Source organism: Thamnophis elegans, chromosome 2, assembly GCF_009769535.1.
Source record: "Thamnophis elegans isolate rThaEle1 chromosome 2, rThaEle1.pri, whole genome shotgun sequence".
NCBI classification, from domain to species: Eukaryota; Metazoa; Chordata; class Lepidosauria; order Squamata; family Colubridae; genus Thamnophis; species Thamnophis elegans.
In genome coordinates this window covers 9,778,205-10,210,569 of record NC_045542.1, presented here as the reverse complement: position 1 = coordinate 10,210,569, position 432,365 = coordinate 9,778,205, and the positions used below count along the sequence as shown (strand labels likewise).

At 43.1% G+C, this 432,365-nt stretch overlaps 9 protein-coding genes and 2 long non-coding RNA genes across 35 annotated transcripts; 6 read left to right on the top strand and 5 right to left on the bottom strand.

Moving 5' to 3' along the window:
- Positions 1 to 6,784: 6,784 nt before the first annotated feature.
- On the top strand, positions 6,785 to 29,858 carry TSR2 (TSR2 ribosome maturation factor). The gene is made up of 7 exons (XM_032210789.1): positions 6,785 to 6,877; positions 9,643 to 9,728; positions 10,612 to 10,750; positions 18,248 to 18,338; positions 19,255 to 19,346; positions 27,944 to 28,117; positions 28,526 to 29,858. Exons 1-7 carry the CDS (start codon positions 6,785 to 6,787, stop codon positions 28,637 to 28,639), a joined length of 789 nt encoding a protein of 262 aa, XP_032066680.1. The 3' UTR covers positions 28,640 to 29,858.
- A 1,077-nt stretch (positions 29,859 to 30,935) lies between these two features.
- On the bottom strand, positions 30,936 to 102,591 carry FGD1 (FYVE, RhoGEF and PH domain containing 1). The gene is made up of 18 exons (XM_032210114.1): positions 101,772 to 102,591; positions 57,447 to 57,620; positions 55,570 to 55,744; positions 53,442 to 53,904; positions 51,217 to 51,306; positions 50,075 to 50,223; positions 45,774 to 45,930; positions 45,047 to 45,185; positions 44,291 to 44,349; positions 42,438 to 42,584; positions 42,213 to 42,305; positions 41,369 to 41,448; positions 40,998 to 41,028; positions 39,500 to 39,589; positions 37,858 to 37,983; positions 35,563 to 35,721; positions 33,819 to 33,962; positions 30,936 to 32,531 (listed from the first exon to the last, which is right to left on the bottom strand). The coding sequence occupies exons 1-18, from the start codon at positions 101,899 to 101,901 to the stop codon at positions 32,280 to 32,282; spliced, it is 2,658 nt and encodes an 885-aa protein (XP_032066005.1). The 5' UTR covers positions 101,902 to 102,591; the 3' UTR covers positions 30,936 to 32,279.
- An 880-nt stretch (positions 102,592 to 103,471) lies between these two features.
- LOC116502627 lies at positions 103,472 to 117,828 on the bottom strand. Its single transcript, XR_004254566.1, has 3 exons — positions 117,641 to 117,828; positions 104,704 to 104,845; positions 103,472 to 103,696 (listed from the first exon to the last, which is right to left on the bottom strand). It is a non-coding gene; the product is annotated as an uncharacterized LOC116502627 (long non-coding RNA).
- Positions 117,829 to 118,114: 286 nt separating this feature from the next.
- GNL3L (G protein nucleolar 3 like) lies at positions 118,115 to 145,311 on the top strand. Of its 2 annotated transcripts, XM_032209160.1 has the most exons (17): positions 118,115 to 118,250; positions 121,114 to 121,411; positions 121,971 to 122,068; positions 122,158 to 122,195; positions 122,650 to 122,751; positions 123,744 to 123,860; positions 127,853 to 127,936; positions 128,072 to 128,207; positions 129,956 to 130,059; positions 131,544 to 131,688; positions 132,949 to 133,036; positions 134,201 to 134,378; positions 139,957 to 140,099; positions 141,420 to 141,556; positions 142,369 to 142,508; positions 143,965 to 144,136; positions 144,934 to 145,311. In XM_032209160.1, the coding sequence occupies exons 3-17, from the start codon at positions 122,056 to 122,058 to the stop codon at positions 144,999 to 145,001; spliced, it is 1,665 nt and encodes a 554-aa protein (XP_032065051.1). In that variant the 5' UTR covers positions 118,115 to 118,250; positions 121,114 to 121,411; positions 121,971 to 122,055; the 3' UTR covers positions 145,002 to 145,311. The 2 variants fall into 2 exon arrangements, with proteins under 2 accessions (XP_032065051.1, XP_032065049.1); XM_032209158.1 differs by lacking the exon at positions 121,114 to 121,411.
- On the bottom strand, positions 145,151 to 170,626 carry LOC116503040 (protein GAMETE EXPRESSED 1-like). 3 transcript variants are annotated; one of them, XM_032209162.1, is made up of 11 exons: positions 169,527 to 170,626; positions 164,555 to 164,735; positions 163,051 to 163,224; positions 158,690 to 158,847; positions 155,989 to 156,187; positions 153,849 to 153,945; positions 150,693 to 150,864; positions 149,511 to 149,666; positions 148,676 to 148,753; positions 147,673 to 147,806; positions 145,151 to 145,930 (listed from the first exon to the last, which is right to left on the bottom strand). In XM_032209162.1, the coding sequence occupies exons 1-11, from the start codon at positions 169,561 to 169,563 to the stop codon at positions 145,865 to 145,867; spliced, it is 1,452 nt and encodes a 483-aa protein (XP_032065053.1). In that variant the 5' UTR covers positions 169,564 to 170,626; the 3' UTR covers positions 145,151 to 145,864. The 3 variants fall into 3 exon arrangements, with proteins under 3 accessions (XP_032065053.1, XP_032065054.1, XP_032065052.1); XM_032209163.1 differs by having other exon boundaries at positions 169,641 to 170,626; XM_032209161.1 differs by lacking the exon at positions 169,527 to 170,626 and having other exon boundaries at positions 164,555 to 168,503.
- An 84-nt stretch (positions 170,627 to 170,710) lies between these two features.
- On the top strand, positions 170,711 to 288,278 carry HUWE1 (HECT, UBA and WWE domain containing E3 ubiquitin protein ligase 1). 14 transcript variants are annotated; one of them, XM_032209145.1, is made up of 84 exons: positions 170,711 to 170,811; positions 172,826 to 172,968; positions 202,738 to 202,812; positions 204,527 to 204,625; positions 205,629 to 205,835; positions 206,313 to 206,465; positions 209,739 to 209,801; positions 211,067 to 211,144; positions 211,905 to 211,952; positions 212,041 to 212,109; positions 213,024 to 213,123; positions 214,817 to 214,917; positions 215,521 to 215,671; positions 215,757 to 215,884; positions 218,634 to 218,774; positions 218,975 to 219,089; positions 219,749 to 219,916; positions 220,005 to 220,106; positions 222,045 to 222,125; positions 222,317 to 222,423; positions 223,340 to 223,517; positions 225,314 to 225,405; positions 225,591 to 225,802; positions 232,491 to 232,548; positions 232,870 to 233,082; positions 238,829 to 239,074; positions 239,186 to 239,319; positions 240,003 to 240,103; positions 240,766 to 240,960; positions 241,945 to 242,161; positions 242,332 to 242,454; positions 244,612 to 244,846; positions 245,290 to 245,520; positions 245,687 to 245,809; positions 246,454 to 246,549; positions 246,866 to 247,135; positions 247,979 to 248,131; positions 249,422 to 249,549; positions 249,987 to 250,068; positions 251,667 to 251,843; positions 251,935 to 252,094; positions 252,183 to 252,541; positions 257,636 to 257,831; positions 258,109 to 258,285; positions 258,787 to 258,932; positions 259,096 to 259,162; positions 259,584 to 259,798; positions 260,027 to 260,238; positions 260,677 to 260,859; positions 261,148 to 261,320; positions 262,591 to 262,739; positions 263,368 to 263,443; positions 263,925 to 264,023; positions 264,328 to 264,461; positions 264,769 to 264,940; positions 265,253 to 265,481; positions 265,680 to 265,858; positions 266,431 to 266,520; positions 266,608 to 266,759; positions 267,781 to 267,826; positions 268,574 to 268,855; positions 269,409 to 269,667; positions 269,754 to 269,887; positions 269,986 to 270,206; positions 271,434 to 271,722; positions 271,822 to 271,924; positions 272,487 to 273,033; positions 276,464 to 277,076; positions 278,631 to 278,746; positions 278,854 to 279,010; positions 280,105 to 280,237; positions 280,324 to 280,526; positions 280,670 to 280,797; positions 283,279 to 283,375; positions 283,831 to 283,986; positions 284,081 to 284,326; positions 284,568 to 284,685; positions 285,128 to 285,268; positions 285,527 to 285,814; positions 285,913 to 286,018; positions 286,129 to 286,246; positions 286,483 to 286,664; positions 287,058 to 287,248; positions 287,766 to 288,278. In XM_032209145.1, the coding sequence occupies exons 3-84, from the start codon at positions 202,768 to 202,770 to the stop codon at positions 287,866 to 287,868; spliced, it is 13,365 nt and encodes a 4,454-aa protein (XP_032065036.1). In that variant the 5' UTR covers positions 170,711 to 170,811; positions 172,826 to 172,968; positions 202,738 to 202,767; the 3' UTR covers positions 287,869 to 288,278. The 14 variants fall into 14 exon arrangements, with proteins under 14 accessions (XP_032065036.1, XP_032065035.1, XP_032065042.1 ...); XM_032209144.1 differs by lacking the exon at positions 170,711 to 170,811 and adding an exon at positions 170,821 to 170,927 and having other exon boundaries at positions 202,741 to 202,812; XM_032209151.1 differs by lacking the exon at positions 170,711 to 170,811 and adding an exon at positions 170,821 to 170,927 and having other exon boundaries at positions 232,870 to 233,046; positions 258,118 to 258,285.
- Positions 288,279 to 329,880: 41,602 nt separating this feature from the next.
- On the top strand, positions 329,881 to 365,733 carry LOC116502836 (semaphorin-3F-like). Of its 4 annotated transcripts, XM_032208790.1 has the most exons (18): positions 329,881 to 329,973; positions 331,604 to 331,722; positions 341,469 to 341,629; positions 342,228 to 342,290; positions 342,597 to 342,716; positions 343,562 to 343,655; positions 344,574 to 344,693; positions 345,873 to 346,012; positions 348,989 to 349,103; positions 351,265 to 351,334; positions 351,434 to 351,578; positions 351,776 to 351,998; positions 353,837 to 353,925; positions 354,036 to 354,077; positions 354,621 to 354,778; positions 357,887 to 357,954; positions 362,585 to 362,718; positions 363,061 to 365,733. In XM_032208790.1, the coding sequence occupies exons 2-18, from the start codon at positions 331,620 to 331,622 to the stop codon at positions 363,541 to 363,543; spliced, it is 2,328 nt and encodes a 775-aa protein (XP_032064681.1). In that variant the 5' UTR covers positions 329,881 to 329,973; positions 331,604 to 331,619; the 3' UTR covers positions 363,544 to 365,733. The 4 variants fall into 4 exon arrangements, with proteins under 4 accessions (XP_032064681.1, XP_032064682.1, XP_032064680.1 ...); XM_032208791.1 differs by lacking the exon at positions 329,881 to 329,973 and having other exon boundaries at positions 331,254 to 331,722; positions 362,588 to 362,718; XM_032208789.1 differs by lacking the exon at positions 329,881 to 329,973 and having other exon boundaries at positions 331,254 to 331,722.
- On the bottom strand, positions 363,976 to 391,408 carry KDM5C (lysine demethylase 5C). Of its 5 annotated transcripts, none has more exons than XM_032208784.1 (28): positions 390,544 to 391,408; positions 388,186 to 388,263; positions 386,904 to 387,026; positions 386,477 to 386,647; positions 386,053 to 386,187; positions 381,026 to 381,094; positions 380,470 to 380,593; positions 380,202 to 380,383; positions 379,658 to 379,816; positions 379,304 to 379,423; positions 378,808 to 378,966; positions 378,501 to 378,682; positions 377,403 to 377,565; positions 377,195 to 377,314; positions 376,562 to 376,756; positions 376,292 to 376,473; positions 374,185 to 374,309; positions 373,638 to 373,785; positions 373,248 to 373,344; positions 372,763 to 373,121; positions 372,495 to 372,633; positions 372,224 to 372,403; positions 371,990 to 372,130; positions 371,134 to 371,670; positions 368,997 to 369,054; positions 368,537 to 368,736; positions 366,816 to 367,019; positions 363,976 to 366,704 (listed from the first exon to the last, which is right to left on the bottom strand). In XM_032208784.1, exons 1-28 carry the CDS (start codon positions 391,087 to 391,089, stop codon positions 366,696 to 366,698), a joined length of 4,905 nt encoding a protein of 1,634 aa, XP_032064675.1. In that variant the 5' UTR covers positions 391,090 to 391,408; the 3' UTR covers positions 363,976 to 366,695. The 5 variants fall into 5 exon arrangements, with proteins under 5 accessions (XP_032064675.1, XP_032064677.1, XP_032064676.1 ...); XM_032208786.1 differs by having other exon boundaries at positions 363,976 to 366,701; XM_032208785.1 differs by having other exon boundaries at positions 386,053 to 386,184.
- Positions 391,409 to 404,627: 13,219 nt separating this feature from the next.
- On the top strand, positions 404,628 to 417,515 carry FAM3A (FAM3 metabolism regulating signaling molecule A). Its single transcript, XM_032209424.1, has 10 exons — positions 404,628 to 404,785; positions 406,911 to 407,032; positions 407,275 to 407,388; positions 409,869 to 409,892; positions 412,080 to 412,203; positions 412,321 to 412,379; positions 413,170 to 413,220; positions 414,084 to 414,168; positions 416,276 to 416,402; positions 416,510 to 417,515. The coding sequence occupies exons 2-10, from the start codon at positions 407,020 to 407,022 to the stop codon at positions 416,606 to 416,608; spliced, it is 696 nt and encodes a 231-aa protein (XP_032065315.1). The 5' UTR covers positions 404,628 to 404,785; positions 406,911 to 407,019; the 3' UTR covers positions 416,609 to 417,515.
- Positions 411,484 to 412,148, bottom strand: LOC116503187. Its single transcript, XR_004254669.1, has 2 exons — positions 412,063 to 412,148; positions 411,484 to 411,953 (listed from the first exon to the last, which is right to left on the bottom strand). It is a non-coding gene; the product is annotated as an uncharacterized LOC116503187 (long non-coding RNA).
- A 6,417-nt stretch (positions 417,516 to 423,932) lies between the features above and the next one.
- On the top strand, positions 423,933 to 427,735 carry SLC10A3 (solute carrier family 10 member 3). Of its 2 annotated transcripts, none has more exons than XM_032209421.1 (2): positions 423,933 to 424,037; positions 425,886 to 427,735. In XM_032209421.1, the coding sequence occupies exon 2, from the start codon at positions 426,021 to 426,023 to the stop codon at positions 427,335 to 427,337; it is 1,317 nt and encodes a 438-aa protein (XP_032065312.1). In that variant the 5' UTR covers positions 423,933 to 424,037; positions 425,886 to 426,020; the 3' UTR covers positions 427,338 to 427,735. The 2 variants fall into 2 exon arrangements, with proteins under 2 accessions (XP_032065312.1, XP_032065313.1); XM_032209422.1 differs by lacking the exon at positions 423,933 to 424,037 and adding an exon at positions 424,853 to 424,943.
- Positions 427,736 to 432,365: the final 4,630 nt, after the last annotated feature.

The following is a 432,365-nucleotide window of genomic DNA, read 5'->3' as shown; positions in this document are numbered from 1 at the left end:
TAGTATGTTTTCACAGGGGATGCTTACCTATGGTTACTAAATGTTCTGGTTTTATATAACATATTCAAGCATCAACTATCTATACAAGCTGCAGTCACACAGCATGCTAGACTTAAATGGTAAACTAGTTGGTGGTTTAGCATGCCACAAAGTCAGACTATTGTTTAATTGAGCTATAAATTTAAATCTATAAATACAGGATTCAAGCAACAATACATTGCGCTTGTTTTAGAAATAATTAAAGCTGCAACCAAATACAGATGATAAAACATATAGTAAAGATCTCTGTTAACTACAAAACTAAATACAGGTTTTTGCGGATATTCTCATTTGCTACTAATACTTAGAACTAAATAACAGTTAGAGATGATGATTAATAGTTCCAAAACATGCACAGCTGTGGTGTTTAATATGGTTCACTAAAAGATCCTGTCACCTTAAGAAATCCTGGCCTTTGCCCAACAGCAGCATTTGAGTTCAGCTACATGTCAAAATTTTCTGGTCTGCTGCTAATGGATACACATACAACAGCTGACTTTTAAAAGATACATGGAACTCTAGTGAGTTTTATTTAACCCATACATGTCAACAACAGCCTAAAATAATTGTAATGATTCTGTTTAGTTCCTATTCTATACAGTGCTGCATTATACATGCCCTGCTATTTACAAAGTAACAGCTCTTCAGGGCTGGAGGGGATAAATTTCCTCTGAATGGCTGGCATAAAATCATTATTTTGAAACATACAATATCACTAGAACTTCACAGAATACTAGCATCATCTGTGACACTACATCACAATTTACCCATCATGTTTAAATTCTGCTACGAAGAAACAATTGTTTTCATTTCTTTTCTAAGGGACACCACAGCCACCCCTACCGGTGATTTCAAACTCTGCTAGACATTCTTCCATACTGCTAAAGGTAACAGAGTTTTCTGAATTACTGATTTATGCATTGTACCTTTCTAAAGCAAAAATACCAGTAGCCAGATTTATCTACCATAGTGCACCTGACCCAGATACCAACATCTACAGCTGAGTTCACAAATGATTTCACTAGCAGCAACAGAAACATCATGGAACGCAATATATGTAGCATATATCCCTCAATTCTTTAAATTCTCTTTGTACAATCTCAAGACGTATCTCAAAACTAAGAAATGTGGATCTCTCTGATTGGATCATTTTATATTAAATTACTCACTGTATTTATATATAGCCCAAAGGAATTATCAATCTACTAGGGGTGCAATAATAATTACAGATTTGATAAAGAATTACATGGAATAGTTCTAAATAAAAATTTAAAATGCTACAGAAGACAAATTAACTACGTACTTCATTTTAGAGATCAGCCACAGAGACATTCGCCAGGTAGAAGAGATCATTGTTTATTTGCTAAAATTAAAAACTAGATATACTTAAAAAGCATACTTATATTTACTTAATCATAAAACTCACTGGCCTCAGTACAGCTTATTTCCTAGTAACTGTTCTAGAACTTTAGGCACAGTTATTTTAAAATAAAGATCATTTAAACATATAACATTCTGTGGGAAAAGAACCCCATTGATGAATCTAGTCTGCAAAATTCCTTGGGGTTAAAGAAATACATAGTCACAAGGTATTTTTTTTTTAAAAAAAACCTGCAGCATAGGATCAAAACCACATCAGGGCAGAGTATGTGGAATCAATATTATAAATCATATACAAAGGTACGAAGAAAAGGTAAATGTATATCAGAAGTACAAGTAATTTTTAAAAAGAAAGTTTCCTTCTCTTCTGCTTAGCCCACAGAGATCTCTACACAGCTTTATACACACATTTCCTTCATGCACGGTAAATAAAACACTAGTTCGTTCTGTCTCCCTACCTCATCATCTCTGAAGACGATTCACTCTACAAAGAAATTCCATCCACCCTGACTCACACACACACACACACACCTGTCTTCCCAACACCAAGCATCATTCATAATTGAAATCCTAGAGCTTTTTGTCCATCCCAATTCCCCAACTAATCACCGCCCCCCCCACAAAAATACTTGCTAATACAAAATCTACACATACTTCAGAAGGACTAAGTCCAATTGATCTTATGGAAATTAATGAACAAATTACTGGTACTTAAGATTATAATATAAATCCCAGGCTGAATCCATTTTCTGCTCCAACAACCAGGATTCTAAGCAGCGTTCAGCATGGCAATCCATCCAGACATACTGTAATCACATGCACAAAAGCCGCCCAGGCACCCCTCCTCTTCTTCTTCTTCCGCTCTCTCTCATTGCTACCCACCCGCTTTTAGGAGGGAAGAATCTTTATACTCATTTCTTCTTACCCAAATGTTTAAGGTTTGGGTAAACACCAAGTGGAATGCATCTCTCCATCTCTGTGGACTGCTCTCAAACAAACCCCATGGACGCGGCAAAGAGGAGCTGGAGGATGCTCACTGCATTCAAGGGAGAAAAGACCCCCACCTCCTTATAAGAAAGAACTTCCGGGTAATGGTGAACCTTATAAGCAGGTGAAGAACAATCCTCTCCCTTCCACCTCTCCTCTGGGCTGTACTATTCTAAAGAATTCCCCCCCCCTCTCTCTCTCACACACACACACATTCACAGATGGGGGAGGGGAAGATGGAAGCAGAGCAAGCTCTCTTGGAAAGCTTGATATAGGAACAAAGTCTTACTGAAGCAAACTACTGGGATAAACCATCTAATCTCTGTTAGAGAGGGAGACAGAGATATATTATTACCCGGATGTCAAAGAAATGTGTTCTTTCCAATGCATCACTGTGGATATGATGGCAGTATAGTGGGTCATTTGTACTCACATATCTAATTAATGTAGTATGATTAAAGATTCATTAATACTGTAGGGATATCTGACTACCACAAGTTCAGCAAAAATTTGCATACATATACAAAAAATCTTAAATACTAGCATCTTTATATAAAAGGAGCAATTGAAATATGTAAATTTATCCAGGAACAAAATATATTTGCATCTTGAAAAATTTGGGAACAGAAGGTTCCAGAGAAGTCTGGAATATTCCATTTTCACTCCAAACCATGCCATTACATCAATAAACAACCAATTCAAAGATAGAAAGTGAACAAATGTTTTCACTCTAGGATTTTAAATCTGAAGTAGCATCTTTTCAGCAAAGCATTTTTTTACAATCTTTGCTTGATAAATTTTTAACTAAATTATGTACTTAGACTGAATATAGCTAACTCAATCACAGTTTTCAAAAGGAGTGTAGAAAATTAAGATTTGCAAATCTATTTACTTTCTAGGTAAAGAAAACATTACTGAAGAGAAAATTATTAAATTATACAACACATTGAGTGCTGGGAGCTTAAAGCACTTCCAAGAATAAAGGTATATATGCCTCTATATGAATTATAAGGCTCCAGTTCCTAGTTAAGTATTGATTATGTGCCATCAAGTCATTCTTTTACTCCTACCACATAGATTTATGTCTATTTTATATTTTATTTTAAATTTTATACTAGTTCAATATACTCATGAGCAATTAAACAAATGGTGGAACAGATTATTTTTCAATTACTTTTACTATAGTACATATAAAACTGATTCCTCTTCCTTTTCATGAAATGGAAAAATTCTACCTAGTATAACTATCTCTGAAAATTAATAAAATATACTTCTTTATTTTTATTTTTAATTCTTTTATAATTAATAAAATATATTTTCTTTTTCAAATCTCTTATTCTCTAAATAAGATATTAAAATAGTTCAGACTGGGAAATCACAGTTTAAAACGGTCTTTAATAGAAAATTTACAGAGCAGACAAAGGAGCTATGGAGCAATAGCCCATCTACTTTAACACAGTTTTATATCAGGAGTATAAAAATGGCAATCCTATCATCAGTCTGCAATCAAATCTAGATGGCTCCTTTTGTGTAATACACTAAGATAAAATCCATGATTTATAAAACTGCAGTGGCTATGTTCACACACTCTTGCCAAACTAAAACCACATTCTGGCTTAACATAACTAGTTCTCACAGTACACTATGACAAAATGAAATGAGTTTCACTGTTGCTTGCCATATTGATTTCTTAACCATGGTTTAAGATTTGGCATGTTTTGTGCAATGCATATGAATACTAGGCTTTGAATCCTATCCTTGAAATTACTACAGCATTGAAGAAAGTAATTGGTAATAGAAAATTACTATGTAATCAATTGGGAGAAGATATGTAGAAACAGACTGGGGAGTACTACATATTGCAGGGTTGGGCAGGAGTTACTTTTGACTCCTAACTCTCTGGAGAAGGCTCTAATGCTGGGAAAAAGTAGAAGGAAAGAGGACAACCAGGTACAATCCTGCTTTGAAGATGCAGCAGAAGGGATGAGCTCTGCAGGTAAACTGGCCAGCAGGAAAGTAGACCCTAATGAACAATGTGCCTCAACTCTGCGTATCTGTGGAGACTCAGCATGGCTTAGTGTCCTCAATCCCTGAGAGAAAAAACTGTGAACAACTTTTCAAATCTCAGCTGTTATCTTTATTGTGCTGTGCTTAAAATTCTGGATTAAAGTTCTCTGTTTCTCTTGTCCCTCTCCTTGGACTCATTATTTGTGCATTGGATTCGTGGTTTTGACTTTGCCAAGACTGTAAGCAATGTTGGTGGTGTCATCACTTACATTTTAGTTTTCAGATGCCTTTTTAAACAATTTTATTAGGTCATCTAGTTTTTATTGCTAAGATGTTTTGAGCAATATGTATGGGCCAGAATTCATTCCTTGTCATTGCTTCGTCTTTCCCATACTGTTATTTTCTCTTGCTGACCATGTATAAACAATTCTCAGTTCTTGGCCAGTTGTCAAATATAGTAATGCACAGAACTCAGTAATTAAAAGGGGGATTAGACTGATAATGTAAGATAAAAATAGAAATTTATCAGAGCACTCTGATCACTAGGTGCTTTCACTTCACCATCTTGGCTGCTCTTCCAAGCCTGCCATCTTTTTTAATTTAAAATTTTTGCTGCTTTTAAAATAACAAAAAAAGAAAAAAAGGAACAAAATTCAAAAAGATACTAGTAAAAAGGACTGCTTTAAAAGTTTATCAGGTTTATATAGCTACATATTGCACAAATATGGCGCTCGGTGGTATACAATTAAAAAAGCCTGAACAGTGTAGATCAGCTCCAGCAGAGCGCAAAAGGTGCATCTCAAAAAGACAATGATAACACAGTTACAACTTTCAGCTTCCAAAAGTTCTGCCTGATATTTTATCACTGGACTAAAGCAAGCCTCCAACCTGCTTTCTTGTTGGAGTTTAGTGGCTAATCATTTCAAATAAATAGCAAAATAAATAAATACAGAAAAGTATAGATATATCCCAGCATCTAAAAATCCATTTCAGGACTTTCGTTGCTATTCAAGTGGTAGTCTCTGGAATATTTTTGATTGCCGGCTTCTTTATTGTTGGTTGTTGATTCAAAAAGATATGTTATCCACCACTTCAATATCATCACTGTCAGTTTTGTTAGTTGCAGTAATATTGTCATTATTTTGATGTTAGCCCTAATTATTCTCTTTCCAGTGAATTTGGCCCCATCCGTGTTTGCCTTTGGAAAGCCCTTAAACCTTGGTTTTTCCATCTACTTTGGAGAGGTTCCACCACAAAACCGCGGTAGACTAAAGCGCGCTCGACGAAAGCGCGTACGTGACGTCATCACAGCGTGACGAAAACAGCACGCTGTGAGCGGTAAACTTAAAATTAACGCGAAAACCTTACCCTAACCCCCCCAAACCTAACCCTAAACCTTACCCTAACCCTAACCCTAAACCTAACCCTTAACCTAACCTTAACCCTAACCCTAACGCTTAACGTAACCCTAAACCTAACCCTAACCTTTAACCTAACCCTAACCCTAACCCTTACCTTTACGTGAATCGGCTTGCTTTAAAAGCGCTTTTTAAAGCGGCCTTTTTTCTCCGCGGTCGTATTTGTCGCGCTGCTGATGACGTCACGTACGCGCTTTAATCGGGCGCGCTTTAGTGGACCGCGGTTTTGACGGGTCACGCTTTGGAGATCCCATGGTGAGCCTGTATGATTGTTATATAATGTCAAATGAATGCAGTTCTCTTGCATTCTTCATTTTTTATGTTTGCCTGATTTATGGTTTTAATTGTATGTGCCCAGAGTAACATTTTGAAAGATGGGTGGCTACATATATTAAATTTAAAAAAAATTAATCCAATGGTCACACTTTAACAGACCCAATATAGAAACGAAAAGCTAGCATTTTCTGAGAAGACATGTTATTACATTGATCAAACACGGTAAGTTTTAGGGCATTAAAATTACAATATTAGTACTGACAATATATTTTTCTGCTTTGATAGTAAAATAATAAGTGAACATAACTGACTAAAAATGTGTCTGCCACTGTGAAAACTGTTTTTTTGTAAGCCTGTTGTTAAAAAATCCCCCCCAAAAAATGAGAATGTGCAGAATGTTATCATATTTTGATCAGAGCCTTCAGAAGCTAGTCTATTTCTGGACTTTGGAAATCTGCAAATCCTTTTTCTTTAATATACTGCATTAGATACTTTGTTCTTCCTTTTCTACAGTGTTTTCATCTTTCTCTCTTGCCTAATTTGGGAAGATAACTTGTCTCCCATACAGATTACATGTGTGCTCTATGTGAGACAGACACAAGTATTTGTAAACACTGCTATGGATGACCTTACCAGTCAGCGTGCATTGATTGGCTTATAAGGAGCATTCTCTTGTAATGGTTTGTGGGAATGTCCTTGAGAGGCAAGAGGAAGAAGAGCTGCAGCCAGGGCAACAGTCAAATAAGAGACTTTTCGACCCAGGGAGCATGGTAAGTATCTCAGAAGGACATTCCCTGTTCTGTGGAAAACAAAGCAGCCAAGGAGACTTTCAGACTTGCAATATTCTGTTACTGTAACTTCACAATTATCTAAGCACTCATGGTTTTGGTTTCTTGTCTGGATTATCTCTAAGCGTTTGACACATATGAAAAACTCTTAAATACTGAGGATAAGAAAATAAGATGAGAAACATATGCAAAGAGTAGGTTAGTACCACACATTCTGAAATGTATGAAATGAAAATAAAATGGATATGAAAGTGAAAGTGATATGAAATCCCTTCTATTATAAACTTTATAATGGATTCATCAATTAGCCAACTATACTTTATCCTGATATGCTGTACAAATTCAAGCCTGAATGGATAGTTGATGGTTTTATGTGTTATGCTAATCCAGAACATTGAGCCAAATAAATCATCATTAAGTTTAAATGTACTGTAGAACTCAGGCAATTAGGTCAATAAACTATGGACCAATTTCTCATGGGTTGGCATGTTGTGCAAACCAAATTATTGCTTATTTTATATTACGTGATTATTCTTGGGGGGGGGGAGAAATCTTTGCAGTATCTGAATATCTAAGGCAATACTGTATCGTACATCTTTTATCTGCAATTCTACAAAGAATATGCCAAACATTTTCAATTCTATTATGCTGGGACATTATTTTTTTTAAAAATCCCACAATAAGCTAATGAGGCATGTTGAGATTTAAAAAAAAACACCCTTCTTGCAAGTCTTCTTTTTAAAACAAAGCAATAAATTCTATTATTGAGCAGCAAACATAACACTGTAGATAATAAATGGATGAATGTAGAAATATCTAGACATGATAGCCACTCCAAAAAGGAAAGCAGGGAGTATATTTTTAGCAACCAGCTGCTGTCAAGATGTAAACTGGTACCCTTTAATTGCTCTCTGAGGTAAAAGTAAGTCTTTTCAGTTCATTCACTCATGCCATCTCATAGTTCCAAAGAGGTAAGCCTCAGCTTTCAGGGTCAACTTTGTTTTTGTTTTATTCCTTGGAGCCAACCACTAAAGACTGGAGCATATACCTCTGGAATTTAAGTTATGTTTTATGTACCAAAACTGAACAGAGCTGATAAAAGTACAGCCGTTTCATATAAACCCATAGCTAAGTCTTCCACGCATGTGGCTTGCCTTAGTCTGAAGAGTTCTCCCAAACTTGAATACATGATATCCTTGATATCCATGAAGGCAACCTTTGCTATCTTTTTTTCCCCAGTTTCTGCTGGCCCAAACCATGCTGGTCAGTCCACAGCAAATAATTTCAGGGTAAATTTAAGGGCAAGAGATCTGCCCTTATGCTGTTTATCTGATACTACCTGTAGGTGTACATGCCTTAGCCCAGTGGTAGTCAACCTGGTCCCTACCGCCCACTAGTGGGCGTTCCAGCTTTCATGGTGGGCAGTAGGGGTTTTGTCCAATACTGAAGCACTTTTTTTTTAATTTAATTGACTTTTTAAAAAAAAAATCATAGCATTATTTTAAAACATTTTCATTAGGTTTTCATAAAATCACCATTACTGTGGAACCGGTGGGCGGTTAGAAAATTTTACTACTAACAGAGATACAAAAATGGGCGGTAGGTATAAAAAAGTTGACTACCCCTGCCTTAGCCTATGACCATTTAATTATCAGTCATTTGCCTTTTGGCAGCAGGTCCATCATGCCAAAAAGTTGGATAGGATGGGAAGCATGGGGAAAGAGGTTTTGCAATCTGCCCTTGGGAGATGGAGGAGGAGATGAGAAAATCCCCATTTTTTTTCTTTTTTTCTCCTGCTTCATCTGGTGAAACAAAGGTGTGTGTGTGGGGGGAAAGAGTGGAGAGTGTTGAGACTGATTCTTGGGGGGATGAAAAGGCAGAGAATGATTTGCTCCCATACTAGAGAGCAATTAATGCAGCCATGAGGAAAAAGCCCCTAGCTGGCTTTCTCTCACTTCTATGTCAGTAGTAAAATAGTGAAGAAACAGTGAAGGATATTTGCCTTTTCTTGAGTAACTGGAAACCTGGTTTTGTTGACTAATCCTCTACAAGTAATTTACAGGTCCACCACAAAATACTGACTTCTCTTCTACCTAGTCCTAACATAGTAGTTGTTCATTTTGTATCGTTTCTGCTTCATCCTAATTGTTTTCTCCCCATGTATGACCAGTCATACGGCAACCTATAAAATACCGTAGATTTCGCTGTTCTGCCAGGCGAGGCCTAAAGTTCTCAGAATGACTTATCCATTTCTCAACTCGGTCTACCTCACTGGTTGGCGGCGGGAATAATGGAGTGAAAATTATATCGGTGTTTTTGTTTTTTTAAAGTTTCTCTGGAAAAGCAAGAGTTTGACCTCTTTCCCCCCCCCCCCTTCCTTTCAAAGACTTGAGTTCCTTGGCCCGTATTTGAATCCTGTTTTAAAAGACTCTCTTCCAAATCGTCCTCCTAAGACTGAGCCGTCTCCATTTTAGGTTACTAACCTTTCTCTTTACGGGTAAATGATTTCCCCCTCACTTTGAGACTCATGCTATTTTCCAAATCCCAACTAACTCCCACAGAATCGCACACCGCTGGGAGGGGCGGGGCGAGAGGGAGAGAGGAGAAGCACCGCGCGCCGGGCGAAGCCCAGCGCGTGCCAAAAAAAAAAAAAGAGAAGAAAGGAGCGAAGGGAAACGCCAGCGCGCGTGCGCGACTGCGTACATTAAAAAAAAAAAATCCCTCCTCTCCTCTTCCCCCCACCCCCAACCCCACCTGCCCCGCGGCCGTCGATTCGATTGCTTCGCTGGTCTAATTCCATTGGACTACGTCCGCGCAGAGTTTCTTGGGAATGGTAGTATCCGTCTGGTTTATTTGCGCGGAGAGTCATACCAGTGGTCGGCAATTGAATGTCGACCATTTTGTTGGGTTTGCTTCATTGAGAATTGTTGTGCGTTTATATATAGAGTGCCGCCCAAATTAAACATGTAAATACGTATATATTGCACCAAAACAACATATTAAAATGATTGCAAGGATGAAAGGGTGCAAGGATGAAATAATAGGCTGCAAGGATGAAATAATAGGCTACAATCCCACGTACAGTGACTGGGCCTACCTCCTTTTGAATTCAATGGGATTTCCCCCCCCCCGCCATTAACTAGACCCCCCCCATTAACTAAATAATGCAGCATGAATGTATACCTTGCTGGTTTCATGCATTATAAACCATAGGTTTCCCCCCCCCACGGAGAATACAAACATAAAATGTGTGTGTGAGAGGGGGTTGGACTAGATCAGTGTTTCTCAACCTTGGCAACTTGAAGATGTCCGGACTTCAACTCCCAGAATTCCCCAGCCAGCGAATGCTGGCTGGGGAATTCTGGGAGTTGAAGTCCGGACATCTTCAAGTTGTCAAGGTTGAGAAACACTGGACTAGATGACCTACGAGGTCTCTTCCAACTCTGTTAAATCTGTCAACGTTCAAACGAAGGTTAAAACCCTTCAGTTTCAACTGTTGGGGACACTGGATGAATATTTCAGGAGGGAGAATCTGGCACTTGAGCTCACTTGAAGCCCTTCATGAAACACAGAACGTTTTGTGTTATAAACCGCCAGGTTAAAAGCAAACATTCGAAACGCTTCGATTCGGCGTCTCTCGATGGGAGGACAAACACCCGAAGCTCTTGGCTGACTCTGCAGGCGTTTATTTAGGTCTGCTTCTCTCTTCCGGACAGGTTGATCGATCATTCCGGGATCGACTTCCGGCTGCCTGCCCCTGACATGGCGACGACGCCGAAGGAGGTGGAGGAGGAGGCACGTGGCCTTTTCAGGCAGGGCGTGCAAGCGGTCTTGGACGGCTGGGCCGTGTTGCAGGTTAGGAGCCTTTCCCGGTAACGAGAAAAAAAGGGGTGGGTGGGTAGAGGGAGGAAGAGCTGTCGAATACAAATACGTTGTATTTCTGAGCTTGCAGGTACATGAAAGGAGCATTGGGAAAGCTAGAGCAGTGTTTCCCAACCTTAGCAACTTGAAGATGTCTGGACTTCAACTCCCAGAATTCCCCAGCCAGCATTCGCTGGCTGGGGAATTCTGGGAGTTGAAGTCCAGACATCTTCAAGTTGCTAAGGTTGAGAAACACTGAGCTAGAGAACAACTTGTCCGGAGGGGCGACTTCTCAGCCTCACCCCGACTTGGCAAGCAAAACAAAATGCAAGCGTGATTTCTTTTTTTTTTTAAGATTTTTTTAAATTTTTTTTAACTAAACAAAAACACACACACACAAAAAAAGAATCACCCTTCGTTACATCTTGTAGAAAGCGTATCGATTGGTTACAAATATATCCCGTGCGTTTCTTCCACAGTCCTTACATATACTTCAGATGATATTTTTTTTTATTTTAAACACATAAACACATCAACAAAAACAAAACTTAAAAACAACATAGGAACAATAAGTTCCATCGTATATCATACAGCAGTTCCGAATCGGTTTCTTTGCAGTTAGTGTTTTCTCTTCTATACATTTCTGTCTTGTGTTCATAATCTCCTTATTCGTTATCCATTTTTATGTACATTTCTTTATTTCTTTAAACTTAGCTACTTATGACCAAATATTATTTACCTATATTATGCTTTATATTTTTACTGTCATTTATTCTCTTACATACAGTTATAGATATACATTCACATAATTATTCTTTTTCTTTGCCATTCTTATATTATTATTATTCCATTTGAAAGGTTATAAGGTATAGTTTAAAATGCTTTGTTTACCATCCTTCGCACCTAAGACACCACCTTGTTTTCTCTTTCTTTTCTTTTCTCCCTCCCTTCTCTACTTCCTTCCTTCCTCCTCTCCATCCCCTTCTTCCTTCCCTTACCTCTTCCCTACTCCTACCCTTTTTCTTCTCCTTCCTACCTTCTCTCCTTCTCTTTCTTTCTCTTCCTCCCTCCTCTTCTTCTTTTTCTCTCCCTTCTAGCCACCTTCCCTTACCTCTTTCGTCCTTACATATACTTCATTCAAATCGAGTTGTACATTTTAAGTCAAGAAGGAAAAAAATATGTATTTTACTATCCCTGTACCACAATTCTCATTTAATTACCACTATTTTAAACATGCTTTTATCTAGAATCATTTATATTTAAAGACACAACCACCTACTGGCATTCATTAGGCAAATGTGATTTCTTAATTTTGGGGGTTAGTAGATTATACCAGTGGTTCCCAAACTTGGCAACTTTAAGACTTGTGGACTTCAACTCCCAGAATTCTCCAGCCAGCAGAGCTGTTTGGGAACCACTGCATTGTTTGGGAACAATGGCAGCCAGGTCTGGTAGGCTACTGGGTCTGCCTATAAAACTCCGACGCAGCCCCAGATAATGGCAGCCCCCAATGGTGGTAGCTTAAATATCATAGATTTACCCTGTTGTATAAACACTGCCCCTTACGTTGAGATATGAAGTTCTTCAAATGGAAACGGATTTCGTTGGCGTTAATGTGTATACTTAATTCGTGGATGAGGTTGCTTTTAGAATGGTGCTTATTTAGTGAAATTGTGCACGGAGAACCAGATCTTTTTCTGTGGTTGCTAAAAACTAAGGCTGTTTCCAGAAATCAAGCTTAATTTATTCATGGATTGTGTGGCATCAAGTCGTTTTTGACTCCTTTCTACTTTGACTCATTGCAGCCACCTATTTTCTTCATGACAACTTGTTTTTTCAGGTCTCCCAGTGATACACACCTGGCCATTGTAACTGAATTCATCCACCTTGCTGCTGATAACTTAATTCCCTTTTTGTTTATTTACGGAACTGAAAATAACAACCATATGTATTTTTCTTTAGAGCTTTTACTGCAAAAGAGATATGTTGGTATGTTGTTATGTACCCACAACATCTGAGTCACAAAGCAGCTGATAGAATTTTAGGCTAATGTGTTTTGTGAAGCTCCCATATGTGTCACTTAGTTTATGTTTTACAGCGTCATATGAACCTAAGCAATTTAGTTTAGTTTAACCCTGAATAAACATGTCCATTGGAATTGCATTATCCTTGTCTTGCGTATCTATCTTGATCCTCCCACTTTTATTGTGCGTGCCTTTAAATCAATACTGCTTCTTGCAGACTGCTTTGAAAAGTCCCTTCAGCTTTCTTGGAGAGATTTTCAGAAGTGGTATGCCATTGCCTTCTTCCTAGGGTCAGTGACCAGGGGGGCATTTGCCCAGGTTCGCCTGGTGCACCAATTGCGGCCCTACCTTAACCGGGAGGCCCTCAGAACAGTCACTCACGCCCTTGTGACCTCAAGACTGGACTACTGTAATGCGCTCTACATGGGGCAGCCCTTGAAGAGCATCCGGAGACTTCAGCTTGTCCAGAATGCAGCCGCGTGAGCGATTGTGGGTGCACCCCGGTACACCCACGTTACACCTATCTTCCGCGAGCTGCACTGGCTGCCTATTGGACTCCGGACGCGCTTCAAGGTGCTAGTCGTTACTTTTAAAGCCCTACATGGTATCGGACCTGGGTACTTGAGAGACCGCCTCCTGCCAATTACCTCCCTACGACCAATTAGATCCCACAGATTAGGCCTCCTCCGGATTCCATCAGCTAGCCAATGTCGACTGTCGACCACCCGGAGGAGGGTCTTCTCTGTGGCTGCTCCGGCCCTCTGGAACGATCTCCCCGTGGAGATTTGGACCCTTACCACCCTTCAGGCTTTCCGCAAAGCCGTCAAGACCTGGCTGTTCCGGCAGGCCCGGGGCTGATGAGTTCCCAGCCCCACTCAAATTGCGTGGCTGTTGAGAGTTTTTAATCCGTTTTCTGTATTATTATTTTTTTGTCTTGTTTTGTTTTCTCTATATGGTCCCCATTCCTTTTGGTTTGTTAGCCGCCCTGAGTCCCTCCGGGAATAGGGCGGCATACAAGTTTAATAAAATGATAAATGAACGATAAACGGTGTTATCCAACTGGCTTCATGCTAAAAGCAGGACACAACTCAATTTCTAGTTTGGTGCTTTAATCACTACATCAAAGTGGCTTCCTTTTTCTTTTTCCTCCCTGCTTATTTCTGACATTATTGTGGGGAAATTGTAGGAGGAAGGTGTGTTGGACATGTTCTCCAACTTGAGTTATATATAAAACAGTAAAGGTGGGATACAAATACTATTAAGGCAGCATATTGGGGCTCCTAGCCCTGGGCCATCTAGACCAGTGTTTTTCAACCTTTTTTGTGTAAAGGCACACTTTTTTCATGAAAAAAATCACGAGGCACACCACCATTAGAAAATGTTAAAAAAATTTAACTCTGTGCCTATATTGACTATATATAAAGTAATTCTTCCACGGCACACTTTACACTATGTCACGGCACACTAGTGTGCCGCGGCACAGTGGTTGAAAAACACTGATCTAGACAACCATTATATGGCAATCATTGCTTTTTGATTTTCATTACTACATCTTGCAAATATTAAGCATTTTCAGCTGTCAGAGTAGCATCACTAGGCATTTGATGTTCCTTCCTCCATTTTCAAAGCCATGCTCATCTTTTTCCAATCCATCTTCCTTGGCTGTATAATTTTGCATACAGGTCAAATAGGTAAGAGAAGAGTTATCTTGCATCTTGTCAGCCTGGAGTCAGTTTGTTTAGCTTCACACTGAGACTTCCCAATCTTGCATGGGTTTTGTATGAGGACATTAAGGTGTTTCCAGATTCCAATTTTTTAAAGCACATTCCTCAGCTTGACATGGTCAACTTACTGTAATTGAAGGCTTCTCTATAATCAATGGAGCACATACTGGGTGTTTTTGCTAGTTTGTTTTGTGTGAGGTAGCAATAATGGCTCTTGTGCCTCACCCTTTCTAAAACGATCTGGTTTCTCCTGTCCTGTGTATAAGTCTGTTCTGTGTCAATGTTCCTAAAAGCTATTTTGCTAATATAGGAAATGAAGAATATTGTGTGACAACTGTACACACCTTTAAGTCTCAATTTCCTGAGTAGGAAATTGATCGTTGGGCTAAAAGTGTCCCAATTCCAGTCCATTTCAAGATGCTGACACCAAATACACTATATTGCCAAAAGCATTCGCTCGCCCATCCACATAATCAGACTCAGTTGTGAGCGAATACATTTGGCAATATAATGTATGTCAGTGTGTCATTGATTCATTTCAGTTTTTACTGTGTTGAGCCTTCCCATGCTTCTTGACTTCCATGCTCCCACCATAATTCTGGTTTTCAGCTTCAGATTTTTTTCCCCTTGTATGGCAATATCAGAATATCATCCTAGAAGTTTTAATCTAGCTACCTCATCTCAATACCATTAGTACTCCACAGGATCTTCAGCTTTTCCTCAATAGTGTGTTGAGTGCCATTTGACACGAGGGAGCCATCTTCAGGTACAGCAGTGGTTCCCAAACTTGGCAACTTTAAGACTTGTGGACTTCAACTCCCAGAATTCTCCAGCCAGCTCTGGGAGTTGAAGTCCACAAGTCTTAAAGTTGCCAAGTTTGGGAACCACTGAGGTACAGTAAGGTCAATTATGCACTACAGCAGCAATGGCGAACCTTTTTTGGCTCATGTGCCATAAGCGGGGGGAACACAGGGGGGTCATGCACGGGCATGCCGCACCCATAATGCAATGCGCGACACCCCCCAGCGCGCATGTGTGCATGACAGGCGCGACTCCCCATTTTTTGCATGCTTTTTTCACTCTCCCCAGGCTCCAGAGGCTTTATAGGAGCCTGGGTAGGGTGAAAACTGCCCTCCCCATGCCGTCCAGAGGCTTCAGGAGCTTCCCTGAAAGCTCCGGAGGACAAAAAACCAGCCTACGAGCAAACCGGAAGTCACTTCCTGTTTGCTCATAGGGTCGTTTTTTGTCCTTCGGAGCCTTCAGGGAAGCCTCGGGAAAGCCCCTGAAGGCTCCAGAGGGCTTAAACCGGACCTACGAGCAAACTGGAGGTCCATTCCCGAACTTCCGGTTTGTCCGTAGGGCCGTTTTTTTGCGTTCCGGAGGCTTCAAGGAAGGGAGGAGGCTTCAGCTGGGGGAGGTTGTTTTCGCTCTCCCCAGGCTCCTATAAAGCTTCTGGAGCCTGGGGAGGGCGAAAAATGGCTTTTAAAAGGCTGGACTGAGCTGGCCAGCGCACGCATGCATGTTGACCAGCTGACAGGGCAATGCCTCATATGCCCTGACAAATGGCTCCACGTGCCACAGGTTCGCCATCCCGGCACTAGAGTATCAAAATCAGTTTTTGTCTAGCCATGTGGTTTTCTAGGTAAAATGCAGGAGTGTGGGTAATTCTTGACATTTGACCACAATTGACCACAACCTCGGGAAAGGTTGCCGTGGCCATCACATGACCCCGGAGCAGTGCAATCATCATAAATACATGCCAGTTGCCAAACATCCAAATTTTGACCATGGGGATGCTGTAATGGTCATAGGCGTGAGAATCGGTCATAAGTCACTTTTTTCAGTTCTGTTTCAAGTTCAAACAAATGTGAAATTAAACAAATGGTTGTAATTCAAGAACTACCTGTAATTTACCATTGTCTTTCTGTGCGGTATAAAATGATGTCTTTGCCCTTGTGATTAAAGTAACCGTCCTATATATTGTTCCTGACCAGTGCAGATAGGCACCTGTCTATTTAGCTGGGCAACTACGATGAGGTTTGAATTCTTGGCAGACACCCCCAGTGTTCTTCCCTCATTCCTTCGAGGAACAACAACCCTGCCTGCCACACCGAGGCAGCACAGCAGGACTTGAAAGGAACACATTGTGATAGGCTAAACCAACAATAGCGAACCTTTTGTGGCGCTGAGTGCTGAAAAGGCAGTGTGTTCACGCTGGTCTGGGACCCGACCCCGAAGACGAGGAAACCTATGGCACACGTGCCCAAAGTGATGTGTGGAGCCATGTCGTCGGGCACGCGCAGCATCGCCCATTTCTCTTCTGGTTTCCGCCAGGCTTATGTGCGCTGGCTAGCTAGACGTCAGATTACTGGCGTGCATGTGCGTGCAACGATTAGCTCATGCTGGAAAGCGGAAGAGCAGCTTTTCCAGTTTCCGGCACTACCGCACGCATGAAGGCCAGCTGATCATCATACATGCATGCGCGCCAGAAACTCAGAAGAGGAACAGGGGATGCCGCGCGTGCCAGGCAACATAGCTCTGCGTGCCACTTCAGGCACGCGTGCCGTAGGTTCGCCATCACGGGGTTAAACTATGGGTTGGCTAGCTAATAATGCATGCATTATGGCACGCAAACCTAGCCAGTCTGTTCATATAACAGGATGATAAATATTTAATTCTTCATAATCAACTGAGCAAATGAGAGAATATAATCACCTCCCATACAAATACATTATATAAAATATGTTGTCTGGATAGAAACTAGGAGAGAGGAAGTAACTTTTCTGTTGAGGTGAGGACAGTAAGATGTTAAATTATTTTAACATCTTATGAACTTAGAAGAAATTGTACTACTTTCCACCAATAAATTTGGTTCACCATAGTTATGTAAACCTTGTTCCAGTCTGGTCAAGAATAAAAGCATTTTAGTAAACAAATGCATATTATTATGCAAACTAATAATACCAATATATTCAAAAAGTGAACTTTCCACTTCAAGATGCTTTTTGCTGTTTAGATTTCCCCACTCTGTACATGTGTTACTATGCTATACAAATATGCTCCTTATATGGTAATTTTCTGTTATTCTGAAACTACAGAGCTAAGCTCTGTAGTAAAGGACACAGCTTGTGTGCAGCTAACTAGTGAGGAAGGGCAGTTATCTAGCATGCCCTACTACTTGAGAAAATCATTTAGAAAGCATCTGGAGCTACCTCTCGTACGTAACAGAATTGGAAACCATAGTGATTTAATAAAATCAGACTGACCATGACTAAAAGGGAAATATATATATATAGAAGGTAAAAATCTGAATAAATGTAATAAAAGATCAATTATGCTCCTTTCCTTGTATTGTTAGTTTAGCCGTCAAGCAAATGACACATGTTTATATGAATTTACTTAATCTTATATTTACAAAAAGAAAAAGAATGCTTCAAGATTATCTCAAGGATATGTCTGTTTTGGTAATGCCAATAGACCTTTATTGAAATCCACATTGAAGGGAAAATGTGGCTTTTCCCTAATTCGACTCCTAAATCCAAACAAGCGACATTTGAAGGACAAATTAGTTTTGTTATCAGAGCTCAGCCAAGGACTGGAAGCACTAACTGGCTTAGATAATTCTGTGCTATTAATTTTTCATGATTTAAATCGTGCCAATGATCACCCCAAGCAACCTTTGCTGCGTAAGGGGCCCCGTTGCTGTTTATGAACATTTTTCCTTCCTCTTTTTCCAATTGCAGATAGCAGTGGAAAATGGCTTTGGAGGGGCGCATAGCCAAGAGAAAGCTGAATGGATGGTGGTGGCTGTGGAGCAATACTTTGAAAGCAATGGTGAGTTTCTGTCCTGTTGCTTGAATGGTAGATGGCCCATGATGTGTACCTATTAGATCGCACAGACTAGGCCTCCTTCGGATTCCATCTGCTGGTCAATGTTGGCTGGCCACCCCCTGGGGGAGGGCCTTCTCTGTTGCTGCTCTGGCCCTATGGAACGATCTCCCCGTTGAGATCCGAACCCTTACTACCCTTCTGGCTTTCCGCAAAGCGACCAAGACCTGGCTGTTCTGGCAGGTCTGGGGCTGTTGATTTATCTAGCCCCATCCTAAGTCATGAATGTTGTTGAATTTTTAAATTGTTGTTTTTTATTTTTTATATTCCCCCTTCCCTTTCTATTTGTAAGCCGCCTTGAGTCTTCTGAGAGTGGGCGGCATACAAATTAATTAAATAAAAAAATACCTGGAATTACAATGGTAGAATATTCTGATCCTTTAGTCGTTCATTGCTAGATGAAGAGCCTGAACCTGAATCTGGTCTTACGTACGACACAGAATGGTAGATCTTAAATTTTATATGAAGCCCTTGGGAGTTAGAATCCTCCCTGCCATAAAGAAACCTTTTAAAATGTGACATTTAAAAACTGAAATAACTTCAAATTTATTATAGTTTCAAAAGCATGGACTGGGCTATCACTTTAAGGATAATAATGGCCATCTAGTATACCCGGATCGACATTGCTAGAGGCTCTAGGATCGGAAACCCTATTATATGTTGCTTATTTTAGCAAGTTAGTGAAGCTTAATGAGTACAATTAAAAGGCCTGGAGCTGGCGTGTATGCTTTCTTCATGGAGACTTGGAGGGTTACATGGGATGGAACAATATCCAGTAGTCTAGAAACTGTTTAACCCTAGTCGTCTTTGAAAATTTCCCGTGCAATTCTGTTATTTGACTCTGTGTCCAATCTCTCTACAGCTGACCTTGAACCAGAAGAGATAGAGGACTTCCTTGCTGAATTGATGAACAATGAATTTAACACTATAATAGAAGATGGAAGCTTGGCTCAGGTATTCGTTTGTTACTCTCCAAAGAAAAGAAAAGTGCTGTTTTTCCTCTCCTCCTCTCTTCTCCTCTCCTCGCACATGACTGTCTATGCTTTTCTTCGGTAATGTGCAGTTACAGAAGTGATATGGGGGTTTAATGGCCCCTCACGTAGATAATTTCTCAGTCATTCTGTCTTTGAAAGCTTTCAGACAGATCAAGAGCTTTTTCCAACATTAATTGATGCACTTGTTGAGATGCTTCATAAAACTCTTTGTAAGTTGGCTTAGATAGGTAGGTAGGTGTTCTGACCCCCCTCGTTCCACACCAAAGTACACTCCGAGCCAAAGATAAGTTACGGCATTTAATTAACAGACAGACAGGTCCTTGGCAGCAAACCGGCACAGACAAGCTTGGGCAGCAATAAACACAGATAAGGCTTGGCAGCAATCCAGCCTGCCAAGCTCATAATTCTGTTCTCCGACTTTCGATCCTGCGTTGACTTCTGCAAAGAGGGGCAGGTGCACAAGTAGTCTTTTTATAGTCTGGAGAGGAGCCTAATGACCACCAGCTGAGTGCAATTACCTCCTGTAACTGTGCAACTGTTCCCGACGCCTATTAGCTCTTGGATGCCCTGCATCCAGGAACAACTCACTACTGGCTTCCGGCTCACTCTCCCTTGTCTCCTCCCCACTGGTCCAAGGCTCAGATGCCTCCGGTGGCCAACCAGCCTCTCTGCGCCCTGCTCGGAATCGAAATTCTGTCCAGGGTCCTCCAGAGCCGACTCATAGGGCCCCTCGCTGTTGGAGTCCGGTGGCAGCTCCAACAGCTCCTGCTGGGCCACAACAGGTAAGTAGGTAGGTGGGGGAGAGAGTCCTCAACTTATAACAGTTTATTTAGTGACTGTTCAACGTTACAACGGTACTGAAAAATGTGATTTATGACCGTTTTTCACACAACCATTGCTGCATCCCCATGATCACATGATCAACATTTAGATGCTTGGCAACTGACTCTGCAGTGTCGTAACCCTAACTAATATTTCACTTAGCAACATACATTTTGGCCTAAGTTGTGGTCGTAACTCGAGGATTACTTGTATCACTATATCCTTCCTTCAAGTCTTCAACAGGTGAGGTTTGCCCATACTGCAACTTTATTGCAACTGAGTATTGTTCCTTGCAAAACTGAACAAAATGTAGCCTGCATTTGTGGGAAAGAAAAGTTATACTCGTGCCTTTCTCTCCGTGCCTCTTTTTCTCCAGGAAATGTTATAAGTAAGATTGTGCTGCTTGTTGTTGAAAAAGGGGAGAATGGGAGGATTCGCTATGCCTGTCAAGTACCTCCTTAGAGAAGCTGTGTCTTTTTCCAGTGCTTGCAAGCTTATGCAGTTTCAGCAAAGTACATTTGGGAGTTAAGGTGATAGTGACAGAATATGACAGCCTTGGTTATTTTTAAACACTTACGTACCTGGATTCAACAACAAGATGCTTATTTTATTATGGCCTGTGCAATGTAACAAGGTTGCTAATAAACATCTGTGAAATTACTGTGAAATAATTAATCCATCTGAACTGTCATCAATCGCTTAGCAGCAGCCAATTTTACCCCAACTAAACAGAATATGTTCTGTTGAACTGTGGTGGAGTCTTTGGTGCTCTCTGATCGGTTCCACCACAAAACCGCGAAGCCCTTATCCGCGCCGACATAAGTGCGGAGGGCAAATCCGCGCCATCTGAAGCGCTAAGGAAAAACGCGACCCTACCGCGATGACATAATCGCGGAGGGCAAATCCGCGCCTTCTGAAGCACTCAGCACCCTAAACCTAACCCTAACCCTAACCCTAAAGCAAACACCTAATCCTAACCCTTACCTTAATTTAAATCGGCTTTCTGCCGCCGCGCTGTTTTAAAGCGCCCTTCTGCCGCCGCGCTGTTGTCGCGGCGGTGATGACGCACGGTGATGACGTCGCGGCTTTAGCGACGCGGTTTTATCACCGCTATTTTGACGAGCGCGGTTTTGTCGTGCCACGCTCTGATCTTGGTTTGCTCACTGACAGTTCATTACCCAACTAGATAATTTTAATGCTAGTGACTATGGGATTTGCACACTATTTATAGGCAGTAGGTTGTCCTGCCAATGTTGGTGGATGGTGTGGATTTCTCCTTGGTACTTGACGAGAGTACTGTTTTCTGTATGATGGTCTGGTGTTAATCTAAGTGTTGTGCAGGGGATGTGTAGTAGTCTTTGTTTCCTTCTTTTTATTATCTCTTTTGAATAATCTGTAAACATGGCTTATTTTGACGGGTCTGCTGACGGCAGATTTGTCTAAATGCTAAACTTTCAGGAATTCCATAGTAATTCTAGATTACTATGCTTGTAGTTTCCCCAGTTTAAATTGTGGTTGAGTCTGTCCATGTGTGTTGTGAGATTGAGTTTTCATCATGTCTTTGGTGTACATGGGTACACGCTGCTAGTCTTCTGCCGGTCTGTCTTAGATAGTGGCTTGTTCTATAACGGTGTTTCTCAATCTTGGTGACTTTAAGTCCTGTGGACTTCAACTCCCAGAATTCCCCCAGCCAGCTGGGTGATTCTGGGAGTTGAAGTCCACAGGACTTAAAGTCGCCAAGGTTAAGAAACACTGTTCTATAAGGTTTTTTTTCCCCCTTGGGCTGCTGGGTCTTTTGATTTATTTAAGATATTTTGGAGGGTTTTAATTTGTGTGCTTTAGTGCTGTCACACGGTTATAATAGTGTGTTGATTTATTTTCCTGATAAATTTTTGATGCATGGCAGGGTTCTCCTTTTCCTAGGAGAACACTATGTTGGCTGTGCTATAATGAATGATTAGGCACATTTTAGCAATAGCAATAGCAGTTAGACTTATATACCGCTTCATGGGGCTTTCAGCCCTCTCTAAGAGGTTTACAGAGTCAGCATATTGCCCCCAACAACAATCCGGGTCCTCATTTTACCCACCTCAGAAGGATGGAAGGCTGAGTCAACCCCGAGCCGGTGAGATTTGAACAGCCGAACTGCAGAACTGCAGTCAGCTGAAGTAGCCTGCAGTGCTGCATTTAACCACTGCGCCACTTCGGCTCTATATCAACTTTTGATAAAGTTGTCTGGGTATCCAATCACTAACATTGATGTTATCTAGTTGAGTAATGAAACATCTACAAGTATTACACTGAAGCTCAGAGAGCACCAAGGACTCTACAACGAAGTGTCTGGATTCATGCGTTGCATTAAGGTATAAGTTGCTGACGGAGCTGCAGTTAGTTGGATGAGTGCATCATGCTAAAAATTCCACACAGCACAGTCCTCTGACTTATAACTGGTCTTACAACCCGGTTCCAAAGTTCCGATGGTCGCCCAAAAGTCATTTACAGCAGTTTGTAGTTGCATAACCATGTTTTACAATGTTTTCACCAAGTAAACTGGCATTTACTTTCAAGTTTTCAGCAAAAACATTGTTTGCCCGTAGCAAACAATGGCCTCATTTTGTGACTTCTGCAAAAAAGGTAGTAAAAATGGGTCTCGTCACATGGTGACCTGCTTTATGACTGTCACAACTTACAACTGTAATGAGCAGGCTCCATTACGGCCCTGAGTCCAGGACTACCTATATCCTAGCTGTTGTGGCCCAGCAGGAGCCGTTGGAGCTGCCACCAGACTCCGACAGCGAGGAGCCCTATGAGTCGGCTCTGGAGGATGTGGAGGATCTTGGGCAGGGTTCCGACTCCGAGCAGGGCGCAGAGAGGCTGGTTGGCCACCAGGAGGCGCCTGAGCCTTGGACCAGTGGGAAGGAGACAAGGGAGTGTGGTCGTGATGTCATGCATTGGAGCAGTGGGGAGGAGACAAGGCAGTTGTTCTTGGATGCACGATACCAGAGAGCTAATAGGCGTAAGGAACAGTTACGCAGTTACAGGAGATAATTGCACTCAGCCGGTGGTAATTAGGCTCCTTTTAAGACTATAAAAGGAATGATTGTGCACATGCCCTTTGCAGGAGTCAATGTATTCACTTGAGCTGGAGAACTTTTGGGGCTAGCTTGGCAGGCTGGATTGTTGCCACCGCCTTGTCTGTGCTGGATTGCTGCCAAGGCCTGAACTGTGCTGGATTGCTGCCAAGGGCCTGTATGTGTATCAATAAATCCTGGAAGTATCTTTGTCTCGGCGTGCTAGCCAAACTAGTACTTAGGATTTAAAATGGTTCTTGCTTCTCCAGCTGACCACAGTGGGGCACTATTGCTCCACAAGGAAGAGTGGCAGTTATGAAGCCAGTTGGTGAGCCAAGGGCTTGTGAAATGCTAGGTCATTGATGGTGAACCTTTTCGGCTCCAAATGCCAAAACTGGAACGTACATGCACGGGCGCCGGATCCCCGAAGACTAGGTGGCCAGCACGCGCATGTGCACCGGCCACCTGATCTTCAGGTTTCTGGCGTTCTGGCATGCACGAAGACCAGCTGGCCCGGCACGCATGCGCGCACTGGAAACCAGAGAAGCAGCTGGCAACGGTGCTCGTGCCCACAGAGAGGGCTCTGTGTGCCATCTATGGCACCTATGTGCCATAGGTTCGCCATGCGGTGCTAAGTCATTGTTTTTGCACTGTCGATGACAGTTCCCTGGAGAAGTGTGTGATTCTTAACAAATACTTTAGTGGAGGCACAGAGAACCCACTAAGCAGATTTTTGGCATAACATATTATGCAAATGCAGCTATTGTGGCTTGTGAACTATTTATGGTTTACTTTTGTAATGGTTTTGGCAGATGTGGAGGGAGGAGGACAGTGTTTATGTGAGCTTAGGAGTCTTAAATTATATTTAGTCTCTTTTGGACCTTAATCTCTAAAGCTAATTATCTTGGGTTGCTCAGAATCAATGAAATAGAAAGCTTTGCAAATGAGCTGTCACCGCCACCCCTCCATAAATCAACCTAGCTGTACTTGAAGGTTATTGCCAACATTGATAGGTTTGAGCTTCAAACACTCTCTCTGGAGATTACAACCGAACACAGATTAGGCCCAACAGAGACTTCATTTCCTTAAGAGTCCTGCGAAAAAAATCAGGTGGAACAACGGCTGATGATCTCTTTCTATCGGTCCACCATAGAAAGTGTCCTCACATATTGTATTGCAGTATGGTATGCTGGTTTAACAGCTGCGGACAGGAAGGCACTACAGAGAGTAATCAATTCGGCACAAGAAACCATTGGTTGCCCTCTGACACCACTGGATGACATCTCCAGATCTTGCTGCTTTAGCAGAGTTAAGGAAGATACTCAGAGATGATTCACACCCTGGTCAGTGTCTCTTTGCCTTGCTACCATCAGGCCGAAGACATCAAGGGTATAGCCAGCCGAACAAACAGGTTTAAAGATAGTTTCTATCCTTGGGCTGTGAGACTTTTAAATACAGCCACAATCGCTCCATGCACACGCTAGTTTTTTTTTTCTTTTTCTTTCTTTTTTCGTTTCTGTTATAATTTTGCACCAGTGAGGTTAAAACCACTTTCGTTGTATTTAAATACAATGACAATAAAGATTATACTTATACTTAGAAGGATGTGAAGTTTGCTAGAATAACTAAGAGAGTTTTCATCCAGTAATATTACAAAGGGAGAATCTCTAATTTAAAATTAAAGTCTTTAAAGTAATAGCCACCTCCTTGTAGAACGTCTGCAAATACTTATACTGAAAGATGTTTATAACTGTACTGACGAAGGAAAGACTGAGGCACTAGAAAGGTCCTCATTAAAAACAGCTACAAACAAAAAAGGCAGTGCCCAGTAAGTGAAGATATTGATGTGTATATTAAACCTAAAAAAACAATTAAGGATTACTGCTTTTTCTCCAGAGGTGTAGCCCCAGGAAATACTGGTGACCAGAGCTGTGACATGAAAGAAAACGGAAAGTAAAACAACATGTCATGTGATTGGTCTTTTGGTCCTTATTGCTCTTGGACATATATATTAACAACAATGTAGATAAGAGGACCTGCTATGTTGCAAGGAGGAAATAACTATTGCTAAGACAGCTAAATTCTTCAGACTAGAGCAGAATACAAGGACAATAGCATTCATGTGGTGGAACCATGTACAATAAGAACTCTGTACGGCCATTGTATTTTATTCAACACACAGCTTAGCATATTGTGTACACAGCCACTCACTGGCCATGCATTGGTTTGAATCAGGGGTGTCAATCTCAAGGCCGACGGGCCGGTTCCACCACAAATCCGCGGTAGACTAAAGCGCGCTCGACGAAAGCGCGTACGTGACGTCATCACAGTGCGACGAAAACGGCACGCTGTGAGCGGTAAATTTAAAATTAAAGCGAAAACTTTACCCTAACCCCCCTAAACCTAACCCTAAGCCTAACCCTTAACCTAACCCTAAACCTAACCCTTAACCTAACGCTAACCCTTAACCTAACCCTAACGCTTAACGTAACCCTAAACCTAACCCTTAACCTAACCCTAACCCTAAACCTAACCCTTACCTTTATGTGAATCAGCTTGCTTTAATTTTATTTTTATTTTATTTTAATTTATTTTTAATTTTATTTGTCGCGCTGCTGATGACGTCACGTACGCGCTTTGATCGGGCACGCTTTAGTGGACCGCGGTTTTGACGGGTCACGGACGGGCTAGATCCACCTTAGATCTGGCTCGCGGGCCCAACCTGGAAACAGTGAAGGAGCAGACCGCAGTGCCTCTGCCAGTGAAATGGGAGCTCGGGAGGGCTGTATAAGGCCTCCCCAAGCTCTCTTTTCGCTCACAGAGGGCTGCAGGACTCTATTATAGCTGAAAACAGAGCTTGGGTGGGCTGAAAGCGGAGCCTCGATGAGCGACGTCGAGCTGGCCACACACACCCTGACCATGCCCGCCCCCTGAGGTCAAACACAACCCTGATGAATGAAATTGAGTTTGACACCCCTGCTCTAAACCATAATATGATTTTGCATGGTTTGAAAAATGGTTCCATTTTGGCTTACTCAGTAAACTATGATTTAACTGTCTCATTTGTCTGGAAGGCATTGTTTTGGAGAAAAGCCAAGCTCAAAGCCATTCTCTGCTCCAGAATTAACTTTTATGAGCCAACAATTATCTAGGAGACAAGGGGGAGATGAGCTAGAATGAAAAAGGGGAGGGTAACCGTATTCTAAGCGTTGGTATTTTTGGATCATTTGAGATATATTTAATGCTGATGAGACTTGCTAGAAAGCCTTAATTGCAAAAAATAGCTAAACAACTCCAGATGTTCCTCTGGCTCTGAAGGATTAAAATTAGCCTTTACTTGGAAAGTTGTTTTAACTAATCGGAGCTTTGTAGTTTGCTTAACTAGTGATTCAGTGAGTTGCCTGAATTCAGCCAACGCAGTTACTCAGTGGTACAGGTGGCATGTAAACCAAAGTCATTTAAATTTAATAAACTTGGCTTAACCTGTAGTGTAAATTCAAAGCTGGATATATGTGTCTATATCAGTGTTTCTCAACCTTGTCAACTTGAAGATGTCTGGACTTCAACTCCCAGAATTCCCCAGCCAGCATTCGCTGGCTGGGGAATTCTGGGAGTTGAAGTCCAGACATCTTCAAGTTGACAAGGTTGAGAAACACTGGTCTATATGTAAGGACCAAGAATTCCATTGTTTCGACTTAGCATTGTGAGTAAATGAGGGCATTGTCGTCAGAAAGCCATGGCTGAATCCATCTTATTTTAGTGTTTGAAGCAGTTTCCTTTTTAACTAAGACCCTTCTTAGAGGTTGCTCAAATTTACAAATCCATTACCACGGAGGAATAGGTAAAACTAGTCATAAATTTATCCAATAACTGTACATGTTTAGTCTCTGTTGCCAAAAGAATCGGGAGACATCTGTTTCTGGCACAGAGAAAAGAGACCCAGAGGAAGCTGCTTTTAAGTTAGACACACTTTTCTTCACCGGGGGAAGGGATGCTGGTCAAAGCCTTTGATTGATTTATTGAACAGCCATTTCCATCATGCAATGCTGAGTTGGGCTAGGCAAAGGTGGTGGGGGGGATGGACCAGTTTATGGAGCAACTGTTGCAGAGGTGGGTTCCTACCAGTTCACACCTATTCGGTAGAACTGGTTCGTCAAATCTACCGAACCGGTTAGAAGAGGTTCCACCATTGGACCCAGAAAGCAGGCCACACCTACAGAAGAGGTTCCAAACTTTTTTGAAACCCACCACTGGTCCTTGGATATGATTATTCTACGCTATCATGCTTATATTTATAAAACTCAGTGCCTCTGTGAAAGGTAAGGATGACTACTGCGTTTGTGGTGCAATCAGAACATTGCGTGTGTTGAAGTTGTTTTAACGCAAACCAAAGGTGCCTTTTAAAAAACAAGTTTACATCATATTCTTATGCATGCCAGTGCTGTGTGTGAGGTAATTTAAGGTGGTTCTGACAAGTGTCGTCGGCATCTTCATATCCGGTCACATGGGCGGCAAGCCACTCCCATCCGGTCACATGGGTGGCAAGCCACTCCCACAAAGGAGGCCACACCCACAGAGTAGGTTCGAACCATTTTTGAAACCCACCACTGAACTGTTGGATCTTCCAAGTAATGAGCAATCTTTCCCTCTTCCCACATTATAGGTAAGCCAGCAACTGTGCCTGCTTTTCAGACAGAGCCATCAGAGAGACACAGTAGCAATGCGTGATGCCATTACCCACCTGGCACAGAAGAAACAAGAGGCTAGGAGGGCAGTTGCCAAATCTCAGCCAGCCGCAGAAAGCAGCAGTGAAGAAGAACAAGAAGCAGAAGAAGAGGTATTGAATACATTCTTCTGAAAATTAAGATTGAGCCTGAGGAGCAAAGCTGCACACAAAGTGACTTTGGAAATCCGAACGAAATCTGAAGGGCTTTGGGACACCTTCTGCGGAATGCATTTGCCACGGAAGAATTATAAGATGATTCTGAAGCCAGCCAGTCCTTAAAATTGTGTTTGTGGGATTGTGAGGATTTAGTTTGCCTGGACCAGGCTTCTGCAAGGCTGGCATCATAAGGCTTGGTCACTTGGTATTGAAAATTAACCCAATTTTAAGATAAACTGAAGCTCTTAATGTGTTTGTTTTGAGTAAACTCTCTGTGTCAAATGGCAGGAGCTGATTAGTTTATTAAAAAAAAACCATGAAAAATTTAAGAGATTGATCATCTGTTGTTTCTTCCTCCTTCAGGCCATGGACTGCAGTGCTGGTTCTAGCATGAACGGAATACAAAGCAACCCATCTCCACTGTCAGATAAGACCACTGAAGATGGATGGATGTTGGTGACAAGGAAAAAGAAATGAAGGGGAAAACCTATGGCAGACCTGGACAGATGCAGCAGTGAACTCTTTGTGCTGCCAAGCCTTGAATTTTTCTATAGGACGCATGATAGGTTCCTCCCACCGAAGCCTGGGCGCATTGGAAGCACTTTCTTGACTGTATCTTTGCTCCTGACAAGAGAGGCTGAATGGAATTCAACTTGGCCTAAAGTATTTTTTAAATCTTTACAGTTTTTCCCCCCTCAAAATTGGAAGATGTTCTAACCTTCCTGGAGTTTGACATGAACATTGAACAACCCTGTAGGTTCTTGTGACAGACGGAAGTCCTCTTGGCGTGTCCTGTTCATCGGTCATCTTTTCAAGCCATTGGAAGGGAGGCCACTATTTCCCCTCCTTCCAGGAAGGCAAAATCTCAACCATCCTTAGAACGCAAAGAAAGGACTGCATTCACTCTTAATCAAAGTGGGGGGGAAAGAGCGTAACAGAAAAAAAATCTTGTATTTTAAAAAAAAAGAACAATGAAAAACAAAATACAACAATGAAACGAAAAGTAAAATGGACAATACACAAATCATGATGGTAGGACATGGGAAGTTTTGGTCAATAAAAGCTTCCCTTCCCCTAACCTTCGCAGTGGCCAGCCACTATACAAGAGCAACAATAAAATATTATTTTGGTAAGATTTTGTATATCCCTTAATACTGAGGCCTTTTTTTTTTTTAATATAAAAAGTTACATGCACTAGTTCTACACCACAGGAGGGCGAAGATAAAAGAATTCCATGGGTACCAACAGCAACACCAGCAAACCTACATAAAAAATAAGGCAAGGATTTGTTTTTGTTTCTTTTTAAAATCCCACATACACACACAATCTCCACTCGTTTGTATGTTGAAACAGTACCAGCAAAAATAGGGAGGAAAGGAGAGGGATACCTCAGGGAATTTTAAGAACTTCCAAGATAGTCCAATAAGGCTCGAAAGAGAACTCTAAAATGTTAACCATTTTAAGTGCATTGTGTCAAGGAGAGGAAGCACCTGCATTATTTTCAAGGAAAGGAGTACTTCATCCGTTATTGTAATAACCACACTTTGTATGGAATCTCATATATCTCCCGTTACCTAGATCAGGAGTGATCCATGTTAAGCCAGCTGGGAACTTTACATTATTTGCCAGGGGAATGCATTCATTTCTGTCAAGGACAGTATTTTTCTGGATATTTGATGCTGGAGACTGGCTGTTGAAAAACAGCATGAAGTGTTTCTAAAAACATCATTGCCACTCAATACATCTCTCACTAATAATTTTCCTTTTTTTTTTTAGCAGTATTATGAAAACCAAATAGCAATAACACTTAGACTTATATGCCGCTTCACACCCCTCTAACCGGTTCACAGAGTCAGCATATTGATCCCAACAATCTGGGTCCTCGTTTTACCAAACTTGGAAGAATGGAAGGTTGAGTCAACCTTGAGCCGGTCAGGATTGAACTGCTGGCAGTCGGCAGTTAAAGAGTTCTGCAATACTGCATTCTAACCATTGTGCTACCACGGCTATGAGCAACTCTGTGAGCTATGAATTTGGCTATTGAAGCTTTTGCTTATATACTGTAGGTAGTTCTCAACAGTTCATTTAGTGCAGTGTTTCTCAACCTTGGCGACTTTAAGTCCTGTGGACTTCAACTCCCAGAATCCCCCAGCCAGCTGCTGGCTGGGGGATTCTGGGAGTTGAAGTCCACAGGACGTAAAGTCGCCAAGGTTGAGAAACACTGATTTAGTGTCATTTGAAGTTACAATGGCATCGAAAAAGTAAAATATGAGTTTTTCACACTTGACCACCATTGCAGCATCCCCAGGGTCATGTGATTAAAATTCAGACACTTGGCAATCGACTCATATTTATGACAGTTGCAATGTCCTGGGATTATGTGATCACCTTTTGTGGCCTTCTGAGTCAATGGAGAAGCCAGGTTCCCTTAATCGTGTTTCTACACAACTACAATGATTCACTTAACAACTGTGACAAGAAAGATCATAAAATGGGGCAAAAGTCACTTAAACTGTCTCACTTAGCAATCTGGCTCAATTGTGGTCATAAGGCGAGGACTACGGTATGTGTTAATGGAGTAATTAATACTGCACTAGCACCGTATTCTAATGTTTGTGGGTCTTAAGCCAAGACTTTGGCAGTCTGTTCAGCATTTCACCAACCCTTAAATGAATTCCAAGGCAAAATATATTCTCAATTCTTCCCTCATTCTCTCCCATGGGCCACCTGAGTGGAAGTTGCTGATACATTTGAGAACTTTCTGCATCTTTGCTTTGACCCAAGAAATCTAATCTCCCCAGCCCCATTATTGAGAGTTCACAAGCCACTGGGGGCGCAGACCCGTTCTTAAATAAGTTGGGGTGAAATGCCGACATTGAAATGAATGAGATTTGAAGTCTCTGGTCTCTTCTAAACTCTTAGTTGTATTCCCACTTAATGTATGTAGTCTCTAGCATCTCTACAGTTCACTGTAGTAACTTTCTCCCTTAGCATGTCTATGCTCCGTGATCCTCAGAAAGATGACATTTTATAGATGCTTTTTTTAGATCAGCAGTAGGTGAGATATGACCCTCCAGAGGTTGCAGAACTCTAAACTTCCATCAATTCTTGCCAATATGGCCAAGTGATGAAAAATGACAGGAGATCCGGTCCAACAATACACAAAAGTGCCCACCTGATGATCCATTAATAGTAGCTAATTATAGCTCTCTTTTGCCATTCAATTTGATTGAAAAAAAGGGCCAAATTAGAACAGTGGGCATTATTCAAATGGTTTCCGGAGGATTTTATAGCTTTTGAGTTCAGTGGAACTGAAATCAGTCTTAGGATTCCACAACGTTGTAACGGAGAATTAATAAGGGGATGCAGCCAACGCGTGAGTTCTTGTGATGAGGAAGAACTTCTCCCCGAGAGAAGCTGTACAAAAGTTAAAGGCCATCCTTTTTTTTTCTTCTCTCAATCTAACCCAACCCAGATTTACTCCCCATTTGGCACAAAAATCAAGACTGATAGAATGGCTTCAAGTTATAATGGAAAAAATTGCCTACCTATCGAATCAGCAACAGACTGAAACACCCTACATAATCTCAAGAGATGGGGAATTAGAGGAATAAGTTATCAAACAAAGAGGCAAACAGATAGGTGAGAAAGGACGCTCCCCCATTGTTGTCTTCCCAAATCACTGGAGTTCAGTAAGTGCTAAATAAGCAGTGGGGGAATTGGAAGAACAGATCTTGGTCCAAGAGGTAAAAGAAATGGGGGAAGCACATTCTTAAAGAGATGACTTTCTCAAATCAGTTTTTCCATGCATAGAAGAGAACATGAAAGGAACTTAAGTTGGAGGGGTGTGTGGGTTACTGCATGATATGGTGTGGGAAGAACTGGCCCGGAGCAGATCTCAGTGCATGTGCTTTATCCCTATGGCTGGGGTATGGCAGAGAACATCATGGCTGAGGACAGGTCAGATGGCTATGGCAGATGCTGACAAAAAAAAGAACTGAGAAAGTGCTAAGAGAGGAAGAAGGAGAAATAGTTTCAAGTATACTGGTCAGAGAATAGTGAGCAAGGTCCCCATGTGGGCAGAGTCCATTTTTCCCCAGTTCCTCAGGCCCATGCCTTAGGTTCTCTCTGCTTCTGTATCCTCATCGGCCTCCAAAATTGAAGGTGGCATCTTCGCTTCCTCTCCACGGCCCGCCCTGCTCAGCACTTCCATCCATCGCTGCCGCAGCTCCTCAGTCTCAGGGCTGAAATACCAACACAGATGGCTCTGGCTGATCCGGAAGGCATGGCGCCGGTCCACCCGTTCGCTGGGCTCAGGAAGGTTGACTTCGAACCCAATCAGGGGCATCGAGCGCAGGGCTTTTACATCCTGCAGGATGACAAAAGCAGGAGGCACCATGAGTGCTTATAAACAGCCCTAAAGTGACTTGGTGATCTGAGTTCAATTGCCCTTCTGATTTAGACTTCTCTTGGACCTGGGTACTTGAGAGACCGCCTGCTGCCAATTACTTCCACTAGACCAATCGGATCCCACAGATTAGGCCTCCTCCGAATTCCATCCGCCGGCCAGTGTCGACTGGCGACTACCCGGAGGAGAGCCTTCTCTGTGGCTGCTCCGACCCTCTGGAACGAACTCCCCGTGGAGATTCGTACCCTCACCACCCTCCAGGCCTTCCGCATAGCCCTTAAAACCTGGCTGTTCCGACAGGCCTGGGGCTAAAGATTCGTCGCCCCCTTTCGAATGGTATGATTGTTGCGCTTTTTAACTATGTATTGTTTTGTGTTGTTGTTAAACTATCTGTATCCCCCTTTCCCTTCTTTGAGTTGTGAGCCGCCCTGAGTCCCCTTAGGGAAAAGGGCGGCATACAAATGAAATAAAACTCTAAACTCTCTTTCCCCCCAAAGCAATAGCAGTTAGACTTATATACCGCTTCATAGGGCTTTCAGCCCTCTCTAAGCGGTTTACAGAGTCAGCATATCCCCCCCCCCCCCGTCTGGGTCCTCATTTCACCCACCTTGGAAGGATGGAAGGCTGAGTCAACCTTGAGCCGGTGAGATTTGAACCGCCGAACTGCAGATAGCAGTCAGCTGAAGTGGCCTGCAGTACTGCACTCTAACCACTGCGCCACCTCGGCTCTTATTGGGATTCAAAACTATCTGAGCATTCATATCAGATGAGCCCACTGGTTTTTGATAGCTGATTGCTACCTTTGGGGAGAAGGTGACATGAGACACCCTTGAGGTCAGGAGGAGTGGCCGGAATGGGGTCCTCCAGCCCTTTTTTTTGAAGCCTCGGAGCCCCATTATCATTCAACTGCCTTTCAGTCCCATAATTCCAAGAGGCAGCACTCAAATAATCCATTAGCACAATAGGTGCGCTGGGCCTTTTTCGGTGCCTACCATGCATCCCCAACTGAACCCACAATCTGTGTCATTGCTGTGCACTTAGTGGCTATTAAAAAGAGGAAAAGTGCAACCTTTGAGCGTTGCCCACCTGCACCTTTAAAATGTGTGAGTAGGATTCTTACTCTAAACCCTAGAATGGGGTTGGCATTCTTACCCAAAAGGAGAAGGTGTGTTGATGTCTTCCAGGTTAGGTTAAAGTAAGGAACCAAAAGTAGATGGCAGCGGGGCAGAGAGGCGCCCCCATCCATACCTGTGGAGCTCCGTAGATGTATAACACCAGAGGTTCGTTTTCAGGGATGACAAACCAGCCTTTGTGCCAAGCCTTCCCTCCTTTCTCCATGTAGTGCAAGAAACTGCAGATCACACTATTCTCTGCCACCACGGAGGCCTGTTTCTGCAAGAAGACCGGAAAAGTAAGTATTACCCACCAAGATCTCTGCTTGATGTGCTACACCACAAATGCATGAAATCTAGCAATTGCAGCAGGGGTGGGGAACTATGACTTGTGGACTTCAACTCACAGACTTCTGGGAGTTGCAGTCCACAGGTCATAAAGGGATCATACCGTAGTTCCCCACCCCTGAATTAGAGTACAGATGAGGAATCTGATTTTTCTTCCTCATCTGCTACTGCTGTTGAATTACAGCTCCTGGCTGAGGTGATCGCAACCAGGAAGACCACCTTGAGGATCAGGAATTGAAGGGACACCTCCCTCCGGGGCTCAAAAGGTGCCTCCGTCAGCGACTGGAGCACCGTGGGAAGGTCCCAGGTCGGGAATCGGTGAACAACAGGAGGCCTGAGATTCGCTACCCCCTTGAAAAATTGCCTTAAAACCGGGTGCTGGGACAAAGGTCGGGAGGTCACCCCCCAGGACAGTGGACCTGCCTCTGTGGGGCAACCCCTTCTCTAAGCCCTCCTGGAGGAAGTCCAGGACCTGGGGCATGGAAGCCGAGGATGGGTCTATCCCCGCCTTTCGGCACCAGGTCGCAAAAGCCACCCAGGACGCATTGTAGATGCACGTGGTAGAGCTCCTCCTGGAGGCCTCAATGGTCCTAATGACCTTGGCGGAGAAATGGGTCCCCCTTAGCTGCTCCTGCTCGTGCCAAACGGTCAGATGGAGCCATTCCGGATCTGGGTGCTCCAGAGTCTCCTGGCACAGAGCCCCCTCCCATTGCGGAATCCTCCAATGGGGGGATGTCGACATGTCCACCAGGGGCGACCTGGCCAATGGGGAGCCACCAGAACTACCTCTGCTCTCTCTACTGCTAGCTTCCTCAGAACACCGGGAATGAGGGGAAGGGGAGGGAAGGCATAGAGGAGGCCGGCCAGCCATCTGCAGTGAAGGGCATCTGTGTCCACTGCTCCTTGGGTTGGAAACCTTGATATGAATCTGGGCAGCTGGCTGGATCTCCTTGGAGCACGCAGCTAGGAAAAAACCACACACACCCCCGCAACTGCCCGGCTGCTCGGACGCTTGCGCTAGCACAGCAGCACCGCTTGAGAGCTAGCGACCGGTGAAGCACGAGTGAGGAGAGGTGATCGATAGAATAGCTGAGTTTCTAAAAGGTAGGTCTTCGAAGTGAAGGGAGAGTCAGGAAAGTACTCCTTCTGAGCCGAAGACTGAGGTTAATCTGGGGAAAGTCAGGAGGTGGAGTGGAGGTGTGGCCTCAAGATTTACCTCAGTCTCCGGGCAAAACGGCTGTGTTAATACCCAGTTGTGACTCCTCCCACGCCCCACTTCGGAGACTGCTTTGTACATATGTTCTCTTCCATCCATACACAAGCTTTCATTAAAACTCAGTTACAAAACTGACTATTTTTGTTGTGCAAGCCTAAAAAGAGAGCGGATGTTTGCTGTAGAGTAAGAACCCTGTTTGAAGTAAAATTTGTGGCATGAGGCCTAGAAGGAAGTCTCATCTTAATAAAAACAGGAAGATAAGCAATCATAGCAAAAATACAGTAAAGGAAGCCTTAGGCAGAAGTACTGCTCTTACCTCCAGAATGGATTTTCGGCGTTGGGGTGTGTTGGGGTGGGGCCCAGGGCTGGCCGGGGAGCCATGAAGCATGGAATAACAGTCAGTGCAGACACGGTTCGGCCGGTTGTTGTCATACACCAAGCGGGCCCGGAACTCGGAGCATTTTCCACAAACAACCTGCAGGAGATAACTTGCCATCAGAAGGTGGTAGGCACCCAAGATCATCTAGAGGAAGTTTTAGGGCTCTTCCACACTGGACCCTTCAACTGCTCTTCTCTCCCATACTCAGGCAGGCTGGCAAGAAAGAACTTCAGCCTGTTCTCCAACCTTGGAACAATGCCGATCTCTCCAGACAATGGTTAAGACGGCTACTTGAAGCGGATGCCTGAATTTCCAGCTGCTGCTTCTCTTGTCACCATGCACCGGGACAGGAGTTGGATCAGTCTCCCAGATGGGTTGCCCTCTACAGATTTCAATGAGAGATTTGCCATAGTCTCCCAGTCTAAAACAACTTGGGTCTTGTGGCAAAGGTGTTACTGAGACCATCTGCTCCCTGCCCTGATTATCAGGGCAATCAGCTAATCCCCATTTCTCCTTTCCTGTCTGACACCATTTGTAGGACAAAGTGAAAACATTCTGTTGTGGCCCGGCTGCCACCAGACTCCGACAGCGAGGGCCCTATGAGTCGGCCCTGGAGGATGTGGAGGACCCTGGACAGGGTTCCGACTCCGAGCAGAGCGCAGAGAGACTGGTTGGCCACCAGGTGGCGCCTGAGCCTTGGATCAGTGGGGAGGAGACAAGAGAGAGTAATCCAGAAACGACATGTGAGTTGTTCCGGGATGCACGCTGTCGAAGGGATACTCGGCGTCAAGAACAACTACGTAATTACAGGAGATAATTATGCTCAGCTGATGGTCATTAAGCTCCTCTCCCAGACTATAAAAGAGACTCCATGTGCCACGTCCTTCTTGCAGAAGTCAACGTTTGACTAAAGAGAAACAAACTTGGCAGACTGGATTGCTTCCAGAGTTTGTTTGCATTGCTGCCAAGGTTTGTCGGACTTGCTGCCAAAGTCCTTATCTGTTTGTTTATTTGGCTTTCAGCCACCGAGATTCTGGTCTTGTTATTAAAGGACATTCCATTTAAGCTTGTCTCGGCTTTTGTTACTGGACGGAGGAGGGATCAGAACACATTCTCACTGTCTTCCTTCTGTCGGATAAGAAAACTCACATCGTGTATAGTGTTGCCATATTCTAAATGACAATGAAGATCAACTAAGGGCAAATATATTACACTTTTTTATTGACAGGATATTGTTTTAATCTGTGGTTAATCTTTTAGAATTTAAATTTATTGTTTTTTTTTATCTGTACTGATTACTCAACATTTTCTATTTAATTTCCTTGCAATGAATAGTCCTTGGAGATCTCTGCTTGTGCTTTTATACATCTATGCTGAATATTTGGTGCTTCTGAACATGTTCAAAATAGAACCATAGCCCTTTCCAAAGACCACTGGATAGTGTCTAATCCCATGGGCAGCGATGTACCAAGGGTTCACTCCACATAGAAAAGAATTGTGTCCACTCTTGTTCTGGTTACACCGATTGAAACAGATGAGACACACGTTCAACAGTGCATCAGATCAATAGCTTGGAATGTCTACAGTACTTGTTTAGGTGTTTGTTAGGTTGTTTTATTGTATTTTGCTGTTGTTGTTGTGTGTATCCTAGAAGTCTGCAAGGATTGTGGCGAATGAATGAATGAATGAATGAATGAATGAATGAATGAATGAATGTTGGAGGATCTTCTCTGAGAAGAAAATAAAACATGTGGAACTTCCTGCTCCCCCTTTTTCCTGCTTACTTGGTTTAAGTAGGTGAACACATGTTGAAGTGGTTAGTGAGGACCTGGAGGCTTCAGAGAATGAGGTAAAGAGTGAGGCAACGCTTCATGTTATCACAAAATTGGATAAGTTTTTAAACAGCTCAGAAACTCCAAATTTACTAGGTTGCCCAGAATAATAATCCTGTATAATAAACTTGAGCTATGTGATAGTGGCTGGATCTAGGCCTCCTGCACTATGGCTGAAGTGCACGCCCCCTGATGCTCACATCCCAGAGCAGACAAATCAGACAGAAAGGCTTCATGGTCAGCACTAAAATCGCAAGCATCGTGGGAGGCCAAACCGAAGTAGCTCTTACTAACACAACTTAATTGCAAAGCTGATAGCTGTGCCTTGCCTCTCTCCACAAAGGAAACTGGGAAGAGGGGATTAGGGTGTGGGGAGGGATATGAAGGGAAAAACACTCACATGGCCACAGGCCCGGCAATGGTGTCTCCGTTTGGTGAGAGCGTTGAAGGGCTCTTTGCATTGCATACACAAAGTCACCTCTTTTTCTCGGATTGGCGTGGGTGCCCTTCGGCCCAATTCACAACCCTGAAATACAGGGCAGGGGAAGAGGAGGGAGGGAGGAATTAAAACCTATTCATATTAAGAAAGTGTATGTATATTTCAGTGCTCAGACGAACTAATACTATATTTAAAGTTACAATGGGGAAGGAGCAGCGGTGGGTTCCTACCGGTTTAGACCGGTTCGGCTGAACTGGTAGTGGTTTGGTGGCCTGGGTCGCTAAAACCGGCCAGCCACGCCCCCGAACCATTTCTCCCGTAGACACTGCCATCTTGTTTTTGGCTTCTGCGCATAAGCATTTTTATAGTACTGCACATGCGCGCGAAGCACGACCACCAGCAAACCGGCAGTAGCGGCTGTCGGAACCCACCCCTGGGATGGAGATGTAACACTGGCAAATATTTGTGGCTCAGAGACTAATCCAAATTCTCAGGAAACCTCATTTAAAACAACACAAACTTGCAGTGTCTTAACAACAGCACAAATATTTACTGAAAGAATTTATAGAAACAATACCTGGTAAAATTGCATACGCTAGAGCAGCGTTTCTCAGGTTCTATGCCCAGTACTTCCCAGGCACTGACTGGAGAATTCTGGGAGTTGAAGTCCACTCATCTTAAAAATTGCTGAGATTGAGGAACCCCACTCTAGATTGTTTTACAACCTTGGGAAGTTCCAGTGTTTAGACTTCAACTTCCAGAATCCCACAGCCAGCCTGGCCATTGAAGAAAACCGAGTTGAAGTTCACAAACCTGAAAATTGCCAAGGTTGGAAAACGCCCCCGTAAGAATAACCAAGTCAAATGAGAGATATAAACGAGACTGGAAAAAATGGATTGACTATATACAAAATAAATATGGGACCAAGAAATTCCAGTTAGCCTATGCTTAAGATCAGAAATGATTTAAATTGTTTAAAGTTGGTTCAGCAAGAAGAAGCTAAGGTCAATGTAGAATGTTATTAATTTTTTTATTTCTTTTTTTTTCTCAATAGATTTTAGACTGTGTTTGTTAGAAATCCATACCGTGTGCAGGTTCTGGGAAGTCGGGGGGGGGGGAAGGTGGAGGGGGGTTGGGGGAGAGGGTGGAGGGAGGGAAGGGTATATATTAGGCTAGACAAGAATTTGGTGGTAAACTAGAATTATTTTGATATACAAGAAATTGTACTTCGATGTCTTACTGATTGAGGAATGATGAAATGTTTGCCTTAAGAGAAATAAAACTTTTGAAATAAAAAAAAAAGAATAACCAAGAAAAGTTAGAGCTACTTACGCAAAATTAAGAGAAATCTTGCTGATCAGCAGAAAGAGACACAATACCATTTTTATTTTCACATAATTCTAATGAGCTGCTGCAGATATTATTTTTTTTGGTCTTTTCATTAATTTCATTAATACTGGCTACAGCCAATCCAGCCAGACATCTCTCAGCTGACATACACATTGCGTCGGTAAGTTTTTGCTTGTCTCACCAAAAACGAAGGCGCATGCCCATTCTCTCTCTCACTCTAGCTCTCCCTGACACACACAAAACTGTGACTCACTGGTGAATTAGGCGGCGTTTCATCTTCGCTGGCAATCTGCTTGAACATTTCCAACGTCTGCTCATGTTTCTGAATTGTAGCCTGTATCGCCTATGGATTTAATGATATGTCTTTGATTACAAAATGGACGCAGGGAGAAAGCGCAGACCCGCGAAAAGAAACAACGCCAGCCCTTTTCGGTGAAGCAAGGGTAAAACCGGGTTTAATGAGTTCCTATGTACACAGTGCTCTACCCAGAGTCTGCCTGGCACATCATGGTTTATGGTGAAAGCAACAATATTTCTCTTGTCTCTAATTTTGTCTTCTTGTTGTGAAAAAGGGAACAGACATTGGTGCAGGTCAGTGGTGGGTTGCAGGAGTTACACCCAGGTACGGGTGTATCGGAGCCTGCCTGGAGCACTGGGTACCGTTCTGGTACGGTGCTACAGAGGGCCCACCTGCCCGCCCGAGCTCCTTACCTGTCTTTTAAGTCTTCTGCGCTTCTGCACATGCACACGGCACATACAGTGCCTGCGTGACGCTCCACCGAGCAGCTGGAGCGTCACGGAGGCTCGCGGAGGCGTTGCTGGAGGGTAAGATGCATACGTGCGCTGTGCGTGCATCTATGTGGACAACGCCGGGCCCGTTCCAACCATACCGGTTGGAACGGGATCCGGAACACACCACTGGTACAGGTGTAAGGTTTGTCATGTACTAAGGTGCATGATAACACATGCATGGATACATGCCTAATGCTCTGGATCTGCATGGTCTGAAAGTAGTCTGTACAGTGCCAACACAGACGTTCAAAAAATTAATTTGAGACAGGATTATCCCAACTCCTGTTTGATCAAATATCCTTCCCAATATCTGCTGGACCTAAGAAACTCATCCATTCTAATATAATCTAGATCCGTGTTTCTTAACTTCAGCAACTTTAAGGTGTGTGGACTTCAACTCCCAGAATTTCCAAGATGGTGCAGTGGTTAGAGTGCAGGATTGCAGGCTACTAGCTGCAGTTCAGCAGTTTGAATCTCACCAGGCTCAAGGTTGACTCATCCTTCCATCCTTCCAAGGTTGGTAAAATGAGGACCCAGATTGTTGGGGGCAATAGGCTGACTCTGTAAACCGCTTAGAGAGGACTGTAAAAGCACTATGAAGTGGTATATAAGTCTAAGTGCTATTGCTATTTCTGAGCCAGAATGCTAGTTGGGAAATTCTTAGAATTGAAGTCCACACATGTTAAAATTGTTGAAATGGAGAAACATGTATCTAGAATTATACCCAGTCATGTGCTAATTAAGAGAAATCTCCCTCCCCTTCTTCTAAATTAAAAAAAAAACATGGATTTGAACATTGCAAGAAAGGTGATATAGTTGTAACAATATCTGAACTCTTCCTTTGTTTTCTTACTGGTCCGTACAAATAAGTCACTATGTGTAAATTGGGTAGCTATACAAATGCGTTTAATAAATTACAAACACAGCAATATATAGCTTGAGAAGCAATACTGAATTACCTGGATCCAGTCTCGCTTTTCTTCTTCAGTCCTAAAAGAGAAAGATCATTGTTTTCCCCAAGGCATTTTATTGGGATAGCTGCATCTCCAAAAAAAAAAGAAAAAACTGCAGTGGTGGGATGTATGTGTGTGTGGGTGTGCATTTTGTCCTGTGTTAATGGGAGGATTGCTCAATTTGTCTGATTTGGGATTTGATAGTGAAGGAAGAGCAAGAAGAGCCAAGATGTGAGGATAACAGAATTCTTACGCATGGGATCCAAAGGAAAACAAGCAGAAAAGGAGAATCACTGAGCTACAAAGATGAACTGCTCAATAGGAGGCAATTCGCTTACTTTGAGAAAAGAAAAGAGACTTAAGTTTTCCACCCATACCTGGCTTGAAGCTCTAGGGATCGCTGCTTCCCTGATACAAGGAAGGTCCGAGGCACATTGAGGCTGCTGGTCTCTTTTAGCTACATAGAAGAAAAGAGGCACACGGCTGGTTCACACAGGCAAGTGGCCAGAGGTGGGTTTTTACCAGTTCGCACCTATTCGGTAGAACCGGTTCGTCAAATCTACCAAACCGGTTGGAAGAGGTTCCACCAGTGGACCCGGAAAGCAGGCCACACCTACAGAAGAGGTTCCAAACATTTTTGAAACCCACCACTGCAAGTGTCCCTTCCCTCGGCTGCCTTGCCAAGGGCAACTCTCATTCCCACATGAACATTTGCACGCATGGCATCTAACTTTGTGGCCCTGCTTTAGAAAAACGGTTCCCCCAATCACAATCCATTTATTTACTTAAAATATTTATCTCTCAACTCATTTATTTGCCATTCTAGCCTGTCTTTCCTCTAAGGAACTTGGGGCAATGTAGAGGTAGTCCTCAACTTACGACCACAATTGAGCTCAAAATTTAAGTTGCTAAGAGAGACAGTGGTTTGGTAAATTTTACCCGATTTCACGAATTTTCTTGCCACGGTTATTACAGTATTTTTCAGCGTATAAGAGGCTCCAAAGTATAAGACACACCTAGCTTATTCTGACCCATTTTATAACATTTTGTCTTTTTATTACTGTCCAACATGTTGGCACTTTTAGTGAATCTGCCTCTCTCCGCACTGCATGTGCTAATCAATATTTCCCCAATCTCATTCCAAAAGGGTGGATGTGACTCAAAACAGTTTACTTGTTGTGAATATTTATCTAATTCTCACACGGCTTCTTCTTGCATTACCTCCATTCCTTCCACATCTATGCGAGCACGGACTCCAAACTTCTGGCCTATGAGACGTAGTTTTGGTACACAGTAAAGCAATCGATCATTGAACTGGACCAAAAAAAAAAAAGGAAGAAATAACAGTAAGAAGCAGAGATCTTGCCTGACAAAACTCTCCAAGTTTGATAGCTAAAAACATAAGCCAAAATAATAGTGGGTGGGGATTCCCATCCTGTCTCTCACCAAGATCAGGTAACGGTCCTGAGTGGTACCATTCTTAGCTGAAAGCTTCAGGATGTGCCCTTCCTTGATGAGTTCATTGGTGGGATTGACTATGTCTTCCTCCCCTCCAAGCAGCTCGTACACTTTCAACAGTGAGTGCATTCTTTCCTAGAAGAAAAATTATAGTAAAACATGTGTTCGTAGTTGCTACACAACTCTATTGTGTTCAAAGAAAGAATATAATATGAACAACATATTGTTGAACTATAATTCCCTTCCAGCCCCATATCAGTAATGATCAGTTGTGGTCCACTGAGTGTTATAATAGCAATAGCAATAGCAATAGCAGTTAGACTTATATACCGCTTCCTAGGGCTTTCAGCCCTCTCTAAGCGGTTTACAGAGTCAGCATATTGCCCCCAACAACAATCCAGGTCCTCATTTTACCCACCTCGGAAGGATGGAAGGCTGAGTCAACCCTGAGCCGGTGAGATTTGAACAGCCGAACTGCTGAACTGCAGTCAGCTGAAGTAGCCTGCAGTGCTGCATTTAACCACTGCGCCACCTCAGCTCCTTTAATTAATAATTCTGGACCACCTGGAGGACCAATGGTTCCCCACCTGTGATACACTATGCAACTTGGGTAGGAAATCCAAATCCAAAACAGAACTTGGCCATTGCAGCGAATGGGTGATCTGGAGGTAATAGGCAATTGGTTGAGGTAAAGGCAGGTAAAGGCTTCCCTGTCAGTCGTGTCCCAATCTATAGCATAGTGCTCATCTCTTTTTCTTGGCCAGGGGAAATCAGCGTTGTCCGAAGACAATTTCCTTAGTCATGTGGCCAGTATGGCTATGTGCCAAAGCCGTATCAAATGCTGTTACCTTCCCACCAAAATGGTACCTCTTAATCTACTCGCATTTACATGCTTTCAAACTGCGAGGTGGGACAGGAAAGAGTTCACTTCATTTGCGCGGTGCTCAGGTCTTGAACCTGGGCTGTCAACTGACAAGCTCAGTCAATCAATTGACAAGTTAAAGACATGCCTCAATAGGTATGAACCCATAAAGGAATAAAACCCATAGAAAACACTTGTGCTTTTCAAAGGAATTATTTTATTAATTATAATTGACATAGTATCCATCTTACTTGATGTACCAGTTTGTCAAGGTCTGAATTATAAGGAGGGTTTTTTTTCCCATTAAACAAAGCTGGGTTCACTCCCAGTAACCTTTGTTCATCATATCTCATTCCTCACAGTCTTCTAAAAATAATAAATATCTTGACCAAGGAGAGCAGAATTCTGTAATTCAACACTGCCTGCAGCTGTCAAGTTTTATTTTACTTGTCTGGAAGAAACTTTTCATACTTTCTGCCTGTCTAATTGAAGGCCAGATGACCCATCCTGATCCAAACAATTAAGTAGGATAAATACATTTTAAAACAATGAACGTCAAAAAATTTTTAAAAAGTCCCTAAAACCTTTCACATTCAGGCCCCCTGTGCAAAAAAGCAATTCCTGTGCAATTCCTGATCTTACAATTTAAAAATTGTCCACTGGGAGCAAAAGGTAAGGGATATTTGGTAGCAAGCTGAATATTTATATTCAGTTCTGGTTGTGTTATCAGTCTTGAAATTGAGATAGTAAACTTTCAAGCTGTAAGCTATAACAGACAAGGACACATAGTTTGGGGAAGAATAACATGGTTTAAAAATGTGGATGTGATCCTGAACTGTATTCCACTTTCTGGGGTACTAATAGAGAAAGATACAAGAAGCTGAATCAGTTTGAATCCATTCCCAATACACTCCCACTTCTAAGAAAAAGAAAATCCAGACAGCTGGCCTTTGATAACTATCATTCTACCCACTCTTACCATTTTGCAGATGGCTGCATTGGAGTGTTCTGCAGCAGTCGCAATAAGTTCCAGGGATTCTATGTAAGAGGAGGAGTTAAAAAAAAAGAAAAAGAATGTACGTTATTTTGCTGGCCTTACTCTACAGAGAATTAAACACAGGCCGTACCCCAGTTTATAACCATTTTCAAACAAAAATCATGCATAGTGGGGCCCGATGGATTCCTTTCAAGTGTGCTGACTGTTAGGGTAGATGGCTAGGTTAATAGCTAGAAGCGAAGCCACTCCAGTTTCTAGGAAGCAGTTCCTAACTCCCAGCTGCTGAACCAGAAGCATCCCATGCATATGACAAGTTCCAGTCATCTTTTCCAGCCCCAGGAATCCCCATTAAAAAAACATGCCCAAATCTGAGATTTGGAAACGTCGTGAAATTTATTGATATGTCTTTAATTTCATTGGAGGGGGGAGAAAGAAGGGGCGCCTCTTATGAACGCAGCCTGATGCTCACCACATTGCACAGTCCCAATGGAGTGGAGATCTGCCATTATGACTAGCCAACATTATGACTGATCACTGTTAGTATAATGAATTCTGAACCTGCCTTGCCTTGGTCCGGCACTTCTTTCAATTTTCCAGATGTCACTGATCTCCTAATGACCCAGGAGCCAATCATGCATTATGTCACATTCTATTTTCCCCTCCCGTGCTTGCTGTGGACTAGGATACTGTCCCTTTTCTTCTCCTTACTAATCATCATCCCTTGAGAGCTGCACTCACTTTGGGCATCCTTGCAGTCAGGCGAGTCCTGGGGCAGTTTCAGGAGATAGTCCTTCAGAAGCAGCTCATAGCGAGGGATTCTCTGGACCGGTTCCAGCATATGATGCTGCAGGGTCAAGTTCCCACATATCTCTTCCCGCTGCAACAGAGAGGGATCTCAAGAGAACTGTCTGCCTGGCAGCTCTCCAAGGGCAAAATGCCTGCCCTTGCAGGGAACTGAGACCCAGGCAACTAAAGGCAGAATTCGCATGGGTGAGTCAAACATCCCAGGAGATCCATGAGGATTTGCTCTTTCCCAATAAATCCTTCCAAATGCACAGATTTTGTTTGGATCTCAGGCCACAAAGTGAAACCTGGACTGTCCCATGGAATCCTCATTGCTAAGCAATGGCTTCCCATCTCCCCTTCTTATTTATGCTGTACAATACTCACAGGAAGGTGGATATAGTGAAATAATCATCCACCCATCCACCAAATTTTGCTTCTTTTCTTTGGGGGCACATAAATCAAGCAAAGTTACTCCTCGCCATATAATATTCTTTCAATATTCTGGAGGAGACATGCTGGTTCCATGTTAAAATAGGAACAGGATTGTGTCGATCCCCTATACAGTTTCAGCTATTAGATTATGCTGTTTGTTTGGAGGTGCGGGAGGGGTGGGAAAGTAGGAGGGGCACATTGTTGCCACAAAGTCTAAATAGCCTAAACAAAAACACAGGTGACCAACCTGTATTTCATGGATAATGCCCTTGAACTGTGTTGAGCGCTCCATCCAGGTGTTTACCAGTTCCATGGCACGGTCAAAGTTCTTCACGTACTCGCCATACATCTTGAGAAAGGGAGCCAGTTTTTGCAGGATATCCCCAATTCGTGGGTGTTGGTCCCTGGGAGAAATTGAAATAATGAGGTATAGGAAGGGAAAAGAAACATGAGACTCTTCATTCACAGGTTCCATTGCACATAAACTATGCTGATTTCTTATTGTGCAGTACAACAAATTAAATCACTCCGGTTCGTGAAACCACGGCTTAGGGTATTGTGTAGAACTCTACAAATGACTTGGTTCGGTACTTTCCCATCAAAGGGAAAATTTTACAACAAATTTTAACTGGAAGGTAAATTACAGTAAATAATTATTCATTAGAACTCACGAATACTAACATTAGGGAGATTCAGAATTCTCAAGCCTTCTGACTTCCAAAAATAAAGATGAAAGCCTTCTGGAATGATTTTAATGTAACATTTGTGTTCTGCCCCACAGTTAAACAAATTGTTTCAAAAAGGGAGAACAATCATACTACTAGAGATAAATATGCACAATTAATTGTGGCTAAAAGCATCATGAGATAAAAGATCTATTTACAGCTCTACAAAATGCTAAAATGGAGACAGGTGAATACCGTGAGGAAGGAAGTCCTTCACAGCATTGGGACCATGGCAGACACATCGCAAAAATAAGAAACATAAAATGAACATTTCAATTAAGGTTTAGAATTGCAGATTTACCGAGAACTATGACTCCCTGGAAAATATTTAAGAAAAAGGGAGACATTTGGAAGACATTTGTTCCCACTACAACAGGGGTGTCAAATTCAAAGCCTAAGGGCCACATCTGGGGTGCTTGGATCTGGCCCGCGGGGCCACCCTGGAAACAGTGAATGACACATTCTGCGATACCTCTACCAGTGAAAGTGTAGCTCGGAAGGCGAGCTCTATATGCGGCCCTCCCAGGCTCCGTTTTCACTAGCAGAGGACTGCAGGAGGCCGTCGCAGCCAAAAACAGAGCCCGAGAGAACTGCGTGCGGACTGCAGGATGTTGAGCTGGCCATGCCCACTCCTCCCCCCGCCATGATCAAACACAACCCTCATGCAGCCCTCAATGAAATCGAGTTTGACACACCTGCACTAGAACAAGAAGCAAAGCTAACCAGAAATGGTTTCTTTAGTATATTACCTAATCTGGTACCCTAACTTGGTTTGATTTACTTTTTATTTTGGAGTAAAATTACAATCCTGTTTTCGGAAATGAGTGACTAGTCAGTGATCCTAGAATTGGACAGGTACAGCCAACTCTGTTATTTCCGTTATTCTGTTATTTATATGAATCAGGAGACAAATCCTTTTCTGGCCTGAGGTGCCTCAGTTCCAAACCCCACACAAGCCTATTATCAAACAGCTTTTATTTCCTCTGCTGCAACACTGCCAACAGTACCTACAAAATTACTGGTATCTACCGTGTTTCCCTGAAAATAAGATCCGATCTTATTTTTCCCTCCAAAAGAGGCATTAGGTCTTATTTTGGGAGGATGCCTTCCAGCGTCTCATCTCGCTGCTGCAGGAACTCACGTGGCCACTGCCAGCCCACATGAATAGAAGAAATAGAACAACATTGAAAGAATGCAGAAAGTTCCACAGCAAATATAGCTTGTGAAATGTGAATCCACAACAGGTTACATTTAAGAACTAACAAAAAGTGAAGATTTAGAAATAATGGTTCACCGACAAATGCGCGATAGACATATGCGTGTCGACAAAACCGCGACGGACAAATGAGCGCCATCAAAATCGTTAATTGATTTTTGACAAAATCGCGACGACAAATGCGCGACGACAAAATCGCGTCATCAACAAACTATAGACAGCCCAGTGAGTGTGCTGGGCCTTTAACATAGTGGGACACGTATACGTAAGTTATGACCCTAACCCTAAAAAAATTTCGATTTTATTGTGCTTGTCATCGCGCTTTTGTCGGTGCGATTTTGACATTGCGAATTTGTGGGCGCGGTTTTGACGTCGCGTTTTAATCGGCACTATTTTATCAGTACGCATATGTCTATCGCGCAATTGTCAGGTGGCAGAAATAATCGGTTACACCCGAAATGAGAAAAAAAGAAATATCGATAACGGGAAGCTATAAAAGTGTAATTGTGATTTTAATGTTTGGAAAATGTTGAATAAAACTATTGTTTTATAAAAAAAATAGAAATTAATCAGTTAAAAGATATGTCTAAAAACCCCACCGTGCAATACAAAAAGGTTGACCATGGATTATATGCTGGCAGGTTATTCTGGAAATTACTGGAGGATATGAAGTTTGAAAAGCCGAGGTGGCGCAGTGATTAGGATGCAGTACTGCAGGCCACTTCAGCTGACTGTTATCTGCAGTTCAGCGGTTCTAATCTCACCGTTGACTCAGCCTTCCATCCTTCCGAGGTGGGTGAAATGAGGACCCAGACTGTGGGGGCGATATGCTGACTCTGTAAACCGCTTAGAGAGGGCTGAAAGCCCTATGAAGTGGTATATAAGTCTAACTGCTATTGCTATTGCTAAAAGATGAATTTACCTATAGACAGAACAGGAATTGTCACAAAAGTCAAAGAAGGTGAAGCAGAAACATTAAAAAACAGGGAAAGTCAGGAAGCATCAAGCCCAACAATTTAATACCTTAGAAAAAAGACAATGCAGGGCAGCTGAGGGGCAGGAGACAAGAGAATACTTGAAAGCCTCATTATACAACAATGGAACAAAGGATCCCAATGGAAATATCTGGAACAACTTGTCTTGGGGGATGGTGAACTCTTTTCTTCTGAGTCTAGATTACAGGTGTCAAACTCGCAGCATCATGTTGCCATCACGTGATGTATCGCAAAAGTTTTCCCGTTCACGGAACTGGGGTGGGTGTGGCCTGCACATGACACATATAGTCCGCGGCCCTCCAGTTTGACACCCCTGGTCCAGATAGTCATTTCAGGGGTCTTGTATTACAGGTTCTCCACTGAGCAAGAAGCTGGATTAAATGATCTCTGAAGTCCTTTTTTTTACCTATACAGGAACTTACAGATTTCTAGAATTTCCACTCAAAAGTAGAACTACTTTCGAACTTTTGAAGATGATCAAGAGACTATCCTTTTCTACTGAATTTGTAATACCAATAAGGAGGAGGTTTGTTATTATCATATATGGTGGACTTGTAAAAAGGTAAAAAGCATTTTGGATAAAAATATGATGGATTATGCAAAATGTTCTTAAAAAAAAGGATAAAGTTTACCCCTCAGTTATTCTTTTTAGGTATAACTACTGATTGTACTGTTATAGAGACTAACTTGATTTTGTATTTAATAACGGCAGCAAGACTGTTGGTGGCGCAATACTGGAAGAAGGAAGATTTGCCTACTATTCAAGAATGGACATTAAAAGTAACAAACCTAGCAGAGAGGCTAAAATATCAGCATATCTCAAGGACCACTCAAATGAGAAATATAAACTGGAGTGGAGAAGATGGATTGACTATATTCAAAATAAATACGGGACTAAGAAATTCCAGATAGTTTATGACTGAGGAAACAAGGAATGATATAATCTGTTTAGAGTTAGCCTAGAGGAGTTAAAGCTCAGATGAAAGATGATACTAACTTTCTTTAAGTTCATTTTAGAATATCTTTGTTAAAGATTTATAACCTGTATTTGTTCTGGAAAGTCGCGGGGAGGGGGGGAAGGTTGGGGGAGGGTTCGGGGGGGAGGGCAGGGGGTGGAGGTAAATATTTGCAAAAGTTTTTTTTTTCTAAAAATTTTCAATTAAAAAAAAAAAAAGGAGGAGGTTTGTTATGAAAGCCAAGACTGCTCACAGAGCTACCGCATTTCGAAGAAAGACGGGTTTTACATTGGCTCTGAATCTACCACACTTGAGCCAAAACTAAATGGCCAAGTTCTTGAAAACAGCTGATGCAGCAGATTTACAGAAGTGTGGCGCTGGCAAATAGTCCTGATATAGAAGGTGTGATTGAATCATATAGGATATTTCATATTAGCAATCTAAGATCGCTCAAATAACTGAAGAAAACACTCTTACAGACACACCTCTTTTTCCCCCAAATATAATGCAACACGTCTCTTGGCAAACTGTTGGAATTCTTTCAAAGCAGGCAACGTTTTTACCTCAAGGGCATGTTATGAAAAACTAATCAATATAAACGTATGAAGAAAATTAGAACGGTACTGCCGTACCCCGTCCCAATCCATTTTCCTCACCATTCTTCCATCCTTTTCTCTAATTCCGGGAGCAGGAACTGCTGGTGGAAACAGTAGATGGAACAGATGTTGGAAAAAACGCCCATCACCACATCAGCTGGAAAAGAGTTTCGGCAGCGAGCTTCCTCCATCAGACGGGCACAAAAGACCTATGCAACAGAGCACACATTACTATCTTCTCTCTTGGCGACTTTCTGTATTATCAGAGATTGGCAGAGAATTACCCAAACCTTACCTCATGCTTTATCTTCTAAATATCTATTATATAACCCTTCTTATCAGCTCATAAGATGGAATCTATTATCTGATAGAGACAGAAAGGTACATCCCACACTTCTGGCAATATCTAACCATCCTGTTAATTTCCTCAATAGGCATGACTTGCAGAAATGATACTATGCTTGCCTCAAGTTTCCATTTAAAAACTACACATGCTCTAGTAGTTTTGGCTACTGGACACAGAGGTGGGTTCCTACCAGTTCGCACCTATTCGGTAGAACCGGTTCGTCAAATCTACTGAACCGGTTAGAAGAGGTTCCACCAGTGGACCCGGAAAGCAGGCCACACCTACAGAAGAGGTTCCAAAAATTTTTTGAAACCCACCACTGGTCCTTGGAGATCAGAGGTGGGTTCCTACCAGTTCGCACCTATTCGGTAGAACCGGTTCGTCAAATCTACCGAACCTGTTAGAAGAGGTTCCACCAGTGGACCCAGAAAGCAGGCCACACCTACAGAAGAGCTTCCAAAATTTTTTGAAACCCACCACTGTTGGAGATGATTATTCTATACTATCATGCTCATATTTATAAAAGTCAGTGCCTCTGTGAAAGGTAAGGATGACTACTGCGTTTGTGGTGCAATCAGAACATTGCGTGTGTTGAAGTTGTTTTAACGCAAACCAAAGATGCCTTTTGAAAAACAAGTTTACATCCTATTCTTATGCATGCCAGTGCTGTGTGTGAGGTAATTTAAGGTGGTTCTGACAAGTGTCGTCGGCATCTTCATATCCGGTCACATGGGCAGCAAGCCACTCCCATCCGGTCACATGGGTGGCAAGCCACTCCCACAAATGAGGCCACACCCACTGAGTAGGTTCGAACAATTTTTGAAACCCACCACTGACTGGACATCACTCTTATTACCTGGTCCAGTAGGTACAGACGAGACACGTATGCCTTTTCTGTTTGGAGAAGCTCATTGGCAATTCTGAAGACTTTTTGTGAAACCGTCATCTGTTGAGAGAGAGAGAGAGAGAGAAAAGATCCGCTGAAGGCCACTTGGCTATGGGGAATGAACCAAATTCTTATTTTCTTTTCTTTTTCAGATATCAGGATGTGCTATTAAGTCTAATTAATAACAGCCATTTTGCCTGTTTCTCAGCAGCAGCTGTTCCTCTGCCCCTTGCATTCAAGCAGAATTCCAATGATTACAAATGAACAATGGTTGTACAAAAATATGCTGTACTCATCCTTTTATTCAGTTCTCACTGTCGCCAAAATAGATTATACACACTTTTATATTCTGTGAGTGAATATACAGTAAACCAATAGCAGGCAATCTCTTCAGGCCAGGGATGTGGTGGGAATTGAGAGGGCAGGTTGTGAGCACACTTCTGAAAATGGCTGCTGTGGGAGGACTTGCCTTTTCCTAGAAAGGCAGAAGACAAATTGGTGAGGTTGCGCTCCACCATTGACTCTAACCACTATGCCCCACTCCCAGAATGTTCACTATTGCCACAGTTTCCTTTATTTGGGAAAGGGGACACTTGGAAGAAAGGATGAAGCTACAACAATCCATCACTTTTCCATTTCTGTTTCCTAAGAATACCTGTGGGATTTACACGAGGCCTGAAGCGTTGTTGCGCATGAAGATGTTAAGAGGGATTTTCAGCATGCCATTTAATTTGTTTTTGATGGAAGAGAATATTTTCTTTGAAAGAATTAAAGACGGGGCGGGAAAGATGATGAGGAACAGATGACGTTTTGTGGATCTGATGTGAGGAAATGTAATGAGCCAGGTATTCCCAGGAGAGAGGGGGGATATTCCAGAGGAGTAAGAGACAACTCAGTTCAGATAGTTTGTGTGATATGAAGAGGGGGAAGATATCCCCTCCCTAATAGCAATAGCAGTTAGACTTATATACCGCTTCATAGGGCTTTCAGCCCTCTCTAAGCGGTTTACAGAGCCAGCATATTGCCCCCAACAATCCGGGTCCTCATTTTACCCACCTCGGAAGGATGGAAGGCTGAGTCAACCTTGAGCCGGTGAGATTTGAACAGCCGAACTGCTGAACTGCAGTCAGCTGAAGTAGCCTGCAGTACTGCACTCTAACTACTGCGCCACCTCGGCTCTAATAGTTCCCAGAGTATATTTTTCAAAGAGGTAGTAGTTTGCTTCAGTTTGGCAAGATTCTGCCAATAGTTGTAAAACATAGAAAAGAGAAATCTCCTTGGAAGAATCGTTAGGTGTATTTCTTAGTTTTTGGAGGTACATTTTGGGCCATCTGATTCTGCCCTTAAAAACTGAGCCTATATAATCAAGAAGTGACACAAGCCAAAACATTCACTAGTCATGCCTACAACACGGAACAGAGGTTTGCTATTTCTTTAACAGGTGTCCTTCCCTCTCCATTCTGTTTTTCTTTAAAAAGCATAATCAAAAAGAAAGAATATCACATTAAGCTTGACAGAAAAACACAGGCTCGGGGAGAAGCGATGGAGAAAAGGGCTATCATAGTAACTCCGAGATAGGCCAAAGATCCTAAAAGGAATATGACTGCAGGCCTGACAGGCAGCCTCTCCTCAGAAGAAAAACGTTTCCTGAAAAGAGAAAGGGTCACCCTCGGGGGGCGGGGGGGAAGAGGTGGTTAATTTTGTTATGTTAACTTTTATGTTGTTCTCTTTTCAGGAAATGTTTTTCTTCTGAGGAGAGGCCGCCTGTCAGGCCTGCAGTCATATTCCTTTTAGGATCTTTGGCCTGCCACTCTCTCTCTTATTTTTCTATGCTGTTTCATTAGTGGGGTAATTGGGAGGGGGAATAGTAAGGAGTAAATTGTGTTGTTGTCAAAATAAAACATTCCTTTCTAGAAGCCCAAGGTCATTCTTTGTCTCCGCACCTCTGCACCTGACCGGAACTAGATGGGTGGAAATGCCAGCATGGCAGAGGAAGATTGGACCATGTGATGGACTTGTGGGTGAGGGGGACAAGATCTTGAACTTTCAACTGGGTGGGAACCCCAGGAAGCTTTCAGATTTGGGCTTTTCCACAGATGTACCAACATGTCTCTCTTATTAAATTGGAACTTTGATGAAAGCTATACCTTGAACTCCGATTTAATTATTTGGAACACTGACATCCAGCTCTTTACCTCATCAGAATCCTGCTTCTCGGTCTGTGGAGGTGGAAGGTCAGAGAGCAGCTCAGCCTCATCCCCACTGCCATCATCCATGTCACTGTCCCCCTCAGAATCACGAGCTGAGCTGCACTTGATGATGGTTGGAGGTGCCAGTGGTCCAGCACCCTCTCCTGTACCTTCCTCAGGCCCGAAGCAAATCTCCTCACTGTTAGACGGTGAACTGATGCTGTCAATGCCACTGTCCCGGTTTGCCAGTTTCCCACCATCATGAGGTGGCAAGCAGACAGCATTTCCGACAGTCGCTTGCCCTCCTTCCAAGACCAGGAGGTCCAGGAGCTTGTGAGACAGTTCTGCCGATTCCAATGAAGGTGGACGATCTAACGAGGGTTCCATAGAATTTATTTCTAGGGCTTGGAGGTCTGGGCTGGGACACGGCGAGGGAGTGTGTTCAGATGTCGTCAGAATTATAGGTTCCCTAAAAGGAACACAGCAACCCAATTAGGAAAGCCAAGGTTAGTGAGGAGGAAATGAAGAACAGATGCTGGATTAAGTAGGCAAGATTTGCTGAGGGTTCCACCTCTCCTAGAAAAGTAAGTAGAATCTTCTAGTGAGTTCATGCCCAACGCTACAGGTAGTCCTTGAGTTATGACCATACTCAAATTCAAAACGTGAGTTTTGTCCCATTTTAAGAACTTTCTTGCCACAGTTGTTAAGTGAATCATTGCAGTTGTTAAGCTAGTTACATGGTTGTTAAGTGAGTCTGGCTCCTCCCCCTCCCATTGATTTTGCTTGTCAGAAGGTCGCAAAAGGGGATCATGTGACCCCCGGGGACACAGCAACCATCATCCAAATGAATCACTTGCCAAGAAGCTGAATTTTATCATGAGCCCATGGGAGGCAGCAACAGTCGTAAGTGTGAAAAAAGGTCATAAGTCACTTTTTTCAGTGCCCTTATAACTTTGAACAGTCACTAAATGTCAAGTCAAGGACTATCTGTACTAATAGCATTGGTCTAAAAATAGAATACTTATTTGCACACATGATTAGGCCAACTATTCATCCTTTAAAAAAAATCTTCTGATACAGACAACAGCTAAAAACCTAACATGTATGGCGCCATTAGTAAGTAAGTAAGTAAATCTTTATTATGGTCAAAGACCAGCAATACACATTAGTTTTTACACTATGTTAAAAAATACTGACATTAAGATGTAATTAAAAGGTATTGACGTTAAAAATGGAAAATAACATACATGTTCTCAGATTGTTCGGGTCACTCCCTGGTTTACCTGGGTGCAACGCTGTTACGTATAGGAGTATGGCACCATTATATCATCCATAACAATTCAACCTAAAATAAGATTACCATCCTCCAGATCTTCCTTACATGAACTCGAGACACCTCAAATGTGGTAGAATGCAGAGCGTGTTTACCTTCAAGCTGCTATTGCAACCTCCCATACACCCCAAATTATCTCAGCATGAATCAGGTTCTTCGAATGATGCCACGGAGAGTGGAATCTGCTTACACAGTCCACCCTCATACAATAGTTTGTAGATGAATAAAAAAGAAAGAAAGCCACAAGAGAGAAGCATTTGAATACATGGATGTCAAATCTATTCAAGACTGGAAAGAGAGCAGAAACTTAAAAACTTTTTCTGAATTGTACCACGTGTAAAACCTCCAAGACTGCATGAATCTTCAAGAGTCTTCAATATGGATATTATATCTAACCAATCACGAGTAGAATTAATCCTTACTTTGTCTGTCATTTAACAAAGGCCTTTGTGCTGGTTATCATTTCAATATATCCCAAGTCAGTAGAACTCTCCCATTAATTAATGATGCCAAGCACTACTACTTTACATCTTCAAGAGTACAAATCATGCTTCCTCTACAACAGTGTTTCTCAACCTTGGCAACTTGAAGATGTCCGGACTTCAACTCCCAGAATTCCCCAGCCAGCATTTGCTGGCTGGGGAATTCTGGGAGTTGAAGTCCGGACATCTTCAAGTTGCCAAGGTTGAGAAACACTGCTCTACAGTTAGAGATGTGTGTGCGTGTGTGTGTGTGTGTGTATGTGTTCCAACTCATCTGCAGGAGGAGAAACAGGGTCTCACATACTAGTCAAGCTCGTACCTTTCAAACTTCTCAATGAGGCAGGAGACGGCAGACGAGGAGCCCACTCCATCTTTTGACAGAGGGCTGCGGCCAAGGCGAGGGTCGGCTGGGAGGGGTCGTGATGGGGGTGGGGGGATTGATTCAGGAAACCGCAGGGGCTGGCTATTCTGCAGATAAGCTGGCTTGGGAGGAACTGGAAAAGGAAGTGAGATTGCTCTTTTAAAACAGATTCAATACATTTTACTAACAGAAGCAACCAATAGAAGGACTACTTCCATAAGTTGGCATTTTTATCATCTGGTCCACGCTGCCCATCCCATCCCAGCACTGAAACTCCTAACTCCCCTGTTCCAGAGCAAAGAGCCTGGACTCTGGACTCCATTATATTGAAAAGGACCAGCATGTACCCCAAGTTAGACACTAGCATAAGCAGCTTTTTATGTCAATGCTGGTTGGAAAATCATTGTATTAATTTGACAAGTGGCCATTCCTCTAGAAGGATATGCCAATTGTTTTACAGCCAAGGGCTCCACCAGCTGCCCTTTAATTGGGATGCCAGGGACTGCATTCCAAAAAAAAAAAGTGAGTCCAGGAGGAGGAAATGAGATGGAATCAGAATAAAGATTCGATTTGATCTAAATTAACTTATGTGTAAGTTTTAATTTAAAAAATTTGCAACAATGAAAATTTGTCCTCCTGAGTTTTGTAATTAGGGTGTCTCAGTGGCTAAGATGCTGAGCTGGTCAATCAGAAAGATTGGCAGTTCGGTGGTTTGAATCCCTAGCGCTGCGTAACCGAGTGAGCTCCCGTTACTTGTCTCAGCTTCAGCTAACCTAGCAGTTCAAAAGCATGTAAAAAATGCAAGTAGAAAAATTGGGACTACTTTGGTGGGAAGGTAACAGCATTCCATGCGCTTTGGCGTTTAGTCATGCCACATGACCACGGAGACGTCTTCGAACTTTGTTGGCCTTCGGCTTTGAAATGGAGATGAAGACCGCCCTCTAGAGTCAGGAACGACTAACACACATGTGCAAGGGGAACCTTTACCTTTACCTATCTTGTAATTAATTTTCCCTTTGGTCATCATGTTAAAGTTACTCTTTAGCAGGAACTCTTAGGACATCCTGCAGGCCTGGGCAAAGCCTTGTAGGAGGGATGGTCTACAGCCTCAGAGCATGGCACGACAAAACCGCGTTCCACTAAAGCGCGCCCAATTAAACCGCGTTGCTGACGTCATCAGCAGGGCGACAACAGCAACCACGGAGAAAAAAGGGCGCTTTAAATAGCGCTTTGAAAGCAGCCCGATTCAAGTTAAGGTAAGGGTTAGGTTTAGGGTTAGGTTTAGGGTTAGGTTAAGGATTAGGGTTAGGTTAAGGGTTAGGTTAAGGGTTAAGGTTAGGTTAAGGGTTAGGATTAGGTTTAGCGTTAAGTTAAGGGTTAGGTTTAGGGTTAGGTTTAGGGTTAGGTTAAGGGTTAGGTTTAGGGTTAGGTTTAGGGTTAGGTTTAGGATTAGGTTTAGGGGGGTTAGGTTTAGGTTTAGGGGTTAATTTTAGCTTTAGCGTTTACAGCGTGCTTTTTTCGTCGCGCTGTGATGACGTCAGCTACGCGCTTTAGTCGAACGCGGTTTTGTGGTGGAACCCCTCAGAGAGGTGGATTGTACTCTGGGCTCTAGAGTCCGTGACTGGAAAGGCATCAACAGCCAACTTTCTTCTCCAGCAGCATTGACTGGCAAATTCCATAAGACACAACTTAATCTTGGGCTCAAGGAAGAAGTAGGGAAACCATCCCAACCCCAAAACCTTTTGGATGCACTTGATCTCAGCTCCCATAATTCAAAGCTAGCATGCCAAAGGCAACAGACTTCTGGGAACTGGTTGGGGAAGCCCCGTTTATACCTTGTGGTTTTGGTCCTGGGGGACGCTTGAGTGGTCGAAGTTTGGCAATTTCCTCTTCGTTGTGGTCAGGTCCTGGATCCGAGATGAGTCGTTGAGGGGCTTCTGGTGTGCGATGTTCAGGACTGGGTTCGGAAGAGAGGCTTTTGACCAGGATTCGGTGGGGCTGAACGGGACCTGGAAAGGAAATAGAATTGAGAGACAGTTTATCAAAACCAATTCTTGCGCAATCCGTTCTTATTCAAAGAGGAGAAGCCTGGAATAAAGTCAAAATAAGTTGGGGGGGGGGAAGTATAGAAATAAAATTCTCTAGGTGGCTAACTTTATAAATTGAAAAGCAGAATAATGACTTTATAGCATTAGCTTGCACAACTGAAATATCAGTTGATGACAAAGACTGAAGTGATGGGCCTCCTGAGATTTCCTAGCTCAACTATATCATGGAATTAGCCAGCAATTGCCATACTTCTCACACAGAAACACTACAAATGGTTTAAGAGACAAATATAAATCAGAAGGCACCAGAATCAAACAAGAACAAAACAAAAGAACAACTTTTTTTTTAAAAAAAATCTGCTTAAAAGCAAAATGCATCAAGCAAAAGTAGGATCCTTAAAAGGCAAAACAATTTAACAAACCCTAATCAGAACTACACCAAAGTGAAGTTAAAAATATACCTTATTTTGACCAGAAAGGCTTTAATCTTCCAGAAAAATTCCAAGGAAGTTGAGGACTGGGAAAATTCTCAAGAGAAATGGTTCACAAACTGTACCATTCCCTAAACACCAAGCACAACTACCTTTCAAATCCGTAAATATATTAAATTACAGCACCCATTCCCCAAGGGTGTGCCAGCTTTGGAGGGGCTGCAATAGAGTTTCATCCCAGGGTTCTGAGAGCACTACTTCCCAAAACATACTATCCCCTTCTGTTAAAGATCAACAACCAGAATTAAACTAGAGGATAACAACTAACCATTGCAGGCAATGTCCCATCACACCAACCCTCTTGCCCATGAGTCACACAGGACATTTCTCACTCCACCCAGTTCAGAAGCTGATTGGGGTGGCAAAACAAACACGAAGTAGGCAGACTATCGCCCAGGATGAAGCTACTGGGTGACAATCGGGTTGAACTGCATGCTACAATCTATAGCTCACTAGATACTGATTTCTTCTTAGCTACACTTCACTGCTCATTCTCATGAGTCCTGATTATATTTGCACTTTTTAGTAAGTAGGAGTATGTGGAGAGATTTGGGCACTGTGGGTGACAAGAAGGAAGAAGAAATGTAACTTTCTAGCTAATTTCACACCATATGCTAAGCTGTTACTCATTCGCCATGGTTTGAGCATATTGAAAATGACCCCAGCTGCTTTACAATCTGCAACGTCTACATTCACATAAAATATTAATCCCAAAGAAAACAGATTATGGCTTGATGGGATGCATGAACTCTGCCCATCCCTCTTCCACAGAAAAAGATGTTCTGAAACTATTATGTCCCCTGTGAAGTAAAAATGAATTCAGGCCAATGGGAGTGCCTCACACAATTCAACGAAAAGTTTCTATGAGACATTTTTCCTTGGGCCCAACAGAGAAAAGATCTAATTTTTCTATTATGTTAACTCAGGATTTAATATTGAATAATCCATAACAGCTTGATATGATCAACACATTAAACAAAAGCAAATCGTGTTATGAGTTAACCTGGTCTGTGACTGCAGCCAAAAGGTTAGATCTTCCTACTCCCTATAAATAAAACTCCTAAAATTTTTCCTACCTATCGGATAAGAAGCTGCAGTCTGCTTTAACTCAACTTCAGATCCTGCTGATTTCACGCACATATCCATATGGCTTTTGGGGGGAAAGTTGCTTTCTTGGGAAAAGTAGAGAAGCTATTTGCTACTACCTTCCTCTAGGATTTTTAATATTTTATTTTGCTTCCCAGTCTAAAGTACCACTCTGATACTTCCAGTCTGAGTTGGTTAGAACCTGCTTAGCTTCTCAAACTTTCATTAGTATCACAACAAACTTGCAAGTTTAAATCCATTCCCATCTATTAACCTGCCCCTTTGTTTAATAACAACAACGATACCACTTAGACTTATTATATACTGCTCCAGAATGCCATACAGCACTCTGTAATCCTAACACACAACAGTTGATTTTTTAACACAAAAACCGCCACAAATTTCAATATATTTTACATTACGTATTTTTCAACAAGAAATAGTATTTCAGAAATGACTTCATTATTATGACTTTTTTTAAATGCCTTTGAGGCTTTGTCAACTCATGCCTGGTCTCCGGCAAGATTTTGAAAGTGGTTTGCCATTATCTCTTTCCTAGGGCTGAGAAAAAGTGGCTTGCCCAAAGTCGCTACTAGTTTCTAGCTTGGTGCTTTAACCATGATACCAACTTGGTTTTCTTTATATACCGTAGGAAAAAAAAACAGAGTAAATGCTTGTGTTGCTGGAAATGCAATGAAATTAATGCTTTATTTAAATACACGTTTCTATCATATCCAACAATGGTGCCATTTAGGGTAGAAATTATTCCAGGTATTAACTCAACTTTTAAGATTTAGTATTTTCAGATATTTATGTTTTTGGGAAGTTTATTCCTATCATATGGAAGTTGACATCTGGATAAAGAAAGTGGATTTTCTGTAGTTTACTTACAGCTAAATGACTTAATGTTCAGCTTTGGAAAGACAAATATGTGGCTCCAATTAATTAGTAGTCTGCAGAATTGATGTTACCAGCAATTCATGTATCAATAACTTATCAATGTAATTTATCCACTAACCATTAGAATTATGGTTTCCATTCACTGAAATGTGTAATGAACAACTTTATATATGCATGTAAGTATATGCCTCGGATGTTTTTTTAAACTTTTCTTTTCTTTTATCATTTTGGGTCTTTCTCCCACCCTATTACCTCCAATAGACCGATCAGATCCCACAGATTAGGCCTCCTCTGAATTCCATCCGCCGGCCAATGCCGACTGGCGACTACCCGGAGGAGAGCCTTCTCTGTGGCTGCTCCAACCCTCTGGAACTCCCCGTGGAGATTCGAACCCTCACCACCCTCCAGGCCTTCCGCAAAGCCCTTAAAACCTGGCTATTCCGCCAGGCCTGGTGCTAAAGAACTTCTGCCCCCCTTTTCTCGAATGGTATGGTTGTTGTGTGTTTTAAATTGTGTATTGTTTGTTTGTCTTTTTTATCCCCTGTTTGTACCTCCTTTCCCTTGACTGAGTTGTGAGCCGCCCTGAGTCCCCTTCGGGGAAAAGGGCGGCATATAAATGAAATAAATCCTAATCCTTTGTTTTCTGTAGTTAGTTAATATAAGAATGAAGCGGGGGGGGGGGACTCAAGACAGCTGAAAATGAAGACTGCCTGTTTTCATTGTTTTATCATGTTTTGTAAGAAAGCACACAGTATATACTTTCCTAAGATAAACATAGGAAAATATGCAGCACCATGGAATGAATTTCCAGGAAGAAAAAAAAATCCCTCTGCCCTCAACCTGGCAGGAAAAAGAAAAAGTGTGGGCGGGTATATATAGACTATCTGAAGATGTCTGGGCCAAGTAAGCCTTATGGGACCTGTAAAACAATCTTTCTGTGCTGCAAGGATTCTGAATCCCAGGTAATTAACAAAAAATAATGACAAACAATTTTTCACCTTCACACTCCAGTTAAGAGACATTAAGGTAATTCAGAGCAGATTTTGGGGATGGAAGGACTGTGGTTTACATTCATCTCCGATATACAAAACAAAGTACTGCATTTTCCTCATTTTTGAGGGTGTTTTGCACTGGGGCTCACTTGGTTGGTGGGTCTTGACGTTGTAATCAAAAAGAACTGTTGAACTGACAGCAGTGGTGGGTTTCAAAAATTGTTTGAACCTACTCTGTGGGTGTGGCCTCCTTTGTGGGAGTGGCTTGCCACCCATGTGACCGGATGGGAGTGGCTTGCCACCCATGTGACCGGATATGAAGATGCCGACGACACTTGTCAGAACCACCTTAAATTACCTCACAAACAGCACTGGCCTGCATAAGAATAGGATGTAAACTTGTTTTTTAAAAGGCATCTTTGGTTTGCATTAAAACAACTTCAACACACGCAACATTCTGACTGCACCACAAACGCAGTAGTCGTCCTTACCTTTCACAGAGGCCCTGAGTTTTATAAATAGGAGCATGATAGTGTAGAATAATCCTATCCAAGGACCAGTGGTGGGTTTCAAAAAAGCTTGGAACCTCTTCTGTAGGTGTGGCCTGCTTTCCGGGTCCACTGGTGGAACCTCTTCTAACCGGTTCGGTAGATTTGACGAACCGGTTCTACCGAATAGGTGCGAACTGGTAGGAACCCACCTCTGACTGACAGGGATGGAATTTGGCTACTTCAACATAAAAAGGTCCACATGAATTCCTATCCAGAGGTTCTTAGAAGCAACAAAACCTTCTAGAGAGGTGCATCGCGTTGGATCCAAAGTTGTTTCAAAACAGAGCTGCTGCTCCAGTCAGTACTTCTTTAACTCAAAATGCCTATTTTCTTGCAAGTTTGAAAAAGACTCTTTTAACAGTACACCAGTGGTGGGATTCAAATAATTTTAAAAACGGTTCTCTGCCCCAATGATTTCTTCCAACAACCAGTTCACCAAACTGCTCGGAAAGTTAACAACCGGTTCTCTCGAAGTGGTGCGAACCGGCTGAATTCCCACCACTGCAGTACACTCTAGAAGTGTAGAGTTTGCACACTTGTGCTGGCTCTGCAGCACCTCTTTGGCTTGGCTTATTGTCTAGGTGTCAGAAAGACTGGGTAGCTTTCTTTTTTTTTTTTTTTAATAAATTTTTTTTAATTTTTAATTTAAAACAAATACAACATCCTTCTTTACATGTTATAGAAAGTGTATCAGTTGGTTACAAATAAACTTCTGCGCATCTCTTCCACAGTCAACAAACATAATTCATGTTAACTCGAGCATTTTAACTCAAATATTCATACATGTCACCGTCATCATATATCCATTTTCATTTGACTATAATTGTTATTATTAAAAAATAATAATAATTTTTGTTTCTTAAACAATACATGCCCACACCAGTGGGAAAAGAAAAGAAAAAAAAGAACACAGGTATATATGTATGTATGTATGTATGTATGTATGTATGTATGTATGTATGTTAGATTTTTACAACCCCTGGTAAGCCCCAATTATGGGAGGAAGCTAACTGCTTCCATCATCTGTCAATCGGCTTGTCACAAGAGTCCATCACGACAGAAACCCAATATTTTTACTGTTGCCTTTGTTATATTATAGCACAAAACACACACACACACACACACACACACACACATATATATATATATATATATATATACTTTAAAGTCACAACCCCTGGTATGCCCAAGTATGGGAGGAAGGTCACACTTCCACTCTCTGTCATTAGGCTCGTCACAAGAGACCATCCAGACAGAAACCCAATATTTTTTACTGTTGCCTTTTTTGTTACATTTGTTATATTTATGCTTTATTTATTTATCAGCATAAATATAACATATATATATATATATATATATATATATATATATATATATATATATATATATATGAATTAATGGAAGAGATGCACCAAAACATGTTGTAACCAGCTGATATACTTTTTTTTTTTTTATAATATAGACTGGATAGCTTTCTGTCTCCAGGCTAAGGTGCAATCCAAAGTTAAAAAAAAATAATATTAAAATGGCATTCAACTCCTACGCACATTGGTGGACAAGTTTACATGACATCACACACTGCTCAGCTTTTGTCCATTTAAACAAAACACAGTGCTCAACATAGATGCACATCCTAGTGTATTATGCTGTAGTTTATTTTCCACACCCGCTATTAATTTAGTGAGTAAAACAGTGGTTTCTAAGGCCTCCCATTCACTAAGCAATGGGGGGCATGAAAGGCTTGCAAAAGGATTTGAAGCATCAGAATAGAAAGAAAAGAATCCCAGTCATTAAAAAGCAAAGCTGCTAGGGAAGACAGACTGCCTATAAACTAGCTGTGGGTTCTCACACCATCTCAGTTCAATCCCCACAACAGCCTGGTCCCTCTAAAAGTCAGCAAGATGAGGGCTGTATGAATCTCAGAAGCGATGCTCTTCCAAAAGGACAGGTATGGCGACAGAAAAGGGACCTGTCTCCCATTAAGGACAAATAGAAACAATTAGAGAGAGATGATCCTCTAAGAGCCATTGTGGTGCAGTGCAGTGGTGGGTTTCAAAAAAATTTGGAACCTACTCTGTGGGTGTGGCCTCTGATGTGGGAGTGGCTTGCCAGCCATGTGACCTGGTGGGAGTGGCTTGCCGGCCATGTGTTCTCTCTCTCTCTCTCTCCTTCCTTTTGTCTCTCTGCCCCCTTTTTTTCCTTTCATCTCTCTTTCACTCTTTTTTTTCTTTCTTTCTTTCTTTCTTTCTTTCTCTTTCTCTGTGTGAGTCTGTCTGTCTCTGTGTGTGTGTGTGTGTCTCTTTGCCTCTCTCTCCCTCCCTCCCTCTGTGTCTCTCTATGTGATTCTCTCTCTGTTTCTGTCTCTCTGTGCGTGTGCATTTCTCTCCTCCCGCCATCTGTGTCTGTCTCTCATTCCCTTTCCAGTGGTGGGTTTCAAAAATTTTTGGAACCTCTTTTGTAGGTGTGGCCTGCTTTCTGGGTCCACTGGTGGAACCTTTTCTAACCGGTTCGGTAGATTTGACGAACCGGTTCTACTGAATAGGTGCGAACTGGTAGGAACCCACCTCTGGTGCAGTGGTTAGAGTGCAGTGCTGCAAGCTACTTCTGCTGACTGCCAGCTGACCGCAATCTGGCAGTTCCAATCTCACCAGGCTCAAGATTGACTGAGCCTTCCATCTTTCTGAGGTGGATAAAATGAGGACCCAGATGGTTGGGGGCAATAGGCTGACTCTGTAAACCACTTAGAGAGAGCTCTAGAGCACTGTGAAGCGGTATATAAGTCTAAGTGCTATTGCTATTGCGAAAATAACCAGATCTGCATCAAGTAAAACTTTGGAGGGTTTTACATATGGTATAGATGACCAGCACCACCTTGATTTGTACCCAGATGCATACTGGTAGTCAATGTAGCTCATCCTATAGAAGTGTCACATGAGCATACCAAAGTGCACCAACCACCTGATTTTTGTGCTCCACCCCCTCACTACCATAAAGGAATGGTATTTCCCACTAGTCTGAGGTCTGAAACTTAAAAAACCCATGGAAAACCTTTTTTAAAGAAAGCATTTACCCAAAGAAAAGCAAAGAACAATCTTAACTGTGCACGTACTATACATAATATATCCGACTCACCTTAACATTTCTACTGTACAATTCTTCCACCCATCATCAAAATTAAGTATGATCTCTGGCTAATGAATGGTTGCTTACCCTTGTTTTATAGTATGAAACGACAATTGGATTAAGAGCACCCTACCTATTAATCTATATACAATGTGCACAACCCCAAATAGTGAGTTCGGTACAATGTGATACGCCAGAAAGAAACCAATCCTAAAGTTTAATTCAAATTGTGAGCCTACCTGCAGCTTGAGACTACTTGAGCTAGAGTTGGAGTCAATCCTATAAATTTGGCCAATTTTTCCTAGCAAGAACATTTCCAACACAATTTGAACTGAATCATCCCCATCAGTTGCAGTTTTAAGAGTTCCAATCAAGCCACTGCAGGAGCATGAGTGGATCCTTAAAAAATGAGGAATGTGAACCTGAAAGCATGCTCAAAAATATATGGAGGACAGACGTGTCATAATTTCATTTGTCTCTTACAAATCCCAGAGAATAAGGGAAGGTATTCTAGTTCAGGAGTCTCCAACTTTGGCAACTTTAAGACTTGTGGACTTCAACTCCCAGAGTTCCTCAGGCTTGCTGGATGAGGAATTCTGGGAGTCGAAGTCCACAAGTCTTAAAGTTGCCAAGATTGGAGAGTCCTATTCTAGTCCACATCCCTGTAACTCAATAAGATCAACAACTACTATATAAGCTCAAGCAAGCCTCAGAGGACCTCTAAGTCCACTTTGGAAAGCTCCCAGTTTAGAGAAAGAGACATAGTCCTCTGTAGTCACTTATCAGCCTTTCCCAGCCAGCCAACTTTGGAGCAAGGAATGCTGGAACTTCTTAAAACGCTTCCAGACAATCAGTTCCTACTGCTTTCTATCAAAGGTCACTGATAGAAGAAATTCTTCACTGCTTTTGTGTGTGTGTGTGATAAAAAAGAGAAAAGGGGGAAAACACGAAGGTTGCAAATAGTAGACGAGATCAACTTGATGTTTTTTCAAGATCTTTATGTAAAACAAGCGAACTGTACAATAAGAACGTCCTCTGAAAAACCCTTTATTTCTTAAAAATGAAAGCTTCATTTCTTCTTTTAGAGAGAAGGAATCCATATAAGGGGCATGTAATGTGTACAGATGGATGCGGTGGCTCAGTGGCTAAGACGCCGAGCTTGTCGATCGAAAGGTCAGCAGTTTGGTGGTTTGAATCCCGAGTGCTGCGTAATGGGGTGAGCTCCCGTTACTTGTCCCAGCTTCTGCCAACCTAGCAGTTTGAAAGCATGTAAAAATGCAAGTAGAAAAATAGGAACCACCTTTGGTGGGAAGGTAACAGCATTCTGTGTGCTTAGTCATGCTGGCCACATGACCATGGAGATGCCTTCAGACACTGCTGGCTCTTCGGCTTTGAAACCGCTCCGGCCCTATGGAATGAGCTACCCCCAGAGATCCGGACCCTACCCACTCTCATGGCCTTCCGAAAAGCTATTAAAACCTGGCTATTCCGGCAGGCCTGGGGCTGTTGACCTCTGGATTGAGGTCCAGCCCCGCTTAGATTAGGTGCATGTTGTGTCTTATTAAAATTTGTCGTGTTTTATCTGTTTTTAATCTTTTTTTAATTTCTGTTTCTGTAAGATGCCCGGAGTCCTCCGGGATTAGGCGGCCTATAAATTTAATAAACAGTTAAACAGTTAAACAGAAACAGAGATGAGCACCGTCCCTTAAAGTCGGGAACGACTAGCACGAGGGGAACCTTTACCTAAGGAACTAGTGCGAGGGGAACCTTTACCTAATGTGTACAGGTATTTACTATTCTGTTAAATGAATGTGTAAGTAACTTAACAGCATCAAACCTTACCCAGACAACTGCTCTATTGCATTCTTTGAAAATTAGCATTTAGGATACTGTGAACTCTCTTATTTGAATATACTACACTACCATGAGAAACAAAACTTAATACAAAAATCTTGCAGATACCATCAGTTACAAATTCTGAGTCAAAACAGAAAGCTATCACATCCCAATCTTGTGAAAGTACAATTAAACTAAACAGAACCATTCCTAAGTGATAAAAATATACATCAACCCATTTTATAAATGTTCAGAAAATAATGATTAAGCCCAAGGTCCAAAACAATTTCTTCTCCCCTTACCTCTTACAGCTGGCATGAGCAGCTATTTTCTTGTGGCAATAGATGCATGTATGTAATATATGTGCATGTTTGTGTTTATGTGTGAACATGTGTGCATAGACTGGCCTTCCAAGGCTTCCTAGCACACGACCAGCAATGTTATGATATCACTGGACTGAAAAGCATGAAGGGTTTTCAAGGAAAAAAGAGTTTGACTTAAGACTTGCAGATTTTAAGATTCCCAATTTGCTTGTAACCTGGAACAAGGAAAATTAGTCTGGGTTTTTTGGCAGTGTTTGCAAACAGAGAGATTAAACAGGTAGGGAGATTTATGATGGCCCCTTAAACCCATGTTTCCTCTAAGGGGCAAAACAGAAAGTTCTAGGCCGGGACTGCAAAAAAATAAAAATAAAAAAAGCTAATGGTGGTTATATATTGTCCAAGTGTTGCCTTATCCCTAATATTAATTTCATCAAGCCCCATCAGCCCCAATAACCAGGGGAGAGGAGGCAAATCTTAAACAGGGATAAGGAATTTGCCAAATAATTCACAAAAACTAATGGAGTGGAGCAGTAATAGACGTGGCCCAAGACTAGAAAGATACTACCCCAATTCCCTACACAGTCACCAAAGCCACAAAATAATATTGGATCCAAAACCATTCTCAGCCTAACTTCCTTCTCGGAATCCTTGTAGGGATAGAATGGGGAATTAGACAGATTTGTTCTAGTTTCTTGAAAACAGGATATACAGCAATGGTAACAACCTCTGCTCTTATGAATCTTCCCCAGAACTACCAGAGAAATGAACTTCCTCGGAACTCATTTTTAATGAAGCCTGAAATTATATTAACTACGTGTAGTTCATTCATGTTTATTATGGCTACCTATAAATCAAAACCACTGCTGTTCAAAAGCTGTACAGGTCACCCTCGAGTTACAACCATCCATTTAGTGACTGTTCAAAGTTATAACAGCACTGAAAAAAGTGACTTATGACCAATTGTTGCTGCAGCCCCATGGTCACATAATCAAGATTTGGATGCTTAGAAACTGGCTCACATTTATGACAGTTGCAATCAGTGCCGGATTTAGATGAAAAGAGGCCCTAGGCTATTCCACTTATGAGGCCCTTTCACCTCCCATTTTTAAGTTTGTAAATTACATGAAAGACAATAAAATACATAATTACTGTGATATATATCAATATATATCAATATATATAGCTGGCCTTCCGACGGAGGGTGGCTCTGCTCAGCGGCAAAGGCAGCGAGGCCAGCCGCCTCCCCTGCTGCGCTCAGCTGCCCGGCTCGGCCCCCTCGCCCTCACCTGCCTGGCCGCTGGTGGGCTCCGTGTCGACGGGGTGGCTACTGGGAGCGGCCGCGCCTCTTGCCCGACCGCCGGTGCCGGGAACGTGGGCGGGCTCCCCAACTGCCGCGGCGCTGGAACGATCTTAACCAATACATTTTTATGTTTGTTTATTAGTCATATGCGTAGAATTTCTCCTTATTTTCGGTTCAGTGTTTTAGTGTTCACTATTTTTAGAATAGTGTAATTTTAATTTTGCTAACAATTTGAATGTAGGCCCCTCTTGATCTTGAGGCCCTAGGCTGAAGCCTAGTTAGCCTATAGGAAAATCCCGTGGCACGACAAAACCGCGCCCGTCAAAATAGCGGTGATAAAATCGCCTCGCTAAAGCCGCGACGTCATCACCGCGCGTCATCACCGCCGCGACAACAGCGCGGCAACAGAAGGGTGCTTTAAAACGGCGCCGCAGCAGAAAGCCGATTTCAATTAAGGTAAGGGTTAGGATTAGGTTTAGGGGTTTGTTTTAGGGTTAGGTTTAGGGTTAGGTTCAGGTTTAGGGTTAGGTTTAGGGTTAGGTTTAGTGTTAGGTTTAGGTTTAGGGTTAGGGTTAGGTTTAGGGTACTGAGTGCTTGGGAATGCGCGGATTTGCCCTCCGCGATTATGTCATCGCGGTAGGGTTGTGTTTTTCCTTAGCGCTTCAAACGCCGCGAATTAGTCTTCGCGCTTATGTCTCCGCAGATAAGGGCTTCGCGGATTTGTGGTGGAACCGGAAAATCCGGCCCTGGTTGCAATGTCCTGAGGTCATGTGATCACTTGTTGCAACCTTCTGACAAGCAAAGTCAATGGGAAATCCAGAGTCAATTAACCACCGTGGTACTCACTTAGCAAATGCAACGATTTACTTAACAAGTATGGCAGGAAAGATCATACAATGCGGCAAAATTCACTTAAGAACTGTCTTGCTTGGCAATTGAACTTTTGGGCTCAATCTCTACCTGCCCAGCTAACTCAAAATAGATTAAGAAACCAGACAAACAGTCCAAGATGATGTATACAAGTGTGGTTTCCTTATGTCTTTTACCACTGAAGACACATCCAGGCAATTAGGAAGCCATGTGCCAGGGTATTTCTATGCATTTGGCTTTAATAGTAGCATCTGAAAAGCAGATTAAGAAGAACTAGCGCTGTCAATCATGATAGCTGCATTAAATTTTCTACTCCAGTGACAGCAGTACATTTTTGAATAGCAATTCTTGTGGATAACGACGGAGAATTCTGCGGGACAATAGCAGAACGGGAAGGTCGTGTCTTGCATCTAGTCTTCGCAGAGATTTTCCGTGGTTTTACAGGCTGAATACTGCCAGAAATAGAAAACTGGACTACATTAAGATTTCTTCTCACCCTAGAAAATAAGGTTGTTTGGCGAAAGAGAAGATCCCAGTTCCCTTGGCAGCTGCTGAACAAAGGTGCCTTCCTGCTCCCTCCCTCTCTGCCCTTGGACAGTAAAAAGATTTACACTTTTAGGGCAAAGGAGAGATAGGCTATTCAGAACAATGCCCACATGTCAGAGGAAGTCAGAAGATCCTCAATGTCATTGTATTGTTTTCTTTTATGTAGGCCATCTTGGGGATCTGAGATGGATATCAAATAAGCAAACAAACATTGCCATTAGATACACATTACTATTCGAAAGGTAGATACAGAGAAGAGTTGACAAGGTTTGCAAATATGTACTTTAAATATTTTTTTTTTAAATGTAAGGGGGCGACAAGCATTGCTTAATCAAAAGGACGAAGCAGAGATGTAAAGCAAATCCAGCCACTTCTGTGACTTCCAAGATTACAATGAAAGTGGTGACCTGGTGCAGACAGGAAAGGGATACTGCATTTATGGGGGTAGCTCAATGAAACTATTCAGCCAGGATGCAACAGCTGCAAAATAGAGAAAATTCCATGCCAGAGATTACAAGAAAATACTTGGGCTCAAACTACCTTCATTGGATGCCTTTACACGAATCGCCGAGGAGTCAACACTTGGGGAAATTGTGCAAAATTTTAAAGCTGCACTCAAAACACTATAGCTCTTTTCTTAGGAGGAAAGCTTAAAGCCTACTAGTTTAAGGAAAGGGAGAAATGGATTGGACATGATAAGAGTTATTTCAATATATGCAAGATATGGAGGGGGGAGGGAGATGGTGATAATAGAAGTTTTTTCTCATAGGATTAAAACATAATATCCAACAGAGAAGGTGCAAGACAAAGAACAATCTACTGATGCAGTTCAACCAGTGGTGGGTTTCAAAAAAATTTCGAACCTACTCTGTGGGTGTGGCCTCTTTTGTGGGAGTGAATTGCCGCTCATGTGACCTGGTGGGAGTGGCTTTCCGGCCATGTGTTTTCTCTCTCTCTCTCTCTCCCCCTCTCTCTCTCTCCTTCCTTTTGTCTCTCTGTCCCTTCTCTCTTTTTTTCTTTCATCTCTCTCTCACTTTTTCTTTCTTTTTTTTCTTTCTTCCTTTCTTTCTCTTTCTCTCTCTGTGTGAGTCTGTGTGTGTCTTTGCCTCTCCCTCCATCCCTCCCTCTGTGTCTCTCTATGTCAGTGGTGGGTTTCAAAAATTTTTGGAACCTCTTCTGTAGGTGTGGCCTGCTTTCCGGGTCTACTGGTGGAACCTCTTCTAACCGGTTCGGTAGATTTGACGAACCGGTTCTACCGAATAGGTGCGAACTGGTAGGAACCCACCTCTGAGTTCAACTCTAGACTTTACTGCCATGTGACTAAGCAGTGAACGGCGTGGTCTACTCTGACTTCCCAGGAACTGAGGATGAAGTGCCCCATTACAGATTAGTAACAGATTAACAGAGTTGGAAGGGACCTTGCAGGTCATCTAGGTCACCACCCCCACCCCAAGCAGGAGACCCTACATCTGCCTCTACCTAGGATTGAACTCACAACCTCCTGATTGTGAGGCAAGAGCTCCACCTTTAGGCCACCACTGCTAGTCTTGGGAGCCAATAGGCAATAAATCATCTCAGGGTGACCAAGCCTGCAGGTAAAGGTAAACTCATCACCACGCATAGTATGAGTAGACTCAGATCCTGGCTGGGTGCCTAGCCTGAAACTCTGTAAGCAGCTTCAGAAAACAGAGCAAAGGCAATCCCCCAGTCTCCTCAAAAAGTCAGGACTCCTCCATTAACTGAACCACAACTGCAGCTGAGGCTGCTTCACAGCTTCCCACCAAAGACTGTCCCTCCATTAGATGCAACTCTCCAATGTTTGGCTCTTGTTCCTGCAACCTTGTTTCCTGCTCTGCTCTTTGTCTTCTAGCTATGTCAACCCAATGGCTTGGGGAACTCTCTTGTGTTTGATTCCTGGGCTGTTGCAAGCCATGCTTGCCTCTCTGCTGTTGTCTCATCTCATTTGCCTGACTCTGTGCTCTGACGGGCTGTCCGTCTTCTACGCCCGCCATCCCTGTGATGGACTGAATTCTGCATGCTCATTGTGCCCCATTTATCAAAGCAGGCCTCCCTTGCCCTGCCCTTCAACTCATCATTAAACCAACTGCAACTCACTCTAGTGCCTTTTTGCCAGTGGTGGGATTCCAATAATTTAACAACCGGTTCTCTGCCCTCATGAGCAGCTGGGTAGGCGTGGCTCGGTGGCCATGTGATTGTGTGGGCATGGCCAACTCAATGCCACTCACGTCGATGGGCGCTTCGCCTTAGCTGTTATAATGGAATCAGAGTTAACCAGAGAGGCAGTTTCTGTAAAGCAGGGCAACAAAGATGAGGCTAGAAACAACACCAGAATGTTTCCTCCCTGCCTTCCTTACAGGATTAGCCCTATAAAGTGGGAAAAAACACAAAAGGAGATTTCTTCCAACAACCGGTTCTCCCAACTGCTTGGAAAGTTAACAACCGGTTCTCCTGAATAGGTGCGAACCGGCTAAATCCCAACACTGGCCTTTGCTCAATCTAGGCCAATTTGGATTGCTTCAAAACATGGGTGTACAACCTTCTGGTTTGCCTGGAGAGCCTTGAGTGAAGAGGAACTGTCTTGGGCCACATATAAAATATATAATATAGTTAATGTATACAGGTAGTCTTCAACTTCAATAGTTTGTTTAGTGACGGTTCAAAGTTGCAACAGGACTGAAAAAAGTGACTCATGACTAGTTTTCACACACACAACTGTTGTAGCCTCCCCGTGGTCAATAGAATCCCTTGGAACGACCTCCCCGTGGAGATTCGCACCCTCACCACCGTCCAGACCTTCCGCACAGCTCTTAGGATTTGGCTATCCCGTCAGGCCTGGGGTAAGATTCTAATTCGCCCCACCCGAATGTTGAATGAAAGTTGTGTTTTACTGTTTTATTTTTATTATGCACTGTCTTGTGTTTTTGTTTTGCACCCCCCTTCCCATGTATTGTAAGCCGCCCTGAGTCCCCTCAGGGAAAAGGGCGGCCTATAAATCATAAATAAAATCCTAAAAATCCTAAAAAGTTACACTTTCAGTTTCATGAGAGTTAAGCAAAAATGTCCCCGTCAACCCTGGATTGAACACTCAATGAATCAATTTAAAAAGCAGGGGAATAACTATGGAAATTCTAGTCACCCTTCCACCACAAGAGGACTGAGGGGCAGGCAAAGATGCCAGAGACCAGATTGAAGGGGGGGCAAGTCCAACTAGCAGATTTAGACACAGAGCCATAAGATTGCTGGTATGGAGCACATTATTTCCAATTTATTTTCCAATTTAATAAAATTTGTATGCCGCCCACTCCCTAGGGACTCTGGGCGGCTTACAGACAGATAAAAAACATTTAAAAATTTTAAAATAAAGGTACATAATTAAAATTGCACATCATCCATTCAGTGTAGGTGAGGCTGGACATTGATCAACAGCCCCAGGCCTGCCGGAACAGCCAGGTCTTGGTGGCTTTACGGAAGGCCGGGAGAGTGGTAAGGGTCCGGATCTCTATGGGTAGATCGTTCCACAGGGCCGGCGCAGCTACAGAGAAGGCTCTCCCCCAGGGAGTCGCCAGCCGGCATTGTCCGGTCGACGGCACCCAGAGGAGGCCCAACCTGTGAGATCTAGTTGGTCGTTGGGAGATATGTGGCAGGAGACGGTCTCTCAGGTAGCCAGGTCCTAAACCGTGTAGGGCTATAAAAGTAACGACTAGCACCTTGAAGCGCATTCGGAGACCAATAGGGAGCCAGTGCAGCTCGCGGAGGATGGGTGTAACATGGGTGTATCTAGGTACACCCAATATCGGTCGCGTGGCTGCATTCTGGACCAACTGCAGTCTTTGAACACTCTTCAGGGGCAGCCCCATGTAGAGCACCCCCTTGATGTACAGCAAGGCATCCTACCACAGCATGATCTGGTGGGATAAGGTGGAAAGCAGCACTTCCACGGTGTAGCACCTGAAGCCATCCTTGGTCTCTCTCAAAGACAGACGGACAGACAGACAGGTGTGGAATACTCAGGAAACCCTTCGTAGGCTGTCTTCATGCCAAGCCAAGGAGGCTCAATGGATCTGCCCTTTGTCAAAACAACCAAGAGTTGGAAGAAGTCAAGAGGAAATTGGTAAGAAAAAGCCTAAAACGATGCTGCTGCCTATTTGTCTTTGCCATGTCTATCACGCAGGCTGTTCCTAATTTCCTTGGAAACAATACAGTGTTTGGTTTGGGGTTTTTATTATACTTATTCATATTGATTTTTACATTTTAAATCTATGGGGATTTTTTACATTGTTGCCTTTATCTCATTGCTGTGCACTATACAGTGTTGGTTTTGGCAAGATGAACAATATATAAAAATACTCTTATGAGTTTGATAAACATTTGGACCCAAAAAAGTTCATGAAGCCTTTTCAAAGCCTGAACCATTTCTTTCAGACACTCTTTTGCCTTAAATGCTCCACTACTGAGTGTCAGACAGTATATGATACACAAACCCTAATCCTATAATCCCAGTTAGCAAATATGTATTTTTTGCTGGCAAAAACAGGCGAAGCAACTTTGTTAAGGTTGCTTTATGGATTTTCCCCAATATCTGCTGGGAAAGCATTTGTTTGCAATTAGACTAGGTGTATCATGGCTTTGTATTAGAAAATTGTCACCCTTACTTTCTCCTTTTAGCACAATGGAACACAAAATAAATATTCTGACAGCTGTGTTGGGGGGGCAGAATCTGTAAGATAGCACATAAAGAGAATCCTTGACATACAACCACAATTAAGCCCAAAATTTATGTTGTTAAGCAAGACATTTGTTAAGTGAGTTTTGCCCCATTTTACGACCTTTCTTATTTCAGTTGTTAAGTGAATCACTGCAGTTGATAGGTTAGTCATCTGGTTGTTAAGTGAAACTGGCTTCCCCATCGACTTTGCTTTTCAGAAGGTTGCAAAATAGCAATAGCAATAACACTTAGACTTATATACCGCTTTACATTGCTTTACAGCCCTCTCTAAGCGGTTTACAGAATCAGCATCTTGCCCCCCAACAGTCTGGGTCCTCATGTCACGGACCTGGGAAGGATAGAAAGCTGAGTCAACCATGAGCCAGTGAGAATCGAACTGCCAAACTGCCGGCAGTCAGCCAGCCTGCAGTACTGTATTCTAACCACTGCGCCACTGTGGCTCATAGTCATCACATCACATCTTGGGGACACAGCAACAGTCATAAATATGAACCATTCGCCAAGCATATGAATTTTGATCCCATGTTCATGGGGATGCTGGGAAAGCCCTAACTGTGAAAAACGGTCGCAAGTGACTTTTTTCAATGCTGTCACTAAACAAACTGTTGTAAGTCAAGGACTACCTGTACATCATCGAAACTCAATCCTCATCCTTTTCATGCACGCAACAACATTATGCCTATATAGAAAAGGGATGTGGCATCAGCAGTAAAAGTGCACCAGCTTCCATATTTTGACACCCTCCCCTGTAGATTCTCTACAATGGTAGGACTGGAGCCTGAGAATGGAGCATGCCCATTATGGTCGTAAGTCCGTGATTGTGGTAAACTTGCTCATCATATGACCAACCTGATTTCATTGCTTTTTGTGGAAGTCGTTAAGCAAATGTGGTGGTTTTAAAATGAATGCCATGGTCATTAACGAAAGCAATTGTTTTTGTAACAACAAAAGCACAATCTTTGTAAGCACAATCTTACTGTACGGCTCGGAATCGTGGACTTTACTTAAAAGCGACCTGAACCTATTAGAAGGATTCCAGCTAAGATGCCTGCGCAACATTCTGCACATAACTCTACGGGACCGATGGAAAAACAAAACGGTATTGCAGCTGTGTAAAAACCAAACTACAATAGAACTTTACCTAAGAAGACAACGACTTAGGTGGTTTGGACACGTTTGCCGTATGGACAATAGCCGATTACCTTACCGATCGATTAACTCGCTGCGACCGGATGGGTGGAAAATCGCACGAAATACCCCAAAGAAAACGTGGATATCCCAAGTGGCTCACGATCTTCAACCACTCCATTTTTCGATAACCGATGCCCAACAAGCCGCCCTAAATTGGGGTCAATGGCGTGCTGTAATCCGTGACGTCCTGCCCCTGGCCTTCACAATGCAACGGTCACTGCCTTATGGATGTTGACATTTACGAAGATTAAGTCCAAGATTAAGTCCAATTGTTTTCCATGGGGCATTTTTGCCAAAAACCAGAGACAAATGCCAATTATCACCAGAAGTGCCCAGAATGAAAGGACCAGCAGCTAGAAGTTTGGAACCAGGTCCAAGTATCTTTTGGAGGTCTGTTGCAACTGGTCATAAGTCAAGGACTACCTGTATCTTTGGTCCTTATATCAAGCATTAATAAATTATTTCTTCATTTTAACATTATTAATCATAGCAAAAAAATGGACTAATTGAAGCAAATTTAAAAGACTGTTCCATAACCACTGCCACCCCAGAAAAAGTTCTTTTTTTTAACTTGTTGGCTGGCTTCAGCAATTAAGGGAAGAAATGGACTCTATTTGGTGAATAAGGAAGGAGGGGAACTCTAGTTCTTCACTCTTTTCAAATTCACTTTGACAAGATCCTGCACAAGGCCCCTTATATTCAAATGGGGCAGAACTGATAAGAGACCACTGTTGGCTCAAAACCGCAAATTAAAGAACAATTATGAATGGAGTTCATGGCTCCAAAGTAATTTAGCAGCTTTTAAACAGAATGAGTGGTATTTATATTATCACGTTGATGACACAACCCTAGAAAACAGGATTCAAATTGGTACTAGCACTGGCAGGGACATGAAAAGCACCATGGCAATCTGAACCAACCACACACCACCGCACAAATTAAAGCCAGTTCTCAGTCTGCACTGACCTAGAACAACTTTTTTAGGTGCTGGAGAATGAACCTTGGTTGCTCAATCCAAAATGAAAAACTTGGCAAAACAAGCTCTCTTATTTATTTATTGTTTGTTTGTTTGTTTGTTTATTTATTTGTCTTATATGCCGCCCACTCCCGGAGGACTCCGGGCGGCTCACAAAAGACAAGGGAAAGGGGGGGACGAGACAAAGACAACATATTAAAAACAAAACCAACATTCACAATTTCCGTGGAGGTAGATGCTTCTCAGCTCCCCCCAGCCTGCTGGAACAGCCAGGACTTGGTGGCTTTGCGGAAGGCTGGGAGGGTAGTAAGGGTCCGGATCTCAACAGGGAGCTCGTTCCAGAGGGCCGGAGCTGCAACAGAGAAGGCTCTCCCCCGGGGAGTCGCCAGCCGACATTGGCTGGCAGATGGAATCCGGAGGAGACCTAACCTGTGCGATCTAATTGGTCTGAGAGAGGTAATCAGCAGGAGGCGGTCTCTCAGGTACCCAGGTCCGATGCCATGTAGGGCTTTATAGGTAGCGACCAGCACCTTGAAGCGGATTCGGAGACTAATGGGTAGCCAGTGCAGCTCGCGGAGGATAGGTGTAACGTGGGTGTACCTTGGTGCACCCACAATCGCTCGCGCGGCTGCATTCTGGACTAATTGGAGTCTTCGAACACTCTTCAAGGGCAATTTATTTATTTATTTATTTAAAAATAAATAAATAAAATCAAGTGGTTACCAATATAGGGAAGGCCTTCAGACTTTCTGCTAAGTCATGGTCCAATCTGTTAAATAAACCTCAACTGGCTAGATTAACCCTGCAAACATAGTTCAGCTCTCCTGCTACTGAAGATCTGCCATTAGTAGATTATGAATTTCCCACATTGTTACTCAATCACATTACTACTCGGGGGCCCATTTTTCTCCATTCGTTTTTTCTCAGCCCTTTGAAGCTATTTTCGCCACCCCTCCCTTTTCACCCAACCAAAGCCTCCTATTTTGCAGTTTGCTTGAATGGTACAGCTGCTTTTGATTCTAACTTGCTACCTCTAAATTCCTGCCAAATAAAGCATTATAATGAAGAAGAAGAGGACGAATCTAAACAGGTAAAAAGAAATAGGCAACACGATTTTTTTTTAATAAAGAGGAACTATTGGATTACAAAGAAACAAAATATCCACTAACAATTCTGCAAAACTGCAAATATGATACCCATTTATAGTGGTACCAGCTAACTACTGAAGATCCGTTCTACTTCTCCCCCCTTTTTAAAAAACATTGCAAATGTGCCAGGATGGTGTGTAGGGTGTGCTATTAACTGTTAAATGAAAAATACTCAGGCTTCTTCCAACATAGACAAATAGTTTTGATATACTGTAATTTTACAACCAATAACACTTTTATCTAGACCAGGTGGCTAGGGAATTCTGGGAAACGAAGGCCACGTCTTAAAAGTTGCCGAGGTTCAGAAACACCTTTCTCAGCAGATATCTTCAGTCTGCTGGTAAAACATTAAATAGATGCAACACCCTTCCCCCATCCAAACTCAAGTCTCTTAGGAAAACATTAGGTTTAAACTTCTCTCTGATTGCTAGTTGTGCCCCGAGAGTTTCCTAATAGGAAGGGTGGGCATTCAGAGAACTAATTCTTCCTGGTTTCCTGCAGAAGCACAATCAAGGAAAAATGTATACAGTAATTTGATTCCATTGACTGTACAAATGGACCCTCAGAAATCTTTCCTGTCTAGAAGGGGATAATTTAAACCAGGATACAGAACTTGACATTCTGCAGGAATGACTCAGTTTTAAAAAGAACATATCTTAGGCAATCAAGCGGATTTGTAGCTGAGAGACACCATTCCTGTATTTCGAACCATCGAAAGAAGAGAGTAGAAATGTCATTCGGAGATAATGGATCAGCAGCACAAACTTCCTAGATAAAATAATACAAAGCCATTTCTGTCCATGAATTCTACAGACCAGCTGCTTATAATGTACAACATCAGTCATTGCCATGTATGGTAACTGCTTACCAAACAAAGCTTCTGTTTATGCAGCAAAGCTCCTATAGCGAACAAAATGGAATTGGCACTAACACCTATAGATTTTGGATGGGTTAGGCCCAGAGGTGGGTTCCTACCAGTTCGCACCTATTCGGTAGAACCGGTTCGTCAAATCTACCGAACCGGTTAGAAGAGGTTCCACCAGTGGACCCGGAAAGCAGGCCAAACCTACAGAAGAGACTCCAAAAAATTTTGAAACCCACCACTGGTCCTTGGATATTATTATTCTACACTATCATGCTCATATGTATAAACCTCAGTGCCTCTGTGAAAGGGAAGGATGACTACTGCGTTTGTGGTGCAATCAGAACATTGCGTATGTTGAAGTTGTTTTAACGCAAACCAAAGATGCCTTTTAAGAAACAAGTTTACATCCTATTCTTATGCATGCCAGTGCTGTGTGAGAGGTAATTTAAGGTGGTTCTGACAAGTGTCGTCGGCATCTTCATATCCGATCACATGGGCGGCAAGCCACTCCCATCTGGTCACATGGGTGGCAAGCCACTCCCACAAAGGAGGCCACACCCACAGAGTAGGTTCAAACAATTTTTGAAACCCACCACTGGTTAGGCCTCAACTGAGTCATGCCATCGGGTTTTACTTTGGAAAAAAATCAGAGCAGACAGTATCAACAAAGATAATAAAATGGTACACATACAAGACTTATAAGGACAGGAACTAGGAGCAAAGGCTAATCAAACTGAAAACAAGCAGGAGATAAATGGAGATAACAGCCCACAATTAACTTTAAGGCTCTACAAAAAAAAAAAAGCATTTTCCATTAATATTGAGAGAAGGGAGTAGGCCTAGATTTCTTTTTCAAACCAAACAAAGATGTAGTTAGTTATTGAGAAAAGTCTTCACTGCATTTAGATCCTAAAAAACTGGCCTCTATGTATCCGAATTTACAACCTAAATGCTGGAGATGTGATTGTGCTGATGCTACATACTATCATACAGTGGTGGGTTTCAAAAAATTTTCGAACCTACTCTGTGGGTGTGGCCTCCTTTGTGGGAGTGGCTTGCGGGCCATGTGACCTGGTGGGAGTGGCTTGCCGGCCATGTGTTCTCTCTCTCTCTCATTCTCTCTCTCTCTCTCTCTCTCTTTTGTTTTCTTTCCTTCCTTTTGTCTCTCTGTCCCTTTTTTCTTTCATCTCTCTCCCACTTTTTCTTTCTTTTTTTTCTTTCTTTCTTCCTTTCTTTCTTTCTCTCTCAGTGTGAGTCTGTCTGTCTGTGTGTGTGTGTGTGTGTGTGTGTGTGTGTGGCTGTGGCTCTTTGCCTCTCTCTCCCTCCCTCCCTCCCTCCCTCCCTCTGTGTCTCTCTATGTGATTCTCTCTGTGTCTATTTGTCTATCTGTCTGTCTCTGTCTCTGTCTCTGTCTCTGTCTCTGTCTGTCTGTCTGTCTGTCTGTCTGTCTGTCTGTCTATCTATCTATCTATCTATCTATCTATCTATCTATCTATCTATCTATCTATCTATCTATCTATCTATCTCCTCCAGTGATGGGTTTCAAAAAAATTTTGGAACCTCTTCTGTAGGTGTGGCCTGCTTTCCGGGTCCACTGGTGGAACCTCTTCTAACCGGTTCGGTAGATTTGACGAACCGGTTCTACCGAATAGGTGCGAACTGGTAGGAACCCACCTCTGCTATCATATATGGTGGACTTGTAAAAAGGTTAAAGCATTTTGGATAAAAATATGGTGGATTATGCAAACTGTTCTTTAAAAAGTGGATAAAGTTTACCCCTCAGTTATTTTTGTTAGGTATAATTACTGATTGTACAGTTATAGAGACTAACCGGATTTTGCATTTAATAGCCGCAGCAAGACTGCTGATGGCGCAATACTGGAAGAAGGAAGATTTGCCTACTATTCAAGAATGGACATTAAAAGTAGCAAACCTAGCAGAGATGGCTAAAATATCAGCATATCTCAAGGACCACTCAAATGAGAGATATAAACTGGAGGGGAGAAGATGGATTGACTATATTCAAAATAAATATGGGACTAAGAAATTCCAGATAGTTTATGACTGAAGAAACAAGGAATGATATAATCTGTTTAGAGCTAGCCTAGCAAAGAGGAGTTAAAGCTCAAATGAAAGATGATACTAACTTTTTTTAAAGTTTATCTTAGAATATCTTTGTTAAAGATTTATACCCTGTATTGGTTCTGGGAAGCGGGGGGGGGGGGGGGGGGAGGGGGAAGTTGGGGGGGGTTGGGGGGGAAGGGAGGTAAACATTTGTAAAAGTTTTTTTCTTCAAAATTTTCAATTAAAAAAAAAGTCTTCACTGCCTCAGCACACACAGGCCACGAATAAAGCATATTGGGCAAAGCTGAAACAGTTTTAAGAAGAGGACAAACATTAGAACATCAGGCCAATGGGCTGGCTTGAAGGCAGCTTTCCCATTTCAGCTCTCTTGAACTACCACTTGGGCAAAGAACTTGGCAACTTGCAGACCGGATACATACCGAAGGGACATGAATTGTCACAGGGCAGAAGCTAAAAATTAGGGCTAGGAAATTACAATTGAAGGCTGGCAAAAAACATAAATGCCCAGAGAGGTAGCCTATAAAGTCATTATTTAAACAGGGAGATTAGAGCTGGAGAAATATTTTGGCCAGGTAAGCTTCTATTGTATTGTAGGAAGTTATCACCCAGCCCTCTCCCAGAAAAATAAAATATCCTAGGAAATATTGAAAAGGCAGAATATTTCTCTGGATGTGAAAAGAAACATGTTTTAAAAGACAGAATAGCTGCCTGTAGCTTCCTGCCCATCCCCACTTTGTTAATGGGCCATTAAGAAGGCCTAGCTAGTCCACTTTACAGCTACAGGAAAGCATGATAATATTGGCCCCAACTGACCACATGGCATCTGAGAACTCAACCAAACCTGGATTCAAAATGCAGCCTAGAGAGTTGCCCCTGCATGGCCCCATGGGAGTCTGACAACCAATCAGAATACATTTCTTACGCAGGAACAGGAAACAGAGAGGTGGGACTAAACAGGGTATAAAAAGCCTAGCAAGCCCCTCCCTCAGCCCTTCTCTTCTTCTCCACCAACATTGAAGCATGTGATCACCTTTCCTGTTCAGGGCTCAAGCCATGTGGTCCTGTCCACCAATAAACCATCTTTCCAAGCAGCCTCCATGTCTCCAGTGTCTTTTTCCCCACTTGGAGCCGAACCCAGAAGGACATTTCTTTCATCAGTTGGAAGCAATAAATGGCACTCCCTCTTTCTAAATCTTGATCTATAACAATTTAGAAAGATCTATATTTCCACAGGGGTATCCCTTCTAGTGTAGGCCAATGATGCCATAATATCACCCATCATTGTATATTTTGCTGTGCCCTCTCTGAACTCCAGTTTTGAATCTTAGGGTTTCTATTAAAATTATGAGAGCTGCTTCTCACATTGACCAAAAGGAAAACGGTTTTCAAAATGGAGACGGGGTATATATGGTCCACCTTTACAAATGAGGCAAGCTACCAGCTTGTTATATCAAAAAAGCAAGAGAAGAGTTTTGTTGTCCCTAATGGCCTGAAGAGAGGTGCCTCATTTAAAAGGGGAATATTTCCTGGAATCCTTTAATCCTTCTGAAATATTATCAATCAAAGATATTATTCATCAAAGCTCTTACACGTTCTGCTCCTTGGATTAACGACAGGTAGTCCTCGACCTACGACCATAATGGACCCCCAAATTTGACCCGCTTTATGACCTTTCTTGCCACAGTTGCTAAGCGAATCACTGCACTTGTTAAAATTAGTAACAGGGTTACGTGATTCTGAATTCCCCATTGACTTTTTTTGTCAGAAGGTTGCAAAAGGGGATCCTATTGCAATCGTCATAAGTATGAGTCCGTTGCCAAGCATCTGAATTTTGATCGCAGGACCGTGGGGATACTGCAACGGTTGTAAGAATGAAAAACGGTAATAAGTAACTTCTTTCGAGGATGTTGTAACTTCAAACAATTACTAAATAAGTCAAAGGACATCTTGTACTCCCAAGAGCAGGCTGCAAAGACAGAATTTGACAAGTATAAGCTATGCAGTATATTTATTGGATCTGGAATCTTGAAGTCTGCTCCTATCTGGCTGAGTCAATCACAAGACATTTAAGCAAAGCCTCAAAACTGAACTTTGGCTCCATCAAGGAAATGTCATTTAGGTACAACCCAGTAGTGGGTTTCAAAGATTTTTGGAACCTACTCTGTGGGTGTGGCCTCCTTTGTGGGAGTGGTTTGCCAGCCATGTGTCCAGGTGGGAGTGGCTTGCTGGCCATGTGTTTACTTTCTCTCTCTCTCTCTCTCTCTCTCTCTCTCTCTCTCTCTCCTTCCTTTTGTCTCTCTGTCCCTTTTTTCTTTTTTTCTTTCATCTCTCTCACTCTTTTTCTTTCTTTTTTCTTTTTTTATTTATTTATTTCTTCCTTTCTTTCTCTTTCTCTCTCTCTCTCTCTCTGTGTCAGTCTGTCTGTCTCTCTCTGTGTGTGTGTGTGTGTGTGTGGCAGTGGTGGGTTTCAAAAAATTTTGGAACCTCTTCTAACCTGTTCGGTAGATTTGACGAACCGGTTCTACCGAATAGGTGCGAACTGGTAGGAACCCACCTCTGGTACAACCAGAATTTCTTTTTTATTTATCCCAGGCCGAGCAGAATAAAAGGTTCCACCACAAAACCGCGGTAGACAAAAGCGCGCTCGACGAAAGCGCGTACGTGACGTCATCACAGCACGACTAAAACATCGCGCTGTGAGCGGTAAATTTAAAATTAAAGCGAAAACCTTACCCTAACCCCCCCAAACCTAACCCTTAACCTAACCCTAAACCTAACCCTAACCCTTAACCTAACGCTAAACCTAACGCTAACCCTTAACCTAACGCTAAACCTAACCCTAACGCTTAACGTAACCCTAAACCTAACCCTAACCCTTAACCTAACCCTAACCCTTAACCTAACCCTAACCCTAAACCTAACCCTTACCTTTATGTGAATCGGCTTGCTTTAATTTTATTTTAATTTCAATTTAATTTATTTTTAATTTTTTTCATCGCGCTGCTGATGACGTCAGGTACGCGCTTTCGTCGAGCGAGCTTTTGTCTACCGCGGTTTTGACGGGTCACGGAATAAAATACCTAGGAGAAGATGCTAATGAAGTTGCATTAGGTAGATCAAAACTGTAGCACCATCTTTTGAGATAGTGACATGTATTTCTTTATTGGTATAGCCTGAAACCATTGTAACGCATTACCAAAGTAACAAGACAAGTGGAAATCAATCCCTCCCACCCCAAACAGAATGGTTTCAATCCCATTACAGGTAGTCCTCGACTTGCAACCGTTCACAGTGACCGTTCAAAGTTACAACAGCCCTGAAAAAAAGTGACTTGGGACCATTTTTCAGTCACGGCCTTTGAAGCACCCCCATGATCACGTGATCAAAATCCAGCTGCTTGGCAACTGGTTCACAATTATGACGGTTGTGGCGTTCCAGGATCATGGGGATCACCTATTCTGACCTTCTGACAACTATTCTGACCTTCTGACAAGCAAAGTCAATGGGGAAGCCAGATTCCCTTGAGAACCAGGTTACTAACTTATCAACTGCGGTGATTCACTTAACAACGGTGGCAAGAAAGGTCGTAAAATGGGGCAAAACTCACTTAACAAACCTCTCATTCAACAACAGAAATTCTGGACTCAATCGGGGTTAAGTCGAGGGTTTTCTGTACACTGCCCGAATGAGAGAAACAAGCCAGTGAATCTGGATTCTTGATTTCACTCTAAATAGGGATGGTGTTTAATGCACGCTGGATTTATCTTCTAATAGCTTCATTAGCCTTTCCACATTACCTCCACTTATCAGAGCTTATGTCCTTGGAAGTCTTTTCATGCCAGCTTCTAGCCCAGGGAAACCTGATAATTTTGAGCCAATTTTTTTTTTTAAAAGGACAGTTTATTATTTCCTTCCTCCCAACAAATTCATATTATATATCTGTGCTCAGCACGATTTCTACATTGGTAGGCTCTAAGTCTGAAGCAACTGAAAAATCCTGCTGCATTGCTATAGCATTCAAATCCATCTGGAGGACGTCAAGTTGGTGCACACTGACTTCAAGGATTTAAGGAGCTAGAGAGGCTGCATGCAAAGCTGAATACAGATGTCTGTTAGCACCGGTTGGAGCGGCTCTTGAACATGGAACTACTCAACACAAACACACACACACACACACACACATACACATCATCCCATGATTGTTATACCAACTCACTTACACATCTGCTTTGTAAAAGGAAAAATAACCACTTCAATATGCAGAAGGGGAACACGTTTGACATTGGACTGGTTTGGAAAATAAAATATATTCCTAAATGGTCCTTCCAGGAATATATGAGAAAGTAAGAGAAGCAGAGATGAAAACTCGCAGAAATAACGCCACCTCAGCTACTGTACAGCTCCTGCAGGCCTCACTAGAAAGGGAGAATTGGATATGGACCAAGTCCAAGCAGATTCTTCTAATTTGAGTTAATAATAATAAAAAAATCCCCTTCAATTATTTTATATCTGGCTGCTCAGCCAAAGGATACAATTCACAGCATTATTAAAAGACAATCCAAACCAATAAAGCAAATCTAACAATTAAAAGTGCCAGGAAAAAAAATAGAAATGGAGTATAGATTGCCAAAGATGCTGTAGAAAGGCCTTTACAAAGTTTTGAGAGACATCTTAACGTCAACAATGGATGTGTTTCTGTCAAGTAAAACTGGGAATGTACTGTATTTGAAAGGCTATGCCATCATTATAGAAAAGGCTAGACAAAACCATTTTCATTATTTCCACCTCATCGCTGGCAATAAACATCTTCAAAGATGTTTCAAAGAAAAGGGAATACAAGTATCAAATGGAGTCTTTCAAACTCCAAACCCCCAGCTTTGTTAAGACTGTAAGAGTCAAAACAATGTTTTAACTGAAGTACGGTAAACTCCTAACTAAATGAGATATTAAGCCCCAGTAAGAAGAGTGTTCAAACTAAATCCAAAATCAATTAGCTACATTTAGAACAATAAGTTTCACTGAAATCTGATATTAAAATCAATGATATTTTCCCCTATTAATTTCAATGAGAATTCAAACTATGTTTTTTTCACTGAATTCGACATTTGATCCTTTGAATGTGCATAAAGTAACTTACTTTCACCACCAGGGGTTTGCACACTGTTGTAATCTTCAAGGAACTCTCGTTCAAATTAATATTGTTCGTATTTTTAAAAAGTTATGAATTTTAAATCCCAAGCAGCAAAAAGATCTAATTATTAGATTATTATTCACAATTATTATTCACAATTATTAGACAGGCAGACCATTTGAAAACTATTGTTCCTGAGTTAGTAAATCATGAGTAACTTACATTACAATGAAAGCTAGATTCAAGAACAACGGTGAGAAATAATTCTCCTACTGTTTCCCATTACGGCCCATGCTCCCGGCACCCCATCTCCAAATGTTCATCCAGAGAGTGGGGAAAAAGATCTACTATAGCTGACTTTAAAAAAATATACAGCCTGTGGCATTTATGATGCCTGATATGGAACAGAAAAAATGGCTGCAATGACTAAATCTCTTGTACCAGTTTGCCCTGAAGGAACAAGAGTTTTTGCAATCCCATATTTGTTGCAAAAGGAAATCAAAACCCCAGGCAGATCTGGCTCCTTGAGTCTGATCTTTCTGGATCCAGCAAATAACAGCCAAAGTATTATTTTTATCCATGAGTTATTTTCATTCTCCTCCCTTGCTGAGAGACCCCAGAACCCATTGGTCACTCACCTCTAAGAATATCTATGCAAGCACTGCCTTATTCTCCAGCTACCCCCTTCTCAAGTCTCTTTGTGTCCTGGAAAATATGGGGAAGAAGTTAAAATTCCTCCTCTTGCCTCTGATCCTAGCAACCACCAGGTCAAATAGTTTTGAACAGCGCTGCCCAAACAGGAACCTACCTGCCTCTTTAAGGTAGCAAAATCACCTGGTTAAATACAGACTCTTTTTTTTTCTGATTTCAAGACACTGACCATGGCCTAAAACGGAAACCATAGTTTCCAAGTGCAAGAACTGAGCAATATAAGCCAGGTCTTCCAGCCAGTCCATATATTTATATGACCACATTCACATTAAATTGGTCAGAGATTTGTTTTACTGCAATAAATAGTTTAAAATGTATAAAAGTTTATCGGTCTCAGGGATTTGTCCATTAAATTAACCTCATGTTCATTTCAATGAACCCCAAATTCACACTTCATTTATAAACTTTTAAGCAATCAAAAAGCACACAAGTATTCCTTTAAAACAAAGGAATGCATTTAAAACGACAGAACGTCGTTATTTTTCTAATACAGACTTTAGCTTAACCTATAGAAGAGACAGAGAAGCTGCTGCTCTGAAGCTTCACTTTATAAAGTTTTTAACAAAGATATAGAAAATAATGTGATGATAGCCAAGCACTTCTCTCCATGACAGTCAGTGATGCAAGCTGGAGGTGGAGAAATAACATTTACAATCATTTCACATATTTTGTTTAAGCCACACCATCCCCTACCCTGGTACCTACAATTAATTGAGAATTCTGGGAGCCAATAGTTATGGAAAATGTGAGGGGAAAGAAAGCTAGATATTGTATTCCCACTGAGGAATATTTCTATTTATACAGGCAACTCAGTCTCTGGCAGACATTTCTCAATTTCTCTTTGTGCCAGCCACAATGAGATATATACAGTGTGGGAAAAGGCCCCTAGAATAACACAGACCTTAGGAGAACGGCGCTTTAGCTAAAAGCCAAAAAGGCAGATGTTGCTATAACTAAGTTTGGATTATCTAGCCATTGGGTCTGGTAATGGTTTCCGGCTTTCTTCTGCGCTTTCCAGAAAAGGGATGGTGTTGAATAAAATTACCCAGTGAATCGAACTGTTTTATGGAAGCATTTAAACTACTTTGTCAATTTGGTATGAAAAGGATTCTAACACCCTTCAACATTTCCTTAGTTTAAGACCAGCCCACCCTGAAACTCCAGATGTTCCCCAAACCAAATTCCTCCAAGAGAACCACTTACTCCCTTTCCGCAGTTCTGAAACCGTTGCCAGATCTGAAAGCTAAGAGACCTAAATGTATTTTCAGCATTTTTGGCATCTCATACCAATGAGTTCCGTATCACATAGCACAGTGAACTGCTTACTCTTTATGCTTCTGCACAGACAGTGGAAACATACAAGACAGGGGCAAAAAAAAAAAGGAACCATCCTTCTTCCCAACTCCCGAGAATCCTGGTTCCACCTTAACCCTACCGGTGACCTCACCTGTGGGAAACAGCCCTGCCAGCGAGGGCACGCCCGCTGCACTTCCGTAGCTGGCTTGCCGCACCCGTGTCAGGAGTGAGCCTCGAGGCTGCTCCTAGTTCTCTCTGGGAGGGGCAGGGCATATTTGAACCAGAGTTTCCGAAGCTGGTGAGCTTCCTGCCAACCCTACGGTTCACTGAATTCTGGTACGTGGAAAGGTGAGTGCTTCCCCTTGGCAGATGATTAACCACAACTGACTCCCCATCTCTGGGAGGGAATTTCAGACAGGCTTGGGGGTTAGTCCTCACCTCTCTTGCTTTCACTGCCGTCCAGAAAGATTATTGAAAATGTTGGATTCATCCTTTTATCACCTACCTCCTCCCTTCTTTTCTCCCCCCTCCCCCACTTTGAAAATTAAAGGGACAAGGCTCCTAGCAGGCAGATAAGGAGTCTGATCTCACTGTGATGGTGGTGGCATGCATGGCGGTGGGACAGCATGACAAACACACCATGGGGGATAAAGGAAGATTGTTTCCTTAAATCTGGCCTCGGAGGGGAGAATCCAATGGCAATGCCAAATCTATACTCTCCCCCTGCAATTCTACTTGGCAGGCAGAATTTTTTTTAAAGGAAAACAAAAAATACTCAGCTGCTCTTATCCCCAGCAGGCTACCTGTTCCAGAAACTTGATACCATTTGCATTAAGGACCAAAAGGAACAGATGGTGTGGGGAGGGGAAGGGTTCCTTATCCCCCCAGGGCTTCGGCCCTTTTGCACACCATCCCCACTGCTATCACAGCCTAAGGCTCTGTGTGCTTTTCTTACAGAGCTCTTTCAAATGTCTTCTTCCCCCAACTCATAAACTACCCACCTCCATAACACAAGCCACGCTGACTCAAGCAGATTAATGAGTCTCAAAGCGGGGATTAGACACCAACAGGAATAAGGTGACAGGAGGAGCTGGATCAAGAAAGGAGGGAGGGGGGGTAGGTTTCAAGAGAAGACTGCACAGCCCCACTGCTGATCAGCAAGGCTCCCATCTCCAATCTTCCAGATGAGAGAGGGGTGGGGGGAGAGAGGAAGAGGGAGAAAAAATGCTTAGTACACAGCTGAATTCCATTTTACATTAACTAAACCGGAGGCTAGGTGGTGGTATGCAACACAAACACACACACACACACACACACACACACCCCACCAAGTAAGGAAAAATAAACATTTCCATAATATCTTTAACAGGTACCCCTTGCCAGTAGAAAAGGAGGGGGAGAAGAAGAGAGTCCATTGTCCACTTATATGGTTTTTGATAAGTGGGAGCAGGAAGAGGAAGGCGGGAGCAGACCCTCCCTTCCAGCCTGCCAAGGACTGATAAGGTTACAAGACATTTCACAAGCAGGCCCTCTCCTGGCAATCAAGGCACCAACTGTCTTAGTGATATTTGTGTCAAATCTGTGCAGGAGTCACCTACCTAAAGCTGTTACCTATTAAGACAGGAGGAGGGAGGGAAGGGGGAAACACCTGGCTATCCATAGCTGACGCTCCAGGTAGAACAGAGAATGAATGTCAGGGCTTTGCCAGCAGAGCCAGGGAAAGCAAGATTTTGTTGTTCTAGCCATTATTTCCAGCACACCACGGCAATGGAACACACAGTTGACCCACATCAACAGGCATATTTGAAAAACACACACCTATCAGATCTTGGTTCATTCTTCCTGGCCTTCTCCTGACATTCGTGGACTCATTTACTTTGTTCCACCAATAGGGGACTCCTATACAAATATGTTTAGTAAATCCCATGAGTTCTACTGAGGCTTCCACTCCATTTGGGTACATTTAATTAAAGTAGTTAAGGGAAAGGCGGAAGGGAAAGGGGGAAATGAGATTTAATTCCACAGGATTGGCACTTAGCTCCCCAGGGTTTAATTGTGGGGCTGGAAGCGCTTCCGAGCACATGAAACCATACCAAATGCTGGATTATGAAAAATAGCTTCAGCACTTCCCCCCCCCCCCTTAAAATCACCAGCTATTTTCTCGACTTGGGAGAAATTCCTTGCAAATTCTTCTCCTGGATTATTCTGTCTTTTCCAAAATCCCCATGTTCACAGAAAATTAAGGACCATGGATTTGCCCTTGGTAACTGTATGGAGAAATGCTCGCAATCCTGACCTGTCACGCCATAGCTCCTTGGTTCCATAGCTCCTAGAAGCACAATGCAGTTCTCTTCTTAATTTCACCCATCCATCTTGCCCATTCTCCTGCTCAGTCTTGCCAAACATTGGAGCCTTTGCTAGTCCATGACAAATAAATCAAATACCCAAGCTTCTGCTTGCTGATCACTGCCTCAAGGAAATAGTCCACCTTTATTTGGTCCAGGATCTATTAGTTGGTTGGTCTCCAAATCCAGATGGTGTCTGCCTTCTGTCTTCTTTCTGCAGCTCCTTCTTGGTGCACAGCTGTCACACCTATACACAGCTGTCAAACCCACTGGTTGAATTACTCTGATCTTTGTAGTCCCATACATACACTGGAAGGGACGCGGTGTCTCAGTGGCTAAAACACTGAGCTTGTCGATCAAAAAGGTTGGCAGTTCGGCGGTTCGAATCCCTAGCACCGCATAACGGAGTGAGCTTCTGCCAACCTAGCAGTTTGAAAGCATGTAAAAATGCAAGTAGAAAAACAGGGAACACCTTTGATGGGAAGGTAACAGTGTTCCGTGTGCCTTTGGTGTTTAGCCATGCTGACCACATGACTACGGAGGTCTTCGGGGTTCCACCACAAAACCGCGTTCGACTAAAGGGCGCTCGACGAAACCGCGTAGCTGACGTCATCACAGCGCGACAACAGCGCGGAGAAAAAAGAACGCTGTAAACGCTAAACCTAAAATTAACCCCTAAACCTAAACCTAACCCCCCTAAACCTAATCCTAAACCTAACCCTAAACCTAACCCTAAACCTAACCCTTAACCTAACCCTAAACCTAACCCTAAACCTAACCCTTAACCTAACCCTTAACCTAACGCTAAACTTAATCCTAACCTTTAACCTAACCCTAAACCTAACCCTAAACCTAACCCTAAACCTTAACCTAACCCTAAACCTAACCCTAACCCTTAACCTAACCCTAAACCAAACCCTAAACCTAACCCTTACCTTAACTTGAATCGGCTTGCTTTCAAAGCGCTATTTAAAGCGCCCTTCTTTCTCCGCGCTCGCTGTTGTCGCCCTGTCGATGACGTCAGCGACGCGGTTTAATCGGGCGCGCTTTAGTCGAGCGTGGTTTTGTTGTGCCACGGATCTTCGGACAGCGCTGGCTCTTCGGCTTTGAAATGGAGATGAGCACCGCCTCCTAGAGTCGGGAATGACTAGCACGTACATGCGAGGGGAACCTTTACCTTTACGTATACTGGAAAGACCCACTGTTTGAATTACTCTGATCTTTGTAGTCATTGAAATGCACTCATCCTTCATAGCCTTCTCCGACAGGCCATCCACACAAACATATGCCTGCCTAATGAGCACCGAGGACATATTCTCACATCTATCTAAGAACTACCCTAACACTGAGGCAGGAGGAAGAAGCCAAATCAAGGTGATTTGGCAAGACACGGTGTTTTCCTCTTAAGAAAACACAACAACTTCTGCTCTGTGCGAACTTTCTAGATGCATGAGGAGCCTAAGAGAGTTTGGTGACCTGCAGAGCATCCAGCTGGAGGGCCCTGAACCTTCTTTGGCTGCTGGAGAAAATAGAGTCTTTCCTAGTTGCCAACATTTTCTTGTTTCTGGATTCTAATAGGGATATCAACCTGGTAGAATCCTTGAGATCAGTATTCCTAACAGCGTCTGTGGCTACCTCTGTAAACTACTTTTACCTCTGTACTTGCTTGAGAATGCCAATGATGGCCCTATAGCAGAAGGACAGCAGCAATGTGAAGTAGGAACAGAGATTGGTATGGTGGCAAGACATCCACACTTGGGGGGAGGGGGAGGGGGCCGGCAGCTGAGAAGAGGAAAAAAACCCTTTCTGACTACTCATTCCCCTCACTGAAGGGAGTGGATGTGTTAAAATAAAGAAAAGGGAGAAGACAAGAATAGCGAAGTGGGACAAAAGACTTACCAGGAAGAAACCAGATAATTAGAAACTACTATATGGGAAAATAAAAAGTTAAGATAAACATGATAATAAAATGGAGTTGCTATCTGGCTGAACATGATAATGGAAAGATAACTACATAAAAGCTAAAATATATGGAATATGTATAAATATGAAATTGACATGGGGAACTTGTAAAGCAGAAGCTTGTGATTGACCTTTTTAACACGATAATTAAATTGAGTTGTGAATAGAGTGAATATGACAACAGAAGGACAACTAAGCATGGGTCAAAATCTCTGTAACATGGGCATACATGGGAACTTTAAGATGATGAACAAAAGTGAGGTGTTTACCGCTTATTATTTTATGACTACGCATTCCCCCATAGCCGCAACAGAAACTGGTCCCCGCCCCGTGCAAGGATAGCAATATTGCTGGCCTCATCTTCAAGATATAACAAAAGGACCACTGTCAGGCAGTGGTTTCCTGCTTTCCTTCTGTCTTCAGGATGGGAGGAAAGCCCACTGCCAAGGGTCTGTTGCTGTCTTCTTCCCCACTCTGTTAATGGGGAACATAATCAACCCTTCGTGCTTCAACTACACTGCCACAAATATGGAGTAGAATATTAACACCATCCATTAATATGCAGTTGGAGAATTTCTATTGAACCTTTCAGTAAGCAGATGGTTTAACAGTATTAAGAAGTGTGTTCACAATATAGCCAAAACAGACACATACAGAGAGCCGGCACAATGAGGACGGAAAACATTTTGCAAATGGACCATTCCAAGTATTTGGGCAATAAAGAGTTCACAAATCACAGCTGTTTGTAAGGCATCATTCTGCCAAAATGGAGGTGGTGCAAATCTGGGCCCAAAGATTGAGCTGATTTAAAAAAAAATAGATTTGGAGGCTTTTCTTACTCTTCAAGAGAGCTCAATTCAAGAGAGACAATTCAGAACTGGGCATCAGTCCTTGGCAATCTCTCCTTTTACTTAAAAATCTGAACTGGTTGCAGGCTACCTCCTAACTCCACCCTAAAAGCCTCCCTTTCTCATTTTCTCCCAAACCATGTCCAGCTTGCAGAAAATTAAAGGCCTGTTTCCAAAAAATTATAGAGCAGCGATTTCAAACAGGAACAAGAGACAAGATGGCAATCTGGCTTCCTAAATTCTACTAGCCAGTAAACACATGGGAGCTCTTAGATCTTGGAAAGAAGAAAGCCATGCAGCCCATTCAGTTAAGAGCCAGATCAGGCCACCAGTATCGGCACGGAAATCGGTTAACTCTGCCACGGCTACGCAAACGGCACTTCTGCCCTCTGTTCCCATCCAAAAAGAGTTATCTGAAATCCCTGCTGACCCAGGGGTTCATCCACTCGTAGATGAATTACTACCTAAAATCTTGAGCATGTAAAAAGAATCCTACAATTTACCCTTGATAAGCACGACTTAATGGGGGCAAGCAACAGTCACAATCCGTATTATCGGCTTGCATTGCAGTGTGACCCCCCCCCTCTCCCCTGCTTTCCCCCTTCCTGGCCAGGGTTACAATGCAAAAAAGCAAGAAATGCTGTGAAAGCAGTTTAAGGGAGCTGGAGTGGGTGCTGGTTGAAGCCACGCAGGATTCTTTGGCCTGGCCATCCCACCAACAACTATAGCCCCAGGCCTATCGGAAGCTTCTGTATACCCGATGGGTCCATATGGAAGGCATTAAGAGTTCTGCAAAAGGGGGGGGGGAAGTTGGAAGGAGGGAGGAGAGACCAAATGTGGGTGGTGCAGCAGGATGTATCCTGCCCTCACCCTGCTTGTCTCTCTCTCTCTGTGTATATGTGTTTTTGGAGAGGGAAGTAACCCTTTGCAGTTCAGGGAATACAGTAAGAAGGCAAGAAAAAAATGGCTTAATTAAACATGGATTAAAATATAAGCAATTATTGGAAACAGTGGGAATTCCGGTTTCCTAGCTCACTAGAGAGCAGACGTCTCAGCTGGCCAGTCTGATTGGCTGTGCTTCTGTTTCTTTCAAAGTCACCATTCCTCCCATCGCCTGCCCCAATGCTATATATACAAAATGACTCCCATTTCATTAGCCGAGGTGGCGCAGTGGTTAGGGTGCAGCACTGCAGCCACTTCAGCTGACTGCTAGTTCTGCAGCTCGGCGGTTCAAATCTCACCGGCTCAGGGTTGACTCAGCCTTCCATCCTTCTGAGGTGGGTAAAATGAGGACCCAGATTGTGGGGGCAATATGCCGACTCTGTAAACTGCTTAGAGAGGGCTGAAAGCCCTATGAAGCGGTATATAAGTCTAACTGCTATTGCTATAGCCATCGTTCTTGACTACACTATGAAATGCTATTTTAGGGCTGCAAGGATCAGCATCCCCCCCAAAGGGTGCTTTAGTAGAGTTTACTGATCTCTAATCAGAGCAATATAAGATCTGTGGGGCAGCAAGGCAGAGTAAAACAACAGAAGGAACAGAACAATGGGGAGAGAAGGGTATGAAAAGATGAATGTCGAGAACATGTATGTGTCAAGCACAAGAGTATGTCGACATTCCAGTGGCTGAATGGCTGTAGTATTTGGTAGATGTCCTGCCCCATTGGGGAAACACTAGATATGCTGTGCCATGACCTCCCTAAAATAACAGTGGGGCACTAAAATGAAATGTGGGTGGAACAGGCAACAAGAAGAGTCACACACACCCTAACCTACTTTAATTCTGGTACCACCTGACCCTAGTGATGCCTTAGACACAAAAGTCTCCATTCATTTATCTCAAGGACAGGATCTGTTGTTGCCCTCCACATATACGAAGCCCAGTTACACACTATTAAAGTGCATAATTTGAGTGGCAGAATGGGCAGCATCGAACTCTCTTTTTCTGGCCCCAAGTCACACACACACACACACACACACACACACACCAAGTCAGCTGATCTACATGAGCAATTAGTTGGGAAGGTGAAGGTCAGATTGGGATAATGGGTGGACAGAGAGACCAATCACACTAAGCAAAGGTTTGCTTAACCATGGTGAACTGAATCACAGTTGGCTATGTTTGCACAGCGCATGAAACCAAAAGCAAACAAATCACATAGGGCAATGATGAACCTTTTCGGCACTGAGTGCCCAAACTGGAATGCACCCATATGCGCACATGCGCCAGAGCGCCAAAAACCTGAAGACCAGCTGGCCAGCGTGCATGCACACACCAGAAACCCAAAGACCAGGTGCATGCATGCACCAGCCAGCTGATCTTCGGGTTTCTGAGTTCCGGCACGCATGAAGACCAGCTGGCTGATGCCCATGCACATACCAGAAACCAGAAGAGCAGCTGGAGATGGTGCACGTGCCTACAGAGAGCGCTCTGCGTGCCACCTCTGGCACGCATGCCATAGGTTCACCATCACGGACATAAGGCTTAGCATGATGGATAAAGTCTACCGTTACAGGTGTGCACAATGTAACATTTGATGGCTCAGATTGATATCAGCTAGCCCCATGATGGCGAACCCATGACACCTGTGCCCAAAGTGGCACGCGAAGCTATGTCGCCTGGCAAGCGTGGCCTTGCCTGTTTGTGTTATGGGATTCTGGCGTGCATCTGCATGTGATGATTTGCTGTCCTTTGTGCACATGGCAGTGCCAAAAACCAGTGTGCGCCCATGCACACTGGCCAGCTGATTGTGGGGTGTGCATGTGCACCAGAATCCGGAAGGTCCACTTTTCCAGTGTGTGACCCCTTTGCATACACGGCAGTGCCGAAAACCGGCGTGCGCATGCCCGCCTGCCAGCTGATTGCCAGGCGCACATGCATGCTAGAACCCAGAGGTTTGGCTTTTCTGGAGGGTGGCCCCGACGAGTGCATGCACGTTCGCCCATGACGTTATAGTGCTGAAAAGGTTTGCCACCACTGAGCTAGCTTCTCTTGGGTACAGTTTATTTGCCGCCTGCGATACTTACATGAATCAACTGATGATGCTGTGCCAATTCTTGTTATGTATGGTTGGTACTCTATCCTTTCCTAAACAACTTTCTCTATTCTGTAAGGGAGTTTTATCTCTGCCAAAACCCTGGCTTCTTATCTTCAGCTCTACATCTTGCATTTCTTCCATTTGCCTAGTCTAGTCTTTCCCTCAAAATATCTGAATTATTTTCAAGCTGGATCCTGGAAACAATTATATGGAAACAACCGTTATTATTTCCCATCATTATTTTCCTTCCCCCCCCCATCCCTCGTCCTCATACTGTCCACATCTTTACAGGATCTAGAAGTATAGATTGTACAGTGTTGCATTTTTGTATAGCTTGCAATTAGCTTGTTAATTCTTATTAAACATAGGAGCCTTGTCCAGGAATTGATCAGGGGTCTTTCAGGTGAAGAGAGCAACCATTGAGATGGACTCTGCACGCAAACATCTGAGGCAGTGGCTGCTTCTGAACATTATTTGCCAGTTGCAACAATTTAAATATGCATCTCCTGAATAAGTATTTCTTCTGCCAATTCCTAGCCTTCTGACATCATACAATTTGAAAGGGCTCAGGCAAAGTTATTCCCAACTTCGTGCAACCACATTAGGAGGTGGGATAACGGTCTCTCAGCATAGCTGCAGTGCCAGTGGGATGTTACAGTGACACATCCTGGGCATCACGATTGGTACGTTTTATTTGTTGACGCAGCAATCTTTGGAACTAAACAAGGTGTGCTGTTCCTCAACCATCTTTTCCTTTCAGCTTAGGGAACTTTTCCCCGAGCCTCAGACCGAATTTCCTTCCCTCCCCATGCTGAACCTGGCAGCTGCCGTCGACACAATGAACTACAGCCCCAGAGTTCCCCAGCCCGGCCTCTTTCTAAAAATAGCACTTCTCACCCAGATGCATGGAAAAAATGGTGGGGCCAGCCAGATCAGACTGTAGGCATGGAAAGACAGCAGCAGTTCCCAGAGGTACCCTCTATTTTCTACTCAAGAGTTCCTTAGCGCCCCTCGGCACCCATCTGGACGAGCTCAAGTGCTTTGGCTTTTTAAGGTAGAAAAACACGCATCTCACTAATCCAATCAAAGCAAAGTTCAAAAGGAATTCTCTTGCACCTTCCCCATGGAAGATGGTGGAAGCTCCCATTCATTTCAAGAAAAGTCTATAAATAAAATGTGGTCCATAGGTGAGGCCTGCCTGCTTACTCAATGGTACCCCAAACCCTTCTAGGCATCTCCAAAACAGTCTGACAGACTGGTTTACATATCGCACCAAACCATGATTTGTCTAGTGGTTCATCATTCCAGAAGTAGCTACTTTCTCACAGCACATGAAACGAAGATCGAGCAAACTACATTAGTGGTACTGCTCCCACATCTGGAATGCAGGCTTTTTGGTTCAGCTTATAGCAATAGCAATAGCAGTCAGACTTATATACCGCTTCATAGGGCTTTCAGCCCTCTCTAAACAGTTTACAGAGTCAGCATATTGCCCCCAACAACAATCCGGGTCCTCATTTTACCCACCTCGGAAGGATGGAAGGCTGAGCCAACCCTGAGCTGGTGAGATTTGAACAGCCGAACTGCAGTCAGCTGAAGTAGCCTGCAGTGCTGCATTTAACCACTGCGCCACCTCGGCTCTTACACAATAGTCAATCATAATAATCATGATTAAAGCACCAGTTAGATTCTCAATACTTCAATAAAACCTAGGAACTTACCTCGATCGCTACTTCCCCTAAAGGGACTGCAATATTTAATATGGGTTTATAATTGAGGACGCTCTTAGTTAATCTCTGGGACAGTGGGAGTAACTGGTACTGGTTGTTTATAGCGGGACAAATAATTATAATGCCATACAAGAATAAATATGATTCAGTTCATAAAAATACAAGGCCGTTGCTCATTTAAAAATGGTTCCCTGAATAAACCAGTACTGGCAAGGTTCACACAGCACATCAAGTCAACCTTTGTTTTTCATTGGTTGGGGACTCAGCATATTATGGGAACTCAAATCAAGATTAAAAACAATAGCACTGCATCACAAACCTACTTCCCTCTCTTCAAAAGCAAGCCCTCTTTAACTTACACTCTTCCCAGGTAACTGCAAGACTTCAGCCTTAACGTTATTCAATTAAAATTTAATCCCACATTTCTTGATACACCTCAGTTCACTTACATGAGGCATTAGCTGGGCTGCTGAAACACACATATTTAAGTTTGATTTAAAACTCTTGGGGCGTTCTCATCATCAAAACTATGCATTTTTAAGTAAACATGGGACTATTTTTAGGGCCCCCCCAGCAGGTTTTCTTTTCCCATCGATTTTTGTTTTAATCCGCTTGAAGATCAGAGAAAACATTAGAGGTGAGCAGCAAGGTAAGCATTTTTTCCTCCCCTTTTCTTCTTAGAAAGCTCCTTAGATATATGTCCCTTCCTCTGAGCCAACTGTTCTTCAGGCCACATGCATCTCCACAGCAGGAGCTAGAAGGCCTGGGCCTTTTGGCCTCACCCTAAACCAGGCTCTGGCCCCCAGATAGTCCCCCTGCGGCTTTGCCTGGAGCCAGGATGTGGCTTTGTTTTTATGCCAAGCAAGCAGTTCCTCAAAGCTTTGTAAGAAAGGAGGATAAAGGAGGAGATCAGAAATGCAGCTACTGATACTGGAATTGGGGGTGGGTGGGGGGAAGAGTCGAGTCAGGGGACAAAGATGGTTAGCACCTAATCAGGCCAGTTGCTCCTGCAGGAATGTAAAAAAAAAAGCCTATAAACAATCATTACTGATACAGCCGGCCCTTCCCCTGTTGGAAATTGTCTCCCTACAACTTCATTTGCCAATCCCGTGCAGCAAATGTCCTGTGTCTCTCACAACATTCCCGGTTTTTTTTTTTTGCAGAGTTGACCACCTCCCAAACTGCTCTGCATGTACTAAAGCACTTCAACCAATGCAGCCACTGGGTCTGGGAGAGCAAACACATCTGGAGGGTGCCAAGTTGGGACAATCTGGACTAGCTCCTAAAGAGCACAAGATTTCCGACACACTTCCTGTTAAGCAAGACATTTTGCATCCTAGTCATGCCAGTCAGGCCCCCACCCCCACCCCCCCTTGTAGAAGCCACAAACCAAGGCTTCCTTTGTGGCTGAAAACCCAGACTGAGAAAAGGAACCAATGCACATATGGGCAGAATCTTTTAAGCTGGGGTTCTACTTGAAGTGAACAGACCTGCTTAAGATCTCCTTAATCCCTATCATCATTTAGCCTACCCAAAACAGTGGAGAATGCACCTAGGGTCAATAGCCTGAGGGGTGAAAATGAGGGACAGAAGCACACCAGCAGGCCCCTCTTCTCCCCCAGCTATAAGGGCCCTTCTGTTTGCAACTAGGTAGAACTTACAACCCTACACTGCCAGCCAGCAATTTGGGCCTGGATCACTGAGGGCAACCGACACCACAATCTTATTTATGGCAGCTTTATGTCTTCAGCCCCATTGGTTGCTGAAGGAAAAGAGGTCTACAATTTCAAAGCTCAGAGTGGGGAAAGCTAAGATTCCTGGGTTTTATTTTTGTTCCTCAGCCCCCCAACCCCCTCCCCCCAAAAGAAGAGCCTTGTAGCTAAATCATGATCTGGACGGGATTAAAAAAGAGGGAACGGAGAGAATAGACTAGCTACTAGAGATTGTGTGTTTTGTTAACATTGGAAGGAGCAAACCAGGGCCTTGATCCAAGCTGTGTTGGCTTTCTAGATGAAAAGCTGGCTGAATTTGTATGGTTTCTCTCCACAGTGGCAGGACCCATCCCATTGCCTTTGCAGTCTTGCCAGGTGTTGGTTGAGGGGGGGGGGAAGAGAAAAAGACACAAAGCTTACTGTGGTCTGAATCAACAAAGGAAAGGGGCGGAGATGGAAAAGGTTTGCCCCATCTCAGGGAAAACCAGGGCCAGAAAGGATCCACTGTGTATCCCATTTCATCTCCCCCCCCCCCACCACCACCTTAAGAGTTATGCTCTGAAGCCAACTCTATAGGCCTCCATTCATTTCTAGCCAGGATGAAGTACTTTCTCTGTTAAGGCCCAATGCCTGGTATCATAATCAAGAATGCTTTAAAGCAAGGCTGGTGTAGGTTCCCTACCCCAATTATTAGGAAGAGGGGAGGGGAGAGAGAGAGACAAGATACCTTATTCTCATGTCGCATTTTCTGTACCTGAGATATGCCAATGTGTGTTTCACAGCTTTTCCGCAGGCTACACAATGCTTCTAAGAATATCAGACTTGCAAGGGTGACTCAAAGGTGTCAATTATCTCCTGTGAGATTCTTCACCTTCAATGGAGGTGCGGGGAGAAAAAAAGACACCAACCTGCACATTTGCACCTTGATTGGGAGCAGTTTGGTATCTGACCCAGAAGATACAGCGTAAAAATCCCATTAAGTTAAATACTGTACAGTACATATGATTAATTCTTTCTGTAAGCTTTCAACCTGGTTAAAAGCTCTGGATTTTTCTGCATTTGTTTGCATGGATGCTAATCCACGGTTTACCCGTTTAACCAAGTTTCCTGCATTCGTATGGCTAAACCACAAATTAGCAATACAGTTGTCTTGTCACAATACTTTCACTACACTGCGACTGGCTTTTTGCAGTTCAACACGTCAGTTGAACACAGCCAGAGAACAAAGTGGCAAGGAGTTCCACGGATGCAATTTACGTAATCCCAATATAAATATTCCAGATATAGAAACTTTGGCAACAAGTTGCCTCCAAGATCATTCAATAGTACCACGTTCAATTGTCTGGCTATGGAAGTGGTAGCTAATTGCCTGTGAAAGGGTGGAAGAGGGGAGATAAATGAATTGCATTTGAAATCAAAGCAGTTCTGTTTTCCTCAACGGTGTTAAAAATAATCCTGGGATTAAAGAGTGCTGAAGCTAATATTCCTGCAAACATCTCTTTTGTGAACCTCCTCCATTTCAATTTAACTGCCGTGTCTCTTTGTTCCGAAAGCTGCCTGCAGTTTTAGGGATTTGAAAAGCAAAATGGCAGGGTTGTAAAAAAAAAGAAAGAAAGAAAGAAAGAAAAAAAAACAGGGGAGGGGGAAACTTTCAGAATGAAAGGGTAAACTGACTACCCTAAGAGGAGGTGGAAAATAGGATACAGGAGAAGCAGGAGCCACACTCCTATTGTAAGCGCTTTGGGGCAGGAGCCTAAAACGGAACGTCTCATTTTTTTTAACCCCACTTACCTACAACGATGGAATTATTTTAACCACAGCATTTGCTTTTGCTCCCTCCCCGGCATAAGGAAAGAAAACTCCCCCCCCCGCACCACTTTTCTTTTTAAAATCTACTTTAATTCGAAGCTGCTGCAAATTACGAAAATGAAATTCCACCGCGCTTTTTATCTTTAGCGTTACAGTCGCCCAAATAATCTTCGCCAGATTCCACGTATTTCTTTCCCCCCCCCCCAAAGAAAACAATGTCTTCTTCGATTCATTGCTCTAACACAGGATCCCGCTCGCCCAGCTGCAGAAGAAAACCCCGAGATCCTTCTGGGATAATACAGGCGCTCCCGCCTTTAACCATTAGGCGTTAGTTCCCTTTGCTAAATAGGAGTATCGAACCCAAGCAATTTATTTTATAGTACGACTGTACCCGGCTTCACTCGGCGTCGAGGAGCAATTGCTGCTTTTATTCGTTACCCAAAAGCACATAAGCCCTCGCCCCAAGAAAAAACCCCTTCCCAGTCCTCTGGCGCTTACCAGCTCGGATTTGGGGCGAAGTAGTCGCTCCCCCTTCGATGTGATAGGAGAACCTCATGGCTTTGAATTGCTGGGAATATGATCCACTGGGTTCCGGACTGGGCATCCCCATCACGCTGGCTCTCTGCATGTCTGCACTGCCACCCCCCCTTTCAGTCCCCTCCAAAATCCCCCCGCGATCGTCCCCCAAACGCCAGGCTGCTTGAAGTCTCCATCAAATTGCCCCGACTTCCTTCCAAAAAAAAAAAAAAAAGAAGAAGGGTCTGGATTCGACCTACTAGGACGTCGCTGGAGCCGGGAAGGGGAAGCGATCGGGGTGCGGGGGGGGGGGGAAGGCGCGGGCAGGAGACGAGGAACCCAGTGGATTGATTTCGTTGCTTTCTAAGACAGAGATCTTTGCAACAAGTCGGCACAGCTCTCGCAGGAAGTGTCGCCCTGGCCAGGCAGGAATGTATCAGAAAGCTTGTAGCTTATTATCCACGTTGGAGCGGTCTGCTGAGTCCTCCGCTCTCCCACTCCCCTCGCTTCCTCCTCCTCCTCCTCCTCCTCCTCCCGCTCTCTCCACACCGACTCCTCGCTGAGTGGGTTGGCTTTTTTCGTACTGCAGCGCCAAGGCGTTGAGAGCCGACTGCTTGCAAGCAGATTTCAATCCCAGCTCTTCGGGCTTGGAGCTTTTCTTTCTTAATAACTGGATAGAAATGGGATTTTCCTTAGCCGCACACAGCCATGAATATCTCTTGGCTTTGACCGCCTCCCCGAGGAGGAGAGTATTGGGTTCCCCCCCACCACCACCACCAACCCCTTCCTATCCGCGAGGATATTGACAAAAGTCTGAAAAAGAGGTGTTGGCAATTTATGGAGGGTTGGGCTAACAGCTGCTGTTGGGAGAGAGAGAAATCAGCTCGTTTTGAACTCGGTTTACTTTGATTTGGTTGGTTTTTTTCCCCCTTCCTTTCTCTGTATAGTACCGCCTTTTTTTAAAGCCTTGGGTAGGGCAAAAGGCAAACTTTGATCTCTGATAGCATGTAAAAGAAGTCCACATTTTTAATGTCGTGTGTGTGTCTGCAGAGTATTACTATTATCTGCCAAAATCAACCCACTGCAGGGCGAAGGTCTCTTCATTGTAGGATATGAACCATAATCCACCATGCTGGTCCAGTGGGTTAGTTAGTAGGTTTTCAACTTCCCACTGACTGGCCCAAAGTTACCCAGCCAGCTTCTCTGCCCAAGGGGGCAGGGTGGTGGTGGTGGTAGGACCTGGTCTACCCACTTCTAGCCCAGCACTTGAACCACCATTAAAGCCATTAAAACCTGGCTGTTCCGGCAGGCCTGGGGCTGTTGACCCCAAAATATGGTCCAGCCCCTTTCAGAATGGAGTGCATGACATGTTGTATTTTATATCTATCTTTCTTCCTTGTATCTTACTTTTTTCTTTTTTGATTATTTTTGTACTGTAAGCCGCCTACAGGAGTCCTACGGGATTGGGCGGCATATAAATGTTATTAAACTTATAAACTTATAAACACCATACTGGTGGTTCTGCTTACATACACAACCTATCCCTTTGGATGTATTCATTTATTTCTAACCTCATAGTTGGAATTTGGGAATTTATCCTTCTCTCCTTTTTGGAACTTTCCAGTCTTCTCCAAAGTGTTAAAACCCTTCCTTTATTTCTCAATCTTGAAGCAGTCATGCAGTTTTCATCATACACATGGGTTTTTTGGTTCCTCTTCCAAGTAGGGTTCAAACAAATTGTAAACAAGCCCAGATCGGAGGTTTACTGAGTACTTTTACTTGTGTCCACATCAGGACTGGAATCTCTTGGAATTTTTCTTTCTCAAGTATTTCGACGAAATTTCACAATTCTCAATGTTTTCGACTCCTGTTGTCAGTTTTGATTTGTTTTTCCTCAAACCAGCTCCCTATATTAAACAGAGTAATAACAATGGGTAGCAGAGCTTGATCGGGATTGTATGGCCTTGAAATCATATTTGGGTATGTTTCAAATTAATTTCCCCAACCCGAAGAGGAATAAAAGCCAATGCTTATTTTAAAAACTAGCAAAAAAAAAAAAAAGTAACAAAATGCCTTTACATACACACAAACACACACAAACACACACCGTTTTCTGTTCTACACAGGATGGAGAAAAAAAACTCTGAAATATGCTTGCAAACCACTACAGCTGTGCTCAGTCTAAACAATGTAAAGGCACAGAACATGGTTTTTGCCAAGTCAGGAGCTACATGAGGGAAAGCAGCTTTCCCCCCATCATGATATTAAAGCAGATATCTTGATTTCTTTTGCTGCTGTGTGGAAGATTTTTCTCACCGTCAGAAATCATCCTTCAAAATGGTTTCCTGGTTTGGGTTTTTAGGATTTAGCTATCCCATGATAGCTCTGGTTATGACTATAACAGTGTTTCTCAACCTTGGCAACTTGAAGATGTCCGGACTTCAACTCCCAGAATTCCCCAGCTGGCTAGGGAATTCTGGGAGTTGAAGTCCGGACATCTTCAAGTTGCCAAGGTTGAGAAACACTGGACTATAAGAACACATTAAACCATATACTCATCAACTATATTCTGTGCTTGCATGTTGTTGCACAAACCCAGCCTCTGGGGAATTCTGTTGAGTTTTGCACACTGAACCATTTGCTCACTTACTCCCCTCCGATCCATCCTGCTATCACCTTTAGGTAATTACCATAACTATGGCATTCAATGCCACACAATGTGATGGTGCTAGCCACTAACAAGGTTGGGTTTAAAGGGTTTGGATCAGAGGTGGGTTGCCAATTTTTTTACTACTGGTTCGAGTGTGCTTGCGTGATGCTTCTGCACATGTGCAAAAGTGTCCAGGCGAGTGGGCGGAGCCTCCCACCGCCGCTACTGGTTCGGCTGATACGGGCCGAACCGGGAGCAACCCACCTGGATAAATTCAGAGAAAGGTAGTCAATCGAGCTGCTAGGATGAAGACTCCTTTGAGAGGCGGGGTCTCAGAAGTATGCTTCCAATATCAATTGTAGGGGAACCAAATGTCTTCTACATCACTTGTAAGTGCCCCAGAAACCTATGGGAAACAAAATGGTGGACTAGAATGGGCCTTGGTCTGATCCTGCAACACTGTTATGTTCTTTACACTGTCCCTGGCAAATACTGGCTCAAAAGCACTTCAGAAAGGATGGCACAGCTTATAGTTTACTGATATGGATTGCACAACAAGTCAAGGTATGCCTCATCTAATCATACTTAATTAAATAAACCTTAATCAGTTATCACTATATGCTAAGGAATAGATAATGTTTATTCTGGCCAAGAGCTGTATTGTTTCCCTTCTTTTCCCCAATGTCTCATGAATCCATAAAATCACAAATTGTGAGTAAGGCTGAATTTTTCCATTTCTTCTCTAGTTTGTTTAATAAGCATATTCATGCTACTGTCTTATATGTATCCCTTAACTAAAGTTATTGGCTTACAGTGTTGTATGAATCTACAATGGCCATTCTTGGAAGTTTGGCTAGATGAGATTTACTTGCTAAAAACAAACTCAGGTTATAAAAACTGGTTTGCAGAAACTGGAAACCCATTAACATACTAAAATACTTAAGTGTTTTGTATAAATGCACCTTTATGTTAGGGACTACAGGTCTAGATTGCAAATATTACCCAGCGGTTAGTTGCAAGCTGTGAACTAGAATTTTGTGTTTCTATTTGTGGTATTGCTATTTAGTAGCTTTGCAGTTTAGGAGTCCCATTTTGCACATCTAGATTTACAGTAATATCTAGGTTCACACACTGTGCTAAATTATATTATAATTTACCTGTTTTGATTCCTGTGCACGTGAGACCCTCAATACAATAGTGTTAAAAATATACTTTGTGGCAAACTTTTAAGTTTATGAGCCCTGGTGGCGCAGTGGTTAGAGTGCAGTTCTGCAGCTACTTCTGCTGACTGCAATTTGGGAGCAAATCTCACCAGACTCAAGGTTGACTCAGCCTTCCATCCTTCCAAGGTCGGTAAAATGGGGAGTCAAATTATTGGGAGCAATATGCTGATTCTGTAAACCACTTAGGGCTGTAAAGCACTGTGAAGTGGTATATAAGTCTAAGTGCGATAGCTTATGGCATATTTTGTTGTATAGAACTGATTAAATCTCATTTTGAATAACCCATAGTTAAGCACAGCATTGCTCTTAGTGTGAATCAAATCTCTTGAGTGCTTCTATGATACACTGTACTCTAAAGAATCAACAATCACACACTAACTTATCTCTATCCGATATGACGAATTGACCAGAGATAAAAATTGACCTATAGCCATGTAGGTTTTGTAAGCTGTAGCATCTGGTTCAAATTCCAGTTTCTGCAAAGCAAATTGACAGTACTGACCACTTGTGAGATTCACATAACATACAGGGAATCCTCGACTTTTGGGCACAATTGAGCCCCAAAATTTCTGTTGCTGAGACATTTGTTACATGAATTTTGCCCCATTTCACAACCTTTCTTGCCACAGTTGTTAAGTGAATCACTGCTGTTGTTGAGTTAGTGGCACGGTTGCCAAGGGAATCTGCCTTCCCCATTGACTTTGCTTTCAAAAGGTGACAAAAAGGGGTCACACGAAACCGCAACCGTCATAAATCTGAGTCAGTTGCTCAGTGTCTAAATTTTTTATCATGTCACCATTAGGATGCTGCAATGGTCATAAGTGTGACAAAGTCATAACTCGCTTTTTTCAGTGCCGTTGCAACTCTGGATGGTTGCTGAACGAACTGTCGTTAAGTGGAGAATTGCCTGTTTATAGAGCTTTGTGTGTTTGTGTAACAAAATCCAGACAATTACTCCAAAGAGTTACAGAGAACCAAGCCTTTGCTTGTCATCTAGTGGTCCTCCTGAGTTTTGCAATCCAGATGTGGCACTCATCATCATTTGATACGGGAGGCAAGATGGTGCTGCATACAAAAGCTCTTCCATAATTCGCAATGGTGTGGTGTTGTGGATAACTGTAATGGAGGTTTGTGGAAGTTCAAATCAAAAATATACTTTGGTGTAAAAACCCATGTCTTTTTCTGTTTCTAATTCCGGACATGATACCAGTCATTTAAATTTCTCTGCCGTTTGATGCTTAGATGCTCACATAACAAGGACACATCTCGGTCCAGGGATTCTCAAGCCAGCAAATGTATCTCTGACCATCCTCGCTGTTCCTGTGGCTTTTCTAGATTCCTCTTTTCCCAAATCCATTTGTCTCCCTTCCAAGAGACCCAATTCCAGCATCTCCCTCTCCAATTTTAAGTCATCCGATCTCTCAGAAAAGGGGACAGAAGATGTACTTTGGCTTGCTGGTTTACAGTGGCCAAGGTGGATCTTCAGAAACCACGTTTAATAGAGCTATATATATATATATTTTATCTCTGTAAGAGCTCTTCTCTAGATCTGAGCTGCTGAATTAACTTCCAGCCAGGGAAAGGAATCCAGAGTATTTCCTGTTCTCTCTAAACACATTTAAAATCTTTTTTGATCCTGTGTCTTTTCACAGATTCAATCCTTTGATGGCATAAAAAAAAAAGAGGAGAGCCAGATCTAAAACCAGGCATTTTGGCTAGTTGCATCTCCCATTTTCCCATTTATTCACATCATTGTCTTCTGAGATTGCCCAGTTTTACACATCTTTAAGGTCTACATTGTTAAAAGAGTGAATTTGTTTATTTTTAATCAACATTTATAGAGACAACTCACATCACGTTGTTTTGAGACATTGATTATTGGATTCACACATTGTCTTGTTAGGTTGTTTAATGATAGTTTATGGAATGAAGCACAATTAGTTGGGTTCATATAAAATGCTAGGACATAAATTGAACAGGTTTCATTGACTATATTTTAAATTACATTTTAACTTTTTATGTTTTGTGGATATAGCCAAAAGGTTAGGCTTATGCTACAGCGTCTTACACAAACCAAGGCAACTGGTTTAAGTGAAGATGCCATACTGTGGTTAAATTCACCAAAGAAACACATGTTGGGCAAAGATCGCTATTATGGCTTGGTGCACTGCGCAAAGTCAGTCAACTGTTGCATGGATAAATGTTTCATTTTTAGGAGAGGAAATATTAGCATTGCACCAAGTTACTCTCTTACCATTGTATTAATATTTATTAAAGATCTTTAATGGCACTAGTTACTAAGAAGTTCTCTTGTCACTCACTCACTTAGTCACACCTGCTAAGCCACCTACAAACACTTCTCAAAATTTAGACATCACGAACCACTCAAAAGCTGACATATAAATGCTAATAGCGCACTTCTCTTTTTGCTTCACCACACCCTCCAAAGAACAGACGTATGATTATATCCCAGGCCTGCTTCACGCAATCTCTTCTACAGAATACTTGCAAATCATGTTGATTCCTATAGCCAACACAGAGACAAAATACACCGTTTGGCTATTGTGTGGCTTACTGTGTTACAAACATAGTGAAAGTGATTTGGACATGGCCAGCCTTAGCCAATGGTGGTTTATTCTACAAATCACAAATCAGCTAATCAAGACTTCACAGTTGTGCCATACGGTCATTGTGTTGCTATTATCTTTCCTCCTTCCATCTTTTCTTCCCTGGAAAATACTAATACCGAGGTGGCGCAGTGGTTAGGGTGCAGTACTGCAGGCCACTTCAGCTGACTGCTATCTGCAGTTCAGCAGTTCTAATCTCACCGGCTCAAGGTTGACTCAGCCTTCCATCCTTCCGAGGTGGGTGAAATGAGGACCCAGACTGTGGGGGCGATATGCTGACTCTGTAAACCACTGAAAGCCCTATGAAGTGGCATATAAGTCTAACTCCTATTGCTATTTTAAAAATATGTGAATGAGGCAGAGGGATTGCACAATTAAATCCTGCTTTAGAAATCCCCATTGTGGCCAAAATCCATTAAGAAATGTGATGTTTCCAGATGATGACTCTTGCACTTACTATCTTTCCTTTTAATAAAGATACACAGATCATATTAATTATGCTCAATTACTTGTGTAACTGTCCAACTTCTAACTCCTCTCTGCCTTTCAGTGCTGTGCTACCCAAGCAAATTGGGTTTCATTCACTCAACACACATATAATCACAGAAGAAGATTTGGCTGCCACTGAACACACAGGAATAAAAAACACACCCACAGACACAAAAAGGCTGCTTCCAGCTTACAGTGCTGGTTTCTTCACAGTAGGATAGAAAAATCGTATAAATCCAAATAGAAAAGGGTTAAATTGCCTCTGAATCGTCTCCCAATAACCCTCCAATTCTTGGTAGAAGGGGCTGAGGTCATGTCAGAAGCTTTTTTTTCCAATTGTCAGTCTCGTGGCCTCTTCCACTTCAGCACTCACTTCTATGATGAATCCCTCACATCCTGCTTTGGATTATTTGTTCCCAAGCCAAGAACAGGGGTTGTAGAATAGCCTATCAGAATAGCAGATGACCTGAGCTTCTGATGGCCTCTAATGTCAGCTTGCCAGAGCATGGCGCATATCGAGGGGGAGATAGGAAACTGAATTTGGTTTTCAGAGGGGACTTCTAAGCAGTTCCGGATTTGTTTGTTTGTTTGTTTGTTTGTTTATTTAATTTATAGACCGCCCAATCCCGCAGGACAAAGCGAAAGAAAAAAGAAAAGGGGAAAAAAAGGAAAATAAAAAAATAATTTAAAATTCACAACACACATTCGTTCTAGTCGGGGCTGGACCTTTCAATAAGGTCAACAGCCCCAGGCCTGCCGGAACAGCCAGGTTTTAACAGCCTTCCTGAAGGCCATGAGAGTGGGCAAGGTCCGGACCTCTGGGGGTAGCTGATTCCAAAGGGTCGGAGCAGCCACAGGGAAGGCTCTTCTCCGGGGGCCCACCAGCCGGCACTGACTGGCTGACGGCATCCGAAGGAGGCCCACCCCGTGGGATCTGATCCGACGTTGGGAGGTATGTGGCAGTAGGCGGTCTCGCAGGTACGCTGGTCCTAAGCCATGTAGGGCTTTAAAGGTAATGACCAACACCTTGAATTGCGTCTGGAGACCAATTGGTAGCCAGTGCAGCTCGCGGAGGACAGGTGTAACATGGGTGTACCTCGGTACACCCAATATCGCTCGCGCGGCTGCATTCTGGACTAACTGTAGTCTCCGAATGCTTTTCAAGGGTAGCCTCATGTAGAGCGCATAACCCAATTCTTTGCTACAGTCTTCCTTGTTCACTGGGCAAGTCTTCTGCAGGAAATTACTAGCCAAAACTATCAAGATACTTCCTACCCTTATGTCCGCTTCTTAGAAAAGCATAAAACACCCTGAATGCATCCACTCTTGTTTTTATTATTAACAACTAATTGGCGAGATAGATTAGATTGAAATGTCCACTGATCATCTAGCTGCAGCCTAGGTTTGCAATTTAATTTGTTAACCAAACCTTCCCTCAATTGAACTTCATCTCCTGAATCTATGTCCTCCAGGATTTCTACCTAGAGCCTAGGTGGCGCAGTGGTTAGGGTGCAGTACTGCAGGCCACTTCAGCTGACTGTTATCTGCAGTTCAGTGGTTCTAATCTCACCGGCTCAAGGTTGACTCAGCCTTCCATCCTTCCGAGGTGGGTGAAATGAGGACCCAGACTGTGGGGGCGATATGCTGACTCTGTAAACCGCTTAGAGAGGGCTGAAAGCCCTATGAAGCGGTATATAAGTCTAACTGCTATTGCTATTGCTACTCTGGAGTAATTATGCTTGGAAATTCTGCAAGTTCATGATGTTTGCTGGAGAGTTGAGTAAAATATTGGAAAATGAACTGAAGCCTTTTTGTTTCAAGTCAAGGAGAAAAGAATCGGGAAGGACTGATATACTTGTCTGCGGTAACATCTCTGTAGTGATGGTCAGGGGGAGATATGGTGGGCTACCATCAGGAAAGGTAGCCTTGATATTTAATCTTGAGCCAGTATTCCAACCAATCTAATCATCTAATGATAGATCACTCATTCAGTATCTAGTTGGTATTGGATGTCTTGTTAGTCTATACCAGAGGGGGGTTACTCCCGGTTCGGCCTGGTTCCTGCGAACCAGTAGTGGTGGCGGTGGGGGTAGTGGTGGTGGCGGGAGACTCCGCCCACCTGCCCAGATGCTTCTGCGCATGCGCAAAAGCGTTGCATGAGCAAGCAAACCAGTAGTAAAAAAATGGAAACCCATCACTGGTCTGTACAATAATAAAACTCCCATAATTTGCCATACAGAAACCCAATGGAGGTGGTGGGGACTGCATTCACAGATGTCCCCATTTGGATTTGATGTATGGCATTTGCCACAACTCCTAGGGGCTTCTGTCCTTTCACAAGGCCCTAAAAAGCCAGTGCTTCCTGAACATTGGGCTACACAATGAGATGAGCCAATACAGGCTGTATGACTTGGAGTTTGGAGTTGGAGTTTATTCAATTTGTAGGCCGCCCTATTCCCCGAAGGGACTCAGGGCGGCTGAACAAAAGCCAAGGGAGGGGAAATTACAAAAGTAAGACAAAACAATCAGACAATACGAACAATTTAAAAGCACAACAGACACAGCAAATTCGAGTAGGGGGGGGGGGAACTCAACCCCAGGCTTGCTGGGACAGCCAGGTCTTCACGGCCGTCCGGAAGGCCCGAAGGGTGGAGAGGGTCCGAATCTCCACGGAGAGCTCATTCCAAAGGGCCGGAGCAGCCACAGAGAAGGGCCCTCCTCCAAGTGGTCGCCAGCCGACATTGGCCGGCAGATGGAATACGGAGGAGGCCTAATCTGTGGGATCGAATGGGTCTGTGGGAGGTAATCGGCAGAAGGCGGTGTCTCAAGTACCCAGGTCCAATACCATGTAGGGCTTTATAAGTAATAACTAGCACCCTGAAGCGTATCCGGAGACCAATAGGTAGCCAGTGCAGCTCGCGGAGGATAGATGTAACGTGGGTGTACCGGGGTGCACCCACAATCGCTCGCGCGGCTGCATTCTGGATCAGCTGCAGTCTCCGAACACTCTTCAAGGGCTGCCCCATGTAGACTTAGATAATGGGTTCCTACCAACTGGCCCACAGGAAAAATACATGGAAGGAGAGGGTAGAACCTTGGTGGTAGTTTTAAGGGATAGCACATCCATTTTAAGCTTGCACTAAAAGAATAAAACAAGGGATGAGTAAGACATAAGCTAGTCAGTTGAATGATTCCTTCTCTCTCCCCAGAGCTATTACTGCTAATTTCCTGAAGAAAGACTTCTATACAGAACCGTGTAATTAAAATAAATACCATTTACGTGACCTGTAAGCTATTTATAGAAGCCAGCAATCCTAAAAAGTAGAATATCTGTATTAAAAAATTTGAAACCAATCAATGAGTAACATTTACAGATATAAACAATGAGCCTTTTTAAAAAACTAAATTGATCCAGCGTAGAGTCCCTATTTTATTGTTTTTGCTCCAGAAACTTGTGATCTGCAACAGCATTCTGGCGCTTGTTTTTTTCTTTCTTTCTTTCTTAAAAGTAATCAAAGCTGTCCCATAGCCTTCTTGGAATTGTAACATTTTGGAAGAGGCTCCCATTTTAGCCTACGAGGTTATGATGTGCTGCAATAACATGGGACAGCAGCCATTAAAACAAGCCACATCTGGCAGCTCTCTCGGTAACGCGGAGCAAAGAAAGCTATGTCCCAATTCTGTGGTCTTGCAAAGAGCCCTTTATTCTCCTCCCGAGTTATTTCCATCTATAAGCCTTCACATAAATGCACATTTGGCAGCTTGTCTGAACTTTCTCAATTGGCAGTCTGATTATTCGCTTGCGTTCTATTTTTTCCCTCAAATTATTCTGAGTCACATCCTTATACAGACAGTTGAGATTCTAAATGGTACAACTCATGCTCTAGTCCCACGGGGCAAGGGGGAAAAAAAAATCACATTTCTAGGGTTTGAAATCATGGGGAACAGAACTTTGATTCCTCTCTTTAAATTATCTTTCCAAGTGGTCACAAGCACAAAAAGTCAGATCTGCAGGATTTCTATAGGATACAGGGAGTCCTTGACTTATGGCCATAATTGAGCCCAACATTTCTGTTGCTAAGCGAGGCACTAATTGAGCCCAACATTTCTGTTGCTAAGCGAGGCACTTAAGTGAGTTTTGCCCCATTTTACGACTTCTCTCGCCACAGTTGTTAAGTGAATCACTGCAGTTAAGTTAGTAACGCGATTGTTAAGTGAATCTGGCTTCCCCATTGATTTTGCTTACAAGTAGTTGCAAAAGGGGATCACATGACCCCACTGCAACCGTCATAAAAATGAGTCAATTGAGAATTGAGGAGAACTTAGAACTGAGGAGAAATTTCCTGACAGTTGGAACAATTAATCAGTGGAACAGCTTCCCTCCAGAAGTTGTGAATGCCCCAACACTGGAAGTCTTTAAGAAGAAGTTGGATAGCCATTTGTCTGAAATGGTATAGGGTTTCCTGCCTAGGCAGGGGGTTGGACTAGAAGACCTCAAAGGTCCCTTCCAACTCTGCTATTGTATTTGTATTTGTATAACTGCCAAGTGTCCAAATTTTGATCACTTGACTATGGGAATCCTGCAACTATCATATGTGAAAAATGGTCATAAGTCACTTTTTTCAATGCAGTTGTAACTTTGAACGGTCGCTAAACAAACTGCTGTAAGTCAGGGATGACCTGTACAGTAAGCAGTGGTGGGATTCAAATTTTTTTACTACCAGTTCTGTGGGCGTGGCTTGGTGGGCATGGGCGTGACCCGACAAAAGCGGGCCAATGAAACCGCGGTGAGAAAACCGCAACGTCATAAACGCGCCCACAACAACGCGATTTAAGTTAAGGGAAGGGGTTACGTTAAGGGTTAGGGTTAGGGTTAGGGTTAGGGTTAGGTTTAGGGTTGGGTTTAGGGTTAGGTTTAGGATTAGGGTTATTAGGTTGTTATTACTTGTTTGTTGAAGGCGCGCTTTCGTCGGTGCGCTGTTGTCGGCGCGCTTCTGCGCTCATTCGTTGTCGCAATTTTGAACTTGTGGTTTTCTCGCTGCATTTGTCGGTGAACCGGCGTGGCAGGGGAAGGATACTGTAAAATCTCCATTCCCTCCAGATCAGCTGGGATTTGGGAGGCAGAGAATAGATGGGGCGGGGCCAGTCAGAGGTGGTATTTCCTGGTTCTCCAAAGTACTCCGTTCTCCGGTTCTCCAGAACTGGTCAGAACCTGCCGAATACCACCTCTGACGGTAAGTCTTGTTCATTGCAAAGTGCAGTTCTGGGCCCAAATAGATACACGAAGACGATTCTAGGCAACTGAGGTCTTGAGGTGAGGATAAATTAAAGGAATGTAAACATTTGTCTAAAATGCTTTGGCAGATCCTGCATAGAGCAAGTTTGATCTAGCAGCTAAGACGCCAGGCTAGAAGACTGGAGACTCTGAGTTCTAATCTCCCGCTTTAGGCATGAAAGCCAACTGAGGGACTTTGGGCCAGTCACTCACTCCAAGCCCAACCCAACCCACCTCAAAGGATTCTTGTTGTGGAGAAAATAGGAGGAAGAAGGAGTATTAGGTATGTTCGTCACCTTGAATTACTTTTAAAAATAATGAACGTGGGATTTTAAAAAATCTAAAATAAAAAATTTAGAAAAACATGAATGAGCTGAGGCCCCTTCCATCAGGATGAATTCTCTGATCGTCTTTTTCCCAAGCTATCATCTTACATTTCATACACACAGTATGAGATGGGCCAGCTGGCTCCAAATTGGCAACCTCCCCTCCATCCATCGCTCCTTAAGACAGTTTGTGAGAATGGTAGCGCAGAAAGAGTACAAGCCTCCCACAGTATGAGAATATATTCTGTCGCCAGCGTCCTGGGGCCATGTAGAGCTATTGGGGGATAGCTCCTAGTTTAGTTTAGTTTAGTTTAGTTTAGTTTAGTTTAGTTTAGTTTAGTTTAGTTTTATTGATCTTGTATGCCGCCCACTCCCGAAGGACTCCGGGCGGCTTACAATAAAATAAGGGAAGGGGATAATACCCAAAACAACATATTAAAATACACAACAGTCACAATTTCCGAGGGGCTGGATATCTTGAAAGCCCCCCGGCCTGCAGGAGCAGCCAGGACTTAACGGCTTTGCGGAAGCCGGGAGGGTAGTAAGGGTCCGGATCTCAACAGGGAGCTCGTTCCAGAGGGCCGGAGCTGCGACAGAGAAGGCTCTCCCCCGGGGAGTCGCCAGCCGACATTGGCTGGCAGATGGGATCCGGAGAAGACCTAACCTGTGTGATCTAATCGGCCTATGGGAGGTGATCGGCAGGAGGCGGTCTCTCAGGTCTCTCCTATTATCCCCACCCAGCATCACCATTATCCATGCAGAGTTATGGGATGACTGAAAGGAATAATTTTATTTTATAGTGCAAGAGATGGTCCAGATTATTTGCTCAGAATTGGAAAGGATGCTTATATAAAACAGGGATTTATAATTATCGGATTTGTTTCCAGTTGGGTTTTTTCTCATGGGATTTTTCTGCTTAAATGCCTGCATAGCAAGTCTGTTTCCCCCCACCCAGGCATGCATGTATAGAAAAACATCACCTGTTGAATATTTGCTTGTCAGAAAAATGCCAGAACAGATTACAACAAGGGCCTATTAAACCAGAATCTTATTCTACACTGATAATTTCTTGTCTCCCAGAAAAGGGTATTTGACGGTAAGCTGACTCTGATATATTATGTAAAGCTACCAGAATCACCAATCAGCAAAAAAGTTACTTTCCATAAATTTAAAACCATCTGAATTAGGGCTGCTATATTCTTTTTTGAACTGGTTCAAACGTGACATTAAGTCGTGCTTTTTAAAATTTACATGCAGTATGTACGTATCTGGCCTACGGTGATTTATTCAACAAACATATTTAAGCAAAGTATGACTAAGTGCATTATGCAAATAGTCTCTTTATACTCCTCCCATCTATAAACTATATTTGATGTCCGCAGATCTTTACGCCATACATACCGGTAGGTTTGGTTCACATCACATCCAAAGCTGCGGTGAAGTTTGTTTGGCTTTGGTTTAGCACATTATTTTAATCTGACTATTATTGTTTGTCAGAAATAATTTATGTGTGCCATATGGGAACCAAACTAATTGTGATATACAGTAGTTTATAAATAAGCTACATTTCAATGGGTCCTATAAACACAACGTGATCTTTTTTGTAGATGCTTAAACGATATCTTTTCTGTCTCACAAACATTTTGCAGGCACTGTGTAAATACAGAATGTGAAATGGGGACAGAAAGAAGCCAAGAGGAACGCTAGCTTTTTTCCTACAGTACTACCAGGGGTGAAATTCAGTAGGTTCTGACAGGTTCTAAAGAACCGGTAGCGGAAATTTTGAGTAGTTCGGAGAACCGGCAAATACCACCTCTGGCTGGCCCTAGAGTGGGGAGGGAATGGGGATTTTGCAGTATCCTTCCTCTGCCACACCCACCAAACCATGCCCACAGAGTTGGTAGTAAAAAAAATTGAATTTCACCACTGAGTACTTTTCTGTTGACTCTGATCCTGTCTAGGGCGTTTCAGATGTCAGTTGTTTTTTAACTCTAAGGAATAAAATGCTGCTAGCAGAGAAGTTTATCTGAAATGGTAGAAGGTTTCCTGCCTGAACAGGGGGTTGGACAAGAAGATCTCCAAGGTCTCTTCCAACTCTTTTTATTATTCCAGTCTAGCCTAGTCTAGTCTCTAGTCTAGTCTGTAGTCTTCAGTCTCCAGTCAGAGTTGATCAAAACATCTAATGTTTTGCGTGACTACCATCTTCTTGTATCCCAAAAGGCAAGACTGAATCTAAACTTCCAGGAGTGCATACAGAGCCATCCCATTCTGTACACAAACAATGCACTTATTTCTTCAACTGTCTCGGGCATATTCAACACATCCCTGCCTCCATTCAGGCAGCTGATTGCACAAGAGAGTAAATGATCATTTTTCACCCTTAACACAAATCTCCAGATTTATTCCAAGCCCAAATTCCTGTTTTCCCCTTTGTACATTATACCTTATTTCTTATCCCACTTTTTTTCTCTTTCATTCCTTTATTATTTTATATGTTTTCCATAGGAATACATATACATACATACATATAAATACATACATGTGGGAAGTTATCATCCAGCCCTCTCCCAGAAAAATGAAATATCCAATGAAATATTGAAAAGGCAGAATTTTTCTCTGGATGTGAAAAGAAAGAAACATGTTTTAAAAAACAGAATAGTTGCCTGTAGCTTCCTGCCCATCCCCAGTTAATGGGCCATTGAGATGGCCAGGCTAGCCCACTTTACATAATAAAGACTTCACCAGCAGCTACAGAAAGGCATGATAATATACTCAACTGACCACAAGGCATCTGAGAACTCATCACAGCCTAGAGAGTAGCCCCCTGCATGGCACCATGGGAGTCTGACAACCAATCAGAATACATTTCTTACACAGGAACAGGAAACAGAGAGGTGGGACTAAACAGGGTATAAAAAGCCGAGCAAGCCCCTCCCTCAACCCTTCTCTTCTTCTCCACCAACATTGAAACTTGTGATCACCTTTTCTGTTCAGGGCTCAAGCCATGTGGCCCTGTCCAACAATAAGCCATCTTTCCAAGCAGCCTCCATGTCTCCAGTGTCTTCTTCCCCACTTGGAGCTGAACCCAGAAGGACATTTCTTTCAACATACATATACATACATACATGCATACATTATAATTCTGCATCAGTTTGATCTTTTCCCCATCAAGAGTTAAAAACTCTTAAATAAACGTAGCTGTGGATTATGAATACTTATGAATCTCAAAACACACATTTTAGAATGCATTTCACTACACACCTTGGAATGACAGTAATACTGCATGGGTTTACCAACCAGAGATGGATTCTATATAGTTAAAAGGAGTTTCTCTGCATTCCAGATCCTTTGTTGGCCAGTCCACTAATCTAGCCGCTTCCTTTGTACAAGGCAGGGCATATATAATGAGGATCTATCATGAGATCTGGCAAACCATAACTGCACATTCTCTAGCGCTCATCTGGAAAACGAAGGCATTTCTAAAGGCTGCGTAATTGCGCACACGCGCGCGCGTCATGTGAGATCTGACATTATCTTCGCGCAAGCCCTTCCAAAGGAAAACACAGAAAAACAAAATCCCTCCCCTCGCCAGTCTGCTTTGTTCCGAGCCCTACGAGACAGGGAGAAGGGGGGGGGGAAACCACCAAGCCCACCTTTATGCAAACTCAGCACAGAGGGAGGAGGGGAAAGGGAGCGGGGCGGTCCCCAAGTTCCAGGAAGGCGCAGGCGCGTCAGCTCCAAGCTTTTTGGGCACGCGCAGGAAGCCATGTGTCCCCTTTGCTAAGCTTCCCGACTTCGGCGGAGCTGTTTTCGAGCGAAAGCCTTTTGCCGTTGAAAGACTCCCCCGAGGGGCGGAGGGAACCCTGAACAAGTAAGAGGGTCTGGGTTTTTTTGGGGAGAGCAGAAGTGTGTGTGTGGGGGGGGGGGGAAGAACCCTCGTGATGCTGCCCCGGAATGGCATCGAAAGTGTGATAAGCGGGGTGGCATGTCAAAAGCAAGTTTACTACGAAAAATTCAGCTTTAGCTAGAGGGGAACGGCTACCTGTGCTGTGCGTAAGGGCGGGGGGAATGCAATGCAAATACCTCGCTATTTGGAAATTCTAAATTTATCGGATTTGAACATTCTGATTCTACAAAAAAACCGCCCTACTTGGAACAGCTTATATCCTCCGACGTTACCTTAACAGTTCCTAGGTCCTTCATTAGGACTCGAGCTGTTGAGCTACCAACCAGCCCCAAAGGCTGTGAATCTCACCAAAGATCATCATCATCATAAACAACAACAGCAACAACAACAACATTAATACCGTAATAATTAATAATAATAATAATATTCTGATTCTACAAAAAACCACCCTACTTGGAACAGCTTATATCCTCCGAGGTTACCTTAACAGTTCCTAGGTCCTTGGTTAGGACTCGAGCTGTTGAGCTACCAACCAGCCCCAAAGGCTGTGAATCTCACCAAAGATCATCATCATCATAAACAACAACAGCAACAACAACAACATTAATACCGTAATAATTAATAATAATAATAATATTCTGATTCTACAAAAAACCACCCTACTTGGAACAGCTTATATCCTCCGAGGTTACCTTAACAGTTCCTAGGTCCTTGGTTAGGACTCGAGCTGTTGAGCTACCAACCAGCCCCAAAGGCTGTGAATCTCACCAAAGATCATCATCATCATAAACAACAACAGCAACAACAACAACATTAATACCGTAATAATTAATAATAATAATAATATTCTGATTCTACAAAAAACCACCCTACTTGGAACAGCTTATATCCTCCGAGGTTACCTTAACAGTTCCTAGGTCCTTGGTTAGGACTCGAGCTGTTGAGCTACCAACCAGCCCCAAAGGCTGTGAATCTCACCAAAGATTAACAACAACAACAACAACAATAAATAATAATAATAATTAATAATAACATTCTGATTCTACAAAAAACCGCCCTACTTGGAACAGCTTACATCCTCCGACGTTACCTTAACAGTTCCTAGGTCCTTGGTTAGGACTCGAGCTGTTGAGCTACCAACCAGCCCCAAAGGCTGTGAATCTCACCAAAGATCATCATCATCATAAACAACAACAGCAACAACAACAACATTAATACCGTAATAATTAATAATAATAATAATATTCTGATTCTACAAAAAACCACCCTACTTGGAACAGCTTATATCCTCCGAGGTTACCTTAACAGTTCCTAGGTCCTTGGTTAGGACTCGAGCTGTTGAGCTACCAACCAGCCCCAAAGGCTGTGAATCTCACCAAAGATTAACAACAACAACAACAACAATAAATATTAATAATAATAATTAATAATAACATTCTGATTCTACAAAAAACCGCCCTACTTGGAACAGCTTACATCCTCCGACGTTACCTTAACAGTTCCTAGGTCCTTGGTTAGGACTCGAGCTGTTGAGCTACCAACCAGCCCCAAAGGCTGTGAATCTCATCAAAGATCATCATCATCATAAACAACAACAGCAACAACAACAACATTAATACCGTAATAATTAATAATAATAATATTCTGATTCTACAAAAAACCACCCTACTTGGAACAGCTTATATCCTCCGAGGTTACCTTAACAGTTCCTAGGTCCTTGGTTAGGACTCGAGCTGTTGAGCTACCAGCCAGCCCCAAAGGCTGTGAATCTCACCAAAGATTAACAACAACAACAAGAATAATAAAACGGGATCTTAGTCTAAGGACATTCTCAGTCATCCAGGTAGGTCATGGTTATCCTAAAGGTGCTTTTTTCCGAGAGGCTGAAGAAGCTTCTTGGATGAGAAGAGAAACATCTTCAAAGAAAAACCAGAAAGTCCAGTTGCCTCTTGGGGGGGGGGGGGAAACCACCTTTGGGACAAACGGGATCTTTGTAGACATTAGTGGTCAGGACTGATAGTCCAGCACATGAGTATTATTAGCTGGAAGAATTACCATTTGATCCTCCTTTTATAAGTTGGGTGGAAGATGCCAGAGGTGGGGAGGGGAGGGATTTACTATCTTTGATCATTATGGCTCTTTGAAAATAAGATTTGTGTACTCTACTTGTGCTCTTTATTCTCGCATTCATATCTTGGTTTTTCTCTCTCAGACCTTAAGGCAACAGATACAGATAATAACGTTCTGTAAGGCAAATTGTGGACTGTGATTAAGTGTTACCAGCTGGTGAGCTTACCAACCAAGTGGGAATTTGAATCAGGAAATTTAAATCCTCCATCCATATCTTAACACTCCCATCAAGGTGCCGCTACAGGTAGTCCTCGACTTATGACCACAGTTGAGCCCAAACTTTCCATTGCTAAGCAAGGCAGTTCTTAAGTGAGTTTTGCCCCTTGTTGCGATCTTTCTTGCTACGGTTGTTAAGTGAATCACAGCAGTTGTTATTAAGGTGGTTGTTAAATGAATCCGATTTTCCCAATGACTGCTTGTCAGAAAGTTGCAAAAGGAGATCACACGATCCTGGGACACTGCAGCCTTTATAAATACATGCCAGTTGCGAAGCATCCAAAATTTGATCACATGACCATAGGATTCCTGCAGTGGTCATAAGTAAGAAAAACAGTTGAATGTTACTTTTTTTCAGTGATGTAACTTTGAATGGTTATGAAACAAATGGTTATAAGTTGAGGACTACCTGTAGAGTCTTCTCAATTTTTACCAATGTCCCTCAAAGATCATAGAATGTCTTGGTTTTTTCCCCCTGAAGGTTACATGTGCCAGTATGTTCCACCCATTTCCTTCTGGATGTATTTGGTCAGTAGATTGTCAAGCGTGAAACATGGACAGCTACATGCCTCTTTTTGCAACTTGTCATTAGAGTGATGGAGGGGGATGTGGACTTCCAATGGGTTAATTTGGAGAAACGAAACTCCTGCAGTTCAATGGAAGCTTTTATTTGAATACTCAAGCTGGATGTTGACATAGATTCCATTACTTCATGTGGCAGAGACAATACTGAAGGATTATCACCACTTGAAAACACAGGGTGTGACAAGATAATTTAGGTTTGTAGCCTTACACCATTTGCTGTGTTTCTCATCACACTAAACAATGATTTATGTAGCATAGTGGCTGAATTCTGTGACCCGACAAAAGCGTGAACGTCATAAGCGCGCCGACAAAACCGCAGCGCTAAAACCGTGATGTCAAAAGCGCGTCGACAACAGCGCGCCGACAACAGCGCGCTGACAGAAGCGCGATTTAAGTTAAGGTAAGGGTTAGGTTTAGGGTTAGGTTTAGGGTTACGTTACAGCGCGCTTCTGTCGGCGCGCTGTTGTCGGCGCGCTTCAGGGCTCATTCGTCGCACGGTTTTGTCGGCGCGGCTTTGTCACCGTGGTTTTGTCAGGCGCATTTTTTTCATTCGCGCATTTGTGGTGGAACCGCTGAATTCATGTAATGCATTATGCCAAAATGAAATGTAATTTATTACACTGATATGCTGCCCAATTCTCAGTGATTCTGGGCAGCTTTCAGTTGTTATAATTTAGGATATTGTCAGGAGCAATCTACTCTATTCATTTGATGAGAAAAACGTCATAAACTAACTTTTCTCTTTTTCCCCAGGTCTTGTTAATCAGGAGACAAAAGGTGATTCAAAAACTAATGGGAAGAAAAAGAGATTCCTGCTCCTCTATCTACATTTAGCATCATGACCCGGCACAGTAAATATTTGCTTGAATTGTTCCAATCTAATTGGAATTCTAAATCATGTTTGTTTATCTCTGATTCCCCCCTTTTTTCTCTTTTGCAGAACAGAAAAAATCTAGCAAGAAATCCAAACATAGCAAGGTAAAACAGAATCTTGGGGGGAAAAAGAGTTTTTGTGGTAGAGAAGACAGCAGAATTGATGGAAGAGCAGGGCAAGCCTTTGAATTTGATAGTGGGATGATTGCTGGTTATATTAGTGAAGCAGAATTGTTTTAAATGTAAGGCACAGGATTTGGGTGGTGATTCAAAATGTAACCAATGTCTCTCAGTATGCTTCCGTATGGAATTTTGATCATGCAAGTTGCCAATGATACGTTACCTTCCTCCACCCGTAAGTGTTTTTCCTATCAGAGTATCAATTCTGCTCCGAATACAGCTTTCAGATAAGAAAACATAAGATATTCTTTAGCAAAGGGGAAAGGGTCAAAATAGCATCAGCTAGAAAAGCAAGAATCCATTGTTTTCAGATCTGATGAATATAAGTTGTAACTTTATATCTGCAATCAAAACCAGGGCAGTCTTTTCCCTCTCATAGAAAAAGGACGCAAAATCACATAGGAAAAAAGATTCAGGAGTACCTCAACTGTCACGCTTCAAAGAACATGTCAAAAAGGAACTGGCCCTCAAGCAGAAAAGGGTAAGGTTAACCATGTGGGAAAACAGGGGCAAAGGTGGGATTTTTAGATACCTGGATTAATTTCTCTGCTTAAGGCTATGGAGTTTGGGTTAGCACAGGACTGGTACCCGATACTGGATCTATGAGACCTGTGGAGCAGGGTTGCTAGCACCCCCTTAAGATCATATTCGTCAGTGGTGGGTTTCAAAAATTGTTCGAACCTACTCTGTGGGTATGGCCTCCTTTGTGGGAGTGGCTTGCTGCCCATGTGATCGGATGGGAGTGGCTTGCCACCCATGTGACCGGATATGAAGATGCTGACGACACTTGTCAGAACCACCTTAAATTACCTCACACACAGCACTGGCATGCATAAGAATAGGATGTAAACTTGTTTTTTAAAAAGGCATCTTTGGTTTGCGTTAAAACAACTTCAACACACGCAATGTTCTGATTGCACCACAAACGCAGCAGTCATCCTTACCTTTCACAGAGGCACTGAGTTTTATAAATATGAGCATGATAGTGTAGAATAATCCTATCCAAGGACCAGTGGTGGGTTTCCAAAAATTTTTGGAAGCTCTTCTGTAGGTGTGGCCTGCTTTCCGGGTCCACTGGTGGAACCTCTTCTAACCGGTTCAGTAGATTTGACGAACCGGTTCTACCGAATAGGTGCGAAGTGGTAGGTTTCTCTGTGGCTGCTCCGGCCCTCTGGAACGATCACCCCGTGGAGATTGGGACCCTCACCACCCTTCTAACTTTCCGCAAAGCCGTCCAGACCTGGCTATTCCGGCAGGCCTGGGGCTGATGAGTTCCCAGCCCCACTTGAATTGCTGTGACTGTTGTGTTGTTTTTAATCTGTTTTGTGTATCTTGTTTCTGTCTTGTTTGTTTTTTGTATTTCCCCCTTCCCCACCTGTTTGTTAGCCGCCCTGAGTCCTTCGGGAATAGGGCGGCATACAAGTATAATAAACATCCAAACATCCAACCCACCTCTGATATTTGTCTAACTAGGTGAAAGAAATGCAGGAGCGGCAACAAATGGCACGACAGAAGGAAATCGGTCGATTCCGGAGCCTGGAAGGATTGCAGAAGGATGCTTTGCACAGACAGAAATGCTTTGAGCAGAAGGTAACGAATTTAGGCTGGTAATCTTCCCCATGGCACGTATATCCAATCCAGTTGCAGGAAATGTGGTTTGTCTATGCAGCTTTCATAGAAGTTTGGATTGTCCTCTTCTTCTGGCGGTTCTTATAAGCAGCTCAAATACATTGGTAGAGATATTCTTTATTGGTAGAGATTTCTGTAATTGGTTGGACAAATGCAGGGGGCTGCCCTTGAAGAGCACCCGAAAGCTTCAACTGGTCCAGAATGCGGCTGCGCGGGTTATCATGGGGGCACCTAGGTGCTCCCATGTTACACCCCTTTTAGGCGGCCTGCACTGGTTGCCGGTTGTCTTCCGGGTGCGATTCAAGGTACTAATTATGACCTTTAAAGCACTCCATGGCTTAGGTCCAGGATACCTGCGAGACCACCTACTGCCACCGGTAGCCTCCCACTGTCCAGTGCGATCCCACAGAGTTGGCCTCCTCAGGGCACCGTCGGCCAGACAGTGTCGGCTAGCGACCCCCGAGGGGGAGAGCCTTCTCTGTGGGGAGCGCCCTTCCCTCTGGAATGAGCTGCCCACGGAGCTTTGTATAATCCCCGACCTCCGGTCCTTCCGACACACCCTAAAAAGTTGGCTTTTCCAGCAAGCCAGCCTGGCCTGAACAAAACAAAATAACATTGACCACTGTTAATTTTAATTCGATTTTTTTTTTAAAAAAATGTCAATTTTAATTGGGTTTGGGATATTCCATCTATTTATTTTTTTAACTTTTGTATTATGTGTTTCTTTTAATTGTTGTACGCCGCCATGAGTCCTTGGGAGAAGGGCGGCATATAAATCTAATAAATCTCAATCTCAATCTCTTATTTAAGTAGGAAAGTAACGTATGAAAATAACTATGGGAATCCCAGCTTTAATTCTGGATTGATTTTTAATCATTCATATGGGATTTCTCACAAAGCAGACTATCACTGGTCTATTTGGTGACACGTCCTAACGAGCTCAATCGGATTCAATTCTTGGCGTATTATCAAAGGGTCTCAAGTGATTGAATTGGGTTGCAATTTTCTTCTCATTCATTTTTTTACAAAAAGCCAATACCAATCATTTCTACAAAAAGGCATAAAACAAATCAGTTAGTGAGTTGAAATTTCCCTCTCTATTTGGCTATTCCCCCATCCCCACTCTAAAAAGAACATTTCTCAAGGTATCCGAGGGCTTGCTGTTTTCTAAGTTCCAACAGGCATCATAGGAGGAGACTGTATTGGAGTAGAGTGGCAAAAAATTACTCTGATAATGTCTTTTCCAACTAACAAATGTTTGATTAAAAGGTATCTGCTTTTGTGAACTTCATCAGATGCATAGAGTGACTAGGCATGCCTTTTCATCAAAAGTGGTTAGTCTGAAAGAGTGTCACCAGATTTCTAATTTTAAGTTAGAACATGTCTTCATCCCATTTTAAGCCAGAGGGTGGAATTGGTTTAAAAATGACAATGAGTTATTTTAGTAATGATTCTTAGTCTCTCAGTGACACAGAATGCATAACAATACAATATACTTAACAATTCATAACTACCGTGTTTCCCCGAAAATAAGACAGGGTCTTATTTTCTTTTTACCCGCCCAGTTCTCGCGGCTTGGCACATTTGAAATGGCAGTGAATGGTGCTCTGCATGGCTGGAGAGGGGGGGCTGCGCGAGCGGCTGTTCCGCTCCTGCTCGTGCGCCTCCCAGCCTCACGATGCCCTGGCCCAGCTCTCCCTGCAGAGCCAGAGCACCTCTGTTGCTGCTGCCGCTGCCGCCATCCCAGCATGGCTTTTTCAGCGGCTTCCAAACCGAGTCTTCCGGCAGTGGCCACTCTGGGCGTACACTCTATGGTTGTGGGCCAGCTGCCCAGAGCGTACAACCATAGAGTGTACGCCCAGAGTGGCCACAGATTCGGTTTGGAAGCCGCCGAAAAAGCCATTCTGGGATGGCAGCAGTGGCGGCAGCAGCAAAGGTGCTCTGGCTCTGCAGGGAGAGCTGGGCCAAGGCATCGTGAAGCAGGAGCAGGACAGCCGCTCGTACTTCCCCCCTCTCCAGCCGTGCAGAGCGCCATTCACTGGCTTTTTGAAGGCGCCAAGCCGCGAGAACCGTTTCAGTTTCAGGACAGATCGTATTTTCGGGGAAACACGGTAATGATATTTTAGAATATAGTGACATTTTAAAATTGCTGGTTGATCTATTTGATTCATGTTCCTTTTGTACTTTTTAATCTACATTTTTCAAAGAATTTAATAAAAAAGATATGTAAAAAGGGAAATGATAATGAATGGCTTGCTTATCTGTAAACTTTGTCTAAGAGAGCAGCCTGGAGTTCCAGATCAATAAAAGTTTTTATTAAAAGCAGAGTATCAAGAAAACAGTAGATGGGAAAGCATGATATTTCAAAGAGAGATTGCAAGATTAATAGAGTGCAAAGCACAGGTATATTTTATGGGGGATGATTAAATACATAGCTCTGTTTTCTAAACCAATTTGAAATGATGTTCTTAGAGAACAGTGCTGCATTTTAAAAGGCTCTTATGGAAGTTTTTATTCTGTTTATATACAACTTGAGTAAAAACGCCTCTCCCTAGTAGGAAATGAATTTCTTTTACAGCAGCAATCAAATAATAACTATTTTGTAGGCAGCAGTATAAGTAGAAATGCAGCTATGATGTATTATCTCGCATTGTGAAATTAAGGGTACCATACCGATTCTATTTTCCAGAAGTTGGATAGTATGCAAGTGTGAGTAGATAAATAGGTACCACTTTGGTGCGAAGGTTACAGCGTCCCATGCGCCTTGGCACATATCGTATGTTACGGAGTATAAGACACACATTTTTCCCACAAAAAAGAGGGTGAAAATCTGGGTGCATCTTATATACTGAATACATCATTTTTGGCCTCCCGAAACCCCGCCTCCTTTGCAAAAATAGCCATGCATAGCCTTTAGGAGGCTTCCAGAGTGCTCCTGGGGGCTGGGGAAGGCAAAAATGAGCAGTGAGCTGTTTTTTGCTCATTTTTGCCCCCGCACCCAGCCCCCAGGAGCACTCGACAAGCCTCCTAAAGGCTAAAGGCTATTTTGACAAAAAATGGGCCCGTTTTCACGAAAAATGGGTTGTTTTGGGGAGATCTGCAGAGTGCAAAAACTTTTTTTTTTTTTAATTTGCTTCTTCAAAATCTTGGTGCGTCTTGTACTCCAGTGCGTCTTATATTCCGAAAAATACGGTAGTCATGCCAGGCCACATGACCATGGAAACATCTTCAGATAATGCTGGCTCCTTCGGCTAGGAAACAGAGATGAGCAACGCCCCCTAGAGTCAGACACAACTAAACAGTGGAAACTTCTTACCTTTAACCTTTTCCTGTTTTCTAACTATAAGAACCTATTCTGTGCCATCTGTCTTAGTGGAACTTTAATTCTATCCCTTTGGCCGTGTGTATAATCGGTTCCACCACAAAACCGCGGTAGACTAAAGCGCGCTTGACGAAAGCGCGTACCTGACGTCATCACAGCGCGACGAAAACATCACGCTGTGAGCGGTAAAGTTAAAATTAACGCGAAAACCTTACCCTAACCCACCCCCAAACCTAACCCTAAACCTAACCCTTAACCTAACCCTAAACCTAACCCTTAACCTAACCCTAAACCTAACCCTAACCCTTAACCTAACCCTAAACCTAACCCTAAACCTAACCCTTAACCTAACCCTAAACCTAACCCTAAACCTAACCCTTAACCTAACCCTAAACCTAACCCTAACGCTTAACGTAACCCTAAACCTAACCCTAACCCTTAACCTAAACCTAAACCTAACCCTTACCTTTATGTGAATCGGCTTGCTTTAAAAGCGCCTTTTAAAGCGCCCTTTTTTCTCCGCGGTCATATTTGTCGCGCTGCTGATGACGTCAGGTACACGCTTTAATCGGGCGCACTTTAGTGGACCGTGGTTTTGTCGTGCCATGGTATAATCATCTTCTTCCCACAGGAGATGGATCTGAAGCAATTGGCCAAACATTCCCTGCTGGAAAAAGACAGCTCCTGCAAGGCGTATTACAAAGAGTTCAGGAAGGTCAGTGAAGACGGAAGTGACTTGACGGATGTGATTTAGCACCAAGAAAAATAGAGCTGTAGATGGGGAGGCTTCTGTTGGGGTGGGCTGGATCAGTGTTGGACACCATGGCCTCCAGTTCTTTACTCTCTCCAGGTAATTGAAGCAGCCGATGTGATCCTGGAAGTCCTTGATGCTCGCGATCCCCAAGGTTGCCGATGCCCCCAGGTTGAAGAGGCAGTGGTGCAGGCTGGAACCAACAAGAGATTGGTTTTGGTGTTGAATAAAATAGGTAAGTAGCAATACTAGGTTAGCAATAGCAATAGCAGTTAGACTTATATACCGCTTCATAAGGCTTTCAGCACTCTCTAGGCGGCTTACAGAGTCAGCATATCGCCCCCAACAATCCAGGTCCTCATTTCACCCACCTCGGAAGGATGGAAGGCTGAGTCAACCTTGAGCCGGTGAGATTAGAACCGCTGAACTGCAGATAACAGTCAGCTGAAGTGGCCTGCAGTACTGCACCCTAACCGCTGCGCCACCTCGGCTCTGGTTCTTTGTGGAAAGGAAGTGAGGCTTTGATGTGACTCAAGAATATGAGATCAGACCTACTAAGGGTTTCTCCTTACACATTCAAATTCTGCACCGAGGGAATCCAGAAAATATACTTGAAATAAAGTGTTGAATTACATTGGCTTATTTTGCAGTTGCTTTGCTTTGATTCAGAATCATTGCAATCGTGACTTAATTCAGGGTTTGGGTGGCAGAGAGTAGAATTAAGGGAAAAAGTCAGAGTTTGGCAAAATGCTGCATTTGGCCTCAATTAGCTGTAGATAATTTTTTAATATATTTTTTGTTCATTGCTCATTCATTCACAATGACAGTTGAAGTAGATAGGTGATCAGGTATCAATTTTCTTTCTATGGTTGTTGGATAAGTGAGCTGGATATTCTAATCCATATTAGTAGCATTGACTGTTTAAGTAGAAGGTAGTCAAGGTTATTTTGAAATCAGCTTGTGTCTGGGGAATTGGGGATGTTATTCAGGGACGTGCAGTCACTAGAGGCAGGGGAGGCGTGGCCTCACCAGTCATGAGGAAAAGGAAAGAATTTTAAAGAATTTTTTAAAAATAATTAAAGCCAAGGTAGTTGCTACCAGATTCTAAGTCACAGTGACTTGGAACAGTGCTTAGTGTTAACTATAGGAGGAGGCCAGAGAACTAGGGGCCTCCTGTGCATAAGGAATTTTTCGCCTTTTAAGTGATAACCAAGGGTTAACAAGCAAAAAATTCCTTATGCAAATGAGGCACGTATTCTCTCACCTCCTGTAAAGGGCATTTTTAGAGACTTTTTAGAGTTCTCTGGGAGCAACTAGCTCAGTCTGACAGAGCTCTGGCCTTTCATGAGGGGAGGGCAGGACAGGGCAGGGAGAAGCAGAGTTGAAATCATCTCTGAAACAGCTGGAAAAGGTGCGTGTGTGGGGAGGGGAGAGGAATTCAAAAAGTTTGATCGGAAGGCAGCAGGGGAAGGGGGCGGGTATGGCAGAGGAGCTGCTTTCAAGCCTTTGGAAAATATATCCAATCCAACTTCTGTGTTTGTGTTTGTTTGAGAGTGAGTGAGGAGGGATCCATGTTCTCTGTGTGCGTGTGTCTGTTTGAGAGAGGGGGGAGGGAGGGAGAGAGGGAGGAAGGAGGGGGAGGGAGAAGAAAAAGAATGGGAAAACTTATTTTGCAAGGGGCAAAAATGCTGTCGCTTTAAATCGGAACTGAGCATGCCTGGCTATGGAATTCTGGGAGTTGAAGTCTACAAGTCTAAAAAGCTGCCTCACCAGCCATAAAACTCACCGCACGTCACTGATGTTATTGATTTAGCCTTCTGTCTGGAGACCATAAAAGAGTTATAGTTTTGAAACACACGATTTTAAAAGGTAACTCATGTGCCTTTGGCATACAAGAGAGTAGGTGTTGCCCCAGTGAATTGGCACCAGAATGATTTTTTTTTAAAGTGACTCCTTCACTTTCTCAATCTATTCCTGATTCAGATCTGGTATCCAAAGAGATCGTTGCAAAATGGCTGAAGTATCTGAGGAATGAATTTCCTACCGTGGCCTTCAAATCCTCCACTCAGCAACAGAGCAAAAACCTGGTAGGTGATGGATGGCTGCAGGGGTGAAATACAACAGGTTCTGGAGAACCAGTAGTGGAAATTTTGAGTAGTTTGGAGAACTGGCAAATGCCACCTCTGGCTGGCCCCACCCCCCCTCTATTCTCTGCCTCCCGAATCCCAGCTGATCAGGAGGGAATGGGGATTTTGCAGTAAACTTCCCCTGGAGTGGGGTGGGAATGGGGATTTTGCAGTATCCTTCCCCCGTCATACCCACAGAACCGGTAGTAAAAAGAATTGAATTTCACCATTGGATGGCTGCAATGGATTAATGATATTTTACCTCTAAAAGATTATTATTTTTATTGGAGATCACTTTGAGAACGGGGTGGAGATGGGCAACATCCTACAACATCCCTTGGCAGTGTCCATGCACCCCAAAAATTAAATTAAACACTCCTGGCATATAGCAAGAATGTAAAACTCATGTAATACTGCCAAAACCTAGCAAGATTTCAAGTGAGATAGCATGGTTTAGGATCTTTCATGGTTTAGGAGTCTTGTGAAAATCTGGCGGATAAGAAGTATTTGTTTTATGACATTTATACTGAACAAATATTCATGTATTTTAATGTTATATTTTCTTTTCTTTTGTTAAAGTACTGTATAAGGTGTATTGGTTTGGGCCTTCCTTTGAATGTGATCTATATGTCCCCGTCCCCTTCCGTTTTTAGAGTTTCCTATTATAGAAGAGGTTAAGGGGCTCACCATATTCCAATAGATTAGATTTGGCTGGGGTGGCAGTCCAATACCTGGTGTTTATACATAGGATCTGTTGTGGCCCAGCAGGAGCTGTTGGAGCTGCCACCAGACTCCGACAGCGAGGGGCCCTAGGAGTCGGCTCTGGAGGATGTGGAGGACCCTGGACAGGGTTCCGACTCCGAGCAGGGCGCAGAGAGGCTGGTTGGCCACCAGGAGGCGCCTGAGCCTTGGACCAGTGGGGAGGAGACAAGGGAGTGTGATCCGGAGGTCAGCAGTGGGGAGGAGCCAAGGGAGTTGTTCCTAGATCCCAGCACAGGAGAGCTAATAGGTGTAAGGAACAATTACAGAATTACAGGAGGTAATTGCACTCAGCTGGTGGTAATTAGGCTCCTCTCCAGACTATAAAAGGACTGCTTGTACACACGCCCCTTTTGCAGAAGTCAACGCATTAACTAATGTTGGAGAACAGTATTGTGAGCTTGGCAGGCTGGATTGCTGCCAAGGCTTATCTGTGCCGGTTTGCTGCCAAGGACCTGTCTGTTAATAAATTCCGTAAAGTATCTTTGGCTTGGAGTGCTTTGGTGTGGAACGAGGGGGGTCAGAACAGGATCTAAGTGGCAGAAAGAGACTGTTGGGTTCTGGGAGATGGGAAACACAGATTAAGCACAGAAAAAGACTTTGTAATAGTTGGGGACATTTGAAGATTGGGACATCGAAAGCAAGTGCCAGGGGACATTAAGCAATAATTCCTTTCTCCCTTTTAGCAACGGAGCCATGTCCCCGTAGCCCGAGCATCAAGTGACTTGTTAGGCAGTGCAGCCTGTGTTGGGGCGGATTGCCTCGTGAAGGTGCTTGCAAATTATTGCCGGAATCAGGATGTCAGGACAACTATCACCGTTGGAGTTGTGGGTATGTAGCGTGCCTCTATTTGAGGGGTGGACAAAGTGGAAAAAAAACAGCTTTCCTCAATGTGACACCTTCCAAAATGAGGAAGCTGCAATTCCTGGAATTCCTGCTTAAGATGGGAATTCTATGAATTGTAGTCATAAGATACCTGAAGTGTGTCAAAATGGGGGTAAGTTAGCTTACTGTCTTCCTTACCTTGTCTGTCTCCAGCTGACCCAATAGGGCAAACCGGGAAATGTTCCACATTTTTGCTTTGCGGTAGCTAAATAGAATCCTAGCCGTTATCTTTCCAATGCAGGAGGGTCCTTTGGCCTTGGATGAAAGCCAGGGGCCCTTCTATCATTCTGGGAGTTGAAGCCAGGAGATAGCTGGGTCATAGTTCAAACTGGGAAGAATCCTAGCTGGGGAAGTGATGTGGCCCACAAATAGCACTTAGCACTTAGACTTATATACAGCTTCATAGCGCTTTTCAGTCCTCTCTAAGTGGTCAGCGTATTGCCCCCAACCATCTAGGTCCCCCATTTTACCAACCTTAGAAGGATGGAAATCTGAGACAACCTTGAGCCAGTCAGGATTGAACTCCTGGAAGTGGGCAGAATTAGCCTGCAGTACTTATAAGAGCCGAGGTGGCGCAGTGGGTAGAGTGCAGTACTGCAGGCCACTTCAGCTGACTGCTATCTGCAGTTCAGCGGTTCAAATCTCACCGGCTCAGGGTTGACTCAGCCTTCCATCCTTCCGAGGTGGGTAAAATGACCCAGATTGTGGGGGCGATATGCTGACTCTGTAAACCGCTTAGAGAGGGCTGAAAGCCCTATGAAGCAGTATATAAGTCTAACTGCTATTGCTATTGCTACTGCATTCTAACCACTGCTCCATCACGGCTCTTATCATGAGAGGAAAGGAAGAGGCAGGTAAGGGAAGATTTAGATCCCATGGTCCTCAGCTTCCTTAGAACCCTTGAACCAGCCTTCCCCAACTGCAGAGATTGAGGACTTGGAAGTTTACAGCCTTGGAAGGGCCCATTTTGGGGGAGTTTCTTTCAGGTAGTTGAGGGAGGTTGATATGAACCTTACCAGCTTTTCTTCTGCCTTTTAGTCCAAAGGAAAATGTTGGTGGGAGTTATTGGTTATGCTGTTTTTTCTTGTGTAAAATGCAAAGAAAAGAGTTTAGTGGAAGATAGCAGTGCCTTGTGTGGGAGAAATCACTAGAATGGAAATGTGCTTGCTGATTGATGGCTTGCCTTCTCTATATCCCTGACTGCAGGCTTCCCAAATGTTGGCAAAAGCAGCTTGATCAACAGCTTGAAGAGGACCCGAGCTTGCAGTACGGGTGCCACTCCTGGCATCACCAAGTATGTGCCCAAGCTGAGGTGCTAATTAGAAGTGAGGCATCAGATCGGAAGTGCTGGGTAGTCAACCTCGTAGTTTCGCTTCTTTTCATTTTAAATCAAGGAATGCTGTAGGAGGTCTGTGGTGCTGCTTATGTAAGAGAGATAAAAATTCACGGATTCCCTTATGCTTTATCTCCCAGTCGTAGCAAAGACAGTTTTTCCTTTGATAACATCGTGCAGAATTGGATGTATGGATTGGATGAGTGAAAGCGCTTAGAATTATTTAGTTGGGTTAGCATATAGTTTTGGGCATAGTAGGCCAGAGAAGGTTTGGGATTGTAAAATAAAAACAAAAAGGAATAAAAATTCTGTACAAGTCACAGAGTACTTTGTTCACTACTTTATATCTTGTTCTAATCCATGAGATGATTTAATTCGTCACTGGAAGCTTTCAAGAAGAGACTGGACAGCCATCTGTCAGAAATGGGATAGAGTCGCCTGCTTGAGCAGGGGGTTGGACTAGATGACCTACAAGGTCCCTTTCAACTCTATTATTCCATTCTAATTTGTGTTTATTCAGCATCTACCCTTACCAGCTATAAGTTATTCTTCGTGACTCAGGACATGTGAATTGAACCAGTAGTGGTTGAATAAATAGTAAATCATGATAAAGCAATGGCTAAATTTAGCCACTTTCTGCCCATTAGTTTATTTTACCCACTTTGCCTAGTTTTGAAATGACTTAGATTAACTATAGTTACATTCTCCAAAAAAAGAAAAGGGGAAAAAACCCCACAAGTCTCAAAGCACATATGCCTTTGAAATAATGATTCTTGAAAAGACAGTTGCTGGCCAGCCTTCTTAAAAACATATGTTGACTAAACAGGTTTACCATCTTCCCCTCCCTCCCTTTTTCTCCTGACGCTCAGAGGAGATGCAGATCGATAAAGTTATTGAACATAAACATTCCAGTAGGGAAATGGGATTATATAAGAACTGTGGTGAGAAAGAAATGATCTGCCATCCTAGAAGAAACCTTAACATTTTAATTTCTGATCTGGTTGTTTTAGCTTTGGGACAACAAAGGAATATAAAACAAAGTTTTAGAAAATTAACTTTATAGGCAGGAAGGCTGGCATTTTGAAGTGATTGCTCTCATTTATTTATCTCCCCCCCCCCTTTTAGGTCTCTACAAGAAGTGCAGCTGGACAAGCACATAAAACTCCTAGATTGTCCAGGGATTGTCATGGCTTCTCCTACTTCAGATGCTGCCATGATTCTGCGAAACTGCATCAGGATAGAACAACTGGCAGACCCCGTGAGTCCAGTGGAGGCCATCTTGAAACGATGCAACAAGCAGCAGGTATGGGTGGTCTTGAAAGAATGAACAGAGTATGTGGAGGGGAGAATAATCTGGAAAATTATGAAGGTGGGGCTTGAGAATCCCAAGATCTTTTCAGAGACTACGAAAAGGTGTTAGCAAAAATAATGGTTCTCAGATGGAGAACTGTTGTGGCCCAGCAAGAGCTGTTGGAGCTGCCACCAGACTCCGACAGTGAGGGGCCCTATGAGTCGGCTCTGGAGGATGTGGAGGACCCTGGACAGGGTTCCGACTCCGAGCAGGGCGCAGAGAGGCTGGTTGGCCACCAGGAGGCACCTGAGCCTTGGACCAGTGGGGAGGAGACAAGGGAGAGTGAGCCGGACGCCAGCAGTGAGTTGTTCCTGGATGCCCGGCACTGAAGAGCTAATAGGCGTCAGGAACAGTTGCGCAGTTACAGGAGGTAATTGCACTCAGCTGGTGGTCATTAGGCTCCTCTCCAGACTATAAAAGGACTGCTTGTGCACATGCCCCTCTTGCAGAAGTCAACGCAGGAACTAATGTTGGAGAATATTATTGTGAGCTTGGCAGGCTGGATTGCTGCCCAAGCTTGTCTGTGCCGGTTTGCTGCCAAGGACCAGTCTGTCTGTTAATTAAATGCCATAACTTATCTTTGGCTCGGAGTGTGTTGGTGTGGGACGAGGGGGGTCAGAACAGAGAACTATAAATTTAAAGAATTTTAGTGATGCTAATTTGGATGAAGCTCCTTTTCCCCTTGAAATCACATTGAAAAAAGATGAATATGCTTGCTAAATGACGTGTCTTCAAAAGGACTTTGGTCAAGAATCTTAACTTGGGTTCTTTAAATTGTTGTCCCATGCCTAGATTCACACAACACACTAGACTAGACTAATACATGGTTGTTTGGTTTGTGGTTCAGTATGTTGGGCAATCTCAAGCATTGGGGTTAATTCACTAAACCAACTAGATCTGAATCAACATGTTGGGGGGAACTATTGCTATTGGTGTTACTTTTGCTGCAAAATATGATTTTATTGTATGGAAGGTTTTTTTTAAAAAAAAAAACGCAGTAGGCATTAAGTGGATCATGTTTAATTGAGCAACACTTTTAAAGAATGTACATATTATTGGCATTTTAATACAAAAGATACGTGGCAGATAACAATTTAGCAGAGGCATGCAGTTTTAGGAGGTCATACTGCTGTTGTAGCATGTACACCAGCTAAGTTTTTCTTAACATAGTTTCTTTGATACAGGTGAAACTCAAAAAATTAGAATATCGTGCAAAAGTTCATTTATTTCAGTAATGCAACTTAAAAGGTGAAACTAACATATGAGATAGACTCATTACATGCAAAGCAAGATAGTTCAAGCCGTGATTTGTCATAATTGTGATGATTATGGCTTACAGCTCATGAAACCCCAAATCCACAATCTCAGAAAATTAGAATATTGTGAAAAAGTGTAATATTCTAGGCTCAAAGTGTCCCACTCTAATCAGCTAATTAAGCCATAACACTTGCAAAGGGTTCCTGAGCCTTTAAATGGTCCCTCAGTCTGGTTCAGTAGGAATCACAATCATGGGAAAGACTGTTGACCTGACAGTTGTGCAGAAAACCATCATTGACACCCTCCATAAGGAGGGAAAGCCTCAAAAGGTAATTGCAAAAGAAATTGGATGTTCCCAAAGTGCTGTATCAAAGCACATTAATAGAAAGTTATGTGGAAGGGAAAAGTGTGGAAGAAAAAGGTGCACAAGCAGCAGGGATGACCGCAGCCTGGAGAGGATTGTCAGGAAAAGGCCATTCAAAAGTGTTGGGGACTTTCACAAGGAGTGGACTGAGGCTGGAGTCAGTGCATCAAGAGCCACCACACACAGAGAAGAGGAGCCAACGTCATGACGATATGGACATGCGGTCTCGATGCTCCGAGACTGTAGCCAATACTTTTGCTGCTGGGTGGTCTAATCGGACCTAAACCGTCCCAAAGAGATGGTAAACAGGAAGAATATGTCTTGCTGACCTCAGGGACATTGCAAAGTTCTTGATTGATGCAAGAGAAGTTCTTCAAGCTGGCGACAAAAAATCCAGCCAAGGCTGACGAAGTCTGGGCGGCTCCAAAGGATACGGAAAGAGAAAGTGTTTCCAGCTGGTGAGGAACTTTTACTGTTTTAAAAAAAGACTGCCTATAAAAAACTTAAAATTAATTTAAATTGGAGAACAGAAGAATCAAGCGGCGAAATTAAATTTGGAATGATTTTGGACAGTGGTTATCTTACTTTTTAAATGCTATGTTCATGGATGGAATTTATGCAAGCCTTTTAAAATGAATGGATTAAGTTTTCTTCTTCTATTTTTTCTTTTATTATTCTCTGTAACCTATAGTCTAAAATTTTCCTCTTTCACTACTGTGGGTATTTTTCTAACCATTAAAAAATTGGACTCTTTTTTCTAACTTGAAATAAAAAAGATACAAAAGAAATTAGGAAATTTGCAACAATAACACTGGTACTCGGAGGCTGGAAGATTTGTGTATTGGAGTTTGTGTATTGGAAATGGAACACTTTTTTTTTCTTCACTGATTGTTTTGGCTTGGCACTACAAGGTCTCACTGCTTGGTTATAGAGAGTGATAAGAAGGGAAGCATACAGATCTCCCTTTGAAGTATATCTTTAACCAGAGAAAAGTGAAAACAAAACAGTTCTGTGAATCTATGTTTAATTTTATTAACCTTCCAAGCTAGAGCAGCTGTGTTTGTTAGCTGGAGAGAATGGCACAAGTTCAAAAGCATACAGAAATCTTAAGCTGCAAAAGATATTTTTAGAAATACAGAAATTATCAAATACGTATGAGAGGATAGAGAAGAAGCTGGAAGACTTAGAGCATATAACAGCAAAATATGATGAAGTTGAGGATGTTTATCAAATGCAAAATGTGGTGGTTAAAACTCAAAAAATTGAAGTGGAAAATGAATATAAAGAGATTAAATTTGCTGATATTTATGGTGATTGGTTTGTCTCTGAAAATGGAAAGGGTGGAATACTGAAAGAGGAATTAAATGGAGGGGAAATTTATCCCAGAGGGCAAGATACAGAAGAAGAAAAAACCAAAGAATCTATGGATTTAAAGAGAAATTTTATTAGCAATAGCATTGATAACACTACTGACTATCAAAGAAAAGCTGACTAAGGAAACAGAAGAAGGGCCTCAAGATTACATGAGAGATCTTATAAGTAAGGAGTTGCTAAGAGGAGTCCATGTAAAGTTGATCAAGGAGATGATTAAAGGATTGGGACCACAAATGGCAGAAGATATGAGACTGTTTCGCTATTGGAAAGATACAGGTTGATAGATGGAAGAATATAATTTAAAACTAGTTAAACTTAGTGAAATTTATTGACAATAGATATAGTTTAAATAAATAATTGATAGTTACTAATGTATATAATGTATAGTTTTATGATGAGTATAATTGGATATGAATATTGAATGGTACCCATGTAAGGAAGATTAGAAATCCCTTTGGATTATACATAAAGATTAATAAAAAAAAGAACGAAGTTAGATACAGTTAAAGTTTTGATTAGGGGGAAAATGTTATGATATAGGATATAGTCAAATAAAGGAAGGATAAGAATAATGTATATATAGATATGTGTATAACATAAGGAAACTGGATGTAAATTTTAAACAGTAATTTGGAAAGGAGGATTAGAAAACTTTGTTATTAAATATTATGGATGTTTAGCTAGAATAGGACATAAGGATTTAGTGAAGGATTTTAGAAATAGTAATTAAAAGGCCAATATGTGGGTTATGTATTAAATCTTGGTATATTTTATGATGGACGCTTAAACAATTATAGTCAAATGAAAATGGAGATATGATTATGGTGACATGTATAAATATTTGAGTTAAAATGCTTGAGTTAATATGAATTATGTTTTCTGACTGGAAGAGAGGCACGAAAGTCTTTTTGTAACCAACTGATACACTTTCAACAGCATGTAAATAAGGATGTTGTGTTTATTTTAAATAAAAAAAAGTATTAAAAACAAAGAGCCACCACACATAGACGGATCTTGGACATGGGCTTCAAATGTCGTATTCCTCTTGTCAAGCCACTCCTGAACAACAAACAACGTCAGAAGCGTCTTACCTGGGCTAAAGAAAAACAGACCTGGTCTGTTGCTCAGTGGTCCAAAGTCCTCTTTTCTGATGAGAGCAACTTTTGCATCTCATTTGGAAACCAAGGACCCAGAGTATGGAGGAAGAATGGAGAGGCACACACTGCAAGATGCTTGAAGTTCAGTGTGAAGTTTCCACAGTCTGTGTTGATTTGGGGAGCCATGTCATCTGCTGGTGTTGATCCACTGTGCATCATTAAGTCCAGGGTCAACGCAGCTGTTTACCAGGAGATTTTGGAGCACTTCATGCTTCCTTCCACAGATGAGCTCTTTGGGGATGCTGACTTCATTTTCCAACAGGACTTGGCACCTGCCCACACTGCCAAAAGCACCAAAACCTGGTTCAATGACCGTGGGATTACTGTGCTTGATTGGCCAGCAAACTCGCCTGACCTGAACCCCATAGAGAATCTATGGGGTATTGCCAAGAGAAAGATGAGAGACATGAGACTGAACAATGCAGAAGAGCTGAAGGCCACTATTGAAGCATCCTGGTCTTCCATAACACCTCAGCAGTGCCACAAGCTGATAGCTTCCATGCCACGCTACATTGAGGCAGTAATTGCTGCAAAAGGGGCCCAAACCAAGTACTGAGTACATATGCATGCTTATACTTTTCAGAGGTCCGATATTGTTCTATGTACAATCCTTGTTTTATTGATTGCATGTAATATTCTAATTTTCTGAGATTGTGGATTTGAGGTTTTCATGAGCTGTAAGCCATAATCATCACAATTATGATACATCACAGCTTGAACTATCTTGCTTTGCATGTAATGAGTCTAGCTCATATGTTAGTTTACCTTTTAAATTGCATTACTGAAATAAATGAACTTTTGCACTATATTCTAATTTTTCGAGTTTCACCTGTATGTAGCTTTACAGGTATTTTGGAGGTTTTTAAATGTATCAATCAGGAAAGCTTTTGCCCACCAAAATTTGTACTTGAAATGGATTTTATTCAGTTCTACATGTGTAGAACTACCAGTACTGCACTCCTGGTACTTCTTCCAAAGTAATTAGATTTCTAGAACTGCAGCCTCCATTGATTAGCTCTAGCAAAATGTCAACCGCCCTGATTTTTAAAAAATGATTAGAAAATAATTAAACCCCTTTTTATTTGGGTTGTTTTGGTTCTGGCAGTTTTCAGAAATCACCCATTGAAAGTTTAACATCAGTATCTGAAATGCAATTTCTTTCTGCTTTCTGGGCAGAGGGAAGAAGAGGGTATCATCACATTGTTCCCCTGCCCAGTGTAGTCTTTCCCTGATAAGTAACTAAATAGTAAGTCCAGGTGCTAAAAACCTGACCTCTCTCTGCGATGTAAGTAAATAGAACGGCCGGGTTGGATAAGAAAAGTTTGATTGGCTTCTAGTCCTCATCACTCTCTTCTCCCTAAATTCCCTCTACTTAAAGATTATGCAACATTTCAGCGTGCCAGATTTTCAGAACACCATGGAATTCTTGGCGTATTTGGCCAAGCGACAGGGAAAGCTGAAAAAAGGAGGAATGCCAGACCATGAGAAGGCTGCCAAAACGGTACTAAATGACTGGACGAGGTGAGTGGAAGATAGGATCTTTTTTTAATAAAAAGAACAAAGTTCTTGAGCTTTTCACAGGAACTGTCTTTGATGCAAGCCCCTTTCTTCCTTTCTCTTTGTCTTATTCACCCGGCAGATCTAATTCAAGTGGGGATTGAAATCATGAAAAGAAGAAAATAATAGGAACTACTACAAAAGTGTTTGGGGGGGGTGGTGGTAGTGGTAGTAGGAAGCTTTTCCTTTTCCCCCTTGTGACCTCTAGACTGGACTACTGCAACGTGCTCTACATGGGGCAGCCCTTGAAGAGCATTCGGCGACTCCAGCTTGTCCAGAATGCAGCCGCGCGAGCGATCGTGGGTGCACCTATCCTCCACGAGCTGCACTGGCTGCCTATTGGTCTCCAGATACGCTTCAAGGCGCTAGTCGTCACTTATAAAGCCCTTCATGGTATTGGACCTGGGTACTTGAGAGACCGCCTGCTGCCAATTACCTCCAATAGACCGATTAGATCCCACAGATTAGGCCTCCTAATCTGATGGTGAGCCGAGGTGGCGCAGTGGTTAGGGTGCAGTACTGCAGGCCACTTCAGCTGACTGTTATCTGCAGTTCAGCGGTTCTAATCTCACCGGCTCAAGGTTGACTCAGCCTTCCATCCTTCCGAGGTGGGTGAAATGAGGACCCAGCCTGTGGGGGGCGATATGCTGACTCTGTAAACCGCTTAGAGAGGGCTGAAAGCCCTATGAAGCGGTATATAAGTCTAACTGCTATTGCTATTGCTCCTCCGAATTCCATCCGCCGGCCAATGCCGACTGGCGACTACCCGGAGGAGAGCCTTCTCTGTGGCTGCTCCGACCCTCTGGAACGAACTCCCCGTGGAGATTCGAACCCTTGCCACCCTCCAGGCCTTCCGCAAAGCCCTTAAAACCTGGCTGTTCCGACAGGCCTGGGGCTAAAGAACTGTTTTAAATTATGTATTGTTGCGTGTTGCTTTAATTTTTGTCTGTATCCCCCTCCCTTGGTTGAGTTGTGAGCCACCCTGAGTCCCCTTTGGGGGAAAAGGGCGGCATATAAATAAAATAAACATAAAACAACATAACATAAACATAAAGCTGGGGTGAACAACATGGCCATCCCTTCCCCGTGATGCTGACATTAATTTATGAAGTAGTCACAACCTTGCACAAGATGATGTAACTTGGGACGCTCTCTTGTCTGTCTTCGGTTTGTGGCCTGAAAAGTTATCAATCCTTGCTATAAAACTTACAATCTGTCACTCTATGAGAGAGATGGGCGGTCTAAATACGATAAGTAAATATTGTACTTTTTGTTTTTTTCTAGTGGAAAAATCAGCTATTTCACACATCCCCCCGAGACACACACTCTTCCTACTCACATCAGTGCTGAGATTGTGACGGAGATGGGCAAAGCTTTCGATTTTGAGGCACTGGAGCAGGAGAATGAGAAGGCTTTGGCTAGTAAGTGGTTGGGGAAATGGGACCGCTTTCCACAAGATTTTGCCACCATACGATTCTTCTTTTGCCTCCTATCTATGACCGACAGGAGTTTGACACCCAGCCCAACAGCTGTTTTTACACTGCAGTATATGTCATCCCTTCTGCAAGAGACTGACAAAAAAGGGAGAACATTCTGTAGCTTCCGCTGGTCCCAGATATGTCTGTTCTGCAATTCAGCATAATTCTCCACATTCTTTCAAGAGCAGAGAGTATCTGTCCACTTATGTAATAATGCTGTAGCCATATAATTATAAAAAGCTGCAGGGTGTGAAATATTCTTACACATCTTACATACCAGGATCTTCTTCAAGCAGCTCTTTCTTTCCCATCATTTCTCCTTCCCTTTTGTAAAAGCTGTTGTGCCTTTCTCAGTTCTCTCCTCCTCCTCCTCCTCCTCCTCCTCCTCCTCCTCCTCCTCTTCCTGTTTTTTCTTTGATCTGTTAGAATAGGTATAACTGAACATAGAGTCTTCCACAAAATCCAACATGATATAGTTTTCATTTCTCTTCCCCTTGTCCTACATTTGTGGTCCCACGATAAGTTAAGGGTAACTTAACTAGTTTGTTGAATAAATGATACTAGGCTGGAATGTTAGTTGCTCTGTAAACTATGTTAACTATGATTTACGACTCAGGATGGATTTGTTCATCCAGCTGGCCTAGCATGTGTAGTGTGAAGCAGCAGACTGAATACTGCTCCTTGTTTTAAGCCTCTTTCCATTCAAGGCTGACTATAATTTAAGAACTCTGGTTTGTTTGTTTGTTTTTGGATAGATTTAATCTCTGGTCCTGTGGGAATCTCCTTGGAGGGTTCGGGCCTAACTAGTGGGGCAGAAATTGAAATGGCTGAGGAAGAAGGGCTGCATATTACAGAAGAAGAGGGGACTAAGATGGAAGAAGATGAGGATGATGAGGTATGAGCCCCAGCCTTGGTTGTTCATAGGCTATCATTTTGGCAAGCATCCAGGCTTCTGCGGTTCTAAATAACAGGCACTGAATGTAGAACCATCTAAGGCAGTGTTTCTCAACCTTGGCAACTTGAAGATGTCTGGACTTCAACTCCCAGAATTCCCCAGCCAGCATTTGCGAAACACTGATCTAAGGGGAGAAGTTATCTTAATGTATATAAGTTCTATGTATGTATGTATCTATGTATTTATTCAGCATCAAATTTCAAGGCTGCCTGATTTCTTCATGACTCTGGGTAGGTGATAGATAAAAGAAAAACCATAAATATAAAAAGAGACCATGGATGATCAGAAGAATATCCGACCTAACTAAAATAAGACTGAACTGAACCATCTTTTCCCAGGAGCTAGGATAACAACCAGATTTCAGAGGACAAAAACCCTCTTTCCATAGATGCTGTTTGAAGCATCATAACAAAAAGCCTGTAAAATAATACTAAAGGATTTTTTTCCCTAGATATTCTTTCCAAAGAGTTCTAGTTACCTTCTAGAATCATTTTATAATTCACGCTAACTGGAGATTAGAAGTCTCAGCGATAGCACTTTCCTGAGAAATGTATAATATTTCTACTGATAAGGGGGTTGGGTGGGGAGAGTTGAGGATTTATAAAATGGAGCTAAAAGACTATCAGGATTTGAAACAGGAGAAAAGGGACTGGATATTCTGCAGGAAACATTTCTCAAGATATTCTCGTCCAATTTTTTTCTCAGGTTTGGTAAATTAATCTCAAAATTGTAAAATTCGGTAACCAGATCAACAGGTCTGGAAGTTTACCTCACTGGGATGTCAGTTGTGTAGAAAGCACTCAAGCTTTGCTGTGTTTTGGTGAGCGATATGGGCAAATTGAAAGTGTAAGAGTGAGTCTCAATCCTCACATAAATTGAGACGAGCACTGATGGTTAACAGAATAGAGAATAAGGAGATACAGCAGTGCAAACCATCAGAGCTAAAATTCTTGAGTTCTGAAGAATAAGTTAAGTATTCAACGTCATAAAATAATTTGACAATAAATATATAAATTATCTTGGGCTGCCATCTTTGAACAAATGACTTGGGTTATTAAGACAACAATAGAATGTTATAAACAGACATAAGGCATAAAGCAAATAGCACTAGAAACAATTCAACCCAAACAGCTTCACAAATTCTCCTTTTTTGCCTGAGGCAAAAAAACCCAATAGATCTTCAATGCTTTGCGAAAGCAAGAATTTTGTTTAGATGTGCTGTATTAGTACATTTGATACCATTGAATACTTTCCTTTTTTTTCTATGCTGGTCACTGACAAAAGTTAATACAAATTTACCACTCTTTCACTATCAAGAGAGCAGCTACATAAATAAATGCATTTTGAGTGTCCATTCAAATCAACGAGGCCTTCTTCTTCTTCTTCCCCCCTCTAGCTTGGCCCAATGACTATAGAGCTGAAGTCCAAGAACAAGACTCTAATAGAAGCAGCCAAAGCAGTGCCCAGAGCACCTAATTTAGGGGAGATCTCAGCCTTGGACCCTCTGTACCAAGGGCAAGGCCTCCGGGCGGCAAGCAAGAAACGCAGAAAGCGTCAGAAGCGAGCAGGTGGGGAAGCTGATTTTTTACTTAACCCCCATTGGGATTTCATGCGAGGGGAGTGGGTGTCATTTCTTGGCATCAGCTTGCCAGTCTGATGATACTGTGCTCCTCTTGGGGTTGTATAGCTTAATGACCGTATTTGGGTTTAGAGGGAGGAGGGAATGGAGGAGGAGCTGCTACCAAGGCAGCAGTCAGATAAATGGGGGCCTGAGCCCAGGCCAAAAAAGTAACTTGAGTAGGTGTCTTGAGACAGGCCCCTCCGTAATTTAAACAAAAATAAAGTGAGGGAGAAGGAAAGTTACTCAGACTTGCAAGATTTTGTTACATTAAAAGTAGTATTAATGTATACGGCATTGATTCCTTAGTCTGGTTTACCTTGACGGGCTGACAATGGATCATAATTTCCCCAATGTCGCCTTTTCTCCTGACAGAGAACATAAGGAAATCATGTTCAGGGAAACATCTTGGTTCGTTCATTTCTTTCCCTTTAAAAGGAAAGGTTCATAAACATTGTCATTTGTAATTACTAATTGTTGTGTTTCCTGCCCTCATTTTTATGGAAGTAAGTAATCATAAGGGAGTTTGTCCTAATAATAAAATACTGAAATAAAAGCATGTTGGCTCAACTGTTTTAAGAAGCAGAGAGGTCTGCTTAATTCAAGAGTGATTTCTCCCCGCATATACTTAACTATAGTGGGTTTTTTGTGTTCTTGTAAAAGGCATATTTTACTTGCATATTTTAAAAACTGGATTTTTGCAAAAACAGTTTAGATTCTAATCCCATTTCGCCCATTTTTCCATAGACAAAATTGCAACCAAACTATCTGCAAGCTTGACAGCAGCCATGAATTTCAGCTTGAAGGATGACTGAGGGAAATTGGAGGCTGGGCTGCTATTGATCTACCTCAGGAAGGCTGTTCCATCACGGCACCCATAGGAGAAAGGATGCAAAGCAGTTCCCATCACACCCACGCATCATTGTGGAACAGACCTCTGCAGGCCTATGAAAAACTAATGAGCTGTTTTGACAAGAAAGTTTATTGAAGAGGTTAAAATTAGACTGTTAAAATAAGAGTGCAATTGCATTAACATTGTCTCAGATTTGGCCCTTAATATCACAGCAGACTGACAAAAAAGAAAGTCTCGTTCCAACTCGGTCTCAAGCGTCTCCAGTGCCAAATTTGAATGAACAGAGGTAAAAGCAGATGTAGACTTCGGCTCTTCAAAAAGAGGACAGGAATGCCGAACAGGAATGCCGTTCTTGAGAACAGTGACTCAGGGGGACACTTCAGTTCTAGTCAGAGTTGCAAAAAGGTGGTGGTTACTGGGCCAAATCATGTATGGAGAGAAATTCTAGACTTAATTAAAATTAATTTAAAAAATTCTTTGTAACTGTTGTCCGTCTATTGATCTATTGTCCTGCCAACCAGGGAGTGAAAATCAAAAGCTAGATAAAGAATATGAGGCAGGCCACATCAAACCCAGGCATAATAATATCCAGCTCAACTCTTGCCTGCCCAGGTTCTTTAATATCTTTAGAGATCTTAGGATACTCGGAGAAAAATCAAATAAAAGGAAACATATGTCCCAGATGGATTATTTTCTTACTCAAAAGAAGTGTGATTATTGACCAAAACCTTGCCAAAAGAGATGCTGCTTCCTTTGGCTGCATCGTTACACAGTGGAGTTATTTATACGTCTTTGGCTGCTCTTGCAGACATCTGGGGCTCAGGCCTATCGACTTGTGAAAGAGTCTGGGTCTTGTAGAGACTGGCGGCGCCGAAGGTTGTACCGCGGTGTCTATAACAGGCAAGACAAACATAGTATTTATCTATTATACAGCTGCCCATCACACTAGCGACACTGACCCTGGGCCACTACAATTATGTAAAAGCATAAGTACAAAAGCATTAAACGTGTTAATAATTAAATAAAAAGGTTAATACCAAAAAGCATGGGTGATAGGGGGATGAGCTTTTGTCTCTCGCTCAATTAACCACCCACAGCGAAGCACGTCAAATTTTAAGGCACTTCCAGAAGGCCAGGAGGGTCTTCTGGAGGCAAAGTGTTTCACAATGCAGGAGCCACTGCTCTTCTTGACCTCACTAGCTGAAATTTCTTGACTAGGGGTCCGAAGAAGGCCTCTTCTGCCAGAGTGAATGGCATAGGCCCATTAGAGGAAGAAGGTTCCTCAGATATAGAAAATATCCACAGCCCTGCTTTATTATTAATTCAATTGTAAGCTGCCCAGAGTGACGGATGCAAGATGGGTGGCTATATAAATAAATATTAGTTATTTATCTGGAGACCCGGTCCTTGGGCTATTCATTGATTGTCAGGTAAGAAACAATTGCCCTGTGCTGGGAGAAGACTTTTGTGTATAATGCAGTGTGCTTTTTAAAAGAATGAAAGATTCTATTTCTGCAGAGACACTCAGAAAAAAAAACTTAAGAGAAGCATATTTAGAGAAGCATTTCTGCTGCAGAATAATAGCATAACATGAAAAGTTTGTGAAATCTCAGCACTGTTTCGCTTTTTTCTGTTACATGATCGAAAGCCATGTAATTAGAGCAGGGACACTCTTAATATTTCTAATATACAAGCTATTTCTCAAATATGCATGAGATGGGAAGCCTATTGGTCCCAGACCTGCTGCAATGCGATAAGCCCTTTTCCATCAGTCAGGCTGTTTCTTGGGTCAATTAAAAAAAAAAATCTTCTCCAAAGAGGATTCTAATCAGAAACAGAATTATGCAAATATATTGTGACACACACACAGCATTTGCTATCAATTCAATCCAGGATTTGAAAGGTAAGCAACCACGAGTAAACTAATTACTGAATTTTACAGTGTGGTAGCAGAAAGTAAGTTGGCTAAATGCATGTCACAAAAGTCAGAGAAGGATACAAATCATAAAAGGTGCAAATGTATAGAAAATGTGCAATATCTGCTGAAATGCGAAAGTGAACCAAGGACTGGAATACAGTTCCCAAAACTTGAGAAAGGTGCTGCCATCGTGGATGCTTCATTACCTCTTGCTTTCGTAGTGTAGTTAAGTCAGAATGGAAGACAGCCACCACCCCTCCCCCACTATCTTCCATAATTCAGGACACAAATTTAAATCAGTGAACTGGAACACGGCAGATTTCAGCCCAGCTATAAAACCTTGGTCACAGTGAATTCTTGGAGACCAATTCTTTCCTCTGCAAGGTTATTGCTTCTAAATCATTTCTCCCTACTTTTAGCTTAACTTACCCCATTCCCGTACTCGAAAAAGCATAGCTTGGGAATCGGCCCTGCAACATGAGGGCATTTAGGGCCTATTAGGGAAAACGGAGGATTATTTAACACCACCACCACCCCACTGCCGCCAAATTCTATAGCAAGATAGAGAAGTTCCTTGAACAATATTTCATAAGTTCAAGGTGCCCTCCATGAACATTACACTATAACTCCCAGAATCCCTAGTAGCAGCGTGGTTTTCTTCCGTAGAATAATTTCTTCATCAAATGACGTGGTGTGACACTTGGCTTTAACTCACCCCCTCCACAGGTATAGAGATTGTCAGCAGCTGAGTAGCCACGTTTTGGGATTGCCTATGCCGGCGAGACAATGAACAATGAGTCTGGGAAGATGGCCATCCTCTCTGTCTGGGGCTACTGGTCCGTATCTCATCTGATAGGAGAAAAAAAACCACTGTGTTGAATGACTTTCAAAGATGCTCTTAGGAATGAGTACAAATTCCCTTCTATGAGACTATATACCAGCCTCTGGGAGCCAGACCAATTCTATGAAGGCGCATTTGCTTAAACACTGATCTCACACAAGAATTATTGAGAATGTTGAAGATGGATTCATGTTAGTACACCTTAATGGTCTCCCAAGAGAAAAAATCTTTCTGAGTAGCCAAATCATTATCAGTTGCCTAAAATTCTTCTCATCTGCCCAAACTGGGAAGGTTCATTAGAAGGCTGCTGCTGCTGCTAGTGAAAAGGAACAATTCCTGCCATCTTCAGATAGCAGCCACAGCAGAATCCCAACTGCTGTTGATGATGAGAGAAAGGCTGCTGTTGGATGTGCTTTAGAAGCCCAATGCTGGCTTACCACAAACACTCTGCATGGGCCTTGATATTATCTACACTATATGCAAGGACTCTATGGTCTTCCATGTGCTATTGGATTACTCCTGACAGACCCAATCAATATGCCTAGTACTAACTGAACCCAAAAGGGATTCGGAAAGGGATTTCTTGACACAATTGTAGCTTTAGTCTTTCTTATCCTTCTTCATTGTCTCCTGACAACTGCCTGGACAGGTTCCTGAGTTTTCCTGGCAAGATTTCAGAAGTGATTGACATTGCTTGTGTCTTAGGGCTGAAAGAGTGACTGGCTCAAGGTCTCCCAGAGGCTTTGTGCCCAAGGTGGGACTAGAACTCATAGACCCCTGGTTTCTAGCCCTGGCTTATTACACTGGTTCTCAATAGATTCTTCCCAGAGCTGTAAATAATCTGAGAGCCTACAAACAGCATTTATTGTCCACTTACCAACTGCTTGCAGATTGTGTTTGTAGTTCAACTGCTTTACAGCCCAGCTTTGGTTTTCACAGTCTGCTAGAGAAGGAACTACAACAAAGTTTCACAAAGCATTTGTTAGAGAAGCATATTGACAACAAGCTACTGTCCTTTCCAAATAATTTTTCTAATATTGATCAGGTAGGGTTCTTTCTACCATTAATCAAAAGCTGTCTCTCCCCTTGCCTTTCTGTAGAGTATACTGTATTTGTGAGATTAATAGCACAGAGGAAAGTAGACGGCAGTCATGTTATCTTTTATATGTTGTAAAATACTAAGGTTGTATTGGTAGACATGCTTCCCTATGGAATCCCCATTCTCTGGATTGGTACAAAATACTGAATCATATTCAAGCCAGGTTTGCAAAACAGATTAGATTAAAATGTGATTGACTATTTGTTGCGATTCAGTGCGCAAGCATAGACTGAGTCAGCCAATGTCAGCAATTCCCAGAAAAGGATTCAAACGAAAGTAGTCTGTTCAAGCCTATTTGTTTCATTGTTGTAGGGAATGGGGTGGGGGTGAGTGGGGAAGCATCAGATATGATTTGAAGACACAACTGCAGCTAAGAGCAGCTTCCAAAGTTTAGTTTTTTTCGAGGTTTGCTCTTCCTTCAAAACCAAATTTCAGCATTGTGGCCATTTGGTAAGATAGGTCAGGAAAAGAGAGATCAAGGCAGAATCATCCAACGGAGTTTCACACAGAGGGTGGGAGATTTAACACAGCACTTCCCCTTCTCCAGGATCTGCCCCTTAGCCACTAAATTCTACCTGCTACTTTCCCATTCCTCCACCAAGATGGCACTCACTTCTCTGATATTCAGCCCAATATTCTTTTGCATCCATTTTAGCTCTCTTCTCTGAACAGAACAGCAGCTTTGAGACTCCCATATCAGTCGAAACCTCCTTTTCTGTTCTAGGTTTGGTGTCTTGAAACAGAAGCTCTGGGTTAGCCAACAGCCGCTCTGGAAAAAGAAAAATCCCAGGTAGCACATGATGGATAGAACCTATCAAGACTTAGAAGTCTGACATGCTTGTATTCTATACGGCGAGACAAGATTATATTGTAGTAGGGTTGTTACATCATGTATTATTTTTCTTTTATTTAGGTCTGGAACACTAGAGTAGGGGTCTCCAACCTTGGCAACTTTTAAGACTTGTGGACTTCAACTCCCAGAATTCCTCAACTAGAGTGCAGGCTGAAGCCTGTGGATTTTCTCCTTACATGGTCTTTAGCAACTCCATGTCTCATTTACTTGTAATGCATACAGAGGCACCTACCGTATTTTTCAGACTATAAGATGCATCGGTGTATAAGACGTACCAAGATTTTGAAGAGATAAGTAAGAAAAAAAAGGTTTTGTCCTCCCCAGCCCCTAGGAGCACTCTGCAGGCTTCAGCAGGGCTGGCGGAAAGGGGAAAATGCCCCCATTTTTGTGAAAAATGGCCCATTTTTTACAAAAATGGGATGCAGGGGTGGGACTTTGGGTGGCCAAAAATGACTGTATTCAGTGTATAAGACGCAGCAACATTTCCACTCTCTTTTAGGGGGGGAAAGGTGCATCTTATACTCCAAAAATATGGTATGTCATTCCCCAAAGCACTCACATGCTCTTCTGCTATGCAAAAGGACAAGGGAGATGCTAGCTAGCAATCATTAGGCAATCAGAGCTCTCAAATCTCCTATTGTACATTTCTAAGAAGGAATGATGCATTCATACATATTGCGCAAGCAGCCCAGCCCTTTGAAATAGAATTAGATGAACAACTTGGAGTACTTGTACATGCACAAGCCCTTCCCTATTTTCAGCCAACTGCCTTCCTTACTAAAGATTTTTCCTTTGATTAGCATCCCCAACCTGGAGATAAGCAGAAGCGCCAGAAGCATTCTGTGCATCTTCTATCAAAAGATCTGACACAGAGTGTTGGGCAAAGCAAAGCTATTTCCTCTCCCTCAAGCCCACAACCACACACGGCTCCTCTTTCATTACCTGTTTCTTGTAAAAGTTGCTGAATCTCTTTCCGAGTTTCCTGCAGACTCTGCAGCACCTCTTGGCTCTGTTTGGCTGGGTCCTTGTAGGTCCAAATAAAATAAGCTAGTATAGCTATGCAGAGTCCAGCAAAGGTCCGGCGGGTCAGGCCGACCCAGAAGGAGATGCTTTCCTAAGAGGAAGAAAGGTAGATAAATCAGTCTGACTGTCCCCATTCGGTCACTAAGAGATGGGCAACCACGGGGCTTAGGTACGCTCCCTTAAACTTCAACATAGAAACCCTACCTTCTCTTACTTTAGACTGGGGCATGGAGAATCTCATATCTGATTATGAACAGCAGCAAAGGGTAATTCCCCCATGGGCTTAAATTGAAAATGCAAAGATATGATGATGAAGTTATTGAGTTATTTCCTAGTAGCTACTAAGTCAGGTTGTTTTAAAACAAATTAATTTGATGAGGACAACAGATGTGCCATGATGACTTTCAGCCACCATAGCCAGAGCCGAGGTGGCGCAGTGGTTAGAGTGCAGTACTGCAGGCCACTTCAGCTGACTGCTAACTGCAGTTCGGTGGTTCAAATCTCACCGGCTCAAGGTTGACTCAGCCTTTACCCATCCTTCCGAGGTGGGTAAAATGAGGACCGACTGTGGGGGCGATATGCTGACTCTGTAAACCGCTTAGAGAGGGCTGAAAGCCCTATGAAGCAGTATATAAGTCGAACTGCTATTGCTATTGCTATTGCTAAATGGAACTTCCATAAGTGCGTGAAAAACGAAGGAAAGCTTTCCTTATAAAACCACCAGCTTTTCTGATTGGCCCTGCAGCTGAGACTTCTGGAAGTTAATATTTCAATACCTCAGTAGGAAAGCAGGCTGTTCTATCAAGTATTGTACAAGTCACCTGTCACTGGCGAGAATCAGTCAAGTGCTTATGACAGTTATACAATCATGTCTCAGGGCATATTATTCACAGCATATTACTAAAAAAAAAAGAGGGTTTGTTTAGCTGTAACTACCACAGATCCTTGATCGTCGTCACTGGACTATACTATTCCTTTCCCAATCTTTTCCAAATGGTAGCCAGCACCTTAATACTGACAAAAGAGAATATTTGTAGCTCAGGGTTTGAACTGTGAGGTCTTTGGTGCTGAGCCTAGGGCTAGTTTGTTTGCATACATTTCATTGCCAAACTAAGTAACATCAGCACTGATACCTCTAATGATGTCATCTACTTTAGTAATGAAATGTATACAAGAAAACAACCCAGCTCAGAGAGAACCAAGGAGCCCACACCTCAATAGCGCATAGCTGAAATTATATTGAACTGATGCCTCAAATTTCTGATGCCTTTCAGCATCAGAAATATGTATGAAATACATAACACTTGAATGAAACTCAGGCTGATAACTGAATGAAGTTCAAACAACAAGCTAGATTTAGTCTGCTTGATTTGATTTTTCAAAATTTATCACTTAGGGAAATCTTTCCCAATCAGAATTTCAGCATGAAAAAAGGGGAAAAAACTGGATCACAGTGCAGGGAGAGGATTTTCTGAGAACATCATTACTGTAGGGGAGCAAATGAGTTATTTCTGCACTCTTTTTTTTTTCATTTATCTTCTTTTGGAGTAAATGTAGTACTGTTAATGTACTACTAATGGCTTATTTAAAATCTCTTCAATCATATACAGGTAGTCCTCGACTTACAACCACAATTGAGCCCAAAATTTATGTTGCTAAGTGATAAATTTGCTAAGTGAGTTTGCTCCATTTTATGACTTTTGTCCCCACATTTGTTCGCTGCAGTTCTTAAATTAGTAACCTGGTTGTTAAGTGAATCTGGTTTCCCCATTGACTTTGCTTGTCAGAAGATCGCAAAAGGAGATCACATGACTCCAGGACATTGCAACCATCATAAATGTGAGTCAGTTGCTAAGCATCCAGATGTTAATCACGTGACCGTGGGGATGCTGCAAAGGTCATAAGTGTGAAAAATGGTTGTAAGTCATGTTTTTACTGCTGTTGTAACTTTGAACAGCCACTAAATGTTGTAAGTCAAGAACTACTTGTGTAAATCAGGGCTTGTAACTTCTTGAGGGATGAGGTTGCAATTGTATGCGTAAGAGAAGCACAGTAATGGATAACCGGACTTTAATTAATGCAAAATAAGAGAAACAAAACAAATACCGGTGATGACTAATTTCAACAAAGAAATTAGAATTTTAATTGATCTGGCACTGAAACCCTTGACTATAACTTTTCACACATTTTGTCACTACTTGGGACAGCCCGTCAATGAACCCGGCACTTGGGTTCCAGATTCAGTAATAGCCGTGAACTTAATTCAAATGCTAGAAACCAGTGGTGGGATTCAGCCAGTCCGCACCTATTCGGGAGAACCGGTTCTTAACTTTCTAAGAGGTTCAGAGAACCGGTTGTTGGAAGAAATCTCCTTTTGGTTTTTTTCCACTTTACAGGGCTAATCCTGTAAGGAAGGCAGGAAGGAAACATTCTAGTGTTGTTTCTAGCCTAATCTTTATTACCCTGCTTACAGAAACTGCCTCTCCGGTTAACCCTTATTACATTGTAACAGCTAAGGCAAAGCGCCCATCAACCTGAGTGATCTTGAGTTGGCCAAGCCCACCCAGTCACATGACCACTAAGCCCCACCTACCCACCTGGTCATTAGGACAGTGAACCAGTTGGTAAATTATTTGAATCCCACCACTGCTAGAAACTCAGATTTTATTCCTAAAGTATGGCAAATTTGTGCTTGCATGTATTTTGCTAATAGCAAAACCATCTTCGAGAGTCTTCACTGAATCAAATCAAGGTGAGAATTCAACTGGAGGATGGGAATCCTTCTGCTTCCTCAGAATCATTTAGTTCTGCTTAGCTTCCCCCCCCCAAAAAAAAGCTTGCTTAAATTGCAGCCACTGTCCCTTAACAGGGGTGAGTATGACATCATGACACTGCAGGCAAAGAGCTGGGGACAAAAACACATCAAGTCATCTGTGTTGGAACAGTAAGACAGTTCCTCAGTTGAGATCAGCATCAAAGCATCCCTCCAGGCACGGCCTATTTTTGGTTACCACTCGTCCTCCCCCCCCCCCCCCGCGCCACTCTCCATTTGCTATTGCAGGAGAATGACCCTACCGTCAGATCGTAGCCCTCTTCTGAGCGATCCAGGAGAACATTGCAAACAACACGTTCTAGATAAACATTAGCTCCCACCAAGGTCAGCAAAATGAGCCTGGAGATTAAAAAAAAAAAGGTGGGGGGGGAATAAAGGGCCATTATGAGAAAGTGTAGAATTTCATAGTCTACATGTCCATGGCTTACATTCACAGAAGAATGGATTATTACAGCTTTTGCACAATGACACATTTGGACAATTGCAGCTTCCTTTTGAAAAGCAGCTAATTTTTAGTCCTGATATATATATATGGAAGAGAAATTTTGGCATAGAAATTGAACTGCGGGTTTACCAGGCCTTGACTAGACTGACTGAGGGTGCTACCTCATTGGCAAAAGGTGAGATGCCCACTTTGGGACAGAAGAGAGTTTACATGTGCTAACTGCTGAAAACATGAATAACACTATATAAATAATAACTGCAGTGTTTTGAATACACACAACTTGTCCCTATTTCCCATTTGTTGCAGATAACCCGCTATAGAGCCAAGGTGGCGCAGTGGTTAGGGTGCAGGCCACTTCAGCTGACTGTTATCTGCAGTTCAGCGGTTCTAATCTCACCGGCTCAAGGTTGACTCAGCCTTCCATCCTTCCGAGGTGGGTGAAATGAGGACCCGGACTGTGGGGGCGATATGCTGACTCTGTAAACCGCTTAGAGAGGGCTGAAAGCCCTATGAAGCGGTATATAAGTCTAACTGCTATTTCTATTGCTATTTCCTCATCTGCTGTCATCCACAGAAAGTGTAAAAAACAGAATCTTCATTTTCGTTTGTAGGGTACCTGTATGCAGAAATGTCCAGTCTTACACAGGCTGTCCTCAACCTATGACCAATTGGGACCAGATTTTCCATTTGCTAAGGAAAGTGGTTGTGAATTGCACCCAGTTTTATGACTGTTTTTGCCACACTTAAGTGAATCCCACAGTCATTAAGCAAAATCATCTTTGCTTGTCAGAAGTCATCCGAGAAGATCACAAATGGCAATCATATGACCTCCACTGATATATGCTGGTGGCCAAGAGCCCAAATTTTGATCACGTGACCATGGGGAACCAGTCATAAATCAATTTTTTTTTCAGTGTCATTGCAACTTTGAACAGTTGTTAAACAAATGGTTGTAAGTTGAAGACTACACGTACTAAATGTTCACTTATCACTGCCTGAGGATCTGATTGCTGAGCAATTGTGGGAAAGGCAAGCAATGAAACTGTCTTACACTGAGCTAGATCTTTGGTCTTATTGTCAACCCTAATTGACAGTGGCTTTCCAAACTTTTGGAAACAATTAAATCCTAGCAATTCCTTGTATTCCTTGGAATTAAAACCAGGGATGTTTGGCATAAAAAATAAGATGGTTCTTCTTTCGCAGTGTTATCAATTCTATCAGAAAAAGAACAGTATATTATGTGGTTCCACCACAAAACCGCGCTTGACTAAACCACGCCTGACTAAACCGCGTCGCTGATGTCATCAACAGGGCGACAACAGCGCGGAGACAGAAGCACGCTGTAAACCCTAAACCTAAAATTAACCCCTAAACCTAACCCTAACCCCTCTAAACCTAATCCTAAACCTAAACCTAACTCTAAACCTAATCCTAACCCTTAACCTAACCCTAAACCTAACCCTAACCCTTAACCTAACCCTAAAGCTAACCCTAAACCTAACCCTTACCTTAAGTTGAATCGGCTTGCTTTCAAAGCGCTATTTAAAGCGCCCTTCTTTCTCCGCGCTCACTGTTGTCGCCCTGTTGATGACGTCAGCGATGCGGTTTAATCGGGCGCGGCTTAGTCGAGCGCGGTTTTGACAGGTCACGATTCTATGTGACCAAATTACTTGGGTTGATTATGTCAAAGGCTGTTTGATTTATTGAAAATGTTTAGATAACTGCCCATCTTTGGCAACATAACTCTGGGGCAGCTCACAAATGACAAAAGAAACAATGAAAACACCTTGTGCCACTTGTTGCACCAAGAAATGGATACCTTCAAGGAAAGCTTGAACCCTCCACCTGCATTTGTGTGATCCAGTCATTTTGAGTGGACTAGAAACAACATTAAACAATCAAGGGCATTTTATGTGGCTGTTCCGTTTTTTTCTCACCGAGCTTTTGCAGTTCGCTGGCTAGAGGTCAGCAGCAGGGCAGTAACACCGCTCAAGAGATGGAAGAAGACAGAATAGAGAGCATTGGATTCCCCCACTACAAAGCGGTGCAGGAAGGCCACCCGACTGAAGATCTCTGCAAAAGCCACTCGTTGCTCCATGGCCGAATTCTGCAGTTCTTGGAAGGCCTGGTGGATGCCTGCAGAAGGGAGAGGAAGGACAAGAAGCCATTGCCCTCCCAGACAAACTGAGTGTCTTATTTGGGCCACTTAATACGGGCGTGTGACCATAATAAAATTGATTATTTGGGCCACTTATAGACACTGAATTTGTTATCTGTCTTTCACAAGCGTAAGTACATATAGATGAGGGGGTGTCAGTTTCTCCTAACCTGGTGGCTTCTAGCATGTCTAGTTCCTGTTTCTGTAATGCCTTGAGTAAGATGCTGGCTCTCAGGAGATGGGACCAGAAGACAGGGCTTTTCTGTGGTGGCCCCGACACTTTGGAAAATCTTACCTTCAAAGGTGCACCTTTGCCCTCCCATCACTGACTTTACGTAAGGCTCTGAAAACTATTCACACATGGTCACAGGGCCGGCCTTCATTCTTCCTTTATACTGTATGGTTCCTGTATACTGGGAGTGGTGATGATGGATTTCATGGACTCCAAGAGTAGGAATCTTTGGATGGCAAGAAACGTCTTATACTGATTCAATCTGGTAGTCAGAACTTGAGACTTGTGGTAGCTGTTCAGGATTTCAAGGAAGAGTGTTTCCTATCCTATATGGGAATGGCAGGGAAGAATCTGGAATCTCCTATACAGGAAGACTATTTCTATCATTGAACAAGGCCCCTTGTATAGTTGAGGTTCATTGTCTGTAATACCGAATTATCTCACCTCATCTTGCAACCTTATCATATTTTTTCTTCCCATCCGTTGTGCATTATATGCACACAAGGAAGAATTAGACCAGGCAAACTCAACAGAAAAAGCTAAAACAAGCCTGTTACAATAATAATGCCCAGCTATCAATCTTTCTATCTATCTAAGCCTAGGCACCAGGCTAGAAATCAGGAGACTAAGTTCCAGACCTGCCTTAGACATGAAAGCCAGTGTTTGGGCCAGACACTCTCTGAACAATTGCCATTGTTAAGCAATGAAGTCACATGATATTGTAATTTATGACCTTGTATTTGAGCAGTGGAAATCCCAATTCTAAGGACTACCGATAATCAGTATGAAACAAGTACTAAGCTATCAAATTCCTGGGGAAAGAAAGCTTTGCACACATGGATTTATAAATCCCTTCATAACACATTCGTGCCTTTCTTTGCAATGTTTTTGGATAGCATAATCCAGGCAAAAAAATAAGTAGAGCTTGGAAAACTTTTTCCTGTATGAAATGAAATTTTACACATATGTATCTTAAATAATACATTTCTAAATGTCTCATATTCCAAACATGTGCGTTCTGATTTACTAGAGTCAAAATCTGTCCTGCAACATTCTGAGAAGTGCAAAATCAAAAAGGTCATTGATTTGCAATGCACTAATTAGGCCAGCTGGTCTAATGGATGACGTCTGGCTTGCATTCAGATTCCCCAAATTACCAGTTTCTTAAGTCGCAAACCATAGGTTGCAAGCAATTGAGCAGCTACTTTTAAATAGTCACTACAGCACTTTTTAAAAAAAAGCTGAATAAGGGTATCAAAATTTGCTTCTCTAAACATATTTTTATGAGCTTGAAAGTGGCGGCAGAATTTTTTTGAGTCAATATACTAATGCTGTAGTGTACTCCAGTACTTTTAAGAATTGAAACTCCTGCCATATAATATAACACCAAAGGTTTTTGCAAAGTAACAGAGACAGGTGTATCTGTAGGGATGATCTCTGTAATATAGAATAGAATAACAGAGTTGGAAGGGACCTTGGAGGTCTTCTAGTCCAACCCCATGCTCAAGCAGGAAACCCTATATCCGGGATGGCGAACGTTTGGCATATGTGCCGCAGGTGGCACGCGGAGCCATTTGTCAGGGCACACAAGGCGTCCTGACAGCTGGCCAGCGTGCATGCATGCGCTGGCCAGCTGAATTCAGCCTTTTTTAAAGCCATTTTTCGCCCTCCCCAGGCTCCAGAGGCTTTATAGGAGCTTGGGGAGGGCGAAAACAGCCTCTCCCGTCCCGTCCTCCGAGGCCCTCCGGAGGCTTCAGGAGCTTCCCTAAAGCCTCCGGAGCACAAAAAAATGGCCCTATGGGCAAACCGGAACTTCAGGAACGGACTTCAGGTTTGCTTGTAGGGTCGGTTTAAGCCCCCCGGGAGGCTTCAGGGATGCCTCCTGAAGGTCCCTGAAGCCTCCAGAGGGCCTCCGGGCGAGGGGGAGGCTGTTTGTGTCCTCCCCAGGCTCCTATAAAGCCTCTGGAGCCTGGGGAGGGTGAAAAAAGCCTGCAAAAAAATGGGGGGGGAGCGCCTCTCATGTGCGCATGCACACTGGGGGTTTGCGTGTTGCATTATGGGTGCGGCACGCCCGCGTACGAGACCCCTGCGCTCCCCTCACTTATGGCACGCGAGACCGACGGTTGTCCAATCTTGTCTTACAAACTTCCAGTGTTGGAGAATTCACAACTTCTGGAGGCAGATTGTTCCACGGATAGCATTTCTAGCTATCAGTGCAAACTCTTATGCAGCTTTGCTCTCAGGTCACCTTGGGAGGAGTCACGCAGCGTCTGCCATAGCAGCTCCCCATCGCGCAGGATCTGCTCCTGAGAGCGCAAAGTGGCATTTTGGATCCGAGCAGTCTCTTCTGCAAGCTGGTTGGTAGATTCCAACTGATGGGCCACCGTTTCTGAAGAGGAGATCAGCCTGGTAGACACAGATAAACAAGGAAGTAAATCACTGTGGTCCAAGGGAAGCCATCTACCATATTCTAAAAAGTGTTCCTGCCCAAAAGGGTTCTCATTGACTTGCCTACCCAGAAGTTTATTTTGGCAGTTTGGTGGCAACATGGCACTGTCATGAGATCAGCAAAGGTCCGACTGTGGAAATATTGCAGCCTGCACTAACCACATTCGATACTTTCACAATCACAGAGATAAGCTTCACTCCGGTGACTATCAGGAGTCCAGCCTAATAGGGGTCAAGCCAGCTCCCTTTCCTCCTGTAATGAAGCTCAACTGCACTGACAACCATTACTGAATCCCATTACTATCTTTCCTCCAGCAGGGTCTTTGTGTTCTTTCTTGCTTCCAAATTATGTTCTTGAAAACCGACAAAGGCTTATGTGGAAGAGGAGGAGCGTTTATCCATTACTCAAATCTGAATCTATGCAATGCTAAGCAAAAGGGAAAATATTGAAAATTGGATCAGAACTTTAGAAGTACCTATTGGCATGTTTCATCTCTTCAAAAGAAAAAAAAAAGGATAAAGGGGGATTGCATTTTTTTAAAATATCTGCAATGGAAATAAGGATCAGATTTAACTTTTTCCATACTCTAAAATGAAGTTGGTATTTGTATTGCCCAGTATCTGCTCATGGATTACAGCTAATAAATCCTAATCTGCACTAGGGTTTATAAATTATAAGTATTGGAGTGGAAACCTGTGATCTTCCAAATGTTTCTATGCAGATCCCAGCATTACTATCCGCTGGGCTGATGGAAACTGTGGCCTGCTACACCCAGCCATCTAGGTCTGTTGCCTCTGTTCCATCTACACTTACCCTTTCCTCAATTATCTAAGCCTGAGTTGAGGTGTTAATTTCTTTTCCAGATTGTCATTGCTAATTCTAATTACACGCAAAGGCAGGAACCATAGAGTGCCAATTTCACTGTGCCCCCACCCTCCAAGGTCACAGATTGCTAATTACACCCCAAGTAAAAAGCCGAATTATAGCCTTGCTCACTGAGCTTTTCCCCTCTTTACACAGAGACTTTTTATCTGTTTTCACCAAGTGTCAGCTAGATAAAGAATGATGCAAGCAGAGCTGATGGGGCATGCTTCTCACATTAGATAATCTGTCCTTCAGAAAATAGCCTATAACTGGAAAACTCTGGAATGACATTGTCATTTGAGGGCTTGTTCACTTCTTCTCCCCATGTACTGTAGATGTGGAGCATTACACTGAGTGCTGCCAGTTCCAATGGCTGGAATGAAATTCTGAAGGTTCTACAGACCTGGCAGGGAGAGAGAGTTATCAAGTAAATTACTCAGGTCTGCTGACTTCCAGTTGTTTTAACTCTTTCTCCCCGCAGCAAGATAAAAGCTTGTAATTTGAACAGTGACATGTCCCTAACTAGTATTGAAAAATGAAAACAACCCACCGGCTGTCAAAAGACAAACCCACAGTGCAATTCAATGGACAAAGAACACTGTTTAATCATTTCCTTTTTAAGTACAGTAGTCGCTGCCTGTAGATTGCAAAAACAAGGGGGAAGACGGATGCTCTACTATTGAACAGGTATTTCTTGCAAGCTTAACTCTCCTCTTCTTCAGGGAATCCTATGTGCGTCCCCCTGAGAAAGAACAGCTCCAAAGATGGTTTCTCCTCTTTGCTCCTTTCCAGAAAAAAAAACAAAAACCCTGCACCCTAGGACTGAATGACTGCAGAAAAAAAATAGGAAGAACATTTGAATGTTATTCTAAAAAGATACTTCAGAGCACTTGAGGACACAAATGCTGCACCTGTAACTTTTTAAAGCAGCTGCATCATTTACACAGTATCCACAGAGCAGCTTGCACAATCTGTCACTTAAAGATTATTTATGTTTGTCCATTATTTTAAACCTCCCCAGCCTAACCGACAGGCATACCAACAAGAGTATTTTATCAATTAAAAATTGTTTTTAAGGTAATCCCAATAGCAGAAAACTATTTAAAAATATGCAAAAGATTGCTTTCAGTTAATTTTGTCTATTTTCATTAAGACACTCAAAGCAATTTAAAATTCTAAAACAAACCACTGTTGGCATAGTTTGCCCATGGTTAAGATTTTCTGTATTTTAACAAGCATTTTTCTATTAGAAAGAAATATCTTAATATTCTACCTTCAACTACCAAAAGAATTATTGTCAAATTTCCTTTGGGGCATGGGGCAGCCCTTGAAGAGCATTCGGAGACTTCAGCTCGTCCAGAATGCAGCCGCGCGAGCGATTGTGGGTGCACCTTGGTACAGCCACGTTACACCTATCCTCCGCGAGCTGCACTGGTTACCGAATGGTCTCCGGATACGCTTCAAGGTGCTAGTCGTCACTTATAAAGCCCTTCATGGTATTGGACCTGGGTACTTGAGAGACTGCCTGCTGCCAATTACCTCCCAAAGACCCATTAGATCACACAGATTAGGCCTCCTCCGGGTTCCATCAGCTAGCCAATGTCATCTGGCTACTACCTGGGGGAGGGCTTTCTCTGTGGCGGCTCCGGCCCTTTGGAACGAGCTCCCCGCAGATATTCGGACCCTCACCTCTCTCCAGGCCTTCCGAAAAGCCGTTAAAACCTGGCTGTGTCGGCAGGCCTGGGGTCGATGAGTTCCCTTCCGCTCTCGAATCGTGTGGCTGTTGGTTGTTTTAAATGCCCTGTTATTTTTTGTTGTAGTTTTTGTGTTTCCCTTCCCCTCCCTTGGGTTTGTGCGCCGCCCTGAGTCCCGCCGGGAATAGGGCGGCATATAAATAAAATGAACCTTGAAACTTTGAATCTTCCTATGCGCTGGTGGATTATTTATACATAGAATAGTAAGGTTGGAAGGGACCTTGGAGGTCTTCTAGTCCAGCCCCCTGCTTAAGCAGGAGAACCTATTGTCAGGGTTCCTCCCCACTCCCAGTTTCCCACAGCAATAAATGTGGCAGGCCTGAAGGCCTAATGCAAAAGATGGGTTCCAGGCCCGACACCTATACTATTCCAGATAAGTGATTGTCTAGTCTCTTCTTAAAAACCTCCAGTGATTTCTGGATTAAAGAGTAACACCTAGGACAGTGATGGCGAACCTTTTTCGCATCGGTGCCAAAAGCACGCACACGTGCACTTGCGTGCCCAACCATAATTTAATGCCCCCTGTGCATGCGTGCGTGACACACACACACATACACACTGCCCTGCGCATGCCACACATGTGCTTTCTTGAAGCCTGGGGAGGGTGAAAACGACCTCCCCTGCCACCCGGCAGGCCCTCCAGAGGCTGGAAACAGCCCGTTTTCTGATATCTGGTCCCGGTAGGTCCGTTTTTCGCTCTCCCCAGACTACAGAGAGTTTCCAGAGCCTGGGGAGGGTGAAAAACAGCCCAACACGCAAACTGGAAGTTTGGGATGGGAATGGACTTCTGGGTTGCCCGTTGGGCTGTTTTTTCTCCCTCTGGAGGGTTCAAAATGGCCAAAAATCAAGGCCGAAAATCAGCTGGCCAGTGTGTGCATGCGTGCTGGAGCTGAGAATAGCAATAGCAATAGCAATAGCAGTTAGACTTATATACCGCTTCATAGGGCTTTCAGCCCTCTCTAAGCGGTTTACAGAGTCAGCATATCGCCCCCATAGTCTGGGTCGTCATTTCACTCACCTTGGAAGGATGGAAGGCTGAGTCAACCCTGAGCCGGTGACATTTGAACAGCCGAACTGCAGAACTGCAGTCAGCTGAAGTAGCCTGCAGTGCTGCATTTAACCACTGCGCCACCTCGGCTTGCGTGCCCCCAGAAATGGCTCCGCGTGCCACCTGTGGCACATGTGCCATAGGTTCGCCATCACAGACCTAGGAGATTGGCAATTCTAAAGGATCCTTGATAAAGTCTGTTGTTACCCCATTAGCCTGTTTCTAGGTAAAGCACTCTTACCCTCGGGATAGGCGACCTGCAGCCTTGTTTCAATGAGTATAAATTCAGACCTCTAACAAAAGGGACGTCTTCCTCTATAGTAGCCTGTAGGGCAAGAAGCTGAAGGGGGAGAAAAAGAAGGGATGCGCCTATCCACTTTTAGTTCGGTACCTACCCAATCACTAGCTTCACCCCCCACTTATCCCCCCAAGGGAATGCAGCCTTCAATATAAAATAACCAACAACAAAAGGAGCCCCCCCTTTTTTTTCTGACCTGTGCACAGTATCTTGGGCCTGCTGCTGCCAAGCCTCATGGTGAAGGAAATAACAGATGGCATGAGCATGAGTGAAAAACTCAGTGTACACGCCAAAAGCCACTGGATCCATGTGCTGTGTGCAGTCACGGATAGAGCTACCAATTTCACAGGGTGGGAACTTCTTCCCAGACCTGTCAAGGAAAAGACAAAAACTTAGTTGTTGGGGAAAAACTATACAGCCAAAGGGGAAAAAAAGAGGGGGGGGAGGGGGATTTCTCTTTTATGAAAAGTTGGCTTCCCTGGCTATACAACAGAAGACCCCCTGCCCAACTCTTTTCCCCAAGTTCTCAAGGGAAGTAGCATAGCAGTGGCAGCTTGTGGCATTCCATAAATCAGAATGTTTATTAATAGAACTAAGGTAAAAGGTAAAGGTTCCCCTTGCACATATGTGTTAAGTCGTTCCCAACTCTAGGGGGCAGTGCTCCTCTCTGTTTCAAAGCCGAAGAGCCAGCGCTGTCTGAAGACGTCTCCGGCATGTGGCCGGCATGACTAAATGCCGAAGGCACACGGAACGCTGTTACCTTCCCACCAGAGCTAGTTCCTATTTTTCTACTTGCATTTTTACATGCTTTCAAACTGCTAGGTTGGCAGCAACGGGAGCTCACTCCGTTACATGGCACTAGGGATTTGAACCGCTGAACTGCTGACCTTTCTGATTGACAAGCTCAGCGTCTTAGCCACTGAGCCATGGCATCCCTATTAATTAATTAATAATTAATAGAACTACGTAAAGCTTAATTAAACATCACTTTTAGCTGAAATCCTTGATTCCTGATTTAGCATCCAATTACTGAACCAAAATGTACTTGATTAGCTTCCTCCAGCCACAGCTGAAGTGTTCTGAAGCTTGATCTCACTGCTCTTGTATCAATAAAACAACAGGTGAATGACCCCAGAAGTTATTTGCATTGGATTCCTGGCTCAAGAGTAAGATAGAATGTATTGGCCTTAGAACAGCTGTAGTCAAACACAAAGTCTATGTAACTTGTTAGGCACTGCCACCATTATAATTGAAGGAAGCTAGATGACTGCAATGACTGGGAACAGTGACAGGATAAGGGGCCAGAAATAAGGAAACCAAATTTCACACCAGTATAGTTTTGTTGGCCCAAGAATGGGCAGAAAGCACTTCAAACTGAGGATAGAGAGAGGCCCTAAACTTTGTTCTTCACCCCTTCTGATTCCATATTCTCTGAGCACATAAAAATGACAAAATTACCTCAGTAAAATGTCTTTTTTTATCACTGCTCTGCAGCATACACCCAAAGCTGTACCCAACTCTAAGGTCTGGGGTGCTTAGTAAAGGAAGCAGCTACAGTAAGTGAAAGCACACCTGTCTGTCCCTTTGCAGTTAAAACGACAGGAATAGTGAGAAGGGGGTAGAATTTTAACTTTGCTTCCTCCTCCACCCGGTGATTAAACCCAGATTGTAGATTCCTTCAGCTTAGAAACTTGACTCACCGTTGTAGGTGGCAATGAGCAAATGCCAGTGCAATACGGCTTTGCTGTTCTTCGTTCAACTCCTTGCACCCACCATCCAATTGTCTCAAGGCCTCCATCCAACAAGGTCCATATCGTGGGTGTCGGGCTAGCTCCTGAACCCATTGCAGGTGGCTCCTGCCTTGAGACAGAAGCCCAGGGTCTGGAGAATATAAATCACAAGCAAGGAAGCAGAAGAAAAACAACAACAGGCTGCCTGGATGGTACCACATGGTAGTAGTAACCACTGCAGCAAAGCTATCAGTGAGATAAAACTAGCCAAAATTAGTTGAAACTGATGGAAGTTTGGGTGGGTATCCTTCCAGGGTGGAGCACCTGAGGGGGGAAATGAAAGCCTTCAAATGATCGTAGGAACGTGGCTAAAGGATGTGTGCTTGGCTTTATTCCTAATCACACCATAGGACTTGTTTTGCATTTGGTTCTACTATGTAGTAGCACAGCCAAAACATAGTCAAGAGTTGTTTTCCTCACCTGTCTCTGGTTTTTGCCATTCTAGTTTCTAAATTAGTTAATCACTTATGTGGGATATCCAGTCGTAGTTTAATAAATATCTGCTGTGCAAGCAGTTACAGTAAAATCTGTATGGTCTGGACTAGAGTTGTGTTACATTATACTCTTTACAATATAGTGTAACATTTACAGTATTTAGAATATAGATTGCTCAGAGATACAGGAAAGGTTGCTAGTATTTTTCCTATTTTTATGCTTTTTAAAAATATTGTCATGTAGAGGATGGACTGATCTAGAATCAAAATTTCTATTCACTTAACATTTATTTAAATAATAAATAAACTACAGTGGTTAAGTCAGCCTCAAACTACATTATCAAATGAATAAAGCAATCATGGTATGTTATGAAATACTTTGTGGATATGTGTTATGTGAACATAGCCAAAATGGTTTGTTAACCGTGATTTATGCTTTAGCTTGTGGTAATGGAACCAACAGAATATAAAAAGTGTTATTAAGGATAGGTGAAAACTGAAAAGTATTAATTATTTCTCACTGGTAGGTAAGTACTTGGAAGTTTTTGTTTCTACAATGAGTGTACAAATCTTTCTGGAAGTATCTCAGCTGTAAGTTTTTTAAAATCATCATAGGGTTACCTATTAATTTGGTAATGTTGTTTGAATTCTTCTTGAACACACGTGCCAGAGCCAAATGAGTAATTTCTTTCCCTTGTTTTCAACATTGTTCCAAGAATATTTTTTCCTTGCTCAGTTGGTTAGTCCTAATTCTAAAAATATGCAAAAGGCTTATCTTTTTAAAATTAAGGACCATCTTCTAGAATTTGGTATTGTTGTTAGTTGTGAAGTTGTGTCCGACCCATCGCGACCCCATGGACGTTCCTCCAGGCCTTCCTGTCCTCTACCATCCCTCAGAGTCCATTCCAGCTCAAGCTGACTGCTTCAGTGACTCCATCCAGCCACCTCATTCTGTCGTCCCCTTCTTCTTTTGCCCTCAGTTTTTCCCAGCATTATGCTCTTCTCCTGAATCCTTCTTTCTCATTAGGTGGCCAAAGTATTTAAGTTTCGGTAGTGTATATCTCATTTATTGAGGCAAAAAATGACCACACATAATTTATATGTGATATCTACAGTTATTTAATTGGGAACTCTTTCTTGCAATAAAAAAAATCCAAAAGTAAAGCTACTCCTTGCCTAGCCTAGAGGTTTTCCAGCTGTATTCTGAGGAATCTTAAGAGTTCCATGAAATTAAGAGTTATAAAAGCCAATTTTCTATCACTGGAGATTTGCTTCTTGATCAGGGTTTCCAAGAATTTTTTTTTAAAAAAAACAACCAATGTTTCACAGTCTGGAAAAGTTTGAAAATTCCTGCACAATACTACCTGATCTATTTCCCACTGGTTCCTTAATTCTAGTGATATTTGCTGCCCTGTAGTGAATATATTTTTTCAAAAATCCCTTTTTCTGAAATGAATTAAAACGAGAGAAAAAAAGGGATATCCATAAACACTTTAAAACTGGAATCAAGATTTGTGGATATTAAGTAATGAAGTTTTTTATTCATTCTTGTAACACTAGGAAAAATGCAAGTACTGTTCTGCTGAAAAAAGACTGCATACAGGTGACCCAATTTACAGAGTCACTGATTCCACATATCATAAGACAGCAGTCTGTGAACATCCATCTTAGAGTGTAAATCCATCAGCCAGATTCTCTTCCAAGCACCTATACAGAAGATCCAGTTATTCATGAATTTGTATGAGTCATGCATATCAAAGTCACATATTGTATGTTTTTAACGTATCTGTATGCTCTATGCAGAATTTTTATTTCAGCTTTCTTTCCCTGAAATCATATCCTCCAGCTATTTGTCCTACAACCCTCATCTCAGCCACTGTGGTCATAATTATGTTGGATATGAATTTTAGCCCGCAAATCAGGAAATCAGGGAAATTGGCTATATTTTATTTGCAGCTCCTAAATATTATAAGGGTTAGGCCTAATTCAAAGAACATTCAAGTATATTTAACTATGATTTACTTAATAAACCACAATTTGGCTAGATTAATCTAAAATGCTAACTAATGATTTGCTGGGTTTACACAATATATGCTAAGCCAAAAAAACTATCTGTTACAATCTGACATACTCTTGAACCATGATCTACAAATCAATGGACTATCACCATTAAAATTACGTGCCCATTATCATGTTGTTACATCAAAGGCAGGTTGAACAATTGAATCATATAGCATGACTCTTAAACAAAACTTAACAATACTTTTGGTAACCTCATTACAATAATGTGCTAGGACAGGTGTGATATGCAGTTTCTTCTTTCTCTAAAATGTTAACACAGTACACAATAAACATTCTTGTAAAATGTAATAATGCAATTGACTCTGGTTCATGTAATTCATATCTTGAAGAGTTAGTGCTGTTACTAAACTTCTCCAATAGGGTAAAACACTGAACCAAGGTAAGCAAAATGTTCTTTATATACACCAATTAAATTGAACAAGTAACCAATATTACATTATTGTACTGTATAAACTAGAACCTAGATCATTACTAAATGTGATTTACAAAGTACCGGTATGTCAGTTTGCCGAGTGTAATTGGTTACAATCATATTGGTCATATGCTATGGTTTATAAACCATAAGTTTAATAACTCAAAATCCATTATGGTTCAAATGTGAACCAGATTTGATATAAGCATGTTTGCACACAAGCCTAATTTGAATTAATTTACATCCGGTGCTCTCCCTTTCCAGTTGTTACTATACTACTATTGGAATGCTCCCTTTCCAGTTACTATACTATTGGAATGTTGCAGGTTAGAAGTATTTAACATCAATTTGTGTTGGATATCTTGCATGATTACATTTAATAGTAAAATCTGTTTGGAGAGAAAATACCTGCAAACTGCAAGTAATATTTGTCAAAGTTAATGAAAGATAATGCAAAAAGGCTAAGATTACTGTATGGCACTTGATAAATCTGGTTAAACAAGTTTTTCTTCCATTTCAAAAAGCTACAAAACTAGATTGGTCAACCAACAGGTTAGGGATGCATTTGTACCAGACAGAAATAATAGCTTCCAAGTACCTACAACTTGCATTAATTAAAAGAGCAGTTTCCTGCCATTTGTTACTTCAATAGACCTTATATTGTAAGTCGTAAAATTATTTGTCCAGAATTATAATTGTGGATTATAGAAAAATTATATTATTCGCCACAAAGCTGGACTAATTTAAAAAAAAATCCTCACAGATTTGAATAATACTTTAAAACTGCCTTTCTAAAAAAAACTTTGAATTTGTGCCTGGTAATTCCAAAGGTATCGTTTAATCTCAAATAACTTGATACGATTCTCATATCTCAAGACCTAAAATGGACACCTAACATCAAAAACGTCATCAAAAAAGCACAACAAAGAATTGTTTTTCCTGTGCCAACTCAGGAAGCGCAGACTGCCCAAAGAGCTGCTGATTCAGTGATTCTACCACAAAACCGCGGACGACAAAATCGCGGTCGACAAAAGCGCGTATGTGATGTCATCACAGCGCGACGAAAAAGATCGAAAAAGATCGAAAAATGTAAAAATAAAGCTAAAACCTTCCCCTAACCCCCCAAAACCTAACCCTAAACCTAACCCTAACCCTTAACGTAACGAAAAACCTAACGCTAACCCTTAACCTAACGCTAAACGTAACGCTAACACTCTAACCCTAACCCTAACCCTTAACCTAACCCTTACCTTTATGTGAATCGGCTTGCTGTAATTTAATTTTTATTTCAATTTTTCGATCTTTTTCGTCGCGTTGTGATGACGTCACATACGCGATTTCGTCGACCGGGCTTTTGTGGAACGCGCTTTTGACGGGTCACGGATTCAGTTCTACAGAAGAATTATTAAGCCTGTCACCTGCATATCTGTAACTGTCTGGCTTGGCACTGCAACCCAACAAAACAGACAAAGACTTCAGAGGAGAATCAGAATTGCAGGGGGAAAAAAACAATTACTGCCAACCTGCCTTCCACTGAGGGCCTGTACACTGCACAAGTCAGAGGGCCGTGAAAATATTTACAGATCCCTCGCATCCTGGACATAAATTGCTTCAACTCCTACCCTCAAAACGACGCTATAGGGCACTGCACACCAAGACAACTAGATAGGACAGTTTTTTTCCCCAAACACGATCACTCTGCTAAACAAATATTTCCCTCCTCACTGTCAATCTATTCACTAAGGCTGCATTACTATTACTATTAGTCCTTTCACAGTTCCTATCACTCATCTCCTCCCACTTATGACTGAAGGACTGTAACTTTGTCGCTTGTATCCTTACGGTTTATATTGATATTGTTTCCTGATTGCTTTTTTGTATCCTATGACTATGTATTGTACCTTGATTCTTGACTAATGTATTGTCTTTTTATGTAGTCTGAGAGGATACGCACCAAATTCCTCGTAGGTCCCCAATCGCACTTGGCCCATAAAGAATTCTATTTTATAAAGTTCTTTATTTAGGGTTAATGAAATCTAATCCCTGTCTGGCGCCTTCTTAAACATACTTTTTTTTTTAGCACCAACAGGATGAGTGGCCTGACTCGGTCTTCTTCCAAGATTAATTTATTTAATTTATTTATTTCGGGCAGACTTTCAAGCTCTTCGCCCACAGCCTTGGGGATTTCTTGATCCCCTCAGCAGGACGAACTTTCCAAACAGCTTCGCGCGCTCACGCTGCGGTGGAAAGAATTTCCCCACGCGCTCCGTAACACGCCTGCGCACTGCAAAGGAATGGAGGGGTGGGCGCGCGAGGGGAACAACACAACCCTCCACCGCTAGAGGGTGTCAGCGGCAACCCGGTCTGTTTGGAAACAAGTCTTTCTCGTTTCTTCCTCTCAAGCTTTCGCGAGAATTCCACCGAGCGCCCGCGAAGTTATGCGAGAAGAGGGGGGAAACCCTAATTTTCGAGGGGGTTCCCCAAGACGCCGCTACCCGGCCTAGCCCGCGTCGCTTTATTCGAATCTCTCCAAAGTTCAACGCCTGCGAAATCTCGCTAGAGATTAAACGAACGCTACACACTTCCGCAAGCCATCAGTACCTCTCGCGAGATTTAGCTTCACCGCCCCGCTCCCCCCCAACGATTGTCTTAGGCACGCAAGTCTCGGCATTTCGTAGGTGCTCTCCGAAGTCTCGCGGGAATTTTCTCTAGATGCTAAGTTTTCTTTCTCTCTTGCCCCTTCAATGGGAGGCTGATGAAACTTTCAGGATTTAGCCAGGTTGAGCCGCGGTCAGTTTCTCACATGATGTAATTTTCAGAAACTCAAACTTCTGCAACAAGCAGAAATAAAAAGATACCCGGAAAACATCATGATTGAAAGTCTCGCATTGTTCCGTTGATTCTCGCGAGAAACAATCTGCCTTGGTTCTCGCGGTACTCCTCACGAGGAAGAATTACTAGCTGGATTGTTCATTCCGAGCGTGGAACTCCGGCGCGTGATTACAATGGCCCTTCCAATATTCTGCCCGAGGAAAAAAGCTCCCCGGAGTTGAACGCCATTGCAGGCGCTTGCGCCGTTCTCTTCTGGTTTGTTCTTCTCGCGGGAAGTGGTTGCCTGAGACAACGTCTCGCGAGATTTTCGTTTCCTCATGACTTGCCTCCTTTCCTCCCCGCTCCTCCAGTTCTCGCCTGATCTTCCCTCAATTATCGCGTCTCTTCTTCGCTCCCCCTACCAGGTGGTGAGTTCTCGCGTGATTTAACTGGGGCTGAGGCTCAGGGACTGCTGTTAAGATGGCGGCGGCGGGAGGCAACGGGGTACGGCATTGACACCCCCTCCATTTCTTTCCCGGAGCAGGTATCCGTGCAAGCCGGGCTGGAGGGGCGGGTGGGATCCGCCAAGACGGGGGACCACTTGAAGGTCTAGCCGAAGGGAAGAGGGAAGTGGGGTGAGAAAAGGGATGTTTGCTGAGGCGGGACAATGGGCCCGGGCTTTCCCCTGGAGATGAAGCGGGTGGGGAGGGGGGGTGATTGAAGTCGGGAAGTGGGGGTGGTTTTGCCTTGAGTCATCCTTCGGTTAGGAATGGGCTAGCCATGTGCGAAGTGCTTCGCCTCTGTTCCTTTGGAGGTAGGACTTTCCCCCTTATATCTCACTCGCACATCACCCGCAAAAGGAGGCACGTGAGTCCCGGTGAGGGGTCTTGATAGACTTCGGGCTTTCTCCCCCCCCCCCAAACCCCTCCTTTTAGGTAAACGCGACGTATTCGAGTAGGAAGCTAGGCGGCCAACGCGTTAGCCTTGAGAGCCCAGCCCACGTACTCGTTCAGGGTCCCACCTCGACCAAGGCAGCTGGGTTAATCGTATATTAAATATATATATAGTTGAGGTAATACCATGGATTGAAACCATTGCGCTATTTCACGCCAGTCTATTGCAGTGGGGTCGTGAAAGCTGCGGGTTGGGGGAGGCTTTGGAGCTATTCTTACATTGGTATGGATATATGGATATAATGGATATATATGGATACCCTCCCCCCCCCCCCTTATTAGCTTTCTCTCAAAGGGTGAAGAATTACGTTTTCTTGTTATTGTGGGTGGTGGTGGATGTATGTAGTAAAAGGATGCCTTTGTGTATAGGTATACTTTTGTAAGCTTGCTGTGAAATACCTATCTTTGTTTTAAATATCTCTCCAAAGTGATTTTTGGAATCTGATTTTTCCTTCATAATAGATTGTGGTACATTTTGTTTATTCTAATTAGCAAACTCAAACATTTCTTGGGTAACCCATCATTGTAAATTTCTCTGACTTTTTGTAAGGTATGTTAGTTAGTTAGAGAACTGTGTCCCAAATAGGTTACATATATATGCTTTTCTAACTCTTCAGTTAGAGAAAACCAAAGCTAAACAACTTTTGTGCTCTGGATGTAGCATATTAAAATGAAGAGCAAGGTGGGGAGATGCACCATTGATTTACTGGCAATTTTCTTAGTTAGATATTTTTTGTGTACATGGCTGTTTAATTACTCATTTTTGCTGGGATATTTAAGATAAATTTATTTCTCCAAAGTCTGGCTTTTTAGATTAAATACAAAAATGGAAAAAGAGTTGATAAACGTAACTTCTTAAAAATGTTACCATAGTATAGTAGAAGTAAATATTAATTCTGAAAGCTTGTTTTGGCATTTTTGTTATATCTCCATTGTATAAAATCTTGTTGGATACAAGAAATGATGAAGCAGTGTGCTGAGTCTAGCATTTCTTAGTCTGTCCTGTTTATGTTGGCTAGAAGAATGTAGGATGCTTATTCTGTATTTGATGGTAAACAAAATAATTACACATGAGATGATTGTCATGATTTATGGACTACATAGTGAACTGAACAGGACTTGAGAGCCAGTGTTTTGTAGTGATTAGGGACTAGACCACTAGATAGAAGTGGAGAGACCCAGATTCTAGGTTACTCTAAGCCATGGAGGTTCACAGCTCATCTCAGTCTACCTTACAGTATTGTTGTGGGGGAAAATAAGAGGAAGGGTTTTAGCTTCTGTACATAAAGGTAAGATGTAAGTGTATTAAATATCTTGATTATATTGTGAAACATTAGAGCTGGCATCTAAAAGGAATTTGATACTGATAGGTTAAGAAAGACAAAGCATTTGTAATATAGTAGCTAGAATGAAAACCTTTTTAGAAAATACCTGTTCTTTAAACATAATATGCATGAAGCCAGAATTTATATATCTATATTTATTGCAGGCCTTGAATAATCTGACATAAGTGGATTAGACTGACTGAGAAACCAGGAAGTATTACCTTGGTCTGGCTACGGTAAGGGAAAGGTGGCAGAGAAGTGACTTGAATATCAGAACAGGCCAAGTATGGATTGGCTGTGATTCCAGGTTAGTACAGAAATTTCTGTTGGGCAATGCTTATTTTCCTTCAAACAACGATTACATGAAATATCTCAAAGTTATTAATTGATTTTCAGGCAATGACTCTTAGTTAAGTGTTTTTGACCTTTACCTATTTGTTTGCATCTGTCACTGTTTATTTCTTGTGGGGAGGGGAGGGGTGGCTTCCTATAGCAAAATGTTTATAACATGGACAATTTTCACAATTCCTGACCATTAGGATACTTAGCATCTGAAGTGCTAAGACTCTGCTGTAAATTATTTTTATTTTTTATTTTGCTACATCAGCAAGCTCTGTACTGTGTTAGGGCCTGGATATCTGGGAGACTGTTTGTCTCCACTTGTTTCTTCCTGCCTGGTAAATTACAACAGAATGGGTACATTCCAGGTCCCCCTCTATTAAGCATTGCCATCTCATGGGACTTAGGAAGTGTGCCTTCTCTGTTATGGCTCCCAGCCTTTGGAACAGCATCCTTCTAGAAATAGGGATGGTGCCCTCTCTCCTGGTGTTCTGGAAAGCTTTGAAAATTTGGCTTTGGTCCCAGGCCTGCAGTTGATGCTCATTTGTTCGATGGACCTTATTTGACTCTATTGGGTTATTTTAGTCTGGGTAATCTAGTTGATTCAATTCTTTGCTTTTGTTTCCACTAGTTTTGTATGCTATCCAGAGTCTCCTAGAGTTGGATAGTCAATACAAAGAATTGAGGCTAGCATCATATATCAATGTTTAAATTTCTAAATTCTATAGGATACTGGCTAGTATATAAAGTTCTTCATTTCTATCTTGGCTATGGCACAAAAACCTTGACTAACACCATTAAGAAATTAGTGTTGTCTTTGAATTTCAAAACCTGTACCTCATTTAACATTTACAATATTGAGGTGATACTGAATTTTCCCTGCTGTTCCTCTTTGGAAATATTGGGTTATAATTGTATTTGATTTTTTAAAATAAGCTACTTGAAAACAGTTGGATTTTTGAAGCTTTGCACTTGGATTTTCTTGCTCTTTTTATGTAGTTAACCAATCTTATTTCTACTAAATTGATATACATATGCAGAACATTACGTCTAACTAATAATGACAATTGGTTTTCCACACTGCATCTTTTAACACTTATGTGTATTAATCCCCTTATGATATTTAAGACATCTGAGAATTAAGGTATTAATAGTTTAAGAACATAACTGCTTTGTTGGATTAGTTCAGGGCTAATTGTATATTGTGACTAGAGACAAGTCGTATGCCAATGGATTGCACCATGTGAAAATCCTAAGTCATTTTTTATATATCTGTTACATTTCCTCATTGATTTTGTTATATATAATAGTTATTCAGTTGTCTTTCCTGAAATAGACATATTGATTTCATTCAAAGGTATGTTTTGATACTAAATACCATCTTCAAATTATATATTGTAAAATATATTTTGTTACATTGCAATAGTAGTCATATGCTTAAATATTAAAAGCGTTATGCAGTTTCTATAGGAATGCTAATAGAGAAGCAAGGATGGAAGTTTAGGCAAAGCCACTTTATTTTGAAGTTTATACAAGTGCCCATCTCACATATATGATTGGGCCATGTACAAAGCTAAAAAGATTAAAAAAAAATAATGCAAGAAAATCACAAAAACCATAATATTAAAAATAATTTAAATATATAAAAAGAATAGGAACCAATAAAAGCTATTTTAAAAAGTCATGATCTGTGGGAGAGCTCAGTTTCCATAGCAATACACCTCTATCCATGCTCCATACCTACCATGGTGCTGGCCAGATGGCAGAACCATGTTTTTTTGGCCCTTCCAGAAGGCCAGCAAGGTCAAGGGGGCAAACTCAACTCTGGTGGAATGATCTTCCAAAGGTGGGTGCTACAGCAGAGAAGGTTCTCTTCCTGGGTCCTGTCAGATGACCTTTTTTCATGGACTAGGACCCACAACATACTCCTCTTGCTGGACCAATGTGACAGATGGATACGATTGGACAGAGGCAGTGCCTCAGTACCTGAGCTGATGATAAAAGTATGATATAAATCAGACTTCTAAGTTCATAATTCAATTTTAGGTACTTTATAAAGTACAATATATATTCATCGAAGAAGGTATAGAATATTACTATTTTACTAAATAGAACATTTTTATAATTTTGTATCTTCTCAGCACTCATGAGGATAAAATTAGAACAAAATAAGGCTATTGGATAATGTATCATTTTCAGGAAAATCACAAAGCCCCAATTTATCAAATTGAAGAGAAACAATAGTAAAAATTAATTACTCTAACATAATATGTATGTTTCTTTTTCAGCATTAATTCTCATGCATAAAAGTAACAGATTATCTATGACCACCCTTGAGGTATTCCTCATTTGAAGTTATGAATTGGAAAACCTGTTCTTGCTTTGAAAGAAAAAATATAATAACCTAAATTTCTGACCTGTAGCTATCCGTTCACATAGGGCTATACACTACATCATTTAACTTACTAGTGTTGACAATTTCCCCCTAGAATATGTTCAGTTAGCTATAATGCTACCTAAGTGTGTTTATTTGATCACCTGTAAGCATTAAAACAAACATGCCTATAGTGATGTCTGGCATTCAGTTTTGTATCTTGAATAATAACGTTATTAAAATGAATAGATATTTCACCACTGCAAAAGAGTAACACCTTCTGTCTCCTGTAATTTTAAAAGGATAGTTTTCCTTTCTGCTTATCTGACAGATGTGTAATTTGTATAGGCCCCTAATTGCTTACAAATCTTGAATATTTTTCCACGTACTTTTCATGAAATACATTTGCCATATTTCAAGCTAGAAATAGGCTACATGGTGAGATACTTTATCCTGTGTTCCCAAAATAGCATGCTAATTTCCCTGAGTTCCCATCTATAATACAATGGCATTTTCTAAAAATTTCAAAGCTTAATGCTTCTTTCTCGCTTCCTATTACAAAATATTTTAATAATAGAAATAATACTCAGTGCAGGAAGCAGCATTTCTACTGTAAATATAAATATTGACCTTACTGTAATTTCAGTGAGGAAATTAATTTGACTTTTGTATATTTAATGAATCCTGCATTCAAGTAAACTACATAAATGGTTATTTGGCTTGTAAATAACACTGTCAGAGGCAATCCTACTCTTTTACTTTGAGACTTTTAATTTGATGTGTCATAACAGTAGAGTTGCTAAAACCTGATATACTTGTTGACCAGCTTAATAAATTTGGTTGTCTGAGTGACTTGCAAACTCACAAACAAATGTTCAGAGTGAGATGATTAGCTCAGGCAACTCTTTGAAGTACCCTTGAAATAGGTTCACCATTTTCAATTGTTTTTATATGATTTTAAGATGACAATTAATTGGAATGTTTGAGAGTATAATGTTATACTAAAGTGAGCACAACCTCCTCATTTACATAACAAATTTCAAAATCAATTGAAGCATGTAATAACATCTAGCCACTCAGAATTAACAGTGCTGTTATGCTATCCTGTACAGTCATATTCAAACATCTTGAGATTGATTTCAAAGGTAATTTGTCTTTCTGTTTGGGGAAGTTTGCACCTTCAATAATCAGTATAGCTCATTTCCTTCCATTTTGTTCAAAGGAAGAAAAGTCTTAATGATTACTTAAAGGCATACTTTGAATTGAAAACAGTAGACATTTAGTAATCTGATCAAATAGGGCCCAATCTATAATTTTGAGCCTTCTATTAGAAGATTGATACAGGGCCAAGACATTTTGTTTAGACAAAATTCTGTCAGACTCAAGAGTAGAATAGAATTGGCTAAGTCCCTGTGTAAGATTTGAATACCTTAAAGAAAGGGTGTGATTGTTCTGAGTAATTGTAATTTCTCTGGTCTATAAGATTTAACAAATCGATTTGTTTTTTAAATAAATGGGAAAATGGGATAGTATCTAAGGAAGTGTTTGTTGCATATTGATTATCTCCAAAACACATGTCTATTGAAATTCTGAATACTGACTATTATATTAATCTTTCAGTTTACTAACTTTGAACCCAATAACTACTGTAAAACCTTTTTTTTTAGACTAAAGGCTGCTGAAACACTTTTCTTGGGAGATCATGGAAAGTTAGCTAAAGTTTAGGAACAATTTAGCTTTCCTGTTTGTTTCTTCGTGTGCTTTGACTTTGTAGATATCTTCTAATTTTTATATTGTACTTGCTACCTTCTGGTTTTAGAATATTGCAATATTGTAGATATTATATGATCTGCCATAGAAGATTGCTGAAGTTTCAGTTCATCCAAAATGCAGCTCCTAGTTGTAGACTGGCTGTGATTCGGTTTACTGAAGTTTATAGAATTTTATGGGTTTCTGGACTGTTTCTAAGAGCAGTTCACAGTAGTACTTTTGGCACTTTACATGGCTTGAGATCTGGGTACATGAAGGATCTTGCCTATATATTGAAATAGTTCTTGGAAGTCCTCCTAAAATGATCCTTGCCACCTAAAGTAATAACTATTAATTGTGGAGGAAATATTCTGCTTTCCGTTATATTATTTATGGAATTTTCTTTCAAGATTCTCATTTGGACTCTATTAATATCATCCCAAATCTTTATGTTGTTCTCCTGTTTGAGATATTTATACTTGTATATTTTATTTAATCTTATTTTATTGATTAATTTACTTTCATATTTATATAGGAAACTCTTTAAATATTTACTATAAATTCTTATGCCAATTAGCAAAACAAGGACTTGAAGTAATGAGCAGAATCTTTGTATGAATTCTAGCACTGTGTAACGGAGTGAGCTCCCATTACTTTGTCCCAGCTTCTGCCAACCTAGCAGTTCGAAAGCACTTAAAAAATGCAAGTAGAAAAATAGCAACCACCTTTGGTGGGAAGGCAACAGCGTTCCGTGCGCCTTTGGCATTTAGTCATGCCGGCCACATGACCATGGAGACGTCTTCGGACAGTGCTGGCTCTTCGGCTTTGAAACAGAGATGAGCACCGCCCCCTAAAGTCGGGAATAACTAGCACATATGTGCAAGGGGAACCTTTACCTTTTTACCTATAATAAGATTTACACAAAAATGCTAAAATCGATGGATATATTCTAAGCTCTGTCTTTCCAATCAGATCTCACCCAGATGTTTTAGAAATACAATCCCAAAATTCCCTACCAATCATTCCTCTAAATCGTATTCAATCTATAATTTTATGAACTCAAAATTCATAAAAGAGATGAATATGGTGGCAAAATCAAAAGAATGTAACAAAAAAAATGAGTCAAAATTATATAATATATGTCTTACTTGCAACTAAGCCTTTAAATTTAGTTGAATGTTCAGGTAAATCTTGTGTTGTACAATTTATAATACATAAATGCTATAAATATTAATGGTACAAAGGAATTTGTCTCTTCTCCATAGTGAGGGGGGAGGAGTATCCAGAATGGGTTGACCTTATCCTCTCGTGATTGGTTTGAGTCAGATAAGCTCTTTGGGCTCCGCCCCCTGGAAGTGAGCCTGCCCAGTTTTCTGCCTCAAATCGATCGTGAGAAGTTGCTCATTCGAGAGCTCCAGGAATTTACTAGGATCTAAAGGAAAATTCATTTGGACCCGTCGAGTTTTGCCTCCCTGCTTCACTCCTCCTGCAGGATTGGGACTGCCACTAGCCCCCTGGGGCGGCAGGCTGCCCTGGACACTGAGGACATCCGAAGACTCTCAGTGAGGAGCTTGGCCGGGCAGCAGAAGGAAGGGCAAAGCCTCTAGCAGGCAGCCCTAACCAGGAGGTCGGGCAAAAGCCTCTAGCAGGCAGCCCTAACAGCTGAGGCTTGTAAGAGCTGGAGATTTGACTCACCCCAATCAAGGGAAAGGTTGCACCTCTCCAGACCTCCAGTAATTTACAAAGGATTAAAGAAAATAAACTTGGACCCGGCGAATCCTGCCTCCCTTCATCGCACACAGCCTCCTCCTGCAACGACCGGATTGCCACAAGCCCTCTGGGGCGGCACGCTGCCCTGGCCATTGAGTGAGGTGGAGTCACTCTGTGAGGACCATTGCCGGGCAAACAGGAGAACCGGGCACACATGCCTCCCAGAGGCAGCCCTTGATGAGAGGCTTCTCAGGAGCAGAAGCGCTCCTCCGCTCCCCTCAGCCACGAGGGTTTTTAAAAAGGAAAACCTGTGCTGGCAGCTATCACCAGTGGACAAGGTGAGAGCCGGAAAGGCTCTAAAACAGCTGCGGGAGATGAGCGGCAGCCGCATGGCAAGCCTGCAAAGGCAAAAGCCATTTCCATGTGCTCCAGCAAAGAGGAGCCTTTTGAATTTGGAGCCGGGGGCCATCTTGAAGCCACGTGGTCCAAGATGGCGGCCCCCAGCAGCTCAGGAGGCCGGCAGGACAACAACCACCACTTGAGGAGACCTACAAAGGTGAGAGACGATCGCAGAGGCATTAGCCAAGAGCGAGGGAGGCAGCAAAGGGCCAAAAGGAGGCCTATCAAGGAGTTAAAGAGGCAGGTGGTGGATCAACCCCCCCCCAAGCCTACTTCCTTGTTGAATCACAAAGGCAGCTGCCACAAGGCTTGCAGGAAGAACCCCCCCCCACCTTTCTGGCTGCCAAGTAACAGGAGAAGGCTTCCTCCATAAGAACATTCTCCTTTAATTAGGAGACAGAGCGGGAGGGGCGAGAGGCTGACCGGCATCCGTAGCAAACTGTGTTTTTCATGGCTAACTCTTGATTCCCCCTTAAGAAAGCTCTCCTTTAATTAGGAGACAGAGCGGGAGGGGCAAGAGACTGATGGGCATCAGTAGCAAGTTGTGTTTGCCATGACTAATTCTTGATTCCCCCTTAAGAAAGCTCTCCTTTAATTAGGAGACAGAGGGGGGGGGGCAAGAGACTGATGGGCATCAGTAGCAAGCTGTGTTGTCGTGGTTAGTTCTTGATTCCCCCTTAAGAAAACTCTCCTTTAATTAGGAGACAGAACGGGAGAGGCGAGAGGCCTACTGGCCCCAGTAGCAAAAACTGTGTTTTGTTTTGTTAATCCCAAGCCGGCAGCCCCCTGCAGCCTGGAAAAACGCAGGGAGGGGGGAGAATATTCAGCCCAGCTGCTAAAGTGCAGCTCCCAATGGAGCCCCCAAGCAGGTTACTGAAGACCTTCCAAGGGTGGGGGTGACTAGGCAAACTGCTAATGCAATACAATACAATACTATGCAATACAATAGCAGAATGGGAAGGAACCTGCAGGCTTTCTAGCTCAATCCCCTGCCCAGGCAGGATATCCTATACCATCTCAGACAAATGGCTTCCTATGTTTGATTAGGCTGACTCTGTAAACCACCTAGAGAGGGCTGAAAGCCCTATGAAGCGGTATATAAATCTAACTGCTATTGCTATTGTCATTGCCACCCAACAGCTTCTTAAAAACTGTTGGGGCTCTCACAATGTCTGGAGGCAGGCTGTTCCACTGATTAATTGTTCTAACTGTCATGAAATTTCTCCTCAGCTCTAAGTTGCTTCTCTCCTTGTTTAGTTTCCACCCATTGCTTCTTGTTCTGCACTCAAGTGCCTTAGAGGATAGTCAGGCAGCCTCTTCTCTGTGGCAACCCCAGAGATATTGGAACACTGCTATCACGTCTCCCCTAGTCCTTCCTTCCAGTAGACTAGACCTACCCAGTTCCTGCAACCGTTCTTCATAGGCTTTAGTCTCCAGTACCCTGATCCCCTGTTGCCTTCTCTGCACTCTCCTTAAGAGTCTCCACATCTCTTCTACATCATGGGGACCAAACTGAGCGCAGAATTCCAAGTGTGGCCTCCCAAGACCTCAAAAAGTGGGATTAACACTTCATGGGAGCTTGATTCTATTCCTCTGTTTATGATGCCAAAAACTGTGTTGCTCTTCTGGCAGCTGTTGCACACTGCTGACTCACATTAAAGGGGTTGTCCACTAGGACTCCCAAGATCCCCTTCACAGTTACTACTGTGGAGCAAGGTATCCTGTACCTGTGCACTTCACCTTCATTGCCTAAAGGTAGAACCTTACTTCCTTGAACCCCATTTTCCCTAGGTAGTGCCCAATGTTCAAGGGTATCAAGATCCTTCTGTAGCTTTAGCCTGTATTCTGAAGTGTTGGCTATTCCGGCCAGCCGGGGGTCATCTGCTAACCTGATGACCTCCCCCCCCATCAGCCGTTAACAAACAGAGAGCTAACAGTCATTCCGGCTCCTTCTTATGACCGCTTGAGATAACAGCAGTTCTTAAAGAAACAGTACTACTATCATGGCATATATTTTGCTATCCCAAATGTTAGCTTACACACCTAACACCCTCATTCAAATCACTGATGAAGATGTTGAAGAGTATTGGGCTCAACACTGAACCTTGGGAGACTCCCTGCACTCTTCCCTCCATGAAGAGGCAGTTCCATTGAGGAGTACAGGTGGGTGCACCAGTTACCAAGGCACCTGGGGTGACTAGGTCTAACCCACATTCTTCTACTTTATCTAATAGTAGGTTATGGTCTACCTTATCAGGACTTGCTGAAGTCCAAGTTAACTATATCAATGGCATTCCTATGGTCCACTAGGGTGGTCACCGTAATCTAATATGGCCAGTCTGGTATGATGTGTTTTTGACAAACCCATGTTGGCCTTGGGCTCTCGAGACGGTTTTTCTTCCTTTCTGAAGGGGGGGAATCACATCAGCAATTCTATAGTGGTTCTCCAGTACTCCAGGATCTCTGATAGATATAGTTTCAGTTGTTTGGAGATTTTGTCCGCCAGCTCCTTCAGACCCCTGGGTGTAACCCACCCGGTCCTGGGAATTGGACCTTGCCTAAGATAGACAGGCTACCATTTCTTCCCTATCTCATCTTGGGTTCCTAATCTGAATTTGGGATGCGGTTCTTGATAGGTTGGATTGTTTATCCCTTCGGGTAAAGACAGATGCCAAGCACGAGTTAAATGGTTCGGCTTACCCCTGCTGCTTGTCACCTTCGGGCCACTTCTCCCAGCAAGGGACCAATCGTTTCCTTAATCTTTCTTGGTTTTATCAGGCGGGAAGATGCCCCCTTTTGTATTTTATTCTAGTTCATTATTATTATTGTGGTTGTGGTTCTTGTTGTTATTATTATTAATTTACCTTTGCGGCAGGCCTTTATTGTGAGCCTTAGCTCCCCTCACTCCATCTTTACACACACTCTAGTGGCCGCCCATTAAACTCCGTCTGTGTTTACATTCTGAATATCTCTGCGCTAATCCTAGCCATAGAATCATAGCACCCTTATGGCCGGGGGGAAAAAAAAAAAAAGGGTCAGACAGGCTGGTCCCCATGCCAGAACCCACCACAAACTCAGAATGGGATGCCCGACTATGAGAGATCGCAGAAGCACCTCAGATAGCCTATGAATTTAGACAACATTCGCTGAGGGCAGAACATACAGCAGGGGTGGGTTCATCAGAGCCGGCTGGCTCAACCGGACCAAGGGGACAACTTGGAGCGGAAGCTGCAGCCAGTTGACCGCTTGGCGGTGGAGCGGAGCATCCTGAGGAAAGACCACTTCTCCCCCAGGGTGATAAGGACTATCCAGGCCGCCCACAGGCCCTCCACAGAGCGCATCTATGGCTCCACGTGGCGGGCCTTTGACTCTTGGTGCAACTCCCGGGGGTTCAACCCCATCCAGGCTACGGTGCCTCAGGTTCTGGACTTCCTCCAGGCGGGCCTGGATAGAGGGGTAGCTCCTAACACAATTAGGAGACAGGTCTCAGCCATCTCATCAGTTCTCCTGTGTGGCAGAAATCAGAGCCTGACACACCACCCCATGGTCAGGCAATTCCTTAAGGGGGCCTCCAACCTCAGACCACCTACGGTACACAGGTACCCTTCCTGGGATTTACACAGGGTATTGGACGCTCTAACGGGTGCCCCATTTGAGCCATTACAAACAGTTTCCCTTAAGTTCCTGACCCTGAAGGTGGCTTTCCTGGTGGCCATCACTTCCGCCAGGCGGATATCCGAACTGCAGGCGCTGTCCACCAGGGAGGATCTCTGTGTCTTCCACCAAGATAGGGTGGTGTTACGGCTGGATCCATCCTTCATTCCCAAGGTGTGCTCCTGCTTCCATCGAGCCCAGGAACTGATTTTGCCCAACTTCTGTCCAGACCCTTCTCACCCATTGGAGAGGAAGTGGCACACTCTGGACGTTAGGAGGGCTCTGAGGATTTACCTCAGGAGAACCAGGCCAAACAGGAAATCCGAAGCCCTGTTTGTCTCCTTCCAACCAGGATCCCTGGGTAATAAGGTAACTTCCACCACTATCGGCAGGTGGCTGCGAACCTGCATTGCCACTGCTTACCAATCGCAGGGGTTACAGACACCAAATCATATCACAGCCCACTCCACACGGAGTGCAGCCACATCCACGGCCTGGGCCACACAAGCATCCCTGGCCGAAATCTGCAGGGCAGCCACGTGGGCTTCCCCCTCTCCCTTTGTTAGGAACTATAAGTTGGACTCCTTTGCCTCGGCAGAGGCCTCGTTCGGCCGCAGGGTGTTGCAGGCGGTTCACAGGGCAGGACCCGTGCCTCAACAGGCCTGAGTGGGGGACATAGGGCCTCAGGGATCTCCCTCCCTAGGGACGTGCAGGCTTTGGTACGTCCCATTCTGGATACTCCTCCCCCCTCACTATGGAGAAAGGGCGTTGGTACTTACCTGATACGGCTCTTCTCATAGTGGGGGGAGGAGTATCCAGTCCCTCCCTGACTATGTTTGTACAACTAAGTGTTATGTTCTTTGTTTATATTGTTATTTAATTATTGATGTTGAAGACAATAAAAGCAAAAAAACTGAATCAAGAGTCTGGAGCGAATAATGCAACGAGTCGGAGAGAGCTCTTCGTCATAAAACTGGGCAGGCTCACTTCCAGGGGGCGGAGCCCAAAGAGCTTATCTGACTCAAACCAATCACGAGAGGATAAGGTCAACCCATTCTGGATACTCCTCCCCCCACTATGAGAAGAGGCGTATCAGGTAAGTACCAACGCCCTTTCTCTTCAATATTCAGTTGTTTTAGCTATAGCAGATGTGCATAGGTCATACACTTAGAGGAATTTCTTTGTGTGTTCCTCCAAGCATAGAAGAGGTATTTGTATTGTAATTGTATTTGCATCAAGAATCTGATGTTTTCCAGGGCGCTGCTCTGGAGAGTCCAAGCAAGGGTTGAATACAGCCAATCTGCCCAGAACTTAATTGAAACTTTAAGCCACGCCTCTGGTGCTGACTATCTTCAGTTTTTTTTCAATTCAGCTAGCCCAGTGGACACACTTTCGAGTTTCTGTTCAGTTCTATAGAGTGCTTGGACTCTCCTAGAGTTAAAAGTAGGAGAAAATTTCCTTAATTGTGTCCATTACGAGCAGGCTTGGTGAGAGAAAATTTCCTTTCTTTTTAATTGGCTATTTGCTCATCTCTTGGTCCTTCTGGTGTCCTGGCTCACTCGGGCGCCATAGAGTTACAGGCAGTTGTCGTGGGAGGCATGTGGGTCGGAGTGCCGGCGCCAACACTGTTGCAGCACCTCCGCCACGGTAGGGAAGTTTCCGTTGCTGCCGACCGCGCTTTGAAGAAGCCGGCATTCAGAGCGGTTCTTCAGGGCTCCTATCTAGTTCCGGCGGCCATTTTGAGCTGCATGACTGACGCGGTGGCCATTTTGGGAAACCAGAAGCTCCGGCTGCCATTTTGTTTAGTCAGTTTCGCTTTCTGAGCACATTGCCGCAGCTGCCCGGTCGCCTGACTCATTGCAGGTCGCCGCGTGGAGGCTGTTTGTCTGGTTTTGCTGGCGATTTGACTCCCATCCTTGTAAAACTATCAGCTTGAGCCAAGGTGGCGCAGTGGTTAGAGTGCAGCACTGCAGGCTACTTCAGCTGACTGCAGTTTGGCAGTTCAAATCTCACCGACTCAAGGTTGACTCAGCCTTCCATCCTTCCAAGGTGGGTAAAATGAGGACCCGGATTGTTGGGGGCAATATGCTGACTCTGTAAACTCTTTAGAGAGGGCTGAAAGCCCTATGAAGCAGTATATAAGTCTAACTGCTATTGCTATTGCTATAGCTTGGTGCGGCAACGGATTGTGGCTTACCTAGGTCACCTTCCATTACCTGACCTGCAAGGTGCTGGGAGCTTTCAACGCTCACACCAGAATCCTGCTTGGCTGGATCTGATCTCAGTGGCATTCTGTATCTCTCTTCTGAGTGTTTGGGTCCACAGTCTACAACTGTGAAGGTGGTGAGTGGAGGTAGTCCCTGCCTGTTTCAGTCAGACCGCAACCTTTCAGTCATGGCGGATCAGATCCCTGAGAATTCAGAGTAGCTTGGGCCCTCTTCCAGAGCATTCTCCAGGCAAGCTGGCAAGGCTGCCCGGGAGGCCATCAGGGGCAGCAAACCCTATTCTAGGCCAGGACCCTTGGGCATCATCAATGTAGCGACAAAGGCACACATCAACCACCAGGGGGGCACTTGCTCCAGATCCCTGATGACAGAAGCCAACGCCCTGGGTCGGTTGGCGGAGAAACACCCCCATTCGATACAGGCGGAGCACATCTCTGGAGTAAGCAACATCCAGACGGACTGGCTGAGCAGGGCCACGGTCGACCACTCGGAGTGGTGACTACATTCGCAACTATTCCAATGCCTGTCCCAGAGATTTGGCTGTCTGCTGGTTGACCTGTTCGCCACCCCAACCAACACGGACCTTCCCAGCTTCTTCACAAGGTTTCACGATCTGCAAGCCGAGGGAGTCAATGACTTGTACTGCTCATGGCTGTGGGGACTGTTGTATGTGTTCCCGCCATTGCCTCTTCTTCCCAGAGTCATCCAGAAGATCCTGTCGGAGAAAGCGGAGGTCTTGCTTGTGGCACCGTTCTGGCCCAGGAGAACCTGGTTTGCCGATCTGGTGCGTCTCTCCGTTGACCCTCCTTGGCGGATCCCTCCGCACAAGATCCCTCTCAGCCAGGGAGCCCTTCAACATCCAGAGCCCCAGTGGCTACAGCTGGACGTCTAGAACTTGAGAGGGATCTCCTGAGCAGGGGCAGTCTTTCTACCAAGGTCATCTACACCGTCCAGGCATCCAGACGGCCTTCCACAACCCAGATCTACGATGCCACCTGGAAGTTGTTTGACGCCTTGTGCACTTCTCACGATGTATCAGCGACTTCAGACATGATTCCAGTCATCTTGGACTTCTTGCAAGATGGGCTTGACAAAGACCTGGCACCCAACACTCTACGACATCAGGTAGCCACAATTTCCACGATACTTGCTCTTGATGAACACTCCTCCCTTGGGCGCCATCCTACTATCCGTAGCTTTCTGAGGGTTGCAACCAATCTGAGGCCACAGATACCCCTCATGTGACCTCAACATAGTCCTCCGCCCCTTGATCGGCCCTCTGTTTGAACCACTTTGGTTGGCCAGCCTTAAACATTTGACCTTTAAGACCGCCTTTTTGATCGCCATCACTTCTGTGTGGCGTATCTCAGAGCTGGCAGCTCTATAGATGCGGGAGGACTTGTGTTTGATACAACAGGACAGGGTGATCCTCATGTTGGACCCAACGTTCATTCCTAAGATCAACTCCTGGTTTCACCGGGCCCAAGAGGTCATTCTCCCAGATTTTTGTCCGCATCCCAGGCAGGGAGAGGTGGTGGCACATGCTCGATGTCTGTAGGACGCTCTGCAGATACATCAAGTGCACAGCTGTATTTTGTCGTTCCGAATCGCTCTTCATTTTTTTCCAACTGGCTTCCCAGGGTCGTAAGGTTTCCTCCTCTTCCATCGGACGGTGGTTGAGAGCCTGCATTAACCTCGCTCATGTCCTTCAGTCCAAACCTGTGCCTAGCCACATCACGGCACATTCTACTAGGAGTGCTGCCACCACGGTGGCCTGGGCAACGCAGGTGCCGATCGAGGAGATTTGCAAGGCGGTTACTTGGACTTCATTATTTCCGTTTGTTCGGAATTACAAGTTGGACAAGTTTGCTTTGGCGGAAGGGGCTTTTGGGAGGCGGAAAGACTCTGAACGCAACTACTTCCCGCCCTAGTGACATTTAGCTCGGGTATGTCCCTTGCTTGCCTCTCCAGAGCAGCGCCATGGAAAATGACCATTGTCTTACCTGAAGGGTCGTTTTCAGGGCACTGCGAAAAAGAGTCGGACCCCACCCTGGGGTCTAATTCCGCTGTTTTCCGTGCAGACTTCTGCAGCTCCAGTTGGATTTGTTCTTACGTTGGATATGGTTCTTAGACTTATTGTTGAACTTCTCAGCGCGCAAGAGTTTCACGCCTTCATTGAAAAAATCTGAAGATAGTCAGCACCAGAGGCGTGGCTTAAAGTTTCAATTCAGTTCTGGGAAGATTGGCTGTATTTAACCCTTGCTTGGACTCTCCTTCGCAGTGCCCTGAAAATGACCCTTCAGGTAAGACAATGGTCATTTGGTAGCGGTTTGCCCTGAAAAATTCTAACCTTTCAGGAATGACAATTCCACAATAATTCTAACCTTTTGAGTTAAAAAAAGGGAATTAAAGATTCACCTAATTAGAACAGTTATTTAAAAACTCAGTTGTAGGTTAATAGAGTAATCGTTTTTCAAACATAGTCTGTTCTGAAAGTCCACATGGTTTCCATAGGTCTCCTAAAACAGTGTTTTTTAACCACTGTGCCGCGGCACACTAGTGTGCCGTGACACAGTGTAAGGTGTGCCGTGGGAAAAACACTTTATATATAGTCAATATAGGCACAGAATTAAATTTTTTTAACATTTTCTAATGGTGGCGTGCCTCGTGATTTTTTTCATGAAAAAAGTGTGCCTTTGCACAAAAAAGGTTGAAAAACACTGACTAAAAGAACACACAAACCCCTAAAAGACAGCTTGTTCATTTATCCATTAGCTACGCAATGTGTTTTAGGCTGTACTTGTGGGCTACTCTGAAAGCCTAGTTAGTCCTAAGCATAGTTGAATGTACTGCCAAGTCTTTTGCAATGTATTTAGTTTCTATTTAGGGATTCCTTGGAAAGAAGAACAAATCTAAAAAGTGACCAATGAAAGTAGAAATCTTTGAAATAGCAAGAGCTTTTTAATATTCTAATTATTACATAGAATTTAAAGAATCCACAGTTTGAATACACATCAGTTTGTTTGAATAAATATCTTGTTCAAATAATCAAGCTGCTTATGTTAAACATTTACACTTCTGGATGCTTCATATGATTGGATTGTGTTCATGAAGAATAGTGTAGCACATGGTAAATAAATTTAGCCTCAGTGTTCTGCTCTGAAAACTTTATAAGCGTTCCTACTATTTGCTTGCTTCTGTAACTGAGCTACTACAGTGAAGATGGTAAAGTGCTGAAAGCATACTTTCTATTTTGCCATTTTGACTTGATACCTGTCAAGCAATATTTATGGGGATTTGATGTGTCATGTGGCAAAAATGAAATTTAAACACTAAATAGTTACAGTGACTAAGCAGCTCACTTTATATGTGCCTGAGAGGAAATCTGACAAGACACATTGGTCTTCTGGGATTTCCAGTGTTGGTGCTGTATCCTTATCTGACTAGCTTTGACCCCTCAAGGATGAATGTGTGATTTTTTTTTCATTTAGATAGATAAATGTTAAAATATTATGAACCATATTATGAGTTTATTTCTCTTGAGCTATAAAGAGGCAATGGATGCATTTCAATTTAATATAAAAGTTTGTATTTTGTTTATTCTTCCTGGAGTTATCCAATTTTATTCATTGAAATAATGAAGAGTAATATTTTTGCCTAGTTCTTCATCTTCAATGGGTTTCCAATACTGGGAGAGAATTCAGTGTAACTTCCCAATTGCACCATGGCGTTTGGATAGTCTCTTTTGGAAGAGATTAAAGGCTGTTAATAAATAGTTTTTCCCAAATACGACATCTTGTCAGTTAATACTAATTTAGTAGGAAAATAGAATTAAAAGAATTCAATTCTATTTGAAAGAAAACTAAAATGTTAAGGCATGAAGAGAAGCCTCCATTACTAAATAGTAAAGTCTTGGAACCATGCCTGTTTGTAGATGAGATGGAATTTGGCGAGCCAGTTCATTCACTCAAGGCAATCTGTCTTAGTAAAAAAGTGACAGAATAGAATTTTGTTTAAGTTTGGAGATAAGAATTTCCATTGAATCTACTCAGTCTTAAACTGCCTGATATGATATTATTAAGAGGGATGGAGTGTGTATAGCTCCATTAACTATTTACTTTGAATGTAATTTCTTCTGGGCAGATTAAATTTAGAATGTTAATTTTCTTTAGGATGTAATGTTATTTCATGAAGACGACTTTGTCTTTGGGCATGTTTGACAGCAATTATCTTTTAATATGCTGATACATACCAAAAACTATGAATTTTAGCTTTGCGATTGTTGACTATTGGCTTGGTAATGTATTTTGCCAAAGCTCATAGTAACAGTGTATTGACATTTTATCTGATATGAAAATTTAGTTTCTGTTAATAGTGATGGACACTGGCTTCTCAAAATTATTTAAGTCACAGTACTTGCTTAAATGGAAAAGTATGAGATAAAGCCATTAAAGGACAACTACTTGACTAAACAAGCACCCTCCAACATAATGAATTGCATCTCAGAACTACAAGTGACATTATTTCTAATCAATATAACCAATGGATTTGTTTTCTGAGAATTATGGGAATTGTAATCTATCATATCTAGGACATTGTTAAGTTGGGCAAATCAGTCTGAACTCTTACAATTACATTTTATATTTCAAAGATGGAATGGAAGCCATCTTTTCCAGCATGATACTTTTAGTTATGTTGGAATTCAAGCATGGTGGCTTGAAACCAAGGATGCTGTAATTTATCTGGAGAGGGCTAATTGGGCTATTGAAAATCATTAATTTAATATTCTAGCTTGTTCCAGAGTAATAAATAGCCTGCAACTATTTATTGGGACAGGTTGGGAAGAGAAGGGATAGTAATTAGATCAAAGTTCACATTAAATATGTCATGACTAGCAGATATCAGGTTAATCTGTTTCAGAATTCCTGTTATCAGCAAAAGAGATTACAAATCAACAGAAACCTTTACTAAGTTATATTGAAGTAGATAATAAAATACATTATATTGCCAAAAGTATTCGCTCACAACTGATTCTGATTATGTGGATGGGTAAGGGAATATTTTTGGCAATATAGTGTATGTTGTGTTACAGAAGCATTGTTTAACTGACCTGGATGCTTCAAATATGAGAAATATCGGTTCACCGACAAAAGGGCGACCGACAAAAGCGGACCCAACTAAACCGCGGTGACAAAACCGCGAGTTCTAAACTGCGCCAACGAATGAGCGCTGAAGCGCGCTGACAGAAGCACGCCGACAGAAGCACACTTTAAACTTAAACCTAACCCTAAACCTAACCCTTACCTTAACTTAAATTGCGCTTCTGTCGGTGCGCTGTTGTCAGCACGTTGATGACGTCACGGTTTTAGCGCTGTGGTTTTGTCAGTGCGCTTTTGTCGTGTGCGCATTTGTCGGGTCACGGAAATATCTTTTCTCTACATTCTGATATTCGAGTTCTGTGAATTGTAATGTAGCAGATGTGCAGATAGCCTCTTAATATAATTGGGTAGGTTTGTTAGAAACCCACCTCTGAGAATTTTGTGGTGCAGATATTGTATGTCCTAAGAATCCCTGCAAATGGGAGTCTTCACTATGCAGTTCTTGTAATTAACCTTTTCCGGTATTGTATTGCTAACTGATGAAATTACTTTATCATATTTATTTAATTTACCGTGCACCTATTTTATCTGGCAAAATTGGCACAGGTTGTATGAAACTATAATACATAATTGTGACTAAATCAGTGTTTTAAAAACATGTTTTGGTGAGCAAGCAAGCTATTAGGTTTTCACACATATTACTAAACTATAATAGGTGGCTTGCATACAAAATTAAGACAGACTCCTTTCCCCTACACATATAACGGGCTGAGCGTATAAATTATCTTCTGGTAGTCTCAGATATCCCCTCTCAAAAACCTATTGCATCTTTACATTCTGGACCTTCCCCTATTCTAAAGTTGCATCTAGCTTTCGATGGCACTCATCTGTAATACTTTCTCCAGCCTCCAGTTGGTGAAGTTCCCAGATCTGGTTTTCTTTTCTCTTTATGTTATAAATATTCAGTAATATTGTATCTAGAGTGCATCATGCCTAAATCAAAGTATACAGTAACTGGCAAACTGATTAAGCTAATAAAAGCTTCTGTAGTAATCAATTTCAGTTCAAGACTAGCCTTAGTTATGAAAGCCAGTGAGATGACTCTGGACCAGTCACTCTCTCAGCCCAACAGAACTCACAGGGTTATTGTGGGGAAAATAGGAGGAGGAGGGTGTGTTTAGATATGTATGCCACCTTGAGTTATTTCTAAAAATAATAAAAGCAGGATACAAATAAATTATAGCAATAGCAATAGCAATAGCAGTAGACTTATATACCGCTTCATAGGCCTTTCAGGCCTCTCTAAGCGGTTTACAGAGAGTCAGCATATTGCCCCCAACAATCTGGGTCCTCATTTTACCCACCTCGGAAGGATGGAAGGCTGAGTCAACCCTGAGCCGGTGAGATTTGAACCGCTGACCTGCTGATCTAGCAGTAGCCTGCAGTGCTGCATTTAACCACTGCGCCACAGTGCGCCACACTTCCCACAGACTTTTGAGTTTTACAGCTAAAACTAATTTTTTTAAAAAAATTCAAGGGATTTGAACAAAAGGAAATATCCACGTGCATAACTTAATGTATAAAAGGATGGTACATATAGTCAATGTTAGAATTTGGGCTCATATTGAAAAAAAATTAAAATGTAAATACAGTTATACCCTAAAACATTTACCTATTTGTTAAATACAATCTGAATCTTAAAGCAGAGTTTTATGTTGCTTTTCCCATACCTTTCCTGGCCTCCAGGAGTAATTCTAGCCATTTATCAGAACTATTGGAAGATAACGTAGCCTTGTTCAGTCCCAGCAACTTTTTTCTGTTAAAATATTCTTGTTTTCAGGAGTGGGTGAGGCTGAAGAGTACGCCTTTGCTCTATGTGATGGAAGTCATACCTCCCCAAAGACTGATGCAAATTCATGAGCACAGGGGTAATCAGCACTTGGGATGTCTGTCTGACTCACAAGGTCAGCTAACATATCTTGCTTAACTTGCAGCTTATGTATATCAATCAGCACTTTTTAATTTTTTCTGAAGAGGTACATATGAAATATACAGTGGTCAGCCTTTGACTTACAGGCTGTGTTGAAGCTCTCAGCCCCCTTTTTTGCATCTTCTAACCCACCCAAAATTCACTTAAAGTTCAGGAGGAAACTAAATGAGTAGTGGAACAGTTTTGAGGGGCAGATCAAATAAAGTATTTTTTTAAATTCCAATAGGTTTTAGTTTTAGTTTTTCCTTTAAAAAAATCCCCTCCCTCCAAAAAGCAACCTAAAATTGCAAACATACAGTCTTAACAACTGTATATCATTGTAATACTCCAGTAGTACTTAGTAACTGGAATAAATAAATTTTAGGATATAATGCTACTGAAATGTGATACTGTATATGTTACAGATTTGCATTTACATTTAAAGGCCTCTAACCTGAATAATGGTAATAAAAACTTGCTATCACCACTGCAAATTGGAGGTTGCTTATTCTGCCTGAATGAGCAAAGAAGATTGGAATCATGAGTGACAAGTCTGTACATACTGCAGACCTGCAGGCTAATCTTGCCTGACCTACCTTTGGTCAGCTTGTTCATCTTTCTAGTATGACAACATGGTGTTTAAAGTCAGGAATTGAGATCCCCTTTCTAAGGTAGACCAAAGATGTTTAGAAGGATAAGAACTAATTTGAAATCTCCCAGTGAAGAATGAAAGGGATATATTAACTTAGATACTCACTCTTGTTACCAGAAACGAGCCGGTTTCTTTCCACAAATATTTATTATGGTGAACATAAGTACATAAGTCTAAATTAACCAAAATTAGCAATATCTTCTAATGCATCTAACAAACTTTATGCTAACATGCTTAGGATTGTCTTATCATAGTTTAATCCATTCATCCTACATACAATTCAGAATACATTTGTATTCTGTTAAATGAGAATTAATCCCTAGTAAATACACAATGATATAGGAAATGATTTGGTCAATTGATGCCAAATGGGCTAGAGAAAAGGAAAAAAATGTTCCTTACTAAAGAATTGCACTGTGTAATGTTACTGTGTTATAGTCCTTGCAGTAAATGGAATGAATGTATAGCCTATTGTTTAGGTGAACATTATTTTGTGGTGAGCATTAAGATTTGGATTTGTCTCTTACATCTGCTTCTTCTATGGATCTTTAATTATGATGGCGCACATTTCTTTCCAAAGATGATGACATTTATGTTTCACTTTAGCTGGGGTTAGTTGTTGAAGTAGAAGTGGTAGGGTTGAGAAAATCTACAAGATGGGAATGTAGAGTTATTACTTACCATGTGAGATGTGCTGCAAAGAGAAAGATGGGTTTTTGAGAATTATTTCACTGTTTGGTATAAGTATAATCTTTATTGTCATTGTACTTAAATGCAACAAAATTGGTTGGTGTTGGTGACACACTGCATTTTGATAGAATTGATTTCTGAAAGTGAGGACAAATGGCTACTCTCAAATGAAGGAAAACTTTAAATGGTCAAAAGCAGTCAGAACAATAAACACAGTCCAAGTGCCTAAAACATGAGGTAACTGTTTTCATGAGTTGGAATTGGCTGACAAGGCTTTAAAAGCAGTTATAAGCAGCAGGAGGCAAAGAGTAGAAAGAATAAAAGGTGGAGCATAATAGAAGTGTAAACAGGTCTTGATAATACCTGTTGCATCTTCATGTAACATTGGATATGGTACATATTGTGATTTTCCGGAGCGAGGCGGCTCCAGTGGATGGTATTGACACGCCCATTTATCCACGAGACTGGGATGAAGCTGAAGACACTCCTCTGTGCCCCTTCTCCAGTTCATCTCAGTCCAGCCAAAAAACGAGTCATATTTTAAACTTCTGAGATTTCTATCTCTACTGGAACCTCCTTGCTTCTACAGCCTCTGAATCTAGCTATCTGCTCTAGCCTGTAAGTAGCTCTACGTAGTTTTTCTTCCTAACCACCAGAGAGAGTGCTTAGCTTTGTCCTACACTGAAAAATCATGATTGAGAAAATCAGACTTTCAGAAAGTCTGGGGAATTAATTGTGTTTATTGTCCCCACAATTGGGTTAATTAACAGAAGTATGACACTTTAATCAGCAGTAGTGGTTTTTCAAGTTGAAGATATGGTAGTAACAATGGAAACATACCTTTCTCCTGTGCACTGCTTGGAGAATCCAAGCATGGGTTAACTTTGCCCTTTTGCCCAGAGACTGAGTTAGAAGAAAGCCTTGACCACACTTCCTTTGCTTGATTGAGCTAAGTTGTTTTAATTCACTCCAGCCTAGAGAGATGTAAATAATTTTTCTTCATGTCAGTTTAAATAATAGGTTTTCTCATAGCTTGGATTTTCCATTTTTTATGATTTTATTGAGTTTTGCATGTGGCTTCACAACTCCTAATCTTTTACTCTGCTGCAGGTGAGTGTGCTGGTTTTCTCTGGCCCACCAGCTAGAACCACCACCACCTAGGTAGATTAAAAGGGGCATTTTTTCTGGCTTAGAGCCTTTTTAAGAGAGGATTTCAGCAGCCCGGAGATACTGCCTGATCCCACGGGCTAGCCTCCCATAACTGTTTTTCCCCCTTCGGCGCTGGAGAGCCGGTTCGCCGCACTCACACTGTTTTGGGGCAATTTAACCTTGTAGCGGCTGTTTTTCAGGCGCCAGGAAAGCCGGTATGCTGCTCTCATGCCATTTTGGAGATTGAAAGTCGCAACAGTTAATTTTGGCTTGAGAGCTGGTACACCACTCTCATGCCATTTCGGAGCTTGCTCTATTGCAGGGAAGTTGCATAGCCAGAACCTCGTTACTGGGCTGTTGTTTCTTGCTCCGGTCGTGCAATCATCTGTTCAGTCCTGACTGTACTGTGGCTTTTGATCTTTGGAGACATTTTTCCTGGATTTGCAACTTTGCCTGGCAGCGCCTGCCATTTGCGCCTTGCCTAGTGGCGCCATTGCAGTGAGTGCAAGGTCTTAATCATCTCATAGACCTGTCCTCTTGCCCCTTGCTTTCAAACTTTCTCGGAGGGGTTTATTCCCACCCAAAAGCTGAGCTAAATCCAGCATGGCAGATTGTTCCATCTCGGATAGCAGCACTGGGGCAGATCTCTCCCCCAGGCTGCAGCCACCCAGCGAGTCATCTAGTTCCAGGGTGTGCAGGCCCACCACGAGAGGTACGGCCAGCAGAGCTAGGACCAGTGTTTCTGTCGTTCCATCCACATCTGCAGCAGCTGAGAAAGATGCTAAGAGGAGACAGGTCCTTGAAAAAACAATTCTCCAAGGCTACCAGGAGAGCAGAGGCCAACAGATCCTCACCACCATTGCCGTTGGAGATTCTTTCTCTTCATTCTCAGCCCGGTTCCCTCCTCCTCTAGAGGCGACCCAGTCCTGGTCACCTGACATCATCCTTGTTCAGGGCCTTTCAGCAGAGGAAGTGGGATTGGGGCCCACTCCCCCATCTCGTCTATCAGCAGTAGGTTTAAGTCTAGGTCCAGGATTCCAGGCATTCGGTACCAGAGGCCACTTTCAATCCTGCAGCAGCAGGGCTCCACCATGAGGAGGTTCAATCTTTGGATCTTCCCTGAGAGATTCGTGCTTTAATTTTTGCAGCTATTTCCCAAGGGGTTGATTCAGAATTGCAGCGAAGGAATCAATCTTCTGTGCCACTGGCCATGGCCAGGACCTTGTTTAAGTCCCTTTTATAGCAGACCAAAACCACGACCAACATGGTGGGCACTGCTACCCCAGCTGAGGCTTCATTGGGATTGGACCTGATGGAGCGTCTCTTTTCCAAGCATGTCCCAGAACAGGAAGTTATACCATCCCCTAAGCTGTTCCTGGATGTTGTCCAGAGACAGTGGACCCAGCCGGGTTCCATTCCTCCCCCTAGCAATAATGATCAGAAACTTTACAGCTCTGGTCTGGATTTGGAGGGGCTCCTGCAGATTCTGATGGTAGATCCTCCAGTAGCATCCCTAGCTTCTCCTGCCATTGTACCTTTCAATATATCGGAAGGGCTGAAGGCAGAGGCTAGTGACAAGTTAGTAGCAGCTGCAGAATTCTCCTCTGACAACCCTTAATGCAACCAAGTTTGCGTCTAGGACCATGGCATCTAATGTGATGTTACTATGTCTCCTTTGGCTTCGCCACTGGCTGGCAAACATGCATTCCAAATAGCAGTTGGCCTTTGCGCCCTTTAAGGGTGGTGCCTTCAGAGACGCATTACTGTGTTTTCCCGAAAATAAGACAGGGTCTTATTTTCTTTTAACCCCTGAAATAAGCGCTTGGCCTTATTTCGGGGAGGTCTTATTATTTTTGAACTGCAGAGATGGTAAGCATGGTCACCTCGTGGCTGCTACTGAGTTGCAATATTTTTGGGGAGGGCTTATTTTAGCACATACCCTCAAAAGCTTGATTGGGCTTATTATCCGGGGAGGTCTTATTTTCAGCAACAGTCCTTTCGGGCAGTGGACCTGGGTTTCAATGCACCCCAGTACCATTGATCCTATTCCCAAGGACCAGATCAATCTCAGGACAGATCAGGGTTCAGGGATAGAGGTAGACAACAACAACAGCAACCTCAGACCAGGCAGCCATTTCGAGGGTCTGGCAACTGGCCCTTTCATAGGTATAAGTGACTCCCAACCAGATTGGGCCCATTGACGGGTGCTTGAAGCACTTCGCCAACAATTGGAGGTGATCACCACGGATCCCTGGGTGTTGCAGACAGTAAGGCTGGGATTTATTCTAGAGCTCCATACCATCCCCCTGAGACATTTCATCAGATGTCCTGTCCCCAGATGCCAGGTCAAAAGGGGCCTCATGGACACCTAGATCCAACATCTGTTGGACATTCTCCCTATTGAGCTGGTTCCATTGGGGCAAGAGGGATGGGGATTTTATTTGATCCTTTTTCTGGTCCCGAAAAGGTGGGGGGTGGAGAGCTATTCTAGACTTTAAAAAGCTCAACATCCACTTGATGTACAAGTGCTTCAAGATGCAGTCCATGCCATTCATCCTGGGCTGCATCTGTCATGGAGATCTGCTGATGTCCGTGGACATCAAGGAGGCTTATCATGTAACCATCCATCCATCACACAGAAGGTTCCTGAGATTCCACTTCACAGGGCGCCACTACCAGTACAGGGATCTGCCATCTGTCATCGATCCCCAGGACTTTCATGAAGCTGCTGGCGGCCGTCGCGGCTTACCTAAGATCCTTGCTGATCAGGATACAGTGTTACTTCGACGACATCTTGATCCAGTCATCGTCCTCCATTCAGGCAAGTCGAGATCTTTTCACCACAATGCAGGTCCTTCAACAGCACAGCTTTTCTGTGAACCTGCAAAAGAGTCATCAGCAACCATCCACCAGCTTACTCCACATGGGAGCAGAGATAAGCACTGAGGTCTGTGAGGTCTACCTGTTCCAGGAGCAGTGCTCCAGCATCCGGTCTCTGGTGTGACAACTTCAATCATAGAAGCCAGTACCCTTGGCAGTCCTTTCCTAGCTCCTGGGGAAAATGATATCCTGCATAGACATCATTCCCTTGGCATGACTCCAAGCCCAGACCTTGCAATGGTTTCTGCTCCCGTACGAGAGGGCCGGCAGCAACAACTTCAACACCAGAGTTCGGGTGCCTCCCAAAGTGCTCTGCTCACTTCTCTGATGGAGATCTCCCGCTCTGTGCAAGGGGTGTCTGTTCAGGCAACCAGAGCGCATCACAGTAACATCCGATGCCAGTCTCTTCGGGTGGGGAGCCCATACCCCGACTCGGGGGCGCTGCAGCCGACAGGAGCTTTTGAACAATATAAACTGGTTGGAGTTCCGGGCCGCCCACCTAGCCCTTCGACAGTTTCAGGAGCTAGTGACAGGCTGCCATATCCTGATCCTCACCGACAATATGGCCACAAAGGCCCATATCAACCTCCAGGGGGGCATCCACTTCAGGTCCCTCATACTAGAGGCAGAAAGACTAGGCCTCTAGTCTTTCTGCCTCTAGGTGGAGGCGCATATCCTTTCCATCAGAGCGGAGCACATAACTGGGATTGCAAATGTGCAGGTGGATTGGTTGAGCAGAGCCACGGTGCACAACGCAGAATGTCGTCTACCCAGATCTGTTCCTGGAGTTGTCCCACAAGTTTGGACACCCAACCGTGGACTTGTTCGCTCACCCGACCAACACTCATCTGCCAAGTTTCTTCACCAGGTTTCCAGTGCCAGGGGCAGAAGGGGTCAATGCTCTCCGCAGCCCTTGGCCTCAGGGGCTGCTGTATGCCTTCCTGCCTCTTCCATTTCCAGGCCCTGGAGAATTCCGGACGACAAAATATCCCTCAGCCAGGGGACCCTGCTCCATCTGGATCCTGAGTGGCTTCAATTAGCCGTCTGGAACTTGAAAGGGATCTCTTAAAGCGTAACAACTTCTCCAGAAAGGCCATCCGCACAATTTAAATGGCCAGAAGGCCTACCACCACATGTATATAGAATGCTACCTAGACTGCCTTTTGCAGATGGTATCATATTGGACATATCATTCCCATGACTGCTTCAATTCCACAGATTCTGGACTTTCTGCAGGATGGTTTGGACAGGGAACTAATTCTCAACACACTGCGTTGACAGCTGGCTGCTTTATCAACGGTCCTTGCGGGCGGCAATGGCCACACTCTTGCTCATCATTCAAGGGTGCGTAGCTTCCTGAAAGGGGCGTCGAACCTCAGGCCACCCACGGTGCATGGCTACCCCACTTGGGACTTATCCAGCATATTACAGACTCTCACCTCCACATCATTTGAGCCATTACGCACCATCAGCCTTCGACTATTAACTCTTAAGGTCACCTTCCTCGTGGTCATCACCTTGGCCAGGAGGATCTTGGAGCTTGCGGCCCTCTCGGTCTGCAGAGTCCTCTGCATTTTCCATCCTGACAGAGTTGTGCTATGGTTAGACCCCTCCTTCTTACCTAAAGTTAACTTGTAGTTTCACAGGGCCCAAGAAATTATACTTCCGGACTTTGCCCGTGGCCCATGGATCCTCTAGAGAGAAAGTGGCACCACCTAGATGTAAGACGGGCTCTCCATAAGTATGTGAAACGAACAGCTTCCTTCAGGAAGACGGAATCACTGTTTGTTTCCTTTCAATCAGCATCTATGGTATAGAAAGTGACTCTGAACACATTGGGTCAATGGTTGAAGGCTTGCATAGCCAATGCCTATGAAATCCAGGCCAGACCAGTGCCCAGGGGTATCACAGATGACTCTACCAGGAGTGCTGCCACAACCACCGCCTGGGCGACACAAGCTTCAGTCAAAGAGATTTGCAGGGCGGTGACATGGTAATCCCCATCGCCTTTGTCAAGTATTATAAACTGGACATTTTTGCCTCCGCTGAGACGTCCTTCTGGCGGCGGGTCCTTCAAGAGGGTTCATTCAGATTCTGGGACCCTGGACCAGTCTACTTCCCATCCTCGAGAGACTATGCTTGGGCATATCCCATGCTTGGATTCTCCAAGCAGCGCACAGGAGAAAGACCGTTGGCTTACTTGAATGTCGTTCTATGTGTGCTGCGAAAGAATCCAACCCTGCCCTTGTGACCAATCCAGTCCAGGATCAGAACATGACTTACCTTCATAGTTTTCCATCTCAACAGAATTTACTGGCATATTTCCATCTCTTGGACCAAAACAGCCGAGTTCAGTCAAGCGAAGGAGGCGTGGTCAAGGCTTTTTTCTAACTCAGTCTCTGGGCAAATGGACAAAGTTAACCCATGCTTGGATTCTCCCACAGCGCATGACATAAAGCTTGTTAAGGCTGAAATATATATTTTAGAAGGCAATGCATTTGAGGTTAGGAAAATGCAGGGGTTTGATTGTCTATAATTGTCTATAATTTTGAATCCAGAAGATGCTGGATTTTCTTTATTGACATTTTACATTTTTATTGGCATTTTAGGAATGATTTGAATTTTGTTTAGATTGTATATTTCCTTTGTATTTATGTTACAAATGAATGAGTTCTTCTTTTTATATTGTTTCAGTTTGCAAACAAATTAGGCCTTTCTAATGTGATTTCTATAGTTAGAAATAAAATATGGCTGACCTAAGGAATGTACGTAGGAGAGGGAGAAAAAGTCATTTGTTGGACAGAGTAAATGAAACCAAACTAGAGCATGTATGTGTGTTGAATAAATCCGGTCATTGCCTGGATTTATTGAATAAACTAACAGCCAAACCTCAGCAAGACACTGAGGACAATTGAGAGACAAGCTCTTTTTAACAGCAGAATTCCTTGTTTAGTCCAGGGAAAATACATTTAGGAGGCACTCTCTATTCAAGGACCACAGTTGTGGAATGGATAGGGTGAGAAATATGGTTTTATTTTGCTCATAATGCAGTGGGGTTTTTGTTTTGTTTTTTGCTTACTCCTCTGGAGTTCTGTTCTTTCTAAATCTGTATACATATATATGCATATGGTAGAAAACAGATTGGGTATTGCAGAGGAAATGGAAGTATACAGACCTGCAAATGCTAAAAGACACTGACTCTCTTTCTACCATCTAGTTGAAAACAGATCTGGATTAGAGGGCAACTCCTAGATATCCTCTTGCTTGAAAATAAATTATTTCTAGGTTTATTCAGTTGAGTAGATGAGAAAAGAGTCAAAACATGAAAACAAGATAGTGGGATGAGCAGGGTAGAGTTACTTATCTTGTTTCCAGGCAACCTCAAGGTTGATCTACCTTCCTCCACTATCAGGGTTGGAAGTTTGATGTCATTGGGTATGTGGTGATAGAGCTTTAGAAGTCTCAGATTGCCTGCCCCTGGTATATTGTAACTGAATTTATCAAACGTTTTAAAAAATATTTTCATCTTTCAGGAACATTCTTCCTAATTTCATCTGGTTTGCTATTGTATAGATTACCAAATAATGATAACAATTGTTAGCAGTAATAGATGTCCCAGCATATTTTCCCCCCAGTTAGACCTAATATTATGACTCAAGAGGGGAAATGCCTGTAGAATCAAACTGAAAATACTGAGTGGTTTGGACTTACCTTTCATATGTTTAGATTTAGATGTTTAATATATTCAAATATGCCCTTTTTCCAGCTTGGTGTGTTTACTTCTTCTTCTAATTGTGCCTTTTAGCACTATCCCCTTATCAAATGTTTTTTTTTAAATAAGTAAGGTCAGACTTTTGTTTATTTTAAAGTAGAAAATGTTATTGTAGAATGGAAAGCTAATTGTCCAGTTTAAATTTGGGGGGAGGGGAGGGAAAGAACCTGCTATGAACCTGGAACTCAGTGAGTATCCAGAACCTGGTTAGAAACTTGCCTGCAGGTTGTAGCATTGTAGGAAGACATCTGTGTTAATGTATTTTAACCACAAACCTGAAGGAGTCTGGTAGCATCTTTTCTCTCTGACAAATGATATTAAAAGGCATAAGTTAAAAGCATTTAATAAAATTTGTTACAATAGTTGCACAAGATGCTACTAAAATCGAATTTTAGCACTCTAGGATGTATCTTAGTAAAATAAGGAAAGCAGCAGAGCAAGTAGTACAATGCTGACTTTGGGGAGTCCATGAACCCACTTGAAATTTTAACTGTGTGTTTTTCTATGGAGTGTGGTATGTATGCACATCATGGCTACATGGGATCTATACTTTGCAACAAAATGTCCATTTTTCAGATTTTTTCCTCTTCAATGCCAACTTCAGGAAAGTAAATTAGCCATGTTACAGAAATATACAAGCTAAAAGTTTCAGACATACCACACATCCGTATGAAAAAAGAAAAGGGGGAAAAACGCCAGATAAAATACCTGTGCACCACGCCCAAATAAGCTAATGAAAATCGAGCATAGTTCACACCCCAAGTATCTGGCAAAACATTGAGGCAAATGCACATCACATCAAAACAAAAGCTCATAGATCATAAATGTGAGGAGAAATACATGCATTTGCAGGTACCCACAAAACTGTCATTTAAACTTTCAGGGTGTGCATTATCACATCTCTTTCTCCCTAGAATGCTTACTATCTGTTTAACTTTTTATATTCATCCTTCTTGGATTGCTAATCAATCAGCAAAAACAGGAACTAAGCTGGAATCACCTAGTATTTTTTTTTAGGAGTGTCTCTAGAACTCTGGCATTCTGGGAAGTAACTATGACTTTAGAGGGCTGCCATTTTAGTTTGTAGCATTTGAGGTTACAGTTTTTTTAAAAAAATCTTGAAATCTAGACACAGAAATTACAATAAATGTGAATCCTTGGCAGCTTGTTTTGCCCCTTGAACTCATCTATGAGTGCCTCTATATACCAGCATTTTCCATTCTTGGCAACTTTGGCTCCCAGAATGCACAACATACTATGTCATTGAAATACACATTTCTGGGTATTGTCAGTTCAGGAAATGTTGATCTCTGTAGATTTCTTTTTCCAAATCATTTTTGTTCTGTTATATGCCTACTGCTTTTAAACCATTTGAAATATTGTCACTGATAGTCAACTCTCTTTGGTTCATCAAGCAGGATCAGAAAGTGGAAAAACTAATAAAAATGAAAGTAGACCGAACTAAGCTGAAAAAAACGCCCACTGAGGCTGTAAGTACCTTTTTTATCATTTTGAATTCCTTATAGAAATTGCACAGCTTGAAATATGTACATGGCATACTAGAATGAGATTAAAGGGAGAAGTTTGACTAGTAATTTCTTCATTTATTAAATGCCCATCTCATTAAGGGGTGACTGTATGCTGCTTACAGCTAATAACTTCTTTATTACAAATTCCTTAGAAAACATTTTTTTCCACTTGTTTCAGTGTGTTAGAAATAAACTGATTTTAAGATAAGCCTGCTTGACTTTTGATGTATACTGCATCTATCTTGCTGAAGTAATTTCAAGAGCCATGAATTCTGAGTCCCTCTGGGAATAGGACGGCATACAAGTTTAATAAACTATAACTATAACTTTTGGTCCAATGTAATAGGAAAATGCTCCACCTCTGGATTGAAGTGCTTCCAGGCTGGTTAGAATTCCCTACAGCGTTTGTTGAATTCATAGTTAGAAGACCTAACTATGATAGAAAAAAAACTATACCTTCTAGTGTAGCTGTCTTGGAAATCCCTTCAAGTGACTTGGATTCACAACCTCCTGCAATGGTCCCTGGAATCTCACACATGAGTTTTCAACTGAGAGAACCCCTAGTACTTGCCAAGGGGATTTGGTCTACCCATCTTCCACATGGGTGGTAGGATTCTCCCATAATGCACTGTAGCTATAATGGTGAAAATGTTGAGAGGAGTAAGGAAATCTTAGTTTGCAAAATAGGTTTGAGGAAATGTTTCTTCTGAAGGTTCTTTGAAGCAAAAATTCCTCTGAAATGTCACACAGGCCTGCCTTCCTCTGCAATGGCTCAGTTAGCAGTAACACTGAACCATTCATTATAGGAACTGATATTTAGTATGTTTTGGGAACCCTTGTGAATATTTTTTTCTGGGGTCATTTAGGGGGAACCAGTAAATGCTGCATGTTTGACTTCTTAGACATCATGGAGAATAATCCAGGTTAAGAATAGGAGCAAGAGTTAAAATGTATGATTTGGTTTGTTTCCCCATCTGTAAACATGCTCTCTAGTTGTCAGTGTTAAGGCAATGTTCACATAATTTGCAATGCTTAATAACTTTTTCAAGCTTTTCCTAGAGAAAGGTACTGCCCAGGTGCCAAGTTCCCCCCCCCTTCCTTTATGACTTAAATGCATGCATCCTCATTGGTGGATTACCAATTTGCAGTTGGTAATTCAATTTAAGAGGGCCAAGTATTAGTATTGCATAAGCTCATTTCTTCTCCTGTACATCTTCCTATCAGTCAGCAAACAGTATGAAACAAGCCTGGAATTCTTTTTCATTTCCCGATTTTGGTTCCCCTTGCCCCCTCCCCAGCTATACCAAATGATAATCCTATAGAGATTGCAGCTATTGCACTACAAGTGAGCAAAAGCTAAACTTCCAATCAATAACTAAGCATGCAACAGAAGGCCACTAATTTACATCAAATTTTTATATGGCCATCCACTTGCAAGCAACTCTAATGTTGGATGGCTGACAACATTAAAAAATAATCCTAAAATACTGATAATAAAAACCAAAGAATAACAAATTCACCATGGACATATTAATATACACTGACACCTCATAACAGTGTTCAGGCTCAGTGGCTTATGTGAAACTGTTCATTGCATGCCCAAAAGGTGAAGGGGAAAAGGACATTCAAACAATGAACGAGCAATGTTATACAATGAATTTTATCCTGTCTTTAGCCTGCAGACTGCAGAGCCTTGATAGACAAACTCAAGATTTGCAATGATGAACAGCTGTTGCTGGAACTCCAACAGATCAAAACATGGAATATTGGGAAGGTATGTGGTGATGGCAAATGCATATATTATATATGTAAATATTATAGTGTTATTATTTTGAAGATTTAAAAAAAAATCTTATTTACATGTGTTCATATTTATCATAACAAGTAAGTTTGTGACACAACTTATGTTATTTCATCTGTGGTCCAAGAAATAAATGTTACCACCTGGGGTTTCTGCTATTTTATTCTTAAGAAATTCATACAAGTAGTCCTTGATTTATGACTATTTGTTCAGCGATCATTCAAAGTTACAACGGTACTGAAAAAAGTGACTTACACTTTTGACCATCACAGTGTCCCTAGGATCATGTGAGCAAAGTTTCAGTGCTTGGCAACTGAGATGTATTTATGACACCTACAGTGTCCTGGGGTTGCGGGCTTCTAATAAGCAAAGGTAATGGGAAAAGCAAGATTTGCGTATCATCTACAATAAAAAGGTTCTAAAACCAGATGCAACTCACTTAACAATCACATTGTTTAGCAATGCAATCCCAGTTGGGGTTGTCATTTTTTGGTTCCCATATCTAGTGTGGGTTACTGGTAGTCCTTGCTTGCCAATGATAATTAGAACTGGGAAATCAATTGCTACATGGTCATAAGGTGTGATGTCATGTGACATATGACAACAGTTCCAGCAGTTCTGGTTACCATTGTTAAGCAAATCCTTTGCAGCAACCTGCGGTCACAAGATTGCCATTTCCAATGTGCTCCCAGTTTCCCTATTGACTTTGCTTGTTGGAAGGTAGCAGCGAAAGTCACAGATGGGGATCACATTATGGAGGGATGCTATGAAAGCCACAATTACAAGGACGTGTAAGTTCCCCTCATTCAACACTATCATAACTTTGGTATCTCAAGGAGTCGATGTTAAGGTGAGGTCTACCTGTAGTTTTGTGGATGGGATAACCAACAATTTTTACCCAGAGACCTGTGGTAAGTACCTGTATTCTATTACAGTGTGTATCGTCTGTCTTCTGAGTGCTTTTGTCTTCTTTCAGTGTGAGCTTTACCACTGGGTGGACCTTCTCGACAGATTTGATGGCATCCTGGCTGATGCTGGACAGACTGTGGAGAACATGTCATGGATGCTAGTGTGTGATCGGCCAGAGAGAGAACAGCTGAAGGCCCTGCTGCTGTCAGTGCTGAACTTCACTGCCCTGCTCATAGAATACAGCTTTTCTCGTCATCTATACAGCTCTATTGAGGTGACATACTGCTATTGAAACAGAATAGATTTGAATAAATAGGATACAGATAAAATTCAAATGTGAAGTCTTAACAGGTTGTGGCTTTAATAAGGCACTTTTGTTTGGAGCAGAATTCTTGATACTGTTCTCTTGAGGAATAAAAGCTGATTGAAGAGTGTAGAAATAGCTTGCATTTATGTGATTCTTTACCATGGCCAATGTATTTCATGTAATGCTAATTTTTCATTCAGAAAGTCTGCATACAGCCCTTATTCAGCCAGTTGTAACTAAATGGGAGTAGTAACTTAAAGCCGTATACTCTCTTCATAGTAAAAACAATTTTAATTAGGAATTTCTCTTAATGACAATGCTGCAATCATATCACAAACAAAGGAAGGACAGGAGGCAATGTCACACTTAAATGGGAAAAATAAAGTTTCTGTTATTGATTGCAATTTCTCAATGATTTTATTATTTTGTCCTGGCTTCATCTAGCACCTAACAACGCTGTTGGCATCCTCTGATATGCAAGTGGTTCTTGCTGTGCTAAACTTACTATATGTGTTTAGCAAACGCTCCAATTACATCACACGTCTCGGCTCTGACAAGAGGATGCCTCTTCTGTCTCGGCTGCAGCATTTGGCAGAGGTAAGCGGCTACAAAAGGAGAACAAGCATGGTCTAGTACCTAATTTACCTAATGATAACTTTTGAAACTTTAATTATGGCTCAGTATATTAAATACCAATAACATTACTATTTTAAGGGTTGGAAGTGTCCGTTATTGAGGAAAATCTTCTGAATTAGAAGGAAGGATATTGTAGGGATTTATTTCATTTGTGTCATCTGACACATTTTACCTTTTTGGTGCTATAGCTATAATGTGGATTCTTTCACACTTGGGCAAATGAGGCAATAAAGAATTAACCCATGACAGACAGATCATAGACCAGAGTAAATATAATTTGCTAGAGTAGGGAATAGCAACCCAATCCAGCATTCTGCCAAGAAAAGTAAGACATTCACAATCAAAACTTTGTCAGCATAATATTGGAAAATGATCCCCCGGTCGGAAGATCTCCTGTATTTAGATTTAGAACTTTTCTTTGCAGAAAATGTGTATATTGAATAAAATATTTGCCTAAACAAAACTTCATAAAAAGCTCAACAAAGAATCTGCCACTCCATCTTCATCTTAAGTTTCACCACCAGGTATCTAGTGACCTTCTGGGGAAGATCAGAGGGCAGATACATATAGCACTGGTGCTTGTGATGTGGCAACAATAAAGCTAAAAATACGTTTAGCTCTTGTTATGGGCAGGGGCAAAAGAACATTTTAATGTGAAAAAATAGGCACATCATTAATATGCAAAATATCAGGGTCATAAATCAAGGTTACTTAATGTCAGAGAGAAAGTGTCAAGATTTGAACATTGATACTCCGTGGACTGAAAGGGACTAGATGAGGGCACTGCATGTCAAGAGAATGTCCGATCTGCAGATAAGAAAAGCTTACCAGATGGAGTAGCCATCATTGCTAACCAAAGTCAGAATCAATGTTTGAATGCAACTGCCAAAATGACTGGATGAACTCAAGTTAAATCCTATGCAAGCTGATCAGTATTACAGTTATCCAAGTCTGTATTCCAACCACAGAATCAGAGGAATTGAATGTTCATTCCGTTATTCTGTACACTGATAAGATTCACAATATATCAATGCAACATAAAAAGTCATATTAAATGTAAAACGTTAGAAGTAAAATAGCATCTGGAAAATGTGGGAAATTGGTTTCTGTGATCAGAATAAAACAGAAAGCAGTTCTGCCAAGAAAGCAGTTATCTTCCACCAACAACTTAAACAACTCTACACAGGATAGATAACACCAAAATAAATTAACAACATGCTTTGTAAGCAATGATACAGCAGGTTTCTTTGGTCAGTAAAACAAAGTCCTGGCACCAACTGAACTCACGAACTCCGTACAAAATTACAATTTAAAGGAAACGACTAAAATTGGGACATTGGCAGGGTATAATGTGAGCCATCTCATTATGATTATATGGAAAAAATAGGTTTAATGGATCAGATTTGATACAATCAGAAGTTTAAGACTCATTAACATCATTAAAAATCCAAGTCAATAAAAGAATTCCAAATAATGTTTAGCTGATACACTAAAAATAGCTGAAGAAAGAAAGAAAAGCAAAAAAACAAGGAAAATCAGCTAAACTAAACACTGAATTTCCGAGAGCAAGAAGAGGCAGGAAGTTATATCTATATAAACAATGTACAGAAAGTTAAGATGATAGTCAAATATAAAGGATATTTATTTTCTCATTTATTAAAGAAAATTTGCAGGAAGCAAGATAGTTTTGTATAGAAATGATCATGGTAAAAGGCAAGGTAAAGATCCACCAGAGATGTGTGTGTGGAGGGGGGAGGTGATGGAATTCCAAGGTCAGTGAAACAGAGGTGGTATTCAGCAGGTTCTGACCAATTCTGGAGAACCGATAGTAGAAATTTTGAGTAGTTCGGAAGAACCGGTAAATACCACCTCTGACTGGCCCCACCCCCATTTATTCTCTGCCTCCCGAGTCCCAGTTGATCCGGAAGGAATGGGGATTTTGCTGTCATCTTCCCCTGGAGTGGGGAGGGAATGGAGATTTTACAGTATCCTTCCCCTGCCATGCCCACCAAGCCATGCCATGCCCACAGAATTGGTAGTAAAAAAATTTAAATCCCACCAATGCAGTGATACATACTGAAGTTTGATCACTGAATAAAATGCCTGACATTTTGGAAACAAGTTAAATCAGTTCTAGAAATATATTGCTAACAACTAGATGAAAAATCTGTGTAAAATTTTATATTGTGTAAAATCTTACAAAGCGATACAGTTGAATGTCTAAGGACATTCTCAGTCATCAGAACCGAAGAAGCTTCTTGAATGAGAAGGAAAATGTCTTCAAGGAAAAACAAAGTCTGGTTGCCCTTGAAAAAATACCTTCGATACAGTTAATTACAATTATGAGAAAATAGGGAAAACACAGTAATGGCAGAGAGACTAGGCAGTATCGATTTATATTCCAGTAGCAGAATGGGCAGCTCTAAGAAATGCTCAGACCACTGAACAATTGTGCTTGTTTCACATTCAAGTTAAGATAATAGTCAGTACATGGAACAAATATTATCAAATGCACAAAGTGGATTCAGAAAAGGCAAAAATACCCCAAAATACTGAAGAAACTTTTTTTAAAAGTAAAGAGGATGCTGAACTGCCCATAATAAGTGAGGTCATATGTCACACTAAACAAAAAGCAAAATCACACTATGCCTTACTATGATGAATGAACCATATACCCAGTGATTCACCAGACTTCTAGTACCTCTGAGGGCAAATGAACACAAGATACCTTTGATTGTAGTTTGTATACAGAGCTTTCATGTTCCTGTTTTTTTATAGAGAAAGATAAACATTATTGACTAAAAACGTGGTTTGTCTAAAATGGTCTCCCCGAAATTCTGTTGCATGTGAAATAAATTTTGCATAGTCTCTCTGACAGTTCTGCATTCAGTAGTAGTCCATATTCTTTTGTGTTTGACCATGTGGAAAGGTATCTTTCCAGATTCTGGTAGTGTCTTGCTTTGGGAGCCAGGATTAATTAGTGTAAGCTTTCTGAGCATTATCCAGAACTTGTCATTTACTTTTGACAAAAGGGCAATATAAACGAAACATGAGGTTTAAATGAAAACGAACAATCATGACTTTCTTTTTATATGCAGCAGTAAACAAGCGGACCAAAATACTTTTACTTAACCATTTAATATATTGGTATATGCATTTGAGTTTTACTTCTAGAATTACAGTGTTCTTTTTGAATTAGGTCATTTTTAATTATTTCACCCTTTTGTCCTATAGAGCTGGGGTGGCAAGGAGAATGGCTTTGGCCTTGCAGAATGTTGTAGAGATTTGCACATGCTGGTAAGTCTTGAATTTTGACCTTCCCCTTACTATTCTGGCACTACATTTTGGAGGCTTGATTAATAGTTGCTTTTTCATGTACATCAGTATTTGCAATTGTGGAAAACAGAGGTGGTCTTTCTAATGGACAGAGTCCATCGGAACATACATACATACATATATACATACGTATATACATACATACATACATACGAAATAAAAGTGACAAAGTGGGATTTATAAGGGTTTTTCCATAAGCTAATGTATAATAATAAGGGACTTTGACCCCAGTTTTCACATACTGAAAGTTCGTTTGTTGGTATATGTGATATTCTTTTTTTGAGGGTGAGCAGTGTACAATATAGGAAGTTTAGGCACTTTGAATATTCTTGAATAGATTTTTTTTGGGTGTTCTTCATGTCCCTGTAGCTCTTTTTAATTCCTTGAATTGGTAGAAATCCCACCTTTGCAATCTTAGGAATTTGGAAATTGCTGGAGTTGCTTTTCTAACGAGGAGAATGGTGTTATGTTTTGAAATGGCTGTTCTTTGAGGTGAAGCATGTTGTTGTAGACAAAATCAATGGGTATTTTTGTGGATGAGAATCAGTCGTCTGCAATAGGATGTTTAGCGTGTTGTTCCATAGAGAAGTTACATCTTCTTCCAGGTTCAGCACAAATGGTACAGCTACTATTGTATCAAAACAGATGATTATTTTAAGTCTCAAAATAGGAAGCAATTCATTTTTAAAGAGCACTCTAATTTGCTGCTGTAGTGATCACTGAGAATGACAGAAATGGATGCTCCAAGGAACATGTTTTTTTTTTCCTGAGAGGCTTATTACCATGACATTAAATGGCATTTTTGAACCCCTTTTTGAAAATTGGCTTCAAAAATTATTTTAGGAATTAGGAAATTCAAGGCTCTATATCTTGGGCATATTGTTCTTCATATTGTTGGGGACTGCTAAAAGTCATTATTTTTCTTTATGTATGATGTTTGAGATATTGGCAGGGGTCCCTTTGCATCACCATGTCTTCATACCTAATCTTAACTTCTTACATCTTAATCCTCTTCCTCCTCCCACTTGCACATAAATATAAGGAGAATTAGTGGGTGGTGATATTAACCTGTTGGCAAGTCCATCAGTTCAGTTTCAGGGTGCATTGTCCTTTGAACCAGCAGATTTTGCTTGCATTCCCCCAGTCCAGAGAGAAATGGATATGATTTTTGGAAAGGGTGTTTGCCATCTGGTGTATTCTGATTCCATACTGTGATCTGTACACAGAAATACCCTCCCAGTGCAACTACACTACACTTTGAATTCTATGCAGAGCCAGGGGCCGAAGTCAAAGTGGACAAAAGGGTGAGTCTCCTACAGACTTGTTCTTGAAAGGTTTTCTGGGAAATGGGTGGGAGCAAGATTCGGCAAACAATTTCGTTGTATTTAAGTACAATGACAATAAAGATTATACTTATACAAATCCACTCACATTAAAAAGGGATATAACCAATCCATAAGAGAAATGGGGAACTTTCTTGCCACTGAGTGAATACTAAGATGGAGGAAGTTAGTTTAGGTATGAGAAGGTATGTTGATTTTTAGTCTTGAGGTTAACAACAATAGTAGGGGTTCAGCGGTGTTGAAACATTGCTTATTTTTCCTCTTATTTGGGAAGAGTTTGCTTTCCTGTGCTGTTTTCACTTTCTAAATGGCCCTGCGAGTATATTTCCATAGTATCGCCAGTTGTGAAAGTATGGATAAAAACTGAACAGCTGATAGTTTTTGATATTATCCCAAATTACTGGAGTACTTCAGTGCAGAAATATGGATCTTTCATTTCCCAGGCAGTCCCTTTGCATACCTGTAAAGAAACCTATCCCTTACTACCCTTTCCTGAAAATTTCCTCTCTAGGTATGGATTTATGGGGTAGCATTTTTCTCAAATAGGGCTGGCCAGCGTATTAATCCATATTGAAATATGTCTGAATACCACACAAATGCCAAGTCTGGTTGTTAACCAAAGCCTCACCTCTTCTGGTGATTTCTTAAAAAGTTCAAAACCATAGTTGCTAATCTGCCATGTCTTCCAACAAATTGACTTCCAACATCCTTTTGTTTTCAGACTACCAGCAACACACTACATTATATCCACATAGAACAACTCGATAAGGTAAATTAGCTTTCTGTATTAAAGTAGGTTTTTAAATTTTCATTTTTGTACTGATGGCTTCTAAATTGCTGCTGCTTTTTCAATTCAGATTTCAGAAAGTCCCTCTGAAATTATGGAATCCCTCACCAAAATGTACAGTATCCCAAAGGATAAACAGGTACACTGAATAATTTACCAAGGTGATAATCTGAATTTATTGCAGAATGAGAATGACAATAAGAAGAAGCTAAACATACCAGTCAATCTTGAGAACTGGAGAATCTTGAGCCTCCTTGTAATTGGAATTATCTTTGTGTGAAGGGGCGCTTTACGACTTGCAAATCTTACATTAATGTTCCATTGCTTGTTGCTCATCCTGGCCTCTGTTTTCAACATTGGAGAGAATGTGTGAATTATCCTGCCTGAGATCAAATTGAGGTCTTCGGGACAAAATATATATATTTGAAACTATACGAGATAGTTGAAGTAAATTATATATCTTTGGTCTTGAGAGTGACAATGATATTTTGGATTTCTTATATGTCAATATATTCTACAAAGAACAGCAAGCTCACAATTAAATAGGTTTTGTTTGTTCGGTACCTGCAATATTGGTTATTGGGGAATATCAGGAAACAGTAAAGAGAGAGATCATTCCCTCTCAATGCAATGATGTAAAGTAAATCCTTGAGTATTCAGAGGAAGGAGTCCCTGTTGGACTGATTTGTTATTTGCATTTATTTTTGCTGTTTATCACTACACAGATATTGTAAATTGGCAGGAATAACATAAAAGGCATCAGCATATAAATTATTGAAAACAATGTGAGTTTCATCCAAATCTGAACACAAATTGGATAAAATTTACATTTGCTATTGTTTGGGGAGAAGGCAGAGATATGTATGAAAGCAGTTTTGACCATTGCATTCTAAGTCTGGTAAATGGAGGTTTGCTAAATTGAAATTTTACTTCATGCCATTTTTTTCATACTTTATTCACGTATATAGGGTCAGGTGGTAGTTCTTGATGGTATGTGATATATCTGATTATGTGTGGTGCTTATAAAATCATTGCAATTTAATTTTCTTGTAGATGCTGCTGTTTACACACATTCGCTTGGCCCATGGCTTTTCCAATCATAAAAAGCGGTTGCAAGCTGTCCAAGCCAGACTGCATGCCATTTCTATATTAGGTGAGGATATTAGCAGGTGGATTTTTTTTTTTTACTCTGAGTAATGCCAGGATTGAAGATGTGAGTTTATGCATAGAGAACAGTAGGTAAATTTAAAATAGCCCTTTTCTGCATTTAGGGAATGGTTCAATTGAGAAACTTAATTCAGATTCTAGGCTGCTTTTTAGAAACTTACCTTGATAGAGCAATTGGGGGGAAAAAACCCTACCCAGAGAAGTACCTCAATATGTCTGGCAAAATTTGAAACAGACATTCTTTGACCCAAATGCACAGACAGATCTGGGGACTTGAATGGGAGAAGTTCCCAAGTTACATGGTCATGTGATCAAAATTTGGATGCTTGGCAACTGACTCATAGTTATGACGATTGCAGTATTGCAGGGTCATTTGATCCCCTTTTGCAACCTTTTGACAAACAAAGTCAAAGGGGCAGCTAGATTCATTTAATAACCATGTTACTAACTTAACAACAGCAGTAATTCACTTAACTATGGTAGGAAAAGTTGTAGAATGGGGCAAAACTCACTTAGGGATATAAATTTTGAGCTCAATTGTAGTCATAAGTTGAGGACTACCTGTAATTCAAGCCCTATGTAAGGAAGTATTCCAAAGTCAAGATCAGTTTCAAGATATCGTCAGAATTTTTTAATTAACAGGCAGTTTTCACTTTTCTTGATATTGAGATCATCCATGTGGCCAGTCTGAGCTACTAATTATGTACTGCTATAATTGTAATTGGGCGGAAAAAGTGGGGAAAAATTGAAGTTGTTTATCTGATTTTTTTTTTACAACTCAAAAATTAGCATTTTGACGGGTATATAGACTTTCTAGCTCCACTGTAAGTATTTTAGTAGTTTAAGGTAGTATATAGAGTATATAGTATTCTCACTTGATGCCGGTAGTCTGTGACTTACAATGATTTGTTTAGTGACCGTTCAAAGTTATAATTAGCACTGAAAAAAGTGATTTACAAGCAGTACTCACACCTATGAGCATTGCTGTAGCCTCACAGTCTTATATTCTTACTGATATATGTAAGAGAAGTAGTAATTTAAGAACTAAAAGCAACTAATCTGTTTTTGCAAGGTAGCAATGTAAGATGTTATCCCAACCCAAGATTAGTAGAATAATACAATATGTTTTACTGCAACTGGGTTCAGCTTTCTACAATTCTCTACAGTTTATTGCTAGTTCCAAACAGTTATTTAAAGAGTTTGCTAACTTATCTGAACTTGAAAAAAATAATTCCTGCCAATCAAACATCACATGGTGTCTAACATTGCCAGTGGCGTCTTGTGAAGTTGTTAGGATAACATAGAAGAGAAAATCTGAATAATAAATTCAAAGCTTCCATGTTTCAAGGTGTATAATTCTTGCTCTTCGTTTTTGTTATACTAGGGTGCCCATTTTAATTGAGTTTTTAAATGTTGGTTGTTAAGATCTACTTCATATATTTGCTGTGTTCCTTCATGGCTAAATTTGTGTGACAAAAATATAAAAAACTTGTCACATTGTTTCCTCTTTTTTTCCTTGCATTATCTGATAGGAAACAGCTGATATATAGCACCAAAAATAAAGGTTTCTGTTACTATTAAGTAAAAAGTACTCACTCAATTGAAGTAATAGTTGGATTTGTTTTTTCTCTCCATCCTTTAACTGCAGAAAATTGTTAACTGCCTACCTCTTTCCACAGTGTACTCAAATGCTTTGCAGGAATCTGCCAACAGCATACTATACAATGGGTTGATAGAAGAGTTAGTGGATGTGCTGCAAATTACAGATAAACAATTAATGGTAAGTCTATTTATTCAGCTGAATTTTGACAAAGAAAAATTGCTGCTCAATTGGTACTGGACTAGACTGAGTGATTATTGACTTTCTTAGATGTTTCCAGCTTTATTTAATTATTTATCATCAGAAACCAAATACACAGATGATTTAAAGCAAATGAAAAGGGCAAGGCAAATAAAAAAGGCGATTAAGGATTCACTTTAAAATCTTCTGTACCGTGAGAACCGTCCCAAAACCCAGTAGCATTAATATTTATTAGTTAATAGCCCTTTACAGCAGTTGCAATTCAACTTAGCAGTTCTGGAAGTTAACAGCTGACTGACTTTTTTTAAAATATAAGATTGTATTCTGCTCTTCCAGTGTAACCAAATGATTCACTCCTTGAGGCATTCTTTAATCATGTTCTGAAATTTGATAAAATGGACATTGGGTTTTGATTCTTTTTTCCTGCATGTTAAAGAGTTTTAGCTATCTACTTACTGACCCATTTATCCCTCTCCCTATCTTGTCCCCCCCTTCCCAAGTAGGGAAAATTTGAAATTCATGTTATAAAATAAGGTAATCACAATCTATATACCTATCTATGTCTCATTGTTTCCTTGACAGGATATTAAAGCTGCCTCACTGAGGACATTAACTTCCATTGTGCACTTGGAACGGACTCCAAAACTCAGCAGTATTATTGACTGCACTGGAACAGCTTCCTACCATGGATTTTTACCAGTACTAGTCCGGAACTGTATACAGGCCATGATTGGTCAGTAGCTGTGCATTTTAGAAGCAATTAACATATTTTGCTAAATTTTGGAATATGTAATGGTGTTCCCTCTCCCTTTCTTTAGATCCCTCTATGGAGCCATATCCCCACCAGTTTGCCACAGCACTCTTCTCATTCTTATATCACTTGGCGAGCTATGATGCAGGAGGGGAAGCTCTTGTCTCGTGTGGCATGATGGAAGCCTTACTGAAGGTAACATTTTCTGTTTTTGAAGTTCAGTTAGGAAAATAAATGAAAATTCTACACTACATTCTTTCTGATATGCTGATATAAAAGAATGTGATGTGTGGGTATCAGTGTTCTCTGTGTGTATGCACATATCCTTCCTCACTCCTTAAAAACTTGTAAATCTTGAACAGCAATTAAAGGAATTTTTTTCCAAGTTATGTAATTTGGGCTGTTTAAAGTCTTGGGCTTCTGAGGCAGAGCAGTTAGCTTAAGTCAGATACTCTCTCACATAAAAAGAGCCCAAGTCTTAAAAGCATTTGCTGATTTTATCTGTCACAATTGATTTTTATATATTACCGTGTTTCCCCGAAAATAAGACAGGGTCTTATTTTCTTTTGACACTGAAATAAGCACTTGGCCTTATTTTGGTGGAGGTCTTATTTTTGAGGTGCAGGAGGTGGCGAGCGTGATCACCTCATGGCTGTTGCTGTGTTGCAATATTTTCAGGGATGGCTTATTTTTTGGGGGAGGGCTTATTTTAGTGCATGCACTCAAAAGTCCAATTGGACTTATTATCCAGGGAGGTCTTATTTTCAGGGAAATGGTAGCTATTTTTAAAAGAATGAAATAGGTAGTATTATCAACTGACCAAATAATATACCTTTTACTTTCTACTATCAAAGCTTGTATGATAAAATGCAATAATAAACCCATAGACGTACGGTTAAAATGAAGATTATAACCATTTGTTTTATTTAAGAGACATACGGCTGCTTTTTTATGTGCCATGATTCTGGGTGGCTCACACTAGCAGTGATTAAAAACTTTAAAAAGACAGTAAAAATCAGCATCCCCAAAACAACTCTCAGTGCCCTAAACCAGTGGTCCCCAACCTTTTTATCGCCGCGGACCAGTCAGCCTTTGATAATTTTACCGTGGCCCGCTGAGTGCGCGCAGGGGTGGGGGGGGCGTTGTTTTAAATCCACCTTCCCAATTCAACACCTGAATCATATCCCACCTTCCATTTTGTATGTAGATTTTAAGGAATAAACAGCTGAATTAATCAAGGTCAAAGATAAAAAGAGCAAGGGCAAAATTAAATAAGCCAGAGGATAGCAATGTAAAAAGAATACAGTATTAAGGAGAGAAAGGAGAAGAAAAAACCTCGCTTCTGCTGAGGTCAGGGAAATGTTTGATACTGATCTGGCTGGGTAAGAGTCCAAGAGTCCATATCGCCAATAACTACATGTGGGGGGAAAGGAAATGTGTTTTGTGAGGAAGAGAAAGAGCGCGCTTCACCGATGCCCGTTGGCGAAATTTTGGAAGAGAGGCAAGAGACTTCAGGCACCGAGCCCCCACCCCTGGCTGCGGCAACTGGAGCGGGCGGGAGGCAGGGAAGGAGTGGGCAAGACCGCTGCTTTTCCACCGTGCGCTGCAATAGCGGCAGCGGCGGCCTGAATCTGGCGACTGCCCCTCACCACCTCAGGCGGCGCTCATACCCTCCCCTTTCCTGCACTACCGTTAGACTCCTCTCAGCCCCCCACCCACGCCCGCGGAGGGCGCCCACGCGCCAAAATCGCGCACCCCCCATCTCCCCTCAAAAGACCCCCCCGCCCTCGGCTGCCCGACGTTCTCTCTCTCTCTCTCTCTCTCTCTACCTCTCCCGCCGTTCCTTCTCACAAGCCAAGGCCGGGCGGGGAAGCGCCGTCTCCGTCCTGGGCGCGCCGCCCCTCCCTGGGCAACTCGGAGACGACTGAGCCGAGGAGGACAGCGAGAAAAAGAAGAGAGCGGCCAGCAACGACCGCCGGGGAAGCCGCCAGGGCCTCCAAGGGCTCCGCTTCCAGCGCATGGTCCGCCCCCTCCTCGCCTCGCTTCCAGGCGAGCCGACTGAGGCGAGAAAGGAGAAAGAGGCGGAGGCGTTCACTGAGGGGACGGCTGACTCGGGGAGGGGGCGGAGGTGGTGTAGTAGCGGGGGATTGTTCCTCCTCGCCTCACTTGCTCCTGTGCTTCCGCGCAGCTCCCCCCCTCCAGCGACGGCGCTGCATGAGTGAAGAGTCGGCCGTTGCATGGCCCCCGGCCGCTGCGCGGCCCGGTGCCAGGTACTCCACGGCCCGGCACCGGTCCGCGGACCGGGGGTTGGGGATCACTGCCCTAAACGACTGTCTCCAGTACATAAAGAGTCACAATCACTGGGCTTCAGCCTCACCCTGGCGCATAAGATGAATCTGTGCAACCCCCTGCCCGCCCCCTCCATGGCTGCCACAAATTCCTTAAGTAGTAGTTGCAAGTCATTCCCGCAGTGTTGACTGGTTCATGGTCTTCCCAGATAACTGAGCTCAGACAAGGCTCAGGCATTCCCTAGCTAAAGTTCAACTTTAAGCAAAGTTGAGTGATTTTGGCCCAATAGTTGCTGAGAATATTTCTCATAGTAGCTCTGCAAGTGCTCCCCTGGCCCCTCTTTTCCCTATGGGGTTTGGTCACTGAAACAGGACTGCTGATTAGCTGTCTGTTGATACAGTAAGACTGGAGCTGTGAAGGTTTTTCACTGCTCCGAATGGCTCTTATCTTTGTCTGGTCAGCTTCACTCTTTATCTTTTACTTTTAACCTTCTAGGCATCTCTTGTTATTTTGACTTGTTTGGTGCCTGATTATCTTGGGGGGAAGATGGTATTTCTTCTAGAGCACTGAATGTTTATTAATATTGAAAACTGGTGTTTAAATGTGTGGGTCAGTCAGTTTTAGATGTATGTCTTCAAAACCTTGTTTTCCCTAGGTGATCAAGTTCTTGGGGGATGAACAGGACCAGATCACTTTTGTGACCAGAGCAGTCCGTGTTGTGGATTTAATCACAAACCTAGACATGGCAGCCTTCCAGTCTCACAGTGGCCTCTCTATCTTCATCTACCGACTAGAGGTAGGATTTTTTTTATTAGAGATTTGGCCTTTTAATAAGTATACTTTTCATTTTTTTTAGTGGTGACACAATACTTCTTTGTAATACAATTGATCTTGAAGTCTGTCATTATAATAAAAAAATTATATATGTTTCTGTTTCAGAGAATAGCAATTTCTCAACTTTCACATATTATTGTCTTTTTGTAACTTCTTTTCTAGCATGAAGCAGACCTATGTCGGAGGGAATGTCCTTTTGTAATCAAACCAAAGATCCAGAGACCTGCTGTTTCCACTGTTACACAGGAGGGTGAAGAGATGGAGACAGACGTAGAAGGCAAAAACCTCCTAATGATACTTATTTCTTTTATTAACATATCTAAATTGTGCTAAACAAAGAAAATTTAGCAGACAGCATCCATGAAACAGTTTTATTTATTTTAATTGTAACTCAGTATATTTTGCTTAGTGGTTTCAACTAAATACATTTTAAAATGAAACAAGATTGGAAACAAATATATAGTTCCATAACACCATCTCTAAAATTGCATTCTGAAATGAAACAAATCCATCTGAATTGTAAGGTAGAAGATAAACTCCGCACCTCTTTTCCATATGAAATTGTCATTTAAATGAGGCAAAAGTGAGAAATCATGGCATGCTTGGTGAATAATTATACATTTAATTTATTTTAAAAGAGGATCAGTTTAGATTTTATCCTGGCTCTGTCATTTTTTGAGCTGGCTACTGTATTGAAAGGTCATGTGTAGTCCTCAGTCTGAAAGGTTGTATATAGGCATCTTAGATGGACTGATACCCCAACAGTTGGGTTAGAGCAAGGTATCCTGCCTCCTCAAAACTCCTCCTTTTAATTTCAAATTGTCCTTTTAATGGGTGTTGACCAGATTTTTTTTTATTTTTTTTGATATGCATAGTTCTTGATGTCAGATTGTGTCATAAGATTTTTGTTTAAACTGGTCAACTTCATATCTTCAGTTTCTGATGTAGCCATGGAAAGTAGCCCTGGGCCTTCCACCTCTGGAGAGAATCGGCAGGAAGTAGTGGTTGAAACACGAGCTTCAAATGCCACCACTCCAAGTAGCAGCAACAGCAGCAGCAGCAGCAGCAGCAGCAACACAAACACCATAATTTCACCCCGAAGTGGTGTGTAATGATTCTTACAGAAAATTGCTTTGTTTTCAGAATATTTGCTATTCACTGATTTCATTTCTGGTTGATCTCCCTATTTCAGGAGTCCAGTGCATCCCTCAACGAGCAGCACTTCTGAAGTCTATGTTGAACTTCCTAAAAAAGGCCATCCAAGACCCAGCTTTCTCAGATGGCATACGTCATGGTGAGATTCCCTAATACCTAGGGCTCCTTTGAGTTCTTTGACAGCATACTCTGTCACTGTTGCATATAAATCCTATTAGCTTACCTTAATAAAATCTGGAACAGCAGGCGGAGGCTGTGGTCATGAAGACCTTAAAGCATTCCAGCTAAGATTGGTGCACCAATTGCCCCACTATCTAGAACAGGCATGTTCATTTATACTTTTGCTTCCTCTTAATCTACTTCTTCAGAGTTGGACGTATTCAGAATTCTGTGCTGTCAAACTGGGTGAGCAGAATCTATAAGGAACAGGCAGTCTGAAAGTTACCCATTCTTAGCCATATAGGGCTTTAGAGGTGATGATCAATACCTTGAATTGCACTCTGAAACTTAACTGGTAGCCAATGCAATTCCCACAGCAATAGTGAGATAAACTGCTATAGGTCACTGATTGGCAAAACTAAAATGTCTGGATTAGAGGTGGTATTCAGCCGGTTTGCATCTGTTCGCTCGAATTTTGCCCAGTTCAGCAAACCGGTAGCAATGGCTGGTTGGCCACGCCACCGAACTGGTCCCCATGTTGCTGGTTGCTCACCCCACCCATCTGGTTGCCACTCGCTTGTGCCGCCTCTTTGCATATTGGCTCTCAAAGAGGTTGGCTGCAGGCTGCTGAAAAGTCTTCTGGTCGGCGAAAAATCATCTTCTTTGTGCATGCACATCCCATTGCCTTGCAAGTCCAAGCGGACTTGCAAGACAATGGGATGTGCATGTTCGAACAAGATGGTGGCGACTGCAGCTGCTTTTTTGCTGACCGGAGGACTTTTCAGCAGCCTGTGGCCAGCCACCGACCTCTGAGAGCCAGTATGCAAAGATATAGCGGCTGGAAGGCTTCTTTGCCAGCCAGCAACGACGGCTGGCTGGGGACCACCGAAAACTCAGGTCAGCTTGCCTTCCGGACTGGACCAGCCGCTGCAAAAGATAAGCAACCAAAGAGGCGGTGGTGGGGGAGGAAGTGGGGAAACGGGGGCGACTAGCGAAGGGAGGGTGGGGGTAGATAGGCGTAAATCCTAAAAAATGTCTTACCGTTTCCTGTGGGCATGGCTAGGTGGTGGGGGGCATGTGATTGAGTGGGCGTGAGTGCTGTCACATTGGCCATGGCCACTCAGTCACATGTCTCCACCCGAGCCATGCCCACCGAACACTTAGCGGAAATTTTTGAATCCCACCACTATTCTGGATGGTCTTCAAGTGCAGCCCCACGTTTTCTGTGGATGCCTCCCTTTTCTAGAGCAGCTTGCCCCCCCCCCCCCCCGTACTGCCAGACAAAGGAAGCCTTCATTCTTATGACCACTGGACGCTCCTAAAAACTTGGTTGTTCTGAAAGGTTTTTCGGATGACTGCTTTAGCGCTCATGGTGAAGGGAATGTTTTTTTTTTAACCTATTTTATTGTGTATTATTGGTTTTTAAAATTATTGTTGCATTGGCTGTGTCTAGCTTTTGTATAGCAGTTAGAGTTGTCTTCATTTATATAACTATAAGTAAAACGAAAACTAAGCCATTCCCTTGGGGGGAGGGGAATGTTTCCATCCGTTGATTATATTTGGCACCACTGTGAGAAAATGAATTCTTGAGTTTTCTAGTATCAGTTTTGAAGCTTCTATCATGGAAAGCTGTAGAAGTGATCAATTCTTGAAGCTAACGAACTTGCTGAATGATATTCCATATAATTGGAAAGCTAAATTTTTAATAAGTTTTATGACTAGCAAAATATATAATTGATTCTCATTTTTAATGGTGGAATAAAACATACATAAAAATATGCTTTGCAATAAGAAGTTTTAGGTCATAAAATTGTACTTTTCTGGTGCAGAATTTTGGATGAAGTATATACAATTCTGAGTACATATGCTGTGTATGATTTCTAAACTGTATGGCTGGCCTGTTACTTTCTTCTTGCAGTGATGGATGGCTCTTTGCCTACCTCTCTGAAACATATTATCAGCAATGCAGAATATTATGGACCCTCGCTCTTTTTACTCGGTAGGTATGATTACATTGAATAAAGAATTTTGTGTCTTGCATGTTTCATCAATCTACACTCCTCTTGATTTCTCTCCTTGGGCTGTGCTAAATTAAGATGATGCCTTACAGCCTGGCTGCCAAGATTCCTTTTCTGTCTAGAAAATCTGAACTGTGAATGACTTGCATCATTCTGTGCTTTTTCTTGACAGCCACTGAGGTGGTAACAGTCTTTGTATTCCAAGAGCCTTCGCTGCTGTCCTCCCTACAGGACAATGGCCTAACAGACGTCATGCTGCATGCTCTCCTTATTAAAGATGTAAGTGTCTTTTGGATTATATCTGGTTTTCTGTAAAATATTGCTTTCTTTTATATTTGAAATGTTGGAAAATTCTTAGAAATACTGGAATAACACCTATTTCTGGAACTTTAAAAGAGCTCACTGAACGTGGATAATAAGATTTTATATAATTGGATGATGCTGTTCTAATATTTAGAAGGTACTTTCGTTACGCATATTATGAATAAGCTCATATTTTCAAATACATCACTTAAAAACATATTTCCTTTGTTCTCAAACTGTAGAATAAAGATGAGAGGGGGAAAAATGATCTGGATAATTTCCCATTTTATCTCACTCAGTGTTGGGAAACACCCGGCCAAGCAGAAGAGAGGCCTAAGCATAGTCCTTGCACAGATTCAGAATTGACTTCCATTAAGCTCTAAAAAACCTTACCTATCTGTTTCCAGGCTGAGGCTGGCAGTTTGGGGAGATTCCTGTATAATAAGCAGAATATAATAAAGTACACTTTCTTATACTTTATTGAACTCAACATGTATGAGTTTGGTGCCTGGCATTCAGCCTCTTCATTCTTACCCTTACTTCCTAATTTCCACCTTTGAATCTGTATTCATACTTAAGTAGGTAGCTAGGTAGCCAGACATAACTTTAAGGGGTCCCATAAAGCTGCTGCTTTTCAAATTCTTGCTGTTTTCACTTTGCATATAAGCGTGTTTCCTTCTCCACAACAAAAGTGCTTCCCTTCCAATTTTCTTCTGTCAGGCCACTTTTCGGGATGCTTTGTAAAGATGGACTGCATTAGAAATGGAATTAGTCTTGTGGGTTTATATAAATCATAACCTCAAATATGGAGCTCACTGAAAATGTACTTTGTGTAGCATGACTGTAAGATGATGACCCTTTGGTCCTGTTTCGTGTCTGTCTCTCCTGACAGGTCCCTGCAACTAGGGAAGTTCTGGGTTCTCTCCCGAATGTCTTCAGTGCTCTGTGCCTGAATGCCCGGGGACTTCAATCCTTTGTTCAATGTCAGCCTTTTGAGCGTCTCTTCAAGGTCTTGCTCTCTCCAGACTATCTCCCTGCAATGAGGAGGCGGCGTAGTTCAGATCCACTTGGTAAGTTAAATTGAAGAATGATTATACTAGGAATTTTGCTTCACTGCCTAGTGAGCTTGATGTTGCATGTTAGATGACGTAGGTAAAGAGGAAGTTTGAGAGTGTACCCCACTTCTGCCCTGTAGTGTGCTGGAGATGTGTTAAACTACGACCATAATACTGTGGCTTGAAATGGTATAAATTGGGAACTATAATTCATTACAGTCACAATTTGTCCTATCCTGGCAGTTGGCTGGAATGATTAAATTGAGCAGTGGCTCACCTAATGTTTTTGGAGGGCTAGATGGCCTTAATGGGCAGGTGTCTCACTGGTAAAATCTCGTGGGTTCTTTTCCCCCCTGGGCTTGGAGTTTTCTTTTAATGTAGAATTTTAGATGGAAGTATACTTTTCACATGTTTCCTGGCTCAGAATGGCAGAAAACTATTGTAATTGAAGTTGAAGGAAGATTTGAAAATGGGGGGGGGGGAAAGGTCTGGGGCCTTGGGGACTTGAGCCTGCCATTTCAAGTGCCTATATTGACTCAACTCACTAAACCAAAATCAAAGAAACCATATTATTGCCTAGTACAGTATATGAACCCAGTGATGCATCTAGCAGACTGTTTGTGTTAGAGCACCAGCCATCTTTAGGGAGTTTCATAGAAGGCTGAAAATGCTTGTTTGAGAGTTCTGGATTTTCCCCACCCAAAAGAAAGTCAAAAATCCATTCCCTGCACCCACAGGTCCATCACATGGTCCAATCAGTTCACTGTCCCAACTGGAGACAACCTCCAGTCACTTCCATCCAGGTGCAGGCCGAATGCCCTTGACTCCGAGAAAGGAATGTTGTTATGGCTAATTCTTCACCACTCCTTGTTATCCCCCCTTCCGTTTTCCCAGGCACCAAATGTGCCAGCCCTGAAACTCCAATGAAAAAGATGGCTTCCAAGGCCGACAATGCTATTATTTCTAATGCACAAAGATAGCTGGAATTATATTTCTTTTTGTAATTTGTAAGGCTGACCAACTGTACAGTGATTCATACCATAAGACTTACAGTGCAGCTAAAAACAAAAATTACCATTCTAATACTAAAAAAGCACCCATTAAAAAGCAGCCTTACACATAAGGCTTGGAGAAAGAAATGGGTTTTTAGAGCTTTTTTTAAATGTGGTTAAGTTAGGTTAGGCATGAAGATATATGGTGCCACAGCTGTGGATATGTATTACTGCTGCACTCACACTAATGAGCCCCAATGAAATTTAGGTAAAATACTTATATTCAACTTTTCTGTGAATAATCCATAGAATTACAAAAAAAAACAGCATTAAAAATATTAAGGGAATAAAAATTTCTTACAACACAGTCTACTTATTCAAACCTAGGAATTTTTAAAAGTTTAGCCATTCACCTAGAAAAAAGAAAGGAATATGTTTCCATTTTTATTTGTTGGAGAGGGCAATTTTAATACTTCAGGCAAGGCAGCCATTTTTTAATTTCCACACATGTTGCTTTCCTGGGCCCTCACTTCTGTAGCATGCAGGTTGCTACAATTGAAATTTGTGAATAGTTTTGGAGGACAGTTCCAAATAGAGCATGTTGCAGTAATCCGTCTTAAAATACTGTGGTCATATCTGACTGTTGGAAGCCTCCTGCTTTAGAGTTATTGAGTTATACATTTTGACCATTCAAACTATTGCCTTTTGGTTGGGCTGATTCATGCTAAGTGTAATAATGCTCTCATGTAAGCGACTTCAGTTCTTTAAAAATGCTTATATATCCTGCATCCCCCATTCCGACTCCCATGTTTATTCTAGGAGATACTGCTTCCAATCTTGGAAGTGCTGTTGATGAGCTCATGAGACATCAGCCCACGCTCAAGACAGATGCTACCACAGCCATAATTAAGGTAAGAGGCCAGGAAAATGTCCCTTTCTATACAGCACTGTGTTTTATAACTGTCGACCCAATGAGCTTCTCAAGGTACGCACTTATATCCGTTACTTGATTATTTTTAAAAATATCTAACTTGAAATACAGTACTATTATTCTGGTAGAAAGAGTGCCAACATGTTTATATACACTTTTTCACAGTTGCTGGAAGAGATTTGTAACCTGGGCCGAGATCCCAAGTATATTTGCCAAAAGCCCTCAATTCAGAAGGCTGATGGAACAACTACTGCTCCTCCACCTCGTTCCACTCATGCAGCTGAGGAGGCTTCCAGTGAGGATGAAGAAGAGGAAGAAGTACAAGCCATGCAAAGCTTCAATGCCACACAGCAGAGTGAGGCGGAATCTAGTCAACAGTGAGTAAATGAGGCTAAAAGGAACAGCATGTGGCAGCTTGTTTTCCAAAATGGCCAAATGTATCCTACTCTGCTCTTTCAGGCTATCAGCTTGGATGGAAGTCAGGTTTCTCTGACAAGAAATTAGCCAGTAATTTTTGTGTATGAAAATTCTGAGGAGGTTCCAGAAAACCTCTAAAGTTATGCCTGGGAATTTAAGGGCTTCAGGATTTTTCCTCCTCCAACAAAAACTTCATGCCAAAAGGCAAATGCTTTTGAAAAAGAGGAATGTAAAAAGTAGTGGGTTATTACAAGGTAGGATAGGAATAAGCTGTTTATACTCAGCTTCCACTGAGCCTCATGTTTGTCTCAGGTTATCTATTATAGTTGCTGATTATGGCAAAAAAGTTTGTGCATAAAGTTGGCCGTCCAGTCCAGTATGCAAAAACAAAAAATGTGCAAGATCACTCACGTATTAGTAGTATGTGCATTTTATGTGGGTTATCTCTGAATAGGGCATAAAACATTTGAAGTAATACCTGGGATTTCATTTAATGCTGCATTCCAGATGAATTAAGGAGCTCCTGAGACCCCCAGTTAAACAAGGGATGAAATATGAGTGTTTGTCTTCATTTATTGTGTCCACAGATTCCTAACCAGCAGTTTTATTTTAGTTACTTCTGGGTAGGGAAGGACCAGGGAGACACCTATAAGGCTGCAATGAAGGTTATTGTAGGCATCTGTTAGATGAACTCTCACAGATTCTGTGAACTTGACTGGGGAATGGTGTAATTCTATTTCCTGTTATTTGAGCTTGTTAGTTCTAAGGAAATGGACAGGGTTTTTAGAGCTATAATTGTAGCATCTGTGTCCTAGATCCATGTCTTTTCTGGTTGGTCAAGGATCCTGGGAGGGGAAATAAGGTTGAATCCTTGTGAAGAGAGAGGATGGTCTCACCAGTTCTGAAAGAGGTGTTGGTTTAGCTTCTCATCAAGAAGTCATTGTTAGATCCAATGGAGCTGGATAGTTTTTGCCCCATTTCTAACCTTTTTAGACAGGGTTATTGAGAAGATGGTTGCATTGTGTTTTCAAAGGTCACTGTAGGAAAAAGATTATCTGAAGCTCTTTCAGTCTGGTCTCAAACTGGAGTATAGCACTGAGGCTGCACTGTGATTACACATTTTGATGACCAGTGGTGGTCTTTGGATTGGGGAGCTATACTAGTTTTCAGGTGATGGCACAGGGCTGGGCTATTTGTAGGACCACTTATCTCTGATTATTTCTGTCTATATCACTCAGTCATAAAGAGTAAACATGCTCCTAGTCCCATCTCTGAGATAGTGTCATTTAATAAAATCTTGACAATGTGCCTTCTCTGTTGCTATGGTTGACTTTTGGAATGAGTTTGAGTGAGAGCTTGTTATTCAATATAAGAGAGGCAGCTATATAAACATTTTAAATGTTCAGATACGCTATGATTGTTTATTGGTTTTATTTTCCTTTTTGGTTTAATTCTGGTTGTTTTTTAAAATTTTATTTGTGTATGCTACCCACACTGATGTAAATTACGTGTAGGGTAGCCTTTATGCATTTCTTTATTTCTTAAAACAAACACACAAATTGAAACAGCTGCAGTAGATCTCCAAATTTTGTGGCTGTAATATTTCATCCTATTTCCAGAAGAGGGTATATTTTTACTTGAAAAAAAGTCATTATTGGTGAATTTGATATCAAGATATCTTGCTCTATCTATCTATCTATCTATCTATCTATCTATCTATCTATCTATTTCGTATTTTTTCGTATTTCCCTTTATTTGTATGCCGCCCTTTTCCCTGGGGGGACTCAGGGCGGCTCACAGTTCAAAAAAAAGGGGGGGGAGGACAAACAATTTCTAACATACAGACAATACATCATTATTAAAAACGCAACAGTCACACAATTCGAGTGGGGTTAGAATCTTAACCCCAGGCCAGCCGGGACAGCCAGATCTTTAGAGCGGCGCGGAAGGACTGGAGGGTGGTGAGGGTCCGAATCTCCACGGGGAGTTCGTTCCAGAGGGTCGGAGCAGCCACCGAGAAGGCTCTCCTCCGAGTAGTTGCCAGTATACACTGGCTAGATGATGGAATTCGGAGGAGGCCTAATCTATGCGATCGTATTGGTCTAGTGGAGGTAATTGGCAGTAGGCGGTCTCTCAAGTACCCAGGTCCAATACCATGAAGGGCTTTATAGGTGATAAGTAGCACCTTGAATCGCACCCGGAGATCAACAGGCAGCCAGTGCAGCAGTGCAGCTCGCGGAGGATAGGTGTTACGTGGGTGAAGCGAGGTGCACCCACGATCGCTCGCGCGGCCGCATTCTGGACTAGCTGAAGTCGCCGAATGCTCTTCAAGGGCAGCCCCATGTAGAGCACATTGCAGTATTCCAGCCTAGAGGTCACAAGGGCACGAGTGACTGTTGTGAGGGCCTCCCGGTTCAGGTAGGGACGCAACTAGTGCACCAGGCGAACCTGGGCAAATGCCCCCCTGGTCACAGCTGACAAGTGATGTTCAAAGGTCAGCTGTGGGTCCAGGAGGACTCCCAAGTTGCGAACCCTGTCTGAGGGGCGTACAGTTTGACCCCCCAGCCTGAGAGATGGAACACTTGACCAATTCGTGGGAGGGAAACACAACAGCCACTCGGTCTTTTCTGGATTGAGCACAAGTTTGTTGACCCCCATCCAGTCTTTAACAGCCTCAAGACCCTGGCTCATCACATCCATCGCTTCGTTGAGTTGGCACGGGGCGGACAGATACAACTGAGTATCGTCCGCATACTGGTGGTATTTTATCCCGTGCCGTCGAATGATCTCACCCAGCGGTTTCATGTAGATGTTGAAAAGAAGGGGGGACAGGACCGAACCCTGCGGCACCCCACACGTTAGGGGCCTAGGGGTCGATCTCTGCCCCCCAACTAACACCGACTGCGACCTGTCCGAGAGGTAAGAGGAGAACCACTGTAAAACAGCGCCTCCCACCCCCACTTCCCGCAGTCGTCGCAGAAGGATACCATGGTCGATGGTATCGAAAGCCGCCAAGAGGTCAAGGAGCACCTGGCTCTCCAGAGATCATCGGTCAACGCGACCAAAGCGGTTTCTGTGCTGCAGCCAGGTCTGAAGCCTGACTGGAAAGGATCGAGATAGCTGGCTTCCTCCAAGGACCGCTGGAGCTGAAAGGCCATCTATCTATCTATCTATCATCTATCTATCTATCTATCTATCTATCTATCTATCTATCTATCTATCTATCTATCTATCTAACTGTGTGTGTGGGGGGGTCCAGCATAACTCTGGAACGCCTTGAGTAATTTCAACCAAGCTTGGTACACAGATGACTTACTCTCTGGAAACAAATACTGTGGGGGTAAGACCATGTGGGTGCATCCCCCCCCCTGCGTGCATGTGCGCGTGACCAGTGCTCCCCCTACCCCTGCTTTTGGCATGGTTTTCGCCCTCCTTCTAGGAGCCTAGGGAGGGCGAAAACAGCCCCCCTCGAGGCCCTCTGGAGGCTTCAGGAGCCTCCATGAAGCCACCGGAGTGCAAAAAACCACCCCTATAGGCAAACTGGAAGTCCATTCCTGAATTTCCGGTTGGCCCATGGAGCTGTTTTTCGCCCTCCAGAGCCTTCAGGGAAGCCTCCTTAAGGGTCAGCAGGGTGAAAAACGGCCCTAAGAGCAAACCGGAAGTGACTTCTAGTTTGGCCATAAGGCTGGTTTTTCACGCTCCGGAGGCTTGAAGAAGGCCACAGTCAGCTAGCCAGCTCACACATGCATGCTGGAGATGACAGGGAAATGCCTTGCGTGCCCTAACAAATGGATCCGTGTGCCACCTGTGGCACGCATGCCATTGGTTCACCATCACAGTCCTAGTGAAACCTTTCACCATATTCATCATTTACTGCACCTAGATTTTTGTGAAAGAAGTCCAAGGATAATTGCAGAAAATGAATCTTCAGTGGCATGTTGTAGTTCATGATCTTGTTTGCTGTAAAAAATTTGTGAACCTGCTTAATATTGTTTGATTCTCCGTAGCTGCCAAGAAAATTCTGAACAATGTCCTTGAATGCTTTCCAGGGTGTTTTCTCTGGCCCCACTAACAAATCCTTTGGCACTTGTTGTTGATGATATAACTGATCTGTAGACCAACAAAGATTCCTTCCTTAATCTTAGCATCAGTTTTATTCTTGAAAGCAGCCGTCCCAAATAACAAAAAGCTTTCACCTCCCTTATTCATCGCTTTCATAAAATTCTTCATCAGTCTGAGTTTTATGTGAAATAGAAGCAAAAATATCTTTTGTCGGGCCAACAAGTGCCACATTTTTCTGTCCTGGAAATAAATTATTTTAGAGTGGTCATTTCTTTTCAATGTAATGCTAATGTCTTGCACAACTGTCTGTCTGTCTGTCTGGCCGGCCAGCCAGCCAGCACCACATTTAATAATCATCCATCTTCCTTGCAGAGGGACTCTAGGGAATGTACAAGTAAAATATTAACATAAAAATCAAACTTAAAATTTAAAATAGAGGCAAGGCTAATTAAAGTTGACATTAAAAGCTAATTAAAAGATGGGAGGGGGTTTTCAGGAAGCTAACCAGCCCCAACGCTGCATGTTCGTCTATGATGTGAATGGTCTTGTAGTTGAGTATACCATGACAAGTTTTAATTCAGGCTAGTCTTGGAAAAATAAGTTCCCTGAATTATTTATTTTCACAGAATATCTTCTCTCAAATTCTCTTTTAAGCAAAACTAATTACATTAATTTCCAAATAGTTTTTGTTTTAGTAGTATAATAAATAACAAGCCTTTTTACACTTTAAAGTATTAACTCTATAATCAGAAAAATTAATTTTGGAATTATTAATGCAGACTTTTCCCCTAGACTCATTTGACTGCTCCAGACGCCATTTCCTACCGTGTTTCCCTGAAAATAAGACAGGGTCTTATTTTCTTTTGACCCCCAAAATAAGCGCTTGGCCTTATTTTCGGGAAGGTCTTATTAATTTTGAGGTTCAGGAGGCAGTGAGCGTGGTCACCTCATGGCTGCTGCTGTGTTGCAATATTTTGGGGAGGGCTTATTTTCGAGGTAGGGCTTATTTCAGCGCATGCGCTCAAAAGCCCAGTTGGGCTTATTATCCAGGGAGGGCTTATTTTCAGGGAAAATAAATTATGTTTCCACATGTATGTGGAAGCATAACTACTTTGCTTACGAACCTAGAAAAATACATGGCTATTTTGGCAGTTCAGAAGAGATGCTCATAGGCATTCCTGTACATTTTGAAAGATTTCAGCAGCTCTTATGAATCAGAGGCTGAAGCTTCATATTACTTCTTGTAGAGAAAAAAAAAACTCGAGTGATTTGAACTGATGGAACTTCAGGGACCTATAACACAGCAAATGTGATATTTCTGAGGACAAAAAAGTTTCCAGAGCCAACAAATGGAGTGGGATGTAATGTCACTTTAAGCATTTTAAGCAGAGTGCGCCTGCTCTCTGACACCCTGATCTCAGCTTGTGAGAACCTTGCCGAGAGGCTGTCTTGGCTCACTGTTTGTTTGGCAAAGTCTCCTACAGCTCCTGAGCGCCTGCCAGCTGTTTCTTTGTAAACTTCTGAACTCTGAAATGGTCCGTCTATGGGACAATTTAACCCCATCAACTCCTCCTGGATGAGGCTGGGGGGAAATGCATAACTGGTATTCAGCATTTGAAATCAGTTAATTCAGGGACATCATGGTGCTTTGCGATGAAAGGAAAGCAGAATATTGGGTGGGAGGGGGGGGGCTTCCGCTTCCAGTTTTTTTTAAATTATAACTAGTTCATTCCCTTAAAGGCAGCCTGGGTTCAATACTTTTTTGCCTTCCCCAATAATACAAAAAATTGTTTTTGAAATTAAGATTCTGCAATCCTTTTGTTCCCCTTCTTGAAAGTAGAAGTATGACATTTATATTTTTAGGGACTAGAAACAGTTAAACTTCTCCTAGCTTCAGGGAGGAGGCCATGTTTCTTCTGGCTAAAGTAGCAGGGCCGGATTTCCTTTTGGCTTGTCTGCTGCCATGTGGCAGGTGCCTGGTGGGACTGGAGTAGCCCCAATATCCTCCGCTCACCCACCTCCCCGCCCTGCATTTGCCTTGGTCCCTCCTTGCTCACATCAGACATTTTCTTCTTTTCCAGACCAAATTCTGTACGGAGCATGCTCTTTACGTCACTCTCCGATTCTTCCCCTTCTCTCTCTCTCTCTCTCTCTCCCCTGCCTGGCTCCATTTTGCTGCAGAACTCCATGGCGCCCGGCAGTCGACCATTCATGGATCTTGCCACATTCCCATTTTTAATCCGGTTCAAGGCCTCTGGCCAAAATGGGCAGTATTGCTTCATTCCTCCCATTGCGGTTTCTTGTTTTTGTTCCCCACCCCCCCTCAGTCCTGATGTCTTTTGTCATTTTGAAGCCACTTTTGGCACATTATTGCCGCAACCCAGATCCAGAGCTGTCCTATGGATATTTGGGTTAAAAGGGGCTTGATGAGTAACAGTCCTTTTCACTCTATTGCCCTTTCTTCATTCTATCTCTTTGGAAAACCTTAATGGAAGAAGGCTTTGCATAAAATCTAGGAGATCACACGTATCCATTGTAAAAAAAAAAAGGAAGATTTTCAGTGATCGTAATTTTCCCTCTTTCTAGGGTCGTTGGGACAGAAGAACGGATACCAATTCCTCTCATGGATTACATCCTTAATGTGGTAAGTTCTTGAACAGTAGGTGGAGCTTAACATATACTTTTCCAAGGTGTTTATGAAAAAAAACATAATATTTGATTTTGATACTTGTTTTCTGGGAATGATATAAAATGACCCCAAACCTTATTTTTGGTCTTAATGTTCTTGCTATTTCAAAAGTTGGGTGGACTTGGTCTTGACATTCTAGAATCTGTTAAGGAACTACTGAATTAAGAAATTGTTATGTTTTCCATACCCTTGATGTAGAATTACAGCAGTTTGTAGAACTGCAAAAAGCTTGATTCTTTTTTCCCCTCTTTTCCCGTCATTTTTCTGTTTCCCCAGATGAAATTTGTGGAATCGATCCTCAGCAATAATACTACCGATGACCATTGCCAGGAATTTGTGAATCAGAAGGGTCTGCTGCCCCTTGTGACCATCTTGGGCCTGCCCAACTTGCCCATAGACTTCCCCACTTCAGCAGCCTGCCAAGCTGTGGCTGGAGTCTGCAAATCCATATTGGTAAGGAGGAGAATACAACATTTCCCTTTCCAGAAGGTAATTATCACTGCCATTGAGTTGGAAGTATACTCAGACTTCTGGAAATCCTACTCTTAATTCCCCCGTGCACCTGTTACAGGCTTGTGTTGATTGCATCATTGTAGCGGACAGTGTTAGGTTTGCACAGATTATCAGAGGATCATGGTTGCTTTTTTACTAGCAATCTTATTCCCTTAAATTCAGAATTGTCCTATATAGTATATTACCATAAAATGTCTAGTGTAGAAAGAATCCATTAATGGGAGGAAGCCATAGAGCTTGCCCAGTTAGGATGAATTCAAAGGAGAAAAGCAAAGTCTTTGAACATAGAGATCCATATTACGAAGTATATGGTATTTTCAATTGACAAAATAGGTGAAATAGTAAGATTCTCAGTCCCATTTTGTTGGTATGTCTAATTTAATATTCAGGTTTACACCCTTGTACTTGCACATACACACCTGCAAGTCTAGGAGTCCTTTACAGTTTTGGAATGGGAATGAATATATCATCAAGGACAAGAAATCTGTAGTTTCCCAGATGTTGCTGAACTGCAACTCTGTATTGTTTAGTATATTGGCTGGCACTTGTAGATTTTGTGGTACAATTGACACCCTCCCCTCAATTTTTAGGGGATAGGGCAGCAATGAGCTCTTACCGTTTTTGTCTGTTCAGTATGAATTTTGGGAACAAAGTAAGGTTCACATAACTGCCAGAATAAATGTAGGAAGTGTGCAAAGTATGAATGAAGTAAGTCGTATACATTTCTTTGATTTGCATAATTTATAGCAATTGTAATATTCCTCTCTTGGAATTGTGCAATTTGGGAAATATTAGTCCAGAATTTTAAAACTCACTAAAAGTTGGCTTTTATGATGAAACTCTCTTTTATGGGAGGAATGCCATTTTTAGTCAAAACTGCTTTAGCAAGCATAAGAATTGATTCAATCAACATGACTGCTGAATGGAGTCCAATGGGAATCCATGTGTACATTACTAGTAATGTCATACTTAGGGATCTGCATAATATTTACAAGTGATCCTCGATTTACAACCATTCATTTAGTGACTGTTTTTAAAGTTAACGGCACTGAAAAAAAGTGACTTATGACCATGTTTCACACTTAACTGTTGCAGCATCCCATGGTCACATGATCAAAATTAAACGCTTGACATCTGGCATGTATTTATGACGGTTGCAGGGTCCCAAGGTCATGTGTTCATCTTTTGGGCTTTCTGGCAAACAAAGTCAATAGGAAAGCTAGATTCACAACAACTGTAGTGATTCACTTAACAACTGTGGTAAGAAATGTCATAAAATGGGGCAAACCTCACTTAGCAACTTTCTAGCTTAGCAACAGAAATTTTGGGTCCATTTTGGTCATAACCATAGAACTACCTTTACAAGCGAGCCATCAGGGAGCTTTCACTTGTCTATGCCAAAACATTATTTGCCAGAGCTCAAATTAAGTGTTAGAATCAGGGCTTAATCCTGTAATGTTTGAATAAAAGTATATGCAATTTCGTTGAAGATGTGTAGAGCTCTCTATCCTCCACAGCTCATGTATGTGTGGAAATGTCATGACCACAGGCCAAATGTTGCTGTTTCTAGGCAGGTTTGAGGTTGATCAAATTCCCCACCACTATTAACTAAGCATTAATACTCTAATGCTGCGGCGTTTACCCAGGAGCCATTGCAAAGTTCAAGGGAAATGATGTTTACCCAGTCATTGTACCAACAGGTTTACCATTTTTTTTTTGCTGAAATCCCTTACAATTGGATAAAAATAGATCAGAAAAAATTAACACAATATATCAATCTATTAAGCACCATGAATAATACTTCTTTCACTAAACAAAACTCCCACATTTTTAATATTTACCCTAGACCAAATTTCATTTAGCACAGATTTTTCCAATTATGCTGATGAACTAACAGTCTAGGTGTGTTGTATTAATAGCATCTCAACAAGGTGAACTTATTCCCTTTGAACTATAGGCAGTAAGGATGGCAAAAACAACCCAATATCTTGTGAGGTCATCAAGCTTGACACTGAGTTTCTGTGACCAAATCTTGTAATGTTTCAAATGTTTGTTTGTTTATTCCATTTGTATGCCGCCCTATTCCCGAGAGACTCAGGGCGGCTAACAAGCAGAGGTGAAGGGGAATACAAACAGGAAAACAAAAACAAGCAAGTTAAAAACACAGCAACAGTCGCAACAATTCAAGTGGGGCTGGGAACTCATCAGCCCCAGGCCTGCCGGAACAGCCAGGTCTTAGTGGCTTTGCGGAAAGCCTGGAGGGTGGTGAGGGTCCGGATCTCCACGGGGAGATCGTTCCAGAGGGCCGGAGCAGCCACAGAGAAGGCCCTCCCCTGAGGAGTCGACAGTCGACATTGGCTAGCAGATGGTATTCGGAGGAGGCCTAATCTGTGGGGTCTAATTGGTCGTAGGGAGGTAATTGGCAGGAGGCGGTCTCTCAAGTACCCAGGTCCAATACCATGAAGGGCTTTATAAGTGACGACTAGCGCCTTGAAGCGTATCCAGAGCCCAACAGGCAGCCAGTGCAGCTCACAGAGGATAGGTGTAACGTGGGTGGCTCGCGCGATATGAAATGCATGCCTAGCTGAACACCTGTGGCTGTTGGAATCCAGATTCTCAAGGCAAACATAACAGCTGTAGCGATACAGTTGCTACAGTGAATACAGTTGGATGCATAAATTTACCACCACCACCACCCCGCGCCAAAATTATATAGTTCAGGGCATCCCTAAGTGAGCAGCTGATGCTACCTTTACAGGGTACAAAGTTAAACCCGGCATCTTTCTACAAATTGGAATGCGTATTTTCTATTCGTGGACAATTATTTACAAATTCAGAATTTTTTTAAAAAATAAATTACTGTCCAGAGCCCCCTTGTGAGAGAGATAGGCGATTATTTCCTTTTATTTAGAATATTGTCATATCTCCTTTATCAGAAATGGCTTCCAAACATTTCTTATACCCAACTATGAATCTTGGAATATTTTTTGTACTCTTCCCATCAAAATAGTCTAGTTTGGAATTATTCATAGTCCCCTTTGCATGTCATCAATAAATCCGAAAGCAAGTACATAAAGTGTGTTCAAGAATGCCTAAGCCTTTGTATAAAACTGTATTCAGGCAGTTTTTACTTAGCAACTACAATTGAGTCTGGTAACTCGGATCTCTAAGTGGAAAATCATGTGACCATGATGGGCTTACAACCATACTTCTCCTTCCGTCATTAGTGAAACACCACGGTCACTAAGGAAAACACGTGGCGGTGTCTTAAGATGCTATAAGCCAGTTGCGAAGCACACAAATGGCAATCATGTGGTTGCAGAAGGCTATTTTTCTGCACTGTTGTAACTTTGAATAGTCACTAAATAAGGTGGTTGGTAAGCGAGGACTACCTGAATTCATAATTATTGCATGTTGTTCTGAAAGGAATAGTGATATAACACCTGGACCTTTTGTCATTCTCTAGTTTGGGTTTATAGTGGCTGGTCAGTAATACATCATGTATCCTATTGCTTATCTAAGGTATGTGCTTTCATTTGTGCTAAGCAAAGATGCTGTGAATTTTAATAAGTAAAAAAAAAGTTGAATTTTTGCATCCTAGGGCAGTGTAAATGTCCCAGGAATTTTATGTTCAGCCACTCATAGCTGCTGTATTTTCTTCAGGCTTCTTGGTAAAAAGGCTTATTTGCCTTTTAAATAACAGATTGACACTTATGGATCGAGAAAACATGCATTACAGTAGCAATCTGTGGACCTGCATGTTCACATGTATGGTCATATCTTTCCACAAATTTTTGATATGGGCATTGCTATGATTACTATACTTCACTAGAAAGGGTATTTTTAAGAATGCAGTTTGGCTTCAGAGCCTAATTGCCTCTGTCAGCATGTGCAACATTTTCTTTTCAGAAAGGCCATATATTAGTGGGAAATTTTGGAGTGATTAGTAATTAAATTTGGTAATAGACTCCTAGGGTAGCAAACTGTGGCATTATTTCCTTTTTCTTCATTTGGTGGCTCACCATCTTGAAACTGAATTTGGCTTTTGTATATGATTATCTTAAGCGGGCTGTTTCTTTACCGATCCATTCATGTACAGGTAGCCTTTGATTTACAACTGTTCATTCCGTTGTTGAACAAACTGAAGAAGCTTCTTGAATGAGAAATTAAATATCTTAAAGAAAAATTGGAAAGTCCAGTTTGCCTTTTTTTAAAAAGCCACCTTTTGGTCAGGGACTACCTGTACAGTAGCACAGTCAGAAGAGATTCAGTATATAATCAATCAAAGATTCTATCCTGCCACAGACAAGGTTTATGCATTATATTGGTTGGAAGGCATAATTTATCTTCTTTCCTTGCTGGGGAAGCTACAGAAAATAGGGTCAGACATATGACACCACCAGCACAAGTGAAATTGAAATCCTTGATACTTTTTTGGTTTGCGGATTTATGGGGTACTTAAGAGGCAAATTTTAAACATTACAGGTGCCTTCCATCCCTTAACCTCCTTCCAACAGAAAAAAAACCCGGAAAATTTTCAGGGAATCTATGGTGGCTGATTTCCGTGCCCCCCGCCCCCCCCCCCCCCAAGTTACTTCTTGATGTAGGTTCTCTACTTGGAGGTCATTCAGGACTCACAGCTCCTACCAGATAAATGGATGAAAGCTGTGGCCAAGGGGGCCTATCTCAACTTTGGCTGGTGCTTCAGTTGCGGCCTTACCTAGGACAAGAAGATTTTAGTTAACTCATGCCCTCACCACTACTTGATTAGACTGCAGTAACATGCTCTACTTGGGGAACCCTTTAAAGAGTATTTAAAAACTACAGTTGGTCCAGAATGCATGTATTTTGGGGGGCCCTGTCAGGATTGAATAACATTGATTTTAGGGATCCTGCATTAGTAGCCAATTAGTTTGTGGGTCCAGTTTTGATCTGTTTTGGTTGGCCCAAACCAATCAGATCTTGGGTAAAATTCCACACTTTGGGGACTGAAGTGAGAACGTGCTGTTTTTTGTAGTAACACTGACACTGACATTCTTCTTGTTGAGAACAGATTAACTCCCTCTCCATAAGTTTTTTTCTTTTTTGAAAACTAATGAAGACCAGTGTTTTCAAAGAGCCCTTTCCTAATTTGATGGTGCCAGCTTTATTTTATTTCTGGTTTTACTCTTCTATTCTGTTTTTATTTTTGTAACTCAAATTTTAAATTACTTTTTTCTGTGTAAGCCACCAACATTCTTAGAAATGTCAAATAAATAAATAAATAAACATTCTAGTTTTCTGGCACCCCAAATGGGATATTGGGTCACCACACCCAAGAAGAACAGAGTGTTCATCCCTGCTATAGTGGATGAGTTGGGGTGTGGACCTCTATACTGTTGTTTTTGCATGTGGCATAAGTTGGTTGAATGTTATTGTGAGCCAGATGGTGAACAAATATGGAGAAGTGTTAGTGTGGTTAGCAAGAGAACATTTTTTTTTTTAAAAAAATTACTGATTCTGAATGTCCACTTGTTCACTCTATGAATACAGTATCTACAAAGGCTAGGCAATATTTTTCTGAGAAAGAGCATTCATGGATGTTTAGTAGTAAACCATAAGTCATGAGTTTAAACTGAACATCATGGATTAGAGTTTGGTACAGTGTGTGGTTTTGAGGCAGAGACTTACATATTATCCAGGTGATTTGATGGATTGCACTATTCTGTTTTCTGTATCCTAGACACTGTCTCATGAGCCAAAAGTGCTGCAAGAAGGGTTGCTTCAACTGGATTCCATCCTCTCTTCCTTGGAGCCTTTGCACCGGCCCATCGAGGAACCTGGTGGTTCGGTCCTGCTGCGGGAATTGGCATGTGCTGGCAATGTAGCTGATGCTACTCTCTCTGCCCAGGCCACACCCTTACTCCATGCCCTAACAGCAGCCCATGCTTACATCATGATGTTTGTGCACACCTGCCGTGTAGGACAAGTAAGAATTGCTTTTTTGCCTTGCTCATTTCTTTTTTGGCCTTAATGCTCCTTGATTGTCACCAAAGCCTAATTCAGCTGTTCAGCAACATACTTTCTCTTCCATTTACAGAGTGAAATTAGAGCCATTTCAGTAAACCAGTGGGGTTCGCAGTTGGGTCTGAGTGTGCTGAGCAAGTTGAGCCAGCTGTACTGTTCACTGGTATGGGAAAGCACTGTGCTGCTGTCGTTATGCACGCCAAACAGGTATGGGCATGTGATACTTTGCTGGTGGTATACATTTGCTGGACTGGAGATGGATAGAGAAACTGTGCTTATTTATAAGTGGACATTTTGGTCACAAGACCACTAGAGCAAAGCCCATAAATTTAGTGAACCAATTCAAGTGTGTCAGCAGTTCCCTTAGTAAAAACTCTCAGTAATTGGGGTAGTGTGCACGCAAGGGTGTGTTGCAGAATGTGGCAAAGTGGAAGCCCTTTGCTCATCTTCCCTTTCTCTCCCATATCCTTCGCACCTTCTTGGAGCCAGTTGGTCAAGGAAGAATTCACCCATAGCTAAATTGAGCTCCAGCCATTTCATGGTTCCTTTTAGCATCTCTTAAGAACACTTAACAGTTTCATTTCTGCTTCTTTAGCTAGACTTTTAGTATTTAGTCCAAAGTTATTTGAGGCTTAATTATTCATCGTGTGGAAGGAAATGACAAGAGGCCAAATAGAAACGGAAATGGCCTAAAGTAGCTTTTGAGCCCTCAGTGGTTGGGTACTAACTGGGATATTGCCTAGGATCCTTGGTCCCTGTGGCACTCTTGTGCTTCATTCCATTGCTCCAAGTTGCTTGCTATATATATATATTTTCCTGTTGTGAAAGAACCAGGGCATCTGCTAGATGCATGCTACTTGTAGCAGTATCTGACCTTTCTATGCTTGCAGTTTACCTTCAGGTTGTGAATTTGGCCAGGCTGACATGCAGAAATTGGTGCCAAAGGAAGACAAAACTGTACCGAGTGCTACCCAGGGAGCCAAAAAAGCAGGTATGGTTGGGAGGTAGATGCTCTTACCTGTTTGAGATCTGTTGAATTAAGGTCTGATACAAAATTCAGATTTCCTATCCCATAAAAACTGTATTGGGGGGGAGGCTATTCGGCAGAAGAAGCATTTTGCGCTGCATGCCCCTGATGGCAAGGTACATCAGCCAGCTTTGTTAACTATCTTCTTAGGCTCCTCCCATATAGCAGTGAAGTTATTGTTATATTTTATGCTTTATTAAAGCAACTTCAACACTAATAAATCAATTTCTTATCAGACAAGATTGATTCTTTTGTTAAGAGGCTACATTTGCACATAACATTTTTTTTCAATGGGAAACTATCTGTTGATGGGAAACTATCATTTAATGAGGTGTTCTGGGAGAGTTTGACAGTTCATTTGAAGTTAATGCTCCCGCCTTGGTCTCTTGGTGGTTCATACAGTTTTGCTTTTCTGCTCTCTCAAACACCACACTTAGCCTGTTTTCATTGTATGGGGTTACCGTTTTGCAGCTTCTAAAGATGTTCCATGCTTGTACTGGTGATTCCATTAGGTTCTATTGGTATCTGAATTAACAAACAGTTTAGGTCCTCCTAAGTGAAATTGTGGGAAATGGGCTGGCAGAAGGATCTTTGAAAGGATAATTGATCAGCATTGCTTTTTGCAGATGGTGAACCAGAAACAGTGGGAGCTGGAACCATGGAGGCTTCTGCCCAAGGCCTGCTAGAAGGAATTGGCCTAGATGGTGACACCCTGGCACCAATGGAAACTGATGAGCCTAGTTCTTCTGATCCAAAGGGGAAGTCAAAAATAACTCCAGCCATGGCAGCTCGAATCAAGCAGATCAAGCCCCTTCTATCAGGTGAGGGTGGGGGAGAGAAACTCTATTGGAACTGATTCAGAAAAAAGAGAGAAGCTTTTGAATGGAATGGAATACCTATGATTAGAGAACAATTCTGTGTTGTGACTTCCCTTCCCTTTCCAGTTTTTTAAAGGAAAAGGCTTAGAATGTGATCCTTTGCTAGTTTAGCTATATCAAATTGCTGGAATAATTTTTATGACAGAAGTAGACAACTTTCCTGGAGCAATGAGCACGTTTTGAATATTGGGAGCATATTGTGAGTTCTTTTACTGGTTGTCCTGACTGGGAGGCTTCTGTATTAACAACATGGCTGTTACAATGATCCTAGCCAATCAAAGCACAATTTATACAAAAATAAAATGAGTTGCTGCTTACTGTGCTCTCTAGTCTTCTAGAACGTGCTTTTCCTGTTTTCTTCAAAGCAGGTCAGTGTACAGTGTTTCCAAGTGTTGAACTACAGTCATGCACCATTTTAATTTTCTAAGAACACCTGTGAGCCTTTTGTGAAGCCAAATTCTTAATCTTAATAAATAAAAGAGTCTTGAGACTAAGATCACACAGATTGGGCCTCCTTCGGGTACCGTCGACTGGACAATGCCGGTTGGCGACTACCCGGGGGAGGTCTTTCTCTGTAGCTGCCCCAGCCCTGTGGAATGATCTTCCTGCAGAGATCCGGACCCTTCCCACTCTCCCGGCCTTCCGTAAAGCCACTAAAACCTGGCTGTTCCAGCAGGCCTGGGGCTGTTGACCCCAAAATATGGTCCAGCCCCACTCAAAATGGAGTGCATGATGTGTTTTTAAATCTATCTTCTCTTTCTTCTTCTTTTTTGATTTATTGTATTGTTACCGCCCGGAGTCCCACGGGATTGGGCGGCATACAAATGTTATTAAACTTCAAACTTCAAACTCTGCTTTGGAGCATATCACTTTTCCCCTTCATTTTTAATAACATGAAATTGAATTTATTCTCTCTCTCACTCTCAGCATCTTCTAGGTTAGGACGTGCTTTGGCCGAATTATTTGGGTTGCTGGTCAAATTGTGTGTTGGTTCCCCGGTAAGACAACGTAGGAGCCATCACGCTGCTAGCACCACTACTGCTCCCACTCCTGCTGCTCGCTCAACAGCTTCAGCACTCACCAAACTACTCACCAAGGGGCTTTCCTGGCAACCCCCACCATGTACACCCACACCTCGCTTCCGGTAAGACCCGCTGACCACAAATTCAGGCTCATCCCACAGTGTTTGCGGGAAGGGGAAAGCTTATCCTAGACTTCATATACATTAATACTTTGCTACATTTTGCAAAGATTTGAGAAATCAGCATCCCTGTTTTGAGTTTACTTGATTAACAGAATTGTTTTTGCTTTTAGTTTGACTTTTTTCATCTGTTCTGTCGGTTTCACCTCACCAATGCTGTTTGATGAGAGGAAATATCCCTACCACCTGATGCTGCAAAAATTCTTATGCTCTGGAGGCCATAATGCTCTTTTTGAGTAAGTTGCATGCTGGTTTATTTGGACTCTTGAAATATTTCATTAGCTAATCATGATCTTTGAAATTCAAACATGGGTGATTCGTTACTGCACCTGGAATGAAACAGGCAATAAATAGAATGCAGAGCAAAGTTGTTGCATCTAGAATGAGTCCAGTACATTTTTGTTTAATCAATTTAAAAGGTAACAATCTATGGCATCTTGGTAGATTTTAGATAAGAATATGCCTCTCAGAAAAGCTGCTGAAAGTTCCACTGTCCTTGTCGAGTTTCTCAAGTGGAACAAGTACGGCAGAAGAATTCATTATTGCAAATGATGCATTGCCATCAGCTTGAATTGTTTGGAAGCTAACTGCGCCCAGAGATTAATTGCATGAAAGGGTGGTATGAGATTGGACAACTAAATATTGAAAAATAATTAAGAAAATGTTTAACCACTGGGGGAAGAAACACAACATTTCATCAAACTATGAAAGGCTGAAGTTACCTTTTAATTGAACTTTAAAGGTCAACCGAAAAAAACACCAATTAGGAAAGCAGAAAGTCTAAAAACTGTATTAAACTAAGAGATTTTTTTCCCTCTTGGCTTGAGAATGGAAGACTTTTAAGACACAGCTAAAATCCCAATTGTTTCTTCTGAGAATCCACTATCCAGTTGATCTTCCAAACAATGAGGATTTGGATATTTGAGTAGATCTTTGACTTTTTCATCATCAGTGAGATCTACAGAATAATTGTAAGATGAAGAAATTGATGAAAATAGCAAGAACGTATGTGTCAGAGTTTGTTGCATAAATTCAAATCCAGAAGCACACACACATAACTGATGCAGCAAGATTCATTAACTTCTTTATATACATAAGAATAGATGAATAAATGTACAATACCAAGAGGTGGTTCTTCCAAGTAAACACAAGGCAGGAGAGTTACAGGCAAACACAAGCAGTTAGTTTCATTTCAGCAGACAAGCCGAGACACACTGCTAGTTTACTTCTTACAGCAGCAGACTGCTTAAGTTTCTGTTTCAATTCTCTGCACAGACTCAGATCTGTTTAAGCTCCCATTGGCTGACTTAGTTGCTATGCCTATACATTGGCTGACCTTGTTCCCATGTCTCTCCCAGTCATGAATATTTTAACACAATGTCTACTTCCATAATGCAATCCACAGAAATATGGTTTAGTATGACAACATGACTAGACCACAAGTACTAAAACAAGCTTGAAGAGCATTAACATTGAGATGGAGAACATAAACAAGATCTATCTTAAATGCTCTGATCCAAGAGAGTTTTGTTATATATTTCTTGACTTTGAAATAGTTTCCAAATCTGTAGTAACACAGTCAGAACAGGTATTGGAGAGCCTAGCATAGGCAGAAGATCTGATTGTCATGAGTTGAGTATACAATTTGAGAAGAAGAAAGAATGCTTGGCATTGTGTTGACAGTTGGCATTGTGGGAATTGTCCTTTTATTCAGGTTGAGCTGATTCTTAGCTTTAGAAAGGTATCCTACAGTCCAACACTCGCCATCCAGTGGTCTTGTGGACATCAGAGGAGCTAATGAATCTGACAGGGCAGTAATTGCTGGCTTAGAATGACAAGTGCATGATGGAATGTGGGAATAATTGAGAATAATGGATCCTTCAGCTCTGGAGCAGCCACAGAATTAACTGCATCGATTGCTTTTTCCAGAAAGACATTCTCATTTCTTTGTGGAACAAGAGTAAACAGGAACTGGCCATCTATTAATGGAAACCTATTGCAACAATTCTTGTCCTAGATAAGATCCACAGAGTTGATACATGAACTAGAAAGGGGAAATCTCTTGAAAGAGGTGGAATGCTTTAGAAAAAATGTATGATGTGATGATTGGAATAAAAATTTATCTTTAAATTCACTTTGTATAGTTACTGCCTTGGCCCAAATCCTTATATTTCAACCACACAACATTATAGGGAATTAAAGCCTACTCCATTCTTGGCTCCTGAATGTGGCAACAAAAGACATTTATCAGCAATTATTTATGATGATCAGTAATAATTATGATCTAGAAAAGATTCATTCAGGTCAGATATAACCTTAGTGGGATTATGTAGGGAAAAAATAAGAACTGAATGCTTAATGGCTATAATCACTTCATGTCTCACCCTACCCAGGACTTTCAACTGGGCCCTTTCTATGGGAGGCAAAGTTCCAGTTGCTGAAGGATTAGAACACCCAGATTTGCCTGATGGCACAGGCGAGTTTCTGGATGCCTGGCTCATGTTGGTGGAGAAAATGGTGAATCCTACCACGGTGCTGGAATCTCCCCATTCCTTGCCTGTGAAGCTACCAGGTGGGCAGAACTACCTGCAATTCAGTGCTTTGCGTTTTCTTGTGGTAACACAGAAGGTGAGTAGTTGCAGTTTCTTTCTCCTTTTTTTTTCTTTTTCAGATAAAACAAAGGTTATATGGAAGTGAAATATGTAGAACTATATGCTGTCACTCCAGCTGCTGCAGGAATGTGATTTTATTAAAGGAAAAGCTCTTTGTGATCAGTCTAAATAATCTGTTATCTTGTGGCATATGACAGCTGGTCTGTCTTGTTTTGCTGTTTGAAAAGTTACTGAAATCCTAACTTATTAGCATTTAATGTTCATACGTACCCCTTGTATAATTGTATCTTATTCTTTTTTTATAGTGTAGAATGCACTACTATGTGATGCATTCTAACCTCTCCCTCTTTATAAGTGATTTTGTGTCTAGAAGCTGCAAAATTCAATCATTTCTGACTTTCCAAGGAGGAGACCCCATGGTAGAGCTACCTTTGCTAGCTTGTCTCCTCTGTTGTGCAGGCAGCCTTCACTTGCATCAAAAACCTATGGAACCGTAAGCCCCTGAAAGTATACGGAGGACGCATGGCAGAGTCCATGTTGGCTATCCTGTGTCACATCCTGCGTGGAGAACCAGTTATCCGTGAGCGTCTTGGCAAGGAGAAAGAGGGAGCACGTAGTGAGGAAGAGGCAGGGCAAGAAGAAGGTGGTGCCCGAAGGGAGCCACAAGTGAACCAGCAGCAGCTTCAGCAGGTAGAAATCATTCCATTATTATTCTAGTGCTTTGCAAAAGTTGCATTCTTGGTTGAAGCCCTTTTCTTTGGGGGAATGTAGTTGGCTTTTAAACTGAGTCTTCTGGTTGTCTTCTGCTTGCATATCCAATCCCTTTATGAAGTTTTCTGCCTCTGCCTATTTTCAGCTGATGGACATGGGCTTTACACGAGAGCATGCTATGGAAGCTCTGTTGAACACCAGTACCATGGAACAAGCCACAGAGTATCTTCTGACACATCCTCCACCCCTTATGGGTGGGGTTGTAAGGGTGAGGCAATCTAGCAGTTTAAGATTATTTGACTTTTAGAAATTTCTTGGCTTCCTTTATTCTAGATTATTCATTCCCAACCTTTATTCTTTTGAAAACTGCATTGCTTTGGAATTGGGGGGTCCACATGTTAGTGCTGAATGGGCCTTAAGCCACACGCAAGCAGAGCCAAAAAGGGTGGGACAGATCATATTTTCTCCTTTTGATGTATCTTGTTTTGCTTTGTATTTTATTTTTTATTTTTATCACAACAGTTAATCCAGATTGCTCTTCCCAGAGTCTGAATTGATTGTGTAGACATCAGGGTAGTGGCATGAGTTGCTCTAGTCCCATTCTAGATATTGATGAAATATTGGACACTTTCACTCCCCAATCCTAAAAGATGAAATATGCAATCATCACTTAATTAATTACTATAATTTTGATGCTTGTAGCTTAGAAAATCTTTTTTGATGAGTGTGTAGAAAAGAGAGCTCTACTCCTACTTGAATGTTATAATTTTAGTTAATACATGAATTTGTAACTACAAATTTAGTTACAAATTCAGTTAATACAACTGTCTAGTTTCCTTTAGGCTGCAGATTAAGTTGGATTCCAGTAACCAATCACTAATATTCCACATCTGTTTGTGGGTTGTCTGGCAGGATCTCAGCATGTCTGAAGAAGATCAGATGATGAGGGCCATTGCTATGTCCCTGGGACAAGACATCCCCATGGACCAAAGGGCTGAATCCCCAGAGGTAAAAAAAATAAATAAATTGCCCTTTATATTGTGATTCAGAGTGCTGGATTGGAAAAAAAAACGTTCACGTTTAGAAGAAAAATCAAGCTATGACAATGTTTCTGAGAGTGTTGGAGGCATCTACACTGCCATTTTCCCTACCGAAAGGCTTTCCACTAACATCTTTTAATGATCTGCCATGTATGGGAGATAAAGAAGGCAAGGCAGTTTTTATGCTGTAAAATGCCAAAAAAAAATAAATCATTTTTTTAAAACCAGTGGTATATAAGCAGATAAAGTAAGTATAAAGTAGCTTTTTCTTTCTTTCTTTCTAGGAAGCTGCTTGTCGGAAAGAAGAAGAAGAACGTAAGGCTCGAGAGAAACAGGAGGAAGAAGAAGCCAAGTGTCTGGAGAAGTTCCAGGATGCAGAACCTCTTGAGCAAGAAGAGTTGCACAACTTCACTGACACTATGCTACCTGGCTGCTTTCACCTGCTGGATGAGCTCCCAGATACAGTGTACCGTGTCTGTGACCTCATTATGACTGCCATCAAACGTAACGGAGCTGATTATAGAGATATGATCCTCAAACAAGTTGTGAATCAGGTAGATTAACTTTTTATGCTTAGAAAGCATCGCCTCCGTGTTTTCTTAAGATGCTTTAGGTGGAAAAAAAGATACCTTTGCAGGAGCTTTTGATTCTAGTTGGTTACATCTTTAGCCAAAACCATACCCATACCTTAGGCCTAATGAGGATTGTATCTCATAACCTTTTGAGAATCTGGATCAGACTGTTTTAGTTTCTCTGCATACTAGATCAAAGAAATACAATAAGCTATAAACATTGAATTGAATTGCAGTTTATATTTGAGATCTTACACGGCAAGTGATCCAGGTGCCTTCTTTATTTGCAGTTTTATTGTCCATGTTTGTGGAATATTTGGTGGGGGTGTTGTCTCTGTATGTTTATATATTTTACTTATTTATTGGTTAAGCATTTTTTTCAAGGCCTAAAGATTCATAGTTGTTAAGCTAAACAAACATCCACCACTTTTATATGATTTTTGGAGCAATAAGGGTGTAAAGATTTATATTCAGGAAAAGTTAATTCAATGATAAGTAGCACAAATGTTTCACATGTATGTAGTTGATGGCAAACCAAAGTGCATGTTTGTTAAGTGCAATGGTTATAAGCATACTTATCTTTCACAAATAGCAAAAAAAATTACCTACTTCTATTTTGGGAAACATTTAAAATAATGCTCAGACTGAAATAAAAACACTAGAAGATCCAAGGTGAAATATCTAATAATCATGCAGTTCTGGGTACTGTATAAATTGAAAAGTAATTTCATTAATAAAACAAGAACATAGATTATAAAGGACCCAGGTATGATCCTGCTGGTTGGCTTCTTAATGTCACCGAGAACTTATTTTTTCTTTTGGCAGGTGTGGGAAGCTGCTGATGTGCTCATCAAGGCAGCTCTGCCCCTCACTACAAGTGATACAAAGACTGTCTCTGAATGGATTAGCCAGATGGCTACCCTACCTCAGGCCTCCAATCTGGCCACGCGTATCCTGCTATTAACTTTACTATTTGAGGTGAGACTGATGTCTATGGTTTGAGCTCAGGAAAGGAACTTTAAGGGGGTGCCAGCATTACAGCAAGTGTAATGTAAGAGCCAAAACATTTTTCCACTTTGGATCCAGTAACTGTCTTTCACTTCTTTCTTGGAAAGATTGGGTGGGAAGTGGGAGGGTGGGCAAAATACATCATTTAACAGTTTACATGTTCCATTATAGACAGTAGCTTGAGATATGTGTGCGTGCATCTGTGGGCACATGCGTAATTGTCTTCTTGTTGTTTCATTGGTCTACTTTTCATTCCAAAATTTAAAGTATAGATGGGATTAGAGCGACTACTTAATTTGGTATGTTTTTATTTGTTAGTGGCTTTATTCACCCAACACCACCTTTTTCAATACTGAATGTCACAGTGAAGAATCCTGCAATACCAGCTCTTCAGCTTCTTGTGGATAGAATATGGAGTTTACTCTAAACTTCTGTAATAACTATTAAGTTAATTCCTTTGCAAAGAAAAGGTCAATTTTGGACCAGGATGCCTTTAATTTATTTAAGATTATATCTAGAATTTTATTTATTACAACAGAGATAGGCAGCTTGTATCCTCCAGGTATTTTGGCCTGCAGCTATCATTGACCTATCATTAGCCATGGTGAAAAAGATGGGTGGTAGTTGAATTCCAAAATACCTGATGACATCGCTTGCCCATTTAAAGCATATGTAAGCAATTCCTTTTTAATTCAGGTAGATGGCAGCATTCTCTATAGAAGAGTAATTGCTTGGTCGTATGAAAGTTCCACTTCTTATTTAAGTGTTCAGGTTACTATATTTAGTACTTTAGTGAACATTTTCAGGAAAAAAAATTAACAAATGCAAAGGGAGAGAAAAAAGAGCTGTAGACTGCATTCCATGTCAATTTAATTAGATGAGTGTCTATGGAGATTTTCAGTCATCCATGTCATGGTTGTCCCATAAGTGCTTTTTCAAGAGACAACTGGACTTTCTGTTTTTTCTTTGAAGACATTTCACTTCTCAGCTGAAGAAACTTCTTGGATGAGAAGCAAAACATCTGGATTAAGTCAATGAATTTATCTCTCCCCCCTCCTCCCCTCCCTCCGGCATATGAAATAAAGCCCTGTGCAGCAAAGCGGATGTTAAGTTTTAGGCTACAAATCTTGAATTCCTTTTTGTTGTTGTCTATATTGTAATTGAAAGCTTTTTTTTTTTAATTCAGTGGTGAACCCTTTATCTAGACTACTTCCTTTCAATTGCATGGGTGCTGATCTTTTCCCTTTTAACTGCCAACAGGAGTTGAAGTTGCCATGTGCTCGTGTCGTGGAATCAAGTGGCATTCTCAATGTTTTGATAAAACTGTTGGAAGTGGTACAACCTTGCCTACAAGCTGCCAAGGAACAGAAGGAAGTGCAGACACCAAAGTAAGTAACAAGTAAAGGACTAGAGTTGGAAATCCCTAACCTAGTTTCAGCTTTCCAAATTTATGCTGTACTGAGGCTTTGCTTCGGACTCTTTTGTTTGTGCTTTGAAAATGGATTTCAGTTTGATAATTGTATTTGTGATGATTTAGTAAACATATGATGCATTTACTAACCAGGACTGGTGTGGGTTCTGCCTGTTGTTAGCTCTTTGGAGTTCCATGCTTCTCAACCTAGCTGGGCTAAAAGTTGGAAGGGCCAGAAAGCCTTGATAATATTGTTATTTTGGCAGGGTTATAATCTTAAATGGGCTGCAGCGTCTTTGTCTGAATCAGATCTACTTAATGACATTGTTTTTGAATGCACTTGCAAAGAAAGTCAGAATATAAATTAAAAAATAATTTGCTGCCTTTCCTGGCCTTATCAAATTTCTCCTATAGGTGGATCACCCCAGTATTGCTGTTAATTGACTTCTATGAGAAAACAGCTATCTCCTCCAAGAGAAGAGCCCAAATGAACAAGGTATGAATCCAGAGAGAAGGTGCAAGTTCTTGTTGGGAAAAAAAAATCTGGCTGTTGAACTGGTTCAAAACATTTAGATTACATAAACATTTATGCTAATTTCCCCCAGTGTACTGCTAGAAGAGAATATTAGTAGCTCAAAGTTGAACTGTGTGGTTTTCCCAGAGTAAATGCTATGATAAGGCTGTGCTAATATTTCAGTGGACAAAATATAGTTTTAAGCCTCTTCACTAAAATTTAATGCATATGTATCATTCTAGATCCACTGTCTTTAAAAACCAAATTTCTCTTTATGTATCAACTCTGCAACTCGCCAAGTGTTATTCATGCATTCACAGTGAATTCCCCCAGGTGCCAAAAAAATTGTATTAATATGTAACATTTATTCAGTTGGCAGCCTGTCCTTCCAATTCAAGATTTTTTAAGATTAGTAAGACTAATTACACCCCACTCCTTGCTCCTCATATCTTCTTCACTATTGTAGAGTCGAAAAATAAAACTTGGGAGTCTCTTTATGGGCAGGTGTGCATACATAGCTTAATTCTTTTTCTTTATATCTCTTCTACTGCTGAAATGTATAACTGGACCCAATTTTTAATAGAGAAGAATATTTAAAGGACACAAAATAAATTTACGTTACACTTTTGATTATAGAGGTGGTTGAAGAAGGTATTTAGAAAAAGGTTGGTGGATGCTACTTCCAAAGCCATGCAGAATAAGGCACAGACACAATTGCCACATGGAGGGATGTGTGAATGTGGGTTGTAAAATTTAAAGGACAGCTTTATCATATTGATGACAGCTTCCATATTTGTGTTGTGTGAAGTGATGTGAAAAGGCAGAGTACCTCTGAACATGCACTGCATACTTTTCATTGGTACTAAATGAATGTAGCCATTTGGGAAAATATAAATGTGTGTATGTGATGGCACTAAAACATACAGGCTGCATCTCTTGTAGTACTTGCATTAGAGGTTTAAGAAGCTAATTGGCTTTCTTAAAATTAACATATTGACAAGGATTTTTTCCTAGTTTTATGTTAGATACATTTTATTTTGATCAGTAATCACAACAGTACCTAGTTTTGCAAATAAAGGCAGAGTTGGTTTTTTTTCTGTGTTGGTTCCATTTGTTTTACATCATCCACCGTTTTCCATCATGTTTTCAATCTGAAACACTGCCTTGCCTTATGTCCTCTTTGTACCTCACATTCAGTCCAAAGTCTTTATCATTAAGTTAGAATTAGCTTTTTTTGCTGGGGGAAGGCTGAATAGTGTGTAGTTTTAGAGGTATACTTCACGTAGGAATCTGGAGTAAGCTGCCTGGCATACAATGCATGATAAAGACGCAGTATCCAACCTCAGATTCAAAACATGTTCCTAACAGTATATGCATTCCATTGCCACTCCAATTATTAAATTAAAACTTGCATGAAATCAGTTGTCTCATGTATGAAGACTTAACTTGCTTCGTAGAAGGGTTACTCTTATTCTTTCAAGCATACAACTGCTGTTGTAATCGCCTAGGACTTGTTTTGAGCAGGTATGCCTAGGAATTATAGTGTAGGGTACATCTAATAGCCATTTTTTTTCCTCCAGTACCTTCAGGCTAATGGCAACAACTGGCGATGGTTTGATGATCGTTCGGGCCGATGGTGTAGCTATAGCGCAAGTAATAATAGCACTATTGACACAGCTTGGAAAGCGGGAGAGACTAGTGTTCGTTTCACTGCTGGCCGGCGGCGCTACACAGTGCAGTTCACCACCATGGTGCAGGTATAAACTTCCCACTCTCTGTTCAGATGTTTGGTTTGGGATAAACAGGTGGGTTGATTCTAACCACCTGGTGTGTTTCCTGGTTGCAAAGGTGAATGAAGAAACTGGAAACAGGAGGCCAGTAATGCTGACCTTGCTCAGGGTTCCCCGACTTGGCAAGACCGTTAAAGAAAACAACGGACAAGAGCTGGAGAGAACGTTGGAGGAAGGGAAAGAAATGGAAAGCAAGGTTAAAGAGGAGAAGACAAACGGTACTACATGCATATTCTTAGGTCTGGTTTTTACGCCAAACCAAAGGTTGAACTTTCTCACATCCATCTCTTTTTCTAACCCCATCAGATAGCCCCGTGCCTGCTGATGGCCTAGCCCCAGAGAAAGAAGCACCGCCAGAAGAGGTGAAACCCTCAGAGATCTTAATCCAAGGCCTGACAGAGGAGATGGTGACAGTCTTGATCCGGGCCTGTGTGAGCATGTTGGGTGTGCCTGTGGAGCCAGACACTCTGCACGCCACCCTGCGCCTCTGTCTGCGTCTCACCCGCCACCACAAATATGCCATGATGTTTGCTGAACTCAAGAGCACGCGCATGATCCTGGGCTTGACACAGAGCTCTGGTTTCAACGGCTTCACCCCTCTTGTCACCCTGCTTTTCCGACACATCATAGAGGATCCCTGCACACTGCATCACACTATGGAAAAGGTACAGTTGGCCTTGCGCTACCTACGCAAGGGAAGAAGCGGAGTCATAAATTAAGATTGCTTTCCTGGATAATTTGTATGTGGGTAGTTCTCGACTTACAGCCATTCATTCAGTGACCATTCAAAATTATGACAGTGTTGAAAAAATGGACTTGCAACCCATGCCCAAAGTAATGTCTATTGCAGAACTCTTGTCACATAATCAAAGTTTAGGTGCTTGGCTTCCCACCACAGGGGCGCCTCTGAGCCAAGGTGGCGCAGTGGTTAGGGTGCAGTACTGCAGGCCACTTCAGCTGACTGTTATCTGCAGTTCAGCGGTTCTAATCTCACCGGCTCAAGGTTGACTCAGCCTTCCATCCTTCCGAGGTGGGTGAAATGAGGACCCAGACTGGGGGGCAATATGCTGACTCTGTAAACCACTTAGAGAGGGCTGAAAGCCCTATGAAGCAGTATATAAGTCTAACTGCTATTGCTATTCTGCCCCTCCTATTCCCTCTCCTCCGCCCTCCCTCGAATCTCTGCTTTTTTAGCCACCCTGCAGCAGACTTGGGAGGCAGCAAGCAGTCCCAGAACCGTGCAGCTTGCCCAACTCCCAGCTCTCTGCATCAATCTTTTGCCGTTTACACCCAAGGCTGAAGCAGAAGTGCCTTGCTGCCTTGGCTACCTTCTTTTCAGACCCTTTTCACTGCCTTTACTGGGGTCTTTTAAGACACAAGGAATCACATGATATCTTGTCTTTACAATTGCAGCAATTTACGACAGAAATTCTGGTCCAATTGTGATCACTGGTCAAGGACTACCTGTATTGATAACAAGGCCTAGCTCTGCTCAACACTGGGAATGTTCGTTCCCGAATACCTTGACTTGTGACCACAATTGAACCCAAAATTTTTGTTGTTAAGTGAGACTTTTGTTAAGTGACTTTTGCCCCATTTTACAACCTTGCCACAGTCGTTAAGTGAATCACCACAGTTGACAAGTAAGTAACCCAGTTGTTCAGTGAATCTGGCTTTCTCCTGTGCACTGCTTGGAGTGCCCAAGCATGGGTTAAATTCTGTCACATTGCCCAAGGACTGGATTGAATCCTTGGCCATGCCTCCTGGCTTTCTGTAGCTCCAGTTTTTCAATTCAGTCCAAAGCCCATCAGGACACATTTTACCATAGCTCCTTAGTTTGAGAGTTTTTTTTCCTCTTTTCCTATCGTATTTGGCTCCTTAGAGTGTTTTACTTTTACTTCCTTTCTGTCCTAGTGTTTTAATTGATTGATAGATTGTATTTACCTCTCTGGTTCGTGCTGCTAGCCTTCAGCCCCCAGTGGCCTTATTGCCTTCTCTGGGGCTGCGCCTTGCCGGTGGGCTTGTCCGAGGCTTCGGCAACCCGTCTGGCTTCAGTGCGACCAGCGGCAAGGTTCCAGACCATGCAGTAGGTTTTCTGCTGGGCGCAGCCATTTTGGGAAGGTATCAGTCGGGCCTCATGGCTTACTGGGCCATTTTGGGAAGCAAGTCCAGAACACGAAGGCATGCTTTGCCGCCTCCCTCAGTGACTAGCACTGGCTCTATCTTGGAGGAGGAGGACCTGGCGGAACCTGACCTGTATGAAGATGAAGGGTTGGTTCCAGACAAACCTGCCTTTGCCGGGTTGTTTAAACCCTCATTGTTCAAATCTATTTTGCATAAGGTGATCACTCCCCAGGAGGTTTCCCCACCAACTGACCAGGGGATCACCGATCCCTCTGATCCCACTGGGGGGCTATTTGATGAAAACATTCAGGCCCAGCACTTGGTCCCGGCCCCTAAACTTTTCAAGGATGTAGTGCAGCGCCACTGGGTGCAGTCGGGTAACTGAGCTACCCCAGGGGGCAATGACAAGCAGCTTTATGCTGTTGACCCCAGCTTGGAGGATCTTCTCAAGCTCCCTGCGATAGACGCCCCTGTAGCAGCTCTTACCTCCACGTCTGTTCTCCCACCTGAGCTGTTGGAGGGCCTTAAGGCGGAAGATAAGCAAGCGGAGAAAGCTTGCCACGAGACCCACCAGGCTGCACCATGGGCTATCAGGGCTTCCACCTCGGCTTCCTTTTTTAGTAGGGCGTCCAATGCCTGGCTTCGCCAGCTTCTCTGTCTCCAGGGGACGCCAGGCTGTGCCAAGATGTTAACCAAATAGTGGCCGCAGCCAAGTATACCACAGATGCATCCCTCAATGCGGCGAAATTTGCATCCAGCGCCTTGGCATCTAATATTACGTCTCGTTGGCTCTTATGGCTTCGCCATTGGAATGCGGACATAAGATCCAAATGGAAGCTGGCTTCCGCTCCCTTTAAGGGGGCAAAGCCATTTGGGGAATCCTTAGACCCAATTTTAATTGAGAATAAGGATAAGAAAAAGGTGATGCCTTAGGTCTCCCGCAAACCTGACCATAGGTCCCCTTCCTTTCGCAAACAATCCTTTTGAGCATCAGATTTGCAAGCCGCTTCCTCCTCCTTCCAGTGTCCCTACCCCCAGGGGTCAGACCAGGCACAGGATAGACAACCATTTCGAGACAGGGGTTGTTACCAACAACTGTTGCAGAGGTTCGGCCAGCCTCTAATCGACCTCTTCGCCACACTAGAGAATTCTCAACTGCCTCGCTTCTTCATCAGGTATCACTCTCCTCAAGATAAGGGGGTGGACGCCCTCAACAGCCCCTGGCCTCTGGGTCTTCTCTATGACTTCCCCCTGTTGCCGCTGATTCCTCGGGTCATCGGAGTGGGCGGAGGTTCTTCTAGTGGCACCTCATTGGCCGAGAAGGACCTGGTTCGCCAACCTGGCCATCCTCTCCATTGCTTGGCCCTGGAGAATCCCGCAGGAGTTGGTCTCTCTCAGCCAGGGGGTCATTCTCCATCCGGAGCCCCAGTAGCTCCAGCTGACCGTCTGGCACTTGAGAGGGACCTCCTAACTCGGGCCAAGTTCTCCAGCTAGGTCATCCGTACTATCCAGGCGGCCTTCCAATACCAGAATCTATGGCACCACGTGGGCCGCCTTTGCCCGCTGGTGCACTCACCGTAACCAGGACCCTCTTACGACGTCTCTCCCATTTTGGATTTTCTCCAAGAAGGTTTCGATCAAGGGCTCGCTCAAAACACTTTAAGATGGCAAGTCGCAGCTTTGTCCACCATCTTGTCAATGGGCTCTCACCAACACCTCAGCCGTCATCCGAGCATACGTAGCTTCCTGAAGGGAGCTTCAAACCTACGACTTCAGGTGGTGCATCGTTACCCTACCTGGGAGTTTTCTGTTGTACTAAGAGCCCTTTCTGAGCCTCCGTTTGAACCTCTGAGGACTTCATCCATCCGACATTTGTCACTTAAGACTTCCTTCCTCATCACCATTACATCAGCTAGAAAAATTTCGGAGTTAGTGGCCCTGTCGGTTAAGAAGGACTTGTGTCTGATTCATAGTGACAGGGTGATCCTTCGAATGGATCCTTCATTTGTGCCAAAAATTAACTTGCTCTTCCGCAGAGCCCAGGAGATAGTTCTGCCGGACTTTTGTCCCAGACCCAGTCATCCTCAGGAGCGCTGGTGGTACACCCTCGATGTGTGCAGGGCACTGAAGAGATACATCAAGCAGACAGCTTCCTTCCATCATTCAGAGGTGCTCTCTGTAGCATTCCAGCCAGAGACCGTGGGGCGCAAGATTTCCTCTTCCACCGTGGGGCGCTGGCTCAAAGCTTGTATTTCACTCGCTTATGAACACTAGGGCAGACTGGCGCCGCCCAGATTGACCGCGCACTCGACCAGAAGTGCAGCCATCACGACGGCCTGAGTGACCCAGGCTTCAGTCGAGGATATCTGCAAGGCTGCGACCTGGACATCACTTCTTTGTTTGTTAGGCATTATAAATTGGACAAATATGCTTCTGCGGATGCGGCCTTTGGAAGATGGATCTTGCAGAGTATTCTTTCTAGTGACAATTGAGTTCAGGGTTCGAATTTGACCTGCCGTAGTGACATTTAGCTTGGGTATGTCCCATGCTTGGACACTCCAAGCAGTGCACAGGAGAATGACCATTGGCTTACCTGAAGGGTCGTTCTCTGTGCACTGCGAGGAGTCTCCAACCCCACCCTGGGGTACTAACTTCCGGGCTAGACTGTTTACTTATCTGTCGGGGGATTTGCATCCATGTGAACCTGAGTTCTGATGGGACCATGCCTTCATTGAAAAACTGAAGCTACAGGAAGCCAGGAGGCGTGGCCAAGAATTTCAATTCAGTCCTTGGTTAGTGTGACAGAATTTAACCCATGCTTGGGCACTCCTCACAGCACACAGAGAACAACCCTTTAGGTAAGCCAATGGTCATTCCCATTCAGTTTGCTTGTGAGAAGGTCGCAAAAGGTTATCACATGATCTTGGGGCACAACAACGGTCATAAATATGAATCAGTTTTCAAGCATATGAATTTTGATCGCATAATCATGGGGATGCTGCCAAGGTCATAACTGCAACAAATCATCATAAGTCATGTTTTTCAGTGGCATTGTAACTTTGAACAGTCACTAAAAAAACTTGTAAGTCAAGGACTACCTGTATTCATAGAATCATCATGTTGGAAAGAAATACGGGAATAAATTAATACAGAAATATGCATGGCAGGAAGGGAAGAGATATTCAGCTTGTTCTTAAGCGTTGTTTCTACCAGTATATTAATTTATAAATTTCATTCTCTGGTTATCAAGTACCCAAGGCAACCTACAGTACAAATCTATATTCTCAGCATAATATAGAATTCCAGATGCAGCTTGACCAGATAGTATAGAGTGATTTCAAACCTGTCTTTCAACAGATTCAACCTTAGAATTCATTAGTGGGTTTTTTGGGTTTTTTTTTTTGCAACATCCCATTGCCAGTTGTAAGTCAGGTGTCCCTAATTTTTATTCTCTCTGTATTTCTATATCAGTGCAGATCTCATATAAAATGATTGTGAATCCTAACTCTTAATTTCTCTTAGTTCTCCTGCCTTTTATTTTGAACTTTGCCTCTGTAATTCCGGCAGACTGGCCTAATGGTATTGGTTTTTTTCAGATCCCTTCACTTACCTGCCTCTTCCTTCTGTCATTCTAGGTGGTGCGCTCAGCAGCCACTAGTGGAGCAGGCAGCACCACTTCAGGTGTAGTGTCAGGCAGCTTGGGCTCCCGAGAGATCAACTATATCTTGCGAGTGCTGGGCCCAGCTGCTTGCCGAAATCCTGAGATCTTCACTGAGGTAGCCAACGGTTGCATTCGTATTGCTCTGCCCGCTCCCCGTGGCTCCGGAACTGGTAAGTACATCATAACTTTGCTGGTTCTCCTGCAGTAACCAGACGACTGTGTGTGCAGGCATGCCAAAACCTGGACTTTGACTGTTCATGTTTGAGAAGAGGATGCTCTGGATCAGGGGCAAGGAGGAGAAATGGTTTCCATAGTAGACCTTATGTGTAAAAATCCCCCCCAAAGCAGATATAAGCATGCTGAACTCTATTCCCCTTTCCAACCTCTTTTTCCAGGTCCTGTTTGTAGTGTTGGCGGCTCTAGTTCTTTTTATTCTTTCTCCTTTTGCTCCCCAAGCCTCTGACGACGAGTTCGAGAACTTGCGGATTAAGGGCCCCAATGCTGTCCAGCTAGTGAAAACTACTCCAGTTAAACCTTCACCACTACCTGTCATACCTGATACGATCAAGGAGGTGATCTATGACATGCTGAATGCTTTGGCTGCCTACCATGCCCCTGATGAAGGTACATTATACCCTGGGACATAATAGAAGAGAACTCTATATGGGTGGCATCATAGTGTTTGACTGTCGAGAAGCGTTCATGCCTTTTGAGTGGGAACCCTATTCTAAATAGTTCTGCCTTTTTCCTCCAAATGTACCATACATGTTGTTGAAGCCAGTACTAATATTAACTATTCCCTTGCCCCTAGAAAGAGTTGGGCCTCTTAGGTGGATTTTTTTTCAGCAAGTCATTCAGTAAGATAATTATCTAAGGCAGGGCTGTCAAGCTCATGGGGTGGATATATCACGTGCTGGCCCCCGCCAACACCCAGTTTAGCAAAGGGGGGGGGGAGTCCCAATACATCACATGAGGCTGCCGTAACAGTGTGAGTTTAACACCTTTGATATAAGGTATCAATACTTTATCTTTCTGGAAGAGGTAATTCTGTTTTGGCCAGATATGCATGCTTACCACTGGAAGTACCATCTATAGACAGACCTGCTTTTGTTTCTCTATTTTCAGCAGACAAATCTGAGCCCAAAGTGAATACTACTAATCAGGAAGTGAGCCAGATTCTACAAGACCTGGGAGACGATGTGTACCAGCAATACCGCTCTTTGACTCGACAGAGCAGTGATTTCGATTCTCAGACAGGCTTTGGCATCAATGTGAGTCCCTCGGATCTGTCTCTGCAGCCAACAACCCAAGTAGTTCTGTTAATTCTAGGTTAAGAAGTGGCATGAAAATGTATCTGCTTGTCATGTATAACACTCTTATCCCATGTAATGAAGTTTAAATGATTCATTATATCTTCCCTTTCTTTCACTCTAGGCTCAGGTCTTTGCTGCTGATAGTGCAGCCTCTGAGATTCCTCAATCTGGAACTCCTCAAGGTGATGGTAAGCACCAGTTTTATTGATGATGCAATCCCAAACTAAATGCAATGTTTAATACATCTGACAGTATGTTCTCTGATATTTGGAAGTTTATTTGACTAAACTGATTAGCTTCTAAATGTCATGTTGTAGGGGAAATTTCTTATCTTGGCAGTAAAAATGCAGCTTCCCCCCCCCCCCCCCCGCTCTTCCAGCATGAGATCAAATTGTTACCTTAATTGGGTGTAGTCTGGTGTTCTGTAACCTACTGCTTCCAAATGTGTTGGAACTAGAATTTTCTGTATTCCATATCAGTATATATAATCACAATATATCTGGACAGTACCATGTAAGGGCAAGATGATTTGATTTCAGATGTTCTGAAATTAGATTTCTTGGGATAGCAGCTCTTCCGCTGAGGGATCCTTTCCTTTCTAACCTATAGCTTCTACGCCTGAAGAATCTAGAGAAAATAAGAAGGATAAAGATGGCGATAAAGCTGCAGAGGAAAACAAGCAAAAGGCTAAGGGGAGCAAGCCACTTATGCCTACCTCTACTATTCTGCGGCTCCTGGCAGAGCTTGTGCGCTCATATGTGGGCATTGCTACATTAATTGCAAACTACAGTTACACGGTGGGCCAGTCTGAACTTATAAAAGAGGTAAGAAAAGTCTAAATGCACTGGTTGACCAGTGCCAGATAACCATGGGCTTGGAAGCTAGGTACAAGCAAGGAAAGAAGTTGAGGGTCGGTACCCTAAGTTACTCTAGTGGACAATGGAAAGCATAAATTTACACAGAGTTGTAAATCGGGTGGCATTGTTGGGAAGGGAAAAAGTTGGGAATTCTGGTTTTTCTTTTCCCACTGATCTCTTACTGGAACTTTTCAGGACTGCAGTGTTTTGGCTTTTGTTCTGGACCATCTCCTGCCCCACACCCAGAATGCCGAAGACAAAGATACACCAGCCCTGGCTCGGCTCTTTCTAGCCAGTTTGGCTGCAGCGGGTAGTGGCACTGATGCCCAGGTGGCCTTGGTGAATGAGGTGAAGGCAGCCCTGGGCCGGGCATTGGCCATGGCAGAAAGCACGGAAAAACATGCCAGGTGAGGAATATGGGAAATATTTGTACTTCCAGATGGATCAGTACCTGAAGAAAGCTCATAGCACTGTAAATCTCGCACCTAGAGGTTCAGACATTTTTTAGCCTTTGATTGGGCTAAGTAAAAGATATAAATAAACTATGTTTCTTCACTATATTATAAAAATATAAGCCCCGTACTTATAAGACTGTAATGATATTTTTGGAGGATGCCTTCCCATTCAGAGGTACAGGGAGAGGCTACCCAAGAGCATGTCTTTTTGTCAGTAGCCAGAATTGAGAATGCTACTCCCAGTAAAATGTGTAAAAAATAAAACAAGGATGTTTACTATGGGAAAGGGAGAAAAATGCCATTCCACAGACGTGGGTCATGGCATGGTTGGGTGTCCAAGCACAGAAACATTACTTTCCTGTTGATTTGTGGTATCCTGTCTTACTTTAGGCTACAGGCAGTGATGTGCATCATCAGCACCATCATGGAATCCTGCCCATCCACCTCCAGCTTCTACAGCAGCGCCACAGCCAAGACACAGCACAACGGCATGAACAATATCATCCGCCTGTTCCTCAAGAAAGGGTTGGTCAATGACTTGGCCAGAGTGCCCCACAGTCTTGATCTGTCCAGGTAATTTGCTCAAGAAAAGGAGCCGAATTAATTCATGGGTACAGTGGTGCTAAACAATTTGGTTGGAATTAAGAAATAAAATTTCCCCTGGTTTCCATTAAGATTTGTCTTTGGGAAAAGTCTGGTTATTATAGAATTAGCTGCCTTATTGAGATAATTAAAATTCTGTCCCTGTCCCATTTTATTAAAGATTTCTATTTCTATATATCTACATCAGCTAAGGTCTATTCGTTGAGATCTGACTTTGCTCTAACTCGGACTACTCTGTGTATGTACTTTTTCCTAAAGTCCCAACATGGCCAACACAGTTAATGCTGCCTTGAAACCCCTGGAGACATTGTCACGTATTGTCAATCAGCCCAGCAGTCTCTTCGGTAGCAAAAGTGCCTCAAGCAAGAGCAAGGCAGAGCAGGATGCTCAGGGAGTAGCACGAGATGCCAGCAGCGGTCAACAAGATGCAGGTAACATGCCTCGTCTCCTCTAAGTATTCTTCTTTAAAATGGCTGTGCACTTTGACCTCTTCCCCGACAGCTTCCTTATCTCTTGCTATATTTGATTTGTGAGGTGGGAGCAAATTTGTGACTTGCTCCCTCTTCTGGCTAGATTTCCTTTTGTCTGCTTTTACATGTATGTATGTATGTATGTATGTATGTATGGTATTGTGTTGTGTTGTATCTTGTTGTATTGTATCTTATTGTATGTGTGTGTGTGTATGTGTATATGTATGTGTATATGTATATGTATGTATGTGTATATGTATATGTATGTATGTATGTATGTATGTGTATATGTATATGTTTGTATGTGTATATATGTATGTATGTGTGTGTGTGTATATATATACACACACACACACACACACACATATACAATAAGATACAATACAACAAGATATGTTGTATCAACAATATATGATATATATGTTGTAACGGCCTGGGTGGTGGGTGGGGCTCGTTTGTTGACTATGGCTAGTTTCCAGATGTCTGGTAGGCAGGAGGTATGTCACGTTTATTCATGTTGTGGGGGTGTTTCTCTGTTTCGATAGCTTCCATAATTATTCTCTTGTTGAAGTGTTCAGTTTTGGAGATTAATTTGGTTCCTTCAAAATTAATTTCATGTCCTGTAGCTTTAAGGTGCTGGAAAAGGGAGGAAGTTTTTTCTTACTTTTCTGAAATAGAGAAACACCCCCACAACATGAATAAACGTGATGATACCTCCCACCTACCAGACATCTGGAAACCAGCCCTAGTCAACAAACGAGCCCTACCACCAACCAGGCCGTTACAACACAAAACAACAACGGACACACAGCCAGTACCAATCAGCACCAATCTACTAATAATGATACAACCAGAGAGCCAATGAATCTACTTACTGAAACAAAGCCAGCACTCCCCACACCCCCACCAAGATTTATAGAAAGACAGCAGCTCCAACCACGCTTTAAGCTGAAAACACCAGCCTGAAGATGGCAAGTGAGACCTCGCCGAAACGTTGTCAAGACAATCTCAATATTACACGGGGAAAGACCCGAATACAACAAGACCAGCATATATATTATATGTGTGTGTGTTTGTGTGTGTGTGCTAGATTTCCTTTTGTGTATATATATATATGTATGTATGTATGTATATGTATATATGTATGTATGTATGTATGTATCTCCAGTGATTTGTGCTTGAGTAAAGTCAGTTCAAGAGAGGAGAGGCCTCACTTTTATTTGATTCTTAGGAGAAAGTGGAGAAACAGAAGCTCCCGAGGAGGACCATGACGTTGCACAAGCAGAAGTAACAGATGGTGACATCATGGATGGTGAAGCAGAGACTGACGCAGTGGTGATTGCGGGGCAGCCTGAAGTCCTGAGCACACAAGAGATGCAGGTGCGAATGCTAGAGGTTGTAAGGGTATTCCCTCTGGGTTTTTTGTTTGTTTGTTTGTTTGTTAGTTTTTACAAAAACTAACAGACTGCAGACTTTTAAGACTGAAATATAATGCAATGGGGGTGTCATTTGAATTCCTGCTTATGTTGATTTAGGTGGAGTTTGTCTTAAATTGCATATAGAAGAATAAAAGTGAAGATTTACAATCCCCCAATTCTTTTGTAAAATGAGTGTTGGTCCTACCTGAACGCTGTTTCTCTTCAAACGGAGAGAGAACAGTATTTTCAGCCAATGTAGTCCTTCCAAAATTCCCAAGGGCCAACAGCCATGGGAATTGAGAAGTGAAATCACATCATATTTGAAAGTTGGGGGAAGAGAGCTTTAAATGACTGAATAGAACCGGGACTGAAATGTTTAACTTTCCACCAATTTCCATAGTCTTTCCTTTTTTTATTCAGATTGTGATATCTGAAGCAGGGGTGACTGATTATTAATTTATACCTGTGCTTGAACAACAAGCAGAGAGGTACTAACACACAGGGTAGTGCAGCTTCTGTAGAGTTTCAAGGCTTATTAAGGTATGTGGAACAACTGGATCTCAGTGATGTTCCCATCTCTGTTTTTCTAGGTCGAAAATGAACTGGAAGATCTGATTGATGAATTACTGGAGCAAGATGGTGGCTCAGGAAATAGTACTATAATAGGTGAGAGCAAACACATAATTCAATGTTAGGGTCATCAGTTAGGATCTCACGGTTTAACGTGTCTTGTTTTATTTTCCTTGTGTGTAATCTAAAGGAATAATTTAAATTCCACATTATAATATAGAGAATTCTATCATATATTAGCGGCCATTCCTCCAGATAGAGAAAAATGGCTGCTCACGCCATTTCTTGGCTGCTATTCATTCATGCAAAACATGAAAAAGCTGCACTAATAGTTGGCAGATGCCCATACTATCTGTTCTCTCTTTAGAAACATTTCATTTCTTTCTCAGGGTGCTAGGCAGAGGCAAATGCATTCATGACATTGTCATCAGTGTATTTGTTTTTAGTTACCGCATCACATCAGAATCATAATGGGTATTTATAGACAAAATGGACAGCTCTGGCATTCCTCAACAGAAAAAATAGCTGTTCAGTCATGATTCTGCTAAATCCTGTGCTCTGCCTTTGTGTCCTTCAGTGGGACGAAGTGGAGAGGATGAGTCTCAGGAGGATGTGTTGATGGATGAGGCACCTTCCAATCTGAGCCAGGCTTCCACACTACAGGCCAACAGGGAAGGTGAGGCATTGCCTAAACATTTATCTCTAGTCATAAAAATGCCGATAGACATCCTTCCGGTGGGGTTGGTGCAGTGCTGGAGAAAAGAAACTTAACACTACTATATTTTCAAAATGTTCATAGGCGGAAGCTCTTTTTTTAGAAAGCAGAAAGATAATTATTTATGTAATCTTGCTTCACAAGGCTTTTCCAAATTTGAAAAAACAAAAAGTTTGGAGAATCTCATTAGAGAAATAACTGGAAACGTTTTCATTTAATTAGCACAAGCCACCTCACTTTATCTGCACTCTCAATTCTGTTCTAGATTCTATGAATATCTTGGATCCTGAAGATGAGGAAGAGCACACACAGGAAGAAGACAGCAGTGGTAGCAATGAGGATGAAGATGACAGTCAAGATGAGGAAGAAGAGGAGGAGGAGGAAGATGAAGATGATCAGGTAAAGGCACTAGGAGAAAAGCCAGCATAAAAGCCTACTGCCAACTTACTTTGCAATCTTCACATTACTGACTTGTATGGAATAACAAAGAAGGACAATTTAAAAAGTTGGCTGGTTTTTGATAGTCTCAAGAACAATTAATAATGTGTGGAATCTGAAGTCTGCTTAATGTACAATTAAATTAAGAGTTTTGCTGGTTTAGAATTTCTCTTGGTTCAAAGTAGTGAGCATGAATATGAGGAAATGCAAAGGGATGGATTTCCGAATCCTGGATACACATTGTCGATTTTGCTGTTTGCTGTTGTAGGATGATGAAGAAGGTGAAGAAGGTGAAGAAGAGGAAGATGATGATGACGGCTCAGAGATGGAGTTAGATGAAGACTATCCTGATATGAATGCCTCCCCGCTGGTGCGTTTTGAACGCTTTGACCGTGAAGATGACCTCATCATAGAATTTGACAACATGTTCTCCAGCGCCAGTAAGAATTCTGAAACTCAGAAGCCATAGGATATTGATGCTATTCTAGAACCTGTGAGAATTGGGAAGCAGAATGTTGATGGCTAAGAAGCTACTCTTCTTATTTTGGAATGAAGTATTCTTCCTGTGTTTTGCCCAGGCTGATGAGATGAATTGGAATTTGCAAAAACAACAAGAGTCATTTAGAAACCTATATGATGTTACCTTTGCTAAATCTGTGGGTCTGGCCAATTTTATAATTTAAGGAAATCTCTCTGCTTAAATCTTCATAGTCCCCATCTTGATCTGCTAACTCTCCTATTTTCATTCCTAGCGGATATTCCTCCATCACCTGGCAATATTCCGGCCACTCACCCACTTATGGTACGGCATGCAGACCATAGCTCTTTGACTTTGGGTAGCGGTTCCTCTACTACTCGATTGGCCCAAGGCATTGGTCGCAGCCAGAGGACATTACGACAACTGACCGCCAATACGGGACATACAATTCATGTGCATTATCCAGGCACCCGACAGCCCAACCCACCTCTAATTCTGCAGAGGTAAGCTAAGGAAAAAGAGAGGAGCCTAATGGGAACAATGCTGAATGTTAACAATATTGCCCATTTCTCAATTCCCAGTAATTTGCTTTAGAAGAGAGTGGCTTATTTGCAATTTGTTCATGCATTGGATCATCCTTATCCTAAAATATTGCAACATCTGCTTCCTAACTCTTTCCAATTACTGCATGTCATCTTCAGATTGCTGGGTCCTTCAGCAGCCGCAGACATCCTGCAGCTAAGCAGTAGCCTTCCACTCCAGAGTCGAGGTCGTGCTCGCCTCCTGGTAGGCAATGATGATGTGCACATAATTGCTCGCTCGGATGATGAGTTGCTGGATGAGTTCTTTCATGACCAGAGCACAGCTACCAGCCAGGCAGGCAAGTCTTCAGGGAACTAATTGCTAAGGCTTTGGAATACTGAAATAATTGTGTCTTCACCAAAGTTTTGAATAACACCAAAGCTGTCTATAACCTAGAAATCCAGCATTTGCAAGCAGGAGGGGGAGAGGAATTATCATTATTTTAAGGAAGCATTATGGTACATTGATGTATCTCAGAGACTTCCAATTCTTGAAAGCTGTTCTCTAGCTTTGATTCTACCATTGTTAGCCATAACCAAGTCACAGTGAAACAACATTGATGCGTAGGGAAAGCTCGCTCCAAATATTTTTTGGCTTTAATTTGATTGCGTTAATTCCTCAGAAAATGCTTTTTAGAAAAATGCATTTAAAATTTAGGAAATAGTCCTATGCATATTCACATATATGCAAACTTCATTTAAGTTAATGGGATTTACTTGGCCCCCATTCATAGGAATGCATTATTCGAGGGATACCAAGCTTGCCTTCTATTTCTATGGAGCCTGCTCCTCCAGAATGTTATTTCTTGATACTTCAATTATGATATTTGAATTCTTTCAAAACCATCGTCCCTTTCATTCACTTCTTTAGGAACATTGTCAAGCATCCCAACTGCCTTGACACGCTGGACGGAAGAATGCAAAGTACTTGATGCGGAAAGCATGCATGATTGTGTTTCAGGTGAGCTAATGAGTACTTCCTTCCTTCAGATAGTATCCTCCTCCCTTAAATTGACTGTGCTTGACTGGAAGCCTTTCCTCCATTCAGTGGTCAAAGTCCCCATTATCAACCACTTGGAAGCCTTGAGGGATGAAGAGCTAGAGGAAAGAAGAGAGAAAAGACGCAAGCAATTGGCGGAGGAAGAGGCCAAAGTGTCTGATAAGGCCAAAGATTCAGAAGACAAGGAGCAGAATCCTCAGGTTAGCAGTCAGACTTGACTATTTGTGGATTTTCTTTAAGGCACCCCTAAAAACCAGGCATTAGACTTTCAAGGCCTTTTCTATCTGGTATGGCTGCTAAAGTTAGTTGAAGAAGGATCAGTAGCTAGAAATAGTTAGCACTTTATATTGCAGAATACAAACAACCTCTGATAATGAAAGGAAGGGAGACTTGGCCCTAACCATTGGTTGTTTCTAAGTGACTTTATCCCAGAATCATCACATTTTTCTCCTAAACACAGCCCAATCCCGACAGCTCTTTTTTCTTCCTTATTTAATAAGGCTTATGTTCCAATTCAGCAACAAAATAAAGGAGGCTAGTTTATTAAATATGATTAATAATGAAATACTGTAGATTATTACTTTCAGAAGTTCAGAACAGCAGAAAAACAAATGAAGAATTGAATTGAACAAAATAGGAAAAATGAAATACTCTAACAAAAATAGAAGTGACTTCTGTTATCTTTCTATGAATCAGTGAATAATATTCATGCAATTTTTCAAGAAAATATTTAGGATGCTTACAAAGTATTATCATAACTTCAGTAGATTTAAAACAGTATATAGTGACTTCCAGCATATGTTTTTTTTTTCTTACTATGAATAATAAAAAACTAATTATTTGTTATTTGTAAAACTGCTTAACAAGAATAATGGTTAATTAAAGGGCATAAATAGCCTTATATAATCTGCATTTCTTTTTGTATGCATTGTAATTTTGGTTTTTAGGACAGAGCTAGCAATTAGGTTTTTTATGTGTTCAATAGCAATGTATAGAATATGTTTACTAGCTTTTATGTGGAATTGTCCTTAAGTTTGCTTTACAAGACTAGAAAAAAAAAAAACAGATGGAGACACTGGGTGGGAGTAACACACAATCTCCTTCCTGTCCTAAAAAGAAGGTGTAGATTCGTATTTTCCTACCTACATTGGTCTTCAGAGCCTGAGATGGATTGATTGAATTCTGCATCACTCTGATTTTGTATGTTTGTTGCCTCTGTAGGGACCAGTGCCACAGTCAAACAGTTCAGCTGAGCAGAATCTTCCAGGTAATTTATTTTCTTCTGGATGTTTGGTTGGTGTCTTATTTTCTTCCCCCAGCTTAGCTCAAGCGGATGCTGTTCCCGGACCCCCTGGGATGAGGTAGTAGATTGTATAGTTTTAGGGTCATACCCGGTCTTGGAGATAACTATACAATCTACTGTCTTTCCTATGAGGATTCCTAATTCCATCATGCCACCATTGCCTACTCTGAAGAAGAAGAAAGATGCTACTGAAAGATTACACCTAACTCCAGCAAGGAACTGGGAATCCAAGCTCCCAAGTTTGGATGCAACACGGGAGATATTTTTGTTGTTGTTCCATTGTTGGGTTTGGCTGGGGTGTTTGCAGTAGGCTGTTGTATCTTACAAACCGCAGTTGTGTGCTTTGAGTAGAGAAATTCAGTACAGGGAAAAGGGGAGGATCTCCTGTAGCGCAAACAATATACATAATACTTCATGCTTCATGCTTTTGTGCTTCTTGCTCCTACCAGGGTGAGGTAGTAAGTTGTATTGTTGTGGGGTAGGGATTTGTGCCCCAAATCAGAGATAACTATACAACTTACTACTTTCCCTGTGTGGAGTAAAATACCCAATATTGTCTTTTGCTTTTTTTCAATGCACTTAGTTTTGTGGGAACTCGGAGCTTTGTTTTACTAAAATGGGGGGGGGGGGAGCCAAGGCCCCATTTGAAATCCTCCTGCTGCTCAGCAGGTTGGGTTTTAAGCCAGCCTCCCTCCCTTTCTTGGCTCCCAGATGGTGCCACCCATCCCGACGGCTACCCCGCAGTCTCAGCTGCCGCCAAAGACACCTCGGCTGGCTCTAAGCAGACTCTGGTCACATTGGAGAGCCCCCAGCAGCAGCAGCAGCAGCAAGCAACAGGGGCAGGAGAGCTCCCTTCGGAGCTGGTGGGGCAGTCCACTGCTCAGGCTTCTGGGCAGCTGCTGATGCCAGTGGAGCAGGAGGACTCGGGCCCTGGGAGGCTGAGCACAGACGCTGAGGCCACGCAGATGGAGCTTTCACCTGCCCCCACCATCAGTAAGTGGCCTTAGGCTTCACCCTGCAGCCACTGTTGCCCCTTTCTGACCCTTGTACGTAGCTGTGCAGTCATGTGTCTTATCTTTGTCCAAACATTCAGCATGTTTTTTTCAAGGGTTTATGTTTATGTTCTTACGAAATTTTAACATACAAGGTTAATGCCTGTGTAATAATCCCCACCGTGATATAGTCTTGGTTATATCAATCTTTTTTTAACGTTCTTTATTTTAAAAACTCAAGACTTTTTATGGAGGAGTGATTTCAAATTTTGACTTGAATAATGAAATGTTCGGCCAATTTATTTGGGTTACTCTTCGGCTTTGATAGTTTTTCCAGAAAAGTTCTGCAGTTTGTCACTCCAGAGTCTTAATTCAACCTGGTGCTAGCAATCTTGATTAACAACAGATTTTCGGTCCAGTATTTCAAGCAATATATTCTGTCCTAATTTCTTGGAAAGGACACTCGCATCCCAGAGAGCTGTGTTCTTCTGTGAATCTCCGTGAAAGAATTTGAGTTCCCTGCCCACAAACCTTTGTCTTGCTTTTCCCACCAGCTTCGCTCTCTCCAGAGAGAGCTGAAGACTCAGATGCCTTGACTGCTGTCAGCAGCCAGTTGGAGGGCTCACCCATGGACACCAGCAGCCTGGCTTCATGCAATCTGGAAGAAAGCGTGGCGGAGAGTGGTGGAGCTAGCACCGTGGAACAGGCAGGCACAGATGCTGTGGTGGCAGCAGCCGATGCAAGCCAACAAGGGCCAAACGCCCATACTGCTAGGGAGGGCCAGCCTGATCCCAGCCAGCAGGTGGATGATGGGTAAGAGCCAGAAATCAAATATAAGCCGGTGTCCTGTTTTGTTTGTATTAGCCCTGCACTAATTATTACTCTTCCCCGCTATGCAGCTCCCCACCGGCATCCTCCTCTGAGAGCTCCTCCACTAGAGATTCAGCTGTAGCCATTTCTGGTGCTGATTCTCGGGGCATCTTGGAAGAACCACTGCCTTCCACCAGCAGTGAAGAGGAAGATCCTTTGGCAGGTAAATGTTACAGGAGCAAAAAAGATAATGGTCAGTTTTATAATAGTAAACTTTTCTCTGTAGCACCAACAATTGCACCTAATATCCCTTTTCAACAGGAATAAATCTTCCTGAAGGTGTCGACCCATCTTTTTTGGCTGCCCTGCCTGATGACATTCGACGCGAAGTGCTGCAGAACCAGTTGGGTATCCGGCCTCCTGCCCGTTCAGCTCCTACCACCACGGCCACAACTCCAACACCTCCTGTAGTGGGCAATCCTGGTGTGACAGAAGTCAGTCCTGAGTTCTTGGCTGCTTTGCCCCCAGCTATCCAGGAAGAGGTATTACTATATACTACTTAAGGGTAACACAGAATCGAAGCAATTACTTCACAGAAGTAAGAAACTGAAGCTACCCTTGTGGTCCACCGAATTGCATTGCATAAAATAGGATTGTGTTTCTCTAAATCAGTGGTTCTCAACCTGTGGGTCAGGACCCCTTTGGGGGGGGGGTGTCAAACAACCCTTAGACAGGGGTCGTCTAAGACTATCGGAAAACACATATTTTTGATGGTCTTTAGGAACCAAGACACCAATTTTATGGTTGGGGGTCACCACAACATGAGGAACTGTATTAAAGGGTCGTGGCATTGGGAAGATTGAGAACCACTGCTCTAAATCATTCTTTAGTCATACTTAGAAATATAGAAAACTGATGGCAGAAAAAGACTTAGTGGTCCATTGATTCTGCCCTTTGAGTTTTGTTTTGTTTTTAATTACTTATTTTTAATTTATATAATTTACTTTATTTTTTAATTTATGTTGGATGAGAGACTATCCTAAGCATGTTTAAACTGCTGACTGACCTTGTTGGAAGTTGGTTCCAAGTTTCCACTACTCTTTCTGTGAACTTACTTGCCTAATTCTCTTCTGCCAAATCTCAAAGGAAAGGAATTCCATACTTATCCAAATTTATGGAGTCTATTTATGAAATAGACGCCCATAATTGATCTTGCTCTTTCTATGTAAAGATTTGTTGTTTTTAATCAAAATACTAATGCGTTAATGTCAGAATCAAGCTAAAGTTTCTGCTCCTGAGAAACTCATACAGATATTCCAATTATTGGAATATATAAATAATATATAAATAAAATTATATAAATTCTATTAATAAATAAATAAATATTAGTTATTTCATGAATATTTCTTTTATAAGGTCTTTCTTAGTTAGTCTATGATGGCAGGAAAAACTGATAGTACCTTTTCAGCAACCAAAGTTTATTTTAAAAGCCTTAAGTGATCTGCAAGTCATTTCATCACCTGAATCAGCTGGTGCACTGGATCAGCTTCCTCATTCCTCCCTTAAGGCTTAATACCATATCAGCCTTTCATTTATTCATACTGGGTAATTTGGTATTTTATTTAGATGATTGGTATTTAGAGGACATACGGTTGAAGAAATGCTTTGCTTGTAGAAACTAACACTGTACTTGGTCGGCATATAAGTTTTCACTGTGATGAGGAAATTGTTGGTTTTCAAACTTTTCAAAATCTTTTTTTCAATTCCAGGTGTTGGCACAGCAGCGGGCAGAACAGCAAAGGCGTGAGCTTGCCCAAAGCACAAGCTCAGACACACCCATGGACCCAGTGACTTTCATTCAAACACTGCCATCAGATCTGCGGCGCAGTGTGCTGGAAGACATGGAGGATAGTGTATTGGCAGTCATGCCTCCTGATATTGCTGCTGAGGCACAGGCTCTGAGGCGAGAACAGGAAGCCCGCCAGCGTCAACTGATGCATGAGCGTCTCTTTGGCCACTCTAGCACTTCTGCCTTGTCTGCTATTTTGCGTAGCCCAGGTAAGGCAATCCTTTCCTGGTTTGTCATCATATATTGTTTGGTTTATTGGGTCTCAACTCTTGATTCAATTACTTTGCTCCCCTTTTCACTCTTCGCAGCCTTCACAAGTCGATTGAGTGGAAACAGAGGTGTCCAGTATACACGCTTAGCTGTACAAAGAGGAGGTACCTTCCAGATGGGTGGTAGCAGCAGCCACAGCAGGTACTAGATATTGATATTGGGACAGGATTTTTCTGGAGGAGGGATACACCGTGCGATAAACTGGATTTGTTTGGAATCGCAAAACTAAAATTGTAATAATTGCTCCAAACTAGTTATGCTATTAACATGGAGGTGGGCTTAATTTGAAATCTAAAAATTGGACTGGTCATGATCTTGCCTCCAGAAATAAGAAAATACCTGTACTTAGCCATTCCAAAAAGTCCTGCCTTTTAATCTGCTTCACTGTGTAAGCTGAAAGACAGACTGGATTGGTTTGAAAATAAAGAGCAGAGCTATAGTTTTAAGAACCAGCAGCCTTGAGGATAAGCATTTGATTCAATATTTGATTTAAACCTTAATGGATTCAAATTCATTCTGATTAACAGATAGAATGAGCATTGACAAGAAAGGAGAACTTTCCAACTCATTGAAGTTATGACCTAAGGAAACCTGCCTCTACTAAATGAGTCTCTCTTTGCTAGAAAGGGTTTCTTTAACGAAGTATCTTGTATTTGTGGAATATGGTATAAACTTCTCTGATATTTCTATTGTTGCTTCTTAGACCTTCGGGCAGCAATGTAGACAGTCTGCTGCGTTTGCGTGGACGCCTTCTACTGGACCATGAGGCCTTGTCCTGTCTGTTGGTCCTGCTTTTTGTAGATGAGCCAAAGCTGAACACAAGCCGGCTTCATCGGGTGTTGCGGAATCTTTGTTATCATGCGCAGACACGAAACTGGGTGATTCGGAGCCTACTTTCCATCCTGCAGCGCAGCAGTGAGAGTGAACTGTGCGTGGAGACGCCCAAGGGGACTGTGGCACCAGATGACAAAGGCAAAAGGGCAGCCAAAGGCTGTGGTGCAGACAGCCGGCCACTTGACCTGCTGCATAAAATGGAATCCAAAAGCTCGGGGCAACTTTCTTGGCTCTCAGTTTCCATGGATGCAGCTCTGGGTTGTAGAACCAACATCTTCCAGATCCAGCGAGCTGGAGGCCGCAAGCACACGGAGAAGCATGCTGCCGCTGGTTCCACGGTTCACATACACCCACAGGCTGCCCCAGTGGTCTGCCGTCATGTACTTGATACTCTCATTCAACTTGCCAAGGTGAAGGCAAGAGATTTTTAATGTACTACTCTTGATACAATAAGGAAAAGCTTTTTTTTTTTTTTCTTCATTTTGAGGAATACTCGGAAGAAGTAGGCCAGTTTTTGGAGAAAAGATTGAAATATTGCAGTTAAAAAAAACCCAAATTAATTCCATGTGTAAATCAAGTTGACAGGGCTGATTATCACAAGGAGATAGATGTAGAAAAAAATTTAGCAGCAAGTTCCTAAATAGAAAATAGTGAGCTATAGAACTATACATATGTACAATAATATATCTTATTTACAAGATTTAAATCCATCTTGTCCATGGGTGTGCTAAAAACCACAAAGAGAACCAGCATAAACACTTTAAAAAAAACCATATAGAAGTACAACTAATTTTAATGGGGAAGAGTGAAATTGTAATTTTCATTTCAGTATTTCCAAGCTGCTTTTTTAATTCTTAGGCTTGACGAATGAAATACGAGTAAATTTACTTCTCCCTTGTGCTTGTTATGAAGATATTGACCCAGTGATTGTCTGCCAGAATTGTTGTCCTCATTGTGAGTTGATGTGGCCAGAATTCTGTTGCAGTTGGCTGCAGTGCATTAATTTTGTCCCCCAAAGTCCATTTGCCACATTAGAAACACAAAAATACTGTAACCTTTTCTGATCCCACTTCTTTTATGCCAAAGAGTTGTGTGAATTTAAAGGTAAAATATGTGCAATATATAGCTTTTTCCCTACAGTGTTAGAAGTTACTCTGGAGTGGTTTCTCCACCTACTTACTACAGTTTCAGGATATTGATGCTTAAATCTTTCTAGTAGGAAGGCTTACCTCAGTTCCAGACCTGCCCACTAAAAAACATGTTCCACAGAGTACCATTTTTATGAATCTTCCTTATATTACCAGTTGTATTCAGCATTTATTTAAAATGAATGAAGGTTTGTTGTATATTTGCTTTATGTCTACCCTAAAGGAGCTGCAATTAATCAGTATTCCGGGTTACTACAGGGTAAGAAATACTACCGCTATTCTAGGCAAGAAGTGGGAGTGCTTATTAATATTAATGCTAGCGTTCGAAAATTAGTCTTTAGAAGTGGGTAGGCTGAGTTTGTTCTCTACATGCAGTGGCAACTGTTCAGTGCTAGTGCTGTCCATTCCTTTTTATTAGCTACCATTTACTATAAGCTGTAAACAGATATTGTGTATACATTTTCTAGGTATAGTTTGTGTTCTGTACTGCTAGTTACCGTATTTTTCGGAGTATAAGACGCCCCAAAGTATAAGACGCACCTAGCTTTTGGGGAGGAGAACAAGGGGGGAAAATCTGCCTCCCAGCAATTTAATTCCTTGCAACAAACAGCAAACAGTACAGACAATATACACTTTGTGGTGTATTTCTGTGCATGTGTGCCTGACACATAGAAATAGCCAAGAATTGGAGAAATGTACATTACGGCAGTATATTAATGCCAGAAAGTTTTTTAAAATGTAGTCACACTAACTCCTCCCAATTATTTAAATAGATCTACTCCAAACATGACTAAATCAGGGTCTAATTAGACAACAGGACACTGTTACATTTCAGACCATACTTGTACAGAAGCTGTTAAAATTGATGTGGCTTTCTGGAAGTATACATTATTCTCCACTATTTAAAAAAAAATACAATAGCACTGGGCCTCTTCAGATCAAGCATTTATTTTAAAAACCTTCATTTTGTTAAGTTATCTGGAACAATAATAAAGCAGTCTTTAAAAAATAAGTCTAATAATTTGAACATTCAATAAGCATTTATAGTTATTGACTTTCTTCCTTGCAGCAAACTGCAAACAGCCTCATTAGCAGAAGAAGAAAAAATCTGCCTCTGCATCCCAGCAATTTGCCTGTAGAGCAAGTTTCACTTTCAATTTCAGCATGGGCCTGCCGATCATCAGCTGTTTCCAGGCTGCAGGGATTGCCATAGCCTATTGCTGCCTTTGCAAGCCCTATTTTCCCCGTTTGCTGCAAGGAAGTAAATTGCTGGGAGGCAGAGGCCAAAGTGTGGGTGGCGGCGGGTGGGTGGGGCTACATTTAATGTATAAGACGCACCCAAATTTTCACCATTTTTTAGATGGGGGTAAGGTGCGTCTTTTACTCCGAAAAATACGGTATATACACAGATACTTCTACTACATACTCAAGATATTTATAACTCATAAATCTTCAGTTGAAATAACACAAAAGTATGTGAAAGATGTCAAACTTTCTACTTTAAGTGTTTTTTACTTAAAAAAAGTAAGCAAATCACAAATTTAGAGAGGATCCAAGAGTTGATACAGTCATACTTTGGCACTGGACTGCTTCAAAACGCATCCAATTTTATATTTGATACATTTTGAAGCAGAAATCTTGTCCTGGTGCTCATTTTTTTCCCCAGTAGTCAACTGTGCAGGGAAGAACTTGATGATATCGGCTACCTCGTGATTCGCTATTTCTTCTGGCTGAAATAGCAGGTCATGTGGTAAGTCATGGTTTTCTCTGTACCCGTCAGTTTTAGTATTCAGCCTGTCTTCCAGAACAAATTTCTGGACCAAGTAATGCTACTGAATCATCTAGCCCAGTGGTTCCCAAACTTGGCAACTTTAAGACTTGTGGACTTCAACTCCCAGAATTCTCCATTCTCCAGGAGAATTCTGGGAGTTGAAGTCCACAAGTCTTAAAGTTGCCAGGTTTGGGAACCACTGATCTAGCCCATGAATTAACCAGATAAACCCCAAGCCCCATATGGATACATTTCAAGGAAGAAGACAGAACATAGTGAGCCAGGTAAACAGTTGTCCCCTGACTACTAATCTGCTAGGTCAGGCTTCTTTCTTTCATCTAGTTGGCTTGACTTTCTTTGGTCTACCCTTCATAATATGTAACCTGCGGTTGCCTCAGGAGCTTATTTAACTCAAGTTCTGGGTCAGCCAGACCAGCCTGCAACTGCATCTCCTCAGATGCCTTTTCCCCACAGCATTCTCTTCTGTTAATTCCTGCCACGCAGGCTAAGGGTTTGCCTGGTGAGGCTCTTCAGGTTCTGAATCTGAAGAATCCAACTGATCTTTAACATCAACATCATAATCGCTTGTTTATTTTACTATTTATTTATTTATTTATTACATTTATAGAACCTCAAGGTTTATTTTAATTTGTTTGTTTATTAAGTAATTACATTTATAGGACCTCAAGGTAGCTTGATTCATTCCCCCCACTCCCCCAGAACCTAGAGAATCTAGCCCTAGAAGATGGCATATGCATGTGGGGACTTGGGGGAGTTAGTTAAATTGAGAAAGTGCCATTGTTATATTGTGAAATTAGAGAGGAACAACTAGTAAACTTTTAAAATTGAACGTGGGCTCCCAGCATGGATTCAGAGATCCTGGAAAGAGGTTTAATTCCCCTCCTTTCCTTTCCCCGACCTTTCCAGGTGTTTCCCAGTCACTTCACACAGCAGCGGACCAAAGAGACCAACTGTGAAAATGAGCGGGAGCGTGGTAATAAGCAGTCAAGCAGTCCTTGCCCAGGTCAAATGGGCACAAGTGGCATCTCCACGGACTTCTGGGACTTGTTGGTCAAACTGGATAACATGAATGTAAGCCGCAAGGGCAAGAACTCTATCAAATCTGTGCCTGTGAGCTCTGGCTCAGAAGGGGAGAGCTCCCCCTACAGTTTGGAAGCCTCTCCATTGGGCCAGCTGATGAACATGCTGTCGCACCCAGTGATCAGACGGAGCTCCCTGCTGACTGAAAAGCTGCTGCGCCTGCTGTCTCTCATCTCCATTGCTCTTCCTGAGAACAAGAACGCGGCTGAGGGAGCAACCAGTTACGTTGTTCCTAATGCAGCCAGCACCCCAGCTCCTGCCCCTACCCCTGCTCCCACTCCTGCCCCTGCTCCTGCCCCCCTCCCGGTCCCGGTCCCAGTCCCAGTCCCTGCTTCTGCCTTGGCAGCGGCAGCTATAGCTGCAACTGCCGCTTCGATCGCCGCTTCTGGGGCTGCTGCCACAGTAACCACCACATCAACCGTTCCAGCTGCTGTGTCCAGTAAGTCCTCTCATTTTGGGAGGTGGGGGGGGGGGGAGAAAGAGAAACCTAATCTAGCTTTGCAGGGATTATAAGCGATACTTATGCCTCATTCCCAGCTACTAGGAATCTTCCCCACTGACCAGAAAAGCAAGAGTCATGTGACCGTGATATTTAGAATACCATGGAGCAACACGTACATTGCCTTGTGCTCCAAAATGAAAAGCAGAATATAAATCAAATAGAATAAATGAAACATGCTAACTCAAAGTAAAACAAAAATGGTCCTTGGTTTTTCTGGGAGGTTAATTGAGGGTATAATCTTACCAAAAGAGGATTGCATTCAAGTATGCAAGTGGAATCACTGCTAATCTTAGGCAAGATTCAAGGTTTCTGGCATCTTTTGAGAGGAGCCTTTTCTCCAGGCTGTTGATAAAAACCGTGATCAGGATGAACTGAAGTTTCTTAAAAGAAGTTTGATGAATCAGCATAGAGTGAGGATAACCATTATTTTTGCAAGACTGATTTGATCCAAAGTCGAACTGTGAAGAATGCTGTACATTCTAATCCAGTCCCGTTATAGGCACCCACCTTGAAATTAATGTCATTTAGCAATGAAATGGTCCTGAGCTTCTCATGCCTAATTTACAGTGCATCTGTCTTAACCGCACAAGACAATATTTTAGCTAGCTCTTGCTTGAATTGCTGAGGGTTCAGTTATAACCAAAGTGTTCTGGATGCATCTACTTTTGAGACGCATTCTCTAAATTGATGGACTTTCTATTTCATTGGATTTAGGGGATTGGTGTTTCAGTTAATCCCTTATTTCTCCTTCAGTAGTCTTATACTCCTTTAACAGAGGTGGCATGTCAGGCTATTACTTTGATTAAGATGAGGCTGAAAGATTTTTTATATTAAAACCTGGTCACAAGATTGCTATTTTGGGGGGGGGGGAGATTATTTTAGCTGATGCTTCACATCCCGTATAGTTTTGTTTATTCAGTCATTCTCTGGTTTCTAAAGCTTTGTTAGACATAGCCATTTGGTTTCAAATATATCAGAATAAGCAACATGAAAGTTAACAATATTTTAAAATACTAGTAAGCTGAAGTTTTTTAAGATGAAAGCTATAGTAGAAGTACTCTGTTAAATCTTCATTGTGCTCTCACAGAATTACTATGATTATGTCCTACCTTTTTCCTAAAAGCTCAAGGTGAACATGTGGGGGGAAAGGACTTTTCATGTGATCCAGATAATAATTATTGTGTGAGGAAGGGTGGAGTAATAGTTAATGACTTGTCCAAAGTCCCTGTGAACTTCACAGTTGAACAGAGAGACCTTAATTGGGGCCTTTCCACTCTCCATCTGCTACCTTAACTGTTGTACTTGAATCTATTATCAGTGGGAGAAATATAAATGGTGGAAGGAATCTCTATTTTATTAGTTTCTGCGATGTGTTGAAGGCTCCTAAAATAGAATTGTCAGAAAAACATTCAGGAGAGGGCTTGCATATAAAGTATAGAAGGTTTCAATTCATCAGTTGGATTTTGCATGTGGCCTCTCTTATCTTTGCAGCTGTCGCAAAACCAAGCAAATCTCCAGCCAAGGTGGGCGAAGGAGGTGGAGGTGGGACTGATAGCAAAATGGCAGCTTCGGGCTTAACAGAGAACCAGCTTCAGCTGTCTGTGGAGGTGAGTGATAATAGAGTGATGGGAGTGACCCCACATGACACATTAAGAGATGGGGGGAGAGGCCAAAACGTCTAGCTCTACAGCAAAGCTCTCTTCTCCTCTTCCAGGTGTTGACATCTCATTCTTGCTCTGAAGAAGGCCTGGAGGATGCTGCCAATGTTCTCTTGCAACTGTCGCGAGGGGACCCAACCACACGTGACACTGTGCTGAAGCTCCTGCTCAATGGGGCCCGGCAACTAGGTTACACTCTTTGCAAACAAATAGGTAAAGGCCCCTGTTGAAAGCCCTGTAGATTAAATACCCAAGTCTTGTTTTTTCAATCCAGAGATGAAGCCAGAAAAAGGGTCTTCTTTAAAAGAAGCAACACAGTGTTCCTGATGTGCAAGTTTAAAGTCACATTTGAGAATACATTGTAGCCAATATTTAAAGCAGTCTCTCCTTGCAGCCAGGATTGTTTCAAAAGCCTTTTCTCTTTGCTGTAAATTGAGATGATCCTCTTAGGACCTCCTCTGTACAGGGAACTGCACTCTGCAGGTAGCCGTTGCCTTGTTTAGTGACCGTCTGATTTTACAACTGTTGGGAAAAATAGTTTTGTCACATTTACAAACATTGCAGTGTCTCCACTTCAAACACAGAAAGATTTACTTAACAACCACACCACCTAGCAATGGAGTTGCTGGTCCTAGTTATTGACAAGCAAGAACTACCTATAGTATATAGGTTACTATTAGGAAGCGATTTCTCCAGACTGGTGGAAAGAGATCAGTGCTTCAAAAGAAGTGCAATTGCTTGTGGTTTATGGATCTAGATTTGTTTCTGGAGGCCAAATAAATCAATTCCATCTTTGGTGATGCTAAAGCTCACGAAAATGATATACACTTTAGTGGACCTGTTCCCTGGGAATTTTTGGATGTCCTCATTGCATTAGAATCCAGTAGCAGAGTTGATCATAAGTATCTTAGAGGATATTTTCTGTAGGAATAAAAAATGGTTTACATCCAGGATCACCGATATCCTCCTGGCCACTCCCTCTGAAGTGATAAGAGATCATTGTTGAGTTCTAATTTTGCCTTATGCTCAGTTATTTTTGACATGTGAAAGGAACATTTTTAACAGCTGCACCCCAGTTGTGGAATTGTCGGTCACGGGAAGGCTGGTGAATCCTTTTCACTATTAACTTTCTGTTCCCTGACACAAGCGTTCTCTATTCAGCCAGGGTTGTTGTTGTTGTCTTGGTTTTTACGTTGGTATAATTGTGTGCTGATCTTTTAATCCTGTCAGATACAGTTCACAGTCTTGTGTACTTTTTGGGAGGTAACCGTAAGGGATATTCTCAGCCCCGAATTCTCTCTTTCCAGGTACACTGTTGGCAGAGCTGCGAGAATACAATTTGGAACAGCAGCGCCGAGCGCAGTGTGAGTCTCTGTCACCAGATGGGCTCCCGGAGGAGCAGCCTCAGACCACCAAATTGAAAGGCAAGATGCAGAGTCGGTGAGTCTCTTCTCAGCTGGTCCTTCTCTCCTCGTGTTGAGTGCACTTCGCTGACCTTTGCCCTTTCCAACCCTGTGCCCTCACAGGTTTGACATAGCTGAAAACGTGGTGATTGTGGCCTCGCAGAAACGTCCCCTGGGTGGTCGGGAGCTCCAGCTACCCTCAATGTCTATGCTGACCTCTAAAACCTCCACGCAGAAGTTCTTCTTAAGGGTGCTGCAGGTCATCATTCAATTACGGGATGACACACGCCGGGCCAACAAAAAGGCAAAACAGACAGGCAGGCTAGGTATGTCGGGCAAGGGATCAGTCCAGGCAGATCCTGAGGTTGCATCTGCCATTCAGAGTCCGCAGCCCAAAGCTGCAATTGGGCTGAATCCTAGTAGACGGGGCTAGTTCTTCATTCTTGTTCTCTCTTTTGTGTGTGTGTAGGTACTTCCGGTCTGGGCTCAGTTAGCAGCATCCAGGCCGCTGTTCGGCAGCTGGAGGCTGAGGCTGACGCCATTATACAAATGGTACGTGAGGGTCAGAGGGCCCGGAGGCAGCAGCAAGCAACAACGGTTAGCATGGTGCCTGTGGCGCTTGTAGGCCACTCATTTTGTTTATTTGAAACTCTCTTTTTTTTTCTTTTCATTCTTTTTTTTTTCCTCATCGTTTCTCCTTTATGGTTATCTGCTCTGGTCATCAGAGCCTCTTTGTGCAGGAGAGAGCTTCATCACTTGAGCCGAGGTGGCGCAGTGGTTAGGGCGCAGCACTGCAGGCCACTTCAGCTGACTGTTATCTGCAGTTCAGCGGTTCTAATCTCACCGGCTCAAGGTTGACTCAGCCTTCCATCCTTCCGAGGTGGGTGAAATGAGGACCCGGACTGTGGGGGCGATATGCTGACTCTGTAAACCGCTTAGAGAGGGCTGAAAGCCCTATGAAGCGGTATATAAGTCTAACTGCTATTGCTATCACGTACCCCACAGAGATCTACTTCTCAGAGAACAACAGGCTAGTTTAGGAGCAGGTTAATTTAGAAGCATTGCTCTTGTGTAGCTGGCTGGATCTCTCTCTCTCTCCCTCCTTCCCTCTGTCTTTTTAGAGTTGACTGAGAGTTCTTGCTTCAAAACTATTTCCAGAATGTCTTAACAAATTGTATCCTTAGGGTTTTTCATTCATGTAGAATTGTTTTATACTCTCTTAACCGTCTCAACATGTATTTCGTGTTCTTTTTTTCTAAGTGGGCAGGTCTCTCTAGCCTTTTGGTGGTGGCGTAAGACATTTTTTTCCCTAACTGTAACTTATTTACCTTTTCTTGAGTGTTGAGAGATCTGTAAGTACAGTCGAGAGAGGTGACAATACAAGTAAATGCCAGATCCTCTCTTTCTCAAGTCACTCCACTATGATAGAGCTTGTTCTTTCTTGCTGTGAATAAATTAATCATACTCTGCTATTTCTATACTAGATTGAAACTTGAGAATGTAATCGTATCACTTATTTTGCTTGGCCTGCTCATAGGTTGGACTACAACTCGGGTGGGAAACAGCTTTGGCAGGATTAGAAGAAAATAATGATTTTGAAATTCCAGCAATTTTCTTTAATGCCCAAAAGTATTGGCTGGAAATTAGAAATACAACACTTATGGATGAGATCGGTTTGGCACATTTTCCATTTTTGCTTTTTTAATTGTTGAATTTATTAAATCTAAAAAAAGAAATTAAAGGTAGGCATTAGGGTAGCCTTTTGGCGAAGGTGCAGAAAAGCAGTAGCCAGGAATCTCTGCTGTGGTTTCATCTGACAGCTCGCAAAATAAAGTGCTTCAGAAGGACTCAAGTTTACTGACACGTTCTAGGATTTAACAGAATAGCAGAACACCCCAAACTGCTAGTTATTAGTTGAATATATATGATCGATAACCATGGTTATGGCTTACCTTTCTCTGCTCTTCAACCTTACTCTCTTTTCCATACTTCAAAGCACTCAGATTCAAGTGCTTGGCCGTGAATGAGCTGACATCTGTGGTAGTGCCAACTCAATTTAGATCCAGCATCTATTTTGTACCACCCACAATAGAGGTTGTGGAGTAAAGCTGAGTTTTTACTTGCAGCAATTGTACATCGCATTCATCGAGTTACAAAGTCCAAACTCTGGTTTGTGCATCAACCACTTACTGCTGTCTTTTGCTGCCTTTCAGAGATACAACATTGCATTTACTTCTGAGTTTTAGCAGCTAGAAATAATTTAGTACATACCAGGCATAAGGCACAACCCACATTGGTTGAACACATCTTTTACTTGTGTACATAATAATAGCTGATGATATCAAATATGTAAAATCCTTAGCCCAATCTCTCTAGATGTTTCACTGATAATCGTTTGCATCATTGAGACCACAATTCTCCAGCTTCACAGGAGGTTCTCCAGCCAGCTACATTATAAATGCTATTGTAGAAAGAGATGAGCCTCACGCATTGGATTTTTCTCGGTATAATAACCAGGTCTACTAATCACGCCAAGGTTGGCATAAGATTATTGCTTATGTCTCTTGTTAGATAAACAGTAGATAGTAGAGTCAGCAGTATATTGAAGCCAAGCTGCTTTCGTACAGTGTGTAATTTCAATTTATAAGTTCTCTCCTGCAGGAAAGGCCTCAATGATGGCAACCCCCCCCTTTCCCTCCCCCACTGCTGTTCTGTGCTTTTATAGAATTTCTCATTCAAGTGCATGCAAAACCTTTGCTCCAGGCTATAAATGATCAGCCTTCAGGCATCTCATGCATCTTGCTTTTTTTTTCTATCCTCTATTTTTGTAGCAATGCCTTTTTGTTTAATTTTCTTCCTGCAAATTTTAGCTTGTGTGCAGTAGCATGTTTAACCTCCTTTGGTCTTTGTAGTTGGGTGGGTGGGGAAATTGGTAGTGCTACCATGTCCAGTTCAGTGTGATTCCATTTTCTACCCTTTCTTGGGAAAGTGATTGGGCTGATCTCCCAGCACTTACTTCCCCCAGTACTTCTAGAAGACTGCAGCTTCTAGACACTGGTGTCTTTCTCTTCTCTTCAGTCGGAGTCAAACCAAGCAGAGGGATCTGTAAGGAGAGATGAATCCCCAATGGATGTGGATCAGCCATCACCCACCACGCAAGACACCCAGTCAGTTGGTTAGTATCATCAGTTTGGGAGGTTAATCAATGGCTGCCATTAATATGGGAAAGCAAGTATATCTTAGAATGCCAGCAATGGACAATCTGTGCGAGATCCTTATTTGCACTGCCCTGAATTCTATGAAATCTGCAGCCCACTGCTGAAAAATTGAGAAACGATTACCTTCTGATGTTGGCAGAAAACACTTCCCAGTTTCCATGCTGTTTTGCTGCAGTGGCCTCCTCTGACACCATTGCTTTTCCTTAGCCACAGAAAATATAATTATTTTTTCCGCATTATGGCAAGGTAATAATTTAACTGCCGTTTGCCCCCGACATAGCCCTTGTTTGGTGTTCTCATATTTTTGGACAAACACACTGCATGTCACAAATCTACACGTATCTGAGGTAGGGTGGGGAGATTGCTTTTGAAGGCGTGGTCTCTCTGGGACTCAACTTCCTTGTTTCCACAGTGTTGGAAGGGGCCCAGCAGGGTGAGAAGGAGAAAGAAGAGCGCCCTCCAGATCTTCCTTTGCTCAGTGAGCAGCTTAGTCTGGATGAATTGTGGGACATGTTGGGCGAGTGTCTGAAAGAGCTGGAAGAATCCCATGACCAACACGCTGTGCTTGGTAAGGTTCTGGGGCTGCTTGTACATGTCTCAACTAGTTTAGCCCTCACTTCCTCTTGGGACTTATTTTTTCCTCCTTCTTCTTTCGCTTGCAGTGCTACAGCCTGCAGTGGAGGCCTTCTTTTTGGTGCATGCGACAGAGCGAGAAAGCAAGCCACCAGTACGGGACACTCGGGAAAGTCAGCTGGCTCACATCAAGGATGAACCCCCGCCACTTTCACCTGCCCCACTGACACCAGCAACACCTTCTTCCCTTGACCCCTTTTTCTCCCGTGAGCCTTCATCCATGCATATCTCCTCCAGCCTTCCCCCAGATACCCAGAAATTCCTCCGTTTTGCAGGTAAGCTCAAGCTGAGGCACACCAGACTTACGTCAAAAGAACTGGAAGGAACTCTTTTATTAGAGTACCGGAAATATTGCCATAAGAGAATTGACAAGGGGTGGGACGTAAATGATAAATCATGACTGGCACCATGTGGTTAATTGGGCTCAACTTTGGGGCAGAAGATATTCTGGTAGCTGAAAAATCAGTTTCTGGTTGGGAAGACTGTGGATTTATCATTACCTCTCTCAACTTGCAGAGACACATCGGACTGTGCTGAACCAGATCCTGCGCCAGTCCACTACCCACCTGGCTGATGGTCCCTTTGCGGTCCTTGTTGATTACATACGTGTGCTGGACTTTGATGTCAAACGGAAGTAGGTTTCAGAGTGGGATAACACTTGGGGTTCCTTCTTTAAAAATAAGGCAGCAGCAGGGAGTGGAAATATGGCTCCCTCTTTGAGCACCAGGACAGATTGTTCCACATTAGAACACATTAATTTCCTATTGCATTTGAATATTCTTGATGTTTTTAATTACCCTAGTCGTTGGGATGAGTGCAAAACAAAATCGTACAATAGTAACTTGTTAGACTTTGATTTTGTTCGATTTTGATTTTGCTGTCGAACAAATATATATGACTGCTGCTTCTGCTTCCCAGGTGTGATAAGCAAAAATGTTTTAACCCTCTGGCAGACCACTGGTTTTTTTTCTGTGCCTAAGAAAACTATGCTTAAGTTAGTTTCCGTTTTCTGTGGTCACTGTCGTGAAGACCACACAGTGGCACAGTAATGCTGCATCCTCAATCTTCCTTTGCAGGTATTTCCGGCAAGAATTGGAAAGGTTGGATGAAGGGCTGAGGAAAGAAGATATGGCTGTGCACGTGCGTCGAGATCACGTCTTTGAAGATTCTTACCGGGAATTGCATCGCAAATCACCTGAAGAAATGAAAAACAGGCTGTAAGCAATATATTCTTGTCCAGTTGCTGAAATTTTGCTACAGCCTGTGGTGAAATTGGTGTCATGGCATATGAATTATCATTAGTTGTTGTTCTTTTGGGTTTTTTGAATCCTGATATCCAGAAAAAAGTCATATAAAATATATGTGTAGTTTAGGTTTTTCCTTAAACTAAAGACATAAGATTGAATTTGGCAGTTTTAACATCTTGCTGCCTTTGACCGTGCCATTATGTATGTATATTATCTTCCTTCTGCTAGGTACATAGTATTTGAAGGAGAAGAGGGCCAGGATGCTGGAGGCTTGCTACGTGAGTGGTACATGATAATCTCACGGGAGATGTTTAACCCCATGTATGCGCTTTTCCGCACATCGCCTGGTGATCGGGTTACCTACACCATCAATCCTTCTTCCCACTGTAACCCCAACCACCTGAGTTACTTCAAGTTTGTCGGGCGCATTGTGGCAAAGGCAGTATATGACAATCGGTTACTAGAATGCTACTTCACCCGTTCCTTCTACAAGCATATCCTGGGCAAATCAGTCAGGTAAGTAGTGCATTTGCTTTAAGGCTGTTAAATGAATGGATTCATCTCCTGAGCTTTCTTGTCTGGGAGCCACTTCTAATCCAGCCAGTTGCCTGCAGGTACACAGATATGGAGAGCGAGGATTACCATTTCTACCAGGGACTGGTGTATCTCTTGGAGAATGATGTCTCCACACTGGGCTATGATCTCACCTTCAGCACTGAGGTAACCCCATGTTAAAGTGGTAACCTTGTCCTATTCTCTGGTTCAAACTTTTTAGCACTCTTTTGATGCCCTTTCCTCCCCCCTCCCCCCCGTTTCGCCCTGCTAAATAGGTTCAAGAATTTGGTGTATGTGAGGTACGTGACCTCAAGCCCAACGGAGCCAACATTCTTGTGACTGAGGAAAACAAGAAGGAATACGTGCACTTGGTGTGTCAGATGAGAATGACAGGTACGTCGGGACACAATGGGTCTGGGACGGGGCAGCGTCCAACCCATGTATCAGTTCTTGGGGTTTTTGAAACTTCTGTGCCCAACTAACTGAATGACAGATGGTAAACTTTATATCGAAAATTGCACACAGAGCCAATATGGAAAATAGTTCATTTATAGATTTGGTTCTAAGGAGAATTGGGGATTAATTAAAGAAGAATTTTTCCAACAAAGCATCCTGTTTTCTTCCGGCAGGGGCAATCCGCAAGCAGCTGGCTGCCTTTTTGGAGGGCTTCTATGAGATCATCCCCAAGCGCCTCATCTCCATCTTTACTGAACAGGAGCTGGAGCTTCTAATTTCGGGGCTACCTACCATTGATATTGATGACCTGAAATCCAATACAGAGTATCACAAGTATCAGGCAAACTCCATCCAGGTTAGGCTTTCAGTTGCATCACTGGAGGTTTTAAAGAAGGGATTGGAGAGTGACTTGTCTGAGATTGTATTCTTTCTTCTGCTTGAGCAGGGGGCTGGACTAGAAGACCTCCAAGGTTCCTTCCAACTCTGTTCTAAAATCTTCCATCTAGAGAGGCAATGTTAAAATCTAATTTGGTGGGGGGGGGATATTGAAATATTCCAGAATTCATCATATTATTGCTACAAAAACCACATTGAAACGGGTCCCTTTCTGGGACTAAATTGTCCTTAACGTTTATCCTTTTTTGGGTATCCTCCATTTTTTTTCCTGAAGGGTCTAAATTTTTCATCATTTTTGAACAAAAACAAAACTCTTGACATTGCACCCCACTCCTTCCTTCGTTCCCCATAGATCCAGTGGTTCTGGCGAGCACTGCGTTCCTTTGATCAGGCTGACAGAGCGAAGTTCCTGCAGTTCGTCACTGGCACGTCCAAGGTGCCCTTGCAGGGCTTTGCTGCCCTAGAGGGCATGAACGGTATCCAGAAATTTCAGATCCACAGAGATGACCGCTCAACGGACAGACTGCCTTCTGCTCACACGTGGTAAGGGGCAGATGGGGAGTGTTGGATAAAACCCATTATTGATATGTGTCTGTTTATCAGAAGAATTCTCCTAGGTCTTTTTTCTTTTAGTGCTTCCCACCGCAATAACTCCTTCAACTCAAAGGAATAGCACTGTTAATCAAGGCATTAATCAACTTCTGCAAGATCTGGAATTTTTTTTGCTTTTGCGTATTTATACTTATCCCATGACACAGCTACTTAAGCAACTGTATTCCTGCAATACCTGGAGGAGGCTTTAATTATTTTGCAGGGGATTTTTATACCACTTTAAACAATCTCCCACTTAGGTCTGCTGTGAGGTTGAAGGAGAAAAAAAAAACAAATGAAGGAAGAATTGGTGGTATCTGTATATAATTTTAATTGGTGGTGATTAATTTTCAAAGGGGTGAGTGTAGATCCCTGGTGGGAGTTATTGCTGAAAATATTGCCTGCAAACAGTCTAGCTGCTTACGTGATCCTTGCCTTCCCTCATTTAATTACTGTTTTCTTCCACCAGTTTCAACCAGCTGGACCTCCCTGCCTATGAAAGCTATGAGAAACTGCGTCACATGCTGCTACTGGCCATCCAGGAATGCTCGGAAGGCTTTGGCCTGGCATAAGGGTGGCTCCAGCTGCCATATTTTTCTACTGTCAGACTTGGGGAGCAACGGGAGGGAGTGGAACCAAGCGATGCTCCTCCTCCTTTTCCAACCACCTGTGTGTGTGTGCGTGCCCTGCTGCCCCCTTACTGAAGAGAGCCACAAAACCCCAGCCGTCATTGGAGGCGGAGCAGGGTGGGGTGCAACCCGGAGAGAAAAAGACAAATTATATATACAAATATATATATATTTTTTGGTTTAGTTTGCATTTCTTAATTTGTGCTTGGAATGTGTTGATTAGGCGGCGGGAGGGAGCATTTGGATTCTTTTGTTGGTCTCTTTCCTTGGCACCCATTTGCTGCTGGAAGGGAACCTAAGGTTTAAAAAAATTCCAAAAAAGGAAAAAAAATAAAAGCCCACTCTTGATAAGATTGTTTGTGCCTGTATTCATTCAGGAGGAGGGATAAAAACTGAAAAAATGATGGGCTTTGCTGGGTTAAAAAAGTCTTTGGACAACAAAAGTGCATTGATTTTTATGGTAAGAGTATATAATAAAAAGTTGAAAGTCTTTAATAGGAGGAAAAGTCGATTGCGTACAAGGGGTTATTGAACTAGCATGCCATATGGCCTTCTGAGTAATCAGTGATTTATTTTGCAGTACACGTAAGGAAGAAAGAAATTGACTTGGAAAAATCCAGGTTGTCAAGACAATATATCTATCTAGTATATTGTACCTAAAATTCTCTGCTCTCTCTGTCACACACATATTTATTACACAACCCATGCAATTTTTTCCCATTGATTTATCTACTGCCACAGTAGAAATCTCAATAACTTCTCAAAATTTCATCCAGGCCACTGAATTTGAAGGTCTTTCTATTGTGATGGTTTTTTTTGGGGGGGGGGGATTTTAAACCTCGGGATTCCTGCACCATTGCACTATTATTAATTGAGAACTAAAAGGAACTGCTAAGCATGAGGAGGCAAATGTTCAAACATCTGGACAGTAAAATCCTGAAGTAAGTTTTAATGATCCATGCCTGCTATTGATTCATTGACAAGAAGAGCGAGCCTCAGAATTTGAAAACTCGATGGTTGTAGCGAGAGGCCAGGAGAGTCAAAGAAAACAATGTATATCCTGTTTCTGACACTTCCTTCTAAGCAGCGGCATTCTAAATTGGGAGGTTTATGTTGTTGTTGTTTTTCCTGGAAGAATAAATTAGAAAACAGTGTTTTTCTGCACAGCATGAAAATTTCAATGAGTTTGCACAGATTTGTAAGGTAACATATAATTGAGCTTAAAAGAAAAATATTTAGCAATACATAACTCATTAAATACAGTCTTTGATTTGTGCTTACTCCTTTTAAGATAGGATTGCCAATATCCGATTTGGAATTTTCTGCATGGCTAATGTGTGATCCGGTCACTGTTTATAACCACCTGCAAGCCTTATGAAGGGTTTTGAATTTTTCTAATTGTGTCCCTGCTCCCGTTAGACTGTTGGCTTCTAAGTCCCTTGTGTCTCTCTTTCACTATTTCAGTATTCACTGACCTCTCAAAAGGATTAATCCAAATCTATCTTGTAAGTCCAATAGTTCCCTATGAATGTAAAAGGTGCCTTGCCTGATGAGATCAGGGCCTTTCCTTCCTCGTTCTTTGCAAGAATTTCAGCAATCAGCTGGCATCAAATGGTCACCTGAAATTGACCAGTGGGTCAGAGTGCTTCTTGCCCACTCCAGTTTCATAGCTATTTTAAGCATGCTGGCCTATTGCAGCCAGATTCTCTCCCTTCGCTGGGAGAATAGGGTAGTGCCAATATATAGTTAGTGGGAAGAAGAGCTTGAGTGCCACACTTGTCTTAGTAACAGGAACAGAAAATGGTTCTGTCTGCATTTCTATGAGAGGGCTTGTGTGAGAGAGTATATGTGTATGCATTCAGAAGTCAATTTACTTCTGAAGATATGCAAAACTGGATGATGAAATATGAAGACAGAGTCCAAAAAAATCAAAGAAGTCAATTTACAGACATGGTCTTTAGTTAAAAGATAATTTTATTCAGTGCTTTGTTTTCTGAAATTTGCTGATCCTTCTTGATGTTGGCCAGCAACAAAGCTGGGCATTCCAGCTCTATTATGTATAAAAAGGAGTGCACAATTGAAGCCCGCAGGCTATATGAATTTACAAAAGCCTTGAATGCAGCCCCATGGGTCTTTCAAACAATGTCAACAATTTATGACTGAAACTTGGAAGTGACATAGTATGTCTTCTCTGTGAATTAAAATATACGTAGATGATTCTTCCTTTCTTCTGAGCAGCGATTGGCTCAAGGTCACCATTTTGTGTCGTTAAGAACATTTTTTTAAAATCTCGGTTTCTCTGGTCCTAGTATCACTAACCACTACATCTCCCACATAAGATGGTTTCACAGTTCGTGGTATGCTGTGGCTTAACAGCAGAAGGAATACAGGCATAATAGCTGTATTCCTAAATCCATGCTAAGCCCTTGTATGGGCTAATGAGATTTCAAATAAGTCCTAGCTTAGCAATAGAGTGCAGACAACATTAGATCCAAGGAAGACAACATGCTTTAAACAAAATGTATAAGATATTTCAAATGTTTGTCAGTTGGAGAGCTGACAGCCCGGGTTTGAGACCCAAGCTCGACACAACAAGGTGAGCTCCTGTTACTTGCCCTGGCTCCTGACCACCTAGCAGTCCAAAAGCATGTAAATTCAAGTAGAGTTATAGGTACCACTTTGATGGGAAAGTAACCGCCCTATGCGCCTTTAGCATATAGCCATGTCATGCCACATGACAATGGATATTGTCTTCAGACAACACTGGCGCTCTCGGTCAAGAAATGGAGTTGAGCTCCGTGCCTTAGAATCAGATACAACTGACAGGGAAAATTTTTATCTTTTTACCTTAGAACAACTACTCCTAAACTGCTGTATTTAGTTGTGGCAGTATGTTAATTACAGACAATTCTGGGTGTACGTAAGTTGGTTAAAGCTGTTTGATCAGTTTACAGCTAATTTGTTCCAGAAGACTCAGCCTTTTTCTGACTTCTGGGAATGTCAGTTGGTCTTACCTGAACTGCATGTCTCAAGGGTGGCGTGGGAGGAGTCAACAATGAGTATTAACACGGCCCATTTGCCCGGAGACTGAGGTGAATCTGAGGACACTCTGCTCCTCCTCCTGACTCTCCAGATTAACCGATGGTCCAGTCGAAGTAAAGCCTGGGAAGGAAGGGACAGGGCACCCAAACTCCCTCCCAGATCCGTGACTGACCTGTAGGTAACCCATTCAGGCCCTTGCAGAGCGTGCCTAATGGGTAGGAAGTGACTCCTCCCATGCCACCCTCGAGGCATGCAGTTAAGGTAAGACCAACTGACAAGTCTCCAAGGTGGGGCATGGGAGGAGTCAACAATGGGACATACCAAAGCTAGATGTTCATGGGAGGAATTTTTGGGCCTGAGTCCCCCAAGTGTACTCCCTGAAGGACCCTCCTCCTGAAAGATGCCTCAGCTGAGGCATAAGCATCTAGGCGGTAGTGCCAAATGAAAGGCGAAGGCGAGGACCCGGCAGCCGCCCTGCAGATATCCTCGATGGGAGCCTGGGTGGCCCAGGCTGCAGAGGTAGCTGCACTCTGGGTAGAGTGTGCGGTGATGCCCACCGGCACTGGCAGCCCTCGAGCCTCATGGGCCTTGGAAATTGCTACCCTTATCCATCTGCTGATGGTAGCCGGGGAGACCTTGGCTCCACAGGACGAGGGATGGAAGGAAATGAATAGAGCCTCCATCTGCCTGAAGTCAACCGTGCGCTAAATGTGCAGTGCTGTTCTTACATCCAGGCGGTTCCAGGCCCTCTCTCTTCCCATGGAAGGGGCCTGACAGAAATCTGGAAGAATGACCTCCTGGGCCCTATGAAAGGAGGAATTAATCTTAGGCATAAAGGCCAGATCGAGTCTGAGCATGACCCTGTTGTCATGGAAGGTGCAGAGGTCTGCCCTGGTGGATAAAGCATTAAGCTCGGACACCCTCCTGGCAGAGGTGATCGCAACAAGGAAGACCACCTTGAGGGTTAAAAACTGTAGGCTCACCTCCCTCGGGCTTGAACAGTGCCTCCAGAAGCGCCTGGAGCACTGTGGGCAGATCCCACAAGGGAAAGCGGTGAACCACCGGCTGCTGGAGATTAGCTGCCCCTCTGAGGAACCTCTTTATGACCGGGTGCTGGGACAAGGGTTGGGCGCCCACCCCTCCAAGGAAAGTGGCTAAGGCTGAGACCTGCCTTCTGAGAGTACTGTGAGCCAGGCCTTTCTCCAGACCGTCCTGGAGGAATTCTAGCACCTCAGGGACTGAGGCCGATGCCGGGTCTAACTGCACAGACCGACACCAGACTGCGAAGGACATCCAGGTCGCATCGTATATGCGATGGTCCTGATGACTCTAGCGGAAAATTGGGCCTCTCTTAGTTGCTCCCGCTCAAGCGCCAGGCAGTCAGGTGGAGCCATTCTGGGTCTGGGTGCCCCAGGCTCCCCTGGCGCAGGGCCACCTCCCCCTGTGGGATTCTCCAATGGGGCGGAATCGACATCTCCACTAGGTCCGCGAACCGGGGACGCTGTGGCCAGTAAGGGGCCAGTAGAATGATCTCTGCCCTCTCTAACACTAGCTTCCTCAGGAGCCCGTGAAGGAGGGGATGGAGAGGGAAGGTATAGAGTAGGCCCGACGGCCATCTGCAGGGCAGGGAGTCGATGTCCAGTGCCCCTCGGGTTGGGAACCACGAGATGAACCTCGGAAGCTGGGTGTTCGACAGGCGAAGAAATCCAGTCAGTCGGTTGGTCGAACCTCTGGCAGATCTGCTCAAAGATCCTGGGGTGAAGTTGCCACACTCTGTGGTCTACTGTATGCTGAGCCAGTCTGCCTGCTGATTCTCCACTCCAGAGATGTGTTCTGCCCAAATCGACAAGAGGTTCCGTTCCGCCCAATTTCCTAGACGCACTGCCTTGTTGCGTAGCGCCATGGAGTGGGTGCCTCCCTGCTTGGTCACGTGAGCCTTAGCTGCCACGTTGTCTGTCAGCATCAGCATGTGTCTTCCGGCGACCGTCGTCTTGAACCATCGGAGAGTTAGGTGGATCCAGCCAATTGATGTTCTTCCGCAGGTCCGTCGGGGTCCACCAGCTCTGCGCTAACTGGGTCGCCAAGTGAGCCCCCCAACTGAACAAGCTTGCATCTGTATTTAGGACCAGTCTATCTGGTTCCCTGAACAGCGAACTCCTGGCCAGTGCCGGGAACATCCACCAGCAGAGGGGGAGAAGCACCTGGGAGGTCACAAGGACCTTGAAGCTTGCATTGCTCATCCCGTTCCTCTGGTGTGGGAATAGGAACCACTGCAGCTCTCTTGGAGTAGAGGCGAGCCCAGGGCACTATCCCCATGCAGGAGATGAACTTGCCGAGAAGCCTGGAAAGAAGAGCTATAGGAACAGATCGAATCCCGCGAACCTCTCGAATCAATTCTACAATACTGTCCCTACGCTCCTGTGAGAGGAAGACCTCACACTCCACTGAGTCAATAATGGTCCCCAAATGTTGGAGTCTAGTGGTGGAGACTCTCACGGCCTTCCGAAAGGCTACCAAAACCTGGCTATTCCGGCAGGCCTGGGGCTGTTGACCTCATGAATGAGGTCCAGCCCCGCCTAGATTGAGTGTATGAAGTGTTCTTTTAATCTGTTTTTTTTTTATTCTCTCTATTTTAATTCTTTATTTTGGGAAATGTATTTCTGTAAGCCGCCCGGAGTCCTTTGGGATTGGGCGGCCTATAAATTTATTAAATACTTAAATACTTAATACTAGATGGCTTTTCTTGAGGTTGACCGAGAAGCCCAGGGACCATAGGGTGTTAATGGTGACACTGAGATCCCCTTCTGCTCGAGCTGCCGAGGTGGCTAGTACGAGGATGTCATCTAGGTAGCAATGTAACCGAACCAGGATGGCTGTGCATGAGGGAGCGCTTGACTGGGTTCTTGGAAGAGGGAAAAATCCGGAATCTATTTGGGGGATGGGAGCGGAACTCCAACCGTAGCCCAAACCTGACTCTCTAGAGTACCCATGCATCCGTGATGATACAATCCCAGTGGTTCACAAACAAGGAAAGGCGGCCGCCAATAGGGGGATCCGGTCCCGAATCACTTTGTTCTGCGGGAGGGGCATCCACCCCCCCTCAAAAGGACCGCTTGCCGGACTGTTGGAACCTATATCTGTCCCTGGAAAATTGCCTGTCCTCCTGTCTGGGGTACTGGGGGGCAGAGTACCTCTGCTGCTGGAAGTCCTGCTCAGGGGGTCAGGCGCCGGCGGGTGGTCTGAACGCTTGGACATTGACGGGAAGACATTACGCTTGTTCTTGTCTTCAATGAGGATGGAATCCAAGGCCGAGCCAAATAGCTTGTCCCCTGTGTAATCTTACCCCTGCCAAGTGCCATTTCGCCTGGGACACTGCTTGCCAGTTGCGTAACCGCAGCAACCGTCTGGATGCCACTGAGGAAAACAAAGCCCTGGAAGAATACTTTACCGCGTCCAGTGTGGCGTCTGCCAAGAACTGGGTGGCTACCATCAACTTTGTAATATCCTGAAGTGTCTCAAGTCCGACGCCGGGGTTCTGTCTCAGAGTTGTTCCAGCCATAGCAGGGTGGACCTGTTGAAAAAGGAGGCTGTGGCCGCCGCTGTGATCGCCCAAGACATAGCCTAGGACCTCTTACGCATGACGAGATCCGCCTTCTTATCCTCCGCCTTCAGACAGTTGGCAATGTTTCCCGTTACCACCGCTGAGGAAGAGGCCAGGCCAACCACAGGAGCGTCCACAGAGGGAACCTGTAAAAGCTTGAGCAAAAGATGCATTAAGATTGTAGAACCTACGATCGTTGCTCCCTGGAGTGGGAAAGATACCAGGCTTAGACCATTGAGACTTGAGTACTTTCAGAAAGAGCTCCGGGGTTGGACTCTCCTCCTTTTCAACATGGGGCCTATGGAATGGCCCCTTCTTGCTCCCCCGCACTCATGCTAGGGACAGCAGCAGCCTGGTTGGGATCAGGAAGGCTGTCCACATCTGCTGTGGCCTTAGCCCTGCACAGCAGGGAGCTGAACAAGGCTGGAGGAAATAGGTCTGTGATGACTGGAGCCTCTGGGGCCTGGGGGTCTTCGTCTTCAGAGCAGCCAAGATCCTTCTGTACCTCCTCCTCTGAACCTGATCCCTCGCTAGCAGTGGAAGGAGAGGAAGCTCTGAGCTCCCTGGTCCCAAGCAGACTTTCGCCTAGACTCTTGAAATTGGTGCTACATGCCCCAGGAGATCCCTTGAGCAATGGCTCTGGCAATAACATTCTGAAAACTCTCTGAGAGCTCTGGGTAGGCAGGGGAGAGGCTGGGTAGCTCCAGTGCCGAACTAGGCTCTGGGGATTGAGGAGCCAGGCACTGCCTGGGATAGCTAAGTTACCCTACGGCCAAAAGGATCTTCCCTTGCCCCAGAAGAAGGGAGGAAGATAGGGGGGAAGGGCCTACCTCTCCTAGGTGAGCCACGCGGGGAGACCAGAGAGCCAGGAGGATCCTCGTCCAGGTGGGAAGGCCTGCATGGCGAGTGTAATCTGGACTGAGAAGGACTGATGCTGTCCCTGATCCACCTCCCAGCCGCCCTGATGATACGAACCTCCTGCCTGGGACCCTCCTTCCTAGAGGCCTTGGAGGTGCACTTCCTATGGGTGAATCTCCCCCTTGTGCCTGGGTTGGCTCCCCTGGAGGTTCCCTCACCTGGGTCTGAACCCCTAGGAGAACTGGGGGGCGCCTCTCCCCCACTCCTTGTGGCATCCGCTATCGCGCCCTTACGGTTTGAAGCCTCTCTCTACCTTTCCTTCTGCTCCTACTGGTCTGCCGCTGCTGCGTGGATTCGGTGCTCCTTCGAATCCACATGCTCCTCAGCTGTGCCACCGATCTGCTGCCCGCAAGAAGACCGGTCCACCGCCGAACAGCTGGGGCCCTCCCCAGATTACCAGCGGAGTACAGGCCCAAGGTTACCCTCCTGGGTACTGTCGGTGGCTACAAGTGCCTGCAACCTCTGATACCATTGCAATGAAAAGAAAGCTGCTTTCTGATAGCTGTATTCTGGGGTCCCTGCAGTCTCTTTGAAGAACGAAGCATTCATAACTCTGAAATAAAACCACTTTAGATGTTTCATTTCTGCTCTTCTATATTAAACCTTGTGAGCAAATGAAAAAAGGAAACAGATTTACATCTTCTCAGTAAAGAGCAGTTTCAGAAATTTCTGCCTCGGGCCAATTTCTTCTTCTTCATTTTTGTGTTGAAGTATACTGAAGAACAGAACCTACTTGGAGAATATTGATCTAGCTTAATCTTTTGAAAACCATTTCTTCTGAAGAGGACTAGCAATTCTTGATCGACCCAGAGAGGCTGACCAGGCAGAATGAAGCAAGTGAGCTAGTGGCATTTCCTAACCCAGGATCCTGTGTTGGCAAACCTATGGCACACGTGCCCAAAGGGGGCACACAGAGCATGTCGCCTGGCACGCATGGCCTCGTCCGTTGCTCTTCCGGGTTTGTGGTGCGGATGTATGCGCAATGATCAGCCAGCTTTTGCACACATGGCAGTGCTGGAAACTAGAACTGATCTTCCAGTTTTCATGTGCGTATGCGCACCAGTCAGCTGATCATCACGCACATCCAAACACCAGAAACCAGAAGAGGAGCTGCTTGGTGCAGGTCATGCCCCCAACGAGTGCGCACATGTGCTCTCTCTTCGGCACTGGGTGCCAAAAAGGTTTGCCATCACTTCACTATCCTGATTGTGGCAGTGCGGCATCACGAGAACCATTTCACAGGATTCATTCATTCAAGCCAGTAATATTGCAAATGAAGATTTGGGGTGGTCCTTAAGGGAAATGAATCCTTGCTACAGGTGGTCCTCGACACAGCAGTTCATTTAATGACCGTTCAAAGCTACAACGGAACTGAAAAATGTGACTTACGACCGTTTTTCACACTTATCAACTGTTGCAGCATCCCCATGGTCACGTGATCAAAATTCAGATGCTTGGTAAGTAAGTGGTTCGTATTTACGACGGTTGTAGTGTCCCAGGGTCATGTGATCAGATTTTGCGACCTTCGGACAAGCGAAATCAATGGGGAAGCCAGCTTCACGTAACAACCGCGTTACTAACTTAACAAATGCAATGATTCACTTTACAACTCGGAGGAGAAAAGTCACAAAATGGGGCAAACTCACAAGTGTTTTCCTTAGCAACATGCATTTTGGGCTCAGTTGTGGTCGTAACTCGAGGACTACCTGTATTCCCTTGCGTTTTCTAAGTGGAGTCAGGCCTTGAGATTTCTGACATCAAGTTACTATGCAAGTCTGTCCTTCCTCACCCTCCTCACTCCACTCCTATGTTCCACATATGTTCCATATTGATAGTACAGAGATGCTGTAGAACAGTGTTTCTCAACCTTGGCAACTTGAAGATGTCCGGACTTCAACTCCCAGAATTCCAGCCAGCAGAGCCAGCAGAGCTGGCTGGAGAATTCTGGGAGTTGAAGTCCACAAGTCTTAAAGTTGCCAAGTTTGGGAACCATTGGCCTAGCTGATAACACTACAAGAATATAATCTGTCACAATTAACAATGTGTCTTGGGAAAAACCCACATGCCCTCATGTATTCCTAGCCAATGACAACACTAGGTCAAAATCTGGAGTAGATTCTCAGTGAACGGATACAAATCCAGCAAAAGCTTTATTCAATTCTACTCTATTTCATGTTTTAACCATGAGTCAGATGATTCTTCTTTTAAATTAGCAATGTCCCTTGCTTGGCATCACAGCAGAACCATATATCACATAATTAACCCCTAATTTTACAACGCTGTAAAATATAAAGTCATAGATATAGACACAGATATAGACATAGACATATATAGTAATGGGATGGTGTAGGCCAGGCGTGTCAAACATGTGGCCTGCAGGCTGAATCCAGCCCACAATAGACCCAAGGTTTTCCGCAGGGCCACCCCAGCCCCAGCCCACCTCAGATGCCCACCCAGCTGGCCACGATGACCAGGCCATGCCCACCCGGGCTCCCAAGGGCAAACAAAATCCTGATACGGCCCACAATGGGACCGAGTTGACACCCCTGGTGTAGGCACAAGAATGAATTATATGCTAGTCAGTGGTGGGTTTCAAAAAAAAATTGAACCTACTCTGTGGGTGTGGCCTCCTTTGTGGGAGTGGCTTGCTGGCCATGTGACCTGGTGGGAGTGGCTTGCCGGCCATGTGTTTTCTCTCTCTCTCTCTCTCTCCTTCCTTTTGTCTCTCTGTCCCTTTTTTCTTTTTTTCTTTCATCTCTCACTTTTTCTTTTTTTATTTCTTCCTTTCTTTCTCTTTCTCTGTGTGAGTCTGTCTTTCTATCTGCCTGTCTGTGTGTGTGTGTGTGTGTGTGTGTCTTTGCCTCTCTCTCCCTCCCTCCCTCCCTCCCTCTGTGTGTCTCTATGTCAGTGGTGGGTTTCAAAAAATTTTGGAACCTCTTCTGTAGGTGTGGCCTGCTTTCCGGGTCCATTGGTGGAACCTCTTCTAACCGGTTCGGTAGATTTGACGAACCGGTTCTACCGAATAGGTGCGAACTGGTAGGAACCCACCTCTGATGCTAGTAATAGGAACACCCTTGAAATAAAAATATAGATAAGGAAATGCAGTTTAGGACTAGAGATGACCAGAAGACTGGCACTGGCAGAAGGACAAAATGATGTTAGAGCTCCCCATAGCTGAGGTCACAAATTAATCATTTGTGAGCTCAAAGGTTCCATCCTGGAGTTCTCAGCTTTTCCCACACCTTCTTCTATCACAGAAAGAAAGGATGGATCATCTCCTTGGGCTGTGTACCCTCTTCCCGCTGTTTCTGTCATCCTCCTCTAACTGTAAGCAACAATATTCTTGAGTCTTGTTTCCCAAGACTAGGAAGAGAGGAAGGTTTTGTGGAAGAAATCTCAGAACACATTGGGATGAGCTGGTATATTTGAAAAGGAAGGTGCAAGCATGGGCACTAAGATGATGGCAATAAACTCTTGCTTAGAAATCAATATTCCATGAAAAGCAGAATTTTAAAACTATACCAAATGAGAGTTGGTACCAGCGGTAGCAGGTGGTATGGAGGCACTACCAACACCTGACTGTGAATTTCCTGCATATTATTGAAAGGTCTCATATATGTGACTCTGGGTGGCTCGCACATTTAAAGACAGAATTGCTTTGTATGAGATGTTAGCTCACAGTTTGAAGATTTGAAGAAGGACTGTTACTCAGTTCCCTTCTTGTCAACTGAGTAACCAGCACATTGCCAAGAGCAGGGGCATCTATTTACCCTGTAGCATAGAAGTCTAGATGGGAGCTTATTGCTCTATATCAGTGTTTCCCAAACTTGGCAACGTGAAGATGTCCGGACTTCAACTCCCAGAATTCCCCAGCCAGAGAATGCTGGCTGGGGAATTCTGGGAGTTGAAGTCCGGACATCTTCACGTTGCCAAGTTTGGGAAACACTGCTCTATATATTCATTGTATCTTGAGTGTTAGAGTATGCATCTCCCAGCTGATTGGATTTGGGTGAGGCAGGGTTAAAAGTTTTATCTGGCATAGACCAAGGTGAATAAGCTGAGATCAAACTATGCTTTGGTTGCCCTGGTGGCATATTGGCCACAATGTCCCCAAACTAACCAATACTGTTTTTTCTATAAGGAGGGAACATTATGGGCATCATAGGTAGGAAAATGCTGGTAACCTAGCTTACCTCTTCTATGTCTTACTAAAAATCCTGAAGCATGAGACCCTTAATTGACCAAAGCCAATGACAGGCAAATGCAAATCCTATCTCTGATGCCTTTTTGTTGGTTCCACCACAAAACCGCGGTAGACTAAAGCGCGCGCGATGAAAGCGCGTACCTGACGTCATCACAGTGCGACAAAAACATCACGCTGTGAGCGGTAAAGTTAAAATTAACGCGAAAACCTTACCCTAACCCCCCCAAACCTAACCCTAAACCTAACCCCAACCCTAACCCTAACCCTTAACCTAACGCTAAACCTAACGCTAACCCTTAACCTAACCCTAAACCTAACCCTAACGCTTAACGTAACCCTAAACCTAACCCTAACCCTTAACTTAACACTAACCCTAACCCTAACCCTTACCTTTACGTGAATCGGCTTGCTTTAAAAGCGCTTTTTAAAGCGCCCTTTTTTCTCCGCGGTCATATTTGTCGCACTGCTGATGACGTCAGGTACGCGCTTTAATCGGGCGCGCTTTAGTGGACCGCGGTTTTGTCGTGCCACGTTTTTTCCACTTTATTTGTCGTCTCTCATTTCCTTTGTCCTACTTACATTTCTGCTCTTTGGGTAACGTCGTGTACCCAAAAGGAAATAATGTCTTGGGTCTGTATACTTGTATGCATTTCGTCGACAGTTTGTGGCCTTCAGTACCCAGATCCCAAGTTGGATAAAGCTAACGTGATCTCCGGATACAGTGAAGCCACAGAAGCCCCATGGCTCGTGAACATCTATGGAAACGGCCAGAGATGCCAAGGAGTTATCCTGAGCAGCTTGTGGGTCCTGACAGCAGCCAACTGCTTCTTGTTGATGTGAGTATCGACCAAATTGGAAGGCATTTTTTTTCCCCTACAGCTCTGTCCTTGGAATGGGTGACTCTACTGGAGAAGATGTTACCCAACATCTTCCAATCTAATCAGAGGTTGGGGATTACAGACCTAAATTCCTGGGTTGGATTACAACAAGCCATTTGTGTTTGCCTTGCAGGAATCCGAGCCAAATAGAGTTGACCGGGCCTCCTGGGCATTTGTCTACCAAGGCAGTGAGTCGGTTTCTGCTACATCGGGGCTTCAGTTCTTGGAATACAGCACCCAATAATGACCTGGGTCTCATCTTGCTTGCCCAGCCAGTTGATTTAACAGCAAAAGACATGTGGCCAGCTTGTATTCCTCAGGAAGAAAAGCCATACAACACCCAGGAGGAATGTAGGATTTTCGAACGAGGCCAAGAGGGTGAGTTTAGATGAGCTGTGTATCATGGTTTAGAAGACTATTTATTTAGCAAACGTATCTAGGGCTAGGGGTCAAAGGCATCGGCATAAAGGTAATGTTTGTTTTTCTTAGAACAGCCTAGCACAGTGTTTCTCAACCTTGGCAACTTGAAGATGTCTGGACTTCAACTCCCAGAATTCCCCAGCCAGCATTCGCATTCGCTGGCTGGGGAATTCTGGGAGTTGACGTCCAGACATCTTCAAGTTGCCAAGGTTGAGAAACACTGGCCTAGCAGATGGATTTAGTCTGGCACATCTGTAAGAAATACTATAAAAGCAGAGAAGCTGGTATTACAGCCAGAGTATGGCATAACGACAGGGACGCGATGGCTCAGTGGCTAAGACGCTGAGCTTGTCGATCAGAAGGTCGGCAGTTCAGCGGTTCGAATCCCTAGTGCCACGTAACAGAGTGAGCTCCTGTGACTTGTCCCAGCTTCCGCCAACCTAGCAGTTCGAAAGCATGTAAAAATGCAAGTAGAAAAAATAGGGACCACCTTTGGTGGGAAAGTAACAGCGTTCCGTGCGCCTTCGGCATTTAGTCATGCCGGCCACATGACCACGGAGACTTCTTCAGACAGCGCTGGCTCTTTGGCTTTGAAATGGAGATAAGTAACACTCCCTACAGCCAGAAACGATTAGCACATATGTGAAGGGGGAACCTTTTACCTTTACCTTTTATGGCATACTGAGGGAATTGATTAATTTTTACCACCCTTATGGCTATGGGGATATTTTAAAACTGATTTGATTTGATTTATTTGCATTTCTATGCCGCCCTATATTCCCAGAGGGACTCAGGGCGGCTCACAAACCAAAATAGGGGGGGGAATACAAAAAGGGGGGAAACAAGGGACAACAACTACAAACAATTTAAAAACACTCAACAACCACACAATTCGAGCGGGGGCGGGGAATCCGTCAGCCCCAGGCCTGTCGGAACAACCAGGTTTTAAGGGCTTTGCGGAAAGCCTGAAGGGTGGTGAGGGTCCGAATCTCCACGGGGAGCTCGTTCTCGTCTGAGAAGTTGGAGGAGAGAAAATAAGCAGATCTTTCAGCACTGACTACAATTGGTCCAGAATGCAGCCGCGCGAGCGATACTGGGTGTGCCTAGGTACACTCATGTTACACCTATCCTCCGTGAGCTGCACTGGCTTCCTATCGGTCTCCGAACACGCTTCAAGGTGCTGGTTATCACCTTTAAAGCCCTACATGCTCTAGGACCTGGATATCGCCGTGACCGCCTCCTGCCACATACCTCCCAGCACCCAATAAGATCTCACAGGGTGGGCCTTCTCCGGGTACCATCGACCACACAATATCGTCTGGCGGCTCCTCGGGGAAGAGCCTTCTCTGTAGCTGCCCCGGCCCTATGGAGCGATCTACCCCCTGAGATCCGGACCCTTCCCACTCTCTCGGCCTTCCGAAAGTCTGTTAAGACCTGGCTGTTCCGGCAGGCCTGAGGCTGTTGATCTTTGATTGGACTTCAGCCCCATTATAATCGAGTGTATGTTGTGTCTCTTTTAACCTGTTTCTGTCTTGTATTTTAAACTCTTTTTAATATTTTTCAACTGTTTTATGTAAGCCGCCCAGAGTCCTCCAGGATTGGGCGGCATACAAATCTATTAAAATTACAAAATTTCGAATTACAAAATTGAAGAATGCGAGATTTCAAAACTTGTTTGCATATTCTAAATCCACATTCCTGGGTAAAGATGGAGCCGAAAGAAGCCTCCTGCTGAATGCTAGGAATTAAGACTAGCGGAGAACCTTCTCTCCTTCTCCACAGGATCGATGAGATGGTTCCTCAAGGAGACCACGGTGGAGGCCTTGAGCATATCTGACTGTTCCAAGCATTGGCCTAACACTACAGAAGGCAGGAACTTGTGCATGGGAAAAAAAGACTCTCTCAACCTCACAACTTGCAAGGTAATCCAAACAAACGGATTCCTTTGGACTGTAAATGGGGGTGTGTGGATGTTTCCTCTTTGCTTTCCAGCACATTTAACGCCTTTTTGGATTTTCCATTGTTCTATCTTCTATGGTAGGGGTGTCAAAATCAAGGCCCTAAGCATCTCTAAGCATCTCTAAGCATCTAAGGGGTGCTTAGATCTGGCTTGTGGGGTTGCCCTGGAAACACTGGAGGACTGCACAGGGCCCTCCCAAGCTCGGTTTTCGCTGGCAGAGGGCTGCAGGAGGCCGTCGCGGCCAAGAATGGAGCCTCGACAAGAGCCGAGGTGGCGCAGTGGTTAGGGCGCAGTACTGCAGGCCACTTCAGCTGACTGTTATCTGCAGTTCAGCGGTTCTAATCTCACCGGCTCAAGGTTGACTCAGCCTTCCATCCTTCCGAGGTGGGTGAAATGAGGACCCAGACTGTGGGGGCGATATGCTGACTCTGTAAACCGCTTAGAGAGGGCTGAAAGCCCTATGAAGCGGTATATAAGTCTAGCTGCTATTGCTATTGCTATGTCGAGCTGGCCATGCCCACCCTGGTCATGCCCACCCAGCCCCCTGAGGTCAAACACAACCCTGATGCGCCCTCAGTGAAATCGAGTTTGACATCCCTGTTCTATGGCATAAGGGAACTCGTCACTATTATTTCAAAAAATAAGGGAGATCCTCTTCATATACCTCCAGCACTAGTTACACTTTTCTAGCTACAAAGCCATTCTGAATCACTGCACCTATTATCTACACTTATAGAAGCAGATGGGATTTGATAAGAAAATAATCCTCTATCCTGTAAACACACAGAATATAACAAAAGTTCTGTAATGCTGCAGGCTACAGAGCCACCGTGACATTCACTGGCAGAATTATTTATTGAAATAACTTATTTGACCACTCAATTCACTGCCAACAACTCTGGATGATGTACAGGAATTAAAACTAACAATAGCTACACCAGTAATCCCAGCAATAAAAAGAGTCCAAGGTGTCTCACTTATTAAAAAAAAAAACCCAGTTTCAACTTTCAGTGGGGACAAAAAACTCAATGAAAACCAATCAACCAGTAGGAGTTTAACCTCCCAGTCCAAATGCTTGGAGGAATAAGAGCTGAGGTGGCGCGGAGGGTAGAGTGCAGTACTGCAGGCCACTTCAGCTGACTGCTATCTGCAGTTCAGCGGTTCTAATCTCACCGGCTCAAGGTTGACTCAGCCTTCCATCCTTCCGAGGTGGGTGAAATGAGGGCCCAGATTGCAACAGGTAAGGGACAAAATTGCTTGTACCTCTTTGTGTCTTTCCCTTGCCCTCAACACATTTCCCACTCCCAAGGTCCACTACATTTACTTCGTCTTCTCTGCTCAGTTGCTGCTGTAAAGCTGGTTCTTTTCTGCCTTTATTTTCACCCAATTCTCCAAAATTGATTCCTACTTTGACAAATCTTAAAAAGGGGGCCAACTCCTTATCATGTGATCCTTTTTATGTCTCACATAAATCCCTGCCCCATTGACCCTTGCCAATTATGAGCCGAGGTGGCTCAGTGGTTAAATGCAGCACTGCAGGCGACTTCAGCTGACTGCTATCTACAGTTCAGTGGTTCTAATCTCACCGGCTCAAGGTTGACTCAGCCTTCCATCCTTCCGAGGTGGGTGAAATGAGGACCCAGACTGTGGGGGCGATATGCTGACTCTGTAAACCGCTTAGAGAGGGCTGAAAGCCCTATGAAGCGGTATATAAGTCTAACTGCTATTGCTACTGCTATAGATACAAAGAATATCTCCGATGTTCCACCAGCAGGGATATTCTAATAGTTTTTATTTGTAGTATGCAAATTTTAGCATCTGACTCCGTGGTCATCTTGATTGCTTGATTCTCTTTTCAGGTGCCAGTGGGCAGTCCCGTGATCTGTCATGATCCAGTTACTTGGGAATGGGAGGTGATGGGCTTTGTAAGCCAGAGTTTGCACAATTGCACAATCCCTATCCTGGCTTCTCAGCTTTTATCCCATATGAAGTGGCTGAAGCAAGTGGGAGCCTTGGAGAATCCCCTCCAAGATAAATTACCTTCAGCAGCTGGACAGCAGCCGCCGGTAACGTTACTGGGACCAACCACAGTTCAAACATCATCGCCAACTCTCCAAGTGCCTGTAATACTTCCAGGTGCAAAACAAATATTTAAAAAGCCATCATCAGAAGCAGCCATAACAGGCTCACCGCCTCCAGTGCAAACAATCACAACAGCCACCACTAAATTGTCATCAACCAATCTGCCATCAATGGAAGCAGCTGTGCCAGCCATTCCTGAATCTCCACCAACCGAATCTCCAACACTGGAATCAGTCATCATACTTGAAGAAAGCGAATCACCGCCAGTGGAAACAACTACAGCCACTGTTATTGAATTGTCATCAACCAATCTGACGTTACGGGAAGCAAGTGGGGCAGCCACCTCTACATCTCAATTGACCGAACCTCCAGACCGGGAAACAATCACCGTAATTGAAACAATTAACCTACCATCAATGGAAACAGCTACAGCCACTGCTACTGAATTGCCATCAACCAGTCTGCCATTAGAAGCAACTACCACTGCATCTCCACTGACCACTCCTCCAACGCTGGGAACCATCGCACTAATTGAAGCAACTAAACTACAATCAATGGAAACAACCACAACCACCACCACTAAAGTGCCATCAACCAGTCTGCCATTAGAAGCAACTACCACTGCGTCTCCACTGACCACTCCTCCAACGCTGGGAACCATCGCACTAACTGAAGCAACTAAACTACAATCAATGGAGACAACCACAACCACCATCACTAAATTGCCATCAACCAGTCTGCCATCACTCAGAGCAAATACAACAGCCACCACTGCATCTCCAGCTCCCAATCCTCCCCAATCCTGGGAACAATCCTTCCCAATCCTGGGAACAATCACAACAACTGAAGCACCGCCAGTAGAAAAAAACATGACAACGATGCTCTCATTAACAAGCCAAACTGCAAAGCAACGTGGTGTAGTGTCTTCAACGACTAAGAATTCTATTTCGCATTCTTCAAAAGCAGAAAATCCTGCCCAGGAGACCAATAATGTAAATCTTACCACAGTCCATAAATCATCACCTACAACATCTGCGTCCATCTCCTCAACCACAAATCCACAGCATGGGGCATCAACAAGTTCTGGACATCTGCCACAGAAAACACCTTCCGTCCCAGGACAGCCTACTACCCCTGAGATGGCATCAACCAAGTTCTCACCTACTACAGAGCAATCATCTGTAACTTCCATGACATCATCTCAGTTGTCATCTGTTGTCTCTCCCGTGGACAAAAGGAGCTCTGAAACAATCAGAACATCAAAATCCTTTTCTCAAACCCCAAAGCAGCAGAATGTAAAACTTGACCTGTCGCCCAAGGCAACATCTTCAATCACCAGTAAGCCGTCTGCCAGGGCCACACAAACTTTGGTAGCATCCACAACAAGACAATCACCCCAAACTTTATTAATTAAGAACCATCACCATATAATAATAACACCATCTAGCAACCCGAGGCGGTCTAAGCCTTTGTCATCTCCGGGCACAAGATAGGGCTTTTCTTCCACAGTTCTACTAACCATACTTGACAATTCTGTCTGCTGGTTTTATGGGGCTATGCCATAAGAGAAACCAGGGAAGAAGGCCTTTCTCTTGGCCCTGCTCTGGCACGCCTTCCCAACTCAATAAAGTAATTCCCATCTCGCAAAATGCTTCGAGCAGATAACACGAATGCCCAGATACAAATGGCACATATCAGCAGCTCCCGTGCCTCTAAGCAAGATGGCAATTTGCATGGATCACAAAATTGATGAATAATGTGGCCAAAAACTTCTATATTCCTTTTCCTCTCAAAATCTGGGGCTTGCCTTTTTTCCTGACTCCAACCTGCCAGCTCTTCGGAGTAGAATAAGGTTATAGTAAATTGACTCCTTCCAGATCATTGACAGAGAATCTGAAGTCTGAAGATTGCTTGATTTTTTCCCCCCCTAATACGTTGTTTTTTCCCCTTCGATATGTGGGCTGAAGCCTCATTTTCTTTAATTTCTTATAATTTTATTTCTTTTCAAAATTATTTAAAATGCTTAAGCCTTACCTGTTGCATTAAAAAGTAATTCTTGTTCAATTGTACATGCCTCATTACTATTTCAGCAAACAATGACTTTGGACTATTTTCATGTCTGATTCCAAAGGAATTCAGTCACTTACCTGGGGATAATGCAAAAATCCTTTTCCAATTTGTTGCACAGTTCTGCTGCTTTCAATAAGTTAATTATTAACAATTTTTAATCTTGCCATTTTTCAGCTGCACTAAAAAAAAAAGCAACAGAGAGAACACCTCATAGTTTAAAAAAACAATTTCAACGATTAATAGTTATAGAAAAGCTGCCCTTCCCTGCACACATGAAAAATATGTAGAAGCAGCTATTTATTTTCTCACCGTTTAAGCACTCAGTGTTTAAACAGTGTTTAATTATCTGAAAATAATAAAATTATGGTATTTCCTTGACTGGCAGATTTGGCCTTGTACAATTGGCTACCTATTTATGTGAACCAATTCCCCAAAAGACTCTGAGCAGCTTACGATCACTTCCCATAGACCGATTAGATCACACAGGTTAGGTCTCCTCCGGATTCCATCTGCCAGCCAATGTCGGCTGGCAACTCCCCGGGGGAGAGCCTTCTCTGTCGCAGCTCCAGTCCTCTGGAACGGAGATCCGGACCCTTACTACCCTCCCGGCCTTCCGCAAAGCCACCAAGTCCTGGCTGCTCCAGCAGGCTGGGGGGCTCTCGAAATATCCAGCCCCTCGGAAATTGTGACTGTTGTATATTTTAATATGTTGTTTTGTGTATTATCCCCTTCCCCTGTTTTATTGTAAGCCGCCCGGAGTCCTTCGGGAGTGGGCGGCCTACAAAATCAATAAAACTAAACTAAACTAAAACTAAACTAAACAATAAGATGAAATTAAAATAGAATTTAAAAAAATCTCCAAACCCAGTGTAAATTTTCTAACCAGGCTGAGATAAATATTCCTAAGCAACCATCAGCTACTGCCATCAAAGGGTTTCTGGAAGAGCCAGGTTCGCCATAGCTTTCCTGAGGGAAAAGAAATTTGGAGGTGACTTGGAGCAAAGGAACGACACACTTGTGGTTTCTAATGACAGCAGTCTCTCAAGGAGAGGGTTTGCACTAGTTCAGAAAGCCCTTGGGAATTAGTGGTATGCTGAGTCTCTGCCCTAGTAGCAGTGATTGTTAGGGTTAGGATTGATTTCCTTTCTAGTTAGAAGAAATAAATGGTCATTGATTGAGATCTAGATTGTCTATAAGAAATGCAGTTGATGACAAGCCTCATGTAACAGATAATGCGAAAAAGACTGGAGTTATTGATCAAGTGGGCAAGAGACGATGGATAGATGATTTTTCTTTCTTGCTTTCGTTCTGATTTGCTTTTCTTTTTTCTCTCTTTTCTTTCTTTTTTAGGTGGGTGATATGATTAAAAGTTAGGTAGGATAGAAAGAAAACATATTTTAACAAAAGGGTGGCATGATTAAAAGTTAGAATAAGAGACAGAAATAAGAGAAAAGACTGGAGTTATTGATCAAGTGGGCAAGAGACGATGGATAGATGATTTTTCTTTCTTGCTTTCGTTCTGATTTGCTTTTCTCTTTCCTCTCTTTTCTTTCTTTTTTAGGTGGGTGATATGATTAAAAGTTAGGTAGGATAGAAAGAAAACATATTTTAACAAAAGGGTGGCATGATTAAAAGTTAGAATAAGAGACAGAAATAAGAGAAAAGACTGGAGTTATTGATCAAGTGGGCAAGAGACGATGGATAGATGATTTTTCTTTCTTGCTTTCGTTCTGATTTGCTTTTCTCTTTCCTCTCTTTTCTTTCTTTTTTAGGTGGGTGATATGATTAAAAGTTAGGTAGGATAGAAAGGAAACATATTTTAACAAAAGGGTGACATGATTAAAAGTTAGAATAAGAGACAGAAATAAGAGAAAAGACGAGTTATTGATCAAGTGGGCAAGAGACGATGGGTAGATGATTTTTCTTGTTTTTATTCTGATTTGCTTTTCTTTTTCCTCTCTTTTTTCTTTCTTTTTTAGGTAGGTAACATGATTAAAAGTTAAGTAGGTTAGAAAGAAAACATATTTTAATAAAAGGGTGACATGATTAAAAGAGAATAAGAGACAGAAATAGGAGAAAAGACGAGTTATTGATCAAGTGGGCAAGAGACGATGGATAGATGATTTTTTCTTTTTTTTATTTTATTTTATTTTATCAATTTCATATATACATTCACAATTATATGATCTCATAACTGTTATTAATAATATGTATTTATAACAATTTTTCCCTACTGTTGACAATATACTTGAAGATTGCTTTTTTATCATCCCATAGATCCATCTTATCTTACAACGGTCCTACTTCTTCTTCCCTCCCTCTTTCCTTCCCTCGTTTCTTCTCTCCTACTCCCCTTCCTTCCCTCCCTCCTTCCCCTTCCCTCCTTCTCTCCTTCCCTCCTTCCTTCCCTCCTTCCTTCCTTCCCTCCTTTCTTTTCTCCTTCTCTCCTTCCTTTCCCCCTTCCTTTCCTCCTTCCTTCCCCCTTCCTTCTCTCCTACATTCCCTCCTTCCTTCCCTCCTTCCTTCCCTCCTTTCTTCTCTCCTTCCTTCCCTCCTTCCTTCCCTCCTTCGTTCCCTCCTTTCTTCTCTCCTTCTCTCCTTCCTTCCCTCCTTGCTTCCCTCCCTCCTTCCTACCCCCCTTTCTTCTCTTTCTTCTCTCCTTCCTTCCTTTCTCCTCTCCTTTCCCTTCTCTCCTTCCCCTTCCTCCCCTTTACCCTTCCCCTCTTCTTCCCATTCCTCCCCTCTTTCCTACTCTTACATTCCCTCCCATACTTCCTCTGCCTTTCCCTTTCTCCTGTTCCTCTCCTTTCTCCTCTCCTTCCTATCTTGAAGAGGGATATGACTCACCTCTACAGAATCTTGCCAAATTCCTCGCCAAACAACTCCAACCCTACGCAGAATCCATCACCTCATACGTACAAAACTCACTCCACTTCATAGAAACAATAAAGAAACTAAACCTACAACCCAGCGACCTACTCGTGAGCTTCGATGTCCTATCCCTCTTCACCCAAGTGGCTATAAAAGAAGCCTTGACAGCTATCCAGAACAAACACAACCCCCCTAAACACATCTTGGAACTGACCAACCACTGCCTAACCAACACATTCTTCATCCATAATGGACAAAGATACAAACAGATAGAAGGAGCACCCATGGGATCACCCCTCTCACCCGTCATCGCTAACTTATACATGGAACATTTTGAAACTAACGCCTTAGATAAATCTGAACACAAACCCAAACTCTGGCTTAGATATGTTGATGACACTTTTGTGATTTGGCCACATGGGAAAGAAAAAGTGGACAACTTCATCACACATCTCAACAGCCTACACCCCAAAATACAATACACTATGGAAATAGAAGCAAACAATAAACTTCCCTTTCTGGACATCCTAATCTACAAAAAACCCAATGGCTCTCTAGGACACACCATCTACTGGAAAAACACACACACCAACCGCTACTTAAATGCACAATCCCATCACCACCTTGCACAGATCAACTCTGTAGCCAAGACCCTCATCTCCAGAACCAAACGCCTAGCCAACAAAGACCACCTGAAAACTGAATTACACACTCTCACAAACGTATTAATCTCCAACGGATTCCAAAGAAAAACAATTACCAACCTAATCCAAAGGGAGACTCCTCCCAAAAACCGAGACACAGAACAGGACAACGGCATCACCCTCCTCCCTTATATTAAAGGCACTACAGATAAAATCAGCAAAATTCTCCACAAACACAATGTCAAGACAGCCTTCAACACTGACCAAAAAATAACCAACATCTTAAGAAACCCCAAAGACAAAATCCATCTAGAAAACCAAGGAGTCTACGAAATACCATGCAAAATCTGCCCTGCAACATACATAGGACAAACGAACAGGAGAATAAATGCACGCATTGCAGAATACAAGAACGCAGTAAGAAAAAAAGAAAAAACTTCCTCCCTTTTCCAGTACCTTAAAGCTACAGGACATGAAATTAATTTTGAAGGAACCAGGTTAATCTCCAAAACTGAACACTTCAACAAGAGAATAATTATGGAAGCTATCGAAATAGAGAAACACTCCCAAAACCTGAATAAACACAAGTCATTCATTGTATGTCGTTTCCATTTACACATATTTATTACTAATTTCTAACTCCTGTATCTTCTTTGTTTAATCTTTTCTTAAGCTTTACACCTGTCATCTGGCCATTTATACCATTCATTCCATACCTTATAATAATCTGTTTCTCTTTCATCTTTGACCTCTTTTGTGAAGCTATCCATCTCTACACACTCCAGGACTTTCCTTATCGCCTCTTCCTCTAACAGAGCAAAATTATTATTCTATTTTTGTGCATACATATTTCTGGCTGCCGTTATGATATGTAAAATTAGATATTGTGTTTGTGTATCAAGTTTCCCTGTCAATATTCCCAATAAAAATAATTCCGGTTTCATGTCTATTTGCTGCTTGGTTATTTCTTCAAGCCATTTTCTTAATCTATTCCAATATTGTTTTAATTTTGGGCACGTCCACCACATATGGTAGAATGTTCCCTGATTTTTTCCACATTTCCACAGTCTGGTGATAGGTTTGAGTACATTTTGACCAATCTCGCTGGGGGGAGGTGCCACCTGTAGAACATTTTATAGATATTTTCCTTATAGGCTACTGACATTGTCAATTTATAATTTTCATTCCAAATTTTCTCCCATTTCTCCAATTCAATACTGATGTTGAAGTTTTTGGCCAACGTCATCATATTTTCTTTAACTACCTTCTCCTCCATTCTATAATTCAATAAATAATTGTATATTTTCTTAATCAATTTATCCTCTGTACTTTGTAAAATCTTGTCTAATTCTTGCAGTTCTTTGTGGAATCCCTATTGTTCTTTGTCCTTCCTATATCTAGCCTGATTTTGGATGTATGGCCACCAATCGATATCTATGCCCTGCTCTTTTAGTTCTGGTCTCGTTTTCAATTCCCCTTGCTCATTTAGTAAATCTTTGTATATCTTTATTTTATCTATATCTAACACATTTGGATAGATTAATGCTTTACACTACCAGTTTGGTATTTTAGTGTAATGCTTAACTTTTGATTTTTTGCCATACCTGTAACAATGCATCCCTAATTAAATGCTTCTGGAAGTAACTATGAATTTTATTTTTCCCATCCCATATAAACGAATTCCATCCTAGTTGTAAACCATGACCTTCTAATATCAAAATCCTTTTATTTTTTAACTCTATCCAATCTTTAATCCACATAAGTACTGTTGCCTGGTAGTATGTCTCCCAATCTGGCAGCCCAAAGCCTCCTCTTTCTCTGCTATCCTGCAATCATTTTAGTTGAATCTGTGCTTTCTCCCTCCCAGCCAGATATATTTCATTATTAATTTAATTTATGTAAGTCTTTGAAAAAGTCTTTCCCTAAATTTATTGGTACTACTTGGAATATTCTTGTTGGAATGTTCATTTTAATGGAGGCTATCCTTCCAATAAGGCACAATTGTAATTTTTTCCGTATTTCCAAATCCTTTTTTATCTGCTGCATTAATTTATTATTATTTTCTTCTTTGATTGAAGAACATCTAGCTGATAACCAAATTCCCAGATATCTTACTTTTTTAGTCATTTGTATGCCCATTCTTTCTTCCAATTCTCTTTCCTGTTTTTTGGTAAGCATTTTCGTTATTGCCTTTATTTTTATTAATTTTAAGTTCTGCTGCCTACACTCCTTTATTCTTCCATGTGTTGCACAAGGTCAGGTCCCGTCTCTAACGGTTGTTCCAAGATAAATACTAAGTCATCTGCAAATGCCTGGACTTTGTATTCTTCTTTTTTTATTCTCAGGCCTTTTATTTCTTGGGTGCCTCTGATTTTTATTAACAATACTTACAACGTTAAGATAAATAATAAAGGTGATAACGGACAACCTTGTCTCACCCCCTTTGCAATATTAAATTTAATATTAAACAAACACACTTCTATATTCATGAGGCCCTGTCTTCAATTTCAATTACAATATCAAATTAATACAGTGTAAAAATAACATAGAAATCAACCAACCACTCAAAATAAAATTACCAAAAATTAAGGGGAAAGGGAAAATTCATTCCAGGAGATCACATATGGAACCTTAATTCATGGATATTTTTTTTTAAATAAGATCTCTCTTATTTGAATATCCGCAAATGCCAGCTATTTGATGGGTGATTAAAGGTGTTAAAAGCTTGGAGGAAAAGAGGGGTTAGGAATAACTTTCTAAAGTGAGGCTGTGAAGTAATTTGTCCATCAACATTCTAGGGAACTTTCCTTTTGAAGAATAATTCTGTTGTTAATGCTTCATCATTACTCTCATCAAATGCAGGTATAAGCTGGGACATGTACCCTTCATTGCTGTATTCACTGATGGCAACTGCTTCTATTATCTGAACAGGAAAACATTGGTAATCTCTTCCGAGGTGGCGCAGTGGTTAGAGTGCAGCACTGCAGGCTACTTCAGCTGACTGCAGTTCTGCAGTTCGGCTGTTCAAATCTCACCGGCTCAAGGTTGACTCAGCCTTCCATCCTTCCGAGGTGGGTAAAATGAGGACCCGGATTGTTGGGGGCAATATGCTAACTCTGTAAACCACTTAGAGAGGGCTGAAAGCCCTATGAAGCGGTATATAAGTCTAACTGCTATTGCTATTGCTATTGCTATTCCTAGCAATGCAGAGCTTTGGCTAAGTCAGGGTTCGGCAACCTTAAACACTCAAAAGAGCCATTTGGACCCGTTTCCCACAGAAAAGAAAACACCGGGAGCCACATAACCCTTCCCGTGCCTGACTATTTCGGGGGGGGGGGGCACAAAACTATCATATATAGTTGAATTAAAGGTTCTGTTGCATTTATTCTCCTGTTCGTTTGTCCTATGTATGTTGCAGGGCAGATTTTGCATGGTATTTGGTAGTTTCTTACACAGGAAAAGACCCAAATACAATAAGACCAGCACACCTACACCCATGAAAATCTACGAAAACCTTAGGTGTGTATGTGTGGAGTGCTGGCCCCGTTTCAGCAAGTGGATTGATTGGATGTGTGGCTGTATCATGATTGGTAGATTGGTGCTGATTGGTGCTGGCTGTGTGTCCGTTGTTTTTTTGTGTTGTAACGGCCTGGTTGGTGGGTTGGGCTCGTTTGCTGACTAAGGCTGGTTTCCAGATGTCTGGTAGGCAGGAGGTATCATCATGTTTATTCAGGTTGTGGGAGTGTTTCTCTATTTCGATAGCTTCCATAATTATTCTCTTGTTGAAGTGTTCAGTTTTGGAGATTAACTTGGTTCCTTCAAAATTAATTTCATGTCCTGTAGCTTTAAAGTGCTGGAAAAGGGGGGGAGTTTTTTCTTTTTTTCTTACTGCGTTCTTGTGTTCTGCGATGTGTGCATTTATTCTCCTATTCGTTTGTCCTATGTATGTTGCAGGGCAGATTTTGCATGGTGTTTCGTAGACTCCTTGGTTTTCTAGCTGGATTTTGTTTTGGGGGTTTCTTAAGATGTTGGTTATTTATCCATCGTTGGCTTACCCGGGGTCGAAAAGCTCAGTAAATTGCGTGCCAGCAGGTGTCGCATATTGGCAGTTGTGGCGCATATTTTGAGTGACAAGGAGCTGCAGCAGAGGGAAGAAAGCAGAGGTGGGTTCCTACCAGTTCGCACCTATTCGGTAGAACCGGTTCGTCAAATCTACCGAACCGGTTAGAAGAGGTTCCACCAGTGGACCCGGAAAGCAGGCCACACCTACAGAAGAGGTTCCAAAAATTTTTGAAACCCACCACTGGTCCTTGGATATGATTATTCTACACTATCATGCTCATATTTATAAAACTCAATGCCTCTGTGAAAGGTAAGGATGACTACTGCGTTTGTGGTGCAATCAAAACTTTGCGTCTGTTGAAGTTATTTTAACGCAAACCAAAGATGCCTTTAAAAAAACAAGTTTACATCCTATTCTTATGCAGGCCAGTGCTGTGTGTGAGGTAATTTAAGGTGGTTCTGACAAGTGTCGTCGGCATCTTCATATCCGGTCACAGGGGCGGCAAGCCACTCCCATCTGGTCACATGGGCAGCAAGCCACTCCCACAAAGGAGGCCACACCCACAGAGTAGGTTCGAACAATTTTTGAAACCCACCACTGGAAGCAAGAGACACATGTGGCTCCAAGCTGCAGGTTGTTGACCCCTGGACTAAGGCAACAGGTCTATTTCTCTTTGCTGAAAGGGTCCCTTGCTGGAGGAACCTTAGAATCAGCTACGGCAGCAAGTGGAAGGGGACAAATGGGCCGGGAAGAAACGAAAGCTTGAGTTGGATGAACTACTCCCAGCGTCTGCTGAATACTTAGAAATTGTCATAGCAAATTGTACTTAAAGGTTGGTAGATGATGGCCATCCTGGATGCCCTTTAGGGTTGTTATTTTTTTTCTAGAGGACTGGCAAAAAGTGAAGGATAGAAAGGGGAGAGATCCGAGAGGAAAGGCATGAAAAGAGACAAATCTTCAGACCCAGCAGGGGGGAGGAAAGGAATACCTGACATTCCACTGAAAGGCCCCTAAGACTGCCACCCTTTCTCTGTAATTTATCTTCTCTCCCTTCTGAACCGATCTGTCTTCTTCATACCTTGGCCACTCCTAGTTCTGTTCTGCGCTCTTGTGTCAAGAAGACACTTCCAGCTTATATCTTCTTTCCCGCTTTGTTAAAGAAGCCAAAGCACAGCAGTTTCTGTTGTTTGACTACTAGGTCTAAAGGGTGCAGCACTGCAACCCAGGAGTTGTGGTCCTAAGGCTTGGTCTCAGCTAATGTTCTGACCCCGCTCGTCCTACACCAAAGCACGCCGAGACAAAGATACTTCAAGGATTTATTAACACACAGACAAGACCTTGGCAGCAATCCAGCACAGTCCAGACTTTGGCAGCAATCCAGCACAGAGTAGACATTGGCAGCAATCCAGCACAGACTAACCTTGGCAGCAATCCAGCCTGCCAAGCTAGCCACGAGAGTTCTCCAGCTCTAGTGAATTCGTTGACTCCTGCAACAAGCGTATGCACAATCATTCCTTTTATAGTCTTGAGAGGAGCCTAATTACCACTGGCTGAGTGCAATTATCTCCTGTAACTGTGTAACTGTTCCTTACACCTATTAGCTCTCCTTATCCGGGCATCCAGGACAACTCCCTTGTCTCCTCCCCACTGCTCCAATGTATGACATCAAGATCACACTCCCTTGTCTCCTCCCCACTGGTCCAAGGCTCAGGCGCCGCCTGGTGGCCAACCAGCCTCTCTGCACCCTGCTCGGAGTCGGAACCCTGTCCAGGGTCCTCCACATCCTCCAGAGCCGACTCAGAGGGCCCCTCGCTGTTGGAGTCTGGTGGCAGCTCCAACGGCTCCTGCTGGGCCACAACAGCTAACCCCACCAAACACACTCCCTCTGAGTTGGGGTTGGCATATTTTATGTGACCGAGGGCTACAGCAAGAGATTTAGGGGGTCCTGGTCCAAAAATTGTTGTGGGGGAACTTTTTTTTTTGTCCTGTTGTGGAAGTAGTACAGGTAGTCCTCAACTTACAACTTAATGATTGTCCATTTGTTTAATGGCCATTAAAGTTACAATGGCTTATATGGCTGAATGTCTATGGAGATTCTCAGCCATCCAGGTCATGGTTTTGCCAAAGGTGCTTTTCAGACCGTCCAGTTGCCTTTTGAAAAAGCACTTTTGGGACAAGGGCTCCTGTCCTTTTTTTCTACACTTGCTCAGTGCAGCATCCCCATGGTTCAGTGGTGGGATTCAGCCAGTTCGCACCTATCCGGAGAACCGGTTGTTAACTTTCTAAGCAGTTCGGAGAACCGGTTGTTGGAAGAAATCTCCTTTTGTTTTTTTCCACTTTACAGGGCTAATCCTGTAAGGAAGGCAGGAAGGAAACATTCTGGTGTTGTTTCTAGCCTAATCTTTGTTGCCCTGCTTACAGAAACTGCCTCTCCGGTTAACCCTTATTACCATTGTCACAGCTACGGTGAAGCGCCCATCAACGTTAGTGACGTTGAGTTGGCCATGCCGACCCAGTCACATGACCACCGAGCCCCACCTACCCAGCTGGTCATTAGGGCAGAGAACCGGTTGTTAAATTATTTGAATCCCATCACTGACATGGTTACATGATCAAAATTTGGGTGCTTGCCAACTGGCATGTGTTTATGAAGGTCGCCATGTCCAGGAGTCACATGATCCCCTTTTGCGAACTTCTGACGAGCAAAGTCATTGGGGAAGCCAGATTCCCTTAACAACCATGTTGCCAACAACAACGGCAGTCATTCACTTAGCAACTGTTGCAAGACAAGTTGTAAAATCGGGACACTTTCAACAACTGTCTTGCTTAGCAAAGGAAATTTTGGGCTCAATTGTGGTCGTAAGTTGAGGACGATCTCTGATGGATTTTTTTTTTCTTTGTTATGCTGGCTTTCAGGGCTTACATTATGTTGTTTTTTTAAGTATCCTGCTTTAGAACAGCTCTGCATTAAAATAGTGGGAAACCGAGTATCAATTTTGAGCAAGTATAGTGGAGAGAGATTCATCTGGAATCTGATGTCCTCCCTTGGGACTTTAAATTACTTAGCTAGGCAGTGCAGTTAAAAGGAAGATGGCGGAAAAGTAGGCTCTCTAGAATAGGGGCTGTCAAATCCAAGGCCTGGGGGCCGGATCCAGCCTGCAGGGTGGTTAAATCTGGTCCACGGGGCCTGGAAACAGCAAAGGACCGGCCTGTGATGCCTCTGCCAGCGAAAACAGAGCTCGGGAGCCTATTTTCTCTGGCAGAGCATTCAGGCTTCCACAGGCATCAACACGAATGACATTGAGCTGGCCACGCCCACCATCATGGCCACGCCCACCCACACACACACACACCCGAGGTCAAACACAACCCTGATGCAGCTTTCAATGCAATCGAGTTCGACACTATTTGATCAACTGTTTTGGATTCCCTGTCTTTCCCGCCTCCCAGTCTTGGTATGTGGAACAGACCTTGAAACGGGCATGGAGCAGTTAGCCTGGATGCAATGAAGGAGGCAAAGCAATTCCCCTCTGCCTGTTAACAGGTGCAACCATCCCGCGAAGCAACCCGATGTCAGGAAATAATTGGCAGGTAAACAAGCAAGCATTTCCTTCCTAGGGAATTTTCCCTCTATGGCGATTGGGAGACATTTCCTGGTTCTAGGATCCTGTGTTCTCTTGGGGCGGGGATACGGCTCCCCCGTGCCTGGTTTATTTTCATGTCCCATCTGCTTCGGCCCTGTTTGCGCTCCACAGCATGTTGCTAAGCACTCCGATCCCCAAGGAATGCCTTCCACCGGCACCTGCTGGCGGTGGGGATAATCACAGCCCCCTCCCTTAATCCAGAGTTCACTGCTCTCTCCTCCCCACCACTGTAGCCCCTTTCCCCACCCCTTAATCATGCTCCCCCCCAGCCCCCCTTGCAGGGGTTTGGGGGACCCTGGAGCCGTGGGAACCCTTCCTGCTGTGGGTGGCATGCAAAAAAGCATTGCGAGCGGGAGACAGGGCTAGCTTTTGCTTAGAAAATGATTCCTAACAAAAAGGCCATAGGATGTGTGCAAAACAGATGAAAAGAAGCATTTGCACTAGTCTGGGAAATGTGGGCAAGAAGCAGAGGGGGAGGAGGACAGCGACTCAGAAACTGGAGGGCAAAGAGATTTTCCCACTGTGCACCGCTACTTTTTTGTTTGTACAAAAAAGCATTGTACTCGAGAGTTCCCATCAGTCAGTGCATTTCCCACGTGTTCAGATTCGAGGGAGTATGGTGGGATTTTTAATCGTGCAAGCTTTCTTAAGTAAGAAAAAAAAGGGAGATAAGAAAGGGTGGATTTTGGAAAGCCACGCTCACACAGGACAGGAAATTACCCCGATATAAAATGCACCGATTTATTTTCAGTTTGTACAATATAAACTTTTTTGACATGCTGTTTTTAAAAAGTGAACACTTTTTAAAAACAGCATGTCTAAAAAGTGAACACAAAAAAGGTTGCTGGCTTTCTATACTTAAAAACAGGGGTTTTAGGGACAGCCTGCACTAACCCTTATATGAAAAAGTCCATATAAAGAACTTTAAAATCTACTTAAACTACTACCAATCTATTTACTCCTTCTTGGCTATACTAGCAGGATTTCTGATGGAGACTTTTTTCCCTGCCTGATTGAAAATGCTGACATTGAATTTAAGGCTCTTTTGCTTAACTGAGCCGTAGTATTTTAATTTCCCAAACTAAGTCTCTCCAGTACAATGCAATATGTATCATTCTGCCTAGCTGGCTTCCAGTGTATCAGGTACAGAATGGTCTTTTCCATCACTTATTCCATCATTTCAACTAGTGACAGAACCAGGGACCATCTGAATGCAAACATGTCCTAAGTTCTAAGTTGTGGCTGCTCCCCATGCAATCTATTTTTAATTCAGCCACCAGAAAAACCTCAATTTTCCTTGAGCTCCAGAAAAAAAAAATTCTTGCTGGTTGACTATATCTGATCCTAATTGGTCATGTTAACATCCTTCAGTTAGCATTATTTTCCCCAAACGGGTACCCTTAAGATCAGTGTTTTTCAAACTTGACTTAAGATGTGTAGTCTCCAAGTGCCAGAATTCCCCAGCCAGCATGCTGGCTGGAAAAATCTGAGAATTGGAATTTATACATCTTAAAGTTGCCAAGTTTACAAAACACTGCTCTTCAGCATGTGTTGGCCTTCTGCTCCTTTGCATCCGCAGGATACTTAACTAAACACCCATGAATCAGGACATTCTCATTTTATTCAGTCTTCAGGAAAGGGAGTATCAAATCAGTTGGGTTGTTTTGATCAGCTGGATCTTCTCTGGTTTCATCTGAATCGTGCAGCAAGATGAATGGCAAACAGATTTCATAATAATAAATAAATAACTTTGGATAATGGCCAGGGCAGTAGCTGAAAACAGCAGAATAGACAAGAAAGAACCAGAGAAGATAATAAAATGCAAAGACTTGCACATGGAAATAGAATTACTGTAGCAAAAGAAAAGAAAGATAGTACCAATAGTAATGGAGTAATAAAATAATATAAAGTGTTTATATTTTACTGAAATAGCCCACCAGGGGGAGCTATACCATGTGGTAATGGCGGAGGGAAAGAATATGTAAATGCTTGAGAGGAGAACAATGAATTGTAAAGGGAGTGGCTATGAATTGAGCGGGAAAAATGTGATTGCTTGATTGGCCAGAAGGATGCCAAGGGCTAATTGGTTAAAAATTGTATTTCCAAATAAGGTAAAAGATAGGGTAATTATTGTCTCTGATTGGTCTGTAACCACCCTCGTCAGGCTAGCTGACCAGGAGTAGGAGGAGTTAGGGAGGGTATAACTACTGTTTCACTTTCGAATTTGGTGTGGCTCTCCTTTGTGACTCAGGTGAAGTCAGGGTGAGACCCACCAACGCTTTGCAAACCGTTTTCAAATTAACTCTGATTTTTGGAAAATAAAAAGGAACTTTATTTTTCTACCCCGAACCTCGTCTCTAGAATTCTTTTAAAATTCTACAAACAAATTGGGGGCTCGTGTCCGGGATTCAATCTCTTGCTGGGCTCTAGGGGGGTCTCCCTTGGGTGCACCCCTCTCCGAATTTGAGAGGAGGGGGAACTACCTAGAGAACTGCGGAGCTCTTGGAAGCCCGTAAAAATTGTGCGATAGACGAGTAGTAGGGGGAGTTGAATAAAGGGAAAGAGGTTGAATAAAGAGGAAAAGCCGGCTTGGAGATCGACCGGGAAACATCTGTGCACAGAACCCTGGTGAGTACCTGGTAAAGACACCAGAACACAAGACCCAGGGCGGTCAGGGAGTGTGTGGATGTGAGAACTAGCAAAGGGGCCGGGTGGAAGTCCTTTTGAGGAATCTCAGGGGAGATTCGCAGGACGGAATGAGTGATGGGGATATTGTGAATATCCGGAGACGGTGACGTGTGGAATTGAAAGGAATTGCTGGGAGGGACACAGGAGCACATACTCAAGGGAAGGCTACCTACCCATAAGAGAGATGGGGGGTAATACAAAGTCGACTGAGTCAGGGAAAAAGTGTGTTAAAAGGATCCAGAAAAACCCCAAACTGAAAATCAACCCGAATGGCCCTTTGGGCAGAATATTGGCTGGATGGGGATCCCCGCCCTATAACCGGGAGATTTTGAGTTTGAGGTTGAACAAAGAAGATATGGTTAATTTATGTTGTTTTATATAGTGGAAAAATGATAATGTTGAGTGGCCACGAGATGGCGCTGTAAAATTACTTTCAATGCCGTAATCTGTATGATTACGTGAAACAAAAGGGAGGTTTGTAGGGGAAATGAGCTAGCAAACGTGAGGAAAGATTTAACAAGGCAGATGGAGGAAGAGGAACTAATTAGACAGCCTCCTTTGGATTCCACACAAGAAGGAGAACAAATTAAGCAATTCCCCTTAAGGGAAACCCCGAACAGAAATGATCCCAATGGGATTCCGATCATAACATATGTACATGAACCCTTGCGATCGTCCGAAGTACGGGCATTTAAGAAAGAAATGAAAAGTTTTGTTGAAGATCCCCTGACCGTAAGCGATCAGTTGGATGCCCTATTAGGACCTAACGTTTACACCTGGGATGAAATGCAAAATATAATGAGAACTTTGTTTAGCCCAGAGGAAAGAAATTTAATTAGGACAGCTGCAATGGCAATTTGGGAAAGGGAGAATCCGGGAGTACAAGGAAATCAAATCAGAGAGGACATTAAATACCCATTAGTAAGGCCAAATTGGAATAATAATGATGCAGAGGGAAGACAGAATATGATGGATTTGAGATCAATAATCATAAAAGGAATGAAAGAAGCTATTCCACAAGCACAAAACATGACCAAAGCAGTAAATATAAATCAAGGGAAAGATGAGGACCCGGCGATAGATTTGCAGCGTCTTAAAGACGGAATGCGGAAATATGCTGGGGTGGATCCGGACAATGCTCTAAATATCCAATTGGTGAAAATCCAGTTTGTTACCAAAGCCTGGCCGGATATTGCTAAGAAATTACAGAAGAGGGAAAATTGGACCACGGAAGCTATGAAGGTTCTGTTAAGAGAAGCACAAAAGGTTTATGTAAACAGGGAGGAGGAGGTAGTGTCCTGAGAACACCCCTCCAGTGTATGTTGAAGAATTTTAAGAAGGCATATAATGGGGATTATGGGGACCCCCCAGCAACCCAGGCTAATTTAAAAATATTTTGTGAGTCAGAATGGCCCACTTTTGGTGTAGGATGGCCCCCAGAGGGAACTCTGGATCCTAGGGTTATAAGCTTAGTCCATCAAGTTGTAACAAACTCAGGAACTGGCCACCATCAGGTGAACTGAAGAGAAGTTCTACCTGAGTTTCTTCCCCAAAGCGATTAAGAAGTCCACAGGGACATGTTAGAAAGCTGTTAATAGTTGTCTTTTAAAAGAAAAGTAGAGCTCGAGCCCCACCCAGATGCAAATGATGTGTTAATAAAATATCTATATATCTTGCTCTTTAAAACTATGCCAGCGCTCAGCTGGGAGGTCCAATCTAGAACCCTGGCCAAGCAATGTGTGGACAAACATCCCTATACATTGTCTCTATAAATCTTGACCTTTAAAATTATGCCAGCGTTGCTGGGAGATCAAGATAGAAATGGAACACCCCAGGGCAGAGACAGGTATTAACAATTTAGTGCTTAAAGAGATAGAACAATGGGTGTAACTTCGAGCAAAAGTAAGAAAGTTAGCAGATAATAAGGTAAAGCCTGACTGAATGGGAAGACCTAGGTAATTGGACTTGATTAATTTGATGTAATGTCTGTTAAAAAAAAAAAAAAAAAATTTCTTAGATGTGAATCTATACTAATAACATGTAGAATTGAATGGCGTTGAATTGATTGTGATATGTTTAACCAAACTAGCAGAATAAATAAGCTTCTCAGCTTGGGCTTGAAGCTATGGGGGAAGGGAGAGTAGTTAGGATTTAAACTGCTCTCTCTGAGTTTCTCAGCTGCTTGGAGAATGAGCCATAAGTTCTCCAAGGAAAGAAATTTGAAGATTTAAAGTGACAGGACCTCCCCCAGGCCTGAAAGTGTTGTTTCATGGTATGTGTGCATGTGTGTGTGTAATCATTTTCAGACCTGGAGGGAAGTTGAGACTTCTTAATAATAGAAAATGGAGCTCATTGGCTTATGTACAGCTCCCTGAAATAATTATAATAATTGCTTTGTATGAAAGAAGAATGAAATGGGATATTTTTGTATGTGAAATTAATCTAAACAAGCAGCCTGATTGCAGTGCAAATGTATGTCATGGTAAAAGTTGATATGAATGTACTATAAAGAAACAGTAAGCTGCAAGATTGTTTAATGGTATATGCATGTATGCTTGTGTGTTATCATTTCCAAACCTGAAAGGAGGGTGAGATCCTCTAATAAATAAAATGAAGCTTGGTGGCTTGTGAAAAAGCTTCCCGAAATAATTATAATGATTGGTTGGCATGAGCAAGCATGATTACAGTATGAATGTATATGTCCCCGAAAGTGATAACTGAAGAGATCCAAAGACCTGTGATCACCTGCGTGAATCCCCCCCCTCTTTTCCCCCTGAGTCATTCTTTGGAGGAAAACAGGAGAGGTGGGGAGAGAGTGTATGTATGTGTTTGGGTGAACAAATGAGGGAATTGCGCCTATTTAGGGAAGTAGGTGAGTTATTGCAAACATGATTAATCAAAGATAAGTATGGGGACAGGTTGGACAGTAGAGAGTAACGAGAAAGTGATAAAAGAGTGGGAGAGAGGGAGAAAGAAAAAGAGTGAAAGAGACAGAAAGAGACAGAGGACAGAATTGTTGCCTATAGCTTTCTGCCCACCCCCAGCTAATGGGCCATTAAGATGGCCCGGCTAGCTCACTTTACATAATAAGACTTCTCCTCACTGCAGCTGTAGGGGGAAGGGATATTACTCAACTGACCACAAGGTATCTGAGAACTCATCACAGCCTAGATGAGAGAGAAGAATGGAAAAGAAAGAAAAAGAGTGAGAAAATCACAATGGGAGGGGCGCTAATTGTAAGCAGCCCACACCAAGTGAGAACACAGTTGAGACAGAAAGCTGGGAGGTGGTTGACTGATTCAAGGTTGTTGAAATATGAGGGTATGTTGCTGGATCATGCTGACCTAGTTCTAACAACGGACTCGACATTGAATCCAGCATAGTTCCTCAATAAAACTAATTCATCAGGAGGTGAAGAAATTGAACATTGGTGTAGTGAAATAGTGGATTTAGAAACAAAAATTAGGCCGGATTTACAGGATATCCCTTTGGAAAAGGGAGAAAGATGGTACATTGATGGTTCTTCACGAGTGGTGGAGGGGAAAAGGCAAAATGGGTACGCTATAATTCAGGAGGGCACGTGGGCTCTTTTGGAAGGGAGGAGGTTGCCAAACCATTGGTCTGCACAGGCAGCTGAATTATATGCCTTGAAAAGAGCTCTCATATTGGGGGGAAAATCAAATTTAACGATTTACACCGACTCTAAGTACGCCTTTGGAGTGGTGCAAACCTTTGGGAAAATCTGGAAGGAAAGGGGGAAGGAATAGAGTTGCAGTGGTGCATTTAAGGGCACATCAAAGAGGGGATGAAATAGAGAAACAGGGAAATAGGCTGGCAGACCAGGAGGCTAAAGAAGCAGGCATGAATGAAGTCATTGAACAGATCAAAGTTATGATTCCCCATGTGTATGAAGTGAAAGAAGTACCAATTTTTAATGAGAAGGAGGAGAATAAAATTAAACAAATGGGGGGAAAGAAGGATGAAGAGGGGAAATGGTGGTTACCAGATGGGAGACAAATCCTCAATTACTCCCTAATGAGACAAATCTTTGAGAGATTACATGAGGGGAGCCATTGGGGAACTCAGGCTTTGATTGATGAAGTACTAAAGAAATATGCAGGAATAAAAGTTTATACTGCCGCGCAACAAGTGACCCAAAAATGTATAATTTGTCAGAGGGTAAATCAAAACCAATTAAGGGAAAAACAAAGAGGATGGAGGCCTTTAGCGCTTTATCCTTTTCAAAATATACAAATAGACTTTACTGAAATGCCACAGGTGGGAAGATATAAATATTTGTTGGTTATTATAGATCATTTAACGGGGTGGGTGGAAGCCTACCCATGTTTTGATGAAACTGCTAGAACTGTTGTCAGATTAATCTTAGAGCATATTATACCAAGATATGGAGTGGTTCAGAGAATCGATAGTGATCAGGGAAGACATTTCACGGGGAAGATTACTCAAGGAATTGCTAATGTATTGGGAATTAAGTGGGACCTGCATAGCCCGTGGCATCCGCCCTCTAGTGGAAAGGTGGAGAATGGAATGCCACTAAGGAATGCTGGGATACGAATGGGGAATTTACCTAGTAAAGACCAAGGGTTGATACAATACTTGCAAATACTGTCCCAGACTTTTGATTCTTTCAGAAAAGCAGGCTATTTAATACAGACTCCTCCATTGAGCTTCAAAGTACATTCCATTGAAGTGGGAGACCAGGTGTGGATAAAGACTTGGAAGGACGATTCCCTAAAGCCAAAGTGGGATGGACCATTCCTGGTGTTGCTGACCACAGACACTGCCATCCGGACGAAAGAAGTCTGGACCCACTACACCAGAGCGAAGAGAGCCAACTTGGAGGAGTCGGAAACATGGAAAGCCCTTCAAAAAGAACCCTTGAAACTGGTGTTAAAAAAAAAAAAAAAAAAAAAAAAAAAAAAAAAAAAAAAAAAAACAGTGACTTATATCCTTTTGAATATAACCCTAGTGGCGGTTGGGGGAAAGTTATGGATTGAACCGCCTAGAATCTTTGAACCTGATGGAACTTGGACACAAATTCGGTGTTATAATGACAAGGAGAGTGAGTGTTTTCCCATGAATTGGATCTTTGAACCCAAAATTTGGTGGTATGAATCTAAGTTACAACCAAACTGGCAACAAGTAGGTCAGGAGGAAAGTTGGATAGTGGTAACACAAAAGAGAGGGGGTAAGTGTCAAACCACTCTATATTTGCAAATAAACCGAGAGACTGTAGGAAGATATACTTGTACAATGTGGGAGGAGAAAGACTATTTAAACACAAGCTCTTTAGTGGTCTCCCCAAGTTCTTTCGAATTTCCTCCTATCCCCTCGTGGATGCTGACTGCTTCGGCTATTAGGAGACGCTCCCTGCGGAGAAAGAATAGAGCCGTTGGTATGGTGATCTGTTCGAAAAGTGGGGGACATCGAAAGGGAGAGTTCCAATACTGGAAAACTGCCCAATATGGATGTAATCTGACTCTGGAGGTAACACCAAGGCAAACTCAGAGAGATCCAGCTTGGACTTGTAAAAATCAAAGTAGAGAGTGGATGAGTGGAATCACCCAGATGTGTGAAAATGCAACCAGGGGAGACTCAAGGTGCTATTGGATAGGGAAGGCCTTGTGGTTCAGTGGTTGTGGCACGGAAGGGGAAGGCACTGAGAATCTCCACTTTCTATGTGATAATACTAGGAGTCAGTATTTACAACCAGGAAGGGGTTGTGTAAAGTATTGTGAGAACCTGCTCGGAGTCATCAACCAGCCTATCCCTTAAACCCCCATGGAAAAAGAAAGAACAGAGCATTACTTACCATAACCCAGGCCTACTCACAAGGTATAATGTGACCCTGTGGGTTGGACTGGGAATTATTAGTGGACAACCTGGGGCAGCATTACTAAAATATCTTAATCATATGGTGGTCACCAAAGAAGAAAAATGGGAGCTTTCATTAGATGTATGTAGAGCAATGGATATGATAGCCTTCCGAAAATGTGGTTCACAAACCTGGACTGGCCTGTTAGATGAAGGAGGGTTCCTAGGGGACATTTTCAGAAACTGGAAGCAAGCCTTATTTATGGTGGGTGTAATTTTTATTGGATTAATGTTGTTGCCATGTCTAATCCCGGTAATAAGAAACTTAGTAATCACAACTGTGAAAAGTATTATGCAGGCCCAACAAACAGAGAAAACAATGATGGTACTAAAGGAAATTGGTAACCAAATACACCTGTTGGAAAGTATGGACACTCTACACCCTATGAAAAATACTGAAACTGAGAAAGAAAGATTGAAAGAAATAAAAGAAAATATTAAACAAATCACCAAATAAGAAATGGGGGAATTGGAGTAATAAAATAATATAAAGTGTTTATATTTTACTGAAATAGCCCACCAGGGGGAGCTATACCATGTGGTAATGGCGGAGGGAAAGAATATGTAAATGCTTGAGAGGAGAACAATGAATTGTAAAGGGAGTGGCTATGAATTGAGCGGGAAAAATGTGATTGCTTGATTGGCCAGAAGGATGCCAAGGGCTAATTGGTTAAAAATTGTATTTCCAAATAAGGTAAAAGATAGGGTAATTATTGTCTCTGATTGGTCTGTAACCACCCTCGTCAGGCTAGCTGACCAGGAGTAGGAGGAGTTAGGGAGGGTATAACTACTGTTTCACTTTCGAATTTGGTGTGGCTCTCCTTTGTGACTCAGGTGAAGTCAGGGTGAGACCCACCAACGCTTTGCAAACCGTTTTCAAATTAACTCTGATTTTTGGAAAATAAAAAGGAACTTTATTTTTCTACCCCGAACCTCGTCTCTAGAATTCTTTTAAAATTCTACAAACAGTAACACATGCCTTAGATGCAATGCAATCCCAAAACAGCTGGAGCACTACTTGAACACCAGCAGCATTGACAAATTCACCATCCCTCAATTGCAAAAGGCAGCTTTACTCGGAACAGCTTACATTCTGTGACAATATCTCTAACATCATCAAACATCCACATCTGCCTATTCCAGGTTCTTGGGAAGGACAGGACAGGATGACAAAATTGCCAAATCCAGTCTGAACATCTGACTGACTATGCAATGGAGCATAAATAAAACCCTCAGGTCAGTCCAGAAGGCTCTTAACCATTGACATTAGCAGGAAATCAACCTCAGCTGTTATTTTCCAGAAAATGTTAGTTTGGAATGCAATAAATTTCAAATACACTTTTGCAGATAGGTGAATGAAATAAAATGGGTAATTTACTGTCTCACCTTTTGATCTTCCAGAAACCGATGCCCTGGTTAGATGCACTCTGTTCAGCTTCCATGAATCATACTTTGTTCTATTTATCTTTCCTATATCTAATTGTTTCTTTTGTATCTGAGTGTGTCTCTACTGCTATGTTGGCAGTGCTTTCTTTAGCATTACAAATACATTAATCCCTCTGGCCAGGGACTTTAAGGAAGAACCTCACACGCTACTAAATTGGAAGCCTGGGTTTCCCCTGGTATGTATGCAGGATATAATCTCAACTTCAGGAAGTAAATTCCAAACCTGAAAACAAAGAAATTTATTTTCTCCTTCTTAAGGGTATAACCTCAAAAGGAGCAGCAGAAGCTTTTGAGCAAATAACTACAGGTTGGAAGTTTCAGATGCAGCTCTGGCCTTGTCTGAACTGAGTTAGGAGAGCATTCCTACGTTTGCAAGCCATTGCTGCTGCATTTGGGGTCCGTGTGGCTGGCCCACGCTGCTGAGGGAGAGCAATGCCCGAGGCAGGCAAGGCAGGCTTCGGCCTAGTTTCCTAGCCAGAAACGACTCAAACCGAAGCTCTCTAAATCGCAGCAAAGCGCTGCGGAAGGAAGTCTCTGCTGCGCGCCCTCTAGCGGTGCTCCAGGGTTTTGCATTCCCCGATCTAGTCCTAATTCCTTCCAATCCCAGATACATGCAGAATACTGGGGTTGCTCCCTGTTTCGTTTCGTTTTTCTCCGAAGCAACGTGTCAGGAAGGACTTTGGAGGCCATTGAGAACAAGACCTAGTTATAAACCCAAGGACCGGGAAGGAAAAGATGGAGGCCCTCCTTGCCCCTGAAAGTCACCTTCCCAGCATCTGTCAAAGCGCCTTTCCTTGGGATCCACCAGCACCTGATCTCCCACTCCCACTCCACCCTCGCTTCTCAAGCTCCCTGCCAGGCTCAGCCCTGTTTCTGGCCCCCTCCCCTCCTTGCTGGGGAGAGTCAACGGTGCGGCTAACCGCTTGCATGCAGCTCCAGTGAGGAAGGGGCCTCCGGGCTTTCCTGGATCGAAAGGTGGTGGTGACAACCAGTTCCTCCTTCCTTGGCCGCTTCCCGCCGCTACGCCTCCGGTGAAAGGCGCCGGCCCAGCTCTATGAGTTGGTTATAGCAGCCCCACAAGCAGCAACGGGGAGAAAGGCGTGGAAGCGTCCCGGAGATCCCAACCAGATCGCTGCGATCTGATGGAGCAGGACTGGCTCAATCTCCTCCCCCATTCGCCTCCTGGTCCCCGTTTTCCCAGGGTTTCCCCTCCTTAGGTCTGGTGGGAGAGAGCAGGGCTCTCCACCCCCACCCCCCACCATCACCTACAGCCCGGCTTCCCTTTAGGAGGAGCCGCCCGCGAATGGGTTAAGCCAGCCCGTCTCGGGGGAGGCAGGGTGTTGCTTATCTGCTCCAGGGAAGCCCGGGGCTGCAAGCCTGACTTGTGGGAAACCCTGCGCCATGGGTCCTTTCGCAGAGGTATAAAATCCGGAGGGCGGTACGTGTGTGTGTGTGAGAGAGAGAGACAGAGGGAAAGGGAGGGAGGGAGATGGGCAGACAGGTCCCTCCTCAAAGCCGCTTGTCCCGCTGGGTTAGAAATATAAACTTTTCCCCCAGGCACAGAAGAGCTGAACTGGAACTAAACCCGGGGAGTTGCTCTCGGAGCGGAGAGCTACCGCCGGGTAAGGGACCTCTTTGCTCCCGTCCTTCTTAAGCCGTCGGACTTGAGCTCCGGACCGTCGTTCCCTCCGCGGTGATTTTGCTACCTTATTCTGCCTTCCCCACTCCCCCGCCTCCCCCGGTTTTGCCTCTGGTCGATTTCCCCGGCCGCTTTTGTTGAACCCGCCCGCAGTGCCACATCGTGGAAGCCGCTTGGGCTTCGCTTTGAACCCGGCTCTCTTCGCGGCGAGCCGGCAAGACGCCTGGCGAGACTTCAGGGAAAGCTCTTCTTTCCGGGAGGGGTGCGGGAAAGAAACCTGCCTCCGGGATGGCCGGCAACTTTTGGCGGAGATGCAGCCAGCTGCGGAGCAGAGGCACGAGAGTCCCGGCTCCCTTGAAGTCTCGCCAGGCATCATCTTAAACCGCCTGGGATGGAACAAGGCGAGCAGAGCCGTCGGAGTCGCCCCGAAGGCGCGCAGAGCTCGGCTTTGGGCTTTCCTGCCAAACTGGGGGAAGCGCCCCGAGCGCGAGTTTGGCGAAGGTTTGGAGCGGGGCAGGCGGGCGCGTCTTGCAGGATGGAGGGCAATCGACGGGGGGCCAATTGGGAACTCCAGGTCCCAGCCTGCGCTGCTTCCTCCGCTGCACCTGGCTCAGGTATGGGGGAGAGGCAGGTCGCTGCACGTCGCGGACAGGACAGGACGGAGCGCGCAGAAACTCACACATTACGCACGCAGGCACCCGCTTCGGGGCGGGGAAGGGGGGGAGAGGAGGAGGAGGAGGGGGAAAAAAAGCGGGGTTGGCAGGCAGATCAAAGCCCCCGGCGGGCCCTGTTGGCACCGTATCCCGGAGCTGCGCTGGTGCAGGATGGACTTGCTTTGCTGCTGGCATTGTCCCCGGGCACCTGTTCTGTGGCATGGGGGAAGATTATAGCCCGGCTGGGGTGCGGGGAGGGATTGCTGCCGTTCCTGCGTCCCTTGTACTGAGAGTGATGGCGTCAGGAGGCCACCGCCAAGCCCAAGCCTGCGTCCAGAATGGCAGCTCGAACCTCGGTGCCCTCTCCAGAATGAAGGGGGCCGTCCCGAGATGAAAGGATCCTCCCCGCTCGGCTTCTCTACCTATATTGGAGCGCCTGCGTGTCGGACCCCGGCAGGGGTCGCTCTTTCCATGGGAGTGTGTGTGGGGGGGGGGTGTCTCTTAGCGATGCAGGCGGAGCCCGGTAAGGTAGTCTGCCTTTTTTTCCCTCCCTTTTCTTTTTTTGGGTGGTGGGGTGGTGGTGGTGGAAGAAGAAGAAGAAGAGCCTATCTTGGATCTCCCATTCTCTAGCCCCAACTTCAAAGGACTGTTAGGCTGCAAGAAGGACGCGGGAGGGGGGGGATCTACAGGAGCTGGCCGGGAGAAAGAGAGAGAGAGAGATCCTTTGAAGTGCCCATCAGCCGCGGCCGCCACTCGGGTTACAGCTGCTTGGCCCGGGGCCCGGTGGGACGGGCGAGGAAGGGAACTTTGATCTTGGTTACTTCCGCACAGCGCCCTCTAGGCCCGGGCCGGTCCAACGCTTCCCTGCAGCTACGCGGCGCCTCTGGCTCCAACATCTCCCCCAGTCGTTCGAACCCAGGTCCAGCTTGGGCATCATCCTCCCCTTTTCTCTTCTTCTAGGATCCCTGACCCCGCCATGGTGCCCTGGGCAACGCTGCTCCTTCTGGGGCTGCTGTTCTGCTGCTGTTTGGGTCACAGCAGCCAGACGGGAGCGCCCCGGGTCTATCTCACCTACAAAGGTAAGAGAGGCTTAAAGTCGTTCAGGTGAGTCCCCGGGGAAGGCTGTGTTTTTTTTTTGCCTTCCGGTGGCGTCTCCTCTCCTGGGATGGGCACGTCAGGAGTGGGAGAAGGGAGAAAGCTGCAAGGTGGCACCGTGGTGGGCATGGGTGGGGCATGGCAATCCAGTGCAAAACTCTTTGACAGAATAGACAGCGTTTTTTTTCTTGTGGGAAGAGAGTCTGGAGGTATTGAAAAATCAGAAAAGTAGCTCGTATCCCCTTTTCAGACTAATAAAATTCATTCGCAGGGAAAAGTGCAATCTTCTGATTTTTTTTTGTTCTTCTCTTTGTTTCTTAAAGATTTATATGCCTACCATCAGTCACCCAGACTGTTAGCCTAGATAAGAGATTTCATGGCAGCAGATTATCTGAAGGGATAAAAACCGAAATTTAAGAAAATAAGTTAGATGAAGGTAGTCTTTCAAAGAACAGTAGTGAATCTGCCATATATAACTATGAGGTTTTATTATCTGAACAAGGAATTAACCTTATATTGGTTGGACTGTGCTTAAAAGACTCTTCCTAAATTAGATGGGTACATGGTAGAGAATGCATTTTTCAGGAAGGCTGGATTAAATCTAGGTTTCCTTCCTTCCTTCCTTCCTTCCTTCCTTCCTTCCTTCCTATTGAAAATAAGGGAATTGTTACAAGTTCCAAGGTTTTACTTTGAGAAAGGAAAGCAGCAGGAACACTTCTTCTTTAACAACTAAATAACATTGTTAAAGTAAACTATGGTCTTTCTCAAGATGACAACTCCTGGTAATTTTGTCGTGGTTCTCTTGGCAACAGTGTGGAACTGGTTTTCTAGTGCCAATCCTGAGATTTCCTTGTAGTCGCCCATTCAAATGGGGACTAAACATACTTTCTGAGAAGATTGCCTAAGTGATGTTTAATGCTAAAAGGGGTGATTATGAAAACACAATGACACGCCTGGCCAATAATTTTAACTATGCGCTCTGATAGCTTGAGTAAACATTTTGGCTGTCCCAGGAATGGGTTGTTATCATGGGGAAAGGAATTATTCCTGCATCGTATCACTTCTCGGCTTATTGATACTGGTGCCCAAAGTAATCAGCTGTATTTCCAACTTTGATTGGGGAGATCCAGGAAGGCAAGAAAATGTTACTTTAATGCTAAATCAGTCTCAGCCTAACATAATGCATAGACAGACTATGAGGCTAAAAAGAGATAATCCCCAGGTAAGCTACCAACAACAGCTTAGAGGAAAGTGGTATGTCTGCTCTTCTTATCTCTGAAAACAAACTACAGTATAAGTGGATTCTGGTGGGACAGCAAATATTGACTGTCCAGTTAAAATGACTGCTTTGATATAATATTGCTCTGTTTGGGTCAAACCAATAATCCGCTGCTTTTTGCCAAGAATTCCTTCCACCTCCAAACACCTTGGAGATTTACAAGTGCAGAATAATTTCCTTTCTGTGAGTCAGCTGTTACATGGAGGAAATCATGTTGTCAAAGGGGAAGTTTGCAGTTATTTGTAGCAAGGCAGCAGCTCCAGTTTTCATGTGCTAATCTCTTTTTTTTTTTCATTTTAATATTATTTATGGCAATGGGTTCCTGTGGTCGCCTTATGTTGGACCTAACGAAAACAGACATAACAGTACAGAGCCTGGTTTCAAACCACTGCTTTTGTCCATGCTGAAGAGCAGCAAGTTTTGCATTAGCAAAATGCAAAGCGCATGTAATTTCAAGCTCCCATATTCCCAGATTTCTGACTTGTACCTTTAAAAAAAAAAGGCTAACTGTAGATTATAGATTTTCTCAGTGGCTTTACGTTATGGGTTTAAAACACTCAATGGTGCTGGTGAGTGCTATATATGCAGAACCACCTTCAAGGGCAGCTTAGCCATGTGGACCCAAAGCAGCCAATCAAAGCAGCTTGTCGAAGTATGACGGACACATCAGTTTGTGGCTGTCAACACAGAGAGTCCCACCCTTGGCTGTTTCTGTATCGCTAATCATTGTCTGGATGGGATTGTGGGTTTTTTTGCTGCAGAGTGTGTTTTTGTACAGGGAGTGTATAAGTTACTGCTGTGTAGGCACATCATACCATCATGTGTGGGTCTGTCTGCCTGCTTCTGCAAGCATTCCCCCCCCCCAAAAAAAAAATACCCAGTGACCTTGCTGGGTTCCCCTACACTCCCCTCTGTTCTTGGGGATTCCGGGATCTAATTACTTGCCAGCCACTGGGGGGAAAGGATTTCCCAGAAGAGCTTAAAATACCCAACATGCCATACAGAGAAGGGACTAGAACATGGATGGATTCCCCTTCCTAAAGCACATTGTGGGGCAGGGAAAGAGAGGGAGCTTGGGCTGGAGAGGAGCTTAATGGCTAGGGGCTGCATGCCACGTTCCCTGCTATAGATACCCTGCTGCCGTTCTCACTGCAGTGGCTTTGTCGTCCTTTCCTTCAACTATCAAAATGCAGCTCGTGTGTACATGCGAAAGGGAGGGGGGCTGCATAAAGAAACGACAAGAGCCTTGGCCAAAGGACAATTCATTCTTTTGGGCAGCAGCAGCCTTGGCTATAAAAGGCAACGCTCCAGACATCACACTGGTTTCTCTGTACATGCGCGTGTGCCCGACTGGATAGAGAGACACGCACCCACTCTGCGTGCTTGCTTAGGCTCGTGGTCATACATACATACATACATACATGGACCGCAAAGGATATGCAACAAGTGAAGATGTCAGGGACCTGGGTCTTCCTCCCATGGAACGTGGCAGGTTGTGTGGGCCACATTAGGCAGGAGGGTTTCCGGTGAGATGTTCAGCCTGAGTCCTCCTGGGGAGGCAGGTGTCTTCCACGGGAGATTTCCCACCAGAGTCTGTAGCTCAAGTCATGTTGGTTATTCTGGGTTTGGGGCAGGGGTGGGTTTCTCGCCCCGTTCCAACCGGTTCGGTTGGAACAGGGCCGGCGGCGTCCTTGTGTACGCGCGCAGCACACGCATGCGTACTAGCGTCTGTGCGATGCTCCAGCTGCTCCTGGAGGATCGCGCAGGTGCTGTATGCGTCCTGCGCATGCGTGGAAGCGTAGAACTCGTCAAAACCGGGTAAGGAACGCAGGCGGGCGGGTGCGCCCTTTGCTGTTCCCGGAAGTTACTTACTTCTGGGTTCGCCGACCAACCGGTTCGCGGGGACCGCCATGAACCGGTTGAAACCCACCCAAGGTTTGGGGGATGGTGCTGGCAAGTACAACAGCAGGGTCCCTGTGTCTATGTCTGCTGTGGCTTAAGCAGGGTCTGCCGCACACGGGCAGCATATTTGGATTAAGTGGGCTCAGTAAGTAGCTGCTCCTGCTAAGACGGGCCCTTTGATTACTACAGCACGTTAACAGTTTTTGAGAGGACCCTGTAGTTGATGGTTATAAATCGATAGTCTATCTCAGTGGTTCCCAAACTTGGCAACTTTAAGACTTGTGGACTTCAACTCCCAGAATTCTCCAGCTAGCTCTTCTGGCTGGAGAACTCTGGGAGTTGAAGTCCACAAGTCTTAAAGTTGCCAAGTTTGGGAACCACTGGTCTATCTTGTTCCAAGGTCTTCCCCGGAAAATAACTCTGCGTCTTCATGCTAGGAAACTGGTGAAAGACAATGACAAACAGATGAATGAGTTATGCAGGAACCAATCTGGGTCAGTTACTGGGAAAAGAGGTTCCGAGCTTTTGGACTCATGCTGGAGCCCATACGCAGGAAACCTCTCTGTCACAAGCGTGTGTGCTTTGAGTAGAATTTGTGCTATGCGTCGTATTTATGTGGTGCCTGGTTGTGTGTGGCTTTTCACTTGGTCGTGGTGGTATTGATGGCCAGTTGTGGGTTGGTCACTGGGACCAGAAGTTTAGTCTTCCAGCCATCAACACCCCGATCAACAACTCAAAAAGCCACACACAACCAGGCACCACATAAATAGGATGCAGAGAATAGCCCAAAGCACACATTCTGGGCAGGAAATCCTCGTACCTTCACTACTGGTTTGGAACTGGGAGCGTGTGACATCTGAACAGATGGGCAGAGCCTCCCACTCAGTGGTGGGATTCAGCCGGTTCGCACCTATTCAGGAGAACCGGTTGTTAACTTTCTAAGCAGTTCGGAGAACCGGTTGTTGGAAGAAATCTCCTTTTGTTTCTTTCCACTTTGCAGGGCTAATCCGGTAAGGAAGGCAGGAAGGAAACATTCTAGTGTTGTTTCTAGCCTCATCTTCATTGTCCTGCTTACAGAAACCGCCTCTCTGGTTAACCCTTATGACATTGCAACAGCTAAGGCGAAGCGCCCATCGACCTGAGTGACGTTGAGTTGGCCACACCCACACGGTCACATGATCACCGAGCTACGCCTACCCAGCTGGTCATTAAGGAAGAGAACCGGTTGTTAAATTATTTGAATCCCACCACTGTTCCCACTCCCACCGCCACCGGTTCATCCGAACCAGAGTGAACCAGCAGAATCCCACCTCTGATTCTGGTGAGAGAGAAGTTCCCAGAGGATGGGCTCTAGCATGAATCTGAAAGCTCGGAAGATTAAACCTCTGGTTCCCATGTCTGACCCAGACTGGATCCTGCAACATTATCCTGGGACATGTACTATATCTTGCCTTCATTCATGAAAATGAATTATTTTCTCGTTGACCCTCACTCTTGGCAAGAACACTGTCAGTTTTAGCCAGTTTTCTTCTCTCAGCTTTGGCTTTTTTAGGTAGGCAGGTTGGCCCTGCCCATATAGAGACTAAGGCCAGTGCTGGTTACAGGGAAGAGAGGGAAGAGATTAGAGGGTTGAGCTGGGGATGGGACCAGTGACGTGCAGTCAGGGGAGGCAGGGGAGGCAGAGCCTCACCACCATCATCATGAAAAGAAAAAATATTAAAAGGAAAAAGGCTGAGCTAGTTGCTGCCAGAGTCACAGTGGATGACTCTGCTTAGTGCTTAACTGTTTAAAAAAGCCTCTAAAAAAGCACCCTCTACAGGAGGAGGCAGGAGAACGACGTGCCTCATCTGGTCTGACTAGGCGTTTTATATCACTCGAGCAGAGTTAAGCAAGGGTTAAAAGCCGAAAAATTCCTGATGTAGATGTGGCACGTGGTTCTCCTGCCTCCTCCTGTAGAGGGCGCTTTTTAAGAGGCTTTTTTAAACAGTTAAGCAGAGAAAAAGAAAGAAGGAAACTTGTTTCGCAAAGGAGAAAAACAAATGCTGTCGCTTTAAATCGGAACTGAGCATGCCTGACTGTGGAATTCTGGGAGTTGAAGTCCACAAGTCTAAAAAAAATTGTGTCAGTGCCTCACCAGCCATAAACCTCACCGCACATCACTGGATGGGAAAAATAGCTGCCACGGACTGGCTCCTGAGCGATCTTGCTATCCTTTGGTGCAATGGAAAATGCTACCCATTTCCAGTGTTGGAAGCATCCTCAGCTGCCATTCTGCTCCATTTCTGGGTAATGACATGAGCCAGGGAAATCCATATCAGGTGACCAAATGTCCTGGACAGGCTCTGCCCACCCACCTCCCCTCTGCAATATAAAAGATAATAATCCTGATTTCTTTTACTGGATTATTGTCGGAAGTACCATTAGATGATAACTAACTCTGCTTCCCCTACTGAAAGCTCTAGCTGCAAGAAGGGTGACCCGGGATCAGTGGTGGGTTTCAAAAATTGTTCGAACCTACTCTGTGGGTGTGGCCTCCTTTGTGGGAGTGGCTTGCCACCCAGGTGACCGGATGGGAGTGGCTTGCCGCCCATGTGACCAGATATGAAGATGCCGACAACACTTGTCAGAACCCCCTTAAATTACCTCACACACAGCACTGGCATGCATAAGAATATGATGTAAACTTGTTTTTTAAAAGGCATCTTTGGTTTGCATTAAAACAACTTCAACACACGCAATGTTCTGATTGCACCACAAACGCAGTAGTCATCCTTACCTTTCACAGAGGCACTGAGTTTTATAAATATGAGCATGATAGTGTAAAATAATCCTATCCAAGGACCAGTGGTGGGTTTCAAAAAATGTTGGAACCTCTTCTGTAGGTGTGGCCTGCTTTCCGGGTCCACTGGTGGAACCTCTTCTAACCGGTTCGGTAGATTTGATGAATTGGTTCTACCGAATAGGTGCGAACTGGTAGGAACCCACCTCTGCCCGGGATATAAAATGCCTCCTTCTTGTACCAGCTACAAAAACAGTTGGAATAGCTGCGGAATCTAACTTCAGAATGAGTGATGGGACAGCATCTCTCTCATAGCAAAAGGCACCTTTTTAAAAGCTTTGGAGGCTAGGCGATTTGGGTGTCTTCTCTACAGAAGAGAGAACATCTAAAGTGTTCCTTCATTTCCCATCAATTTCCCACCGGAGCTTTATTTTTTCTCTTCATTTTGCTTGATAGAGAAACTAATCCTGACCAACATACATGATGGTTCACTCTTCAAATAATCCAGAAATACAAGTCACAGTTCTGTGTTTGCAGAAGCAATTCGTTATCTGAGCAGAATTCAACTTGCGTGGGATATTTCATTAGGGTAGTGGTGGAGCTAAGGCTAAAAAAGATACATTATGAAGACCAAAGAGCTTCAGTCATCACGTCAAAGACCCACAACGGGCTGACCAATTGCACTTCCCAGACAGATATTTCCCATTTACTGGTTTGGCTGGCCACAGCCTGCTTCACTATGCCTGTAAGATGACAGATGGCTCTAATGTTTCCTGGTTTCTTGTTGGCTCCTACAAAAGCCGTCCCTCCTCCTTTCCAAATGCAGCGGCCTATGAGATCGAACAGGGAGGGGTTTGTGGCATCCAAGGGCTCCGTTTCTGCCAAGGCAGACTCCTACCTAATGGCTCCCTTATCTGCAACAGAATGGACTACTTCAGGGTATGGAAATTCCAGGTGCTTAAAAAAAAAACGGTGAAGGAGTCTCTGTGGATTTTACTCCACTAGTAGTAGATTATTTTAGGGACCATGCTCATTTTCCTTTCCAAGGCCATTGAGCCAGCATTGTCCGAAGACATTTCTGCAGTCCTGTGATCAGCATGACATCATGGAACATTCTTACAGTCCCACCGAAGTGATACCTATTTATCTACTCACCTTGGCATGTTTTCAAACTGCTAGGTGGGCAATAGCTGGGGCAAGTGATGGGAGCTCACCCCGTAGCATGGAGCTCAGGTCTCAAACCTGGGCTGCCGGCTTTCCAGCCGACATGCCCAGCACATTAACCGCTAAGCCGCCGTCCCGCCAATTCCTAATGCCATCCACGAAAATCTTGTGAACGGATTGCTTTCCTTATTGCTCTCCGGGTGCGCTTCAAGGTGCTACTTGTCACCTACAAAGCCCTTCATGGTATTGGATCTGGGTACTTGGTACTTGAGAGACCGCCTACTGCCAATCACCTCCACTAGACCGATAAGATCGCATAGATTAGGCCTCCTCCGAATTCCATCAGCCAGCCAGTGTAGACTGGCAACTACTCGGAGGAGAGCCTTCTCGGTGGCTGCTCCGACCCTCTGGAACGAACTCCCCGTGGAGATCCGGACCCTCACCACCCTCCAGACCTTCCGCGCCGCACTTAAAACCTGGCTATCCCGGCTGGCCTGGGGTTAAAGATTCTAACCCCTACTCGAATTGTATGACTGTTGAGTTCTTAAATGATGTAATGCTTTTATGTTGTAAATTGTTTGTCCTTCCCCCACCCCTTTTGAACTGTGAGCCGCCCTGAGTCCCCCCAGGGAAAAGGGCGGCATACAAATAAAGTGAACTGAACTGAACTGAACTTATACCATCAGTGATTTCCACCCACACAATCCTGATGGTACAGCAATTGCACCTGAATTATTCATTTGTCCCAGAGAAGTCCATTAGGGGAGTGAGACCATCTACATCTGACCTCCAGTAAACCTCTATCCCCATTATCGGCATTCCGTTGGTGATGAATGGATGCAGGAGGAAGAAGATGCTTTGGGAAGATGCTTTCAAGAGATTCTGCTTTGAAGGACTTAGTTTGTTCTCCATCACAGTCAAGGATACCTGATAAGCTAACTTTGCGAGGTTGGCTTAGAAGAGACTCATGCCAATGCTATATACCTCCGGTGTTATATAATGGTCATTGTATATCAAAACTGGGTAGTATGCATGATACAGCCTGCCCCTGGGCATATGGCCATTATTTTTGGGGGCAAGCATGATAGTCTCCCGCCTGTCGTGTGTTAATGCCTGGGGAATTCCATCAGGTTTACAGAATTCCTTCCAAACTTCCAGAGAAGAGATGGGAGATGTCAGCTGAACTGGACAAAGAGAGAGGAGAGATTGGTCAGAATCCCGCAACGTTACCCTCGGCTTGGTTCTTTCTTTAATTTGATTTTAATTCCTCCTCTCCCCAGAGTCATCTGTCCCCTGCATCTGTTCCTCTTTGGCCTCCTGGAAATCTGCTTTTCTTCCTGGATTTAACCCACTTGCCTAGAAGGATTAGGGACCAATTCGGTCCCTGATCTCTGCATTCTTGCCTAGACTTTGACTACAGAGCATAACTGGGCCTGGCTGGTGTCCTCTGGCCTTGTCCCCAAGGTCACCACACAGGTGGGAAGTCCACCACATTGCTCTCTGATCTGTGCCCATGGAATGTGGCTGGGGGATTGCTGGGGGATTTATACTCTTTGCTGTACCAGCCGCTGAGCAGCTCCCCCTCACCCCGCCTTTGCCACTTCAAGGGACCAAAATACCCCTTGAGCTCAGCCCAAGCCAAGCCAGCCTACCCCACCCATCACATGGGTCAACATGATCCAGTTGCTGCCCTTTCTGTGTGCGAGGGGAGGGGGGGGAAGGCTAAGAAAAAAAGGCAGATTAGGATTCTGGGTGCTTGTAGTTTGTAGGGTCAGGTGGGCTAAGCTAAATTCATCACAGAGGACTGTCCTCTTCCAGAAGGATGGCCAGGGGCCAGATATCTGTAAGAAAGTAGACTTTTTGGGGGACCTTGCTCCGATGAAACGAGCTGTAGGTGGGAAGAGTAAGGAGAAGTGAAGACCCTGGAGTTGCCCATCAATGTTGAATCTTCCGGCAGCAAATTGAATGAGCTGTTAAGTTGCAGTTTCCCCCTGTGACCCGACAAAAGCGCGAACGTCATAAGCGTGCCGACAAAACCACGGCGCTAAAACCGCGATGTCAAAAGCGCGTCGACAACAGCATGTCGACAACAGCGCGCCGACAACAGCGCGCCGACAGAAGCGCGATTTAACTTAAGGTAAGGTTTAGGGTTAGGTTTAGGTTTAGGGTTAGGGTTAGGGTTAGGGTTAGGGTTCGGTTTAGGGTTAGGTTTAGGGTTAGGGTTAGGGTTAGGGTTACGTTACAGCGCGCTTCTGTTGGCGGGCTGTTGTCGGCGCGCTTCAGGGCTCATTTGTTGCTCCTTCGTCGCGCGGTTTTGTCGGCGCGCTGTTGTCGACGCGGTTTACTCAGGCGCGCTTATGCCCTTCGCGCATTTGTGGTGGAACCGTTTCCCCCACCTTAGCAAGATAACCAAAGTTCGCTTTACATAAAGATTCCTAAAAATGCATTTAGGCAAGCTTGACCTGTCCTTTTGTCCGTTCGTAAATGGTGCGCTACTCCTGGGCATATTGCTATTACTAGGATAAGTAGTATCCTAGTAGTTACCCCCCCCCCATAAGTAGGAGACCGTGAGACTGGTTGTTGACTCTGAGGCTTTCCTTCCACAGAGTTGTTAGAGACCCGCACGGCTCGTCCTTTCAGCTTCAACTTCAACACAAGTGATTATCGCATCTTGTTGGTGGACCAAGACCAGGGACGTCTCTACCTGGGGGCACGAGATTTTCTGGTGGCCTTGGATCTTCACAACATCAACAAGGAGCCACTCATTGTAAGTCCCCCCCCCAAGAATAATAATCCTCTGGATCAATTCAGCATGCCAATCGTGTGACCACTGATGATGTTACTTAGTGTGGTAATAAAATGTCTGCAAGAAAACAGCCAAGTTCAGAGGGCTACGAAGGGCCTCCAACGTTCATCATGCCCAACATTTTTCTGCAGTGGTTACTAACTGCCTTGGGCCGGGATAACACAGAATAAAGGAGGCAGTGGGATAGATACACATACACCTTGCAAGATGGGTAGGATTCATTGGGTTGCAGCTCAAATTCTAGCAGTTAGACTTATATTCCGCTTCATAGGGCTTTCAGCCCTCTCTAAGCGGTTTACAGAGTCAGCATATTGCCCCCAACAACAATCCGGGTCCTCATTTCACCCACCTCTGAAGGATGGAAGGCTGAGTCAACCCTGAGCCGGTGAGATTTGAACCGCTGAACTGCAGATAGCAGCCCTGCAGTACTGCACTCTAACCACTGCGCCACCTCGGCTCTTAATTAAAGAAAGGCCAACTGCAAAAGGGTTGGAGAAGCAAGAAATTCAAAAGGAGTGGCATCTGAAGATGATCCTTCTCTCTCTCTCTCTTTCTTCAGATCCATTGGCCAGCATTACCAAACCAGGAGAATGAATGTCGCTTGGCAGGGAAAGGGCAGAGAGTAAGTGGCAATTTTCAGCTCCTTCACTGTTACCCTGTACATAGTGTGTTTATTGGCTTGGCTTCAATGCATTTGCAAACTGGAAACATGTTTGGTTTTTGAGTGTCCAAAAGCTATCTGATTTCTTGCATCTCTGGAAGGAACATCATTACTTTTGATTTTGTCTCAGTTGCTAGTTTGTTGATTCTACCCAGTCCAGGATCCTTAATCTATGTATTCTTGGGAAGATGGAGACTGTATTTACTCCTGCCTGGCAACTCCTTATGTCTCCCAGCTCATGTTTTACTTCTTCATGTCCTGCTGTAGGGTGAATGTTTCAACTACATACGGCTTATGGAACCTTTGAACCGTACTCACCTCTATGCCTGCGGAACGGGGGCTTATCACCCAGTCTGTATCCTTATCAATCGTGGCTGGCGCTCGGAAGTAAGAAAACTGACCCACAACCCGCAGTCTTCCCGCTGGGAAAGAACCACAGTGTGTCTTAGCGATAGAAGGCATCTCTCTCTCTATTCTCAATCGGTGGCATCTTTCAGGGATCTTTGAAAAAGATAATCAGAGCAGAAAGTAGCAATTAACTCAGCTGGCTAGTGGTCTGCCTTGATTTGAGGCTCTATGGGTTCACCCACTTCTATGGGACTAAACCGCGGTGACAAAACCGTGTGTTCTAAAGCGCTCTGACGAATGAGCGCTGAATCGCGCCGACAACAGCGCGGCGACAGAAGCGCGCTGTAAAACTAAACCTAACCCTAACCCTAAACCTAACCCTAAATGTAACGCTAACGCTAACCCTAACCCTAACCGTAACGCTAACCCTAACCGTAACCCTAAACCTAACCCTAAACCTAATCCTAAACCTAACCCTAAACCTAACCTTAAACCTAACCCTAAACCTAACCCTAAACCTAACCCTAAACCTAACCCTGAACCCAACCCTGAACCTAACCCTTACCTTAAGTTAAATCGGCTTTCTGTCTCCGCGCTGTTGTAAAGCGCCCTTCTGTCTCCGCGCTGTCGTCGGCCCGTTGATGACATCACGGTTTTAGCGACGCGGTTTAGTCGGGCGCGGTTTTGTTGTTCGCCCTTTTGTCGGGTCTCGCTTCTATGAAGGGACAGTCGAGAAAAGAGAGCAGAGCAGAGTGAAGGCAGAATTTGGAAGCAGGGACTGGAACCCCTCCCCTGAAAGTGAGCTCATTTCTAAGTGACTTGAGATCGAAGTAAGTTTTCACGATGATGGCCCTGTTGTCTTTCCCCCGTTTGCCCCTCCGCAGGAATACCTCTTCCGCATAGTGCCTCATTCACTGGAACCAGGCAAAGGAAAATGTCCTTATGACCCCCGGCAGTCCAGCATGGCTGTGCTTATCAGTAAGTAGCTTGGAGTGAGTTGAGTTGGATGAAGCATTGCTAAGATATAAAGCGCAACTATGCTGTTGCACAGGCACCCTTCTGGTCAATACCCATGTGGAGTCTGTATTATAGCTGTCGAACCCAAGCTGCCTCTTCCTGGGTGGCATGACTGCCCTCCACAGCTGTCATACGATCCCACGGGGGGAAAAAATGTGATCGGTTTAAGCAGTTGCTGACATGTACTTTGTGTGTGTGTGTGTCCGTGTGCTCCTTGAATTGCAGGTTTCCTTTGAATTCGAATTGCTACACAACCTTGCTATCTATAGCTCCTATCTGATCTTGGTGGCTTTTCGGTTTGTTATCAAAAGGGCTGCAGGAAGTAAACAGCTGACTGGAGGGGAACAAAGTACTTGGGAAGGGTCTTTGCGAGAGCAGCTTTCGTTAATTGCACAGAAATGCTTGGGATGGCTGTGGTCTCATGTTCATCCCTGGCATTTCATTTAAAAGGATTGGAGGGAGCAGAGCTGAGAAGCACCATTGTCTGACCCCCTGGCAAGATCGTTGTCTGTAGGCATCAGCAATAGAAGCATCCATCAGAGGCCGTCCTAACGCCCCCACGCCTGGGATGATGACCCAGCCGAAATGCACCAATACCTTCTGATGTCACGATATCTGATACGAGTACATAAATCGTGGCCTTTGCGCAAATTGCATCCTCACACCCAAGTGTGCTCTTATCATTTCCCTACCCCACCCTCAAGGATATCCGTACTGTTGAGTAGATTTCATTGACAGAGCCTAAGGCATCATCTCTCTGTGGTTTGAAAGTTCTCAAGACTCCAGAGGTTCCAGACTTCCCCTAGTTAGGCCTGCACATGGGTTACACCCGGTGATGTTCCGTTGTTCCTCTTCTTCTTTCTGATCCACCCCCTCCAGATAACACGCTGTATGCTGGAGTTCACGTGGATTTCATGGGCACCGATGCTGCCTTGTTCCGGACCATGGGACCCCGCCCAGCTGTACGCACAGAGCAGCATGATTCCCGATGGCTGTACGGTAGGAGGCCAAACACCCTCTAAAGCAGTGTTTCTCAACCTTGGCGGCTTTTAAGTCCTGTGGACTTCAACTCCCAGAATCCCCCAGGCTGGGGGATTCTGGGAGTTGAAGTCCACAAGACTTAAAGTCGCCAAGGTTGAGAAACACGGCTCTAGAGGGGAAAAAACAAGGGGGAAATTGGGACCGAATGTTGAGATAAGAGATCATGATGGGAGAATAAGAGTGAATTCTTATAGTGTGAATATCTTATGGATTTGGGGGGTGGGGGAGGACATCAGGATAGTGGCAGGACTTGCCAATCACCCAGAAAAAAGGTAGATAGCCTTGCCAGGGTGAGGGGCTGTTCTTGGACTGGCAAGCCAAAATGTGGGCAGGAGCACACATATTGTGTTGCAAGCAGAGGTGGGTTCCTACCAGTTCGCACCTATTCGGTAGAACCGGTTCGTCAAATCTACCGAACCGGTTAGAAGAGGTTCCACCAGTGGACCCGGAAAGCAGGCCACACCTACAGAAGAGGTTCCAAAAAATTTTTGAAACCCACCACCAACAGACACACACACACAGACAGACAGACAGACAGACAGACTAACACAGAGAGAGAGAGAAAGAGAAAGGAAGAAATAAATAAATAAATAAAGAAAAAAGAAAGAAAAAGAGTGAGAGAGAGATGAAAGGAAAAAGGGACAGAGAGACAAAAGGAAGGAAAGAGAGAGAGAGAGAGAGAGAAAGAAAACACATGGCCAGCAAGCCACTCCCACCAGGTCACATGGCCAGCAAGCCACTCCCACAAAGGAGGCCACACCCACAGAGTAGGGTCAAAAAATTTTTGAATTGCAAGCAATTTCATACGATTGCTTCCCCCAGTGATGTAAAGCTGCTAACTGTCCAATTAAAAATTATACTTTAGGGACTACAAGATGTGGCTTCATCATGCTGCTTACACCAGTGGAGCCTGAAGGTCTCCGTTGGTTGGTCTGCAGGCAAAAGAGGTCCCAAGGCACAGGAGTAAACCTGTGACCTGCAGAGGAACTGAACATCCCAAGGACAGGGACCTTATACTTTGGGCTGGTGTTCTGGCGGCATCTCTTCCCCAAAGTTTGCTTCAGGCTAAGCTAGAGCGCTTGCAGTCTCCATCCAGTGGTGAACCCATGCAATGGCATCTCTTTCCACCTTCCTCAGACCCTGTTTTCCTCCAAGCCCACCTCATTCCGGACAGCTCCGACCACAATGACGACAAGCTCTACTTCTTTTTCCGTGAAAAAGCACTGGAGGGTGCCGTGGGCCCTGCCGTACTCGCTCGAGTGGGACGGGTGTGTCTGGTGAGCAGAGGGGGGCGGGGTTTATCTTTGCTGGGGTGGGGGGCAGGTTGGGCAAGGGGGGACTTGAGAAGGGCCGAGCCACGTGGGAGCTGCTGCTGGTGACCTCTTCCACTGCAGAACTGATGTTCTACCTAGCGATTCTAAAAAAGCATCCAAGGGAACGAAAGGTTCGATTCAGGAGCCAAGCCAAGCTTGACATCCACTCTATACTAGCAAACAATAAATGCCTTCCGCTTGTAAGTCCCCTTCTTGAAGGCGCCACATTGCATCTTTGAGAGCAATAGCAATAGCAGTTAGACTTATATACCGCTTCCTAGGGCTTTCAGCCCTCTCTAAGCGGTTTACAGAGTCAGCATATTGCCCCCAACAACAATCCGGGTCCTCATTTTACCCACCTCGGAAGGATGGAAGGCTGAGTCAACCCTGAGCCGGTGAGATTTGAACAGTCGAACTGCAGAACTACAGTCAGCTGAAGTAGCCTGCAGTGCTGCATTTAACCACTGCGCCACCTCGGCTCATAATTGGCAAGGGTCGATGGGACAGAGATTTATGTGAGACATAAAAAGGATCACATGATAAGGAGTTGGCCCCCTTTTTAAGATTTGTCAAAGTAGGAATCAATTTTGGAGAATTGGGTGAAAATAAAGGCAGAAAAGAACCAGCTTTACAGCAGCAACTGAGCAGAGAAGATGAAGCAAATGTAGTGGACCTTGGGAGTGGGCAAGGGAAAGGCACAAAGAGGTACAAGCAATTTTGTCCCTTGCCTGTTGCAGAGCACATACCAGGGGTGGGTTCCTGCCAGTTCGAACCTCTTCTATAGAAGAGGTTCCACAAATCTACAGTGATGTTTAAAACCGGTTCCAGCTCCCTCCCCCCGCCCGTCTGCATATCATCAAGATGAAGAGCGAGAGGAGGAATTCTGGGAGTTGAAGTCCACAAGTCTTAAAGCTGCAAAGTTTGAACACCCCTGGGTTTTTTTTTCTAAAGGGTTAGGGGTGCAAGGGTCTTTTAACCTGACAGCTGTAAGACTTGCACACTTCAATGCCAGAGTTCCTGAGCCAACATGACTGGAGGAGGAATTCTGGAGTTGAAGTCCATAAGTCTTAAAGCTGTCAACTTTAAGCTGAACACCCCTGGGGTTTTTTTCCTAAAAGGTTGGGGGTACAAGGGTCTTTTAACCTGACAGCTGTAAGACTTGCACACTTCAATGCCAGAGTTCCTGAGCCAACATGACTGGAGAAGGAATTCTGGGAGTTTTTTTTCTAAAGGATTAGGGGTGCAAGGGTGTTGTAAGTTGACAGCTTTAAGACTTGCGTGCTTCAAATGCCAGAGTTTCTGAGCCAACATTTTGGTTGCTAAGCAAGAGCGTTGTTAAGTGAGTTTCACCACATTTTACAAGTTGGCCACGGCCACCCAGTCACATGGCTGGCAAGTCACGCCCACCCGGTCACATGGCCGGCAAGCCGCTCCCACAAAGCAGGCTGCACCAACAGAAGAGGTTTAAAAAAATTTGAAACCCACCACTGGCACATACATACTCTATGCAAGTGTTTCTCAACCTTGGCCACTTGAAGATGTCTGGACTTCAACTCCCAGAATTCCCCAGCCAGCATTTGCTGGCTGGGGAATTCTGGGAGTTGAAGTCCAAACATCTTCAAGTAGCCAAGGTTGAGAAACACTGCTCTATGGACAGCATAGGGATGGTAAGTGTGCATGTGTCCCTCCTGCTCTCTGGGGGATATACAGTCGTGAACCCAACCTACTGGGGTGTTTCCTTGAGAATCATCCCTGGTAGATTTTAAATTTCCCCAGCAAATGGAAGAATGGCCAGTGCAACTCTACCGTGTGGTGGGGGAGCAGCTGCTGCGTTGCAATTTATAACGAGTTCTCAGGAGTGCAGGTAGTGTGAAAGGCCGAAATGCTACTACTGCACGGCCAAATGGCCTCTTCATCCCTGGGGAGGCCGACATCCACAATTAGAAGAGGGAAATGAGTTCTTCCCCAGAGCCCCATTGTTCTCTCGGCATGGCTCTCCATGGTGGGAAGTTGGGGGGGAAAAAGTATTTAATCTGGAGATTTCAGATCAAGGGTGAGCAGTTGTTCCAGTCAAAGGAAGTCAGCCTTCGGCATGCCAGCAAACCACATGTAGAAGGTCAGGTGCGGCCAGGATTAAAACTCAATTTGATTTAATAAGATACATTTCAGTTCAATCAAATTTAAATTTAATTTATTAAAGATTTATAAAATGGTGAATTTTTTTTGTCTTTTAATAATCCCCCACCTCCTTTGGTTATGTTGCACATTGCAATTGGATGACAGCTGTTGGAAGAACCACAGATTTTGGAGACCACATGCCCATCGTTGTACCTATTGAGCCATGGTGGCGCAGTGGTTAGAATGCAGTACTGCAGGCTACTTCTGCTGGCTGCCTGGAATTTGGCAGTTCAGTTCTCACTGGCTCAAGGTCAATTCAGCTTTCCATCCTTCCGAGGTCAGTAAAATGAGGACCCAGATTGTTGGGGGCGATAGGCTGACTCTGCCAACCGCTTAGAGAGGGCTATAAAAGCACAGTGAAGCGGTATATAAGTCTACAGTGCTATTGCTATTGACTCTAGCGTTAAAGCCTCCCATTGTACTCAGTTGAGGTCTTCAGATCTTCCCCAAATCTGGAAGAAGCCTTTCTCAAACAGACTCAGGCTGTCTTGGATCAATGGTAGATGTGGCTCCATTTTCTAGCTGTCTTAGGATGAAGAAGTTTGTTCTACTAGATCTCCTCTGCCCCGTACCTTGATTCGGCCTAATCAAGGCTGTTTCCTGCTGGCTGAAACAGTGCCATAATTCCCAGTTGCAAACAGCTGTTTTTGCCCCCTTGCAGCTCAAAAGCGGGCCCATGTCTGTCTTTCTTTTCTCAAGGGTTATGCCTCTGAGGAATCACAGGGTCGTCCTAGTAAATCTCTTGGGTTCTTTTTTTTCCAGAATGACGATGGGGGACAGCGCTCCTTGTTGAACAAGTGGACGACGTTCCTTAAAGCTCGCCTGGTGTGCTCTGTGATTGGAGAGGATGGCGTGGAGACTTTCTTTGATGAGCTGCGTGAGCCCTTCTTTTGGACAGAGAGAGTTTTGTTCTTGGGAGAAGAGGGGACAGGGTTGGGGTGTAGTGATAGCGGTGAAGGCATGGAAAATTGGGACTTGACGAAAGAGGCGGGGCTGGGTTGCTTCAAGGATGTGAGCCAGAAGTTCTGCCTAAAGTTTGGGGAGAGATTCCAGCTGAAGGACTTCAAGATAGGCTGTGCTTAAATAGTGACCAAAAGAAAAGCTGCTAAGATCTAGCATCAGTGCGTGGCACGACATAACCGCGAACGTCAAAAGCGCGCCGACAAAACCGCGGCGCTAAAACCGCTATGTCAAAAGCGCGCCGACAACAGCGCGCCGACAGAAGCGCGATTTAAGTTAAGGTAAGGTTTAGGGTTAGGTTTAGGGTTAGGTTTAGGGTTAGGGTTAGGTTTAGGGTTAGGGTTAGGTTTAGGGTTAGGGTTAGGGTTAGGGTTAGGGTTAGGGTTAGGGTTAGGGTTATGTTACAGCGTGCTTCTGTCGGCGCGCTGTTGTCGGCGCGCTTCAGCGCTCATTCGTCGCCGCGGTTTTGTCACCGCGCTTTAGTCACACGCGCTTTTCTCGTACGCGCATTTGTGGTGGAACCGCATCAGTGTACTATGGACATTCTAAGAATGTTTTCTACCTTAGGTGTTGTAGAACAAGCCAGGTGCAGGACTTCAAGTCAATGTCATCTAGCCCAGGGCTCTCCAACCATGGGAACTTTAAGACCTGTGGACTTCAAGTTTCGAGTTCGAGTTTCGAGTTCGAGTTTAATAAAAAATTTATGCCGCCCACTCCCATTGGGACTCTGGGCGGCTCACAAGCAAGATAAAAAAGCTTATTTAAAAATTATAGATAAAAAATACAATGTTAAAAATTGACACACCATACAACCAGTCCAGTGGGCTGGATATAATCAACAGCCCCAGGCCTGCCAGAACAGCCAGGTCTTAGTGGCTTTACGAAAGGCCGGGAGAATGGTAAGGGTCCGGATCTCTATGGGTAGATCGTTCCACAGGGCCAGCGCAGCAACAGAGAAGGCCCTCCCCCGAGGGGCCGCCAGCCGGCATTGTCCGGTTGACGGTACTCGGAGGAGGCCCAACCTGTGTGATCTTATTGGCGGTTGGGAGGTAAGTGGCAGGAGGCGGTCTCTCAGGTAGCCAGGTCCTAAACCATGTTGGGCTTTAAAAGTAACGACTAGCACCTTGAAGCACATCCGGAGACCAATGGGGAGCCAGTGCAGCTCGTGGAGGATAGGTATGACATGAGTGTACCTAGGTACACCCATTATCGCTCACGCGGCTGCATTCTGGACCAACTGCAGTCTTCAAACACTCTTCAGGGGCAGCCCCATGTACAGCAGCAAACTCCCAGCAGAGCTGGCTGAGGGATTCTAGGAGTTGAAGTCCACAGGTCTTAAAGTTGCCAAGGTTGGAGACCCCTGATCTAGCACCCATTTGGATTTGGCAGTGTTGTTGGTCCTGGTCGTTTTATAAACAGTCCTTGAATCCGGTATACGAAATGGCTATTCACACAAAACACACACACAAACACACACTTATTGAAAGTTCTTTCTCTTTCATTTGTTTCTTAAAATAACTTCCTCATGCCAGCTGGCAACTGGGAGCATTGGCAATCCCTACACATCTGGAGGAATCCCAGGTTGGGGAAGATAAAGCCTCCAAGCATGAAATAGATCCATCTATGCCGACGGGGGAACCCTAGGTGTTGAAGTCCATACATCTTCAGGTGGCCAAGGTTGAGAAAGGCCGCCAGGGGTGGGTTTCAACCAGTTCGCGGCGGTCCCTGCGAACCGGTTGGTCGGCGAACCCGGAAGTAAGTAACTTCCGGGAACGGCGAAGGGCGCGCCCGCCTGCCCGCGGTCCTTACCCGGTTTTGACGAGTTCTGCGCTTCTACGCATGCGCAGGACGCATACAGCGCCTGCGCGATCCTCCAGGAGCAGCTGGAGCGTCGCGCAGACGCTAGTACGCATGCGTGCACCGCACGCGTGCACGAGGATGCCGCCGGCCCCGTTCCAACCGAACCAGTTGGAACGGGGCGAGAAACCCACCCCTGAAGGCCGCCCTAGAGCTTTGCATGCAAACCCTGAACATGCATCTCCTCCAAGGTGCTCGACTGGTGTGTTTCCTTCCCCCAGGTGACGTTTTCCTTTTGCCGACTCAGGATGAGAAGCATCCTTTGCTTTATGGGGTCTTCTCCACCCTGGGGTGAGTGAAGCCCATGGGGTGGGGTTGGGGAGAGCCTGTGCGGGAGATCCCAGCATCACTCCTTCTCTGTCCTTCTGGCTCTGCCTCTTCTCCTCCAAGGTCGGTGTTCCGTGGCTCGGCAGTCTGCGTTTACTCCATGGCTGACATCCGCACGGTCTTCAATGGGCCCTTTGCCCACAAGGAAGGACACAACTACCAATGGGGGCCGTACACAGGACGTGTGCCCTACCCTCGTCCTGGAGCCGTGAGTCCCAAACATCTTACTCTCCGAGGATTCAAGATTTCATTTCCTGTTTCCTCCCGTTCTGTAAACTCCTTCCAGTAACCTCTTGGCTCGCTTCTAATTCCGAGTAAAGCAAGCAAGAAAAGAAAATCCCGAATCCTAATTCTTTCATTTTTTCTCCGGTTGTGAGTTTATGGAATTGTTTTTCCTTCTTTTAGTGCCCCGGAGGAACTTTCACCCCAGGCCTTCGCTCCACCCGGGAGTTTTCGGATGAGCTGGTAACCTTTGTGAGGGCCCATCCCTTGATGTTCCATGCAGTCTATCCCCTCGAGCGCCGTCCCCTCCTGGTGAGGACCAATGTCCCCTACAGCTTCACCACCTTGGCTGTGGATCTTGTGGATGCGGTGGATGGGCGCTACGAGGTGCTCTTCCTTGGCACAGGTATGTCCAGCACTTTGCAATTCCACCTGGGGAAACCAGCTTGGATTGTGGTGCTGGCCGGAGCTGCTTTTTAGTTTCACCACTGAGCCGAGGTGGCGCAGTGGTTAAATGCAGCACTGCAGGCTACTTCAGCTGACTGCAGTTCTGCAGTTCGGCTGTTCAATCTCACCGGCTCAAGGTTGACTCAGCCTCCAATCCTTCCGAGGTGGGTAAAATGAGGACCCGGATTGTTGTTGGGGGCGATATGCTGACTCTGTAAACCGCTTAGAGAGGGCTGAAAGCCCTATGAAGCGGTATATAAGTCTAACTGCTATTGCTATTGCTATTCTCATTCTAAAAGGCAAAAAGACTTGTAATCTAAATTTATTTCTGATTCTCAATAATAATTAGGAGAATAACAGAAAGTAGTTACAGTCAGATCAACAAATATATACCCAGATTCAATTCACCCAAGATCAGAATAAAAGAAAACACCCAATTAAAAGTTACTAAATGATTGGACAGTGTGAGATCAGATAGAGGAAGTTATTCCAACAGCTATGACAGGGCTACATTAGCAGGTTGTAGTTAAACCACCAAGCTGATTATAGTAACTAAGTGGAACTAGGCAAGCTTTGTTAAAAGAAAATTAAATTGACAAATTGCAGAAAAAATATGTTTTCTTTAGCCAAATTATCAGAATAGTTGACAAAGCTGGAGAATTAAATCAAGGCATCCCACTTGATAGGATACAACAGAACAGGGGTTCACCCACAATACTGCGAAGCCCTTATCTGCGCCGACATAAGCGTGGAGGGCAAATCCGCGCCTTCCAAAGCACTCAGCACCCTAAACCTAACCCTAAACCTAACCCTAAACCTAACCCTAACCCTAAACCTAACCCTAAACCTAACCCTAACCCTAAACTTAACCCTAACCTAAACCTAACCCTAAACCTAACCCAAACCTAACCCTAACCCTAACCCTAAACCTTATCGTAAACCTAACCCTAAACCAAGCCCCTAAACCTAAACCTAAACCAAGCCCCTAAACCTAAACCTAATCCTAACCCTTACCTTAATTTAAATCGGCTTTCTGCCGCCGCGCTGTTTTAAAGCGCCCTTCTGTCGCCGTGCTGTTGTCGCCGTGGTGACGACGTTGCGGTGATGACATCGCGGCTTTAGTGACGCGGTTTTGTCGCCGCTATTTTGACGAGCGCGGTTTTGTCGTGCCATGCAGAACAGGAGAACCAAGAACACGAGCAAAGAGTATCCTGGGAAGGAGAATTGCTCTAGTGTCTTTTCTAAAAATTAGAGAGAGCAAAGCATTGGATTTCTGCCCCGGAGAAGAAGGCCTTCTCTCCAAGATGGATGGGACGTTTATGAGGTTTTTGGCAGGAGCAAAGGAACTTCTGAAAAAGTGCTGGGGATAATATTCCAGGCACTATAGCTAAATAGACCATTAAGTGCCTCAAGCATAGAATAAATGCTGAATTCACATCTGAGATAAATCACTATTTGCTCACAATCTTCCAAAAATATTGGGACAAGAAAGGGTTTTTTAAAGCAAACTCCTATTTACAGCTTTCAAGGAAAGATTTCCATAGAAGGGGAGCCCACTGTAAAATAGTTCCCATATTCCTTCCCCCCCCCCTGCTCCAGGCTCCCATTTCAGTTCCTTGCTATTTAGAGGGAAGGGGCTTTGCTGGCAAAACCATCTTTTCTTTCCATTTCCAAACAGGAGGGGGTTTTGAAGGTAAACAGCGCTGTCTTAATTATCCTCAGAAATGGATCGGTCCTATGCCCTTCACTGGGTAGCCTAAGCCTTGTCTGATTAATGCTTCTCTCTTCTCTCTCCAGATCAAGGCACCGTGCAAAAGGTGATTGTGTTGCCCAAGGAACAAGGGATACTGGAAGAACTGACTCTGGAGGAAGTGGAGGTGTTCAGGGTGAGCAAATAGACAAGGCTAGTCATGACTGCCCCTTGTTGTGTTGTTTCACCTTCACCGTTTTTTGCTCTTCTCAAGGTTTTCTCCCCCTCTTATTTTTTGCCTTATAGGAACCAGCTCCAGTGAAGACACTGTGGATATCCTCAAAGCGAGTAGGTGGTTGTTCAGGATATATATTGCCAAGGAATTTGAAAGGGCACAAAGACACCAAGTGGCTCAGTGGCTAAGATGCTGAGCTTGTCGATCAGAAAGGTCGGCCCTTTGGCGGTTTGAATCCCTAGAGCCGCATAATGGAGTGAGCTCCCGTTACTTGTCCCAGCTTTTGCCAACCTAGCAGTTCGAAAGCACGTAAAAGATGCAAGTAGAAAAATAGGAACCACCTTTGGTGGGAAAGTAACAGCGTTCAGTGCACCTTCTGCATTGAGTCATGCTGGCCACATGACCACGGAGACGTCCTCGGACAGCGCTGGCTCTTCTGCTTTGAAACGGAGATGAGCACCGCCCCTAGATTCAGGAATGACCAGCACATATCTGCAAGGGAAATCTTTACCTTTACCTTTAAAGAGTTACTATATGAGAGTTGCCTGTCAGTGGAGGAAGGAATAATGCCTCCAGTTCATCACAGGCAAAGGGATGTGGGAACAGTGGAATGAGTAGCAAAGGCCCAGGTTTATCCCACTCTCCTCTTTGTGTAGCAACAGCTCTATGTCTCCTCTGACATGGGCGTTTCCCAGTTGACTCTCCACCGATGCCGGGAATATGGTGAAGCCTGTGCTGATTGCTGTCTGGCTCGGGACCCCTACTGCGCATGGGATGGGCAACGTTGTGCCCGCTACAGTCACACAGCCAAAAGGTCAGTTTCCAAAACCTTCTAATTCACATTGCAGAGTTTGGAGGCAAAGCCAACCAGGGTCAGAATTCTGTGTGTGTGTCTCTGTGAGAGAGCCGGAATCGCGTTGAACGAGCACGTCTATCCAGTCAATTGCCTGCGAGAAGCAGCATGGGTCAGGACCAATCCTGACACCCTTGGCCTGGATTTTAGCTGTTCCCAGCCTGACCCATCTTCCTCTTTTTCACCGAGATGGCCTTGCCCTGCTGCCTTGCTGACAAGGACAGTAATCAGAGCAGTTTAGCAGACAAGCAGAGGGTTAACCTTACAGTATAATCAAGAGGCAGACTTTAAGTCATGCACAGATAAACAGAGACATGAGTCAAGGCAGATTTGTACACATGGCAAGAAAAATTGAGTCGTCTCAAGACAACAGAATTTGGAGTCAGTCCACTAAAAGAGAAGGTTGAGCACAGCAAATCAAAGAATTGCTTGAGTTCTTTTTTTTTTTAACTGAAACAGAAAACGTGTGTTTGTCTGTGTTTACTGGATCTCTACATATTTATAAATCTGTATCTCTATATAAACACACACACGCACACATGCACGCACAAACACACATACATGCATGCATGCATACATGCATACATACATAAATTAACCCAAAAGTCAGGTTCCCCCCAGCCAATCAGGGCATATTTTATTATTTTTTTCTCCAGATAAAGTTTTACTGTACTTAGGGAGTGTTTAAAGGTCATTCATCAAAAGAGTTGAGTAGCATTTAGAAGAAAATGGCAACCAATTTGAACATTTAAATGTAATTTATATAATAGGTTGTCTATGGGAACTGATTTTTAGTACATCCTGTATAAGCAAACACTGGAGGGATTAGAAAAGAAGAGTTATTTGTACATGCGTGCTTGTGAGATTCCACCCAATCCAAGCTTTTGATAATGAAAGCCTCCAAGTTTCCTATTTTCAAGAAACATCTTTCCTAAGACAATCTCTACGTCTCTAGGTTATATCAATAAAACTGATGTTTTTTCAGGTCTTAATTTGGTTCCATTCCACCCATCCTGTGTGTCTTCCTCCTCTTTTTCCCCAAATGAGGAATTATCTAGGGACATGACGTAACCTACTCAGGAAAATACCCTCTGTTGAGATTGAATTTTTTTAAAAAGATTTTATTAACAAACATGTAAAATACACGCACACAAAAATTAGACGTACACCACATTTATACAATACAATACGAACAGGAACTTCCTGTTCTTTATAATAGCAATCATCAATCGATACCGCTCACCTTATTTTATTTCCCCTTCTATTGTATTTCATTTGGATTTCACCATTCTTAACCCTCTTATTTTACTCATAACTATTGTTTTTTGAGTTTTATTATATTCCTTCATTGATTTTTGTTTCTTTCCTCCATCCACCTATACCATTTATCCAGGGGTGGGTTTCTCGCCCCGTTCCAACCAGATCGGTTGGAACAAGGCCGGTGGCGTCCTCGCGCACGCATGCGGTCCTCGCGCACGCACGCGGCATCCTCACGCACGCACGCGGCACGCGCATGCGTACTAGCGTCTGCGCGATGCTCCAGCTGCTCCTGGAGGATCGCGCAGGCACTGCATGCGTTCTGCGCATGCGTGGAAAGCGCAGATTTTGTAAAAACTGGGTAAGGAGCGGGCGCGGGGGCGCGGGGGGGGGCTTCGCCGTTCCCGGAAGTTACTTACTTCCGGGTTCGGCGACCAACCGGATCGCAGGGACCGGTGCGAACCGGTCGAAACCCACCCCTGCATTTATCCCATATCTGGTAGAATTCTGATTCTTCTTTTCCCTGGATTTCTTTAGTTAGTTTATCCATTTCGGCACAGTCCATAACTTTTCTTATTATTTCATCTTCGCTTGGGATTAATTTGTTTTGCCATTTCTGGGCAAAGGCAATCCTTGCTGCCGTAATTATATGTAGTATTAAATACTGGATTTCTTTTTTGTTCTTCACAGGCATAATTCCTAATAAAAAAAACTTCAGGTTTGAAGTTTGAAATTATATTGTTCATCAGCAGTTGTATTCCTACAATATGGTGTGTGTCTGTGTGTATGTATGTATGTGTGTGTGTGTGTGTGTGTGTGTGTATATATATACACATACACATACACATACACATACACATACACATACACATACACATACACATACACATACACATACATACATACATACAAACACGAAAGGTATCTATTAGATACCTTTCACCCTGGCTTGGCTGATAACGGATCAGAGCCTGTGGCCTAATGGCTAAGACGTCTGCCTAATATGTAATATAGCCCAGGTTCTAATCCCAGTAAGGGTATGGCTAGCTGATGAGAGCTAAATAGCTTGAAATAGATCTATACTAGTCTCCCTTTATTTATTTATCATATATACAACATATATATATATGTTGTATTTGTGCTGATAAATAAATAAAGGGAGACTAGTATAGATCTATTTCAAGCTATTTAGCTCTCATCAGCTAGCCATACCCTTACTGGGATTAGAACCTGTGTATGTATGTATGTGTATATACACACACACACACACACACACACACACTCATGTATTTGGTGCAATTAATAACAGCAAGGCAGCATCACTTCCCCCATTCCCTAATATGTTCTGTTTTTCCACACTAACATTGCTTGTGTACCCCTGTGGAAAGGAAATGCTAATTGAGATGAAGTGCCGGGAGAAGAAACGGGCATTGAAAGGGTCAGTTAATTTTCAGGTAATTTGGTCTACTGAGGGAACTTAGTTTAGCCCTAAACAAATCTAGGTCTGTTTGAAGCCAAAACCAATCCTCTCTGGATTAATTGCCTCACTGAGTTTTCCTGTTTGCCTCAGTTCTTACCCTTCCTTGGTTAGCAAGTGTTGTGAACAAGACCATTGTGCATTAATGTTGCTTTGAAGACAAGAGGATGGCATTGCTCATCTGAAAGTGACCCTCAAGTCATAAAGAGGAAACATACGGGGAGTAATCACATCGTACTTGTTGTGAACGTCTTTCCTCAGTTGCTGCGTAAGAGAGAGAGAGAGAGAGAGAGAGAGAGTGAGCAATGAAGGGTGTATCTTTTGTCTCTGGCCAGGAGGAGCCGCCGCCAGGATATCAAGCATGGCGATCCCCTGAGGCAATGCCGTGGATTTAATGCCAAGGGTAAGTCTCTCTAGATCTGCCTGTGAATGGTTGTCAGTGTCTACTTGCCAACCAAATATTGGTTTGTTTGTTTTTTATAAGGGGCACAGAAGTAATTTAGCAACCTGGGGAACAGACTGGCATAGAAGATGAAAAGGCACATTTTTCTCACATCCCTTCCACAGATTAGGATCTCTAGTGGTCAGCATTTTTGGAGGAAACAGGGCAAAGAAGTAAAAGTTTAAAGCAAACTTAACTCTAAGGTCGATCTGCGCAACTCCAGACAGATTTTCTTCTTAAATGAGGAGTAACAGGAAGGCTAACAAATGTAGGCTGTAAAAAATGTTCACTAGATAACAGCAAAAATATTGTAAAAACATTCATTCTTTGCACATCCTCTGGATGTTTGCAGCACACATCTGCAAAATTTATGCTTTAAAGAAAGATAATTGAAGTATGGGTACTCCTTGGTTAACCATGGTAACTGGGACTCTTGTCACTGAGTGACACAGTCATAAAGTGCAACATCATGAAGGCACTGACTTACAGTGGTAGCTCCAGCAATTCCAGCTGCAGCTGTTAGGTGAATCTCCATCGACTTTGTTCATCTACAGCTGGTAGTGAAGGTTGCAAATAGCGATCACAGGAACCACAGGGATATTGCAATGGTGACAATTTCAAGAACCATCCATGGGCCTCCTAGTTCAGTGCTATTGTAACTTTGAACACTCGCAAAAACAAATGATTGTTAACCAAGGGACTACCTGTATAACCATTATTCCATGGAAAACATACCTGCTTTGTGTGCCAAAAGGAATCTTGGCATTTCACATTTTAAGAACTATCAGGAGAGGTTCCACCACAAAACCGTGCTCGACTAAATCGCGCTCGACGAAACCGCGTAGCTGACATCATCAACAGGGCGACAACAGCGCGGAGACAGAAGCACGCTGTAAACGCTAAACCTAAAATTAACCCCTAAACCTAAACCTAAACCTAACCCCCCTAAACCTAATCCTAAACCTAACCCCCCTAAACCTAATCCTAAACCTAATCCTAAACCTAACCCTTAACCTAACCCTAAACCTAACCCTAATCCTAACCCTTAACCTAACCCTAACTCTTAACCTAACCCTAAACCTAACCCTAACCCTTAACCTAACCCTAAACCTAACCCTAAAGCTAACCCTAAACCTAACCCTTACCTTAAGTTGAATCGGCTTGCTTTCAAAGCGCTATTTAAAGCGCCCTTCTTTCTCCGCGCTGGCTGTTGTCGCCCTGTTGATGACATCAGCGACGCGGTTTAATTGGGCGTGGCTTAGTCGAGCGCGGTTTTGACGGGTCACGATCAGGAGATACCTGATAGTTGCAAGGTGGAAAGTTGTTGCCACTTAGACAATATTTGGCTGGGTGCACCAATTACCTGCTATAGAGTAGGCAGATTTCAATGCTCCTGTTATTCCCATTCAGGAAATTGGCTAACTATAAGACCCATTCTTCTAGAAAGAGAAAGCAGGGTTGAGGCTTCTTAGAACAAGATAATTTGTAGGGAGTCGCAAAACAAATGCAGTTGTGTTAACTTGTGTCAACATCCGTGCACGCTGATATTAGTGCCATATTATGTAAATACACATTATTAGCTTGACGTAGTGATCGCAACTTAAGGGACTGGAGGCTGGAATATCCACACATCTGGAAGCTACTCAATTGGAAAATTAATTTAGTTATTGCTAGAGAAATTATACAAGTTTCCTGGTTCTTTCCAAATTGTTTATCTTCCTCGCTGGAGCATGGAAGTATTGGGAAATAAGGAATCCTCTTTGTCTCCCGATGGCTAGGCACGCTAGAGGAAACAGCAGTTGGCTGTCTCCTGGAACGGAAACAAGGATAAGTTGCGTGTCTGTTGGCCCGGCATATATTGGAAACGATGCGAAATTGTAGTGGGAAATAAAGTTTATCTGAATAAAAGCACTGCATTTTAATTTAGCTCTTCCTGTGCTTCCCCCCCGCCCCACCTCAAGCTATTTTCATACCTTTATTGAAAGCCGGATACATCGATTTTGCACAGCTATAATTAGATATCAGCTCCTTGACATTTACAACTGGAATTAATAATCTTTAAGACTTTCCTGCATTTGTATGTTAAGTAGTTAGCTCTTCCTGCTTTAGTAATGTTTGTTCACTTGTCTCCCAGAGGAGATTAGAGAATATCAGATACTGATGTCTGAAGGGCATCAAGTTGGGGAAAGTGATTTATACCTTTTCGTTGATGTCTTGTTTCATGGATTTTTCTCTCCGTTGCATCTATCTTCTTTACTGCTCTTGGGGCTCTCTTTTTAACTTTGAACTTCTAAAAGGGCTGTCACGTTTTGGGTTTTATCTATTTAGATTTTCTGAATACAGCACCTCATATTTCAGTTGGCGTTGCTTCTCCCCCCCAATTGCAAAAGTCAAATTGTGCAACAACATAGAAGGCGGTAGTAGATGTATCTACCGCTAGGCAGATAAGAGGAAACCATTCTTTGGGGAACTTATTGGAGAGCCGAGGTGGCGCAGTGGTTAGGGTGCAGTGCTGCAGGCCACTTCAGCTGACTGTTATCTGCAGTTCAGCGGTTCTAATCTCACCGGCTCAAGGTTGACTCAGCCTTCCATCCTTCCGAGGTGGGTGAAATGAGGACCCAGACTGTGGGGGCGATATGCTGACTCTGTAAACCGCTTAGAGAGGGCTGAAAGCCCTATGAAGCGGTATATAAGTCTAACTGCTATTGCTATTGCTATCTGGTATTTTGTTTTCTAAAACAAACCATCCTGGTTATTGGAATAGTGAATTGAGGACTTCACATAAGCCATTTCTTATGTCAGACAGCTACGTAGCTAAATCCGTAAAGGAAAAATGAACCGTGCATGGTACAAAACCTAGCAGTAGCTCTAGTGATTCTCTCTCCATGGAGCATTTAGTGTAGCTTCTGGAGAGTTAGAGTGACCTCTTTCAGATGCTTGGCTAGACTGAGGACATTGAGAAACATTCCAGATGGTGTTTCTGTAGCCCAACCAAGAAAATTACACGAAGTGGACCTCAACACCAGTGCATCGTTTCCACCATCCTATTTTTTGGTAACTTAATTTCCATGGGAACTGATAAAATTCTCAGTCAAAAGGCACATGGCTTCTTCATTTAGGCTCCTTGGATAACCTTATTAGCACTTCTGCAAATAAAAGGGCTCCACCTATTAAGCTACTCTTCCTGATGCAGTTTGTAAGTGCATCGTGTTTTGAACAGAGCTCATGTTTTTGTGACTTGGCTTAAACTATTCCCTTAACCCATCTCTTTTATGAGCAACTTTCCTGAAGCCGGCAGTGGCTGAATCCAGTGTCATTGTCTCATATATTCATATATCTCATATTCTTTCTTTCTCTTCTCTCTCTCCCCCCCATTACACACACTCTGCATATTCAACTTTTCACACACGAGCCGAGGTGGCACAGTGGTTAAATGCAGCACTGCAGGCTACTTCAGCTGACTGCAGTTCTGTAGTTCGGCTGTTCAAATCTCACCGGCTCAGGGTTGACTCAGCCTTCCATCCTTCCGAGGTGGGTAAAATGAGGACCCGGATTGTTGTTGGGGGCAATATGCTGACTCTGTAAACCGCTTAGACAGGGCTGAAAGCCCTATGAAGTGGTATATAAGTCTAACTGCTATTGCTATATATACTTGCCCACTGATTATCACTCCCCACTCCCACCTTGTAAATTGTTCCCTTGCACAGCTGATCCATGGAAAAAGTGTGTCTTATTGATCCACAAAGAGAAAGTGATGCCTTTTTTTTGTACCGGTTCCCCATTGCACAATAAAGCCATCACACTTGGGTAACTCCGCTTTATGTGGCAGAATCTGTATCACTTTATTAACAATTAAAAAAAAAAAACAGGCAGAAAGGAAGACGCCTAGAAACAGACTGTATGCTCCTGTAAGACTGTAATTGTGGACACGCTCTCTTCAAACTTCTGGGGAATGAAAAGGGGCCTACTTCTAAGCGGTCCTGGGTAGATTACATTGTTAATAACTTCCAGATGTTTTTGGACTTCAACTCCCATCAGCCCAAGATAGCACAGACACTGGCAAGAGCTGTATTGCAAAAAAACCAACCTTTTATTTTGTTGCCTTTGTAGTACTTGAAATTTTAACCCGGAGTCTGCTTTGGCTTTGCACACATTTTTACAGTGGACAACTGTTAAATTGTCCTTGCTCTGACCAGGACAACACAACGAGTGACAGGTTTTTATAATCTCTACTGCATCCCAGGACAATTTCCTACAAAAGCTTAATTTTTAACAGCGTTCACGTTGGGAGAAATCCTTGAATTTTGTTCCCTCTTCCCTGGTAAAAGTTGGAAGAACGTAGATAGGAGGTTATAGTAGCAGAGTACTTTAGAAAGGAGTCAAAAAGGAGCAGTCCTCTTGTGCGTTCGTTTTAGCAGAAACTGGGTGAAGGCTGCTGGGTTTGGATGAAATATTTTTACAGCAACAACTTGTTGGAAGCCAGACTTGTGCTTAGCAAGACTGTCTACTTCCAGCCTTTACTGAAATGCAGTGGGGGTCTCAGAACTCAAGGAATGCTGTTCCCCTCCCGGTCCCCCTGCCCCCATCACAGCAGAACAGCAATTAAGTGAACAGATCCAATACGGACTAGAAGGAGGAAGCGTATTTCTGGAGTGTGAACCCCGGTCTCCCCACGCGACCATCAAGTGGCTCACGCAAACAGACGATTCCACCAAACGCAAAGTGGTAAGTCCTGCTAAACACTCCCGCATGCGGCCTTGCGCTGTGTGCACCGATACTGTGGGAACTTGAAACCGAGGATTGGAAGAATCTGATCATATTGGGTGGGGGGGTGGGGCTTTGGTAAGAAAACAAAATCTAAAGTCGCTGTCTCATGAAGTTGGCAACTGAGACTTGGCTGAATTCACAAAACCCGTAATCACACTCGCGTACGCTTGGTTAGATCAAAAAAACAACCACATTACGGCTTATGCAGACTAGGGCCAACGACTAGCGAAACGGCTGAGTAAGATGCGAATCGAAAAAGCAAAGTAATTTCAATTATGTCACACACTCTTTCCTTCCCAGTTGCCCCGGGATCGCATATTGCTTCAAACACCTCAAGGTGTGCTTTTAGGACCAGTGATGCCATCCGACAGTGGGCTCTACCAATGCGTGGGCACCGAGAATCGCTTTCGCCACACGCTGCGGCGGCTTCGTCTGCATGTCCTTCCGCGGGCTTTGCTGGAGGGGGCCATCACCTCGGAAGAGGCACCTACCCTGGGTATTTGTGAGAGCTACTGGCAACAGTTCAACAGAGCCCAGGATATCCAGCACAGCCAAGGCGGCCACCAGTCCCATACTGGGCCCAGTCTGTGGAGTTCTGAACAGCAGTCCAACTGGTACAGAGCTGCTCAGCAGCACTCATTGAACTGGACCACCAGTAGTCCCCATCACTCGCAAAGCACCAGCAGCCGCCGTCGCCCCCACAACCACCGCCCCCACCATCACCACCACCACCACCACCGCTCCAAGCCATGGGCAGGGCATCAAACTCCACCTCGAAGCTGAGCTGAATGGAAGACAGTGGGCAGGGAGGGGCTTTGACCTAATCTTTGGCGCAAGAGAATGACATTCCAGTGGACTCTTTGTAAAGAGCTGAGTGGATCCAGAGATGGGGAAAAAACCTCTTTGCTTCCTCCAGATTGAGGGGACAACACTATTGCTAACAAAAGTGTGGGGTGCGGTGTGTCCAGGCTAATTCCAGGGTTTTTAGGACCAGGGCTTACTGGCTCTTTGCTGAAATGGAAAAGTGGCCAGTGCTAATTGCAAAGGCTTTGGCATTCTTTTTTTTTTTAACAGTATTCATTCCCAACCTTATGCCATTCTCTCACATCATAGAAGGAAAACTGTGGGGCTTCCTTCAACATTAACGCCATCGTTTTATTAACCCTATGCTGCAGAAGCATGTAGCAGAAAATAAAATACCAGTTTATTTTCTAAACAAAATGGAAAAGGGCCATTGTGGATTTGTGAAAGGAAGAACATTTCCATGCACAGTGAGCCCAACGTTACAAGTAGTTTTTTAAGACCCAGCCTCGTCAGAATCAAGCCCTGATTGCCACGAACTGAAATGGGGCAATGTTAACAATGGGTTTAGTGGTTTATCCCGAGTACCGCCTATGCCACAGGTATTAAACGGAACCCTTGCTTCAATGGAAGTACTCACACCGTTCCTCTCTTATGTCCAGCCTATAACTGAATCATACAGAATATCTGGGCTTGGTGACACAGTGGGCACAAATGCCAGTATATATATATACTATATATATACACCAACTGCTTTTCAGTCAAAAGAAAGCAGGAAGCGTTTACCCATTACAGATGCTAGTTCAGTATTAATAACAGTTGCAACTTCTTTGGAGGAAGTATCTTTTGATGGCAGAAACACATGATCTCTATTACCTCCACCTTCTGATGATTTTAACAGAAATGGTTAAGACCCTTGCAGATTATGAGCTCTTCCAGAACAAGAACCAACAGATTCTGTGTCAGATCAAACCAAGTTTCATCTACGGTTGATCCATACTCTGCGCGTCATCAACCCCCAATTGTAATACACGTTTAAATTTCATTTACTTTGCACTGTTGATAGGTCTTACCAGCTTTATTCCCGAAGAAGGTAATATTTTTAAAAAGCCACTGGACATGGGGAGTGAGGGGAGACAGGGGGGTTATCACTACAGCTCATGGAATGAATCCCAGAGTATGTGATGATGGGAAGCTCTTTCGAAGCTCTTTTCCAGGCTGGTTGGGATTGCATAATCTAAACCCAGGTGTCAACTTGGCTATTCCCTATTTATTTCTGCTATGCCTCATTTCTTAAATTTAACAGAGTATTTTGGTGTCATTACTTGCATTTTTTTCCGAGATAAATATTGAGGCATGGGAAGATATACCCTCTCATTCAACGTAAGCTTTGGTATGAGGTTTTTGTGAAAAGCATCTGAAAATTTCAAGTACACAATGATCTTTCGATGATCACTAATTTCACATTTGAGACACAGAATTCTAAGATTTTTCTCTGACAGAATCCATGCTAGTTCTTCTTAGGGTTGCCCAAGGTGTATTCAACTACCTTTAGTATAATAATGCTTTCTACAAATATACAGAAAATGCCACTTTTTATAAGTCATACATTTTAGCTCAAACCTTTATATTAAAATTAAGAAATCGTGGTTAAATAATATGTAGCCCAGCTGATATTAACAGATTCTCCTTTAATTATCATGAGCCCTCTGATTACCTCTGCTTAGCATATTTTTAAAGGTGCATTCTCCAAAATGATTCTTAAATTCATCTGGAATGAAAACTGACAGACTTCATGTTCTACTCACTTGCCTTATCATATTTCTACTTTTTTGTCTTCACCTACTGGTCCTACTCCTTCTCTGGATGGTTTTTTTGTTTGTTTCTGAAATATTTCAGGCAATTTTATTACTTTTCATTGGTCTGAAAGATTTGTTCCTAATAGCTTTTTGTCACTGGCAATATATTATTTTTGCAAAAAATTGCAATTCTCTAATTATGTGTATCTAACAATAGGAGAAACAAAATAGAATTATCTACAACAACTATCAGTAATGTGAAAGGGCGATTTCACACTACACCTCACTGAGAACCATGATACAAAAATTCAGGTTTGAAACAAGGAAACAAGATACTCAGGGCTTCTCATTACTCTATGGTCATGCTCCTACATAGTAGGAAATTAGAAAACAAGCTACAGTACTGACAATATGTTGTGTGAAACTGGGCATGCTCACAACTGCCACCAGCAACTCTAACTGACCAGGTCGTCTTTATCCCAAGATCCAAGTAAATTTGTTAACCTCCAAAGTTTAATAATAATAATAAAAAAATCATAATACAATAAAATAACACACCCCTCCCTACCCCCAACATCCCACCCTTCTCTGCTGGAGAAAATAAAGGAAAACACTAAAAAGAGAAAGACAAAAGGTTTTTAGTGTCAGAGCCTGAGGCAGTATGGGGCCCATGATTTGGGGGGTGGGACGATGAGGGTGGAGTAGTGGCTGGAGTGGAACTAAAATATTCCTTGCCTTTTCCACCACCCTAGAGAATAAAGTGGTTACCCCAATTCCTATAAAACCCAACAGGTACCAGGAGGAGGATAGGGGTGTCTAGGGAGAGCTGCCCCTCTGTGCAACAGGAGGTGCTGTCCCTGCGGTATCCAGGGAATGCTGGTACAAAAAGGAGGACGCTCCTCTCAGGAAAGGCCCCAACTCCTTTCACTGCCTGAAGCGAGGAGCTGGGCACTGTCCCAGCACATTCTCCCACCCGTGCTGGATCTCTGCAAGGCTTCGGTCCTTACAGCAGCAACGCGGTGGTTCCCTTCAGTTGCTTCTGCCAAAGAGAACACGGGCCCTGCTTGTTGGTGACCCCTGCAATGCCTCCCCTTTCCGCGGTATCGACAATACAAAAGGAGAAAAAGAAAATAAAATATTACATCATCTGAAAAATAGTCTGATGCAGGGCCAGTGCCAAGTCCTGGGGGTGGGGGGAGATGCAGCCGCAACTTCTAGGGCTGGGCGCCTCCCCATGCAGAGTGCTAGTCAAGCCAACTGAGTGACCTGGGGCTGCCAGAGTCCCTTACAGTGCAGTAGAGTCCAGGAAGGAGAAATCCAGGCATCTTCTAGCCGTCACAACTGCTAGGGAAGACAATTATTACATGTTAGGAACTAGCCAGCCCCTTACAAAAAGCCCTGCCTGCCCTGCAAACACCCCTAGACAACTCGGTGGCATCCTTCTTCTTCACTTACTCCAACTCCATTGTGGCTGCAGTCTGTGCCTGCTGCAGGGGGAGCGCCACCTTGGGACAGCGCTGGGTCTGCCGCCCGGATCTTCTTTGGCTCCAATTCCTCCTTAGGCAGAGCTGGGCAATCACCACGCTCTGTCTTGCGCTTCCGCCGCCGCTCTGAGTCTCGGCCTCGCCCACGGGTGACGCGCCGCTCCGCTTGCTCCAGCTGGAAAAAGACAAGAATGCAGAAACTGAAAACTAGGCCCACTCTTGTAATATGTGTGGTGTGTGTGTGTGTGTGTGTGTGTGTGTGTGTGTTTGTGTGTGTGTGTGTTTGTGTGTGTGTGTGGCGTCGTGGTTGTATTTTATAAACACAATAATGTGGCTAAAAGGTATAATTACATACTCAGGAGGTTTTTTTTTGCAGTAATTACATATTTCTGGCCATCATAGTTGCAGTTGTTGAATAAGAGAAGTATATTGAAGAGGCAAACCCCCACCCCCATCACAAAATGCTGAAAAAAGAAAGCTTCTATCACCAGAAGAAGCTTGGCCCTTTTCCCATCTTCCAATGTTCCACCCTCATTTACTGAAGAATTTAGTATTCCACTCTATATAAGAACACAACAAAAATCTGTGAACATACACAGGCACAGATCCTAGCTACGGAAAAAAATGCTTGATGTGGAATAAAGTAGTCCTTGACTTACAACCACAATTGAACCCCAAACTTCTGCTGCTAAGCAAGACAGTTGCTAAGTGAGTTTTGCCCCATTTTATGATCTTTCTTCCACAGTTAAATGAATGACTGCCGTTAAGTTAGTCACAGGGTTGTTAAGTGAATCTGGCTTCCCTACTTGACTTTGCTTGTCAGAAGGTCGCAAAAGGGAATGACGTGATCCCGGGACATTCCAACAGTCCTAAATACACCTGACTTGCCCGGTGTCTGAATGTTGATCACGTAAATTTGACTGCGTAATCATGGGGATGCTGTAATGGCTGCAAGTGAAAAAAACAGCCTCAAGCCACTTTTTTCAGTGCTACTGTAACTTTGAACCGTCAGTAAACGAATGGTTGTAAGCCGAGTGCTACCTATACAGTTAAAAAAAGCAAAGGGAATGCTGCAATTTTGTTTTTCTTTGATATTCAAAAGTTAACAACTGCTGCAATTACTGAAAAATTGGTGGTGGTGGGAGGGTGCTTTAAAAATTCCAAGTTTTGAAAAATGATCCACTTGAAAGATCCCTAAGGAATGAGTTGTTTCACATTAGCTATTAGCATAGGAACCATCCCTTTTCATCATGTATATCTCAACAGGCTTTCACCAAGTCTTCCATACAGATAGTATAAATTTTGGAATCAAAAGATTTCAGCATCGCGTAAGTGATGTAAAAAACTAATAATCTGCATTTAGATTTCCTGGCTTGTACCTCTGTCTCTTATTATAAAGCCATCACACAAGAAGGGGGGAAAAATACATTTTCATTTCTGTACTTGACTGCCACTTTGTGGGAAAGCAGCAAACATATTTTTCCCTTTCCTGTTTGATACCAACTTCTAAAGAATCTTAAAATCTGACTCTGGCTTCTGAGATGCTAACAAAAATGGCAAATTTTGTGGCTAAAAATGCCCTACTAGCCTTTTGATTAGAGGCAGCCATCACCACCTTCACAAAGAAGATCTGGAAACCCACACAAACAAGAACAGCTGGGAGTATTTGACGACTGTCAGAATGACACTCACATCCAGTAGCTGCTGGAATTTGTGGAGCTGGGGAGCGCAGGCAGCCTGTAGCAAGCGCCAAATGCTCTGGCTCTCGTCTAGCGTCACTTCGAGAAGATCCCCTTCCATTAGCAGCTCTTCCAAAGGTAGACGGACGGCATCCGCCAGTTCTAGGACAGGGCCTTGCAGCTGGGGCAGGTAAGAACAAAGCATCTCCAAGTCTGCAAGAGAAGCACAAAAGTACCCCGGGGTAAAGGAACAGCCCAACTTCCTTATTTCTTTTTTTAAAAAATCACAGAACAGGGAATTATCTTCACACAAACAACTGTTACGACAAGTCTCAAACCCAGAGTGATAGGGTGGGGTAGAAGAACAATACCCAAGTCCATATTTCAATTCTCAGTACTTTCAAGAAAGCAAAGAAACCTGGCCAGTTACTTACTTAAAGACTTAATAACATAGGATTCTACTAGTCCAGTACCTGAGGCACAGGAGCTGTTCTTCTCTGGAGTTGTGGCATCTCCGTTCTCTAAGGAAACCTGAAGGAAAAAGCATGAGGAGAGAGATTTTTGAGCCACAAATGCAATTTCCACATTATGCCTATCAGGACCTACGCTGGCTCTTCAGCTAATGGCAGAGGCACTGGCTCTCATCAAGATACATGTGGCTTTGTTAATGCAGAATAACAAAAACATTTACTGCATCACACCTAAGGGTATTAATTAGTGACATCTCCACGATAGATTGGCTGAGCTGCTGTGTCAAAAATAAATATTCGGCTCCTTCAAAAGTAGAACAATGGAACAGTCAAGCTTCTCGGAGGAATGAACATAAAACTCTGAAAAAGTCACAAGACTTTGTAGAACCTTGGGAAATGAATTAAGGGTTCAAAAGTCTGAAAATCTACAGAAACATTTGGGGATTAAGAAATTACGATAAAAGGGAGCCCTGGTAGGTCAGGCTTAAGGTGTCAGGCTCTCTAGAGAATTTCAGGTTCTAGATCCAGAAATTCCTTGATGACTATGCCAGGCACATTCTTAGTGTTATCTACCTGACAAGATTGTTGTGACGGAGAGCAAATAAAAAGAGTATTATACAGATCTTGTGCATGCACGGAAAAGATGAGCTATAAATCTAACAAAGTAATCGATCAGAGAGGCGGCAGGAAAAATGTCCTAGTGTTTTTAAGGATAGGAATTGTAGACTAAGGGGGAAGAATCAAGAAAGAGAGTTTAAAAGAAAGCAGAATCGAGTAAACAGCGCTCTGAGATACTAGCAGGCAAGGAGCTTTTTTTTTTTTTAAAGGGCAGAGGTCAAGATGCCTACAAACCCCAGATAGAGAAGACTTAGTTTGAGAAGCAGGAAGTGCTGGATTTTGAGAGATTTTGCCAATAACAATTTCTATTATGAATGGAATAATGTGGCCAGCACAGTGGGGGCAGAATGATTGTGTGTCTGTGGGAGCCTGTATATGTTGATTGGCTTTATGACCTCATCTAACTTGTTGAGATGGGCGGTTAGAGGTAGTCTTCAAATTACAACTACAATTGAGGGAGACCATTGAGTTTTGCCTCTTTTTATGATCTTTCTTGCCACACGTTAAGTGAAACACTTCAGCTGTTAAGTTAGTAACATGGTTGTTAAGTGAATCTGGGTCCCCCGCTGACTTTGCTTGTCAGAAGTTTGCAACGGAATCACGTGACCCTGGAACACTGCAACCGTCACACATATGAGTCAGTTGCCAAGTGTCTGAATTTTGATCACATGATCATGGGGGATGCTGCAATGGTTGTTAAGTGGGAAAAACTTAAAACTAAGGCACTTGTTTCAGTGCTGTTGTAACTTCGAACAGTCCTTAAAGGAACTGTTGTAAATCGAGGACAGTGGTGGGATTCATCCGGTTCGCACCTATTCGGGAGAACCGGTTGGTAACTTTCTAAGCCGTTCGGAGAACCGGTTGTTGGAAGAAATCTCCTTTTATTTTTCCCCATTTTGCAGGGCTAATCCTACAAGGAAGGCAGGAAGGAAACATTCTAGTGTTGTTTCTAGCCTCATCTTTGTTGACCTGCTTACAGAAACTGCCTCTCCAGTTAACCCTTATTACATTGTAACAGCTAAGGCGAAGCGCTCATCGACCTGAGTGACGTTGGGTTGGCCACACCCACACGGTCACATGACCACCGAGCCACGCCTTCCCAGCTGGTCATTAGGGCAGAGAACTGGTTGTTAAATTATTTGAATCCCACCACTGTTCGAGGACTACCTGTATAGAAATCAAATAAATAACTCAACCAATTATTTGACTTTACAGATACTCAAATGTTTTATATTACAAGCCCAATGCAGGAGTGGTGAGAGAAAGTCTCCTCCTTACCTGGTTTCCCCTACAATAAATGCTTTTGTAAAAGAAAGGAGTAGTTGCTTCAAATCTCTCTGATTCTTTCATTATTATTTCAAAAGACCCAAACACAGCAGACAGACTAACTGATGTGAAAGGTTCACATTGCAAGGCCCTGCCTCAAATTCTGTCCTCCGTGTGCGGCAAGCCTGGTGCCTGCCTTCCCTTCCCCTCGGGGAGGACTAGCCAGGCCAGAAGAAAGCTCATCTCCTCCACTCACCTTCGTCTGTTCGTTGCAGCTGCTCTCTTTGAGTGCACCTGCGTCCTTGGCCGAGTCCCCAAGCAGCCGCTGCCGCAGCTCAGCTAAACGTCCCAAGGCAGCAACTACGTCAGAGGAGCCTAGGAGCTGGCGAGCGCGGTCCTGCCACATAATGGCACGCTCAGTCAAGCATTGGAGGGCTTCTCCCTCGGGCAGCCGGACAGGAAGTTTCTGCAGAGCCACCAGCAAAGCCAGGATGGTCTCCAGGCGGGGCCGGCGGGACCTCTGGCATAGAGGACACAGGAATTTTGCTTCCCACTCCCACCATGCCGGAGAAGGCCGGGGATTGCCCAGGCGAGGCCAAGCTGCACAGGTGGTGTGGAACCAGTCCTGACATAGTTCACACTGCAACATAGCAGGGCTGGGAGGCTGGGAACACACACAGTACTGGATCCCAGGAGGACTATGCATGGACGGCACAGGCTTCTGGGTGTTTGACTGACGTAGGCGGAGAATCCCTGCTTTCTCCTTCTGTTCACCTTCTTTGAAGACCAAGATCTGCCGGCATAAGATGAACAATTGTGATTCTCTGGGCCCTTTTAAACCAACAAAGCATACTCTAATTTTTCTCTGCTTTGTTTTGCATTTTTTAGTTTTTGCCTCAATCCTTTAAGACCTTACCAAGAGTTCTCGCAAATTTTTTAGCTGAATTCTGCCCTCACCAGTACCTACAGCTTGACCGTTTTAGCAGGTTAAAAGCATTTCGTCTTGAGATAACCAATCTGGGTAAGCTAGAATAGCACAACCAACAATAAAAAAAAAAGTCCTGTGCTGTATTAGTCGCAGCAACGCCCCGTTTCCTAAGGCAGCTACTCACAACAGAGCCAGGGTCCCTGAGGTCCTCTGCTGAGAGGCCCAGTCTCTCCGTGTCAGAATTGTAGAGGCCTGGCTCCTTCTCCCGCTGCCATTTAGTGCGTTTGACGCTATCGGAGTCAGCATCGGCACACGGGCACAGCACCTGACGGAAAGACATTGAAGAATGAAGCTTTCCTGCCTCTGAGGTGAGGCTTTAAATCCGCACCGCTAGCGGTTCAAAAAAGCACCCCCTAACCTCAAGCAACGTGTAACAGGAGTTCTTTTTGAGAAAGGTCTTGGAGGCCTTTTCCCGCCAGGAATGTGCAGTCGCTACTTGTACTTCCAAGTGATGCAATTCCTCCAAGTGCACTGGCAAATCTCTACCCACAGCCACAAGGCCCTCCAGGTCATCCAGGCAGGGATAATGGTCTCCATTCTGTGAAGAGGACACAGCATAGACTAGAGTACTCTAGAGCTGAAGCAGCAAGCTCAGGTTCCACTGCCCCCAGCCCAGGGCTACAGCCCACCTGGATCTCCTCCACATCAGCAATCCAAGCCTGCGCTTTGGACAGAGCCTCCTTGAGCGACAGGATATTGGGTAAGTGCACTGGGATGTTCTCTGCCTCCTTGATGATGGCCTCCAGCGTAGCTGGCGAATGCTTCTGCCTGCAAGAAATCAGGGATGGGCAGGATTGTCAAATAAATTGTGACGGGGCATCTCTACGAAGCGATGCCTGGCTAAACCGTTGTGAACCCTCTTCTAGGAGCCACAGACTCCCCACGACTGACGCTTACCTGGCCTCCAGGCACATTTGCGCTTTTTCCTCCCAACGCTCAGCAATAGTGAGCAACTCCTGCAATTCGGCCATCGCCTTATCCACAGCAGGACTCGGGGAAACTCCACCGCCAGAGGTGATGAGTGCTCTCATGACAGAGAGAGTAACCTTATCCTGGGGTGAACGCAGAGTCTGCTTGACCTCCTCCAGCCAGACTGCCTGCTGCACCTGCCTCTCCAGCAGCTCCATCTCTGGCACCTCCACCCCTAATCGTGTTCCTTGTGCCAGTAGTTTGTGCAACTCTGGGGAATTGCCTGAAAGATCTTGTAGGGCCTCTTGAACTTCCACCTGGAAGGCTTCCACCTTCTCCAACACGTCCTGGAAAATGACACACGGCAATCACAGCCAACCCACTTGTGCAACCAGTGTGCCACCCAGACACAGTCCTAATTCTTCCCTTTATTGTGAACATCAATAATCATACCATAACTCTCTGTTGCTCACCTGGACCTCCTTTATCTGGTGCATGACACAGGGCAGGTTTGTCATTTGCTCTAGGAAGGCACGTAATTCCTCTACTGTCATATGGACTGATGACTCTCTGTAAGTTAAGGAGGAAAAAAGTGGAACACGTTTCATTATAATTCCAGAAAATAAATCTCAAAAACAGCTGGACATGAAAATAACAAACAGATAAAGAGAACACCCATTACGTGTAAGAAAAGACTTCCTGAAAAGTATAATTATCTACCAGAAAACAAAAGCAAGAAAGGTAGTCTTAAAAAAAAGGGGGGGGGGAGGCTTCATGGGATGATTTAAACAGAGTGAAAAGATTCTACGTGGCATCTTGTCTTATCGATACAATTCTACTTAAAACCGACTCTCTGCACTCACTCTGTTTCTTGAATACTTATCAGACCCAGGGCCTCCGAGACACACTTCTCCGCTTCACTCAGACAGGTTTTGAGCCGATGAAGAAGTTCATTCTCAGGGAAGTTCCTCTCACGTGCCTCCGATTCCAGGGCACGCAACTCCTCCAAGGCTGTAAAAGGCACAGAATATTGTGGCCTCCAGACCCATCGGATTGGTCCAGCTGTACTAGCTACTCTCAACTTCCCCGGAAGAAACGAGGCTCTCTTGCGTTTTATCAATAACAGTCATCTGGCCCCGAGTGGCTTCATTATTCCTCCCATTCCAGACTCAGTAGTTCCCTTCCATCCAGAAGCCCCTTTCTAGGACTCAGTGCTGCCGTCTCCACTCCCATTTTCCCAAACCTATAATCCAATGAAGGATTCAGGTTCTCCACACAACATGCCTGAATAAATGTGATAGCGAGGACATAGGGCCTCAAGGGGATAGGTACATTTCTTCCAATAAGACCTCAGGGATTGACTTCTTAAAAGGCCCCAGAATCAAGGAGCGGAAGGGTGGGTCCACCTACTTCTCTTGCGTCCATCTTCCACTTCCAAAGCAATGCGAACTTTGTTGGCCCATGTGTCAAAGCATTCAGCTCGGACCTTCAATTTATGTAACATGGCTGGGAGTTCATCCAGAGTATACCGATACCTGAAGGAGGAAGGACATTCAGAGCAGAAAAACGGTAAATGTGTTTCAGTCGGTCCCACAAGCAATGCCTTTTCACAACATTTGCTTGGGTTCATATTGTATTACACTACACAGGTATACGAGAGTTCATTTAGTGACCATTCAAAAGTTACGATGACACAAAAAAAATGGGACGTGACTATTTTTCACACCTACGACCACTGTAGCATCCCAAAGGTCACGTGATCAAAATTCAGACACTTGGCAATTGATTCATATTTATGACGGTTGCAGTGTCCTGGGATCGTATGATCCCCTTTTGCAATCTTCTGACTACCAGTCAATGGAGAAGCCCGATTCACTTGATCACCGTGTTCCTAACTTAACAAGTGCAGTGATTCACTTAACAACTATGGCAAGAAGCGTCGTAAAATAGGGCAAAGCTCACAACAACTGCCTCACTTAGCAATAGAAATGTTGGGCTCACTTGGGGTTGCATGTCACCTGTAATTGGTTTTTCAAGTAAAGATACATGAAAGAACCATTAGGACAGCCCTTCCCAAATTATTCTGGACCAACTTGATTAAGGAGGATGGTTCTCTTTAACTAGCCCCATTATGAATAAAGGAGGCTCCTATAGGCTCACGGTCTCAGAGTCTAGCCATGGTCTTGATGGCTGAAAAGGAACTAGAATTCTATTGGGGATGGGAGACACAATATACAAGATCATGCTTATAGGTTAAAAATCATCACTATGCTAATAATGCTCAGTTACAGCTCCCTTCTAGGCTGATGCCACTGAGTTTCTTTCTCAGTGGATGAAGGTTGTGGAGGTCCGAAGTGGGAAAAGAGTTTTCAATTTAACCAAGCAAAATGCTGCTGGTGTCGAGTTTCAGAATCCTTCGGGATTCTTTACCTCTTATCCTGGATAGGGTTACACTCCCTCAAAAAAGAACTACTACTGCACAATGTATTGGCCTCTTGGATCCCCAACTCCTGCTGAGGTGGCAGACATGGCTGGGGGATTTTTGCATAAATCCTCTTACACCTCAATTGCCCCCCTTTCTGGAATGAGAGACTGGCTCATGGTCAATTCATGCCCTGGGCTATTCATATTTGGGTTACTCCACCGCATTCTACATGAGGCTGTCTCTGCAAATCACCTGGAATCTGCAAATGGTCAAAAGTGCAGCTGTGTAAATAGGTATGGCACCACACCTTAGTTCAGTGGTCCCCAACCACCCCAGTCCATGGACTGGCACCGGGCTACGGCATGCCAGAAACTGGGTCGTGCAAACAAACAAAGTCCCATCCGTGGGATGCAGGCAGCACATGGAATCATAGCTCCTCCCGTCCGTGGAAAAGCCTCTCTCCATGGAACCGTCCCTGGTGCCCAAAAGGTTAGGGGCCACTGCCTTTGTACTTGCATAGGTTTGCAAGCTGCACTGTCTTGCTATCATAAACTCAGCATAATTCAGGGTACTAGTTCTCTCTCATAAAGCCTTCATTGCATAGGTAAAGGTAAAGGTTGCCCATGCTCATGCCCATGCGTGCTAGTCGTTTCCAGCTTCATTGCACAGGACAGGGTTATTTGTGGAATCCAGTTATCTTTGCTTGGCCACTAGATCAAGCCGGTTCAGATCCCTTCTATGAAGCAGTATCTCCTGATAGAACCCAGCAGGTAAGTGTTCTCTGTTGCAGTGCCTGTCCTGTAAAATGTTCCCCCCATGGTTCAGATGAACTCCATCCAGAATCCAGAACTCCATCTCTAGCCTCTCTAGAGATCCTACATGAGATATGTGCTGGTGGATCTCAGTTAATTCCATTGTTGTACTCCTTTACGTTCTATACTTATTGTATTGTATTTTCTAGTTCCTTTTTTACGCTCCTACAAACTGTAAGTCACCATTTTGTGAAAGGCAGTCATATAAACCTAACCCAATAAGTGGCTATATTTTAATTTAACGTGACTCAGTCGTGAAATAGCCCACGTTTCTACTCACCTGAGGTACTGCCTGCTACTCGGGCACTTGCAGAGGTCATTGATGTGATAAAGGCAGACAAGACAATTGGGACAATCATTGCAAGCCAGCGCTGACAGAAAACAGGTTGTCTTGCATTTGTCACATTGGCGCTCATCATCTGGAAGCAACTCAAACGCCTCTCGCTCGGCTTCAGTGATTCCCTGGGACAGCAGAGAAAATCGATGAGAGGCTTGATCATTCCCAACTAATCCTGGCTTCGGACAATGTTCACTTGCCATCTCAACCCACCTTGTCAAGGAGAGCCTTTCGCAATTTACGCTCCTCCTGGACCAAGATAAACATCTCCTTGTGTACAGCAGCAGCCAAGTTCAAGTCCAACTTTTCAGGGCAAGCAGCCATTTTGCAGATAAGCTCCTCATGGGAGAAGACACAGTAGCGGCGAAGGCGCCGATAGTGCTCAATGCACTGGCGACCAGCTGGCAGCTGAACATGAGGCAGAGGGGGGGGAAAGAAATCTTTTAGAGCTGAGGTGGCACAGTGGTTAAATGCAGCACTGCAGGCTACTTCAGCTGACTGCAGTTCGGCTGTTCAAATCTCACCGGCTCAAGGTTGACTCAGCCTTCCATCCTTCCGAGGTGGGTAAAATGAGGACCCGGATTGTTGGGGGCAATATGCTGACTCTGTAAACCGCTTAGAGAGGGCTGAAAGCCCTATGAAGCGGTATATAAGTCTAACTGCTATTGCTATTGCTAAATCTAGAGGTATATGAAGAATTTTGGTCCCATGCACAACTTTTATAGCTGAGAACTATGAACTGCAAACCCGATTCTCCGTTCCCGACTCCTCTGCTGTGCTACCACTGTGGCCTTTTAAAGAATTATGCAAGCAAACAGGAGAAATTCCTGCTGGTTATAAACTTACCCAGTCAGCAGTGCAAAAGTTAACTGCTTCGGCAAAGTTGTAGCCCTGATTGAAGCCACTGTGATAAGCTCTAGGGAAGGTAATTACAAACTCTCCAGCACACTGATTGGTCCGGACGACCTACGGATGCAAGAGAAGAGCAAGCATGAGAGCAGGGACTATAGCTAGAGAAGAAAAAGGTACACCCAAGCATGTAAAGATGACTCACCGGGACGCCATGAGCCATAAGTGTATTAGGGTTCATGAGTGTCACCAACTGGTGCAACAGGTCTGGCTGGCTCTCAAAAAGCTCTGGGGTCAGTTTCTTCATAACGTCTTCCAGATGTTCAGCTGCAAAGGATGGGACCCCATACCAAGTCTTAGGTTCACCCCTAGAAAAATAAGCTCGTCAGAGAATACTGTCCAACAAAGGGAGAGAAAACTGAAACACTGTCCGAGGAAGATAATGGGATGATTCTTTCTTAACACTTTTTTTTTAAATGGAGAGTTCAATTACAATCCCATTAAATCAAAAGGGAGCAATTTTTTTGCAATTCAGAGCCATACTTAAAGGTCTGGAGGGCTTGCCACCAAATGACAGGAATGCAATAAGGGTCATTAAGAAATGTAGATGCGATGCTGAAGAGCCAAATACTTTAAAAGGCCCAGTCATGTAAAGCTATACAAAATGTCTTTAAATACAATCTTCCCTTCAGTAGTCGTCCATTTCAATTCTTTCCTTGTACAAATAAAAAATAATTGCAGTTTTGAAGTGTTAACTATTTTAATAAGAACCGGTATGCTATTTTCATTTGTGGAAACCATTATCACAACAGGTAGTCCTCCACATACAACCACAATTGAGCCCAAAGTTTCTGTTGTTAAGCAAGACAGTTGTCAAACGAGCTTTGCCCCATTTTATGACTTTTCTTTCTGTTAACAGTTAAGTAAATCACTAGAGTTATAGAGTTAGTAACATGGCTGTTAAGTGAATCTGGCTTCCCCAATTATTTTGCTTGTAAGATGGTCGCAAAAAGGGATCACATGATCCCGGGGACCCTGCAACAGTCATAAATATGAGAATTTGAATTTTTATCATGTGACCATGGAGATGCTGCAATGGTTGCTAAGTAATGCTGCAATTGATTGATTTATTACATTTGTATGCAATGGTCGCTAAGTATGAAAATCTATCATGTCACTTTTTTCAGTGCTGTCATAACTTTGGTCGCTAAACAAACAGTTATAAGCCGAGGACTACCGGTACTTCACTATCAAAAAGCTGCTCTAGATGGCAGATTTGTTTCCCTCCCTCCTGAAGCCTCACCAGTGGAGGTAGTTAATAGAGTAACTCCAGTGATCCTCAATGTGCCAGCAGAAAGCAGAGAACACCATGCCCACGTAGAGCCATGGAACCTTCATGCCTGAAATGTCAGCATTGATGTGGCATAACACCGACTGCTTCAGCACTGGCATCACATTGAGGTTCCAGCCGCTGGCTGCATACTCCTGCAAGGCAAGGCAAAGGGTAAGAAAGAAAGTGGGGCTGACCACAATCGGTCAGCCTTGAGGGGCAGAACAAGAAGGTCCAAACATGGGGAAAGGGAGACCTCTGCCTTACGAAGGGGACATACTTCTTCCTCTGGAGAGAGCTGCCTTTTGCCATCATTGATGGGGAAACCACTTCCAAATTCTTTGGAATGAATGTCAGCCCCATATTCCACCGTCACATCTTCCTCAATGCTATTCACCAAGCGCCAGAACTCCTTTTCTACAAGCTCTGTTGGCACCATCTGGGGAAGGAAGTAGGAGAGGCTTGTCAGGACTAGGGACTCTACATCTTCAGTTACAGGATACTAGAAACGTGTGTGATGAAATTGCCAAGAATGGGATGAACGGTGGAGGTTAAGAACAAAAAAAGATCCAGATTCCAGTCCACACTTAACCAGAACTGATTTATCACTTTCGGTCAGCCCACCCACCTCACACGGCTACTGCTGATAAAATGAAGAGATTGTTGTGTGTAAATACCTTGGGAGTCTCTGGAGGAAAGGTGGGTCATTAACACGGTAAATGAAACCATGGTTGCTACTATTTATCTGTGCTCACAGTGAAAGAAGCAGAACTCACATGGACTGGCATGTTGAAGTAGTCGGCCTTGAAAGAATCTGCCATCTCGCCAAAGCTCTGTAGCGTGTACTCCCGAGTGGCCTGCTCAAAGCCAAAAGCCTCTGGGGGACGCTTACATTCCTGGGAAAGGAAAAAACAGGGGAAATGTGACAGAGGATTCACAAATAAGGAAATATTTTTGCCCACCCATACTATAATAAATGGATCCCATGTCATGCTTTTGAATAATTGTGTGATCAATAGGTCAAATCTCATTCCCGGATCTCTCTACAGCTGATCAAGTTCAAACCCAGATGATCTGGGGAGGCAAGAATGTTCCTCTGGGCTTGTCAGGGGCAAATAAAGCTTCCTTACCGCCATGACACATTTGGGACATCTCCAGACCCCTTTAGGAATCTCAGGTAAAGGAGGCAAGAGGCAAAAGATGTGATAGTTGTCATCACAGCCGTCACATAACAACAGCTTATCATCCTCATCTCCCCGTGTACATATCCGACAAACATAAGATTCAATCTAAAAGAGGAGCAAGTATAAGAAATGCTGTTTTACACACAAAAGCAAATACAGATTGTTTTGTTCAATATTTTTGAGAGATGCCTTCAAGGATTGACTCCAAATGACTGTCTACAGGGGTTTTAAATATACCCAATGATTTCTTTTTTTCAGGCAACGACTATTTCAAAGGAGGACAAGAAGCAAAAATTTAGCAGAACTATTATTTCCTTTCATGCATTTTTTAAGGAGGCAGAAGGCTGTGAATGTTATCACAGAGCTCACAATTACCAGCTAATAATTTTCACTGGCCAGACTATATTACTGATAATGATGGGGGGGAACGGAGACAATTTTTTCCAAAAACAGAGAGACAGAACAGAACTTAACTGAAGTGACAACTTACAAACTGAGTGTTGTGATTGCGACGGAGGCGCATGGTCATCTTGGTGCAAGGTTCTGGACTGTGCCTCAACTCTTCTTTCATATTTGCATAGCCTCGGGGTGCAGTGGGTTCCAGCTTCACCTCTGAAACAGGAGCTTCCTCTTTTACTATCACTGTTGGGGGGCACTCAGGCATCTCCTTGTCTATATTAAGAAGACATAAGCTTAGAACCGAGAGAGCAAACGTCTCCTTTGGCTCCCTAATTGTGGGGCTAGCCCTCCATTCCCACCTTTCTTGCGCATGTTCTTGTCCTTGGCTACAAGCCCCAGTCCCAGCATTTTAGGACCAGCGCCATAAATCTGCAGCTTCTTCAATTCTGGGTTCTTCTCAATGTCTTCCTCTGTTGGCTCTGGCTGCAAGAAAGACAGAGTTAGGACAGGATGACAACATGAAGCCATGAATTTTAAAATCGTGCTCCAAAGATTCTCAGAAAGCAGCAGCAGTAGCAGCAGCAGCAGAGGGAGGAAAAAGAACAAAGAATAAATTGAATCCCGGAAAAAGGAGAACTGATTTCAGAAAGACAATTAATGATTGACGCTGCTGAGGTCATGATTGAACACCTATGACAGAAATGACATCTTGTTTTGGAGCAAGCCTCTGGCTGGATACCCCAAATAAGGTGAGACTGTCCTAGAATGCACTGCACACTGAAATAAAACAGTGCACATTGAGACATTTAAGCCACATTTCCTGCTGGAGGGAGTCTGAGGACTTCTAGCCACGAAGCAGGACGAATAAATGCAGTGAAAGAGAGGCAGCAAAGATGGACAGAACAGGAACAGTACCCATGCTTGATGTGCTTGCTCGGGTAACAGAGCTGGGGAGCTCGCAGGTTCAGGGTATGAGTCGGATTCCTGCAAGAGGGCGACAAAATGCGTGGGGTGTGGGGATCAACAAGGCTCCAGGAATAGTAGAAAGGGCATCAAGAGAAATAAAAGGGGAAATCATTATTGGATCATAGTGAAGAAGCCAGATACCATTTCCCTTTAAGTGCCTAGAGTTGCTAAGGATCGAGTGGCATATAAATGTCATGAATTATTGTTATTATTGTTATTGTTATTATTGTTGTTATCACAACAACAGAATTGTGTCACAGCGGCCAGTTGTTTCGCCGGATTTAGCATTGATTAGTAGTCAGGCCCCACGCAGGGGCCTAGGATTATTATTATTATTATGTTAATTTTTGGTGAGATTCACAGCCTTTGGGGCTGGTTGGTAGCTCAACAGCTCGAGTCCTAACCAAGGACCTAGGAACTGTTAAGGTAATGTCGGAGGATATAAGCTGTTCCAAGTAGGATGGTTAAGCTGTTCCAAGTAGGGTGATTTTTTGTAGAATCAGAATGTTCAAGTCTGATAAATTTAAAATTTCCAAATAGCGAGGTAGCCCTTTGGGTATTGCTCCAAGGGCTCCAATTACAATTGGGACAACACACGATTTCTTTTTCCACAGTTGCTCAACTTCAATTTGCAAGTCCCGGTACTTGTAATTTTTTCTTGCTGTTTATCTTCAATTCATGCATCTCCAGGTATTGCAATGTCAATGAACCATACTTTTTTCTTTTCAACTATTGTTATGTCAGGTGTGTTGTGGGCCAAGTGCCTGTCAGTCTGGATTCTGAAGTCCCACAAGATCTTGACTTTCTCATTCTCTAAAACCTTCTCAACCTGAGGGTCCCAGTGGTTTTTGCTGTACTCAAATCCAAACTTTTGGCACAATTTCCAGTGAATGATCTTAGCAACGCGGTCATGGTGTTGTAGGTAGTCAGTTTGTGAAATTTTGCTGCACCCACTGATCAAGTGGTCGACTGTCTCGTATTTCTCATTACAGAGGCGACATTTGCTGTTGGTGGTAACATGTTGAATTTTTGCCTTCATGCAGTTTGTGGCTAAGGCTTGTTCTTGAGGTGCCCAAAATAAAGCCTTCTGTTTCTTTTCTCAGTGCTCCTAATCATAACCAGTTCCAAGTTAGCTTTTGGTCAGCTTTGCCTTCAATACTTTTCAAGTATTGGCTATGCATAGCTTTGTTTTTCCAATTTTCAGCTCGCATCTCAATTACTTTTTTTTTATATTCAGCTTTTGACTTAGTTGTCTTTAAAAGGCCTCCTTTATTTACTTCCTTAATCATTGGTTCTTCACTTTTCTGGATGTAATCATCCAAGCTGTGTTTTTCTTCTTCCACAGTCTGTTTTACTTGTAGGAGTCCTCAACCACCCTCTGCTCTTGGGTAGATATAATCGGTCAACATCACTTTTAGGGTGCAAAGCATGATTCATTGTCATAAGCTTCTTGTTTTTCTGTCCAAATTGTCCAACTCCATCTGGGTCCAGTCAGTTATTCCTGCAGAGTATTGAATCACAGGTATAGCCCAGGTATTTATGGCTTTTATGATGTTTCCTCCATTCAATTTGGACTTTAATATCTTGCGAATTCGTCGAATATACTTGGCTGAAGTTAATTCCTTGACTTTATTATGCATTAAGTGAGAGGCCTCTAAAATCCCCAAGTACTTGTAGCCTTCTTCTGGTTTTACTGCCTTTATCATGTCTTTATTCTCAAGTTCTATTCCATCATCTTCTATAACCTTGCCTGCTTTGGTTGCCATTGTTGCACATTTGTCAATTCCAAACTGCATTCCAATGTCTTGGCTAAATTCTTTTGTGCTTTCAATTAATAAATTCAGTTCAGCTTTTGTTTTACCAAACAGCTTCAAATCATCCATGTACACCAAGTGCAAAATTTTCAGTCCTTTCTTTGCAAGTTCGTATCCTCAGTTCATCTTCTTCAAAATGATTGTCAGTGATAGCATTGAGAGTATTATTATTATTATTATTATTATTAAAAGTACAAGGATTATGGTGTTTTGCAACAAGAGAGCTAACATGGAAACATTACAATAACTACAGAATGCATGGGGTTTAAGAAATATTCAACATTTTAAAGACAAGGAGAGAAAGCACAATGACTTTTATTTCCTATTTTAGAGAGGAAAAACAGAAGCATGAGGGAATTCAGGAACAAAGAAAAACTTTAAAAATAACTGCATATTGTCTTTGCTCCCTTTAACATAAATTAATCAGATACTTAATATAGAATTTGGTCAGCTTTTCAATAAAAACCTTTGTAGAAAACATTGGGATTCCAATTCACTTTCATGACTTGGGGTATGGAATGATAGAATCAGGGGCTATAGGTAAGTTTCAGATTTTATAGTGAGGATGTACATATGAGATACATACTTGTTTTTTTTCTAATTTGGAAAAAAGAATTCTGTTTCCCTCATTCAGTTTTTTACTGGAAACACACATTTGAGACTAAGCTCCAGCTGCACATTCCTAGCAAGAGACTTGACGTTCTACTATAACCTTGGAAAACCACTTACTAATTACTGTTTGCAAAAATTTAAACAAAATGCAGGACTGTATCTTTATCTGACCTTTGAAGGCCTATGTCTGCATCCTTGAATTTTATCAAAAGACTTTTACCCATATAACTGCAAGATTCAATGTTTCCTTAAACTAATCAAAATTGATAGTCGTGCTTTTTTCCTTTAAAAACAAATACAGATACAGCCATAAGCTCTTATATTCTCCAAACACTTGATGAATAACAACTAATCAAAAAGGCTTACAACCAAATTTTTAAACCATAAATACAAGTAAGAAAGGGGAAGCAGCATCCATTATGCAAAAAAAAAAAAAAAAACCTTTACACATTCCAGGCTTTTATCCACCATATATTACTTAGGTTTGTGAAGGATCAATTTGATCCTGAAGAGAAATGCTAGGTGTCACATGTGACAAAATCTTGTTTTGATTTACATTTAATATGGAATTATTTATATTCATTTGATGTTTATATCATTGACTGCTGAAACCTCTTTGTAATTAAGAAAATCAAACAAACAAAACACAAGTTAAAACCAGAAACACTGAATGTGTGTGTATTAATTCCTCAACAATTAAAAACCTATTGAAAGATACTGGTTTGAAATGCTTTTTAAACAAAACAATGAAAAGGTTAGTCCTTCCATTCAATGATGAGCATGTTATAGATTTGGAGTGGTGGACTTCCAGGGAAGAAATGGCAAACTGAAGGAGAGGACTTTGGATTGCCTACAAGCACTCCAGATAGTTACTGCTTCGAAGGAGACTGTGTGGCAGCAGACTCTGATGGGTTTAGAAGATATGGGAACAGCCATCTTGCTCAACTCAAGGTTAGTGCCTTTGAAAGGACACCAAGTTCGCATACTTTCTGTTGTTTTGAATATTTTAAAAATATGATAAGATACAATTTTGAAGGTTGGATACTAGAGGAAACACAAGAGAACTAAAAATTACAATTAAAGGAAAAGAACACTTACATTTGACTTACTAATATGGAATGGAGCAAAATAAAGTAACACTGGATGTATTGGAAGATACTTTTATATATATATATATATATATATATATATATATATATATATATATATATATATATATATATATATAAATTTATATATATAAATTTATATTTTATATATATAAAATTTTTATATAAACAATCCATTTTCCATTAACCAGTGTGTCATCTAGGTATAAACAAATATAATGTTGTACCAACATTAAAATATACAATCTTATTCATTATTTAATCTCATGTTAGCTTAATTTGTATTGGAAGATACTTGTGAATAAGGGATCCAGAAGTTAATTTTAAGAATGTCTGCCTCTATAGACAGATTTTGTTTAAAAGATGTTGTGGAAGAGAAACACGTTTTACTGGATATGACTGAGACTAATTTGAAAGTAGATTTTAAAATGATGAGCTAAAGTAATAATATGGAAGGAAATGCTACACTGGATATACAAATGAAACTGTCTTAACTAACCAAAAAAGTAATCTGGATGAATTTTTTATGTTGAACTTACAAAAGAAAGTTTTGTTAAAGTTCTGAAAAATTTTGTGAGAAAGGACAAAGAAAAAAATAGAAGAAATCAATTTCTAGGACACTGTTTAAGGGAACTGAGGATTAAGATTGTTAACAGTAACAAGAAAGAATATAAAGCTGGTTATCTGATTAGGGTTAAAATAGGTATGGTTTTAAATATTTGCTTACAGATTAAAGATATGGAAGAGACCATTGTTATATTTTAAGAGAAGATGATAAGTTATCAAAATTGTTTATGCTTGTTGTCACAAAGGGGGTAGTCATTTCTTTATTCATATTTTTTCTATTTTTCTTTTTTGTCCCTCTATTTTCTATTTTTTCTTATTATTGTTTTATTTTTAGTTCATATTCGTTTTATCTTTTTAATTGTAATACAGAGTAAAATTTATTTTTGAAAAATAGTTGGAGAGCTACACCATTTGAGCTTAAACCTCAGGTCACCATGACAGAAAAGATGAATACTATGCAAATCTCTTTAGATAATTTCAGGGAGCGGGCAGATCATACTAAACTATGGGACAAATCACATGAAATATATTTAGAATTATTATACCTTATATATTTAAAAACTATCCTGTTGCATTTAAAATCACCATTTGGGGGAACAAAAAAAGATTCCCGGAAGCCAGTTTCTAAAAATGAGGAGGGGGGGTATAATATGTGCTCCTGGGGGCCAGGGATTGCATACATGTGGCCTAATAATTAACGTTTTAGTAGGATGAAACTTCTTTAACATTTAAATGGTTCTATCCTAAAACTGAGAAAAAATAATGCTTTCCATTGAGTCAGAGCACAGGGTGTGTACAATTGCCCTCGGAATTATGAACTGGTCCAACCAAAAACAAAATTGTAATTAGGGTCGAAGGTGTGTGAGACACTCACCTCCTGCTGCAGTCGCTTGGCCCGCCGCCCATAGCTGTTGAACTTGGAAGGTTGCACGGATTGGCGCAAAGGGATGCTATGAGGCTTATACTCTTTGTCTTTCTCTTCATTATCAAATGGGTGAGTATTGCACTGCTGGGAGAAAGGAATAGCATTAAGACTGAGTAAAGCTTTTTACCGCTCCTGTTGCTCATCACTAGGGATTAAAAAGCAAGGGCCTAACCCAACTATCCCGTGGCAGAACAAAAGCATGATGAGTTTAGATATGATTTTCCTGGCTAGGCATGAGCCCCTGCCATCTTCCCTAGCCAGCTATTTTCTTCCCTGGGTAGGTTTTCTTGTACTCATCTACTACATCTGTGGAAGAAATGTAATATGAAATTAAATTACTGGAGAACTTTATACTCTGGGACCCAATACTCACCACCAGGTTAGCACCAGACTGGTACATTTCATACGGGTAGATAATACGCTCATAGTGGGAACGAAGGAGGGAACCAATATTCTTTCCTGATGGATAAGAAAGTCGCTGGGCCACCCGTGCCCACCGGCGATCCTTGCAAATGGCTTCATATCCACCCTCCTCCATCACAATCTAAAAATACAAGAATATTGAAAAAACTACAAACTATCAGCTTGCAATCACACGAACATATATCTATTTAAATCAGGTACTTTATTTTCCTTAACCCCAATTCCAAACTAAGACCAACAACTTATCAAGATCCATCAATGGCAGAGATGAATCTTCACTGAATCTGCCAGTGTCAGTAATTAACCCCATTAGCTTGAATACAAAAATGTAACTTTTTCTAAAATTCTTTTTGGGAAGAATGCAATTATTTACTTACTTTACTCAAGCTGTACAAATCAAGGATACGCCTCTCTACATTGGGAATTTTCAGTGCAGAACCTTGAATCTCCCAGAACTTTGCGATCTGGTCTAGATAGTTCAGTTTTACCCTGGTCTGTGCCTAGTAATTGAATAAATTGAAGTTAGCCTTTCTCAAACCAATAACATACAACTGCTTTCCATTTAATCGTGCATCTTTCAAATATATCTTCATACCAGCAACACCAATTTTTTAATGACATTTTAAACAGCATATATTCACACACTGAACGGGTTTGAGACCTGGGAGATTTCCTGTAACAGGCACTTATACAGCTACATGTTATTTATCCCAGAGACCCAGTGGGGGTGGGAACAGGGGAACAAGGCCGTGCCAAGTCAGCACGCACATACACATGCAGCCAAGTCGAGCTGCACACTCACATGTGTACTAGCCTGCAGCCCAGCTGCGGCCACGGCCTGGAAGTGGGTCGCAGCCTGGGGGTTGTGACGCCTGATCTAACATACTTTAAAAGGATAATATTGTGAGGATAAAATTGGAGAAAAGGATTACAAGGTATACTGCATTGAGGAAGGTAGGAAATTAATCAAAAACATAGGAATACATTGATTCTAAAAAGATCCTGCCGAGCTTCCTCATTATCATTTTAACAGAAAACGGTTATTCATGGGGATGCAAATTTATTTAAGAGGACTAAGATACACACACTCATTTCATATAAATGCAAGCCAAAAGGTTCGTTTTGCAAAAAATCCAGTCAAAAATATAAAAACCTGGATAATTAAACACATGAGGGGGTCCTTGGTGCTCTCTGAGCTTGGCTGTTTTCTTGCTGACATTTCATTACCTAAACTAGGTAACATCAGTATTAGATGAGTGTCTAGAACAGATGATATTACCTAGTTTACATAATGAAATGTCTGCAAGAAAACAACCAAGCTCAGAGAGTGCCAAGGACCCCTCATTTCAATCCTGAGAAATACTTTGAAATAAATCACAAAACCATTTATTTGTGCTTCCATAAACAGGCAACCTGACACCATTTTTGAAGTCAATTCTTTCCATGGCAGCCCAACACAACCGCTGGACAACAGTTGTTTAAAACAAATGCATTTTGTTTTTTTACTTATATACCACTATATTTTTACATTTATTATTTATTGGCAGCACCTAATATCTTCTCTTGTAAAACGGTTACTTTCGAATTATCCTGTTAAATGTAAAAAAATATGAATGGCACTACATTACAATTCTATCACATCTTCTGCAAAGGACTCACCTCTAATTCATTGAGCCTCTGTATCCGTGGAGTAAACCGGAAGTTGTCCACTTCCACAGCAAAGGGAGGTTGCCAGTCCTGAATAAGAAACAGAATTTCAGAATTCAATTTCACAGCTAACAGAATATAAGGCACAAGAGTTGTTTATACAAACTACCACAGGGCAAACCTGACACAATGAAAGCTTTTAATTTTGCAATGAAGCAAACCTACTGTATGCGATATTCAGTACTGAAGAGAGACAGGGACTTAAGTGGGTAAAATCGACATTTGAAGGAAATATAGTGAACACCTAATAAAACATGAGCACACTAAGCACTGCAAAGCATTCATCTTTACTGTTTATATACAGGTTGCCTGAGAAAAAGGAAAGGATAACTCTGATGTTCCTTCAAACAATCTAAAGTATTATATCCCAAGGCATTAGACTTTCAAAATCTACTGTCCTGGTACAAAGAAGTCACTTCAAAGATGGAATAACTATCATCAATAACTGTTGGAGACAGCAGAGAAAGGCCACTGAAGCAAAGGTTATTTGTCCATGTGTGAGAAAGACTACATAGTCTCAAAATAAATTTTACCAGAAAGGAGTCAAATTGACTATGCAAAATTTCGATTTCTAGAAGTTGGAATCACAGTTAGGCCTGGTGAACTTCATGAATGTATCTTCTTTCTTGTATTTTTAGAGAAATATGTATTAGTTTGTACTAAAGTGGGTGATTAAGTTGGAAAAACCTTGGCTTCTCAATTCAAGAGGATTTTCACATGGTGCTAAATTGTACATCAAAAGCGCAAATATGACAATTATATTTGCTTTTGTAAGACACACTGAAGTAAATTCACCGTGCAAATCAAAATAAATTAGGAAATGCTAAATAAGTCATTCTAGAACTTCCAAGAGAAGGGGGGGAAATGAAATATTGCTAACAGGGTAATACTTTAGCATTATAATGCTTAAAAGACTCACACCAGCAAGACAGGTTCTCCTCCAACTGAATTGTGACAGAAACTTTTGATTTGAAGGCTGCGGACTAACCTGAACTATAATTTACAGCCTACAGAAAAAAGCAAGATTCATTTAAACACTCCATATGCACTGGGTAAGCAGATGCTAATATTTTGCTGCTCTAATTAAAAATATCACAATGACTTCTCAATGAGGATTAAAAAGATTGGCAGAAGTGTTTTTTTAATTGGGACCAGAGAGCAAGAGATCTGCTTCAGCATCTTCGGCACTGTAGCTGTACAAAAGAAAACCAAGTCCCTCAAATATTTCCTAGTCTTTCTCTTGTTCCTTCTCAGACAAAGACTCTGCAACTGGCAGTCATACTAGATGACCTGTTATTAAGAAATAATCAAAAATATTATTAAATGGACTTAAGAAATACAGCAGGAAAAGACTTGGAAAACCTCTTTCTTGCTATAGTTAATTAAGGGGGGGGTCTTTTCTTCCTTTGCCTGCAGCTGAGGCCTAGCTGTAAGATGTAGGGGAAAATAACAGAAATAGGACACAACCCATACAAGTTTTCCAGCTTGGTGAAAGAGCAAGCTGTTCAAAATGGTAACAGCTACATGTCAACACAGGCACCACCATTATCACAAATACAGCAATTTACATGCACAAAACTACAGAACTTGACTGTTCAAAACACAAAGCTCTTATATGCCAACTATTCCAAACAAACCCAGTCCCTGTAGAATACACTTTACCGTATTTCCCATAATGCATTCTAATCTATATCTGAGTGTTGACTCTACCGCAAATTATACTTTTGCATCCCAACAACTTGCTTTCAATACCTACATTCAACTTCTACTACATCATGGGAGGTACCTAAATGATTCAACCCTCATTCAATTCCATAAAACAGACTTTACCAACTTGGTGTCCTTCGGACGTACTGAACTATCACAATTTCGAGTCAGCAGGGCCTGCCATGTAACTTCTCTAACCACCCACTCTATTTTGTCGTTGAACCAGGCCTGTGTTCAGTTATTTCTTTTTAAGGCATCACAATAGTCTTATTCTTCCTCAGAAACACTGCATTTGTATCAGTCAACTCAACTCAATACCATGACTGTCTCCAGTAACAAATGCTCGCAAGAACTCTTCCCCATCTAAAGACACACTGGTTCAAGTCTGTAGCCCTCCATCCTGGCACACAAGCTCTCCAATACATTTCCTTCCATCCAATTCATTATAGTCACCAGAAGAGACATCTCTTTAAAAAAAATAAAGACAAACAAACATCACCAGCTCTAAGTACCTGTGAATCACTTAAGCTAACCCCCAAATCCTGCTTCTGCTCGCCCACTGACAGTTTCTCCCCAAACCCAACAGCCTCGGCTGGTACTTACGGCGGGAGGGCGGATTTTGCAGATGCCACTTTTTTCTGCGATGGGTCGGATCTTGGCAATGTAGCCCAGCGGATCGCTGAATTCGGCCCAGCTGGGCTCAAAGACAGGACACTCGGGGGGTGGCAAGAAATCCTCGGGAGGCAAGAGGGGGTCGGGGTCTCCAGCCCAGGACGGGCCACGCTCCATCCACTCGCCTGGCTCGGCGCTCCACAATCCGCGCTCCGCCTGCTCTGACGCTCGAGGCGGCCGGAGGATCCGCTCAGCCCGGGGAGCCCCATCGCCCTGTTCGGCCTTGTCACTCCGGGGAGCCCGCTCACCCTTCACAGTCCGTTCGCTCTTCTCCATCCTGGAGCCGCGCTCTGCCCAGTCCCCATGGTCTCTCCTCTCCCCTGAAAGGCCCCGTTCGCCCCTCAGGCCCCGGCTTCCCCTCTCCCCCTTCTCCCCACGGGACACCCAGTTGCCCTGATCCCCCAGGGGGCCCTTCTCCCTCCAGGCCCCTTGATCCGACCCTTCGGTCTGCTCCGCCGGCTCCTCTCTGGACTCCATACCCTCCACCGGCTCCTTTGCTCTCTGGGAGGCCCCTCAGGGGGCCATGCCCGGCCCCTCCTCCTCCTCGCTCGAGCACAGGGCCTGGCGGGCGGGGGAAGTAGGCCGCTCAGCCGGAGCTTTTCTCCCCGGTGCTGGGTGGTTCGGCTCTGCCCCTCCTCCTCTCTGCGATCTCCCGGCACTTTTCCGGGCCCGGAGTCCCTCTCGTTCTCTCCCCTCCCTGAATTCAAGGCCTGCCGGGTCCTCTCGACCTGGCAGCCACCGCCATTTTGGACTTTCTCAATATCCTCCACAGCCGCTGCCCATCAACAACAAAACGTCTCCCTCCGCCAGCCTCCAAAGATTCAAAGGGATCTCTTGGAAACGTCACCACACCGGGATAGAGGAATCTTTCCCATACAAAGACTGCAACTTCTAAGCCTCATTAAAGGCCGCTGGTTTACACTGGAAGCTTTAAAAGCAAAATAAAGCCAAATAAAAAAGTCCCTCAGGGCCGATGCGGAAGGATACAACTAACAAGAGAATGTAATCGCTGGGACTTCTTGCGCACGTTTAAAGGGCCGCACGGCGCCTGCGCCAGACGACAGAAAACAGGAAGAGGAGTGAGGAGGGGAGAGGAGGAGGATAAGAAGAATTGAATGGGCGGAGCTAACCGCAACACCGCCTATTCGGTTGTCAGAACTACAGCGGGAGCCTCGTAGCTGTCAATTGGTTTGGCTCAATTCAGACTTTTCGGCGGTTTCTATACTGCATCGTGGTGCTGATAACAAATCTATGTAGTTTGTGATCTATCTAGTGGCAAGGCTAACTTTTGAAGCCTGGCTCCTTTAACTCTATTGTTAAATTCATTTTGATCTAGTAGCGGGTTTATTTAATTTAGTTTTGGATTCCAGCTTTTGAAACACTGCCGACTGATGGATTATGGGAAATAAAGTCTAACATCAAGATCTATATTAAATATACTATTGCTCGCAGGTGATTATCCAAAATATGCAACAATGTTTTTATTAATATCAATTTAATATTAATAAAATTATAATAGGGAGGGTAGAATGAAAAACATTGCTGAGATTTGATAAATGTCTATATAGCAGGTTGCACTCAGATTGTGTTTTGAAGAGCCTTTGGATATGCAAAATGAGATATCGGTTACAGAGGCAGTATTAAACTACAAAAAAAACTCCACAAAGTTTTGTGGAAGCAAGAAACAATCTGAACTGAATACCTTCCTCAAATGAAAATCAGTTATACATGTTACATTACATATGCATAATTTAGTTTACCAGGGTAAAAGTGAACAGCAGCTATATATTCTATCATAGTTCACAACTTAAAGCCTTTTGTTCAGCAACTGTTCAAAGTTACAACAGCACTGAAAAAAAGTGTGTTACAAACAATCCTCCCACTATTGTTGCAGCATCACCGATTCCCCATTGTCATATGATCAAAATTTTGAGTATTTGGTAACTGGCATATAGGTAAGAGCATCCCTGAGTGATGTGATCACCATTTATTTATTTATTTATTTATTTATTTATTTATTTATTTATTTATTTATTTATTAGATTTATATACCGCTTCATAGGGCTTTCAGCCCTCTCTAAGCGGTTTACAATTTTTTTTTAGCAAATTGAGTCAGCAACTTGCCCCCACAGTCTGGGTCCTCATTTCACCCACCTCGGAAGGATGGAAGGCTGAGTCAACCTTGAGCCGGTGAGAACCGCTGAACTGCAGATAACAGTCAGCTGAAGTGGCCTGCAGTACTGCACCCTAACCACTGCGCCACCTCGGCTCTAGGTCTTTGCAGCCTTCCCAGCCGACTTCTGACAAGAAAAGTCAATATGTTCATTTGACAACTGCATGATTCACTTAACGCTGCAGTGATTTGCCTTGCAACTGTGGCAAAAAAGGTAATAAAAACAGGTGTTACTCGTTTAACCGTCATCTTGCTTATCAACAGAAATTCTGGTCTCACTTATGGTACAAGGTCAAGAATAATCTCTATACTCCTTTTGTATCATGTTACTCCAGTAATGTGTAAGATGCAGAAAAAGGGTAGAAAGCAGCAAGCGAAAATTAGAACAGGCAGTCCTCAGCTTATGACCATAATTGAGCCCGGCAATTACGGTCATAAGTCATGAGGGTTCTAAAACGGGACATCATGTGAATGGCCCCAAATTAAAAACTTTTTTTGCAGCAGTCCTTAAGTGAACCCTGTGGTGATTAAATTAACCCATTGTTCATTATGGAACCTCCCCACCCACCCCCCAACCTGGAACTAATGTCCTTTTCCAGAAAAGATATAAATAGCAGTCACAGGGGGTTACTGCAAGCAGCCATAAATGCAAGTTGGTAGCCAAGTATCCAGACTGTGGTTTCATTACTGGGGGGGAGGGGGGAGAGACATAACCTCAGAATCTGGTCATAAGTAGGTTTTTTTTGGGGGGGGGAATCATGTAACTTAGAATGATCAATAAGTGGTCGCTAAGACTAGCTATATGGACATGTGAGAAAAGGAAAGCTAGCAAAATTTTGTTTACGCCAGCACATTTCACTAATTCTTCCAATATATCTATCTATACCAGTTCGTATTTTGCCTGCGTATAGCTTCTCATCTCCTTTGGGGTATCTCAAACAGGGGCGGGTTGCTCCCAGTTCGGCCCAGTTCAAACTGGTAGTGGAATTCAGCCCTGGGTCGCAGAACTGGCAGTCACCTAGGCCTGCCATGCCCCTGAATCGGTTCCCTCGCTGCCGCTGGGCTGTCACCATTTTGGATTTTAGTGACTGCGCATGTGCAGTTCACTGTAAATTGTTCTGCGCATGCGCGAAGAACAATTTAAATTGAAGTCCTTGCACGCGCAGCGCAAACCAGTAGTCAAACCGGCAGCAACCCACCCCTGATCTCAAGATACTTAAAGAGTAAATATGATTAACTGCGTAATTTGGGCCACAACTATTTATTGCCACAGTCCCACTCTTTTCTGTTGGTGTCCCTGCTATTTTTCTGCAGACTAGCAAATTAGTCTAGATCTGCACTGGAAATCTCCAGACAGCAGAAGAGCAAAACAAAAAACATCATTTGTATAGTCATGCAGATTAATACAAGCCAGGCCTGGCATCCTTGACTAGTTGTTGCCTACCAAAAGAAGAAAAACCTTGAATTTTCCAGCCGTGCCTAAAATTCCCACCTCTTTGTGTCCCTCTTAATGCAGGAGAAGCTCTGCTACAAGGCCACTCCTGAATGTAGCCTCGTTTTCCTGGAGGACTAATGGCGGCTTAACCAAAAGAGTCACTTTTCAGAGTGAGATGGGCAGTGCATAAATATAATAAATAATAATAATAATAATTTGCCCTATTACACCGGATTGAGATGGCACGCTGGATTATGCTTAAGGTAAACTAGTCTAAATCAAGATAAGAAAGATTCTTAGGGGCTCAGATGTCACTCTAAATGTGCCCCCAAAAGGTTTAGGTGAATCCTATCACTGATTACATCTGTATGTTAGGCTAAGTTATAGCTTATTTTAACCACGTTGTATTGAATAAGCCACAGTAGTTAAAGTGACACATAATTAAATTAAACTGTTTAAACTATGTTTTAGGTGGATTTAAAGATATGGGGTGGTAGCATAAAGGAATAAAGGATAACCCTCCACAGTATACAAACAAAATTTGCCTGTTTAAAATAGGGTAGATTTCTCCAACCCATATTTAGTGTGTTATTTGTATCTTCCCCAGGCAAACACTCATCTCTCAACCAAGATGAGACCCATCAGAAAGAGAAGGAACCATATGGATGCTGTCATAAGTAAGTCAACTTAGGAAGAAGACATTCTTAGTGTGAAGGCAGAAATCTACATACAAATGTGTGGAAGAAGCTGAACTATGAGGGAGGGAAACGATGCTGATGAGATGGAGGCCTGTTGGACAAAATATTAGGGTTAGGGGAGAAGGATTTTTCATACGGGAAATCAGAAGAGTGAGATGATGATACGCATGGGACATTAACTGTTGCTTCATGCAGACCTCCTGATTTCCTTGGCCCCGCACTTTTTCCAGGATGTTTGAGGGTTATACCTGCATATTCGAACTTGGGACTGCTTATATATCTATCATCTGAGTTCATTTTTGGACTCATGTGGCCCTGTGGTTTAGAGCTGCTTTTTTGTTTCATCTGAGTTCACATCTCTGTGAAACTGATTGTGGTAGAATTCACTCCCTGATAAGAAAAGAAACTTAACTAGATTGATGTACTTGACTGGTAGAATCATATTCAAACCCACTCCAACTTTGGAAATCCAGTAGATGATTTTAGTCTAATCATTCTTCTATTCTAAACTATCTCATAAGACTTCTGTGGGGATAATATTGAGATCTCCATATAAGATGCCTTGAGCCCTTAGCTCACGGGTTTCAAACTCTTTACGTCACGTTACTGTCATGTGACGTTTAACGATGTTTTTCCCATCAGAAGAACTGGGGTGAGTGTAGCCTGCGCATGACACATCCAGCCCATGGGCCGCCTGTTTGACAACCCTGCCTTAAATTAAGGATAAGATGCAGATTTAATAATAATGTCCTAGTGTTTCTGCATCATCTTGAAAAACTGTCATTTGCCTCAAAAGATAATTCCTATCACTAATTTACTAGTAGGAATACAACTTAGTTGGTAATCAAAGGAGATCTCTACAGTGTACAATTACTTTTTGCTCCTGAATAAAAGGAGGGATATATTAATCAAGCACGCAGATTAAGTTGTAATAAATGTACATGACATCTTCCATGGGTGGCTTCAAAGGTCAGGAAATTTCTGCAGGAAGCACAAAGTAGATGAATTAATGCTGAGGGTTTCACTTTTGTTTAAGTGAAACAGTAAATGTATACACAGGCAGTACCATTAAATGTAGGAAGGATAAAAGCACAGTTGTATGTTCTAGATAGGGTAGATTATTTTCACGTGGGAATATATTATTAGAAAAAGATAATGGCAATGAAAAAGGAATACTGGAATCCATCTTTTTAGCATTTAATTTTATTTATTGTGAAATCTTTTGTGAATTAGTTTTAATGTGATAAATGAATGGTTCTGAGTACTCCCCACTTTTATATTTTTTGGGGGGAATAGCACAAGTTGTACATATCAAGACAATTAGAAAATTTAACATCTGTCTATTTAAATACATTATCTATCCATCCATCCATCCATCCATCCATCCATCCATCCATCCATCCATCCATCTATCTGTGTTTATCCTTGGAAGGCAGTATAAACACCAGCATTATCAGTGAAAACAAACTACTTGTTTGTAAAAACTGGAACTAGTGAAAAGATTACAAGCAGTGGAAACGCATCTTGAATCAGCAGCAAGAGGATAAATTAGCAATTAGAAGTGGGGGAGCAGAAGCAGCAATCAAGATATATTCCAATGTTGCCACAACCAGTTATTTGTACTGACTTTACATTATCCTCAAATGGTTCCTGACTGTTTTGACAATCATTGAAGAGTGTTTTGTGATGGATAACTTTGTGAGCAGCAGATCAAAATAATGCTTTGTTTTGGCTGGTGAATAAATGTGGCAGTTCTTATTTGATTTACAGAAGATTTATTGTGCAGTTGTGTGTTAGATGCTGTGTAACCAGGTTTGAGGACAGTGCAGTAGATCTGCTCCAATCTCTCAATAGGCAGGAGCAAAGGCTGATTCAATAATAACTGAATATTAAAAAATAAATCTGCTAATGCTAATCCCATAGCAAATGCTGTTTATTTTCTCCATACAGAAGGTTGAAAGAGGCTGCACTGGGATACAATAGAATCTTGTCTAGCCCTTTACTGTGGCTTTAGATGAAGTTGAAACAGGTTGTAGCAAATTCTAATATTGATTTTGTATATTGGTTCCAATTCATAGCTAAAAATATTCCTATTTCTTTAATCATTGCAAAAGTTAATTAGCTTATTCCATGTCAAATCAGATGTCAAATCTGATTTACACACACATTGCTACTGTGTTAAATGTTCAGGGTTTTTTAAATTGCATATGAAGAAAAAGCTGTTATAGTAGGGACTCCTGTTTGTCGTGCTAATACATATTTCAGCTAACCAAAGATTTGTTGGTTAATATTTGCATGTCAGAAACATAGAGTTGTTTCTTTTTTCCTTCTAATAGCAAACTGAGGAGGAAATTTCAAGAGCTTGAAAAGGTGATGCAGATAAAATGGCTGTCATGGCAGCTATGTCAGTTCACATGCTCTGATAGGCATCCCTTGTTGTATCCTTTTACAAAGAGGACACTACCTACCAAGGATGCTATATGATATTTCAATTAAATTATCATGGGACCCAAAAATATTGCTACAAAATAATTATGCTCGTATATGCTGGTGCAGCTTTCTTTTTAATATTATTAAGCTAATTATTTAAAAAATAGATGAGGCAAGTCCGGATAGAATATATAAAGGCCCACTGCCTGGCCCAGTGTAATGCACTGCTTCCCAACTGATGAAAGAAATGTTCTTCTGGGTTCAGCTCCAAGTGGGGAAAAAGACACTGGAGACATGGAGGCTGCTTGGAAAGATGGTTTATTGGTGGACAGGACTACATGGCTTGAGCCCTGAACAGAAAAGGTGATCACATGCTTCAACGTTGGTGGAGAAGAAGTGAAGGGCTGAGGGAGGGGCTTGCTAGGCTTTTTATAACCTGTTTAGTCCCACCTCTCTGTTTCCTGTTCCTGTGTAAGAAATGTATTCTGATTGGTTCTCAGACTCCCATAGGGCCATGCAAGGGCAACTCTCTGGACTGTGTTTTGAATCCAGTTTTAGTTGAGTTCTCAGATGCCATGTGGTCAGTTGAGCCCCCTGGGGCTGCAGTGGAGAAGTCTTTATTATGTAAAAGGGACTAGCTTGGCCTTCTTAATGGCCCATTAACAGTGGGGATGGGCAGGAAGCTACAGGCAACTATTCTGTCTTTTAAAACATGGTTCTTTCTTTTCATATCCAGATAAATATTCTGCCTTTCCAATATTTCCTAGGATATTTCATTTTTCTGGGAGAGGACTGGATGATAACTTCCCACACAACCATGGCCACTTTGGGGTGTATGGACAATTCCCAGAATACTAAAACAATGGCCATACTGGCTGGAGAATACTGGGTACTGAAGGGCAAGGACCAGGGAGTTGATACGGTGGGGAAACACTGCAAAGGAACAAGAAGTCAAGCAAACTAAACTGCAAAGCAATACCTCTGTGTTCAAGAATGTCACAGATCCTGTTGCTTTGCCTTCATGTGGACAAAGGAGATACTTCCCCTTTTTTAGTTGAATTCATTATAGCATAGATATAGTACTTCACCCAGATGGACTTCTGTGTGTTAGATGGTCCAAATTCTATAAAGTCTTACTGCTCTTCAGCTGAATGTGAGTTGAAGGCCCAGTATGGTAGAACGAGCCAGTGGAATAGCTCCAGTTTCCTCAGGATTAATTTGATTTATTAAATTTATACACCACCTGTCTCACTATCTAGAATGACTCTGTGAGATTTAGAATGGCATAAAAGCATTAAAATTAAAATACAGGTTAAAAATCAACAGCATTGTTGGGGTAGGCTTTGGTCTCTCAACCAACCAACCACCTCCACAGAGCCAGGTTTTAAGACCTTTCCAGAAGACCAGAAAGGTGGAGGCAGATTAGGAGGCAGACTGGATTATTGTAATGTGCTCTACATGGGGCTGCCCTTGAAGAGTGTTCGAAGACTCCAATTAGTCCAGAATGCAGCCGCACGAGCGATTGTGGGTGCACCAAGGTACACCCATGTTACACCTATCCTCCGCGAGCTGCACTGGCTACCTATTAGTCTCCGAATCCGCTTCAAGGTGCTGGTCGCTACCTATAAAGCCCTACATGGCATCGGACCTGGGTACCTGAGAGACCACCTCCTGCCGATTACCTCTCTCAGATCAATTAGATCGCACAGGTTAGGTCTCCTCCGGATTCCATCTGCCAGCCAATGTCGGCTGGCGACTCCCCGGGGGAGAGCCTCTGTTGCAGCTCCGGCCCTCTGGAACAAGCTCCCTGTTGAGATCCGGACCCTTACTACCCTCCCGGCCTTCCGCAAAGCCACCAAGTCCTGGCTGTTCCAGCAGGCTGGGGGGGGGGGGGGGGCTGAGAAGCATTTACCTCCACGGAAATTGTGAATGTTGGTTTTGTTTTTAATATGTTGTCTTTGTCTCGTTTTCCCCCTTTCCCTTGTCTTTTGTGAGCCGCCCGGAGTCCTCCGGGAGTGGGCGGCATACAAGACAAATAAATAAATAAATAAATAAATAAGATCTCCCCTCCAGTGGCAAGATGTTTCAGAGGACAGGAGCGAGGCAGAGAAGGCTACAATACAATAGCAGAGTTGGAAGGGACCTTGCAGGTCTTCTAGTCCAACCCCCTGCCTAGGCAGGAAACCCTATACCATTTCAGACAGATGGCTATCCAACATCTTCTTAAAGACTTCCAGTGTTGGGGCATTCACAACTTCTGGAGGCAACTTCTGTTCCACTGATTAATTGTTCTAACTGTCAGGAAATTTCTCCTCAGTTCTAAGTTGCTTCTCTCCTTGATTAGTTTCCACGCATTGCTTCTTGTTCTACACTAAAGTGCTTTGGAGAATAGTTTGACTCCCTCTTCTTTGTGGCAGCCCCTGAGATATTGGAACACTGCTATCATGTCTCCCCTAGTCCTTCTTTTCATTAAACTAGACATACTCAGTTCCTGCAACCATTCTTCATATGTTTTAGTCTCCAGTCCCCTAATCATCTTTGTTGCTCTTCCCTGCACTCTTTCTAGAGTCTCCACATCTTTTCTAGATCGTGGCGACCAAAACTGAATGCAGGATTCCAAGTGCGGCCTTACCAAGGCATTATAAAGTGGTATTAACACTTCACGTGATCTTGATTCTGTCCCTCTGTTTATGTAGCCTAGAACTGTGTTGGCTTTTTTGCAACTGCTGCACACTGCTGGCTCATATTTAAATGGTTGTCCACTAGGACTCCAAGATCCCTCTCACAGTTACTACTATTGAGCAAGGTACCACCTATACTCAGTGGTGGGTTTCAAAAATTGTTCGAACCTACTCTGTGGGTGTGGCCTCCTTTGTGGGAGTGGTTTGCCAACCATGTGACTGGATGGGAGTGGCTTGCCACCCATGTGACGGGATATGAAGATGCCGACGACACTTGTCAGAACCACCTTAAATTACCTCACACACAGCACTGGCATGCATAAGAATAGGATGTAAACTTGTTTTTTAAAAGACATATTTGGTTTGCGTTAAAACAACTTCAACACACGCAATGTTCTGATTGCACCACAAACGCAGTAGTCATCCTTACCTTTCACAGAGGCCCTGAGTTTTATAAATATGAGCATGATAGTGTAGAATAATCATCTCCGAGGACCAGTGGTGGGTTTCAAAAATTTTTGGAACCTCTTCTGTAGGTGTGGCCTGCTTTCCGGGTCCACTGGTGGAACCTCTTCTAACCGGTTTGGTAGATTTGACGAACCGGTTCTACCGAATAGGTGCGAACTGGTAGGAACCCACCTCTGCCTATACTGTACCTGTGCATTTCGTTTTTCTTGCCTAAATGTAGAACCTTACTCTTTTCACCATTGAATTTCATTTTATTAAACAGTGCCCAATGTTCAAGTTTGTCAAGATCCTTCTGTATCTTAAGCCTGTCTTCTGGAGTATTGGCTATTCCTGCCAGCTTGGCTCTTCTCCTCACCCTCACCACCTGAAATTCCTTGGCTGATAGGATCTGTACAAGGCCTCTACTGCCAGAGCGAGTGGGGCAGGCTCATCCCATTGGGCATATATGAATTATAGAGCTCCAGCAATTCATTGTCTTAGTTAGCAGTTGAGGCACAGAATTTCAGGGTTGTAGGAGATGAAAAAAGGAAGGAAGAGGCAAGGGACATTATCAAGTTAAGATGCTTCTTTCTTCTGCATAACAAAAGGAAGTTTCAGAAGTAGATGGAAGAAAAAAAGGGTTCTACCACAAAACCGCGGACGACAAAATCGCGGACGACGAAAGCGCGTATGTGACGTCATCACAGCGCGACGAAAAAGATCGAAAAAGATCAAAAAATGTAAAAATAAAGCTAAAACCTTCCCCTAACCCCCCCAAACCTAACCCTAAACCTAACCCTTAACCTAACCCTAAACCTAACCCTAAACCTAACCCTTAACGTAACGAAAAACCTAACGCTAACCCTTAACCTAACGTTAAATGTAACGCTAACGCTCTAACCCTAACCCTTAACCTAACCCTTACCTTTATGTGAATCGGCTTGCTGTAATTTAATTTTTATTTCAATTTTTCGATCTTTTTCGTCGCGTTGTGATGATGTCACATATGCGATTTCGTCGACTGCGCTTTTGTGGAACGCGCTTTTGACGGGTCACGGAAAAAAAGAAATTGATGGATTTTGCATTTTCTCCTTGTACCTTTTGGGTGGGAACCAAAATTTCGGATGGGTGTCATATACCCTGCAGAGGTTTACAGCATGCATTTATTCCTTAAAATCTCCAGGCCCTCCAAAAATGGGCTTTGGATGTAATTCGGTTGTAGAACGCAACCCTGAATGTGCCAATCATAGTACAGAACTGATGGCATTAAACATTGTGGTTTACAGCATGCATTTATTCCTTAAAATCTCCAGGCCCTCCAAAAATGGGCTTTGGATGTAATTCGGTTGTGGAACGCAACCCTGAATGTGCCAATCACAGTACATAACTGATGGCATTAAACATTGGGCATTTCTGCTATATAATAGCTGTTCTGCAGTTGCTTCTTGTTCATTGTGGCTTCTAGTGTTTGTAACAGAAACTGGGTAAACCCATTTTGATCCTATTGTAAATGAAAGGCTAAGAATGAAATCTTGGAGTTTTCCTAATTTGATTTTCTATGGCTGTGCTTGATTACAACTTCTATAATTCTCAATCAGTACACTATATCTAGCGGTGCATGACATACGTACTACTAGGTTGAGGAAAGTTGCATTGTGTGAGAGGATTAACAGTACATGGGAATTCAACCCTGAGCTACAGATACTCTCTTTTATTGGTACATGGAGTTTTATGTATTAAAGTACTGAAACCCTGGAAATTGGAATGAACAGTTTCTAACACTACATGCTGTATAAAATAACCTGTGACTTGTTTACTGCTAATATTTTATTACGCCAATAATAATTCTGAAGTTTTAGAACTGTTGGAAGTCATGTCCATCTGGGTTCAGTTCCAAGTGGGGAAAAAGACACTGGATTCATCGAAGTTGCATGGAAAGAAGGTTTATTGATGAAGAGGATCACATGCCTTGAAGATCTTGGGCGAAGAAAAAGGGAGGAGATGCTAAGAGTGCCTAGGTTTCATGCCCTCTCTGGACTTTTGAATTTGAGCTTGTATTCTGATTGGTTGCCAGACTCCCATGGGGCCATGCAGGGGTAACTTTGTAGGTTGTGTTTTGAGTCTCAAGCTTGGTTGAGCCTTGTTGGGTGATGTAATCTTCCCAGGTGCCATGTGGTGATTTATGTTGCTATATGGGTAGAGGGCTAATCCTACCTTTGTTGGATCTTGGGTGAGGACATAATGCTTATGAATAGACTTAGCTATCTCTTTATCTTTTAAGTGTGTAACATCTGCTGTGAGCAGAGGTGGGTTGCTAATTTTTTTACTATCAGTTTGGGTGTGCACATGTGCAGAAGCGTCCAGGCAGGTGGGCGGAGCCTCTTGCCACTACTACTACTACTACTACTACTACTACTACTACTACTACTACTGGTTCGCCCAATCTGAGCTGAACTGGAAGCAGCCCAGCTCTGGCTGTCGGCTACTGAGGAGGGTGGGGGCTATTAAGAGTGAGTCTTGCTTCCTGCCTAAAAAAACATGTTTCTCCATTTCTCATCCAGGGAAATATAATATTCTGCCTTTTTAATATTTCCTAGAATATTTCACTTTTCTAGGAGAGGGGTGGGTGCTAACTTCCTACAGAACCATGGAGTTGTGGGTGTAAATTAAAATATTGGGCGGAGGCGCAGAGGCAAAGGCAAACTATTTGTTAACCTCCGATGCAATTGAATTAAAGGGTTGGTCTAATCCCAGAAAGGACTAGACTAGGTTGCCCAGACTAGATTGTCTAGATGAGGTTATCAACCATGACCTACAGTCAGCGGTGGGTTCCTGCCAGTTCTAACCTCTTCTACAGAAGAGGTTCCACAAATCTACAGAGCCGTTTAGAACCGGTTCCAGCTCCCTCCCCCCGCCCGTCCATCATCAAAATGAAGAGCGAGAGGAGGAATTCTGGGAGTTGAAGTCCACAAGTCTTAAAGCTTTCAAGTTTGAACACCCCTGGGGTTTTTTTTCCCTAAAGGGTTAGGGGTGCAAGGGTCTTGTAACTTGACAGCTTTAAGACTTGCGTGCTTCAAATGCCAGAGTTCCTGAGCCAACGTTTTGGTTGCTAAGCAAGAGCGTTGTTAAGTGAGTTTCACCACATTTTACAAGTTGGCCACACCCACCCAGTCACATGGCTGGCAAGCCACTCCCACAAAGCAGGCCACACCTACAGAAGAACTTCTAAAAAAATTTGAAACCCACCACTGCCTATGAGAATCTCCATAGACACCTAGACTAGGTTGAAGCCCTACCTGCCTCACAGTGAAAGATTACTGGGTCATCTTTACTGGGGGGGAATGGGAAAAAAAAAGATGCTCCTGGAGAAAAAGCAGGCTATAAATCTAACAACCGGGGTGCCGCAGTGGTTAGAGTGCAGTACTGCAGCCACTTCAGCTGATTGTTAGCTTCAGTTCGGCGGTTCAAATCTCACTGGCTCAAGGTTGACTCAGCCTTCCATCCTTCCGAGGTGGGTAAAATGAGGACCCGGATTGTTGTTGGGGGCAATATGCTGACTCTGTAAACCGCTTAGAGAGGGCTGAAAGCCCTATGAAGCGGTATATAAGTCTAACTACTATTGCTATTGCTAACTTTAAAATACATAAAGCCACACTGAAAGGAGTCTTGCTATCTCAGCGTAGCTTTATTCGGTCGCCTTTCCCCTCCGCTTTCCAGGACGTAATTTGGCTTCCCGGAGATTCCAAAGGATGCGCGGGAGTGCCGGGATGCCCAACCTAACCTTCTTCCAAGAGGCCCGCGGCTATTCCAGGGTTTCCTCCCAAACGCTGGGGGTTTGGTTTGGTTTGGTTTAGATGAAACCCCAGCGCTGCTCTTTACCCCAGTTAACCTGTGCAGAGGGCCAAAAGGTGATGTAGCGCAATCAAGGAACGAGGCCGGTAGACCGTGGGAAAGTCCCAGTTCCCAATCGGCGTCCGATCAGAATAAGCCTTAGCGGATGGGGAAAGTGGCGGAGCGGGGTGGCAGAGCTCCGTACCCAGCCTGAAGGGGGCGAAGGGCTGGGACGCCCAAAGGGGAAGGGCGATCGGAGCGGAGGCAAGCGAGCGAGCGACGCCTCCGCTAAGCTGTTCTGCCCAGGAGGCTGGGCGGAGCCGCCGACAGAAGAGGAGGAGCTGCTGCTGCTGCTGCTATTACTTCGCAAGCCGGAAAATCTCGCTCTTGCCTGCAAGGGGCCGAAGATCCACGCGGATTGCATCGGCAACCAGACGCTGGAGGGAATCATGAGGCGACGGGGGTGTTTGGGAGATGAGTACGTGGGCAGCGGGGAGGGTTCAGGCAGCAACCAGGGAGGAATGGGTGGGAGGGCGCGGGGTAAAGGAGAAGGGAGGCCTTGCGCGAGGGCCCGGAGGGGCTGGGCTGCCGGCGAGATCCGCGGGCCGGTTGCAGGGTCTCGGGGCTTCTGTGCCACGGCTGAGCGAAAGGCCAGGAGCCAGCCTCCCTCTCTCTCTCTCTCTTTCTCTCGGGGGCTCAACTATGACGACGCGTTCGTGCCGTTCGCTTGGCAACAATATGGAAGTGGTTTGCCATTCGCGATGTTTGTCCGATCTGTTCCAGTCCGGAGCCGGTCTCTGCTGGTTTTCCCGGTGGTATCCAACCCGAGGAGAAACCTCCGGGACGATGCCGCTTAAGTTGTTCGTTTATTGATGTGGTTTGTGGGGAAGGGGGATGAGGGTGATTAAGAAGCACGAGGCCAATTTGCTCCGGCTAGTTGAACAGAACTCAGTTCGGGGATTGTTGCCCTTCTGGACACGGTCCGGATGTTAACGAGAGAGAAAAGAGGCAAGGTTCAACCTCCATAGGTGATGTGAGAAGCTGCTTCCCTGTTTGTGCTGGCTGGGGAGATCCTGGGAGTTGAAGGCCACAGGACTTAAAAGTCGCCAAGATTGAGAAAGAAACAATGCCTTAAGGGAAAGGGAAAGAAGAAAAAAGATAAAGAAGGGGGAGGGAGAGCAAGCTCTCAGAAGTAGAAGAGGGGTGCTCCTTGTCATAAAAGTCCATATTCATACCTGTGAAAGGGGAGGATACATAAACGTGACTTTATTTCCCAAGGGAATCACCCAGACGCTTGTTTTGGGTTAAATTAGTAGCTCTAAGTTGCTCAAATACCTCCAAAAGGAGAATTGAATTTGGCCAGGTGAGTGAATAAGGTTAAGGAAGGTGGTGGAGGGAGAAAGAGTTTCCTTGCTTTGGTCCTGGAAAGTCCAAAGGGTGAAACAGGGAATGCTGCAGAGTTAAGTGAGGTTCAACTCGAACTTGATACACAGGGCAAAGCTTAGGACTATCCCTCCCCTGCGAGCTAAATTGACACTATTTCGTGGAGGTCTTGGTTAAAACATGAGCCTTGCAGTTCTGTGTAGATTTTAGCAACCCCCTGGAAGTTGACACCGTTACTTTAGGCAGCTAAAAATGGTTTTTGCCAGCACACAGGCAAAAGGAAGAAAAAAAAGGACATTCTGCCTTGCCCTGCTCAGGAATTTTTTTTTTTTACAGAGTTCTGCTTCCACAGTTAGCTATTAAGTTTCATGTCACTAGAGAAGACTACAGTTTTGCATAAGCCTCTGAAAAGTATCCAGCAGTTGCAGTATACACTATCTTTAATGAAAAGTATAGCTACAGATGTCCTGGGGCAAGAAAATTCAAAGGCCTTCTGCTATATTGCCTTGAAGGAGCTGCCTCAACTGTCCATAAGATGGCAAAGCAATTTAACTTGCAGGTTTGATGAGACACTTAAAAAAAAAAAAGTATTCAAGATGAATTTAGTTGTAGTTCAACGTTTAATGGTTTGGTGTTACATGAAGTGGCCGGCAGCCTAAAACCATGAAAATCATACAAGATGGTTTGTTTGATTTCTGTTGTCTGTATCAGTGGTGGGATTCAGCCAGTTCGCACCTATTCCAAAGAACCGGTTGGTAACTTTCTAAGCAGTTCAGAGAACCGATTGTTGGAAGAAATCTCCTTTTGTTTTTTCCCACTTTACAGGGCTAATCCAGTAAGGAAGGCAGGAAGGAAACATTCTGGTGTTGTTTCTAGCCTCATCTTTATTGTCCTGCTTACAGAAATTGCCTCTCCGGTTAACCCTTATTACATTCTAACAGCTAAGGCGAAGTGTCCATCGACCTGAGTGATGTTGAGTTGGCCACGCCCACCCAATCACATGACCACCGAGCCCCACCTACCCAGATGGTCATTAGGGCAGAGAACCGGTTGTTAAATTATTTGAATCCCACCACTGGTCTGTATGTTATGAAGGTTATATTTTTATATGTGTGCTTATTAGTGTAGAACTCAATGGACATTTGTCCTGAGCGTTGGGGGTCATGCAGGAGTTTTATCTTCCTTGGGTTGATTCTGACTGCCATTTCTGATCTCTGTAGTTTGAAGGGTACATGTGACTAACCCACCTCAGACTCCCTCACCCATTCTGCTACCTCAGGAGCCTAATAGCATTGGATTTCCACTGGTTCTGGACACTCTCAAGGGGCCATGAGACTAGCAGGTGAGCTCTGGATGGGAGAGAAAAGTGACAGCCAAAGGCAGCCCTTCAGACAGGAAAATAATAGCTTTTAGCCACTGACATCCAGTAGCCCTTTAGAGCATTTATGCTTCTGGGATATGTTGGGGAAAATTGTAGCCACTACTGGATGACACTGTAGTGTAGCAGTTGGATTCAGTCTTCCTCCAGGGTTTCTTTTTTTTGGCTTTGCTTTGACCTGACTCCATTTTTCCTAATTGTTTCAGGTCCTCTCCGTGTTGTCGTGATTGTCTTGACAGCAGGGCTGACCTGGATCCTTGTCAGCGTCTTGTTGGGGACCCAAAGCGGTTTCTCTCGCCTGCAGCAATTCCTCCTCAACAGTAAGAACAAGGACACGAAGGGGAAGGATGGAGGAGTGCTAGGACATAGAACAAGTCTTCCCTTACAGCAGTGACCATCTTTCCCGTGCATGTTGACTGTGCTTTGCTGTTAGCTAGGGATATGCAGTGCTTCAAATCCAAAGCAGAAAAAGGTGGGCTTGCATATTTCAGCAGTTGGAAAACTTCAAAAAGCTTCTCCTCCTGGGTGTGGGTGTCATTCACAGATTGGAGTGATAAAAGTCTCAGGAAATTGCACAATTTAGGTAAGGCATTGTTGACAAGATGAGGTAAGATGCCTTGCAGTAGAGAGGCATGTTCTTCGTACTTCGTTTTTTCCTGCTTTGGATCTGAAGTGCTGCATTTCCTTATTCTCCTGGCCTTCATTACGTTCAACAGAATTTTCGGTTGCACCACAAAACCGCGGATGACAAAATCGCGCTCGACGAAAGCACGTACGTGACGCCATCACAGCGCGACGAAAACATTGCGCTGTGATCGATAAATGTAAAAATAAAGCGAAAACCTTACCCTAACCCCCCCAAACCTAAACCTAACCCTAAACCTAACCCTTAACCTAACCCTAAACCTAACCCTTAACCTAACGCTAAACCTAACGCTAACCCTTAATCTAACGCTAAACGTAACCCTAACGCTCTAAACCTAACCCTAACCCTTACCTTTATGTGAATCGGCTTGCTTTAATTTTATTTTTATTTCAAAAAAAAATTTTTCGTCGCGCTGTGATGACGTCAAATGCGCGCTTTCGTCGAGCGCGCTTTTGTGGACCGCGGTTTTGACGGGTCACGGAATTTTCATCAAAATACTTAGAAGGATAAAAGAACTTTTAGATAGTCCTTTTCTGATCTAAGTGCCCTCCAGGCGTCTGGGCTTCAGCTTCCAGCCAGCATGATCATTGCTGAAAATTTTGAGAATTGACATCCACATATATAGAAGTTGCCTAATTTGGGAAATATCTCTACACGGTCATTAGATATGAAAGCTAAATGAAATCTTTGTATTTGAAAATCTCAAGTATTAGAAACAGATAACAAAGAAGGCCGGTCACCTTCATTGGATTGTCAAGACACTTGAAGAAATCCATGAAGAAAGCCATAAACTGTCATGATGATTGTATGATGAATTATAGACAAAGTTCATTGGCAGTTTGGGCCTCTTTTTATATTATACAGTGTCCTGGACTAGCCTTGCACCTGCAAATAAGTGAAACTAAAGCTGTGTTAAGGTGCAGCTATACCCTATGTGCCCGTTTGACCTGAAATTAGAACAGAAATTTGGATCAAAGCGGAGAGAATTCAAAGACCCCAGCAGAGATCTTTCGTAATTTACTGAGCACAATTTATTATGTGGTCAGACTTAATTTTCCTAAACTTTTAATTTTCCTTTAGTGACTAACTCCAAAAATTACATCTGAATACCCACTTCCACTTTTTATTCCAGTGCTTTTTAATTATTCCCTGACTTCACCTGGTCTATGTGATGCATGCATTTATTTTGCTCAAGGGCTTATTGCATTTATTTTTGCAACAATTTCATAAACCAGGCTCAATAGAAAAAAAGAGAGAGTGTAAAAAAATTGAGTGAGACTGAATAATGATTCAGAATGTGGAACCTTGGAGCGGTTTAGCAAAAGTAATGACACCTAATGCTTTAAGTTTAAGCCATAATTTCAGATCAGTCAGAAGAGGCAAGTCTTTCTTAGCTTGAATATCCTTTTCAAGCTTAATCAGAAATAAATCTTTTAAAAGTAACCCTGTGGCTCATTCTGCGCTGAAGTATTGAAGAATGAAGGAATCTTTGATACTGGTTCCTGGGTGCCTCTATGTCAGTGTTGACAAACCTTACACATGTGTGTGCATGTGTGCATGGGCCAGAAACCAGAACAGCAGCCACTCAGTTCGCACATGCCAGAGGTGGGTTTCTACCAGTTCGCACCGGTTCAAGTGAACCGCTAGTGGTAATTTGGCCTTGGTCACAGAACTGGCAGCGACCCAGGCTGGCCACGCCCCCAAACTGGCTCCCCAGTAGCCGCTGCCATTGCTGGCATGTTTTTTAGTAGTTTTCACATTCTTTGCGCATGCGCAGAACAATTTACAGTGACCTGTGTGCAAAGCGTGCACAAAGCAAACCGGTACCAACCGGAACCTACCCCTGGCACATGCGCACCAGGCGGACGCTCTTCCGATTTCCAGCGCTCCAAAGTGCGTGAAGACCAGCTGGTCGGTGCACTGGAACCCAGAAGAGCAACGGGTGACAGCTCGCATGCCCAGCGAGATGGCTTTGCGGCTATAGGTTCGCCAACACGGCTCTGTATCTTTGAGGAGATGAGTCAGGACATTAATTACAGTTTTCGAACAGATCATGAATCGCATCTGTTTAAACCAGACTAAACCTTTTAGCACAGAGTGATAACTCTACACTTAATATCTTGCTGATGCTACTGTTTCTTTGCTTCCTTGCAGGTCCAGAGAACACTCCCGCTACAGGTAAGATGATTTGGCTACATTTCTGCACCATTCCTACAAGCCTCCCCCAACCTGGTGCCCTCCCCGTTTGTTCCTAGTTAGCTGGAGTAACAGTTTGCAAGCAATACATGTGTAGAACAGACTTCTCTAAGCAGGTGGACCTGAAATACTGAATATTGACTTCCATCATCCCTAACTATCTTATTGCTGGTGAACAGTTGAAATAAATGCCAAGATAGTCCATTGCAAGTATCTTTGGCTTACAACCAAATAGATCCTGGAATTGCGGGTGTTAAGTGAGATACCCATCTAATCGCTTTGCTCAATGATGACAATCCTGGCTCTCCAGTTAAAGTGATTAAGTGGACAGAGCAAAAGAACTCCCCTCTGTATGCAAAAGAGAAATCCAGTGGCTTGGTTGAGGAAAAATAAAATAAAAAGAACCCCTCCAGTCTGCCGCAGGAACCCCCCGTCCCCCCAGTGCATGAAGGTGGCAGCAATTCCAGTATTCTTTGCTGGCTTTTCCATTGATCTTTTTGGGAAAGATGGCACAGAAGATTCCAAATGGGGATCACGTGATCGTGGGGTGTTGGCAACAAGCTATAAGTGTGAATTAGTAACTTCAAGAACGAGTCGTAAGAAGCTTTTTAAAAAGTTCATCATAACTCTCAACAGTTATAAGTCAACACAGTAGTATTTTCACTATGCTGCTTGCCATGGCTAAGAGAAACAACAAAAATGATTAACAATTGTTCACAGTTAACAGAAAATTAAAGAAATGAAAGAGTTCTGGAAGTCAACAAGTCATTTTGCCCAGACATCCTCACTAGCTGAGGAGTATATGATTTGGCTCATACAAGGAAGAGTAAGTTAGTAAAAAAGCAGACAGAAGTTATACAGTGTAGGGCTGGACACAAGGCAAGCTTGCATTGGTAATTCTGCTTTCTTTGGGAAACCAGACTGGCAATAATCCTTATCAGCTCTCTGGTAACAAATTTCAGGGTTTTTTTGCTGCAGTGTAACTGCTGAATAGCAATAGCAGTAGACTTATATACCGCTTCATAGGGCTTTCAGCCCTCTCTAAGCGGTTTACAGAGAGTCAGCATATTGCCCCCAACAATCTGGGTCCTCATTTTACCCACCTCGGAAGGATGGAAGGCTGAGTCAACCCTGAGAGATTTGAACCGCTGAACTGCTGATCTAGCAGTAGCCTGCAGTGCTGCATTTAACCACTGCGCCACCTTGGCTCTGTAATCTGATCACAGGTATAGGATAGGAGGAAATGACACATTTCCCCCTAACCCAGTGAGAAGTGAATTTTCCATAGCCTGAGTGCGAGATAAAGAGAATACATATAAAGCATGTTTCTATTTGCTGCACATAGAATGTGATGGTCTGGTTCCCAAAATTCTCAGTTAACGTGACCTCCCCCCGCCCCCGCCCCCCCAAAATAGCTAAGGAATTCTGAGAGGGAAGGCAGGTAGAGGAAGGCTGGTGTTAGACATTGCAAGGACCGGTGGGAAACCAAGGTCCCATGCCATTGTCTGTCTTGTCTGTCCTGGCTTTGTGTCTCTCTTGCTATCCCTGGAATCCTGACTCTTTATCCATCATTGTCAGATTTGGACAAGATCAGAGTGGTCTCGGCAAAGAATTTTGCAGGCAGCCGCAATAGTCATCGCAGTGAGTTCAGAGGAGTTGAAGAGGAATTGGGGATGCAGGATAGTATAATGGGCTTCCATGTAGTACTTTTATAATGTTGGTCTTCCTTGTCTTCCCTTTTGCCCTTATTTCCCAGAAGGCCCCTTGCTCAGGTAGGAAAGATGTCTTTCCTGTTTCTTTTAATTCTTGAATATAGGAGGCTTTGGGTGTTTTTCCTGTTTTGTAAGGTGATTTTGGCTGGGTGGTGGAGTAGACTTCCCTCTCCTCGGTAGGTCCTCAAAATTCTCCAACTGCCCTGGCACCAGCTCTTCTTAAGCTGGTTTGAAAACTGTCCTTCAAGTCCTTGGGGCACAGAAGGTTGAGTGTAGTACCTGGTGCTTGTGCTAAGTCATCACAGTTAGAAGGGGAAGCATTGGTATGATCCTTGGAGTAAGGGCAATAAGAAAAATTGTTAGTCCATGCTAATCTGGAAGTATATGCAAGATAGTTTCCCACTTCAGTATACTTCCGACCAGGGACTTGAAAATCTCACCTTTGCTATCTTTTCAGAACCAAGGCCAAAGAAATACAAGTGTGGCCTCCCTCAGCCCTGTCCAGAGCATTCGTTTGCCTTCCGGATGACAAGCGGTGCAGCCAATGTTATTGGGCCCAAGATCTGCCTTGAAGATAAAATGTGAGCCATGCAAAGTCTTGACAGTTGGATACACTTTTGCAAATCCATGGGACTGACTGTACTAGACCCCTGGATAGTCTCCTTTAAAGGATCTCACGTGCCTTTTATTTCTTTCAGGCTAATGAGCAGCATGAAGGATAATGTAGGGAGAGGTCTGAACGTTGCCCTGGTGAATGGTAAGATAGACTTAAGGGAATGCGTATGCTAAAGTTGCATGATTTTATAATGCTAGACAGCCACTAAAGGGGCTCCAGTCATGGAGGCTCTGAAGCTCTGCTTCAAAAGATGCTCACCTCTTTTCTCCAATCAGTGACATGCAGTCAGGGGAGGCAGAGCCTCACCACTGTCATCATGAAAAGAAAAAAAAATGTAAAAAGAAAAGGCTGAGCTAATTGCTGCCAGAGTCACAGTGGATGACTCTGCTTAGTGCTTAACTGTTTAAAAAAGCCTCTAAAAAAAGTGAATGCTCAGGCATTCTCTCCTCTCCCCCCGGCATGCACCCCACTGACTAAAGCGCTTCCTTTCGCCCGCCTGAGCTCTGCTGCGGGCAAAAGAAAGCGCTTTAATCAGTGGGGTACCGGGGAAGAGGACTGCCTCCCCAGCCATAAACTTCACCGCACGTCACTGTCTCCAATATATCTAGTATTGGATTCAGAATCCATAATATTAGACACCGTGATTTGGTTCCTAACTATTTGTTTGGCTAAGGCCTTCATTTGGCTGCACGATGTCATAGTGGGTGGGATGTTGGAATAATGAAGACGGGGAGAGATACAAAACTTACATTCTAAAATGCAGAACAAACAAAATGGAACACTTAAAAATACCTTAAGATGGAAATGAAGAGCACTAGTAGATGTCAACCATATGATAAAAGGATGATAGGGACGATGTGCCAATTGCCCACTCAACGGGCTGGAGAGTAATGTAAATGTGGCCACTAACCCTGCTCTGCTTTGCTTTCAGGTGTGAATGGAGACTTGATTGACGCTAAGTCTTTTGACATGTGGGCAGGAGGTGAGTATGGTAATAGAAAGGATTTGGTATTAATACATAGGATATAGAGAGATTGGAAGCAGGGGTCCCCAACTCCCGGTCCATGGACCAGCACCAGGTGTGGCATGCCAGAAACTAGGCCGCGCAAAGAAGCGGAGCCCCATCTGCAGGATGCAGGCAGTATACAAAACCACAGAAAAACTTCTCTCCAAAGAACCAGTCCCTGGGGCCCAGTGGTGGGTTTCAAAAATTGTTCGAACCTACTCTGTGGGTGTGGCTTCCTTTGTGGGAGTGGCTTGCTGCCCATGTGACCGGATGGGAGTGGCTTGCTGCCCATGTGACCGGATATGAAGATGCCGACGACACTTGTCAGAACCACCTTAAATTACCTCACACACAGCACTGGCATGCATAAGAATAGGATGTAAACTTGTTTTTTAAAAGGCATCTTTAGTTTGCGTTAAAACAACTTCAACACACGCAATGTCCTGATTGCACCACAAACGCAGTAGTCATCCTTACCTTTCACAGAGGCAGAGTTTTATAAATATGAGCATGATAGTGTAGAATAATCATATCCAAGGACCAGTGGTGGGTTTCAAACATTTTTGGAACCTCTTCTGTAGGTGTGGCCTGCTTTCCGGGTCCACTGGCGGAACCTCTTCTAACTGGTTCGGTAGATTTGACGAACCGGTTCTACCGAATAGGTGCAAACTGGTAGGAACCCACCTCTGCTGGTGCCCCAAAAGGTTGGGGGTCCACTGGTCTGGAGAGAAGCTGAGGCAGTTCTCTGAAAAAAATGAAAGGATACTGTAGATACAGTATATAAGGAAAGCTGAGCTAAGCTTTCCTACCTTCCTCACTCTAACTCTTCTCATCTCCAGATGTGAATGAGCTGCTAAAATTCATCCGGTCATTGCATGAAGGGACATTGGTATTTGTTGCCTCTTACGATGATCCTGCCACAAAGTGAGTGTTGAATGATGTTCAGCTCAAAAATGCACGGATTCATGTGATCAAATTTGTATTGACATATAAGAAACATTCGTATGTGCACTGTAGCATTCTCCCACTCAGGATTCTGAGCAGCCAATACTGGGAAGTTACCGTTTCCCTGAAAAATAAGACCTCCCCGGATAATAAGCCCAATCGGGCTTTTGAGCACATGCACTAAAATAAGCCCTCCCTGAAAATATTGCAACACAGCAGCAGCCATGAGGTGACCAGGCTCGCTGCCTCCTGCACCTCAAAAATAATAAGACCTCCCCGAAAATAAGGCCAAGCGCTTATTTCGGGAATCAAAAGAAAATAAGACCCTGTCTTATTTTTGGGGAAACACAGTATGTAATGTGAAAGTAACATGTATCCAATGTGGCTAATAGCTATTGAGAGCCTAAACATACATTAAAGCTTTTTAAGTTGGCTTTAACTTAACCACATCCTTTACATGCAGTTTGAATAGTTAACAACACAATAAGGATTTCCTTTTGCTTGTTTACATAAATGTTTACATCAACTGGCTCTTGTAGACAAGCAATCAGAAGTCATGTGAAATTAAAAGTTTTACAAGTGTATATGTCACCCCTTTAATATAAAAGTCCACAGGCATTTTAAAAAAAATGTTACATAGCATATGCATATACCACCCAGAGCCTGTAAAGGAGATGGGCAGTTAAGATAAATAGCAAAAACATGAGACAAAAGTTCCATTGATTGGGAATGGTTCCTGTATGTACATAGATTGATGTTTAATGAAAATGCTGGTGGGCAGATACGTTTGAATAAAATCAGGAAGGAAGATACAAGGCTCATAAATGTTGGGCTTTGTTATCATTTGCCTAAAGGGGGACAGCTTTTGTCATTTCAGGGTTGCAGAAGTTGCTCCCTAAAGTTACGGGTTATGTGTCCAAAAGTGGGCAAAGCTAAAAGTCAAAGTTGGCCTGAAATCGGAAGGGATGTTTTAAGGAAATTGGCATAGCAGTTTAGGACATCCATTTTGCCCCTTAAAATCTCCCCCCGGGGCTGCTCCGGGCCATGAAAGGGGTGCTGATGCATGCACCCCAAAGGCCCAATATCTAATACCCTAATTTAAGAGCAAAAGTCAGATTGCCAGATCTGACCAAGAACAGTTTTGTGCTTTTAAGAATTGCCCAGAAGATGAAACTGGAGCAGCGTCTCCCATTGATGGAATGGGATGATGATGATGAATTGCTGAAATTCAACATAGGTGGAAAAGGAATCCTGATTGTAATTCTTCACCTCGGCAGCCGTTTTTCCATCTTCCAAAAGTTGTGCTCCTGCCTTTTGTCAAATCGACAGTCTAGAAGGGCTATTTCTCATTCGCGGAGACCTGTTTCCTTAGAAATAAATCTCTTCAAGCTTGAGATTGGAATCTCCCCCACAAAGCATATAAATAGTCACTTGGAACAATATGGAGGAAATCTATTGCTCCTTGAAAGAGAAACATGTACTTCTGTCAATTGCCCAAATTGGAACATTGAGAATATTTCCAGTTATTATAGATGATATATATGCTGGGGAAACTATTCCAAATCTTGCCCCAAAGGTGTTTTTTCAAAAGGCAACTGGACTTTCTGTTTTTTCTTTGAAGACATTTTGCTTCTCGTTCAAGAAGCTTCTTCAGCTCTTCAGAAGAAAAAATCCAGAAAGTCCAGTTGCCTCATGAAAAAGCACCTTTCGGACAATCATGACCCGGATGGCTGAGAAGCTCCATATTCCAAATCTTTTTTTTTTAAGCCATTGCTTTTGATTTAAATAAGAAGGTTAGTGGGAGTAAATACGTAGTAGAAAGTGAAAAGGAAGTTGCTTTAATCCAGTGTTTCCCAACCTTGGCAACTTGAAGATGTCTGGACTTCAATTCCCAGAATTCCCCAGCCAGCAAATGCTGGCTGGGGAATTCTGGGAATTGAAGTCCGGACATCTTCAAGTTGCCAAAGGTTGGGAAACACTGCTTAATCCACCCAAAAAGTACAAGAAGGAAGAGGAGATCAGATGGAGTAAAAGAAATGAACCGTAGAGAGGTTTTTCCACAATCGTCTTCTCTGCTTCACTCCAGAATGAATGAGGAGGCCCGTAAAATCTTCGCAGAATTGGGCAGCAAATTTGCTCGGGAACTGGCCTTTCGAGACAGCTGGGTGTTTGTTGGAGCCAAAGGAGTGCAAGACAAGAGTCCCTTTGAGCAGGTATTTGGTTCAGGACACCTTGGAAGGTCCCCAGAATCAATTGAAATAATCTCTGAAAAAGAGGCCAGTCCCCATGAAGACCTTCTTACCTTTGCTCTTTTTTGCAGCATATGAAAAACAGCAGAAGCTCCAACAAGTATGAGGGCTGGCCCGAAGCCCTTGAGATGGAGGGATGCATTCCGCAGCGAACCACCGAAGCCCTGTGAGGGTCCGTTTTCTTCAAACCTTCCAGTGAATTTTCTCATGGGGATAGGAGAAGAAATCTCCAGTCTTCCACTTAACTGTTGTCTACTTTTATTGTGGCAGCTGCCTTTTTCCCCTTCTCCACAGTGGCCTGTTTGGCGGTGCCTTAATAAGGCCAACCAGTTGCCCTTTTCAGAAAAGTTTTCTTGCCCTGGACTTTGGGGAAGACAGAACTTGTAAACCATACCTTATTCCCTTCTCTAGTGCCTTACATTTTTCCCAGGTGAAGGGACTAATCCTTCTTTGCCCTCTTCCCCCCCCCCCTATAAATTTGCAGAGCCAATTGAGTTCCTCTACTGAGAACCAGTTCTGGGGTTTTTATTTGTGATAATTTAAAGCAGGAGGAAGAACTCTTGGGCAGGGGGAGTAAAGTGGGAGACACCATGAAGGTCCCCTCATTTCTTTAACTCCACAACATGCTTCTATCATGCCTTCTTTACATGTTTGCACCTTTCTTTGATCCACGCACATCTCAGTCATACATGCATTCTTTGCATGTGTAGAATCCCTGCGCCGCTCAGCTGAAAAGCATGGATGTCAAAGGAAGAATCCCGTATTCGTGAGGTTCTGTCAAAGGAACCACTCTGAATCAGAGTTTTGTCTATTTTAGCACCACTGCTGTTCCAAAGCCCCACCCCCTTAGTTTGCTAAACTTGAGAAACGCCCAGTTGCTGCTTTATGTAGAGCGATGTTGGTGCTTCAGTTTGGGAGGGGACGGGGTGAGGACTGAGTCTTTCATTCATCCTTTTGCCCATGTTCACTTTTTTTTTTTTTAATATAGAGTGTAGTGAAGGGAATTCAAGCTGAAAGTTTCCATTTGACCAATCCTTGTTGCTGAACAGCTTCTTCAATAAATACTGCGTAAAACAACTGAGGTTTGTTATTTGAAATGGTTGCTGCCCGCCCTCCCCCCCCCAAAAAAAACCCCCACCTGGTTCATCCCATGGGAATCTATAATTGAAGACAATGTGCATGCACTTGTTGAATGTTCTATTGCAGCTTTATCATCTACTACTGCCAGCATTTTGTCCATTGCCAGTTGACCTATCTATGCACCAATTCATGCACTGACAGAGCTTTCTCCTCTATGATGTACCATGTGAGCTTTGATGCTCTATTTTCAGATTTATTTATTTATTTATTTATTATATTTCTATGCCGCCCTTTTCCCCGGAGGGGACTCAGGGCGGCTTACAATCCAAGTCAAGGGGGGGGGGTACAAATAAGGGAAAGAAAAAAAGCACGAAACAAAACAGTACCACAATTTAAAAGCACACAGCAATCATACCATTCGAGAGGGGACAAAAGCTCTTTAGCCCCAGGCCTGTCGGAACAGCCAGGTTTTAAGGGCTTTGCGGAAGGCCTGGAGGGTGGTGAGGGTTCGAATCTCCACGGGGAGCTCGTTCCAGAGGACCGGAGCAGCCACAGAGAAGGCTCTCCTCCGGGTGGTCGCCAGTCGGCATTGGCCAGTGGATGGAATTCGGAGGAGGCCTAATCTGTGGGATCTAATCGATCTATTGGAGGTAATTGGCAGCAGGCGGTCTCTCAAGTTCCCAATTCTACTTCTACCTCTTTCTCATCTCCTTTCCTTACAATGCGGGGCGGGGAGAATCATGAGCATTGCCAGATTACAATACTTGGAAGGCAAGAGAAAAGACAATTTAGCTAGAGTGTATCAACCAAAAATTTAAAAAGCATCTGCATTTTATTTTACTTTTTATGATCATCGCTCATCACTGATCTCGTCACCCACCCCGATGTGTCTGATTGATTTGAATTACATGGCCAGACATCTACAGAAGTGACTTTAGGTGGCTTACAAATGTTTAGAGGATAAGAGGGGGAAAAGACTAAATAAACAGGATACAGCAACACAACATTGAAAACCGAATAAATCAACCAACCACAGGGCTTTACATTCAAGTCCTTTCAATTCTGGATGGGATCATCCAATATTGTGGCTCAATGCACAAGGGAGAGGTCTGGCTTTCAGCATGTTACAGAAAGCCAGTAAGTTTGGGCCATCAGGCCTTTAGGGGGAACCTTGTACCATAAGGTAGGCACTGCAAGAGAGAAGGCACACCTGCCTTCTAGATCCCACAAGTTACATGTCCCAGGTAAAAAAGAGAAGCATGCTACTCTGCTGGATATCATGGAATGAGCGAAGCTAATTGAAGATAAGCAGTGCCACAAATAACCCTATGCTAAGAAGGAACGTATAATTAAAGTATTACACAATTGGCATCTTGAATTACTCTAACAAGCCTATAGGGAACCAGTACAGCTTGCAAGGTAGTGGTGCTATCTGGGCACACCATGGTGCACCCACAAACAGTCTTGCCTACCATCTGCTCTTCCAGCAAGTGTTGAGAATCCAACAGGATCCTCAAATTGTGTACCAGTGTTGTCTATGGGAGTGCAATCCCATCCAGAACCAATAGTGGAGAGTCTCCTCCAGTGTTGGGGAAATTCCCCAAACCCACAGCTGAGACAATTTAGTCTGGTAATTAAGGCACCAGACAACAAATTCGGAATTAATTCTAGTCCTGCAATTGGTCATGAAACCAGCTAGGTGGTTTTGGGCCAAGTCTTTCTCAACCCTACGAATAAGGCAACAAATCACTTCAGAAAAATTGTGTAGAAATTTGAAAGTAGTAGTCTGGGCAGTTGCCAGGAATCAAGACTGTCTTGAAGGCACTGCCTCCCCCTCATTCTTGCTTTTGTTAATCTGAAGTCTGTTTTTCTCACAGCTTCCAAGTAATTTGACAGCAACATCTGGTTTGGCCTGGGGTATAGATTTATAACTAGGTATCATCAGGACAGCTGGCCTGTTGATGGATGGCCTCATCCAGCTTCATGTACTGTAGATATTAAATAGGATCAAATAAAATTAAAGCAGAGATCTCAGATCTATTCCCCTCCATCAACACTGACTTGAACTGATTCTGGAAGAAGGAAGAGAACCATTGAAACACCATACATCTCACTCCTACTTCAAAGCCAATAGAGAAGGCTTGATTAATGGTATTAAAAGTTGGTGGGAAATCAGGTATGTTGTATGTTTATTATACTTGTATGACGCCCTATTCCCGAGGGACTCAGGGCGGCTAACAAACAAGTGGGGAAGGGGGATATACAAAAAACAAACAAGACAAAAACAAGATACAAAAAACAGATTAAAAGCTACACAACAATCACAACAATTCAAGTGGGGCTGGGAACTCATCAGCCCCAGGCCTGCCGGAACAGCCAGGTCTTGACGGCTTTGCAGAAAGCCTGAAGGGTGGTGAGGGTCTGAATCTCCATGGGGAGATCGTTCCAGAGGGCTGGAGCAGCCACAGAGAAGGCCCTCCCCCGAGGGGTTGACAGTCGACATTGGCTAGCTGATGGTATTCGGAGGAGGCCTAATCTGTGGGATCTAATTGGTTGTAGGGAGGTAATTGGCAGGAGGAGGTCTCTCAAGTACCCAGGTCTGATACCATGTAGGGCTTTAAAAGTAACGACTAGCACCTTGAAGCGCGTCCGGAGTCCAACAGCAGCCAGTGCAGCTCGCGGAGGATAGGTGTAACGTGGGTGTACCGAGGTGCACCCACAATCGCTCGCGCGGCTGCATTCTGGATAAGCTGAAGTCTCCGAATGCTCTTCAAGGGCTGCCCCATGTAGAGTGCATTACAGTAGGTAGGGTTAAGATGGATGCAGTAGCCCACTCAAATCCTGTCAAAGATAATCTACAAGTGAGATCAGCGCTATTTCAGCACCAGCATCTGAAACCACACTGAAAGATCCACCTAATCTGATTTCTCCAAGGTCCTCTGTAAATCAAAGATCATCTCAATAGTTTTTCTTAAAAGGAAATATTTGAGAACAAGCAAAAATTGCTGAGTACCATTGGATCTAGGGATGCTTCTTGAAGAAGAGAGAGACCACTTCCATCTTTCGGAGCCAAAGGAAGCATGCTCTTCCCCCAACCACGCATTTACCAGCTGGATCCAACCACATATTTTTCCTTTTATGAAGGCCTTAATCAACAAAGAGTGGCAAGGATCTAATACACAGTTGTGCTCGCAGAACTAAAAATTTGTCTACTTTCTCAGTTTTTTCCAGAAGGAAACGCGCTAGAGACTAGTCAATTTCTGCATAAACGGAGTCTTAACAGAGTGAATCAAAGCAATTTTATCTGTCAGGCGCTTAGTCTTCACAGTACTCCTGCAGCTGTTTCTCCAGCCTCCTCCTTCCCTGGAAGAGACTGGATTACTTTAAACAAAGGTAGCTGACAGAACAATGGTGATGTTTTGCCGCTCTTATTGCCATAAGGTAATTCTGAAGAAAGGCTCTTCTTACCCATACTCAAATCATATTTATTCTTCCAGCAATGGAGTTAGGGTTCTCTTTTGCTGCTTCATCTGAAGTTCCCCAGAAAACCATAACGATTGTCTGGAATCGATGGGCAGCAACAGTTTAAACAGGTGTGATTTAATCCAAGGCCATGCTCTTCCTTCCACTTGGTCACCAAGGCCTAAATCAAACAATGTATCAGGAAGAGCCCCAAGTTCCTCTTAAACCGAACAGGGTCCATCAACCTGGGCTAGGCTGATCAAACAGATACACCCTCCTTGCAGTAAGGAATGGTTAGGGAACCCCAGGGCCAGGGGTGAAATGCTACCAGTTTGGACCGGTTCGCCCAAACCAGTAATAAAAAAGCTACTGGTTCGAGCGAACCAGTAGTAAAAAAAATTAAACTGGTTTGGGCGAACCGGTTTTTCCAACGAGCAGCTGTGATGTGTGGTTTATATTAGCAGGATTTCCTGCTTTCTAGCTAATCTAAATCGTGTGGCAGAGTGGATTCCCCCCCCACTCCTCGTTGTTCGCTTAAATTTGCAGGCATCCGTTTTTGATGCTCTGCACATGCGCGGGAGTTCCTGCGGATGCGAGCGAAGCAAATTGTACTAAATTTTGCACTCACATTGCTACTGAACTAGTAGTAGATGTCACCCCTGCCCAGGACTAATAGTGAATGGCTTCTCAGTGGCAAGGAGCTGATGGCAAGGATCACTCTACACACACACACACACACTCATAGACAACATGCAAAAGTAATCCAACCTTTCTTGACCAAGTGCCATCCAGATGTACAGGGACTGCAGTTTCTGGAAATCTCAATGAGCATAGCTGAGAGGAGGATTTGAAGTTCAAATAGCCTACCAGCTGCTGTTTTGTAGTATCTTTCAAAAATATTGTCACTGGCAGTTGATATCTTCCAGGACAAATTAAAAGGTGATGAAAGATGATTTCAGGGAGGAAATTTGTCTGAGCCTTAGATGCTGATTTTATATTGCTTTTCCCTCCCCTTCAAAATATATAGCCAATCTAAGCATGCTATCAAAAACATAATTTATGTACTGTTGGCATGTATGGCATAGCATATAGAATAACACTATTAAATCATTGAGCTTGCAACTTGTTAATATCCTTTATTAGTAGCTATCTGGAGATTAAATCAAATTTCTTATTAAAGAAAGGATGGAAGTGGAGTCAGTCTAAATTAAATAGGGAAGAGAGCCAAGTAATTTAAAATGCCTTTTTGCCTGTCTTTTACTGATCTACTCTTCCACCAAATATATGAAATTTATTGTATGGTTTTTGGTGACCATGGTGGTGATGTAGCTGGGCTTTGAAAAGATAAATAAATTAAAAGATTTCTTGAATTACCAGAAAATTTATTATATTTTTGTTACTTAACATATGAGTGGGTAAAGTATGCCTGGTCTCTTTTGTAGAAACTGTTCTTTCCATGATTGCTCTTGAAATTTAATACCAAAATATCATGTTACATTGCCTAAACCTTTGGAATTGTTTGTATTCAATGTAATTCAAAATGTTTTTTTTCATGGCTGGGAAAATATTTTTTTAAAAATATTAGCCCTATCTTCTTTTTCAGACATGATGCCATCGAAAGACTAAATGCTACCCTCCCCCCCAGAAACTTCTCCATCTTTGAACCAGGGCCAATCTTATTTTAATGCTTGTCAAAATAATCCATTCCATCATCATCTGCATCTCGTGCAAAATAAATTATTCAGGGCATGAGAAAGCTGGCTAGGTCAAGGCACTGCAGGGAACCCTGCTGACATCTGAAGAGCATGCTTAACCAATGGGGTCGTTGCATTCTCTTTGGTGGAAAGGGTGTGCTTCCCAACTTGATAAGGACTGGAATGCTGTTATAACTTCAACTTTTAGTACTAGAGGTTTTTGGCATTTCTATCTCTCTGCTGTATACAGTATTTACTTTGATCTTTGAATCAACATATGTTCATTGTCATTTCACACACACCCTCCTTCCTGAGTTATTGCTTCTGTGTTCTAACAATTCCCTGAAACTCTTTTAACTCCCTTTCTGAGATTTTTGCCTTTCGTGGTTTTGTTTCCTCTTCTTTTCTTGGTTTGTTAATCCTTAAAATTCTTTCTAAAGGGCACTGGACCATTGTCCAGCCATTTTAAACCTTCCTCTCATTTCCTCAATTTTCTGGGTTTTTTTTTTGCCACTCTCCCATATACACTTGTCCCCATTGCGATCCATAGCTATTGCCCCTAAATTGTGGAATCAGAAAATGTTGTATTCCCTGACTGTTTTTCCTGAGTTCTAATCTCAGTTCAAAAAAAGAAAAAATCCTAAATCAATGTATTTAATGGGCATGAATGAATTCATAATCCTAGCACAGCGAAATATAATAATTCAGTCAATCTGAGGATAAAAGACCCTTAAAGCTGCAATAAAATTGCAGGATGACCTCTGTAATTCCCCCCCCCCCCCCATCATCGCTTAATCCTTTTGGGATAGAGAAGTGTGTTCGTCTTTCTTCCAATCGGGTGACAGTACATTTCTGATCTAGCCAATCAACTAACCACTTTATTTAATGCTTCCTGGAGCAAAATGTACCATTAATTCCTATTTCGGGAAGAAGTGGCTATCAGCTCTCTCCAATCAGATCGCTATTATTCCCTCATGGTCTTTCACACTCCGACAATAAATACTGCCTGCTCGGAGATATGAAATGCGGTTTTTTTTTCCCTTTAATCCCATCCGTTACAAAGGCAAGCGATAAGCATTCTTCCCACACTGAAACCGAAGCAGATGTAATGTTTTGGTTTCCCTCCCACCTTGATTTAAAAAAAAAACTACAATTCCCAGAATGCCCTGAAGTCATGGGGAGGGGGGGGCGTTCGCGCCTACCATGAATTCGCATTCTTGTGTGGGCGTGGTTATGATTGTGGCGCACCACCCGGTGGGCGGGGCCGGGCATGGAAAGACGGAGCGGTCGAAAGCAAACAAATCGAGCGGGTGAGTTGAGGTTGGTGCCGGTGAGCGAACGCTGGGAACGAAGCCCGGAGAAGGTAAACTGCCGAGCGATTCTGCTCTCCGGGGCTGCTAATGCGGGGAGGGCGGGGAGGGGAGGGGGGGCTTAGACATACTTGGGGCAGAGATGGGAGTCTAAACAATAAAGCTGGGATGTAGCGGATCCGATCCGCTTTGCGGAAGCTGCTTTGCTAGTGAGAATTGCGTAGGCGATGTGTGTCTGTGACTATGTCTGTATGTGTGGGGGGGGGGCGTTGGGTGGCTGGTTGGGTGTTTTGGGGGGGGAGATTGAGAGCCGAAATGCTCCCTTCTCCCCCAATGAAAGGAGGTGCGCAGTCTTTGCGTTGATCCTGATGCGGGAAGAGTATAAAGAGGACGGTCTGGTGTCCCTCTTACCTTACTAATAAACCAGAGGGAGAAGTTTTTTTTTGGGGGGGGGCGGCATCAGCTTCTTTCCCAACAGGTTGTTTGCAGCTTTAAGACAGAAGTGACTCAGCTGAATTGAGGAGGTGAAATAAGGGGAGTGGGACTCACCTGCCCTGAATCCTCCGATTCACGGGTCTCCGATTTCTCTCACCCCTTCTGCTGCCGCGGGAGGGACTCCCGGGGATTCTGGTTCTGGAACTGCCAAGACTTGCTGGGAGATAGTTCCAGCGTGGTATTTCCCCTCCTCCTTCCCCCCCCCCCCAACTTTCCGCTTTTGGGCAGAGAGGGCTGCCTCTGGAAATCTGTTTTGCCTGGGCAAAGCTGTAAAAAGAGGGAAGTGTTTGCTAATATCCAGGGAGGGGGGGGGGGTCAGGTCAAAGAAAACTCCGCCAGAAAGACAAGATTTAGAACCGAGAAGGGGTTGCCCACAAGCTTCCATTTACCTGAAACCATCCTAAGGAGACACATGATGGGAAAAAGCAACGGTGGCTTTGGAATTACCCTGACATCTGCTCAAGGTATTTAGGAGAACACAGAGCCATGGCGATGCCAAGGATTTTTCTCGCCTCGGGCAAAATAACATTTTTGTCAGAATAACATTTTCCCATCCTATTATTTGCAGACTGAGACTCGTAGAACTGTAGAACATTTAATAGCTTCAACTCCCACTATGTTCCCCGTAACAGAATTTGGTGCTAAGGCATTTAGTGGGGCTTTAAACTGTACAGGATGAGAATGACAGGGCCTGGTAGAGATTTGGATCAGTTGGCATAATTGTCTCATCTTTATAATGATAGTTATCATGATTCTAGTTATTGGATTTGTTCTTTCTGATTCAGGGCTTTTTAAGACATGCCAAGGCCTTCTGTTGGGGATTTCTGCCCCTAGCTCAAAGATATTTCCACTACTTGCCCCTGCAAAGTTGGAAATACTTTTGTGGTGTCTTAAGGAAACATAACTTTGGGAAAAGTTGGGAATTGTAAGCATTAAGACGGTGACTTTCTAACAGAAATGCAATTTGTGAAACTTCACAAATTGGGGTTTTTGCTGATTAGATAGGTTTGTTATAGAAATGGCTAGTATATATTATCATATAAAAGGAAAAAGTTGAGGTTTATGTAATTACTTTATTCTACTGCACCAAAGGGATTTGGAAATCAATGCTTATCTTTTTGTTTTCCCTTTTCCCTGTGCTTTTTTTTCTTTCCCCCTTTCCTCCCTTGCTTTCATTTTTCTTTGTATTTCTGTCTTTTATATTTTGATAAATTAATAGAACATTAAGAGGTGAGAAATGCAGTTTGTATTATGTCAGCCTCAGCTGCAGCCCCAAAATGCTGTGCCTGGATGAAGTGATTTAGCCTTTACTTCGGTATCTGATCACTAGCCCACTGCCTTGACTTCATTGTATAAATTATTGTGTGCCCTGTCGTCCTTACTTCTCATCCCCTTTCTCTGATTAGGTGGAAGGCCTTCATAGAGAGGCATCAGCAGAGCCTATGGATCTGAGGCTAAGAGCATGATCCCCACTGAAGGAACACAATGACCATGATGGTGGAACAAGGCGAGATCTAATGGAGATCTAATGAGTCCACAGCATGCCTTCGTCAAGCTTCGGCACCATGTCTGGGACACACATTCTCTTCCTCTTCTTCCTCTTCCTCAAACTTTTTGTAACTGGCTGGACCCAGGGAGCAACAGTCAGTGACCCTTATCTGAATGTTGGGGACGGAACAGTTTTGGAATTCAATTTCCCTGAACATAGCCAGGGTGTTTTGTTGGTCACTTGCCACTATCCGGGATCAGATGCCTGGCTAAATGCATCTTCGCTGGAGCCTAACGTGGTAGTCATAGAGAACGTCAGTGCCTCCTGGGGAGGGAGCTTCACTGTCAGATTCCAGTCTGGCTTGGCTGGCCTGGCCCCATTGCAACTGAGATTGTTGGAACAGAATCGCCTCATTGAGGAACGAGCTGATTTCCGGATTCGGGTGGACACTTCTGATCTGGAGCCAAGTATAAAGATGAGCCTGGGTCACTTCTCAGAGAACCCAATCCTCTTTGCCCTCCTGCCTCTTATCTTCCTCAATAAATGTGCATTTGGCTGCAAGGTGGAGGTGGACGCTCTCCGAAGCCTGGTTCACCAGCCTCATCCTATCATGCTGGGCATCTTAGGCCAATTTGTTGTCATGCCCCTTTATGGCTACCTCATGTCCTTGGCCTTCTCTTTGCCCAAGGCACTGGCTTTGGGGCTAGTGATTTCTTGCTCCTCCCCTGGTGGTGGCGGTGGCTATCTCTACAGCCTTCTACTGGGTGGAGATGTCACTGTGGCCATCTCCATGACTCTCCTATCCACAATAGCAGCCACTGGGCTCATGCCCCTCTCCTCCAGCTTCTACGGATGGCTGTTGGGGGCACACGAGACTCTGCATGTGCCCTTCCTGAAGATCTTCATCACTCTCCTCTTCATCGCAGTGCCCATCTCTAGCGGCATGCTGGTCAAGTGTAAGCTGCCCCGCGTCTCCCGCCTCCTCCTCCTCCTCATCAAACCTTTTAGCTTCACCCTCATCATTGGAGGCCTCTTCATGGCTTACCATATGGGAGCATTTATCCTAACCAGCGTGAGGCCCCCCATCATACTGGCTGGTGTTACTGTGCCCATCTTTGGCTTGCTGGTGGGCTACCTGCTGGCCTGGTGCTTAGGACTGCCAGGGCCACAGCGTCGGACGGTCAGTATTGAGGTCGGGGTGCAGAATAGCCTGTTGGCCTTGGCCGTCCTGCAACTCTCCTTCCAAAGGGCCCAAGCTGACTTTGCTTCCCAAGCTCCCTTTATTGTGGCCCTGAGCAGCACGTCTGAGATGTTGCTGCTTGTCTTGGGGAACTTGGCCTACAACAAACTCTGCTCAACTGGCTCTTAAGACCCCTGGGAAAGTGGAGGCAGATACCAAAGATTCGAACTCCGGGTGTGGCCTGATCAGAGATGGATACCAAAAGCCTTAGGAGCTGGATGTGAGGCACTCCCTTGGTGGCTAACCAAGTCCTCAGCCTGAAACCCATGATGGGTTGCTCAGATACCAAGGGGCCCTTTGCAGTGGCATATCCCACAAGTTGTTGTGGGGTGGGGGTGGGGGTGGGGAAACCTGGGCTTTTCTGTTCTTTTAAATTCAACTTCTTTTTCTATATAGCAAGAGGTATCTCTGGAGCTTAGCATTCGAGTTGCACAGACCGAGGGGGGTATAACGGGGTTGAATCTGTCCTATTTCGCCTCACCCACTCAGCGGGATACAGGGTTTGAATAAAACACAACTGAAGGTCATCTATTCTGTCTGTCTTTTTCAAAACCAAAATCATTTCACTGCTTCAGGAGATGAAGATGCAGAGCTTAGCAGGGTAATGTTCAAAGCAGGGGAAGGAGGAGATTATTTTTTTTTACACCTAATAACTTGTACACTTAATCACGTCAATGATTAAGCAGCTGCCTTGAGAGCATGCCTGGAGGGGAGATTAAAATGTAACAAAGACAAATGCTCAAGATTGGAGTTGCATGTTAAGTTTCCTTTGGAGAATAGAAAATCATAGGAAGAAATACTCGACCCATGTATATTAATATGTGTAAATACCGTACATAGCCTTGCGTTAGTTTAACATGGTGTTTCCTCAGCATTGGCAGTTTGAAGATGGATGGACTTCAACTCTCAGAATTCCCCAACTTGAAGTCACCTATCTTCAAGTGGCCACGGTTGAGAAACACTGGTTTAACAATTTAGAATGTTTTTCTTGCCTGAGCGCAGGCCATAATGGATGTGCTAATCTTTGAAGAGTTACAAAGCCTGTCTTGATTATGCTGCAAACAGCTGGGTTTCTTCTGTCTGGGAGTTTTGAAAGGCTCCTGCTGTGGGTTCTTGCTAGAGTTTACAAGGTGACAACTGTCATCTTGGTTATACTTCATAGAAATGAGGGAAGTTGGAGCCTAATTGTGCAGTATATAGAAGCTTTTTTTTCTCAGAAGTTGTGGTCCTTCTGGAATGTACAGATTTTCAGGTGTGCTCCAGCTTCTGCCAATCCAGCTTTTCTTTTGTCATTCACACTAGTCTGGCTGCTGAAAATGTAGCAGCTACGGATAGAAGCAAGGAGTTGGATTGCTCCAACTGCTTTTCATTTCTTCCTGGGGAGTGCTGGTATGTCATCATCCTGTGTTAGTGCTGGGAGGATTGGGATTTGTGTTTTCAATGCGCTCACCCATCTGCTGGTGCAGAGAAGCGGCACGGCGTGTTCTGAGGGCAGAGCTGCTTATGAATTGCAGTTGGATGTTCAGTCAACAAGGGACGGAGGGAAGGAGGGAGAGAGGGAGAGAAGTTGGCATCTGGACTGAAGCCAGCAAGAAACATTAGCTTTACTGTTATTTTATCCTCTTGTCCATTATCCTAAAGCCAAGCTGCTCTTTCAACAACAGCCTGAGTTCCTCGTGACTATGCTTTAATCTGCCGCTTTTCTTTCATTTGCCAACGTGGCACTCTAAGAATATTATTAATATTTGGGAAAGTATGCAATAAATTGAGCTTGTGCATCAAGCTACCCCATCTGGGCTGCAGAATCCCAGATCACCCCTAGATGGAAGCAAAGAGGTTCAGAAAATGCAAAGTCTTTGCTGCCATCCATGGGGTTACCCAGATTTTTGCAACTCTATTCTAGCACTTTAATCTTAGGAAAAACACAAATGTGGTGGTTGGTTTGAATTTGGTTTAATGTGTCATTGTAAACCGAAGCTCTTATGTTTTGTAAACCATACTTTATTGCTTAAGGAAGTTAAAAACAACCAATTGTGCTTTAGTCACTACATGTATTCAATCAAACTATGGTTTAATATATTAGGTGACCACTGGGAAGTTGTCGTGTTTGGTCAACTGAAAACATCTTTTAAGTTGGAAGGGGCAGTTTCTTCCCTCCAAAACTCTAGAATTATTCATAGTGCATTGCTTTTATTTTTCTGTTCCCCATGTCGGGGAAGCAAGCTGAAGATCTTATGGTATTAAAACTCTCATCATTCTTCCTTGGGATTCAATCCATTTGAGGCTCAGTGAGAGTTCTTTCCCGAATAGGAGTGCATTGCATACAATTTAGAGTGAGTGGAGGTGAAAGGAACAGACCTGAATGAGAAAGGATTGTTACTGAACTTGATTTTTGGAGGTATGGGTTCAAATACAAATTAGGACATTTATTCTTAGCTATTGGGCAATAGCAATAGCAGTTAGACTTATATACCGCTTCATAGGGCTTTCAGCCCTCTCTAAGCGGTTTACAGAGTCAGCATATCGCCCCCAGTCTGGGTCCTCATTTTACCCACCTCGGAAGGATGGAAGGCTGAGTCAACCTTGAGCCGGTGAGATTAGAACCGCTGAACTGCAGATAACAGTCAGCTGAAGTGGCCTGCAGTACTGCACCCTAACCACTGCGCCACCTCGGCTCTTGGGCTCCTCCATAACTACTATTATAAAGATATTAGACAGGGATAGACATGCTGATGGATGCTCCCCAGAATTATTTGAAGAAGGGAAGGAACTGAAGGGAGCATCAATTCTATTCTGCATCCTTGTACTTTGTACTACCTAGATATCCATGTTTGCTATTCTGGACTCATTTACCAAAAAAAAAAAAAATCTCAGTTGACTCTGAGGCCCGACTGAAGGGATGTGTCTGTATAGAGAAAATTAGAAATAGAAAACAAATGCAAAAACGTTAAAAAAAGTAAGAGAGACTGTATGTGAAATCTCAGCCTTGGGAAAGAAGGAAGCGTAAATTGCCTCAATTCTGCATGCCGTAAGAGAGAGGATGAAGGGAAACTGGCAGACTTTTAAGATTCTTTTATTATGGGTCTTTTATACAGGGTTCGATTTCTGACCTGAACTGCCTCCGAGGGCTGACAGTGTGATATTGTGCATCATTTTTTTAAAAAGGGAGGGCCCCCTGAAAAATAAAATAAAGAGAGGAATGATACTGCCTATACATTCAGGGATGCATGCTAAGCATTGTCAAGAATTGGGAGGCATTGAGATAGGAAAGTGGTTTGCAATTGATTGGAAGGAAATCTAAGAGGGCAGTAAAAGGGAAGTAGGATGTCAAATCAGAAAAATGTGGTGCCCCAGTATCAAACAATGGTCATCAAGCTCCCACCACTTTTGATCCTTTGTCAGGGTTTTCCCATCTGGATTGTCTTGCAAAATCACCATTATTTAATTTTGCATCTAAATTGGGAAGTCGTTTTATCTTTGGATGTGATCAGGTATCTCAAAGCAGCCCAGATTTGGCACTTTCTTGAGACTGGTGCATTTATGTGGCCAACAACACCCTGTTCTGAATTAGTGCATCAAGCAGCAGAGATGGAGTGATATTCCCTTTGCAGCTTTCCCTCTTACTCAGGAGACTGTAGCTAGTCATTGTAGGCCTCGTACTGCAGTTCAGAGATGATAGTGTTGGGAGTTAATAACTATAATCAAGTCCCAGCAAGAATGCTAAACATGGCAAAGGAGCTGATTATGTAGAAACAGCTTTAGTAATGCCAATCCAAGAAGTGACTGCTTTTGTGTTTTCTAAGCGCGGTTGTCTAATTATTTTTATCAAAATGCAGCATGCCTGAAACATAGTTATCTAGCAAGTAAGTTCTGCATGGGGTAAACATTTAAAGTTTGCTATTTGCTTCCTTTGGCCTACTCTAACATTTCAACCTATAGAGAGCAATTGTAACCGGCAAGCGTTCACTGCACCCCAGTGACGTGCGGTGAGGTTTATGGCTGGTGAGGCAGCAACTTTTTTAGACTTATGGACTTCAACTCCCAGGATTCCACAGCCAGGCATGCTCAATTCCGATTTAAAGCGACAGCATTTGTTTTTCTCCTTTGCTAAATAAGTTTCCTTCTTTCTTTTTCTTCTCCCTTCCCCTCCTTCCTCCCTCCATCCCCCCTCTCTCAAACACACACACACACACACACAAAGTTGTACCAGGATTCAGAAAATTTAGGTTTTCCTCCTCAACCCATGTTAGCAATACCACTAGCAGCATTTTGGCTGGCAGGTGTAAGTAGAAGTGGAAATTCATTCTACTGAAAACATTGTTTTTGCTTATGATTGGATAATTAAAATTTCAGAAGACCCAAAGGCATAGTATTAGAGTGTTACATAGTGCATAAACTAAAGAACTGTCTCAATATGCTCCCTCCCCCCTCTCTCAAACACACACACAGAAAGTTGCACCAGGAGGATGAAGTTTGAATTCCTCCCCCTCCCTCCGACCCACACGTACCTTTTCCAGATGTTTCAGAGAGGATTTCAACTCTGCTCTTGCCTGCCATCAAGAAAAGAAAAAAAAATGTAAAAGGAAAAAGGCAAGAGCTGAGGTCAGGCTGAGCTAGTTGCTGCCAGAGTCACCGTGGATGACTCTGCTTAGTGCTTAACTGTTTAAAAAAGCCTCTTAAAAAAGCGCCCTCTACAGGAGGAGGCAAGAGAACGATGTGCCTCATCTATGTCAGCTTTTAACCCTTGATTAACTCTGCTCGAGTGATCATAAAAAGTCAGACTAGATGTGGCATGTCGTTCTCCTGCCTCCACCTGTAGAGGACACTTTTTTAGAGGCTCTTTTAAGCAGAGTCATCCACGGTGACTCTGGCAGCAACTAGCTCAGCCTGACCTCAGCTCTTGCCTTTTTCCTTTTCTTTTCTTTTCATGATGACAGTGGTGAGGCTCTGCCTCCCCTGCCTGCACGTCCCTGCTGCACCCTTCCTCATGTTTTGGCTAGAGTGGAATTAGATAAATATTTCACGCTTTTTGACAGAGGAAGTGTGCTGAATTCAGTTAGTTTCATAATGGTTTTGGTTTCCTAAGTTAATGTGAGTGGTTACACACAGTCATCATTTTTGTATGTAGGGAGGAAACGCCCACAGGATTTGAAATGG

Coding starts and splice junctions, on each gene's coding strand:
- FAM3A (XM_032209424.1), top strand. Junction 407,389..409,868: donor GCAGCAATTCCTCCTCAACA/GTAAGAACAAGG, acceptor GCTTCCTTGCAG/GTCCAGAGAACACTCCCGCT. Junction 414,169..416,275: donor TACGATGATCCTGCCACAAA/GTGAGTGTTGAA, acceptor GCTTCACTCCAG/AATGAATGAGGAGGCCCGTA.
- LOC116502836 (XM_032208790.1), top strand. CDS start 331,620: ATGGTGCCCTGGGCAACGCTGCTCCTTCTGGGGCTGCTGTTCTGCTGC. Junction 331,723..341,468: donor GGTCTATCTCACCTACAAAG/GTAAGAGAGGCT, acceptor TTCCTTCCACAG/AGTTGTTAGAGACCCGCACG. Junction 344,694..345,872: donor TGATTCCCGATGGCTGTACG/GTAGGAGGCCAA, acceptor CACCTTCCTCAG/ACCCTGTTTTCCTCCAAGCC.
- TSR2 (XM_032210789.1), top strand. CDS start 6,785: ATGGTTTGTGGGAATGTCCTTGAGAGGCAAGAGGAAGAAGAGCTGCAG. Junction 6,878..9,642: donor TTTTCGACCCAGGGAGCATG/GTAAGTATCTCA, acceptor CCCCCACCCCCA/ACCCCACCTGCCCCGCGGCC. Junction 18,339..19,254: donor GCAATACTTTGAAAGCAATG/GTGAGTTTCTGT, acceptor ATCTCTCTACAG/CTGACCTTGAACCAGAAGAG.
- HUWE1 (XM_032209145.1), top strand. CDS start 202,768: ATGAAAGTAGACCGAACTAAGCTGAAAAAAACGCCCACTGAGGCT. Junction 239,320..240,002: donor TCGTTATGCACGCCAAACAG/GTATGGGCATGT, acceptor CTATGCTTGCAG/TTTACCTTCAGGTTGTGAAT. Junction 249,550..249,986: donor AAGGAAGTGCAGACACCAAA/GTAAGTAACAAG, acceptor TTTCTCCTATAG/GTGGATCACCCCAGTATTGC.
- LOC116503040 (XM_032209161.1), bottom strand. CDS start 164,805: ATGTGGTACCATCCAGGCAGCCTGTTGTTGTTTTTCTTCTGCTTCCTT. Junction 153,946..155,988: donor CAGCGAACTGCAAAAGCTCG/GTGAGAAAAAAA, acceptor TTTAATCTCCAG/GCTCATTTTGCTGACCTTGG. Junction 150,865..153,848: donor AAGAGGGCTACGATCTGACG/GTAGGGTCATTC, acceptor TCTTCCTCTTAG/GAAAGCATCTCCTTCTGGGT.
- FGD1 (XM_032210114.1), bottom strand. CDS start 101,901: ATGCAGAGAGCCAGCGTGATGGGGATGCCCAGTCCGGAACCCAGTGGA. Junction 57,621..101,771: donor TTCGCCCCAAATCCGAGCTG/GTAAGCGCCAGA, acceptor TTTCCTTTCCAG/GTCCCGTTCAGCCCCACCGA. Junction 39,590..40,997: donor AAAAGCGAGACTGGATCCAG/GTAATTCAGTAT, acceptor TTAAATCCATAG/GCGATACAGGCTACAATTCA.
- KDM5C (XM_032208784.1), bottom strand. CDS start 391,089: ATGGAGTCCAGAGAGGAGCCGGCGGAGCAGACCGAAGGGTCGGATCAA. Junction 379,424..379,657: donor GTCCCAAATGTGTCATGGCG/GTAAGGAAGCTT, acceptor TTCCTTTCCCAG/GAATGTAAGCGTCCCCCAGA. Junction 376,757..377,194: donor ACTTTTGCACTGCTGACTGG/GTAAGTTTATAA, acceptor CCTCATGTTCAG/CTGCCAGCTGGTCGCCAGTG.
- SLC10A3 (XM_032209421.1), top strand. CDS start 426,021: ATGCCTTCGTCAAGCTTCGGCACCATGTCTGGGACACACATTCTCTTC.
- GNL3L (XM_032209158.1), top strand. Junction 122,196..122,649: donor AGAAATCCAAACATAGCAAG/GTAAAACAGAAT, acceptor TCCCTCTCATAG/AAAAAGGACGCAAAATCACA. Junction 140,100..141,419: donor GTACTAAATGACTGGACGAG/GTGAGTGGAAGA, acceptor GTTTTTTTCTAG/TGGAAAAATCAGCTATTTCA.